General features: G+C 46.9%; 10 protein-coding genes across 19 annotated transcripts; 4 read left to right on the top strand and 6 right to left on the bottom strand.

The window, feature by feature from the left end:
* Positions 1–30,654: 30,654 nt before the first annotated feature.
* On the top strand, positions 30,655–34,581 carry VAX1 (ventral anterior homeobox 1; the record flags this gene model as incomplete). The annotated part of the gene is made up of 3 exons (XM_081158415.1): positions 30,655–30,895; positions 32,027–32,214; positions 34,006–34,581. 3 exons carry the CDS (start codon positions 30,655–30,657, stop codon positions 34,579–34,581), a joined length of 1,005 nt encoding a protein of 334 aa, XP_081014541.1.
* A 41,054-nt stretch (positions 34,582–75,635) lies between these two features.
* Positions 75,636–157,084, top strand: SHTN1 (shootin 1). Of its 2 annotated transcripts, XM_081158760.1 has the most exons (17): positions 75,649–75,823; positions 88,709–88,761; positions 99,277–99,337; positions 105,106–105,200; positions 110,298–110,463; positions 112,574–112,671; positions 114,611–114,692; positions 117,402–117,496; positions 119,879–120,025; positions 121,748–121,901; positions 123,813–123,909; positions 126,297–126,376; positions 130,482–130,591; positions 133,938–133,991; positions 139,071–139,191; positions 143,580–143,772; positions 155,392–157,084. In XM_081158760.1, the coding sequence occupies exons 1-17, from the start codon at positions 75,766–75,768 to the stop codon at positions 155,615–155,617; spliced, it is 1,890 nt and encodes a 629-aa protein (XP_081014886.1). In that variant the 5' UTR covers positions 75,649–75,765; the 3' UTR covers positions 155,618–157,084. The 2 variants fall into 2 exon arrangements, with proteins under 2 accessions (XP_081014887.1, XP_081014886.1); XM_081158761.1 differs by lacking the exons at positions 139,071–139,191; positions 143,580–143,772 and having other exon boundaries at positions 75,636–75,823.
* A 2,078-nt stretch (positions 157,085–159,162) lies between these two features.
* ENO4 (enolase 4) lies at positions 159,163–179,271 on the bottom strand. 4 transcript variants are annotated; one of them, XM_081158757.1, is made up of 15 exons: positions 179,040–179,271; positions 177,590–177,718; positions 176,633–176,823; positions 174,654–174,805; positions 172,625–172,794; positions 172,401–172,532; positions 171,102–171,155; positions 169,546–169,602; positions 167,983–168,150; positions 165,715–165,840; positions 164,204–164,399; positions 162,534–162,601; positions 161,936–162,053; positions 160,056–160,185; positions 159,305–159,394 (listed from the first exon to the last, which is right to left on the bottom strand). In XM_081158757.1, exons 1-14 carry the CDS (start codon positions 179,202–179,204, stop codon positions 160,058–160,060), a joined length of 1,854 nt encoding a protein of 617 aa, XP_081014883.1. In that variant the 5' UTR covers positions 179,205–179,271; the 3' UTR covers positions 159,305–159,394; positions 160,056–160,057. The 4 variants fall into 4 exon arrangements, with proteins under 4 accessions (XP_081014882.1, XP_081014885.1, XP_081014883.1 ...); XM_081158756.1 differs by having other exon boundaries at positions 159,163–160,185; XM_081158759.1 differs by lacking the exon at positions 179,040–179,271 and adding an exon at positions 178,797–178,959 and having other exon boundaries at positions 159,163–160,185.
* On the top strand, positions 178,991–289,528 carry HSPA12A (heat shock protein family A (Hsp70) member 12A). 4 transcript variants are annotated; one of them, XM_081158752.1, is made up of 13 exons: positions 178,996–179,205; positions 193,032–193,119; positions 261,607–261,692; positions 261,903–262,030; positions 265,172–265,358; positions 266,652–266,756; positions 269,724–269,840; positions 276,871–277,042; positions 281,026–281,112; positions 281,626–281,730; positions 282,422–282,680; positions 284,245–284,348; positions 285,235–289,528. In XM_081158752.1, exons 1-13 carry the CDS (start codon positions 179,203–179,205, stop codon positions 285,870–285,872), a joined length of 2,079 nt encoding a protein of 692 aa, XP_081014878.1. In that variant the 5' UTR covers positions 178,996–179,202; the 3' UTR covers positions 285,873–289,528. The 4 variants fall into 4 exon arrangements, with proteins under 4 accessions (XP_081014880.1, XP_081014878.1, XP_081014881.1 ...); XM_081158754.1 differs by lacking the exon at positions 281,026–281,112 and having other exon boundaries at positions 178,991–179,205; XM_081158753.1 differs by lacking the exons at positions 178,996–179,205; positions 193,032–193,119 and adding an exon at positions 237,749–237,935.
* Positions 289,529–291,731: 2,203 nt separating this feature from the next.
* On the top strand, positions 291,732–298,176 carry SPMIP5 (sperm microtubule inner protein 5; the record flags this gene model as incomplete). 2 transcript variants are annotated; one of them, XM_081158155.1, is made up of 6 exons in its annotated part: positions 291,732–291,772; positions 292,034–292,102; positions 294,452–294,670; positions 296,051–296,237; positions 296,743–296,843; positions 296,959–298,176. In XM_081158155.1, exons 1-6 carry the CDS (start codon positions 291,757–291,759, stop codon positions 297,129–297,131), a joined length of 765 nt encoding a protein of 254 aa, XP_081014281.1. In that variant the 5' UTR covers positions 291,732–291,756. The 2 variants fall into 2 exon arrangements, with proteins under 2 accessions (XP_081014281.1, XP_081014282.1); XM_081158156.1 differs by lacking the exons at positions 296,743–296,843; positions 296,959–298,176 and having other exon boundaries at positions 296,051–296,241.
* Positions 298,177–303,616: 5,440 nt separating this feature from the next.
* LOC308567166 (pancreatic lipase-related protein 2-like) lies at positions 303,617–319,086 on the bottom strand. Of its 2 annotated transcripts, XM_081158476.1 has the most exons (13): positions 318,944–319,086; positions 318,614–318,662; positions 318,125–318,279; positions 316,349–316,474; positions 315,916–316,050; positions 315,096–315,207; positions 314,140–314,259; positions 312,590–312,709; positions 309,219–309,337; positions 308,638–308,767; positions 306,463–306,574; positions 305,413–305,580; positions 303,623–303,742 (listed from the first exon to the last, which is right to left on the bottom strand). In XM_081158476.1, the coding sequence occupies exons 2-13, from the start codon at positions 318,660–318,662 to the stop codon at positions 303,679–303,681; spliced, it is 1,410 nt and encodes a 469-aa protein (XP_081014602.1). In that variant the 5' UTR covers positions 318,944–319,086; the 3' UTR covers positions 303,623–303,678. The 2 variants fall into 2 exon arrangements, with proteins under 2 accessions (XP_081014603.1, XP_081014602.1); XM_081158477.1 differs by lacking the exon at positions 318,944–319,086 and having other exon boundaries at positions 303,617–303,742; positions 318,614–318,727.
* Positions 319,087–326,167: 7,081 nt separating this feature from the next.
* On the bottom strand, positions 326,168–338,154 carry LOC308567167 (inactive pancreatic lipase-related protein 1; the record flags this gene model as incomplete). The annotated part of the gene is made up of 12 exons (XM_081158478.1): positions 326,168–326,231; positions 326,780–326,947; positions 327,517–327,625; positions 329,577–329,706; positions 330,611–330,729; positions 331,867–331,986; positions 332,085–332,204; positions 333,687–333,795; positions 335,083–335,217; positions 336,803–336,928; positions 337,390–337,544; positions 338,106–338,154. 12 exons carry the CDS (start codon positions 338,152–338,154, stop codon positions 326,168–326,170), a joined length of 1,404 nt encoding a protein of 467 aa, XP_081014604.1.
* Positions 338,155–344,709: 6,555 nt separating this feature from the next.
* Positions 344,710–358,465, bottom strand: PNLIP (pancreatic lipase; the record flags this gene model as incomplete). Its single annotated transcript, XM_081157909.1, has 12 exons — positions 344,710–344,835; positions 347,049–347,213; positions 347,755–347,863; positions 348,933–349,062; positions 351,147–351,265; positions 351,957–352,076; positions 352,197–352,316; positions 353,542–353,653; positions 354,332–354,466; positions 356,371–356,493; positions 357,282–357,436; positions 358,426–358,465. 12 exons carry the CDS (start codon positions 358,463–358,465, stop codon positions 344,772–344,774), a joined length of 1,392 nt encoding a protein of 463 aa, XP_081014035.1. The 3' UTR covers positions 344,710–344,771.
* Positions 358,466–387,332: 28,867 nt separating this feature from the next.
* On the bottom strand, positions 387,333–407,393 carry PNLIPRP3 (pancreatic lipase related protein 3; the record flags this gene model as incomplete). The annotated part of the gene is made up of 12 exons (XM_081158429.1): positions 407,333–407,393; positions 403,484–403,638; positions 398,720–398,839; positions 397,976–398,107; positions 396,363–396,471; positions 395,882–396,001; positions 395,677–395,799; positions 394,322–394,440; positions 391,475–391,607; positions 389,257–389,368; positions 387,669–387,836; positions 387,333–387,396 (listed from the first exon to the last, which is right to left on the bottom strand). The coding sequence occupies exons 1-12, from the start codon at positions 407,379–407,381 to the stop codon at positions 387,333–387,335; spliced, it is 1,404 nt and encodes a 467-aa protein (XP_081014555.1). The 5' UTR covers positions 407,382–407,393.
* A 38,610-nt stretch (positions 407,394–446,003) lies between these two features.
* CCDC172 (coiled-coil domain containing 172) lies at positions 446,004–471,993 on the bottom strand (the record flags this gene model as incomplete). Its single annotated transcript, XM_081158167.1, has 8 exons — positions 446,004–446,039; positions 446,876–446,963; positions 453,505–453,607; positions 454,194–454,295; positions 457,456–457,621; positions 458,825–458,941; positions 471,646–471,731; positions 471,915–471,993. 8 exons carry the CDS (start codon positions 471,991–471,993, stop codon positions 446,004–446,006), a joined length of 777 nt encoding a protein of 258 aa, XP_081014293.1.
* Between the last annotated feature and the right edge of the window lie 2,825 nt (positions 471,994–474,818).

Here is a 474,818-nt window from a genome sequence, read left to right as displayed (position 1 = left end):
TCTCTGTGCAACTTAGATTCATTCTTCCCTGAAATCTGAAATTTTAATAGTTAGAAATACCCATCCATTCAAAGGTGAGCAGAGGTCCAGACCCTGAGAAGAGCGAGCACCCTACCCTGTAGGCAATTTCTCCGGCCTGTTGTCCATTTCTGAGAAAGTTTCTTACGATGAATAATTTATGCCACTTACTGATCCACAATCCTTAAGAGGCCCGGGTTAAAGGAGTCTGAAGGCCTCGGCCGAGTGGAGCCCAGCTTCCCCAGAGGCGCTGGCGGTGGGCAGGATGCTTGGCTGCCCCGTGTCCTGAGAGTTCTCTAGCTACAGCCGTCCACGGTGCAGACACATGTGCCTCAAGACCATAGCATCTTTGCCATAATGTAAACATGACAGAGAGGAAGTAAGTTAGGTATTTAAAGTAAGCCCGGCCCCTTACAAGGAGATCACAGGCCTCATTGGGGATGGTTCCTTACTCTTTGCCTCCGACGCCCTGGATCATCCCCACCCTGCGTCAGGTGACTTTGCAGTGCCTTCTAATGGAGCTGGTGAGTATTAGGTCCCCTCTCCATTAAAGTTGGGCTTGGCCCTGTGACTGTGGCCAATGAGATGGTAGCAGGCGTGATGCCAGAAGAGGCTTTTTAATGTGCTCGCCTGGATTGGTTTGGGCTGCTAGGCACCAAAAAAAGACAGTCTCTGGGAGGGGTTTGTCCCAGCACCACCCACCCCAAGCAAAGTTGCACCAGTCAGCCCACAAACCCTTGGCAGATCCAGGGGAATAAGCAGAGGTGGTAGGATCCTGAGGCATGTCATCTTCCCCTCCAACTGACACATCATTCCAAAGACTCGGTTCATCAACAGGTTAAGTGCAGAATTACTGTATGACCCAGGAAGTCCACTCCTCGCTCTACACCCAAAAGAACAGAAAACAGGGACCCAAACAAATACTTGTGCACAAGCGTTCATACCAGCACTCATCGCAGCAGCCGAAAGGTGGAAACAGCCCAAATGTCCATCAGCGGACGAGTGGATACACAAAGGAATGTGGAATATATGGGGTGGAATATTATTCAGCTGTGAAAAGGAATGAAGTACTGAAACATCTTACAATGCGTAAGAACCTCAAAAACCTTACGCTAAGTGAAAGAAGCCAGACACAAAAGGACATCGATCGTATGGTTCCACTTTTATGAAATATCTAGAGTGAGGAAATCCTTAGAGATGGAAGCAGATTGGTGGTTTCCTGGGGCCAGGGGGAGTGAAGACTAACCACATGGGTTTGGGAATTTGCCTTTGGAATTGACAAAGTGTTTTGGAGCTAGGTGGTTCCGTGACGTTGTGAATGTACTCAATGCCACAAAATTGTTCACTTTAAAGTGGTTGGTTTATGTTATGTAAATCTTACCTCAATCCAAAGAAAAAGAAAAGATTGTGTTGACACAAACAGGATGTTTAATACCTGCAAGTACCGCCTGGGAGTAGTGTCATTTCCCCTTTTAATTAATCCGCTCTGAAGTAGGAGTATACCAGGTCTCAGGAGCTTGCAATTTTTAATCTCTGAATCAATTTACGAGTGGATTTAGGTAATCTGGTTGTAAATCCCCTTAAAGATTGCCTGTAAATTACTGTCTTGACGTAAGGGCAGGGCATTAGGGGGGTGAATGACTAAGGCATCGCATTGAGTTACAGGCATCTGTTCCTTCCAGGCATGAGTAAAGCTTTGGGGACATTACCCAACCCCCTTCTAAATCCAAGTTTATCAGGCCTTGTAAACTCTTGAAGGCCTCATCACTACCCTACAAAATTAGAAGAGCTGCCACAAGGGGGCAGTGGTGTCCAGGCGATGGCCTCACCAGTCAGGAGAACACAAATTAGAAATCCTGAGTTGCAGCTTCTTGAGATTTCATCAGTGAGAGTGGTAGCAAATATCCCCAACACACTGAACTCATCAGCAGCCACTTAGGTATATATACAGGGTGTTCCCAAAAAATGTATACATACTTTGAATAATTTTAATTCCAGTGGGTTAAATCTGAAAAGAAAGAAACATCAATTGAGCTATATGTTTTTGGGGGGACCTCCTATATGTATTTTGAAGAGAATATTGGGTCTGGAAAGGGATCTTTGGAAAACATGTCCAGCAAGGTTAGCGGCTGACGCAGTCAGTCACCCAGCCTCAGCCTCAGATGCGAGCTGCAGTTCACCTTGTGACCTGCCCCAGGTCCAGCGTTTCTCCGGGAGGCGCTCCAGTCGGCAAAGCCCCCTGCTAGATGCTGGTGGGCAGGAGGCATCCTTCAGAGATGATTGAGACGCCATCTCAGCCCTGGAGAAGCTGCCAATGGGGTTGAGAAACTTAGATAAATCTAGAAAAGTGGAAATGAAGCGGCACAGAGCAGATTTCCCAGTCCTCTGCCCAAATCGTTCACCCCACGACGCTTGTGCCCATTCACTGGGCCGGACATCTGCAGGAATTCCAGCTCTTAAGAATCTGAACGAATGGAGGCCACCTTGCAGAGGGTGACAGTGGACCCTCTGACCCACCACCGAGAGGGGGGAGCCCCTTTCCTCCTATTGCTCCCTACTGATCGCTCACTGGGAGGCCTCTGGGCCACTGACAAGCCCAGCAAAACCTCCGGAGCAGGAGCATTTCTGGTAATGGCCGCCAGAGGGAGCTCCACGAACAGGTCTGGCTTTGGCCTCCTTGGCGCTAAGGAAGGAAAGGGTGGGAGACTGCTCTCTGCCCCCAGCAAGTCCAAAGATCAGTTTAAAACCCCTAACGGTTCTAACTTCGCTCCTGATTTGTGAAAAATACAGATGGCAGATGACGCTGGGCCTGCAAATTTACAGAATAGCTGTCCCGCCTTGCGAGCCTCCGGTGAGTATGTCAGATTCAGATGATGCCCAAAGCAGAAGCCCCGCCTTTACATGCTCTGCCTAGAGTGCTCTCTCCAGAGGATCGGGTCCCAGGATTCTCCCCGCCTGGGTTCACAGCCTCGGGAGCTGCGCTTCCAACCAGAACTAAACCTAGACCCTGCCTCCAGCGGTAACAGGAGGGCCAGCCCCACCCCTCAGGCTCCCTCTTCTCAGCACAGATGGGACAGAGTTAAACAGGCATTGAAATTAAAGTGGAAATGGCTCCTGGCTATTGGGCGTCCCCCCTTTTTACTGCAGACCCTCAGCTCAGTTTGGAGGGGACGCAGCTCTGTGGTTCGGCTGCCGGGACAAGTGAGGAGATTCTCCAGGAGAAGCAGCCGCTGCACCAAGAGCTGCCAAGTCCCACCCGAGGCCGCGTGTTGATTACAGGGGTTGAAGCCCACAGGTCTGCACCCTGGTTGCCCTGTGAGGGCGACACATTCACCGTTTCTCTCTTCTCAGGATTGTTTTGCTCCTGCAGAAATTTCCTTTCTCTATGTGTCTGGAGACACAGCTATAAAGAGGGTGCTCCCTTGGGCAGGATCCCAAGGGGAACCCCAAGGGGGCGGCAGAGGCAAGTGGCCCTGACTTCCCGGTACTGGGGCTCAGCACAGATTGCTGCTGTGGGCTCCAGGCTTGAAGGGAGCCAGCAGGCCCGTGGGGAAGTGGACTTGTCAAGGTGGCCGGGGGCACTGTTGCTGCACTCGGGACAGCGGAGGACAGCTGGCCAGTCGGAAACGGCAGCTGCTCCTGGACAAACAGACGTCCCCTGGGCTTCTCCGGGAGGGCGGAGCGGTGACGGCGGCCACCATTCGGGGTGCACCCCTCAGCCACTGCCCTGGCCTGCGCCGGCAGGTGTTCCCTGAGTGGCACCTTCCTGGTGTTCACAAGTCAGGTGACAGGGCCGTCAGAGGGCCGCTGGTGCCCTGCATCATGTCCCTTTCCCCCAGGCCTCATGTGACGTTCAGGACTCATACCTGAGGTGGGTGGATGACGCCCTTTGGGGTGTCTGGGTTCTAGCTCCGTGCATAAAATTTGGATCCCCTTTCTCCTCTCGCATGGTCCCAAACTCATACTCTTTGAGATGGTGCACACACAGGATTTGGGTTCAGAGGTGAGCACCCCTTCCGCCGTGGTTCTCGCCCACACGTCAGCTAGAAATGGCCTGGAGCCTCCATGCCATTGGCTTTGTGGCCATGAACCCTGCCTCTCCCAGCTTCCTCAGCCACCCTCATATGCCTTTCACTGTATTATCCCCATTAGACAGATAAAGAAACTGAGGCTTGCCAGGATCTGAAAGCCTACGGTGAAGCAGGAACCAGAACACAAATCTGCAGACTTGATAGTCCCCAAACTAGAACTACTGGCTTCGCAAGCCTAGCACACAGAGGAGAGGGTGCTAATCCCAGCGCTTCATGTTGATTAAGTGGCTGTGCCCGAACTTCGGGAATTCTGGACAACCACCTGGACTCCAGGACACACATGGCCGGGTCCTGCCACTGCAAAGCTGATGCCCTAAGTAACATCATGGGGCCAATTTCGCATCTGTGGTGGGTGCCTTCGTTTTTTCCATCCAGCAGCCTCTCTGCTTCCTCTTTTTTTTTTTTTTTAATTTTTTTTTTTTTAAATATATCTTTATTGATTTCAGAGGGAGGAAAGGAGAGGGAGACAGAGAGATAGAAACATCAATGATGAGAGAGTCATTGATCGAGCCCACAACCCAGGCATGTGCCCTGACCGGGAATCGAACCCCAATCGCCTGGATCCCAGGTCGAGGCTCAACCGCTGAGCCACGCCCGGCCGGGCTCTGCTTCCTCTTGATATCTCACTTTTTCCCCAGAGGAACTACTCTCCTCACACCCATACGCATGTTCGTGTGCATCAGGAATGGACATGTGACTCGGCCTTGACCATTTGGAGCATTGCTTTCTCTTGGCCCTGAAGGTTGGTTGAGGCATGAGTCCATGGCCCAAGCAGAAGCATCGAGATTCGTGCTGTGATCATTAAGAGAAGATCGCTCTCTGTCACAGCATTTGAACCTGGGGGGATGCAGGCCTGGTGCGTCTGGCAGCAATCTTGTCACCATGAGGAACCCGCGAGGCAGAGAGTGGCTCTCTGATATCACTGGTCTCTGTCTATAGCTATGCCTGAAATCAGGATTCCCCTGAGTTTTTTTGTTATGTGACCAATAAAGGCCTTTTATTTCTTGGCCAGTGTGAGTTGTCTGTCCAACGTAATATCTCTTCCACTACACTACAAACACCAGCCATCCCGCTGTAAAACATTCACGCCATTTCTAGACAGTGGCCTCTTCCTTGCCTCTGTCCCTCTTGCGGAGCCACATGGAAGCTAACTGAGGACACTGGTTGCTCATCCAAGTAGTCGTGCAAGTTGATTCACGGAATGAGGGCCCAGAAGGAAGCAGCCAGGCATCTGGCCGGATACCCAAGTCTGCCCCCTTTATTTGTGTAGGGATATATATATTGTATTTTCTTCACAGCAAGGCTTTTCATGTCTCTAGTCTGCACCTGGAGCCTGTTTCCCCATCTTCACAACAAAGGGAAAGGGCCAAGCCATCTCCAAAAATGCACTGCAAGCTAACATTCTGTGACCCATTTATATGTTTCCCAAGGAAATGCAGGGACATGGCCTCATGGAGGAAGCATGGCCTGAGATCAGGGGGCTTTGGCGTCTGGGAAAAGCCTGAGGTTTTGGGAAAACGTCACTGATGGAGACTTGCTTGCCGTCTCTCTATTCACAGTAACCCGTGGCCTTAAAAATGTCTCGATTTGGGAGAAAAGAAGGCAGAATACGTGAGAATAAGCCTCGAGGTGAGTCTGTGTGGGGCATTTTCTTCTTTGTCCAAGGCCTCAGCTCTGTCAGCCAGTGAGCGCCATCCAAAAAGCAGCAGAGGCGGGTCCCTTTCAGGAAAAAAAACTTCCAATCGCACGGAGGTTCCCCAGAAAATTGCGTTTGGAGAGCTAAGGAGCTTGGCCGTGAGTAATTTGTTTTTTAAATAGCTCCGTTAGTTGGTCCACATTGTGTTTTTCATTCCACCAGAGCCAAAGGTGGCATTTCTTTTGTTTATAGTATTAGTGTTATATTCTTGGTGATCTCATTGTTCTTGCTTGTGACATGTTTACCTCGGTAGGACAGTGATTGTAGGAGGCAGGTCGGGGGCCAATCTACCCACCAAACCTGCGGAACTAAAGAAAAGGACACCAATCTGTCCTGCAGTGTGCAGATAACTCCTCCCTTGGATTGTTAAAGTCTAATTATAGGCTGTTGGTCCCAGTGAGAACCATTTATAAGCCTAAACACTATTCTGCAGTGTCTTTTGCCAATAAATGTTTTTCGTTTTTATTGTGTAAAACATAACACTTGTGCATTTGGGGGACCAGAACGGGTTAGTTCGTGTTCCCTGAGAAAAAATCAGATGGAAAATAGGCCAGATAGGACCCAAAATTGGGATGGGGGAGCAGTGGACCTTGACGTTTATTTATTAGGAATTTCTGAAACCCCAGGACTATGAAGCTCTCCTTTCAGATCTCAGCTCAAATGCCACCTCCTCTGGGAAGCTCTCCCTGACTGCCCACCCCGTGTCCTTGGAACAGCAGCTCCCCTCTTCCTGTGTTTATTACATGTCACAGGACCGTGAGGATTATTTGAGTGCCTTTCCACCAGATGGAAGGCCGCCCAGCATGCTGCTTAGCATACAGTGGGCATTTTCTAAGCGTGTTATGTAATATGTGTGTGTTATCTATCTGAGGATTTTCAATCATGCTACAGAAGACAAGAAAAACAAGTGGGAGGGACGGATTAAACTCAGGAGAAGTGTGACGTATAGATAGTAAGCAAATCAGTCGAGTCTGAAACAGAAGCAGAATTCACTGGATGCAGTTAGTACAGAGGGTAAGTAACAAGGACCTTGTGGGACACAGGCAGAGCTCACATGGAGAGCGAGCGAGTCAGCCACCTGCATGGCATGTTGAAGATGGACAGAGTAAGTGGAATATATGGTAAAACAAACCAGAATCCTAAGTACAGGCAGAAAAAGGTAAAGAGCCCAGGTTATAAGGCACGGTCGTGTCACCTCAGGGCTAGCCGCTAGGTTATCCCCTAAATCAGCCACCTACTGGTGACGCCCGTTATGGTCCCAGTTGTGTTCCGCCCAAGGGCACAGGTAAACCCACAGCTGTCCGGCAGACTAATGGGTGAGCTCCTGCCGGGCCAGGCGACCTTGGAAGTGTGTGTCGTTGCCTCTGATCCGGCGCCTTCTGCCTGTCTGTTGGGTCCCATAACTCACCCACCATTCTGGTCCTTGCAAGTACATCATCAAGGGGGAAGGTGTATATATAGAGGGGGGCCTGAGAGAGACGAACGTTGCCTATGACATAACCCAGGATTCAGGGGGTGTTCCCCCACCTGCTAACGCCTTATTTTTCGTGCTCACCTGCCCCCCATCTCGGTCCTCCTGCTTCTCACTGTGTGTTAAATTTATTCAATAATCTGTGAGATTCAAGCATCTTAACGTGTCCCGTGAGCCCTTCTATGGTAGTGAGTGCGCATTGGAAGATAATTCTCTTTACAATGTATTGAAATAGTGCGTTTTGAATTACCTACTATGCCTGCTAATTAGGGTGAGGGGTGAGGTTAAACTAGTTTCTGAATCTAGCTACAAAAAAAAAAAAAAAAAAGCGCCATTTAGTGGCCATTCAACAACTGTCCATTGTGTTAGGTGCTGAGGATACAGTGACTAGAAAACAGCCACCATCCCTGCCCTCCTGGAGCTCGCAGCAAACACAACCCGATGATCACAGGAACGGATGCGGAGTTTTAACAGTGAGAAGCCCTTGTGGAGAGAAGGTGCATGGTCTCCAAGAGCACCAGCAGGGGAATGTGACCCATTCAGACAGCGCAGGAGCTAATGAAGCACCAGGAAAGGGTATAAATGTCCCAGAAGAGGGTCTAACCTGAGTAAGGCCGCGGGTCGGGGGGATCGAATCAACTCTTCATTTATTAGGCAGCACAGACCTTCTCTGCAGGAACACAGAGCGGAAAGGTCAACCCCACCCAAGACAAGTACATGGAAACGGACAGGCCAACGGAGGGCCCTTGGAGCACCGGGGTGCAGGCTTCCGTCCACACCTAAACCTGCCCTCTTAGTAACGTCTCCGGCTCCAGCCTCCTCTCTGAGCTGTCTACAAGCCTTTGATGCTCCAGCTCAAACCCAATTTCCAAACCTTCATTAGCTCAAGTCCCACTGCATTCCAGCCTTAGGAGAAATAACTGGGATACCATAACACCCTGCACCCCCTCCCCAGGGTGCTTGAGAGAATGGGCCCCCTGGTGCCGGTGGCTGGGACTCCTAGGGAGCCAGAGGGGCCATACTGGCTTCCCACTTGCCCGCTGGGTTTGTGAAACGCTCTCTTGGGCATTTTCCTCCCGATTCTGGTCCCAAGGAGCCCTCTCTCTCTATCCCTCTGCCTGACGGGTTTTCGAGGGAGAGTAGCAGCTTCACACAGACATGAGCAGATGGCATCGGGGGACACACGTGTGATAGCCGAGAAGCTTGGGGCAACTTGCCCTTCCCGTTCATAACATACGGGCACGGGGCAGTGGACACGAGGCTTTGTGGTGTTTGGGTGGGGGATTTTTAAAAAAATCCAGATGTATACAGTTCTCTTTCACCTCTGAACTCTGGCGGGTGTGGTTTGTTTTCCCAGCCTCCCAGGGGCCTAGTGGGCCTGAAGCCGGGCGAAAGGGGGGCTGTCTGGTGTTGGCAGTCTCTAATCAGCGAGGACCAGGCCCGCCGCTGCGGAGGTGGCTGGGCTGGGGGCAGCTGTGTGTCCGGGCCAGTCGTGGAAAGCCGTGAGCAACTCTCTGACAGTCTTTGGGGATAAGGCTAGACACCTCCATGGGAGCTGGGAGTGCCGGCGAACCAAGGAGGGAGCCTGAGTGGAGCCTAGAGCCCCAAGGGCAAGGCGTGTGCCAGGCTTCCTGCCACCAGGGGACACCTGGCCCAGCACAGCCGGCAGGTAGGACCTGGAGGGGTGACCGCCTTAGGGTGCAAGGTGAGTGGGGTGCAACCCAACTAGGTCTGGAGAGAGCCAGGCCCCACCCTAATGCTCACTCCAACCAGTGTGTGGGGAGCTCCCTTAGTTAGGCCCCAGGAGAGGGCCAGGGTTAGGACAGAGAGTAGGGGATCTGGGGTTGGGGTGAGCCTGAAAATTGACAATGACTGGGGGAGAGGGCTGGGCACAGGGCCTAGTACCTAGTAGGCGCTCATTAAATATTTGCTGACTGGGGAGCTCAGGGACAGCTGTTTGGGGATGCTCAAGTCCAAGTCCACTCACAGAGGTCTCGGTAGCTGACAGCCTCTTAGCGATAGTGCGTCTTGCACTGTGAACCCCCCAAGTAGCACGCAGTAGGCTTGGTTCCCATCCTTGTGAGCTTCTGTTTAAGGTAGGGGAGCGAGGGAGCCCCTGCGAGGCTTGGACACCCTGAAGGGTCCTGAAGTATCTGGACTCGGAGCCCCTCCCCACCATCAGTCCCCTTCCTGGGACTCAGCAGGCAGGGCCTCAGCTGCGACCTTAAAGGATTCCTTCCAGAGGGCTGAGCTGGGCCTCCAGGGAGGGAGGCTTTCTTCCCAGGACCTTTGTCCCCACCCTGCCCGTGGTGCTGGGGTGAGACCCCTGAGGGGACCAGGGACCAAAAGGGGCTTGACCAAAGGGTCTTAGGAGGCCCCTGGAATTAGCTGGGGGAGTGGAAATACCAACGGGGCGAGGTCCCCTGAATGTGCCTGGGCTTCTGCCAGGGCGGCTTAGGGAAAGGGGAGTGGGTGGGAAAAGAAGAGTAAAAGCTCCTGCTTTTTAATGTCACACAATTTGGTGGTTCAGAGCTTGGCTCTGACGGCGGACTGGGTTCAAATCCTGCTTCGGCACTGACCAGCTGTGTGATCTTGGGCAAGTTGCTTAATCTCTCTGAGCCTGTTTCCTGCTCCGTAAAATGGAGGTTTAAAAACTTCACCAACTGCCTCTGTCCCTGTGCCGTGCAGATGGAATAGGATAGCGAACACCCAGCCCTTAGCCCAGGCTCAGGCTGGATATGGGACAGCTGGTAGGCCCAGTGTTCTCAGCACTGTCCCCGCCAGGTACAATCAATCATAAGGGAGGGTGGCTCTCTTCCCAGAGCTGAAAGACGTGTGCCAAGTCTGAGTCCTGGCAGGAGAGACCCGGGAAGGTCCTGGCCACCCGCAGGCAGCCTTCAGGGGTGACACTGCTCTGTGTCTTCCCCACCCCCTGGGAACTGGACATCAAGAGGCCCCAGTGGTATGCTGCGGGTGCCCACCTACAGGGCGCTGGCTGTGGGACTCTCCTGCAGTGAACACCTGCAGTCGTCAGCGGTGACCTTGACTGGTGGGCACATGCCCGCACAGTAAGGACATCATCTCCGTTAGTCCTCATAGCATCCCTGAGACTCTAGCACGGGAAGCAACGTACACAGGCAAAGTAACTCACGAAGGTCACAGAGTCGGTGGCGGCCAAGCTGGAAGCCCAACCTGATCTTGGTTCCAGGGCCCAAGCGCCTTCCCTGTGTCTGGTGTCTAACCGCCTACCTGGCCATCAAGGCTAGACCCCCAAGAGGGACCAATCCTTCAGCCCCCCCCCTGCTGCCCCCCTGGGGCACTAGATGCCAGGCGCCTTTTGGAGAAGGCCGCAGTCTTCCTCCGGCACCTTCAGGAGGTCAGGGCCAGCCCCTGCGGTAAGGGGGCTGGCTGGGCTGGGGGCTCTGAGCCTGCTGGGGCCTCACCCCCAGGGATCTCACCCTGGCGCTCGGGTGTGATCACATCGGTCACCAGGTACCTTGGTGCCAGGAGGCGCCCGGCCAGGTGCCGAGGAATGAAGCCCTGGGAGCTGGTGTTCATTGAGGAATGACCATTGCCAGCCCCAGGTGAGTCCCCGTGTGCACAAGCCGCGCCAGCCCCCTCGCAGGCGCCCGCAGTCGAGGCCTCCGGGCCGCCCCACGTCTCTGGTCCCCCCCAGGTAGGGGTCAGCCGGGACTTGGGTGCTGGAGTGAAGAAGGGATTGGGCCGCGCTGGAGGCCGGGTTTGGGGAACCCTCGGTCCTCTCTGGGGAGGTGAGTGTGGGAGGCGGAGGAAGGCTTTGAGCTTGGCCGGAGGGCTTCCTGGAGGCCCGGGCGGCCCAGATGGGGCTCGGGGCCTGGGCAGGGGAAAAGGTTTGCCCCGGGGCCTCCCGGAGGGAGACCCGGCGCCGCAGAGCCGGGGCAGTTTCGGCGCCGGATTCCAGGGGGCAGTGCGGGGCAGCGAAAGCCGCCCAGGCGCGGGCAGGCCGGCACCACGCCCGCCTCCTCTCCGGCTGCGCCCGGCAGCCCCTCGCCCCCGAACACGCTCCAGGGCGCCCGCCGCGCCCTCCGCGCTGGGCGCCGGCGTCTGGGCGCCGTCGGTGGGTCGGCAGCTGCCGCCTGGCGGGGTCTGGACTCTCGAGTTAGCCCGAGGGGGCTGTAAGCCGGGGCGCCGGGGGCCCCGTCGGGTTCGTGCAGGCCGCGCGCGCAAGGGTGGGGCGACCTGGAGAGGGGCGCGAGGGGGCTTAGCCCGCGCACACGCAGGCGCCGCCTTTGAAGGCGAAAGAGAGCGCTGGAGGTGCCCCCTGCCCCCGCCCCGCATGCGATGCCTTCTGGGTTTATCCAAAAGCCCGCCCCAGGACGCGTCTGGTTGGGGCGGAGGCGGGTCCTCGGCCGAGGTGGAGCCACCCCCAGGGGCCGGGGCGGGAGGGCTGACCTTTGGCGCCCGCGCCCAGCCCCAGGCCCACCCCGGACTCGGTGCTGTGTCTGGGAAAGGCCTCTCCTGCTAGGCTGGCGAGGCCGTGTCCGGGCTTCACATCCGCAGACAGGACGCGGGGACGCGCGCGGGGCTTTCCCACGCGCCCGCGGGGCTGTGAACCGCACGCCCGGCCCGCTCCGGGAGGCGAGGCCGCCGCGCGCCAGGGCCCGGCTGGGGACGCGTGACCCGGGCGCGGCCGTCCCGCAGCGCGGCCCGCTTTGGCTGGGATTTCTCTGTTTTCCAGTTTCTCACCGAGACCCGCTTTGCAGTAAATAAAATGAAGCGGCCGCTGCGTGCGGGTGTTTGAAGGCTCCTGGCTGTTTGTTCGGGGAAGAATTCGCATTTGGAAATTGCTTTCTGCGAGCCGGAGGGGGGGGAGAACTTATAAACCACCGTCATGTAACCCGAAACCGCCCACAGCCCCTCTTCAGGGCCGTCTTTATTGTGGGAAGTCCAGGGAATGAGCCTGTCGCTGTCTAATTCCGTCCCAACGCGCAGCGTCGCCTTTATAGCCTTTCAGAGGTAAGTGAAAGGCGTCAATCTGGGGCCCTTTTCGCGGCCGATTAACAGTTTAAACTGGTTTTCTAGCCCTGTCACAACTATTAAGCCCATAAACAGGATTTCTGGGGAGGCATTAGCAAGTCTGTAAATAGATCATTTAAAAAAACAAACAAAACTCCAGCAGTTCTGCGCTCCTGTGACAAAAATAAAACATGGGTCCACAGGACAGGGTGTGTGTGTGTGTGTCACCTCAAAGAAGGGGTGGCTACCAATGACTTCTCAAGAGCTGTTTGTGTCCTGGTTGTTACTATTATTATTGCCATAATCTCAGGGGAAAGTAAAGAACAAGCTCAGGACACAGGCTTGGAAATCGATGGGTTGTGGGCGCATGGACTCTCCGCTATGGTAGGAAATGCCCTGGTCTCCATCACGGGGTGGCCGGCGGCTGCTCCCCACCTCTTTTGACGTAACGCCATCCGAACAGAAAAATCTGATTTTACTGCAAGGGTTCTACAGAGGAAAATGTTTCATGGGGGCCCTGAGGGGACAACTGTGGGAGGGACCAAGGGAATGAAGGTAACCCAGACACCCACAGGAGGGGCCAGCCCCGGTCTGTGCTCCCCTCTGCACCACTGAGAAACAGCCACTAATATTTTAAATTGAAGCAAAAGGGCAACCTGGACAATTTGAGACCTTTTCAAAATTACAAAAATAAACTAAGTCTAGGCCCAGTCGGACTGGAAGTGCCTGCTCTTTGGGGGGCTGCGTGTCTCTGATGTGAGGGCAGCCTGGCCCGAGCGTCGCTGCAAGGCCACGGCCCGGCCCTGGGTCCGGGAGGGCCTCCTTGGGGGCTGGGCCGGCCTTTTTCTCCAAGGGGAGGGGGCAGTCACCTTTGTGAAAAGCGAAGGAGAATTTTTAAGTGGGCCTGGAGCTGTCAAGAGGCCCAACCTGGCACTTACCCCGCAAGGCAATGGGGGAGGCGACGCCCCGGACAGACCTGGGGGGCCACCGAGACGCTTCTCCGAGGCCGGAAAGCTTTGCCCGCTCGGTGTTCCCCACCCTTCCCGCGCCGGGCTCCCGGAGTTTAGGGCCCTGGCCCGGGAGGAAAGGCGAGAAGGCGCTTCTGGCTCGCGGGGGGCGAGGCCGCCTCGGAGCCCGCTCCGGACCGGTGCCCTCGCGGCCCCGGCGGGGGGGGGGGGGGCGCGGCGGTGAGGTCGCGGGGCGGGGGGGACCCTGGTCGCGGGAGGGGCCTCTGCGCTCCCAGCCGTCGGCGCGGGCGCCCGGGGGTCGAGGCGCGCAGGCCGCCTGCCGCCCCGCTCCCCTCCCGGGCTCCACGCGTGGGTCCGCGCCGGGACCCGGGGACAGCCGCCGCTCCAGGTGGCTCCGGAGCCTGGGTGGGGGCCCGGGGCATCTCCCCAGAGCCGAGGAAAGACCGCCGAGGCGGAGGGGCAGGCGGGCCCGCCGATGGCATTCCGCGCGCCGCTGCCGCCCGCAAGCAGAACTCAGAGCCCAGCTGGCACCCTCACTACCGCAGGTCCCTACCCGGCCCGGCCCGGCCGGGGGGCTCGGGGAGCCCCGAACGGCGCTGTCTCCTCCCCTCCTGCAGACACCACCCCCAGTCAAACGCGCCCGCCCACCCAGTCTAGCCACCCACCCGGCCGGGCGCGGCCCCGGGGGAGGCGGGCACCCCGGCTCCTTCCTTCCCGAGGCGGCGACGCGGGATGGAGGGTGGGGGACAGTGGCCCGAGGCCCGACGAAGGGACCTGCTCGGCTGCGGAGCGCTCGGCCCAGGGCTCGGCGGCTCCCCAAACTCAGCGCAGCCCCGGCCTCCCCGCCCGGGTCCCGCCCCACCTCTCCGCGCCGGGCCGCGGGCCGCGCTCTTCCCCGCCTCCGGCAGTTCCTTTCCGTCTCGGGTTCCCACCCCCTGCGCATCTCTCCGACTCGCGTTTCCTTCGCCGACTCCGGGCCTCCCCAGCGGTTCCCCCGCCCCCCACTCTTCCGCAGAGAGAGCCCCCGACGGCCTCGTAAGGCCGGTGGCCTGGACACGTAGCAGCGCCCGGCCCCAGGTGCGTCCCCGGCGCTCCTCGCGGGCAGGTGGCGCGGGGCGGACCGGGCGGCTCCGCGGAGGGGCCGGGAAGCTCCCAGCGCTCGGGCGGAGCCCGCTGCCTGCCTCCCGGGCTCCGCGGCGCCCGAGGACCTCTCCCTCCTCCTCGGACACCCCAGCCCGGGGGCGCGAGCCCATTGCGCAGATGAAGGACGCGGAGCAGGGAGGTAACCCCAGCCGTTGGCGACTTCACACTTCTCGTGGGATGGGTGTCAGTCCTTCGAACGCGATCTCTGCCTCCCGTTTCCCCTGCCTCGTGCGTAATTTCTTGGCGTTTTCTTGGCTGGTGTGAGCCACGGGGGGAGGGGGGCGAGGCTCGCCCCTTACCTTTCAATCGCGTGAAGTACCAGCCCGGACTTACAACCGTGACCGCCGCCGACGAAAAGCCGTGCTTGCGAAAATCCGTAACCCGGCCCCGTAATTCGGAAACAGCCATGAAGAAGGATATTGCACGGGCGAAAGTGATTTTACAATTGCTTCCATATTTTTCAATATTTTTCAAAATTGCTGAGAGGGCTTCTCCTGATTACAAGTGTGAATGTTTCAGCCTGGAGATTTCAATGTTGCCTTAGCCGTCGGGAGGGCTACAGTTACCATAAGTTGCCTTTGAAGCGTGTATTAAAGTGATTGAAATTTGTTTCCTTTTTTTTTTTTTTTAAATAGTCTGTGAAGTTGCCAACTTTCCACCCTTACCAAAGACTTTCCTGAAACTTTAAAGTAATCCCCATGAAGGTTTTCTTAAGAGAAATTTTGCATTAAACATAATGTTTCTGGGACTCAAGAAGAAAAAACCCTGGAATTGGAACACAACCTTCACAACCATGAATTTCCCCACCAGATTTTTTGAGCTGAGCATTTCCCTGGGCGCCTGGCCCTCCCCCTGGTCCAGGCAGAGTTCTCCAGGGGGGGGGGATCTGCATTCCTGGACAGCTCTGGTTTCTGCCCAGTGCTGAAGTGATGCAGGCTTAGGGAGCCCCCGCCTATCAGGGTGGTCGGGATTTTGGCCGTGGGATCAGTGTAATACCCAGGAAATATTCTGAGCATGCTGACAAGCTCAGGGAAACGCAAAAACTCCTGGCCGGATACATGGATAAGAGAGAGACACACAATTCAGAACAGCCCCTGGTTTTGCATGAAGCACTCAGATATCCACGAAGAGGAGGCATTGAGATCGGAATTGGCCAGAGTGTCTCTGCACCTTCATATTTATCACCAATTATCACCCCTATTCTGTAGCTCGTTTTGGTTGGCCAGCCCTGAGTACCTGGGGACATACCAAAAAACTGTTTGCTTCGGTTCCTTTCCATATTGTAAACGACATCTTTGAGCTGAGTCTCCCTAGTCCAGATTCTTAGACTTCAATTTTGTCCGTTAGCAGCTAGATCTTAAAATTAAACTTTTTTCCTGTTTAAACCTCAAACTAGCTCTCCTTGCTTACTGCCCTCTCTGTCTGTTTACATTACTGACCAGATCTCCAAAACACCTTCAAAATTAACCGATGCTTTTGACCACCCACTGGAATATCGATTAGTCAAGGAGCCCTCACCAGCCCAGAAAGGTGGGACAGAAAAGTGAGATAATCACATGCAGGTAACTAAGGGCGAAAACATTCCACCATTAATGTTGGTTGTTTTGTGTGTTTGTTTGTTTTTCAAAATAATGTCCTTAAATTAAAAACATCAGAGTAATTACTGTGATACAAATATAAATTGTTACCCTCCAGTGAGGGTCTTCAGATCAGGAGCCTTTTCTGCTAGTGACACAATAAAACATATATATTGGTCATGAGAAACATAAAAAAGTTGTGTGTCTAATCCCAAAAATACCTAGTTCCTATTGCTAACTATCCATCTGACATCCTTCTGTATAGGAAACTTTGATCTTAGAGGGAAAAGAAAAGTTGGAGGGGACACCCTGACAGCTGATATGAAATAACTCTCTTGTTGAAACACATGAAGAGAAGTCCAGCAGCACAAATCAGTATTTCCATGTCCCCTGGAAGCCCCAAGGAGGGAGGATTTGGGATGGAGAGGAAATGGCAGTTATCAGGAAATTAAATGCTTGGCCAGAGAATTCTAAGCAAGTCAATCACCAGTCCAGGCAGGAGGGTTTTTAAATATATATATATATATATATATATATATATATATATATATATATATATATATATATATCTCCACTTACCATTTGTTTTATCCAATTCAAAAAATTTCCCCAAGAAAAAAAATACGCTTGTAAAATGTCTCATTAACAGCAAAGATGAATCGGACCCCGACTTCTGAATGCCACGCAGCCTTAATGGAGGCCGTGGAAGTTTGTGGCAGGAGAGAATGCTGCGGCTTGCCTCGGGCTCTCTCATCTGAGTGTGTGTTCCACAAAAGCTCCCTTGGCTGCAAGACAACGCCGGTCTTGGATTTTCTTCTATTTTTGTTTCAAATATGAAAGGATATTTATTACTTTCTACTTCATTTTAAATCACGTCTCAATTTTTATCTGATTTAAATCGTGTTTTGAGACACCCATTAGAGGGCCTCTGCCTTTAATATTCTTTTACAAGGAAAAAAGAAAAATTTGGAAGGTACTGACTTGCTGTGTCAGATGAATGGGTTTTATGCTTCAGGCATCCCCGATTCATGCTAATAAAACATAAGTCTTCTCTTTAACAAACGTGGACCGTGATGGATATAAAGCATGTCCATGTCCGTGGGATCAGCAGTTATACAATGGGTGGGGTTGGGGGAGGTACGGAGGCCGGGAGCTCTGTCCTCCTGCTGAATTACTGCAGCGATTGTGTTTTTCTGGGAAGCCCGTTTTGTCCAGGGCCTGGTCAAACGTGGTCCCCAAAGCCTTTCTCTGAAGCTAGCCGTTTAGCAACAGTAGCGCCAGTCGCTCAGCTAGCCTCTGCACCCCGCCCCCCAACCCAGGGACACCCCAGCCCAGAGCACCTCCGAATGCGAGACTGGGACCAGAATGGAAGCTGCTGGGAGGGGCTCGGTTTTAGCACCGACCCCTTTTGCTTTAAAAAGGGGGTGGCCGCTCGGCCCCTTGTTTGTTTTTGCTGAGCGCCTGGGTTTTGCCTCTGCATTTCCCCAGCAGCGGGAAACCATTACCCGGAACGCTGTTCCGTCCCATTGTCATTGTCTCCTACGGAACTAAAACAATGCTCTGTTTGGCCTCCTAGGTGACGGGGTTTGTTCTGCCCTTCCTCGAGCACAGTTTCCGACTGAGTTTCTGATCCAGTCACTTGATTTCCAGCAGGGATACCTGGCGACGGTTTTGTGTGTGTTTTTGGTGTTGTTGTGTTTTGGTTTTTTTTAATCTGCTATCTTATGTTTTGCAATTTCATTCTCCAAAAAATAGCCCAGAAACTCGATTCTCAATCACGAAGAATCACACCGGGGCTAAGGGGTGAGCGTTTGCTCCAACTGCCTGAGCTCTACAATTTAAATCAGCTACAGAGGATTTATTTTTAGTCATCCTGTTGTTTTGTTTCGCATTGTTGAATACCAAATCCTAAAAGGTTTTTAGATATTGGGATGTTGAATGTCAAACCCCCAAAGGTTAGAAACCACAGGATGTCAGATATGTGCCACTGGGCCAAGGTGTTCCCTTTCTCTTTACTTCTTTCTAAACACATCAGTAAATGCGTATGTGTGTGTATATATAACATTATGACATGTCAAGATGCCTAACACTCACAAGAAACATGAGGAACATTAACTTTTTGGAGCTATCTGGTCATAGTTGAGATCGTCCATAAAAACAGACCAAGCCCACGAGAGTGGAAGGAAACCTCCCGACCTGCCAGAGCACCTTTCTCTGTAGACACCTGCGCAGGCCTGCGGCCCAAGTGCTCTCACCTGGAGGCTGTTAGGTGGCTTCAGGCAGTTCTAATGCCTGAAAGACTTGTCTGTCTTGCAGCTAAGGAGTCAGTAGGACACTTAAGACTGCGTTTTTGCCCTTGGACTTGAGGCAAGCTAATTGTCAGCATCACTCCGGTAGCTGCTATCACTTTATTACTCATGTTTGGCTACGAATAACCCGGGAAGCGCAGATGTAACAGCTGCTTATAATAAAAGGGTAATTGGCCAAGACTGGCTACCTGAGGAGATTAAGCCTCATGCTAATGAGGCCAAGGTCACACGCTGGTTTGCTTGGCTCTGAGATGGCAACGAAGAGATATTCCCTGTCTCTAGCGTTCCCAGCGGCTGGATCTGTGCAAACCTAGGAGGGAAACAGTTCAGAGTCCAGGTCTTATTGGAGAGCAAGAGAGAGCCACTGCGGGAGACGAGATGGCAGACGGCCTAGGAGCTGGGTGTTGGGAGGCAGCTGGACCTGTGTTTGAATCCTGACTTCCCCAGTTTCTCCCTCGGTGACTGAGCAGGTTCCTAGGCACGCTGAGCCTGAGCTGCCTTATCTCTAAGAATAGAGGAAATAAAAGTGAGAGTGCTCTATTATCTGTTAGAAAGCTGATTGACAGGGTGTATGTAAAGCCTTCGGCGCTCAGCATGAGTGGTCTTCATTATCATCTGTGTACACAGTGGAGATCGCCGCACCTCCAAGGCCCAACTCCACGGCTCTTCGTAGTCCTGTCCCTATCACTAGGAAGAAGGTCCCCGGTTTCACTCCCAGGTCACAGGAGACTTGTCATCATGGGCAAGCGAAGCTTCGGCTCACTGGTCTGTTGGGTTACACGTTCATGGACACATCCTGCAAATCACAGGGGTCTTCCCCGTCACGGTGCGGCTGCTTTCTTCATGAAAATCAGTTGAGAAAGTTTTAAGTCTTAATTTTACAGATGGGAACTTAGACACAGGAATAAATTGGAATATTCAAGTGCTCCAGGTGAGACTGACCAAGAGCCTGAGATAACAGAAGCCAACATATTTTTTGTTTTTCCTTAAAGATACCGGACATGACAAAATTGGTCCAGCCTTCATAAGGCTTCCCCGAAATTTGGGAGAAATTTTTTTCAAGTAAACTCTGTTTCAGTCCATTGGTGGCATGTAAGAAGGTCTCACTCCCCCACTGATGCCTTGAGACTGAGAAACCAATGAACAAAAGAGGCGTCCTCCAGTTTTGGGGGAGATAATTCTTTAAGTTTGTGGCTGTCTTTAATACCCTTTCCCTGAAGTACTTTAGTCCTGAATCTACTAATTCTGAAATGTTATACTTACAGGGTCGGTCATGCTTGTTCTGACACTAGGTTGGTTGGTTGGTGACATGACCCCATTGCATTTTACTAGACATGCGTTACATGTGCAGAAAGTCCAGGATTATGCCAACAAGTGAGCTGAGCAGCTGCTGTGGTTTCTTACAAATAGTCTGAAATTTTCCTTCTTTTGCTTTTTAAACATCAGGGGGTTGGCTTGTAGGAGCAAAGCTATGCCTAGTGCGCTCTGTCATGGCTTCTGATTGATTAAGCTCTTCCCCTCCTCCCCCCCCCCCCCCCGCCTCTCTCTGTCTCCCTCTCTTTTCTTCTTTTTAAAGCTCTTTCTCGATTACTCCGTTGGCCACCATTTGTCCTGTTCCTCTCCTACCTTCGTTTTCTTGTGTCACCTGTGAAGCCTTCCTAGACGTGGGCTGCCTTCCCCTCATCACTGTTTCCTGGACTGAAGCCTGAGCCTTGTGCTCTCACCACACTGGCCACAGGCTCAGGGACAAGCTCCCGGCTCTCAAGAGCTTATAGTCTGGTTATGGGTACAGATGTGCATGAAAAGGTAACCAGCAGTAGAAAGTGACGAACATGGTCAAGATGACAAGTGCTATGGCGCATCCCACTCTGAACCTCACTCTGCTTGTGTGAAAGTGGAGCTAATCCTCCATCAGCAGCCCCTCTCGTGGGAAACACAAGACGGCCTGTGTGGGAGCTTCCGTCAATCGCAAATCAACTATAGAAAAAAAAGGGAGAGGCATTGTTAACTCATAAGATGCAGGAAAGGACAATTATTATTAAACCCTGCAAGGACACTAAAGATGACAAATGCTCAGTCCAATAGCATGGCCCCCTCTGGGGGAGGGGGAAAGCCTGGGGCACACGGAATGAATGCGTGCTCAAGGGGCCTTCGGTTATGTTCTGTGCTCTGTCTTATGCTGAGAAGGTGGGCTCGGGCCGCACTCGCGGGGTGCACTCGTGGGGTGCACAGGCTCCGAAGCAGAAAAGGTAGGCTGGCCTCCTGTCTCCATTTCCACTTCCCACGGCCTTGTCACTCTGGGATCCCTGAGCCTCAGTCTCCCCGTGTATCAGATGGCACAGAGAGAGGGGAGGACCGATGTGAAAGCTCTTGCTGACCCATGACACAGGGTGAACATGGCTCTTATTATTTTCATGTGCTGCCAGGGAAAGAAGCCTGCGTCAGGGCCCTTCTCTCCACCTAGGAATTCCCTGTGTGACTAGGGGTTCTAAGGACTCCACTGATGGCTCAAACCCCAAAGGGCAGTTTTGCAAGATGTTTTTTAGGAACAGCAAGTGATGAGAACCCGAGAGACCGGCCCCGAGGCTCTCCCACTTCCTCAGCCCTGGAGCCACGGCAGCCTGCAGCCCCAGCTTCCCGGCAGCCTGCACCCCCAGCTTCCCTCCTGGACAAACGTGGCTAGACATCTGCTCCCTGCAGCGTCCACTTGGCTCCGCAGCCTCCAGGCCCCAGCAGGTAACGTGATGGAGGGGCCGACCTGGCTGGGGCTGGGGTGTGGGGGTCCCTCCGGTGAGGGCCTTCCCTTCTCACCTCCGGCTGATTGTCGATGGGGAATAAGCCAGTGCAATCAGGCCCTCTGATTTCCCCAGAGAAACGGGAAGGTCAGGTTTCTAGGTGAAAGCCCTTATTTTTGAAATATTTGAAATCTACTCCGATTTAAAAAAAAAAAAAGAATGTGAACCAAACAACACACAAAACTGCAGGCTGAATGTGAGTCCGGTTTTCAGCCTCTGCTTCAGTCCGTGTTGGCATGTTGGCATGTTGGCGTTGCCATGTTGGCTTGTTGGCGTGTTGGCACTGGCATGTTGGCATGTTGGTGTGTTGGCCTGTTGGCCTGTTGGCATTGGCGTGTTGGTACCTGCTCAGCATTACCAGTCTGAGACTTACTGGCGTTTTTCTTGGGGCCTTGTCTAAATCCCCAGCAGCTCTCACAGTTTGCACAGGAGCGCTGGTGACTTGGCCATAAAACAAGTAGTTCTAACTCCCCGTGGCTTCCCAGGTGTAACTACAGAGCCTGAGGATATGAGAGCTGGGACCACCACCTGCTCCTGGCAGGTGACAGATCCTGTCATGTTCCTCCTTCAGCAAAAAAGGGACGTGAAGGCTGCCTGGGGCGGGGTCTCTCCTGGGAGGACAGTGTTTTAGTGACGTAGTTGGAGCAATCGTGTAGCCCCCCTTCCCCTGGTCTCCTTTCCTTCCTCTTTCCCTGGAGCCCCTGTTTCCAGCTATGAAACAATTGCCTTTGCTTCAACCCCAAACACATTTTCCTGAGAAGGGTTCCTCTGAGCCACGGGGGCATCAAGCCATTTGAAGAGCAGATGAAAGGCCGGTTGGTTGAGTGGCCAGCACCGTGGTCTGCTACATCTGCTACATGTTGTCGTGGTGAGAATGAGGGCCAGCGGAATGCAGAAGCCCAGGAATCCTTAGAGGGTGAAGGCAAACACCCAGGAGCATTTTCACCCAACTCCTCCCAGTTTTCTTCCCCAAGAGTAACAATGTCTCCCTTTTATGAAAAATGTGGCAAAATGTAAAAACAGGGGAACAATTTGTCCAGATTAAGAACGCAATGGGAGAAGGCACTGGATATATATTAACCCTCCCCTGAGGATACATTTTTACTGATTTTGAGAGAGAGAGAGAGAGAGAGAGAAACATTGATGTGAGAGAGAAACCGACTGGCTGCCTCCCAAACATGCCCCAGCTGGGAATCAAACCTGCAACCTTTTGGTGTATGGGATGATGCTCCAACCAACTAAGCCGCCCAGCCAGGGCAAGACTGTGACTGTTTTTATTGGTTTGTGCATTGGGCTGCAGCAACCAAATATTCGAACGGGGGGGGGGGGGGGGGCGGAATGTCCTGCTCGCACCAGCAGCCTCTGGTTGCTGCAGGGCTCCGGGAGGGTGTCTGCTCCCCGCTCCTCTTTATGAGTCCCCTTCTGTAGAGATGGTGCACACGGCTAGGTGGGCCCACGAGGCAGGCCTCCTCAGCCTTCCATGCACCGGGGCTCAGGTAAGCTCTGCAGAGAAAGAACCTTCAGGAGAGAGGAGCACGGCCAGCCACAGAGGACCGAGCTGCTGGCAAAAAGAGAGCCTCCGAGGTGCCTGCGACGCGGCCTGCGGTTGGTAGTGTTGCGCAGGGGCCGCCATAATCAGCTTCTGACGGTTTCAAATGTCACTGCCACACTTCGGTATTTAATCCCTCGTGAAAGCTGTTTGTGGTTCTGTGCACTCCTCTTCACGAACATTATACCTTAATTTTATTAGCTTTTTCAGAGAATTCAAGCAGATTACCGAGGCTCAATTTTCTCTCCCAGAAGTCATGCTGGTTTAATTAGTTAATGTTTGCAAAGCGCTTCTGGAGAGGGAAAGCGCGGGGAAGTGCTAAGCACAGTAGTAGAACGAGCTGCCCGACGCACTGTTAGAGCATCTCCGCGCCTGTGTCAGCCCTCAGGCTTGCTGCGTGTGTGCTGGTCCTGACCAGTAAGTCGCTCCCTGGGGAGCGTGTCTCCCTCCCTTTCGGGTTACGTTGGGCTCCAAGGACAATGACAGCCATCTGTGGCCCTGCAACCGCAGTTCTCCGCCTCTGTTGTAGCTGAAAGTCTCACGAAGTCTTGCAGCGAATGTTTCTCGCTAATAGTCTTCCCGGAACCAGGCTTTCCCTTCCTCTGGTCCCTCTTGCCTGGGCTTATGGTTTGGCTGAGTGACCTTGGACGAGTCATTTCATCTTTCAGCTTTTCTTGCTCCCTTCGCCCGGGCTGCGAGCTCACGCTCGGCTCTGCATCCCTGTGGTAAGCATCTCGCCCCGACCAGCCCTCAGCAGCGAGCGAGGGGCAGCCCGCGGTGCTCACCCTGCCTGCGCAGGGGTCCAGTTTAGCCTTTCAAAATGACAGTGACTTCTCCCTTCTCATTAAGGAGTAAAGTGTGCCACGTATGTAATTTTTCTAAGTTTACTTTACATTAAAATGTTTTGCAAGGGTTTTACCTGCTTCTCTGCCTTCTTAAACAGAAATGCAATTTAATCTTCTGAGGGTCATGCCCCCGAGGATCCATTGTCGCAGGGCGTTCTACCTCTTTTAGGACCTCAAGAGCACTTGAGGGTGTAGTTACTTGTGTCCAAGCCAAGTCACTCCAGATTGTGCTATTTTTTGAGCGTCTCGGTTTGTTTTCTATCGCACAAGATTTCTCATTAATGGACATTCTCACTGTCATCAGTGTTCCCGCCTCAAGTAATCCTTTCCCTTCCCATTTGCTGCCTCTCATCTTCTGCAGACTAGAAAATGGGAGTGTTAGGCTTGTTAGAATTGGGTCTAAAACAGGAGTAAATGGGCTTTGGATGAGGGACTGAGAAGGTCTCCTCTGAGCAAACAACAGGTTGTAATTTGCAGACTCGGCGACACACCCATTTTTAACTGCTCAGCGGCCTTGTCTTTGTACTTTCTCAGTCCTGGCTCTCTTCTAGCCGGTGCGAGGTTTATAGAATAAGTGACTTCCAGGCAAGCCTTCCTGCACATTGAAATAGAAAGCACTTTGCGGTTCTGATACAGGGAGTTCTTAGAGACTTGTTCCGAGTGGGTGTCAGTACCTGCTTGTTGACTAAATGGCTCCAGCAGCTTTTCAGGCAGTAAGGAATTTTAGAAAATGATGGGTTTAGAGATGCTTTGAAACATAAATGTACTCATGTTAGAAAGAGACAAATTTATAAGCCAGGTTTCCTGGAAAACCTCAAAGTTCTCCGTGCCCCAGAAAATGTTGTCATAAAAGCAGTCTTGCCTTCCCTTCTCCCAGAATGCTTCACCTGGAGAATTTCAGAGCCAAACAACCACCTGTTGCCATTTTCCATTCACCACCCTAAGTGTTCATGTATCGCTCGTTTCCTAACAGCGAGAACAGAACGTGTTTATTTGTGTCTTTGTTTTTTTTAAAAAAAAAAAGAAGGAAAGAAAGAAATTCAGGGCATTGTAGCCACCTCCCAGTGATTTTCAAGAAATGAGGAAAATTTTGGCAAAGACCACCTCTCGTTCCATTTCTAGCCCTAACACTTTTAGTCTCTATGGTTTTAAGAGTAACATGCTAGGTCTTTTATTAGTCCAGTCTACACTGTGTAATGTCTGAAATAAAGCACAAAAATAAACTTAGGAATTGTTCTTTAGAATCTGGTTACTCTGTAGGAGGTGCCATATAGTTCATTGGTCAAGACCATGGGTTTGGGCATGGATGGTTCTGGGTTTGAATCTGTGCTGTACCACTTCCTCGCCATGAGGCCATGGACAAGGTGCTTAGTCTCTCTGATCCTCAGTTTCTCATCTGTAATATGGGTGTATCAGTTACCTACTGCTGCCTAACAAACACACCCAAAGCTTAGTAGCTTAAAACAAAACAGACATACAGTGTTTCAAGATTCTGCTGTTTAAATAGGGCTCAGCATGGTTGGCTCATCAGCGCCTCACATGACATTGTCAGGATCCCTTATAAGGCTGCATCCAGCTGGAGGTTCAGCTGGGCTGGAACATCTAGGACGGCTTCACTCGCATGACTGGAAGTTGGTTTTATCAGCTGGGGCACCTCAGTTTTCCATATGGCCTCTTTTCCTCTAGCAGCCTAGACTGACTCTTTTTTTTTTTAATATGTTTTTATTGATTTCAGAGAAAGGAAAGGAGAGGGAGAGAGAGAGAGACATCAATGATGAGAGTCATGGATCGGCTGCCTCCTGCATGCCCCCTACTAGGGATCGAGCCCAAGACTGGGCATGTGCCCTGACCGGGCATCCAACAGGGACCTCCTGGTTCATAGGTTGATGCTCAACCACTGAGCCACACCAGCCAGGGCTGTATTCCTGTTTTTAATTAGTCACTGTTATCAGGTGCTCTGATTCATTCTTACAGAAACTTAACTTCTGGTTAACGCCTCCTCTGATGCAGTTCTTTTTAAAATGATGTTTCAGACGTGAAGTTACACTGTCCCCAACCGCTCATCATCTAAGAGGACCTCGGATTTCTGCCAGCATGCTCTCCCCTCCTACCCCTTTCTGAAATGAAGAATGGAGACGGCAAAGGAAAACATTGTGCACTACCTCAAATCCCGCTTTCTGTAGCAGTGACAGGACGCGGGCAGGGAGTAGGAAAAACACCCCCAAGGCTCTAACTGCGATTTAGTTCGTTTATATGACATCACTTCACCCGACCCCAGAGAAAGCACTCGTCTCGTGCCGGTCCTGGGAAGCCTGGGTGGTAGTGGGAGGGTAGCTGGAAGTCAGCAGACCAGCACTGCAGCACAGATGCCCCCACTGACTGGTTGTCTAATCCTTAACGAGTCGCTTTGTCTTCCAGGCCCATTTCCCTCACCCGTCAAGTGAGATGAAGGGTAGGGAATAGCTGATCTCTCAAAACCCTTCCAGCTCTGTAATTCTCTTCTGGGTCTGTCTGCACCTGCGGACAGCGATGTGCGGCAGGAAGGCCCCGGGAGGGAAGCACATTCAGCCAGGACAGTAGGACACTTTACCTGGAGAGTCCCGTGTCCTCACGTACTGTGTAGCGCAGGCTTGTCTGACATTATCCGAATAACTGACCGAGTTCTCTCCTTTCTTTGCCAGTGGATGCACAGGTTTGGCGTCTCTGGGGGCAGCAGCTGCTTTACTGAAATGTCCATCCCCGGGCTTCCCTCCTCCGCTGTGTCCCCTTAGAAACCTGTCGCAGTTTTTCTGGATGGATGCCCACAGAATTTTAATCCAGTCACAAGGGGGGGGGGGGGGGGGGAAGAAGCACTCTGCCTAACAGAAAGCAAAACCGGGTTATGGCTTGGCTGTTTCTTTATTGGATTTGGTCACTTTAGGGACTTGGAACATGGAGGGACGTTGGTCAACGGCACCAACCGTGAGCCATGCCTAGGGCCTGTGAGCGAGCTCCCTTCGTTTCGGGTTTGTCCTTGAAACTGTAGAGAGGCCTAGAGGCTTCAGCAGCCACCTCAGGTCTCCTGCCCCAGGTCCTGACTCCTTTGGACTCTTGATAAACGGCTGCCTCACTGAATTAGGTGTTTTTGTGACATTCCAGCATCTTCCTTTCCCCAACAAGCATTCATACTTCCAGTAAATGGATTAAAAACAAAGAAGTCCCCTGCCCTCAGGAAGCCTAGCTGAGTCCCCTAACTTTACCCAGTTTTAAAAGGTGCAGTCCTCCAACTTTCACTGGTGGAAAGATCCCCTGGGGAGGTGTCTAGAAAGGCACGTCCCTGCTCTCAGACATCCATGCAGTAGGTCAGCACCCAGGAAACCTCACTCGATTCATTGCAGGTCACTGGATGCAGGACAGAGACAGACTCCCAGGAAATGCTCACGGCTGGTATATGTAGCCTTATCCGAAATGAGAATTCATCTTTCCATATGTGTCTCATGTTGTTTGGATAAAACTCATGAAAATCGATGCCCAATTATCAGGGTTTCTGGTATTAACATTAAGGTCATTGCTCTGTATCTATGACTTAGACAATGATCCCTGGAGATTATGAAAACCCAAAGCAGGGAGATAGGTTTGGAACTAAAAACTGGGCAGAGTCCCGTGGGGGTGGCGGAAGAAGATCGTGAATAGCTTTGAAGTCACACAGAACTGAGTTCAGATTCTGCACCTGCCAATTGTATGACTTGGGCAAGTTATTGAGTGTCTCCGAGCCTCTGTCTTTTCATCTCTAAAGCTGGGCTATTCCTTCCTGAACGAGGGGTTAAGAAAATGAAATGAGGTCCTGCATGCACCTGGAAGTGGCTGCCCGGTGAACATTCCCACTATAACCAAATATGCTACTGTTACTCCCCTATAGGAGCCGGGGGTCAAGGACCGCCCAGGCTCAACCTCAAATCGGTTTTGGAATTTGGTCACAGTTTGGTGGAGCCTGTGGTCTGTGTGTGAAGGGGGGCGGTGAGGTGGCTCTGGGCCTCCAGGGGCCACCACTGCCCACCAGACCCTCCAGGAGTTCACTCCCTGGCCGGTTCCTCTCATCAACCTAAAAGAAGAGGTGGTAGGTTGGACATTTTTATTTTTTAAGATTTCCCTCTGGGTCTTTGAACCTGGCGCCTCAGGTGTCAGTGTGGGTTTCCTGGGGCCACAGTGGCCTTCAAGGAAAGGAGGCCACCAGATTGGGTTGGGCAGAGACCTGGAGCCACACCAAGGTGGCCGGGTTCTGCCAAGGCTCCCTCTGAGACTCTCCGAGGCCCGCAGGTCTCCTGAGGGTGTAAGCCCCCCCACACACCCACACACACCCACCCACACCCATACGCCTGCGCAGGGGACCCTGAGCAGCTGGGCTGGGGCACCACCTGGCCAGGGCCAGCTGTCCCGGGGTACAACCCTCCCCCGCCAGGTGTCAGGGAAGGGCGGATGGGCTGGGGTTTGGGACCCATCAGCTCCTGGCTCATCCCAGGAACTGCCAGGGGCAGCTCTGCTGGGAAGGGAGCCCCCACCCCACACCCCACACCCCGCACCCCGCACCCCGCACCCCGCCCGGCCCGGACCCGCCTTGGGAGGACCCGAATCCAGGGACCTGCCTGGCTCCGCGGTCTTGGGAGCCTGGGCCCAGCAGAGGCGCCTCCCGAAGCCCGGCCCGCGCGGGAGGGGAGCCCTCGGGGCCTCAGGGCGCCCACCTGAGAGTCTGAGCGCGGCAGGAGGTAACTGGAGACTGGGCTGGGGTCGGTCTAAATCCCGTTCTAGGTCTTCGGAACCGGGCGGCTGCAAGGACCCTTCCCGCCCCCACCGGCCCGCGGGGCAGAGCTGGAATCGGGGGGCCTGCCCCCCGGAGACCCAGGTGGCATCGGGCTTCGAGGGCCGCGCTCGCGCCCAAGAGGACAGAGGGGACACCCGTCTGCCCTGCGCCCGCTCAGGACAATGACACTCACACACACTCTCACACACACACACGCACATGCACACACACACGCACACACACGCACTCACACATGCACGCACATGCACGCGCGCACACACACGCACGCGCGCACACACACACACACACTCACACACACACGCACTCGCGCGCGCGCACACACGCACACACACACTCTCTCACACACACACATGCGCAAACACGCACACGCACACACACACGCACGCACACACACGCGCACACACGCACGCACACACACATGCACACACATACGCGCGCGCACACGCACACACTCACACACACACACACATGCGCACACACACACGCACGCACCAATGAAATAAAGTAATAGGCCGGGGTCCGCCTCCAGCGCCCGGAACGCCCTCCGGAACAGGACCCCAGCGGGCTCTCCTGGGGGCCAGGGGGCTGGGAAGGGGAAGGGGGAGGGGACAGTGGGCGGCCCATCCGGCCCCGACAGGTTCTCTGGGGTCCAGCAGGGTGGCGGCGGCGGGATCGTGGGGCGGGGCGCGCCTGGCTGCGCTCGGGGTCGGGGGGGGCCCTCGGCGGCGCCCCCCCACTCGCATCCCCCTTTCTCCCTGGCTCCCAACCGCTCGCCGCGCCCGCCGCCCCAGCCCCCTCCCCTAACCCGCCCGCCTCCGCCCCCATTCTCGGAATTGTGTAAAAAAATTCTCAGCCCAGCCTCCCGCCCCCCCACCCCCGGCCCCCGCCCCCGAACTCCCTTTAAAAAAAAAAAACCCTCCCCTCCCGGCCCTTGCACTCTTTGTGAATGAGGGCAGAGCACTCGGCCCTTCCCCCGCCCAGGAGCCACGCCAGACCGCCGCACTCGGAGGACTGTTTGTTAATAGTCCAATTAGATAATTGCCATCTTTCACTCCTTTTGCTCCGCATTTCCCATAAAGGAATGAATGGGGAGAGCGGCGTGGAGAGGGCTTCTGCCCCGGCAAGGTGACGAGGAGGGCCGGAGCATGCTCCTTGCACAAGGCCGCGCGCTTGAATTGAATCATTGTAGCCTAATCAATGCTCTTATTGGATTACTGGCTGTTGCTTTTCTCAAAGATATTGTAGCAGAGACAATGAAATAGCTAGGGGAAAACTTTTTTTTTTTTTGAAGCAGATCTCACAGTTGAGGTTCTCTCGGCTCTCTCTCTCCCTCCCCCCTCCCGCTGGACTCTGAGTACAAAGCTGCCCTTTGAATGGGCTGCCTCCGGGCCGCTGGAGGTGCAGGCATGAAAAAACCCAACGGGGACTGAACGAGGAGAGGTGGCAGCGTAAGATGGCTGTCAGCGCCGAGGTGTGCGAGGAGGGACTTGTTGGGGATGAGAGCTGGGCTCTTTAGCGTGGGGGGGAGATACTTTTTTGGGGGAAAACTTTCTCTCCGCTCCCCTTCTTCTCCCCGCTCCCCTCCGCCCCTGGCAACTGTTTTCTGGGCTGCAGGGTGTGTAAGGGGTTTTTGTGTTTTTGTTGGTTGTTGTTTTTTTTTTTTTCCTCCCCCCGCTCCTACCCTCATTCAGCTCTATTTGTCGAGTGTGGAGAAAACCCCTCTCGCCAGTATGTGAGCAGGAGGGTCAAAGGCAAAGGGAAAGTTAATAATGCCTGCTAATGGCACCAACCATTCAGGATGAACCTTGCCAAAAGTTTTTCTGGAAGTGTGGGTCTTTGATTGTGCGTTTCCTGAAAGCAAGACCAATCATTTCCGTTTATTCCGTGGCTAAACCCCTACTTGATTGGGGACAGGGACAGAAACCATCCATTACGATCTGATATATTATCCAAACAATTTAGTGTATTCATGAGGTAACCGAAACGTGGGGGCTGCGAAATTACCCGTAATCAATTGCAACAGCGAGCGCGCGTCCCCCCGGGTGTCGGACAACTACGACTCGCCGTCTCAGCAGCAGGCGGGAGCCTCAGCATTTCGGAGTTGGCGCTGCTCGCGACCTGAGCTCCGGGCTGGGGACACAGGACGCGCTCCGAGGACGCGGGCGCTGACGAGGCGGCCTCGCCCCTGCTCCGCGGGGACATCGGACCGGACCCGCCGCCTCTGCCCGCGCGCCGCCGCCCCGCCGGGACACCCATTCTTGCCTCCCGCCTCCCTCCGGGGCCAGGGGCAGGGGCTCGCTGTATTGTAGGGGTTTTGTGCCCCGCTCTGGCGTTGCTTTTTTTTTTTTTTTTTTTCTTCTCTCCTGTTTTCTTTTTCTTGTTTTGTTCTTGCCTCTCCTATGTTCGGGAAACCAGACAAAATGGACGTTCGGTGCCACTCGGACGCAGAGGCTGCCCGGGTCTCCAAGAACGCGCACAAGGAGAGCCGGGAGGGCAAGGGCGCGGAGGGGAGCCTGCCCGCCGCCTTCCTCAAGGAGCCGCAGAGCGCCTTCTCGGCGTCGGGCGCCGCGGAGGATTGTAACAAAAGTAAATCCAATTCCTCCGCCGACCCGGATTACTGCCGCCGGATCCTGGTCCGAGGTAGGGATGGGCGAAGCTGCCGGGCGCGCTCTTTAGGGGGAGGGGGGAGACTCCCGCTGCCCCAGCCGCGCGCCCACCGACCCCGGCAGGCGCGCGGGGACTTCGGAGAAAGTTGCTGGCCCTCCTGGCCCCGGGTCCGGCTGGCCCGAGGGGACTCGCCCCTGGGGGCGTGCACTCTCTAGGGAACCACGGTCTCCCAGCCCCGAGGGCCCAGCGGCTGGGCTGCGGGGGAAGCTTGGGGGCTGTGCGGGCAGCTTAGGGGCTGTGCGGGCGGGCCCAGGCTCCAGGCTGCGGCCTCCGACCCGGGAAAGGAGCAGGGGACCCCGGAGGACTTGTGCGCGCCCCGCGGCCCGGAGGACCTGCCGGGAGCCCGGTCGCGGACTCCCGCGCGCCCTGGCGAGTTGAGCGCACCCAAGGGGGAGCGCGGGCGCGGGAGGAGAGCGACCGACCCCCGGGTACGGCCCAGGCAGCTGGCGCGCTGGGCCCAGGGCCCCGGCGCCGCGTTCGAGGCTGGAGAAGCGGCCGGGCTCGGTGGCCGGGCCGCGGAGGCCGCCTCGGTGCTCGGCTCGGCCCCGCTCTGCTGCGCCGCGTGCGCTCAGCTTGGGCGGCCACGGCGGTGAGGCCCGGCCCCGGCCCCGCCAGCAGATCGCCAGGCCCCTCCGGCCCCTCCGGCCCCGACTCGGTCCCTCCTCCTTCCGCCTCCCGGGCTCCGGAGAAGGTGCCCCGGGTTGGGGGTAAGCACCGCCGGAGCGCGGTCTGGTCAACACGCTCCAGGTCTAGGGCCCGCAGGACCCGGGCTGGTCAGTGTGGGGACCCTCAGGCTACCAGGGACCCAGACCACGTAGTCAAGGCCCCCAAGCCCGGAGGACCGTCCTCCGATTTGGAATTGATTTCCCCCCTCCCCGTCCAGAGGGCTCTACAAAGGCACAGCCTGGTTCTCCCGCCGTCAGGGGTCGGCGGTAACCTCCTAGTCCCCGGACGCACAGTCTTCGATCCGGGGCTGTGGCCGCCCCCCGCCCCCTCCCCTGCCCCCGCCCCACCTCTGAACTTCAGGCCGATGGCGCCTGTTCCAGGAGCCAGCTCCGGCCGGAGAGGCGGAGGCTCTGGCGACTGATATTTCCCCTTCCCCAGATGCCAAGGGGTCCATCCGAGAGATCATCCTGCCCAAGGGGCTGGACCTGGACCGGCCCAAGAGGACGCGCACGTCCTTCACCGCGGAGCAGCTCTACCGGCTGGAGATGGAGTTTCAGCGCTGCCAGTACGTGGTGGGCCGCGAGCGGACCGAGCTCGCCCGGCAGCTCAACCTCTCCGAGACCCAGGTACACAGCTCGGCGCCGGCCTCCTCCCCACGACCCCAGCCAGCGCTTGCTCACCACCTAGTCTGGCTCTGGACAGAGCCTCCCTGGGGGAGAGAGGGGGGGAGGCTTTCTTCCCTTCCATAATCCTTCCCTTTCCCCCCATACCCTCAAATATTCCAGGGCCCATGGTCTGCTCACTTGGCCTAGCCCAGGAGGCCCCAGATCCTGTCCTTTGGGAATTCTTTTTGGACCCCAGTCTTGAGAATTCCTTGCTTGTCTCTGGTCCACAAGGAACTGATGTTCACCCTGTTTTGGCTACCTCATTTTGGCCAGATTTCCAGGCACACCCCTCCCTTTGGGGACCTGAGCCTTACACAACACCCAGGCCCATTCTGCCATGGGCCAAAAACCTAGGGCCAAAGCCCCCTGCTCCAGCGCTGTGACAACTAGGATTAGAAAGGTGCACATTCCTAATATCTGCCTGTGCAGACCTGGCTGCCGGACCTTTAAGGCTTCTCCTGGTCCCAAGCTACCCCATTCTCAGCCCTGAGCACCTATGCCAGACACCTAGGAGGCCCTGTCTTCTGTGCAGATGGATGAGGTATGGGGCGGTAGACAGATCTGGGGCCCTGGGAGCCAGCACTGCCAACTGTGCTTTTTAGGTCTTTAGCTTTACGTGAAATCCATACGATGCTATGGAGCTGGCTATTTGGACTCAGCCCAGAGCCACTTTAGGGCCTGAGAGGTTTGCCTTGTGGAGGCCCTTTGGGGCCTGGCCAGGGATGGCACCGGCTTGGCCTAGCTAAGACACACATTGTTTTCTGAGCATCAGTCCCTTTCCTTGTACCCAGCCAGGAAGCAGGTGGGGGGAACATCGTAGGTCTGGGATCTGGACAGAAAACTGAGAACCAAGGACAGAGCAGATCGGTCGTTCTTTCCGAGCCTGAGTCGGCATAGTAGCTTTCCCCTAGTCTCCCAGCTACCACCTCTCTTAGTATAGTTTACAAAATCTAGACAGGATAACCTTTCCCTATAGCTGCCAAACTCCATTCTGGGCCACCCGCTAGGCCTGAAGGGGGACAGAGGGAGGAGGGGGGGAGGAAGGTGGAGAGATTTAGTCCAATGCAGCCTCCCGACTTTCTCCAGCCGCTCCAAAGTCGTGCTGGAGAGCAGCGGAGTGGTAAATGGAGTATCCCTCAGCCCCTCCAAACCAGCTGGTGGTGAGACTAGGTGGGGAAAGCTTGGCCTATAAAGTCCACATTGCACAAATGATTCCTTCTACAACCACCTTCCCTGCTAGCTGCTAGCTGCTGGTCAAGTCTCATGCGCGTAAGCAAGACACAGCTGCTTGTAGGCTTCAACAGTAATGCTGCGGGGGCTAACTTCGAGCCAGTTTGGCCAGGGGCCTGGGTCCCCACCTACCGCACTTCCCACTTCCCCCCAGCATCCTCAGGCCTCACGGATCAGCAGCCCAGCTCCCGGTAGTGCAACCTCCCCAGTGAAATCCTTTCTGGTCTTTCGAGTTAAGGTCGCGGACATTTTTATTACTTTTTTGGTAACCTTGGCCAGCCAGGGCCTGCTTCCCTGGCCCGGAAGTGCAGCCTAGCAGAGCCGCGTCCCCGCACCTGGCGGTCCTGGCTCCCCCACCCCCACCGCACCCCCTCAGCTCCCAGCCGGACCTCTCCCGCGGCGGGTGGGGCTGGGGCTGAGGCTGCGGGAGGGCCCCCGGAGACCTCGCACCCGGGAGCCCGCTCCCCTTGACGCCCGTCTCCCCTGCTCCCCTCTCCCGCCCTCCCCGCGCCCGGGATGCAGGTGAAGGTCTGGTTCCAGAACCGACGCACGAAGCAGAAGAAGGACCAGGGGAAGGACTCGGAGCTGCGCTCGGTGGTGTCGGAGACGGCGGCCACGTGCAGCGTGCTGCGGCTGCTGGAGCAGGGCCGCCTGCTGTCGCCGCCCGGCCTCCCGGCGCTGCTGCCGCCCTGCGCCACCGGCGCGCTCGGCTCCGCGCTCCGCGGGCCCAGCCTGCCCGCCCTGGGCGCGGGCGCCGCCGCGGGCTCGGCCGCCGCCGCCACGGCCGCCGCCCCCGGGCCCGCCAGCGCCGCGTCCCCGCACCCGCCGGCCGTGGGCGGCGCGCCGGGGCCCGGGCCCGCGGGGCCGGGGGGACTGCACGCGGGCGCGCCCGCCGCCGGCCACGGCCTCTTCTCGCTGCCGGTGCCCTCGCTGCTCGGCTCGGTCGCCGGCCGCCTGTCCTCCGCGCCGCTGGCCATGGCCGGCTCGCTGGCCGGCAATTTGCAAGAACTCTCCGCCCGATACCTGAGCTCCTCGGCCTTCGAGCCTTACTCCCGGACCAGCAATAAAGAAGGCGCCGAGAAAAAAGCGCTGGACTGATTGTACGGGTTGGCCTGTATTTATATTTATAGTATCTATTGTGGTGATATTTATGGACTCACGCGAGCTCGGCGCCCGGGGCTCCCGCGCTGGGCTCCCGGCGCCCAGGAGGCCGCGCACAGCTCTCCGTCCCCACCAGGCTCTGCTACTAATTTCATCTCATTTGGGCTATTTCCCCCCCCACCACACCTTTCCTACGTGTTCTCCCCTCCCCGCAAACTTCCTCGGAATCCAGGAGAATCCAAAGAATTGGGAGAAAGGCCCGAGTTAGCCAACCGGACGCCTCCACCAGTGCGGGGCCCTGGAGCGCAGGGACCGGTGCTCAGGCCGGAGCGCAGGACCCCTCCCGAGACCCGGCCGCCGCTGCCCTGCCCGTCGAGGAGTCTTAGGAATATTTTGCAAGAGGAAAGCTGAGCGCAGAGCCCAGGGGCTGAAAACGCTGGCGGGTTTCTTGAGACCCAAAAAGGAGCACCTTCCTTCCTCTCGCCAGAGAAACCAGGGCTTTTGGGGAGCCCCTGGCCCCCACTTTGCGGACCTCTCCGGAGAGCCGGTGCCCGCGCAGCTTCCCGGCTGGACAAATCCTGCTGAGTTTTCCTTCCCTGTAGAGAAGCTCCCATCACAGCCGCCTCCTGGGCCTGTGGACCCCAGGAGACAATAACCGCAACATCGCTGTAGGCAGCGGTGGTGACAGATTTGACCTTCTCAGCAATAAAACAACAGAGAGCGAGAGAGAACCGCCGCATTCAACCGGATCCAGCGGAACCTGTTTAAAAAGACTCGTCCCGATGGCCTTCGGAAGCTCTGAGAAAACGCAGCACAGAGAGCGCGCCACGGGGCGCGCGGCAGAATTAAAGTTCTGGATGTTACCATTTTAAGCAGAAATTTAGAAGGGAAAAAGCAAACGAAAAAGCCAACTCAGCGAATGGAAGGAAACTCGACATCCTTCCCCGCGGCTGTGCGCGGCGGCGGCTGCAGCTGGCGGGGCTCCGGGAAGGAAGGGCGCGGGGTGGCTCTGGCGGCCCGCGCCCCGCGCCCCGCGCGCGGCTGCGGGCAGAGCCGCGGGGCCCGGAGACCCGTGGGTGCCCCGCGCCGCCGCGGCCCCTCCTCCCGGACGCGCGGAACCCGCCAGGCCCGGAGGAGACGCCGGGTTTCCGAGCAGCGTTTTTGCGCAGCGAGAGGCAAGGACCCACGCAGAGCAGCGCGTCCCAGCCGCCTCCGCCGGGGCCGCCGCGCCCAGATCAGCATCCTGCGTGGAAAGGAAAGGCTCCCTCCCCTCCCGACCCCCAGGGTTCCCACGGTCCGGAGTCAGAAACCTGGACTTTCCCCGCGCGACGACGGCAGGCCCCACGGCCACGGCTACTCGTATTTTAACCAAAACCACAGACCCGGGCGGCGAGGGGCCGCGGTGTCTAGAATGTATCCCTCCATCCGAAGCGAGCGTAGAGCGTTTTAAAAAAAATAGTAATTTTATTGTAAATTATTTACATCGGAAGCTTTTCCTTTCTTTCTTTCTTTCTTTTTTTTTTTTTTTTTAATTAGGCAAATTATTTTTAGTGAAGAGAATAATGGAGGATTCGTTCGCGGGTAGGTGTCGCTGAATCCTGGCTACTAACTTTGTTCTGAATGTTTTGGATATTTGGATGTTTTGTATTTATGTGGTGAGAGTGAAATATATATCTATGATGAGTAACCAGGTGTATTTTCGTCTTGCATTTGAAGGGGGGAAAAAACCCAAAAAACAAAAGCAGAAACACCCAGCAAATGATGAGTCTGCGTGGGGACTCTCGGGACAGAGGGTGAAGGTTTTGGCGGGTGTGTGTGTGGGGGGGACTGGTACCCTGAACTCCAGGGATGAGGTTTTGGGGGGATTTCAGTAAGAGAGATGGAGACCCCGGCTTCGATGGCCCTTCCACTTGTTTGAGCATCTACTGTCCAGGTCTCTGTCCCAAGGACGTGGCCCTTCAGCCCCCCCATCTCCCACTTTGCGTTTCTTGGTTTTCTTAGGAACTTGTCTCTGGACACCCTGAATTTCCTGCCGCCTAACGCTCCGGTTTCTAGAGTTCTCCAGCCGCACCTCCAAGCCCGCGGTGTTTTGGATTTTGTGCCATCACAGGGCCCAGGAGAAGCAGGGTTTTCCTTCTTCTGACTTTAGAATAAGTCTCCACAGTCAGAGAGACACTTTGAAGGAACAAGAGAACTGAGCAGATATTAACTCCTGCAGGGATGCTCCCTCCACCCCGCCCCATACAGGGCCAGGACTGACGGACCTGGACGTGGCAAACGGAAATCTTGGGGAGCTAGGAGGGCTGGGGAGAGTGCTCTCGGGAGCACTGTCCTAACACATCCCGAGTCCCCCCCCCAGGGGGGGCACAGCAGCTGGAGCTGGTCTTCCCAGCCGGCACACCTGGGAGATGTGGGGGCCCACCGTTCTCTTGGGGAACCCACGCCCACCAGGCCCTATGTATGTATTTTGCCACAGGTTTTCTGCATCCGAAATAAGGCTGTGGTGCAGTGTGGTGGGCAGAGGAGTTCCTGGGCTTAGTGTGGATTGGGGTGCCCCGGGTTTAGAACCTTCGCCATGAACTCGGCGTTTGCTGGGAGCACCAACCAGACAGTTCACTTCTGTTTCTCAAGGTGACCGCACACCCCTCAGCTGCGCTCCCTCTGGTTCGGTCCCCTGCCTATCTTCCCCTGCTTTCTCCTCTCAGGCAGACCTCTGCGCTCCCCCCCCCCCAGGACCTCTCTCCTGGTGGGCTCTTGGCCTCCCCCCTCTTTCCCCTCCTACATGGCTTCTCCTCAATCTGCCTCTCTCTCTCTCATATTCCCCCCCTTTGGATTCCTCTGCCTGCCCGGGTGGCCCGAGGCCAAGGCCTGGGTGGCTCTAGCTTGGGTTTCAGGGCTGGTGGTTGGGGCCAGCAAGGGGGAGAAGGGAGTGGGAAGGTGGCATAATTTTATGGAACAAAAGACAAAATCCCAGCCTCAGGGTCCCCAACGAGTTCAGTGCCCTCCTCCAGGAGTCTCAGCCCGGGGAGTCACCAGGCAGACCCCTTAACAGCTACCCCCCACTCCCCCCCTTACTCCCTTTTGCATTCTTACCCCTACGGGGAAAGGGCCAGCTACCAGCTACCAGCTACGGCACCTCCTCTCTGCTCTCACCTCCCTTCCCTCCCTGGCTTTGGGGAGAGCTGCTGAGCCCTCGCCTGCCACTCAGGGAGGGCGATTGTTCTTAAAGAGACTCTTCTGCACAGAAAGAGAATCACAATTTTAATTAAAAAAACATTTATAGACAATTCATCTAGTTTTAGTGCTTGTTGTATATATTCCCTCCTTCCCCGTGGGCCTCTAGCAAGCTGCCTCCGGTGAGGCCTCTGGCTTCCAGCTAGTGATTCAGACCACGGAGGAGGCAGGTGGCCTCCGTGGCAACAGCTGGCCCTGCCCGGGAGAAGGTGGAAGGGGCTCCTGTGGGTCAAGGACAGCATCTGGAGGTGCGGGGAGGGGGGCTGTTGGGAGGAATCTCATGCTTAGGCCTGTGCAAAACAACATCCAAGTTAGCTCAGAGCGGAAAAGAAAAGAAAACCTCTCACCACGCTCCTGTGAGCCTGGTGGTCCGGTGTGGGGAAGGTGTGGAAGGTCACGGGGAGCTGAACTGGGACACACCCTCGCAGCCACACATGCAACTGGCCTAACCTGAGCTGACAGATATTCATAATCAATAGCATTTCGCCGCCCTTTAGGGTTTACGAAGAGCAGAGCCTTTCACATGCACCGTGTCCGTCATTCCTCACTTTCAGAGGCCCAGCCTCATTTTAAAGGGACACATTCAGGCTTGCAGCAATCCGATGGCATGCCAAAGGCCACACAGTCAGAGCCACAGGCCTGCGAGCTCCCGGGCCCGGGCCCTCTCCTTTCTGCTGCTGCCTCCCCTCCTCCCTCTTCCTCGCTCCCTCCCTCCCCCCTTTCTTTCTTCCCTTTTCCTTCTTTCCTTCCATTTGTGCTGAAAGGGTCTGGCTTCTGGTACCTGAACCCTTCGGCCTCTTTGCATCCGCATCTGCCCGCTGGCTCCCATTTCCAGCCCTCTTTCTACGACACCAGCTGCTGAGGATGTGCTTGGTGCCTCACAGAGAGGCCCGAATTTCCTCCCTTTGCCTGTCTTCTTTCCTGCCAGAACCCAACTACTACCTTCTGGGATGACATCTTTAAACCTCTTACCCTCTTTGCCTTATACCTCCTTAATACTTTTTTCAAATTGAGGCGTAACATTTATAAGGTAAACATCTATATGGTAAGGTACAAAAGCTTATGTATGCAGTTGTTGTGTTTTTACACACACACACACGCACACACACACGCACACGTTGAATTGTTCCAGTGAAACACTTTCAACTTCTCACCTTAGGCCGCTTGATGACACAATGTCTTCCTCTTGTTTGAAAAGAAATGGTGTCACATTGGTGCGCTGTTGTTGCACAGAAACCTTTCTAGGAAGTCTTTCTAAGGCTTCTTGAAGCCATTAGAAATTTTGTATCTCTTGTAAACCCCTGCGGTCCTGAGTTTAAGAGACTTAAGCTGATCAGAACTTAAAATCTACTAGGTCAGGATTTCTCAAGATACAACGGAAAACCGCCTGCTTCCGAACCACCTGGGGACTGGTTAAAATGCAGAGTCCTAAACCTCAGCCCCGCTCGATGAATCGGAAACTCCGGGGATAGGGCTCAGGAATGTGTGTTATTAGCAGTTTCCCAAGTGATGCTTATCCACGTGAACATTTGAAAACTGCTCTACTAAATGGCAAACTCCCAAAACACTGCAACCTCCAGCATCTGGCCCAGGGCCTGGCGTTTGGTGGGAGTACAATGAATGTTTGTTAAACAAATTAATCCACATTTTCTGACACAGTTTAGAGTTTCTTGGATCACATTATAGTATTGTAATTTAACACCATTTCTACACTGAGAAATCTTTACATTTCAGAGTCTTGTTACTTGAATAGGTTTTATTTTGATGATGCAGGAGAGGAAAGGGAATAGGCTTTGGTGGTTTCTCAGATCTCAGGAAGGCCTTTTATAAACCCAAGTGGGACCACCTCGCTGGACTGGCTGCTCCCTTCAGACCTGGGCGTTTGGGGAGGGCAGAAGGAGAGTTCTCCAGAGTTGCTGAAAGACACTCAGATGCACACCTTTCCAGGTCGGACCTGAATGCTTCTGTTGAAGAAACATCAGAACTGTGGAAGGAGCAAGGCCACCGCGTCCAGAGAAACTGTCATGGAAAGGATATGGGAGCTGAAAATTACTTCAGTATTCTCTGATTGATGGCTGATGTACAGCCTATTTTCTACTTAGAAGCCCATTTGCCTGTCTTCTTACCATGAAAACAGAAAATAAATGTCGTGCTTTATGTGGTAATGTTGTATCCATTCTTAGAAATAATAGCAACACACACGCAGGCAGAGGCACACACACATTCCCACGTACCTCACAAAGCCCAGGATGGTGGAATGCTTCACTATGAAGAAGCAGTTCATCTCGGTGGGTACCAGTTACGGGGCCTAGAGTTAGAGTGACTTGGGTTCAAATGCCAGACCCACCACTTCAGAGCTGTGTAATCTCAGACAAATTACTCAGCTGGCTGCTCTGAACCTGTTTCCATATTTGCAAGTTGAAGGTAATCGCGGCAACTATGGTGTAGAATTTTCATGAGTATTAATTAGATAAGACTCATAAAGCATCTGGTACAATTCAGTATAAACATTATAGTTACTTATAAGACTCTGTCACTGGGGTAGCTGATGACTTGAGATTCTCTCTGGGCCTCAGTTTCCCTGTCTATAGAGTGAGAGGGTCGGCCCTAAAGTCCTTTCCTGAGGAAGGACTTGGAATTGTGATTGAGCCAGTCACAAGGGAAGTTACTGTCTCTGCCTTAGACTGGGTCCCACAGCCATCACTCAGCACAGAATTTTTATCACAAATGATTATTATTATTAATAATAAATTATTATTTTAATGACTTGGCAGACAGCCTACAGCTGTTAGTTGTCAGGCAGCTCTCAGCTGTCAGTCTCTTTTGGAAATTGCCTCAGCGGAAGAGAGGGACCATGCCCAAGGTCATGCCCCATTTTCCAGGGTAGCTTCCAATGACTAATACACACGGGCATAAGCCCAATCCTTGCACCCGCACTTTGAGTAGCTTTGAAGGGCCATCCCATCTTCCAAACTCCATGAAATGTTGGCTGAGGTTCTGTCAAGACTCCAGCGCAGCTTACTGCTTCCTTCCTTTCTCTCCCGCAGTTGTTGAACTCGGAGCATCCCTAATAAACCTCCTACATGCTAATCTCCCTGCTCGTAGGGAACCCAGTAACCATAGTGTCATGGGCAAGAGCGTGCTAAGCGGTGGAATTGGAGATGAAGCACGTGGTGGGAGGAGAGGCAGGAATTTCAGCAGTACCTGGTAGACCTTGTTAATGACCTTTGGACTTGGCCATCAAGGTGAGATCATGGGATCAATTGCAGGTCTGCAATTGGAAAGATACCGCAGGCAGTTTGGGGAGACTCTCGAGGGAGGGGGTGTGGGAACAGGAGCACAGGGACTCTGAGGCAGAGACCAGTTGGTGAATTCACTACAGTAGGGACAAGAGAGGATGACGGGTGGTGGTGTCAGTTGGGGCAGGAGCAGCAGAAATGGACAAGAGAGGTTGGATTCAAGACATTTTCTGAGTTAAAATCAACAGATCTCAGTAACTGGAGGTGACTGGTGGTGATTTCAAGACTGGGTCCAAGTGGAACTTGCAAAACATTTTCCTTGAGCCAGAGAGATCATTAGATGTGGCGCCTGAACCCAAGAAGGGATTGGGGGAAGGGGTACTTGGGGTGGAGTTGGCTCCAAGGCTGGGGAGGCAGCGGTGAGTTCTGGCTTGGACTGGAATGACCACGCTGGTACAGTCACGGAGCATGCGCCCTAGCTGTCCCTTCTCTGGGGCGCCAAGGCTAGAGGGCCTGGGAAGGTCGGCCCTGGCGGTGACCCTGCGCCTCAAGGACGGGACCCTGGGCCTCACACTGCTCACCTCCGGGCCGGGACGCATTCGCAGGAGGCGCCTGCTGCAGCTGGGACCAGGAAACAGGAAAGCTGGGCAGGTGGGACCCTTTCTCGGCCCTGCCTTGACTTAGCCTGAGCCCGGGGGCGCCCCCACTCCTCACCAGCGGGTGCAGGGCTTGGAAAGGCCCTCCTGGAAGGAAGACCAGCAGTGCCCCAGGGGGTGCAGCAGCGGGACCCTCCTCAGAAGGTGCGGCCAGGATCCCTGGGGCCCCTTTCCACATCTCAGCTCCTGGAAAATGAGAGGCAGGAAGCCCAGAGCTCTGGAGGGCAACACGCGCTGGGCCCAGCAGCGCTTGCAAGGAGAGAAGCGGGGATGCAGGCCTGGGGGCTTGGCCAGGGGCGCCCAGCAGGGAGCAGCCGGGTTTGGCCTGGTTTGGTTTCCCTCCTGTGTCAGGTAAGATGCCCCCTGTTAGACTGGGGGTCAATAAACGAGCGTGGAATTCCACCCCTGCCTCTCATTAGCCGTGTGAACTTAGATAAATTATGGTGCCCCCTCCCAATTCGAATCCTCACCTGTAAAATAGAAACTCTGCTTTTTCAGTTGAGGTGTAAAGCGCTGGCCATAGTGGCCAGCTAGGGACACAGCAAGTGTTGCCGCCCCTCACTTCCCATGTTGAACCAGCCTCGTCCCCAGGCCCTAAGCGTCAGCTCCTGCCTAGGGCTGCGCCTGGGCACGAGTATGTAAGGGCAGGTTTTGGTGTCAGTTCATTGAGATGCTGGGTGTGGAGACTGGACGTGTGACATGGAATCGGAAGGGAGACTCCTCTCTGGTACAATGAAGGAGACACACTTTCAACAGTTTGGTGTCTCCAGAGCATTTTTATGCATTTTTATACACACACACACACACACTCATTCATTTTGTTAAGGTTCTTGTTTTTTCCTTCATACAAATAGGTTAGTATTACGCTTTTGTGGCTCTTTTCAATTTAATGCTATGTCTTAGAGATGCGATTATGTCCCTGCTCATAGGTCTACCAATACTGTTTGGGTTTTTGTTTTGTTTTTTATAATCCTCACCTAAGGACATGCTTAGAGAGAGGGAGTGAGAGGAACATCGATGTGAGAGAAGCATCGATTGGCTGCCTTCTGTATGCGCCCCAACTGGGGATTGAACCCGAAACCCAGGTATGTGCCCTGACCGGGAACTGAACCAACAGCCTTGGGGTGCACAGGGTGATGCCCAACCAGCTGAGCCACTCCGGCAGGGCTACATTGTCAGACTCTATATATTTCATAGCATGGGTGTATCATAATTTATTTAGCAAAGCAGTCTCTCCCCCCCCCTCTCCAATCAATAAAAAAATAATTGAAATTAAACAGATTTATTTACCTTTTAAAACTTTTTTATTGGATTTCCTGGGGTGACATTGGTTAATAAAATTATGTAGGTTTCAGGGGTAAAATTCCATAATACGTCGTCTGTGTACTGTGTTGTGTGTTCACACCCCAAGTCCAGTCTCCTTCCATCACCATCTACCCCCGTGCCCTCCTCTACCTGCCCCCACCCCCTCTCGCTGGTCATCGCCATGCTATTGTCTGTATCTATTAGTTTTTTGTGGTTTTTGAAATTAATCCCTTCACCTTTAAAAAACATTTTCTCACATGCTTTAGGGCTCTCGCTTTCTCTCCATATTTCACTGGCCATCTGCCTCCCCTGAAGCCCTGGAGAGCACGTTGCGGACATCACAGCCCTTTCTCCTGTGCACTTCAGAATTGTCTCCTAAGAACATTCTCCCACACAGCTAAGAAAATTAATCATAATTTTATAATATTATCTAATACCCATATGTATTAAGACTTTCCCAGTTGTCCCAACAGTGTCTGAGAGTGGTTTGTTGTTGTTGTTGTTTTAATCTAGAGTAAAATCTGGGTTTCTGTATTACATTTGGTTACTGTGTCAGTTTTGTTTCTTTTAATCAGAACGGTTGTCCGATTTCTTTTTTTCTTCCATGAAGCTCACTTTTGGGCAGTTCGGGCCAGCTGTTTTGTAGAATGAAACGCATTGTGGACTTGTCTGACTGTCTCCTCATGATGTCATTTAACGTCTTTCTCTCTCCCTCCCATTTCCTGCGATCTGGAGACCAGGTGCATTTGGCTGGCCCGCTTCGCAGGCGATGTTCCGTTGCAGTTGCCTTCTCGTGTGGTCCGAGGAGGACGGGAGTTTCATTTTCCAATCATCACACACCTGTTGAGCGCCTAGTAGGAAGCATGTGCTCTGTTAATTAAGGTGGGAGAACATAAGCAGTGTTTACTGTAGTTCCTGGCACGTGATAGGTGCTCTATAAATACTTGTTGGCTGCTAAAATATAAAAAGAGAATTGACATTGTAAGGCCATGAATGGCAAGAGTCGGATGAGTTGCTGAATGGAACTGCAGTGTGATTTAACAAAGATTTGGATTTTGTTGGACAGAGCCGCTGCTGTGTGCTCTGAGCTAGGTGCTGGAGGTACACTGATTATCTAGACAACCCAGCCTCTGCCTTCGAGGAGAAAATGTCCCAGCATTAGAAGCAGGAGAATAAATTTAGGTGGGAAGGCAGAATCTGTATGTACTTGTATATATACTTGTCTATAATTATCCCTCATTCTCACAGCAATATTGCAAAGTAGGTATTGTTATTGGTGCCCCTTTTCTGTTTGAGGCTCAAAAATAAGAGACTCACCCATGGGGTGGGGGGAGAGATCCCTAGGGTTCAGTCCCAGACCTGTCTGACTTCAAGCCCATACTGGACTAAGAATATTAGTTTAAACTTTAGGAATTCTATGAATTTTCTGAAATTGGAAGCACGATTTTGTGGAGAGATGGTTATTTAGCAGGATCTTAAAGGAATCCATGACTGCAAAAGAAAACAGTTGTCTTAGATTGTCAGAGTTGGAAGGACCCTTAGAAATTAAAGTCCCACTGCTCTCATTGCAAAGTTGGGCAAACTGAGGCACCCAAAGGGGGAAGGACTTGTCATAGAGCGACTCCAGAGGCAGAGCCAGCACTGGAACCCAGGCCCTGGTCTCTCAGGCCTCTGTGTCTCCTTTTTGCAATATCTCACATGAGGGCAGCAGAGGCCTTGAGTGACTTGGAAGAGCTGCAGCGCACCAGACCAGATCTCTTTTTACACTGTCTTGGCAGGGAGTCACTTGGGCACCTCTGCAGGGAGGTGTGCTAAGTCTTCAAGGGCCAGATCCTAATTTAGTGCTAATTGACAAATTGCCACTCTATAGGTTACCGCTAGCAAGTGACTGCTCTGCAGCGAGCTCTGGAGTTTGGGAGAGCAACCCAACTATCCAAGAGCCTGCTTCTTGCCTAGTGTCTAGTTTGCTCCCCGGGTAGGGGAAACCCTGCCTGGGCTGTAGCAAATCGGGCCTCCTTTGGACAGACTATAGTGGAAGGGGGGAAGGCAGGACAAGCTGCTTTCTGCACCAGCAGAAACTTGGTCTGCATGCAGGAGCCGCTTGAACATAAAGAAGCGCAATCGGTGCTCATATCCCCCCTGTGTTCTATCTTCCGTGAGGCCTTGCAGGCAGCCCCGCCTTCTGCAGAGCCTGAAATCACAGCCCTTTTCCATTTTCTCACTACACTCTTTAAAAAATATGTTTTATTGATTTCAGAGAGAGGAAGGGAGAGGGAGAGAGAGAGAGAAACATCAATGATGAGAGTCATTGACCATCTGCACCCTGCACGCTCCCTACTGGGGATCCCAGTCGGGCCTTATGCATGTGCCCTGACTGGGAATTAAACTGTGGCCTCCTGGATCATAGGTTGACCCTCAACCACTGAGCCATGCCAGCCGGGCCTCACTACACTTTTAAGACTCATTTGATGCTACCCATCGCTTAGCCTAGCTCGGTGCCTGGAACTTAGAAAGTTTCGAATTAGTATTTATTGACTAAATAAATGAGTGAGGTTCTACTTGGGCTTGAATCTTGATTCTACCACTTATAAGCTGTGTTATTGTAACAAGTAAGTTAACCTCTCTGAGCAATACCTATGGTTACCTAGTAAAGTGGAAAAGAGAAGTGAATCTCAGTGATGGTCAAAACAGGCCCCCTTGAGACATGGGGGAGCAGCAGGAGCCTGGCCCTGCTGGGGAACCTAGAGGCACACTGGCAGGGTTTCTCCCCTGCTTCAGAGGTTGGTCAGAGTCCCTGAGGCCCAATTCTGATTCAAAGTCCTGGCCTTGCTTTTGTGAACAGCTGGTTCATTCCTCATTCTTGGCCTGTCTAGGTGACACTGGGAACTTTGACGTTTTTTGCTCCTTTGGCATGATGGCCCTTCAGCTGTTCTCTCTCTAGGGCACCCCTAAATTTGTGCCAACATCATTCAAGAGATTCCTGTCCAAAGAGTTAGGGATGGAAGGTTTAGGCTTTCTTAAAGACTCACCCCTTGCAGTCCAGACACGTTTCTGTTACTTAGCTTTGTCCAGAAAGTGGTTATTGTTTCTAGAAAAAGCCTCTGTAGTTTCAGACCTCATCATGATAAAATCTACCAGGAGTTAATGCCTGTCTGACATTAAACCAATTGCCTAGAAATCACGACACAGAAGGAATCGTCATCTCTTTATTTGAATGAAAACAAAGCAGTCCTGGGCAGATTAAAGATATATTTTAATTTTTAGAGGAAAAGAATTCTTTAAAGAGAATTGTCAACAACCCAAACCAGTTGATAAATCACATATGGAATATGCAATTAAACGTCTCCATTTTCAGAGACCTGCAATTAGAGGTCTTCGTCTAGTTGCCCATAATGACTCATTCTTGCTAATACAGTAAGGACAGAGTCAGGGAGAGAAATTCCAATTCGAACTTTTCTCTCATTTGGATCAAGAGGCTGTGGAAGTAAGCCTAGGCTGGGAGGCAGGGGAGCTGGGTTCTAGTTCCAGTTCTCTCTCTCGTTAACTGGGGCTTTACCTAAATCCCTAAGCCTCTCTGAGCCTTTGTTTCCTCAGCTATAAAACAGAATAATAAACCTACCTCAGAGTGTTGTTATGAAGCCTCACCTCTGGGTGTGAGAATGCTCTGTCGATTTTAAAGTACTGTAAGGTCCTAATACATTAAATACTGTACTTTCTTTTCTTACCATAGTAGGCCAGGCCCTCTGTTGGTGGTGGGAGGAAATGGCTTTAATGTTCAATATCGGCCTTTGTGTGTTGTGAAAAGACAGACGCTGATGAGGGGCTAGGGTGATTTGTTGAGCGTGTCTGTGATTGACTGGTGGCCCTGTTTCTGGTGATCAGGAATTTATCACTGAGAAGGCTGCCATGTGGTTGGGGAGCTGGGACTTGGCCTGTGCCTTCCCAACTGCAGAGGGTCACTGCAGATGCCCCAGGTGCTGTTGCAGTGATCTTGCTGGATTCACATTAAAGAGAGACCACTCATTTGGACCAAGTGGAGGACATGGGGAATTGTGACAAGGACACTGAGAATTTTCAGGGTTCAATTCTAAGTCTCAGCGTGGGGCCGTAGGATAAGAATTGGGGTTTGAGTTTGAACAGCATATCAGACTTGGAAAGTACCCTACGGATGATCGAATCCAGGCTCCTCAAAGCGTGGCTGAGCTGTAGCTTCGGCATCACCAGGGAACCTGCTAGAAATGCAAGTCCCGGGGTCCCATCCCAAACTGCCGAATCGGAAACCCTGGGGCTAATCGAATTCAACTCACATAATTCCCAGGGACAGTCAGATGTATCAGACTCTTACTATGGAAGCTAGTAATGCTAAATAATTTGGAGGCTACTCAAGAGAAATCGTTTTAGTGGTAATAGTGACAAATTAATGGTCACCTAATATTCCCGGACTTGGTGCTGAGGCTTTCTGTAAATTCCACAATTGCCTCATTTACTTTTCTGAACAATTGATGAGGCAGGCGTTCTTAGTGCCCCCTTGTTGATGGGGAAACTGAAGCTTGATGTGGCCACACAGCCTGTCAGAACCAGGAGTCAGACCCAGGTGTATCTGGCATTAAATCCTCACGTCTGCCTTTGCTTTGCCCTTTACGTGTTTCCTCTATTTATTTCCAGTCCTAAGGTTGGGTTAGATATTTTTACTTGCCTTTCAAGGCCCAGTTTATTTTTATTAAAAATGTATCTTTATTGATTTCAGAGAGAGGAAAGGGGAGGGAGAGAGAGGGATAGAAACATCAATGATGAGAGAGTCATTGATCGTGCCCGCAACCCGGGCCTGTGCCCTGACTGGGAATCAAACCCCGATCGCCTGGATCCTAGGTCGATGCTCAACCCCTGAGCCACGCCGGCCGGGCTCAAGGCCCAGTTTAAATATCACCTCTTTCACAGCATCTTTCCTCACCCCCAACAAGAATATTTTCTATCTCAGCACTTGTAGTTTGTACTCACACAACATTGCTGCCACTTGCTGCACGGTGTCTTTAATTACTTGGGCATAAGTGTGTGTCCCCCGCCTCCAAGCAGCTCCCCGAGCCTTGTTTCTCAGCATAGATTTTGCTGATAATTTTACTCCAGGGCAGAAACCATAGCTCTCAAACCCACAACCACCAAGGGAAAAACTCATGTGAAAAAACCCATGCGGTGTATTAGCTTCTGTTTCCATCAGGGAAAATACGAGCAAGGAAAGAAAATGAAATAAAGGCCTCGGCGCTGACCGTCACTGTGCCAGAATGGCTCTGAAGAGGCAGGTGACAATGAATTCAGTGGAGCGAAGCTTCACCTGGTTCTGGTCTGCAGCGCACCCGTCCCTTTGCCTTTTAACCAAATAATAGAAAAGACTGGGCGTAAAGGTGCCGGCCGCTAGTCACGCCGAGGCTTTTCTCCCCATGGACGCTCAAGGGATTTGTGTAGGTAAGTCCCACTGATGTTAATGGAAGTTACGTGTGTAATTCCCCTTTTTCATCGTGGAGAGAATAGAGCTTTATAGTCCTCGGGTAATTATGGCGCTGGCGCTGTTAGTTTTTTCAGTTACCTTTTTCACCTGCCTTTCCTGCCTGGACTCTTAAGAAAGGAACTGAATTCTTCTGTTCAGAAAGGGGAATTGCCAAAATATCTGAGAGGTGAAACAAATGTAACCAGATCCACTTGTCTGAGGGGGAAAAAAGCAAGGAAACACCAGGACAGGAAGCTGGAGGGCGAGCTCCTGCTAATTTTCAGATCCCAGGAAGCATGTCGAGGTTCGGATTTTCTAACAATGCAGGGCTTTTCGCCCGCAGCCCATTTCCTCAGGTATTTGAAGTGAGAGGAAAATAAGGCCCTGACCATTTTGACGGAATTAATTTCAGCGGGTAAGACTTGAGGAGCAATGCCCGAGTCTTTGTAGAGCCTAATAAAGAATTAATCTTGGTCTCTGCCTAAGACTTAATAAAGTATTGGAAATACCTTGGTATCGGAGATCTGGTTTTAAGAATCTAAAGGACGGCTGTGTTGCGGTCCCCTTGGGCGTTCCTCTCTCACACCAGGTGCTCTGATTGGAGCCTACACACAGGTCACCCTCTCCCTTAGGACATAGCAGGGCCTGTTCCTTAGCTGGACATGAAAAGTCAGCATCCTAGTCTTGCTATGGAGACAGGTCACTTTTCAAAAAAAAGCTCTTCACAGTGAAAGGGGCCAGAGGTTCAACTTGCTGATGGCTTTCCTTCCACCATCCAGTCTCATGTCGGAAGGGACGTTCCCAGTCCCCCAATTCAGCCGAGCGGTCCCAAAGCATTCAGAGCTCGGGCGCTTGCTTCCTCTAGCACTTAGCGTGGTATCTGGAGTACGGCTGAGTCAGTGATTTGAACCAGCTCGTCAGGAACAGGCTGTTCTCTCTTTGGGCAACTTTGTGTTAGAAAGTTCTGGCTCACGGTGAATAAAAATATGACTTCTGCTAGCTTTTGTTTATCCGTTGGACCCTGTTTTATCTTTTCACCCCTTAGCCTCTTGAGACTGCAGAAAGTAAGTTAGCTACCTCTGGCACTTGAAAATTCTTCGTTGTTCCTCAGAATTAAGAACTGAGACATTTTATTGGCCTGCGTTTCTCACCCTAACTGCAGTCCTATTCCGGCTTCTTAGGCCGATTCCTTCTCCCTCTGTTCTCTCGTTCCTCGGGCAGCTGAGCCATGTTTCTCCAGGTTGGCTCATTTCCTGAGACCCGTCCTTTAAGTCTTCACACCCAGGTGACGGGTCCGCATAGCTGCCTGTCCCCGGAGCCCCTTGCAGACGAGCTAATCAAAGCCTGGAGAAGACCCAGACACTGTGTCATGTGAGCTGATTTCTCCCAAACAGCCTCCTGTAGCAAAAGGAAAACTAGCCGAGAATTAGGAGACCTGGACTTTAGCCCTTTCTCGGCCATGGGGGGCTCCCTGTTCCAACTCTTCCTGGTCTATTCCTTTAATCACTATGCAACAGCCAAAGGGATCTTAAAATATAAGTTGGATTATGTCGCTTAAAATCCTTCAATGGCTCTTCAGCCCACTTGGGTCTTAGCCTAAAATTTAAAATCTTTACTGAGGCCTCAAAGGTCCTCCAAGACAACTCCATCCTGACTACCTCTCTGGTCTCATTTTTACCTTTTTCTATGTTGCTCACTGTGCTTCAGCCACACTGATCATTTCATAAGATTTGTCCTACCCGGGTCTTTGCAAAAGCTGTTTCAACTTCTTCAAATGCCCATTCCACAAGAAGGTACATATTATATGCAGGTCCTATCATATGCAGGCTGGATATGTAGGGATAGATGCTAACAGTAGATGGTAGGCCTCCAGGAAATACTTTTTCAGTGAGATTTATTGGAAGGGACACTGTACTTTATATTTATACTCTTTGAATTATTCTGTACTAGGTACATATATTTTAAAACTTTTAAAAATAGGGGTATAAAGGAGGCAGCCGTTCTTTGTCTCCTTCAGGCCTGGTGTGTCTCTAAGAAGTGGGCTCGTGTGATGGAGTGTCACTGTCTCCACCAGCAGGAAGAAGCGTTTGGGGGAGATTCAGGAAACCTAGGGACCAATCCCGAGTTGGAAAGCGAGTAAGTGACAAGGAATCACTGGGAAGAGAGGCTTGAACGGTCTCCCTCATGATCATGACTGATACTCACATCCAGAGCGGACTTCAGTGTGGTTGACTTTTATTGTAGTTGGCAAACCTTCGAAAAAGATGCGATGGGAAGAGATAAGGGGTTTGTAGGAACGACGTTTGTGGCCAAAATAGGTCTGCTGTTCCTTTGAGGGTTGTCTTCAGCATCTGATGACATTATACAAGCTCTGCCTTGAAGATTCAGCTCTCTTATTCCATAGGCTAGAGAATCTCAAATTTCAGGCTTCCAGAAGCACACCAGGCGCCTTCTTCTACCCCTGGAACACTCACTGCCAGGCAGACCCTCCATTCCCTTTCCGCGCCCCTTCAGTGGCTTTGAGGACATCCTACCCCATTTTCCGTGATGCACTTAGCGAATGTTCTCACCGGAGGCAGCCCTCAGACTCTCTTGCCCTCACCTGCATCTGAGGTACTACTGGGAAAAAAACAGAACAAAAACCCAGCCTTCAAAAATGAGTGTGGGAGATTAAAATATAAATAGGCCATGGCTGAAAATTCGGCATTTGGTGCAATTTTAGTAGTCCATAATGGTCATATGTTTCTGCTTTTTGCCAGATGAAAGGCAAACTCCTTTGACCCATGAAGTTGATCTGTGAACTCTCGCAAAAAATTCAAAACCCCACACCAGTGGGTCATGCATGCCATTAGCATAATTTGCCACCCAGGGTGGAGATGTATATTCCCTAAATTGGTCCAGAGTATCAATAGTGTTCTACAGTGTGTTAAGATTGTTTATTTGACACGTAGCAGAGCGAATGAAGAGTTCGCCGTAAGAATTACTACTCCAGCTCTCCTCACTTCCCTTCCAGAAACTGCGAGTCGTCATGTACATTTTAATGGCATCGTTGAGATAGATACTATACTTCAGCCCGAATCCTCGGGCAGCTGAACAGACTGGGAACCTGATGCTCGTGAGCATATGAGCTTGGTAAATTAGGATGGGAAAAATAAACGTCTCCGTTAGTCAAGTTCAGCCTTTGAATCTCAGGGAACCAATTTATAAGCGGAAGGAGTAAAATGGAGAATTTGAGAATCTGAATTTCTCTTTTACGCCGCTGTGGGCCTTCCTCCTGTGTGTGTGTGTGTGTGTGTGTGTGTGTGTGTGTGTGTGTAGCCCGGGTGTTTGCAGGACTTGCCCCACTGTTGTTAAGGCTTTGTGAGGTTTCTCTAGGATCTCCACGATGATGTTCCTCTTCTTTAATTCCTGAAATTAAAATGTGTTGGAATGCTTGGCTGCCTTTCACTCCCTCCTCAATGGGCCCTTTGGTTTTTCACACCAAGGTGTCCTTCTTCAGGGTGCCAGGTCAGGCTACCAAAACAGCTTCTAGGAGGGGATTAGGACCAATTAACATCTTTGTACACAAAAGCCACTGGCAGCTGAACAGGCAGCCTGGTGGCGGCTCCGGAGCTGCATTTTAAATAGGGGCCTTCTGTACTTGAGTTCAAGTGGGAAGAGGTGGAGAAAGTTTTTATTTATAATTGAAAATGCTGTTTTTGGGTAAAGTCTGATGAAAAGAAAAGTAGTGTTCAGAAGTATCTAACAAATACCGTTTGAATGTTGGTCTATATTGTATGTGAGTCTATCGAGGATGCTCTCACAATATAGCGTGTCCCTGGGCCCATGTGGAGATGAGGCGATGTTTCTCCACATCACAATTTCGTCCTTCCATTTCCCTTGTTCTCTGTTTAGAAAAAGTTCAGCTGGATCCCTCGGCCACAAAAAAGAGCTGCTCCAAAGGATATATGGTTTTAAAAGGCCAGTTGCCTTTTCATGGGAAATCTATCGCATGGATACCTGGACCACAAAATCTTTGTTTAGGGTAAAAGAAAGTGGAGAGAGGCATTGTGCAGAGTTTGTGTCTTAACCCTTCCATCTGCGAGGGGTCCAGTAATTTTTGTTTTTATTTTAATCACAATAACCAAATGGTTACACTTTTTATTTTTTACCTTTACCTGGTTTTTTGGTTTTGTTTTTTTTTTTAGGTAGGATGCATTTTTCCATTCAGAAATACTGGAATCAATAAAGATATTCGAGTTAAAGAAATTTCGTGACCCTGGTAAGTGGGAAGAGTCTTAAATAGAGATTCGGTTGGAATCTGTTAAGCATAATGTTGTTAAAGGCGTAATGGAGCCTGTTCCTACACTGGGACGGTGAGTTTTAAAGCTCAACGGCGAAGAAGGAGTGTTTTCCACCCATTTAATTTTGTACATCTCCAGCTTCCTCCATTGCGAGGCGCGCAGCCTTCACCGTGATTGAAAATACCGGCAAGTAAAATGCTGCCTTCAGAATCTACAGTGGGAACCCATGAGAAACAAGACCTGAAAAGGAAATTAATTAATATACGGTAGGTCAAAGGCCGGCGATGATCACAGGTTTCCCAAATCAGGGCGGAAAGCATAAGGAACAACGTGAGACCCTGAAACTCTCTCTCCTGTGATCTGTTCTGTTCCCTTCCCCGAGGAAGAAAAACGGTGAGAAGAGTATGCCTTTCTCTTTCAATTGCTCGAGTGGAAAATGTTTTTCAAAAGTCAGCCTCTTGGTCCCTAATCTAAATTATGGTCATTTTCAGTTTCCTGGGTTTTATACATAACTCTAGAGTCTTCTTGGTGTGATATTTTCGATGCAGACCTTAATACAGTCTCAATGTGTGGCTTCCCCCCTGGGTTTTGGTTTCAGATACTGTATTGTGAGTCTTCAGACATGTTGAGTCCCCCTAATGTTAGATGGTAATTGCCAGAAGTGTAGCCGGGGATGGAAACATTGTTATATTTTGTTCATTTTTCACACTTCAGCAGTTACCCCCTTTTCTCTCTTGCCGTATGCTTATTAGGGTATGAAATGCAGGTGTGTGGGAAATGGCTCGCGGACGCTGACAGGTTATTTGTTGGTCACTGCCTAATTAGTAGCATAGTGGATGCACCCTGCTAAGCTTTAGTGTGGGGCAGCAGAGCTGGTCTGTTCTAATTTCCTCACGGCTTTGATATTCGCCAAAAGATTGACGGTTTACACAAAAAGCCAAGGCCCGAAGGAGGCCTGCGGAAACAATGAGCCTTCTTGCTTGTAGACACCACAGATGTGAGAGAAAGCTGGCTAAAAACAATCGGCTGACACTGTCTAATTGTCTCCGATGTCAGCGTCATTAATGTTTTCCCATGTAAAACCGAGAAGGCCAAGGTTGTACCCTCCCTTTATTTTGAGTCACATGATTATGTAACCTATCGAGATGAAGTGTTAATTGTATTTGCGCAATAAAGAAACTGAAGCTACCTTGGGTTTAATGAATAGGTGCTTAATTAATTTTGACAGCTTTTATCCGTATTACCTTTGGAATAATCCCTATCAGAATTAACAGCATTTTTCAGTAATTAAAATCACAACCCGTTTAATGATGATATATATTTACATTTCTGAGTTTAAGCTGGGGGAAATGATCGTGAAAGTTTGCTTACCTTCTGGGAAGCTTCACATGGCGTGTGTGTTAAGCAATAATTAGAACAAATACTTTGGGATGTCAGCGGTGCTTTGCAAATCAGACAGCTGGCCCAAGTGTTCTCAAGAAACACACGGTGATAGCCAAGGAGCACAAAATTACAAGATTGTCCCGTGAAACTCCAACCCTATTTTTACTTATGAAATGGTTTTTAAAGGCCTTTTCATGAGGAGGAGAGAACTGGGGAAGGTGAAACCTCTAGGCCGATCGGACTCAAACATTTTTTTTTTGCAAGCTAAGACCTGTAGTTTTCTGCAGCGTTGATGATACGTCAATCCAAACAGAAGCATGTTACTTGTCACTGAACTCAGCAAATGCTTTCGTACAGTTCGCCCTGCGCAGCACCATCTGCGACACCAACAGGAGTTAAGGTGGATACTGTAGTGTCCGCTCCTTTTGATAACGTCCAGGTCTTTTCTGGGAAGTGCATGCCTTTCTTCCATCTGAGCCTCAGAGCAGTGGTGGTGGAAGAGAGTGGGCCCTGGAGAAGAGATGTTCTGCGATTTATTGTCCGTGAAGCTTTCGAGTCAGGGAAACCCACACATCTTGAGTTCCACATGGAGTTAAAAATGTATCAAACTTCATTCCCCAAAATAATCTCTTGGAAAACTTAGCCTACCCCCAAGTCAGTTTTCCAGGGAAGCCCGTGTTTGCATCTGAACCTTTTATTTCCCAGGTTTGTAACTTGAGTACAGTGCTGCCCTGGACAGGAGGTGGTGTTTGACCTTGGAGTCATGCATAGAAAATTGTATCGCAGAGTGTCTGGCGTCCTGTGTGCCCTCTGCCCGCAGCACCTGCGAAGTGCAGTCCACACAGTGATGCCCAATATGTGGGGCGCAGTGCAGGCTTCCCGGGGGGTGTGAGACAGCACAGCTGCTGGCCGAGGAGAGCCCCGTTTTAAGGGAGTGTCATGGAAAAGTGCGTAGTCTTAGGGGTCAGGTAGATCTGAGTTTAAATCTGGCCTCTGTGGCTTACTTGCTGTGAGACTTTGGGCCTGAACTTTCTATGCCTCAATTCCCTCGTATGTGAAAGGGGGTAATAATGCCTGGCGGGGCTGGTGTGAGATTTAGTGATAATGAACATAAAGTGCTCAGCACGGGGTCACCTGCAGTAGCCACTGTTATTGCTGCACTAGCACCTTGTGCACACCGGGGCTCATCCGCCTTGGGCTCTGCTCCCTCCGTTTCCTAACTGTGTGTACCTGAGCGTGTCGCCGAATCAGTCTAAGCTTGGCTCCGCATGTGTAATATGGAGATGATAATAGTATATACCCAATGGTGTTCATGTGAGGACCGAGTGAACGGTTGGTGCCATTGTCAATAATAGACGTAATGACTACTGCTGACATTTACTGAAGGAGGATTCAGGGCCAGGCACTGTGCTAAGTGTTTGGTTTGTTTCTTTTGTTCTGTTTTAAATGCACACTATCTCATTTGACACATATCACCCAATAAATAGTGGTCATTCATAAGACAGTCTCTTCCCTAACTGGAGGAGATTGGCACGAAAAAGAGAGACCGTCCGTGGAATGCGGTAGGTGCCCGAGGCTCCTCCGGGCAGGGTGGGCGGAAGGCGGCTTGGGAAGGCTTCCCCGAAGACGGTCTTTGACTCTAGTCTTGATGGGTGAGGCCGGTTCGTCCAGGGCAAGGAGGGCAGGGGGCTGTGTTTTCCCAGTGGAAGGGACAGTGACGGAAAGACAGAATATGCCAGAAACTGCAAGAAATTCAGTGTTAGGAGCAATGCAGAGTCCTTGGGTTGGACTTACCTGTAAGAGAGGCTGCTTGGAAGTGGGCTGGCCCGTTGAACCTGCCTTTGTTTCACTCCCCTCAGGCTAACTCAGCAGGGTCCGGCTTCCTTCAGAAAGTGATGTGCTCTAAAGAATGCCAGCTCTTGTTTAATTTGTTTAACTTCTGTTCTGGGGAAAGGTCATGTCTGTCACTTAAGAAAAAGTCAAGTATGGATTTCCAGAGCTTTCCTTACCAACTGTGTGACCTTATAGTATTATTTAACCTGCGTCTCAGATCCTTCATCTATCAAATTAAAAATTTGGATAATAATAGTATTTACCTCATATGAGATATTTCAGGATTAAGTGATATAATACATTAAAGTACTTGGAACAGTCTCTGGCACAAAGAAAAAGCTCAATAGATGTTAATATTGATGTGTGACCCACTCCCGGAGTATTTCCACTCAGAAGAAGGCAGGATTTAAGGGAGAGAAATGGTAGAATTTTCCAGCATGATGCCATTTGCTGTGTGGAAGCAGAGGTCAGTGAGAGAATTAGAAAAAGGCGACCCGGTTCTTTCAGTCTTATCTCCTGGAGGAAAATCGAGTGCTACTGCAATGCTGTATTTAAAAGGGAAACACGGACCCTAAATAGTGATGCTGAGCCGCTCTGTCCTACCCTCTCTCAACGAGGCTCAGCGTCACTGACCCCAGGGAAATGCCAGTCAAACCCACGGTGAGATACCACCTCACGCCCGGCACGATGGCTATTATCAAAAAGACAGGAGATAACGAGTGTTGGAGAGGATGTGGGGCAAGGAAACCCTCACACACTGTTGGTGGGGATGCAAATTGGCACAGCCGCTGTAGAAAACAATACGGAGGCTCCTCAAAAAATTAAAAAATAGAACTGCCCTATGATCCAGCAATTGCACTCCTAATTCAGGCACCTGGCTTACCTGGGTTGCAGCTCCATTTATGTGCCAGAGGTAGGACTTCATTTTTGTTTTTGCCACCAGGGCTCACCAATAATATGCCAGGCCATAGGGATACAGAGAGGAATGGGACATGGTGCCGACGTGTGAAGCATTCGTGGTCTGCTGGGAGCTACTTTTGCATGTCTCACCGAAGGTGCCCCCAGACAAGGCCCTGATGTGTGTGTGGTCTAGGAAATGTGCCTAAAAGGAGGCCTGAGGCGCCTGCGTTTGAGTGGCAGGCCTAAGGCATGTCAGCAACCTGACAGAATTTGATCAAAGACCCTTTCCAGAGCCACAAGCAGCAATGCCAAGGACAAAATTCTTGTCGAGTCAACAGCCTACACATTAAGGGGCTGCCGTGGGCACACCTGCACTGCGGGGCTGGCCGAGCACAGGCATGTCGGCTTCTTAAGGGGGACCGTGAAATTGACAATTGGCGGGAGGAAATTGCGGCCCTGGAAGCCTGCGGTCCATCAGGCCGCTGGGAGTGACTCGGCACCTTCTCCCCTTCCAGCTGGAATTTCAGTTTCTTTTTCTAATGGACACACTGATATTTTTGTGCCGATTTCTAGCCTTGTGGCCTACGGAAAATGTCCTTAAAGGGAAATTGAGAAGTTAGACGGTGTAATTTGAAAAGTAGCTTTCGTGTGAAGCGACTCTGTTAATATTAAGAGTTAGTCAATGCTTTATAATGGAACATTTTGAAACTTTAATCAGCTATGAATAAATGCCATCATTTTGCTATGATAAAGGAAAATTTTTATTCTGAAGTACTTGTATCCATAATTGCTAAACAAAAAACAAATGTTAATTATGCCGGACAGTATTAAAACATGCTATGTTTCCTTTATCCAATAAAATGTTTTTCTAAAATTTTGTGTTTAGACCTTAAGAAAACAAAATTAGATTAATAATATAATGAATATCTAAGAAATTAGCTCAAGAACTAGAAATTACTAGTAACATAATAATCACTGTCTATGTGTTATTCCTTCTCTGATGTTTCTGCCTTTGTTTTCCCAGAGGTAACCACTATCCTAAAATATGTTTTTATTATTACCTCACTTTTAAGTTGCATCACACACACACACACACACACACACACCCCGCCTTTAATTTATCTCCTATCCTGTCCATGGTCATTTGTGTTGTTTCCAAATATTGATGCTATGAATATTCTTTTAAAAATATATATATATCTTTATTGATTTCAGAGAGAGGAAGGGAGAGGGACAGAGAGCGATAGAAACATCCATGATGAGAGAGTCATCACTGATTGGCTGCCTCCTGCACGCCCCCAACTGGGGACCAGGCCCACACCCCGGGCATGTGCCCTGACCGGGAATCAAACCGCAATCTCCTAAATCCTAGGTTGATGCTCAACTGCTGAGCCATGCCCAGCCCGGCTGCTATGAATATTCTTGAACATGTCTCCTGATACACATGCTCAGTGCTTTGTTTCAGCTGTACATGCAGGAGTAGAATTGTTGAATTATAAGGTATGTCAATGTTCAGCTTTGCAAGCCACTGCCAAATTATCTTCCAAAGTGATTATGCCAATTTAGAATTATATTACCCACATATAATGATTCCATTATCCATCTAGTCTCAGTTCTCCTATAACATAACACTTGTGTCCTAAAAGTCACCATGCTATGCAAGATCACCCAATAAAAAGCACAGGGCTTATGGGGGAAAATGGGGTTGGGGCAAAATGCTCAAGAACTTTGTCAGTGGCACATAAAAACAGTAGCACAGTTTTGCATATGTTATATAGTTAAGAAATACTACATACTGTAGTTGTGCGTCTCTGACTCTGGACAGGGATATGTTAACCTCCAGGAATGCTCCTAATGTAGTTGCTAAAACAGGGTAAGTGTGCTTCCCTCTCTGTTGGGTGCCCAGGATACTCTTCCCAGTCCCCTATCCCATAGGAGAGTAAGCAACCACCATGGTATCATTTGGGCAGCTTGTTTCAGTCATGCCTCTCACAGTTCTGCCTCTTCTGTTGACTCAGTTCCTACGTATTTACTGTGAGGGAATCTCTGGGTCTCCCTTCACCCACCACTTGGGTGAGAACATCTGCTTCTAGTTTCCAAAGTTTCCTCGTAACCCTGAACCCAGACCGTAGGATCCTTCTTTTTCTCTTCCCCAAAGTCACTGTCTATCTTGACACCCTGCTAGCGGCTCCCATTTTGTCAAGGAAGAACCTCAACCTTGCCTCAACTCTACAGTGCCAAAAATAGATGACAAGATTGAAGAAAGAGAGCTTGTTACTCACAGCAGAGCAAAGAACAAGCTAGCACTACTTTCCCTGGCCCCACTGGGACAATCAGATGGTGGCTGTGCATAAAATGACTTGTGCTGCAGCTGAAGACCTGAAGGCCAAAGTCTCCCCATCTTTTGTATTAAACAATAAACAAGCCAGCCCCCCTTTCCCAGGAAGTGAGCAGCTGCATAGCAGTCATGCTGCTTTCATGTGACCTGTTTAATTGCCTTCGTGACTATCTATGGAAATAGCTCAGGACCAGATGGAGTGTGGCACACACAGCAAAGATGTGCAGAGATGTTCAGGACCCACGGCAGACTACTTCTCCCAACATTTTGTCTGTCCGAAACTATCTTTATTTCAACTTTGTTTTTGAAGAGTATTTTTACTGGGTATAGAATTGTAGGATGGCAGTTATTTTCTTTCAGCCCTTTAAACATATCGCCACATAGTCTTCTGGCTTCCATTGTTTTGGTTGCGAATCCCTCAGATCTTCAGCAGTTGCTCTCTGCTCAGGAAAGCCTCTTGCATTGTGGATTCACAGCTTCTTTCCATGCACCCAGATAGGACAAATGTCTCATGGGGGTTTGGAAAAAGCTGCAGAACATCAGATAACTTCTACACAGTTCTCTTACCTCTGGAATCTTAGTGCTTTGGTCCTTGCTCAAGCGTCCAGATAGTGCCCTCCACACACACACACACACACCGTTGACAAGGTCACAAATTAGTCAAGTCCAGTGTTTCCTGTCAAAACGCAAACTCTTCAGAACCTGCTCCCTTTACTACCTCTTTCTGATCAGCGATAGGGAAAAGCTGCCACTCTTCCTGTTTGGGGAAAATCCTTCTGAAACTCATGAATCACTTTGTCAGTTAAGGAAACCTGTCCTTAGAGGCGGGGCGTTTTTATCTTTGTAACTGTGTATTCCTTCTTAAACCGTAAGGGCTTTTGTGTTGGAAGAGCTTAGACTCTATTATGAAAAAAATAAAATGAGAGGTACCAGAATCTGAAGATACAGCAATCGGCTTTGATTTAAACAAGAGACACACGCACACCCCAGAATAGATACAGAAAGTGTGCCTCACACACCCATGTAGTCGTGGTGGCACTTAACTAGCATGCTTGGTATTGACTTCAGGGTCCATTACGGGCATCAACGCAGCAGCCTGAGTTTTTTCCATGGTTTTTTTCTTTTTGCTTTCTGACAGTTTGATTTTCAAGACTTTCCCATGGCTTTTAGTACTATTTTTTTTTTCTGACTCATCTTCATTAAGGATTTTAAAAGCAGAGGTCTTTGCTTACATTGAAAGTGCTACTTTTTCTAGCATCATAGTTCCTTGCTAATGGGTTTCTGAATACCATTTCATTATTTAATTTTTATAGAACTCCACTTCCTTTATTATTTCATTTGCCTTTGTAATATGTACAATCTGTTGGCTGACTATTGCTATGCTTTAAATATTTTTCCTGTTTACCGTTAATAAAAATGTCTGTGGATTCATTTGCTCTGCAGAATAAATCGCTAACCCCATCCATGCCCGACAGAAAAATGGCATGCGTTATCTCCCGAGCATCCTCTCTGTCTAGCTTGCTATGCTCTCTCCCTTCTCCAGACTAGGGAAGATATCGTGCTCTTTGGCTGTGGAGAGGAACGAGTGTAATGTAAAGCTGCTTGGACTTTATAAATTTAATAGTAAGCATTTACCTATTATTACCAAATAGTAATCTATGTAACACTTGGCAGTTTCCTGGAGACCTTCACTTGTTTGAACCCTGAAAGGTTGTCTAGTCCTAATTGTTATCCCATTGGCAATTGCGACCTACACAGGCTCATGACTAGTAAGTCACTGAGGCCACCCGGCCTTTCCTTTAACCGGGCCAAAGCCCCAAACCCCTTCCTCGGTCCACAGTCCCTTTTAACCACAGGCCTCGTCTCTGTCCCTTCCAGGCTAAGCCACTCGGGGGTGGTCTGTGCCCCTTTTCCCGCTTCCTCATGTCCCATTCGGCCTCCAGCTCACGGAAACCCAATCTCGGCGTCCCCAGCCCGTCCTGGACCAGCTCAGGAGAGGTCATTGCAAACTCCTGCTTGCCCAGAGCAGCGAATCCTCTGCGGCCTTCCTCTCACCCGAGGCCTCTGTGCTGTTGACGGTATTGGTGATTGGTGATCCTGCCTTTCCACAGCTGTCCCTTGGCCCCTGCGACACCCATCGCCCTCTTCGGGCTTTCTCCCTGCTCCCCAGCGCTCCGCGGCCTCCTGGGCGACTGGCGGCTCTTCCTGTGCTTTTTTCTTAAGCAGCCAGATTCCCGGGGATCCAGCCTCCGCTCACTTCACGCTCGGCCTCCTCCCCTTCTATTCTCACCCCACCGCAATTTCACCCGCTTCTCACTCTTTCCTCTACAGGCTGGTGGCACTTTGCTGCTGTTGTTTTTTACACTATTACAGACGTTTTCAAAGGGAAGCGAAACTAGAGAGAACAGTTTGGCTAATGCGCAGGGACCCATCGCCGAGCTGCAAGTACTCACAGTTTGCACATGTTGTCCTTTCACTTGTGAATACTTCGGTGTACATTTCACAAGGGCTTTTAAAGATCCTAACCACGCTGCCATTTTTATACCTAGACAGCATTAACTGGACTTACTTCCTGCCATCTGATACTCCCTAGATTTATACGATTGTCTCGAAGGTATCCTTTTATAGTTGCTGTGTTCGAATCCCGATTCCAACAAGTTGACAACTTCTAAGTGGGTCCCGGTTTCTAGTGCTGACTCCTTTTGTAACATTTATCCCACAGCTTTGTAATTGCTTATTTGATGTTTTCTGCCTTATTTATGGTTGTAGTCCAAGTGTTAAGAATAGGGCCTGTTGTTAGGCGAATGGCCAGGAAATATATGTCTAGCATACCCGTTTCTCAGCGCTGCAGGTCGTGTGTGATAGGCGTTGCTCTGGCATCGAGGCCTCAGGAAATTCTGTTGAATTTTCAGAAAATAGCTGGAACATGGAAACAGGGTAGTGTAGGGAGGTAAGCTAATAAATGGCAGTGATGATGTTTGAACTAGGGCTTTCTGACCCAAATCTTGTGCCCCTACCTTTATAGCACAGTATCTGGCCTTGAATTTGGGGGCAGCTCCAAATGTAAGTTAATTCCTTGATGTCCAGTTTCTTCTGACCTGTGAGAAGATTCCCGGTGGGATTTCTGTGCTAGTTGAGCAGAGGGCACAGCTCTCAGGATCTTTAGTGTCTGGAACCTTTTTACTAACAATACTTAAAATTTATGGTCAAGAAAGGTTTTGTTCTTACTGTAGGGTAAATAGTCTCACTCTCACCTGTAAATCATATAGCTCTCCTCATAGCAGAGACGATATAAGCTTTATTGCCCACCCTCGCCCTATAGGTTTTTTGTGAGGATTCAATGAGGCCTTGTAATGGGCTATAATGTAGCAGGTATTCAACAAATGATATCCAGCAAGTGTTTCACATTTAACTTGCTTATTTTTGTTAAGAATACAAAGTGTAGCTAAGAGGTAGACCAATGAAATGTTAGGCAGATAATTTGATGAGGGCACAGTGACTGAAAGGCAAAAGAGTTCTTCTGGAGGGAGCACTGCAACTCCATATTAGTCGCTATCTGACCCTTTTTTGAGGTTAGTAGCAATGCAAAAGCTAAAGAGTGTTTGGAAATCATTTAAACCTAAAGAAAGCCCACGAACCACCATTATACATCACCTACAGTTCGATTGAGAGAGAGAAACACGGTGCGCACATTAGCAGAGAGTGCTGTTTTTCAAATACAGCGTGGAATGTGTTCTGCAGAAGTAGGCCAATTGGTTGCTAGTGATTGTTAGGTTTCTCAGAAGCTTAAGTAGAGTGATTTGCCCTTTCTGCACAAAACCTATTGAAAAGGAAACAGTTATCTAGACATACACCAAAGTTTCAGGGGATATAACAGATTTCATCTTGAATATATATAATAATGATGTATTAACATAATGGGAACAATGCCAGCAGGCCTTGACCATTTTACTTAAGAATGCATTGTTTCTTTCAAATTGGAACCCTATGCTTAAAATTTATGCATAGGGTTTCAGACATTGAAGGCATCATCTATTTTTTTTTTTTAAATATATGTTTATTGATTTCAGGTAGAGGAAGGGGGAGGGAGAGAGAGCTAGAAACATCAATGATGAGAGAGTCATTGATCGGCTGCCTCCTGTATGCCCCCGACTGGGGATCGAGCCCATAACCCGGGCATGTGCCCTGACCGGGAATCGAACCGCAATCTCCTGGATCCTAGGTCAATGCTCAACCGCTGAGCCACGCCGGCCGGGTGAAGCCACGGTCTTTTATGGAATCATCATGCAGAGATGTCCTGTCCTAGACACTGTACCGCACGAGGTTTCTGTTAGAGTTGCTACCGTTCCTCAGGTTCCTTTCCTCTTACTTCCCATACCATAAACAGTTTAAAACACCACAGCTTTCCATAATGGATTCCTGAAAGACCCATTAGGCTATGAAGCAGACTTCAAGGCAGTATCGGCATCATGGAAATAGTAATTGTCTGGCTGCAATGTGCTTGCTACCTTTTGTGTTCCCCGTTATCTGCTCAAGGTGAAGTTCTTGTGCATTGTATGAACTCTGGCGTGTTGCCTCGGTTGACTTACTGTAGGCAGCTGCTATATAGATAATTGAGGTTGGAAAGGCCTTACAAACCAATCGCTCTGGGTTTCTTAAGTCTTTGAAGTCACCTGCGTTCCAAGTTAACACAACGATTCAGGCCTTGCTATGATTAGAATATATGGCAGAGGGCCAGTTCGCAAACTATTCAGGCCAAAGACCCTGTTTAAAAAAATTATTGAGGATCATAAAGAGCTTTTCTTTAAGTATGTTATCCATCCACATTTGCTGTATTAGAAATTAAAACTGAAATTTTAAAATATTTACTTCATTTTATTAAAAATGCAATAATAAACCCACTATACGTTAACATGAGTAACATTTTAAAATGAAAAATAACTGTATCTATTTTAATTCCACTTTTTATTTGAGATAATTATAGATTCATATGAGTTGCAAAAAATAGTGTCAAGAGATCCCACGTGTCGCTTACCCAGTTTCCCTCAATGGTGCAGTCTTGTCTTGCAAACTGTAGATAACATCACAACCAGGATATGGCCACGTATTCAGTCAAGATGCAGAACCGTTCCAATCCACAAGGGTTCTTCCGTTGCCCTTTTACGGCCATATCGTTCCCCCCCCCAACCACCAGCCCCCTGCAACTAATCTGATCTCTATTTCTGATGAGGAAATCGAGACTCAGGGAGAGACTAAGAGACTTCCCTAGTTGAGAAAATAAAAAAACACATACAAGCTTCTAGGATCCCAACTAGGCTTCTCCTCTCACTGCTTCTTCATAGCCGGCCATTGACTATGTTTTAAAGAAGGCGAAGTCCAACGTCTAACGGGCCTGCCTGTGTGAGACAGGACTGTCCACGGTAACGGCTGGGTATTACCCGGCCTGCATGTGTTAGGTTTACAGTAAAGAATTGCCTACTTTTTATTAACTGTCCTTTCAGATATATTAGTGACTGTCACACCTGAATTATAACAAAGAAGCACTAGAGTAATTCAATGTGGGCGGCACAATTCTTTGAAGAATAACTAGTTATAATTGGGGAGTCTGAACACATTTCGGAGTTGCACGTTTAATATGCAGTGTGGCTAATTGCACTGTAATTACAGTGTTTTAGAATGCCGTGCGAAGTGTTTAATCCCTTTCAGGTTCGCCTTCCAATCACTGGTCTGCCTTTTTTTTTCTCCCCCCCAGATTGATGAAGTCTGCGTCAGAGAAGGGGGTAGGTAACAAGATTGTGCCGATGCGTCTAATCAACGGGGCAAGTTGTAAAATGAATCATTTCTATCTGGAATTTATATTTAATCACAGCTACGTTCTCTTTATGAATGAGTGCTGATTAGTTAGTTGTCAGGATATGAACACAATAAAAGCTTTTATTTACCCGGATAAGTTATGCTGGGGTCATTATTTGGGCCTGATTGAGTTGATGGGGATATTTACATGACCTCAACACACAGACCCACTTACTTTTATTCATAACGTTAATTATATACTCCAAGAGTTCCTGTCATGCACTTATTTATGGTGTTTACTATTCGGGTTTGTTTATATGTGGGTGATTGTATGGTTCCCTTCCCTTTCACGGGACTATGTACCTTTTAAAGCTGCGAGAGGCACCTCTAGTCATAGAAACCTGATTTGCAGTAGTTTGTTCACACTAATGTGATGACATCTGATTCAAGAAAGGCAACTCAGCTTGCTTCCCGGGAGTTGGTTAAGATTACACCGTTGAGCTGACTTTCAGTAGTTTTCTTTAGCCTTCACGTATTTGCATATGCCTTTTCTGTGTCTCGAGTTTTATTTCTCTGCATAATCCCTGCAAACTACTATTCATCCTTCAAGACCTGGCTTGAAATTTCATTCCTCAAGGAAGCATAACCTAATTCTAGCAAAGAGAGTTAATTATTGCCTTCTTTATCTCGTTGCTGTATCTGAACATTAATACCATCACAGCCCCATCACACTGTATTGCAATTATCTTTTGATATATTTTTTTTGCTTTCATTAACAGATTGGTTTGTTGGAGAATGAGGGCTGTCTGGTATTTACCTCTCTTGTCCAAGTCTAATCCTGCCTGGTGCATAGTAGGTGTGTAATAATTTCTCACTGCCCAATGCTGTTGATTATTACTTTTTAAATTTCTTTTCATATTAAAAGACATTTTCTTAGAACAGTTTTAGGGTCACAGCAAAATCGAGAGGAAGGTAAAGAGATTTCCCATATACCCTTTGCCCCCACATGTGCATAGTCTCCCCCAATATCAACATCTCCCACCAAAGTGGTATATTTGTTATAACTGATCAACATCCATTGACACATAATCATCTAAAATCTATAATTTGCATCACAGTTCACTCTTGGTGTAGTACATTATATGTGTTTGGACAAATGTATAATTACATGTGTCCATCATTATAGTATCATACAAATATCATTCATTGCCATCGATTTTTATTGAGATATAATTGACATATATATGCCATTATGTTAGTTCTAATATATCCCATATATACATTATATTAGCTTCAGGTGTCCAACATAATGATTTGATATTTGTATATATTGCAAAATGATCACCACAATAAGTCTAGTTAACATTCATTACCATATAGAGTCATACAGTCTTATTTTTTTAATTAAATAACATTGGTTAATAAAATTATATAGGCTCAAGTGTATAGTTTTATAATTCATCATCTGTACATTGCACTGTGTGTTTACCACCTGAAGTCAAATCTTCTGTCACCATATACTGACCTCCGTGATTTACCCTTTGCTACCTGCCCCCTCCCACTCTCCCTATGGAAACCACCCTAGTCTGTGTCTATCAGTTTTTGTTTGTCTTGTTTGTTTATCTGCTGCTTTCAGTTTTCTCTCCCACATATGAGTGAAATCATACGGTTCTTGACTTTTCCACCTGACTTCTTTTTCTTAGTGTGATATCCTCGAGCTCCACCCATGTTGTCACAAATGGCGGTGTTTCACCTTTTCTTTTGGCCGAGTGGTGTTTCATCACATGTGCACCACTTCTTCATCCAGTCACCTCTCAAGGGACACTTGGGTTGTTTCCATGTCTTCGCCACCATGAGTAATGCTGCAAACATAGGGGCACATGTAGCATTACGAATAAATGTTTTCCAGTGTCTTGGGTAGGTACCCAGAGGAAGGGTTGCTGAGTCTCATGGTAACTTTATTCTTGTATTTGTGAGGAGCCTCCGTACTGTTTCCATAGCGGCTGGGCCAGTCCACACGCCCACCGGCAGCGAACGAGGGTTTCTATCCCTCCACAGCCTCTCCAACACCCGTCCTTCCGTGTCCCCTTCTGAATGCCCCTTATCTCCATTCCCCTTTGCAAATCCAGGCCTTTACCCCACCTTTTATGCTTTATTGTCACAAATTATCCTGATTTATACTGTGAATTCATTTCTGAGTTGCAGTAGCTATTGTCTTAGTTTCTTTTAAAAAAATACTTTACCGCCCTACCCAGTTTGGCTCGGGAGCTAGAGCGTTGGTCTGTGGACTGAAGGGTCCTGGGTTCGATTCCGGCCAACGGCGCTTACTTCGGTTGCGGGCTCAATCCCCAGCCTTGTCAGGGTGTGTGCCGGAGGCAACTAATCGACGTGTCTCTCTCACATGGATGTTTCTCTCTCTCCCTCCCTTCCACTCTCTCTGAAAAACCAATGGAAAAAATATCCTCAGTTGAGGATTAAAAAGATAAAATCAAAAATGTTTTACCTCCTTGAACCTTCCTGTCATATTTAGGTGTGTAATACCTTATTCTGGAAAAGGGTTGCAATATCCGGCTTCTGTCTGTCTGTCATCTTACTCATAGTTTTGTATCCTTTTGTCTTTTTGTTTCAGGTAGAATAACCCCCTTTAGTATTTCCTATAATAGAGGTCTTGTGGTTGTAAATTCCCCGAGCTTCCGTATATCTGGGAAAGTCTTTATTTCTCTTTCATATCGAAAGGATAACTTTGCTGGATGTATTACCCTTGGATGCGATTTCTTTCAATAGTTTGAATATTTGATTCCACTTTCTCCTAACTTGCAGGGTTTCTGCTGAAAAACCCAATGATAATCTAGTGCGATTTCCTTTTTAGGTCACGGTCTTCTTTTCCCTGGCTGCCTTGAGAATTATTTCTTTGTTGTTGATTTTTGACAGTTTTAATACAGTGAGCCTTGGAGAAGGCCTTTTATAGATTGAGATAATTAGGTGTTCTGTTTGCTTCTTGGGTTTAAGGTGTAGCTCTTTCCATAGGTTTGGGAAGTTCTCATCAACTATTTATTTAAATAGGTTCTTTGTTTCCCTCTCCCTCTCTTGTCCTTCTGGTATACCCATTTTTCTTATATTGCTCTTTCTTTTTTTAAATATCTTTATTGACTTCAGAGAGGAAGGGAGAGGGAGAGAGAGAGATAGAAACATCAGTGATGAGAGAGTCATTGATCGGCTGCCTCCTGCACACCCTGACCGGGAATCGAGCCCCGATCTCCTGGGTCATATATAGGTGGATGCTCAACCGCAGAGCCACGCAGGGCTGGCCTATTGCGCTTTCTGATGAAGTCATATACTTCTCCTAGGGTTCTCCCTCCCTCCCTCCCTCCCTCCCTCCCTCCCTCCCTCCCTCCCTCCCTCTTTCTTTCTTTCTTTCTTTCTTTCTTTCTTTCTTTCTTTCTTTCTTTCTTTCTTTCTTTCCTTCCTTCCTTCCTTCCTTCCTTCCTTCCTTCCTTCCTTCCTTCCTTCCTTCCTTCACTCACTCTTTCTTTCTTTCTTTCTTTCTTTCTTTCTTTCTTTCTTTCTTTCTTTCTTCTTTCTTTCTTTCTTTCTTTCTTTCTTTCTTTCTTTCTTTCTCTCTCTCTCTCTCTCTCTCTCCCTCCCTCCCTCCCTCCCTCCCTCCCTCCCTCCCTCCCTCCCTCCCTCCCTTGTTCCTTCCTTCCTTCCTTCCTTCCTTCCTTCCTTCCTTCCTTCCTTCCTTCCTTCCTTCACTCACTCTTTCTTTCTTTCTTTCTTTCTTTCTTTCTTTCTTTCTTTCTTTCTTTCTTTCTCTCTCTCTCTCTCTCTCTCTCTCTCTCTCTCTCTCTCTCTCTCTCTCTCTCTTTCTTTCTTTCTTTCTTTCTCTTTCTTCTTTCCCCTCAAGTCTCTCTTCTTTCATCTGGGTCATTTCTAGATTTTGATATCACGAATTCTTTCCTCCATCTGGTCAGTTCTATCTCCTAAGCTTGGTAGTTCATTCTTCACCTCCTTTACTGAGCTCCCCATCTCTAGAATTTCTTACTTGGTTCTATTTTAGTTTCAATCTCTTGGGTAAAGTACTCATTTTGTTTATTGCTTTTATTTCTGAGTTCATTAAACCACCTATCTGTGTTTTCTTGTATCTCGAAGTTTCTTAGAACTGCAATCTTGAATTCTCTGTCATTTAAATCACGTATTTCCATGTCTTTAAGTTTATTTTCTGGAGATTTTTCATTTTCTTTCTGAGCTGCGTCATCACCTTAGTTATTTATGACATTTGATGGGTTACTTCTCTGCCTAGGCATCTATGGGAATGGAATCTGCTTTTTTTAGAGTGGTACTTGTCTCTTTAGTGGGTTAAGAAGAAGTCTTTCTTTCTGTTTTCCAGTAGGTGGCACTGAAGTGCAAGTTTTTAAGTTTTTCTCCCAACTGCTCAGGCTTTTAGGAACTCTGAGGGGTGGTGGAAAATGTCCTGTATTCCCTGGGGAGGTGGGTGTTTCCCCTATGACCAGGTCATTTCGTCTCAGGGTACTACTTCCATAGAGGAATGTGGTGGGCCATGAGGTTCCAAGCCCATGGAACTCCAGCACTGTCCCCTGCACTTCAGCGGCCATGTGTGGGGGCGGGGTGAGGTGGGAGAGGCTGGCTAGAGCATTGGGGGCTTTGTTCACCTCCTACTAATGCTGACTGCCAGACCTCAGTTGCCTCACCTCTGTATCTCCACCCTTGTCACTGAGGTTAACTGCAGCATGCACTTGCCACTTAGGGAAATACGCTTCTGTCTCTCTAGTGCTCAGGGCTGCAGATAATGTGCTCTGTAGCCTGACATTCACTGCTACAGCTTCTTCTGGAGCCTGCTGCTAACTCTGGGAGGGTGAGGGAAGACAAGCTCTAGAAGGATGAGGGGAGGCAGCCAGACTCTGTGGCTTTGTTTTTCTGCCTGGCAATTGTGGCCCCAGATAACTCTGGCCACACCTCTGCATTTTGTTTCTGCCCAGATCCCTGGGTTCAGCCACAATGTGTATGTATATGTCATATTTTGTTTATCTATTTACCAATTGATGGACATAGGGTTGATTTTACTGTTTGACAATATGAATAACGTGGCTATGAACATTCATATAAAAGCTTTGTGTGAACATATGTTTTCACTTATCTTGGGTATATATATATGAGTGGACTTTCTGGGTCATATGGTAATTCTATGCTTAACTTTTTGAGGAGCTGCCAAATTGTTTTCCTAAATTATTATATCATTTTACATTCCCACTGGCAATGTGTGAGGATTCCAATTTCTCTACATTTCCCCCAGCAGCTGTTATGTCTGTCTTATGGCTGATAGTCATCTTAGTGGGTATGAAGTGATATCTCATTGTGGTTTTGATTTGCATTTATCCAAAGACTAATGACTAATTAGGAAAGATCATCAAGAACAAAAATATGTCATAGAGACCAAAGTTAAGATCATCTCTACCCTGGTATTCCCAATTACTATGTACTGACTTTTATATTTGCCCTTTACCAGAGATGTTTATTTCTTCATTTAGGTTTGAGATACTGTCTAGTGCCTTTAGACTTAAACCTGAAGGACTTCCTTCAGCATTTCTTGTAGGGCAGGCCTAGTGGTAACAACCTTCTTCAACTTTTGCGTATTTGGAAATTTCTTAGTATCTCTATCATCTTTAAAGGACAGTTTTGCTGGATATAGAATTCTTGGTTGGCAATTTTTAACTTTCAGGACTTTAAATATACCAGCCCACTGCTTCATGGTTTCTATGGTTTCTGATGAGAAATCTGCTGTTAATCTTATTGAAGATCTTTGTATGGAATGAATCACTGAATTTGAATTCATCTTTAATCAAATTTCAGATCTTTTTAGCCATTTTTTTGTCATTTAAATTTTTAAATTTACTGTTTCTTTGTCTCTTTATGGGCCATTGATTTCATGTTTTAAACTGGCTGGTGTTGTATTTCAGGTCTGTAATTTTTGTTTAATTTTTTTAAAAAAATTTTTCCCGTGTTTCATTTTGGTTTGTATGGTTTTGCTTCAAGATCACTGATTTTTCTTCTACATTTTCTAATTTGCTGTAAATCCTATAGGTGTGGGTGGGTTTTTTTAATTTTTTCATTTCTAATATTGTATCATCTCTTATAGTTCCACTGGAGTTTTTTTTTATAATTCCCTTTTTTCTCCTCGTCTTGTTTATGTTACCCTTTATATCTTTTATATATATATATATAACTTTGGTCATATTTATAAGCCTTATAATGTTGCTTATAAAGTCCTAGTCTGATAATTTCATTATCTGTCATTTCTTGTTTCTATCAACTGAATTATCTCCTTATTTTGGGTCATATTTTTCTGCTTCTTTGCTTACTGTAATTTTTGAATGCTGGATATTGTTAATTTTACATTGTGGAATATTGAACTGTGTTGTAATCCTTTAATGACTGCAACATTATATAAAAGACTGTTATCACTTTTATTGTTGTTCTTCTGTATGTAATGTGTATATTCTTTGGCTGCTTTTAAGACCTGAATGTTATGTTTAGCTTTTAACAGTTTAACTATGATGCCTATGCATGGTCTTTGTATTCCTGCCGCATTACTTATAAAGAGACAAATATTAGTAACAACTCAAATATCTAAGAATTTGAGAATGGCTAAGTATTCATCAATATAGTAGAAAAGCATTGAATAAATATGTAGATTATGTTGGTACAAAATAAAGTGTATACAAAATAATATTTATTAAAAGAACAAACTATTAACTATAGAGATATTTGAAAAATGAAAAATATTTGTAATAGAAACATAAATTTAAAAGTTATGTAAGTTGTGTATTAAGGTAAAATTTTCTTCATCTGAAAATCTGTTTTTCAATACAGCTGTATTGAAATACAATTAATATGCCATACAAGTCTCCTATGCAAACCATACACTTAAAGTGTATAATTCTAGCCCTGGCCGGGTGGCCCAGTTGGTTTCAGTGTCATCCTGTGCACCAGAAGGTTTCGGGTTTGATTCCTGGGCAGGGCACATGCCTAGGTTGCAGGTTCAGTCCATAGTTGGGATGCATATGGGAGACAACCAATCAATGTTTCTCTCTCAAATCAATAAAAACCCATATCCTTGGGTGAGGATTTTTAAAAAGTGTACAATTCTGTGGTTTTGAATATATTCACAGAGTTGTGCAACCACTGCTGCAAAAATGTTTAGAAAAATTTTATCACCTCAACAAGAAACCCCACACCTATTAGTAGCCACTTCCCATTTTCCCCAATGCCCTCAGTCCTAGATAATCAATCACTAATTAACTTCCTCTCTTTATAGATTTGCCTATTCTGGGTATTCTGTTAAAATGGGATCAAGCAATAGCTGGTGTTTTCTGACTGGCTTTTTTACCCACTTAGCGTAATGTTTTCAAAGTTCATCCATGCATTAATACTTTATTTCTTTTTATTGTTAAATAATATTCCAATGTTATCATTTTAAACAATTAACATAATAAATAGCTCTGTATATAAAGCCTTTTAGGATAGACTCCCTAATATGAAGTTAATATTATGGGATCAAAGGAAATAAATTTTTTCCTGTCATATTTTGATTTTATTAATCTATATACCTCAAAATAGTACATAAATAATGTGATCTCACTTTAATTTCCTGAAAACACAGCACATATGAAAGAGAAAATTTTTCTGATCGCTGCTCTTTCCCACTCCACTCATTACCCTTTGGGCCTATTCATCTACTTTCAACTCCTAGAGGCAGTCATTATCCTGAGTTTGGTACCTGTCCTTCCAATGCATTTTTTTTTTTTTTTAGAATTATGTTTTTATTTTTTATTTATTTAATTAATTTTCATTTATTTTTGTTTAAAATATTACAGATGTCCCTTTTTTCCAATTCATTTTTTAAAAGCCTCTCCTTCCCCTCCTTCTGTATATGTATCTGTGTAGATACATACATCTTTAATGTTTTTTAATTACATGTTATTGGAGGTTTATAAATTTAATGTGATACCTGCAACGTAAGTCCCTATGTGCATTATTAAACAGAACAAAAACTAATTCTATTACTACTGTCCTTTCCATCAATATTCATATCATATAAATAAACCATAGTGTAACGGGAGATCTGAATCCCAATAATTGACTCTAATAGCCATCCTAATAATTCATTCCATGCCCTAGAGATAATACCATATTGTATTTCAGGAGGCTATTTTAATTTCAAGGAAGGTAAACAGGATTAATTTCAAGGGGCTGCAGATTCAGTGTGGGACCAAAGCACTCAGTTTGATTGTAGATTTGATAATTAATTAACTCATTCTTAAACTCCAAAACTGCTACCTAATTACTATATAACTGAAGTAGACAATTAAGTCAGCCATTTAAAAATGGAACTTTGTGGATTAACCCAAATATTTAATGGGTACTCTGCTCATATTTGGTTGAGTATGAGAAAATATTCTGATTTTTTATTTAGGTTTCAAGGAAGCCTCTGGTCACTGCCCAACAGTCAGGGTGACTGATCAGGTTTAACAGGTTTCCTGGCTATGGGGCAAAACCTAGGTAGCCATGATTTGTTACCCAAATCTCTTAATTTTTTTTTCTGGAAAGAAATTATTTCTCTTTATACAAAATATCTGGTGGTAGCACATATCGTTCATATTTTCATGTAGTTGAGTCTGAATTGTCTTATGTCTCCTGGGCCTCTCTTAAACTTTGAGGATTAAAATTAATCTCAGAGCAAAGGCCATTTGATCAGCTGGGGATCTTCACGACAGCTGATCTGCAACTGTCTTAAACGATCTTATGAAAAACTAGGGAAAGAATTGAGTAATAAGGCCCCCTACTGAATTTATTTTTAAAGTTTCAAAATTTTAACTCACTCTAAAAAGACTATACTGCCCCTTTATTTTTTAAAAAAAATTTAAACCCTTATGAGAGGATATTTTTCCCTTTGCTTTTCAGAGAGAGTGGAAGGGAGGGAGGGAGAGAGAAACATCAATGTGAGAGAGACACGCAGACTGGCTGCCTCCTGCAAGCGCCCCCACCGCCGGGCGGGGAGCCAACCTGCAACCCAGCTCCCTGCCCTTGACCGGGAATCCAGCCGGAGACCCTTAGGTGCGTGGGTCCATGCTCCAGCCACCTGGCCAGGGCCATGCTGCCCTTTCAGATCACCCCACCACCGAATTGCCTGTGCTAAACTATTATATCACCTTTTTGGGGGGGAAAGCAGCGCTATTGCTTTTTCAAATTTGTTTCGAGTGACAATTTAGTAGGAGTATCTGACAGATACTTGTTACAGCATTTACCTGTATCTCAGCCCCCACCCCACCTGCCACGGAGAGACCCACTCAGCGAGTGAAGCTTGGCATTTGCCTAAAACAGCAAGTGAGGGACCGGCAGAAGCTCTGCGCTGGTGTCGTCCCCACACTGAGTTATGGGGCTGAGAAAACCCAAGATGTTCCCTAAGTCTAATTTAATTGGATTTATTTGGGATGCTTAATGGTCTGTGTAAAAGGACTGTGCCTGTTTGAGCTCCGTCATCAGCACCCACAGTCCCGCTGCCACGGGCCTGTAACCTTAAGGAAACCCCACCCATGGTACTCAGATGTGCGTTCTGATGTAGTGTCTCCCTCTCCCAGGTCCAGCCCTACGGCGCCTCCTGGAGAGTAGGGGTCAGTCTCCCTCCCATTCCTTAGGTGAGGTTCGGAGGGCAGTAGGCTGACCAGAGACTCCCAGCCAGCCACTAGGGGCCGGGGGGAGCCATTCTGCAGCCTGGCAGGCCTGCCGCGCCCCTCTGCTCGGGTCCAGCCCCGGGTGGGTCTAAGCACCAGGAGGGCAGTGCCCCGGGACGTGCGCTGGGCTGCGCTCCGCCGGGCCGCGCTGCCAGGGGCTTGACCTTGGACACCGGGGCTACGGTGGCAGCCTCGCTGAAGGTCCTCCGATCCGGGACCCACGTGCCGCAGGGCCCACGTTCTGACCACCGCGGCCGCAGGGAGGCTGGAGAAAGCCAGCCGAGGCCCTGGGCACTGGGCACTGACCACCACGCCCGCCTGGCTCACCACGTGGCCACTTAACGCGCCGGATTGCTTTTCAAGGTGCAAAACCTACACCCCTGACCTGCCCCTGCAGCGCCTGGGTCTCCCCGCGCCGCCCCCAGAGTCCACCGAGCGAGAGCCGGGAAGGAGCCCGCGCCGCCCCGCGCTCCGTGGGAGGCCCGCGGGGACCCGCCCCGGGGCCGCGTTCAGACAGGCGCCCCGGGTCCGAGCCCGGGTTCCTCGCGAAGCCGCCTCTCGAGGTCCGAGGGGTGGGGACTGGGCGGAGAAAGGTGCGCGAGAGCGAGCCGGGGGGCGGCGCGCGCCCCGCACTCCCTGCGCCAGCGCGGCCCGCGGCGCGGGCACCCGCGGGGGACGCCGAGCCGCAGCCGCCACCGAGGCCGGGGGAGGGCGGCGGCCGCGGGGCCCGCGCGGTCCCTCCCCGCCCCCACCCCGGGCGCGCGGGCGGCGGGCGCGGCCCCGCCCGCAGGTGCGGCGCCCGGGCGGCCGGGGAGGTGCGCGGGGCCGGCCCGCCGTGCGCTCCGCGCCGGGAGGAGGAGCGGGCGCGAGTCCAGCTTCCGGGTGGCGGAGCGCACGCCGCCGGCGCCGCGGTCCTCCCGCCCCGCCCCTCCCCGCGCACCCTCGCTCTCCCGCCTCGCTCCGCATTCCCGACCCCACCTGTCAAAATGAACAGCTCGGACGAGGAGAAGCAGCTGCAGCTCATCACCACCCTCAAGGAGCAAGGTAGGCGGGCGCGCGGCCGCCAGGTGCGGGCAGGCGCGGCCCGGCGCGGGGACGGCTCCCGGGCGCCGGCTCTCGGGCGCGGGGAGGCCGGGCCGCGGGCGTCGCGGCCGCGTGGTCACCCCTGCAGCTCCGTTCCCCGCCGAGAAGCGTGCCCCGCGCCCCGCGCGCCTTGGCCAGCCCAGGGCCGAGGGTGACGTGCGGGTGCCGGGCAGGGGCGGCCCCGGCAGTGCGGGAAACGCCACGCGCCGGTTGCTTTCGCTGGCGATCTGGGGGGTGGGGGGAAGGGACTGGGGCTCGGCGCGGATTTGGCCCACGGTGCCCCGTTCCAGGCGGGGTTGGCGCGCGCGGCTGGGTCCCTGGGGGGGCGGAGGGCGTGGGCAGCTCCGCCGCCCGCGCGCGCGCTCGGCCCCACCCTTGCCCTCGGCGCGGGGAGGCCTGCGGCGCGCCGCTCCCCTGCGGGTTTGCTCCAGTTCCTCCTCGGGTACCCAGCTGGGATCTCCAGGCCACGATATGTTTTATCACTTCCCATTTTTAGCATTTTATTAGTCAGCGAAACAACACCGCGCCGGCGTCTGGCTTCCTGAATTAAGACCTGGCTCTCCTCGGCTGGAAAGCCAGGCCGTGCACATGCGTTTCCACACGGCCTGGCATTTGGATGATTGCCCCGTAATCAAGGATTGTTTTAATCGAGGCTTTTCATCACTTGCCACACTTCTGAACAAAGCCAAGTTAATGTGAGCATAACACTTTTTAAATCTGAAATGGTTATTACCCTGACCAAAGGGTGGCCTGAGAGTATGGGTCAAGAAACAGAGGAACCATACAAATTTAGGAAGTGAAAACATGTAGGAACTTGTGCTTTTCTGACTAACTTGCTGCATGGCCATTGTGTGGAAGGGCCACATAGGGCCCCCTCTCTGTGGCTAATCCTTGGTGCTTAGGCCCAGCTCTTTCACTTCTCTTTGCTGGGCTCATCAACTCTGTGAACTTGGAGGAGTCGGTATCCTTTCCAGGGGTCTTATGGTTAATTAATCTCACCTGACTCAAGGCTAGGGCTATACCAGATGATTTCATGAGATCCTGCCCAGGGCTATGACCTGTCTGTTGCTCCTTAAAACTAGCAAGGGTACCATTTGCAAGGGTATGTGAATCCCTCTGGGTACCTTTATCCCTCTGGAGTACATACTCCTGGAAACAAATCTGTTTGCTGTTTACTTTGTGAGCTTGTTTACTGTGTGACTTTTGGGGAAATTCTTTAACCAAACTGAAGTGGTCAGAACACATTCCTCTGTGGTATCTAGGAAGTGTTGGGTGAACTCCCATTGTAGATTAGCTCAAGGTCATAAAGTCAAAGGCATCCTTGAACCTGGTGGGTGGACAAAATGCCTCTATCTGGAATTTTTCAAGTGTTTTAGTGAAGGGCTGGATTCTATTAGTATTTTTAAAATTTCTAATAACAGCCCCCCAGAAACATAAAGCCTTTTTTATTCAAGTATAGTTGACATGTAATATTAGTTTTGATGTACAACATAGTGATTCAACGCTTATATATCTCATGATACAATCACAGCGATAAGTCTAGTAACCATCTGTCATTCTACAAAGTTATTATATTATTGACTATATTCCCTGGGCTCTATACATTATATTCCTGTGCCTTATTTATTTTATAACTAGAGGTTTGTTCCTCTCGTTCCCCTTTACCCTTTCACCCACCCCTGAAGACTCTTAATTCAAATTACAAATATTTTTTCTAGGATAGATTCTTAGAAATGAAATTGGTAGATTAGAGGGTATGTGCACACAAAGTTTTGCTTGCTTGACATTGCAAAAGTGCCCCCCAAAATGGCTGTACCAGTTCACATTTCCCCCAGCAGCACGCATGAAACCACACGCTGCTCAACACTCACCAACAGCCTGACAAGTTTCTTAATTGTGCCCATCTGATGAACAAAAGTGGTACCTTTAAAAATTTTGTATTACCTGGTTCTCAGTGAGGTTTGAAATCTTTTTAGATGTTCATTGACCATTGAGGTTTCATCATCTTGTTCCTTCCTTAGTGAGCTTTAAGTCTGGAATTTGAACCCATTCCCCAGGAGGGAGTTCAGAAGGAAGGTTCCTCTCTACCCTGACTGGCAGAGCTGACAGCAGCCTCCCCTAGTGTGAAGCCTTCAGTGGTGCGGTGAATAAAGTTGCTTTTGACAAAAGTTGTGAAATGTAATGACGGAGTCTGTCATAATATGAACAATCTCTAATTTATACTTACCATTTCCTAAGCTCTGTGTCTTAGCAATCACACCCACTTCTGAATTACTTCAAAACATTGTATGTTCCCTTCTAGTGAATGGTATAATTAGCTATATTATGTCTTTCCAGAAAGTTATATTATGCCCTTTAAAAAAAAAAAATTAGCCAGTGTGCGATTGCTTATGTTCAAGCAGATGTTGAGGTAATGAGGTAATTCTCCTTTTGTCTTTTTGGGGGCTTTATTTTATTGGACTGATTGACATCTCTAATGCACTGAGAAATGGCAACTTGGGATACTATTTCCAATGCATATTTCCTAGCTACGAAAGTGGACATTTCCCTTACAAAACATCATACAATTTTCTCCCCTTCCAGAATTCTGTTGGGAAATGATAGACTTAGCTGGGCATTTGTTTAAGGTACATGATTTTCTTTGTAATTTATGCAATGCACATGCATTGAATATTCATAGCCAGGCACTGTGCTAGGCATCAGAGAGAGAGAAATGAATAAAATCTTGTCCCTGCTGCTGAGGAGCTCCTGCTGTAGAGATGGTGGCAGGCCTGTAAATTGCAGGAAGACTGTCTCATTGATCTAGTTTGGGTCATGTGTTGAAGTCCTTTGGCCAGAGAAGGGCAGGGCACCTTGATTGGCAGCCCCACAGAGACCAGTGGATTTGGAGCAGTTGTCCACAAAGGAATGGCCTGTCAGGACCAGAAGGGGGGATGCAGGCTGGGGAGACGCAAACAATGGCTGTCCACTGAACCGGTCAACATAGTAATGTTGTGTCATTTGGAACTTGTTGAGGAAGTTCTGAAGAGAGTGATTGTCACTTAACTGTAGGGATGTTCGTACATAATTCCAAAACAACAACAAACAACACAAAAGTTACGGGCTGTTCTCGAGCTAACACTATTTGAAACGGACTTCCTATGGTGAGGCAATTGGTTTCAAAACAAGGTAACCTCCTTTTATCTTTACTTACTAGGATTTTCCTCAAGACTTTTGAGTTAGTGCTTAAGGTTCAGATGGAAATTTAGTCAAGCTTCTTCTTGGAGCTGAAGTAGTCGTTAAAGGAGGCCCCTTGACGTCTAGGTTAGGAAGTGGCTGGAGCATTATTTGACCAAAAAAGGGCTGAAACTGTTGGCCATACAATGACCCTGTAAGTCTGGAAAAGCTGAAGCACTGTCAGTGTTGGATCCATACAGAGTTGGTCACCAGCTTCTTCTGTGAATGACCAGATACATATTTCAAGCCCTGTGGGTCATATGGTTTTTGTTGCAAACCAGTGTACTTATTAAAAATGCAATTTCCTCTTTAAGTTGGTTAGCCACTGCTGAAGAGTCATCCATTGGGCAACCCTCCACGAGATGGAAACGCAGTACCAGCTAAGGGACTACACCTTCTAGTCAGAATTTCACTGTTCATTTAACACTCCCATTACATAGATAAAATAGTAAATTTATGTCCATGGGAAAAAGTAAGCATCTAAAGTAAAAGTACAATGACCTATTCCATCTAACTCATTGTTTCTCAGTATTTATTTCATTATACTCTCTTAAGGAGTCTTTTTATCCATCCCCTCCCCCCCATCAGTTCCCCTCCCTGTAAAATTTTAATGCCACAGATATGTAGTACATCTTTTTATGTACTATGATCCTTTGGAGGGTACAAACCACAATAAAATCTAAGATTATATCATTCTCAGATTAGAACAGGACTCCTGGGGGGAATGGCTGATTCTAGGACTGGGGTGGCTGAGGCAGGAAATAGATATGATGAGCCTGGAGCATCTTGTACCAGAAACTGAGGAAGTCCCCAAACAAATAAGCCCACAGGCAGGAGAGACAAGAACCAACTGAAAGAACTTCCAGTGGCCAAAGATGGAACAATTTGAACAACAAAATATTAGATTATGACCCAAAGTATGAAACAGATATTCTTGAGTCCATACTGATAAAAATAAATGAATAGACAGGGAGAAGGGACAGATCTTCTGTACAAACAATTCCAAATAATGTACGTAGATAGTCCTGCTTCAAGAGGTGGACATAGTGCCCTGTTCCTTCCGTGTGGGCTGCACATTGTGGCTTCCCTCCAAAGAGACAGCATGGACAGGGCAGAACCACCACTTTACAGTGGAGAAACCTGACAGAACCTCAGCTGGGTGATCAAGGTCAACTTCAGTGGTGAGTTAAGTCATGTGGAGAGTATGCACCTTTTTTTTTTCTGGGAGATGTGGTCATTTTGTTTCCAGCCTCCAGGAGGATAGTATGTACCTCTGATAAGAGGTGATGAGAATGGTACTTTACCTCTGGGTCTCCCCCTAAAAACCCGTAGCCCGTAAGGCTAACCATGAGGAAAACATCAGACAAATCCCAATGGAGGGACATTCTACCAAGTACCTGCCCGGTACTCCTCAAAACTGTCAAAGTCATCAAACACAGGACAAGTCTGAGAAACTGTCCCAGCCAAGAGGTGTCTAAGGAGACATGACAACTGAATGTAATGTGGTATCTGGATGAGATCCTGGATAAAAAATAGAGCATTATGGAAAAACTTAAGGACGTATGAATCAAGTATGGATTTGCTCATGATAACATGTAGGTATCGGTTTATTAATTGTAATAAATGTACCATACCAAGGTAGGGTGGTGATAATAGTAGGAACTGGGTGTAGGGTGTATGGGAACTCTGGACTATCTTTGCAGTTTTGCTGCAAATCTAAAGCTTATAAAATGAAAGTTCATTGAAAATAGTGCTGCTTACATTCTTGTACACGTATATCTGTAAATGCAGCTGTAGGACAGATTCTCAAAGCTGGACTAGTTGGATCCAAAAAGTATGTGCGTTTTAAATTTTGGTGTGCTGTAGATTTTATTCTGTCAAGCTGTAACACAGTCAGGCTTTGCTTTAAAATATGGAAGGAAGACGGCTTTTGTTTTTCTCTGCTTACCATGCTGGCTAAGCATTTTCAACATTAAAACACGAGTTCTGAAATTTGTATATGGTGCAATGAACAGTCACATATTAGGATCCTTTCAGTTAAAATCTTCTGTGGCACAAATCAGCGTGTGACTCTGACATTCATATGTTTGTTGTAAATAAGACTTTCTGGGAGCAGTTTTAGACTTACAGAAAAATGGAGCAGAAAGTACAGAGAATTATTACATGCCGTCCCCGCCCCCCATTTTCCCTGTCATCATCATGTATTAGTGTAGTGCATTTCTTAGAAGTGATGAACCATTATTGATATTTTATTATTAACTACTGAAGTTCATAGTTTACATTAGGGTTCATGCTTTATCGGGGAGGGGCAGGACCTTTTTTCTGCCAAGGGCCATTTGGATATTTATAACATCATTGGAGGGCCATACAAAATTATCAACTTAAAAATTAGGTATGAAAAAAGCTCCTAGATTTACTGCATTTTGAGCCCCACCTGCGGTTGCATTGGCAGGGCGAGACGCTCCGGACGCTCCCCACCCCTGCTTTATATTGTACATTCTATGTTTTTGACAAATGTATGACCTGTATCTACTCTTACATTTTTATGCCGAATAATTTCACTGCTCCAAAAATTTCCTCTCTTCTACCTATTCATCGCTCCCTCCTTACCCGTGAACTCCTGGCAACTACTGATCCTTGTACAAGCTCCATAGTTTTGCCCTTTCCAGAATGTCATACAGTTGGAATTTTACAGTATTTAGCCTTTTTAGATTGGCTTCTTTCACTTAGTTACATCCATGTCTTTTTCCGGCTTGATAGCTCATTTCTCTTTATCGCTGGATAATACCATGTTGTATGGACGTACCATAGTTTGTTTATCCACTCACCTGTTGGTGAACATGACCATTGCTTCCAAGTTTTGGCAATTCTGAGTGAAGCTGCTATGAACATTCGTGTGGTGGTAGGGAATGGGGAAAGGGAAGCGAATAGTCCTACAGTAAGGTCTTAGTCTTTTAGGGAGCCTGTGCCCCTGGGCTGTGACCTTCACAAGGGCCTTTCAGTTTTGTTGTTTCTCTCCTTACCTGAGATGGGAATGCTGGAGGGGGCTGGAGTTGGGTTAGTACCTTCCCCCAAGTCCGGTAGGCTCTAGTAAAATAATTTCTCTTGAGGGCAGGCCTGTTAAGAAGAACAGAATGCTCTGAATATATTTCAGAATGGCTACTTCCCCCCTCCCTGGCCAGAAGCAGTGGTGAAATTTTCTCTGATACGCACTGTGAGGCCCTGCGAGCACTGTTGGAGGTAGAACTCAAAAAAGTGTGGGACCCTCCTAAGACTGGTCCATCTCCTGAGGTTCTTAGCTCTCAGACTTGTTAGAACTGAGCTTCCAGCAGTTGGTCATTACAGTTCAGGTTTCCCTGCCTTGGTTAGTGAGCAGCTTCTGTACCTTGGCTGCTACTCTAGTTAAAGCCGTGGTCCTCTGTATCTGCTCGATTGCCTCTCCAGTTTTTGGAGTAGCGATTTGCCCTCAATCCTCTGATAAATATAAGAAGAGTTGTTGATTTTCAGTTTGTTCAGCTTTTTTGTTGTGGTGAGGATGAGGTGTCATTTTACAGGTTTCTTACATACTAGACCAGAAGCCAAACTTATGTACTTTGAAGTTACTCAGTTTCTTCCCTTTCTGTTGGTTAATTTGAAATCATTAATATAGTTTGTCGTGAGTACTTCTTAAGCGTCATTAATTCATTAACACCCGGCTATGTATTCTACCAAGTGGTGCGTGAATTTCAGGCTCAGCATAATTTATTTTCAGATGTGAAATCTGTCACCTTCATTTTTTGATCAGTTTTCCAGCAGTGTTTTCCCTGACGTTTCTGATGCTTCAGTTAACAAGTGAGGTATAAGTGACTTGTCTTTCTACTCTGGCTGTAAGAGCAGGACCCACTGGGATGTGCGCAGAAGGGAGTCCTGTCCTAATTGCACATGATCTGTTATGACTCACGTCCCCACTCCCCACGAGTAAGTGGTGTCCAAGAGCCTCAAAGATGCAGACTCTGGATGAGAAAGCTGCATTAGGAGAGCTCATGAGGCAGTGTTTTCTGGTTATATTTGATGGCTCTTTAAAGCTTCATTTTTATTAAGTGACATATGACGAAGAGACCCTTTCAATACAGGGAGGAGAGCATGCTTTCTCATGGTTTGTTCATGTGAAGACTTAGATCCATTCTCCTTGGTACGTCAACACCCGTTTATCAAGTGCCTCCTGTGTGTCAGGCGCTGTGCTAGATGTGGGCGTCTGGATGCCTAGAGACACACGCCCCACCCTCGAGGCCTATTTCTGGCCCGGCGCGTTAGCACATTGTACACGGTCACGCTCAGCAGTGTTTTTCACGTGAATGAGCGGGAATCAGTAGAGTGGTTCTGCCTCCATCGTTTCTTACTGTGGGATTTGACTCTCAGTCTTTAAAATGGGGATGTTACTACTGGGCTTAATTGCCCTACATCACAGATGGACATGAACCAGCCACTGGTTCAGCATAGGCATGGTCTCTGTGCTTGGTGCTCTGCTGGGTGTGAGCAGTGAGTCGAGGAGAGAGCAAGAAGGCAGACCTATGCTCAGATAACTCATAACGTCACATGTAGATGCCCTACCCAGTAGAGATGTGAACAGTGCACCCTGGTAATATTAGAAATACAAAGGCTGGGTTTTGCCTGAGTTTATGGGGTGGGTTTCGTAGAAGAAATGACGGTTGAAATGCGTAAAAAGCACCTGAGTATTGAAGGCCTGAGAGGGTTCGGGGAAGCATTCGGACTTTGGGTTGTGGTCTCCGAGGCTGAATGGTGGGGTGCAGGGGGAGAGAGTGGGGTCCTGACATCTTGAGGGCTTTTAAATAAGAGAGTGAAATGACCGGATTGTTTTGTTACTGTGCTGTCTACCTTGCAAAGAATGAACTTGGGCTAGAGGGAGGGTAGAGGCTAGAAAAGAAGGTTTTGCCGTTATTAAGGGTCGGAATTAGGGCAGAGGTACTGGCTGTAGGGAAGGGCAGATTGGAGAGTCCTTTGAGGAGATCTGAGCAGTTTGATGATCTTTTGGAGGTGGGAGCAAGTAGGGAATCAAGGGTGATCCTGAGGTGCTAGCCCGAGGACCAGGTGGGTGATGACACCAGTGGAAGGAGATCCTGCGCACAGGAAGCGGGAGGTTTCAGTGAATGACAGTCCATGAAGTCACTTTCCAACCTGCTGAGTTTGAGGACAGAGATGTCCAGAATAGTTCTGTCCAGTAGAACTTTCTTCTCCTGTGATAGGGATGTTCTGTGTCCACTGTCCACTGTGGTGGCCACTAGCCACTTGTAGCTATTGAGCACTTGAAGTGTGGCTCATGCTACTTGAAGGACTGAATTTTAAATTTAATTTTAAATAACTTAAACGTAAGCAGCCACATGTGGCTAGTGGCTACCATATTTGACAGTGCAGGTCTGGAAGGTATTGGTTGGAAATGCTGATCTGGAGCTAATGCTAGAGATGGGGTGACTAAACCTACCTGGGACTGAGAGTTCCCAGGCCAGCTGACTGCTTTCAGCCTAGCCAGAGGTGTTACCGGTCTGTAGTTATCAAGTTTAATTGTTGTGTTTCTGAAACAACTAGGTATACTCCGCTGCCTCCTGGACTGGCTATGGTATGATTTGCAGTTTGGAAAGAAAACTCCCTGTCTTGGAATTTAGGGAGTTAGGAAATAGAAAACCAGCGTAATTCTTGAAACACGTGCTCTGCCTGACACTCGCCTCATTTTCTCCGCATCTTCTGTTTTCTTCCGTCCTTGACTCCTAGGTGGTGATTCCCCTCCTTGGCTGCACATCACGATCACCTGGGGTGCTCACTTCTAAAAATATATGGATTCCCAAAGTCTCCCCTAGACTGGTTAAACCAGAATCTTGGGTTAGGGACGGGTGGAGAGGGGGGGCCAGACACCTGTATCATTTAAACGCTTCTCGGATGACTCTGATGTGCAGCCAGAATTGAAAAGCACAGCTCTTGGATATGCTTCCAGTTCTTTGCCAGACTACGGTTGGTCTTCAGCCCCCGCTGTCCGCTTACCTGGTGGAGGACAGTAGTGCCTAGGGTTTCAGAGATTTTCTGCCAGGCTGTCTCTCAGACCAGATGTGACAGAAGCAAGCCCCAGGCCGAGGGCCTTAGAGAGCAGCCTTGTCTCTTGCCATGCACACAAGATTCCATGTGCTTCGCTGGATCAGTAACAATACCCATGGCAAACGTGTATTGGACACTTAATATGCCTAAGCTCTCCTCCATGGCACGCGCTGACTTACTCACTCTTCGTAACAACACCGTGAGACCCGTATAATGAATGATTATTCCCATTTTCCAGATGAGGGAAACGAGACTCAGATTAACCAATTTGTCCAAGGTCCCCTGGCTACTATGTGCTTGGGCTGGGACTAGTCTGCACTTTTTAATTACTGTGCTGTGTGTGACCTTGTGGTGCAGTGAAGTGTACTATACCTCTGGACTGGGAGATGACCTCTTTCCAAGCTGTGGATATTTTTCTTACAGCAGAGAATTGGTCAAATCCATCTTTTCTTTCTCATCGGTTAGTTCAAGATGTGGAGCGTCTCTCATCAAATCACTTGAGCTGCACAGCTGACTTAAAGTTTGCAAACTGTGAGCCAGTTCTGGGCCCATTAAGAAGGCTTTCCATGTGCCCAAAAAGAAGTAGCTGGATATAATGTAGGGCACTTCCGTTTTTGCCAGTTTTGCTGAGGATGGTTGCATATGTATTCACTACGGGGTATGTGTGTGTGTAAGTATTATTTAGAACAATGAGCTTGGTTTTCTAACTTCAAAGAAATAAAAATACTAATAACTGTTTTTCTTTCCTTTTATGTCCTATCCCTCTTCCCTCTACCAAGTGGCTGAATTCTCACACTTTTCATCTCCTTTCCTTGTACCTGGCTTTGTTGCTATTTTTTTTTAACTCCCACATAATCACAATAAAACATATTTTCTGTGATTTCCATTAAGATACGATAGGTGACCCCTTAATGAACCCTTTTCTTAAAGACCCAGTAATTGGGAGTCTATAATGTTTCATCTGAATTCTATTGGCAATATAATGGAAGAATAGTATCGGTATTTTTAAAAAGCCTTCAAAGCCATTACCCGATGTTTTAAATACAAAAAAAAATTTCTTAATGTCAGTGTGAGATCATGGTTTTATAAGCCTTTATTGCTTGTTTTGTATGTCTGTAGAGTAGGTCAATAAGAATAGAGTAGTAAATCAATTTTGACTTTTCAGCTTTATCTACAGATACTTTTTTTTTTTTTAATTCTCACCTGAGGATATTTCTTCCATTGCTTTGGAGAGGGAGAGGAAGGGGGAGAGAGAGAGAGAGAGAAACATCGATGTGAGAGACATCGATTGGTTGCTTCCCACACATGCCCTGACTGATCGAGCCTGCAACCGAGGTATATGCCCTTGGCTGGAATCGAACCCAGGACCCTTCGGTCTGCAGGCCAACACTCTAACCACTGAGCCAAACCAGCTTGGGTGATGCTTTTAAATGTCAAGTAAACTAATGCAAAGTCTCTCCATAAAGTATATATTTATTTTTCAGAGCAATGTTAGAAATAGTAATAAGATTTGGAACTGTGAGCACAGATTACCCAGTGGCATGAGTGCATATTTTGAGCATCTCTTACTTCTTGTTTCTTTCTTGTAAAAAGGAGAGGGAGCTTTTCATTGATTTTTCAGAACCAAGAACAATTTGGTTTGTACTCATTGGCTGGGGTTTGTGTGATGGAGGCTGATGAGGAGCTGCTGTGTAGCGAGCTGCATTCTGTGGTTAATCAGATCTTCTATTGAAAATGTAATTATTTTTAAAGGGGATGTATCTTTACGTGTATACAGTCAAGCTGTTTTATGGGCTAATTTCCAAGGATTCTTTTTGGGCGTGGCTTCAATAAAATTGTCCATTAATTCTTATTTAGATGGAGTGCTAATAAAACTTCTGGACAGTGGTGGTATAATTCCATAAATATTTGCTCATTTGAATTGGATTTTCAGATTTGGGTTCTACCATCACAGTAGCTATTCTAAACGCTTTGGGTCACGATTGGAGGAAATAAAACATGGACTTTACCGTGTGACTTGTCTATTTCTGGGTGCTCTCTGATTCAGTGGTTAAAATCATACACGTTAGAGTTAATGACCAGATACCTGGGATGTTCTTGTAGCCCCTGGTTTCAGATATTTTATTTCTGTCTTTATGTTATTCAAAGAAATAGGACATTCTGTTTGTCTTTTTTTTTTTTAAGAAAAACGTTTTGTACATAAATCCGATTAAAATTTTAGAAAGGAAAAGTATATAATTCGAAAAAAAAAGATCATTTGCTGGTGTCTGGTAGCAGTCAGGGTGCTGGTCTGGGAGTGGGCAGCAGCTCTGCGAGCCCCCCGGGACACTGCTCCGCCATCCATCCCAGATCTTTCTCCTTCCCATCGTCCGCTCTAAATGTAGCATCCTAACTGTAAGGACATCTAAAAATGGTGCTTTAGCCCTGGCCTGTTTGGCTTAATGGTTAGAGCGTCGGCCTACAGACGGCCAGTAGCTCTGTTGCAGGCTCGCCCTGCCCTGATCGGGGCGCATGTGGGAGGCAGCCAATCCATGTGTTTCTCTCACGTCGATGTTTCTCTCTCTTTCCCCCCCTTCCACTCTTCTGAAAGGCAATGGAAAAAATGTCCTTGGGTAAGGATAAATAAAATAAAATAAAATAATAAAATAAAATAAAATAAAATAAAAAATAAATAAAATAAAATAAAATAAAATAAAATAAAATAATAAAATAAAATAAAATAAAATAAAATAAAATATAAAATAAAATAAAATATAAAATAAAATAAAATAATAAAATAAAATAAATAAAATAAAATAAAATAATAAAATAAATAAAATAAAATAAAATAAAATGATAAAATAAATTAAAAAATAAAAATGGTGCTTTGGCTGAAAGATAAATGTGGGGGTTCGGGTTACTTCATTTTTCTAGCAATAGAGGGTTTTAAGTTGAAAACTGCTGTGTGTGTTTTTTTCCATATAGTTGGAAATATTTCCAAATAATTCATGTTTTTCCAGCCTAGTGGAATGAATCTGGTGGGTATGTGGTCACGGCTTGGTGCGTGATGATCTCGCAGTGCCTGAAAGCAGTTGTTCTTAGCTGAGTGCTCAGAGCATGAACTTTCTGCTCTGGGGATGACAAAGCAGATGTGTGACAGTGAGTTGGATGTGTAAGCCTACTTAATTTCTGGCGGCTGATTTGAAAAACAAACCTCTGTTTGTTACAGCACCACAGACTAATAGTGCTGGGAGGAACTTCAGGGAACACCACCTGCCAGGACCAAGACTTGAGTAGCCAAGAGAGGTGACTTGTCATAGGTCACTTAAGGCTCACAGGTCTTCCTAATGACCTAGGGAGAACCGAAATCCGGTTTGGTGGCCTCACATCCTCTCTGATCTCTTTTTTCTTCCTTACTCTTAAAGGCAGGAGCCCGCCTTCTGTGGCCTCTGCTGCACGCCGCCCCCACCCGAGTAAATAGACAGTGGCAGTTGGTTGGGTTCCCAGGTGTCCCTACAGTAAACTTTCGATAGCGTTCTAATGTTCTTTCCTTTTCTTTTCTTTCAGCAATAGGCGAATATGAAGACCTTAGAGCAGAGAACCAGAAAACAAAGGAGAAGGTTTGTACTTTGCCCTTTCTTTCCTTCCTTACAAGTGTACAAAGCCTAGATGGCATGTGTATTGTTCTGCCACCAATTTCAGTTAAATGCGAATGAGAGGGGTTTTTCTTTTTTTTCTATTTTCTTTTCTCCTGCATGTGTGGTTCAAGCTTATATCAACTCCAGGCTCCAGATGGTAAAGAATAGCAGGCATGCCACAGTGGGCGCTGCTCGGGGGATTAACTACGCAGCTAAATGTGCAGCGAGGCACCAGGCCAAGCAACTCAGGCCCCCAAGAAGGGTACTTTCCCCCGACAGTTAGATTTGGGATTCTAGGGATGGAATCGAAGGCCTGACACATGTATTTTTAGGGTTTAGACATACTAGGTTCTGGAGAGAACTGTTTGGAATTAATCATGGGAGGTTAGCCCAAAGGCCTCCATAAACCTTTCGTATGTTTACTTCCTGTAAGTATATGAATAATATGCTGGAAGGTGAGAAATACCCCGTGTGAAGATGGGGAAGCCTGGTGGATATTTCCAGGGACTCTGGAAATTTTATTATTAAACTGTTAAGTAATTGAATTCTACTTACATTTACAAACTGCTTACCATTTTGTCTCTGAACGTGTTTGTTTAAGATTCGTGAATATATGTGCGTGTGTGTGTTCCCTGTAAATTTAGGGAGGGGAAAAATGGAAGGGAAGGCTAATTAAAAAAAAAGTAGGACTGAATAGGAAATGAAAAGCGGGAGAAAGAGAGCAGAACCATCCATTGTTGTTTTTAGACATAAATGAAATTTACTGTTAGAAATTACTTTGTTTGGTGGACCAGATATTTCAAAACATAATATCCATGGTGGAAAAGTAATAAAACAGGTTCCTTTGTGGCTGTTTAAGGTGGTCATCATTGCTGTAAATGATGAAAACCCAGTTTTACAATTTCGAGTTAAGACCTATAATGAAAGTTAGTAGTGAGCTAAATATTTGTAAAACTTGTGGCATATTTATTGGGCCCTTAGGAATCATATTTAGCTTTTTCACACATATTAATTGGCCACCAATGTAGCTATAGTATGCTTGGTGATATTAATACTAAGTATTTCAAAGGAGATTATAAAGGATTTTTAGATCATTATTTTTCACCCAGTCTTGAGACTCCTTTGCTCATTTGTAAATAACTCTCTAGTGTTCTGTGAAATCTGGAGCTTCTTCCCTTTCTTTCGTCAGGCGATGCAGGGAGTGGTGGGTGGTGGTCATGAAAATATCCATGATAGAATGTGGCTGGTGTGTGCATCTCCAATATGGTGAGAAGGCCACAGAAAATAGCTCGACAGAATTTCTTATTCTAATGCCACGAACACCAAAAATCACGTATGTTCCGGGGATGCCAGCAGGTGGGGAGTTTGTTCTTAGATCCTGGGTCAAAGTGGAGCCAATGGGCGATGCTTAGGCCAGGTCGCCTGAGCCTCTTTTTCTAAGATACCCAACCATCTTCCAGCTCTAGGAGAGAGAGCCCAGAAGTTACCAGTCGATTGAGTCTCTTCCGTGGGTGTTCCTGGCCCACGAGGGGAAGAGCAGGGCCAGCTGGGAGGGTTAATTCAGGAGAACTCTTTGACTCAACCTAGAAGACGTGAAGAGGGAAAGCAAGCGGGTGCCTTCATGTGGTAGAGAAGGAAGGACATAGAAGACCATGAACAGCCCAAGAGGGGGAAGAGCCAATGTTGGTTTTCTGTCTTCGTCTTGTTTACTCGTAGACCCAGCATCGCCCTGAAAATAGCAGATGTTCTGTAAACATCTGCGCTGGTGTTGATGATGGTCGTTGACCTGAGAGCCACTTTCTGCAGGGAGGTTTCAAGGGAACCACCTGTCGTGGGAGTGGGATTAGAGGTAAAATGCATCTGGTAAAGGAAGGGTTATGAATTATCTTAGCCCATTAACCGCTCACATGTTTCTCTACACAGAGCCCGGCCTAATACTTTTGTAACATCTGTATGCATTATTGACCTGCTCCTGTTCTAATTCTTTAAAAATAACTATTAACAGAAACGGAAAGAAAGGAAATGAAAGCAACACGGAATGCTGTGTGGTTGGGTGGAACAAAATAGAGGGGTTTTAAGTTCACCGCACTCTGTTTATCTTCTGTTAAAAGACTAGCAGGCTTATTACTGAAGATTTTTTTTTTCCCCAAAAAGGGGGGCCGTATTACAAAGGAGGGCAACATGTAATAAAAGGCTTTTATGCGGCACAGAATGCGTCGAGGCGGCTTCAGTTCCGGGGGAGGTAAGCGGAGAGGGCCATTTTCTCAGGCTGAGCGCGGGCCTGGGCCCGGCGGCCCGAGCTTTGTCTGCTCCACACCAGCGAACTGACGTGGCCGCTCTTGCCGCGTGGCCCACACCGGGGTTGGGCGAAAGCCACCAAGGACGGGAATCTAAAATCAGGCTCCATTTGCCATCGTCAGTTTGAGGTGGGGAGGTTTTGCATGAGTGGAAGGGAACAACACAATAAATGGCAAGTTATTTCTCCCTTCCACGTGTCCACGTGCAGCCTGACTGTCTTTGTTGCCAGGCCATGCACCTTGGCCGTGGGGAGAGGCCGTGGGTGTGATCTTTCGGGTAAGATCTTTGGACGGCCTGCTTGGAGTCTCCTCTGTTGAAACAAGTGGTGGGATGTGACTCTCTTCGGAGCAGGCAGTTGTTGGACAGGCCTGTTTGGTGAGAAGTTGCTGGGGGCCATGTACACTCCCTTAGCTCCCTATCTGGTGCTTCGAACCGCCCTGGGTCAGCTCCGGTTCACCGGGAACAGGACCTCAGGGCTTAACAGGCTCCAGACGAAACCTGGGTCTTCCAACCGCCAGTGCTCTCCTTGAAGCAGGTAAGCTCACGGGAGCTAATTGACTCATTTTTTTCCACCAAGGTCTTGGTGTTCTTCACAATCCTTTATTGTTAGCTCACGAATTTTCCCCGTGAATTTAATCCCACACATTATCAGACTCAGTGCTTCTCCTGGATCATTTGTCTGTCAGTTTGTATTTCGAAACTGAAAGTTGAATATTTGATCCACCTGTGTCAGTAAAATCCACTTGCGTGTGCGTGTGCGTGTGCGCGCACATGTAGTTTCTGACATACTGCATTCCTGACATAGCTGCGTTCCGAGGATAGGAGTCAGAGGTTCGGGAGGGTGGGCCAAAGTTTTCATGATCTTTTCCTTTGCAGTTTTCCTTTTTTATCTTTGTTACCCGAGGATGTTTTTGCCATTGATTTTTTTAAAATGTGTTTTTTTTATTGATTTCAGAGAGAGGAAGGGGAGAGGAAGAGAGAGGTAGAAACATCAATGATGAAAGAGAGTCATTGATCGGCTGCCTCCTGCATGCCCCCGACTGGGGATCAAGCCCACAACCTGGGCATGTGCCCTGACCAACAATCAAACCTCAATCTCCTGGATCAATGCTCAACCACTGAGCCACGCCAGCCGAGCTTTTCCATTGATGTTTTTAGACAGTGGAAGGGACGGAGGGAGGGAGAGAGAGACACGCACACTGATTGGTTGCCTTTCCCATGTGCCCGACTGACTGGGGCCAGGGATCGAACCTGCAGCCCAGGTATGTGCCCCTTGACCAGGAATCAAACCCGAAACCCTTTTGTGCATGCTGACGCTCTAACCACTGAGCCACACTGGCCAGGGCAGTTTCCCCTTTTTAAGAAAATATAATGTTAATGATTTTGTGGTTTTTTAAAATCAATGTCTCTGAGACTGGGGTCAGAATCTTTGAGTTTATAAGGAAAGCTTTTTGAAGGGAAAGCTTTTGGTTGAAAGCCTTCTGAGTACTGGGGTAGGAAAAAATACATACGGAAGTCCCACTCTAGAGTGAAACCGCCCTGATGAGGGGCCCAGACATGTTGACAAAGAACTGTAATAAATTGTGATGCTAGAAGTGAATACCTAGAGTTTGGGGGTGGATGGGCACAGGAAGTAAAACAAGGTTCCTACTCAGTTCCACGTGACCAACTTAGTAGCTCTCAATGCCTGGCTTAAATGTCACTGACTGTTTTCAAAGTCTTCTCTAATTCTCTTCAAAGCAGAATTAACTGTTTGCTTCTTTGTAATAAAACATCTGTATGTTTCTTACGCACTTACCACATTTTATCAACAAAAATTCATTGTTCATTATAAAAATACGTCAGGTCCAAGTTGTAGGGGTTGCCTTAAAATGTAAAAACTTCAGGTTGTTGTTTTTTAACATCAGGGTAAGTGGAGATTATGGAAAGGGTGCTCCTTTCCTTTGTTCTTTGCCTCGTTTCTAAATAACATTATCCACGGGATGTTACAAAGTGAGGAAGTCTATCACATTGAAATCAACAGCCCTTCCAGAGCTGTTCTTTTTAGGGTATGGGAAAATAGAGGGCCCTTTATTTTGGAATCAACCAAATAGAATGTTCTTGGCTTGTGAAGCCATCACCGTATTCAAATGTTAGTCGTGCTCCTGCAGTGGAGGGGCTTTCTCTTACGACTCACGCAGGATCCTTGTCATAATTGTTCGGGGCTTTTTCCTGTATGGGGGGGGGGCAGAACCTCCCTGAGCTTTGAAATAGCTTTCAGTTCTCTGAGGCTGGAGGGGGGGTGTGGATCCTGCATAAAGAGAAGGAAACCTGTATCACAGAAGAATGTCTGCCTTTAAACAGTAAGTATCTGTGTTTAATATTACGAACCGAGCTCGAGTTTTGAAATGAATAAATGTTTAAGTGGCTGATTAGACATCGTTTGGCCGAGCTACTGTAACAGGGCGCCGGGCCGTTCTGTCAGCTCGCCAGGAACAATGAATGAAAAGGGAGCGGGGCAGACACTTTCCAAGACTTATGTTTCAAGCAGCAAGGTAGATGATACTGTTTGCATCGTGGCTCGGTCATCTATTGTTAAAATTTCTTCCTCGCGTGTAAATTTCAGAGGTGAAGGTCCCAAAGTATTTTGTTTTTTTAAAAAATCAAGAAAGAAGCCAGCCACTTTTAAAGAGCAAGATATGCACCCATTATGCTAACTGTTCATGCATAATACATCCACATACATGCAGTTTCTTTAGAACCGAGTGGCAAGTGGCTGTGCCAGAGAAAAAGTAATTACTTAGCAGTTTGAAAGTGAAAATGAGTCTCTTATTAACAGCAATCTATCCAGAAACAAAGAGCAGGGATCTCTGTTCGGACGACATGTGCTTCCCTCGAACACACAATGCCTAGAATTTGGAGAATGCTGTATGACAGCTTTGGGGGCAGCTACCACTTTATTGCCTGCGAAAATTGGAGGAAAAAACTTTGAATTGGGAGAAAGAACACCAGCAAAAGAGAAAGAGACTGAAAGGAATTCCGTCCCGGTGGGGATGATTTAATTTATTGTGTTCTTTGAGGGCAGGCACAGTCGAGTTCTATCCAAACTTACGTAGTTGGAAACAGTAGAATGGTGGGTTATTACTGAAAATGATTGGATGCTCCTCTAACTCCATTGGAAAAGATTCTAAAACAGGTAAATATGCACAGTTCCGAAGCTTTGCATGTTTAAATTTTTAAATATGGGTAAGTGGACTTAAAAAGAATGATCTTCAGGAAAAAGAAGTCAGAATGGTGTGGGGTTGAGGCCTCTGCTGTTTGTGCCCACAGTTTGCACCATAGAAAGTTTCTTACAAACTGCTTGTTTCATTGTGGATCTTTCCGGGTAGGTCACATGTTTTGTGAGAGCAGGTTGTCTGTTCTGTTCCCCACAGTATTCCCCCCAGTGCTGGACACAGCGCCTGGCACGTGTGGGTGCTGTGCCTGTGATTTGTTCAGTGCTCCAGGAAGGAAACGGAGGTGTTCGGTGGGGACAGTCGATGTCTGCTTAGTCCAGGTCAGCCAACGGTGAGGACGTACCTGAGCGTGCATTGCCTACCCCGGTGGCGTGCTGTGTGTGCGGTGCGTGTGCGCGCCTTGGGCCCCAAGCTGGCCTTGCTGTGGCCGGCAACCCTGCCCCGCATCTGTGCACCTGGGAGATAAAAATGGATGTTGATATTAATAGAGGTTAGGCACAGTTCAGAATCCCGGGGGCTGTCTTGCTCAAAATACACACCCAGCAAAACAGAAAGATGTCTTAGTGCCTACGTCGGTTATCTGTACGTCTGCCGAGCCCTGTCATGCAGGCATTTTAGTGTAAACTGAGTCCGATGTGCGTGGGAGGAAGATCAGAGCTGTTCATTTTGGGGGAGGGGGCGTACCAGCTCCCCCTGGACAGGCTTGCCCCTGAAAGTCAGAGGCCAGTGGTCTGACATGCTGGTTTGGTTTCAGAAGCCAGGAGCTGCCTGGCTGCGGCTCAAGGGCGAAGATCTGTGGAATAGCTGGGCCGTCTAACACGCAGAGCTTTCAGGGCCACAAGGCCGAGCTCTGGTCAGATCACCGCTCCATACAGAGCCAGAGACTCTAGAAGAGGCATCACGTCATCCGTCTTGCTTAAACCAGCCAGCGCCGTGCCACAGAATCATGGGGCATCGCAATTAAGCGACGTGGGCCCGTGAACATCTGTTGCTATTGCAAAGTCTTCGTGAGCAATTCTCAGACAAAAAGGAGCCATTTCTACAAATAGTGCAGCTGCGTGGGCAGGGTAGGGGCAGGGGCAGGATGGGTGAGGGGCTCCTGGGGGACTTAGAGATGAAACATTCTCCCAGGAGGGCCCAGAACCCTTGCTGACACCTCTCTGCAGGTAGAATGAGAGAAAGGTTACAAGATCCGTTTGTGGGTTCACCTAAAATGATGAAATAAGTGGCTGTTTGGATCTCTGCTTCGTGAATGGGCCCGCCGTTCATATTTTTGTTCAGCTCCGGGTGAGAATAAAGCTGCATTTGCAGCATGTGTAGGTCCCTCCCCCCGGCACACTCCCCTTCCAGTAATCATAGCAGATGGTGAATTCTGTGGCTGCCAGTTCTGTCATAATGTGGTTGCAGAAAATAGAAAGCCGGGCCACATGAAGACCCCAGAGGGAACACAGCTGGGGTTGGGAGACAGCCCCCGAATCCGCCGGCGATGGCCTGGGGTCAGCGCAGAGGCACAGAGCTGGACTGTGGGAGCGGGTCACTTGCATGTTAGAATGAGACCTGCTGTTAACCAGAGCCTGCCTCCCTGCACCTTATGAGCAGAGAGCGTGGGCATAAGACCGTACGTTTTGGGGATTGGTATCAGACCGGTAAACGGCCGCCGCATTGGCGGTTTGTGTGTGACGTCAGTCGGCGGCCTTTTTCAGATCTGAGGAGACAGAGTCCCATATAAGAATTTATATTCCATTCACCTGTCATACAAAGGCTCAGTGAAAACTCCAGCTATTTGATTTAGGCAGGAATGAAATGAATCTCTAATTATTTCAGGTGATGTTTTGAGAGGTAGATAGAAGAAGCCAAGCGGCACTAAGTCAGGAGCAGCCCTCCCGGGCACCAGCTCTTAGATAAATACGGTTTTCACAGGGCTTCGTATACCTTCAGAAATGCCAGATATGACAAACGTGACATTAAGTAGAAAGAAAACACCAGATATATTCCATTGGGCAATCGTGACTCAGGAGTCTAACCAGAAATTCGGTTTGTTTTTGTGCTTTAGACTATAGTGTGCGTTGTTGGAGGTGGGGCGGGCGGGCCGGCGGGGTGGTGGGGAAATACAGAACAAGCAGAGTCCACCTTCTAGAAAACGAACGTGACTGAAACAGCTGCCTGGCAGAGTCGTAAAACTAAGCATCTGACAGTGTGCCGTGTGCTGAAGGATCGATTAAAAATTATTTGAGAATCCAGAACTCTAGTGTTTAGAATTTTAAACACCAAAAAACAATAAGTGCAGTTTATCAGATCAGTTATCAGAGATTTTGAGAGATTGAGAGGGGGGCAGGGAGGGGAGACACACACCATATAAATGTAACTTTTACTACAGTACATTGTTATAATTGTCCTATTTTATTATTAGTTACTGTTAATCTCTTACGGTGCCTAGTTTATTAATTAAACATTATCAAAGGTATCTATGTATAGGAAAAAACATATATAGGATTTGCTACTATCCACAGTTTGAGGCGTCCACTAGGGGTCCTGGTCTGTACCCCCCACGGATAAGGGGGAACTGCCGTTTGCCTTCTCTTTTAAGATGTGGCCCCGCCTGACCCTTCTTGTGGAGGGTCCAAGTCAGGATGTCGCGAGCAGCTTTGCTCCCTTAGCGCCGTGTGCTGGCTTCACGCGCTCCCGTCGGAAGGGGTTCCCCCAAACGGTTCCTTAAAGTTCACGTTCTCGAGGGACTCAAGAGGAAAATGGAGCTGTTTACTTCTTAACTTTTTTTTTTTAAATTTTAAAAATATTTTAAAAGCACAGTAAAGGACAGAGACTAATGGAACAAATATGCAACATACAGAATGAACTTATTTTTTTGAAGTTTAAAATAAAAAAGAACGCTACAGATAAAATTGTTGAATATCGCCCGTCGCCCAACCACAGTCCCCCTTCCCCTCCCTGTTTTTGTCATAAATGTTGTATGTATATTCTTCTATTTTGTGGGTTTATATTTTTATATATGCCATACGTGTCATGAAATATGCATATACAATAAAAATCTATCAAGTGTTTGTGTGGTAAGGTATCATTTGGGCTTGACCGACGTGGCTCAGAGGTTGAGCATCGACCTAGGATCCAGGCGATCGCGGTTCGATTCCCGGTCAGGGCACCTGCCCGGGTTGTGGGTTCGATCCCCAGTCAGGGGCGTGCGGGAGGCAGTCGATCGATGACTCTCTCATCATTGATGTTTCTCTCTCTCTCTTTCCCTCCCCCTTCCTCTCTCTGAAATCAATAAGGACTTTTTTTTTTTTTTAAAGATATCATTTGATTTATATTCTACAAGTCCTTTTACTCAACATTGTGGTTTTTGATGTCCTCCTGTGCTTATACACAGAGCTCTGGGCCATTCATTTTCACTGTGTGTTTCGCAGTGTATTATATGAATATACCATGATGTGTTGCTGTGATAAATGCTGAACGTGTTTGCACAGACCATCTCGTACACATTACTAGAGAGTCTGGTAGTTGAATCCTGAAGTAGAGCTGCCGGGTCCTACGTAGGGTGTGTGCATTTTCCATTTAGATAGTTGATCTCCAAAGTAGCCGTGCCTGTTGACGCTTCCAGCAGTAGGTGAGCTTCCAGTGCCTGGTATCAGACTTTTTCAGCGTTTGCCAGTCTGTTGGATGCCAATATCTGACTATTTTAATTTGGGTTTTTCAGAAGGTTGGTGGCATCATTATTTAGCCATAGTAATTTGAAAATATCCAGAGGCACAGAATCCCAATATATTTATCTGGCATAGCAGGATTAAAATATAATTTAAAGCTGTGTTTCATTCAAATGGTCCTCTTGTTACAGTACTCCACAAAATTAAAATTTTAAATTATCACTCTAATAGCTAAAATCACTTTAAAAAAAAAAATATATATATATATATATATCTTTATTGATTTCAGAGAGAGGAAAGGAGAGGGAGAGAGAAAGAGAGAAACATCAATGATGAGAGAGTCATTGATCGAGCCCACAACCCGGGCATGTGCCCTGACCGGGAATCGAACCCCGATCGCCTGGATCCCAGGTCGACGCTCAACGGCTGAGCCACGCCTGGCCGGGCTAAAATCACTTTTTAAAGTTTGAGACACTGTGGATGAAAATCTTTCTAAAAGTGTGATATGTTCCCATCTTGTGAAATTCAGGATAAAGTGAATCCAGTCCTCATAATGAACATTAGGCTTTTTAAAAAGTCATTAATATCTTCAGGGCCTGTTAAAGTACTAAATACTTGTTTCTGGACCAGAGATCCTAAGAGGTCCTCATGCTTTAATAGTTTTTTTATTGTTGTTTTTTTCCTTTTATGGTCTTTTCAGTGAGTCTCCTCCCACCTTTGAAAATGAAAAATCCATTTATGTAAATGATGCGTGCTTATGGCAGAATATTTTCTCTTCCTTTAAACTGCTACCTCCTTCTCTTTAGAAACTCTATGGATACAGAATGGTGTTTTTCTTGAGTGAGAGAGTGCCCAGGGCGGGTGGCCGCAGCTTGTCTTCATGTAGTGGTCCCTTCATGTAGTGGTCACTTCCAGTTGTGCCCCGGTGTCCTGGATATTTGAGGCCATCCAGTTTCAGGAAATCTGACCTAGGGATGAGTGGGGTAACCACTGTACTTGCAAAATACCTATTTAAAAAGAGGCACAAATATTCTCTTAAAAAGTGAACATATTTTAATTTAAGGACGTTAAATTTGTCTGTTGCTAAGGAGGCCTTGAGCAGTAAGGTGGCTGATTATCTTAGAAGGTCCAAGAATGTTGGCCAGATACAGTGGTCCAAACCCCAGGCTGGCTGAGCAGTACGAATACCCTGTACCCTTTAATGCTTTCTTAAAGCGTTTTAATTTTTGTTTTCTTTCCATAAGATTCCTATTGTTTATAAGTTTGCTCGCTCTTGTCTTTCCAAACTTATGATACAAATTCACTGTTTTCATCTCTTCTCATTTCAGTGTGACAAAATTAAGCAAGAACGAGATGAAGCTGTTAGAAAACTGGAGGAGTTTCAGAAAAGTACGTAAGCATTTCAGCGGAAAAGCTGTACCACCCACAGCTGTGTCGTGGGATGGCATGGGTGGGCATGCCCCTGTGCTTCGCTACAGGCGCCGGGCATCCAAGCAAGCAAGGGCTGTCTTCCCATGTGCCCCCCAGGCGCCCTGGCAGGACTGCTCTTTTTAAAGAGATGGAATGAGCACAATTGTCTTGTGAGTGTGTTATCATAAAAGACAGTTTGTACTTATCAAAAATTTTACTATGCAGAACAGTTAAAAGAGAACAAAAATGACTTGTTATCTAGACTTTTTGAGAAAAGCCAATGTTGGTACTTTGTAGCCTTTCTTTCCCGTTTTTTTATCTGTGTAATATGTGTATCTACAAAAAATACAGTCATACTCTGCATTTAGTTATGCAGCTTGTTCGTTTCGGGAAACAAGATTTTATGGTCATCTTTGCACACCAGTAGAGATGGATGTAGTTTTAATGTTGCCCATACTATTCTGTTATATGATAGTACCGTGATTTATTTAAACATTTCTTCAGTGATAGATGGATTATATCTGGTTTTTGGTTATTATAAATACGGCCTTGGCAAGTATTCTTGTAGATACATCTTTACAGTGGTCTGGTTAGTTCCCTAGGTCATAAAAAAGGAATTCGAGGTTCACAGAACATACACGTTTTTAAGAGTTGGAATGCTTGAGACAGTCCTCTCATCAAGGAAAGTTCTAGTCCCATGAAAGTTGTAATAATTTTTGTAAATGTTTGCTATGTTATTTTGTATGTGATTTAAATTTGTTACTACTTTATCCCCTAAGATGGAACATATCTGAGGACACTCAGAAGGATCACAAGGAAATATGTCATGGGAACAGGGCCAGACCTTAGCAGGGAAAGTGATCCTCGCCTTGGAAGCTGAGCCTTTGTCCACTGCTCTGCAAATGCAGTCATCCTCAGACAGTTTGATTGTATCACAAAGTGTTCACTTGGTAACTACATAACAAAACATTGTATTCTCCTTGAAGGTAAAACAGCTATAAAAGTGCAGCATTATAGTTACATTTCAATAGCCAGTTTATTTCAAGTGTCTGACTGTCACAAAGAAACTCTAAGGGGAATGTTGCTGATATTTCCCATCTCTGGAGGCCAGTACGCCGTGACAGAAATAGCTCTTATTTATGAATATATGAATTGCAGCTGTGAAGGATTTTCTCCTTCCCTGGTAGAGCCCTAATGGGGTGTCCTTACACTTGTGCTGACACCCGAGTCACATCCGAAAGAGTTATACCACCGACATTGTGACCAGTTAGTGTGCCGTGTTAATTATTGATGGTGGATTGGCTACCAGCGGTGCGCAGTGGGAACAGTCCCAGTGGGACTTTCTTAGAACTAAGAAAGCTTTAAATATTTTATAAAAATTGTGTCTGTGGTTCAGACTTTTGAACACAGGGTAGAATTTTAGATTTGGAAGGAGCGAGGCAGTTATCACTAGTGAAAAGCGCCATTCGGTGCCAGTCTATGTAGCCCTGAGAATACCTGCATTAGTACAGTTGGGATAAGGGACCCAGTTTCATGGGCTGTTTAAGGATTAAATGAGATAATCCATGTGCAAAGTGCTGGATACGGTGCCTGGCACTACAGCCAGTGCTCAGTGAATGTCAGTTGCTGCCACCACTGTCTTATGCACCATCCAGTGCTTGACCGCCCTTTGGTATTGAACGCCTATTGTTTCCTTTCTCGAGTTAGTTCCCGGACACCTGTCTCCACATTTGGACAGCTCTCGGGAATGTGTCTCCTGGTGCTGAGTTGAAATTGCCTCCCTGTAATGTTTACCTACTAGGCTTGGTTCTTGAAGTATGGGAAGAGCAGCTGACTGAGGCCCAGGAAAAGCTTTGTTGGGCCAGGGGGCTCTACTCTCCCTGGCTTAGCTGGTTTTGTCCACGCAGGGGTGAGCAAAAGTAGGTTTATAGTTGTTCATATGGAAAAAGAACATGCAGGTCGTGATGATTATAATAGTGTATCCACTCACAAGAACATTACAACTGTAAACCTACTTTGGCCCACCTCATATTTCCATGCCATTCTTGGCCCTCTGCATAAAATGGCTCTGAAAATACCTACCTCACAGAGTGGTCATGAGATTTATGAGAGAGCACAGGTCAAGGGTTTAGCACGAGGCTGGATACAGAGTTGGCTCAATAAATGGTGGTGGTGGTTTCCTAAGCAATTCTACATGGCAGAGGACATCTTTGTAAGAGGGTATTCGCAGATGAACTCAGGCCTGGTACATTTCCCAGTCATTCAAACACACACAGACATGATGACCCGCTTTGTATGTTGCAGTGCGCTAAGTGCAAGAGAGTCAGACACGAGTGAAACAAAGTCTCTGCTCTAATACGCACAGTTAGTAGAAGAAAAAACAAGTTAAAAAAAAACCCGGTTACCCTACAGTGTGATGGCAAGTGTGTAGGAGTGTTTTGAGATCATCAAAGAGGAGAGACAAACTTTGCTAATTCAACTCAACTGATAGAAGCAATAATTGATATATATTTATAGGTTATGCTTCTGAGTTCTCAGAGTCATTAAAAAATTTTTATTATGGAAAATTTCAAGCTTATACAACAGTGAGGAAATAGTATAATGAGCCACCATGTGCCCGTCCTACAGCTTCAACAGTTACCATCTCTTGGCCGGTCTTCTTTCTTCTGTGCGTCCATACACCCACTCTCACCGATAGGATTATGTTGAAACTAATTCCAGTCATCACATCATTTTATTTGTAAATATTTCAATATGTATTTCCCAAATACTAGGATTTTTTTAAAACAAAACTGAAGTAATAGGGTCCTTTTATCGAAAGATCATCTTTTTTCTTTTTTTAAACCTTCATGTCATTCAAATTATAGGTGTTTCAGGTGCAGTGGGCATGGACTGTGGATATTGTGAGACGAGCCTGAATTAGGACCGTAGGCAAATCATTAAATGAACAACGAAAGGTTTTTTTAAAAACATTTGTTCTCTGAGAGGTGCCAATATATTTGTATATTTGAAAAAAATTTCTCTTTGGTGTCACGTGACCTGACTTTTGGTTTTGGAAATGGGGTCATGCTTCTTAAAGGCATAAGTGGCCTTTGAAATAGTTTCCTCCCTTTAGGATCTAGGAAGTTGCTAAGGAGGGTTCTATGCTACCAATTTAGCATTGGGATCATTTTTTAAACTAAAAATGAGGGCACACTTTTTATTTTGTGCTGTTCCCTCTACAGCTTCTTAGAGGAAGAAATAAAAACCCCACCTGCTGGAGGATTCCGCAGCAGAACTAGAGAAAATGTGGGCCGGTGCTGCCCAGCTAAGTTTATCAAGTTAAATTACTTTAAAGCTTTTTACAAAATGTTTAGAAAATAAGGGTGTGTGTTTTTTCTTTTTGCTAGGCCTAAACCTCACGACTGTGGAATAATTTCTCTTACTCTCCCATGAGCAAGAATGTTATTGAATAAAAAAGTCACATTCCTATGAAAAATGCAGAGTGTTTATGTTTTTGTTAGGATGGTGGAAATACCAGATTGTGGCAGAAGATGTCAAGTAGTTAAGGCTAAAAATTCAAAGTAATATTTGATGTTGTAAAAAATTGTATAGGTTTCTTTTCTCTTCCCTCCGCATTTTTGAAGAACCTACCTTGTAAATATAGTGATAAAGTGCCAGGAATATTAGGATTTTAAGGAAATAATAGAGCCTATTATTTAAACTACAATATAAAAGGCAATTATATTGATGAAGAGCTACACGGGCTTTGTGTGTGTGAATAAACTTGGTCTGTGTTCAGCTTCTATTTGTTCTTCTGGCATAAACACATATTGTGTGTGATTCCAGTTTAATGGGGACCCGTTTGTATGCCAAGCAGCTGCATTTTAGGACCTATTGCGTGATTTCATAGCTCTCTGAAAATTGCTTCTATTCAGAACGAGAGATAGGGGGGGGGGCGGTGGCGTGGAGGGGGGAGGGGGAGAGCCTCAACACACAATCATTTCTTTTCAATTGGAGCCAGAAAGGTTGATGACAACATGACCATTGTGTTATAATGATAAGACCACTAAGGCATCTGTACCTCTCATCAAGGCTTTCACACAACAGCAGATACAATTTAATTCACTGCTCTGTCAGTGGGGCTGATACCATTATGCCGTCTGTCTCCACGGTTATAATCACTGTCGTCTGAGAAATGCGGCTGAAATGATCTTGAGCAGTCAAAGAAACTCTCAATTAAGGCTGCCACTTCCAATGTGTCAGATTGTGTCTTATGCACTTGGTACAATTTTCCCTTCCAATCCTGTTTATTTACAATGTCTACCAGTAATTACGCTTAACGTGTCATTTAGCGAGGGGGGCCCCTGCCAAGCCGATTGTTGGGTGCTGCCGGGCTGTTGAGTGGGAGTTTCTCGAAGTCAATGCCATCAGCGGCTTTTAGGCCCTGATGGGATGCGGTAGTAATGTTGATAATGCAAGGATCGCGCTCATCAAGTCATAATTAGATGCCACTCAAATGTGCCACTTGTAATAACAGTGTTGATTCATGTTTTTCTCGGTGACTGCAACTACTAATTAGTTAAGTGGTTTTTGGTTGGCCTGCATTTGCCGCGGATGATTATTACCCCTGAAAAAATGTCAAGGTTAGAGATGTTTCTGGCCATTTAGTGCTGCTTTATGAATTTGAATATTAACATAATAAGAACTTTGGACAGACTTAGGAAGTAATACATTTTTTTTTTTGTATTTAATTTGGAGAGAAAAAAATTTCCCCGAGTTTAATAATAATTGCAGGTTAATTAAGCTTAAATCAAGCAAAAGTAATCACTCTTTGTGTTACGTGAGCCCAGTGCTTTTTTTGCCTAACTTTGTTGGCTTTCTCTTTTGGGCATCTTTAATTTTTTGGTGTTTTTTTTTAAGGCAAACAAATGTGTTTAAGTATACATGTCTACAGGTGAGTAAATTTGAGATTCTGAGCATTTTCTTTTAACTAGAAAGATGAGTGAAAGGAATTAGCATTTTTCTTACTCAATGTTCAAAGTATAATTCAAATTCTAAATTACTTTGTACCTTTAAATCTCAATTTATATAAACCAGCTACCAAAATATATCTGAAAATTACTATTTTTCAAGCATTGGTAAAATAGCAAGTCAAATTTATTTTTTTCTAAACCTTCCTGACAGTCTGGGATGCAGCCTATTAGCATCTATTTTCAGCATCATATAGTACAAAAATCTTGTCGCTATACTTCACTACCCTGGAGTTTATTAAATAACAGTAACTACTTTGTCACTAATAAAAACTGTTGCGAAACTCCCCTTAGCTAAGCCGCCACATTGTTATTACAGGTATGAGATCAACTCCAGATTTAGTTTTTAAAATTTCCCTTTAGCTAATTCCTTGTTGGATCCATCTGTTACATCCTCCTAAGAAAAGGAAATCATGTGTCACTTTTTATCTGTGAAAGGTTCTTTTGTTTAAATTAGTGGTTACATAGAAAATAGACACTGAAAAAAGTTATCCTAAATAGCTTTCTTAAAGTGTGTGCAACAGCAATAAAAGTTCTTGGTTGTGTCCTTTTTTTCTTTGTACATTCAAATATTAGATAAGATTGAATCAGGGCAGCATCTTAAACACTTTTCTCTGTGATCTCGAAAGTTCTGGCTAAAGAATTGGAGTGTTCTTAACCATGGGACAAGATGCGTGGGCTTCTGGAGGAGCTGACTAATCTCTGAATGCTGAGACTTTTTTCCCTCATTCCTAGTTTCTCACATGGTTATAGAGGAAGTGAATTTCATGCAGAACCATCTTGAAATAGAGAAGACTTGCCGAGAAAGCGCTGAAGCGTTGGCCACAAAGGTGAGACTCCTCCGATCAAAGAAATTCTACCTGGGCCTTGACATTTCTCCTTGCTTTTCCGCACAGCGGATTCTGTTCTTGTCTTGCTGTTTTAGTTTTTCAGCCTGTCGCCTGCTCTGCTGCTGAGGAAAGTGTGGCAAGGGCTCAGAATCCCAGAATCTGATTATGTAAATATCTTCCCTCATGCCGAGGCTATTTTTTATTGTAAAAGGAGCATTTGTGTGTGTCTGTAGTTCAGCATTTGTGCTTTTTGCCTGTGAAAAATAGTCCCAGAGTAATCCGTTGAGCCAGACTTTCCAAATGTCCATACATTTGGCGAAAACGTAACCAAATTTCAAACGAGCCTGGGGTGATGGGAGAGAGCAGTGTGTCCCTTATTTGAATCAGATGGAAAAGTCGGCCTCGAGCCTTACATTTCAGGTGATTATTTGTGAAAGCAAAGTGAGGGCATGCTCGAGGTGACCTCCGGTGCTCTGCTGATTGCTTCTGGCTGATGAATTTACCAAGTGTGTAATTTTCTATATTCTGTCTCATCAGAAGTACATTATTATTAAAGAATGTTTTTATCTCTGTCTTATGTATTTTGGGTTGGGTAAAATGCATCTGAACATTTCATCAGAAAATGGACTACAGCAATTTGCACTCAAATTTCATTAGTAATGCCGGTGGTTGCTTTCCCTTTTCCCCCATCACCTTCCTCTAGTCTAAAGTATTTCTTTTCATGTGGCTGAAATTCTACAGATCTATGTATCTGTGTAGCTATCTAATTTGTAGGCATTAACAGTCTGCTTGCCAGAGGTATTTGCTTAATTGTTTGCATAACGACACTGCATTAGAATCCATAAGATAAGCAGTCAGAACCTAACCTAGAATATCAATGTGTGTGTGTAGCTTCTCTTCTGTTATTTGTCTAAAGAACACACGGCATGACAGGCCATCGCTCTGAGAGCAGTGGCGACCCGGGCGCGCTCATGCCATCTCCACCCTGCTGCGCCTCGCTGGAGTTCACTGGTCCATGATGCTGGGTGACTTCTCCTTTTCGTTTTCTTTATTTCTTCTTTTGGAACAAGTGGGGAAAAATATATTCGGAGCATACTAGACGCTCTGAATCTTGTCGTGTCTAAGGATAGCCACTGTATTTTCTCTCGTTACGGACAAGTGTTCCCGTTGCAATAGTACATCCAGAGGGAGAGCAGCGACTACCTCTCAGGACTGGAGGTTTATGGAAATCAGTGGTTTGGGAGGCAGTAGACACAGGTTATTTTATCTCCCTTCCCCCTTTTAAAATTTGACAGGTGACTTTGAAGAAGAGAACTCACCTCTCTGAGCTGCAGTTGTCCTGTCCTAAGTGTCAGGATAGACCAGGGTTGATTTCTTAAGAGGACCCCAGGCCCCCTGACTCTGGGAATGTGGGCCAGGCAGGTGTAGGTAGAAAAGCCGCCAGGGGACTGTTACATTCATCCTTGGATATGAAGCACTGTGTTTGTGTTACTAACCTGTGTAAGGTCATCCTTACAGTTTCTTCTTCTTTTTTAAAGAATTTATTGGGGTGACACTGACAGTTGTTTTGACAATAGGATCCTTAACTTCCACAGTTTATCACCTGTTCTTTAAGAAGCTTTTTTGAAAATGGACAAATGATTTGTTTTTGAGGATACACTATGGGGACTGGAATAAAAAAAACAAAACCAAAAGCCTTTCAGCCACACACTGTAGATGTCCTCATTGGATGTGGCACGTACTACAGCTCTGATGGCGAAGTTTAGAAGTTTCATTATGTGTGATCAGTAAGGGGTAGTAACACATCCCGATTTCATTATCTGTGTCATTTTGAAAGCAGGTTTCATTTTTAAGCAGCAAAGTTTCTGTAAACTATTTCTTTTTTTTCTAAACCTTTGCTCTCAAATTAATGACAAAAAGAACGTTGAATTCTTGCAATGCAGTTTGACTGCATACTTTTTTAAAAAGCAAGTACAGATACCTGGCTTTTCCAAAATGTGCAGGTTAAACCGACAAATGCAGACCAGCTGTTTAAACCCAACGGGCCAGGTCTGTTTCACTTGCTAGTTCCGTATCTTTAAGTATTTATTAAACTGTGTGCAATGTAAAAACTCCATTAACATTTGAATATAGAAGATTCTGTTACTGTAGGATTATAGAAGATTTGTTTTTACCCTGTGATTTAGAACAGCTCTTAAAAAAAAGTAGCGCGCCTTCACCCATCTAACTCAGTGGATCATAACCACAGCAAAGTAGCTTCACCAAAATTCGTGAATTCAGGGTTTTTACAAGTGTCCAGTTAGTATAGTCACAAGATCTTATGTATATAAATCTTTATATTCCTTCTTTCATAGTGTTAAAATAATATTTCAGAGGAGGCTTTTGAAACTTTCCGTCTGGCTCGAGTTTTGAGTTAGTAACTTTGTTAAACAGAGTAGTTGTGTTGTAGCCGGAGAGTAGCTGGTGGATTTCGTGCCCGGTTTGATGGAGGCATTAAACTCTTTGGAGGGCAGGACTTTGAACTCTGAGGCTATTAAGTAGTATTGTGGTAATGGCCTGGGATGCATTAAGCACCAGTTGGCAAAACTTAATATTTTCATGACAGTCCTGGAGGAAGGGAAAATGTATAGACAGATACGTAGGTTGAAGAAAACCAGCCAATAAGATTTCCAAAGGAAACTTAGATGCACCAACTAAACCCCTTTTGTTACTATTAGTAGCTAACACTTGCTGCATTTTCACTGTGTCAGTCACTGTATTCGATACTTTATATGTAATATTTAACCTTCATATGATGGAATAGAGACTGTTTTTATCCTTAGTTTGCTGATGAGAAAGCTGGCACTGAACTGTTAGGCGGTTCTAGAAGCAGGGACGACCGGACCGTAGAGCTGGTGCTTCAGTCTGCTGGACCGGTTTCGTAGGAATGTGCAGAAACGCACCGCCTGGCCCCGCGTCCGTGGGCCTCAGCGCTGACGTCCGGTGGGCTCACCCGGGACGCTCTGCTGGGCCTCACTGCCGGAGTTGGGTCTGGTGAGGGCTGTGCGTTGGGATTTTTAAAAAGCTCTGGAGAGATTCTGATGTGCAGAGTTGAGAACCACTAGTTTAAATATTAGGATGCAGAATTACAAATTAAGCCTTGAGTCTTTTCACTTTTTCCTTAAATTGTTATTTTTTTTTCCTAACATTCAGGAAAAAAAATGCATTGCTTGAGTATTGACAAGGATCTTTGAGCCTCTAGCGCTATGTGTGCTATAGAGTTCATGGTTCAAAGGCCGTCCCCCCCCCCCCCCCCAAACAGTGTTTACTTGAATTTTCCAGTTTAAGGAAGAGGGGTTGGGAAATCACGGGCCTCGTGCCTTATTCCTGATCCTCTGATGTGACCTGGGGAGCTAGAAGCTAGAGCCGTGGGCTGGGGGTGGGGAATCAGGGGCTGTGTCTGATTCTCTGAAGAGATCTCACCAGGCTTCCCAGGAAGAGCCCATGAAAGGGTTCATGGCCATTTCTAGGAGCTTCTTTCTGACTCCCCAGAGAGGAAGTGCCTCTTGTGCTCTGGAGCAGGCTACTCCAGATATATTTAGATTTAATACTATTGGGGAAGAATTAGATCTCCCAGATTGAAATGGGCTGGGCTTTCCCTGAGGGATTCAAATTATGATCACAAATGAAAGGCCAAAGCCAGACAAGTACCATACTAAACATCTTATTATGGTGTAAGGCTTACAGTAGGGAAGGGCACTTAGCTTCCCAATGGATTATATTTCTGTTTGTATTTATTTTCAATGTCAGTTATTAAATTCAGAACTTGTTTTGATGACCAGGGGCCCTTAGTAAAGGAAATATGTTTGCATTTCTACATGTTACATTTTATGCTAGAAAAATCCATCTTGTAAATACTTTCATGTACTCAAATAAGAGAAGACTTTCTATTTTTTTAGTCTTGAGAAGAGAAAACATCAGCAAAACCATGTTTTCCTCCTGTGGACTTGGGACCACGCTTAGTCTTTGTGTGTGCTTTGTACTAACATTTTTATGCACATAAACTCATGAGCTAAAGAAGGAAGTGATAGTTGAGTAAGTAACACTAAAAACCAACTCATTTCTACATTAATGCATAACAAATGTGTTTATGAATTAGGATTTCTTTTCTCTGCTATGAATTCAAACTCTTTTATACAGATAATGGAAACATATCTTGAACTTTTTTTTTATTATGCATCATTAGAACTGTATACAGATGGAAACACATCTTGAACTAGCTTAAGCAAGGAAAGAAAAGAAAGGACAGGGTTTGTTACAGAGGGACTGGAGAAGCCCATAGATCCTGGGAGCTAGCAGCAGTTCAGGAGGGGGCTGGAGCTCTGTGGGAGAGCCTGTTTCCATTGCTTTTCTCTGCCCCCCTCTGCACATCAGCTCCATGGTGGCTTTGCTACACACAGACCCCCTTCCTCTCTCCCTCACTCTAGCAGTGGAGTGTGGTCACCAGCAGCTTCTGTACATCCAGACATGTGGACAGAAACTCTCTGATCCAGCTTCCAGATTCCTAGAGAAGGGACCCAGTTGACTGGGTTTGGGTCATGTGCCTAAATCCCTGGACAAATGAGCTGTGGCCAAAGGGATAGGGTGTGTTCTGGGGACCATAGCTGTTCCCACAGGAATCATGTGGAACATTGAAGAGGAGTGGCAGGGTCCAGAAAAGAGGGGATGCTGGGCAAACAGACCTTTACAAGGTGTTCACAGCGCAGCAAAAAAGAAAACTTTTGCTGGAAATAAAGTGCTTTGATTAAGACAAACTGATATTGGGCTTAGTCTGTGCTGGTGTTTTATCTTAATTCCTCTTGTATTTCTGATCAGTTATAACTAGCTTTCTCGAATGCTGCTGGCCATAATCCAGGCATCAGGTCTTAATTAAAGTAATAACTTTCATATTAAAAAGTGTAAATAAAATCTTATTTAATGAATCTTCTAATTGTTATTTAGTGCTGTGAATGTTGATGAATACGTAGGACAAGATTACACTTAATTTGTCTATTGTTTAGAAATCCAAGACACTCATTTGACTGCTGTTAAAATAACTGTTTTTATATCTTGCCTTAGTTAAATAAAGAAAATAAGACCCTGAAAAGAATCAGCATGTTATACATGGCCAAGCTGGGACCAGATGTCATAACTGAAGAGATAAACATTGATGAAGATCCGACAGCGGACCCAGAGGCTACTGCCGAGACGTGTGTCTCAGTCCAGTGTCAGAAGCAAATCAAAGGTGGGACTCTCCGCTCAATCACTGAGCTTATTTTTGATAATGTTTCCCAGCCCCGGTCACACATCGGAATCACATGAGAACCTTAAAAAATACTGATGTCTGGGTTTTACTGTGAAAAAATTCTGATTTAGATGTCCTAAAGTGTAGCCTGGTGGAGAGTCAAGGGAGGGTGTAACGTCTGTGCTTTCTGAGTTGCCGTCTTTTGGGGACTAGGCACTCTTGAAACGATTGTCTTGACAAACAGCCGATTAGTCTACAAACTTCCTGAGAATATGAACTACATATTAAGACATTTTTGGTGAAATTGAAATGAAATGAAAGAAAGAATGAATGAATAAAAATGTATTTAGTCAGCAGCTCCTGGTTGTGGTTCTCTGTTGAAATCTTTGGGGAAGATTCCTTCTCAAATCGCTTAGTGCCTGCCCTCAGAGAACTTCTCATCTGATTCAGGCAACGAGCTGTACACAATACTAAATATTAAAGAACTGCGTCGATTAGCAAGACGAGACATCTATTTAACAATACATGTATTAAATACACATTCATTTTATTCCTAAATATATACATATGTTGTGTATGTTAAAGATGTAGGAAAGCAGATTTTGGTTCAGTAACTCTTGGGGTATTTTAAGGTAGTGCACTTGTCAGAACCAGTACGTGTTAGCTTGGTAGACAAAACTTCAATTGAAAGTTAACCCTCCACGTCAGCGGGTTCCGCACCCATGGGTTCAACCAATGGCAGATAGAAAATATTTGGCGGGTGCGGTTACATTGTTTCTGACATGTGCCATGTAGTTCAGCCTAAGGTGTTTGTATCTGTACTGAACATGTACAGAGTTTTTTTCCTAAACAACACAGTATAATAGCTATTGACACAGCATTTACATTGCATTAGGTATTCTATCTGAGGTTATTTAAGGCGTGCAGGAGGGAGTGCTTAGGTTGTGTGCAAACACTATGCTCTTTTGTGTCAGGGACTTGAGCATTGGCCGATTTTGCTCTGGGGAGGGTGTTCTGGAACCAGTTCTCGCGGATGACCGTATAGAGAAAGTCATCTTAACTGACTCTCCACTCCCTTAGCCTGAGACAAAATAATATTTATGCGGGTGAGGAGAGAGAGAGGAAGTTTAACGGATTTTCTTTGTTCATAATTCTCCCTTGTGTTCGGTCTTGACAGTATGGTCTCTCCTTCCTTCCGGAGTGGCCAGCCAGTAGAGAAAGTGATTTTGAAATAAGGCTCTGAGAACTCCTTCAAGCTGGGTTCGTGTAAAAAGTTTGATTTAATTTATAAATAACCACATAGCGGGTTTCTTACTGTCCTTGCGGATGTGTAAGAAATTAAGAGCAGTTAAAAACTAAGCAGCAAAACCTAAGCCTGGGTGTAAGTTTGAGTGCTCGGTGCTAATCCATGGATATTTTTTTAACATTTGAGTGGCGGAAGTAACTTTAATCTCACACCAGAAGCTTTTCTTGCACTTACAGCTGCTAATATTTTCATTCCAGTAACACAGTTTTCATTAAATCCCAGTTATAACAAATATGAAATAAATTAAGAAACAAAACACCCACAACTCCGGAGAGAAAATTACTAGAATTAACCCTTTTTCAAAAAGGTTATATTTTGAGTCAGTTCAAATAATGTGTAAGGGCTATAAATTGGCAGCAAATCAGGATTTTTTCCCTTCAAATCAAAATCTCCAAATTATTAACTGCCCAATTGTTTATATGGTATTGTGGCAAGAGTCCATGGCCATTATAAAATAGAAAAGAAATTGTTACAATGCCTTAATTTATTTTGCTGAAAGCTTAAACAGTTTTGCCTCTAAAATGCCGGATAGTTTTCTCGAATGTGGGTTTGATAGAATGCAAAGAAAGTGTGATCTGGTACATTCACATAGTGAGTTTGCCGGATGCAGAATGAGTGATAACCGTGGCTGTGTTGGGGGGAACGACAGCGAGATTCCATTGTCCTTCCCTGTTTCATCTTCATTTTAATCGTTCAATAACCTTGACCATGAGCTCACATGGACCGGCGTTTTCCTTTCTGACAAGATTGATTTTTTCTTTTAAAAGTATGTTTATTTGTATTTTCCCCCCCTTCAAAACGCAGAACTTCGAGATCAAATTATATCTGTTCAGGAGGAAAAGAAGATCTTAGGCATCGAACTGGAAAACCTCAAGAGCAAACTTGCAGAAGTCATCGACGAAGTATGTACCTTAGGCCCGAGAGGCAGGACCGTTAGTTTTTCCGGGTGTTCAGGGTGTTCGGGGCCTGGCCATGTCCAACACTTGCTGTTGGAAGCTGACATCTGACATGTGAGCCAAGTTCCAGTTTTAATCTTCTCTTCTCTCCACCCTTTCAGACACACAAAAAGGGATAGAAAATAAGATCACGGGCATTCATATCCCTACTCCCTAGCCCAGTAAAACACGAAGGTGGCATCGCGTGTTCTCTGCCCCTCATATATCACAACATGAGGCAAATTTGTAAGAATGTCTTGAATTTAAGTCCTACCCTGTATTGCCGTGAAGACGTATTTTGCTTCTGCAGTGGATGGCTGGCTCAGTTGGGAAAGGCTCTCCCCAGGCGCCTCTGACACAGGCAGACAGGATAGATGGCAGAATGGGTTCGAGTAGGTATTTGGAGAATCTTTTCCCTTCTTTAAGGGCAGGAGTACATAATTGCCTTTATTTGTGCGAGGCTTCAAGGATCTGCCTTTGCAATCTCGACTTAACTTGTGTCAATGGTTCTCAGATCCTGTAGCCTAGAGCTTCCCAATCGATGTATGTAGGCCCTTGATAGCCCTCAATGGCTTACAAGTAGCCAAGGTATTGATCCCGTGAGCGAGCAGCCTCCCCCAGCTCCCTCAGCTCCCGTACACGTTCTGTCGTTTCCTTAAGGACCGTGATCTCGAAGAGGGTGGGAAGCTGTGCTCCCGGCCTCCCTGCCCCAGTTGCTTTTCCAGATCGTGGCAAAACATCCCAGTGCATGGGAAGAATGATGATGGTATTTTGGAAATGGCATCCCTGTGGGACATTTTACACCAGTTACGAATTGAAACCAAAACCTAAAAGATAGCTTATACTAAAAGAAATCAGTTCAGAGACTCTCCAAAGTGCTGATGGAGTCCAAGGCCCCTCAGGACCATTGTCGTCATTGGTTCCCTGGGTGTAACCGCAGGAGAGAGACGGGAAGTGCATTGTGATGCGCCCGGCCCGCAGCGGCGATTATTGAAGAGTCTCTCCCTCCCGTTTAGATTGGAAGCCATTTCACAAGTCATTTTTATTAGGACTATTTCAAAAACAAAGTAATGAACATCTCTATGCCTACTGTCTAGCTTAACACGTAAAACCTTAAGGTAGTGTTGGAACCCTGGTGTCTTTCTCTCCTTAATTGCGTTTCCCTAAACAACCGCTATTCTCAACTTAGGTTTTATCGTTGCAATGCATGTATTTTCATTTGTACTACAACACGTAGCATTTTGAGTGTTTTTAAACTATATACAGGTACCTGCTTTTCAAATTCCACGTCATACATTTGAGATTTATCTGCTTTGATACAGTGTGTAGCCTTACAGTCTTTTTTTTTTTTTAAATTAACTATGATATTTTCGTCTATTGATAAATGCCAGAAATTATTTCACCAATTTAAATTTTGGGGGAATATTATCATATGTATTTTATTTAAGCCAATAGTCATCCAAGGTGAAAGTATTTTTAATTTCAAAAATTCATGTCTGTTTTACTTAAGCCAAATAGCATCAAAGTTTAAAATAAATACCAAAATGGAGGATTGGATCTTTAAATGATTCGTGTTTTTTCCGAGTGCTCTCTAGTTGGAACTTTTGCTTTAAAAATACCAATGATTTATACTTGCCAGTTAGAACACTACCAGGTTTAGGGCCCAGTGCCAATGCCATTTGGAATATGTAAATAAATTCTCTGCCAGTTCTCCATCGTAACTTAAATAGCTACCTTGGAGGCTCTAGGAAGAGCTGTAGTAAAAGCCTACGTGGTGAAGCCAGTTACTACCGTACGCTGTTAACTTCTTGTTAAAAGTAGAACAGCAATTAGAGTATTGCACGTTGCTTTGTGTCACGTCTTACAACTGTGGGTGTTTTCTCCCCTCAAAATCTCACATTTTTAGGTAAATAAAGTAAAGCAAGAAAAAGATGTTTTAAATTCAGAGGTCCTTGAACAGAGAAAAGTCTTAGAAAAATGCAATCGAGGTATGTGTTTCGAGTCTTTTTTTCTCACGTACATGTGTGATTTATTTTGTACCCATATGTTTTGTGTTGTGTTAGACCTGTGCCTAAAGATTCTTTGCAGCAGGAATCTTCTCTTGGATTGTGTTTTCCTAGCAATGACACTCTCTCATTTCTCTTTTATCCCCTGCCTTCAAGTCTTGGGACATGTACAAGTGCTTTTACTTAAGAACCTCACGGCCCACTCATTTTGAAACTTAACCCTTTGCGGTCGTATTAAATTTGGACATGGGTGTAGTACTGGTTGGAATTAAGAGCTTTCAGAGAAATTATGAACTGATACATGAATGAATAGAGTTAAGATTCGTACGTTTCCTTGCTGTGGTGACTGAGAGCAGACATACGACCAGAACGGTAAAAAAGCTTTGGTGGCTGAGAGTAGACAAACAACCGCTAAGGGTTAAAACCTAAATATTGATCTTTCCTACATATATCCTGGGACCATGGCCATACTGGCTGTCCCCTCAGTATTTGTATATTTGGTAGGTTTATTTAGTAAACCTCTCTTCAGTCCCAAAGTGATTATGATATCTACATATAATACATGAAACGCAATATGAAAATATTTGAAATTAAGAGGGTGTGGAATATGAGACACAGGGAAGGTGAGAGTATATATTGATGCACACAGCGCACCCTTGCTCTGAGGCCTTACACGTTTCTGGCCTGTGCGCCTGAGATCTGGCCCCGAGCTGTCTAGGGGCCAGTGTGAAGCTCTCACAATCATCTCACAAATTCACAATCGTTTATATGAATCACTTAAAAATGAACCTGCTGATCTGGAGAAGCAGACCTGGTCTCCAGGTGAGAAGGCCGTTTCTCCCAAGGCTGCTTCTGGAGAACACTGTAGTTTATCTTCTCTCCCTTGTCCTAAAACACAGCATCGAGTCTCAGGGGGCTGTTTCCTGCGTCCCCTGGTTTAGGACAAGGGAGCGATGCCACAGTGCAGCTCTGCAAACATAATCCTAGGAGGGGGCTTCCTTTGGTCTGTTCTCTTTCTCCTTCCCGAGTGCGGGAGCTACAGCACTGGAAGGAGGTCTTTCAGACCCGGGTCCTCCCTGTTACTGATGGGAGCGCTCCATCTTTAAATCCTTCGTGACTTGAGAGTTTTGAATAAACAAAGATCCTGTAGTTAAGGGTGGAGATGCACTCGATTGTGACATTTCTTCAGCAGCTTCTCCCTTTAGGAAAGTAAAAATGGTGTAGAAGACTTTTCAGTCCTGATGCTGGAAACAGGGTCTTCAGGGGTTAAGCACGTGGATCTTGCCTTCAGAGAGCCCCCTGTCTAGGGAGAGACAGAGAGATTACGTAATAAATACATGACTAGGGCCAAACTCATTTCTCTCAGAATCCAGGTAGAAAGGACCAGGGCGTGTGAAATTCACTTATTATAGTGTTCTAGACACAGAAAAGAGAGTCAATTATCCTGCCCAGGGCTTCAGATAGTTGCAGTATAGACTTCTTTGTTTTCTTCATGATATTTCTTTTTTAAATAGGCCTGAAAATAATTGAGCTCTCAGGGACCCGTAATTCACATCACAAACCACCACTTTCATTGCTTTACTCGAGTAAGATTATTAGTCTTTCCCCTGAGTAGGCAGTGGATTTGCAGAGCACAGAGTTTGAAATTCTATGTCATTACACAGCAAACCAGTCCTTAGTCAGTTAGGCCTGAGTGCCCTGGTGGAACATTGTTTGAAAGCAGCCATTAGGAGAGCCTTTGAAAAGAGTTGTTGATATGACTCAGCTCAGGATTGAAAGAGCCTTACGAGAGGCAGCAGAGGGACTAGAGTGATATCTACCTATGTCCCGTCTAATTTCTAATGGCTTCGTCACTCCCCCCAGCTTATCTCTATCATTATTTCACAAAACAGAGCACAAGATGTCAAAAACTATTATTCATGTTGCTCTTCTTGGACAGGAGCCTTCCCTTTGAAGGTTTCTGTCCTATAGTGACTTTCATTCCGAGCTCTGACTCTGGGCCCGGATGGATCCAAAGCTGTCTCTCTTCTTTGTGAACATGGAGAACACGTTAAAATAACATATCTATTTTTCTTTTTGTTTAACTAGCACACTTTTTTTTTGGTGGGAAGTATAGATTCATACAGAAAAAGGAAAACATATCTCAATCTTCCCAGTGCAGAGACAAGCACTATTAACGTTTTAGTGTATATTCTTCCAGTCTTAAAAAGCCTACATATACATTAAATTGTTTGTTAAAAATATCAGCAAAAAGAATATCTTTTTACCCATTAGTACCGTACAAGCCCCTCAACAGCCTTCTCTACTCATACCCCTCCCTTGGATTTAAAAAAATGTTTTAAAAACATGTTCTTATTGATTTCAGAGAGAGGAAGGGAGAGGGAGAGAGAGAGAAACATCAATGATGAGAGTGTCATTGATCGGCTGCCTCCTGCACGCCCCCTCCCGGGCATCGAGCCCACAACCTGGGCATGTGCCCTGACCGGGAATCGAACTGTGACCTCCCCAGCTGGGCAGAGTGTGAATAATTTTAGATTTTGATTCACATTACCCTCCAAAAGGTTTTATCTATTTATATTCCAGCCAGCAATGGTTGAGAGTGCTGTAGTAAGACTCTTTCTAACACTGTTTTTCACCCCTCTTCCCGGCCACCTGTGTGGCACGCCCGCTTCCCTGTCCTGCCTTCTGCAGTGTCCATGCTGGCAGTGGAAGAGTATGAGGAAATGCAGGTGAACCTGGAACTGGAGAAGGACCTTCGGAAGAAGGCAGAGTCGTTTGCACAGGAGGTAAGAATCTTGTAGAGACCTCGTTTTTAATTTTTATCTCTTAAAGAACTTTGCAGATGACACATCAGTATTTTTTTTAGGTTGAATCAGAACTTATCCCTTTGAATTAAGGATCCGCTGATTTAGGGAGGCAGCTGTGGAACAGTATCAAGTTCACTGAACTTGGCGTCAGAAGATCTGGATTCAAATTTGGGCATATCAGTGAGTTACCAGTTGTATCACCTTAGAGCAGTCCCTTAACCTCTTGGGGCTTTACTTTCACCATCTGTGAAACGGGTGATGATACCCATATAACCAAGTGCATTTTAAATTCAAATGGCACGGTTTTCAAAGGTATTTTGTAAACTCTAGAATGCTACACAGAGGAAAGAAATTATGTTTAGGGATGCCTGCACCTTGTGATGGAAAGTCCAGCTTGAGTGTAGGACTTTTCTATGTTTCAAATAGCCTTACGAATCTAGGTTACCCCTCCATATACCATGTCAAGTAACAGTATCGTGGGATTAGCCTTTCTCGTCGGCTGCTACCCAGTGCTCTGATTACATGAGTTGATCCCCCCACTTGCTGTGGAACATGGCCGTGTTGAACATCCGTTATCTCAGCCTTTCGCCAGAGTAATGACCTTCCTCTCATGTTGGAGATAAGCTTTGGGCGTCTCGGGTTCCGGCTTACCTTTGTGGACATGTCATCATTGGGTGTTCTGTGGCTCTGGGGCTGGTTTCCAGGGCAATGATGAGGTATACCAGTTGGCTGAACCCTGACAGCTCAGGTTGGGGAGCCCCACCCCAGGAAACATTGTGAATCTGTGTACAGACTGTAGGCTGAAGGAAGGGAGCGAAGGAAATGTGAAACACTCTTAGGGGGAAGTCTGCACCATGTAGAAAGAAGACAAAGCATGGAGTTATGCGTGTTACATTTGAAAACCAGGGGATGGTTTTGTGCAGGAATCTTTCTGTGCTTGAACGTAGCTGTGCTAGCAGTGAACTCTATGAAAGGCTTAGCCCAGGACAATCCGATTTGAAATATTATGATTCATTCTATTCAGAGAGATTAATGAAAGGTGAGTAAATATTGTCCTCCTATTACTGGGAAGAAGGAAGAAAGACTTGGAGTGCGGTAGAGCCCTTGGAAAAGCTGCGGTGATATAAATAATGGAGCTAAGCAAACAGTTGAGGGGGAGCGAGAGGAGATAACGGGAAGACGCCTCCACCGCAAAACTGAAAAGGTGGCCTGGTTTTGGCCTGAATGCCAGGGTCCTGCTTTGAGAGACAGTTTCAGTTTTCCACCTGTTGTTTGTAGAGTGACGTTAGAATGCAAAGCAGCTCAAAGGAGACCTGAAGGCCATGCAGTGGCAGAGAAGATAGCTGGGAGGAGCAAGGTGCCGTGAGATGAAAATGAATGGTTTTCTGCCTTTGCGGAAGGAGGGGGCAGGCGTGCGGGGAGGGAAATGAGGAGCGGTGGTATTTATGGCACCGGTAGCAGGAAGGCTTGCAAGGGGGCTCAGTCACTGGACAGTGTCTAGATTTGATCTGCACAAGAGGGAGAAGAAAACCGTGTTTTAAGATAAAGCTGGGTTAGAACCAGGATATCTTCCCTTTGAATGGTGTACAGATTCTCAGGTTTTCAACAGATAGCTACTGCCAAAAGAGCCGCGGCTTAGTTTAACAAGAGAAGTGCCTCTTTCTCTCATTGGGTTCCTTAGCACATTCAGCAAATGTTTTATTAAAGCAGGTGCTGCCGATAGTGGGAATACAGTGGCGGAGGAGGCAAATCTGACCTCTGCCCTTTGGGACCTACTGTCTAGAGACTGTGAAATGGATTTTTTATTAATTTATTTATATACTTAATTACAAAAGGAATGTGTATATATATATATATATATATATATATATCGTAAGAAATACAGACAATTCTTAAGTGTGTAAAGTAAAAAATGAAAGTTCCCAACTCCTACCCCTACTTACCCATTTAAAAACCAAAAACATGGTCCCCCGTTCTGGATGCAATAGTTCCGTGTCAGCATGGTAGTGCTTCGGGGATTCCGGCCCACCCCTAGTCTAGAAGAATCAGCTAACAGCCTCTGTTCCAGTAATGCTGATACTACGAGTCGTATGAATTTATTTTAAAGCCATAGGACAATACTAAAAACCGAAGTGTAGGGCTCAGTTATCATACCTTGTTGGGACAAGGATAAAGGTACCGAAGACTGAAAGTTATGAGTGAAATCATAGCAATCATTACTTATGAAACCGTTACACTATGGAATTCAGAAATTGCCTTTAGCGTTGTGATAAAAACTCTACCTACTTTCCTTTTGCTCGTGTTTCCATTGAGATATGTGAGACCGACTGGTGTACACATTTTCATAATTGACCTTTGCAGATGTTCATTGAACAAAACAAGCTGAAGAGACAAAGCCACCTGCTGCTGCAGAGCTCTGCTCCTGACCAGCAGCTTTTGAAAGCTTTAGACGAAAATGCGAAACTAACCCAGCTCCTTGAGGAAGAGAGAATTCAGCATCAACAAAAGGTAACAGACTTTCTTCTGGAGTCTTAACACGCATGCGCACAAACACACAGACACACACCACACACACACAGACCCACATGCACACAGACACACCACATGCGTGCACACACACACACACACACACACACACACACACACTTAAAATGAGCAGAGTTAGTCTGGTGTCTTAGAGTTCCACATCTTGCCTTACTAAATTACCAGGTCTGTCTTTTCGCTTTTCAGAGAAAACATAACTACCAAATGAACTTAATTTAGTGCGCAACTAAAATTTGTAGTGCATTATCGTAGACTTTAAACTGTCCCAAAGGACAGAAGAAGGGAGGAAAAGAGATGCCGTGTAAGATGAGCTTGGGTATGCACCTAATGAGCTGCTTGGAAGTCTGAGTTGGTTGCATTTTGGGGAGACCACGTGTACCAGGAGCGTATTAGTCTCAAAGAGCTCGTGGGAGGACATAGGTTTTTTCAGAGAGGGAGGAAAAGCCCACGTTGGTAATAATTGCTTGCTTAGAGAAAATCTCGGATTTTGTAAACTTGCACAAATGTGTGTTTAAAGGCTCCCTAAGTGGTTGTTTGTTTGAGCGGAGCCCTTCTGCAGACGCGGCTACCTGGGGGCGCGGGCAGAGGGCAGTCAGCGTGGTGGGTGGGGGCGGAGAGAGGGGCCAAGAGCTAGAGCACAGGCGCCCAGTGCAAGAAACCACGTAGGAAAAGTCACACCACTGCTTACACTGCTTACAGTGGACCTAGTCTCTGAAGGAAAGGCTGCTAGCTGCCACTCATTGTCATTTGTCAAAGTCTCTTTAAGGAACAATATTGACATTTAATCCTGGAAAATTTCTGAAGTTCTTGCAGGGTTGGTCATGAGGGAGAGTCGATTTTTTTCCCTAAATAAGAAATGCTGGTATATGCTAGAGGATGGGAGGGAAAGAATGTCTTTTTTTTCTTTTTTGTCCCCATATGCAGGATTACCATTTTAAGTGGAGAGAAAATAAAAGAATGCTATTTTTATTTAGCTTATCCTAGAAAGTTTTGGTTCTGAAAAGTCCTGCTACTTGCAGCTAACTCAGTAAATGATACAGATGTAGAATCTATTGAATTGCACCGAGGCATGGGACTGAATTGTTGTATATGGACCTTGTTGGGGTGGGAGGAGAGGTACTGAAGATTAGATAAAAGTTATGGTGCTTACAGAACACACCAGAATTTCCTAAATCAATAATTTTGTCAGACATTTATGTTATTTCCAATTATTCCGTTACAAAGAATATTATAGTGAACATATCTTATTATTTTTTTAAAACAAATTCTAAAAATAATATTATTGAATCAGAGGATTAAATGGCCTTTCCTTCCTTCTTTCTTTCTTTTTTTTTTTAAGGTTTTTGATGTTTGTTACCTAATTGTGCTCTCAGGGGTCTTTGAGAATGGGTATGAAAGTATTCATCTGTTTAAATGAATGTCTTTGGTATGGATTTTACTTTTTTGTTCACGTTAACAATTAAATTACCTGGGATATAGATTTCCAGTAAATTTATATTGACTCAAATAGCCGATAATGATTTTAAGTGTTATCTGTATCCCAGAATTTTTATAGTTTTTAAGATGGATTGGAATCTCTTTGCTGTGAAGTGCAAAATAAAAGGGAAATATTAATTTTTTCCCCTTTATTTTCCTGGACCCAGGAAAAACTTTATCGCTCCGTAAAAGTCTGTTTATAACTCACAGGTCAAAGAATTAGAAGAACGGCTGGAAAATGAAACGCTCCACAAAGAGATCCACAACCTCAAGCAGCAGCTGGAGCTTCTTGAAGAAGATAAGAAGGAATTGGAATTGAAGTATCAGCATTCTGAGGAGAAAGCCAGAAATTTAAAGCATTCTGGTAAAAGCATTGAGTAGGCTACTGTCTCATATAAACCGGTGACTCTCTCAGGCCCAGGACAAAACGTGGCATAGAGTTGGTCCAGAACTTTTACTGAATGCTATAGAAAAATACTGCGATTCACTTTTAAATTCCCTCCTTTCTAACTATTGCTGTTCAGTAGTAGAATGGCCTTTGTAATTAAATGATTTGCAAATATTTAGACTTCTTTTTGGACTCAAGCCTTTGTGAGCATCACCCAGAATTAAGAACAAAGATACCATTAATGTGGGAAGACCGAAACTGCAGCATTTCTCAGGGCTTCAGCTATGAGTGTTATTTAAGTACTTATTTTGTTCATTTTAGGGTATATTTTTTAAAAGAATTAAACTTTTTAGATTCATGCCACCTTCATCTTTGGTGTCTAATTATACACTTGAAATAGTACTTAAAATATCACACCTAACAATAAAACGGGCAACAATATATACATTAAACGGAAAACTTTTAAAACACCAGGGGATACTTAAATCAAAAGGGCTTATTCATTCAGTTCTCGAAAGCTTAACAGGAACGTGTGAGTTGGATTACTACACAGGGATAGGGAATACGTTTCTGTTGGAAGGTAGGTAATTTAAGGAGGCAGGTCGTTCCCTTTATAACAGCTTCAATATTCGCTTCAGATATTTCAGGTTAATTTTATACTAGAATTTTGAAATCTGTACAGAAGAACTAGTCGGCTTTCTTCCTTTAAAAAAATATCCAATGCTTTATAATCCACAGTAAAAATTAATTATGGTTTATTTAAAAAAAATTGATCTAAAATTAAGAAATATTCCATTCTTTTTAGTGAGTATCAGAGCAGCCTGTAGTGAAAGCCATCTGTCTATATAAAAGCAGGGGGCAGACCTAGAGATATTCGACGTTCAGTTTTGAACATGTTTTAGTTTCCGCTGTGTGTGTACCCAGCCATACCCTAGGGCGCCATAAGAGATATAAGAGAACAGACCACACCTTTTGACCTGAGGAACTGAGCTCCCTTTGGAGAGGTAGTCACATGCCTATGGAATAGGCAGGGAGCCGTGGTGTCGCGAGCTTGGCCCACACTGCTTACTGAGTATTGAGAGTGAAAGCAGGTGGACAGGTCTGGGGCACAGGCGTCTGAAAGCAGAGCGCCGGTGGGGTCAGCTCTTCCTGCGGGCGGACAGCCCGCGGTCCCCAGAGCCCCTTAGAGCCCCCGCTAGAGGTGCGCGTGTCTCTGATCGATTTCAGTCCTGCTCCTTGAAGTCAGGAGCTGTGTCTGGAACCGCATCTAGGCCCTTCCACATTGCGGGTGCTCAGCCAGCACCTGTTTCATTCCCAACTTCGTGAACTGAATGAATAAATTACATTTCCAGATGCTCTCCAGAAAAGCAACCAGTTTCTGCGTCACAGACGTTGGAAGAGGGAGGCTGGTTAATATCAAGGACACTGGGATTTGCAGATTTTGAAGGAAATTAAGTAGAGGAGGAAAGCATGCTATTAAAATTCAGTGCTAAATGTCAGCTTTAAAATTAATTCTTGGTCTATACATTGTAAAAGTCAAGCACTAACAATTTCTCAGTGTTCGAGGAGTATTTTCCGTTGTTAACAAATGCTTCTTCAGCCTACTCGGTCCTTGCTTCCCACCCGTCCAGCCGCTGTCTTCACTTCTCTGTTTTCCGTAGTCTTACGTGCAGCGAATAGATGGTGAGGTCGTCTTGCACCCTACGTAAGGCCTCTTGCGTTAGTGATCGTTTAAAAGAGTCTGCTGTTTCATGTTGAATTTTCTAACTTTGCTTTAATGAAAAAAAACCCTTGATTTTGAGAGAGATTATGCTTTTTCCTTTACATGTACAGAAGGTGGTAAGTTGCTTATTTCAGCTCTTTTCTGACTGTGTGCTTTCTCTGCAGTTGACGAGCTCCAGAAACGGGTGAACCAGTCTGAGAACTCGGTGCCCCCCCCACCGCCTCCTCCACCGCCGCTCCCCCCTCCTCCCAACCCCATCCGGTGAGTGCGTCGGGAGGACTGCTCTGCATCAGATGCCGTTCCTTGAACCTGAGTTTATGTTAATGGTATTTTTTTAAAAATCCTGGCTTAGATTGCATCATTAGAGGGGTGGTAATGAAAACTGTCTGCGGGTGTTTCTCCTGGGGAATTTCCTAAAGACCAATGTATTTATATTCCCTTTTTGTAATGTACAGGGCGTCCCCCCAAAATGTATACACACTTTTTTCTGATAGCTCAATTGATGTTTCTTTTCAGATTTAACCCATTGGACTTAATAATTTATTCAGAGGGTGTATACATTTTGGGGGGGCACCCTGCTATAGAAAGGGCCTTAAAAACACCTGGCAAAAACAGTCTTGAGGCTGACAGTGTTCTGTTGTAGATGGTCAGATTCCACGTGGATGTCGCAAACCCCGAACAGCTAGACATTTATGCAAATTTTTTTGATGCTTTAGTTTTAAAATTGCAGTCGATGACGTTAGGATTTCCTGTAAACTGCCAGCCTGGGGAATTTTGAGCTGCTCCAGAATGTTTTTCATCTTGATCTCTCCCTAATTTGAATTTGAAAAGTGCTGGTCTGTTCAGTTATTTGAAAAACAAAAGTACTGGACAAAAACTTAACAGGACTAATTGTTATAAACTAGTAAACTAAAAGTACTAATTATTTTCTTATTCCGGACCCCATGTTTAAAGCGTTAATAATGCTGCGAGAGGAGCCTTCCAGTAATAAGAAGAGATTATGTTTAAATTCTTGGGGCAGGAAATCATATATGCAGACAAGAACTCACTTTTCCTGAAGCCCAAGGTGGCCCGATGCTATCGAGTGCCTGAATTAAGCATTTACGCCTGAGATCTAGAGCCAGGTTTTGCCTTCTCTGTGGTTGTCCCTCCGGCCATGCAGAGTGACGTAAGACAGTCTGCCTGCTGTGGTGACATCTTACCTCCTCGTGTCACGACTCAAGCTGCTCCTGTATAATTTATTCTTGATCAAATGGAATTTAAAAATTTTCTAGATTTTTACCTTTCATTAACTCGTGATTTGTTTAATCCTTTCACACAGAGAAGCCATTTATTCGAACTTTGTACCTTTGCTGATCCATCTGAATAGAATGTGTAGCATGTTCCTCCCACACGGCTCTAAAAATGAGACTTGGCCTTTTAATAAAAATTCTCATTAGTGTTCCTTACTGAGCAGGGTATGACAATCTACTTTAAGCCACTGAAGTAGTTAAAGCAAAATAATTTTTACACGTGATCAATCCAAGAGTCAATTGAAAGAATTTCAGGTATTTTAAATTCTTTCTCTCCTGGGTTGCTAAGTCTGTAGGAGATGGAGATATTCTGAATTTGACATTTAAAATAGGAACTTCATCACTTTGATCTTTCCCTAAGGTCTGGAGTTTTGAGCTGATAAGAAAGGTCACTTTTGTCTATGAGGAGGGAGAACTATTAAAAAGCGATTACAGTCTTGCTGTTGGCCTTTAATTTTTAGTCTCAGAAATCTTGAGAGCCCTTCAAATTCAAAGTAAAGTATAACCTAAATAGAATATTTTCCCAAAGAGCACTTTCCAGTTAAATTGAGAAATGAATGTAGGATTCAGACCATACGTCTAAAGCATGAATTCTTTTATGAGGCCCTTAAAGAAAATTCATTGAATAACATGAATAATTTTTATTTTAAGGTGAATTTAAATAGTACAAGACATAATTTCTCAGTATAAAGAGATTTTTTTTTTTGGTAAGGAGAACCTCCTTATCAAAGAAATATATTTGCATACGTATCGAGGTTCCATGGACTTGGAATCCGCTAATCGAGGTTTTCCGACTTTGTCCCTGAGCCACTTGCTTTACCCTGATGTAGGTCATGGGTAGAAATGAAAGTGGGGGAAAAAGACCATTTTAAGTGGCTTTATTGCTTTTCCCCATTTTCCTGCTCATTTGACCGCGGGGCTCCGTGGGAGAGAGGGAAGAAGAGGAGACATACTTTGGTCATTTTATACGGGTGGCAGTGAAACTGGGACAGGCCCTGGGAGGTGCGGCTCACGGTGAGAGCTTTGTTTGAATTTTAGATAGGGGTATTGACATTTTTTCTGTACCTGTTTTACTTTTTAAATGTCTATGCATCGTATTGGTCATTATAGCGGCCCCTGCCTTTCAGTAATTAGTTCGGCTTCTCATGGTAAGGGATGAGACCCCTTTCTCTTACTTGAAGTGATGAAAAGTTTGCTAGTTTATTAAAAGTGGAAAGTAGGCTTCTCACATTCTACTTGTACGTTCATGCACCTGAGAGGAGAGCTGGCTGTGTACTGGTTCTTTAGAGTCTGGACATGTTATTTCTTGGGTCGCAGGCACCCCGTCATCTCCCGTCTACCTTCTCTCTCCCAAAGATCCCTCATGTCCATGATCCGGAAGCGGTCCCACCCCGGCGGCGGCGCCAAGAAAGAAAAGGCAGCTCAGGCCGAGACAGGTAACTGTCCCCCTGGCGCTGCTCTCGGCGGCGATGGTGCCGTTTTTAACACTGCATACATTTGCCCACTTCTTTGACTACGAACAGATTGTCCCGGGAGAAATGTGACCCTGACAGCTGGAAGGACGAAGCAGCTAAGCCATTGCCTTCGGGAGCCTTGTTACGCAGGGCAGGTTGACATGCGCCCTTGTCACCGTGAGGTGGATTGTGCTGGGGCGTGTGAGGTAGTTATTTAGCGTGGCAGTTATTTAGTGTCTTCTTAACAGTTCACACTAAAAAATGGTTGTTGAGTAAATACCTCAATAGGGATTAAATGCGTGATGAATGAACGCAGAGCAGCAGACGCTGGGCTCGTCCGTCTGGGACACTTTGGAGTTTTCATTGAAAAGGAAGACACCAGACTTGCGATCGTGGTATTTTCTTATGTTAACATCTTACGGTGGCTTTTCTATCCAGGTGGTATGCCTTTCAGAGCTTATGGATGGAGAAATGTTTGTTGGTAGGTTATGGCTCTTCAAAAACTTGATTGTAGGGAAGGTTTGACTATAAGGTTTGACTATAAGAAATCATTACCCACTTTGAAGTTAGTGACTAATTTTGATAAGAATGCAGCTATTGGACACGTTCTGAGATTTCATATATTTAGGTTATTAATTTGTTGATATTTTCTTACCTCAGTTAACTAATCCGTAGAATGAGGGTAGTAGTAGTTCTTGTTTCATAGAGTTATCGGAATTAATGAGTAACATGGAAAGCATTTAGAGTAGTACTTAGCGCATAGAAAATACCCCAAATGTTAGTTTAAAAAAAATAAAAAATAGCCAAGGTCCTAACTCCACTTTGCAGGGCAGGAGTCCTCAATCAGCAGGCTCTTGTGATCATCGTAGTCAAGGAAATTTCCTTAACTTACCTTAGTCATATTCAGACTCGTTCAACCCTGATATTCTTAGGCATTTTGTACATCACAGTGGCATACGATTTTTTTTTTAATGCCTTTTAAAAAATGTTAGTGAAAGAGAAAAGTAATCCTTTGGCATTAAACATTCATTTTCGTTTCTTCTAGGTAAATAACAAAAGATTTTATTGAGCAATAAGGCGATGGTTTTGTCTGTGGGTCTTTTTCTTGCTTGCTTGCTTTATTTTTTTAAAGGAATTAACTTATTTTTTCAAGTGGGTCTTAAAATGTAAGCCTCTATTAATTACATGTAGCTTTCTGATCCAAGACTGACCTCGAAGCACTAACTCAAAGAACATTTGATTTTCCTGTGGCAGTTCAATAACATTAGACCTGTTGTCTTCATTTGTCCCCTTTCTTTAATCTCCAGTATCCTGCATATTTCTATTGTCCCCCTGATTACATGCTTTTGTGAGACAATTACCAACTGCATGATTGCAGAGAGAAATACAAAACATACCATGAGCTCTCCCTAGGTGACCCTTGCAGATTTATTAGTACAGCTTAACAGTTTAGAAGTTCTCATAGATTGCTTTTTGCTGGTTCAAAAACAGGGCCGGGGAGAGAGAACGCTTGCGTAGCTAACCTAGCTTTGCCCTCGGGTTGTGCCCAGGAGGGAATCTGATAAGAGCGATTTCTTTTCCTTAAGACCAGTTAAGCCTTCACCTTTGAAAAAGACCGAGAAACCAAAGCCTGGTTTGTAACCTGTGCGCAGTGCCCACAGCGGCCTTTCTCTGGGTCGTCCCGGGACCCCGGCAGGCAGAGCTAGCAGACCGCGTGCAGTTCCCGCTACGCCGGCCCCGCAGCAGATCTCAGTGGCGCGGCCACAGCCCTCCGTCTGTCCGCCTTCAGCAGTTTCGTGTGGTGCGTTTAACTGGGTTTCAGTCGCTCCTTGCAGAGCTGCTCTGTTTGCAGGCTCTGCTCCTGTTGCTGTGCCGCTCTTCCCCGGGCTCACTCAAAATGGCAGCCTTTTTGAACATCAGATGTTTTTGTTGACAAATTTGTTTTAAAAAATATGTTTTTATTGCCCAGCCGGGCGTGGCTCAGCGGTTGAACATCGACCTGGGATCCAGGCGATTGGGGTTCGATTCTCGGTCAGGGCACATGCCTGGGTTGTGGGCTCCATCAGTGACCCTCTCATCATTGATGTTTCTATCTCTCTCTCCCTCTCCTTTCCTCTCTCTGAAATCAGTGAAGATATATTTTAAAAATATATATGTTTTTATTGATTTCAGAGAGAAGAAGGGAGAGGGAGGGAGGAAGGGAGAGAGAGAGAGAGAGAGAGAGAGAGAAACATCGATTGGCTGCCTCCTGCACGCTCCCCACTTGGGATGGAGCCCACAACCCAGGCATGTGCCCTGGCCGGGAATTGAACCGGCGACCTCCTGGTGCATGGGCTAATGCTCAACCAACCGAGCCACCCCGGCCGGGCTGAAGATTTTTTTTTTTAATTCCCAGGAACAAATTCTATACCCATCACAGGCGCTTGAACGACAGATCTGGACTTTATCTCCTTTGGCTTTGAATGGGGTCGGCATAGCGCACTATTTAGGTTTCAGACGCTGAACGAGCGAGTGAGGGAGGGGATGTCTGTCCGTGGTAATTTCTTGTCTGCCCCCTTGTTAGGGTTTGCGAGCCATCAGCAGAAGCTGCCCAGGACGGTGCTACTTCAGGGCACACGGTGGATCAACCCACAGCTTTTCCTTTTCAATTCCTTTCCAGTAGATGAGTTCAGACTTTGGTGCCGTTTTCCCCACATTGCCTGGCAAAATACATATATTTTTTGCATTCCAGGTATGAAAAATGCTGTTTGGATATTTTAATTCCCAGCATTTCTGTGGTGAATGATCCCATCACTGTGGTGCTCGCAGAGGTGAGGGCGATGACTAACGGACCTTCTGGGCTCTCGGAGTTGCTGGCGAATTCCGCCCACATGGCAGAAGCAGCAGCCCTGATTGAGGCCTTCTCGGGGCAAAGCCTGCCCTGCTGTCACTGAGCTTGGGGGATGTAGTTGTGATCACCTCCATTTAGAAGCCAGCCTTTTGGGGCTTAGTCATCTCTGCTCAAAAAGTAAAAATACTCATAGCCATTGAAAGCCAAAACTCGACAAGTCAGTCAGTAGGCAGATACTTGAGTGCCCACCATGTGCCCCACCCTGTGGAGTCTTATTGACGATGCCAATGGAAGGCCTTTATGAGATATTTAAACTTAAATATATCAGCAACAGCGTATTAGGTGGAGGTAAAGGAGGTAAACGCAAGATCTAGAACTGCATTAATAGTGACAAATATTATAAAAATGCTTCCATGCTTCTGGTCAAGCTGTTCTGCAAAAGAGACAGGTTTCCTCATTCTCATCAACAGGTTGAAGCTCCCTGCAGTTCCATTCATCTAACTGATACATATTTCAACAACTTTATTGTTTTTGCAGCAAAATGGTGCAAAGGTTAGACAATAGACCATTGAAAATTTGAAATCAAATTTAATTACTTAATTACCGTCATTTCTAGATGTATGCTTTCTTTTAACATTGGCAATTTTAAAAGACTTGGAAAAGGTTTGCTTAAATGTTTCCTTCCCATGTGATTCCTAAACAAAAGATGGCAATTTAAAAAATAGATTTTACCTATTTGCTGGCTCATCTTTTGACTGAATTTCTTTCATTAAGTAAAAAAAAAAAATTTTGGCCTTCTATTTTCCATCGGGCCTTTCGAAGGTTATTTCTTCTTTGGGCTGATTTCTTTGACATAGGATGTGCTGTAACTTATAAAAAGAGCTTTGAGACAAAAGTGAATGGTGATTTGGGGTTAGTTACAAAGTTGGGTTTTTAAAGACCTGTAGAAGTTCAGGTCTCGCATTATGCTGACAAAGGGAACAAAATCAAAGAAGAACTGCTATTGATTTCCAGGGTACAAATTAGACCTTAGAATTTATAACTCCTGTTTTTTAAATCAGATCTTTTATTAAAAGGCTTTTATGAAAAATATATTGCTATCTGGGAGCTGTTAACCTTAAATTGTCAGTATTTTGCGACTTTGTCTGAAACAGGACTGTGGTTAATTACGTGGTACAACCTTTCTAAGTCACCCAAAATAGAAAGTCGCTGTTTTCTTGTAACCTAAGATGATTTATGTGTATATTCTTCAAATAGCTGAAGAAGTCACAGATCTGAAGAGACAAGCAGTTGAAGAGATGATGGATAGAATTAAAAAGGGAGTTCATCTTAGACCAGTTAACCAGACAGCTAGACCCAAGGCACAGGTATGTGACCAACAAATGCCTTTTCTCCCTCTTGGTGTTTCTTTTTTTCAAATGTGAGATTTCAGAATGTGACGCAGGCTGTGTCAGGACTGTCACATCTTAGAATAAGGCTAATGTGTCATAAAAGCCTTCATTTCCATACGCGTGTTTCAGGAGGATTCTGTTTGACCCATGGTAGCCCTAAATCACCATGGAAACTAAGTCTTGCTGTTGCAGGGTGCTGTCATCAGCTTGAGAGAGACCCTGATGGGAACTGTTAGACCAAACAAATAACAATTATTACACTGCTGTGTCTTTTCTTTAATTCCTGGTTATTTTGTGCCACTTAACAAGTATATATTCAGTATCTGATATATGCCAGGTCCTGTTTTAGGTACCGAGAATAAGGCAGTAAACAGGAGAGACAAAAATTCTTGCCTTCTTGAGGCTTCTGTTTGGGGCGGGGATGGGGTGTGTGGGGGTAAGGGGGGGGGGGTCACATAATGATGCCAGAACAGACCTAAGGCAGCTTTTGAGAAACAGTGAGATTTATATGATTGTTTTCACTGATTTCACAAACCTGTCCCAGGGCACTTCAAGGAGAAGTTTTGTGGGTCTGTATCATCAGCTCTCTTCTCAACTTGAAGACCACGGTGAGGGCCAGGATCTAGCGAAGCACTTAGCGCCCAGTTCAGTACTTCCCTTGTACATCTGTCCCTTTTCAGCAGGCCCAGTAATGGGGTTTTGACATTTTCCTTTCTTTCTTTTTCGAATCCTTGCTCAAGGACATGTTTTTATTGATTTTAGAGAGAGAGGGGAAGGGGGAGAGAGAAACATCAATGTGAACACTAATCAGTTGCCTCCCGCACGCACCCCGACCTAGGATGGAACCCGCAACCTAGGTATGTGCCCTGACTGGGAATTAAACCCACAACTTTTTCGGTGTACAGGGTGACACTCCAACCAACTGAGTCACCCAGCCAGGGCTTGACATTTTTCTTGGGGAAAAAAATATATCTATTCTTTAACTTTAGTAATGTATCAGCAGGTTGGTTCTCTTTCTTCTGTGTTTAAAACAAACTTTCTGGTTCTTTCTTACTCCAAAGATGCCCCTCTTCCGTTGCTTCCATGTCCCCAAGCCTCAAAACTGTTCGGTACACATTCCGCTGGGCTTTGACAGTTGCCACTTTGTCCCAGGCAGGCAGGGTTGCCAGGCCAGGCAAGACCGGCCGGGTGCGGGCTGTCCAGAAAAAGGGGGCTGGGGAGAACACGCAGCCCCGGGAGCGGGCCGGCAGAGTCCACTGTGCAGAAGCTTCGGCCGGCCCTGCGCGGTCATTCATCTTGAGCCGGTGGTCTGGAAGCAGCTTCAGAGTCAGGGACAGGGCGTGGAGCGGGAGGAGAAGCCACGTGTGGGGACAGTCGGGCACAGCTGCTGTCTGGTGACCGTGCAGAGCCCTGTGGTTGGAGTTGGGGCCTCCCCCTGTCCCCGCTCCCCGGGCTTTATGCTCCCGAGTGGGAACAGCGCCTGCCCTGCCTGGCTCACGGGGCTGTTGTCACCATCAAGTGGGATAAAGTGTGAAAACCCTTCAGAACGCAGGGGCCAAGTGGAACCTTTGAAAAGAAGACATTCTCGTGACTTTCAGGGCGCAGCTATTTTGCAAAGTGAGCAAACCCAAGCTGATACTAGAGAAGATGCAGTGTCCTGCAGAAGGCAGATTAGTTCAGAAAGGCAGACGCTGAAAACTTCTTAAATCATGCGTAATCCATGTTCCTTCCGCGCCTGCTCTTCCAACAGTTTCACCTTATTTAATGTCGGTTCAGACTCTGGAGGACAACTGCCCAAGGATCAGTGGACGGGTGGGTTTTTTGCTGGTAATCGTTAAACGGTGTAGCTGGAGTGCTGAGTGAGCTGCTCCGTCACCCTTAGAACAGGTGGTGTCTGCCTGCCGGGTACAGGCTTCCCCCCGCAGTGACACGGGTGCCGTCCTGGCTTGGCACACGTCTGAGAGCATGCGCCTAGGCTTCCGAGGCCTGCGCAGCCCAGGGCCGCCGGGGTGGCGTGGCGGCATTTCCGAGTATGCCTTTAGCCGGGGCTCCTGTTCGAAAGTCACAGCTTGTCACCTGCCGAAGCCAAGCCTGCCTTGGGAATGCTGTTCACACTGCATATTGTCCAAATTCCTTGATGTCGTTGGCGGGGCCGGTGTGGTTGGCATGAGTGCAGTGGAGCTTTTGACTGGCACGTGTGCCTGGCATGTGCGTGTCACAGGAACCCGAGGCTGTGAATGCAGGACGCCGTAGTCTCATGGGTACATGAGCAGCAAACCTCTCTCCTTCCTCCCCCCCACCTTGTTATTGTCCATTTTTAACAATTGCGATGGGATCTTACTCTTACTGCCTTTTGAGAAAAGGAGCGTCGGTGGCTAGGAATCGCCTCCCATCCCCAGATGAGGGAAGGGAGCCTCAGCCCTTTCCCGGGAACCGGAGGCCCAGGGTCCCTTTCACTGTCTCGCAGGCTTTCTCTTCATCTCTTCGTGAAAGGAAGTGGCACAGGAGAGATCAGAGGTCGTCTTTGATCTTTTCCATGAGGTCCTCACGCTAAATTTTCCCTCCGTTAAATTAGTTGAGGGACCCACAGAGACTGTCGGGTGTTCCGGGGCCGGGAAACATTGCCCAGAACTTCCCTTCAAATCGCTTTGCTCGCGGTGCAGCCCGAAGAGAACTGGGCTGGTAATCAAGACACTGACTCAGACACCCCTTCCTTGAGGTGTGACTTGCCTCCTGAGCCACACGACACGGTTGACGGCACACCCTCCCGGGCCTTCTGCTGTTCCCATAGCCAGGTTCCCTGCGGGTCCCCCCTCCCCGCTTGGCCCTGCTGCCAACTTCATGGACGTGCGGGCCAGTCCCCTGTCCCCTGTCCCCGGCGTCCGCCTGGAGCGAGTGGAGCTGAGAGAGGTTTCCTGCCCTGTCGCTTGCTTTCGCTCTGCAGCCTCCTGGTCCCCGCTTGCTGGCAGAAGCTGAGCAATGCGAGGGGAAAAGCTTACTGTAAAAAACTCGGAATGATTTGAAATGAAGCCTCTGAAGTCTGGTGTTTGCCGTTTGTTTTCCTGGTATTATGACAAACAAGTCACAAAAGGATATGTCGCATATGGTGGCCTGAGTCCTTTTGCTTTGACTGTATCTTCTAACTTTCTGCTTAACTGCCATTAGGAGCACTAACCTGCCTAATATTTTTTCCTAAAGTAAGACTTAGACCTAACTTTTAAAAATACTGAGTATAAGCTACCGGTACTTTGTCATGTAAACTGTTTGTTTAGTATTTTAAAAATGAATTACTAACTAAAAAGAATTCTTTTTTTAATTGTAGCCAGAAGCTTCCAAAGGCTCTGAAAGCGCAGTGAATGAATTAAAAGGAATACTGGTAAGACCAGCTCTCGGTTTATGACTCAGTTAATAAGTAATTAACTGAGAATGTTCTTGAAATCAATTTTTGTGAATAATTGGTTCGATGCGTTTTATTTCCATTGACAACAGCCTCATTTCTTTTGATAGTTTGCTTGACTGTGTTACGGACTCCTCCCCGGGGGTGTTGTCAGTGTACCAATACTCTGCCGTTTCTCTTCTGAAAGAATGGTTACGGGTTCGCCAGAATCGTTGTTTCTTGTCCTGGCCCTCCGGCCCTCGCATTACAGCTTGAAGATGTGAGGGCCGGTACTCGCGTATTGATAGCAGAAGTCCAGTAGAGTCTCTGACGTGCACGGTGCTTCACTTTGGGGCATGAAAGTGGAGTTCTTGGTGCCTAACTGTAGATCTGAGCTCCCACCCTAATAGGTTAGTATCGGGGTCACAGTCTGCTTTTTCTCACGGTTTAAAAAATTAGTTGATGATAAACTGGAGGGTAAAAATAAAAGGCCCTTTCTTTAGGTTACGCATCTCATTTCCTAAAAGGAGTTCATAGCCATTGGAGAACACACTTAATGCCCACCGCTAGCTGTATTTCTCCTTTCCAAAGTATGGGCTTTTGCCAACAGCATAAATGAGTACTGCCCTCTCCAACGGCTGCTCTCAGAGACAAACACCTCGCCTAGGAAATGTTTCAGATACCAAGAGCCCTGTTCTCGGATCCTGTTATAGCCTCAATACCAGTCATTATGCACAGTAAGTCAACAGACCCGGGGCGGAGGTACCAACTAACATTCCCGTGTTTGTTGTTGCTGTGCTAATTATGCATCGCGTGTAGACATCCCCTAATTGTAGTAAACAAAATTATTTTCATCAAGCACGGAACAGCCGACTTAACTCAGAATGGCTTAATTAGTTAGCGTTAGTCGTAGGTGAGTGGAATTAGTGCTAGAGAGAGGTGTAGCGGGGGCTAACAGTGCTGGTCTGCCTGCAGAGTCACGTATTAGAACCACTGAAAAAGCACGTGGCTATGAGCCAATGGAGCCTTTGATGGGAAAGTTTTATTATCTGGTGTTGTTAAGGAGAACTATGACAGTCCCTTTTTAAAAGGTATTTTGTCACTGATTTGAGAGAAAGGGGAGGGAGAGAGAGAAACATCGGCCGCCTCCTGCACGCCCCGCCTGGGGATCGAGCCCGCAACCCGGGCGTGTGCCCCGCCCGGGAACGGAACCGGCCACCCCTTGGTGCACCAGGCGATGCTCAACCAGCTGAGCCACACAGGCCAGGGCAGTGACTGCCCGTCTCTTTTGTTGTCTCTACATTATAATGCTAATTTCTGTTCAAGAAAATGTCCCAGGGGCACTGTGAGATTCTAGACTGTAGTTCTGATCATCAGTGAAAGAATCAACTCCACTGAGTGTGACTTTTAAAAAATTAGGTTCATTTGAAAAATCAGACACTGTGAGATCCATGTGAAATCTGACTGCCCAGTAGGCTGCCCCCTGCTGATGCCCACGGTAGCAAGTTTGCTGATTGCAGCGCTGCCCTTAAAGGTCGGTATTCACTATGCAATCCCAGCCACTATAATTTTGTGCCACTTCAAAGAGAAATTCCTAAAATAGATTTTTGTGAAATAATTTACAAATTATAAAAATTGTCAAAACATCGTTTTCCCCTGAAAATTACCCCTCTTCCCCTTGTCCTGGATTTATCATTAGGCTCCTCTACCTTACCTGACATTGACACATCACTATGGCTGTTGTTCTGACAATATTATTTCTTTGCATTTTGTGTGTTTTTTTGAAGTAGGACTCACAGTGTTCTCTCCTACTCTTCTCTGCCCAGTGGCAACTCTCCACGGCCCCCCTAGAAGTCCCTTTGAGGGCCTCTTGTGTGAGAGAGAAACAGGATGCCCCTATCGGATGGGTTCTCTTAGTGCTTTTTGCTGGAGTTCAGACTATTATGATGGTCAAATTTAGCACCTAGCAAAGCACGTGACACCAACCTCACAGCTGTGACATGTGACAAACAGAACATGAAAAATCTCCAGATTATACCCTGAGATGGAAAGTGGGCATCTGGACCAAGAGATGCCAAGAATTCGAATCCGAGCCACAGCCTGTTCCGCACTGTGGTGGAGCAGAGACTGGGAGTAAAGTCGCTGTGGGGTGCTTGCTGCGGCGAATGACAGGGGACCCGAGTGGCAAAGGACGCCCACGACTTAGAGATTGGGCCTATTGCTGAGAGTTAGCGCCTGCGTAGAAAACAAATCTCTGGTTTGAAAAACCCCACTCTATTTTGAATTGTACAGTTTTCAAGCTAATTTTTAAAGTCTCCGTGTTGACGGAACTCACTTTTCCAAGCCTGCTTATACTTGGTTTTAAAAAATTATGTATATCGTAGATGTAGAAAATATATAGTTCGTTTCTTGTAGTCACAAGGGTGTTGAGGTATTAGAAACCTCTTGAGTCTCCCCAGTCACTTAAAAGTCAAAGTGGAAATGGCAGTTTCTGAAGTTTAAATCAATACAAATTAATCTAAAAGTCTCTCTTCAGATTCAGTTGCCTCTGAATCAAAGAAACAGAAATAGCATCTGAAAAATTTCTCTTATGGGTCTTTCTTGAACATCTTCAGTTTTTCAAAGTACCCAGAAATTGTTGAACACTTAATTTTTCCACCTGACAATTGGATTATGAACTTTTAACTAAGGTGGGGACTAAGATTGTCACATGATCAAAGTGGTTTGAAACAGGAACAGAGGACTGATCTGGGAATTAGAAGAGCCAAGTTCAAGGTCCTGCCCTATCTCTGCCCTATCCTGGGACCTGGCCCAGACCAAGGCTCCCTGCTCTGGAGGGTGAAGGAATTGTATACAGCGCACTGCTCCTAAGTTAATTGCGGTTTCTCAGGACCTATGATTATAATGTAAATGGATAATTAAGACAATCTTGGTACTTTATTAGCTGAGCTCCTTTATCACTTCCGCTGAAAGTCAAGCAGAAACCTTCCTTTCCCCATAATTACCTCCATACTTAACATTTACTGCTATATTAGCTGAATCAATCCGGTAAGCCTATGCCTGGAGAAATAGTGTGGGATTCAAGGATTTGAACCTGGAAAATGAATTCCTTCAGTATGAGGTATGAAGAGAGGGTCCTTCACCACAGTCAGGAATTTGGGAAGATAAGGCTGTTATCTAAAAGAATAGGGACTGTTGGGAAAGATAAATTCTTCAATAAATGGAAGCCATTAACTCCAGCCATTGGGAAAATTACACAGAATGTCCTTGACTTCAAACAGTGTGGTTTTATGAGTTGTTTTAATAATAATAATGGCCATACCTTTAAAAAATACCTGTTTGCATATGATACAGCTGGTAAAAATTATAAACACACATGATTTGGAAATCGTTTTTCTGATACATTTTTAAAAATTTATCTAAGTTGGCTTTAGTTTTGTTTTCTTTACCTTATCAGTGTTTATCCCACCTCATGATACAGACCTGCTTGTTAACTTTTAAATAAGCCAAATAATGTTTAAATTCTAAAATGAGCTGTTATAGAGTTGCCTGTACTGTGGTTTTCCTTTGAGTATATTCTGTGAATATTCGTAATAAATGAAAAGTAGAATGATGTACTTTGGGTTGGGTGGGGGAATATGGGCTGTGTGCTTGACTGAGTGGGAGCCTTATCTCAGTACTTTACACTTCATTTTAGGTGAGGCATCTGGCCGAAAAATCGTATAATCTCCTAATCTTGTTAGTCAAGTTCCTCCCTGACAACAGGCTGCTTTTCCATGACTTCTTGCTGTTAGGGAGCAAAAACCTTTCTAAACAAAACAGCACAGTAGCTGTGTCATATGAGATTTGTAATTACCTGATTTTACAAGCTTTTTTGTTTTATAGGCTAAAGAAGAAACCTGAGTTATTTTAGCCAGTAGGACTCTTAGCATCCTCAGGAAGTGATTAGCAGGGAACAAAGGGCAAGTCTGTAGTGAGCTCAGACGTGACAAAGGCTGGCCTGGTGGCTCGCCTGGGTGGACAAAAGCTGCCGTCTGACTCTGGCACGAAGTCAGGCAAGTCATACCAGACTCGAGGCTCTGATTTTCCCTGGTCAAAATATTGTGCTTCCCCTGGCTGTGTTTCTCCCCGAGTCTGTGGCACAGGTTCGGAGGACTATTTCCGAGAAACGGGGGGCATTTCTGACGAAAGGAAATGGACCCCTCGTAATGGTGGGGTGCTAAGGCCTTACATAGAAATACGTCAGCTAGGGCTCTGCCCCTGCGCTGGACCCGCAGTGGAGATGGAAAGCCATAGCTCTCCCTCTGTCACACATCCCGGAGCAGCCAGGGCGGGGACCACTGCTTCTCCGTTCTCTGTCGTCTTGAAGGTCAGCAGGAGCACAGCTTGATGGCATCTCTTGTCCCCTTCAGTATCTCTGGGCCTGAGCGACACATTCACTGCCACCTCTGTTAGGATTCTGGAGTCGCGATGCCGGGCCCTTCCTTGCCGCCCTGCAGGAGTCTAGCCTTTCCTCTCACAACGAAGCCACCGTGTGCTCAGCGCAGCACGTCTTTGGGTCAGGCCACTGGAGAGCATTCTGTGCCTCCTTTGGCAGCTGTGACACCATTGTCCCCAGTTGTGTGGTCAAGGTCATTCTCGCTAAAGAATCAGCCCCACGTTTTTCAGGGCCACCAGGATACTGATCCTGTAGCTTGTGACTACCATATCCAGATGGCCTTCTAAGGTGAGTTCAGCATATCCGGCTTCATCTCCACGCGACCGACCGCACGTCAGAGTCTTAACCATCCCGTGCAGGTGCCTCCCCGCCGAGCTCCAGAGTCAGCGCATCGCGGGGCGCCCTTGTCCTGGCCTTTTGATATGAGAGCTGACATCTTGCATCCTCAGCAGCATCTTCTTAAGTGACCCAACACCGTGTGTTGTTGAAGATATTCACATTAAAATATATATATGTGTAAAGTTTATTTTATTTTCTATTTCCATTCAAATTCTGTAATGTTTTGGTGGTTTGATTTTTATATTCTTTTGTATGTTGTATTAAGCCATTAACCTTTTCGTTTTGTTTTGTTTTCACTTTAGGGGACACTTAACAAATCCACTAGTTCACGAAGCTTAAAGTCCCTTGACACTGAAGGCAGTGAGACTGAGTTAGAGAGGATTCTGCGCCGCAGAAAGGTGACGGCAGAAGCAGAGAGCAGTAGTAAGCCGGCTTCACTCTCCGCAGCTCTCCGCTTCCTCCCTGCAGCGTCTTCTCGCCTGGCCCCTTTTAACATCAAAGGGTCTTTTAAAATGATGACGAAATATTTTTAATGTGATTGAGAAGTATTGGACGGTGGAAGGTACCACTTACGGGTATCTCATAAGAACACGTGTTATTTTTATTCACTGCCATTTTTGTTTATGTATTTGTAGGTAATCGGGCTTTTATAGATCTGGTTGCTTGACGCATGATGCCCTTGGGTGAAGGCATTCAGGATGGGCTTTGGCAACAATGTAGCGTTGAGTACAGGCTCTGGAACCAGACAGTGTGAGTTCGAATCCCAGCTCTGCCAGTTGCTAGCTGTTTGCTCTTACACGAATTACCCAACCTCTCTGTGCCTTAGTTTCTTCACCTAGAAAGTAAGGATAATAAAAGCACTACTTCGTAGGATTATTGTAAGGATTAAGTCAGTCAGTCTATGAAAAGTGCTTAGCACTGTGCCTGGCAGGAAGTCAGCACACGATAATTAGCAGCTATAGTAGGAATTGCACATCCGTTACAAATACAGAGACATCGTCTTTGTCCTTCGCATCCATTTAGGGTAGTATCTCTGCCTCTGAGCCAAATGAATGAGGAATTCCAGCCCGGCCGGGCGTGGTTCAGCGGTTGAGCCTCGACCTAGGATCCAGGAGATCGCAGTTCGATTCCCGGTCAGGGCACATGCCCGGGTTGTGGGCTCGATCCCCAGTCGGGGCGTGCAGGAGGCAGCCGATCAATGACTCTCCCATCATTGATGTTTCTCTCCCTCTCCTTTCCTCTCTAAAAAAAGAAAGAAAGAAAGAAATTCCAGCTCAGTGTTACCAACTGTGACCATCTGAGCAACTCTTGAGCTCATAATTTGCATTCGCGTGTATCAGACATCAAAATCTGTTCCCAGACAAACTTCGTGTGTCTTCACTTTTCTCCCAGCGGCTTGATCATGGGAATTAGGAGAAACCCTTCTGAGGTTTTTTTCTTGTGGCCAGGAAATTGGCTTTGCAAAACTGAAGTAAAATTAATCAGCTATAGCTAATAGGCGGAATCATTTAGACTCAGTTCAGTGAACTCCCGTTAGTTTATTCCATTGTGACAGTTTAATTTGCTTTGCCGTCAACTTTAAGTTGCTAGAACAGTAAGGATTTGGGTTTCTGATAAGCAGGCTCTGGTTTTCACATAGGGACTTACTCAAACAATTGAGGAAATTGGTTTCTTAAACTAGGAAGCAGCAAAATACCAGCCAAACCTTTACTATAAAAAGATGAAGCTTTTGTTTCCTTCTTTAAAAAAAAAAATTATCAGTTTGGTGTGGTCTGGAAATTGTGCTGTTACTATCCTATAAGAGCCCACCTCCCGCCCCGCCCCCAAACCGCCACCTCTCAGGAAAATTACGGGCTGCCATGAGAGTGGTTATTTCCTTAGGATTGGTTTACAAGCATTTAGCAGCCTCCATAATGAATCATTATTCATTTTGTGGCTTAATCAGTGCGGTGACTTTTCCCACTTTTCATCCTTCAAGCACCGTTGGTCGTTAGGACTTTGTGGCTGCCGTGCTCGAGCTCTGCCATTGACGTTTTGCGTTTTGCCACTGACCTTTTTGGTCCCCCAGAAACGTTCTGAGCCTCCCTCATGAACTTGACCACACGTGAAGCACTCACTGGTTCAGAGTTTGTTTTCAGTGGGAGGAACCAGGAAACATTTTCATTTTAGTCAGTGTGGAAATTTGGATATTTCAAAGTACGGAGAAAGGTGGGAACACGTTTTATAGGCAGGGTGAGAATCTTTTATCTTACTGGTTATTTCCACCAATATGCAAATATTTAATGTATCATTTGAAGGAAGTTAGAATACGATATGTATCCAATAGAACTCATATTTAGATGGAGAGATAAGAACTGTGTAATTGGCAGTGTAAAGAAGATACACATACCGAGGGGAGTGACTTGTAATAGAGCAGAAACTTTCTTTTGAGCTCCCTAGTAGCCAAAGGGGGGGGAAAAAAAGGAAGGAAACAAATGTACAAACTCTAATTTGATAAAAGAAATACCTTTTTTAAAACATGGTACAGTTGTTTTCCTAGCATCGAACTGGAAGAAGTATTTACCATGTAAATCTTTTAATAAAGAACATGGAATGAATGACAAAGGGAAAATTCAAGGACAGGGTGGGTGGTTTGGAAGCTAAAGCAGCCCAGCTGCTCGGTGGGAGCAAATTACAGAGATGGGTTTGATAGGTTTGTGCCTCAGGTACCTACACTTGAATCTCTGGGATATTTTTCTTCTGCACACAAAGGCTTAAGCGGAAGCTAAATGTGAGGTCACAAAGCGGAGGAAAGAGGCATCCCTAAGAGAAGCGGAGGCTGAGGTTTGCAGAAGGGAAGCACCATTTTCTTTAGAATTTTGCTTAGGAACCTAACTCATACTCCCTTGTTTTACCTTAGACTTGTGGCCCACCAAACTGACACTTCAAAGAGCAACAAGTGCCTCTGGGGAAACATTGGGCAGCTTAACCAGGATGCAGTAATAATAATCATCATCTTACTATGCATTTTTCTTCATTTCTTCTTGTATGTAGGAAAGCAAGAGCTCTGGCTCAGCTCGCCCACTCTCCCTCCCTTTTAATTGGCTTCAGTTGCGGAGCAAGCAGCAGGCGTTGGTGCATTCAGAAACAGATCTTGCTTTCCTACAAGGACAGATTGTTTAAAGCTATCTGGTGGTGTAGTCAACAATTATCCGAGAGCAGAACAGAGCTGCTCTGAAGCAGTTCTTGAATTCAACTTCTTATATTTTCAAGAACTTTCTTGATCTTTCTGCCTTTCTCTCTTTACTCCCACATCCCCGTGCCACATGAGGCTTAAGAGGCGGGAGGGAAAGGCCTGTTGAACCAGAATATTTAGTATCCCCAAGTTGTCTGCCAAGAAGGTGTAGGTTCAATAAGTGAGGAAGGCAGACGCTGACGCCCTGTGAGCTGAGGCTGCCCACTAGCCCGGCGCGGGGCTATCTCCCGCATGGAGCAGGCGCCACAGCAGAACGGCTGAACAGTTTTCCAGATCCTTAGAGAAAGGATTTTTAAAAATTAGAACTTCATTTCTGGAGTTGGTATGTTACACTGTTGTAATAATCAGACACATCCATCTACATGAATGAAAAAATCAAATTCCCGAGCTTCGTGTTGATGAGGGATTAGCCAGCGTCTTGGATTCCACCCCCTCTGTACAACTTTCCTTTTTAGGAGATGGTCTGACATTTTTCAAGGATGCCCTCTGGCTTCATTTTTAGAAGTTCTGATTTTATTTGTACTTTCGTGAGTTATTCCATACATCTGTCTTATTTATTTATTAAATATTTTTTATTGTGTTTTTTTTTTTTTTTTTTAGAGAAAGGGAAGGAAGGAAGAGGGAGAAAGAGAGAGAGAGAAACATTGATTGGTTGCCTCCCGCATGCATGGGGATCGAACTCACAATCTGAGTATGTGCCCTGACTGGGAATCGAACCGGCAACCTTTCAGTGCACGAGACAGCGCTCAACCAACTGAGCCACGCTGGCTGGGCTAAATCTCTTTGTTTTAAAAGGATTCCTTTTGAAGTTTCAAGAAAAACATACTAGAATCTTGCTTTGAAAAGAAACCGCATAAGGCGGTATCTTTTTAACTAAAAGATAGAAAATAAGTCATGACAGAGCTTAGCTTCAGAATTTTTAGGTTGATATGCCAATAATTTCCGTAACAAGCCCTGTTAGAGTGTTTTCAGTCCTGTCCCAAAGAGCAGAAAAGTCTAATAGGTAAACAGCCAAACTCTTTGCCACCTAATTTTTATAATCCTGTGTCTGTATATTAACAGGAAATACATCCACTTACTTCTCAATCACATTAAAATGAAAATGTTCATAAAAGCTGTCGAATGCTCAAGAAGCCTTCCATGAGCCTCTTAAAAAGAGCCTTTTGACATAGTCCATTTTGTATTTAAAATGCAGAGCTGAGTCTGGGGAGGAATTAAGTCTTGAGAGGCCACGCGGTTCGAGTAGGGCTGTCAGAAAGCCACACTCTGAGAAGAAAAGAGTTTTCCCTGTTCCAGTATTTTTAAGGACTCTGGTCAGTGAGGGAACCATGGCCTGGGGTTTTGTGGTTTCCTAAAGGCCTGTACACAATTTCTCAGCGTGGTCCCAGGGCCCTGAGCAGTGCCACCAAAGCAGAGCAAATTTCTCATAGGAGCAGTTTCCAGCCTGCTCTTGAAATTGGAACAAAACTTGGCCTTTTCGCTTCCTGAGGGGTTTTCAGCTAATCTGTTTGTTCAGTACCTTATTAATCCGCATCACACAGAATGATTAAACTTGAGGTATGTGTTTGGTTTTAAGGTCCAACCGGGATATTAGCCACCTCAGAGTCCAAATCCATGCCAGTGCTGGGTTCTGTATCCAGTGTAGCAAAAGCAGCCTTGAACGAGAAAACGCTGGAGGCAGAATTCAGCAGCCCGGCCCGCCCCGCGCCTGAGCCGGGCAAAGGGCCGGGCAGATGGGAAGGCCGCGCGAGCTCCAAGGTTACGTTTCAGTAAGTAATGACGCTCTTCACTATGCACTGCGGGGACGGTCTGTGCTGACTCACTCGTGTGTCGCTTTGCTTTAATTCTGGATAGAGAGGTTTCTATTCCGTGGGCCACTGACTGCTCTCCTCCCGCTGGCCCACGAGCCTGCTTTTGCGTCCAGGCGCCCGGCGCCGAGGCCCTAACTCGCGTCCCCAGCAGCCATGTGTGAAGGGAATTCCCGCCCCAGACCTGTTTGCTAACCAGGTTCTTCTTCTGCTCAAAGAGGTGAGCCGGGCAATCATTATTGAGCATCGGGAAGCCCTGGCTCACCATTTCAAGACGAAATGCCCCCACCATCCCTCTTCATGGCTCGTGAGGAGCTGAAGAAGGTGCCACGTCTTCCAGAGGAGCTAGATTTTCACGCGCGCCTTGGAGGGTCCCTTTTTGCAAACGTGTCTCCTGGTCCTCACTTAAAGACGTGCCTTAATACGAACTTCTCTATCCCGAGGATGAAAACATACCGCGTGAAGGGTTAGCTGGACAGGCCAGCTCGAGAGTGACGCGTGGTCCCCGAGTTAACCCCGCCGGTGCGTGTCCCCAACGGTCTGGCGGAGGGTCGGCCTGTTTGTCAGCAGGCAGCCTTCCTTTGAAGTTCGCCTGGCTCTGCTTTCGGTCTCTTGCCAGGATGTTGGGGGGGTTCACTTGAGGAAGAGGTGAGACAAATCAGATCGGCCGATTGTAACTGTAATCACGGTTAATTAAACCTCTGATTTCCTGCTCTCTCAGGAGAGAAAGGCCCCTTTTTTTTTGTGCCTCTACCTGTCTTAGTTGAAAAGGTGAAGCCTGGACAAATGAAGTTGAAATTCAATTTAGACCTCTCTTTGCCAACTGGTATTTTCTTCCATTCTTGCATTTCTCATTGGTACTAGTAACGTCTTTTTTTTCTCTCTCTCTTTTGGAATGAATGGACTTCTGTGCTGATTTACAGTTTTATCTAATTTCATTGTGTTTAAAAAGCACATTTTCTCCTGCAGAAACGCGTTTCCTTTCTTTTGACTGCAGCCATTTGAATAGTTCTAACAGAAAGATGATCTATATTCATTCTTCGTCTTTTCTGTTAAATTTGTTTAACACCTAATTTGACATCAGCAATCTGGCTACACTTGAACCAATATCCAGACACAAAAGCAATTTGGCTGAGACAAGTTAGTTTCTGAGAAATGCTTCAGTGTGTGTATATAGATTTTTTTCCCCCTTTACCATTTCACACAGATAATCAGAAAACACTGCAACTCCTTCCTTTTGTCTGCCTTCTATTCTCCAAAAGTAAGTGGAAATTACATTCCCGAGAGAGGAAATGAAATAATTGCAGGCCCAAGGTCTGCAAAATGTGTTGAATTGACGGTGAAAAGGATCCGCGTGTTGACAGACACGGTTGTTAGATGCCATAAAGGCCTACGTGAGGCTCAATTTATTTCCCATCTTGCCGGTTCAATGACTGCTTAAGAGACACATTTCAATTTAATTTATCTACTTAAAGCGCTAATACAAATACTCCGCGCTGCTGTGTTAACTTTTAAACTTCGCAGCCTAATGCTTGATTATTGAGTTCTCGACATTCTTTAGCTGAAATAACTAATGCCATGTGTTTTCATAGAAGGAGAGCCACTGAAAGAAGAGCGCCTCTCCCAAAGCCTGCTTTCGTACGTACAGTCAGGCTCTGCGGGCGAGTGCGGGGGTTTTGTGTGCGCGCCCACGTGGCGATTCTCTCCCCAGACCCACGCGCTTCCTTCGCGTTTAAACCCAGCCCTGTAATGAGGGCGAGGAGTTTAACTTAATGTGGTTACGGGGAAGCGTCACAAGTGAAGACTCAGGTGATCCATCAGGATTCCCTGCGGCTGGTCTCGCCGCCAGGAACGAGAAGGGTTATTTTCAGGACGCTTCCCGCTGCCTGTGACGACTAACGTCTGTTCTACACACCCGGTAGGAGTGCAGACAGAGCCTCCTTGGCCTTGTCAGTCGGTCCTTGCGCTCTAGTAGTAGCACCTTTATATCCATCTGTGGAGAGACCACTGTAGTGTTTCAGGTGAGTGGCACTGTTGACTCTTGACAGGGACTCAAGGTCAAGGGAGGATATTAATTAAAGTCGCCTATAGTACTTACATTATCTCACACACACAGCCCAGGCCCTTCCACTCTTACCCTCCCTCCCTCCGCTTTGGCCTCTCTGGCCAGGTGTCCACCCCCCTTGCCCTTTGCTTTTGCCGTCGTCTCTGCCCGGAGCTCTCTTTCCCCAGCAGCCACATGACCAACGATCTCGTCTCCATCATTTCTTTGCTCAGCGTCATCTTTTCAGTGAGGCCTACCCCGGCCACACTATTTAAAATTGTAACTCACCTTCCTCTAAACGTTGACTCCTCCTTAGCCTGCTCGGTTTTCCCCACAGCGGGTATGCTCTGATCTGCTGTGTGCTTCATTCGTTGTATTTAATGCGCATTTCCCCCCCCTTCCCCTGCTGGAAGGTAAACTCCACGAGGGCAGGACTTTTTTTTGTTCCCGGGTGTATCTCAAACCCTGGAAAAGTTCCCGCCTTATGGTAGGCTCTCAGTAAATACTTGTTGAATAAATGAACGAATGAGTACATCTTTACTGTCAACAAAACAGCAGAGTGTCGATTAATTAAAATACTCCATTAACCAGCATTCCCCCATTATTCAACAGTCACACGTATACATTAGCCAAATAGTAGAGAGATTTGTTTGTTGTTTGGTTGGCTTAGCTGGTCTCGTAAACATTTTCTAAATGCCCAGGAGTCGTTTACGTCCAGCTCCGTCTTGCGTGTCCTCTGCATTTTTGTACCTGCTGACGACGAAGTCATCAGAGACAAACAGCTGTAGGAGGAAGGGTCAGGTCCGCTCCCTTGATTGGCCTCAGGCAGACAGGAACGTGTGCTGATCTAAGAAAGGTTGTAAAGTAAGAGTAGAAACAAAGATATTTTCTGCATTAGATCTTCGCTTAACCAGGAAATTAAATAACATCAGGCTATTCCCGGAAATATTTTTTAAATAAATTCCTAAAATCAACGTATGTGTGTATCCCAAATAGCTGAGTAGTTCCTGTCTGGTAAATTATAGAACCAGAGATACGTACACTATGTGGGTCTATTTCCTAGGGACTTGTGAGACGGCAAGAGATGCCATTAATACTTAATTACAAGGATTAATTAAAATTAACATTTTTGTCACCAGCCTAAGCAGAGCAAGGTGTTTTTTGAAGAAAAAGCAGCAAAAAAAGGGGAAAGATAACCAGGACTTGGAGAAGCCTAATCGTTTTTGTTTTAATAGCAGCATTAGAAGTATTTGTCTCCTGTTAATGGAAATCACCACATCAGAATACCAGCCTCAGCTACTTTAATCTTTGGCATAAATTTCATTTACACATTTTTTTATTTAATGATATTTCCAACATACTAAAGAATAAGGTTTTTTTACCCAGAAGCCAAACACCTTGAAAATACCTGACTCTAATCATTGGATAATATAATATGATAATGTAAAGTTAAATCACTGGGAATGAATCTTGTTGTTTCATACATTCTGCAGCCAAAGTAAGTTTTATTGTTGCGTTTTATTGAGATACCCGTGATTATCGGCCAGCTCCTTGACTCTGAGCTTAGTGTCCATTGGTCGTCGTGTTCTGGGACATCTCTGCTCTAACAGAGGCAGGACAAGTGGCCTTCGATGTGGAGAAAGAGAGGAGAGATCGTAACAGGGTCCGCGTCACAGTCGCGGGAGTATCTTGTGTTCCTCCGTCTCGCTTTTTCGTCTCCTACTAGCTGGACGTGGCGCTCCCTGTCCGTCCGAGCTTCACTCACCCACGTTCCCTGTTTCTGTAGATTGCTCTCAGGAAGGCGACTATCCTCCTGATAGTGCCACTAAATAAGCAGTCAGCCTCAAAGATGGTGACGTGTCGTTTCATCTGGTCGCAGAACTTCTATAAAACGTTGCTCCGAAGGCGAGAATCTGTTTGAAAGTGAACTCAGGTTCCTTGTACTTGGTGAGATTTGACTGATTTTATCGCTGTGTCTTCATCTCGTGGTCCTTCTCGAAGATGCTTTTAAGTCACTGTTGCCAGAGACTCCTCTATTTAACGCTTCTCTAATTCAGCACCTTGCTCTTCAGTCCCAGGCCTCCCCCAAACCCCGAGCTTCATCGAGCTCTCTTCAGTTTCCTTTTTAACCACAGATAGGCAGCTAGCTTGCCCTTTTCGTTTGGGAGGTCAGAACAGGTCACCTTGAGTCCTGGAAGAGTTTGAAAAACAAAAACCCATGTAGCAATGACAGGACGTCAGTTCCAATTTTTAAAAAAATCTTGTTTCCAGTGAAATCATTTTTATTTTTATTTGCATTAAATTTCTCGCTATGGCATCTCTAAATCCATGTGACTTTTGGCCCCACACAGATTTATTTTTGTAAAAGGTCTTCTTGTTAAGGGAATACCTGATAAAAGATAAATTTTAGATGTCTCTTGGTTAGTGTGATCAGCCAAACATTCCTGTGAAGGGAAAACTGGAACTGCCTTTCAGAGGGCTTTGAGTTAAAAGGAAGATGGGCTTTATCATTGTTTGACCTCTAACTGGTCTCTTCCGTTTTGTCTCATTACCTCCAGTGCGAAACGAGTATGGAAAAGTGCAATTGGAAAGCACTGCCCTTCTGGGTTGGAGGTAGAGCGCCTGAGCCTTTGGAACATGTCACCAAATGGCAGTTGGATGCTGAGCTTATTGTTGGGGAGACTTGGCTTCGCCGGTTCCCTCCAGCGGTGACCTCAGCCGGAAATGAACTTGGTTGGCCGTGTAACTGCTCCTTAAAGGGAGTTGGGTTCAATACGTGGGAAACAGAAGAGCTCTTTTAGCCCCGTGGGGGAAAGGGGGCGCTTTCCTTCTCTGTCCCCACCTCCCTGTCCCTCTCCGCCACTCTTCCCGTCTCCCCTCTGGCATATTTGCACGTGGGTGGGTGGGTGGGTGCGCGCTGGGCGAGGGGGGAGGGAGAGCGCCTTCCCTGTGCTCAGTGAACACTTGTTTTCGGAGAAGAGAGTACTAGCTGGCAGAGTGAGCCTCATGGAAGTTACCGCTTAATCTGACGCTCTTACACAATTAAAGGATTTTGCCTGCTCTCAACTGTAATCTTAGTGCCTCTGAATTGTGTAGGACACTGCAGGAGAGGGCTCTGCTCAGCAAAGCCCGGCCACAGAGCTCCCCCCGTGCGCCCGCACACGGACCATTAAGTTTTAACAACAAAATTAGCAGACAACTGGATGTTCTGGACGCGGAGCTCCCTCACTTAGCCTTTCTCCCTGCCCCCCAAGGAGATCCCCTGGGGCCGCCCGGAGGTCCCCGCAGCTTTGTCTCGCACGCGTTCCCAGCTGCTGCACAGCCGCTTCTCCCAGGTGGATTGGGGAGGCCCCGGACCTAGTGCTCACATTCTGCTGAGTAAATCTCAGAATGAGTGTTGAAGTGCTGCTGAGTAATTCTCAGTTCTCTCATTGCCTTCTAATATTTGCCTCCTGTTGCAAATACCTGGGACTTAGCATGAAATACATCCCTTCTGCACAGAGAACCAAGTTGCTTTGGGTGCTTTGTAAACTTTTTAAAACATCTTTCAGTAGTCTCTGCAGTGTTTGCGGTTATTTTTATTTGTGTACAGTGTAGTATTTAACTTATTAAAATAGAAGTAGCTGACTAGAACTTAAATCAATTTTAGATTTAAGGACAAAGTGATCTAACTTCTGAAACCTGATCAAAAGAGTTTAAAGTATATAATACAGCAAATTTAAAGAGAAATCTTTACAAATTTACAAATATTGTTCCGAAAACTTATCATGAAAACAGGGAGTGTTTAGCACATGGCCCCTTTCTTGAGGAGCCAGTGTTGTCCATGGTAATTTTGCAGAAGACTTTACAGCTCTTGAAATATTTCTTTTAAATAACATGCCCATTTAATAGTTGGGATCTGCATGGATTTTTCATGGTGACTTAAAGTTGTGCAGAATTACAAAAAGCTTTGAAATAGCCCAAAAAAACGTATAACACGTTTCAGAATCTTTGACCTAAAATTAGTCTTAGTTCGTGCTTTATCGGTGTTGATTTGCTGGCGAGAATGGCCCAGTGTCCCGAGCCGCCGGGGCCAGTGTGTTTGGGAATCTGTAAATGTCCACAGTCCAACTGCTAGAGGAGCAAAGCGCTGGGACAGGCTTCCCCGCACGCCGCGGGGTCTGCGGTGCCACCCTGCGCAGATGTGCCTGCGCGGTTACTGCGTAAAGCCAGCGCTGCTCCGTGGGACGGAAGTCCGTGCCAGCCATTGTCACCTCTGTTAGGAAGGACGTCTCGTTCATCGTGAGGGCAGATCCACGTCCAGAGGCTTGCGTCGGGTTTTCCACCGTGGGCGTGTTCTCCCCTTTAACACTGCCTTTTCATAATTTAAAATTACATCTGTTTTTCCCTCACAGAGAAGCCGACTCCGATGGACAAACTAATTTATTCTTTGAGCTCACGTATTTTAAAAAGTACACAAAGCCAAAAGAAATTAGCTTTATTACCTGCATTATATTTAAAAGTATTAGAATTGGTAATGATAGAGAAAGTGTCCTTTTATGTTTGCAAGTCTGTTTGGGGAAGTTGTGGTCAAGCGCATGACGGTGTCCTGGAAAATAGGGTGTCAGAGAAACAACAGCAATGCCGCGCCCGGTGGCCGCCGCCGTAACTGTGTGAAGGGCTTGGGGCGAAAAAAGTAAGATTTCTTATTTTACACAGGGGGAGTATCACACTGACTTCCTCTCTGGAGTTTTTCCCAGGAAACTACTTTATAAAGACAAATTTAAATCTTTCCGTTTTCCGTCCTTGAAGGTGGTAAATATGATTGCGGCTTTATCCATTTTTATTGTAAATGAAACAGAGTTCAGACCGTCCGCTGGGCGTCACTTGTTGGCTGGCTGCCACCGACTAATGCAGACGTCCCACTGGGAGACCAGGGAAGAGCTATACTTTGATTCACCAGATTGTGTTAAATAGTCCAGCTGTTGCGATTTGAAAGATAGTTACCTCCGAAGTGAAATAGAAATGAACTTGGCATTTATGCCTCCAACCATTTTTATACTGTTTGGCAATCAGCTTTTCAGAGGTAGCATTTTTATAAAATAACTCTCACCGCTTTAAAAGTTTCATTCACGGTAATGTTCAAAATGTCCCACCTTTATATTATCAGTAAAATTAAGCCTGAGTGATATGTAGAATTTGCATGAAATAAGCATTTCCCCCTTCATTTCATGAGCTTTGATTGCATTCAATTGAGCTCAGAACCATGTCGATTAGGGCTCTTCTGGGCATTAGTTAATTTGAATTGCAGCCGAAATGTTAGCTAGAATTTGTCAAACATAATTGGAACGTGGAAAGTTGGTTTTGAAAGGAATTTCATTGAATGCAAACAATGATGTGCTTTTTAAAAATTAGAATGCTGCGTTTTCGTCGCTTGTAATAGTCTGAGCCCTTCACGAAGTTCGGCTTTGGCAGGACCGTCTGCGATTGTTCCGATTCTTCTGGGACCAGTAGAGCTGGGAGTCGGGTCTTCCCTTTGCTCAGCAAGCGGCCCACCTGCCCACAGCCCACTCGGGCTCTTGCAGCTGAGGAAACGGGGCTGCTTTCTAGAAGGGCACCCAAGGTGTGCTTGGGCATCAGGCTTGGCCCAAGCATAGACTGGGCGACATAGATTGGCCGATGGTCTCCTGGCTTCTAGTTTGCTTTTTGCTTTTGCTTTTTGTCTTGAAATAGCCCTTGAGCAAATGATCTAAAATGAACATATCTATTTGAATGGCTCATAAGTGACTCCCTGTATGTTGTGGTAAGGAAGGGGAAAGAAAACGGACAGGAAATCAAGATTCCGTAATTTTAGTCCTGTTATCTGCTGTTAACAAGTGGTTTGCTCTTGGACAAATCATTTAACTGACTTCTTTGGTGTCTTCATTTGACAAATGGAAAGGGCTCAGTGATCCCGGCCAGCCTGAATGTCCCATGATTTTAGTCTTTATCTTACCTGTAAAATTCAAGTTTACTTGGCGATTTTGCAGGATACAGGAGGTCTGCCGTGCTTTTCACGAGTACTGAATTTTAATTCCTTAGGTCATTGCCTTTAGCTGAAGAATTAAAGTAGGAAAGTTGAACAGAATAATAGTCTACCGCAGCTCCTATTGGACTGTTGCATTGGAGTGCCTGGGATTTTCACCTCGGGGGAGAAGTCTCAGATCTAACCTTTTGAAAGCTGCTACTACAGTTGCCTAGAGCAGAGCCTGGTTCTGGGCACCATCAGGGATGGGTTCTCTTGCTCTTCCCATCAGATGGGAATGGAGCTGGAATGAAGCCTAGGAGGAAGGCCCCTCATTCCAGAAGGAGCCCTGGCCCCTCCCCATGGGAACCAGGAATGGACCAGGTGTCAAACCAGGAGGAACTACAAGTCACACAGGGAGGAGAAAGGCTAGCTGGAAGGGATGGGCCTTATATTTCCACATCTGAAGGATGCCGCTGAAAACGGATCCAGAACAAAATCATTAAACCTGCCGCACGAGCCAGTGGCGTCATTGTTTTCCTAGGAGGAGATGCCTTTGGTAACGGCGTGGTGCTGCGGAAAAGCCTGCTTGGGGGCACAGAGCTCCTGATCCTTGTTCTGGCTCTGCGGCTGCCGAGCTTCATGGTTTTAGGCCAGGCTCTTGCCCTCTCCAAACGTCATTTTCCTGACCTGTAAAAGGACACGTGGGACTAGATGATCGCCATAGTCCCTTTTAGTCTTAACCCATTGGGAGTCCAAGTCGGCGCTCATTAACCTTGAGAAACTCCTTACTCTGACCCTCAGTGTGTAGATTCAGAGAATTCGCCCACTAGGCCACGTCCAGTGCTGATCAGCAAAGGAGCTCTCAAACCGTAGCCTACCGGTGGTCTGCAGCTGAGACGCTTACTTCAAGAAAGGGGAACAGTTCTTTGGATGAGACAATTTGGGGACAATTTCGGCCTGACAATACAAGGTTTTCGAGTTTTCAGTTCAGTCGACACCCGTTTGTCGCTGTTACGAAGTGGAGAGCACTTCCTGCAAGTGTTCGGCCTCCCACCGCTGAAGCTCTTTTATAGGCTGTGCCCGCCACCCCTTCACCTGCAGACATGCATGGGCATGAGAACATCCATGTAGTTCTGCAGCAGTGCTAAAGGTCAGTATGGGCTGATGGAACTTGCTCACCTCGAATGAGAGGAATACGCCTTTGCATGCCTAGAGCAGGTTGGCTGGCTTATATACAGTGAGCTCAGACCCGGGATGGTGGCGCCAGACTGGTGACGTGAGCTGCAGGCTTTGTGGCTTTGACGGGAACAACCTTGCTAGGCTGGAACGTCAGTTCCTGGGATTGCCTCGCCCACGTGCTTCTAGCTTAGGCCACAAGAGAAACTGCATGAGATTGAGAAGGCAGAAGTGACGTAGGAGTCTTTTTTTTTAAAAGGCCGGCACTGTTACAGTTCACGCATGTTGTCGCCTGGTCGGCATGTGGCGGCAGCTGGGCCAGGCGCATGTGCATTTCCCCGAGGAGGGGCCCCAGCTCACCCTGCAGGTGGTTCGCATCGTCAGGACTGGAGAATGTGAGAGACACAGGCAGCCCTGGTTTGTCTTCAGTCTCTTGCCTCTTTTCATCCATCTTCCTTTTCAGCGGCCAGAACCTCTGACCTCATGCCCAGCATCAGACGCAGAGGCAGGAAACTGAACTAGTCCACCTGACGAGCTCCCTGCGCTGCCTGGGGCCCAGCTCCTGTAACAGCTCCCTTCTCTCATCACAGTGTTTGTGTTTCTCTGGCCGCACCCTCCTAGGTACAGTCTTTCAGGTGCTGCGGGGCTCAGAAAGTCAAACCAGGTACCACTGACGAAACTACACCTTGGGAAGTGGATCCTTGGCCAAAGCAGATGAGCAGTGTCTTGGTATTTCTAATGATAAGGGCATCGCCAAATCGAGGCAAAATGAAGCTATCCTCGTGACAGCCCAGCTCTCCTCTCAGACTCCTGGTCACCTCTTTCCTTTTACCACCTCCAAGGAAGGCACAGTTCCGCATTAATCACTTAGCTAACAGTGATGAGCCCGTCACACTGTGTAACCAGATAGCCAGATGGAGTAGTTTTTAAAATTTGGATAAATCTCATAGCATTGGTTGGAAAGTGGTAAAACCATGGTCATTGGGCTTGAGGCTTTTTGGTGCCGGTGGTTGGACCCTGCAGGCCGTTTTCTCTCAATAGCTGATCATCTGTTCTGTTGTTTTTGCTGCGTAAGAGAGGCCTCGAGACCTACTCACACCAGAGCCTTGGTTCCTGCCCACTCACCATGCGCCTTCCACACCCAGCTAATCAGCACTCCCGCGTTCACTTACCCCACGAACAGGCCTGCGCCAGGTGCTGGCCGGGTGTACCCGTGAACAAGCCGAACAGTCCCTGTTTCGGGGCCGCCGACATTGTATTTCAAGAGACAGGCATTAAACAACTAATGGCACAGTGTTTAATTATAACTGTGGGAAGTCCAGCAGGGGCAGTATTGAGTGGCAAGAGCGTGTCTAAGGGGCAGATGTGACCTGCTCCAGGAGTCAGGGAATAGCAGGAATCCACTGCAGGGAAGGCGCGGGTGTAACGGTGGGCAGAGCCCGGCCCGCAGGTCAGCCCGTGTCCTGCCATCAGAGGTGGGACGGGTGTGCGGCTCGTGGTTAACATCCCAGTGTTTGCCAAGAAGACCGGATGTCTGAATAGCCCCTGCCCTGCCTACTGCACACCCCTCAGCCCTCAGGCACCAGGTCAGCAGCCCAGGACCTCCAGGTAGTGGCTCCTGACCATGACCCCTGAGAGGAGGAGGTGCCGACTCCCCTAATTTCCTGACACGTGGCAAGAGCATCTCAGGACATCACTTTCCACAAGGAAGTTGTCCCCACTCAGCTTGAGCAGCAGTGGCTTCTTGCATCAGAAGAGAAGAGAGGAAAGCCCCCGTGGAAAAGAAACGGCATCTGAAGTTCAAGAATAGGTTTCTCAAGAAACATAGTCCTTTTAGAAAAAGTTTATGGCAACAGCATTTCAGCTTATTCTCAGGGTTCTCCCACCTGGCCTAGTTCCTCCACCCGCCCCCATTTCTGAGATTTCTCCCGGTGTCTCAGGTGTCCCATCGGTGATGGGGAGATTTACACCCGCATGTGCCGGGGGCACAGCCAGGGGGTTACCTGGCTCCTTCCGGCTCGGCGAAGGCGGGACGGGTGTGGGCTCAGGCGGTGGGGAGGTCCGCGCGTGTCCGCGAGCCTTGCGCTTCCTGAGAAGGGCGTGCGATTAAGCAGGTAGGTGCACTTGGCTTTCTGACCCTCCTGTAGTTAATCGCTCTGACTTCCTCCGCCTTCTTCCTCCCGGCTTTGTGCTCCTAATCTGTAATCTAATAGCTTTTTTTTTTTTTTAAATGGCTGGCACCTCAAAGGGCAGTTTGTGCATGTTGCTTAGACGTGGAACATTTCGGGTTTTCTGTTCATCTGAATCCAGGAATAGGAAAGACAGATCTTTTCTCTCTCTGCTTTTAATTTTTGTTTAACTGTTCGTCCCCTAGGCCTCCCAGTGACGCTGGATGGAGGAGGCGGTACCCTGGCCGTGAGAACCCAGCCAAACCAGTTGTAGTTTTAGATCCTGTTTCCACACCTGAACCCCAAACCAAAGACCAGGTTGCCGAACAAGATCCAGCGCAACGCAAGGATGACCAAGGCGAAATGAAAGCAGAGCACAAACAAGACGACAGCGCTGAGAAAATGAGAGACGCAGACAGCTCCCACTGCTGAGGCGTTCGGGAGCTCCTCTCAGTACGCACGCGGCTGGCCCTGGTCACTGGCAAGGGCTGGAGACGTCCTGTTCTTGTCACTGCATTCAGAAAACAGGTTCTTCTCTGAGGTCACTTTTGTAAGTAGTTCACCTGTTAATATAAGCAAGTTGTTTAGCAAAATACACATGTCTGTAGTTTCTTTCTGTGTTCATAGGGATAAGGTTTTTCCTCATGACTGTATTAAGTGTGACTTCTTTTGGAAGGTTACAGAAAATTCAGATGTCGCTATCTTTCTGTACATTACAAGTGTGATGCTGAAAGTTTGCAGGGCCGGGTCATTTGGATAAACAGAACCGAACAACTTAAGGTGATTTAAGAAGCCCCCGAATGCGCTGCTTTCTGGATCCCACCCTCTGGGTGGAGAAACAGCAGCCGCGTGGAAATTGTTCGGCGCCGAGGCGTACAGACTGCTCTCTAGGAGATGAACCTGACGTGCAGGAGCGGGCGTCAGCCAGGAGCCCCGCAGTCAATGTTAATTCCACACGTTGTTACCTACGGGATGAAAAGTACATGCTTCTGACTGTGTCCAAAACCTCCCGAGGACGCTGGAGGGAGTGCTCCGGTGGCCTGAATTCGGAATTGAGGTGCAAGTCAACCCTTGAACTTAACAGTATTACCTTGGCAAACCGTGTGCTCTGTGCTGTGAGTTCATCGTGTTTTTCTCATGTGTTCATGTGGCACGAGCACCATATTTCATCACAGTTCTTGGTACAGTGAAGATGAGTGACAGTTTCCTTGCTTTACTGCTGTTCTACATTACACAGGTTTGTTGTTTTTGTTTTGTAAGAAATTAAGTGGTAGTCTCTAAAAATACAATGTTTCAGTCTACCACAGTGAATAAATAGAAATGTAATCAGGGATTTTTTTTAAAAAAAAACAACAACTTATGCAGCTTTTCCAAGTTGATTGTTTCAAAATTGATGTTTATTTAAAATAAGTGGTAATGTACTTGAATGCATTTGTTTATGACAGTGATTCAGTAATGGTAATTTTACTGTTAAAGTGAAAGGTTTCGTTTTGCTAGCGTAGCTCAGCATGTAGCTGTCGGGTGTTTCTCGCCCGAGAGCGAAGGAAAATGATAGTAACAATTGCAGTGGTTGTGTCGTACTTTATTTTTGCACGTGTGCTAAGCATAGGCTTGAAGAGGTGGGTGGGCAGGTAAATGTCCTTCCTGAATTTGGAGACAATTCTCTTTCTGTAGGTTCCTTATGCTTGACTGTTGCCATGTTCTTCCAGGGACGATTTTACTGTTGTTTACGCCTGGGAAATGGAAATGTAATGTTTCAGCTGTAACTCCCCCTCACTGAACAGCACTGCTGTGTGACGTACTGGCTGCAAGCTGCGTTAACTCCCTCAAGCAGTTCGTTCTGCTGTGATTCGAACTCTCCTCGCCACACTTATTAAAAAGCACCAACAGTATCCCAGTAAAGGCCATTTGTGGTTATTGACATTTTTGGTTTAGTTCCCCAAATTGGACGTTCTTTAAAAATTATATACGCGCTGATCACTTTGGTAATTTTTAATAATCCACAAGGTGGTTTATTTGGAGGACTTGACTCCCGTTTCCTCTTGCTGTCCTTCCTGTGTGCCATCAGCCCCTGGGGTGTGTCGCGGGCGTTTAGGGACAGAAGGATGTGTGCTCGGTTCCGTGACAGGGCGGCGCAGTTCTGCGAGCCCCCTCGTTGCCAGGGCGTGTCGGCCGGGCCAGGCAGCGGGGGTAACTGGCGTGCTGCGCGTTCCTGCCTCTGCTGAGCTGCTTGCTTTCCTTCTTCATGGTCACGATCATTTAAAATTAATTTGATAGAGAAGTATTTTATGTAGGATTTTTCTTATCCTTTCCTGCCTACAATTTCTCCCTTTTCGCATCAGCTTTTAGGAAGTTTTGCCCCAGCTGGGGTGCCATAGTCAACAAGCAGTCAGGCTGGGGTGGGGACACCTGGGACTCAAGGTACGTCCTTAGCTCTTTGCATAAAAAAAATTGTAGACACCCTACTTACACTGTTTTAAAATTGGAAGGGACTGCCACCTTTATATTTTTGCTTTCTCTAAAACATTATTCTTCCTTCTGTTTTAGAAATACGAATTAGGTCTCATCTGCTACAGGGTTTTGTAACTCATGTTGATGCAGTTTTATAGCCTAGTGAGGCAAAGGGATATCTGTGTTCTTGCCATTAAAGAAAATGTCTCCCTTCTTTGGAATGAATAAGAATTTAATTAAAATTCTAGCACTTTTAAAAAAATGTATTTACTGATTTGAGAGAGAGAGAGAGAGAGAGACAACCAGGATCAAACCCGCAACCTGGGCACATGCCCGGACTGGGAATTGAACCAGCAACTTTCTGGTGCACTGGGCGAGGCTCAACCAACAGAGCCACAGTGGCCGGGGCAACTCGAGCACGTCTGTGTCTGAGCGAGTCCACACCCTCCCCACAGCAGCCTCGGCAGCTGATCGGACTGTGGGAATTCTGATGGGCAGGGGTCACAGGGCTCTGACCACCCGCTCTGTGTGTGGGTAGAAAGCACGGAGTCTGGGCTCTGGCTGCTCACCAGCAATTCCTCCTTCCTTCCCTTTGTGGGCAGTCAGACTTGGAAATGGGTTAGCACAGGTGAAAATCGTTGTTAGTTATCCTTCGGGACCATGCTTGGGTTGTCAGGTAAATGATAACCCGTATCACAGAATCTTATAAAACAAGGTGTGGATGGTTTTCCTGAATGCGCACTGTGCGTGTTTAATCGCTTTCATCGTGGAAAAACTGCAGCTTCTGTGGAAATAAGTTGAGGGTGGTGGCCGCCCGTCGTCACTGACCTGGAAGGATCACCAGGCGGAGCGTACCTAAGGATGGGATGGAGGTTTCTTCCGAGCACTGACGTTTTCCAGGCCCACCGTCCTCTCTTCAAATGGGAAGTGACTAGTTGCTTTCATCTCTTTTACAGATAATATCTTGCATGTGATGGATATGTTTTATATCTACTGTATATTACAGAACAAATGTAGACAGAGAGAGAAAATAGAAACAGTGCTTATCACTTTAAAATTTTAAATTAAAATGCTGCCTACCCATTGGTGGCCCAGCCCTCAGGCGACGTAAAGGTGAGTCGGCTGTGCTGTTTGTATCACAGCTCCAGGGCATACTCTCGTATGGTCTCCTGTGTTTTGTGTGTGTGCCTACATGTGCACACACATGTACATGCGAACACCAGTCTGTTCCTCCTGCCTTTAAAATGAACTTTCCTTCCCGTTTCTCATCCCCCGCTGCTCGCGGGAAGCAGCAGGAGAGGTGGTAGCAACCACAGACTGGAGGCTGTTCCCCCAGCTTGGAGTGACCGACCGGTTCTGCCCCGAGCTCCGGGAGGGTCTGGCCCCGAGCTGACTGAGTCATGGCTTCGAGGGAGGGCCTGGGCTCTGCCGTCACACCATTACATTTCCCCGTTAAGGCTCTTCAAGAGGAGAGGTCCTCAGTGTGTTTAGTAAAAGCATATAGAATATACCAGAAATCTTAATTTAGCCAACTCTCCCACAGGTCAGTGTACAGCAATTTATATAATTTTGGGGTAAAGCAAGTGATAACTTTTAACAGAGCATCTAAACGGCACAAAGTGGGTGGCGTTACTGGGTCTGTGGGTGTGTGACTGGGTGAGGCCACCTCGTCCCTCCTCTGCTGCAGCCCCGAGGCTGGCTTACGGGAGGCGGTTCAGGCCACCTGCGTGTTGCTTGTCTTCAGTCACCTGCCACGTTCTGTAATGTAAACCGCTGCGCATTAGTTCCTCGAGAACAGTTACCCATCCAAGCGTGTTTACTCACGTACACGAGTTCTTATTCCGCGGGTAGAAGGGGACTCCAAGGGTATAAATAATAGAAGGAGAACGAACACGCAGACAGAAGGGGACCGGGCAAGGGGCGTGAGGGCAGGAAAGTACGAGGACGCCGCGTGGCCGCGACAGCCGCGAAGCTCGTGCTTCCGCGCGAGGCCGGCACGGAACTGCCAGTGCTCCCTGGGTACGCACGGACGCACCTGTTCCCGCACAGAGCGCTCCGTGTGAGAGGTTTTTGTTTTCAGAGATGGTTTCCTGTGTAAACTGTGAGGTGCTGGAACTGTCGCAACAAAAGTACCAGACTCTCCCCCCGGGCCATCGCCCCGCCCCAGTGGACGGGAGAGGGGTGCACAGCATCTCCACGGAAATGTGGCGGCTTAACACGAGCTCACAGGCACGATTTCAGGCGGAACACTGTGTGCGTTTCCCCAAATGGTAACAGGAGACATGAAAGGAAGGACAGGAGCACTCGGGTAGTGACGCGTTAGAGCGAAGCCAGCATCGGAGACACACCAGTCCCCCAGGCTCATAACACGGACGTGGCCGTACGGCGGGGCGTGTCGGCCCGTCCAGAAGATGCTCACGCTTAGGCTGATGCCTCCACAACTTCTGTGGGGAAGATGGGCTCCGGGGGCTCGGGCAGCTCCCCAGCCAGGGCCGCCGCGGCCTCGTCTTCCTCGTTCAGATTAGAAAAGGTGAGTTCTTCGTTGAGACCTGTTAAAAACAACAACAATAATGTTTACTGTCTAACCCAGTGGTGCCGATTTCTGATGTTGTTTGATTCAAAGGAGATCGTCCTCAGAAGTGTGCAGAGGTGTCATGTCACCATCAGAAAGGATTCTGGAGCCATTTAAAATCGGGCCTGTTTGGGTTATACATTGACTGTGCAGCACACTTGCTTTTCTCAGTCTGCACTGTACCCTCAGCCAGCCTCCTGGAACATTTGATGTGCAGTGGACTCTGGGCAGTGGCTCAGCAGAAAAGGCTACGAGGAAGAAGAGAAATTAGAGCGAAGGCCAGTACTGTACCTGAGTGCACACCATTGCCAACTAACACCCAGGGTAACTGAGTGCAGACTTAGGCTATTCTGTCAGGTCCATGTGGGCAGCGACAGTTTTATTAGCTGAGCTTTCGCCGAGATTTCCTGCTCAGTCTCTCGGTGGAGAGATTTGTTTTCCAGTTTTTGGTCCCCTTAACATTTACTGACCACTGCCAATGCCAGAGAAATTTCTCAATCTGTTAATCCATTCCAGAATGCTCGGGGCCTGCACTGTCACCAGGGAGGGACTGGTCCCCAGTCACTAGAGTCCTGAATAGCTGTTTCCCTTGTGGTGGGTCTGGCTGGAAATGTGAGAAGTCATTTAAGGAACCTACATCAGTAGGACATAAAAGCAGTCAGGCACCAGGGAGGAAGAATATGATGTCACCTGGTAAGAAACAAGCCTTGTGTCACACACTAAACCACACAAAGTAGCTTGACTCCCCTGATGGCGACTCAGAATTGGTCTCCCAATTACATCTTTATTGTCCATGAATCTTAGGGTGTGTTTCAAGATCATGACATATGTTAAGCATGACAAATTTCTAATCACAATTTCTATCGGTTTATTTTTTTCCTCTTTAATGCACATATTGAGTCATACAGTAGGACCGTGTGCTTGCTTTCACTGGTGTGCTCCCCAGGACGTTCTATAATACATCTGTCTCCTTTAGATTTCATTTATAGCATCCAAGAAAATTTCACGTTTTAATTGTCAGCACTATTCAAATAAGAATACTGTTTTTCAGTGTATCAATTCATTTATTCTATCTTAAAGTACAAAATAGCTTTAGAATTACAAAGGCAATAACTATTGGTTTCTTTGAATGTCTCTGTGCTACAGATGTACTTTTGGCCTTCACCGTCAGTAATGTAAAAAGTAAAATCGCCTATCTGGGGTGTTTCTCTCCAGCTAGCCAGTACATGGGGTGATTCGACCCATGCAGATTTACAAAGGTTTGACGTCATAAGTGATTGGTTCATTTCTCTTGAGACCACAGCCTTCCCAAAGTACAACGTTAAAATTAACACACTGACTACTTGTCTTAAGTAAAATGAGTGGCTCCCAGGAGCCATCAGGAAAAATCTGCCTTTAACTTTCATGGGCTCTGCGGAGAAACCTCAGCAATAATTTGGACCATAACAAAAGGTAGGCTTGGAGATTCCAATCAATTAATTCTGTTGAAAAGCATCACGCATCCTGTTTATCAAGAAGAGCAGCGAGGGTTTTAAACATTCAGGTTAATAGATAATCCATTAAGAAAACAATTCCCATTGTGGCAAATGCCATCCTCGTTTGTGGGCACTTATTTATGGGCTTTGGAGTCCCCTGGCCTCCTGCTGCTGGACCTCTATTCGCCCTCTGCCCACCTTTGTTCTCTGGTTCACGGCTACGTGAAAACAAAGCAAGGAAGCAGCACGTACCCAGTGTTCCGCTCTGGACAAGTTCTTCCTCTACAGTGAACACACGGTTGTACTTCGTCACCCGTTCGCCGCGAGAAAGACCTCCCAACTTGATAAACCGGACGCCCAGTCCGACGGCCTTAAGGGGGGAAAACAGCTTCTTTTAAATGGAGGAGACATTTTGCTAAAAGGACACTGTCCCTGTGTGCTGTTCCGGGGTTTGTCTTCTGACCTCGTTTTTTATCTTGATAAGGAGGCTGTAAAGTGAGGGTGTCAGACAGTAAAGAGAGTGTGATTGCACCGACACTTCACTGGGCGTGCGGACGTGCCGGCTTCACCAAAGCACATCTGGCCTTTCTCCTTCGTTGTAGGAGGTGAGGCCAGGCGCACCCCCAGGCACTGCAGTGTGTTCATCATCTTTCCCAGGGCTTCCATTTTCCTCCTCTGTAAAAGGTCCATGGTTAGCTCTTCACCAAAGGGAGCTGTCTGGGAGGGAGCAAGTCTATTTCATAAAGGTCACAGGACTGCCTCCGCCAAAGCCCGCATTTCTCTGAAATACCAGTTCGTGCTAAAAGCAGTGTTTTGGCAATTCTGCAACTGACCGGCCTTCAGTACTCACCAGATCGACAAGGCTGTCATCCGATGACTCCCCTTCTGTGCTTCCGAAGACAGCAACGCGCCTCTTACCTGTAGGCAGAGAAGTTCCTTTCAGTTTTCCACGGTACAGAAACAGTTAGCATATGCATGAGGCTCTGAGATCAACATTTAACAATTTCCAGAGGTTTAAAACTTTCCTGTGATGACACAATTACTTGAGCACCTAAGAATTCTAACCCAAATACTTGCATTTTTTATTCCCCTGGTTTTATCTGTTCACCCCTTTCTAGTAGCTTAGATGCTAAATACTAAGTGAATGCTACATTTTGTCAAATTTAAAATACTATAAATTGTAAGATTCACCATTATTACCACTAAAGGGGTAAATGCTCAGGTTACATTGACACATTTCTGTGACCACAGCTGTAAGCCATGATTCAGTTTCGTTTGTGTTCAATGTAGAAAAATGCACCTTTGAGTCAGTGCACGGTAAGTGCAAGGTTATCACATGGGGAGTTGATGTGCCTAAGTAATGGGTTTCACAACTCATTGTGTAGAATTTTACCCAAAGGAGCCTGCCATTCTGAATGTTTACTTATTAGAAGAGCAGCACTGACAGTATTTAATCATTTGAGAATCTCAAAACCCCTTGAAATTTACCAAAGTCTGCAAGGAGTGTGAGCCCAAGTTCTTCCTACAGTGACAGTGTTTGTGTTTTAGAGGCAGGAGCCACAGCAGCGATCTGAAGTAACAGAATGACTGCTGGGTGATGGGCCCTGGACTGGGCCAGCCTGCAGGCCAGGGGACTAGGAGCATTTCATTCCACCCTCTGGTACCAGCCCAGGCCCCTGGCTGCCAGTCCCAGGCTAAGTCCAGCTCCAGGTCTGAGACTAGCCTTCTGCCTAGTTTCTGATATTTGTTTCAGGCACTGTGCATAAGTGGCCAAGACTCCCGTGAACTCATGGGGGTTACAGTCTAGTGGGAGATACCAGGCATGAAATAATTGTACAAATAATTGTGGTCAGTACTACAAAGAGAAAATATAAGCTGCTATGAGAAAGGTTCAGAGCAACCAGTTAGGGGTGGAAGAAGTCAGGGAAGGCATATACAGGGTGGGCCAAAAGTAGGCTTACAGTTGTTCGTATGGAAAACAATACAGTAATTAATAAATAATGATACAAGAATAAGCTCTGTTTTGCATAATCACAACTGTAAACCTACTTTTGCCCCACCCTATATATCTGGAGAGGTGTCATTTAAGGGAAGAAGACCTGAAGGATCAGGAGTCAGCCAAGTAACAGTACAGGGCAAAGCATTCTAGGCTGAAGGAAGAGCATGTGGAAAGACCTCAAGGTGGTAAAGAGTCTGAAACTTTTGAGGAAGTAAAAAAAGACCCAATGTGGGCGAGTGGGATGACTATCCTGCCATGTGCAGCTGGTAGGGCGGTGGCCTTGGCCACACCTCTGTGGTGGCCCTCACTAATGGGGATGACCCCCAAACTGCGGCTGATAGGGAACAACGCAGAGTGAGTAAGCTGCGTTTTATTTTCCGGCACCAGCTCTCTCATAGGTGGTGGGACTTTTTTTTCTTCCAACGTTTCTTCCATGCTTTTTATTACCCACCGTCCTGCATATTGGGCTTCTTGTATAACCAAGTTCATTTTGAGTCTTTCCGAGCTCTACTTTTACTCACTGTCAATGAGGTTGGTTATTTCCACCAAGTCACACATTGTGGTTTGGTTTGTGTGTTTTATGACCAGCCCGCTGGACTTGGGGGTGCTGATATTTCCTTCCTGCAGAAGTCTAGAGATGCTTTTGGAGGCACTTCCTGCAATTGTGTAACACCTGGAACCAAGAGCGTTATAGAGGCTGTCCCACTGTTCAGAGTCCTGGGTGAATATTGAAGAATTGACCGTTATAAGGTATTGAACACAGTCACAAACAGCAGGAGTCATATAGCACATCATCAGAGTTGTATGCTTTTCTGCGATAACACAGTTTTCTCTCACATCTGCAGCTGAATGTTGCCTGGACTGCAGCCACACAGATTAACAAGCTTGGGACAGAAACTTACAGTGATTAAACTGGGGCTTAAAGATCTAGTGAGTACAATGTTTGTACGCATTAGATGCTGTTCCCCACGCTGATTCTGAGTCTTCAGAGCCAGGCTTTCCTTACCCACTGTGTTATCTGCAGTGTTGCTAAGGATGGGCTGGTGAGAAGATTTTGCTCTTCTTTCGGGTAAACAGACAACTGAAAGAAATGAGTCTGAAAGGCCTCTAGGCCCTCATTCTCAACACCCCTGTTTTTTACTAGTGACACCACTATATGAAAGGAAATGTTTACTATTAAAAAAATAACATTCAAAGTCTTCCCCACCATTGTACCAGATTTCAGCCTGTCTCCTTAGAACAGATCATATAGGTGCATCTCATCACACTAAAGGGAGCTGCAGTTAGAGCCTCAGGTTGAGCACAGAAGACAGGTCTGGCGATAAAGCACTGAGCTCAGTCTATGTCTCCCGCGAGTGCCGGGATGGAGCTGAGGCTGTGAAAGGGAAGGTGGGACTGAGAGACCCTGGGGCTCCCAACCACATCCAGACTCCTCTTGTTCCCCCAGTTTAAAACCTTGAGTTATCTCAGAGGGTATCCGTTCAGTCTGTCTAATGGCTCTCAAATTCATAAAATCAAGAATTTCAGTTTTGCTGTTGAAATGGGTTAGGAAGAGAGGGGTCCTTCTGTGGCATGTAAACAACCCTCATTAGGTGCATTAGCCCTAACAGGTTTTAAAAAACTCAGTATTGCAAACCTTTTAAAAATACGGCTTTGTTACTTCTCTGCATACATAGTAACTGGATTTAGGTTAAAAAACATTTGGCCTAGTTGAAGGCCTGTTTCCCTGAGCACCTGACAATGAGACATGATTAACCTGTTGAAGCACCAGCTAGCTGGCTTGGCTTCCATCTGCTAAGTTGCCGGTACACATACAGATACTCCCAAAGGCTTGGGAAGGCCTGTTCCATTCTGCAGACGGGCTCACTCCTAGGCAACTGCGTCTCTGCTATTCACTTCCTTAGCAAGTGCCTTTCTCACAAATGCCGAAAGAAAGCAACTCAGCCCAGCCCAAATTCCAACACGTTTCGGATGACAGAGTGAGATTTTTTAGTCTGTGCTTTATTGTAAAATTCAAGGTGAATCCTGTTACCTCTTTCCTGAAAGGATCAATTAAGGCAATAATTGCAGGGAACTTGTTGACCAGATCCACATACAGGTCAACCATCTCAGCCGCAGTTTTGTACGTTCCCATCACCACTTCATACTTCCCTTTACTCTGGTAAACAGAAGGAAGAGATTAGAGGGTAAACGCCAGCTTTCTCAAACATTAAAAATGGGGCTCAAATACATTTCCATTCATTTCACATAAAAGATTATAAACAGATTCTTTTCAGGCCCTATTCACATAAGAAATGCACGCATTTTACTTTTAACATCTGTTACATATGTTGGGTTGGGAAATCAAGTCACCAACCCCTCTGACGCCCATGGAGCTCTTCCCACTGGCTTCGGATGAAGCCTTGTGTACAAAAGAACTGAGAAAAGTGTGTGTGTGGGGGGCGGGGGGCTGGGGATAATTTCTGCCTTAGGTTTATTATGCGGAGCCAGATACCTGGCTGCATAGGGAGATGGGCAATAACATAAGTTCATAAAACAAACCGTAGCCATGCAGACCTGCCCACTCGATAGAACCCACCATCTTTCAACTTACAATGAACAAACGGCTTATTCTACTGGGAATGCTCTGAAATTTGAAAGCAGATCTGAGCTTTTGAGATACTAACAGCCAGTATGGAAAGTAAAGTGATAATGTGAAGGCGCTGCTTTCTCAGGGGGCATGCAGGTTCTAGTAGTGACAGTACTGTCTAGAAAGTGGAATTCTGGTGCAACCCCATTCACCTGAAGGCTGGCAAGCCCCCAGGTCACTAGCTATAGAAATAAGCAGGGCTACGGGATCTAGTGTCGTCTCGGCAAAACACAGCACCTTTCCTTCCAAGTCTGTTCAGGCGTGGCACTGGGGGCACTGAGGCACCTGGGAGAGCTGGAAGGGAACAGAATGACTGGTTTGCTAATGACTTCCTGCTGCTGTTGCTGAATGAATAGATTCCACTGGAATTAGGCTCTTAAGAAACCCATAATTGGAAGGATTTCATACCTTTTTCACATTAAACAGCATCAAGAACTTTTAGTTTCTATACTTTAAGGCTCTAAAATCCTATCTTGTCAGTAAGGAAATGCTAATGGTTTTGAACTAGTATTGTTGTAATAATTATCTGATACCAAGCTAATGTATTTTACTGAATATAAGCAATAAATACCCATTCAAGTTAATGCTAGGAGTCGGTATAGTCATAGTTCTTGGTACACGTTGCTGATGAAAACATGCAATTATTTTCCTTAATGCTATGCCTAGGAACCAATCATCATGTGAGGAATAGGAAACTACATTAAACATTCCTTTATGTGCTTAGTGTTTTTAGAAAAGTAAGAACTTTTAGAACCCAGCTGAAACTTAGGGTTCCTGTATACTGTTCACATTTTCCTTTGAAGTTAGAAGTTAGAATGGGAAACCAAAGTGAAATTCTGCTCGGTCATATCCCCTGACTTTGACATTAATTACCCAGTCACCATAAATGCACATCAGTGTACTGGGCACTTTATAAAATCTAGACTCAGCATTTATGTATTTGAAAATGAGGAGTACGTGTATAAAACAGACAACTTGTAGTAGCTTTCCTAATGTAACAATTTCCCACTTTTAAAGGTTAATTGCTGATGCAATATCCTGAGGAAGCGAGGGCTACAAAAGTCTTAAATAAAACTTGTTTTCTATTCTTTCTTTTTAAGATAGCTTCTTAGGTGAAGTTTCACTGCTAAAGATCTGTCCTAACCCAGGCTATGGATAACACTGTGATGTGCTTAACGGGATATATTCTCCATAAACTTCAATAACTTGTAGGCATTTTTATATTTAAAAAGTGAGCCACAGTACAAACTCTAGAAGGGTTTGTCAAGTCACAGTTAAAACGGATTCACTTTTTACGCCTGACAAATTCAGCATTTACCAACCAAGTAATTATACTCAGCAAAACATACCAGTCTGTGAAATTATGCTTCAATGGCACTCATGATTGCAATGTAAGCAACCCATTCTAGTCACTTGTATTACAGAATTTCTATAAATACTTATGATTTTTTCTGTTAATTTTAAAAATTATGTATATGGTTATATTATCCTCTTGTCATTAGCTAACTTCGCTTTCTCAACTCCATTTATATTTGGACTCCTCCCCCCCCCCAAATTAACAACAAAAAATAGTATCTGTTTGGAAAATATACAGATAAGCTCTTCTTTTGAGTTCTAATTTAAAATAATGGGACTTCAACAAAAAGTAAATGTTCTGGAGAAGACACTCACATAGTCCATCAGTTCATGTGCAGCACAGTTGATGGCCAGATGCAGATTTGTTCCCAGTTCTAGGCCCAGGTTCGCACAGATTCCTTGTATCAGGAGCAGGGGCTGCTCTATGGTGTCATAAGTAATAGTTAAACAGCCGAGATGGGACATCTTGCCAGTGATCAGCTGCTGTAAGACCAAAGGGAAATGATGCGTGTAAACACAGCACATTACTGTTCTTGGAGTTTCCTGTGTTAGGCACATTGTATAACCAGACACGACTCTCCAAAGAGGTGCTCCTCTGATGCCTGGTTAATCCTATGTCTAGGTCCCACTCATCTGTGCGACCTCTGAGCATATAGTTGCCCTGCAGTATCTGGGAATAATTCTCTTACTTTATTTTACTTGCCAAGGTTTTCAAGTGTGGCATGGAAAACACACTTTTCTGTCTTCAGTGTGCCCATGTTCTCTACATTGGCTCTGCCCTTATACATAGGCTCACCTGAGTCACCACCACCAGGCTGGTGAGTCTCTGGGCTGTCCCTGTAAATGTCTGTCCTGCCTGTCCCTAACTCTGCCCTCTTCCTCCAACCTGCTCTCTCCTGTGTCCCTCTGCCCTTTAGTAGAAGAAACTGTTAAAACTTACAACTGCAGCCCCCCTTCAGGACTGGAGGCTTCAGCTAAGAGGATGCAGCCCTGAGGGTGGATTTCAGTGGAAGAAGATTTGAGGAGTCAAAGAACCGCAGAGAAAGGCAGTCACATGCTTCTCTTGCAAGGTCAGCCTTGATGTGCCCTTGTGATAAATTGCCACTATGCAATTATAATGTAAGTCAAAGCAGTACCAATAATTTTGAGGGCTTAAGGGTGTGTGTACCAAACTCAAGAGCAAACATGAACCTAGGTATAAATATCCCCTTTTTACTGGCCATAGCACTAATTAATTATAAGAACCATACAACATTTTTAACATCAGCAAGAGGAAACTTCTATTCGACAAAGGAATAGTAGGGGAAAATTTTTGTGTTCAGAGCACCCACAGTCACCAAAGTGGACCGACTGATCAAGTTCAGCTTGTCTCCCAAGGCCCTTTCAGTTTTCACAAGGACTGTGTGCCTCTCCTGGCAAAATCAGATCTGGTAATGTGTCACCGGAAATGGCACCTCAGTGCCTTTGGGGACCAGATGTAAGGAGTGACTGTCTTTCTGTGCCTTTCTCTCTCTCTTTGGTAGTAGTAAAATTAAAATCTAAACCATCCTATATGCCCTTCATCTAGTTAGCAGAGAGATCCAACTTCCCCAACACTTTACCTGTAGGCTTTCAAATGTAATCCCATTACCCATAGATGCTTTCAGAGATTTCAGTTGGCCAGACAACTGACAACCGGTAGAGAAGGCCTAGCAGCGTGTTGTGAGAAAGGCAAGGGCAGAGTGACATTCCAGCTCTGGAGCTGCCCGGTTTAGTGCTCTGGGAGCAGCATCTGCACTTGCATCAGCCCTGGCCCTGAAGCAAAATGACTACGGGCGAGACAAAGGGGCGGGGACATGAATGAATTGTCACAAGTGCGGTAAACAAACATGTACGTACTTGGCCTCTTTTGCCTCCATTATGCCCTTTCTTCGCCTCTGCTTTGGGAGGAGGGGGCTGTGGGACAGAAGATAGACACACATCACTTGGAATTTTCAAACATGTCTGTGGGCAGCAAGCGCCGCTCAGGTCCTCTGGCCTCTCCCTGCTCTGGAGCCTGGCCAGTCACACTGTGAATCACACACACACACGGGTCACGCCAGCCACCCCCTGCTTTGATAAACCCAAAGCTATTTCTCAAGTTCAGGCACATGTTCCCAATATTTCTTCCCTGCCTTCTGCCTCCAATTGGGGCATGTATGTACATGCTCATGCATTTCTACTCATAAAAATGAATTCCCCTCCTTGCCCTTAAGGAATAAGACCACTGAGGGATTTGCTTTCATAGGCCCAGTATATTGTTTTGAATATGAATATTCTCAGAGTACAAGCACTTTCTCCTGCAGGGTGGATTCAACTTTTGGAAACAGCCAAAGGTCATTAAGTCTGGTGACTCTGGTGTGGGTAAAGTCAGTTGAGAATAAAAGCAAAAATATTTCCCAAAGAAACATTCCCACAATTTGGGAGTTTCCTGTATTGATAAGGATGCACTTTTATGTCCAGCATTTATTGGCTCTATAAGCTGGGTCATGTTTGTCAAGAATCAGCATGGTTCACACTCAAGTATGTGCAAATACTCTGGGCATGTTGCTTGTATCCAACTCATTTACTCCTCACAATCTCCCCATGTGATGAGTACTTATACTCACTTTATAGATGAGGAACCTGAGGCAGAGAGGTTATGTAACTGAAGTTAAGGTCACACAGCTGATCAGGGGCAAAGCAGAGTGCAAGGTCAGGGTTAACTTGTCCAAACCTGAGTCTCTGCAGGCTGGCCACCCATAAAGAAGGTGGCCTCCTGAAAAGTGCCACAGACACTCCAGGCTGGTGCTTCACATAATTCTGATCAACTGTATGGCTTGTCCCCCCATCACTACAGGGGAGGGGCTGGTGCTGGGAAGATAGTATTGGAGCCAAAGTGCCTTCAAGTCAAACTGCTATTGTGTCTCAGCTTCCGTCCTGCAGGGGGAAGGGCTAGTGCTTCCAAAAGCCCCACTCTAAACAAATGTGGGATCCTGGGACAGCCAGTGACTCACACAGCTGTCATCCTGCCTCTGTGACCTTCCCCTCGAGGGCTTCTTGGCCAAGGGCACTCGTTTGCCCAACACAGGGATGCTAAGCAGACACAAGAGTCTGTGCCTTAACCGCTATTCCAAATTACCTCTCACATCATAGGGGCCAAATCCTTCCTTTCTCTCTGAATCCTGAGGATGGCCTTAGCATAGAGCTAGCTGCCTCGGATATCAAAATGAGATTGTTAAGCACCATTATAAGCTGGATCCACAGCCAATGAGGGGACGTATAAGCTTGGCTCATACAGGAAACCCAAAGCAAATTAATGCATTTTCCATATCAATAACACTGCTGATTTAATTCCACAGCCAACAAATTATAACTTGGGCACTAGAAGTTATATACATGTCAGTAACCAGATACCATAGATTCTCTTTACCTACCATTTCAATTGTTTTGTTAATTTGTTTCTGAATTTCCATAAGCATCTCCACACCCTGTAAGTAGAATAAACACAATCATCCACAACTGCAGTCTAGAAGTTTTAAATATAAAAATTTACACCGCACGTGGCTATTTCTAACTCAGAATATTTGTAGGGTCCCTGACAAGGTCTATACAATCAGAAAATTAAATGTTAATCGTCAGCCCTCAGTTTTCATTTGGCCAAACATGAATGAGAGGCTCCTCTTCCTCGGGACCCCCTCCATTGTTCAGAACTGGCCACTTCAGTTGGCTCCATTCTACTGCACAGTCTCCTGACAGACCCTCTTGCAGTACAGGTCTCAGGTCACGAAGGGATTCTGCATGATAGTGTTTGAATTAGCATAAACTAAAAAAGTGGAAAAGTGTATTCTGATGACAGTAGGATCTGCATATGAAGACAGAGAAAGAACTGCGTGCCCAGTGCTCTGTTACCCACACAGCACAGCAGATCACTTCAGGAGAGATCCGGATGCCAGGATCTGAACTTGATCTGGCAGGTTGTGAGCCAGAGATAAATCCTAACCTTTCACAATTGGTCAATTTGGAGGTAATGGTTATTCTTTTTAAAAAAGGATTCTTTATCACAAATCATCTTGAGATTTAAAAAATAATGGTTTTCACTGTATCACTCCATTATCAGAGGGGATGGAGCTTCCTGCTTTCTCTTAAAAGATCCCCTAGATAACGTGAGCACTGAGTTCTCCCTAATGCCTAGTTGGTAGAATACTTCACGAGGTTTTAAAGAAGGGTATCGACTCATTCAGGACACAAAGAACAATACAGACACTAGCACCCCACTAAGTAGTAAAAATGCAACTTAGGGTCCCTTCATTCCAAATTCCATAAATATGCACTAACCCTCTCTTACGTGCCCAGAAATCTGCCATCTCAGGCCCTGGAGTTCTAACCACAGAATAGGCTGCCAGGAAAGTGGCAGCTCCCTCTTGTTGCTGCTGGAGTGCGTGGACCTGTAAGTGAAGATATCTCAGCTCCCTCAGCAGGAACCCTCCAGCAGCATCAAGGCCAACAAAGTTACACACACATGGCTTCTCTGTGACGCACTGGCATGAGTCAGCTCTTAACGAACCAGAGATCTAAGGTGCTCTAAGTGTGTTCCCTTTTGTCCGAGGTCTTGCTTTCCTCCCATTTCCCTGATATGGAAACATTTGTTAAAATATTTCTTCTCATTTTGTATTTATTTCCCTCTGTCTTGGTGTATGTATTTTTTAGAAAAAGTTTGAGATAATATAAGGTACTTGTTTAGCCGATAATCCAGGATGGGGTATACAGATCAATTCTTTCATTAAATTCAGCTTCCCAGGCGACGACTTCCCACAGCTGACCAGAGATACCATTAGCAGAGGTATAGTTAGCTTTGCTGGCTGCTCCTGAAGTGGGGGGAAAGCAAGAGGAAACGAGACATGGTTCATTCATGCTGAGACAGCCAGGCTCCTCATGATGGTATATAACGGATACTGACCTGAGGGTGCTTCAGTGATGCGATTTTGACATACAAAGGGTTACTGCTCAGCATGGCACTGGTTTTGGCAATAGCCAGTGACACAGCCCCTATGGCCATGCTGCCACAGAGCACAGGCTCCACAGGTTCTGGAGCTGCAATGGGTTTCTCTGTAAGAGAACGCTTCATACCTGGAGGGGAAAGTATAAGATTCCTTTGTAGGAAGTTTGACTCCAAGAAAACTACTTTTTGATGCTTTACTTACAGATACAGCCCCAACATAAAGAAAGGTTGAACACTGAGACTGGGAATCACATATCTTCCACCTCGACCCCCAACAAGTGTTCTGTTTGCTTTCATATACCACTCCCTAATGCTTGAAGAATCCTTAGGCATGGGTTTTGCCTCCCTAAGAAATTTTTAGAACATCCAATTTGGGCAGATATTGTTATCCCACATTCACATATAACAAAACTAGGGCTTAGAGAGGTTTAAAGGTTTGTCCAGTATTGATCAGAAAGTGAATAAAGAGACGGTTCGGACAGTCTTTGAGTCCCAAACCCTTTGCTTTTCCTCTCTCCCACCACAGCTCTGGCACACCCAACCTGATGGTGAACATCTCTTCATGCACGTATCTAACTAGTTATCTTTCTCGCCAGCCCCCATCCAGCCCCCATCCAATGCCTTTTTCTTTTAGAAATGCCTTCCAGATCCCGCCATCCAGCCAGAATCCTTCTTCATCTTTCACTCCCATATGTTCTCAGCCACCCAGTCTGATCGGGTACCACGGAGTCTATCATCAGTCCTTAGTGTCCCTCCTGTCCTCCTCTTCCCCTCAGCTCCTGGCCTGAGTCAAGTAGGTGAGGGAAGTGGAATAAGCTGTAAGTGCCTAGCACGTAGTAAATGTTTAGCAAATTACTGTCCTCTCTAACTTCTTCCTTTCTCTTGTGTTCCGAGTTGGATCAGTCAGAAGCAACAGCCAAATGACTATCCATTGGTGGTCTCTACATGTAATTCGGCAGTGGCTGTCCTCACCCTCCCAAGAGATTGGCCTAACATAATTCTTTTGTCTAAGGGAAACTCTCCTGTCTGCCCCCCCTCCCCCCCCAGGCCTCAGCATCTGAATCTGTGATTGGTCCCTTTCTGGTCTGGTGCTTTCTCATTCAGTAGAACCCACATTTAGTGGGTATTTAGTTTGAACCAGGCATCATGCTAGGCACTGGCAGTGCTAAATTGAACAAGGCATGATTCATACCCTCAAAGAGCATGTTGTAGTTGGATAGACATAGAAAAAACTGTTACAATGCTAGCAGCAGCTCCAGAATTGACATGCTGGAGGAGCTGAGGTTAGCAGTCTGTTGGAAGGCATGGAGCAAAGGGCCATGATAACTTCGATTATTTGCTTTAAAATAGCAAACTTTTCCAAATAAATTTTTTATTAACATGTTACATAGGGCTAAGAAAATGTTGGTTATCTTTAAAATATGGAGTGGCTTCTTGATGAAGTAATGGAAATTTTGAGGGGCAGTTAAAGGTCCCCCATGCCACACCTTCCCTGTCTCCGGCACTGCCACCATTCAGTGCACTTAGTTTATCTCACAAAGAAATACAAATAAATGGCCCTGCCTGGTATGGCCCAGTTGGTTGGGGGTCATCCTGTACACCGAGAGGTCACGATTCGATTCCCAGTTGTGGTACATGTCCAGGTTGTGAGCTTGATCCCCAGTAGGGGGTATGTAGGAGGCAGCCGATCAATGTTTCTCTCACATATGTTTTTTTCTCTCTCCCTCCCTCTCCTTCCTCTCTCTCTAAAATCAATGAAAACATATTTAAAAATAAAAATGAGTGGATAGTGAGATGGGGTAAAACCCTGACAGCCCAACACAAAAGCTTCAAGCAAGGAAGTGGTGTGGAGGACCGATGGTGCCTGGTGGCAGCCCAGCCTAGGCCTATAGCGAAGAGATTCTAACTCAGCAAGGCCGTCCGAGCTTCAGCCTTTTTGTCTCACCTGTTTGTTACTAAAGGTTCTGCGAGACGATAAGCCACTGACCTAGCTTTTGTCCTTTCTTTTTTGATGGAGGTGGAGTAGGTGGTGGCGGCGGCACTATCAGAGATGGAAGTGTGGGCACTGTTGTGTCTTCCAGGCTCTTTTCCAATTCTTTTCTCTCCTTATCTTCTTGCACTTTATTTTCAAAGAATGTCCTTAATGGCAAGAAAATATGGCTGTAGAGTGGCATACTTTGGAATATCACTCGTAATTTTGGTCATGTTGTAGTGCTGACCCCAATATGTTTTAATAATTAATTCTGCCTTTTAGTGATGTAAGAACAATCAGCTTCAGTTTCCAAGGCCAAAATATGAAGATGCTGTTATGAAACTGTGTCCAAGAACTGAAATTAATTTTGGCTTGGAAGTAAATGCTTAAAGATTGCAGGTGCTTGTTTTAAAAAATTATTTGAGCTTTGTTTCTATTCGTAAAGTAAAATTTGAAGATGTAATATGATTAATGGCTATTGGATTTTCTTTTCCAATAAATGACCATCAGAAAAAAAATGAGTCAAGAATAGACAATGGAATATACAGCAATATGTGCAGGACTTCTTTTTTTGGAGGATGGGGCTTAAAATAAATAGTTAAAAAAACTTTGGGGAAATCTCACTTAGGTACATCTACATAAAATTTCAGTCGCCCAGAATTAAAAGAGGCTAAAAGGTTCTGTAGCAAAAAACAAAAAACAAGCCAACAAAGACATGGGAATCCAGTCTGAATTAGAGTTATTAATAATCCAGACGCTGGTGGGGCAGTGACGTTAAAATACTGAGAGAAATTAATTTTAAAGGAGAATTCTATACTCAGCTAAACTGTCAACCATGACAGCAAAGTGCTGACATTTTCACACACATAAGAACTCAAAAACTTTACATCCCTTTGTCATTCCTACTTTTAAAGGATGTAATCCTGCAGGTTAAGAAAGAGGAAGATATGGGACCCTGGCAATAAGAGAACAAGGAAGGGATGTCTTACGGCTTCTCTGTAGTGGGCCCAGAGAGGAACCAGCCAGGTGGGAGGTTTGCGGAGACAAAGCTCCAGGAAAAAAGTAGTGTATGGAATAAGAGGTATGTCTGAGATGTTGGGGGAACAAACTAAGGATGTGTTAATAGCAGAAAAGATACACACAAAAGAAGGAGTAGGTGCAATAGCATTCAGAAAACAAAAACTTCAAAAAAAGTGTTTACAAAGGTCACGATCCAACCATGAAGCAAACTGAAATGTAATGTTATGCACCATGAGGCAAGTGATGAAGGTTGGGGAAAGAGAATCCAGCTGACCGTCGTTTGGCCAAGAGGGTTGTGACACTGGACCTGCACAAAAGGAAAAGTAATGCTAACCTCTACTTCGTTGGGCACTGAACAGTACTCAACAAGCCCCAGTAAATAGTTGTGTGGTTTTCACATTTCAGCTTCAACCTATGGGCAGAGCATGGAAGACCTTGCTGTGTCTGGAGGACACAAAATAAGCATCACCCATTCATTGTGACTATAGAAAAGCCTATGGTACGTTTGATGAGGGCATATGAGGAGGTGGGGAGAGGGAGGGAACATCATCTCCATTCTTAATTCTATTCCTGAGAAACTTGTTACTGAATCCTAAGGAAGTTCTATGCATGAAAAGAGGTTGAAAGTCCTTATGTAGCCTTACACAGTAAAATTTTAATAATGGTTTTCAGGAAAAAAACAAAATTTTATGCTAAATTGTGCTGCTTTTGCCTAGGCTTCTTAACTGACTAATCAACTGTCCTGTGGATATGACAGACCTGTTTTACTGGCAGGTGAAATGGAAAGAAAACAAATATAGGATGTCCCCCCAAAATGTATACACACACTTTGAATAATTATAAAGGCAGTGTTTATTAAAATACATTTCATTTTCAAAATTGAGCTGTTAGCTATTAAAGTGTGTATACATTTTTAGGGGGACACTCTGTGTATATTTATACTGCACACTTACATTTTGAAGTGGAAGATTTACCTGAGCACCTGGTCCACCTCAGCCTGGCTGGAGGGCACTAGGCCCCGAAGCTCCTGGGTGATGGTTTCATTGACCCACTGCACAGCGGTCCTGACGGCATCGGTCCTCTCTGCTTCCTCCGCTTCAGCCAGCTCGGGCACAGTGTTATCGTGGACTTCAAAGTGAGTCGCCATCACCACGGAACATATGTTCTGAAAATGACACATCTGTGTTCTGCATTTTCTCTCCCTCTCGCAGAAAATGGGAAATCAAGTGTATCCAGCTTTTAATGGGCATGATATTTTATCACTAATTTCAAAGGGAAAATGAGAAGATATAATTTTCCTGGAGGGATTTTTATAGTTCTTGAAATACTATGGAACCCAACCTCAGGGAACATTTGAGATTTTACCTTGTTAAAACCCCCTTAGAAAAACCTTACATTGAAGTTCATTTTTATCACTAGCTCTTCAATAAGTAGCTCAAAGTGTACAAACAGATTGAGTCATTATTTTCTGCTCAGAGACTGAAGAAAAATTGTTTCTAGCAACAAATATGTAGCAATTCAAATGATTATTAAAATTATGAAAGTGAATCTTTTTTTTTAATGTAGCTCGCTCTATATATCTCCAAATCTGTGTGAATCTAGATGCAAATATATCAATCTATAAGCCTATCTGTCGATTTCTGGAGCTCATCACATTAATAATGTCAGGTTTAAACCTATTTTTGCCCCATTTCCTTTCTCCATCTTGGATCATCTTCAAGTGAGCATGTCATGTCTGTACTGCGTAACACACATCATAAAGCCATCACGGTTGATTATGTGGTTCATGCTTTATGTACATGTCTGCTTACAAATCGTGTGTTGGTGTGTATTTCACAAACACTGAATTCCAACGCATTCCTTTTCCACGATGTGGACAACACGTGCAGTGGGGCCAGGACATAGCGAAGAACCCTTGGGCTGCCTTGTACCTTGGAGAAGTTTTGAATGGTGCAGAATATTTCCACTTGGAGGGCGGGAAGCCCCAGTCCATCCAGCACTTTCTTCCCCACCACTTTGCATATGGTGGGAGGCTTCGCAAGTTTAGAGAAGTAGTTTGCCTTCAACACAGAAAAACAATCAGGGCACCACATCTTCTTTACCTCTAAAGGGGCATTCACATTTACTCTAGTTTCTCATAAACCTGTCCCCAAGTGTGCCGCCCCCCCCCCCCACTAAGATTTGGATGGAGCCCGATGCTGAGTCTCGGGTAGGTGGGGTGATTTGTTTTTCAGACTCTCAGCAGAAACTCACATGCAATCCCTAATTCAAGGCCCCGTGTCACTGTTTAGCTGGCCCTCACCCATCACCCGTGCCCCTTGGGAAAATGTGAAGTTCACTGGGCCAGCTTATTTGTAAAACGGGAATCATAACTTTTACCTGGCAGGGTCCTAAAGCATTAAGTGAAATAACGTATACAGCACAGAGCACAAGGGGCCCAGCAAACACCTCCCCCATCCCATCCCCGGCTTAGAGGTCTGGGCAAGGACGGAGAAAAATAAACATTCCTCAAGCGCCCGCTGTCACCTGCCCCGCAGGACGTGCGTTCGCGCCCCGGGAACGCGTGGGCTCCTGGGGGGCACCCGCTCTGCCTGTGGTCACGGGGCCTCACCGTGGCGCGAGCTCCTCCCCGCGCTGCCTTCCGAGGGTAGGCGCCCCTTAGTGCACGTGGCCTGGCAGGGGGGGCGCGCCTGCCTTTGTTTCAAGTGCTCGTTATGCTTAAGGCTAAGTTTGAGGTTTGTGCCAGAAACCGCACTGGGCACAGAAACTGGGAGGGTGGCAGGACCCCCCGGAGCTCACGGTGCCTGCAGAGAGGGCCGCAGGGGCTGGGGCCGCGCCAGGACCGTCCGTCCAGGGGACAGCGGTCGAGGCTCCGATCTGAACTGGACGCCAGGGAGGAGCCGGCCAGGGAGGGACCGACATCCAGGCGGGCGCGAGGCCTCGTTAGAGTGAACCCTGGAGCAGCGGGCGCGGCTGGGAACGAGGCCGAGGCCGAGCTGCAGCGCCGCCCAGGCGTCCACCCCGAGCGGGGCCGAGCGCGCGCAGTTACTATCTGGCAACCAGAACAGCCGGAGCCGGCCAGGCCTGCGCGGAGGTGGCCGGGAAGCCTGCCGGGGCCCGGGCTGTGGCCGTAGCTACCAGTCCGCCCGGCGCCCAGCATCCTCTGGCTGCTGCCTGCCTCCACTTTCTTCCGCGCATCTCCTCCGCCCCAGGTTTGGGCGCCGCTCCTGCCTTTCATGGAGCCTCTCCGCGCCCCCTCGGTCGCCAACCCCCCGCGGCCGCCACGCGCACGCGCGACTCCGCGGCGCAGGCGCACGGCTTTGCCGCAGCGCAGGGCGGGGGAGGGGCGGGAGGGAAGAGGGTGCTGTCCCAGGTCCCTACCAGGTGCCCGTAGACGTCGGCAGGCTGGAGGTAGAAGGTGGCGTTGAGCAGCTCTTCCAGCCTGCGCGGGACGTCGTTCTCCCGGTAGTACTCCAGAGCCTGCTGCTTCAGCTTCTGCAGCTCCCTAGGGGGCCCACAGCCGCGGCGGCCGCCGACTTCCCCCATGGTAGGAGATGAAGGCTACAGCGGGGGTTAGCCTGGGGGCCCGAGAGCGTCCTCCCCGTCGCTAGGCAACGCAACGAGCGTAGACCCCCCGCCCCCCAGATCTCGCGAGGCTTCCGGTCCCGGGTTCCGCCGCGGCGGGAGCAGGGAAAGGCGCCTCGGCCCCTCTCCCAGATGCTCTCGGACTAGTTTGTACCTCGGCGTCGCTCGTCACCTTCCCCCGACGTGTTCCGGATGGCGAGAGCGTTAGCAATCTCAGGGGGCGCTCCGCGTGGAAGCGCGTTAGTCCCGGCTTCCAGCTGGGGGCTCGGGCCGGGGTGGCGCGGGGCCCCGAGGCCCTGGGACCCGGGCCATGGGCCTCCGCCGCCCCCACCCGCGTCGCTCCTCGGGTGGCGAGGGCACTCGCGCGGGCCTCTGCCTGGGGAGGGAGGGGGAGGGATGGGGAGGGATGGGGGAGCTCGGGCGGCTCTCCGGGCTGCGCAGGGCCCTGGCGCTCATTCATTCGGCCGATGCTGCGCTCCGGAGCCGAGCCGGGCCCGGGCTGGGCGTTCACGCGCGTCCTGCCCGCGGTCAGTGCGATGGAGTCAGTGGAAGGGGAAAGCGTGGGCCGGGAGGACGTGCGGTGCACCTTCAGGGGTGGTTTGTGGTTCAGAGGCGGGGGGGGGGGGGTACAGGCGAGGCCTGAGAAGGGGGGTGGAAGACGGTGCGTGGGCCGAGCACACCCCCCCCCCTTCGCTGGCTGCCCGCGTCCTGCCCTCTCGGTCCCAGCCACCTGCCCGGCTTCCCGGCCCCGCCGGCGTCCCTGCGATGCTGGGGCCTGTAGCGAGCGCCCTCTGCCCTCCGCCGGGCTGCACCGCGGGGGCGCACGGGGGGGCCCCCGCCCTGCCCTCGCCCGCTCGCGCTTCGGACCCGAGCAGGTCACGGAAGCCGGCGGGCCTTTGCCGCCCTTGGCTCGTCTGGGAAGCCCGTCTCCCCTCCCGCCCTGCCGGGTCCACCGGGCACTTAGGGCAGAGTGAGGAAGGGAGTGAGAAAGCTCTTTGCAACAAGGTAGCTTATTTTCCGTAGACGCACAGACACGTGTAAAAACATTTGATCTTATAAATACTGCGGATGGGGACCCAGGCGTGCACCGCCTCTCAACTCCCTCGATGTTTCCGAGTCCCAGGGCGCGATGAACCATCACGGACCCGCTCTGTCCTCCTTGCCGGAGGGGACATCCCTGGACGGTGGGAGCCGAGCCTGGGTCACCCTCGCGGCCGCCGCAGAGCCTGGGCCGGGGAGGGGCATGTGCCCTGCTGGGCGGTGCTGAGTGAACCTGTGCAGGGAGGAGGCTGTGCCTGTGCTGCTGCTGCTGCTGTTTCCCGTCCACCCTCGTGCCTCTCCTCACATCCCCCTGGAGGGAGGGCACCCCCTTCTTGGATACCCCCATCCTTTAAGGCCCAGTTGAGCCCCACTTCAAAGGCCCCTTTTCCCACACTCCAGCTCTCCCCACCTGGCCCTTCATCTGAACCCTTCCCCAACTCGCAGCCTGGGCCACAGAGGTCAGCCCTTTGGGGGTGTCTTGACTCATTTGACATTTTAATGGAACACTGGCAGGATCCCGAGCTGGGAAGGCCATGGCTCAGAGCCTCCTCTCTGGAACCCATTCGCCTCCTGAGTCCCATGCGGACAGGGGCTTGGTGTGTCCTGTTCCCCTTCCCATCCCCAGCATGAGTCCATCACCTGGTAGGAAATATTTGTTGAATGAATGGCTGGATTTTACAGAGGATAGATACTTAGTAAATACCTAACTTGCACTCAGATGCTTTGGAGTTGGGTGAGCACGGAGTATCCCAGGATGGGAAAGTAGCCTGCGGCGAGGCCGAGAAGGAGCCGGGCTCCACTCTGCAGGATGGGGAGCCACTCGCAGGGCGGGCAGGACGGAAGAGCTGTGTTAGGGAGTTATTGCAGCCGTGAGCAACCTTGGTGGGTGCTTGGTTATACAAAAAGCTGGAGACCCAGGCAGAAAATAATATAGACGGAAGGGCCTGAACAATAGCAGCAGCAATGGGGAGAGAAGGCGGAAAAGCACTTTGAGTGGGTTGGGGGTGGCCGCTGGGGAGAGCCTGTAGGGTTTCGTTACAGCGGACAGAACTGGGGAAAAGGAGAGAGTGGTCTGCTTCTGTTAGAACAGGACGCCTTTGCTCTGAGACATGTAGGGCACTGGTAAGACCAGAGGAAAGGGAAGACTGACGATATAGCTAGAAGATGCCCACAATGAATTTAAAGTTAAATAAAAATAGATGAATCTTCTGGAAGGAAAGGGGGGGGGGGAATCCTCTTGAACTAAGTAAGGATCTCAAGTTGGGGAAGGAATATATTTAGGGCACAGGAAGAGGGTGAGGAGCTGTTGTAGGAGATGAGCAAAAAGGGCTCATGGAAGAAAGAAAAAACTCCATGGCATCCAGGACAGAGAGTTTAGGGAATATGTCAGGGGTGTGTGTGTGTACACATACGCACAGAATAAAGTCTGAAAGGATATCATGAGCGTGTTAATTGTGTCATCCTTGGGTGATGGGATCATAGGAAACTTTTATTTTCTTCTTTTTTTAAAAACCCGCCTGAGGATATTTTTTCCATGGCTTTACAGAGAGGGTAGAAGAGAGAGAGAGAGAAACATTGATGTGAGAGAGACATTGGTTGCCTCCCGCACTCATCCTGACGGGGCCGGGGATCGGGCCTGCAACCGAGGTCCATGCCCTTGGCTGGAATCACACCCGGGACCCTTCAGTCCGAGGGCCGACACTCTAACCACTGAGCCAAACCAGCCAGGGCTGTTTTCTTTTTATATATTGACCGTATCTGATTTTCCTGAAATGAAAGCATTATTTGTATAACTTTGAAGAATTACATTAAAAATATTTGAGGGAAGGGTGTTAAATCAAATATTACAGGAGAACTGAAGTCTGAGTCGATTGTTAGGATGGTAGGAGCCAAGTCTGAGTCATCCTCACATCCACTGCAGAGCCTGGGGCCCCTCGGGGAGGGAGCATGTGCTCTGCTGCTCATGCTGCTCAAATAAAAATAAAGCCACGTGTCGGCTAAATAATAAATAAACCTGCCATTCCTGCCTGCTGTTGACACACTCGATCAGCAACCATTAATTGAGTGCCTACCGGGTGCCAGGCACTGTTTTAGATATTGGGGCAAGGGGAGGCTGTGAATAAAATAGGTAATATTTCTTCTTGTCATGGCATTTACGTTCTAAATGTGCTCCAGTAGCACTTCCATTTTAGGTGACCAATTGGGACAATAAACTGAGATAAAAGACGTGGAAGCATTTTGAAAAGTTGGTATGCTAGGGGGCTAAGAGCCTGTTAGTGTTGACAGATTCAGAGAAAATAAAATGATTATTCATGAATGTGACACACAGATATAGAAGTTCTGGGGTTTTACATCCATGCATATGTATATTTTATACACCCTTAACACATTTCTCATTTAGTGCCTTTGTATTAAGACTGAATATCCAAGGGCATCAGAGCTTGAAAGAGGTGGAGTGCTGCCAACCCTAAAGGTATAAGCTGGGGATTTGAGGAGGGGAAGGAAAGGAAGAGAAAGGAAAGGTTCAGGATATATAGAAAATTCTGGAACATACCCAGGGATAACAGGTAGGACTATACTCTCCTCTTTTAGGAAGAGAAGGGATATTAGAAAAAAGACACAGCCACAGCTGTTAACTTCTCTTTGGAAGGGGTGTACGGTGTGGGAATTAGAAAACCTAGATTAGCATCCAGCTGCCCCAAGACCTTCTAAGACCTAGTCAGTAAAATGAGAGGGTTGCACTAGATCAGTGTTTCCTAACCTTTCTGATGAAGACTCCTTTTTAACAACAAGAAATTGAGGACCCCCCTCCCATGTAATTGTGGTTATATACAGGACTATGAATTCAGTAGTGTGTCTAGAGGCATTTGTATTTCATTCGTGGGAACTTTGTACGTATGGCAGAGATGACACGACAGGCCGTTCTTCAGTGATGGAAAGGTGGTGAACATTTGAAGTCGTGGGACCCTCACCCACAGTCCACGGGCTGCTTGGGCATCTTGAGAACCACTGCACTGGGTCTCTCCATCTTAGATCTCCTCTACTTTGTAGCTCCGATTTAAGATAAAATATCAGGGCATATTAGTGTATTCCTGTCTGCTAATGGAAGACCCTTCATGGAGGAAATTAACCATTCTGTCTGCATTTCAAATAGAATTTCTAAGCTATGTCAGACACTTCTTAAATGAATGGCGATAAAGAAAAAGGTTATTTTTCCTTAATCCTTTCTGACATCTTTGTATAAATTGGAACTTATTTGCCGTGACTTTAATGTTCAGAAGTGATTATTTAGATGTTATTTTGGGGTTGCTATCAAGTGCTTGATAATTCTTCTTTCCTGCATTTGCCATCTGTGTTGAATATCACTTTTCATAGGGAACTAATGAACATGACTGCAGGTGTCTTTAATCATAGAATCATAGAAACTGGAGACAGAATAGATGGAAATGTTGTCTTTTCCTCATCTAGAAAACGGGTAATAACGTTACCCTTACTCACCAGTTGTCATGAATGAGAAATATGATTGCCAAGATAATTGCAATATAAATAGCTGCAAATTAAATGCTAGGTAATAAAAGTAGGAATTATTTGACTAATAAAAACTGTTTTTCTGTAATTTGATTTTTTCATTCCTAATGCCTCCTGGCAGTAGTCATTACTGCTGTAGTAATAATAAGAACAAAAGCCACAGCAGCAACTACAATTGATAGAGCAATTTTCTACACCCAGGGCTTCCCTTATATCATCCCATTGAATCTGCAAAACAACTGCAGAAGGCAAGCGGTTGGCCCAAGGTTACACTGTTGATAAATAGCAGGGATGGAATCTGAACTCAGGTCCGGCTGGCTCCAGTGTCCATGCATTTCCCATTGTGTTCCACTGCTTCTCAGATCTAGAACCCTCTGAGTTAAAGTCTCCTGTCTCACGTCAGCTGTTGCTGGTCTCCTGCCCATTCTCTGCCAGTTGAGTTGCTTAAGTGGAGGGCTTGGAGCAGGGAGGGCTTGTAGAAGTGGTACTATTAACGCGATCCCTGGTTCTCACTCGGGGCTGCACATTAGAACCACCGGGGATTCTACAAGATTCTTCTAGAATCTAAACACCATTAGAATTTAAGCATCACAAAGAGAAGGATTATCTGTTTTATTCACTGTTAAAGTACTGAAATATACTGATGCCTGGTTTCTACCCCAGACCTATTAAATCGGAATCTTTAGGGGTGGGGCCCAAGTGTGTTTTTTAATATGTGATATTAATGTGCAGCCAAGGTTGAAACTGCTGCTCTGAAAGATTTCTTCATGGATCTCATCAGAAAGAGAATGGCTGAGGCTTCCCCCAGGAATGGTTTGATAATGGATGCGGCCCGACGGTCTAGAAGTACTGGGTCTTGAAATCAGACCCCATGGGTACAAGGTCTAGTTCTCTCAGTTCCCAGCTGTGTGACCTTGGTCAAGTCACTCAAACTCTCTGAGCTCATTTCCCCATTGCTAATATTTTCCACTCCCTAGGATTGCTATGAGAGTTAATTTAAAAATCCATGTGAACCTCTTCCCACTGTGCCCAACACACAGTAAATGATGTCATTATTACCAAAGAAATGGAAGAAAAGGAAAGCACGGTATTTTTAGCAGTTTTGCAGTATTTGTCTGAAAGCCTTTATTTAGCTTTGTACAGAAATTTGGATGAAATTGAATTAAATGATAAGAACTTCCCCCTCCCTTTTAAAACAATATTAGTGACCTCCTGAGCTATTAGAAGCTTCTGGTGAGCTTTCGCTTTTATTTTAACCTTTACTATTTGTGCAGATTATAAAGTTGATGGGTTATTTCTCTCTTGCTTCCCAAGTAGAGCAGAAAGCTGGAGCCGTGGCCCTAAAGCGAGTGCTCAAAGCTGGCATTCTTGTCAGAGGCTGTTTTAGATTTAGCCTTCCGGTCATTTGTTCAAAGGGCTTTGACACTGAAGACCAAAAGATACTGTTGGAGATGCTGCTGCTGGCAGTTTAATTGGTATTTTTCGGGGTAGAGACACACAGTTTCTGTAAGGCAGCATGAAACCAGAAGCAGGGCAATTGCCCAGTGAGTTCAGACAGTGAAGAGAAAGGGGGCAGACATCAGGCAGAAGAAATCCTTGGAGCAAGCGATTTGACCATTTTAATTTTTTGGTTTGTTTTTGTGTATGTGTTTTTGCCACTTTTAAATAGATAATTTTTTAACTTTTTAGAAGTAGATATAGCTTAAGAGTATTTTTGTGACATCATTATGGGGCTAATAAAGGAAATACGTATAAAATATCCTACAAAAGCCAGGTTCTCTAATTTGTACTTTTCTTAATATAAAAGAAGTCAAGTACAAACAGTCATTGCGTTTATTGTGAATGGAGAAAATGTTAACCATATTTTCCACAGAGAGGACAGCAAAGAAGAAAGAGGGGTAGAGTTCCAGTTAGGTGAGCCGGTTTGATGTTTTATCAAGTTATGGCTAACAGTGTTTTCTCTGGTACCAGGGCAAATATTGATTTGGTTTGTCTCCTGGCCCCTGAGAGTTGTGTGCCCACCTATTTTGTTGTTGCACTTAAATGAGAGCTAATAAATTGTTTGACTTTTGTAATTAAACTTAAGACCCTGATTGAAGGGGTTTTAGCTTCCCTGAAAATGTTACTTTAGGTTAATCTGCTTAAAGAGGAATTATCTATTTCTCATTAGAAAATGGAAAGGCTGTCTCTGCCTTTCTAACTGATGATTTCTATTGCCTGGCCATGAGTCTTAAGGGAATGTTAACCTTCAAAATGGTAACTTTCAAAAAATTACTTGTGGGATTTTAAAAAATGTAGTTGTCACAAATTTAAATCTTGACTCTTTTACATTTGTTATTGGCAAAGTGTAGGGTTGTCTTTTGTTTTTGTTATTGTGTTTCTTTTTTTCTTCCTTGATTTGCCTTTTTTTTTTTTTTTTTTTTTTGGTCCTGTTTAAGAAGTTGGAGGATTTTCATTATTTGAATAATTTATTAAAATGCTATTCACAGACATAGATGAGAATTATTTCCTGAGGAATTGTGATTTGGGGGGAGTAAATTCCCAGGAATTTTTAGTGAATAAAATAATTTTAGACCAATTTCTCAATATTGATCTGATTTTAGTGCATCTCTTTCATATGTGACAATCATATAAAATTACCATTGGAGCCCCAGGTACTTCCAAAATTATTTAAGGTGACACTTGTGGATGAATATCTACAGTCTAATGCCTTAGATTAAAATTCTGTGCAATTTTCAAAAATACACAAAATTGTATTGTATGTTAACAAGGGATAATGGATCCTGTTTATAATTAAATAATATAATTACGTATTAAATTTTGTGATTGTGCATTCAATGCCTTAGGTGGATATGTAGAAATAAAAGTAGCACTAATCAGAGTCAGTTTCTCAGAAAAATAATGTTTCCACTAATACTTAAAGAGATTTAGCAAGGATGGAAGTCTAAAATGTTATTTCTAAAGTGAAAATAATTTTAATATGTTATCAATGATACCTATTTTCAGCTTGGGCTACAGTCAGCAAACTATTTTCAGTACTGCAGTCTGGGGATAGGACGGAAAAAGACAGTGCAGGGGACTCTAACACAGTAGTACTCAGAGGCGGGTGAAAGTAGGTCTGCAGTTGCGAGTATGCCAAACAGTTTATTCTTGTATTGTTATTTATTAGTTATTGTAGTATTTTCCCTGCATATCAGGATGTCTTTGTGTGATGGCACTTTCACTTGAAGTAAACAATGAGGCAGAAGTGAGGCTGGGCATAGCGGCATCTGGGTGCGCGTGGAGGGAGGGCCAGAGGAGCCGCGTGAGTCTGCCGGGCCCACGCCCTCCCCCTGCCCTTGTCGGAACCTGCAGAACTCCCTAAAGGAGCTCCGCTTGTTCAACAGCTGCCGGTAGACTGTTGTAAAAACTTGAATTGATTTACAAAGAGCCAAGTGATGTTAAATATCCCTGAGCTAGTCTCGGTAACCATCTCCCCCAAAGTTCAAGGCCAAATATTTGCACCCTCATCTTATCATCTTTATGGGGATTTGAACACAGAGAAGGTGGTGAATCACATGCATGAAGCGGGCGTTTCAGAGAGAGGAGAGGTCCAGGTTATTTACCTTAGACATCTGGACTTTGTAGCGAATGTTTCTACCTCTAAAATTTTAAACGTACGGTTTCTGTTTGAGAGACCCAGTACCGGATTTCCTTCTGATGTAAAATTATGCCGTGCCAACACTTGTTGGAATTTTTATTAACTTGTCGGGCTGGCCTGAGCTCTGGTGCCAAACCATAGGTGCTTTGTTTTCGTTACAGCCAGGCTGACAGCGTATAAGGGGAGAGAAAGTCCCCGTGCCGATGCAGAGGGTACAAACTCAAAGACTGTGTTTTGTGGGTAAAGATCAAAGACTATGTTTTGTAGAATAAGAATAAAAACATAACTTTTATTTTAAAGTGTGGTATTTGAAATAAATAAAATGTATGTTTACCAATTTATATGCTGCAGAGCGAATATTGTCCTATATATCATTATTACTTTACTGAAAATAACAGCCATTTTGGATTCTTAAGACCATTGCTAGAAAAATTTATCTGTTCAATTAGTCATTTTCTATATATTTCTCATAAACCCATTGTTGGAAAATTAGTTGTCCTTTTTTGAGATAATTATAAATCTGCACAAGGAGGAAATGCAAGCAAAATGAAGAATTCAGAATTATAAGACCTCTCTGAATTTATATTTGCAACCGGCTTTATCTCCAAGTATTATTTGTTATATGAGAACAGCCAGAGAACGTCACACACATGCCTGTACCGTCCGGGTGAAGGCTTGGCTGTCACATTGGTATCAGCCCGTGTGGTTACTGTGCTTACGAGAGACTCACCTTGCTCCCCAAATTCAGGCTTTAGGACTATACACCTGATGCCCCCCATCTCATCTACTTTTGACAAAATGTGTAGGTAAAGTTTTAGTTTTTTTATGGTGGGCATCTAAAACCAGTCCTTTGGATCAGTCAAATGTGCACTGTTACTAAAGTGCATCTCTTTCTGTTGGACATTTTAAAATAAGCTGTAACTCTAGAAGGATATGATTGGAGGAAAGGAGATGTGATCTTGTATCTAACAAACTGGAGGAAAACAGATTATGAGAATACTCATTTGACTGTAGTGCTTTCTGACTTTTGAAAGAAAGGAAACTTTGCAGCACGTAATTCTAAGAAGATTGCAAGAAGCGAGAAATAGAACCAGGCTCTTCATGGGGAAGGGGGCTGAGGTCTGTGCTTGTATAGCTCCCGCCGCGTCTGACTTAGTCGTATGGACTGCGGCTGAAATGTTCATTTAGAAGAATCCCGTGCATTCTACCGGGGCATGAAATAGATCTTTTCTTCCCTTAGCCAGTTGTTCTTTATTAATCCAGGAGCTATAAAACAAAGTTCATTTCACATCATTTTCTAGCTGGAAAGTAAGGACACCTTATATGTGGAATACAGACTTGTCAACAGGTACAGCTATCCACCAGCCTGACATTAACTTATTAGTTAAGCATAAAGAATCTTAGCATCTCTGTGTGTCAACTTTTAGTGGCTGAGATACATGTTGGTAACACGTGTAAGCGCCAAGCCAATAGAGGGCTCCGGCTGAAAAGTCTGTGGCCCTCACTCCGTAAGTAAATGTGCAGACCCGGTTATGAGGAGTGTCGGCTCCTCCCCTCCGGCCACCACACTGTAGCCCAGGGTGTGATTCTCACTGCTCGGCGCACATGCCATCAGTTCGGTGTGTGGACGTAGGAAAGATGCAGCATTTCAAAACACATTCTTTGAAACACACGCCCAGCATCTCGACAAACCCCACTTAGTATGAAGTTCGAACAAACGTTAATTCAAGGTGAATTTCTCCCTCGTGAGGTCAGGTGGTTTAAAACGTGCCGCACGGACCCGAGAGGAGTGAGACTGGGACGCTCCAGTCTGTTGCCTCTGAACTTGGGAGCTCCTTTCGGACGGACCTCCTGCATCGTGTGCAAGTAAAGCACAGTGGAGACTGCAAAAGCGAAACCAGTCCTGTGGCTGCTGTCAGACTGACATTCATCCCGCCGACCATGTGCTTGTTTGGCTTGATTTTCCCTCTTCAGATGTTCTTTTTTCCCCCTCCAGATGTGTTAACACCATCCACTCTCACTCTCACTCTGGGAGTTCATGCAGAGGACAAGTGGCCAGGGCACCAGCGACTGGCCAGCCACCCTCCCACGGGCCCTGCTGCAGCCCACCGACAGCCACCTTCCCTGTGCACTGCTGCTTCCCCGAGGCTCTTTGCAAGGGGGTTGGGATTCTGGCCTCGGGAGTCCAGGTTCTCCTGTCTTGGCTGCAGGGGCTTAGCTCAAGCCACTTTTACTCTGTCTTGACTGCCTATCTAACAGGCAAAGCTGCTAGAAATAACTGGTCATATTTACCGCTCACCCATGTGCCATTATAGCAATCATTTCTATAGATAAGGAAATCATACAGCCAGGCAGAACTTTTGGGGTCATTTAATTCTACACCCTCATTTTACAGACCAATAAAAAAGACCTTCCTATAAAAGCCATAGAGGCCCACACTTCACCTCCCCTTCCCTTAAAAAACACACACAACAAAACAACCCCACAAACTCCAGTTGTTTGTGAAAAGCTGCCAATGTGATTCTTCATATCCAGGAATCAATTTATTTAATGGGATTAGATGTAAGGAATTTAAAAATTATCTTCACTATCTGGGTAGGTAAAGGAAAAATACCTTTTATTACATACAGCACATTTTGGTGTAATATATGTAATCACCTTAATGGAATATCCACGTATTCTGACAATATTATAAGATTTAAAAATCTAAAATCCGAAATTCCTAAATTCCAAGGGAAAAATAGAGCTGCATCTACTGACAAGTTATGAAACCTATACCATGGCCTTTTAGAAGGTTTCCATGTAGAAAGTTCTCCAGCTTTCTTCATGTAAACAACCTTCAACAGCCTTTTATAACTGAAGGCTCTACACTCCCTTGTTTGTCAAGTAAGCAGGCAGATGTTTTTGCCTTTTTGAAAAAGTACAGTAACAAGTCTGCTGCTTCGGCTGCAAGAAATATTCATGGCTCGCTCTGGAGGAAGGTGACTCACCTGAAGCTTTGTTCCCAAATTAGTAACGTTAGTAACTGGCAGCATCTCACTGCGCAAGTGGTGCTTCCCACCAATTAAATGAAAAAAAAGCGCCTCTCTCTTATTCAGCCACGCACTTCGGCTTTCACCTGCCAGAGGGAGATGAAACCACCCCTAACGGCTGTTTATTTCGCTGGCAGGTTCCTGCCTACAACAAAGTGATTTTTCCCTGGGTGAATTACACCCTCACACTGGCGTGGCAATGACTAATAAAAGTATTCATGAAAACTACTTAAGTGTGTCGTCCCGGTCCCTACCGCGCGTCGCTGCTGCCGCCAAGTGACAGGTCTGAAAAATCAGCAAATCTTACCCAGCCAGAGCATCGTTCCTTTCCCAGACCAAGGCCCCGGCCGCCTCCTAGACAAAGGTGCTGTCTTCCTGAGTGATGAGGAGGAAGACGCTTTCCCGAATCACTCATGGCCCACGTGGGCGTCCCTCCGGAGCCATGGCTCCCCAGGAAAGGACGGCATGGGCATGGGCATGGGCGTGGGCATGGGCATGGGCATGGGCGACTAAGAAAATGTTTCCCCCCCAAGCTATCTAACTTTAGGGTTGAGGGAATTTCGAGCTTAGTTTGGTCAGTTCCCCACAGCCTCACGCAAAATCATCCTACGCTAGAGGAAGGGAAATTCTCTGTCTTAAAAATCCGTCAGTCACACCCGAGGCTTGTCCCTCTGAACGCCCCAGTCCCTGAGGACACACGCAAAGACCGTCCTCCGGAGCAGCCTCCTCCTCGAACCGGGCTAAGAGCTTTTCAATTGCTGTGACATTTTCAGCCAGGGAAGTCGTGGTTGTCTTCGCGGGGGCAATGTTTTACAGGCAATTACTTTATATGATCAATGGAGCAATTCCCCCTTCCAGAAAGGAAGCAAAGCGATCAAGTTAAATCATTAAAGAGAGAAAGGGAGCGAGCGGGAGAAAGGGTTCATCTCATTAGCAGGTGCCTGTGCCGCGGGCTCCGCGGAGGCTCACAATGTCACGGGCCCTTTAAGACAATGCCCGCGCCCCCTCCGCCACCCCCACCGGCTCCCCCGGAGCTGTTGACAGGTCTGAACCCCCCGAGCAGCCCATTGTGGCCGCAGTAGGAGGCACCTGCAGAAAATGTGCCAAAACCAGGCGGGGAGCAAGAGCTTTTCAATAAGCCCCGCAGCTGGAGAGGAGCCGCAACACTAAACAAGCAGGCGGCCAGGCATGTGATGGGAAAAGGGGTCAGAGCCAGGCGCCTCCCCTCGGCTTTCTGAGCACCGTTGGCTTCAATTTGCTGACATCTTCTAGCTGGCTTTTCTCTATTTGCTTAATATGCTGAGGTATTTAGCTTAAAAGCACTAAATGCCCCATCAGACGAGCTGGTCTCTCTCTCTCTCTCTCTCTTCCCCCCCATTTACTGTTATTAAGGACGTTTTCCAGTATTTTCTCTCGCTTTCTGCCCCAAACTGAGATTGTTTTCTTTTCCTTGTGTCTCATGGCTCGTCACAGGCATCCTCTGCCACCCTTGATTTTAGTCGTCTTTAATTCAGAGACGGGTGAAAGCCTCCCACTCCAGAGTGGGCGCCCTCCCTGAAGCTCGCATCCCGGCTGCTCCTAGCTCGGGCCTGGAAGCCACATTGCTTTTCCGCTCGGCAAACATTTATTGTGCGTCTACTGCGCGCCCACCGCTGTTCTCGGGGCTTCTAGAAACCCGGAGACGGACAAGACATGCTTCCCCTCGCGCTGTTTAGGACCCAGCAGAGGGGCTAAATAACTAATATAATCGTGGGTTCTGGGAATCTGCTTTGCACCCCTGCACTTTCATTTGTAGAATTCAGTTCCCTTTGAGAATAAGCAGGAGTGTGTTTCGGGGGGGGGGGGCAGGGGTGCATGGAGGGACCCGGGATGCACTGTGGTGCAGTGGCTTTGTCAAGCGGGCCTTGGGAAGCAAGAGGACAGATTCTCAATTTCATCTCTCCAAGATAAATGATAGATGAGCCCTGGCCGGTTTTCTCAGTGGTTAGAGCGTCGGCCTGCAGTCCGAAGGGTCCTGGGTTCAATTCCCGACCAAGGGCACGTACCTGGGTTGCAGGTTCAACCCCCGGCCACAGTTGGGGTGCGTGGGGGAGGCAACCAATCAATGTGTCTCCCTCACATTGATGTTTCGAGCTCTCTCTCTCGCTTTCTCTCTCTTCCATTCTCTCTGAGAAGCAATGGAAAAAATATCCTCAGGTAAGAACAAAATAGATGAGAACCTTCATCGCTTCTCAATTTTGGCAGCTCTTGTTGGCCCACCGCGCCTCACCTTACATGCTCTCCGGTTGCTCCTCCTGCCTGTGTTTCCCCACTTGAAGTAGTAAAGATTCTCTTATGAAAACCTCCGAGCGTCAGGGCCAGCCTCCCTGCCCAGGGCCGCAGGCGGGTAGCAGGAGGTGCGGGGCAGGCCTGCCAGCAACCGGCCCCCCGGCTGCCCGCCTCAACCTTCCTGCCCCTGCCCCTCCCGGGCCGCCCCATCAGCTGGGAGCAGCGCGGAGACAGACAGGCAAAGTGACATTTTCACAGTGACACTCTTTCCCCCCCCAGATGGAGAGTGTTGGCGTGTACGGATTCTGTGGGTGCACATCGAAGAACAAAATGAAGTGCGACTCGAGGTGGGAGGTGACGGCTTCAGGTAGGAATGAACTGACTTGTGTAAGTATCCGACCAGCGGCAGAAATGGTCATGCCAAGAACTTCGTTCCTTCACAGAGGGACCAGGCGCCTTTAAAACGGGCACGTGGCGACTTAAGCACACATAAGACATCGGCTGAGCGGCCGCAGAGCACCAGCTTGCTCAGGATGCCCTCACGTGGGTGGAGGTGTGAGCGACAGGGTGTTTCCGAGGCACTGGAGTGAGGAAAGAAATCGTTTCCCGTGGGCCCAAAGCCGGGGATGGTCACTGCCCACGGCTCGCGGAGGGGGCCTGGCGTGGGTCTAGCCTGCTGGGCACACTCTTGTCCCCTGCTCTGCTCCGTTTGGGCCCATACTAAGGCAGGAAGAGGTGGTCTCCCGGCTCCTCTGGGCTCGTTTGTGCTTTGACATGTCTCCCCTCTCAGAGGACGGGTCCTCTTCTGCCTTCTTCCCCCGCGCCTCCCTCCAATTCTGGAGAAAACAAGAGGACTATTCATGTAAAAAGAGAAAGAGTGAGCAGGGAGGGAGGAGATGCCACCGACAGACTCCATTGAAAGCCACTGGCTGTTCATTTACATTCACACTTTTAAAAAATGTTAACTAATGATGTTAAATGGTTTGCCAAAGGTCCTGGCAGGTCAGTTGTAGAAGTGTCATTTCTGCCTAATTAGGGCTCTTGTGGCTGCCTGGGGCCTCCCAGTGCAACTGGTGACAAGCCGAGAGCTGACAGCTTCAATTGGTGCCAATGGAAGGTTGGACTGGTCATGTTTTCCAACTCAGCCAGGTGTTTGCTGAATGGGGGAGGGGACTAGTGAGATCTGAGCGCCTCTGTGGTCTTTTTTCTTTCACTGCTCCCTCCCAAGTCCTTCCCCTTTGCCTGTCTTGTCTTGTGTCAAGGTCAAGAATGGGCTTTGCTAAATCAGCAATTTGGGTTATCTCTGGGAGGTCATTAGCAATCCCCGGCCCAGACATTTCAAGTGGTCTCAGACCCAGAGGCTAGATTTTTTCTCCCTAAAAATCAGAGAGTAGGAAAAGAAAATTTTTGGCAAAAAAAGAAAAACAATGGAGACAAAACAAAACAAAAAAGACCCAGAAAACTCTGCACAGCCGCCAAAGTGTTAAACTCCTGAGGACATTCATAGTAATAAAATTACTTGAAAACACAGTTAAGGCATCCTTATCAGTGCTTTAAATATTTTAAAGAAGAAAAGACAATAACGAAAACAAATCCTATAAACCTTCAATGGGCGTTAGAGTACCTGTCACATAGTAGGTGCTCAATAAATACTTTATTGTTCAACTTGATTTTTCAGGAGAAAAATTATTGTCTGAGAAACAGTGATTAATAGAAACTCTGCTACTTTTCACGCTTGCTGTAAGCGTTTCTACAACGCTCTTTCAGTTTCTCAGCTGACTATAAGACACATGCTAAGTTCAAGTACCACATGACGGGTTGATATGATTAGCTTATTTTTTGTCCCCCCCCCCCCCCGTACTTTTCTTCATTTTTGTTTTTTAACAACTTGAAACAAGCAAAATACCAGTGGTGCTCAGCAGCCCCAGGCTGCAGCAACTACAACGCAAAGAGGCTCTCCCATGGCAGGGACAGGACACCTGTGTCCAGAACTTGGATTTGACGCGCTGGCAGATCCCACAGGGATGACTGCGCTCCCTCTGCACCTGAATCCAAGGCGCCAGACACACGTAGCGCACTGAGCGCATTAGTGGGCCTGTTAGACAAGGAGTGACGAGGGATAACACGTGGGCACTGGGGGCGATGCTGTGGTAAAAGGAAAAAGGGATCTGAAAAACGCAACGTTTGTTTTGTGAAAAATGTAAGACCAGACACAAAGATTACAGTTCTGGGAAGGAGGAGGGAGATTAAAGTGATGGGTCTCTGAAACTAAGTTTTTGGCTTTATTTTTCTCACCCAATGACCCCTTTCCCACCTGCTGCCTCCGTTTTCTCTAATATGGGACAGTGGAAATTGGGCCCGAGAAATACACTGCTCATGTCTGTCGATTTGATCAAAGGAGTGTTGTGAAGATTACATTTTGAGACAGCATGTACAAGCACGCCTGGGACAATACCTGGCACGTAGCAGGTGCCCAACAGCAGTGAATTCCCTCCCTGCCGTCCTGAGTCCCCCATGGTCAGAGAGCACGTGGTGTCAGGCTAGTTTCTCAATGCCCAGGACGTTCATGAACAGAGAGAGTTAACAGAATCGCTGATCGACTGGCCTCATGAGTGCTAAGTGAACAGATGAATCTACATGTATTCAAACAGCTTAGTTGCCCATCTCAAACTTTTCCCTCCAGGGGCCTCCTTTGTCATTAAATTCCATCGAAAGGTGCACTTTGCAATCATGTCCCTCCCTTTCACGCCACAGCATGTGCTCCTTTTTGTCTCTTTCCCTCCCTCCGTCCCTCCCTCCCTCCCTCCCTCCCCTCTCTCTTTCACCTCATGCTGCTATTCCCCTGGGACAGGTTTCACTTGCAGTTTCAGCACCACCCCCTAAGCCGTCCCGCCTCCCACATGCTGACCCGCATCCCCAGTCCTGGCCCCCGCAGCTGCGGTCACTGTGTGTGTCCCAGGAGGGTGAATGACTACTGTCCGGCTCTTGCAGATGCTAAGAGGTGGCCACCTACGACTCTCCTACGGTTGGGAAGATGAGTATCCAAATACTGCTCTGGAAGGTGTTTGTGGTAAAGAAGACCTTTGGCAGCAACTAAACCGGCCTAGAAAAATAAGCCAATTTGTTGTTAACACTCAAACAAACACACGAAAACTTTTGAAGACTTGTGAGCACAGGAAAGAGCCATGAATTACAATGACCCCTGTGTTTTGTGGCGTTAATACACTCCAGGGGTTTTCGTGATAACTGATCCTCACAACGGTGACCCTGGGAAGGCAAAATTATGTTCAGTTGGACATGACCTAAACCTTTCTGAGAGACAAATCTGCTTTCGTTTTTCCGTTAAGGCTTTTCAGTGCTTCTTTCAGATCGGGCTCTGGCTTCTCTTTGATCTTGAACCTTTACTCTAGTTGTGCTGATCTGCTAGCAGCTCTCTGAACTTACCAAGATGTTTCCTACCTCAGGGCCTTTGAACCGACTCTTTTGTGTCCTTGGAATGCTCTTTCTTCCTGTGGTCCTCCCGACAAGCACCTATTCATTCTGCCACCTCCTCGCAGCGTTCTCCTGACACCCCCCAGGTTAGACTGACCTTTCTCTCTACAGAACCTCGCATTCTTCTCAATCACCATAATAACTGCAACAATAAAATTCCCCTCCTATTAAGTGCCTTCCACGTGCCAGTAGGTGTAAGTGCTTTCATTTGTTAGGTCATTTCATCCTTGCCGCCCTGTGAAGAAGGCGCCATTATAGATGTCCCTTTCTCCCGAGGACGCTGAGGCTCAAGTTGCATATTTAAGGTCAAACAGGTTGAGAGCAGTGGAGGGCGACCTGAACACAGCCAGCCTGGCTCGAGTGTGCATATTAACCACCATCCAACTCGGCTGCCTTTCAAACACAATATGATAAAGCAACAAGAATGATATATTTGAAAACAGGGCTGAGAGGGAAGTAGGGCAAAGTCAAGGGCTCCCAAATGCACGCCATAAGGTCTTGTGAATTTTAAAAGGTGAGCAGCAGACGTGGTCCCCAGCCTCCAGGAAGCAGAAGAAAGACGCATGGTCACCTGCAGGTGGGCAGGAGGAGGGTGCTGAGGGAGGCAGCTCCCCGCTTGGCCTCACTGTCTCCTGTGGGATCTAGAGGCGTCTTGGGCAGATGAGCCGGGCTTTCCAGGAATCTGTTTGCATGAGGGACCAGGTCACATCCCCGGAAACCCTCAGAGAATCCAGAATGAAGCTTTATTTGGAGGAGGTCATTTTGAGTACTTACGATGTCCTGTCACTAAGCCTGTCCCTCGTCTGGAGGTTTGAGCAAGCAAAGACAAGCTCCGAGCTCCACACCGGCCTCCCCTCTCTGAGGACACAGTGGGAGCGAGGCCCGCTTCTCCAGGGGCCGAAAGAGGCTCCAGGGATGTAACAGCAGCACCAGCAGAGCCGAGGCGGCGAGCCTGGCGCGGGCGGCTGTGAGGGGCACTTGCACGAGAGCAGTGCCTGTGCCAGTGGGAGGTGGCTCCACACCTCTGAAGTGGACACAGAGGCATCGCAGTGGCTGCAGGGGCCAGTCGGCTTCCCGAGCTCGGGAGGCAGGTGGCTAGAAGTGCGCCGAGTGGGCTCTGCCTGCAGTGGTGGAGGCCCCGTGGCCGGCTCTGTGGGCGACTGGACCGTGGGAGGCAGTGGAGAGAGGTTCATCCAAGGAGATACTTGAATCTCCCCTTGGGGAAGATTTTCCCAGTAGCTGGTGGGAGTTGGAGCCAAAGAAATGCTCTTTATGCTGTTAAAATGACCCCATTCTTGCCTTGGCATTGAGTGACCTGTGAAGAGATGAGTGACAGAAGATTTGGAGCATCTGTAAGATAAGCACCAGCCAGACAGTTAAGAGAAGCTCAGTTTTTTCTAGTGTGGGCAACTGAGCATATATTCATTCGTTCAACAATGAAAACCTTTGCATGAGTCTGAAGTCAGATTACTGGCATCTGAATCTGCCTCTGCTATTTGCTAGTCTGTGATCTTGAGAAAGTTACGTGATTTCTCTAAACCCCAGTGTCCTGGTCCGTAATATGAAACGTGAATGAAAGCAAGTATCCATCTTACTGGGTTTTAGGAGAGTCAAACGCATGTGAGGTGTTTAGCACAGTGCCCAGCATCCAGTAAACGTGAGCTATGATTAAACATCAGGAGATGAAGAAAGATTCACGTAATCCCACAGTAATTAAAGTCGTCTTTGTCCGTGTGATGAGATGCGACGTAGCCAGTGTCCACAGGGATATGCTACGTTAACTGCGGCTGTGGCACTTGGTGGAGAGACGACGGATGATTTCATTTCCTTACTTTCCCTACCCGCCTTCTAGGGTTTTTCCAGAGTATCCGAACTATTGATGAGATTTTGAAACAGAAGGGAAAGGCATCCCACCTGCACCACGACGCCCCTGTGCCCCATATGCTCAAACAGTTCCAGTGAAGGGAGGCGCAAGGGCACTCGGGGCAGCTTATTGCATCGGCTGGCAGTTCTGATTCTCAGGAAGTTCTTGCTTAGACCGTCAGCTTGTGGTTTCCAAGTTGCAGTTCATCCGTCTGTTCATGCAACAGGTACTTCCTGAGCGCCCCCTGTAGGCCGGCACCGTGGTAAGGCCGGGGACACCGCGGATGGAGGCCAACCGAGTCCCTTCGGGTGTACTTGAGAGTGAGTGGCTGCTGCCTGGCTCTTGGGAATGCTAAGGAGTGGCCACCTGCAAGTGATCTTGAATGCCCCACATTTTGGAGGCAGAGGATTTTTTTTGGGGGGGGGGATGAGCCTGAAATAGTCAAACAATGGTCCTGATTCTCCCTCCTCTTCATTCTGGCAGCAGCCTGGCAGATCTGGGAGTGGTGCAGCGCAGGGAAATCTCAGACAGAATTGTTACATGTAGCTGTGAGGGTGCTGCACCCACCCCCACCCCCACCCCCACCCCCACCCCCGGACTCCCTCTGCCAGAGCCAGGGGAGGAGCGCGCAGAAGACCAGCCTGTCCCTGAACTTGACAGCAGCGGCGGGACTGGCTCCACTGAGCTCACTGCCGATGGCTGCGTTGGGGGTTAGAGCTCAGCACCTTCTCCCCTGTCGTCTCTGCAACTCCATTGTTTTAAGCAAGCCAGTCGGCTCTGCAGCCAGGGCTCATTCACTGCGGACGAAACCTCTGTTAGAAAAAAATGAGACCTCAGCAGCTCCCAGAGAGCTGCGGAAAATCACATGCCACCAGCAGCGGAAGTTTCAATTCCAAGTCCCTGGGCAAAAATAAAAATGGCAGATGGGGTTTCTCCCTTTATTAATTAAAAAAGTAATTAAATATGGAATAAACAAGCCTGGAGGGGGAGAGGGAACGGCCTCCTGTAATTGTGTCTTCCTGCCTGACTCTGGAACACAGTTCAGGGCTGTCAATTCAGATGATTCTGGCAAACTGTGGATTTCATTTTCAACATTCCACAGCACAGTCAATGTATATAAGGGAAGAGAGATATTAAACTAAACATGGATGTCGTGACTCGAATTGCAGAAAGAGTATTTCCATTCTGCTTTTTTTCTTCTTTTTTTTTAAATATGTCTTTATTAATTTCAGAGAAAGGAAGGGAGAGGGAGAGAGAGAGAGAAACATCAATGGTGAGAGAGTCATTGATCGGCTGCCTCCTGCATGCCCCCTACTGGGGATGGAGCCCGCAACCCGGGCATGTGCCCTGACCGGGAATCGAACTGCGATCACTTGGATCCTAGGTCGATGCTCAACCGCTGAGCCACGCCGGCCGGGCACCCATTCTGCTTTCTATGGGTGACTGGATCCCCCCACCCTTCCTTGTTGACCAGTTTGGGAATTGTTTTAAAACAGCCCAAGGATTGTTTCTCCCATCAGAAAAATAAGCTCAGTCCCAATAAAATAGCTGCGCAGGTGGGTGGTTGGAAGCAATTTGTAACCTTCGGCATCAAAAGGAGTCTTCTAATCCGTGTACCAAAAACTCACGGATCCGAGAACCTTAAACTCGGCATTTCTCATTAGAAAGACGTGTATCACTCTGAAAGGAGGGAAAGCCTCCCTTTGCTGTGAGCGGCAGGTTTCCCGGAGCCACGGCCGCGCAGGTCATTCGAGCTGGACCTCGGAGCTGTGAGCAAGACGGCATCTTTTATTCTCGCTCCTTCGGGGAAATGATTTGGGCGCTGTGAAATCGGGGGTTGGTGCTATTGAACACTCTGGGCCTCGGAGGAAAGGTTGGGAGTGCACAGATCAGACTGTAATTTGGAGCATCGCCTGGCCTGGCACGTGGCCAGCGTTCTCAGCTCTGCGTGTGGGGCCGCCTGAGACCCGGCCAGGAGTCCCCTGCCTCGGGAGGTGCCCGCTGAACAGGCAGAACAATGCTGTCGGGGCCTTGTACAGTCCGTCGTTCCTCTGCCAGGGGCCAGATGACACAAATGATTCAGAAAGAATAGATGATTGGAGCGGGAAGGGGGTCCTGGGAGTACCCAGGCAGGGTAAACCAGTGGCGCTAAGCATGAGGACCACACAGTCAAGTTTTGGACATGCCAGGGGGAAACAAAACAGAAGAAGCCCCTCGTTTCCCACACCGAACAGCTCATGACTGCGGATGCGCCTTCGTCTGGCTGGGGGTTTTGTTTGTTGACACTCACTGCTCAGAGTGAACATTTTCCCTCCCCGTGGTGGCCTTCAGTTGCTTTCCACTACCCTCCTCCACGCCGATCCGCCCGCGTCCCTGCCCCGGGGCCCTCTGCAGTTAGGGTTCCCAGCACGGCAGGTTTCAGGTGGCTCCCATTGTCTCTCTGGGGTCTCCCTTTCCCAGTTTTCCCTGGGTTCTGTTTATGCCCAAGAGGAGGCATCAGGCAGGGCGAGTGTCCTGCACCTCCTTACTCACCAACCCCTTCCTGCAGGAGAGAGGGCCTCCAGAGCAGGGGCGGGGCAGGGCCGGGCCTGGAGAGGCGCCGGAGAGCTTTAGCCTTCGAGGACTCCAGCCCTGCAAACCATGACTCCTCCGGAATCCCAGGGTTGATGCGTTTCTTCGCAGGCGGCCCTCTGCATTGCTGAGGAGTGCTGCTAAACACATATGATCGTGGCCAGGATCGTGGTGACCATGTTGTCATCATTGCTAACAGTGGCTGAGCACTTACCATGTGCCAGGCAATGGTCTGTTCACGCGACTGGGCCCTTCCACTTAATCCTCACTGTACCCTGAGAGCACGAACGCCATTTTCATCCCCCTGTCTATAAACAAGGAAACTGAGCCTTAGAGAGATTTAGAAAGCTGGCCAAACTCATGCTAGAAAGAGGCAGATCTGGTTTTGACTCCAGGTGCGCCTGACCTCGGAGCTTTTTTCTTAATGGGGATGCAAGGTGCATCCTTCTATGTATGAAGGAGGTAAGGGAACCCCATCAGAAGAGAGCTACACTGATGAATGGCCCAGTGGTAGTTTGTGCTGGAATCTCTCCCAACCCAACTAACTGTCCCTCCTGACCTGCCTCTCCTCCCCACCAGCTTCGGGGGGGACCACCACTCAACTGGTGGGTGGCACCACTGTGCCCTTACCCTGTACTGCTGCAGGGAAGTCTGAACATGACACATGAAAGACAGTGGAGATGACCCATAAATACTGTACAAGAGAGTGAGCTTCTGAGTGTCAAGCATACAAAAGTCAAGGATTGCATGGACTCGAAAGGCCATCTGTCCTCCAAAGGAGAGACTCTTAAACCATGGTGTAACTAATGCCGAGGTGAGGAGGGTATCTCTCTGGTAACCATGTGCCCACCACTCCTGGCCCATGACACTCTTGCTGGCAACTGGGGGTCAAGCTCCGAGCCATAGACATCTCCAAGGTCTCTAGGCCACCTGGGTTTTCATCTGCTGCCTTTGGTTGATCCCACAGCGACGGCCCCAAGCCAGTGGTCTGCATCTCTCATGCAGAACCCAACACCCGCAGCACTTAAACTCAAGCGTCTTGGGTGAGCTCCGATTGCCAGCCAAGCGACTCTTGCATCTTTTCACGCTGCAGAGCTTAACAGTGACACCGCGATACCTTTTCTAATTGTGCTTTAATTGAAAAGGCTAGATTTGATTATAGAAGCCTGCGCTGCAGTTGAAGGGCTTGTTAAAACATGCATTAAATCTGAAAGGTTGCAGTGCTTTGCTGTGTAATTATGTAAACAGTCACACACACGGAGCCATTCACAGTCAGCAGGAATGCATTTTCAGTAGCACGGTGGCAAACTGGCCTCGTTGGTCAGTGACAGGTGAATTTATTTTTCAAGGGCAAACGCAAGTTGGTATCAGCCAGGCCGGCTTTTTCATTTTCTCCCCTTGTGTACATTTTCCCTGAAATCTGTTGTGATTTTAAATAATGTGTCTGTGTCCTCAGGTGTGCGTGAATTTCCCATCACAGTTCAGGAAAATAAAATGGGCCGCGTCCCTGCAATGTTTCGATATCTCAGCAGCCAAAACGATCCAGGCACTAAAAACGATCTCCTCGACTGTAGTTTTTAAAATAGGAGAACTACCTTAAAATTCCCTGCAGTTTTAATGAAAGTGGCCATTAAATTTACTGAGGATAAAGGAGTAATTTACCTCGAAACGCACTTTCCCAGCCTTCCCAAAGGACCTACGATGCTCACCTATCTTTTTTGAACTTCAGAATAAATGAAACATTGATCAGAGCTGTCACTGAGATGTAACTCCTTCCTGTCCATCCCTCGCTCTGCCTGGTCTCTTCCAAGGAAACAGGCCCCTCAATCACAATTTTCTCCAGGCCCCGAGAAAATGGAAGGCGCAAATGGGCTCAGAATTATGTGCTTCCAGTGGTTTTGAAGGGAAGCATTTACTGAGGGAGAAAATTGTTTTAATCTTATAACAACCAAGGAGGAGAGTTTGTAAAACACGGAACACCTACACATGCACTTGATTTTGTTGTGTAGGAACACGCGGGAACATTTCTGCCCACTAATGCGCCCGATGCCTCAGCTGAGGCGTCTTGCTGTGGCCTGGGCAGGGGGCCTGGGGGAGCAGGGACAGGGAGGGGAAGCTGGGGAAGTGGGGGGGGTGGGGGTGATGGTATTGAGATCGAGGTGAAGTCAGCTGAGAATCTCAGGGACTCAGGGAGGGCAACTCCAGACCCATCTGGAAACGTGAGACCTGCAGGACACCCCGAGCTTTGCTCTCCAAGGCCCCACCCCAGAAGTCACAGGACAGAGGAGGCTGGTGCCACTGTTGCCCAAGGCCCGCTTTAATCACTTCCTGCAAACCCAGCCTTGGTCTCCCTTCCCCGTGATGTCCCCAGCAGAACAACACAAAGGGCATTTTAGGAGTTCAGCATCCATAGTGGCTAAAAGCAACAAACACACAAGCCAATAAATTCAAATTTTCAAGAAACCAGTCCTGGAAATGGCTAGGAGAGGAAAGTAAGAGTAGTAAGTGGTTTAAAAGAAAAATGCATGTTCCCATTCTGGAGGGAAGAGGAGAGAACAGAGGAAAGAAGGGAGGGAGGAAAACCAGCCGGTACAAACACACAGACCCCTCTCCATGTGGCCAGGCAGCAAGAGCCTGTGCGAGGCACCGGGGAGAGGGCGGAGGAGCCTGGTGATGGGACCTCACGTTGTACTCAGTGTTCTTACAGGTCTGAGTCTTTTACCAAGGGGCCTACTGATGACTACCTTGTGCCCTTTTCAGAAAGAGGCAGGGGACGATTTTAAACAGAAATGTCCAGGTTTGGGGGAGAAAATGACACGTAGCCTGTTTGCATGAAGCAGATTATGAACAAACCATAGTAACAAGAGGAGGCAAAGGGCAGGCTTGGCATTTGCACCCGCCGTCTAGCTCACAGCCCTTTAAGAGAATGCATTTGCACAAGATGTGCCTCGTTCAAAAGGGAAACAGCCTGTTTCTGCAACTACCATCCACATTCCCATCATTTCCAAGACTCACCAAACACGTCACCTAAGAGTGTTTCCCACAGTATGGAGAGTGCATATCCCAGTGACAGAAGGCACCACACAGAACCCCAGGTGGTGGGTATTTCCCTGGAACCGTTGATTTAAAGCGGAGGGTGATTAAGCTGTGGGTGTGATGGTTTTGTGCGTTATTAGAAAGGCCTAATTCAGCTCCGTCAGGCACGTGGGTGTTAGATACTGACACAGAAAGGCGTACCTGAGACTCGGCCTTTGGGACCATCCCCCTGCCCAATGTACCGCTTTCCACTCCCACCTTCAGGCTTTTCTCACTACACTGCCCTGCCCCAGGAGTGCCAAGTGTGCACACATGTGCTTTTGTGTGTATGAGTGCTATGTCCCCATGTAGATGCTATTGTAGGGGAGGAAAGCATATTTTATTTCCTTCTGCCCTCCTAGATTCTCAGACTTGGGCCCTGTAAAATTAGACCAACAGAATATAGGTTATCAAGAGAAAAACAGCTTATTAATGTGTGCAGGGAACATCACACGAGGGAAGCCTAGTGACGAGTAACTCAAAGGGGTGGTGAGAACTCAGGCTTATATAGCATCTTAGCAAAGAACACTGTGTCTTTAGAGAAGGAAACAAAGGGAGGGGGTTGTAGGCTTCTGAGGGCAGCGGACTGTGTGAAGGTAAACATGGGGGGGAAATAATGGATCGAGGTTTGTCTATGCAGGTCCGTCTCCAGGCCAATTTCCTTTCCTTTCATGGCCATAAACCTTCCCTGGGAGATCGGATTTACTGCAGTCCCCATTTTTCAGAAGTTTCTGCTTAATTCAGATGAAGGAGGCTCTGGGAAGGCATCTTTCTGCATCTGTTGATTCTCATTTGACTGTAGCTCAAAATAATGCGTACACCAAAGTGGCTGTTTTGGGGTGGTGTGCTTTGATCTACAGTATGCACACTTCCCGCATTCTCTGTGCCCGCCCCTCTGCCCCCCACCTCAAGTCTAGGTTCTTCACATGCTATGCCCTCAATCAGTGCTCACCAACTCCTCATCAGTCCCCTCACTTCTTTTATTGGCACCTCTTTGCTCATCTGTTAGCTTTCATGAAGTAAGGCTGTGTCACAACCCCACATTTCAGTGGCCTGTGGCACAGTGGTTTGTTCTGCACCCCCATTGCATGTTGGGTGCCAGTTGGCTGTGGCTCTGCTCCTTGTGCCCTTTTCATTCTGAGATGCAGATTGAAGGAGCAGCTGCTGCCAGGACGCACAGAAGCAAAAGAGTGACAGCCTGTGGAGCCACATCACATCTAAAACTTCTGCTCAGACTTTGCGCGGGTCTGGTCTGTACACATCCCATTGGCTGAAGCAAGTCTCATGGTCAAGTGTGACGCAGGGAAGGCCCTGCATATCCCCTGGCAGCAGATGGGGTGTTCATCTCTCACAGGGAGGGGACCAGCGATTGGTGACGGAGGCAGCCTGCCTCCAGTGCCCAGGGCCACGGGGGCTAAGCCACCGCCTTCGTGTGGCTTGTGATTCAGCCCCTCCTAGATTCCTGAGTCAGCTTTTTGCTCTTTTCCAATGCCTTTTGCCTTCCTTGCCCCATTTACTTTCTTTCATGTTTCTATTATTCTAATTCTAAAAGCAACACGTGTTCACTGCAATATATTTCAAACAAGGTGAAAGTGACCCTTTATCCCCCCAACTAAGGACTCTGAACCGTTCAGGGTGTATCGTTCCAGATATTTCCACGCTTACCCAACCACATAAAGTATATAAACATAAATAAGATTTTAGGGCAGCAGGATCTTCCCATCCTTGTGCATGTCATTTGGTGACCTCAGTTTGCACTCAGCAGTGCGTGGCAGACGTCTTCGTGTTAAACTGCCTTATATTCTTCCCCTGATTGCTCAGCATTCCCTGGCCTGGGCGTTGCACGTTGACGTCTTACTTCCCTGCTCGTGGAGATTTAGTTTGTTTCCATTGGTTCCCTGTTCCAACAATGCCCAAAGAGCGTCCTATATGCACGTGTACGAGTCGTTTTGTGAGCTGGGCCCCAGGAGTGGAACTGCCTGGCTAGCACAGCGCATTTGACATTCCCGTGGGTGCCGCCAGACTGTTCTCCTGGACGACTGTGCCGGTGTATCCCCTCACCACCGGGGCTGTGTCCTTGACCTGACCCTCCACTTTTTTGGGGGGGGGGCTTTTCATTTTCAAATAATTTTAGACTCACTTAGAAATCGCAAATGTACACCGCTGGTTGTACTCAAAAGCGGTACAATCAGCGTGCCCCTTCCCCTAGCGTCCCCACACCTTCCCCATAACCACAGTCAGTCATCAAAACCAAGAATGTGACACTGGTACAAAGCTATTCACGAGGCCTTATCTGGATCCCGCCAGTTTTTACATGCACTCTACTTTTCCCCTTCGGTCAATCGTTCTATGAAATTTTATCACACGTATAAATTCGCCACAACCCTTTTAAACACATATCTGTCAGGTGTATTTATAGGCACTAACCCTTTTTCTCCGTGATATTTATTTCTGTGCCTGCTGCACCCTTCTGAGTTACTATGACGGTGGGAATGTTTGAATTTGCATTTAGTGCAGGGCAGGTTGTCTGGTTTCTGCCGGAGGCAACCAGATGCTGAGAATTCACTTCTCCCAGCTTTCCCCAGAGCACCCTTGGGACCGGGGTTCTAGCACCCAGGACGCCTCCCGACCTTGGCAGCCACCGGGTTCCTCTTTTGTTGAAACAAAAGCCCCGAAGTGGCGTTTCAGGCTGTGTCATGATTCAGATTGAAAACCTGGGAGCACACACGGAAACTTCACGAGAAATTAGTCTTTGAGAAGTAAAGCGTGCCGTCTCATTTTATTTAAAAAAGGGTGGAAATTAAAGTGAGTGCCGGCGCCTCCTGGATGTTTATCCCAGGTCCGTCCGCTTAGAATCAGCCTTTCTGAGCACGTCGGCTCCTGATGAAAGAAGCCCCGCATCAGACGGGAAGGAAGGACACAGGACGTGTCGAAATCAATCTGGTGTCAGCCACATCAAGCCTTTTAAAATTGTAGGTTTTGTAGAACTTTGAAACACAGCTTGTTTATTCGTTGGAATTTAACTGTGATTTGTATTTCTCTGAAACAGACAAAAAGACGGGGAGTCAGAGCAGATTGCAGGCGGGCGGCGCCGGGGTGAGGAAATGGGATTTCTGAAGCGCCCCGCTCGGCCGCGCCCCCGGCCCCACCGCCGCCGCTCTGTGCGTCGGGGAGAAATGAGAATTCTTCAAGGCTGTGGGGGTTTTTTGTTTTTTGGGTTTTTTAAAATTTTTTAAATTGATTTCAGAGAGAGTAAGCGACAGGGAGGGAGAGAGAAACATCAGTGATGAGAGAGCCATTGATCGGCTGCCTCCTGCACGCCTCCTACTGGGGATCGAGCCCACAATCCGGGCATGTGCCCTGACGGAATTGAACTGTGATCTCCTGGATCCTAGGTCGATGCTCAACCGCTGACAAGGCTGTGTGTTTTGATGACCTCTTGCGTTGTGCATTCAGACAGGTTCTTCGTGAGGGCTTCGGTTGGAATGGAGAGAGCTGTGCTGCAGAGGCCAGACCTGTTTAGGTGATGGACATCACTCAGCCCAGGGTGCCTGGAGTGAGGCAAGGTGCTGTGTGCCATGTAAATTACCCCGTCAATGACCCCATCTCCTCCAGCTAAGAAATCAGTTCTGGAGGGGGGTGCAGTGCTCACTGAGGGGCAGTGAGGACTGGTCAAGACTCAGGTGCACAGTGGCCTAGGGCTGAGGGGCAGGCAAACCCAGTCAAGTCCACGGCCAGGAGCGGGAAATGCCAGCAAACCGGGACAGTGAAGCATCCTAGACACCCTGTGGGGAAGGGGAAGGTGGGGCAGAAGACAGAGCCTGATTGAGAGGTGGGGGCTCCTGGCGAGGCTGTGGAAGGGGCAGTGAGGCCCCCCAGAGCAGCATGAGGCTCAGTGAGCTCCAGCCGTGAGTGGGCATCCCTCCTGCTGGCCTTGTCTGCCACATTTCCTGCCCCGCCCGTGGCCCAGGCTGGAGAGAATGGCTAGAGCCAGCTGTCTGCTCTGGTCCCCTGGGAAGCATTCCCCAGTGTCCAGTCCTTAGAGGGCCCTGATGGATTTTCCCTACTCAGCACCCCTGCTGTGTGGAGTGCGTGTCCCCTTACACTTACCATTGCATAAACCACAAGTGATTTGGTCATGGCTCACACCTGGCAGGTTATCCTGTGGAACCCACTTGTCTGACGCCTGGTCCATGGGTCCTTCTACCACCCCGGGTCAGACTGTGAGTCCCTTGGGGTCAAGGCCTATGACCACAACCCACGGGGCCCAAATGAGGGAGCAGCCCTCAGCGAGATAGGATTTCCACAGACACGTTCATGTGTGTTCATCAGTGTCTAACAGCCACTTCGCTTATCAAATGACAGGGACCAGCAGGCACTGAGTTGGGGGGCTCTGACGAGAGCTGGAGCTGGAGCTCCCCCTGGTGGCTGCAGAAAGTCAGTGCTGTCGGGCGGCTCCTGAGTGGGGGAAATGGGACTTGCCCGCTGCCCCCTGGGTTTCACTTCTGCGGGGTCTCCTCCCGAGAACAGACCCCAGGGACTAGGAACAATGGTTCAGGGTTAATAAAGTCACTGCAGCGGAGAAGCCCCCAAGGTACTTGCTAATCACCTTTGAAGAGGGAGGGAAATATGCAGTTAGTCTGAAAAGGACAGATTGGAAGCTTTCTTGGTGTGAAAAGCCCTCGAGCACCCAAAGGTATCACTTTGCTTGTCACATCATAAAGGCCAGTTACCCTCGCTCCGGCCGTGTTCTCCACCCCCAGCTGAGGGTTGGCTGGACTGAAGGTGTTGTCTCTGGGAGATGCCCCAGGACTGGGGGCTCCCCTCTCCCCCCGTCTGTATCTCTGTCGTGTGCCTCAGCGAGGATGCTGTACAGACTGCCCCTGGAGTTTTCTCTTTCAGTGTCGAAGGCTTTCACCCTTTACATGAACTTTGGGAGAAGGGGAACATTCTGAGCCCCGTCAGCCCTACGCTGAGCTCCGCAGGATGAATGTCCCTCTCCGGGGCCCACCGGGTGTTGATGGGTTTGCAGGCCCAGAGCCTGGGGCAGAGCCAGCGTGGGCCCAAGTCCCCAGCGGCAAACCCTACAGGAGAGAGGGGGTGTGGAAGGGCCGGGTCCTGCCAAGACCCGCTTTCTCTGCTGGACTTCAGCCCTGCACCCTGCCACTGGTCTAAGGATAACAAATACCTTTACTTCCTTCCACACAGCACGGGGATTTCAGAACGCTTGAATCCATTCTGTTCCTCCCGGTTTGCATGGTATTGTGGTGGTGTCTTTTATTTCTATTTTTTGTTGTTGTTGTTTTTAACTCCACAGACATCACCGCTGCTGTGTTACCACCACTGCTGTGGTTCAAATTTCCGTGCATTTCATTCCTTCTTACATCTTAGATCTTCACACTGGAATTGCTTTCTTTCTGTCTGAAATTCATCCCTGTAGAGTTTCGTTTACGCTGGGTTTTGCTGGTGGTAAATTCTCTGAGTTTTTTCGTTTGTTTGCTTGAAAATGCCTGTATTTTACCTTGTTCTGGAATAGGGGGCGTAGGATTCTTACTTCCCTCCCAGCATGTTGAATGACTTCTCACTCTTCTAACTTCCATTCTCGCTAATGAGACATCCACCGCCAGCCAGTCTGGCTCTGTTGGAAACCTGTCTTCCTTCTGACTGCGTTTTAAAGCTTCCCTGTGCCGTTGGTGCTCTGCAGTTTCACCGTGATATGTCAGGGCATGGATTTCCTTTAGTTTTACATGCTTTGGGTTTATTGGGCTTTTGCATCCAGAGGTTGGTAGCTTTCATCCATTCTGGAAGGCTCTCTGCCCTTCTCTCCGCTTATATCGCCTCTGCCCCACTCACTCCCTTTTCCTTAAAGAGCTTCTTGCTCTCTTGGTCTCTTAATCTCCTTTCACATTTTCCAGTTCTTGTCCCTTGATGAATAATCTCTCAGGATCTCTGTTCTGGATGGGCAACTTCTTCAGATCTATTTCTAACTTCTAATTCTCTTATCCAGGAGGTTTTAGCTTTAATTATGATCCTTTGCAGCTCTAGAAATTCTACCTGGTTTTCTTTCAAACCTGTTTGGCCTTTCTCTATAGTTTCTTGCTTCCTGCACACATTCCCAAGCTCACCTTTTAGTAAACATAATTGGTTGAAAATCTATGACTGTAAATTCCAGAAAAAGAGGGACCACTCTGAAGCTCATTTTACCAGAAGCGTCTTTACCGCATGGTGAGGAGAAGCGACAGGCATGCACGCCACATACCTCTCTGCGCTGCTCTGCCTCCGGGGACAGCCCCGGACACGGTGTCATTTCCTAGGGCAGCATGTCTGCCATCCAGCAAGTCCCAGGTAGGGCTGGGACTCTGGCCTGGTTTGCATTTTCAATATTCGCACCCCCATCTCTATGACAAGGAGTTAGGCAGGCCGGGGTTTCCATCCCAGATAGGGGGAGGGGTGCTCTGAAGGCTTCCTAGGCTCCTGGGAGCCACTTGACACAGGACAGTGAGCAGGAAAGAGCAGCTTTTAACAACCCCTGTGATGGAAGAGAAAACTGGAAGAGAAAATAGCCTCCCGTGGCTCCCCCAGGCTGCGTAGCTGCAGAACTGGAGCCGGGCTGGGGTTGGTTCATTCATTCATCTCGATGACCTATGTACATGGTCATATATAGCTTCATATGGATGAAAATCTTGCATATAAGATTCATTGGCACAGCGCCTGAAACATTAAAATGTTCAAAAAGCCTTCATCGCCATCATCATCATTATTTCTATTATTGTTACATCCCCAGGAAATACTGACCCGTGGAATTAACATGTCCAAGGTGCCAGGTTGCGGTTCTTTCCAAAAGCACAAGGTCTCCTGAGCAGGAAGGATTTGCATCTTTTGCTCAACCGACAAGCTTAGAACAGTGCCCGGGACAGGGGAGATGCTGGGGGACACGGGGCTCGGAGCGCAGCCTGTTTACAGACACAGCAGGAGGACCTCAGGCAGGGAAACTGCACCCCAGGAAGAGGAGAGGTGACCCCGGGGGACGCTGGTGGGGGTTGGACGTGGGAGGCAATGAATAGGAGGTGCCAGCCTTCCCTCGGCAGTTTCGTTACCTCTTGGGGGGAAGGGGGCTGAGGAGGGCCCTGTGATGACAGCCTGAGCTGGGTAAAATTTAAGGATAAGAAATTACTAATTAGTAACGAGGTGCAGTACTTAAGTGTAGCTAAGAAATAATGATAGAGCATTAGGCACCTGAGACATGTGGACGCCAAGCAATTAACCTCCCCTCTCCTGAGTCGCAGTTGTGCTAATTGGTTCCTTTCCTCTGACGGGGCCATATTAACCTTTCTGTTCTCTAAAGGAGCAGGTACGTGGGGGAGATGTGCCACTCTGGGCTGGAGGAAAGGTATTTTTCCTCGCTAATAACCCATCTGCAATTTTTCTCCCAAATTGTTGCATTAAAAATGTTCTGTCGGCCCGGCCAGCGTGGCTCAGCGGTTGAGCATCGACCTAGGATCCAGGAGATCGAGGGTCGATTCCCGGTCAGGACACATGCCCGGGTTTCGGGCTCCATCCTCAGCTGGGGGCCTGCAGGAGGGAGCCGATCCATGACTCTCTCATCATTGATGTTTCTATCTATCTCCCTCTCCCTTCCTCTCTCTGAAATAAAACAAAACTATATTTTTTTAAAAATATGATTTTTTAAAATTATGATTTTTTAAAAAAATAAGATTTTCCTGATAAAGCTCCACAGAGCGGGAAGGGGTGACTCACCACACCTGCCTCATTCGGAGCGGCTGAGAGGACGGCACGTCTAGGCCCCTCAGGCTTCGGACGTCCACGTGGCACCAGCTTCTCATTCACTGAAGCCACGCGCCCCTACTGCAGGCTGCGCGTGCGGGGTGCTGGGCACGCAGCGCAAGCAAGGCAGCCAGCCTCCTGCACTCACGGAGCTCATGACTTAGACAAGGAGGAGCACTGAAGGCCGGTGGACATGTGGATCTAGTCCAGTCCCACAGTGAGGAAGAAACAGGAGCCTGGGTAAGAAGACAGTGTCCGGGGAGGGAGAGGTGCCTTCCAAGGCAAGTGGTCCGGTGGGGCTTGTCCAGGAGGCAGCATTGGCACTGAGACATAAATGAAGCGAGGAAAAGAGGCTCGTAGCTATTTAGAAAATTGGTATTCTAGGCAGAGGGAATAGCAAGTGCAAAGGCCCTGGGGCTGGTGTTTGCTTGGAGTGTCAGTGTGGCTCGTTCTGAGTGAGGGCAGGAAGAGGGGGAAGACATGAGGCTGGCAAGGGCACGAGGGCCATCCATGCGGAGCCCAGCGGCCTTGGTGAGGACCTTGGGCTCATCTCCCGTGTGGAGTGAAGTCGCTGGCGGGGTGTGAGCAGGGTCTGATAGGAAAGGCTCACCCTGGCTGCTGTGGGGAGACTAGACCGGGGGAGAAAGTATGAGAACAGGCATAGAAGTATGACAGTCAGGACATGAAGAGGGACATCTGGGCATGAAAGATCCAGTGAACCCGACCCATATTCTGGCGAAATAGAGCCTCCTGAGTTACAAAGAGTGGACAGAGGCCATGCCCTCCCAGAAATAGACATCAGGCACTTCAAACCCAACGGGGCAGAGAACAGTCGCGTCAAATTCACCCTACCACATGTTGATATGATAGTCGATGTTACGGATCGTGCACATCTGAAAACTGACCCAGCCCTTCCCCCTAAAGAATTTACCCAGAGAGATAATCAGACAAGGTGGTTCCCAGTAGGAAAATCGTCAGTAACCAAATGTTCATCAATAGGGGATTCATTAAATAAGTCATGGTATGTTCAGGCTTCAGAACGGTATTCTCAAGATGATAATACTTTTTAAATAATACACAATACAGAAGGGAAATAGGGAAAGATAAATTTTCATTTATGCTTCGTCTTCTCAGTCACATTCTCTAAGAGAGTTTCCTGAGTATCCTTCAAGTGGTATTTTTTTTTCTCCTCAGGTACAAACATGTGTATATCCTAAAATGGGGTGATCCTATAAATATTATTTTGCAACGTAAATTATTTCACTATATGATATATTGTTGACATATAGCCACATAGTACACGTGCAATCGACTAAGAGCTGCATAGTATTCCACTGGCTGAATATACCATAATTGACTCAGTCCACTATAAATGGATATTTTCACATACCTTTTCCATTTGCCTTACTTTGTGGGTATATTTTCACAAGCATAACTTGTACAGTTGAAAGCAATAAAAGTGATGACATATCATGTCTTTACTGTACAGTTGTCCACATTGAATTATAGAGAGAGAAAAAAAATCGGGCTACAAAATAGTGTGTGTTGTATGGTCCATTGATAAAAGTTTGATATATCTCTGTGTCTATCTGTTTATAGGGAGCTTGGAGGGAGGCTTACTAAAATGCTACCAGGAGTGATTGATCACAACCTGGTGATTGCAGGCATTGCTTTTCCTTAGTGCTTTTCAGTATTATTATTATTTAGATTTTGAATGTATATTTTTTAGGGAGGGAAATCAAGCTATTTTATATTCGGAGAAGAGTTCCTTGGGAGATGGTTCATGCACGACACTTAAAATATGAATTTTGTGTTTGGCTCTAACTTGAGTACTTTTTTTTTTAATACTCACCCGAGGACATTTTCTCCATTGATTTCTAGAGAGAGTGGAAGGGTTGGGGAGAGAGAGAGAGAGAAACATCAATGTGAGAGAGACACATCGATTGGTTGCCTCCTGCCAGGGCCCTGACTGGGGTGGGGAACCTGCAACCAAGGTACTTGCCCTTGACCCGGAATTGAAACCGAGTCCACTCGGTCCACGGGCCGACACTCTAACCACTGAGCAAACCTGGCCAGGGCTTGAGTACTTCTTTTGAATTCCTTATTGAATACTTCATAATTAAATGGTACTGTTTGCTTCTCTGGCTCCAAACACTGAAGCAGCGGGATTGTGGGCCTGGGCGCAGTTCACAGGCCGCGCCACGAGAGGGCGGTGTCTGCGGGCCATGGTGCCCACAGCCTTCAGCTGCTCGCCAGGGCAGACGGAGCACAGGTGAGGTGTGTGTCCCCTCGCTTCCAGCTTGCAACCCGACACATATTTTCCTTTAACGGGGTTGAGTGCGGGTGGCAGGAGGGAGGGATCGGCCCGCAACACCGCCCTCCACCCCCTCCAGGCCGCCCCACAGCCCTCCTACACCCTCAGGTTAGTTCATCCCCACATCCACCCTGGGCCCAGCCGATTTTTGCCTCCAGGGCCCCACCTGGGCCCCGGGGATGGGGTGGGTGGGAGGGGAGAGTGGTGGGGTTTAGAGGGTCCCTCCATACCCCCTCTAGATGCTGAGGCTGATACGGTCCCTCCCACCGACATTCTGAGCTGCGCTGCCCAAGTCTTAGTCGCCAGGCGAAGTAGCTGCCTGGTCTTCTCTTCCCGTCTCCCTTTCACCTTCTTAATTTTGGGGGAAAAAGCAATAGCGCTTTCATGAGAATAATTGAAACAATACAGAAAGGGAAGCTAATGAAAACCAAGTCCCCCCTCCTCCCATGCTAGCTTCCCAGTTTTCTCCCCTAAGGCAGTAACTGCTAAGAGGTTTTAGCATCTTTCCCGGCAGAGACTCGTGGGTGCTACGCAAATGCAGATGCGCTAGTTTAGGCTCAAACACCGCGGCCTCCCCTTGGCTCCTGGTTTGCATTTAGCGGAGACTGTGGAAACCCTTCCCCATCGGTTCGCAGAGCGCCGGGTGCTTTTCACGGGCTACAGAGTATGTGTCATGTGGATGCACCCTGCTCGATGTAACTGTCCCCACGGGGGACGCTTGGGCTCCTTCCCATCCTGTGCTCTCAGGAGCAGAGGGCGGTGACAGTTTTGTATGCACAGCATTGGGCACAGGGGCAAGAGCTACTGCAGACTAAATTCTTGGACTCGAAGTGGCCGGTCCAGGCTGATGCGGTCCCAGCAGGCGCGCCCTCTGCCAGTTCCACAGGCCACTGCCTCTCAGTCTTGACCGAGGTCAGATTACCTGGAGAGCTTTGTACAAGCGCCAGTGCCTGTGCCCTATCCCATGTCCCACATCCCAGACTGATTCAATCAGAACCAGACTTTTGGTGGAGGGAGGGGTGCGCCTGGGCATTGGCACTTTAAAAAGATTTCCCCAGGGGATTCTAATGGGCAGGCAGGGATGGAAACCACCGTGATAGGTGAAAAATATCTCATTGACTGAAATGTACATTTCTTTAATTATGAATGAAGATGAACATTTTTCTTTGAGAATGTGATTGAGACGGTTCTTAGATCCCAGACTCCTTTGAGGTTCTGACGAAAATAGTGGATTGTCCATCCCAAAATAGGTGTGTGTACACACTGACCTCCATTTGATTGGGCACAGACCCCTGGAAGTCCTCCGGCCCCTAGGGACCCTGAGCCCAGGTTAAGGACCAGGCCCAGAATTGGTTTTCCAGCCCTTTCCCATCTTCCTTCAGAGAACCCACAGTGGGTGGATGACTCTGGTACCCTGTGTCGGGGGCTGCGGGGATGGGATGAGACAGCTCAGAGAGGGTCCAGTTAACTCAGGTGGGGACACAGACCGGGGAGCAAGTGGCAGGGGCCTTCCCAGGGGCAGATCCTGAGCTGAGCCTCCCGGGTGAGCAGGGTTGGGGAGCTCGTCACATGCCGAGGAGGTAAAAGCCAGGAAGGATGGACCAAGGAGCATGGCCACCGCAGGGAGCTGCCCCTAATTTGGGACCTGGGGCTCAGGGGGGTTGTAGGGAGAGAAGCGAGGTCAGGAAAGGACTGTGACTGGGCAGGCAGATTACTGCAGGGGAGGGGTGTGCTGTTAGACCAGGTGCTCTACGGGGCCTGGGCAGGGAGATGGGGGGACGAGCTGGTCAGTGGTGGTGGGAGGGGGAGGGGAAGGGGAAGGGGAAGGGGAAGAGGAAGGGGAAGGGAAAGGCTGATTCTGGGATATGAGGCCGTGGGGCACCATATACAATACATTTACCCACTGTCAGAGAACATCTGGGTTCTTTCTGGATTCGGGCTGTTATGGGCAGTGCTGCTCTCAGGTTTCCCAGGTGAGGTACCTGGCGCACAGGTGCTGGGATAGGCTAAGAGCGGAACTGCTGTGTCGCAGTCCCCACATCTTCACTTTGTCCCAGGTTGTGAATTTCTCAAAGCGGCCGAACCGATTGCCTCTTACCAGTTGTCCATAAAGGCTCCTAGCCCTCACTCACACCTGCGCCAGCCCTGGCAGCTGTCACATGTCTGTTTGCCAATCTAGTGGGCACGACATTGGATCCTATTGTGGCCTCCCTTTGCATTTTCCTGGTCATGCCTGAGCTGGAGCATCTCTGCAGATGTCTCTCCACACTGGTGTGGCCTCATCTGAGAAGTGCCCGGTCACCATTATTCTGCATTTTTTAAAATGCACTTTCTTTGAAATAATTTGTAGGCATTTTTATTCATTCTAGATTCCAGCCCTTCGTCAGTTACAGGCCTAACGAACAGCAGCTTCTATCCTGACCCTTTACTTCTCCGTCTCTTGATGAATATTATGTTTTTAATTTTAACGTAGTGGAATATGAAAATTCTTTTATGGTTTGCACGTTTTGAGGCTTGTTTTAAGAAATCCTTTCTGGGTTGATGACTGGACCCAAGGGCCCATGAGCGGAACTAGCACAGACAGCTGAGGACTTCTTGGGGGGCAGAGCCCCACACAGTCCCCGGGGCTCCCGGTGTGGCCGACAGCTGGGAGACGGATTAAAAACTGGATGAGGCGAGAGAGAAAGAGGGGTGAGGCTGAGTGCTTTGAATTTGATCCTTTTAGCGACAATTAAGCCGTTGCCATGGACAGGCAGAGGAAGGGCCTTCCCGAGAACAAGACTCAGGCGGCAGGAGCGGCACCCTTGGCCTCACCGTGGTCCCCTGGCCACGTGGTTCCTGCTGCCACCCCTCAGCCTTTATTGAGACATTTCATAGTAACGGGCACCTGCTCCCGGGAAGGGTAAACTGGAGAGAGGCAGGAAAGCGTCTGAGCATGTGCCTGTGACATTGCTCGGGGCTGGCTGAGCGGCAGCCATCGTAATAATGATTGACGGGGACACTGAGGCACTGATTGGGTGGTGACTGTGACTGAGTAAGCCCCAGGGCAGCCCGGGACAGAACGCTGGATGGGGCTGGGAGCCAGGGGTCGGTGAACTTGGATCGGAAAAAATTTATGTCCTTATTTTCGCTAACGTCTGTTTGGAATTTAGCATTTCCTTCCACTATGAATGTAGACAAACCAATCAGGGCGAGGCATGCCTGTGACTTGTCCCTCGCAGACGTCACAGATATTTTTTACATCGCATGGCTTTTTTTGGTAGATATTTTGAAACATCTACTTTAACACGACAGTGTTATAAATGTCTCCTAGATCTTTGGTATTTAATGGGTTGATGAAGAAGCCCATATATTACTATATCACAATTTTTAAAGTATTTTGATAATGATACTGACAAGTATTAGGTTTCTTTGTAATCCTGTGTGATTTATTTTTTGCATTTAAAAACACTGTCTGAGGCAGGATCCATAGGTTTCCCCGGATGACCAAAGGGTCCATGAAACAGAGAGGGTGAGAACTGGACTCTGGAGTGAAGACGCGTCTCCCGGGGGAAGCTGCTAAATAAGCCGTGTTCTCCGACGGGCTGTGCCCTCGGGGAGGCTGGAGGAGAGGGGTAGGTGACGGTGCCCTGCAGACCTGCCAGGAGGCCCCGCTCCGCCTGGCTGCCCGCGCGCGCAGGCCCTGTGCATCCTACCCTTTGGGCGAGAGCAAGTCGATACTGAAGCAATTTGCTCCAGTTACCGCCCTTCCCGAATCACCGGCCATCTCCTCTCAGTAGACTCTTCTCGGGGGCCGGGCTGTCGCACTCACCGAGGTGGGTGTGTGCAGGGGGTGGATGGGGGCTCTGAGGGTGCCACGCACAAAACCTCCGGGGCATCCGCTGCTGCCCCACCGTCCGGCCACGCCTCTGCTTCCTTCCCCTCCCGCCTGCCATGCATGCACCACGCTGGGCTCCGTGCAGTCCCGCACATGCCCTGCACTGCCCGACCTCAGGACCTTTGCTCACCCCCTTCCACCAGCCCACGTGTCAATCAAGATAAACTAAGTAAAGCTCTGGGAGCAAACGATCCGATCCAATAGATCCAATCAGATTCTAAAGCGGGCTGGGTGCGGCTCTGATGCGGGTCGTCTTCACTTGGAGACCAAGGCTGACAGAGGAGCCTCTACCTGGAACCTCCCCAGCCTCCTAGCCAGCAAACAAGGACCTGGCTCTTGGCTCTGAGTGTCACTTCTCCTCATGTCCCATTGACACAGACAATCATCCGGCCTCACTCAAGTTCAGGGGAGCAGGAAAGTAATTCTCTCTGACGGAGGGGACCACAGCCCCCAGGTGCTCCCCCCATTCCATCCCTGTCAGAGAAATCCCCTCCCTCCCTCCCTCCCTCCCTCCCTCCTCCCTCCCCCCTCTCCCTCCTCCCCTCCCCCCTCCCTCCCTCCCTCCTCCCTCCCCCCTCTCCCTCCTCCCCTCCCTCCCTCCCTCCCTCCCTCCCCCCCTCTCCCTCCTCCCCTCCCCCTCCCTCCCCCCTCCCTCCCTCTCTCCCTCCTCCCCTCCCCCCTCCCTCCCTCCCTCCCCCCCTCCCTCCCTCCCTCCCTCCCTCCCTCCCCCCCTCTCCCTCCTCCCCTCCCCCCTCCCTCCCCCCTCCCTCCCTCCCTCCCTCCCTCCCCCCCTCTCCCTCCTCCCCTCCCCCTCCCTCCCCCCTCCCTCCCTCTCTCCCTCCTCCCCTCCCCCCTCCCTCCCTCCCTCCCTCCCTCCGAGTCCCTGAGGCCTCACCTCGCCCCTCTCTTCTCACATGGAGCTCATCTCCTTTGCCCTCACACTCTCATGTGCACTGTGGGCACCAGATGGGCCCCAGTCTAAGTCGTGCTGGACCTTAGCCTTGGCAGGTACCAGTCACAGCTGTCTGTAAGCCAGACGTTCACCCATGACGGGGTGACTAATATTTCAAAGAGAAGCGACAGCTGGTGAAGGCCCAGGCGCTGACGGGACAACACAGAGCTGCAGTCAGTGTGACTCCTCAGTGGTTCCTCCAGGAGTGGGGCCTGCTTTGCAAACAGCTCCCTCTCTGCACCTTCTGACTCCACCTTGGGCTCCACACGACCACCAACGGCCAGCCGCCCTGCTGTGAATTAACTTAACTGCCCCGCCCGAGAGACTAGGTGTGTTTGTAGGGGTAAACCCCCCAGGAATCAGCAGTCAGGTGCGCATTTAAGGCTGTGCTGTTGGAAATGACGGGAACACCTGGTTCTCAGGTCAGGGCCACGCCCTGCCCCGCTCCAGCCTGCGGCGGCCACCGAGGCCGCCCAGCGGGGCGATGCCGCTGGCTGGGAGCAGCTCCTGGGAGCTGACTGCTCCATTTTCAGGAGTTATGCGAGCCGGTTGTTAAACACAGTCATTATGAAAAATTAAATGATAGAATATTACTATTGAATAAATTCTATTGAAACCAAAGGTAATGACAAAAACTCAGCCCTTTCGAATTGTTTTACTATTATCTGTGCGCCTGAGGTTGTTCACCTCTCTTGTGTTCGTGGGATGGAAATACTATCCGTGGGATGGAAATGACACAGGTCTCTTTGCAAACCCGAGTCGGGGATGTCAGCTGAGGACAGAGGGGGAGGAAGGGGCAGCCTGCGGCACTGCGGCTCTGTCCACCGAGGACTGCTTCCAGGGTTTGCATAGAGAGGGAGTTTGGAAAAGAAAGGCCAGAGTTAGTCTGAAACAAGTTACTGCAAATTATTTCTTTTATTATCATTTAGATTACCTCAGCCACTTGTCGGTGTGGCGGCCCTTTCCTGAGCTGCCCTGGAAAGTTCCAGGGAGAAGGCGTATGTGGAAAAGACGGCAGTGCAGGCCCAGGTGTGGGAGGGTGGCCGGTGCCACACACACAGCCAGGGTTTAACGACCGGGTGGTGCTGAGGCCGGAATAAAAGGAGCGAGTGGGCAGCTCTGAGCCCCTGCTCCTCCAGCCCCCTGGGTGGGCGTCCCCACCACCTGGGTGCCCGACCACCGACCAGGGAGACCCGGAGTCACGGTCCACCCGAGGCTCCCCCAGCTTTGCCTCGTTGATGCTGGAGGAGTAAATCAAATTAAAAGCGAACTTGAACGGAGTCCAGGTTGTCCATATGTCCCGATCTTGAATCCAGTCCAGGCTCTTATTGCGGATATCAAGCAATTTATAAGATGCATCACATCCCTAAATTGTTCTACTTGTGTCATGCTTTTAAAGATACCTATTAAAAAACATATATTCCTAAGTGTTGCTTATAATTCTGACTAGTATGATTACATGAAGTCCATGTCGTACCAGTCTGTAGAGTTTCGAGCATCATATATGGAGATTATTCTAAAAATTAAAGCAGATGGATTTTTAATTGCCCTAAAGTCCTGATGCTCCATTGGATCAATGGGTCTAAGAGCTTTAGGGATGGCTAGGTTTCTACTGGATAATAAATTCATTGCTCAGCTTTGACAGTCAAATTAGACTTTGTATTTTTTCTCCTTGGCAAAACAATGGTCTCTAAAGCCAGGCTTTGTTAAGAGATAAAGTTTCCTGAGTTCCAAAGCTTCCTCTAAACGGGAGGTGCCCCTACCTCTGATGGGGTGATGGTAGAGTTTTACTGTAAAAGGAAAGAATTCAGGGTGCTTTTGATGGAAGCCAGGCTCCCAGGAGGCAGGAAGGTGCTCCACCCTGCCCCGGAGAGGTTTGTGGAAGGACCAGCGTGAGGATGTGGCCCAGGGCCTGGGTGGGGGCTGGGGAGTCGGAGCGAGACTACCAAAGCTCTGAGACACACCGGAGGCTGAGGGGGTGTCCCTATCAGAGGCGGGGAACCTTTTTTCTGCCAAGAGCCATTTGGATATTTATAACATCATTCGAGGGCCATACAAAAGTATCAACTTAAAAATTAGCCCGCTATGTTTGGTCAAACATTTAATTAAACTCACCCCTAATGTGAGGGCTGGAACTGCTTCTCATTGGTGAGGCCTTGGCAAGGCCAGACCAAATGATTTCCAGGGCTGTATAAGTTCCCCGCCCCTGCAGTAGATGATCCTGAGGTAGTGGTCTCATGTGGGCACACATGAGACCAGGTGCCTCTACAGAAGGCCCAGGAGTTGTTGATCCCCCCCCCCCCAAACAGAGAGATGCTGAGAAGACAGGTGCCTGGGAACCAGGAGCAACGGCAGAGTCCAAGGTTGGCCACTGAGGGTGCTGGGGGCCCTCAAAGGCCAGTGGTTCCCGAGACACTCACCTCGGCAGGGAGAGACGAGCAGAATGGGAGACCTAACTGAAGGCCATAGAGGACCCAAAGGACAGCAAGTGCACCCCAAGCCCCTCCCCCCACCACCCTAAGGCCACTTTTGCTTCCTTTATGGCACTCAGCTGCGCCGAGTCTCGTCCTTGGTGTGTCGCAGGCCTGGCTCTGCTCTGGTCCTTGTGACGGGACCACAGTAGAAGACACAGCCACTCACCCCGGGAGCCCCCATGCAGGGGGAGGGCCCAGTCGTTCTGAGAAGTTAACTGGCCAGGGAGCTGCAGGGCCAGGCCAGGCTGTGCCCTCAGGGAGGGGGTTGGGAGAGGGTGGAAACCTCTATCCCAACGGTTGTGGTAAGAAGCGCCTGTAGAGAATTCTTATGAATTTATTTGAGTCCAACTGATGACAATTACCAAGAAGCAAAATCTCAGGAGACTGAGAAAATGCTCCAGAGAATGGCAGTTTTGCAGCTTATTTTATACATTAGAATAAAAGGTGGAGAGCTAAGGGGGTTACATGAAACCCACTGATGATAGATTAAGGGGGCAGGAGGAAGCAAAGGGGGGAAATCTCTGGGATTGGATAAAAAGTGAAATGGAGAGACACTGGTGGGTGCAGGATAGTTAACGTTTACGTCACGCAGAGATGGTATTCGGGCAACAAGATCACAATGAGGGGCTCTGTGGTCTGTGCTCTAGGGCTGAGGTTGTGCCCTGAGGGGTCTGGAAAACAGGTCACTCTGACATTCCAAAGGTGTGTTATCTTAGATGCAAAAAGAGAGCAGACAGGCTCAGTTAAGGTAAAGATCAACCTTTGTCAAGGATGCTACAGGCCTAAGACATGACTACCCACCCTGACCCACTTTTAGTTGGGAATTTTTATGTTCAGACCATCCTTTGTGGTTACTTTTGATCTCCCGATTTTCTAAGGCCCACCGTTTAGGCCTCCCCTGAGCTTGTCAGGCTTAGCATGTGGCCCCTTTTTCGTTCGCAGAAACTCTGATGTCCCCAAGTGCTCCAGCCTTCTGGGCTCAGGCTCCCCCTTAACAATCAGATGAAATGACCCGGCACCATTGCCAGCACTGAGGGAATGCAGGTCTTGCCCAGCAGCCCTGGGTCCCTGGGACAGCTGTGGCGGGGAGAGAAGGCGTGTCCTTTCCTGTCACGTCTCATCAGGCACTCTGAAAGTCCAGTGTCACAGGCTCCTGGGAGGAGCAGACTTGTCCTGAAGGTTTAGGGAAGGGGTGAACTAATACAGAACAGGCAGGAAGCAAGTTCTGAGTCAGTGTTACATTTTTTTGCTTCTTGAAGATGAACTGGTCATGTTAGCCACAGAGACTCCCTCCCAGACTTAGACAAGCAGGAGGCCACATCTCAGGCCTCCTCTTGCTAACTGTGTGACCCTGGACATGTCACTTCCCTTCCTGAGTCTCAGTTCACTCATCTGTAAAAATGGAGTCATAACTCGCCTTTGTAGGCTCAAGGGTTATGGCGCTACTGATGAGAGGGACAGGCACATTCTTGGCCATTCTGAGTACGTCGTTGATGGCAGTAATTGCTGTTACTGGCTTCTGGCCTAGCCCCTTGAGTGGACCTGTGCCAGGCTTTTGGAAGGACACTAATGAAGGGTGAATCAGCAGAGCAGGAGGGAGCAGGGAATGCTGGGGTCCCTAAAGTAGCAGGCAGTTGGATGGACCCCTGAGGGCTTGGCAGGTTGGCCAAGGCATAAGGAGGTGGGTAAGTGGCTGGTTGGTTCATTTACTTATTTACTGTAAGTAGGGGCAGGGGTGAAGGCGAGGTTTAGAGGTGACAGAGGGAGGTTCAGCAGCGCTCTGGTCCCATGGTCCCGTTACTGGGCCTCTGGAACAAGTGGGGTGGACTCTGAGAGTCTCTAATTCTGTCACCTGAGGCTGTCCTGGGCTCTCCTCTTTCCTCTGGGCTCCAGGCTCACCTCCTCCACTCACTGGCTTCACAATCCCTACCCACCCCCCATATACTGATGGTCCCCAGATTCATGTGATCCAGGCTCATCTGGACATCTCCACTTGGGTGTCCCAGAGACAACCTGAATCATTTTGTTCCAAAGTAGAATGACCATCATCATCACCACCCTCTCCTGCTCCTGTCCTGTGCTCCCCATTTGCCCAGGCCCAGATCCCAGTCTGTCTACCCTCTCCCCCAAAATCCTCCACCAAGTTCATGGAGTGTAGCTACCTTGGAAAATGTAAAAGACAGGACACTCAGGGGAATGGTTAGGCATGGCCACAGCTGGGAGGGCACTGCCCCTGGAGCAGCTGCCTGGACTACAGTTGCCATCAGTGTGGACCTGAGGGGGCAATCACCCCCTCCTGGGCCTCCCACCTCTGTGTTTCTGGTCCCCAAGACTCCTCAGGGGCAGCATTTCTTCACCATTGTCACTCTCCTGAGGCAGCCCTGGAGCTGGGACCCCTGGGGCAGCTCCCTGGACTGGATGAGAAACTGCAACTCCCTCCCCACCTCCCTTCCTTCCCAGGAGCCCCTATCAAATGTGCTGGCAGCCTGGGATCCCCAAAGACGGGATTTCACAATTGCACTCCCAGCCCTTCGAAGTTACTCATTCTGGAAACATCCTCTGGGGCCGCTGTCCAGTCCCTGGAAATGATTCAGACCCACTCGGTTCCCACTTCAGCTGCAGGAGGAGGTCTGCACCCATCAGGCCTGACGCTGACCTCACAGCGGGGGGCCCACGCCTTCCAAGCTTCTGCTTGGCCTCCCAGCTGAGGGAGCTGAGAACTGGCGTCCCAGTGAGCTCCCTGGTTTTATTTCTATGAATGTGACTCTCCTGACACTATGGCAGGGAGGTGGCTCACCCAGGTCCTCCGTGGGGGGCAAGATTGCTGGCCTTGGGGCTGTAGGAATGGGGCATCTCTGGGATGCCCTCAGCCTAAGGCAGCCTCTGCATTTACATAAACCCCGTACCCCTTCCAGGAGCCACAGCACCGGGCTTTGCACACTGAGTCTCCTTAAACACACTTGAGAGACCCAGCCTGCTTTCCCCTGCCCCCTCTCCCAGTTCACACAGAGCAAAGAGCGGTGAATCTTCCCTTTAAAAATAAAGTCTTGCCCCAGAGAGATTCATGAGCATCCTTAGGAAAGGCTTTCAGGAGGAAAAGGCTTTTATACTTTAAGCAAATTTAGAAAAGGTTGGGGGGGGGGAGTGTGCTGCTGAGCCCTGAGAAGGGCTCATTGTTCTCAAGTACAGAGGGGGTGGGGTTGGGCACCTAGGCAGCAGGGGGGAGAGATTCTGGTGACAACCAGGCAGCTAGGTGGGCCTCTAAGAAAATGGGACCTTTCTGCCACCAGCTTCCTCCTACCTGGGCTCAGACACTCTCTCACTGACCCCTCCCCACCCAGCCCCACCTTGCCTTGCGGGCTCTGCTTCCTGCAGCCCACCCACCCCACCCCACCCCACCCCACCCCACCCCACCCCATCCTCGGCCCTGTGGCTTGGAGCCCTGCTGACTCTTTCACAAATCCACAAACCCAAGGATGGCATCCGATTGGTCCAGCTAGGCCCTGGCCACCTGGGGCCTGGTTGTCACCAGGCCTCTGGATGGGGACCTCCCCGTGGCTTGCACCTCCTGCCTGTGGTGACAGTTCTGCAGAAAGCTTGTCCTCTGAGGATGACTGAGATCCAGCATGCAGAGGGCTTGGCAGGACCGATCCCCTCTCTTTGAATGAGACAGGGAGGAGGGCCGAGCTCAGGCCCCCTGCGGCCCGGGGATGGCCTGGATGACCTCGGGGCTCTGTGGCCACCACCTCCTGTAGCTTTCCCCGCAGACCTGGCGCTGTCAGAGCACCCTTGAGATCGAAGGCATTTTAAGCTCTGGGAGCCGAGGCCTGTGCTTGTTAAGATGTCTTCCCTGAGCCAGCATTTTCTTAAAAAAAAAAAAAAAAAAAAAGGCTATGAAAACACAACCTTTGGAAAGTGGGTGCGCTTCCGGGGCGTTTTGTTTTCTCTCCCCGTTGTCTTTGGCTCTGCCTCGTGCCAACGTCGCTCACTGAATCAATAGCTGTCTCGCTCTAATTTATTGGCTCGATCGCCTGAACCTCATTAGCTTGTTTCAGAGCCATGAAGGGCTTCTGCGTCCTGGGTTTAGATAGAGAATCGATCTGCCAGCAGCCCTGAGCCAGGCAGGTTGGGGTTTGAGGGAGAGACCCTACAGATCTTCCTGACAGCATCATTTCCAATAAAAATCACAGCCCGACAGGCAGACGTGGCTCCAGGGCAAGTTCCTGGTGCTCTGAGCAACCTAAGCCCCAGCCCTCAAAATGGGGACCCTTCACCCAGAGTCCCAGCCCCCAGAATGGGAGACCACAAGGGTCTCTGTTGGAGACCCCACTCCCCCTCTTGGTAGCTGGGTGACTTGCCTTTCTCTAAGCCACCATCTCCTTTGCTGGGGCAAGGGGCTGGGGGTAACACCAGAGCAGGGAGGGAAGAAAAGGCCTCCTGTAAGATGTGACCACTGAGGCCACACTTAGGCATCTTTGATTGTGACGATGAAGCTCAAAGGTCCAGCATGGAGAGTTTGCCCTGCAGGAGGGTTGGTGGCTGGAGAAAGGGGAAGCCAGGGGACAGTTGGTCAGAGAGGAGACCCTGCTGGTGGCTGGGCCAGGAGACACCCAAGAACAGAGATGTTGAATGGTCTGATTTATGTCTTGGTGTGCTGTGCTGGATGTCACCCCCTCATCGTTCCAAATTTGTCCCAAAAGTCTGCTTCCCAAAACGCAGGGGTATTTGGGGCAGGGAAGAATCTGGCAGCCCCCACAGGACAGGTCAGTGCAGTCAAGAGTGTGCCCATAGGAATTATTGATTTTCTGTGTGATCATGTCATACCTACCACGCATAGGATATACAATAAGGTTTATTTGCTTCTATTTATGTCACATTTAGGGTTTGCTTTTTAAAAATCCCTTGGATTTAATTTTATTGGGGGATATATAAAGCACTCCAAATCAAAACTATGTAAAGAGGAAAATTCATAGATGTCTCACTGCTGTCCTCTTTACCACGTCCCCCCACTTTTATTAGCTTCTAGTTTATTGTTCCTGTATTTCTTTTTGCAAAACTAAGCATACATATACATGAATGTTTCCCCTCTTCTACACAAAATGTAGAATACAATTGATAGTCTCTTGTATTTGGCTTGTTGTACTTAATAATATATATCCTGGAAATCGTTCCATGTAAATTCATAGGGATTTTCTTCAATAGATGTACCATGGTTTACATTCACGTAGTATAGTCTGTGAATGATTATTTGTATGTTTTCCAGTATTTTGCAATTGCAAATAATTCCACCTTTCCCATTGTTATTTCATATCTGTGGGTGGATTCCTGGGTGTGGGATTGGGACAGAGTATAAACCCATAGGTAGTTGTGGCTTCCATTGCATAGCACCAATGGGTGAACTCTCCTGAAAGTGAGTTATGAAGGAACTCATCGGTTCCTTGGCGGCCGTGACAGAGGACCTCTGGGGGTCCTGTGGGCCACAGCCCTGGCATTGGGCATACCCTAGCATCAGCTCACCCGTATCCTCTGGTCACAGATTACCTCTCAGGAATGCCCCACCAGAGGGTCCAGGGAAGTGAGAGAGGCCCCTTGCTGAGCCCCTCCCATAGCTCAGTGGTCCTTCCAGAGTCTTTTCAACAGTCTTACCAGCGTCCAGATCTTGCCCACGCTTTCTCTTTCTCCACAAAAGCCTGCTGTTCCCCCGCTTCCACCCAATGGCTTTCATAATTCATGATTATTTTGGACAAAAATAAAGCTTCAGTCTATGCCGTCTTTAAATCTGACTTTCTTGGGAAACCTCAGATGATCTTTTCCAATTGAGCTGAATCTCATAACCCAGAAAAACTCCCCGTCCAGAGCACACTTTGTCCATAAGGGAAAGAAAAATGACCCCTTTGTGTGTGCCTGGTGATGGCCCCAAATCAGGACTGGGGCCAGCTGTCTCCTTGCCCAGGGCCAAAGCCCTGGATAGAGGGTCGGCGGGCTCCGCCCTGCTGGGGGCAGTTCTGCCCAGATTCTGGGAAGCCCGGGCCCTGTAGGCTTGGAGACACTGAGTTCTATCACACGACACAGACAGATGTAACATATGCACAAGAGACCTGCAGAGACCACCGTCAAAATGTCTGCAGTAGTTGCCTCTGGGTGGTGTGTCCCGGGAGATTTTAATTTTCTTTTTTTTAATGTTTTTTGTTATTTTGTTTGAAAACAATCATGTTTCATTGGCATCATTTGAAAATATTTAAAAATATTAGCTAAAAAGTCATTGACTTCTCTTGGCTCACATGGGCCATGAGACAGAAAAACAGATCCGTTCAAAAGCCTCAAGCTTCCACCATGCATACATTCAAGTTGAATTGCTAAGTTGGGAATGCCGCCCCCTCCACGAGGCAGGGTGCAGCTTTTGGTCCCTGTCATCTCTGTCACCATCAACGACAACACTTCTCTGTGCATCTACCTGTGGCTGGAGCTGTGCTGGAGGTGACTCTGGTGCACTGCTGTCCCTAAGGTGGCGGCAGGGGAGGAGCAGGGCAGCCATACACACATCACTGCTGAGTGTAGAACGTAAACGACCTGGAGAGGAAAGGACTAGCTCAGTCCCAGCTGGGGGCAAGGTGAGCCTTTCTCAGGGAAGGCTTCCAGAGATGTTGAGTGACTTGCCCAAAATCACCCCAGCGAGTCAGAGGATTGCTGAGAATCTAGTTTTTCAGATTCTATAGATCCCAGGTTCTAAACTCCAGGGTCTGCGCATGGTCCCAGGCGGCTGCCATCCCAGGAGAGTGGACCATGGAGCTTTCAGTGCCCTTGCATCTGATGGACTGGAGTTCTTTGGCTGCAAGCAACAGAGACTGGGTCTGCCTATTGAAGCTATAAAAAGGAATGTACTAGAAGGATATGGGGCCGTTCATAGCACCACCAGAGAAGCTGACCAACCAGGCCTTGGAGAGCATGGCATCCTGGACTGAAGGTCTCAAGGAGAAGTAATTCCTCAGGGCAACATTAGGTGCTGCCACGGTAGAAGGGGAACAGATCCTGGGCAGGCACAAGCCACTGATGTCCACATCGGGAGATGTCTTACTATGGGACAAACCAAGGATAGAACGCAGGCAAAGCCACTGCTGGTATCTCATCAGCTCCTTCTGCCTCGGGGTGAGCCACACACTGTGACAGAGGCTGCTTGGCTACCAGCCTGAGTGCTAGTGAGGATCTCAGATCTCAAACGTCTTTGCTCACCAGCCTTAAAAAAAATTATCTAATTTTTTCTGTCCCTCAGTTTCTTCATCTGTAATAAGATAATACTAGCACCTTCCTCTAAGGATGTTGAGAGATTAAGTGAATGAAACATACCTCACAATAATCCATAATGAGTTATGTGCTCCGCGGAGAGGCCCTGAAACATGCCTGTCATCTAGTAAGTGCTCAGTAAATATTAGCTTTTGATATTGGCGCTCTGTACCTGGACCAGCCCAACCACAAGCCACTAGAAGCTGTATTTTCTTGTTTTCTGTCCACCGCCAGAAACTGTGCTCTCCTTCAGGGCAGGGACTATATTTTCCCACCGTTGTATTTATCTTCCTGCCCTGGTATGAAATTACGCCCTTAATACATGCTTACTTTAGTCCGTAAATAAGTGAATGAGCCCGGCCAGTGTGGCTCAGCAGTTGAGCATCAACCTATGATCCAGGAGATCTCGGTTCGATTCCCGGTCAGGGCACATGCCCAGGTTTCGGGCTCGATCCCTAGTAGGAGGCGTGCAGGAGGCAGGGGATCAATGACTCTCTCTTATAATTGATGTTTCCATCTCTCTCTCTCCCTCTCCCTTTCTCTCTCTGAAATCAATAAAGACATATTTAAAAAAATAAGTGAATGAATGAACGAACTCCCACCCCCTAGATCTATGAACTCCTCAAAATAGTTTGCAAATTCTGAGCATTTCTCATTCCCACAGGGGCATGTGACCCAGACCAGGCCGAGAGGTGGCCGCGGGCCTTGGGCCAGGGGTAGAGTAAGTAGGCTCAGGGAAGGGTGGCTCTAAGCTCACGGTGGGCTCCTCAGAGGGCCTTTTGTGGAGCCTGACATTTCGTGTCTGCATATGGAATTCCTTGGCCCCAGCACACGGTTCAATGTGTTGGCTCCAATGAAGCATTTGCTGGGGCTTGTTGGCCTTTTCCGATCTCATGCACAGCGGCCAGTTTGTTTTGAGAGCTGCAGTTTTGAGAATCAGCAACATGACTTAGGAAGCACATCGAACGGTTAGAGCTGGAGAGTGGAGGCAGGACCCAGCTCCCCGCCCTTCCCAGGAGGAGAGGGGCCATCACCTGGCAGAGTCTAGAGGAAGAGGGAGAGAGAGAAAACTGGTACAGCCTGAACGGGAGTCTGGGAAGGGCTAGAGCCTCCCTCATGTCCGCTTCACTTAGCACGACTTTGGTTTCTCCGCTTTCCCGTGTCTGTCTATGCGCAGGCACAACATTACTGGTTACACGCATTATGTACACGTTCTCTTTCTGCTTCTTTCCACTTAATATTATATTGTGACAGCTTCCCGTGTGGCTACACCAGCTTCATATTTATATTTGTAATTTTCTTCAGTTGTACTCCTTGCATGAAATCACATTTAATAACATAGGGAGCCCAGCCCGCGTGGCTCAGTGGTTGAGCGTCAACCTATGAACCAGGAGGTCACAGTTCGATTCCCGGTCAGGGCACACGCCCGGGCTGCGGGCTCGATCCCCAGCAGGGGGCGTCAGGAGGCAGCTGATCCATGACTCTCATCATTGACGTCTCTGTCCCTCTCCCTCTCCCTCTCCCTCTCCCTCTCCCTCTCCCTCTCCCTCTCCCTCTCCCTCTCCCTCTCCCTCTCCCTCTCCCTCTCCCTCTCCCTCTCCCTCTCCCTCTCCCTCCCCCTCCCCTCCCCCTCCCTTCCTCTCTCTGAAATCAATTAAATAATAATACATGGATAATGATACCCTTTTTCTTTGACATAGAATAATTTCTAGAAAAGAATTAATTGATCAGAGTGTTTTTAATATTACTATATGATTTTCCAAAGTGTGAAGCTACTTAGTTTTTGCCGGTGTCACCTGTGTATGTGTGAAAGGATGGATTTTAACGCGGTCTTGTCGTCATTCGATGGCATTGTTTCATTGTTTTATACTTTACCCCTTGTTTAATAAGTGTTTAACTGGATACATGCACGTATAAACCGCTGACAAGGTTCATGATTTTTCACATGCTTGTTCGGCTGTTTAGTTTCCTCTCGGTGGCATTTCTCTGTGGCTCCTGCATACTTAGCTCTGGTCTTTGAGAAACACGCCCGCACACACACGTGCCCCCTGGATCACCCATTGTGCCCCCCATTCCTCATCTACGATTCTTATCCTCAATTCGCTTTGATGCTAAAAACCCAAAACTTAGCAATTTTAAGTTCAATATTATGATTTTGTAACAAAATGTCTCCCCTTGCTTCAACCTTAGAACTTCATGGGGACACCATAGAAAATAGTAAATGAAGAGAATGGCAGCCCCTCGAGGGGTGGGATAAGCAACACCCTCTCGCCTTTACCCAGACCTTAGACTGCCAGCCTCACGGTGGGCCGGGGGCTCGGGGCTGTGTTCTCCCCGTTTTCCAGGTGGAAGCTGTCCGGGTGCAGGCTTATCGTGGGAGGAGCCTGCTCCCCCTTCCATCTCTTCCTCCCACCTCCTGCCAGTGTGGGGAGGCCTTGGCCGAGCAGTGTTGGGCCATCACCTGGCTGTGGAGCTGTTGGTGGCTAAACTGCAACATGCGACCCCTGTCAGGGTGGGGCAGGGGAAGCCTGGCTCGTGGACACACCGCGTTGCCTAAAAGGGCAGCTCCCCGTCCTGTGCATGAGGCCAGGGAAGGCGAAAGGAAGTACCCCAAATCGAGAGCTTGGATTATGGTTCAGCATAAAATAAGCAGACACAGAGAGGAACGAATGATGGTGATGTTGGTGGTGGTGATGGTGATGGCGATGGTGTTTCAGCGGTTCTTCGCCTCGGAGCGTCCATTCTCTGTCACTGAGCCCTTACCACGTGCCGGCCCCCGAGCCAGGCCTTCTACACACATTGCTCCATTTCATCTTCACAGCGGCACTGGGAGGTGGGTGCAATAATTATTCCCATTTCACAGATGAGCAAAGTAAGGCTTAGAGCAATTAAGATCACAAATTAGGAAGGGACAAAGCTGGGATTCCACTCCAGATCTGTGACAGGCAGTGTGAGGCAGGAGGAATAAATATGATTTTTATCCGCATCGTACAAATGGGGAGACAGGGCATCAGAGAGGCTTAGGGGCCTGCCCAAGGCCACATCCCATGCAATATGTGGCCGAGCCTGGTCTTGGATCCAGGGTCCCTGAGACCAGTCTGGTGCTTGTCTCACTACTGACATGGTGATAACCAGTTAACATAGTGCACACCGTGTGCCAGGTGTCCTTCCAGGGCCTTCCTGGTCCTTAACAATCCAGGAGGAGGTCCTGGAGAGAGGCTGGATGGGACCAGGTTGCCTGAGCCTGAAGCTGTTGCTCTGGCCACCCCAGCCTCGCTGCCCGTGGATTTGCCTGCAGGGTCATGGGATGTGTGCCTGCGAGCCATCGGGCCAGCATGCAGCGTGCCAGCAAGCCAGTGTACCAGCGAGCCAGCATGCCAGCATGCCAGCGAGCCAGAGAGCCAGTGTACCAGCGAGCCAGCATGCCAGCGAGCCAGAGGGCCATTGTGCCAGCGAGCCAGCATGCCAGCGAGCCAGAGAGCCAGTGTGCCAGCGAGCCAGCATGCTGCGCAGGGCTGGGAGACAACAGGGCATCTTTGTCCTCACTGCACTGACCACCAGATTCTTCTTCTCACACGTGGCTGACACTCCTTGGCCAGCTGAGTAGGGAAGACTGAGAAGTTTGTATTTTATTTTATTTTCCAAATTTATAGACTTTCCGAGGGGAGGTCGGTTAAGAAAAACATCCCACCGGAAAACATGGACAGTCTTGCAAAGCTTCTGCCTCATTCAGGCAAGCCAGGCGGGGTTCATGACCGAGAGCTGGCTATGAGCAGTAGCCGAGGGCAATGGCCAGCACTGGTGGAAAGCTTCCCTTGTTGATGAAACTGGTTTAAGCATTAACTGATGTAATGCTCCAAGGGCTCTACTATGTGGGTTTTATCAACCCACATTTACAAGTGAATCAAAGAGGGCCGGTGACTCACCCTAGACCACAGGGCCAGGAAGGGGTTGAGCTGGGATTCAAACCCAAGCATAATCCAATTCCCAAACCCACATCCCTTAGCCCCTCTGCTCCCTGCCCCCTGCCCTACAGGGCCTTGCTTTCTGATGAGAGAGACAGAGGTCAGTAAAGCCCAGAGCATTTTTCTTATAAGTTTTGCATGCCTGGGTGTAGGTCAAGGTCTGCCTTGAATTATAGTTACGCCTGCAGGGCCAGGGGTCGAGCCATCCTGAGACCTCTGCCAAGACAGTGACGACAGACGTTTGTTCAGCTGTTTGCAATACACACAAAAATATTTGGATACCCCTTTATTACCTGAGCAGGTATTTCTGAAGTTTACTGTACAGGCCGAATGACTGTGCATGTGGAGAAATCATTTCCTCTGGCCCTTGAATTTTTCCCCTGGAGAAGTCCATGGGCAGCTCACGTTGCATATGAGGTTGTGCTCTGGAATGCTAATGGAGAGGCCGCTTCCCACCAGATGGGGTGGAAATGCATCGGAAAAGCATGTGTAAACCACACGCTGTGATTTGGCTCTGAGGCTGGCTTTTTTAAATGTAGTAAAGGTCAGAGGTCAAGGACCCTGCCTCCTGCCCAGACTTTCCCGATAAGTTTATCTCTGCTCATCTGCACCTTGGTCCTGTTATAAAGGACTCGCTTTTATCTTGTTCAGGTTATAGACAAAATTCTGATGGCATATCATAAAGTCCAAAGTAGCTTTTACTGGAAGCTTCCTATGTAACAGCTCAGATTTGGATGTGTATCAGTAGTTCTCAAACTTAAAAATAAGAGTTTTTTTAGATAAACATTTAAGAAAAACAAGTTGCTCACCCTTGTATCCTCTATGTTTCTTCACCGGCCAAGACAATTTTGTCTAGATCCCTTCTGTAATTTATAAGACACAAGATAAGCATTTCTGTGGCAAATTAATAGGCCAACTTGCAAATTAAATAGGAAGTCCTATTTCCTGCAGGGTATGTAGCCTGGCCCTATGCTGAGTGTTTTACACATATTACCCCCCCCTTGTTATCCTGCCAGTATCGACCCCTTTTACAGGTGAAGAAACAGACCCAGAGAATGTGTCCCCAGGTCACCTGAAGGAGAGGGAGTGGCTCAGCCCAGATTTGTACCCTGGTCTGGCTGACCTGCACGTGACCCGATGCTCCCCTCCACTCTGCTTTCTGCTGTTGTACTTTCCTGTCCTGGTCCCCATGTGTCCCCAGGATCAGCGCCCTTGGCAGCTGACCCATCAGCAAATGTTCTGCAGTTTCATCTGCAATGGGAGCTGGAGGACTCGGCCACCTTCCCCCGTCCCCCGCTGGCCCCCCTGTCCAATATGTCCAGCCCTTTCGCAGTTGGTGGTTGGTGCAGGTGACAGGGTGTCCTGGCTGCCTGGTGGAGCATTTGGCTGGGTCGGCCTCTGGCCTCTGGCATCTATTTGCATGAATTGATGTTGGAGGGGAGGGTGTGTCTGGCTTAGGGGCAGAAGAACAGAGAGGAAGGCTGTTGGCACGTGGATGTCTGCGGGCTGGTGGGGGAAGAGGACCCTGGAGGTGAGGAGAAGGTGGGGCCTGAAGCTGAGGGCTCTTTTCCTTCAACATTTAACCCTCCGTGCCAGGCACTTTCTAGAGACTGGGATACGGAGGTGAGCAACACTGGCCGGATCCTACGCTCGTGGAGCTGACTTCCCAGTGGGAATGAGGCAGGAGCCTTAGCTAGAGTGGACTGGGAAGGTGACCTTTCCTCAAGTGAGAACAGGCCACGTGATTCTCTTGGGGAATGGGTCCCAGGCAGGGACAACTAGAGCAGAGGCCCCGAGATGGGACCAGATTTTGCGTGTTCAGATGGGTGAGGTGTGTGTTTGGGCTTGAAGGATGGGGGAATGGAAGGAGGGAGAGTTGACAGGCATCAGGAGGCCGACTCACATAGGACCTGGTAGCAGAAAAGTGACATGATCTCACTCTGCCTCCTGTCAGGGAAGATACTATAGGCGTCATGGGTGGGAGCCCTGCCCTAATGTTGAATGACAGGAGAAGGACCTGGCCTCGAATCCCAGCCCCGCTGCTAATGGCCCGAGGAAGCCCGAGCAGGGCCTCAACCTTCCTGTGTTTCCACTTATGTCGTCTCCTTTGAAACGGCGAGGACAGCTCTGAGAATTAGGTGAGACCGGGCTGAGGGTGTGCTCACCAGGGCAATTCTTAATTACTGGGATGATTATTATCAAAGCCATGAGGACAGACACATTGCCTCTCATGTTTCCTGGAAATCAACAGTCTGCTCTCTGCCCGCAGTGCCAGAATCACTGCCCATTGTCTTCAGTGCTCTCCTGTCACTGCAGCTGGTGGTTGGTGGAGAGGGCAGGTGGTGCCCAAGGCCTTTCTACTGCAACCGGCAGGAGGGTGGGTTCCTGCTGGTTCTGACAGGCTGCCAAGGCCAATATTGTGACCCTGGAGATTCAGGACCCTGATGGGGAGAGAAGGGGTGCCATGAGGACACTAAAGAGGGGCACCCAGGCCAGCATGGGGTGCAGGGAAGGCTTCCAGGAGTGGGTGGTTCGTGCTGAGACCTCCAGGTTGCTGGTGGTGGCAGGACCAGGAAAGGAATGGTCCAAACATCAAACACATTTTATTAAAGTATTTGAAATCCCCGTACTTAGGCAGAGGTGGATGGGAGGGATTGAAAGAAGTCACTGGGGAGAGATGGAGCTGGAGAGGTGGGAAGTCATGAAGAATGGACTGGGGGTGGAGGGTGGGGTAGGACAGGAGCCAGGAGACTAGTGAGGGGCCCTGCAGACTTGTAGGCAGTGAGTGATGATGGGTTCTGGACAGGATGGTGGCAGTGAAGATGCAGAGGAGATTTCCGAGGTCAGCTGGGCAACACTTGACTTGGAGATTGAACTTGGATGGGCTTAGAGGAGTGAAAGCTGATTCCCAGGTGTGTGGCTTGGCAACCACTGGGCGGTATTCCCTTTACTGAGATTCTATGAGCAGGAGGGAGGGCAGGAGAGAGTGAGCTGGGCTTTGGTTGAGTGGGAAGGGCCTGGGAGGCGCCCTGGGGAGACTCTCGGGAAGTCTGGATCCCTGGGGGAAGGTCTAGCCCTGAGGGTGGAGGTGGGCGTTCCTGTAGATAGAGCAGCCTCTGAGTGCCAAGCTGCCTGGGTAACAGAGAGAGTAGCAGGAGGAGAAAAAATGAAGAGGTGTGTGGGTGTGTAGAATACCATGGAAACCTTGGAGTGGGGCAGTGTCCTAGGTTTCCCTGGGCTGGTGGCCTTGGACCAGGGCCCTGAAGGATGCCTGGATGTGGACAAGTAGAAGAGGGATGTGGAGGGGGTGCCAAACATGGAGACAGAGGCGGCTTTTAACTATGGCTGAGAAAGGCTGGTGGAGGGAGGGCTTCTTGGGAGAGAGGCTATGGAGAGGAAGTTTGCGGCTCACTATTGCCAAAGGTGTTGAAAGCCACACTAGAGTTAGGGCTCTTTCTCTTAGAGGAGGGAAGCCTGGCGTGGTTTTGAGCACGAGAGGGACTCAATCAAAACCGTGTTTATTAGGAAGCTCTGTTTTGGCCTCACTGCCCAGGCATGTGTCCATGTGACACTGTGCTCAATGGAGAGAGTGCTGGTGGCTGCCCCTGCCCTCGCGTGTTCCAATCCATGCAGCCTCGACCTGGCCAGCTTTACTCAGTGCAGATATATGAGCAGAAGTACATTTGATGCCGGGCCTGGGTCAGCTCTTCCCCCTCCACCCTGAGCCTGCTCTGCCAGCTGTCATCTGAACAACCGCCTTAACCCTTCCCCTGCCACATGCTCCTGGCCACCAGGCCGTCCCTTGGATCTGCCTCTGAGATGGTGGGGTGTTGTCGCAGGAAGTAAGCAGCCTTAGTAGGCAAAGGGCACTCTGTGGAAAATACTGTTCTCAGCTCTGGGAGTGCCCCCCACCATGTGCCCACACTGCCCTGCACAACTGGCTGTTGTGCACTGTTAAAAAGGTGTCTGTGACTTAATTATATCTAATGCTTTTTGGACTGACTACCGTGCGCCAGACCTCAAGCAAAGCATGGCACATGCATCTTCTCGCCTAATCCTCTCCAGCGTTATGATGTGGGTTCCACTGTTGCACCCATTTTACAGAGGAGCATACTGAGGCTCGGAGAGGTTAAGTAACTTGTCTGTGGTCTCTCACACAGCCACAGACTGCACATTTGGGATTTTAAATGCAGGGAGGTAGAAGACAAGTTCGTCCTTTATCATCGCACAGTCACTTTCTGAGTGGAGACTGGTCTCTGGGCTTTCCCTTCAGCCCTCTGCCCAACTCCTCCGTATCCAGCTGCAGTGAAGCCTCCCCTACCTACCCTTTGGGAGCCGCCCATCTCAGGACATGAGGGTGCTTGTGGCTTGGGTGGGCATCCTCGCTTGGCCACTTACTTGCTGTGTGTGTTCCGGTGATCACTTATCTCCCTCAAGCCTCGGTTTCCACCTCTCTCTTAGTTATGCAGAGAAAGTGAGATAAGGCTCTTAAGCACTTAGTGTGGTGCCAGGCACACTGGAAGGGGTGTGAAACCGAGGTCATCAGGTTCTTACCACTGCCCTCAAGGCCTTGTCAGTGGCACAGCTGACCCAGAAGCCACCTAGCCAGGCCCAAACGGGTGCCGGTGGCGCGTGTGTGGCGCAGCCCTAGGACGGGAAGGATGGGTCGTCGACCGCCGGAGCTCTGCGTTATTAATGCGGTTACTCTCCGACTCGCGACGAGGGCCGGGCTGGGAGCCCGCATACGGGAGGCGCGAGGCAGCCTCCGCCGCGAGCGCCGCGGGTCCCCCGAGTTGCCATGGAGCCCCGGAGGCAGCCCGGAGGCGGACGCCCGCGGTGACGCCCCGGCACGGCCCCGGCGAGGGACCCGGGTCTGCGGTCTGAGAACGTGTTCCGCTTTTGCACGGACCCTTGACCCTTCCTTTGGGACCCCCGCGTGGGGATGGGGTTGGGGGGAATAAATTGGTAGAGACTGGAGCGGGCTTCCTCGGGAGCGTGGGGTGTGCGTGCGGCGCCCGCTGAGACTCCAAAGGGCCGGCGCGCGGCGGGGCCGAGGGGCCCTGGAGTGGAGCCCCGCTGCTCGCCGCGCCGTGCGCCCCGCGCGCGCCCGCATCCGGCTGGCGAGCCAGAGCCCGGGCCGCGCACCTGCCCCGCCTCGGCCGCTCGGCGGAGAGCCCGGGAGAGGAGGGGAGCGGCCGGGCCTCGGCTGGACAGGTTGGGGCGGGCGAGCGGGCTCGGGACTCTCCGGCCGCGCCGCCTTGCCCGGCCTTCCCCAGCCCTCCCCGGCCCGCGGGGCTCGGCGGGGCGGGGCGGGGCGCGGGGCGGGCCCGGGAGGAGCCCGGGGCGGAGCCGGGCTGCTGCGGTGGTCGCGTCAGAGCAGAGCTCCGGCGGCCCCGCGCTCAGACCCGGCCCGAGCGCCGCCGAGGACGGGACGAGACCTGCACCGCGGGGCGCTGCGCGGGGCTCCTCTCGCGCCGGGGCTGCGCGGCCATGGCGGCCAAGGAGGCTGTGAGCAGCGACTCGGGGCCCCGAGGTGAGTGCGGGGCGCAGGTCCCGCGGCGGCGGCGGCGGGGCCGGCCCGGCAGGGAGGAGGCGCGTTCGGCCCGGCGCCCCGCAGCTCCCTCGCGGGCCGCGGGAAAGTGGGAGCCCCCGCCCCATCCTGCCCCGTTGGCGGGGCCGCGGCCAGTGCCACAGCCGGGCAGGGGGTCCGGGGGGCCGGAGGCGGCGCTCTGGTCACGGGCTCTGCTCCCGCCTGGGGCGCGGACACTGCGGCGGGGACCGCAGACCCCGCCCGGGCACCCTGGCGGCCGTAGCCGCGGGGTGGCGCCTCCTGCGGGGCCGGGTGCGAGTCTGGGTGAGAGCCGCCCCCTCGTCCACCCCCAGCGCGCGGTGCGGGGACGCGCGCACTTGCCCGGTAAAGGGCTGGCCGCGGGGTGGTCCGGTGTCCCCGGCGCCGCTTTTCCGTGACTCAGCGGGGCGGGGGTGGGAGCCTGTGGGAAACGGAAGATTTGGACCGGTCCCCTCCCTCGCCCCGCCGAGCTCGGTCGGATGCGCCGGGAGTCGGGGCTGCAGCTCGGGCTCAAACTGCACCCCACGCCCCTCCCCAGGGACCCCCTGGGCTGCGGAGGGCTGGCTGCTCCCCCTGCCCGGGCGGGGGTGGGGAGGGAGGCAGCTCCGGGCCGGGACGCGCGGGCGCTCGCAGTCCCGCGGACGAGCCGCGCGCGCTCTTTGCGGAGCTGTGGCGGGGGAGGGGCGCGGAGCGAGGAGGACCTGCGCCGGGAGCCGGGAGGAGCCGGGAGGAGCCGCTCCTGGAGCCGGCGAGAAGCCATGGCCTCGCCAGCGCAGCCGACGGGCTGCCAGGGTTGAGGGTCTCAAGTGGGGAAAGTCTGGCGCCTGGAGACGGCGCGCGCCCCCGACCTGCGGGGCTGGAGCCGAAAGCGGCCCGCGGGCTCCCCCCGGAGCCCCCGGACCAGCCGCCCAACGAGGGTGGGATTAAAATGCCCGGACGAAAGGGAAATTCATCCAGGAAAGGTGCGCCCGGCTCTGCCGGGACTCCCCCCCCCCCAAAGCTGGGGAAACTGAGTCAGGCGGCAGCACAGCTACCACGGGGCGGTGCGATCGCCGTCTCGCTGCCTGCGGTCTAGGTCCCCGCCCTTTGCTGGCTCCACAGGCCCCGGGCCCCCTCCCCAGCCCATTGTTCTGGAGGATCTGGGAGGTGCCTCCCCGCGCGCACTGCAGTGGTGGGGGAGGCCGGGGTGGGGGGGAGGGGGAGAGCCCGACTTGGCGCCCTCCTGGGAGCAACCTTGGAGAGCCCAGGCCTAGAGCGCGAGCGGTGCTTTGACACACACATCCCCAAGTCCCCCCTCCCCGCCACCTTCCTGCCCTGCCCCAGCTGGCAAACACTGGCAGCGGGCTGGAGGCTTGTCTTTGTCTGAACATCATTCAGCAACTGGATTGATTCATTCCCCCCCCCCCCACACACACACCCTTTTCTTTAAATTGGAAAAAAAAAAAATTAGAATGATAGGAGAGGTGTCAGAATTGCCAAGAATTACTAAAGCTTAACTTAGTGAACCGGTTTCTTGCCTCTCATGCTGGGATAGCGAGCCGCTGTATCGCATGCAAGGTTGGCCACAGGATTTGTCAAATGAGTGAGCAGGGATGTCCACCCTCAGACACCCTTTTGTCTCCTATAATGGAACTCAGCACCCCTGCTCTACACACACACACACACACACACACACACACACCCCAGGGCACTTGCTGTGTGCTTGTCCTCAGGGCTGGGAGAGCTCGCCATTCACGATGAGGCTGCACATGCTGGGTGTGCCAGGCCACTTGCCACTGCTCACCTGTGTCTATTCTGGAGCGTTTCCTCATGTCCATTGCTCTGCAGTTCAAGGCAGCCTGTGGGAATTCCTGGCACATGGATTTGGGACACAGAGCAGGCTCTCCCTGGCAACTCACTGCTTATCTGTGGGCTCCCATCCCTTCGTCTATAAAATGGGAGATGTTACTAGTATTTCATAGGAGCAGAGCCTGCTCCCCCCCCCCAACACATCTCTTTCTAAGGTTTCCTCATTGAGTGTTCTGTGTTGGACAAATAAACGTGCAATATTTTATTTTTTAAAGCCTCACAAAAAAACTCTGTTACCAGCATCCCCCTTTTACTGGGCAGGAAATCTAAACATGGTTCAGTGACCTAGCCAAGGTCACATAGCTAGGAAGTATTGATTCAGACCCAGGCCATCTGATTCCAGGGCTGCCCGCCCTTCACCACCATCCTGTATAACCTCGTGGCTGTGGCCGGCGATTTCCATTCTATTAGGGACATAAAAATGGTTGCTCTCCCCAGGATTATTTCCAGGATGCTCTTGGTGTGAGAGGGTGAGTGCCACAGGTATGGAACTGAGTTGGGACTTGTAAGCCCTGGGAGCCCTGAGTTGCTGGGGTGTGCCAGAAAGGCTGGCCATAGAATTTCCCCCAACAAATCAAGTTGAGGGTGGGGTGGGGAGTGGATGGAAGTGCCCACGGAACAAGAATGGCAGGATATTGGTAGTTGTTGAAGCTGGGTGATCTGTACAGGGCAGTTCATCAGTATTCCACTTGTTTTGTATATGCTTGCAAACTTCCTTAATAGGATGTTTAAATCAGTTAATTTGTAAAATCAGAAGCGCCACCTTTTAATCTCTGGAGGGTTGAACAGGAAAGGCTGAAATGACCTTCAGTCCTGCCCCGACCAAGACCTGGGTTGGTCGACACATAGAGCCCTGGAAGGACGAGATGAACTGAGGGAGTGAGCAAGGGGTGGTTCAGGTTGGACTCGCTCCTAAGGTGCCAAGTCAGGGCTACCCAGGGGCAGTGGGTGGGAGCCTAGTAATTTGCTCTGGGGGGAAGGGGGTAAGGTGAGGAGCAGCAGGCAGGGAGTTTTGCCTGGGTTGGTGGGCCCTCTATAAGCATTGCTTTGGGCCTTGGAGCTGGGATTCTTACCATCCTGGCAGTTAATCATAATAAAAATAAGCATTTTAAACATGGACGTTGATTGAGGACTTAATTTACGCTAAAGCCTGAGAATATCAAATTATTCATTTAGCCCTGGCCACGTCTGTTAATGAGTGAATGACTCTGCGAGGGAGGCCCTGTGACCCCGTTTCACCAGGAAGAAAGCGGCCAGGCCAGCGTGGCACAACTGGAAATGGGCTGGAAGAGGGTTAGGAGGCACCTGGTCAAGCCTCTCCTAGCACATGCCTGGCGTGTCATAGGCCTTCAGAGAATTTTATTGAATGTCTGAATGAGGACATGACTAGCAGAGAGGATGTGGCTGCCCGACTTCCCTGTGGTCACCAAACTACAGATGGAAGTGGACGGGTGCCGAATGTGGCTCCCAAGCTGGCCAAGAAGTCATAGTGATGCGCAGGATGTCATTAGTTAGGGCTCTGGCCACGGGACCCACTTCCATGTCCATAGCTGCCTCTGCAGCTGTGAGCCCTGCCACGGTGGTTCCTGTGGCCCCTCCCTGTCCACGCTTCCCACACAGGGTCTTGTGTTTCCCACAGCCCTGTGGTCTCCTTTGGTCCTCATGCAGTTCCCCCTGCCAGGAATATCCCCCCTTTCTCTAGCAAACTCCTACTCATCCTTCAAAACTCAGTATAAGCATCACTTCTCAGGAAAGCCTTCTTGGACTCAACCCATCTGAATGAGATTCCTACCTGTGTGGTTCCAAAGCCTTTGGTACTGACTGTTGTTGGTAATCTCAACGAGTGTTCATTGAGTGCACAGTGTTTCCATTTTATATGCATAAATCCCATTGGCTCCTCCAACAAACCTATGAGGTTGGTGTTATTACCCCATTTTGCTGATAAGGTAGTTGAGGCCTTTGAGAAATTTGGTAACTTGCCCGGGCCAAGGAATCAAATTGCCCAGCTAATGAATGCTTGAGTTGGTATGTGAATCAATTATGGAGCCTAAAAGCTTCTGCTCTTTCCCTCAATGACTTTTCTCCCAACAAGGGCAGGGACTTTTTCTTTCATGGCCATACTCTTAGTAAGGGCACATAGTAGGTGCTCAATAAATATCCTACTGTGTGTTGACTGAATATCAGTCAGCAAGCCCTGAGGGAACACAGCAGTGGGGAGTGGCATCCACATCGTGCCCACTCCACAGTGGAGTGGTGCTTCTGGAAGCATGGATGCTCAGGAGTGGGAGGCAGCAGGTGGGGTGTGTGGGCAGGGCTCAGTCAATCACTAAAGAGATTCGGCTTTGATTCCAACAAGGCTTTGAGTGATGATGCAATCTTGTGGGGGCAAAATGCTCTCTCATGGCATAAATAGGCCTCTTTGGTAAGGGAGAAAGCTGCTTTATTATCGCTCTGCATACTTTGAATGGCAGGGAGGAACCAGGGCCTTAATGAATGAACAACATGTGGCAGGGAGCGGGCGCCTCCCACCCACGGGCGCGTGGGGTCTGGGCTTCTGGAGAGCAGGGTGAGCCAAGGAGCCGACCGAGAAATGCTGCTTTAGGTTGTCCAGGTGGAGAAGGAGAATGTTCCAGGGGGATTTCACAGGGGCAGTCAGCATGGGTTCCAATCCTGGCTTCACTACTTACCAGCCATGGGATCCTGGGCAAGCTGCTTAGTCCCCCCCACCCCTCAGTTTCCTTCTCTGTAAAGTGTGGGGATAATCATAGTACCCTTGTCAGAGTGGATTTGATTTACCAGCATAACTCCTGCTAAGTGCTGAGTACACTTCCCGGCTCATTTGCTGTTATCTGCTATTATTATTTACTATTATGAATCCAGTGGGCGTAGGTAGGACAGTTATCAACCGCTGCATTCATCCAGGAGACTCACAGGGGAGAAGGGTCGGCCCTAGATCCCACAGCTAAGAAGGACCAGACCTCAGCCTGAGCCTCAGGCCACATGGCTTCTTGTCCTACAATCTCAGGCTGTTGGCCCCATTTGACTCCCAGTTGGTCATTTGCCAAGGCTCTGAGCTCCCACTGGGTTTCCTGACAGGGGCACCGGTGGGGTTCAAGGTCTCTTGCATCCCTGGACTCTACCCAGGGCCTTCATCCTGTTGACCTCAGATGACTCCCAGTCCACCATCGGACAGGCTCCACCCACTGTACTGAGACCCCAGGTCTGAAGCTTTGCAGATGCTGCTGTGACCTCTGCCAGGACCACCCCTCTTCTTCCAGCCTTGACCATGACCTGGCAGCTGTGAGGTCAAGTGGAGCTGATGGCCCCACAGCACCCCTTCTGGGGAACCCTGAACTGCAGAGCTTGGGCCCCAGTTTTAGTCTCCGTATCTCTAGGGTGGCCATGTGCCCTGGTTTGCCGGGACAGTTGTGGTGTATGCCTCTTGTCCCAGTGACATTATTAATAGTGGCTCCTTTCACTTGCTAAGTATCCGTGTTTGGAAGATAAATTATGTGGTTGTGCTATTTATCTCTCTCCTCATCTCAGCCATCGGGGCCTCATGTGGGACAAGGGGGGCAGTAGGGCGTGTGGTTGAACCCGGGTTTGGGCTCAAACACTTCTGAGTTCCGATGTGTGTAACCTCCGGGTGTAACATTGCTGTGCCTCAGTTTCTTCTGCTGTAAAGGATGATTAATAATCCTGCTCCACTGGGGGGCCGTGAGAATTAGGCATGAGAATATACGTCAGATGCTAAGCGTGAGCCTGGTACACAGAGGGTGCTGGGTCAGTGGCTGTAATTCATCATTATCATTGTTGCTTTGATTTGGGAGATGGAGGATTAAATGTGGGATCTGGAGTCAGACTCCTCGGGTGCAACTCTGGGCTGTGTCATTTACTTGCTCTATGGCCCTGACAAGTTACTTTACCTCTTAAAGGCTCAGTTTTCTCATGTATTGAATGTGGATTATTCTAGTCTTCTCCATAATGTTTTGGTGAGGATTGAGTGAGTTTATACAAGAAAAGCACTTAGAACAGGGCAGGCCACAAAGTAGTCACTGAATTAATGTTAACTGATATTATTAGCTGTTATTATTACTATGAATAACAGCCTGAAGATACATTCTTGCAGGCAGGAGGAATTATCTAGTGCATGAGTTTCCAATTGCCCTCATAAAAATTACCACAAGCTCAGTGGCTTAAAACAACACAAATTTATTATCATATAGTCTGGAGGTTGGAAGTAAGTCCATAATGGGTCTCACTGAGCTAAAATCGAGGTGTTGGCAGAGTTATGTTTCTTCTGGAAGCTCACAGTTTCCAGCTTCTGGAGGTCACCTATGAGGTCCTTGGCTTGTGGCCCCGTCTCCCGTCACTCCAAACCACTGCTTCCATTGTCACTTCTGACTCTGCCCCTCCTGCCTCCCTCTTGCAAGGACTCTTTTTAAGGACTGCTTATGAAACCCTCCTGGATAATCAGAATTATCTCCCCATCTCAAGATCCTAAATTTAATCATACCCACAAAATCCCTTTTGTCACATAAGATAACATACATATAGGTCCCAAGGATCAGGACACGTGCATATTTGGGGGACCATTATTCACCATCCCACAGCCAGAAAGATTGGGGTCTTGCTTACATTTAAGAGTGTTAGTCAGAGGGCCTCCAGTCTCCTCTAAGGACAGTTTGAATGTTGCAAACTGTTCCTCCTGCATGTTTTACATCCTTCGGGCTCCTTTTGAACCTGCTGCATGACGCCTTCCCGGAGTTTGGGCTGTTGGTCAGCCCTTGGCTTCTATTCAATCCTGGTGGGGTCCCTGGAGACACTGCCCCTTTCAGAGTGGCTTGTCCCCTTCTCAGGGCTTGTGGAATCATTGAAACCTGAGTAAAGAGTAGGTTTATTGGCTCCCACCTGGGGAATACTATTGAGTTTTTAAAGGATTAGTGAAAAATGTCTGCAAAATGTCACATTATATTTACTTTTGCTATGTAACCAACCATCCCAAAATTTAGTGGCTTAAAAAGTAGTGATGTATTTGCTCATGACTCTGCGAGCAGGTCTCTGCTGGGTGGTTCTTCTGCTGGTCTTGCCTGAGGTCACTCATGTGACTGCAGCCATCTGATGGCTGGGCTGGACCAGAGAGTCCAGGTAGCCTTAGTCGGGGCTGTGGGGGTTGGCGCTGGCGGTTAGCTGGGTTTCTTTCTCCACGTGGTCCTTTACCCTCAAGGCTAGGTTGGGCTTCTGTATGTGGAGGCCTCAGAGCAGCAAGAGGAGGAGAGGGGAAGCTGCAGGGCCTCTTGAGACCTTCCCGAGAACCCATATAATATCACTTCTGCTGCATTCTTGTGGATACATGGGACTTACGTTGGCTCATTGGCAAATTTCCCCTGCATGTTTATGTTTTAATGGATCAGGACACGCTTTCTAATGATTAAAGAGCAATAGGTGGGGAACTGAGAAAAAAGCTGATAATCTATAGACATACCTTCCCCTTTAAGCTGTTTGGGGAAACTGAGAGGGCAGATGAAGGAGCTGAAGGCATTGCCCTGTGAGGAAACAGTGGGTGCAGATGACACCCCGGGTGGGGCTTTTAATTGTGGTCAGAACGACCTCTGTAAGAAGTGAGCGCCCCTGAGGCCCTTCACCTTAAAGGAGGAGCCCCAGGCAACGATGTGTTCACTGTGGCCATGGGTCCGGGTGCTGGGATACCACTAGAGCCACTGCTGTTTTTGGAAGCACTCAGGTGACAAGATTCCGTAGCTGTTGAGTGGTGTGCACCAACACTGTTTTCCCCGTGAGTCCTGTTATTTTTAGTGTGTGATTTTGCAGAATGTGAAGATTTTTAGGAAAATGGGCCACATTATAGCAGAAACACTTGTGTTTCTATTTGCTGTAGGATGAGTGTCCATTTAAAAATATTTGCACTGTTACAGAGCAGAGCCTCAAATGACAGCCACCAGGAAGAGCCTCTGGTCACTTCCCTTATTTTCTGAGCACATTAACCGAACTTTTGAGATTGCTTTACTTCCCAGATGTTGAGCATGCTTTTTGGGTAGTTTTGCCGACTACGTCCCAATTTTGCTGTCAGAAGCAGAGGCTCCGGGAAGGTAGTAAGCTCTGTAGGAGGGAGCCCCTATCCCATCGGCCCCTTAGCCCCCCAAATCTCAGAGGGAAGTGGGTTTTGCTGGCGTCCTTTGTTCCCCATAAACTGGCATGAGTGATCTCCTTTGCTTTCCAGTTTTCTAAATCAGACCCTGTGGCCTGTTGGTTTCTCTGTGACTGGGAGCAGAGGTTTCTGTACCCAGACTCCTGGTTCCTGTTTGGGACCCAGACGATGTAGATGTTGGGGCTCAAGCCTGCTGACTTGGAGGCCTCGGGCTGGCCTCAAGGTTAATCCCTCCGGTCACTTCCTTCCTTCCTTGTCCTGGAGGGGCCATTTCTGCCTGTTGGGTTAGGAAGCTGTTGACAGCACAAACACCAGGAGTCCTGCTCCCAGAGCCCAGATGAAAGTTGAGAAAGCAGAGCTTGTAGGTGGCTCTGCAGCCAAGCGGGACCTGTGTTGTCAGAGATCTCGTTTTACAGATGGACAAATTGAGTTCAAGGAAGGAAAGAGACGGCCCCCAGATACTTGGCAAAGCCTGGGTAAGGGTCCAGGTCAGGAGACTTCCTCGGCTGCTTCCCAGCTGAACCCAGAGACAGCCTCAGAATCCTTCTCAGCACAGCCCTCCGGCCAGCTGAGTCCGTCAGAGGTGGCACGTGGGTCTAAACCTCTTGGCCGGTAATAAATGAATGACCTGTCCCTCCCTGCAGGAGTTACATTTTAAAAGCGTGTTTGAAGAAGTAATGTTTAACCCAGGGGGATGGGGAGCCAGATCTGACGGCTGTGAACGGGAGTCTTCATGGTAGAACCAGCACCACCTTCTTGCATCTACTTTCTTTCATGTTCCTTCAGGTGACATTGGCGGCTGCTCATCTTTTGTGCCCTGGCCCTTGGCAGATGCTTGTTGTAAATGAGTAGGAAGCAGGACTTTTGGTTGCAGGCCACCAAACCTTTTCTAGCTAAAGAAAACCAAAAAGGAGATTTTTATAGTGAAGATCTAGAACTGTTACCAGGTGGTTTCTGGAGCTTAGGCCCGCTGCCCAGTCTAAGAGGGAAAGCCCAGGAGCCTGGAGTTCTCTCTGCACCCCACTCCCCAATCTCTTATTCCTGTTGGAGAGGCCACATAAGAAGGGGACTGAGGCTCCCCAACCAGCAGCCCAGGTGAGCATCTGACCCATGAGAGAGGCTTTCTTGGACCATCCAGCCCCAGTCGAGTCTTCACGTGACTATAGCTACGCGTTGACCCCAGGTGAGAAAAGCCCAAATGGCAGAGTTTTGTGCAGACAACTGGTTGTTATGTTAAGCTACTCAATCTTGGAGTTAAAACATTTTTTTTTTCTTAATAGCAGTAGATAACTAATACAGTCCTATTTTCCTTTCTTTAATGAATTGAGTATAATAGGCGATAGATTTAATAAAAATGTTTTAATGCCTGTCCTTGGCAAAATCAAAACTTGACTACACTGTGTGAGGCCCATAGCGTGTGGGGGATTTTACTACCTGGTGCACTGAGGCACCGTGGAGCACGTGCTCACACCCAGCAGCCTGGGTGTATGCTTGTGCCTGCACATGTGGGGGGGGGAGAGGAAGGAACAGAGATGGAGGAGAGGGAGGGGGACCTGGAGAGGCTGGATGTTAGAGCTTCTGGCAGGCTTTCCCTTGGGGTTCAAGCATGAACTCACAAGGACTTGGCTGGTTATTAATCTTGAGTCTGCACCCCTTGGCTCTTCCCCGAACGTTTGCTGGTGAGATCCCAAAGTGCCGCATGCTGGGGGCCAGGAAGGAAGACCGGCTGCAGGATGGGATTTATCAAGGAGCCAGAGGAATGGCAGCATGCACTTTGCCCTACTTATTTTCTGTATCTCAACCTTGTGTGTTGAATGAAAAGCAGACTTTCATGTGTAAAAGCAGACTTTCTCGCCAGGTTATATCGTAAACTGGGCATGCATTCCTGTGCAGAGGTAAGGTAGGGCACACACACAGCTGGGGCCCTGGGAAGACTGCCCCTCAAAAATCTTAGTGTGTGGTGGGGCTGGCCAAGGCGAGGCCACTTCCTAATGAAATATTAGCCATGAGGCCAAAAAAAGCTGCAAACTACAAACAGTGAAGCCAAAATATTAGCAATGAAGCCAAAAATATGACCGTGGCAGAGGGTTGGCCCGGCTCATCCTGTGACTCACAGAGGAGTAGTCAGGGACTTCCTGTGTCCCCAGATAGCGGCCCCTCACCTCCTCCAGCCAGTGAAGCCCCCCCACACCTCAGGCAGCCGGTTTCTCTCTCAGAGAATTGGTAAGTTGGTTTCCATCAAGATGACCCTTCCTGCCCACCTCTCCCAAACATTTAGAGCCAGAGCCCGTTGGGGGCCATATAGTCAGCATGCTGCCAGCTCCAGGCTTGTTCCCAAATTAGGCAACTGAATACCAGGACTCTGACCCGGCATAAATGATTAAAGGTGGGGTTCAGTGCCTGTTTGTCCAAGGGTTGGAGCCCAGGGTGAGGCCTGGGACCCAGCAGAGCTGTGCCCACCCTGCAGGGAGGCAGGATTTCCATTTCAGCACTGAAGATGTCCCACCTCAGACGGGACAGGTGTGAACATTTGGGGGGTTGAATACTGAAGCCAGAAGCAACACCCCAAAAATATAGCTCATAGCTCCTACATTGGGCCTGGAAGAGACTGAGAGGCCAGGGCATTTTAGGAACCCCTTCCAGGCAGGCCCCTGAGCTGCGCTCTGTCTGGGAGGCAGTGTGGTATTGTGGGACAAGGTCAAGTCCTGGGTTTGAGTTTCAGCTCCACTGTGTACTCGCTGTGAGGCCTCGGACAGGCCTGGAAACCTCCCTGAGCTTCTATCTCATCCATAGGATGGAGCTGAGAAATAAAGCCCTTGGGGTCACTGGGAAGACTTGCTGGGCAGAGAGGTGGTCCCCAGGGTGTGGAAGCCACGTGATCACTGGGGGCTGATGGAGGCTGGTGCAGGAATTGGGAGCAAGCAAGGACCTCGGGCAGGACCAGAACTGTGGCCAGGGCACCCCAGTGAGGCCACAGGAGGTGATGGGGAAGAGCCAGGCTCACACCTGCTCCCCCAGCCCAGCCATCTATCTCCTCTGTCCCCATGCTGTCTGGGGCAGGTACTGGGTAAAAACAAAGACAACTTTGGCTCTCATGAATAAAGCTACACATTCATCATGGAAAATATAATAATCCAAAGGAAGAAAGGAGGAAACAGCTAGAGCCCCACACCCAGAGGCAGCCCCTGCTAACCTGGTGCTCAGCCTTCTAGACTCCCTGGACATCAGGAGACAAAGGTGACAGAGGTGCTTTCATGACACCCAGCCCTGAGGGGTGGGGTGCTAGCTTCGTTTTTGAGATGATGGCACAGATGCTTGAAAAGTTAAGTTTAGGGGGAAAGTGGGTGTTGGATGAGATGGTTTCTGAGCCCGAAGTGTGTCTTCTTCAAAAGTCCTTGTCCTGGATCATTTCTGTGACACTCCCTCCCATGCCTGCCCCAGCCATAAGAAAGCCACTCCCAAGACCCCTTGATTCCCTGACACAAACATCCAGGGAGCAGGAGGATTGGGCTCCCCGGGTGCAGGGCTCCTCAAGCAGGGCTATGCCTGTTTGGAGGGCAGTCATGAGGGTCAGCTCCTCCCACAGAAGGACAGGGGGCCTCTTGTCCCTGCAGACTAGTGCAGGGGACAGGCCGAGGGGATGGCAGATGGCCTCCCAGGTGGCAGAGAACAGAGCCCAGCTGGTGCAGCCGGTAGTTTGGGGGCAGTAATGGTGTGGGGTGCAGTGGTGAGGGGCTAATGGAGGTGACTGATGGGTTAAAGAGTTAGATCTGCTACGAAGGGCAGTAGAAAACCACAGTAGGTGCTTGAGGCTGGAAGTAACCTGATGAATTGGTGTTTGTGATGTGATCTGGGGGGGCAGCCTGGAAACGGACTAAAAGGCCCTCTGGGAAGCTCTCCACGCTGCCCTGCCTTCACACATGCTGTTCCCCTGCCTGCTGTTCCCTCCCCATCTTGTTTACTCAGCCAGCTTGCCCTTCAAGATGCCAGTCAAGCATCGCCACCGCTAACCCCCCTGTGGCACTTAGCACGTGTCTAATAGAGCGCAGAATAGAATTTTACAGTGTTCTTAATTACAGTCCTTAAGCTGACACCACTTGCTCTGTTTTGGCCTGAGAAGCCAGTCAGGTTCTCATGAATTAAATACACATGTGGTGTGTCCACTGGACAAGGCTAATGGCAGCCCGATGGGGAAGGGCCAGAGGAGGGCTCGGCCAGACGCACGGACGAAGGGGCTCTTTCGCATGGCCTGGTCCTTCCTGCTGAAGAACTTCCCAGGTGGTGCCGAAGTGATTCCCTGCCGCATGCTTAGCTTCCCAGAGGTCTCCTTGTTCACCAACCCAGAATGTCCCCAGAGTTGTGGGTGCACCATCAGGACCTTCCTAGGTCTATGAAGAGGGGGGGAGGCGAGGGCGGGGAGAACGGGCCTGTGCAGGCATCCCTGCCACCAGCTCCCACTCCTCCCAGTCTGAGGCATTCCTGTGGACACCTCCCAGAGGTCACCTCCGGGAGGGGAGGTCGCCACCCCGCACTCTTGACATTCCAGGCCCTGTAGGGGTGCGCCTGCCGAGTCAGGCTGGCTGCTCTGTACCTGGGGCATTCTGCTGGGCAGAGGGGGTGGCCACTGATTAACTGCGCTGCAGATGGAGCCGTCAGAGAAACGCCCTGCGCGTGGCAGGCTTCACGAAGCGGGCCGGCCTGCATCCTGGGAGGCACAGGCCTGTGGTCAGCAGTGATGGAAAGCCACAGGCAGGCCACCTGGGTTTGTGGACGCCCCAGACATCTTTCCTACGTCCAAGCTTGGGCAATTGGCTGTCTGTGGTGGTGGCGAGAGTGCAGTGTCTCATGCCCTGGACCTAGGTTCTTGCCAGCCTGGTGCTGCAGGGGCTGGAACCAGGGTCCTGGAGCCAAGTGTACCCAAGCCCGCATGTGGACAGTACCCACACATGCATCAGGTGTGTGGCACCCAGGACAAGTCTGAATATGCTGGGGTCATCGTTGTGGTTCCCATGGTCCCTAAACATAGAATGTGTATTATTTCCTGGGATTCATACAGTGTAGTAAGTGGGGAGGCTCCGCTGGCCCCATCACACTGCTTGGCCTTAGGTGGGCCAGGGGACACTCTGGGGACCCCATGGGTCCCCTGGCTTGGAGTTCCCACCCCTGCTCAGCGGAGTAGCCTGAGGAATTAAACTGTATTGTGCAGAAAGTCCATTTATATTTCTCGGGAAAAGACTTGGAGCAGGTATGGCCCTCAGGGGAGTTGTTCATTCATTTTCTTTCTTTGTTTAGACTTCTTTGAAGCAGACACTCTATTTTAGCTCCTTTCAAGGGTAGTGACTCTTCAAAGTTTGCCAGACATACTCAGCAAAGTCTACAGTTAATATTTTAACCCAGTGTACTAATGCTTGCTTTGTAAGAATGTGAGTCCATCATTGAAGGTTTTGTGTAAGAAATATAAGAATGTGGGATTTTAAACAAAGGAAGTCTTAAAAAGTCTTCAAAAGCACTGTCCTTCCCGCTAACATGGAAGTCTTTGCCCATCCATCATATGAGCGATGTTCTGGGTACAGGTGCCAGGGCCACCTGTGCTGAGAGGGCATTTGGTTCCCTGGGGGTGACCAGCACCCCGATGCAGCTTCCCAGAGCTCTCGGGAGCTCGCCTCTAGGCTGCGGCGGATAGTCCACGCTTGGCCCTCCTGGGGGCTCTTTTGAGCTTCTTCTTTGCGTTATCTTCTGAAAGCAGCCGTTTCTCAGGCAGGTTCCTGAACACCTCCCTGCCCCAGGACACTGGCTCGGCCCCGGCCCAGCCGAAACTCACATACAAATAGTCGCACGGAAGAATGTTTTAATGCTGATGTGGTTTGCCCTCCTGACAGGATGGGGCTGTGGCTCCCACCGAGGGCTAGGTATGGCCGCAGGTTATTGGGCCTCCCCTGGCATTTATTCGGGAACACCTTGCAACTGCCCACCTGCGGGGGAAGCACCGGCAAGTCCTCCGTCCACGGCTCTCCATCGGGACGGAGCTTGGCATTCAGCTCCGGCCAGCTGGCAGCGTCAGAGCACCTGAGGGAAAAGTGGAAATCCAGCTGGTGGCTGGGGCGCCGTCCCTGCTATGTGCCCGCATTCTCGTGTTCTCAAAGAGCAGGGCGTCTGGGGAGAGGCCAGTGCCAGCGATTGCCCCTGGCCTGGTCAGAGACTCGGGTTGGCAGCCGGCCTCACCCCAGGACAGGTCCCGGGAACCTGCTGCAGAGTCTGCCAGGCTATAGGTTAGCCTCTGCCAGAGGGAGGGTAGGGGTGGGGAGGGGGTGGGGCGTGTCCAGGGGTGGGACAGATGTTCCTCAGGGTAGGCGGTTTTCTGGGGCTCTGATATTTTTTTAATTGAGATATAATTCACATATAAAACTTACCATTTTAAAACATACAGTTCGGTGGTTTTTAGTATGTTCACAAGGTTGTGCACCGTCACCACTGTCAGATTCCAGAACATTTTCATCACTCTAAAAGGAAACGCCGCTCCCATTAGCGGCCACTCCCAGTCCCCACTCCCTCCAGAGCTCCAGCCTTTCACTGCTCGGTGCTAGATTTGCCAGTGGTCCGGATGCAGGCCTGGAGCAGAGCCCTAGAACCTCAGGGCTGGAACGTGGTAGAGGGAAGGACCTTGGGCACTGGAGACTGGCTCTTACAGTGTGACTTCAGGAAGGTGCTTACCCTCTCTGTGCTTTGGTCGAATGGTTAAATTTAGCACTTGGTCATTTTCTCACCTGCAGTTGGACCGATTTGATGATGGTGGTGGTGGTGGTGGTGGTGGTGGTGGTGATGATAAATCTGTAATTTATGGAGTGCTCGCCATGACCAGGTTTTGTAGATACTGTTTCATTTGTTTGTGTCTTCTTCTTTAGCAGTCCTATAAAAGTATATCACTCCCCACCCATTTTCCAGGCAGGAAAACTTTGGCTCCGAGAGATTGAGTAGCTCACCCAGGACACGCATCTGGGAAGTGGCCATGCTGGGATTTGAGCCCGGGCTTTCCTGACTCAGAACCTCTGTTATCAGTAGCTTCTCCCTCACCCAGTTCTTTGGGTTTGAAGAATTTTGGCTTTCTAAATGGAGAGCCCTGCACAGCTTCAGAGCCCAAGGAAACACGAGCCATACAATCTTCTAAGCCCAGAGAGAGCCAGCCAGAGCTTAGGAGAGCCCTGTGGTTGTGACATCCTGCCTTCCTTCACACTGTTTGCTCATCTGTGAAATGGGGAGTTATGTACCTGTGCGAGGCCTGGCTTTGGGTCTGATACAGAGTGGGAGAGGTCTATGTCCAGCTGGGTGGCATCCCGAGAGCCTGAGTCTTTTTCTTAATCTTCTCAGCTCTACTTTTCTCATCTGTAGAATGGGAATTATAACTACCTCCAAGCCCCTAACACAGCAGGGTTTCATGAACTACGCCTGTAAGGCTCTTAGCTTGGCATGAAATTCGCATTCAGAGAGTGCGGGCCATGAGAGCTTTCCTGATAGGATTCTGGGTTTTGTACATTTCGGATCATTTCAAATTGATAATTTGAGTTTGAATAAACTTGCAGAAGAGCCTAAAGTAAAAACTGTACATAAATCTTTGATTCCACTGAAGGAATTCGGCAAATGGCGGGTGGGGCTGTTACTTATTTCGGACAGTTTCTCCTGCATCACCTCCTTGGTTCATTGAGACACAATGATAGAGGCCCTGAGGATATGATTTCCACTTCCCAGGGAGAGGACGTGCCAGAGAAAGTGAGGTGGCTTCTCTGGGCTCCTGAAGGTCCACACCTTTGGCATTGTCCACCTACTATGCCCGCATTCTGCACTGTCATCAGGATCCATTTATTTTCCTTACCTTCCTCTAAGACTTTTGGTTTTGCTCCTGTTCCGAACCACCCTCGTTCCAAGGAGACATACCCTTGCCCCTCTGGCCCAGGCTGGCTGCTCTGCCTGAGCATGGAGGACACTGTGCCTGCACCCTGGGCCCCACGGGAATCCCCCCTCCCCCAACCTAGAGCTTGATCTTTTAGTACAAAGGGTCACAGGGTGACATCTGGCACTGGTATTTCATCCCCTGGAGAGATGATGCCAAGGCCTCCTTCACTGAGGCTTCTTGCCCCTCCCATATGGCCTTGGGAGCCCTTTGAGTCTGAAGGAAGCTAAATGGGTGTGCCCTGCTCCTTAAAGAGACCCTGCTTCCCTGCAGGGCCAGGCTCTGGGTTCGCAGAACAGGGAGGAGCCCAGCAGTGCTGGGGGACAGCCCCGGCCTCTTTTGTGAGCCTGGGTTAGCTGAGGGGTTTCAGAATCTAGGAGGGCCTTGTGTCTGAGGCTGGGCTGGAGCTCCCCTCAGAGGGGAGCCAGTTGGTGGCTGGACGCCTCCTTTGCTGTCTGCTAGGGGGCTGGTGGAGCCAGCAAAATTCAGACTCCTTCAAGGGCTTTTTAGATTCATTCCCAACAGCCTTAGCCCCAGGAAAGCCAGCTGGACAGGTACCCCTCATTCACCCCGAGATTCGGGTCTGAAACATTCCCAAGGTTTCAAAGTCCAAACTGTATACGTTTAACGCATGCATATTCTTATTAGTTCAATCGTTCATTTGACTAATATGTCTGGAGGGCCGACCCTGTGCTCTGTATTAGAAAAACATTGTCCTGCCCTCCTGAAGCTAGGATGACAGACATGTAACTGCTGTATTAAAACAGCGGCTCTTTTATTATGGAAAATTTCAAACATACAAAAGAAGGGCAGATAACGCGTTGAGCCCCCACGAATCTCAGGCGTCGTATTGTTTCATCTGTGAATATTTCAGAATGTATCTCTAAAGGGTAATGACTCTTAAAGACTACATAACTACACCGTTAACAATAATTCCTTAATCTTATCACTATCTGGTCAGTGTTTGTATCTCCAGTTGTCTCCTAAATGGTGTAAGTTTCTCTGTTCATTTGTATCGTGACCCGTTCAAGTCCGTGCACTGCAGCGACTGCAGATGCTGCCTGACCTGAGCTGTGGCAGCCCCTCGCAGGCCTAAGGTAGCCTGGGAGCTCATCAGCAGTGCAAATGTTCTGCTGGCCCAGACCGACTGGAGGAGAAACTTTGGGGGTGGGGCCAGCAACCTGTTTTAACAAGTGCTCTGGGTGATTCCGATGCACCTTTAAGTTTGAGAACCACTAATTTACGGTTTCCCCTCCTTCTTTCCTGTATATTTTCCTTGTAATTTTTTTTTTTTGAGAAACCTGGCTATTGTCCTTAGCGTTTCCTCCAGTCTGGGTTTGGCCAGTTGAACCCTGTGCAGGTGAAAAAGTTCCTCTCTCCTCTGTACCAGGGAAGCAGAGAAGTCTTTCTTCCCTCCAGCAGAGGGGGCTGACTTTTGGAGGTGGGCTCCCTGGAGGGTGAGGAAGAAATGCGGTTCCCGCCAGGCAGGGGAACAGTATGTGCAAAGGCCTGGAGGCCAGATCAAGTACAGATGTTCCAGAGTCTGTGAAAGGGCTTGGTATGGTCAGGAATGGGGGGCAGTGGAGAGAGATGAGGGTGCAGAGGGAAGTGGGCTGGACTTCTAGGGGCCTGGGCTCCAGCAGTGTGCTGGGCTTCATCGTGTGGGGGATGGGGCCCGAAGGCCCTGGTGCGGTTGAATAATATGAGCAAACTTCAGTTTGACCAGATAGCTCTGACTGCAGGGGAGCAGAGTGGGAGCAGGGAGACCGAGAGAGGCTATGCGTGAGCCCTGGTAAGGATCTGCAGGATCTGCACCAAGGTCGTGGTGGTGAGATTGCAGAGGATGGGGGGGGGGGTGAGAGATGCTAGAACCTCTCTGAGGAATGACAGGACTTGGGAATGCAGTGAGAAGGGAGGGAGGAACCTAGTGGTCACCTTGACCAAATGTGGTTACACTGACCAAAGGCGTCTGAGGAGAGAGATGGGTCTGGGTGATGTGAGAGCTGATCCCACATTGTTGGAGGGAACTCAGCACGTGTATTACTAATATCCCAACTCATGACGAATATGCTGCCTCAGTTGGGAAAGACCTCAGAGCCTTCTAAGTCTGTGGATAACTACTGGGTCCACTTTGGGGCACACATAGAACCATCTACCCATTTATCTGTCCATCTACTCATGCACTTATCTACCCATCCATCCATCTACCCACCCACCTCTGCATCCATTCATCCATCCATCCATCCTTCCATATGTCCATCCATCCACCCAACATTTATTGAGTGCCTGTGACATGTCAGAGCTGAGGAATCAGAGATGAAGGAAGACATGGCCCTGCCCGTATGAGCCTAGCTAGAGTCCCTGGAAGAGAAGCCAGTGAACACAAGTATCTTAATGCTATATGTGGGGTGAGCCGGTGAAGCGGGGTGCACGTGGGCAGGGGCTCCCAGTTTGCTGAATATACTTCTTGAAAATTAGTAGGAAGACCTGTAGAAGCCACTTCCCCACTTCCCCCAACAGTTACCTGGACACACACGTGCATGTGAACCTGTGGTTAAGACAGAGATTGTGAACTGCCCCACTCACCACCTGGGATTATAGGAGCTTGGGGATCTCACTGTCTCTGGGGAATGCCAACTGCCCCAGTTCTCTCTCACTGGGACATCTCATCTCCTAAACCATCTGGGGAGGAGGGTAACTGAAAGATGCTGCCCAGGGTTAGGACGGGCCAAGCACAGCCCCCACTCTGGGCCTGTGCCAGGTGCTGTGGTTTCTGCCACTGCAAATGCTCATTTCCATAATTATTATTTAGCATTTGGAGAACAGTTGTTTCACACACAGTGTGCTGTGCAGCCAGGAGGGCCTCCCAGTTCATGCAGTAAAATTTCCATTTACTCTGGACATCAACCACGATGATTAAAAAAAAAAATCCATAAATTATTTACTGAAATGGAAGTTCAGCTTACGGTAATAATGCATTAGTTCAGCTAGCCATGAAGCCTGTTATAGGGCAATACATTTTTTTTTATTTTCCTTTTTAAATGATATCTGCCAGTAACCTACACATGACCTTGAGCTGATCAATTTTCAAAAATGACACTGCAGGGAGGGCATGTAAGGAGAGAGAAGTGGAGAGCTTTTTTCAAATGGCCTGGTTTTAGGCAATTGTCAGCAAATACCTGTCATCTCAGAGCCAGAAGGAGAAAAGGAATGAAAATATATATTGTATTTTTTAAGCATAAGGACCAGACCTTAAAAATCCTTTCCCCCTCTTTTTTTTTTTTTTTTTAAGAGAGAGAGAGTAACATCATCGACATCAATCTGTTGCAACCTGGGCATGTGCCCTGACCTGGAATCCAAACAGCAACCTTTCGGTGCACAGGACGATGCCCAGCCAACCAAGCCACACCAGCTAGGGCTTAAAAATTCTTTTGAAATGGAGCATTTATTTGATAGATACATAAATCTGAAAGCTAGCAAGAAGGCCTATTTGGAAAAGCCGGGAGTCACCATTGTTGAGACCACCTGTCATTTTGTATGAGCCTGGAGCCTTGTAGAATAAAAGCCGGCCAATGGTTCAGTCTTCATCCTTTAAAATGTTGTATTTATGGAGCAGGATCGATTTAATGTATCTCAGAGAGTCTACGATTCTGCTCACGGCCATTTGCTGACTAATGTCTCCAGCAGAGAAGAGCAACAAGCAAGTTCCTGAATTATGGCTGTCTTTGACATGCTCTTGTCAAGACCATTTTTTATTTTAAGAACATCTGCTTTGATTAAAGCCATTAGAGCCGGAGCAAATAAAATATCTGAGTTTTACATGCCTCTCATTTTATAGCAGGAGCCCCGCTAAAGCCTGCCTTTGAATTCTTAACCACAAGGACAGGCAATGAATATTAACCTAACAAGTTAAACTAGTTCCTCGTCAGCTACCTGGTTTGGGGTTCTAAAAAAAATCCCATGCAGGAGACTTGGTTGAGTCATATTTTTACTTATTTATATCCTCTGCTGCAAAAAATATTTATATACCTCCTTTGCTGCAATTTTTTTTTTTTTAAAAGGAGTCTGTTCGGGGTTGGGTCCCGGGGTAAGGGTGAATTTAGAGACCTTCAAATCAACTCATTTTATATACACTAAACTAAAAGAGATTGCACAGTAAATATACAAGTCAGAAGTGATGTTAAATTAACCAAAATTAATAACAAAGGAGACCTGACAATGATTTTCTCTTGGTTGATCAGAAAGCTACAGGGTCCCTTCCTTCTCCCTTTAACCGTGGCTGTGTGCCTCATAGTTTGCATTCTTGAAATGGTCAGTGTTTTTCCGATTTTTTTTATGTGACGTCATCAAATCCCTCTATGCTCCTGCATTTCAGGGTAACTTAGTGCTTGGAAGGTGAGATGCTTTGAGTGTCTGCTTAACCTAGTTGGAATAGTGGAGTAGGTATTTCTTTAAATGCCCAGATTTTCTGCTTTGCCCTTGACTACACTCCCCGGTAAAGCATTTTTCCTTAATCTCTCATTTACCAGCCTCCTCTCCCTGCTTCCACAGATGGGGCTCAGTTTCTTCTCATCAGCTTCCTTTCTCTCCTCCAAGCCTGCGCTCTAAAAATCTCCACTCCTGCCGGACTTTTAGCTTTGCCTACCTCTCCTCTTGCCGATGTGCCAGAGTCACCCCGTGTGTACTGAACTGGAACATCACATCGGTGGGGGCAGTCATGGGGCAGATGTTATTGTAGTGGCTTTACGGAGAAGCATAAATGGCTGCAGCTAATGACGGAATTTCTTACGGTGGATAATGGCCTCTGCATATCGGTTGCCAGGACACACAGCATGTACTTTGTACATATGGACATCTCATAGATCAGCTCTCTCTTGTTGTCTGTGAGCATAGATCTGCCAGATATTCTTATATCAATAGATAATATTCCAGTGACCCCATTGTCTTTTTTCCTAACCGCGCACTTATTAAATGGAAGCTCTCAAGCTTGGTCGGGGCTATTAGCACACCAGAAACTTTCCCTACCCCTCAGGGGCTAAAGTGGGCTTTTTCGTATTATTTCCCCCAGGAATTTCTGAACATGGCTTTGACATCCTACATAGTTAAAGAAATATTAGCTTGAGGACAAGGTTGTCTCTATAGGCTTTGTGCTGGATTGATGCTCACTGAGTGGTGGGCTATCTTTGATTTGGGATATATAGAGCTGTAGATGCGGGTGTGCATGATATTCATCTATCTATAAAAATGTTGCTTCGTACCTCCTTTGTGGATCAGTTTTAAATCATCACACAGTGTAGCTGCATTTTAATTTCTGATGGAAGGAGTCCCTGAAGTTTAATTGCCTCTAGGCCTGGTTGAGTGATCAGCAAGCCAAGTGATTTATCTCATAGTGAACGGAGACAGAAGGGGAGGGAAGCCCAGGGAGAACCCAAAAGATCCTTGGCTCTTGCCCTCACATACCCTGGAATCCTCTGGGGGCCCGAGGCATGTGTGGCCCAACACATGCTATTCTGCAAGTCAGTGGGCCATGCTCTGAGGAGGGCTGAGTGATGGCATAATTAGAACCAAGCAGACAGCGGGGGGGATGGTTAGTCTGCCGATAATGGCTTGTTTGCTAATTGCCAACACCAGATTTTCTGGGTAATTAGACATTTGGTTTCTTCCAAGACCTTCTGTGCAAATGTGGACACATGGCCCTAGGTCTTCCAGGTAGCAGGTGGAGAGAGGGTGGCTCCCAGTGCAGGATGGCATCTCTCTCTCTCTGCTGGCTGCCCGAAGGGCCATGGGCAGGGCAGACTTGTCGCCAACAGGTGGAAAGGACCATGTGGCTGGGCCCCCTAGTGGAGAGGCTGAATCCCCCCTGATTTTATAGAAGTGGATGCCCCTGTGCTAGGAGATTAGCAAGGAGGGTGGAGTTTAGCAGGCTGGGCCAGTAATCTGGCTTATATCTCCCTTCTCCTTTCAAAAGTACTGAGCTATAGGTGCTAATAGGAATTGAAAGTTGCTTCCCCTCTCAGATGTGCAAGTTGAGTTTTTAAAATAAATATTTATTGTGGTAAAGTAAAAAATGTATATTACATATATAATGTAAAATTTGCCATTTTAACCATTTTTAAGTGTATAAATCCGTGGAATTAATTATAGTCAGTATTGTGTAACTATCACCACTATCTATTTCCAGAATTTTTCATCACCCGAAACAGAAACTCTGCACCCCCTATTTCTCCCTCCCCACAGCCCCTGGTAACCTCTATTCTACTTTCTGTCTCTATGGATTTGCCTATTCTAGATATTTCATGTAAGTGGAATTATACAAATTACTATTTGTCCTTTTGTGTCTAGCTTATTCCACTTAGCGTAATGTGTATTAGATACATCCATGTTATGACGTGCATGAGAATTTCATTCCTTTTCATAGCTGAGTAATATTCCACTGTATGGATATACCGCATTTTGTTCCCCATTCATCTATTGATGGACACTGGGTTGTTTCTACTTTTTGTTTATTGTATCTGTTTGAATTCTCATTTTCAGTTATTTTGGGTAGGTACTTGGGAGTGGAATTGCTGGGTCATATAGTGATTCTATATTTGACTTTTCGAGGAACCACCAAACTCTTCCCCAGTGGCTGTGCCATTTTGCATTCGCATCAGATATATACAAGGGTTCCTGTTTGTGCACATCCTTGCCAACACTTGTTTCTATTCCTTTTTTATTATAGCCGTCCTAGTATCTCATTGCAGTTTTGATTTGCACTTTTCTAATGACCACTGATGTTAAACCTCTTTTCACATGCTTCTCGACCATTTGTGTGTATTCTTTGGAGGAGTGTCTGTTTAAGTCCTTTGCCCAGCAAGCTGATGTTTTGCTTCTGCACCTTTCTTCCCGAGGCTGGAATTGAGCCTCACGGGGAGAGGACCATACGCCTGCAGGGAGGGGAGGTGGCTGCGCAGACTGGAAGCTTCACATTCGTTCTCACATGATTCGTTTCACTCCCTTGGCCTGCTCGGCATCCACTGTCATGATGCTGTTTGAGTTCGCATCAGGCAGGAAAAAAGAATCAGTGGGGGTGTGGGATTAACCCAGGCGATTGACCGCAGGGGCAGAGGGAGCCGCTCCTGGTCTCCTCTAGAAGCAGACAGGCCTTTCTCAGACACCTCACACCCTCTGGGCTCCTTGACCACAAGTTTGTTTTAGCAAATTACCATTTTTTCCCCCTCCCAGGTACTAGGCTATGTACTGAATGGAGCAGTATTTGCAGAGTACCCCGGATGGTGCCTGGCATGTGCAGGTGCCCGGGGTCTGGCATCGTCCCTGCAGTGGGAAGCCCACAGTTCAAGACCTGCTGCTGTGTGGGCCCTGCCAGTCCTGGGCAGCAGGCAGGGACTGCAGTGTGGAGCCTCCAGCACTGACCAGGGACAGTGTGACTTCTCCTTGGTTGCTCACCCCTGGTCCCTGGGAGAAAAGGAATGCCTCATTCGGTCAAGTTTTAAATACTAAATAAATGTAAAGGGGCCCTGATACCTGACCTGTGTGGCTGGGGTCAGCCTGGCCCACCACGTTAGCCGGCTTTTCAGGGGCAACTGTGCCCTTAGGAGCAAAGCCACGCAGCCTTGTTCCTGTTCCCTGCCCCCCCCCCCACCTCTAAGGAGCATACTTTATCTTTCTTTTTCCAGAAACGGCCCCCACGTCTACATATTCATCTCCGGCCCGGAGTCTTGGGGACACAGGGATCACACCTCTGTCCCCTTCCCACATCGTGGTAAGAAATGCGCATATGTGTGGGAGTGTGTGCTGATTACCTTGGCTTTTTGGGTCTGTTCTCTTGAGGCTGCTGAGCAGCCCCTCATGTTCACGGGTGGAGATGAGATGGTCCTGGTGCCAGCCGTGCGAGCCCCCTTCCCACTCTGGGCCCAGGGTGGCTGGTGGCTTCGGGGACACGTGGCCCATAGCTTGCTTGCTGTGCCTGCAGAACGACACCGACTCGAACGTCTCGGAGCAGCAGACGTTTCTCGTGGTGGTGGCCGTCGACTTCGGGACCACGTCCAGCGGCTACGCCTACAGCTTCGCCAAGGAGCCGGAGTGCATCCACGTGATGAGGCGAGTGCTGCGGGCGGGCAGGGGCCCGAGCTGGTGCCAGCCCCCGCACCTGGGAGGCCTGGGGAGGGCCCTGGGGGGGAGAGGGATCGGTTAGCAGGTGGGCCCTGAATCTGGCCCAACTTGGCCTGAACTCACTGCCACTTTGGTATAGGCCACTTCCAGGCTCTGGGTTCGTGGTCTGTGAAAGCGCTGGTTTAATTCTGACTTAGCTGGTCTGGGGAAGGGCGTGGATGGTCTGTTTGAAACCTGTCGCGGGTGATTCCAGCTTGCAGCTGGGGGAGAGGCGCCCGCTCACAGGCTGGCTGTGGTGGACACTTCCTCTGTGACCGTAGGCAATTGCTAAACCTTCTGAACCTCAGTTTTCTTATCTGTGAAATGAGGACAATGACCATACCTGCCTCACAGGGTGTGCGTTCAAATGAAGTGAGGTTTCCTGTCAAGTGCTCAGCACTGAGTAAATGTAAGCGGGGAAGGTGCCAGTTCTTCCAAGCGGAGTGTCATGGGACAGTGACCAGAGCAGAGTGTCATGGGATCACAGTGACCAGAGCAGGAAGCACCATGCCTGAGAAAAAGCAGAGTGGGGTGAATTTCAGCCAAGTGAACCTCCAGGGTCACCCTGGAGTGGCCCGGGGATCTCCTGGGCACGCTCTGTGCTCAGGACACTCCCTGCCCCCACCCCCATGCACACAGCAGCCCAGCACGCCCTCGGGCCCACCCTGCCCACACCTGACTGACTATCTGTGAAGATTCTGGTCGGTCCAGCACCAGCACTGCTCCCCTGGCCTGGCCATGGCTCCCCGCAGAGTCTTCGGCCCTCAAAGCTTTGGGAGCCAGGGATTTATCTCTTGGTTTTCCAAATCCAGGGATGGCTCCGAGGATACATTGTGATTGGCAATTCCTTTAACTGGTAATTGTGGAATTTAGTTACTGCTCCCAGAGTAAGATTTTAGGCATTTTTTTAAAGTGCTGTTGAAAACACAAGTTGTAATAAAAGTAATCCCCACACAATCTTGGCTAAGGCCCCGCCTTTCCCCTGGAAAACCAGATGTGACTTGACCGAGGCCCCCACATTAAGAGGCTCCAGAGACCTGTGGTGTCATCTCATCAGGAAATTGTGAAAGGCCGGCTGTAGTAAAGACCCGGGGACAGCACAGCCCTTGGGTTCAGCCGGATTGAGCCAGGATTCTGCCTCTGACTAGCTAGACAGGGGCTGTGGAGGGTCTCTTGGCTTTGCCATCTCCGAGATGGAAAGCCTGAGTGAAGAACTCTCTGTTAAAAGCTAGAATCAGTGTTTATCAGTGTCTCCGTAGTTGTCTTAAGAAATGCTATTTCCAAGAGATAGTCATGCAAAGAAAATTGGGCGGAAAAAAGAGCAGAAATAACTCTGAACTTGCTTGGGAGGAACCCTCACAAACATTGGCAGCATTGAGGGCCTCAGAGATGTTATCTTAGTTACTGTAGCAATTTTGGAAGGAATTTTACTTCAGTCAGAACATATGACAAAGTTATGAATGAGAGAGTTTAATTTTTTGTACTTAAGTAGTAACGAAGGAATATAGAATTGAAGGGAAAGCTCAGGTGGTCATTACTGACGTAATATCCGTGTTGGCGGCAGTGGAAGGCCCGTTTGGGAAAGGTGGTGTGTGGAGTGCTCCCCTGGCCCCGGTGCCCAGTGTCTGCCCGGGTTGGCAATCAGCCCTGTGTCTCAGTGGGGTCACCACGGGGACTTAGCTCCCTGGTGGAGCCTGCGCCCTGATGGAGCTTGACTGGGACACTAGCCCGGGACGATTCCAGACCCATCTGGGCGGCAAATCCAGGTGGAGCTGGCTGTCTGTCTGGACTGTGGCTTACTGATGCTGTGTCGGCAGCAGGTGTGACCCAGCCAGGAGCCGGCCACCTCCCCGGGTGGGCCAGGGAGAGGGCACGATTCTCCTCCGTACCCTGTCTCCACCGAGACAGCTCGTAGGGGTCATGGCTAACGGCAGGACGGGAGCCAGCTGCGGGGCCAGGGCCTGGTAGAGGAGAGAGCATCCTGGCCTCTCGGCAGCTGTAGCTTCTTTGCATGACCCCAGAGGAGGGAGAGGCATCGAGTCACCTGCCCTCTCCACTCACCCGCCCTCTCTCCCCCTTTCTATGCGAGAGAGGGAGGAAGCATCTCGGGCTCAGCTGGCCCTGCCCATCCGTCACCCCTCCCGTGAGTTCCAGGTGTAGTCCCGTAGCACCTGCCTGCCTGTCTGTCTGTCCCCACCTCGTCCTTCTCCTGGCTTCACTTCAGCACACAGCCCTGCAGGATCTGGTCCCTTCCCTCCTCACTGTTCCCATCAGTGCCCTCATCCTACCTTGTCACTGTGGCCGTCGCCCTGTAAGGAGACACCCAGGTCTGTTTCCGGCCCCCGGGAACTCCCAGGCTTGCATCTCCAGCCCCCCTCCCGAGGAGTTCAATGCCAGCACGTTCCGCCAGAGCTCCCCACGTCCCCTGCAGCCTCCCTGTCCATGGATCCTGGTTTCTGTAAAGGGCACCTTCCCTAGGTGCCCAAGCTTGAAACCTCCGGGATGTCTTGGCTCCTACTCACCACTGTGTCCATTTGGCTCGGCTCTCCCTCTGGATGATCCGCCCCCTCTCCATCTCCCCTCTCCCTTCGTTGGCTTTCTACCCTTGTTCGGACTCTCTCGCCTCTGCTCCCAGATGAGACCTGAACTGCCTCCTCAGCCTCCTAGGTTCCAGTCTCCCTCCGTTTCATCTGACTTGCTCTGGTCAACAGCAGCTGTGATTCTGCCATGCCCCTGCTCTAAAAACTTCAGTGGCTCCCCATTACTCACTGATTAGATCTCTAACTCCTCTGGCTCTCTTCTGCCTGGTTCCCGCCACCTTCCCAAACTTGCTTTTCACGCTTCCCATTTATAGTCACTCTTCTCATTGACATGCTAGTTCTCTAACCTGCACACTCACACCCCTGCCTGCCCACCTCTGAGCAGCTTGCCCTGTCCTTTCCTCCTTCAAGGTCCACTTGTCTGTCACCCCTCCAAATCTCTCCTGAGCCCTGCATCCTTCCCCCCGCACCTCTGCTTTCTCTGACCCTGAAGCATTTCCCTGGCATTTCGAAAGAAGGTGCCATCACCCCTGTCTTTCCTTGGCGACAGGCGGTGGGAAGGAGGTGACCCTGGGGTGTCAAATCAGAAGACCCCGACCACTATCTTGCTGACTCCCGAGAGGAAGTTCCACAGCTTCGGGTACGCTGCCAGGGACTTTTACCATGACCTGGATCCCAACGAGGCCAAGCAGTGGCTGTACCTGGAGAAATTCAAGATGAAGCTGCACACCACTGGGGTAAGCGAGCCTCTCCCTGTCCCCAAGTCCTCTGCGTTGGAGAGCCAGGGTTCCTCTTGTCTTGTGAGTGTGGGGTTCTTCCAATTCCGGGGAACTTTGGGTTTCTCCCAGGCACAAATGCATGTCCATTTACCTGGATTTTGGAAATTACCTGGAGCACCCAGCTTTTTTGTGGAATACACACACTTTCTGATGTACATGTGAGCAGGGAGATGTTCAGAATATTTAACAACTTGTTTGCCTTGGAAACTGACCAGTGAGAGTGGATACTGGCAGGAGCATAGGCCCAGGGGGCTGGGGATCCCATGCCAGGAAGTCCCCCTTTAGCTGCTGGATTATTGGGATATTAGGGAATCCTGAAGGAGGGACTTGAGGTCAGGAGCATTTGGAGGGATAAGGGCAGTGATTGGCCGGGAGGAGGGAGCTTGTGCCGATGGGTCAGGATGACTGACAGGCTTCAGGAGGCTGATTTAGCAGCTCGATGCTCCTTCATACTCCAAAGGCAACACCTAATTACCTAGCCAGGATCAGTCCGAGGCCCCACTGATTTTTGTTCCTTGGTAGTAATGAGCCTGTTGGTTCCAGAAGCACAGGGGCTTTCTCTGCCCATCCCCACTCTCTGAGGACATTTCTCGTTATTTTTTAGTGACCTCAGTCCATGCAGCATCTCGCAGAGCATCCTGCACACAAGGACGGCACTCAGCATCTGCTTAGGCTTTCGGCGGAGGAAGGGAGGCAGTGATGCTGGGCTCGTATTGGATCAGGCAGCAAAAGCCTTAAAATAGGAGCACTTCTATTTTGGTGACTAGGTTGGCAGCTCATTGGGGAATGAGAGCTTAGGTCTGTGCAGCGTCATGCATGTTAGTGAGTTGGTATGATTATGTAGGCCTCTGTCTGAGGGGCTCCCAAGGGTGACCATGTGGGCCTGAGAGTGGAAATAGTATGTAAATGACACCAGCAGTGGGACCTGCTGCCTTCCTCTCTTCCTGGGCTCTGTCGATGCCCTGAAACCTCACTCCCAGAGGATCCAGGAGAAAGAGAGAAAAACAGGGAGGAGGGAAGGAGGGGGAAGTGGGGGCAGGGCTGAGGGGAACAGCCACGGCCTCCCACGCGGTACAAGGACAATGCCTCCAGGCCTGTTCTGGGGGACACACCATCCTGGTCTGCCTTTCAAACATTGGGAAACACAGATATGCTCACCAGCTTCCCCAGAACCACATGGAGCTGTTCCCAAAGCTAGAAGGCCCGGCTCTCCTTTGTCTTCTTACCGTTTCATTCCTCTCTTCCTGCCAGGACCTCACCCTGGATACAGACCTGACAGCAGCCAACGGCAAGAAAATCAAAGCCCTAGAAATCTTCGCTTATGCCCTGCAGTACTTTAAGGAGCAGGCACTGAAGGTGGGACACATGGCAGTGCCTGTGGTGGTGGTGGTGGTGCACCTGCCACCTAGGGGTGCCTAGAGGAAGAGAGTGTGGGCTTTGCATTCAGAAAGCAGGGTGCACCCTCCCAACCGCAGGGGGAATGGAAAATGGTGCAGCTGCTAGGAAACCAGTCTGGAAGGTCCTAAGAAGCTTAAACAGAGTTATCATGTTACCCAGCAATTCCACTCCTAGGTGTATGCCCAAGAGAAATGAGAACACTCATTTGTGCAAGTACTCGTCCATGAATGTTGGTGGCAGCACTAGTCATAGTAACTAAAAGGCAGAAACAGCCCACATGTCCTTCAGGGGATGAATGGGTAACTAAATGGGATCTATCCATACAGTGGAATATTACTCAGCCATGAAAAGGAACGAAGTACTGACACAGACACAGCATGGATGCACCTTGAGATCATTATTCTACAGGAAAGAAGCCAGATACAAAAGGCCACCTATTATTGAATGATCCCATTTATATCAAATGTCCAGAACAGACAACTTCATGGAGACAAAAAGTAGATTAATGGTTGCCAGGGACTGGGGAGAGTGTGAATGAAGAGTGACTGCTAAAGGGTGGTGATAAAATTAGATAGTGGTGATGTTTGCACAAAACCTTGTGAATGTACTAAAACCCACTGAGTTGTATGCTTAAAGAAGGTGAATTTTTATGGTATGCAAATTATATCTCAGTTAAAAAACAGAAAAGAGAGGCAGGAGACACATGTAGCACCCATGTGACCTTGGGCGAGGTGCTCAGTGTCTCCAATACCCACATTTCTAACCCGTGTGGGTCGTTAGATAGTGAATGAAATAATAGACATGAAGCGCCTCCGCGGGGGCCTCTTCGGGGTCTGGCACAGAGTGGGGGCCTCTCTGCCTGACCACAGGTGGCAAGTCTGAGCAAGTGGAAGGAGCAGAGGGAGGCAGAGTATGGGGGGGGGGGGTGGCGATTAAGAGGAGGAGCCATGGGGACTCAGGGAAAATTTAGGACTTGATAAAGTCCGTGACCCTGGGCCGAGTTTCAGGTTGGCCAAGAGGAAAGGAAGGAGCAGCCTGTCTCAGAAGGGGGGGCAAAAGGTCAAGCAGGGCCCGGGGGCGGCGGTCGTGAACTGGGCAGCTCAGCCTCCGGCTCGGGGAGCTGGCTGGCACCTTCTCCCAGTGGGAGCATGTGACACAATTCCATGAAGAAAGCTCTTCGAGATTTACAGGAGCTCAGCCTTCGCAAGAGGGCTGGCTGGCATTTGAGGGACAGGTGGATTCAGAGGGACTGTTGCACTTTGGGCCAGGATAAGCTGAAGCAGAAGATCTCAGAAATCCCATGTGTGATGTTGCCTCGTTCATGAAGGAGAGCAAGCGGAAGCGCCTGACAAATGAGACATTCAGTTAAAGTCAGGTTCCTTTCTCGCCAAGCTGTTCAGCGTATCTAAGCAACTTTCCATCAGCCAGGAAGCCCATCATTCCAGTTCTGAGCCTCTTCTTGCTTAGAGTTTAAAATAGTCTGGATGGTGATAGGTGTTCTCAGAATCCTTCCCAACACATGTCACATGCTCACTTGCTTTTAAAGCCCGGTGCAGACCTGCAAGGAAATAATAGCACGTGATTAAAAAATAAAAATAAAACAGAAACAAAACCCCAAAACTGGCTGTTTCATGTTGGCCCAAAGCAGAGATGTTTTTTAAAAAAAGTTTGCTGACTATACTTAACACTACCAAACTGTACACTTTAAAATAACAAATTTTGTCATATATATTTTTTCACAATTAAAAATGAAAAACAAAAAAGCTTACTGGTCAAAGAGGAAGTTAGTTCAGTGAGAGAGTGGGTCAGTCCCAAGATAACAATTTGAAACAATAGGGAAAAAGTGACACCCACCAGAAAAAAAAAAATCACCAGCCTGCTGATCTGAGCCCTGTCCCCAGAACCGACTCTGGTACATTAATATGTGTTTCAGTTTGATTTCAGATTTGTCTGGTGACTGTGGCCACAGGAGGGGAGGGGAAGGAAGGAACCAGCATTTATCAGGGGTCTCCTCTGGGCCAGGCGTGCCATGTGTGTTTTAATTTTGTTGCTAATGCTGTGAGTTAGTTTTAGTCTCCCCATTTTACAGATGGAAATATTGAGTCAGAACACTAGAACAATACTAAAGACATATTTTGTCTACGTGGGCCTGGTGGAAACCTCTGAGGCTTCTGCCCATTCCATTTATCCACATGGTTTAACCTTGACCCAAAGTTAAGGGCAGCGTGGTTCTCGTTTAGGTCATGTCATTTGTATCCTTCCTGTCCTGCCAGGAAAAATCCCCTGATGTGCTGGGCTTGGGGTGAGGTAGACACCAGTGACAGCTCTGACACCTGCCACCAGACACTGTTCCAGATACCAGACCATGTGTCACAGTTTAGTCAAGACAGACCTGGGGCTGAGTCCAAATTTTGACTCTGCCCCTTTCTAGCTGTGTAATCATAAAAAAGACAATATATTGAGGTCTTAGTTTGCCATCTATAGGAAAGGGGCACAGTTTTGATCCCTTCCTAACAGCATTCTTGGATGGATTAATGGAGATGAAGTAGAACTTAACAAGGTTGACACAGAGTAAACTCGGTAAATGTAGCTCCGAGGAAATCATCAATCCCTCTAACAACCATATGAGCTAGGAATTATTATCTGCATCATACTAAGGAAACTGAGGCCTGAGGGTTGTCACTTGCCCTAAATCACGTGGCGAGGAAGTGGCCAGAGGCCTCTGATCTGCCGTCACATTCAGTGAGGGAAGGAGCTGGGAGCTGCCTGCTTGTTGCATAGTCAGGAAACAGACCCTTGCCCCCTGGCACTGGTGAGCTCTGAGGCTGTGGAAGTTAGTTCATAGCCAGGAAGCCCGGATTCTCAACGAGGCCGCAGGAGGACCAGCTCCATCGGCTTGACCTGCTGCACTCTCCTTGTCTGTAGGAGCTGAGCGACCAGGCGGGTTCAGAGTTCGAGAACTCTGATGTCAGATGGGTCATCACTGTGCCTGCCATCTGGAAACAGCCCGCCAAGCAGTTCATGAGACAAGCCGCCTACCAGGTGAGTGCGGGAGTGGGAGCGGACGGGGCCCAGGATGCCCACGGTGGTGACTGTCACCCCACTCGGGTGTCCCCCAGGTTGCACAGGCTTCCTTGGGAGGCAGCCAGGGTCTCCCGCAGGCAGGGACCCAGGACCCTCCCCGTTGCTCAGCTTCGTCCTGGGGAGGAACGGGCTCAGACTGGCAGGAGAGGGGCTGGGTTCCATGTTCTTTCTGACTGTACATTTCTAGGTTCTGTTGTCGCTGTGGGGTCCCTGGGGCTAAGATTTTAAAATGAGGTGCAGAGACATTTCACTGTGGGTGAATGGATTGAGGATTTCAAGTAAAAGGCTTGGAAAACAAGAATGTTAGAATGAGAAAGGAATGGAGACAAAGCTCATGGTATGGACCAGGCAGATCAGCTCGGTGCTGAGGCTGAAGGCCCTACACGTGCCACCAGGAAATGAAGGGGATTGATTTTCCTCTGCCCTTCTCACCTGTGAACACAGGAGCACACACTGTCGCCCCAGAGGGGTGAGGCTGTCACACCTGCCTGGTGGCAGACACCTGGATGAGGGCAGGGGCCTGGCTAAGGAGCATGCTAGTCAGCACAGAGCATTCCGGGCCGGTGGCCAGCCCATTCCTCATGGGTGCCTGGGGGCCCCGCTGGTGCCACAGACTCTCACAGCCTCCAGCCCTCACACTGTTTGCAAACAACTGTGCTACCACAGGGCTCCCATGAGGGTCTGCCTCCCTGGCAAGAAAGGCTGGTCGCACTGACCTGCTGTTCTGGTCCCAGAACGGAGCTGGCTCCTGTGTACTTACTGAATCCCCAGGGCCCATGAAAGCCCCCCTGGGGCTTGGATCAGCTCTCTGTGTCCCGAAAGTCAGTTTTCACAGCCATCTACCCGAGCCAGGCTGGGAAATTCACCAAGGTAATAGGTGTCCTCTTGCCTACCGCCAGGGGACATACCTCTGACATTGAATTTGTGTCCACACGGATGAACCTTTTCCTTTCAAAGCACCCACCGAGTGCACCCTGAGCACAGTGAAATGGGCACCTGGGTGTCATGAATTGTACTCGACACTCAGGGCTCTGCTCCAGGCGGCAGGTAGCATTCAAGGAAGGGCCGAGTCCCCTCCCTGCCAGTCCCTTCCTTCCCTCGCCTGCCGCAGGCCGTCTCCTCTGCTCTCCCCTTCCTCCATTCAGCGTGAGAATCTGGCTCAGTCTATGTATCTGCCAAAAATAGATTTGTTTTCATAGGGATGAAGGAAGAGGGTGGAAGTTCCAAAAAGAAGCTAGTTCTTTAAAAAGAAAGCAGCACAGATGGGCCTCAGCTGTCCACAGAAGCCGGGCAACCTGACTGTTCCGTGGTCGTGGCCCCAGGCCGTGTCCAAAGACAGGACCCCAGGAACGACTGTCTCAGAAGACACAGCCCGTGTCTGAGCGTTTCCCAGGAAGGATACTCAAGCTTCATGGCTTTGACTCACTTTCCAGCCCACAGGAAGACTCCAGCAACAAATGTGTGACCCAGAAAAGGGTCAGTTCTTATTTTTAGCCTGAAAAAGAGAAGTGCAGTGACCGGTAGATTTGTCAGGGCTGTTAGAGCTCAGGCCGGCTGTGGGCTCTTCCAAGGACAGGGTCTCTGAAAGAGCGAGGTGGGGGCTGGGGACCGGGAGGGGAGGGGAGAGGCCTCTTAACCCTGGGGCAGCTGAGGAGGAAGGAAACCAGGCGGAGGGAGGGCATCCTCTGGGGTTTGAAAGGATCAAAATGGTACCTCAGAGAGTAGAAGGCCAGCAGGTCCTGAGCAGTGCAGATGTGACCAGCACTTATGGACGTAGGAATTTGCTTTCTGAAGCCTGGAGACGCTCTGCAAACAGGGCTGTCTTAATGCTGGGTAGCTTTTGTCTGGTGCCGTGATTGTGCAGTTTAATTTTTTTTAAATCCTTGCCTGAGAATATGTTTTTTATTGATTTTAGAGAGGAAGGGGGAGAGAGAGAAACATTGATACATAAAGCATAGCTCAGCTGCCTCCCATACGTACCCCAACCAGGTATTGAACCCGCAACCTTGGTGTACGGGGTGGCGCTGAAACCAATTGAGCCATCCGGCTGGGGCTGTGCAGCTTAATTTTTGACCCTTTGTAATTCTGATTTGATACTTGTGTTCAGTTTACAGTCTCTGAATGGATTTGTAAGATGCCAGGGACCATTCAATCCACTCATTCATTTATTCATTAAATATACCTGTGCTGGGAGTGTTCCGTGTGCCAGGACTGAGATAGGCACTGGATTCAGAGCCTGTGTGACTGAGACTGGCCCTGTTCTCAACTAGCTGTTTACACTTCTGGGAGGGGCAGAGGGCGTGTCAGGGGCACAGGTGTTTTGCGGTCCCAATGATAAAATGGAAATTAAGCTTGCGGTTCTGTGGCCAAAATTAGCATCTCTCTAACTCTCCCTCCTCACTGCACCTCATTTATTATATAGAATAAGGAAGGTGTGTACCTGTGATGGTTAATTTTATGTGTAAACTTGACTGAGCGACGGGGTACCCAGATATTTGGTCAAACATCCTGAATGTTGCTGTTAGGGTGTTTTGGGATGAGATTAGCATTTAAATCAGTTGCCTGAATAAAGCAGATTGCTCTCCCTAAGGTGGGTGGGCCTCATCCCATCAGTTGATGGCATGAGTAGAACCTCCCTAGAATAAGATGGAATTCCTCCTGCATGCTGGCCTCCAAACTGGGACATTAGGGCTTGGGGGTTTGGGGGGAGGGGTTGTTTTGGTTTTTTGCCTTTGGACTTGAACTGGAACATCTGCTCTTCATGGGTCTTGACCCTGCCAGCAAGGACTGCAGATCTCCGAACTTGTCAGTCTCCATAATCATGTGAGCCAATTCCTTATTATAAATCTCTTTCTAGACATGTGTACATTCTAGTGGTTCGGTTTCTCTGGAGATCTCAAATACAGAGATTCAGTTCTTGGCCCAGCCAGCTTCTGAGATCCAAGAGTGCCCATCAAGCCTTCCACCCAAAGTGCTACCCATCAGTCTGGCTTCAGGGGGAAGAGCCGGAAGGAGGCGGTAGGACGGTCAGGTCAGCTGAGAAACTGGTCACATCCGACCTGCTTGCATGGAAAAACGGAGCCCCTCCTTCCAGGCCTGTCGGAGTTTCCCCGAACCCAAGTTCATGGCACAGTCCTTCGGGATCTGGGCTGCTTCTCCCACCGGCCTGGTGAGGGATGAAGAAATGAGGCCCTGGGCAGCAACTCCCATGGCAGAAGAGGCCTGGAGTGGACTGTTCTGGGGCTTGGCTCAGAGCTCTGGGGTTCACTGCCAGTGAGGCTACAGAGCACTTTACAAACCAGTTTCATCTGTGAAACTGCGAAATCCCCGCCAGTGTAAGTGCTTGTTGAAGAAGTAGGTTCAATCTCTATCTTTTATAATTCACAGCCTCTGGGGAACCTTTGGACCCTTGAAGAGCATTCAGCGAAAAGATGGTAGCAGAAGGAATAGCTGATCCCGCCCTGGCCGGGTGGCTCTGTTGGTTGGGACACCTGTCCTGTACACCAAAAGGTTGCAGGCTCAGTCCCTGGTCAGGACACATACGGGAGGCAACCAGTCGATGTTTCTCTTCATCACATTGATGCTTCCCTTCCTTTCTCTTTAAAATCAATAGAAAAAAACACGTCGCTGGGTAAGGTTTAAAAAAAAAAGAACAGCTGGTCCCTCCTCTGAGGTCTTCAAAAGAGACCTAGAATGGCAGGTCGTTCCACTGAGTTTTGACAGCTTCATGGACAAGAAACAGTCCAGTTTATTTCTAGAGGCATTTTCCCTAAAATGTGTAACTCGAGTAGGTCCCAGAAACCTGTTAAATGTTTCCCTACATATGATGATTTCATCTAACCTGGAGTTGCAGCTTGCATTTGCCTCCCTTTCTGAACAAATTGCAGTGACAAATGACCAGATCAGGGGGAAAACCAAAAAGCAACCACCCCATGACACCCAGAGCCGGTGCAGCTGTGGCCCCTTGCAGCTTGACACCAGGCCAGCGGAGCACTCAGCCGGCTGGTCATTTTTCTCAGCTGTAAACACAGTCCCTGCTGCTTTTTCCAGCTGGCTGCAGGGCGGAGGGGCAGTGTAGTCGATGTGGACGCCCACGTCCCTGGCCTCCCTGGAGCCACCCGCCTGTGGCTCCTCCCCCCTGGAGCTTGTGACCAGGAAGCAGCGCTTGAGAAAGCTGCTTGGATGGTGCTCCTGCTGCCCCAGATTCGTGGGGGAGTTGAATGGGGTTGCATGCTCTTGGTTCAGACACTTTATTTGCAGAGTCCCTGGGTCATGTCCCCCGGTGGAATGCTTGCTCTTGTTAAGTTTTGGGGAGATGAGCACCAGGAAACTGCAGAACTTGATTCTGGCCGGTGGGATGCTCAATTCATTCATTTAGCAGCTAGCTCCCCTCTGAGCCCTTGCTGTGTGCTGTGGGGCAAAAAGACTTGTCTGCTGCCCTTAGAAAACATACCCTCTTGCAGGAGAGGCCAGGCATGTCCCCACGGGCCCCGGCCGAGGGAGAGCTCCCATCAGCGCAGCAGCCGTGAGGTCCCAGCTCCAGAGGCAGGATGAGCAATAGCAGAGGGAGCGCTCTTCTGCTTCGGGTGACCCTGGCCGGGTCCCAGGTGATAGGCCGCAGGTCTCCTGACAGCTGCCGGGCTGCAGGGCTTCTGCTGAGAAGACAGCAAGTGTTTATGTAGAAACAAAGCTCCCACTTCCGCCGCCACCCTCCTGCCCAGAGATAAAGAGCTGGGTGTCCGAGTCCGGCGGATTCCCTCGTATTTCCTCTTCCCGGATCCACAGGCAGCCCTGGGACCCCTCCCGGGGGGATGGAGTCTGCCCAGGGCCAGCTGCTTCCTCTTGCCTGTCCCTCGGCTTTGCACTGTGGCCACCGAGGGAGCTGCTGGTGGGGGCACAGCCCCTTACTGTCCCCGGGAACATAATGGGCTGGTTCAAACAACGGAGTGTGGTTACTGCCCTGGGTCTCCAGGTGCTGCCCGGCCCCTCTCTCACCTGGCCTTGTCCTACCCTCCGGTTTGGAGTCCCTTCACCCCCATTCCCCCTCTGCATCTGCTCTTTGAGACCTTGGGAACCCCGTGTGGAAACGGGTCAAAGCTTTTGCTGTGGAGCCGAGGCAGCCAGCTGGGGAGGGACAGACGGAAGGCCTCCCCTATAGGGTGCAGCCGTGCTGTTCCAGGTGTTTGGGTCCTGTGGGTCTTCGCCGTGTTCAGGATGTGGGAGCAGCCTCACGGGGGGGGGGGTCGTCTCCGTCACACACCATGTACCTCGGGCACGTACTTCCCACGGGTACAAGGCAACAAGGAGGCAGGTTTTCTGTGGGTAGGTTCCATCTGGTTTTGCAAAGTCAGCCTTCCTGAAGGGGCTTTACCACCTGCTGGGAGGCGTGCAGTGTTGGCAAAGTGGAGCTATTCAGGCACCTGCCCGCTGATGGTATCTCAAGAAGCCATAACTCATTGTTTCATTTTGGGTGTGGTATAGTCAGTGCGTCATCGGGTGCTATCCTGGAGTAAAGCCAGGTGAGGGGGGAGCATCGGCACACCGGGGAGTTTTGTCCAAGTCCTTCTGATGGTCTGGGCCCCGCCTCAGTAACTGGAGTCACTCAGACCAGGAGAGCTAAGAACTGAGAGCTGGTCGGCGAGGCGCGGGATCTGGGCCTGGGCAGCTCTGCCACTTTAGGGTGGGATACCTTGTAGCTTAAGAGACTGAAAGGCCCATGTCCCAGGAAACGTGGGACAGTTGGTCCCCCTGCCTCTCCGAGCCTTGGTTTCCTCCTGCATAAAGTGAAGCGGGTGGATGGAGGTCCTGAAGGTCCTTTGCTTTTCTTGCATTATAACCTGGCCTCCCCCTACCCCGCCCAGTAATTGCACCTCCTAAACCCCTTCCACCTGTGACTGCAGGCGGCTCCTGGTAAGAGGTCACTGTGCACGTGTGACATTAGGCAGACCTCCCTTCCTGGCCTCCAGGATGAGGCCACTGAACCTCATGAGCTCAGTGTAGAGCTGGGGGCCTTTTACCAGGTGGGTGCAGCACCAGAATGGCATCCAGAGGTTCCCTAGGAAACGGACCAAAGATGACAAACACTGTGCAGACGGGAACTATTTCCATGGTGCTGCAGCCAAGGAAACCCCGTGGGCTTGAACAGCTTCAATAAGTCAGCGAGGCCTAGCACTCAAATTCAAAGCCACGAGAGGTGGGTGGGACCTGGTAGGGGCCATACCAGGCTCCTTTCTCTGAGTACCCTCAGAAGGGTGGTTCCAGAGCCTCCTGGGCTGGCCCTAGTAAGGTCTGAAGGCATGGGCTGGAACAAGCCAGGTGTCACAGCAGAGCATTCCTGCTATTAAAGGGATAAGAGCTTTGAATAAGAGCTGCCAGCTGCCTTCCCACCCACACTCCAGGAGAGGGAGACTGCAGGATTCCAGGACAGGCTTTCTCCTGGAGCCCCAGAGCCCTCCTGGTCAGACTCCCATAGAGCAAAATTGCTTGATTGCCCAGCTGAGCTTAAAATTGGGGGTGATCGGGTGCTGGGCCCCAAGCCAGGCAATGGGCCATTCGTTTTCTAGGCACCAAAGACAAGCTTGATCTGACTCAGTCAGACTGTTGGGTCTATTATAACCCAAAACAGACCATCTGCCTTCCCTCCTGTAATGGTTTTCAGTTTTAAATTCTGGGACCTCCCCCCCCATGCCTCTCAGTTCTGGGCTAAGTAAGCCCCAGATGCAAGAGGCTCCATGGCCCAGAGAGTCTGGCATTTCCCAAGGATGCTCAGACGTTTTCTTTGGCCACTCTGTGGTGTTTGGGTGCCTGGCTTGGAGCCGAGCACCCGATCACCCCCAATGTTAAGCTCTGCAGAGGCCTATGGAGGGAATTTCTCAAACCAGCAGAGCACGAGTATCCCTTCCTTGGGGATGTCAGCCCCAGGTATGGGTGTTCCTGGAGCCGTCCCACCCAGGGAGCCTAGGTCCCAGCCTCTGCTTCTGTCTTCCAGGCAGGCCTGGCCTCGCCCGAGAACTCGGAGCAGCTCATCATTGCCCTGGAGCCAGAAGCGGCCTCCATCTACTGCCGGAAGCTGCGGCTGCACCAGATGATCGAGCTGAGCAGCAAGGCCGCGGTCAATGGGTACAGCTCCAGAGACACAGTAGGAGCTGGGTTTGCACAGGGTACCTCTGCTCTCTCTCTCCCCCTCCCTGCTCTCTCCCCTCCCACCCCTGCATGTCTCTGGGCCTCTATTATAATGCACTTGGTGCTGTAATGAAGAGTCCGAGATGCTGCCAGAGAGGTTGCTGTCAAGCACCTCTGTGCTCAGCCCCCCAACCTGGCTCCTCTAGGGGGCCCCAGTACACTTGGAAGCAGGTACCCTGGTTCATCGCCCACCCACGTGCCTCGGGAGGGGGGAGGGCACTTCTCTCCAAAAACTTGAGGGGGGCCTGAGAGCAGTCCTTGGCCTTGCAGTTTACTAAGCTCTTAGTCTTTCTTGTCTGTTAACTGATTCTTAATCTAATCCCATTTGCCTTTTATTAATCCCTCCATTAAGACTGTTGATTTATCTCTGACTCACTCATTGGAGCCGCTTCGTGTGTGATGAGCTCATTGTGTGTCTTAGTCATAAACCTGGTGAGAGTTTAAACTACAGGCAAAAAGAGCTGACTTTTCCTGACCCGGCTGAAGCTCATTTAGCTGGGGAAAGGTCACCTGCCTAAGCAGACTCAGGAACTCACGGGGAATCTTAAGGGACTTTTTCATTTAAAAAAAAAAATCTTTATTGATTTCAGAGAGAGGGAGAGAGAAACATCAATGATGAGAGAGTCATGGATCCCCTGCCTCCTGCACACCCCCTACTGGGGATCGAGCCTGCAATCCAGGCATGGGCCCTGACCGGGAATCGAACCAAGATCTCCTGGATCCTAGGTTGATGCTCAACTGCTGAGCCACACCGGCCAGGCAGAACTTTTTCATTTTTACCTGTGTGCAAGCCGGTCCCCATCTTGGTCCCCAGAGCTGTTTTTCCTGGTATCCAGGGCTCTGTGGGTCTCTGTTCAGGGCCACAGAGTTTGCAGACGCCTTAGGTCAGGGGCAAAGCCACCACTCTGAGTGAGTTTGGAAGCTAATCAGAGTGCGGTGGCAGGTGGAGCACAGCTCTGAGCTCTGTCGCCAGGTGAGGGCCTCGACCCACCCATCACCCACCCTGGAAGGCCAGGCCCAGGAGGAGAGGGATGGGTCAGCCAGGAATGTCTCAGGCTGTTTCCCCTACAGCCTTGTTCCTGAGTTTCCGTGGTCCCCACCCCCCGAGGCACACCCGAGGACCCAGGACCCAGGCTCACCCTAGCAGGCCATCTCCTTCAGGCTTCCCCAGCTCCCCTTCACAGGGTTCCTCTGCCCCAGAGGCCGTTGCCCTGCATTGTCACCCAGGACTGGGGGATCTGTGAACCTTGGCCACAAGACAGTGGCACAAAGTTCACCTGTCACCGAGCTGCTGCCTCAGGCTGCCAGGGCCCTGACTTATCACTTCAGATCTGATTGACCCGGGATGTATGGAAACAGGCTTCCCTTTAAATCCCAGGGCTTGACTTTGCTTTTTTCTAGCAGTGCGTGGCCTCAGCACATGCCCAGGTTAGCCTCACTGCTAACCAAACCAACTGCATTGCTTTAAATACTCGGGATGACATCTTTCTTTAAATTTCCACCTTTGTTATTTTAATTGAAAAAATAAAAGGAATGACTGGGCTTTTCCCCTCACGTGCTAGTTCTTCCTTAGTTGTCCATAAAAAAAAAAATTCATGAGAATTAGCTAGTTCTAGTGCAGCTCTTCCCACCACTTCCTAATTATAACACCCACCTGAGGGGAAAACTGTTCGTAAGCTTGCCTTGGTTTCCTTTCCTTCCCCATTGTCTCCCCCAACACTGCTCTGTGCCTGTGTCCTGTGCCTGGGGGACTTTGCTGTTGTCTTAAGTGCTCAGAGGGTCTTTAGGGTTTTGCAAATCCTCAAATTATTGGCCAACACCCCCAGGGGCAGGAGGCAGGGTTCTGTCTCAGCCTCGGGTTGCAGTTAGAACCTCTCTCCCAGAAGGAAAGGTGCTGTCTGGGGGGCCTGGCAGAGCATTTAATCAGGATTACCCAGGATGGCATTGATGCCCTGAGGCACCCTCCCCAAGGCCGTCCCCTGCCTTGAGGCTCCTTCTGGGTGGATGCCGGTGGACACCTTGGAGGGGAACAGAGCTAGCACTCCTCCCCAGCACCACAGGGTTTGCCGTCGGTATTTTTTTAGCCCAGGAGTATTTAATGAGCTCGGTCAAGGACACATTTTTCACAAAATGGGCTTAATTTGCCTGAAAAATGGAATAATTTTTTGAGAGCTCCGAACATGTCTTGTTAGCTTCGCTTGGCTGTTTTTTATGGATGCCATTTCATTAGTCATCGAGGTTGTTTTAGGAAACCAAAAGCTCACTACGTACAAGATCTGCAGTAGAAATTCGTCTGGAGCTGGTGCTGGGAACAGGAGAGAAGCCCCGAGTTTGGGGGTCTGTCCCAGGCCTGCAGGAACTCTCTAATCCAGGGACGGCCTCTCCCCCATAAACCAGGGCCCGAGGGACTTAGAGCTGGCCCAGTATTTGCCATCCAATCCCCAGAGATGTTGTTTTGCAAACACTGCTCCTTGATGAGAGGCTAGAGGGTCAAGGGTTCTTTTTTGGATAAACAGCAACAGACAGATACAAAGTGCAGCACCGGCCTAGGGGCTAAGGAAATGGGAGGGGCAGCAGAGCTGTGGGCGGGGCTTTATCTGTGAAATAGGTGATTGCTCTACAACCTCCGTGCCAGTGAAAATTTGTTGGGCACTTGGTGCTGTACCTTCATTGTCACCTACTGTGAGCCAGGTGTCCCACTGGCTGCTTAGGACAAACCAGAGAGCCAGTCCCTGCTCTGCCTGTGAGGCACTTAGGCCAAGTATTATTATCCCCATTTTATGGATGAGGAAACTGAGGCCCAGGGGCATTTGAGTTGCCCATATTCCCACCTTGGCTGTGGCCGGCTGTCCCCAGGTGCCCTATCACAGCACCTTTCCCATTTCTTCGCATTTGTATTCTGCTTCTTGAGGCTTCACTGTAGACTGTTAACCCTCAGAGGCATGAGGGGTCCCTGGTCAGAGGGTTAATTTCGGGCTGCAAGACAGAGTGTGGGAACTGCGAGTCCCTTAACTCCCTGACCCGGTTTCCTCATCTTACTAGGACCATGATTTGTGCCCTGTCCGCCTCACAGCGCTGTCGGGAGGCCCGTGGGAGATGGAATCCCCCATGCACGGTGTCATAGTCACTAAGTACCCACAGCCACAGCCAGGTTGTACCCCCAGTGCTCAGAAAAAAGGTGGCTCGGGCTCTGCTAGTTTCAGATGTGCCGCCTGGTGGCGGAGGCGCCGCCTTGTGGCTGGAGAGCATATTGGCTTCAACACGGTCAGGAAGTGGCTCCACACAGTGTATCCAGGATCCAGATTAGCACGACATGCCCCATTTTCTTTGTACAGTGGTACCTCGGTTTTCCAACGTCTCTGCTGGTGAACATTTTGGTTTACGAGCGCTGTAAACCCGGCAGGAAATGCTTCGGTTTACGAACACGCCTCGGAGGTCGAGCATGCCACCGGCTTCCGCCGAGGGCAAGATCCTGAGGCCTGGCTGTCGGCTGTTGGTCCCTCGGTTTTCGAACGTTTCAGAACTTGAACGGATCGCATTCGAAAACCGAGGTGCCACTGGTATCAGAATTCCTTGATGTGAAGTTATTTAACCCAGAACGCCGAAGGCTGCTTGGCAGAACACTTCCCCCCTGGAACAGCAAAGTCAGCACACGGGTCCATTTTATTAACCCGTTTCCCCCACATGTCCCTGGAAGATGGGGCTCTTATCCGGGTGAGACTTGCAGCAGGGTCCGGGCCAGACCCGCCACACAGATGAGCAGATGAAGGCCGGTGGCCAGAGCTACTTGTCCTGGGAGGACTGCGTTGTAATTCCTGATGTTGCGCTTGTGTCACTGTCCTGACCGCGTTTCACTGAGTGTTCTGTCCCGAAGCCTGCTCCTGCCGCTGACTGCCGATGACTGACTGCCGCTCGTTCACGCTTTCTCACCCGGCATCGTTTTCTTTCTGTCGGCCACTAGCTAAGGAGCACGTACGGCGTAACCGGCAGAGTCGGACCTTTTTGGTGGAGAATGTCATAGGAGAGATCTGGTCCGAGCTGGAGGAAGGTAGCGTCCTTGAACGTCCTTTGCCTTTGCTGGAGTTGTGTCTGCGTGAGCGTGTGCTGCTGGCAAAGCTGCATTCCTGTTTGCACTTGTGGGAAATGTTCAGAACCGGTCGGTTTTAAAGACTAGTACTCCCCCAGGGAGAGCTCATTTGGAGCTGTCCTTTTGCATGTGTTAACACCACATAGACGCTTCAGAAAGGTAGGGATTGGAAGTCACCCGTTCCAGGATAAGGCTTCTAGGAAACAGCGTGGCAGGAAGCTGTCCACTTGGACGTGCCCGGTACGCAGCGGTGTGTGACATGAATGCTGTAGTTTGAAAGATTCACGCATCTGGGTTCTTTGTCTAACCATCACTCCCAGCAGCCGTTATTGCCGTCCCTTTAGTCCTCAATAACTCGCTGTGCAGCTAATGAAAAGTGCTGGGTGTGCCATGTCATCACCGCCGGCTCGGTTCAGGATGGGCTGGCAAGCGTCTATGTAAAGGATGGCTGTTTTGTTTTGTTTCTTTAACCAGGTGACAAATACGTGGTTGTGGACAGTGGCGGTGGCACCGTAGACCTGACAGTCCATCAGATTCGGCTGCCAGAGGGGCACCTTAAAGAACTGTATAAAGCCACAGGTGAGCCCCTGCAACGGCTGATTTCCTCCTACCTGAGCCGTGTCACTCATTTCCGATTTCACTCGGCATTTCATTGTCTCCGGGCCACCGGCACATGGCATAGTCGGCAGGAAAGGAAACTGAGGCTTATTTAACGTTGGAAAGCAAAGTGCAGTTAAATGTTTTTTAAAACACAAACCACCATCACCATCCTGGCCGAGAAAGTTTGCTCCTGAAAGTTGTGGAGGGATGTGATGGGAACCTGAAGGCATGTAGGATTTAGTGCTAGGGCTAAGCTTTCTCAGAAGGTCCCAGGACACTTGGTGTTGGGTCAAGATCGCCAACCCAAAGAACAGGCTCTTTCCCTTGGTCAGGAAGGGGGTGATGAGGAATGATTAGACCACAGCGACTAAGTGGGGCCTCCCCGTTTCCCAGATCCTGTCCCTGGGTGCCTGGGGTGGGAAAACCACGATATACCTACTTAGTTAAATGTACTGATTTTATTTACAACATAACTGATTTTAAACAGGTCACTGAGGCGTGATTTCTATAGGAAAGCTCTCCGTGAGGAATCAGAAGAGCCTCGGTCAAACCCCAGCTGTGGTCTGTGCTACTTCGTGTGTTTCGGAGAACAGAACAGCTGTGTCTCAGAGTCTGGGTTCAGTTTCTCCCCGTTTCTAACATGCCCTGCTCCATTTTGTTCTTGGCCCAGGTGGACCCTATGGATCCTTAGGAGTAGATTATGAATTTGAAAAGCTTCTGTGTAAAATATTTGGAGAGGATTTCATCGAACAATTTAAAATCAAGCGTCCCGCCGCCTGGGTTGACTTGATGATCGCGTTTGAGTCTCGCAAAAGGGCGGCCGCCCCGGACCGAACGAACCCCCTGAACATCACGCTGCCCTTCTCCTTCATCGATTACTACAAGAAGTTCCGCGGGCACAGCGTGGAGCACGCCCTGAGGAAGAGCAAGTGAGTGGGCCCCCCGCCCAGGCCCGCGGGCAGCGCAGTAGAGACTTCTCGGGGGCTTGGTTGCCCTCGGTAGGAAAGGCGAGCCCAGTGCTGGGCTCTTTCTTCCCAGTGATAAGGTTTCTGTTTCCAAACTGTCGATTTCACAGCATCCTCCAAAGTGGCAAATGAATTTTTTTTTTCTTTTGTGGGACACAAGGGGAGTACCATTAAGAATTCATGGATTTAGGCATATTGGATGCATTTTAAACCATGGCGGTTATATCCTTAGTGATCCTCAAATTGTCCCATCTTGGCTGGTGGGGACCTCTTCAGGTTGGCTCCTGAGTCCCACTGACACGACCTTTGTGGTCTTCACCCATGGTCAGTGACGATGATCCCTGACTCACCTCGAATGTTCCCTGCCACACCTGTAATGGGCTGTTTCTCTGAGAAGCCCTGGCTCCTTCAGTGAGAAAATAAGATTTGACTCCAGGTCTTTGTGTCCTTGGAGTAGGGTCCTAGCCGGACTCTTACTAGGCTGCTGTTCTCTCTGCCCCAGTGCCCTGCAGAAGGCACCTGCTTCTAGTTGGCTCCCAAGTCCTGCCTGCATAGTCCGGGGCCTGCCAGTCTTCCCTGGGGACACCAGCTGTGGCTAGCCATTGGGTCATGCCATGCCGTGCCACATAGTCCTTTGGCCTAGGCCAGGGAAAGAATTCCCGATCTATGAGACATGGCGGCATCCAGAATGTGATTCTGGGAGGCAGCTGGAAGTGCTTTTGCTGCAGGGACAGAGACACCGTTTGCTTGGCCCCTTTGAATCTGAGACAAGGCGGGGTACACATGGCACTCCACAGTCCCTGGCATTCTTTAGCACTAGAAGGTTTCCAAAGTGTTTTCACAGACATGGCATTTTCTTGACCTTCACAACAGCCCCTGTGAGGGAGGTAAGGCAGGTGGTGTTATCCTTGGTCTGCAGATGAGAAAAGCCCGGGGCTCAGAGGAAATGCCTGCCCGAGTCCTGCAGCTCCTGAGTGGTAGGCGCCAGACTGGAGCCCAGCAGCCTTGGCTCCCGGTCCAGTGCTCCTTCTGCTCCGTGCCGCTGCTTTGGACTTGTCGCTCCTTCGACAGACAGTGAGGGGCAGCGGAGGGACTGGGCTTCTCACTGTCATGGGACAGGGAGGGCCTGCAGGGCTGCCCCTGAGCACACAGGTAGCCTTGTATAGCAGCAGCATACTGGACCCATCGTAGGAGCCTTTAATGGGCTTGCGTCCAGCTATTGCTCGATGAAAACGTGGTCCTCCAGAGGAGAGCTCCCTTTATCTCCTCGCCTCCAGCACTAGACATTGGCTCCCACTTCCCCGGGGAGGGTTGGCCACAGTGGAGGCCAAGAGGAACAAAAGAGGCTGTGTCTCAGCTTTGAGCTTCTAAGTGTCTAGGTCCTGGCAGGTGAGGGTATCTCCAAGGACTTGAAAACCCCTTTCTGCCCCTTGACAGCTGCTCTGCCAGGGCCTGTGTCTGTGCCTGTCTGCGTCTGTGGGTATAGTTATATACTCACCACTCTTTCTCTCTGTGCCCCCCCCCCCAGTGTGGATTTTGTGAAGTGGTCCTCACAGGGGATGCTGAGGATGAGCCCAGATGCCATGAATGCCCTTTTCAAGCCAACCATCGACAGCATCATCGAGCATCTCCGTAAGTATCGCCAGGGCTCGGCTGCTGGGGGCAGAGCCAGGAACGGGGACTGACTTTTCCGGCCACAAACGTGAAGCCAGGTTGGCAGGAGGCCAGGGCCGGCGCCGGGAACCACAAGCGAGGGCCCTGGCAGAGTGGACAGGGCCCAGCATGTACACGAGCAGTTGCTGGGCGCAGGCTCCAGATCTCACCCCCAAGGTACTGAAAGCGGCAGAGAGCCTGTGCTCACTGGGCTTTCCCTTCGGCCTCACACGCCAGAGAGCCGGGAGCTCTGCGGCGATAGTACCCTCCACGGTGACAGGCCCTGAGGAGTGCAGTCTCTGCTTTATGTGGAGAAAGAAATTAGGAACCACAACCCTTGCGGGGGAGAAGGAACTGTTGTGTGAACCAAAGAAAAGTCCCCTCAGGAGGGGAGACAGAGGCTGACGGTGCTGCTCTCGGCCTCCTCAGTGGCATCGCCCAGGGACACAGGAGACTCACTGGGGACCTTTTTCAGCCCCCCCCCCCCACCTACCAAATCACAGCTCCTAGGGGTAGGATGGGATCTTTATGAAAACCAAGGAATAATATTTATTTATTTTAAATAGTTTTACTGATTTTTAGAGAGAGAGAAGGGGGGAGAGAGAAACATCAGTGCAAGAGCGAAGCAGTCACTGCCTCCTGCACACCCCTGACTGGGAATCGAGCTTTGGTTTTTATTCCTGGGCATATTGGTGTGCAAACCTCTTTTCTTTAAAACACCAGCTCTACAAAAATTCTGTTCAGACTAAGGCTGTCCCTCCAGTTTGCTCAAGTGGTTGCGTCCATTTCCTATATTCTCAGGCCCCCCGGTCCCTGGGGGCTGCTGGTTTGGTGACAGGATGTGCCCTTCCCTTTTCCCTTCCAGGGGACCTGTTTCAGAAGCCCGAGGTGTCCACCGTCAAGTTCCTCTTCCTGGTGGGCGGCTTCGCAGAGGCCCCGCTCCTGCAGCAGGCGGTGCAGGCGGCCTTCGGGGACAAGTGCCGCATCATCATCCCGCAGGACGTGGGCCTCACCATCCTCAAGGGCGCCGTCCTCTTCGGCCTGGACCCCGCTGTCATCAAGGTGCGCAGGTCCCCGCTCACCTACGGGGTGGGCGTGCTGAACCGCTACGTGGAGGGCAAGCACCCGCCCGAGAAGCTGCTGGTGAAGGACGGCACCCGCTGGTGCACCGACGTCTTCGACAAGTTCATCTCTGCTGACCAGTCCGTGGCGCTGGGCGAGCTGGTCAAGCGCAGCTACACCCCCGCCAAGCCCTCCCAGCTCGTCATTGTCATCAACATCTACAGCTCTGAGCATGACAACGTGAGCTTCATCACTGACCCCGGGGTGAAGAAGTGTGGCACGCTCCGCCTGGATCTCACGGGGACTGGCGGTGCCACCGTGCCCGCCCGGAGGGAGATCCAGACCCTCATGCAGTTCGGGGACACCGAGATCAAGGCCACCGCCGTCGACATAGCCACCTCAAAGAGCGTCAAGGTTGGGATCGACTTCTTAAACTACTAACTGGCCCTCCCTGTCACCTGTCCCCTTGGACTCAGCTCACCTGCATCTGCCGACCTCAACCCTGACTATTCTCCCCCTGCCCTTGACCACTGACATTGCCCACCTGGATTTCAGCAGGGAAGATGACACCAGAGCTAGAAATGCTTAGGGATCTTTGAGGGCACACTGGCGTCGGGAAATTCAGATCGAGGTTTGGGAAGAAGAATTCCAAGGATCCTAGAAGAGCAGCTGGTTTTCCTCGGCCCTTGTGGTGAAACACCCACCCAGCAAGGGAGTCTGTACGCTTCTGCACAGTGACCGAGCTCGCTCTGAACACATCTCGGTCGAGTAGAGCTCAGGATGCTCCATGGCCGTCCTTCTAGATTCAAAAGGAGAGCTCTGAGCCAGGAGGAGATTCTTCATCATCCGGAGGCTTTTCATTTTATTTTTTTGATGGCAGTCAGTGTAAAATGCCACCCACCTGCAGTTCATTGCTTTTCCTCATCATGTGATTGAAAGTGGAGACTCATTGGGAAGACGGAGCCTGTTAGTTGGTGCGAGAAGACTGCCTACACTGGGCATTATTTTAGGTTCTCATTATTTAAATTCCACGCTGGTTCCACGGAGAATTGCTGTGGCCTGGGCGGACCCTCCGGGATTGGCGTGTGTGGGAGAGCTGACGCCTCAACTTTGCAGCAGGTGAAAACTTGCTTCAATGGAAATGAATATTAAAGAGCTCCTGACACATCCCAAGTCGGACTCTGTGTCATTTTTGGCATCAGAGTGCCAAGTCTCGCTATCTGAATTCATCCGTAATTCTAGTTAACCTCAGGAGGACTTCTGGTGACAAAATGAGGTTGCCACTTGCCTCGTTCATTCATTATCACCAAGCCCAGGAGTCCGGAACGACTCCTCACCTTGAAGAACAAACGTATTTTAAAGTCACTCCCTCCTCCCAGCTCACCCTCATCCCCCTAAAAGTTTTGGCCACTTAGTCCTACATTTGGAAGGCATATATACCGTCGTTCACAGGCAGTGAATCTGTTCTATGAAGTGTTTTATTAAAGTTGTCAGTTTTTGAAGTCCGTCCAAAAGAAACTTGTCAATCTATACGTGATGGATTAAGCCAGGTGGTTCTCAAGGCAGATCTGTGAGTTACCTGCATGAGGGTGCTGGTTAAAAACGGGTTCCTGGAAATGTCGGATTACTGTGCTGTACACCTGAAACTGTTATAACTAGTATAATATTGTTACCAACCACACACTGAAATAAATTTTTTAAAAAAGAAAACAGTTTCCTGGATCCTATCGCTTTTATGAATGGAAGTCAAGTCTTGGAATGGGGATCAGAATCCTCGATTTTTAGGAGATGCTTCAGGGTGACTGTGGTTTAGCTGAAATCTGAGAACTCCTCACTTTAGGATTTCATGGGAAGCTGAAGTGCAGACCAGAGCCCACAGCCCCCGGCCTTCCCGTTCGGGCTCCCTTAGGGAGAGGGTCTACGAGAAGAGCAGCAGTCCCACACTTATCCTCTTGTGAGTGGGGCTGGGGTCCCTCCTGGCTTGAGAACAGCGCTTTTAACTCTCACAGGAAGGGCCTGGGGAGCAGGAAGCATGGAAGAAAGGTGCCCTAAGAAAGGGGCTGACTGGGGAACCAACTGGGGGGTCTGCGTTCCCTCCTTCCTTCCCCACTTGCAAAGACAGTCTCCAACATCCAGGAACCACTGGAAAGGGAACCAAGGCTCTGACTCACAGCCCAGCTGATCTGTTCAAAGCTGTCTCTTCTGCCTGCTAGCGTTTGCCCGATTTTAAAAAACTGGGGGCATCCATAATGAACGAGGGAGGACTAGTGAGCTAACTTCCGAGGACATTGGATTCACAAACCCACCATCACCGCCGATATGCAGATCTGAATTAGCATTTTCAGTGTCATTCGAACGTGTCTTCTTTGTCGCCTCGCCTGCTGCAGAACTCCCAAGCAGACTGTGAACCACCACGAACCACAGAACTGGGAATGCTAGTCGCACAACAGCCGCAGGCTCTCGTCCAGGCACAAGGGGTGCTGGCCAGGGCCTTCTTGCCGCCTGCTCTGCTTCAAAAGCTCTTTGTTCTGGGCCTCTGGTGTTGCAGCCATACTCTACAAATAAGACCTTTCAACTTAGAAATAATATAATTTTATGTACAGACAGTATTAGAATATTGTACAGATTCTTTATTTCTACAATGTGCTTTTCTTGTTTAAAAAAAAAAAAGGAAAATGCTCTTTGAATTTTGTTGATGATATTGCTGCCTTTAATTTTCCATGGTTTCATTTCTTCATTGTGCTTTGCTGCTCATAAGTTTGCACCGACACTAAAGCTATGGACTATGTATGCAAGACTGAGCAATAGAAGAGGTGCCTGGGGTCAGAATACTCTGACCAAATGGGCCACCTGGGTCAGCAGCTTCATCAGACCTTTCTACACACACACACACACACACACCCTTCCCAAAGGGTCCTAGTTTATATTTAAAGGAGCGTAATAATGTATGGATTCTCCTGTCCAGTCTTCGAGAGCTGAACGTTCTGGTTCTGTAAGAAAAGTGACTGTGCAGAAAAACCTACAAAAACTCTGCGTCCCTGCAGGGTTGTCAGCCTCTCCTTGTGGGGCAAAGCACTCACTCTGAGGATGCTCTCAGGACACCAGGGTCAAAGGAAGGGTAAGGTGGGGCGCAGATCCAGCTTTTCTACTGGATTAAGTGTGGGTGACACAGTCAAGTCCCTCTTTTTGTAGTTGATGGAAGGCCTTTCCCACCTTGCATTAAGGATGTCTCCTTGTCTGCTATTTCTCTTAAAACGAGCTGGTTAAAAATCTGTAGTGTTGGCAAATAGCGGATGCAGAGGGTGTGATCGTTTTACTGGACTTGCTTCTGGCCCCAGAGATGCAGCCCCAATAAGTGGAACTCCTTAAAGGGAATCCCCAAATCCATCCCTCTTCTCCCTTCCCCTCCATGGAAATATTCTAGAGTAGGAGCACTGGGTAAGTACACTTGGACACATTATCTAATCTTAGAAAGTTTCTAAAAGGCCTGTTGTCGTGACACATTACTCAGTTGTCCTCAGTTTATTATCTGATGTTCACCTTTCTTGGAGGCAGAACTGTCAAAGGATTTCCTTTGTACCTGCCCTCTCTGTACGTAGCAGGCATTGATAAATGCTCAATGACAAACAAGTTACAGACTGACAAGACAGGAAAGAGGAGGAGACGTACCAGCATTTTGCATAGTGGTGGCTGGGACACGTCCAGATCACAGAGCCTGCCCTATCCCTAGAATGATATTTAAATCAAGTTTAGCTTTTAGAGCCCAGGTCTGGTTAACAGCCAGGGTGGCAAAGAATCGCATGCACCAGTATACACAGGAGTCAAAACGTACTATTAGCCGACGATCGAACTTCACATTGTAGAGACGAAATAGCTGTGATTAAGCTGCATATCTGTGCTGGGAAATGGCTTACCTGGATGGCTAGTATAAGTTGTTGGCCGTAACGTTACACCTCTCGTCTGCTTGGAATAAGGAACTATATTCTAAAATGGGTCTTGTTCAAACTTCACAGAACTTTGCAGCAATTCACGACAAGGTTGTATCTGCAAACTCTGTCTTCACAGATGTCCAATAAAACAAAACTCCAGATCTCGTGTGACCCAGACTTTTTTTTTTTCACTTTGAATGTGTAAGTGGAATTTTAGATACATCATTACCGACCTCCAGCTCCTCCCCATCGCGCATGAAGGTTGATTTTTCAGGTCCTTTCCTGGGTGTTGCAAGCTTTAACAACTTTCATTCCAACAAGACTGGCCCCTTTGTTCGCTGGGAAGGGCGGCTCCATTGCTGCCCATGAGCCCCCTTTTCCTTCCAAGCCGATGAAAGTGGTCTAGCCAGAGAAGGCAGATATGCCCCTGACAACACTACACCCAAACGAAGGTTGTTTCAACAAAGGCACAAGGTCAGGCGCTGGTGCCTTGGCCTCTGGCGTCCTAGCAGGCACACCAACCTGGCTGCTGCATCTAGAGCCTTGGGTTTGCTCCAGGCTCCATGTCTGGGTCGCCCTCCAGAGTCAGCTCTAGAAGCTTCTGGATCTGAGGTGGGGGAAGGCTGGGAGGTGTAGTAAACAAATGAGTATTGGAAAATAGTGTCACCAGGCCCGCAGGCCTCCATTTGTTTCTCTGCTCAGGGAGGGGCTGGGACCAGCAGTCTGTGAAGGCCATGCATCCCCTCCGAGTCACCAGTGGGCATCTAGTGTCAACCCAATGAGGTGAGCCTGAATAAGGCTCAGGCCCCCTTATTCCCCACAAGATGAGCATGGTTAGAAAGGACTCAGGTCCCCAGGCGTCCCTTCATTTGGGTGCATTGCCCCTACTGCCCTGTTACCTGTCAGGGCCATGGGGAAACCCATCTTTCCTAACAGACAAAGGCTGGCACGGGCGGGAGAAGCCCAAGGGAAGCGCCCGCATTTGCAGGCTGCCAGGACAGCGGTCTCCTCTCCTGGCCCTGGCTGCTTCCTGCACAGGCCAGTCCCTCAGGGCCACCCTGCACCAGGGAGGGAGGCCTGTTCCCGCTCACCCCCTCCTCCCAGCAGGACCTCAGCGCCCCAACCCAGGACAGTGACAATATCACCAAAAGGCCGATTGACCTAGATCCCTGCGCGGGCCCCTCCCCCCAATTCCCAAACCCAGAGGGCCGGGGCGTGGGAGACCCGAGAACCGAGATGTGCTTCGGAGACCAGATATTTGTGGGGTTACACCCGCCCCTCTGGCCCTGGGTGGGGCTGCGGGAGGGCGAGGAAGGGGGAGCCCGCCCTGCCCCTCTCCCCTCCCCCTTCCCTTCTTCCTCCCCTCCCCCCTCCCCGCCGGGTGAGCGCACAAAGGCCGCGCGGCGGGGCGGGCGCGGGAGGCTCAGCGGGGCCGCAGCGGGGCTGTCCAGGTGCGTCCGGTCCGGCGCAGGTGAGCGCCCCCGGGGGTCGGAGCAGGAGGCGGGCGCCGCCTCCACGCTTCCTGGCCCCGCTGCCCAGCCCCCGCGCCGCGCTCCCCTCCCCTCCCCGCCCCTCCCCTCCGCGCCCCTCCCCGCCCCTCCTCCCACCTCCTCCGGACCGGACGGGCCCGGGGCGGGGTCCGCGGGTGCCCAGCCGTCCCCCACCCGCGCGCGCTGCCCCCTGCCCAGCGGCTTGCTTTTGGGCAGCAGAGTCCTGCCCCTCCGAGCTTAGAGGCGTCCGTTCAGACCTCCCTGCAGGCGACAACCCCTCTCTGGGAGCTAACCCCTGGTGTGGCCTGAGGATTTAACAGGACTGCGGGCAGCGCCCAGCTGTGCCCCCCAGCTAGCAGTCCACAGGTGTCTCCTTGTTTTCAAAATCCCAGCCCTCCCCGCTAAACAGGGCTGTGGCCTCCACTCGCCCCCTGGGGCCATTTGTCCAGGCGGGAGGGCATCGCTTTGCAGAGGTGGGTGGGCTTGGGCTTGGGCTTGGCCTTAGTGGGTAGGACCTGGGAGCCCCACCCTGCGAGCTGCTGGACCTGACCCATCTGGGGGAGGGGACCCCAGGCCCTCCCTGAAGAGGGAAGGGGTCTGGCTGTGCAGACAGTGCCCACAGAAGCTGATGCTAACAGTGCCCACCACCCTCTGCCCACCCACCTTGGACTCCACGTGGGCCAGCCTGTTGGGATTTCTGATCCCTTCAGCCAGGACGTGCTCTGATTCCTTGTGGGACATCCTGTGATGTGAAGGATGCTGAGAAACATCCTTGGCCTCTACTCAGGAGATACCAGTAGAGCCCCATCCCCCAGTCGTGACAACCCCAAATGTCTTCAGACACTGCCAGATGTCCTGGGGGGAGGAGGGAAGCAAAAATCACCGTGGAGACCTGATTCCGGCTAGATGGGGAAGGCTCCAGGTGAGGGTGCTTCAGCTTTCCCCTCCCCCAAGGTTCTTGAACCTTCCACGGAGCTCCTGGGTCTCGCTCGTCTTTCCATCCCTGACCTCCATCCCAGCGGGCGGCCGGGTGTGCGTACAGCTCACGGCTGTCAGATGGAGCTGCCCCTCCATCCCAGCCCCCTGGCAAGCTCACTCTCCTCGCTCGGGCTCCAGCTCCCTTGATGTGAGCTCCTGAAGCAGGGCCCGTGGTGAGAATTTCATCCCCTCTTCCCTTTATCAGCAGAGGACCAGACCATGGAGGCTTCCAAGACCTTCATGAGACAGCTGCCAGTTACACCCGGCTACAGTGGTAAGTGGTGCCCACGTGCCCTGCGGAGATGCGCCTGGCACGAGAGCCACAGCCCTGGTTACTGTCCCTGCTCTGGCCCGCTGCCCACGGCTGTCTGGTGGACCCGGCCAGTATAGGTGCTTTAGCTTTTAAGATACTTGTCAAGAGCACCCTGTTGCTGAAGATGGCTGATAACTGGGTTCTGATAAATGAAGAGATACAACTTAGGCCAAATCTCCCAGGACATGACCGGTGTGCGGGAAGCGCTGAATTAATGTCCGTCAAATGTATTTGGAGCAGACTAGACACAGTGCTAAGGCCCTGTCTTTCTCTCCAAGTTGGGCTTTCTCAAGTTTTACAGTAGAACTCTGCTTATGGTCCCATTCCTTCTTGTGTCCCTATAGGGAGGGTGACCAACTGCCCTCGTTTGCCCAGAATGGTCCTAGTTTTAGCACTGAAAGTTCAGTTTTCCAGGAAATGCCTTAGTCCTTGGCACCTGGACAATTGGTCACCCTTCCTAAAGGTGTCTGAGCTACTGAGAACTTACTAAGTCACATCTCAGTGACAAATCCAGTGATCCCCATGGGCCCTCAGCTCTCACACACAAGTGTTCTTAGGAGAGGAGATGCAGGGGGCATATTCCAAGGTTGCCCAGCCTCACCTGGGTCCTACTGGTTGACTAAGAGAACAGGCTTTGGGTTCTAACAAACGGAGGTGCCAGGTTCTGCCTGGCCATTGTCTGTGTGATTGTAAATTACCTACCTCTCTATGGTTAATAAAAATTTCTATAAAATGGGCGTATTAGTTTCCTAGGGCTGTTGTTTAAAACAACAGGTATTTGTTATCTCACAGTTCTGGAGGCTAGAAGTCTGAAGTCAAGGTGTCGGTAGGGCCATGCTCCCTCTGAAGGCTTTAGGGGAGGGTCCTTCCTGGCCCCTTCCAGGTTCTGGTGGCCCTGGCATTCCTTGGCTTGTGGTAGCATCATTGCAGTCTCCACACAACTCTTCACCCAACTCTTCATGGGGCCTTAGGCCCTGTGCTTGTGTCTGTGTGTCTCAAATCTCTCCTTCCTTTCTTTTTATAAGGATGCCAGGCATTGGACTTAGGGCCCACCCTAAGGCCAGGATGATCTTATTTCCAGATCCTTAATGACATCAACAAAGACCCTATTTCCAGATAAGGTCACATTCACAGGTACCAGGGATTAGAACTTGTATAAATGTATTTGGAGGACACAGTTCAACCAACATGGGGTAAAATAAAATCCATTATTTTGTACAGTATAAGATTGTTGTGAGGATGAAAGGAGTCAGCATACACAACCTATTTAAAATGTCTTGGCCTTTAGCAAGACTCATTAAGGCAGCTTGCATTCCTGTGTGTGTATCTGTAAGATTATATAAAATCTAAGCTGATCAAAATAGGCCCTGATGGAAGAGAAACACTGTGGCAGGGTCCCTGGCTTTTCCCAGTCTCCCCCCTGACATCAGGGTAGGTATTAATTCGCCAAGTGTTAGGGAGACTGGGTGGTGGGTGGAAGACTTCAAGATCAGTCTAGTAATTAGATTCTTCTTGGAGGTGGCCAGGGACAGGGGTTACTGCTTCCCGCTCAGCAGCCAAGTTTTCCTGACCTGGGGACAAAGGCAAAAAAAATGGGCTTTAGTCATGAGAGGTAATTTATTTATTTTGCAGTTTAAAACCAAGTTCTTAACCAGTTTTCCCGCACTTGTTCTTTTTAAAAAAGTGGTTTCATTGTGACAATATTACAGTACTTAGGATTTCAGCATCCAGTTTAAATAAATAGTTGTGTTTTACCCATTCTAATTGTAATGATTATCTGTTATTTTTGTGGGAAATGGTGAAAAATTGTCCTAGGGGTGGGTCTTGCAGATAATGAATTTACCTTTTTGTATAATAGGCCTGTGCTTTCAATAAGCCCGCAATTTCCTGATGGTCCGACAAGAAAGATCCCAAATTGCATTTGGGAAGCATCAAGGAAAATAAGCTTTCTCTCTAAAAAGACGCATAATTTCAATTACTCCTCAGACTGTCATTTTGACCCATTACACGCTTTCCCCATTTACCGCTCAGGCTGACATCAGGGGCTTTGCTATCAAAGAATATTACTGTCATTGCCTTGGTGGAGACAGGCCTTCTCTCCCCAGCTCCAAGGCCATTTTGTGTGGTTTTTTGTGGCCTTGGGAGGGCCCAGCCACCATGGAAACAACAGCCTTGCTTGTATTAATGGCCTTTGGGAAAATGCAGCGCCCTGGGCCAAGAAAGAAATGCCAAGTTACGGGCTGAGATTCGGAGGCGTTTGGGCAGCTTCTGCGTCCTAGCTGAAGGCTGTGATTCCCTCGTCTCCCGCAGGCTTCATCCCGTACCTGAGCTGCGAGGGGACCTCCAGCGAGGACAACATGTCCCGCTGCCTGCAGGCCTTCAGGGAGAAGACACGGTGCTATAAGAACCAGCTGGAGGAATTCCACTGCTCGGTGGCCTTGGCCCCGAGACTGAAGCCCATCCGCTCCAAGGAGACGGTCCTGCGGGCGCTGCACCAGTACGATCGGCAGCACCACCCCTTGAGTCTGGGTACCGGCTCCCCGAAAGCAGCCCCCTTCACCCCCGGGCCCAAGTGCAGGGCCTGGCAGGCCCGCAGAGCTGCCAGAGAGCTCAGAATTCAGCGCTGTCCAAAGCCCCAGGTGCACAGCAAGTGGAGAGGCCCAGTTTGTTAAAATGAGAAAAACACATTTCCAAAGGGAGGGGGAGCTGGGAACCAAGAGCCCCAGAGTCAGTCACAACATTCAGGCAGCTGCCGTTTCTGTGCCACGTACCATTGTTTCTTTACCCACCTACAACAGCCCTTCGAGGGCGATACGGCCATTCCCATTGTAGAGATCGGGGAACTGAGGCTTTGAGAGGGAGTGTCCCTTGTCTGAGGTCAGACCTGGGTTTGAACCCAGCTCCAGGTACTAGCCGGTGGGATGGGGTTTTGCACTGAATGACAACCATAGAAATAATTGATAATATAATCATATAATGTTAATAATCACAATAATGATTTGCCCCGAAGCATTTTTCAGGTATAAAGGCTTATAGGGAAATAATGGACTGATTTATTATTATTATTATTATTATTATTATTATTATTATTATTATTGTTTGGGGACTTTGAAGAACATGTGTTTTGTGCTTTAAAATTTTCCGAGACATTGCAAAGAGCATTTACCTGAGTTTGGGATTTAGCCCAGCTCAGCAACTACTTGCTGTGTGACCTACAGCAGGTTGCTTCCCCTCTCTGGGCTCCAATTTCTTCATCCAGGGCCCAGAAGGATTGACTGTATGCTCCCTAGGGTGCGTTCCAGCTCTGAGGTTATGGGACTCAGTGGCCTAATCTGATTTGTACAGCAACTGGAGGAGGCAGATGGGGCAGGAGTCTTCCATCTCACAAGTGCAAAATTGCCCAATCAGCCAGCCAGCTAGCCAGTGTCACTCATGATCTGCAGGCAGGTTTCCGGTGCTGAGTCTGCTGGGCTTTCTCCCGATCTGGATGCTCCTCTTGAATCCCTTCTGTAAACTGTCAGAGAGCAATGGCTGGAGCTTTTATCCTGAGAAAGCGGGAGGATCTAAGAGCAAGGACTTGGGAATCAGACAGACGAGGGTTTGAATCTTGGCCCTGCCACTCCCTTGCTGTGTGACCTTGGCCAAGTCTCCATCTCTTTAAAGTCTCAGTCTCCTCCTCTATAAAGTGGAGGTAATTATAGCCCCAACTTCCTACTGTTTATAAAAGACTGAAATGAGAGGCTATATGTGCCTGGCACAGAGAACCAACCAGCCCATGGTAGGTGCCATTAGGACATCTGCAGGCCTAGGGGTTCTTGGGGGCTAACTGTTGGGGTGCCAGCTAACTTGGGAGCCCTGCCCATGGGGTGGCTTCTCCAAGTCCTCAGGATGCGTGGTACCTCTTCACAGAATGCAAAAACATAAAGAAACCTCTCCAGGAGCCCCCGATCCCTGGCTGGGCGGGTTACCTGCCGAGAGCCAGGGTCACTGAATTGGGCTGCGCCACCCGGTACACTGTCATGGCCAGAAACTGCTACAGGGACTTCCTGGACATAGTGGAGCAGGCCAAGAGAGCGCACCTGAAACCATACGACGAGTAAGTCTGACTACTCGGGGCAAAGCCGCAGGGGACGGGAAGGGCAACTCTGGGCCCGGGTTCCCAGCTGCCCCCATCCCAGCACTAGGCCTGTTTTGTGTCTGATTTGTTTTACGCGGGGCCTCGTTCGTGACTGCAGGGCCTTCCTAGTGGTCAGCCACCCTCCCTTGCCTACTGTGCCCCGCATTCTCCGCAAGTCCTGCCTGTGGTCTTTGCTGGTTCACAGGGAGAGGCTGGGAGTCAAAACCAACAGGACTGCGATCCTGGCAGCAACTAAGGGCCAAGGGAGCTGAGGGAGGGCGATGGCAGGGCACTGCACAGCGTGGCTCGAGTGGCCTCAGTTTTCCCTTCTGTAAAATGGAGATGATAACCCTCATCTTTAGGATAAATGGTAAGGATTAGAAATAAATACAGTGTGCTCATGCAGGACGTGCATAGATTATATTTATTATTATTTTTAGTGTTGATAAAAGGAATGACTCTATGACTTTCGTTCTTTTTTTAGAATATATGGAGTTGGGTCCACGCAGCCTCCTCCTGTTCCTTCTCCAAAAGTTTTGCAGCACGAGGGGCTGCTGCCGAAATACCCAGACTTTTCTATCCCAGGTGAGGCAGGACTCGCCTCCCTTGTTATTTTTTAAACAAGTATGCAATGTTTGCACTCACTTTTCTGCTTCTCCCACCGCCTGCCTGCAGCTCATGGGGGTGGTTTGTCTTCCAGATGGTAGCTGCCCTGCCCTCACAAGACCCCTGAGAGAGGACTCCAGGCCTCCGGTGACGTATGGCTGGGCTCAGAGACAAAATGTGCCCTGCAACAGGAAGATGTATCTGGAGCCACTGTCCTCAGCCAAGTATGCAGAGGCTGGCCACGCAGAGCCTCCCCAGAGGAGCTGAACTCTAGGGGGTGCTCGAAAGCTCGCCATTCTCACAAGAGACTCAGCCCCTCGCCCACACCCCAACAGGACTAGGGAAATTTCTTAGCATAAGAATCCTTTTCACTGTGGCTGTATCCTCACTGGTTGGCAATAGTGTATTATGAGTGATAAAGACCTTTTATTGTTTTGTGGGAATGGAAAGGATACTTCTCAGCACACCTAGGGGCTTCTGTTGGGTTTTCCCAGATTCTGTTGACCTGGAGAAGAGCCAGGGTGGGACCCATCTCTTCCTAACCTTGAGGTGACATTGTGCACCTGGACCAGGCTGTGATTGAAGCCTAGCCCAGACCTCTAACCTGGTCCCCATCAGCCATCCTGGGTCCTGACCTGGTCATCCCAACACTGTCCCATGATGCCACACCCACCCAACCCTGGGTTTGCAGGTTCCCAGTCCCCAGGAGAGCCCTGCTGGCAGACTGGGGTTGCTGTAACAGAGTACCACAAACTGGGTGGCATAAGACAACAGGAATTTCTGGGAGCCTCCAAACTCAAGGAGTTAGCAGAGCCATGCTCCCTCTGAAACCCTAGTGGGGAATCCTTCCTTGCCTCTTCCCAGCACCTGACGGTTTGCTGGTGATCCTTGGTGTCCCTTGGTGCATAACTCCAATCTGTCTGTATCATCACGTGACATCCCTCTGTGGCTTCATGTCCTCACATGGCTGCCTTCTTATAAGGACACTGGTCACATTGGATTAGGGTCTAGTTTTCCTGAAGCCCTGGGAGAGTGGCCCCAGAAGTCTCAGAAGGGAAACCAGGAGACAGATCCCTCACCTGCCTGGGTGGAGTGGTAAGCCTGCTGCTTCTCTCTTGGCCTCTCAGACATGAACCACATGGGATTGTTGCTGGCTGGTCCCCCTCCCAGACTACAGAGTCTGCATATGACTGCTCTGGGCTCAAGGTTACTGAGATCTTTGCCCGTGAAATGAAGGGGACCCAGGACTAAAATGGCTCCTCAAAACTGCCCTCATGTTGACCTCATCCACAGGATCACACATAAAAATTTAAGTTACAGACTCATTCATTTGGTACCAACCTTTAAAATGTGGTTCCTGGCCTGGCCAGTGTGACTCAATTGCTTGGGCACCGTCCCATGTATCAAGAGGTTGCCAGTTCGATTCCCAGTCAGGCCACATGCTCTGGTTGGGGGCTTGACCCCCAGTAGGGAATGTGCATGAGGCAGCCAATCAATGTTTCTCTCTCTCCCTCTCTCTCTAAAATATCAGTAAAAGCATTTAAATAAAATAAAATAAAATAAAATACTCCTGTAAAACACAAATAAGAAAACAACCACCCAATGACAGAGGTCACACAATTGAATAAAGGCTATTTTAAAAATTGTTTAATAGTATCTAATTCTTCTACAACTTCAAGATTAAGATTGCCGGGTTCAATGTGCAAATCTGTAACCCCTTTTGTTGAAGCCGTTCTGCATTGCAATTCTTAATCTTCAATCTTTTTGTTTCTCCCTAGCCTATAATTTCTAGAGCATCGTCAGTCGGGGCAGGTAGAGAGGTGATTTTACCGCACAGCAAATGAGCATTATTAGCACAAGCTGCATCCTTAATGAGCTCATTCTTGCCGCTGAAAACAATTCCATTCCCCGATCAGACAAAATCCCCTGGGTCTGGAAGGGCTGAAGGATTGGAGGGTGTGGACTTGTATGTTTTCCTTTGGTATCAGGCCTTCTGTCAGGATAGTCTGACTTCCATGGCAATTAAAATGCCCCAAAAGGGCATTTTGGGGTCACCTCTATCCTTTTGTGTGAAAATTGACAGTTCCCCTGGAGGCTGGATGGGGAAGGGGATGCACGGTTTCCAGTCCTCACTCCCCATCTGGGAAGAAAGAAAGATGACAAACGAGCAACCCCAACATTTCATGAAAGTGACAGAGCCAGTATAATGGAGTGAGGATGCTGAGAGCTGGGCCTCGGGGTTCCCATTGCTTTTTTCAGAAAGAGTGGAAGGGGGAGAGGGAGAGAGAGAAACATCGATGTGAGAGAGACACATCGATTGGTTGCCTCCCGCATGTGCCCCGACGGGCCAGGGATCAAGCCTGCAACCGAGGGATGTGCTCTGGGGTGGAATCGAACCTGTGGCCCTTCAGTCCGCAGGCCGATTCTCTGACCACTGAGCCAAACTGGCCAGGGCCTGCTTAGGCGATGAGAACCCAAAGCACCCGCAGCCTTAGTTTTCTGTTATGAAGTGATGACACCTCCTCACGCGGTTGGTTCGGTGATTAAATGGACGGAGGCACACAGAGGCCCTGGCCTAGCATTTTCCAACATGAAGCTCACGGGCCTGCCATCCTTTTGAGCACAGCTAACAGACCAGAAAGGAACAACAAGGCAGAGCTTAAGAGCTCAAGGCTCAAGACAGGGCACCCTGCTTCTCTGCCTTGCCCCCAGGCCTTGCTCATCAGACCCCGTCTCAACCCCAGAATTTCAGGAGTTGCGGTCTTGGCTGCTTCTTTCCCAGAAGACCTCTGGGTTCCTTAAGCAATTTACTCTGCCCTCTCTAAATGTCCCAAGCTTCCCCTTGTGGCCGGCCTAGAGGGAGCACTCCACGGTGTGAGCTGTCCAGGTGAGATGGCCCAGGCAGGCAGAGCCCCTGTCTGCCGTCTCCTTGACAATCCCCATCCATCTTCCAAAGTCAGGCCCCTTCCCAGAAAAAATACAGGTCTCCCCTACCCCAAAGGCTGACATGTTCCCAAAAAACCCAGTACCCATATTCAGATTCAAACAGGGTTTGTCTGGGTTCTCCAAAGGCTGAGAGGAAGTGTGCACCCCGCCTTTCCTGACCAGCCTGGGGTACCATCAGAAAAGGGTACGAGGCTCTCCATGGCCTAGAGGAGCTGGGCATTCAGCCCCAAGATCCTATGGGCTTTCTTTCTGGTATGTGTTCTCGTGAAGGTCATACCAAGGGCAACTCTCCCCAGGCCTCTCCATCTGACTATGTCACCCCCTCCCTCCCCAGTTCCAGACCCCAGCTCCAATTTATCTAAAAATCACTTAAAACCCACTTTTGGTGAGTGCTTAAATTATTTTTAAACCGTTTGTCTCAGGGCATTTCTGACTTATGATTTGTGTACATATTTATCACGCCTGCAGCTTTTCGAAGGTTAGGATTGCTTTGATTGTCCGTTTCCCTCATTTTATCTCCTTATAAACATTTTGAGGGCCTTCTGGCAGTGTGTCTAAAAAACCTTTTTTTTTTAGATTTATTGTCACAAATGCAGCATTTTATTTGAGTGCTACGAAGCCTCCCGCCCTGAAGGTGCCAACCCTTTTATTAGGACATCAATTACCACGGCCCTACCTTCTAAATCAGGGATTGCAAAGTTTTTCTGCAAAGGGCCAGATAGTAAACATTTTAAACTTTGTGGGCCGAATGGTCTCTGTGGGAACTACTCAATTCTGTTTTAGTAGGAAAGGAGCTATAGACAATATGGAAATTAGTGAGTGTGGTTGTGTTCCAATAAAACTTTATTTATAGATACTGACATTTTAATTTCATATCAATTTCATGTATCATGAAATATTGTTTTGAGTTTTTTAGAAACCATTTAAAAACATGAAAACCATTCTTAGCTGGAGGGCTGTGTAAAAACAGGTGGCCCATGGGTCCTAATTCACCAACCCCTGCTCCAAATCATGAATTAACCCAAGGGGACGATGCTAGCTGTGGCCTGGTCACAAGTGATTTATTTTGTAAGCAGTATGGGTCAAGCAGGTGCCTTCTTGAGAGAGACCCCTTTGGGGGATGTGGGGGACAGAACCCCCATGGGCTCTGAACATGGAGCATGTAGCCCAAACCCACTGCCGAGAGAGAGGGATGAGTATGGTGGAGCTCAGATTAGCTGACAAAAGCCTGCAATTGCTCGAGAGACAAAGGTAGAAACAAAGGCCTGGCGAGGCTTTTCATACCCTGCATTAGTTAAAATCTAATTTAGATGAAAATGGATGCATAGAAATGAAATGCGCGTGGGAGGCTCTCGTCCTGCCTTGTGTACCCTGTAACGATAGCTTTACGAAATTCATTCCCCTTGGCTCGAAAATAAAGATGCTTTTGGAAATTTGATTTTGTTGTTTTGCAAATCGCTTTCGCTTTGTGAATAGTGCAAACTCCATTTCTGATCTGCCTCAAACAAAAATAGAGCATTAAAGTGTTTAAGATTCAATCAAAGGCTTGCTGTGAGCGGCACCATGTTCAAATAACAGAAAAATCAATTCGATTTTTATTTTGAGTGTGATGTGTCACAAATAGCATTCTAATAGATAACACTGATTATATGGTAGCAGAAGTAATTCATATATACCGAGCTCTACATCGCCGTCAGGGTCATTATTAAGGAATTTGACATGTACACAGGAGAGCAATAAATGTCAACCGAAATATACACCAGTTAGGAGTAAGTGGGAGGCTGGGGTGAGTGATGCCAGTGCACGCTATACTTATAAGCGATAAAATGCGGCCCAAAGTAGCGTGTGTTTTCAAACAAGAACTCCTTTTATGTTGTCACTGAAAATGTCTCACATTCCCGAAGGTCAGGAATAAATGGCACTATTAGAATTTAAAGCTAGTAAAAGGAAAAGTGATTTGTTGTTCATTTAACATAACATTTTATGAAATAGCTTTGTAAAGTATTCATTATTTTTCCCCGATGGGAGGCTGGGAAGGCAGGATAAAGATGCCTGGGCTTTTCATCGAGGGCTTTGTATCAGACCTTTGTCACCACTCACTTCTTGATTCAGTGAAATATCGTGGAATTATGAGGTTTGTGTGTGGGCAGGTAAATGCTAAGACACGAAGCTGTCTGCACAACTGTGGGCTCAGGGGACTCCAGCAGGGTGCCGCCCAGGCCCAGGTAGTGCAGGTGGAAAGAGGGGAAGCTGGGATTCAAGGCCAGCTCCGCGCCCCCCCCCCCCCCCCCCGGGGAGCCCTGTATCACGCTATGAGAATTAGCAAGAGTTAAGATTAGAGAGTGTTATTTAAACTCTTAGAAGGAAACACACACGGTGGTTCTCAACCCTGGCTGTACATCACCCAAGGATTTAAAAAAAAATACTAGTGCTGGGCCCCACCCCAGAAATTCCGATTGGTCCAGGATACGGCCTAGACGTGGGTTTTCTTTGAAAGCTCCCCAGTCAATCCTATTGCGCAGTCAGGGCTGAGAACCTGTGTTCTACAATTTGCAGTTTTTTTGAGATCTAGGCAGTGTCAAAGGAAAATTTTGGAGACAAGGACCTGCTTCACTGTAGTCGGGCAAGATTTTAAATGCCGTACAGCGCTTCAGGAAAAAGAATTTTAGAAAACACAAAGAAGAAAGGTGAATGAAAGAAAAATCCCAAGGTGTGGAGCTCCAGCTCCTTGCTCTGCCAGGAAGTAGAGGCGCCCCCGTAAAGGGAAGGGGCCTCCTTCTGCCTCGTTCTCGGAACCTCAGTGGGTGAGTCACCTCGCCCCCTTTAAGCACCAGTCACAGCTGTCACGAGGTCTTTCACGGAATTGCTAAGTGAAGCCACTTCTGGAGTCTCAGAATTGAACAGTGAGTGTCCCCACTCCTGTCCAGTGGACGAACCCTACTCCACCATCCCCCAGCCCCGAGAGTGACTCTCTTCCTGCATCAGCCTCTTTAATTCACCAGGTCAGCGGGGTTAGTGGGAGGCCACGCTCGGGCAAAGGCCAGGCTAGAAGGCCCGCACTCCACACATACCATGAAAGGATATTAGATGCATGCACATCTGCGCCAGGAAAATTTGGGAGACCACTTATATGCCCATCCGCAGGGACAAGCACACCACATGCATCCCTTGGCGGCACCTGCGAAGCCCTGTGGAGAATAAAGCAGCTCTTCCTGTACCATTAGACAATGATATCCAGCATCGATAGTGTAAAAAGCAAGGTAAGGACGGCGTGTGTTGTAGGCTACCATTTGTTGGGGAAAGGGTGGCGGTGGGGCTGGGGTGTGTGAGATAGGTACACACATATGTGTATGTAGAATATTTCTGGAAAAACTCAAGTTGTCCCTGGGAGAGGAACTGAGAGACTTGGGGCAAGGACAGAAGAAGATGTACCTTGTGTAAGAATACTCTCTGGATCATCTGCACCTTGTGCCATGTGGCTGTATTAACTGTTTTTTCAGCCCCTCTTCCTCCAGTGGCTCAGAGGTACTCATGCCACCCAGGCTGCTCTTCCATGGGGTCAGCCTCCTACCCTAGAATGTTCAAGGCTGGGTAGGCCACACTTGGAAGTAATGATGAGCTTTTCGAATAGGACATAACTTCATTGTCTACATTAGAACAGGCCATACAAAGTGCTCTGGGAGAGACGGTGGCAAAAGATGGCCTGCGGGAAGTTTCAGGCATGACCTGTAGCCAACAGGGCTCCAGTCCCAAAAATCATTTCCAAAATGTGACCCCAGAACAAGGAGGATGTCAAATGAACACCTCAGTGTCAACCCGAGGGCATTAAACATTTATTACCACAAAGATATAAGAGAGAACCACACTTTTAACAAGGTTGAAGAGATTGTAGCCTGTCTTCTTTCACAGTGTCATCACCGCAAAAATGGTACCTGTGGAGAAAAAAATTTTCAGCATGAGGCTCGTCAGCTCATGGAAATGTGACCTCAGATGAGGAAACAGCATCTAGTCAACCCCTGGAATTCAGGTCTTTTTGACTGAAAGGCTTGGCTACACCAGGCAGAGTCTAAGTGATTCTTACTAAGCAAAACCACTTAAAGAACATCCTTCCCTTCTGTGGCCTTTTAACAAGCTAAGAATGAATCAGACCAAGGATTTACAAAACCAAGGGGGTCTCCAGTGAGTTTGGGGCCTGGCAATGAATTTGGGGGACAGGGGCGCCCCAGCCTGCCCAGAGGGGACTTCCCTAGAGCCAAGACCCTGCAGGATTCTTCATACACTGCTTCTGGGAATGGAAAATGTGGCAGCCACTTTGGAAAAAAGTCTGGTAGTTCTTCTAAAGGTTAAACATAGAGTTACCACATAGCCTAGCAATTCTGCTCCTAGGTACATACCCAAGAGAAATGTCCACACAAAAATTTGCTCATAAATGTTCACAGCAGCATTACTCATAATAGCCCCAAAGTGAAAACAGCCCTAATGTCCATCAACTGATAAGTGGATAAATAAAATGTGGTATATCCATATAATAGAATATTATTTGGCAGTAAAAAGGAATAAAGTACTGATACATGCTATAATATGGTTGAACCTTGAAAGCATTATGCTATGTGAGAAAAAGCCAGTCACAAAGGGACTCCTCAGCTCCACATCCCGCTGTGAGCTGCGAGGGCACAGGGAGGTCAGAGGACTGGGTCCAAGTCCTGGTTGTGCCTCATGCTCTGCTCTTGAGCATACAAAGTAATGGCACAGCCGCAGTGACATCTGATCCTTCCAACAATACACTGGCAATCATGTATAGTCAGCATGGCTAAGTCATGCAGCTGAGCAAGGTTTTGGTAAGTGCTTTGAAAACAATTGGAAGCCCAATATTCTTCTCTGTAGCTTTCCTATGTGGCCTTAGACCAGTTACTTGACTCTACAAATCTCTCTTCTCATCTTAAAATGAGAGCAGCTGAAAGGTGATTTCTAAGTTTCCTTCAGATGCTGACATCCTGTTATTTTCTATATTCTCTTTAAGGTAGCCTTCTTTCTTTCCATATTTTAGACACTGTTATGTTCTCTCCTAACTCTTACCAAGTAAGATTCTATTCCCTCAGCAAGAGAAGAGCTTGCCACTGTGAGCTAGATCCTAACACAGTCTATATTTGCTCTCATGCCATAGTCTCCAAACAAAACAATCTGTATGAATAAATGCACCCCAACTGAAATGAACTCAGAGGTTCCCCACAACTACTGCCCAGGTGTTTTCCTTATTGTTTGAGATCAAACAGTCTCATATTGGCCTGTTACTCGAGTCTATACTTTACAACTTTTGCCTTGCTCCTGCCAAGTTGACTTTGGCTTAAGGAAAATGGTATCTGACTTTCCAAAGTGAATCAGATGGATAGATGGAGAGTTGAGATGAATAGTTGGGAAGATGAACGGCTGGATGGATAAGTGGATAGGTAAGTGGTTCAGTAGATGGACAGAAAGAGATGAATGGATGGATGAGTAGACGGATATGTGGATGGGTGGGCGGGTGATTGTATGCGTGTGTGTATGCAGAGAGAGACGGATAGGTAAATATAGAAATGACTTAGGTGGAATAAAAGATACGCACGCAGTCCCATCTTCACCACGTTGCACTGTGATTTTTGAAGCCCCCAGTTTGTTCCGGAAGAGATTGATCACATGGTTGTTCCAGAGGAACTTAACCTTCTGGATTTTTCCAATATTGAAGTCCACATCAATGTCACGCATATGACTTGCATTCGGTTTGAGGGATCCCCTGAAAACACAGACAGAAAGTTCATCAGCTGGATAGATGAGTACCTAGGATGGTAGCAACCTATTGCTTCTCCAAACAATGGCTGTTATTGTTGGTTTTCTGCAATTGCCTTGCATGACTTCGTACACAGCCAGGGGCTGCTAAAACACAAATGCATTTGTGAAGAGCACACACCTTTAAAAAATACTGGACTCTAGACTCTCACTGTCTTGATTGGTACCTAGAAGGAAGTAAAATACTTGGGGTGGCGAATTAACTCTATACGTTCACCGCAGGACTCATTATGTCTTTGTTTAAAGATGCACATGGTTCAGCGGGGTCATTTGTGGGCAGGCATCTCATATGTAGCATAAGAAGTCATCAAAGAACTTTCATATAACATGGAATCCATTATGCAAAGTTAGTGCAAAAACAGAATCTAACTTTACAGCACAGTTGTGTACTAATCCAACACATTTTTACCAAGAACTTCATATGCTCAGCAAAAGCTGGGTGCTGAGGTGACCACAGCAACAAGAAGCCAGCCTCAGGCTTCACGTGGAGCACATGTGGGGGTCCACGTGCATGTGTTGGATGGGAAGGCGTTGCCATCTAAATGTGCCTCAACTCAGGAGAATGTGATATTCGTAAGACTTCTTCAGGAGGAAAGCAATGATTGGCCATCCAAAAGGAGTCAGCACTTAAAATAGTGAGTTCTTCCTCTCTGGGCCTCAGTCTTCTCAGAGGGGGTGATTGAACTAGATGCTAAGACTTCCTCCCGGCTCTGACATTCTAGGATTCAGTGGTTCTGTATGGCTAGATTTATAAAGCAGTTTATACCCAACCTTTTATGAATATTCTCTTATGGAAAGTATGCTCATTTCGCTTTACTATCAAACTTACTTGAAAATTTGATATTGTTTAGAGTTTCCATTCTTTCCATATAGAGCAATCCTGATGTATCCACTCACTTTCTTTTTTCCAGCCAGTGTGACGGACACCCTGTATCTCCAACCTGTGCAAAGAAAGAAATACAATCAGTTCAATTAGCTCAACTTTTTGGGGAAAAAAAAAAAAAAAAAAAAAAGACCCATGGAAGCATTCTTGTTCCAAGCTCTGACCCCCCACGAGTGGGAGGTAAGGGGGAATGGGACTAAGGGTTTCCTTCGTGAAGCCGGGGTCCCAGGAATTCAGATTGCAGGTGGGGGTGAGGGACTCAGGGGGAAGTAAATATTATAGCTCAGCACAGTCTCCTGCCAACCCAGCGATGCGTGTGTTCTGATGGATGGAGGGCGGTTGGTTACTACACCCGTGTACCCTTGGTGCACACCGCTGAGGAAGGAGGGGTGGCTGTTGCTCCAACACTTGGATACATCACTTACTGTTCTTTCTTTTTTTATTTTTATTTTTGTTATTTTCCCATGCAATGGATGTGTTCTCAGTGGGAAAACAACCCAGATTAATTTTTAAAAAATAAAATAAAGCCTTCCTCAGCACCCCCATCTACCTGTTCTCCATCTAAGGTTTGTCCCTGAAGTAACCAGTTTGGCTTGTATACTTAACCAGGTCCAGGGGGTGATTTTTGCTTCTTGAGGACATGTGGCACTGTCTGGAGACATTATTGTCACACCAGGGAAAGGGGGTGGGTGGGTGCAGGGCTACTGGCATCTCTCTGTTAGGGGCCACAGATTTGCTGAACATACTGCAATGCGCAGGATAGTCTCCACAATAACAAATGACCCAGCCCCCAATGTCAACAGAGCTGAGGTTGGGATGCCCTGATCTAGAGCTTTCCATGAGCATTTACACGCACATATATGAATGTATAAAAATATAGGCTTTCCCCCTTCTGTAAATAATATGAACTGTTATTCTCTGTGCTCTCCACCCATCCCCACACCAGACCCATTCACTGCCTTTCTCTGTCCTGTCCTGCGCTCCAGAAGGTTGGCCTCGCCAGGGATCCTTGCCACCAGCTTTCTGTTGGGTTCAGCCCATCAGAGGCTTGCACAGGGGGTCAGAGGCAGGGGGAGGGGGATGGAGGTGTTTGCTCCCCTGCACCCTCCTTGTCTGGCCGTAACTCGCTGCCTCTCTGACGCACCCCATTCCTAGAGCCCCGCAGCCACTAGATTCTGGGCGCCTCAGCATCCCTAGTTTGTTCTTTTAACCCTGTCCCCACTACCAAAAGCAGGCCCTCCAACGAGCTCTCCTCATTTGAACCACTTGGATGAGCTCTGTCTCCTAGAGGGCACCAACTGAACGTGCCTTCGAGGTTTTCTATCTGCTTCTTTCAATGGTTACACACAGTATCTGGCTGTTTAACCATCGGTGGACATTTAGGTTTCTCCCCACAACCTGCTGGTGTTAAAATCAACGCTGCCGTGAAGGCCCTGAGCATCCCTTCTTCCACACACATGCCAGCACTTTCCCTAAGGTACGTTCTGACTTAAAGGAACGTGCACGTGAGACTTTACAGATTCTGCCAAACCATTACCTTCTATGGTAAGTACTGTGAAGATTATATAAAACAGTGTGTATAAAACATGTTTTATAAAGTGCTCTGTACATTTTTTATATGTAAAACTCCCTCAGGAAATCATTGCTCTTCTATTCAGCACCATGTGATATTACTTACAACAAATAAATCTTGATGGTTTTACTACTTTCCACTTTTTAAATGAGAAGCTGGGCAAAATGACAACAAAAACATGGCATGTTCCTGTGTGTGTGTGTGTGTGTGTGTGTACACAGGGGGGCTGGTATGGTGGATAATTATGGGGGTGACTTTGCCCCATCTTGCCTCCTTCTGTCAATGGGTCCATCCTTCCTCCCACAGGGTTGAGTGGACACATGACCCAGCCTGGGCCACTCATGCTCGACGGACTCCACCGACCAGGATTATTGGTTAACGGGGTGAACGTCAGACCCAAGACCAATGCCGTCCTACCGCCCTTCCATTATCGTGTAAGCTGGTTGGAGCTGAGTTTCTGTCGGTCACTACCAAGCGTCCTAACTAATAAGATTCATACGCCTTTTAAAATTATTCGCGACGTTTAAATGGGTTAAAGGGAAACTTACTAGTGAAGTTCCCACTGTTTCCTGTGTTGAGGAAAAACGTCTGTTCCACGGCACTGGTTTTCCCCTGAAACTGGTCCGCATAGTGCCCCATTTTGGGGCACCCTCCGGCTGGACAAGGGAAGCAGCTGTTCTAGTGGAGAAACAACAATGTGCCTGTGAGCGAAGGCCTTTGACTCCCCCCCTCACTCGATTGATCAGTTCCCCTCCACACTGATCGCCCACCCCGCACCCACCCTCTCACCTACCTAACCGGCTTTCCATTCCTCTACCCATTCCACCCTCCATCCATGGCGAGTGCATGCACGCAGCCGTCTATCCACGCCACCCACGCATCCTTTGAGAGTTTTTCAGAAGGAAAAGTTGGGGATCTAGGGAAGGCCCCGCACAGTCAGGGCTGCGCCCTCCGCCTCCTGCCCACCCTGCTCCCCGAAGGTAAGAAGGCTCTGGGAGGCTCAGCATTACCAGCACCTCCTCGCATTAGCTGTGGAGTTACATCTCTGTTCTGTTCCAAGCCACAGGGACAAAACCACCAGCCACAGAGCCACCCGCAATATCTTCCCCAGGCCCCTGGGGTCACCTACCCCCTCAAACTCATCATAGGAGGCACACGGGTAGCCCAGGAAGCCGTCAGGGTTCAGGATGCTGCTGGAGTAATACTTGTAGCTTCTCAGGTGATTGCAGGCTACAAATTCTCGGGTCCCTGAGAAAGCAAAAGCCACGGGAGCTCGGAGGAGCACCTCATTCTTGAAGCTTGACCCATTCTGACCGAGAGAGGAATCACCTCCTCACTGCACAGATGGGTGTTGGCATCCCCAAACACCTTGGTCACCACGCAAAGTTTCGGTCACTGACTGTGACATACTTTGGGGCAAGTGGGAAATTTGGGGACTTGTTTAGTAATGGCGTTTGGCTAGAGCCGCTTTCCTCTCTCCATCACTGTGTCCATGTGCTGAGCAGGGCTAGGCAAGTGTGGGGAGTGGCAAGTTCTAACAAGCACGTTTGTGCAGTCCCCCAGGGGCCAGGCATCTGACATGAATGACTTATGAGGGCTGGGGCCCTTGGGAGGGAGTGAAAAAAGATATATACAGCTATATACACAGAGAGGAGAGACAGAGATAGATATATAGATACAGAGAGGGAATGGCAGTGGCTTTAAAAAGGAATCTTACAGTCAGCCAGCTGCTGAATGTTAAGGCCCAGGTTGCTCGGTCTGATTTTTCATGAGAAAAAGCACCCTGACATTTACATTAAAACGTTTCCAGGCTTAAATGACAGCAGCGCATTCCCACTTTAAAGCCAGTCACTGAAGGCCAGCCCCGTGCTATGGTGGGTGGCGTTTGGCCCGAGGGCCACAGTTTGAGAACCCCGACGCTGGACAGGCCTGTCCCGTGAAGCGAGCTTTGCTGTGCCTATGGCGTCGGGCGAGAAGTCAGGCTGAGAAATTCCTCCTCCTTACTCTTGCAGGCACAGCTAAAAGTGGAGATCAAGGTCACGGGGCCCTCTGGACACTCCTTCACTGCACTTTATTTAGCATTTTTTTCTTTAAAACCAAGCCCTCTTGTTTGCAAATTGTTTTTTCATTTCTCCACCTAATCGGTACAAAACTTTCCATAGGTGATCCACAGTGACCCCGATATACCTGGGGGCCACTTCTGGGGGGTCTGGGGGGCTTTATCTGCCACCCACGGAGAAAAGACGGGCCCCTTTTGTGCTGGGGGATTAGCTCTCCACAGCCTGAGGCTCTGCCTGCCCCTCGGCCCAGCGACATCCAGCCAAGCCAGTCCATGCCCCACACCAACGCTCATTACCAGACAACGCAACCTGTTTCAAACTTAATTGTTTCTTTCATCCAAAATTGCTGCCCAGGGCTCCCATAATAGACGAGCAAGTGGATTTAATTGTTCCCCAGCCCAGCGCCTGGGTGACTCGGAGCCCACACAATGGAAGCACACTCCAGTGTGCATGGGCTTGTGCCCTCTAAATGGCCTCTTTAATTAAAGCCCGGCTCCTTTCTATTATGTGGGCCCTGCTCCTTGCTCCTGGGAGGGGGCAGCCTCATTGTGAGTCCAGTGTTCCTTCTGGGAGTGGAACAGCCGTGTCTTCCTCGGAGTTACTGGTGCTGGGCAGAGAGGAGGTGGAAGGCTCCACTTACGGCTGGTGGATGGTGGCTGTTGCTTTATTGACTCTAGTCTTTCACGTTAAGCACGTGGAATATTAAAATGCCACAGTGGCGTGGACTGTACTGAGCGCCTGCTTTGGGCCAGGCCCTGAGCAGGGTCCTGGGTGCCCCGGGCACAGTCCTGGCCTCGGGAAACTCCCAGCTCAGAAAAATAAACACTAAAATGAAATGATCACTGACTCAAAGCCTCCATGTTCAGGGAGGAGAGGAAGCATGGTCTCCAGGGGGAGGCCGCAGGTAGAGAGCAGAGGCCAGACAAGGGCAGGTAGGGAGGTAGGGCTTTAAGCCACCTAGTATTAGGGGGACCGAACCTGCCTCTCAGCTAAACGGGGACATGCATGTGACAAAAAAGGGGCCACATACAAAACCTGACAAGCTCAGGGGAGGCCTGCGTGGTGGGCCTAACAAAGTCAGAGACCGAAAGTAACCGCACAGGATGGTCTGAACATCAAAATTCCTAACTAAAAGCGGGTCATGGCAGGTCCCAGGCCTGTAGCTTCCTTGACAGAGGTCAATCTTTTTTTTTTTTTAATCTTCACCTGAGAATATGTTTTTTATTGATTTTAGAGAGAGAGAGGAAGAGAGAGAGAGAGAGAAACATCGCTGTGAGAGAGAAACATCAATTGGTTGCCTTCCATATGAGCCCTGACCAGGGATCAGACCCACAATCTAGGCCTGAAGCCTTTTTGGTGTACAGGACAATACTCCAGCCAACTGAGCCACCCAGCGAAGGCGACAAAGGCCAATCTTCACCTTATATGAAGGTATTTTCTTTTTGCCTCTAAGATAGCATACCTTTGAAATGTCAGAGTAATCTTTTCTAGACCCCTCAGGGCAACCCCCCCACGAGAGCACCAGACCAAGAACCCCTCACTGTTGACTTGTTCTCCAAATGCCACCTCTACGTGCCGTGAATGTTGATCATTAATTCTTACACACACCAATGGAAAAGAAGTGTGTCTCTCTTTTACTTTTTACCAACCCCAGAGATTTCCCGGTTTTGCTTTCTCCCCCCTCCCTAATCAACCACCAGTGGATCTCATGTAACCAACCCTCTTATGTCTCCTTCTTTGATTCTAATGTATAAAGTAAGCTGTAAAACTGCCAATCTCCAGAGCATTTTTTCAGTCCTTTGAGATTTTGCTTCCCAGCATCTGTCATCTGTTTGGCTCAATTAAACTCATAAAAATTCTCTTCAGGTTTGGACATTTCTGATGTTGACACACACAAGGCTCATCCTCCCCAGACCTCCAGGCCTCCCCCTCAATGCACATGCTCCCCAAACCCACAGAGACATCCCCACTTGGTCTTTTGACCAGATCAGTCCCTTTCCAGTCCTAGCACCTGCCAACAGCTAAGGGCAAGAAAGTCAAAGCCCTCCAAATCTTTGCATATGCCCTTCAAGGAGCGAGCAGTGAAGGTAGGATGGGGGGGCCGAAGCCAGAGCTGGGTATTTGCCAACGTGCCAGCTCATGTCTCAGCATCCTGATAAGGGGGGAGACAATGCAGGCTGGGGTATGAGGTCAGGGTTTTGCAGCCAGAATTTGGGCTTCACTAGAAAGTGGCCTTGGGCAAGTTTTATAACTTTTTTCAGTTTCTTCATCTGTAAAATGGGGATAGTCAGAGTAACTATCTCATGACGTTATGACAATGTCTGGGACAGAACGAGCACACTGGAAGTGGTGGCAAATTCAGTACTATGAGGGCCCAACCGCGCCTTCTGCTTTCTCCCCAAATAGAGCAGCTGCCGTCTTACTTTTCTAATGTACGTACCTTCCCACAGTCCATTTATATCAACAATGGTAGAAAGGATATTTTTCTGACATCCAGGCATTTGCTTTCCTCCGTTTGGATAGAAATCCAGATGGCCCACCTTTTGGCTCATTCCAAAACCTGAAACATTGGAAGCAGAGGTGAGCAGGGAGGTAAGTGGTCCCAAGACAAGGTCATGGCCACAGAGAGTGTCCAACTCCTTCCAACCAGAGCGAGAGTTTTCTTGGCAAATTCTCCCCTCACCATAGCCACCCTGTCTGGCTTTGCAGAACGTTCTAAAAGATGAGCCATTGGAATGATAAAGAGGGAGGAGAGAGCAGAGGAAGTGGGCATGCAATCATGTTTATTCCTATATGTCTCTGTCTACCTCGGGGAGGCCGTGAACAATACGTATATACCCTGAGACCACTGTGCATCAGTAGATGCCTGTCAGGACTGGTGCAATTTCTATTCCTTTACTCATTTAAAAATTTTGATTTCTATGTTATATTGTTATATCGAGACCACATCACATTATATTGTCATATTGAGAGCCCAACATAATGACTGGACGCTTTGTCTTTTTAAGCACATAGAACTGTGATCACACCCAGGTCCTATTTACACACTTTGTGATCTTGGGTAATTACTAAAGCTTTTTGAGCCTCAGTTTCCTCAGTTATGAAATAGTAATAATAATGCTCACTTTTTAGGGTTGTTACTATGATTAATGAGTGAATGTATACAAAATGTCCAATGCAGTGCATGGAAATCATCTCCATTATTATTATTATTATTATTATTATTTTTTATAAATGTATCTTTTATTGACTTCAGGGAGAGGGAGAGAGAGAGATAGAAACATCAATGATGAGAGAGTCATTGATCAGCTGCAGCCCACAACCCGGGCATGTGCCCTGACCGGGAATCGAACCCTGATCGCCTGGATCCTAGGTCGATGCTCAACCGCTGAGCCACGCCTGGCTGGGCCATCGCCATTATTAAAAACATACCCTTTGTCGGCACGTTTCATGAATGGTTATATAAGAAAACATTGAAAAAAGAACGCTGAGTTTATTTATTATTTATTTTTTATATAATTTTATTTATTTTAAAATTTTAATTTATTTAAACCATAAAGGGCAGTTCACCCATTTGATTTTAGAAGAATTAAGTGAAGGAATATATTTAATTTCCAACAACACAAACTATAACCAAAGCTTTTACAAAAGAAGTGAGCAAAAAAATTAGCTTTGCATTTTGCAAGAACAGGTCAGGCAACCATAATAAATACGCCCGCCACTCTGGACAGTGGAGACTAGGGGAGGGCACGGGGTTTGAAGACTGAGGTTAGAGCAGTGTTTTGTTTTGTTTTGTCCTGTTGGGGGCCACAGGCTGACACCAGTGGCACTGAACTGGCTGTTTATTTGTGGCTGGCACCCACTTTGGTTGGTGTCCAAGCTATTTCTGTAGTTAACCCTGCAATATGTGTGTATGTGTAGGGGGGGATACCTGGACCTACTCTCACCAGTTACAGCCCTGCTCACCAAGGGGTGGAGTGGGGAACTCACCTAGGAAAGGGACTATGGGCGAGGAATCCGTGTGAATCACATCCACAAACATGGCATCAGACGGGTCCAGCCGAACCTCCTCGGGCGTGCCCTGGAAGCACGGCTCTGCCGGGTCCAGTCCTGAAAGGGGGGGCTGGACAGTGAGGCCATGCTCTAACACAAACCAGGTTCCAAGCCCTGGACCCCCCAAATCCATGGGGATTTCTACCCAAAGCAGAGGGTCGAAGGAAGGAGCACAGCCCACAGGACTCAGTGACCTGTATTCTAGCCCAGGTTCTGCTCAAGGTCAAATGCCTGTCATCCCTGAGCTTCGGTGTCCCCACCGGGAAGCGGGAATAACAGCAGCCTACCTTGCAGGGTTAACGTGGAAACCCCACACAAAGACGCCAGAGAAAGAACTTTGCAAACGAAAATTCTCCATAAACATAAACTCTGAATCCCCTTACCCTTCACCCCATGCCTAGCACGGCGCCCTGAGCACAGGAGACACTCATGAACCGGTTTGCACAGTTAGGTGCAAACTTGGCTGCACAGGCGTCTGTGCCTGTCTTGCGTGCCTTCATTTTGCCCAGTGATTCATTCATTCTCTGTATCTACCGACACTTCTTTCTGCCTGTACCCGGCACAGCAAAGACGTTAAGTGTTTGTGGAACTGATGAATTAGTTAAAAAAAAAATCACTTCCCTTTTGAAAAATCTGCAGCACTCTAGCAACAATAATCCCGGACTCATAGGTTTAATGTGCTAGCTATCTTTTTTTAAATAAGCGTGTTTTTATTTACAATCATATATTTTATAATTAACATGAACATGTATGGGCAATTATTTTTCTAATCTAAGTCTGGCAGCACCTAAAATCAGTCCCCGGAGGACCAGCAGGGGCGCCCTTGGCCGTGGGAAGTGCGGGTGGCTGGGCTTCCGCAACGCACCTGGCGGTCCCCGCGCCCGCGCCCTTACCTGTGATCCTGCCCACGCGGCCCCCCAGCCTCCTGCCCGCCTCGCCCGCCGTGTGCGCGCCCAGGCTGTGGCCGATCAGGTGCACGTTCTCCAGGCTGTAGCCCATCTCCGTCTGCGGAACGATGGCCCGTCAGTCCCCCTGGCCGGGGTGGGGATGCGCGAGCTCGGGAGTGGGGATGGAGCAGGTCCCGGGAAGGACGATGGGGTCCAGGACCGCCTAGGACAGTGCGACCTGGCCCCGGGCTGCAGCAGAGCCCTGCGCGCTGTCTGGTGCGCAGGCCAACAGTGCTGACCAGCGGCCAACGCGCCAACTGCAGGCGGCCTGGGGAGCCTGGACCGGCCCTGCCCGCTCCCACCCACACCCGCTGCCGACTCCCTCCCCTCCCGCAGGGCTTGGGCCTGTCTGCGAGAGCGTGGGTGGTGGGCCCAGCTCTGGGGTGCTCCGGCCTAGACCCAGAAGGCTGCAAGGGGCTTCCCTTTTTCTGAGAGTGCAGACTCATCTTCTGGGCTGAGAGCTGTTGGGCAGCCCAGCCTGCTCTAGAATCCCCAGAACAGCCTGCAAGGGTGGCTTATTGCAAGAGGGGAGACTGAGGCCCAAAGTGGTTAGTTTGCCCCAGGCACCACCACAACCAGGGATCTGCAGGACACTCCAAGAGGCAGAAGGTTGCAACATCATTTTAGGACATGCCCCTCTCTGCTTCCAGGCGTCCAGGCCCAGCCCCTGCCCAACAGTGCCCAGGCTGCCTCTGGGTGCATCCTGGTGCTTGCCTGCCCCCCTCTCTCCCCTTCCCCACGGGATGTGGCCCAGGCAGGGTTTTACCGACAGTCCTTGTATTAAGAAAGCTATCTCCGCTCCCACGACTCGAAGGTTGTGGACGGCTTGGGTGTAGTCTGTCCTGGCCCCATGTCTCCAATCCACACAGATGCAGTTCACTTTCTCCACTTTAAACATATTCTGGGGGAGGAAAACAAGAGGGAGGAACCGATGTATTAGCAGGCCCAGGTTGCACACTCCAGAGATAGGAATTTACAGCCATCAAGCACCTAGCTGGTGTCAGAGTTTTAATATTTCCCCCACTTGTCGTAATCTTCACCCCATCACCATGAGCTGGGTGTCTTATCCCCACTTATGGATGTGGACACTGAGGCCTGGAATGGAGTAAATGACTTGTCTAAGATCTTCCAGATGGTTATTGACACAGCCAGGTCAAAAAGACCACTGACTAGATCAGGGCTTAGCACACTGTTAGTACCTTGCACATGTCAGTCAGCCAGCTCTCCTCCCCCTTGTCTATGAAGCCGTGGATGATGAAGCGCGTCTTGCGGTCCAGCTGGAAGTTTGAGGCCTTGACAGTGGCTAGGTCCGTGGCGGAGATCCGCTGGTGAAAGTAGAAAAGATGAACTGAGATGTTGGCCTTTCCAAGCCATAGACCTGTTAGAGTCAGTTCTAGCAAGACTGAGGTCACGGGGACAACTCCCATGAAGTTGGGTCGGGCTAGAACAGGAGTTGCTGACCTGGGGTTTGAGGATAGAATTCAGAAAGTCCAAGTTCATGGACCTTCTAGCATTTCTGTTAATTATGAAATTGGGCAGCAAGCCACAGTCATCATAGCAACACTGTCACCACTAGAAGTCACAGATATTTTCACACCACGTTACAGTTGTTGCAGATGTCTTAAAAATCATTTACTCTCATGGCTATTTTAAGTGACAGTAGTTACTAGACCGACCCCTAGATCCTGTTATTTAGTGACATAATAACAGCACATATGTAACTGCATCCCATATTTATCTTTTCTAATGTTCTGATAACTGATTTTCAATATAATTGGCTTCCTTTGTAACCTAATGTATTTTATTTTATGCATTTAAATACATCCTCCTGAGAAGGGACCCGTAGGCTTCCCCAGATGGTGAAAGAGTCCCTGGAACAGAAGTGGTGAAGGACCCCTGGGCCAGAAGCACCAGGCATGGGGGGAAATGTGGTTCAGTGGAGCTGCCGGGGGCATCTCAAGCCTGTCGGCCTCAGGAACTGACTCCTAGGTGCCAGGGGCCCGCTCAGACTCCCTTCACCAGCCCCCATGGGCAGCACACCCGAAGAAGGATCACCAGGTTGAAACTACCATGTCCAAGCAGACTCCCAGCTGGGGTCTCTGAGTGGGGAGTGTGTCACCTAGAACCCCACAGCAGCTGACCTCAGGGAGCTATGGACAGTAACCCGGCTCTAAACTGTCAGAGGTGGAGCTGTGAGCAGCTGGAGTTCTGAGCTCGCTCTTGCCACTTCTAAGCTCCTGGAAGAAGCCTGGCTTGCACCCTCCCAGCCTTCTGGGACCTGAAGGTTGCTCCCAGGGTCCTTTTCACTTTGCTTTTGTGATTAAATGTCCCTTCTCGCCCTGGCTGGTGTGGCTCAGTAGTTAGAGCATTGGCCTGCACACAGAAGGGTCTCAGGTTTGATTTTTGGTCAAGGGCATGTACCTGAGTTGCAGGTTTGATGGTCGGTCTCAGCTGGGGCTCATGTGGGAGGCAACCAATCGATGTTTCTCTCTCTCTCTTTCCCCATCCTTCCCTCCTTTTCAGTTTCTCTAAAAATCCAGGGAAAAAATATCCCTGGCTGAAAATTAACAACAAAATGTTCCCTCTCCTCCACCTGGCTTCTAGCTCCTCAGGAAGGATTTACACCCCCACCCTTGTTCCCCGAGGGCCTCTCCTTCCACAGACCAGTGCAGGAAGACAGACCCACCAGGCCTGGATTTCTCCATAAATGCTGCTCACACCCCCTTCCTCCCAGGATCGGGGTTCGATGCCAGGAAGTTCTGCACACAGTGTGTGCAATGTGGAGGTTTCTGGGTCAGGCATCCATAGATCTCATCAGGGGTTTCTGGTGCTGGGAGCTAAGTTGGCTGCCAATGGTGAGGGAGCACCATCTAGGACTTTCCAAAGCAGAGCCTTTTCCTTACACAACTGCGGGAAGGCACCGGTGTGGACTCCGCGACCCACCCACCCTGCAGTCATTTCATGCCCACACTTACTTGGAAGTTGTTCGGATTCTCATTTGTGTACAGAAGGAAGCGAGTGTCAATGTCCTTGGGGGCCCAGGGAAATAACTTTATGGGCCGCTGAAGGATCCCGGCCCATGGTTTTTCGTCGGAGAAGCAGCCCAAAGGGCTATAGCAGATCTCCTTTCCTGGGGCAGGAAGAGCAACAGACAGGGACCGTGAGGTTCTGGAAAGGAGCAATGCCACCTCAGCTACACGGGAGGACTCTTCAGGGTGGCCCAGGGCTGGCCGAGGCCAATGCTGGTCTCTCCCTTGCTGTCAGCATTCCCCAAATACCACGGTGACAAGAATCTCCTGGGGGCTGGGGTGAATGCGTGTATCGCATGTACATATCCTGGTGTCTTGAAATGATAAACGCTATTAATTATGATGATAATAATGATGACAATGCCTCTAACTGCCCCACCAAAGGCCAGCCCAGGCGTGGTCGCTCTCTCCCTGGGGTGGTGACAGCACCCTTACCTCTGACAGTGGCCAGCAGGAGAAGGCCGACGATCCAGGAGGGCAGCATCTACACGGATGAAAAAGACACGCAGAGATTGCTGACGCTCACCGACCCCAGACGGGGCAGGTGGCCTGGAGCGCAGGGGACAGCAAGTGGAACAGAAGCTCAGTGCCTGGGCCCCATCGGGCTGTCCCCGAAGGTGGGGAACCCTGAGGCTGGGGGGCAGCACCTCTGCAGAGCCCCGGCCTCAGGCTCCTCCCCAGTACAGTGGCTTCTCCCCTCTGTGCCATGTCCCTCCGGCAGCCCAACCTCACCAAGCTCCCTGCCGGGGCACAGCCGTGACTTACTGTGTGACTCCAGGTCTCCGCTCAGCCCGCAGGCTGGCCATGGCCTTTTATAACCAGGCTTTATCCTTTGGACTCCTTAGCAGAAAGGACAGGAAGATAGATGAGTGTGCTTTGAACCTAGATTATCATAAACACATACAGGCAGCTCAGCTGGGAGCAGGGCTGTTTATAAAGTGAGATTGGAGGAAAGAAAAACTGACTTTGGGGACAGGAAAGGACCCTGTTAATCTGAATTTACTAGTTTGGTTGCCAAAAGATTGTGTTCCCCAGGAGATAACAGGGCACATCCAGTCTCCCTTCGGAAACACGAGCCCAAGCCCGCCGGGCGCCCTGTGGGTGGTGGCGGGATGGGACGCCTGAGGCCTCGCTGTTCCCAGCAGCGCCTGTTTGTGAAGACGCGCATCTCCTCTACTTTGGGGGTGGGCTGGGTGGAGAGCAGCCCTCCAAAGAACCTGGAAAGAGACTAAAAAAAGGCAACCCTGCTGAGCAAGAAAGGCTAAAACAAGCCTTTAAACAAAACTGTTTAAATAGAGCTTTGTTTGCAAAACATATAGTCCATTTTCAAAGCATTTCTGAGCTGCACGGGGCCGTACCTTGACCTGGAGATAAGAGGGTGGAGGTGTTTTCTTTCCTTCCCTGCCGAGAGGAGGACCTAGTGAAGAGCCAGGTGCCGCTCTGGCATTTTTAAATTAGCAGATACTTTAGCTACACCAAAGTGCATGCATCTTACGTTTAAACTTCAGCACAGTTTAATGAGTTTCAACAAAAATACACTCTTGTCTATATGCCCCGGGTCACGGTATAAGACATTTCCAGCAGCCAGAAGTTTCTCCCATGGTCCCTCTGCCTGCCCCCCAATAATGCTCTGATATTTTCACTCACCTTAGATTTCGTTTGGCCTGTTCTAGAATTGCATATATGTGGTCATGCAGCAGGTTTGAGGTTCACCCCCACTGTTACGTTTCAGTAGTTGGTTCCTTTTCATGGCTGTGCCATATTGATATATTTCTGTGTGAACAGATCACAGCTGGTTTACCTATTCTGTGCTGGTGGACGTGGGGGTTCTTTTAGTTTAGGACTATTATGGATGCTGCTGCTAGGAACATTCTAACCTAGCACAGGTTTTTCGTAGACCTATGCACTCACTCGCTCAGGTTTATCCCCAGGAGTAGACTTGCCTGGGTCCTGGGGTCTGTGCCTGCTTAGCTTTAGGAGATGCTGGCAAACGCTTTTCCAAGGGGGCTGTGCCTCCGTAAACTGCCCCCGGCAGTTGGGTGGGAGTTCCAGGTGCTCCACCTTCCACCCCCACCGTCTGATCAATCCCAGGAACGCTTAGGTCTCCAGCAACGTCCTGAGGGTTTCAAGTACAGAAAACTGGGCTCTTCAAGGTTTGTGGAACTGGTAAAGGGGTGAGGGAGCCTGAATGGGGTCGCCTCCCTTGCTCACTGAACTCCAGGCGTACCGGCTGGGCTGGCCTCATGTACTGTCTTTTGAAAGTGCCCACCTCGCGTCTTTGCATATTCCGTTTCCTCTTCCTGAGGAACACACTACCTTCACTTTCCCCCTACCTAAGCCAAAGTATCCCCCAAGGCTCAGCTTAAATGTCACATCCGCCAAGAAGCCTTCCTCAGTGCCCCGGGTGGGACCAGATGTCCCTTTACATTCTTCTGACCTTCCTATTTTTCTTCCATGGATCGTATCCTAGTTGGTCATTATATTTCAGTGATTATGTTTAGACCTTGCCTTGGCTGAAGTGTCATGGCTTGTACAGTCATTGCTGTGTCATTAGAGCCTAGCACCGTCCCTGGCAGGTACTGGGTGATCACTACACATTGGTTGTTGTTGGATCAAACATTGCTGGAGGAGAGGATGGGACCTTGGGAGCTGATGACTCATGGGATGGTGAGCTGGGCAGCTTCCAGATCTCTCGTGCCCTGTGGCCTGGAGGATGCTTCTGCGGCTTCCGTGTGCTACCTGCCCTTGGCCTCCTGGTTGGGTTCAGCCTACGGGAGGCACCTCGGGGAGATCAGACGGGAGGAAGGAGAGGCGAGAGGCATTCTGCCCAGGCTCCCTCCCTTCTGTGCTGGGGCTGGGCGATGTCTGCTCTTCTCTCCTGAGGATGGCCGCTCCCTCCCATGGCCACAGCTCCCTCCCTCCAGGCTTCAGGCCAGAGGGATGTCAGAGCTTCTAACTGCTGCTAAGCCCTGGGTGCTTCAGGACCCTTGGTGGGTTGGTTCCCTTAACCTTGTCCACACCTCTGTAAATAGTCCCTTTGATAAGCCCTTTGAGTGGGCCATCTCTTTGTCACTGGACTCCCCCTGAGAGAGGATGTGGGTCAGGGGCCCGGGGTCCATCTGGGGGGGATCAGCTAGGCTTTGGCCACCTTCCTTTCCTGACTCCATAGTGAGGATTTCTGTCCTTATTAGGAAAGTGTTCTGAATTGTGCAGTTCTTGGGTTTTTGGTTCTGCAACCCACACTAGTAGCAGCCAACCCATTCTGTGACTTGGTTGTAGTTTTTGCCAAAGGTTTAGTAAGTTACCTTCAGACAATCAGTGGGTCCCATCACCCATGCCCTCCTGGTTCCAGCCACAGGTTAGTCAAGGAATTAGGGAACTTCTCACCTGAGCCTGCCTGGTCTTTTTGGCAGGGTGACCCAATGCAGGCCAGTGGGGCCCCAGGCTGTCTCCCATTTGCTTGCCCAAGGCCAGGCCAGCTCAGCTCCCCTCTCCTTTCTGGGGATCTGAGGTTCTGAGATTCTGCCAGCTGTCTGCCCTGGGAAGAAGGGGAAGGCCAGCACCTGTGGGAAAAGCCATTCACTGCCACCTGTTGGCTGGTGGCAGCAGGGTGAGGGCCTGGGGGAGCCCTGCCAGCTGGCATAGCAGCTGTCTGGGGCATAGGGGTAACTTGGGGGCACTGGGTGGAGAGGGGTTCTAATTTAGGTGGAGTCCAAGCTCCTAAAGCAGGCCTACAAAGTTGGCCTCTGTTATGGGTTGAATTATGATCTCCAAAAAAGATATGTTGGGAGTCCTCGCCCCCAGGACCTGAGACTATGACCTCATTTGGAGAGAGGATCTTTACACAAGAGAAATGAGGTCATGAGTGTGGGTCCTAATCTAGCTTGACTGGTGTCCTTAATAAAGAGGGGAAATTTGGACACAGAGACATGCACACAGGGCGAACGCCACGTGGACATGTAGGAAGAGAGCTGGGTGATGCTTCTCCAGGCCGAGAGGTGGCCAAGCTCGCCAGCAGCCACCCGCAGGCGGGCGTGACCAGGCTCTTCCTCAGAACTCAGGAGGAGCCCGGCCTGCGGAACCTGGGCCTGGACTTTCAGCCTCTAAACTGAGAGAGGAAATTTTGATCGGGTGAGTCACCCAGCTAGTGGCACTTTGTTACCGCAGCCTGAGCTGACTAATCCGGCCACCACGTGGCCTCTGCCACTTTCCCTCCTTACAGCTACATCAAGGGAAGGAGTCGCTGTTCGGGAATGGACCTGCTTTTCCCCTCTCCTGGGCTTTTGCACCTGTGCTTCCCCCTGCCAGAGAGTCGGTTGCCTCTCCTCCCCCCAAGGAACCTGCTCCTGAGGTCTCCCTCCCAGGTCCCACTCCCCCGTCCCCCAGGCCCTCCCTGTCCCTCCCTCTTCTCCACATCTGCTCCTCCAGGTCCCAGAGCTGACTCCCTGCTCTCAAAGCCTGGGACACCGGGCATGACATCCACAGTTTCAGCCCCAGACCCTGCTCTCCGCGGTTTCTCAGGCCTGAGTGAACACGTGGACGCCACCCTTGCTAAAAATTCTCACCATCCCCGGGACTCTCTCATGAACCTCGTTTCATTACACATCAACCCAGGAAACAAGAGTCTTGCTGCAAAGGACCACGACAGAGAAACAACTTTGTCTCCAAAATGAGTTAAACTATGGATTGTCATCAAAATGAAAACACAAAATTAATAAATTCTCAGAGAAGAGTACGCCTAGAGCCCTGGGGCTGAGCTCCTGTTTGACTATCGCTGAGATATTATATCCTAGCAGGGCTACACTGGGAATCACCTGAGGGCTCTTCAAAATGCTGTGCCCAGCACCCGGCCCTGGCCCCTGTGGCTCAGTTGGTTGAGCACTGTCCCATGCACCAAAAGATCACCCGCTCAATTCCTGGTGAGGGCACATACCCAGGTTGCAGGGTCAATCGCTGGTCGGTTGGGATGCATATGGAAGGCAACCAATTGATGTTTCTCTCTCACCTCAATGTTTTCCTCTCTCTCTCCCTTCCTGTCTCTCTCAAATAAATAAAAACATATTTTAAAAAATAAAAAGGCCTGTGCCCAGTATTATTCTCGAATGGGTCAGGGTGGGGCCTGGGATTCTAGCCTCCCTTTTTTTATTTATTTAAGCTCCCAGGTGATTCTGCCAGGATGGAGTGTGCTTCTGCTAGTCCCTGAGCCTCTGGATGTCCCAGAGGGCAGGGCCAGCCTCGTGCACCTTGGGTGAGTATGCAGGTCCTGAGTTGGGTGGGCACGAAGCCCATCTTAACAAGCACGGTTTGGGGTCCAGGGACCCAGTGTTCTGCGTGCCTACAGCTTCCTTGTAGCTTTGGGTCTGGGCCAGACTGTGGCCACACTCCCTAAGTTGCCTCTCTCACCTTGCAGCACACTGACTTAGGGCAGAGCCCTCTGTTCCCACAGTGCTGTTGCTTCTTTTGTTAGAGCCTTGAGACCACAATACCAGGAAGGCACAATACCAGGCTGGGCTGTTGCCTCCATTTTACAGATGAGAAAGCTCAGGCCTGGAGAGGTGGAAATCCCCACCCAAGCTCACCTGGGTTGACCAGCATCCTGACTGCCAGCTCCATGCCTTTGCTTCCAACCAAGCTTTATGTTAGTAAACTGAATATGAACGTGGCATATTTTCATTGCTCCAAAGGTCACACCCTTACACATTTTGAATAATGTGCCACCTTTGTTATTTAAAAAACAAAACAAAAACAAAGCCCCATCAAACCGGCCCCAGGTAGTCCCTAAAATCTGGAAATTTGACCAGATTTGGCCAAGGCCACAGAGACGCAAGGTGGACCCCAGAGTAACCACAGACAGCCCCAAACTCCCTACCTCCAAGGGCGGTGTGTGAGGGTCGTGGATGTATGGGGCTGAGCTTGGACTCTCCAGCGATGTCGGGAGGGCAGGCCCCGTGACCACACTGAGAAGTAGCCGAGGTCCGCACAGGGACCTGGGAGCCTGCTGTTCTCTGCCTTCCTGGCAGTTTGCTCCAGCTGCACGTCTGATAACAGGACACATGTTCATTGGAGCAAAGGGACGCTGGAGGAGAGAGCAGAGCCTGGCCCATCCAGCCCAGTCTCCTTCAGCTGCCTCCCTGCCCCAGAGCACATGGCCACCACTGTGCCTGCAGTCAGGAACCAGGTCACCCAGGTCACCCTGAGTCACCCAAGGCTCAGGGGAGTGCTTTCTCTGAGTACTTATGGCGTGGCCCACAGCCTTGGGTGCCTGTTTAAAATTGTTTTCCCCAAGTCATCAGCCATATCTGTTAGTCTGAGGAGTAGGTGGGAGAGGCTGTCCTCATCTAGGGAGAAGGGCTCTCACCTGTGGCCAACCAGTCCCGCCCCCTCCACTCTGCCTCTGTTTAACTCTCCGCCCTCATAGTCCCCTCTCCTCTTGCCTGGATATCTGCAGGGGCCGCCTCCTCCTGGCTGGCCGCCCAGCCTGCAGTCTCTTTGCAAGCCTTGGCCTAGAACTAATAGTGTTTCAGGGCCTTCTGGGTCTTGCTTGTCCCTCTTCTGGGCCACCCTGTCCTGGGACACCCCTTGCTTTTGCACTAATCAGGCAGCGTGCAGTGTTTATTAGGCGCCGGGCTCCCTCCTACTGTGAACACCTGGAGGAATGAATGGGCGTCTCCCCTCTCCTCCCACTCCAGAGCCAGCCCAGAGCTGGTGTCTGGGAGCGCTGGCAAATCTACAGCCCGTGGATGGAGCTCTTTTGCCAACACGGTGCTGCCTTGCCCAGGCTGTGGGTTCACGGCCAGTGCTGGGCAGAACTGGGACCAAGGGGCCTCCACCTGGGCTCCATTCACTCCTGCCCGGGGCCCCCACCTACCCGGTCATGACCACTGTTCATTGCGTGCTCGCCCCTTGCCCTTCACTGTGAGGCCCTTACTACAGCCGCTCCTTCAATCCTCACCACCTGCTTTCAGGAGCAGCCTGGAGCTCACTCGCACTCAGGTTTAAGCTCAACGATAGCTTGACATGCGCTAACGGGCCGGAGCAGAGATGGGGCCCTGAAACTGCCGTGGGGGATGTGAGGCCTGGTAGCCAAGAAGGGAGACGCTCTAGGGGAGGGGTGACCTCTCAGACTCACACAGCACCCTGGGGATAACCACTGGGCAAGCTGGGTCACCTTGAAGAACACCCTCCCCTCCCAGGTGAAAAACACCTGTGTGGGTGGCCCATAGTGAGGTCTGAGTGGCTGTGGGCTCCTCAGTGGCTTCAGACCATAGAAGGACAGAAAGTCCCCCCTCTTCTTAGAAGCCATTCATCCTCAGTGCCGAGCCCTGCCCTGGGATGGTGCCTGCAGGGCACGCACAGAGAGGGCTCCGAGGTAGCACAGCCCAGGGCAAGGGGGGGCTGGGAGCCTGTCGGCGCTCTGCAAATGTGCCCATCACAGTCTCTGGATGCTGGAGCCACCCTACACCTCACCAAGAGCCGGGCCACCAAGCGGCTCCCTCACCACAAAATTTACCACCATAAAGGCCACATCATAGTGTCTTTCCACGATCCCTCAAGGTCACAGCAGAGTCAGGGAGGAGCCCTGGAGTGGGGGCTAGGGGCCTGACCCTCAGTCCTGACGGGACACTGATTCATCCTGTGTGCTTGAACAGCAAAATCCCCCAATCTGAGCCTCAGTTTCCTCCTCTGTCAGATGAGAGGCTCTGCTGAGGCACCAACACCCCCCCTCTAGTTCTGCTGCGTGTTCACCCCCTCAGGTGAGGAGGAAACAGTGGCCGGAGCACTGAGGAAGTTGGGAAGAGGGTGTGTGATCAGAGGTCCATGACAAGGAACCCAAATACACGGACAAGCCCAGGACATTTGGAAGCGTTCAGATGTCCAATTCCCAAACGCCCCTGCAGGGGGCAGCCGACATCAGAAAAGACCGTGCGGAGGTGGATGCATCAGTGGAGTTTATTGACGTTCGCACAGCCCCTAGATCGCGCCCCGAGCTTAACAGGGCGTGAGAGTGAGCAGGACGTCTTCCCTCACGGTGTCCTGGCTGCAGAAGTTGTACCTGTGGAGGAAAAGGAGCCTGCTTAGGCGCCGGGCATCCTTACTTGGTGACAGGAGGTGTTCAGCAGGGGGACTTGCTGATTTACAATGAGGGGGGCGTTAGGGGTCTAGCTTCAGCCAATCACCGGGGAACTGATTTTCCTTAGCCTCCTAAGGATGATGATAATTTTAAAAATTGTTATTCACTGGCTGTTTCCATAACAGCAAAACTATTTGAATAACTTGGCGAACTCAGCTTTCTTACTGTCCAGACTATTCCTGCAAGCCAGGGGGACAGCGGGGTGGCCGGCCCGGCGGCCAGCGGGAGGTGGGAAGGCCGTCACACTCTCTGCAACCCCAGACGTAGCGCAGGGAGCCCTCGATGAAGTGCGCCCAACACAACTGTCTTGTGCCCCCTTTCAGCTGTTTGTTGGCCTGGGGAGAAAGGGCCCCAGACGGGGAGATTTTCTTGGGTTTTCTGGCCGAGCCATAAGCTGACTTTCTGGGGTGCGTTTTCCCTGCAAACGGGGGTCTCTGCAAACCCCCTCAGGCACAAGAAAAGGTACGTACACTGTCTTCTCGTCTCCCTTCTGCACGGTGATCTTGGACGCACCCACTTTGGGGAAGGTGGGGTTTACCACGTGGTTGTTCCAAAGGAACTTGACTTTCTGAATTGTTCCGATATCCACCTCGGCGTCGAACTCATTGGAATGGGTGGAGCCTGGCTTGATGATGCCCCTGGAAAAGAGAAACAGGAGCATTTTCACTCACAGAAACCCAGTGACCGCATAAGCCGATGCCGCTCTCTTCTACTCTGAATTAATGAGATCATTTTTCCAAATTAATTCCCAAACAAAGGCTGGAGAAATGGCAAAGTCCAAAATCAAACTATTATTTAAATATTGGTTACTCAAACTCAGGTTCATTTCTCTTCAAAACTTTCTTATAGAAAATTATATAATTCCTTTATATTATTTTTTTCTGGAAGAATTATTTGTATAGTAGTAAGTTATTCACTTGATTTGACAGGACAAGCACATGTTACTATGCAAATTAAAAAACATGGTGTCTGGGGTAATAATTAGATTTATTTTCTAATCTGATCTATTGAGTGAGAAAGAATGAAATGCCTGGATTTATAATAGAGAAAAGAAAAGTTGTTAGCAGAAGTCTAAAATTAACTGTAGTGCATAAAGGAAAGAATTTAAAATCCATGGGTAGATAAAGAGATGCTGAGCATTCATGTGCGTGGATTTGAAGGCCGTGTGGGTTGCCCAATGCGATGGGCGCTAAACCAGGGAACTTACCTGAAGATATCATATTGGTGAGTGTTTCCCTTATTTCCAAACAGAGCAACTTTGACCTGGCCAGTGACGATTCTCCCAGACAGTGTGACGGAAACCCCGTATCTCCAGCCTGCACAGGGGATGGGAGAGAGTTCGGTTTATTTATGCACAAAATACTTGACCCACATCTCAGATTCCTGTCTCTGTCCCTCACACTGAAGAGATCCTACGTGCTAATCTACAACTCAGACTCTGCTGAGGGGAAACCCATGTTTAGCAGTGTCCCCTCCAGATCTGCATGGCCCAGTCAAGGGGCCACTAGCGAGGTGTGGCTGCTTAAGTTTAAATTCAAATGAAATTGAATTAAAAATTTTCATTCTGCAGTTTCACTAGCCACATTTTGAGTGCTAAATTGCCATGTGGGGTTAATGGCATTTCTGTCATTGCGGAAAGTTCTTTGGGACAGTTCTGCTCTAGAATGATCGTACCATGAGTTAAGGTGAAAAGAGGAAAGACAGGGGCTCGTCCCCTCGTTTGGAACTCCAGCTCAGGAGTGTGATCCTGGGAGCCCCTCGAGGGCAGGGGCTATGTCTTACCTCTGAGTCCCCAGGGCCCTGGCAGTGTCCAGCACACAGTGGGGCTCAGTTGTCACCCAGATTTATCCCTGGAGTGCTGTCTCAGTGCCCATGAGCACACATACATACACACAAATCTATATACATATAACCACACACTAACATACACATACTCTCTCTCTCACACACACATGTACACACACATCACACATCCTTTGTATAAACACCCAAATGTATAAATACACATACACACACATCCTTTGCTGAAATCCTACCCATCCTTCACATCCTCAGAGATACTGTCCCTGTCCCTCCCTCTGGTCAGTGCCAGGTCCTCGGTCCCCTGGTGCCACGGCTGCAACCCACCAAGCCCAACACACTTGTAGCTGCTGGCTCAGGTTCTGTCTTCTCTGCTGTCCTATAAATTTCATGTGTAGCATGTCTTGTTCCCTGCACCCCCCGTGTCTAGCGTAGTCTGTGGTCCATAAGTAAATGTTGGTTGAGGAATTAGTACATGCTTTTTGAATTTCTAATTTGTTGTTAAATATGAGCAAGTATTTCGTGCATCGCTACATCAGTGGAAGGAGTGATTAACCAATGTCTTTTAAAATTTCATAGTGATGGAAATGTTCTACATCTTGATTGTGGGGGTGCCTACACGATTATTCATTTGTCAAAACTCACAGGACTATCCACTAAACAGGATGAATTTTGCTGTATAAAAATTACACCTCAAAAACCCTGACTTGACTATATAAGACACGTATTGTACTCATGCAGTTATACAATACAGTCTCTTTTTTACAGTGAAACATCTTAGGGAACCACCATGGGCACAAAGTGACCCAAACATGCCCTGGTTTTACCCTGTGACCTAGTCCATCCAGCAGGGTCTTGAGAGAAATCACCCCTCCCTGATTCCTGCCCACTCTGCACCAGAGGGGCAGCCCCTGGGCATCAGGAGGGGGAGGGAGTGGGGAGACTGGAGTTGGTCTTCTTAAGGGGCCCAGCCCAGCAAAGAGCTGGTACCAAGTAAATGTTTACTGAATGAATAGAACAGGTGCATGTGACACAGTGATGGAAGAAGATTTAACTTTGGGTCATGGGCACACAACGCAATATACAGATGATATGTCATAGAATTGTACAATTGTACACTTGAAACTTACAATCTTATTAACCAGTGTTGCCACGATAAATTCTTAAAAAAAGAAAAAAAGGACCATGAGCAGTAAAAATTCAGGGTACCTGCCACAGAGACATGTAAATTGTGTTTATCCATTAGTTATACTATTTATTTCTGCTCATTTCATGCCACAGAAATAAAATGGAAGAAATGCAGACTCTTTGTAAGTCCCCAGTTGAGTCTTAAAAGGGATGGTTTGGGTGGATGTGTCCTTTTTCTAAAATAATAAATACTTGTTCCTTCAGGTCAGAGATAGCCCTTCATTTACAACAGAAACCAAACTTTTTTTAGCTGGAAGGGAAAATCTAAGCACAACTTACGGGCAAAATTGTTGGAATCGCCTGTGTTCAGGAAGAATTTCTGCTGCTCCGCACTTGCCTTGCCGGCAAATTTGTCCGCGTAGTGGCCCATCTGTGGGCACCCTTCATCTGGGCAGGGGAAGCACTTGTTCTAATGAGAAGACATAGATCAGGCTGTAAGGGGTGAATTTGTCTTTTTAAGACCCATACATCCAGGGGAGAAATTTTCCTGCAGCCCGAGGGTCTTCATTTGTAACCAGAAAGGGACTGGAACAGATGATCTCTAAATGACCTTCCCAAGCCTGGTGCACATTACATTAGAATTGCTTGGGGAGCTTTAGAAAATAATGATGCTCATATTTAGAAAATACTGGGTCCCTGGTTAGAGCTATTATACCTTCCATCAAGTGATGTGCTGGTGAATGATTAACAGCCAACTCCGGCACAAAAACTCCCCCCCACACCCTAACTGTAGTGTTTGCCAATTTCCATGGTGTAAATACTCTGACTCTGGCCACTTTCAGGCTACCAATATGAATGTGGAGTTGGGAAGAGATTGCTCCCACCGGCTCTCACGAGCCAGAACACCCATCTCCCCCCTTGTTGCTGGTGGCATAGGTACAAAGTCCCAGCCTGGCACTTGAACTCCAGCATCCGCCCTTCCTCCTCTCTGGCGTGTGAGTTCACCTCTCACACATTCTTCTGTTCTGGCTCTGCCCTGGCCAGACATGTGCACTGCTTCTCTACCTTTGAAACTCAATGATTTTACAAGCCAGATTCACACAGTGCCTCCTGCAGGAAATCTTTCTAGATCTTTGAATTGATTGCTCTTTTCTCTGATCTCCCAGAGTCTTCCCTGACCACATGACCCATCTAGAATTCTAGCCACCACCTGTCTAACACTTTGTTTCTCTCCAGTTCACAGGACCACGAATGCTGGTGGGCAATGCAAAACAAAGAGAGGGTGGTCAGAAACAGGGGAGCAGGTCCTGCAAATTCCAAACACAGCTGCACAACAGTCCCACAGTGGGACTCAGGGTGGGACAATAGCTTACAGACTCAAAGGCCCTGTAGGAAGCGCAGGGGTACCCGGTGAATCCATCAGGATTGAGGATGCTGTTCGAGTAATACTTGTAGCTTCTTAGGTGATTGCAAGCCACAAACTCCTTGGTTCCTGGGGAAACAAATGAAGAAGTCTACACAGGTGGCCAGAGAGCTGCGACAAGTTCTCTGCCTTCCAAGTGGGATGGTTCTGAAGTGGGACTGTGTTTTCGGAAATCTAAGGTAAGTCTGAAATCCAGGCACATTAATGCTGTTAACACATAGAGAGGGTGCTTTCTGTGTGCGTGGCCACGTGCTGAGAACTTCACATGTATTGTCCACGTCATCCTCACCCTTCCTAGGAGGTGGATACCATGCTGTCCCTAATTATAGAATGACCTATAGATGACAGATTCAGACTTCAGATTACAGCCAGTAAATGGCAGAGCTGGGAATTAAACCCAAGCCCATCTGGTTCGTGAGTCTACGCCTCTGCCCTCTGCCATCCTGTGTACCAGGCACCAAGCTGGAGGTCCTTGAAGACACATTGACCCCCTACACATGATAAAACTAGGGTGACATTTTCATGCAAATTAAAAGGAGAGTCCAGTAGCTTTAGGTGGCTCTATATGAGCATCCCTAGCACTCTCATCGAGCCTCACTCCTTTATAATCTTCCTTGGCTCCCATAGCTCCTGCCAAGTGACAGATTCCTACCTTCTAGGCCTGGGCTGAACTTGCTTGGCTGTCACTGGTAGAGAATTTAGGCTACCCTTCTGAATGTGCGACTGCTTCTCACTCTTGACCCAACATTGAGAAATGGTGACTCTCACTGTGCAAATGGCTGGGAAGAGCCTCATTCTGGCTACTGAAATGAAGCCAGTTGCATAAATTTGAAGCATATCACTGACTCCCAGAGGAGAAATTGGCAGACAAGTTCTCTTAGAGTCAGGATGTTTACTTTTATGGCTTTTCCTTACTTTGTTATGTGTATCTACCAATTTACTGTTGGAGTTATAGCTTTAAGCAACTGTCCGGTGATTCTTTGTTGCTGGCATACTCCAGGATCCCCACAGCAATGTTTTAAGGGACTACAAAATCAGCAGAGCTTAGACATAACAAACGATACATAGCTATCATTTTCAGAAATAAGGCCTAGAAAGGGGATTGTGTATTTTTAAAGAGCAGGGTGCTTTTATTTTTTAAGACCTGCTGTGGGAAATGCACTGCTCTCCCCAGGGAAGCAATGCCCCACTCTGCTCGGGCTTTACCTGACCAGATGCCATCCAGGTCCACAATCTGTGACAGGGCGTTCTTCTTGCATCCCGGCATCTCTTCTCCTCCATTGGGGAAGAAATCAAGGTGACCCATCAGCTGGCTCGTTCCAAAACCTGAAATGTTTGAACAGCAACGAGCTGTTTCTAGTGCAAGGCTCTCCTGGGTAAAACCCAACTGCACGTGCTCAAGGCTGGAGCATCGTCAGCCTCACCCAAGGACGGGATCAGAGGAGCTGCATCCGTGTGAATCACATCCACAAAGGCTGCATCGGAGGGATCAAGTCGGACCTCTTCAGCAGTACCCTGGAAACTTGCTTCCACGGGATCCAACCCTAAGAGAGATGGTCAGTGCTGCAGACAACAGGCCTGGCTGTGGTGCCCGCAGGACCGAGGTGCAGAGTCGCTCAGGCTGTGCACTGTCTAACCAAAGTGGCGCCCTAACCTGGAGGTGTCCAGGGCCATGGCCCTGGGTATTGAATGTGGGGACACAGGGTCTCAATGTTGCTCCGTTAAAGAAGGCTCTAGAGGCATGAATAGGGAAGGGCAAGTGAACAAAGAAAATTCGATTTTCTTTTGGAGCCAGGATTTTTTCCCACATCAATGCTCTTCTTTATTTATATATCTTTCTTCTTCAACATTTTCTTTCACTTCCCAAATTTGAAGGAAAAGGGGCAAGGCAGTATGGTATTGTAGATAAAAACAAGATTCTGGGACTAGGTTGCCTGGCTCCAAATCCCCACTCAGCTACTTCTTGGGCAAGTTGCATGGCCTTGGATGAATCACTTGGCCTTTATTGGGCCTCTGTTTCCCACTTTTAAAATAGGAGTAATAATGGCATCTATTTTATATGGTTTTTATAAGATTAAATGAGTTAAGATATGTAGCTGTTAGCACAGTGCCTGGCACATCATCATGGGTGTATAAGTAAAATATTAATTATTATTATTTCCTCCTGACTACATTTCCTTCTTGGAAGGGCTCCTGGATTTGTCAATGGTTTTTTGAAGGCTTGGTCAGAGCAGCCAAAAAGGCATGAACACAATTGTCTGCTGAATATAAAAGGGAGAATTCTTATAAAGGGAGAGACTTGTTTGAGCCAAATGACAGCAAAACTGGGCTGGAATCTCAGTTCCACCACCAGTTAGTTACGTGACCTTGGGCAAACCACTCACTTCCTCGAGCCTGTTTCTTTGGGTCTGAGGATTATGTGAGAAAATGTAAAGCCCTTTGTGCAGTATTGGGGCTAATTAGGCACTTAAACTATGCTTACCGTAACACTTACATTAGCATTTTAAATTATTATATTATACAGCCATATTTTGTTGCTATTGTTACAATGTATAGGCTTTGCTTGGCCCTGTCGGTGGCTGGGTTGCTTCTACCAGCAGAGACAACGGAAACATACTTTCCATGTTCTAGTCTGCCTTTGATTTCAAAAAGCAGGGGTAAGGAATGACAATAGGGACCCTTCTCAGTTATGTTTGCTCCTGTTCACACCAGCCTTGCTCTGCGTTTTCCTGGGTGCCCAGTCCTGCTGAGCAACCCACACCACCAGAAAACCTGAATCTGGAGGCAAGGGACAGGGACAGAGGCAGTAATAGCAAAGAGAAGCAAAGAGGAATGAAGCCACCACCCCTTGTCACATAGAGGGGCTTCTTGGGGGCTTCCTGAGATGCTCCGTGCAGGCTCGATCCACCTCAGCCGTGGTCAAGGCAGCAGCCTCCTTCGGGCCGGATCTGAGCTGGGCTGCAGTCTTGTGCCATGTTGTGGGATTACTGGGGACGAAACCCGGAGCCGTGCCCCTTTGGCCTTACCTGTAATCCTGCCCAGGCCTGGAGTCCTGCTCCCTGCCTCTCCGGCCGCGTGGGCTCCCAGGCTGTGGCCGATGAGGTGAACTTGGGAAGGTGAGTAACTGTAGTTTGTCTGAAGAGGGAAGATGGTGTTTTTAGGGCATTGCTGTGCTGTGGCTTTTCTGACGTGGAAACCTGACACTGTTACTCCTCTGCGGAGACCTGCCGTGGCTCCCACTCCCTTTAGAATTAAGCCCAAACACATTACCAGGGCCTCAGAGCTTTCCTCACTCAACACATATTTTTCTAGAGTCTTCTCTAGCAAACCCTTTGTGGAACTTTCAGGCCCTCAGATATGTCATACTCTCTGGTCTCTGGGCCTGGTTCGGAATTCTCTTCCTGTGGTCACCTATCTCCCCAACTACTTGCCCAGCTCACGTCAACACAGCTCACATCGGCCCCACGCACCCACGCGCTTCAGACAGCCCTGTACTCTCCCCACCAGAGCCCTGCCCACGCTCTCCTGCTACATCTTCACTGTAAGCTCCTCCAAGGCCTGGGACCTCACACATCCTCTGTACCTCCTAGCACAGCTCCTGACACTGTACCCCCGAAACAATGGATGAACAGACAAATAACATGGAGGTCCGAGGCCTTGGCACATGCTGGTCTCTCCAATCTCACCCCAATATACTCGTTTATTGGTCTACAGTTGTCTCCAGTTCAAACACCCCAGGTTTTGATTTCTGCAGGGATAGTTAGAACCAATTGGTTCTTTTATAGACTCTTGAAATATAAGACAGAAATGATTGGGACCTTTATCTGGTAGAGAAAATAGTCACCAAAAATTAGTGACTTAACTGAAAGAATTAAAGACTTAAAGAATTAGTGAAAAGGAAGAGCAGGGCAGGAAGAAACAGCTGAATTGATTGTGCGGAATTGATTCCCCAACATCAACAGGCCCCGCAACAGCAGGCCAGCGGGCTGGCGCATGCCAACTCTCCACAGTGCTTTGGCTCGACGGGCTCTCCCTGGACAAGGTATGTTTTCCCCAAACAGAGCCACCTGATATAGCAGGGACCCCTGGAGCTAGATGATTTGGGGCCCCAAACACAACTCTTATGTTCACCTGCTCCATGATTTTAGGGGCGCAAACTAGTTAAGGTTTCTGGGCCTCCGTTTTCTGACCTGGCAATGGAAGGCAATCTAAAGTCCCCTACCTCCTAAGTGTTAGCTCTTACTGCTTTTTCTTCCACTAAGAAAATCCACTAAGGCGAATTTCAGAGTTTTAGAAGTAAGACCCTAGAAGAAATATCAGTTCTTTCTAGTTTCTCTTTAACTATACAATCCCAGCGGCATCTTGAGCCGTCCGAGGCCGGGGCCCTGCTTGCCCCTCGGCGCCCCCGGCCCCTGCACTCACCGCGAGCATGCTGAGCATCTGGGCCACCTGCGCGCCCACCACACGCACGTTGTTCACGGCCTGGGCGTAGGTGGTCTGGGAGCCTCTCTTCCAGTCCACGCAGATGCAGTTCACCTCCTCCACTGTGAACATGTTCTGGTGTTGGAAAGACGTCAGGTGTTGGCCCAGGGTGCGTGGAACCACAGCCAGCCAGGGCTCAGAAACGGTGGCTGTCACCGCTGGCCGTGGCCCTGGCCTGTCCTAGCCGGGGCGCTGAGGCCACCGGGACTTAGGGAAACCTGCTGCCAGTCAGGAGTCGGCCCAGGGTGAATGCTAACAGACTCCCCTCCAGCCTGTAGGTGAGCCCAAAGCAGGCCGCTCTCTGGTTTTCTCCGGCCTAATTCAGTAAACTGGATTAGGTAGGGAAACAACGCCATCGTTAAAGGAGCCCCCTTTGCAAAGGAAACGCCTCAAGGGCAGCCTGGGGGGCCAGGGTCTAAATGACTTCGTGGATTTGGCCGCTAGGGGCCCTTTCAGCCCCTTGGCCACGGGGCAGCCGAGGCTGCTGCCAGTTCCGGGGCTGCTGGGCCCTGAGAAAGGTTGAAGGTGGGGGGAAGCAGTGCTATTTTCAGGGTCAGGAAAGCACCGAGGTTCATGGAGAGAACATGCGCTGCACATATTTGAGAACTGGAACTGCACTGGTGTAAAAGGGATGGAAGAACTGGGAAAGGGAACCCTGGAGTTAAAGGAACTGACGCATCCTTAGACGTCCCGCCCGGCGGGGCGCGTGCCCAGCTGGGATTTGAAACGGCGCAACAGTTGTGAAATCCACTCACAGTCTTTTCACGTACATGACGCTCATGTGTGTGATCACACGCACAGGGATACAAGAGGCATTTCCTCAGGACTTTTATATGTAAAGCGACCCTGAGGAATCTCTTACAACCCGGAGAATCTGGAGTGTAAACTACATCTTACGGCTTAGACACTGAAATGCTTATGAATGGCGAGACGGGGCGGCAAGAGTTAAGTGCCTGGCAAACCAAGGGCAGATGCAGGATGGCTTCCGTTCTCTGGGTTTGTAACTTCTCCTGTTGACATTGGAGATCAGGGTTATTAATGTGTGCGCTGGGGTGAAGTCTTGGGTGTCAGAAAAATAGATTTTCCAGAGTATACATAAAAAGAAAGGACAATGGTATATTCTGTGTGTGTTTATGTGTGTGCCTGTGCACGTATGTACACATGTGCGTGTGTTTGCATGTGTATGTATGTGCACATGTGTGTGTTCGTCTGTTGTCTGTTCTGACCAACAGGTGCTATGTTACATACAATTTTGGCAGTTTCTATGCTGCCTTTTAGCCGCCTAGTCAGTCTTAGCTCTTCATTCTCACATAAATGGTTGTAGCAACACATGTCTGACTGTCAGGGATGAGGGAAGATTTGAACGGAAAGAACATAATTCCTCCTTTACCGGAATTCCAAGCGCCCTCGCTGACCGTGGAGACAGACAGCATGGAACCTTGACTTAGCCAGAGGCCAGGAGGCGCTTGTGCACATAGCAGACGTCATCGTTTCGGGCTAGAGGCAGCCCAGGAACGTGGGAAGGGATTTTCACTTTCATAAAGAGGCATTTAGTTGCATTTCTAGCTCATCTGCTGCTGTTGCATACGGGGAGCAGGGATGCTAGAGGGACGCGAGGCGGCAGGGGCAGAGCAGGCCGCGGGATCGGAGGCGCCCCTACCTTGCACATATTCAGCACCCAGCTCTCGTCGCCCTTGTCTATGAAGCCGTGGATGATGAACCGGGTCTTCCTGTCTGTTTGAAAATTCGATGCCTCAATCGTTGAGGGGTCAGAGGGAAGGAGATTCTGTGACAAAGGCAGAGGGATGGCATGTTTTTGCAGGCCGCCCACTCAGGACTGCCTCTCTCTTCCATTTTCTACGTGTCCCAATGCTATAACCCTCCAAGATTTAGCACAAAAGCCATCTCTTCCAAGAAGCCCGTCCTGACCTCCCTTTTCCTGCCCCACCTTCCCATGTCAGGACTCACTCCTCCACTGGGTCTGGATTGTGGCTCAAGGTCTTGCCTTTATAGGGTTCTTTGGTAAGCTCATTGCCCCAAACCAGAATTGCATAACCAGCTAGCAGCTCTAGCAAATGTGAGCTAATCATTCATTCATTCATTCATTCAAGCCAACTTTTTACTCTGTCCAGGCCTTAGGGTGTAGCTGGAGGGGTGGGGTGGACACAGAGGAAAGAGACTCTTGGTGGCGGGGTGGGCACAGCCCCTCACCCAGTTACAATGATGTTAAAATGGCAGTGGTCTCACCTGAAAGGTGTCGGGGTTCTCATTGGTATAGAGCAGGAAGCGGGTGCCAATCTTCTCAGGGCTCCAGGGAAGGACTTTCAGGGGCCTGATGACAGTCCCACCCCAGGGCTCTGAGTCAGAGAAGCAGCCAAGCTGACCATAGCAGATTTCTTTTCCTGGAGAGAAAGGAAGACTTGCTCAAGGGTTAGCTCTTGAGCTGGAATCTAGGACCTCTCTGTTGCTCCGGCTTGGTCACTTCTCTGCCTAGGGATAGGCCAAAGGCCATGCAGACACCCACCTCTGCCTCACCCATATTTTCTTGCCTGCAGTGCCCACCCTCTGGTCTGGGACCAGTCCCATTAGTCTTATAGAGACACCACTATCAAAACATCAAAGATTTGTGTCCCATCCCAGCTCTTGGAATATATTTACTTGACTAATGTGATGATGGGCACTGATGAGTCCATATGTTAACTCAGGCAGGTGCTTAATGCTTTACCTAGAAAAGTCTGGCTTAGGGCACCCTGGGCATGAAGATAGGATCCTGGGGAGATGCTGCAAAGCAGGTCCCTTCACACTGGTCTCACTCCCAGGCAGTGTCAGCCCCACCCACCTCTTTCTCGAACAAAAGTTGTCCCGAGCTACCGGGAAGCCCTGTCACATCTCAGGCTTTCTCTGGCCAGTGCTGAGATATTGGGATCCGGCTCTCCCCAGGGGGCTGGCATGCTGTTTCTCACCTTTAGCTGCTCCCAGCAGGAAAAGTGCAATCGCCCAGATGCTCAACATCTGAAATAAATTCAGACGTTTTCAGACTTATCAAGCAGGACCACAGCAATGAACAGACTCTCGGGGATTCAAGGCTATTGGCCCAGCCTCCCCTCAGGAGAATGGCAAGGGTGACTTACCCTGTCGGATATTCCAGGCATCCTTTCCCTCTGGATCCGGTGCCCGGCCAGTTTTTATACCCCAGCTTTATCGTCTAGACGCTGCTTCAAGGGAACAGCAGGTGATGATAAAACGGGCTGTGTGCACTTAGTATTTTAATCTGCACAAATACACAAAACGAGGTTAATAATAGCGGTCCAATCTCCCCACAAGCCTGGGAAGATGAAAGAATGCTTGATTAAAAGGGGGTCCAAAGTGCCTAACTTTGTATCTGTCTATGTACCTGTGCATGTAACTATGAGCCAAGTGGGCCCCACTTTCTGAGTTTCTGTTTCATCAGTGGGTGGTGCGCAAGTTCCAATAAGGTCACAGCAGTAAACTGCAGTAATGGGGGGTAGTATTTCCCACTGCAAGTAGGTGGATGTGCCCCACATAGATGGAAGTAAAGAGGAGGGTCTGATTAAGAAAAACTTCCTGTCTCTGTCTCTGTCTCTGTCTCTGTCTCTGTCTCTGTCTCTGTCTCTGTCTCTGTCTCTGGTAGTCTAGTAATACCCGAGCACATGAGCTTTGGAGACAGATCCAGCAGCACCCACAACAGCCTCTGACCACAATCCCTCGTGTACCCGGCCCAGTTATCTACTGCTTTGCAATGAACCAACTCAGAGCATAATGATTGAAAACAACAGCAATTGTTCTATTACCCCACTGTGATTTTTATAACAATATTTTGATTGATTTTTTAGAGAGAGAAGAGAGAGAAAGAGAGACAGAGAGAGACACTGATGTGAAAGCAAAACATCATTTGGTGCCCTAGCCGGTTTGGCTCAGTGGTGAGAGCGTCAGCCTGTGGACTGACGGGTCCCGGGTTCGATTCCAGCCAAGGGCATGTACCTCGGTTGCAGGCTTGACCCTGGTCTCGGTTGGGGGCATGCAGGAGGCAACCAGTCTATGTGTCTCTCTCACATTGATGTTTCTCTCTTTTTCTCTCTCTCTCTCCCTCCCACTCTCTCTGAAAAGCAATGAAGCAATGGGAAAAATATCCTCCTGTGAAGATTAAAAAAAATAAAAAAAATAAAAAACATCTGTTGGCTGCCTCCTGCATGCCCCCAACCAGGGATCGAGCCCATAACCCCGGGCATGCACCCTGAATGGGAACTGAACCTGCAACCTTTTGGTGCCTGGAAAGACACCCAACCAACTGAGCCACACTGGCCAGAGGACACTGTAATTTTGAAGAGCTGGGTTCAGGAGCCTCTAAAAGCCCACGTCACCACACAATGTCACATCTGCTGAGTTTCCCCAGGTCCTCTGAATGTTGCGCACCTGTCCTGTAGGACTCGGCCCCTGTGAGGCCGTCATGAATGACCCGCAGATGCGCATCTGCAAGCAGCCCGGCCAGTTCTCACAGCAGGCAGATAAGCCTCCCCACAGCAAACACCACTGGGGCCCAATCCCACCCCCACGTTACATACGCCTCACTGTCCAAGTCCACACTTCTCCCAAGTCACCAGAACACTGTGGGGCAGGTGGAGGGGCTCCCATTAAGAAAACTGAAAGGACTCCCCGTAATGACAGAGAACAGTCAGCAACAGTTGTTAAGGCTGAGAGTGAGCAATCAAGCACGTCACACGTGTTCCCTAATTTAAGGCTTACAACAACCCCACGAAGTCGGTACCATCATTTGCCTCCCTTTGCATATGTGGAAACTGAGGCACAGAGAGAGAAATAAGCTGCCTCCAAAGTCACATAGGTAATGAGCAACGGGAAGGGATTTGAATCCAGTCTGTACAGAGTGAAACAAGGAGTTGCTGAATGTTCAGTTATCCTGAGCAAGTTAGCAACAAGATCTGCTGCGTGTGAACCACATAGAATAGGAAAATTATTTACATAGAATGAGTCGAAAGAGAAAATACATTTCCTGCTGAGCTGCCACACTTGAGCTACCTGGTTGACCTAAACAATGATGGTTTTAAGCTTTGGAAGTCTGGTCAGGTGGTCTAGGAAGGGGCTGAGCACTTTACACAGGCCAGTGACGTCAAGGCCTGTATGCTTCCCTTTGACGGGGCAGTGCTGGCGCAGGAGGAGATTCCGGATACCCTAGTGGTGAGTAAGTAGGTAAACGGGTCAGTGGGAGGCGCCGGATGGCCCTGACCGCCTCTCGTGCCCCTTCACTTCCCGCCTCCCATTTTGCCTCCCACACATGGCCACGCCCGCCTCCGTCCAACATGCCTGGGCCTTTCCCACCTTGGGGCCTTTGCGCTTACTGTTCCCATGGCCTACAACTCTCTTCCCTAGACTTCCGTTGGGCTGAATCTTTCTTGTAATTCAACAATTAGCTTTAATGTCACCTCTTCAGCGAGGCCACCTCTGGCCACCCCTGACGCCTCTCCACCGCCAGCCTCCCCACTTGACCCCAGGCCCCCACTGCCCAGCACCGTGTTCCCTTCAGATCTCGGAGACAAGTTCTAACTATACCTTAGTTACCTGCTTACTTACTTGCAGTCGTGCTTCTCCCGCCTAGAATGCAATTCCCCGAAGACAGAGACCTCACCTGTTTTGGCCACTGCTGCACCCCAGCTGCTGGAACTAGGCCTGGCACTGACGTGCTTATGAGTTAATGAAAGAATGAATGTGCCACAAATGGAGTTCATGGGCATTTACCCCTATTCTCGGTGAGTTTTAGGGCATAGAAAGGGGAGAGGGCACAGGTTTAAGAAGGAGAGTAAAAAGAGATGTTATTATTAAAAAAAGCAGGAAGAATGTGAATATCCGGCTAGATTTAGGAGAAATAATTATACATGACCTGTCACAGTTTGCCCAGGGCTAAGGTCCCTGAGCCCTTTTGTGTTTTTTTTTTTTAGCTTGCCTCACTACCAAGTTCACCTGTGGGCTCCATGCCCACCCCAAGGGAAAGGACCCTACCTGGGGGGTTCAGTGGTTGAAACCACCTAAAGGTGATGGGAGCTGGTGTGTCTCTTATTGATGAACATTTGGTTGTTTCCAATATTTTACTATTAAAAACAATGCCTTAGTGAATATTCATACACATTTGTCACTTTCCCCATGGATGGTGTATCTGTGGGATAAATGCCTAAAGTTGATTTCAGGGACCAAAGCTCTGTCGACTTCACATGTGTCTGTGTATGTTAGCTATTCTCCCCCTCTCCCCCAAAACAACAGTGAAGTAGAGGCCATTAGCTCTTTAAACAGGTAAGTTTTTAGAGGAATGCTGTGGTTCTATTGGTTGTAAGCAACAGAAATCAATCTGGTTAGCTACATTTTTTAAAAGTGAGAGATTTATTGAAAGAATATTGAGGAAGGTCATGGAATCCATGAAATTGTTCAACCATGAGACCCAGGGAAGCCCAAGGAATGGGGCCATTCTGGAGACCTCAGTTATCCTCAGGTCCCCTCTGCCTTGGGCCTGATTCTGCTGCAGGGGCCCCCTGGCTTTGTGCATCTCAGCTCAGAACTCTTAATTACCAGGCGATTGGCCTGGTTAGGTCAGGAGCTGCCCCTGAATTAGTTAGCAATGGTGAGTGGCTCCTATTGGGCAGGCCAGGCTGAGGGGACCCACCCCATGCAGCCAGAGATGGAGCTGAAGTTGTGAGCTGGGCAGCCACTGCCAGGGGGCGTGGTTCCGCAATAAGAAAATAGCAATTCTAAATCAGCTGACTGTGCTAAGTTTGTACAACAGGGCACAGTTGGTTGCTCAGTGCTGGTGTGGGGGCATTTCTTTAAAAGTCTTGTGTTTATCACATCTTTAAATAACGAAGAGGTGATTTGCATGAGTTCACGAGAGTGAATGATATTGAGAATATCATGCTAAGTGAAATAAGTCAGATGGAAAAAGTCAAGAACCATATGTTTTCACTTATATGTGGGATATAAAACTGCAAGCAATAAATGAACAAACAAGACAGACAAACAAAAACTCACAGACAACGGTATGGTGGTTACCAGAGGGAAAGGGGGTAGAGGGGAGGTAGAAGAAGATAAAGGGGGTCAAATATATGGTGAAGGAAGGGGACTTGACCTTGGGTGGTGAACACACAGTGCAATATGCTGATTGTACACTGGGACCTATATAATTTTATTAACCACTGTCACCCCAATAAATTTAATAAAACTTTTAAGAAAAAGTGAATGGTGACTATGGAGACTGCATTTCCTGATGAGCAAATCTGACCAGACTGTTGTGTTGTTTTAAGGTGAGAAGAAGTAGCTCTCCATTCGCTGGCATTAGTTGTTTGACAAGAAGCATGCTGCCATGGAGAAAGTCAAAAGTGAGTGAACCAAAAGGGGCCCTCCCTTCTGGGGACAGCAGCGTAAGGAGGCCTGAGACTGGAGCCCAGGTTGACCCATCACTGTAAAAGCTCTTCTGACAACTGACCTGTTTCTTCCCCAGCCCCTGGCTTCTCCAGGATGGAGAAACAGGTTAGAGAAGGTGGTAGGTGGATTGTGAAGATGGCCACAGTTCTTCACTCTTCCCCCGAATATCCTCACCCTCTGCAATGTGATCTTGTAGCTCCTTTTGTCAACAACTGAAGTCTATTTCCTCTTCCCTTTGGCTAGATGTATGACTTGATTCAGTCATTAAATGACTGAATCAAAGCCAGGTGACCCCCAATTATATGAGGGACCCAGGCAAGATTAACAGTACTGCTGACTCAACACACTCTGACCACAGACACATGAGTGAATCCAGCCAAGACCAGAAGAAGCACCCAACTAACCCAGAGATTACCAATATGTGCTTATTGTTTCATGCCACTGAGTTGGTGGTGGTTTGTTATGCAGCAGTAGCTAACCAATATAGGGACCCAGCTCAGCCAGGCCTGGGATTCAGAGAGAGCAGCTGACATGCACTCACTGTCACCATTCTTGGGCACACAGCATCAGTTAAGGGTATGTTCTTTCCCAACACCCACATTTCGTCCCTATGCACTGTACTCTAATACACTGGCTCCTGTTTAAATGCCCTGGGGGATATCATTGGACCAAGCCCTAGGCAAGACTGGGGTCTAAACTGCCTCTCCTTTAGAGCCTCCTAGACCAATGAATTCATTCCACACCAGATGGAAATATTTTTAGGTGAGGCTTTCAAGCAATAAATAACAACTGAAATATGTTGAATAAACTTATACCCTGCTCAGCTTCAGGAATTCAGAATTTGTATTTATACAAATCTGTGGATGGCTTTTGAAAGTATGACTTCATTTCCACTGGGCAGCTCTCCTGTCTTTAAAATGTGCAACTCCTTGAAGGTCACAGAGGTAAAGATGAGGTCTCCAGCTGTCATTTGCCATATCTACACATCCAGATGGCGCCAAATCACTGTTTCCTCCAGCCAATCAGCTCTGTCTTTGTTTCCTCCTTCAGTTTCAAGTTCAGAATGATCAGGTACCTTGTCATCTCAATAGAGAACCATCTTATGAATTCTGGGAGAAGAGTAGGGTTGGTTCAAGCTGGGTTCTCAGAGCCCCTTCATTCCAAAGAAGTGTTTGTTCTGAGAAAGCTGTTTTCTAAATCTTTCTCATAGCCTAGACACTCACCTGCATTCAATTGTACCGGGCACATACAACATGCAAACACCTTAAGGAATTTACAAATGGGATATAGAGGGAAGTAAACAAGCAACTGGTATGGAGAGAGAAGTGCTGAGATGAAGGAAGTCCTGGGTACAGTGGGAATGCAGTGGGGTGGCCTATAATCCAGCCTTCACGGGTGTGGGTAATGGAGGTGAAGAAAGTCTTCCTGGAAGAAGCGATGTCTACACAGATAGAAAGTTAATTAGTAGGAGTTAAATAGACAGGAAGACAGGGGAAAGAACAGCCTAGGGAGAGGAAGAGTTTGAGCAAAGGTCCAGCAGCCTCTGACATTAAGGCCCTTTTAGGGGACAGTGTCAGAATGTAGTTTCCAGAAAGAATGTGGTGAGAGATGATGCTGGAATCCTAGGTGAAAACTAGACCAAGGGGGCCCTTGCAAGGCTCACTAAGGAATGTGGATTCTATCTTGGGGACCGTTGGGAAGATCTTTGATCTGTGCTTTAGAAAAATCAAAGAGGCTGCAGAAAGGAGAGGGGTTTGAGGGAGCCCCACTGGGAGCTATTAGGGAGCATCAGAAATGCCCAGTCCTCACCTCCTTATGTGTCACCTCTCCTGAGATGTTTGAGTAAGAGCCGAAGGTGAAAAGGCAGCAAAAGTGGGTACTTGCCACGTGTGTCAACCCAGAGGGGGTCATTTTGGATCTGGACATCTGCCTTAAGTAATCAGACTGACTCAGTAATAGTAGTAATGGGCATGATACAATATTTCTAAGCTCACTGCCACATCACATGTAGCAAAATTCAACAGTCATTTGTGGTTCTTCAGACTAACTCCAAATTTTGGGTTTTAATCACCGTATCTAAAAGTTTCGTTGGAAAAATGGACTCATGATGACAAAGAAAGGAATGTATTGCTTCACCAATAGATTTTATTAGCAATAAGATTCAGTGGCCAGATGTCAGCAGGCTCCTAACATGGAGTGAGAGTGAGCAGAACATCTTCCCTCACAGTTGCTTGACTACAGAAGTTGAATCTGTGGAGAGAAAACAATGAAAAGTCAGCTCCTTGTGGCCCACAGTCAGTGTGTTGAGCATGAGGCCAAGCGCTGCTCTCCCCTCCACCTGAGTGAGGGGCACACGTGTGCCTGAGACCAGACATTGGCAGAGGGAACACCTCTCTTCCGTGTAAAGGACTAGGTTCTCCTTTCCAATTTGTTTTATGGCTGTGCAGCAGTAGAGAGAGGAGGTGTCATTGGACACCTCAAAGGACAAGGAAGACTCATTTGTCACATTCTGGAAGCACCTATTAGACACCTGGCACATTGTCAACCAACACACCTGAGGAAGAGTAAAGTCAACAGCGTGATAAGAAATCAGCCAAAGTAAAAATTCCGAGGCCCTGGTGTTCCATTGGCTAGACATTCTTATTTTAATTCAGAAACTCAACTGAAATGACTAATTGTGCTCATTAAGACTGAACAATACTTAGGATGCTTTGGGGCTAATTTTCTTTAATATATAAGCATATGTAAGTTTCTTGGCACATGAAAGTCCTCAGAAAATGCTCTTTTCTCTTCGTCTTCATTTCCTTCCCTGTGGTATGATGGCTGGCAACTCACAAATGGCAAATTAAAGCTTAAAAAACTAATATTGATAAGGGACACAGGAAATGAAGGGCACATAATAACTATATATGAGTAAGGGTGGACTGAATTTGTTTTGTAGCAGTTAAGAATTTATTGGAGTCAAATTTCCTGTATATGAATTCTGGCACTAAGCCTTCATTTAATTATCTATAAAATGGGATATTAATGGTAACTACCTCCCATCACCACAGTCAAGAGAGTAAGCATATCTATCACCCCCAAATTTTCCTCCTGCTCCTTTGTCATCTTTCCTTCCTATCTTTTTTCTTCTTCCGCCCTCCCCAGGCAACCGCTGATCTGCTGTCACTGTGGACTCATTTGAATTGTACAGAATTTTATATGATTTGAAATAAAAATGTGTGCACTCTTTTGTCTTTTCCAACTGGTACATTTCCCTCTTCCTGAAGAACTTCCATTAACACTTCTCATGCTGGTGATAAATTCTTTCAGCTTTGGTATATCTGAAAAGTTTTTATTCCATCTTTATCTTTGAAAGATGTTTTTGTGGGTATAGAATTCTAGGTTACCAGTTTTTTCCTTTCAGTACTTTCAAGATGTTGTTTCACTGTCTTCTCACTTGCATTTCTGATGAGATATTTGCTGTAATTATTAGCCTTATTTCTCTGTATGTAATGTATAGTTTTCTTCTGGCTACTTTTAAGATTTCCTCTTTATAACTAGTTTTGAGTAATTTGATTTTGATGTATGTTGGTAAGTTTTCTTCATGTTTCTTGTTATATCACTTGGATCTGTTAGTTTATAGTTTTCCTCAAGTTTGAAAAATTTGGAGCTGTTATTTCTTCAAATATATTTTTCTGTCTGGAACAATTGTAAGGCTTCACCTTATTTGTTTCTTGCCTCTCAGGGATCATTTTCCTTTGTTGCCTGATGTTCAGTGTCTAGAAACTGTTATTTTATTTTTTTCTCTGAATTTTTGGTTGTTGTAGTTGGGAAGGTAAATTCAGTCACTGTTACTCCATTTTTGCCAGAAGCGAAAGCCCCCTCCTTGGGCTTTTATGGGACTGAATGACTTGATGACAAAAGAAGCATAATACTGGGCCTCAGAATTTGGCTTTATATGCAAATCACTGGGCTAATGTTGGTTTTGTGATGATTATCATTATCATCAGCTCATTTTTTTCTGGTGGTTCACCAATGGTAAATATCCTTTGGCTCACAGACACTTTAGTCTTGGTTAGAACTAAAGGTTGGCCTTTGTCTTCAGTAAGATCCAGAATAGCCTTTTTATATTCCTTGATAGGTTAAGTGTTTTCCCGATAATTTAAGTGGCAATTTGGTGAACCCAGGACATTTGGGGAAGATGCACATATTAAGTATACACATAGCACAAGGCACAGCAGCTAAATGAAACTATTCTTCTCACCTTAGATTATGACACAACACTCATCTACAAATCTATCCAAGCTATTTTCCTAGAGTCCTACACTTTCTCCTAAAGAAACAAAAGGTATCAGGAAGCTGCTGTGGGTGGGAAGTGGGAGAACCATTGCAGGGGATTTACCTTAAAGCCAACTTCCAGTGGGAATAAAACTATAAACATGATTCAGCACTTCAAATCTCTTTGGATTTTTAATACTTACGTTTTTCCATCGTTTCTTTCCACTGTGATCTGGGATGCTCCCACTTTGGGAAGAGTTGGGTTGATTATATTGTTATACCAAACAAATTTAACCATCTGCAAATTCCCAACATCCACATCTGAGTCAAATTCATTGGAAAGAATACCTTCTGGTCGGAGAACGCCCCTTGGGAATTAAAAAGTTAATAAAAACATACATGAATATACATAAATATACATATATACATATATATATGCCTAGTATGATAACAGTACATTTGTCATTCTAATGTATTAAATAAGAGCAGACAGGTACGCGAAGTCAGTGGTAGCTTGTCTGCCATCAATAACTCACATTACTTTAAAGTCATTCTTACTTTAATAAAACTTCAAACATGTTTTAGTCATAATCCTCCCATAATTTAATAAGTGATGACATCATTATATCATCTTTTCTCAATTGTTTTGTGGACAGAATAATTATTTACTGATAATACCACTCATCAAAGTAAACATCAGGGGTTTTCTCAGGAAATAGCAGAGAAAAAAAATAGAAACAAAATTATAGAATGTATTAAGGTGCCCAGGTGAAACAATCTCTTCCTTTTGATGATATGTGGCAGTGCATAAGCTCCGATCATAACCGATAAACTCTAACATCCATAACATACACGGACTGTGCGAGGCATCCCAACACTTAAGAAGCTTAAGAGTTATGTTTTACTCACTTGAAAATTTCGTACTGCTTAGAGTTTCCTCTGTCTCCAAACAAAGAAACCAGCACGTGTCCTCTAACTTTCTTTCCAGACAGAGTGACAGTTACCTTATACCTCCAACCTGCAAGGCGAGGGGGGGATTTGCAAAGTGTCAGCTTGCAGTGAAGACACACTGAAAACAGGTTAACTTGAATTCCACGACTGCTAAATTCTGAATAACATGTATGGTATTGATAGTTCTAATAGCCATCAACGTTCCTTTATCTAAATGTTCATAGGACAGGCACTGGGGGAGGGGAAGAGCATGGAATCTCTCCAAAGTCAATAGATTTCAAGACAGAGGAAAAGGTAATATATTTTGGTTTCAATTTTTTAACCTAACACTTTGTTCTTAAATGTTGAAAGAACTTTATGTTAAAACATAGTAGAATATAGTAGACTATGACATTCTCATCAGTTTACTTCATTTTCATAGATCACATTTTAGAGCACTGTCATCTTTTCGTCTAAATGATCTACATTTATTTTTAAAATTCTACAACTCAACTTTCCATTGCCATTGGAAATGTATGAGTTTGTGGTACCCGATTGATGGGACCAGTCAATAGTAAACTAGCGTTTTTTCCCCATTTTGAACTCTCCTGGAGTATTGGGGGTGGGATAAAATTTGGGTTTAGTTTTTATAATGCAGCGAGCCTCACTGGTTCCCAACCAAAGATTTGTCTTCTTCTGTTAGCTAGAAGAGAAACCTGGAGCCTGTCCCCATGCTCCACCACGCAGGCACCCTTAATTCCCAGCACCCACGGGGTCTGCAGTCCTAAATACCCCTTGAATCTGTCCATTCCTCTCCATCCCCACAGCCTGGCCATCTCTCTCCTCGATTGCTTTTCTCTTTATATAAAACTTCAGAATTCTGCTCACTGAAATGTGGACTGACTCTGAAGAGGCTGGAACAGAAGCAGCCTCCTGAATTCAGCACCAGGATCAAATGTGAATTTTGGTTTCATCCATAGTTCAGCCCCTAAACCCTGTTCTACCATCCAAATTAGCTGAGCGCAGCATCTGAGTAGTTCTCCACACTGGGGAGGGGGGTTTAAAACTTCTGCACAGAAAAAGCAATTTCATGTGTTCTCACTGGGCATGCTGAGTCACAGCATTAAGAATCTAAGGCAAATCAGATGGAGACTTACGGGCAAAACTGCTGGCATCACCGGTGTTTAGATAAAACGTCTGGCCTACTCCCTTTGTTTTGTCGGGAAATCTGTCAGCGTAATGGCCCATCTGTGGGCAGCCTTCGCTGGGACAGGGGAAGCACTTGTTCTAGGGGAAATAAAGGAGATGAATGAAGCAGTGAATTCTTATAACAGGGCATCATCTTTTTCTCATGTGTTGTTACAATTCAAATATTCTAAAGCCAATTCTGTTCTGATGGTAAAAGGGGATTGAAGTGTCTCAGCAAAGGTTAAAAATGCTCCTAGTTATTTACAGTGATGAATCAGCCACTTCGCTGTGAATTAACACAGTACTAACAAAACTCTGAAAAGCACACAAAAGGGAACTTGGGTCTATATTTATATCTACATAGTTCAGTCTTTTCCCTTTTGCCCCGGTTGCCCCAACACATCCATCCGCCTGCAGGTGGTTAGAATTTATTTTAGAAAAGTTTGCAGGAGGTGAAAATCAGCTTTTGATCAGCAAAATAGGACCCAGGAGGAGCACAACAGCCTCAAAAGACAGTTTTCCTCAATCCCTTTAACTCCCACTTAGCATAGCAAAGTCTAAAGAATCCAGATCTCAGAGCCCTCTGGGTGTGGAGAGAAAATGGCCCAGATTGGCTGTTAAGGATCAGCCATAAGGTTGGGTCTAGGAAAGATGGATAGTGTGTAGGAACCGGGGCCGAGGAACTGTGGGAAGAAGAGAGGGGAAGGGAGGAACAGAGTGGGACAGACAGACAGCAGTTTCCACGATGGAAGGCAAGGCTGCTCGTCTCCTGGGTCAACGGACCAGGCAGGGGCTGGGCGGAGCAGAGGGTCTGCACCCAGTAGAAGCGAGGGGAGCCTGAGCCTGAGCCTGAGCCTGCAGGAGGAATGGCCCAAGCTCTCTGAGGGCATCGCCTGAGCCAGGGGAGCAGATGCCCCCAGACTCCAGCAGCAGACATTCGCTGGGGCCCATCAAGAAGGCAGAGCCCCAAGCTCCCCCTCCGCCCAACCCATGCTCACCACCACCACCACCACCACCACCACCACCCTAACCGCTTGGCCCAGTGCCGGCTGGGAGAGAAAGGCTGAGAAATCTGCAAGACGGACAATGTTTTTCTTATAAAAGTGTCTGAGCGTCAGCTAAAAGGACTGATTCTATTACTGAGTCAGACTGAGTTTTAACTGGATGAAGCCTAAAGCTTCTGCTTGGTTGTTTCCCCCATCACCTATGGACCGGGGATTTGGGAAGACAAAAATAAAGTTAGACCAAAGGAGGGGGGTTGTTTTGGTTGTGAATGTGAGCTGTACTGTGAACAGAGCAGGCACACACCTCCCCCAAACACGCGTGCACAAAATAACCCCCCCTTACTGACCACTAATGATTATATTTTAGGTTCTGGGTTAAGCAATTGACATTTGTCATCTCATTAAACCCTCCCACCAAACCTATGAAATCTACCATTTTTACATTTAGAAATGAAGAAACTGCCTCAGAGAAGTTAGCCCCAAGCTATTCAGCACTTTAAAGGTGAACCCAGATTCATATCATCTCTCTTCATCACTAAGGCACATCTCCTTGGTCATTATGACTTACCTGGCATGTTATTTGAAATTTTATTTATTAAATGACATAAGCTATACATTTTTATTTGAAAAAAATTATAGTGAAAGGTAAGGCGATTAAAAACAAACAGGCCACAGATAAGTCATACTCAAGATCACTCTGAAAGAGCATAAGGTAGAGAGATATCTGGAGAACACCAAACAAGATGAAAACTTGGGAAAAAATCTTGGCAATTATGCGATTGCACAGAAATATACACACACCCACTATTATATAGTTTTATAATGTCAACGTTTAAGGCAAATTTTCCATGTTCATCAGCATCCTGTAGCCACAGCTCAGATTTCCATAGGCTATTTTTTTTAACCTAGAATTATTTCCAAAACAAGATTAAACATTTACCTGATATGTGCAGAAGTGAGACAACAAGGCAGATATGAGACATTTCAGTAGACAAGCTCATTTCTCGAAAGTTCTCAGTACCTTATCACTATTAAATGAAATCCATATGACTAAATGTTTATATAATGTGGCAGTCACATAGTGACCCCCACTGAATGCATGTTATGGGCCGTAAACCACACCAGCCATGAGAAAGGATGGCCACAAAAGTCTTTAGGGTCAAGGTGGCGTCTACTTACTGCAGTGAAAGAACTGTAAGAGGTACAGGGGAATCCGGTAAAGCCATCAGGGTTGAGGATGCTGTCAGAGTAATACTTGTAGCTTCTCAGGTGATTACAGGCAAAAAAGTCACGAGAGCCTTTGAAATCAGACATGATTCCGCATCAGTGACAGACTTGAGTTTTCCAAGTTAACATCATGATCAGAATATAGTTAAGTTATTGAGTAGATTTTCTAATTAGTGTGAACTCATAGTAGTCACAAGACAAAATCATTTATGAACTGCATTTATGGTTCATGATGAAATTAGAAGTTAAGTACTATATAAGATGAGAATAGTTATACCATAGCTAATGGGAAATAGCATTATTTTGGAAATAGAAAAATAGATCCTTTTTTGAAATGGAAAATAACTTTAGAAGGAAAAGATTGGTCTATATACAGGGTGTCTCCCCCCAAAATGTATACACACTTTGGCTTCCATTATTAATTCCAATGGGTGAAATCTGAAAAGAAAGCCACATCAATTGAGCTGTCAGCTGTTAAAGTGTGTATACATTCTTTGGGGGACATCTTGTAGATATAAGTATAAGTTAGCAATGAATTTTCTGAATTCAGTCCTTGGAAAGTTGACTACAAGTACGTTTTCTTTCTTAGAGTCTCCTCATGCTACATCCCCCAACGAAAAGCCCATATCATGGGGATACAATGAAAAGTCCTTTGTTATAAAAATATGAGGCTTGTACAATGCCAAAATATTTAGCAAGTTTAGCAAAACAAAACACAAACTGTCCCCCGAGAAGAACCTCTCATGCACCCAATGGTTTTACCTTCCCAGATGCCCTCAATGTCAACAATCTGAGAGAGAATGTTCTTCTGACACCCGGGCATTTCTAACCCTCCATTTGGAAAGAAATCCAGGTGTCCCGCAGTTTGGCTCATTCCAAACCCTGAGGAATTTAAAAATATGGAAAAAAAAGATGATGTCACTGTATGGACTGGAAGCCCTCTAAAACGCTCTAATGGATAGATTTATAAGCCACTCTAGGAGGGCGAATTGAGGGACTCACCCATGTTGGGGACGATGGGGGCAGCGTCCGTGTGAATTACATCCACAAATTGGGCATCGCTGGCGTCCAGTCGGACTAACTCGGGTGTCCCCTCAAAGCAAGGTTCGGCTGGGTCCAAACCTACGGAAGCGAGAGGTGTCACGTTAACATCCAGCTGCGCACCTGGGCCTGGGCCTGTACTCCAGTCACAGGCCTGAGCGCCACCATCGGGGGGCATCGGGGGCCGTGCATGAGCGTTCAGCCAGTTCCTTCCGACCTTACCATTTTCTGAAGGGAAATCTGTATCTAATTTACTATTCACATTAAAGTGAATTTTCCTCAAACCATGGAATTTTGCTTTACTTGTGGATACTTAAGTCACTGGGACAATCCTTATAGCAGCAGCTATAAGGAAAAAGCCAGGCTCTGGGAAACACTGGGCTCCTAAAAGCTGCTCAGGCTAAGGGAGTCCCCACTATCCTCTGACCTCCCATGAGGGCAAGGACCTTGGCTTTCACGGTCACCAGGACCGCAGGCTCACACAGTGCCTGGCTGGCTAGAATGTCGTAAGCATTTGCAGACTACGGGAAAGAACATTTTCTCCAGCTAATTAACGATGGGCATTCGCGATGCTTCCACCAATCCAAACGTAACCAACTTGTCCAAAGTATTAAAAAGAAAATCAGAGTAGGAGGCTAGAGTGGGAAAGTGGCTATTTCCTGAAAGAGTCATTTCTCAGAGGCAGGATAGCAAAGTCTTTCTTATAAACTTACAGGGTTGCTGTAGGACCTGAGTATCCAACATGGGACCCCACTGGCCAAATGTGAGCAGTCTGAGATTTGTAAAATAATATATTTTATCTAATTAGCAGCATGCAGAACTGGCAGCCTAGGGCCTCGTGACCACCTGCCCCCCACTCGGCTCTTGGGTTGTGCTTGATGAAAATTGGGCTAATTATCAATTGCTATTGAAGCAGAATAAAATTAATTATACTTTTTTGAGCTTTTTGGGTTTAATTCTATTTATTATTTACTCTATTATTTATGCTGTTTATCCTGTTCATAAAACTTGTCCTTTTTTGGTGAATGCTTGAAAAAGGGACAATAGATATGACTAAGACCTCTAGATGTTTTTAATTCACATTTTAGTCACGTGCAATATTTATATGTGAAACGCGGCTCTGCAGGCCGAAGATTGGTATCAATTAAAAATTCACAAGGGCTCAGCAGACACCGGTTTCGGATCATGCTGCTCAATTCAGAAAATGTGGAAGCCTGTGTCCTAAGGTAAGAAGCAGGCTGTACAAATTTCCATCTCTGCAGACACCGCGTGGTTTGGTTTTGGAGCTTTTGCTGTTCCGACCAACCTGTGATGCGCGCGACGGTCCCGTTGGTCCTCCTGCCGGCCTCCCCGGCGGCGTGGGAGCCCAGGCTGTGGCCGATGATGTGGACGTTGGAAGGCGAGTACCCGAAGGCCGACTGCGGGGGAGAGGCTGTGTTTCCCAGGACTGCGAGTTCCCGGGAAACATCCTCCCCCCTCAAAGCAATTAATTTTTAGAAATGTTTTCCATTATAATAGAAAATGGTGATGGCCTTAGCATTTAAACTGGTAGAAGTAGGGCTCTCTTTGTTGTTTCATGATGTAGAGAGACCCTTTGATGGATGCGAGGAATTGTTACCCAGAGGGAGTAAAGTAAGTACTTGGATTAGAAAATAATAATGAAGGCAATTAGTTAGGCATGTTCAACTTTCACAGTTTCTTCGTTTTTAGTTAATAAATAAGGTTAGCGTGTTATCATTGTGTTTCTCTTAAAAAATAAAAAAACTAGTTTAATCTTGAGGCTGATATTATCATGTCAACTTGGTTTAATAATTTGGTAAAATTAAAAGAAATGCTGCAGAATTCAATAGAAACAATCTACCTGGTTGCTTGAATAATATCACATTTAAGAAAAACTAGTTTATTGACCTCAATAGGGATATTGATGCAGCCCAAAGCTGGATTTTTTTTTTTTTGCATTTGTTTTCCAACCAAGGGGAAAGTCAATCTCAGCAGGGAAATGTCATCAGCTGTTATCATACCTACAGCATTTTTTTGTTGCTCTTTGGGAGAGAATCCAGAGAGCAATGTGCGCGGGCTTTTGCACACGAAGTTACCTGAAGGACTTCAATGAAGTACGCCACTTCCGCCCCCACGATCCTGATGTTCTGGGAGGCCTGCGTGTACCCCGTTCGGGAGCCACTTTTCCAATCCACACAAATGCAGTTCACGCTTTCCACCTTAAACAGGTTCTGGTGGGAGAGGCACAATAAATGGGTAAGCGATTCAGAATCTTTATTAATTCCCAATGAATGCATTTGAGAACTAGGATTTTCAATATCACGCTGGCTTTTAACCCCAACGCAATGAACAATCTTCTTGTCTGTTATGGATATGGATTCCCTTTTAAAGTTTAACATTGACTCCAAATGGGAGGTTTGGCCATAATGGGAACTGGGTTCTTGAGACTTTTACTATAATAGCTACACAGACACCTGTTTCAGGGGAAAATATGTAAAATGTGGTACAGTGGGCTGCCTCATTAGAGCTTCATAATGTCCTAAGACTACATCGTCCCTAGGACATTGCCTGGCTTGTTCACTGCTGTATCCTCAGTGCCCTGAACAGCTCCTGGCGCATAATAGGTGCTCAATAAATATTGAATGAATGAATAAATGAAAGACTATGTTGGGACTCCCTTAACTATTAGTTATATTGAAGGTAAATGAGTAAGCTTTTCCATAATGGAAAAACTAATCAAAGTTTTTAGACAAATGCATTTTTTTGGTATATTACTGGAGTTATTTCACATAAAAGCAAAATCTACTGGATACCTACTGGAAGCTTTGTTTGATGGGGTCCAGGATAGTTTCATGAATGTTACATCTGGCAGGAATTTTGTTTGTTTGAGTGTGTGCTTATCAATATTCCCACCATTTTTTCCAAGAAGAATTTGAGAAGAATGAAGCAACCTTAGAAACCATCTCCAACTTTATCATTTTACTGATAGAAAAATTCAGAGAGGGAAAACAATGTGCTAATGTCATGGACAGAGTCAGGCTAGAATCTAGGACCTTTAACCTTGGAGTTGAATCCACTTTTCTCCATCGGGGTACAGCAACATCATCAAAGATGAACCAAAGGCAAGAAAAACACACCTGCTTTTGCGATCTCAGAAATAAATCATATACACCTATCTAAAGGTCTACATTCCTATGAGCTGAGAATCACTTAGTTTTTTCATCACTTTTCTATAGAAATTTATTACCCGCCCCCCCATAATCATCAACTTTAAGTTATTTTAGAAGATACATTATGGTTTTACTGATTATTTCTAAACTTGTGATGTGAATTAGCCTATTCCTTTTGGCTGTCTTCAGGATCAGCAGAAACTGGAATTGTCTCAAGTCAGCCTTTGGCTTGAGTCAGAGACAGGTCTGAAATTAAACGGCATTATAAGGACCTTTGTGTCTTTTCCCTTGAGGCCGCTGAAGAAGTGACTGCCCCTCTGTAACAGCTGGCCCCAGGAGCTTGGTGAGTAAATGAATCAATGGTAATGTTCCTTGGGCAGTTGCCTAGCAGTTCCCGGGAAACTTTGTTCTGTTTCATTTCCTGCCTTTTTTAATTCTTCATTATCACAGGGCACATAGCCAAGGACAAATGAAAGAAAATAGGACCACTGCTACGGTGGAAACAACAGAAGCTGGAAATGAAAACCTACAAGCTTGCCTAGATATGGCTACCACAGGAAACCACAGAGTAGCAAGTGAAAAATCAAAGGAAAATCATTCTTTTGGGCAAAATGAGTTATATTAGCTCTTCATAAAGAAATGAAAACCTATTAAAAAAAACGAAAAGCTATTGAAAATGCAACTCATGTTGTATCAATATGGCAACATGTGTTGCTAAATTTTAAAATATTTCTGTGTTCCTTACTGAATAACTACTACCCAGAACCTCCAAATGCCTGCCAACCTAACTGCCCTGACGGTGCCAGGTCCTCCCACCCCTCCACCTCCTGAACATTCCCTGGGCACCCCAGGCCCAGCGGGATCAGAGGCTCCTCCAGTGTCACCATGGCCAATATTTGCCCTGATTGGTCGGGGCTGTGCCTTCCCCCTGGTTAATGACCCCTGAAGAGATGACCTCGCCTCACCTTGCACATATTGGACAGCCAGTTTTCTTCTCCCTTGTCTATGAATCCATGAATAATGAAGCGGGTTTTCCTATCCGTTTTGAAATTGGAGGACCCGATAGTTGATGGATCTGCAACAAGTTCCTATTTGGGGGAGAAAAGCATTGAATGTGGAGTTTCTTCCAGACTGTACGTGGAGGGAGGCATAGGGGGAGGAGACCGCCCGGGTTGGGGGCCTTGCGGGCAACGGTCCTCTCATTTCAGCCAAGCTGTCTGCAGGCGCCACCCCGACACTCCTCTCCAGGTTCACAGCATCTTTGCAGTTGCTCAGCTTACGACGGTACGTCTGCTATAATATTGTAGGTAAGGGCCTCACCTCCACGCGATGAAAGGGTTTGTGTGTGTCTGTCTATATTTTATACACATAAAATATGTTGGAAGAGCCCGGCCGGAGCGGCTCGGTGGGTTGGAGCATTGTCTCCTGCATTCAAAGGTTGCTGGTTCGATTCCCAGGTGGGCGGCTATGGGAGGCAACTGGCTAATGTTTCTTTCTCATATAGATGTCCCCCACCCTCTCTCTCCCTCTCTCTCTTTATCTCTCTCTTCCTCTCTCTAAGCACATCCTCAGGTGAAGATTTAAAAAAATATGTAGGAAGAGTATATATAATATTGAGAGATTATATATATAAGTATACATATATCCATATTTAAATTATTTATTAAATGGTACCATAGAGGTAGGATATGAACAATATCAAGGTACTAGACCTCCTATAATGAAGGTTACATAAAATAATACTTAAGCTCACAGTCCTAAAAGTCTACAAAGATGTAAATTCCACTGACTTATTCCTTTTAGAAGACTTAATATTCAGTATCCTCATGATATAAAACAGTTGAAACTTAGTTCTAAAGGCAATGAGCCCTCTTACCTGAAAGGAGTTGGGGTTCTCGTTGGTGTACAGGAGGAAGCGGGTGTTGACCTCTTTGGGGCCCCAGGGCAATATTTTCAGGGGCCTTTCCACAATTCCTGCCCAGGGGACATCGTCGCTGAAGCAGCCAAGCCTTTGGAAGCAGATTTCTTTCCCTGCAATCACCCAGAAGGGTTTCGAGGATATTAGTTTAAGCAGAATGCTCTTTTTAATGGTCTCTCTGGAAAAATATGAGTTAAATGATATTTTGTGGCATATATTCTTCCTCTCTACCCCCAAATGTCTTCCTATCTACACGTTCACAAAACGGCATCAACAGACTACATCCGAGCTCAAGTCAGGCTGCTGCTTCTCATTTCGACCGCGTGGGACCACCTCACTCCCTTGGCCTCTCTGTGCAGACCTGTGTGGGGTCCCATTTGGCCTCTCAACTCAGACGTCTTTCTCCAGCCATTGGTGCCCAAGAGAGAAGCAGCTTTGTGTCCCCGGGCCTTGTAGAGGAGGTGGGTATCTCAACTCTAGGCTTTGGGCTTTGGATGAGAACTCATTTCATGCAAGGGCCAAAACTTTATATCTCCAAATGGCTGAATATTTAGGTCCCTCACCTATGTTAAAAGGGCACCCTGGCTTCCCTTCATGAAGAACCTGCTCACAAATAATCAAACAGAAAATCCCTGGTTGCGCTCAACTCGAGGCTTAAATGTTTCCCCGTAAAAGAACAACACGAATGCAGGGTCCTGAGCAGGAAAAGCCTAGAGCACCAGGGGAAGGAGGGGCTGCTGGGGGCACTGCGTTCTTGAGGTCTTACTACATGCCAGGTGCTGGGCGAGATGATTCACACGACTATGTTCCCTAAGTCTCACGGGCCTGTGGGAGGGGTGGGCGCATATGCCCCGGGAGGCTGAGGATTTTCAAGGGAATACATTTGTGGCTGGTGGAACCAGGGTTCAAACCCCACGTGACACCAAGCTAGGGTTGCTGAATTAAGTAAATAAAAATACAAGTTAGAGTATCATGTAAACAATGGGTATTCTTTTAGAGAAAACTATCACATCGTTGCTGTTCATCTGAAATTCCAACTCTACTGGGCGTCTTAGCTGTTGTGTGGCAGCCTCTCTCCAGGTGCCCCTCTCTCCTCACGCACCGTGATTGCTCTGCTCGCACTCCCCGGGCCTTGAACGCATGTCGCAGCCCTTCTGGAAAGCTCTGCGCTCCATATGCATATGTTTACTTACCTACTGCTGTGCCCAGCAGCAGCGAAACTGTCCAGAGGAGAAGCATCTAAACAAAGTTAAAAACATGAGTGAATCTGGCTTCATTCGTTTTCAAAAAAATGGCATAATTCAAGTCGGGCTAGACCTTGGGGGGCAAATGGGTCAACACTCCTAAACCGAGCCTGGAAAATGTGTCCCCCACTCACTCACCGTGGCAGTTCCGTGGGGCCCCGCACAGCTGGCCAGCGCCCGGAGGCCCTTTTATAGGCGAAGCTTATCTCCCCGAGCGGCCCAAGGGTGCGATCCCAACTGTAATCATAAACAAACCGAAGCTGATAGAGCAGGCCCAGTTTCCCGCGGGCCTGTGGGAGGTGGGAGAAGGGCAGATAGGCTCAGCTCTCCCCCATCTGATTGCGGGGCTCAGGAGCCCCGGCGTTCCGCGGTGGCCCGGCTCCCGGCGGCCTCTCCTGAGACCTGCAGCCCTGGGCGCCGCCCCGGCACGTGTGAAACTGGGCTGTTTTCCCAGGTTGGACGGCAGCGCTCTTGAAAACAAACACCAGAGCCGGCCCGGCCGCTTGCCTTTAACCTTGCCTCACCCCCACAGAAAGAGGCAATTCTTCAAGGGACTTCATTCCTTTTAGGAAAGCACTTGGTATTTCAGTTTAACAGCCCATGGAACTAGTTTATTTCTCAGCGATAACATGGAATAAATGAACTGACAAAAGGAACTGAAGATACTTCTAAGAGGGTAGAGGTGAAATCAGCGACCCCACCGCCGAAGGAAATTACGAGTGAGGGAGAAAAATGAAGTTCGGCTTGGAAGAAATGGTTTGGGGAAAATAGTCTGAAAGAGAAGTATTTGATAGGAATGAGCGGGGATATTTTCAGTGGGAGACGGATGGCTTAAAATACATTTTTTAAAGATGGTAATGGGATACCGTAAATTTAAGACACTGTCGCCATTTAGTCTGACAGCATCACAGATACAGATTCGGTCATGTGAAGTTGCCACATTTACAGGTCAAAAATGGTCAAATAATTCAGTTCCCTGACAAAGTTTACAGGTACAGAAAAAAGCCAATAAGATTACTTGTCCATGAGGAAAGTTCAAGAAAGTTGGGCAAGAGAAATGTTAAAATCAGGACAGAAGGCACAAGAAAGGAGTCCATGCATAGCACGTAGCAGCCGCTTAACGTATCCCTGTTGAGTGAATGAACAAATGGGGGAATGAAAATAAAAAGCAGTTTGTTTTGCATACTTGCTACAGTTTGAGCTGCCTGCCTATACAATCTCACAATGAAGAACTGGTTTGTCTGAAACACTTTTTGCTCAAAACAAGCAACCAAGCCAACAACCCCCCAAAAAGTGAGCCAATGTTCACTTTTGGGTTTAATGTAAAGTAAAATATATTCTCTGTGAATTACCAAATAATTCACACAAAATTTCTAAGTTGGCCTTTTAGATAGTACAAAATTTAATCCATAATTTGGGTGACCTTTGTTCAATAGAGGCTGTAGAATTAGGACCAAAAGTCACCAAATTCTGAGACAGAGACTAGAGCCCATGGGGAATTATTTTATAAACTAAAATAGGTTCAAATTTTAGAATGTTTTGAGAAGATTTAATTTCCAAAACTGTTAGAAAAGCAAAGAAGGGAATTGTACATAACCAGCAGTCTATCAGGTGTGTTCTGGATGAATGACTTCTAAATTCAATCTTGCTGAACCCTTTAGCTGTGTTGTAATATTTTATCAGTCCTATTGTTTCGTTTAGACCACTAATGAGCTATCTAGGGCTGTCTGTTTATAGAGTATGTGGCAGAGGTTGGTGGCCTCTTCTTATATGGAATAGAACTGGACCCTATTACCTAATCTCCCTTGCAGGGAGATGAACCACATGATCAACTTCTGGCCAATTAGCTGTTAGTGCATAGATGTGCACAGTCCTAGTCCTGTTCATAAAAAGCCACACATGATCCTCACATGCCTTGCCTTCCATGGCTTGATGCAGGCAAGTATGGTGACCTTGAAGGCCATATGTTGAAGCTGGCAGAGCCACAAGATGGAAGGAGCCTGGGTTCCCTGCTTAGAGGAAAGCCAGTCATGAATCATGAAGACCAATTTGGAGCAAGAAATAAATTCCCATTGTTTTAAAGCACTGATATTTCAGAGTTATAGCAACTAGCATTACCTTAACCAATAGAGATTATTGTATTGTAGGATGATTTCTCCTTTTAAGAACAGTTCAGGTAACAAACATTGAATCCTTGGATATAAATTTTACCATGGGATCTGGATGGTACTTATGCATAACAGACTTCAACAGATTTTTTCTAATTCTTGGCTTTAAAAATGCCCTTTCCTGCCACCTCCCGAATTATAAAAATTAACTGCTCAATTCTTCATTCCATTTCTGTAGAACTTTAACGTTAGTGGGCATATTCCAGTTCAGTCCTGGTAGTGACGATTGTTTCCACAAGTAATCTGAGGCCATATGATATACCTCAAGGTTTAGTGAAAATTTACCCAACGTTGCCTGGGCCCCTAGGTGCAATTTATGTGTGATTGAAGCAGTTCAGTCTGCTGGATATAGAGGGAACTTTCAAATACCACAGGTAGGTGGACTGGAGCTCCTACCAAAACTCTGCTCCCCATCAGCCTTTGTTATTTTTCACATCTTGGGATTGCAGGCTAGAAGGTGGGCCCTGTAGAAGGTAACAGAGCCATGGCAAAGCTTCCCCAGGAAGCTCATGGCCTTGAAAGTGGGCTCTAATTGAAAAATAATTCCTGGACTCAGCAGTGCATTATATAACATTGACTCAGCTTTGACTCTAAAACCTTGGACATTTAAAAATAAAAATGCCAAACTTGGACGTTTCTAATCCCATAGCTTTGATTGCAGAGGAGTTAAATATTGATATAAGTTTAGACTCTGATTCTGAAAAGCTTGTGATACCAAACTCCAAGTAAGGGAAAGAAAGGCCCTGGGACACCTGTGTGGCCAGATAACCAGCATGTGAACCAAACAAGGTCTCATTTACTTAACCTTCAGAGAGCCTCCCTTATCCAGTTCAGTCTACTGCCAGGGCCACCAGTGGGAGGGAGAACATGCTCGCCTGGGGAGGCCAGATTTCCCTGAGCAGAAGACTATGATGATCTGGGGGTGCTGTTGCCTCACACCTCCCAGAGCAACATGCTGTCAAACATGAGGGGGTTCAGTTCATCCAGATGCTTGGAGTGAAATATAGTCAACCCTCCTCCATTACGCGCGACGATGATTTACTTTGTGGACCAGAATAACAAGCTTACTTAACATTTTATAGCATTAATTGTTCAGCTTTACATACTCCCAGAGTGTTTGTATTTAATCTTGCATGGAACCTGTGGAAGTTTTAGTGAGTTTTCTTATGAAAACAGTGAGACTCAGGGAGTTTAAGCAACCTCCCCAAGGACACATGGTTGGTAAGTGGCAGAGCTAATTCTGGAGGGACAGATTCTTTCCACCAGCCCCAGATGACCTGTTGGTGTGAATTCACAGAAGGCCATGTCCTCCTAGGCTGTGTCAGTCTAGAGTTGATCTAAAAAATGGTCAAGAATGGGCACAGCTGGGGATGTCAATATACACACGTACAAGACCAGGTATCTGCTTTTCAAAGCAAAGTCACACGCATATTTTTTGTATAATCTATTTGGTTTTGTGTTTAGCTTTCCTATTATTAATGCAGCAAATGGCAATTTTATCACATAAAAATACTACTTTTATGACACTGAGTATAATCATTCTTTCCTGGGCCATCACGGTGGTTTTCTAATTGCTTTTCTTGTCCTTAGACTGACCCCTCTCTTGTCTGCCCGCTACACCCTCCCAGACAGTCAGGCTTAAACGGCAGCCTGGCTGTGCCACAGTCCTTCTTAAACTCCAGCCTCCCTCCCTGCCCTGTGCTTTCTAGATCAGGGCTGCCCAGTGGAAATCTATTGTAAGCCCAATATAAATATATTGTAAGCCACATTAAAAAAAAGTAAAAAAGGGGAGGGAGGAAGAAAGAAAAATAAATTAAGCTAATATGTACCTTTTTTGCTCCATACTTATGTTTTGGGGATCAAACAATTGGAAATGACTTGAGGATCCTCAGAGGGGCGGGCTACCTTTTATAGCTTGAGAACTACACCTTTCCCTGCTGCAAACCCAGTGGTGTTCTGTCCTTTCTTACCCCAGTGCACCTTTTTCAGCCTGTTATGACTCACAAAATAATCATTATATGAATCTTTAGTGATAAACAAGACAAAAAATGTATAAAGCTCTCTTCCTTGTGCCAGGAACCAGTTCCTACTCTGCACCTGAGCGAGGCCATCCCACTGTGATTGAGGGATATGTCTCTAGCACACCCTGGATAATTTCACACGGTGCGCCATTGATACTATGGAACACTCAGTAATGTCATCTGATAAGGGAATTTGTCTGATAGCCCATTATTTGTTTTCTATCTAAAAAATTATATGTACCATTATCATTGTGGCTGACGGCTGGTTGTACAGGCTCCTCTGTGATAGTAATTTTCCAACTGTTTTCACTACAAGAAATGCAATTTGAATAATGCCTGTATAGCCTTGAGTTGATTTATGACTTTAGTGGCCAAATTAATTGATTTTATCCTGGAAAGCATTGTTTTTTGCTTCTTCTGGGGAAAAAAACCAATTTATTTCCTTGAGCAGAGTGGTATAATATTTGAAAATATGAAAACAGCAACATCATCAACTCCACTTTGGACAAATATTCATGACTAATCCCACCAAAGACTGGAGGCGAGGGGGTCAAGGACAAATGAACGCTGACCAAACACAGTCCGAGTTTTATCATCGTTGAATATCCTGTTCATATCATCACGTTTCCACACTGAATTCCAAGACGTAAACATTCACAGGTTAGGTTTTCAGTGGAGTCTTGTCCACTGTTTTGGTCTGTGAGCTGAATTTGAGCTAAGGCCTTGCTCTGCTACTTTTGTCGTTGCCTCTTCACTTCAACGGACCACTCTCAGGCCGCCGGTCCTTGCTGCGTGCGTGAGAAAACGAAGGTAACTCAACAGAAGGGGGATGACATAAGGCACACATTTAAAACAAGCGTGAAAGTACATCAGCCCGCTCTTCCGACGGGCACGCTTCTGAGTACAAACATGGCACCACAGAGGCCATCTTGCGCCGTGACACAGACCGTAATCGTGTGAGAAAGCGCACAGGCACGTGGGGCCAACACGACTGGCCTGTGGGGTGTTTGATGAGTTGGCCTGACCCACTTCACGGGCCTCGGCACAGATGCATCAGCGCGGCGGCCCGGGCGGGCTGATGAAATAAGCGTTTTGATGAAAATAAGTCTTTGCTATCTCCCCTTCCCTGGGAACTGGAGTCGCCTCTAGTAATCTCTATTCGGGAGGTAAGAAGTAATCTTAATAATGTTTAATGAAAGACCTTTTCCCAGGCAAGACATGTATAGAATGGAGTCTTTCAGGGCACATTGTCACCGCAGCGCGGGCACACGGGCTCACGGCTCCCCTGGCCTGCAGGCCCCTGCCCTCCGAGCCCATTCACGCCCCTCCTCTAGCCCAGCCCCGTGAAGGCCTCACAGGCCTCCTGTCCAAAGTCCCGTGCAGGTGGCCTTGGCCAAGGGAGAGGAGGCTTTGGTCCTTTCTTGAACTACTGGCTTGCTGGCCATCAGTGAGGGAGAGGCGGGCATCGCTGGGCCCGGGAGCCTGGGGCACGGCCTGCCCCCCGAGCCTGCCCCCTCCTGCCCCAGGCCCGCTGCCCCTCGCTGCGGCTCTGCCCGGGGAGAGCAGGCCCGACGCCACCGCTCGGCCTCCCGCTGCCGTTCACGTCGCTGCGGCGGTTCCCCAGGTGGCCGCCCAGGTCCCAGGTCAGCCACCCTGAGTCTGAGCTGAGGCTCCTGCAGCTCCAGCCTGGCCGTGGGGTGCTCCCCACCACCCTCGCGTGTTCACAAGGTGCGGCCCATTGCCAGGGGACCTTAAGCGACAAGCAATCCATTTGCATCGATCCTCTGATGCATTTGCTCAAACTCTGTGTCCTTTGTTGCCTTCCCTTCTCGTCTACAGCAAGAGTTGGTAAATGTTCCCAGTAAAGGGCCAGATAGTAAATACCTTGGGGTCTGTGGGCCTGTGACCTGTTGCAACTATTCAGCTTGGCTGTTGCAGCAGGAAAACTGCCATAGACGATATGGAGACAATTGAAGGCTGCTTTGCATTCCGATCAAACTTCAGTTATGGACGCGGAAATTTTAATTTCATATAATTTTCCAGTTTGCGGGCTTAAGGTGGCAGGGCAGATTTGGCCTGTGGGCCATAGTTTGTGGCCCAGGTCTACACCTTTGTGGTGAGGTAGGTGGGCTCTGAAACCAGAATCCCAACTCCACGGTGGGCCAATGTGACCTTAGATTTGTTGCCTAAGCTCGCTGCATCTCAGTTGCCTCATCTGTGAAATGGGAATGTTATAGAACCTACCTCGCTGGGTGCCTGTGAGAACAAAGGAGACAAGACAGGTAAAGCATGTACAATAGAGCCTGGCACACAGTAGGCACTTAATATACATTCTTGTTATTCTGAGGAATGTTTTCTGTTTTATTTGTGTTTCTATAAGGCTTTGTGGACTGTACTAATGATCTATTTTATTTCTTCTAATTAAGCTCAATACTTTCCCTCCCCTAAGCCAATAGATCTTGCCTGTGATTAATGACACACACTTAACACATAATTTGATATTTTAATTGTGAAATGATACATATCAAGTCTGAGTTGAATATACACATTTAAAACTTGATTCTAAGAAACAACTGACAAGCGATTAATAGTGCAGAAGAAAAATCACAGTTAACAGAACAGCAGATAATTAAGCGAATTACATTTTTTCATTCATATGATGACTATGACTTTGTCTAGAGAATACTAAACATGTAGACCAAAAGTAAATATTTCAGATGAGGCAGTCATTTGGATAATTGAAGTTTAATTAAATATGGTTTAAAGTTAAATTAAATTACATTTTCTCAAAATATCCTTTCCTGGATAAGCAGTTATGCAAAGTATTTCTTAAATGTTGGAGAAAATTGCATGAGCCATAAAAATTACTGGAAATAATACCCCATTTTTTATGGGTGATATCATTCCCTAGTCACTGCCATGCAGTGACAAGTACTTTTCTCGATTAAACGTTACAGGAAGGGCAAGGCTATCCTGCAACAGGGTCCAGGTTGAAAACGCTCTTGTAATAACCACGTCCTAAGTGTTTACAACTCTCCTATGAAATCAGACTTGCTTACGCCCTGGTGACAGTTTATTTTTCTAGTCAGTATCTTGATTAGGATATAGCAATGGGATAGACTGCTGTCAATGGGCTCAGAATCACACTGAGAGACGTAACAGTCATGAAGTATAATTCATGCCTTATGACTCATTTTTTAGTTCCCAAGAGCTTTTTGAATAGTTAGATCATAGAAAAAGATGTAAAAAATGTTTAGGCAAAAAATAAATTGATTCCTTTCGGCGAGTCTAACCCTTTATTGGATCATCTAGATCCTCAATGTTAATTTCTCCAACAGTTTTGTCTCCCCTCATCCTCGTAGCATCCTCATAGTACACGGGAAGTCTTTGGAATAATATTTGAAGTTCTTCTGCATTAAAAATATAACTAGATAATATCAAATATGTAGCAAGTTTGGCCAAACATAACATTTTCCCAAGGAAATCTCTCTATACACGCACCATGGTTTTATGGTCCCAGACTCAGGGTCTGTCTGCAAAGTGTGGGAGAGAATTCTTTTTACCTACAGTGCCCCTTCCCCTCCACTTCTCCTACATTCCTGCTGCTCAAAGAGGGGCCCACGGACCAGCAGCTTTGGCCGCACCCGGGAGCTGCCTCGTTAGGGATCCCCAAGCCGCCTGCACCTGAGTCAGCGTCTGCATTTTCACAGGACCTGTGTGCACGTTCAAGCTTAAGAAACACTGATCTCGATGCCCCCATGTGGCTCATTCCGGAGCCTGACATACTTGAAAAGGGAGAAGGTAAAGTTAATAAACTGCCAACCGAAGACTAATAGCTGATCACCGCGGAAAATGGGTTGGGGAGCTGGGCCACTTGGCGATTATGGGAGCTGCGTCCAAAATAGATGTTTTCTTTGACATACATTCTTTTGTGTCTTCGTTTTCCCTGCCTCTGTGTGTTGGTTTCTGAGAGTAAGATGACTCGGCCAACCTGTCCGAGCCTCGATGGAGGGGTCTCGTGTAGGAGAGGCAGCTTCTTGTCCAGCCCGGCCTGAGTTCCCTGCTGTCCCTCAAGTCTCTGTGACTGTCCAAGCGTCTTACTGTTCTTACGGCTCCCAGCAGTTGAGGGTGGCCGAGACCTGTTTCAAAGTGTGTATTTTCTTGGTCTCCCGATGTGTAGTTGGTGCTCAGCTAAGTTCTGGATTTCTTTCAGCGAGAACTGCTGGCTCTGCAGCTGTGGATTCGGTGTGTCCATGGGAGGAGGCGAGGGCAGAGCCTCCTGTGTCACCATCTTCAGCCGGAACCTCCTGAATTAGGTCTCAAAAGCACCTCATGGTTGACTTTTGAGTCTCGAGTAATATTTATATGTGAACCATGTGGTCTCGTCAACTCCAAAATTGGTGTCAATTAAAAAAAAAAGCTCACCACCAACCCCTCAGCCCCGGATTTCTAACCACGTGGCCCAGGCGTGAAAACACTTGGGAACCACTATCCCAGGCTAACGTGTAGCTCTCTGAAGTCTCCTCTGAAATGTGTTGCCCGGCTGCCCAGGGCCGCAGGGTGGGCAGGCTGTGCTCTGCCTGCTGGCCCCATCTGCCCTCCTTCCAGCCTCCCCAGAGCCTCAGAAGACACCTGCTCTTGGAGAGCAAACTTTTTCAGGATGAGTTGGTAATAAAATGGTGCTTGTGATGGGAACCACTGGCACCTTGATCTGCCAAGACAACAGGACACAACACCTGCAGAGAAACCGTGGGGATCGGGCCCACTCACGGGAAGACAGAGAAGCCTTCCAAATATTCGTTAGTCGTGACTTTTTTCAGTTACATAAGAAAATAAGAGTGCATCTAACACTTATGATAGATGCCATAGGCTACTCTCTTGCCCTTCTATGAAGAAGGAGCTAAATTTAATGACGAGTCATTTTAGGAACTTACTATTAGAAAGAATTGCTTTAAAAACTAATTAGGAAAGTAATTGCTTTAGCCCCATGAAATTCAAGCCGGAGAACTACTTTCATAACCCGTTTCTGCTAAGTGAGTTGAGCTTTTTGTTTGCTCCATGAATTCCCTTGAACACAACCAATTTGATGTTTTGGATGAATTATACCAATTTATTGAAATTGAAACTTATAACGGGTGGAGTTCCGTTTAAAAGACCAGATTCATTGCTTAATTAAATTGCCTTAGATATAGTTATATTTTTTTAAAAGCAGAAATAACTAACAAGTGAGGTCACACTGGCGTTTGAATGGAGCTTAAAAATAGTTGTCATTCATAGTACGGTTTTGTTCAATGAAGGGGAAAGCTGGCACCCAGGAGAGAAGTGTTTTTATCAATTATCACACTTAACAAATTTGCTACAGAACTAACTCCAGAGAGCAGAGCCGTGGGCTGCTGTGGAACCTGGAGACAGTGACCCGAGGAACACCCAGGAAAGCTGCTGCACCAGCTCCCACTGCCACCTGCGGGACCAGACTCTTATTTCCCTGGCGTGCTTTCTCTCCCCTCCACACAGATGTGTTCAGCCCTGTCACCTGAAAGATGCAGGAATTATCGAGGAAAGAGGGAAATCATTCAGGACACAAGTGTCTTCAATTTTAATACATTTTTTGGTGGTATTTTTTATACATCTCACGCACATGGTTAATCTAATGATAACAAACAATAAACACTTGGGATGGAAAAAATTAAACGTTATAATCCTATATATGTGGTATCCTGTATTTTAATATTGAATCCCAACTAGAAGTTTAACTTGAGTGAGAACTTGAATCTTCACAATCTTACTGTAATTTAGGAATATATATTTTTTAATGTATAAAATAGTATCACAGGCTATCAAACCTGTAAGCAGTTTAACTGCTGTGGTGCTATGTGCAGATTCTCCCACTAGAGGGCGCCTCAACTAAATAGATTGAAGGGGAGTGAAAAAGATTTTTTTTCACGCTAAAAAGACCATTACAAAAAAAATCGAAAGGCTTTGAATCTGTACCATTACTGTATATCAGTAAAAAGTTATTTCACATGAAAGCATACAGATATTCGCCCAGAGCTTTATAAGGTGGGGAGTCTATCATCAAAGAAGAATGTCATAAGCAAAATAAAAAATAGAATCTTACAGGATTAGTGCTGTAAGTTAACAAAATAATTAACTTAGAAATAGCCTCATCTCATTCCAGGTATTTTTTAAGGGAGAAATCTTAGAAATAATGTTTAATATTTTACTGAAATTGGAGAAACCAGGGTTCAAAGAGGGGAAATAATTTGCTCAGGGCCGGAGCCCCAGTTAGCACGTCCTAGGCCAGACTTGGGGCGCCCAGCCCCAGCTCCATGCTTTGCCCCACTATTCTCTAATGTCATAATGCTCTCTACCTCTGTCAACATCTACCTATGTTTTTCTATCTGTCTAGAATAAATAATTATCCTTCCGATCCTAGAGTCCTGGGAAAAGCCCCCATAGCTCCTGACTTTTAGGCGGAGCACCAGGTAATCCTGCTGCTTGTGTCCCTGTAGGTGGAACTGGGCTCCTACTGCCACATGCCTCCTGCCTTTAATTATGTCCCTTGCTCTCCCTTGGGTTTTGCTGGGGCTATTTCTGATTATGTGAATTCATTGATTATAATTTCCACTTTCTTATTTTAATTTCTCCGCTGGTTTTTGAATTACACCTCTAAAATCATGGTGCATTATGATTTTAGTGGTTGCTCTAGGGAGATACATACATATGTGTCTATATATGTACATATATATTCAACTTTCACACTCTACTTAGAGTTAATATTGTACCTACCACTCCAAAGAAAATGTTAAGAACTTTGCAATTGTGCAGGCCCACTTCCTACCCCTCACTGTCCTGTACACTATAGTTGCATGTCTCTTACATCTATATAACATTACAGATCCCACAAGACAATGTCACAATCAAGTCACACATTTTTTAAAAATTAAGAATAAAAAATAATCTTTTTTATCTGCCCCAAGATTCACCATGTCCAATGTGCTTCATTCCATGCTTCCCCCCCGGAATCATTTTCCACAGCCTTGGGCATGCCTTGCAGTGCACCTGCTCCTTGCTGTCTTTGATATGAAATAGATTTATTCCATTTTTTAAAATGTTCTTTTGTTTTACAACATCCCTTTTTCATATAATTTTCTCTCCCGATAACTTTACCCCCATTTCAGTTACAAGTTAATGAGGCCGGAAGACCAAGTGACTCATTGAAGACAACTTGGCAGGTAAGTAGGAGCCAGGACTTAAATCCCGATCCTCTGACCTGAAATTCCGGTCTTTCTCCCACACCAGTTCCCTACCAGCAGCACCAGAAAAGTGACTCGGTAGCAGGTGCTCAGGAAAGCAGCCGGTGCGGGGATCAGGGAGAGAGGCCTCCCAGCGAGGGAGAGTTAAGACCGCTAAGGAGAGTGCTCTGGATCAGCATAAAAGAATCTTCTAGATTAAAAAGAAGTGCAGCATGAAGCTACCTTTCCCTGCCTAGCACCATGCGTACAGCGAGCCAGGCTGGCAGACGGGCGCTGGGAGCAGAAGACGCCCACGAGGCCCAGGAGTGGCCCGCAGACGTCTATTCCCCGCAGCCCTCGGGGGTCGGAGGAAGAGCGATTAGGAGCAGAAACAGAAAGCAGACCAGCCAGACGGTTGTTACGCCCCGTCAGGGCAGGGGGCTTATATTTTAAGGACCGGTGCTGTGTCCCTGGAAAGGGCGCAACTCAATTTCCTGCAGCGAGGACACCGGCGGGAATCACCCCAAACCAGGTTTACGATGGAGCTTAAGTTTCAGGGCCCTTCTGTACGTGGCTCCTTCCCAGCGTCTGTGCCTTAATTTTACATTCACGATTTTGCATTTTTTCTTCTTAGAGGGGGCTCCCCAATTCTTTGAGCTGCTTCTTTTTAATCTTTGTTTAATTGAGGTATAACTGACCCAGAGCGTTGTATTAGTTTCAGGTGTACAACGTAGTGATTCAATATTTGTGTATATTGCAAAGTGATCGTCACCACATGTCTGGGCAACATCTGTCCCCACGCATAGTTATGAAGTTTCTGTCCTAACGGTGGGGACTTTTAAGACTTACTCTCTTAGCGACTTTCAAATCGGCAGGAGAGCATTATCAGCTGTGGTCCTCTTGCTGCACACGGCATCCACGTGACTTACTTTATGACTGGAATTTGTATCCCTGACCCCCGCAGCCCATTCTGCCCACCCTCCACCTCTGCTCTGGCAGCCACCAGTCCGTCCTCTGTATCTGTGAGCTTGGATTTTGTTGTTGTTGTGGGGTTTTTTGCCTGTTCATTTTTGTTTCAGATTCTACATGTAAGTGAGATGCTATGGCATTTGCCTTTCTCTGTCTGACGTACCTCACTTAGAATATTGCCTTCAAGGTCCATCCATGTTGTTGGAAATAGCAAGATTTGATTCATTTTTATGGCTGAATAGTATTCCAGTATAAAGATCGTATTTGTTATCCATTCATCCATTGATGGACACTTAGTTTCATATCTTGGCTGTTGTAACTAATGCTGCAGTGAACATTTAAACATAGATAGATAGGTATGAAAAATTTCATATACTTCAAAAAGGATTTGTCCCATCCAATTAAATAGGGTGCATTTTCCCCACTCACCAGGCAGTCCCAGGAGGTCCCATATGTCCTCTAAAGTATAAATGCCCTTTTGTAGGTAAACATTTCCTTTTGCCTATGGTTCCATTAAAAAAGTACAAGAAATGAGAGAAGTTTTCCAAGGACTGGTTTCCAATTTTAACCACTGTAAACCTTTCATCAATAACAACGGAGGGATGGTCATAAATGTACACATTAAATTTATCTCTAAATCTGGGCGCTCGGTGCTTAAATGAGTCACTGTTTTAAAGTGGTTCTGTTTGATTCCACCCTGAGTACATACGGGTTTGTGGCTGGAAGAGCCTCTTAGGGAGCCTGCCAAACACGACTCGACATTACCCGCCCACTTATTTTTTTTCTCCGAATAGCTTGTGTAACCCACAGGAAATTCAGACACACCAGGTGAAAGGTAATTCTCCACTGCTAGCCCCACAAGATAATTCAGTCTTTCTAGAAGAATGGGCGTTATTTTGGCTCAGAATAATGCAGGCCTGGCCCATGTACCTCTCTCAGCAATAAGACAGAAGGAGAGGGGAGGGAGCCCGAGGGCCGGGGGAAGGCAGGAAGGACCAGCCGGTCACAGGCCGCCAGGTGACGCGATGAGAGCGCGAGCTGAGCTTCGGCTGGGAAAATGCCATCTAGGAAAAAAGTCATCAGAAAAGACCTCGAGAGAGCGGGACAGCGTGTATTACTCGGTGCCTGTCGAGAGAGCGGGACAGCGTGTATTACTCGGTGCCTGTCTGCCAGCCCCCAAGCTGAGTGAGGGCAGGAGCGGGCCTCGGGGCACGTCACAAAGGAGCCGCAGCCATGTGTCCCTAAAAGAGATGACTCGGTGCCCAGATAAGACGGCAGGTGCAGAAAAAAGAAGACAAGACAAACAAAAGGGCCGAGGCCTTTGGGCGGCAGGAATGATCAGGGGCTGGCGAGTGAGACCAGCCCCGCTGCGCAGCGAGGAGCCGCGGGCTCAGCGGCCCAGGCGCACCAGCCGCGGTGACACCTGCCCGGGCATTTTAACGAGCTCTCATTATCTCAGATCGGCAGAAAAGATCTGGGTCAAAACATCAGAAACTTCTAAGAACCAGAGCCTTCATCTCCAAGGCGTTTGGGCCTGGGAGCCAGGAGCCAAGCTCTGTGTCGCAGCCGGAGACCAAGCCTGGGCTTGTCACGAAGCTGAGCTCGGCACAGCGTCTCTGGCCGCCCTTCAGAAAGCGACGCCGAGTCCCTGACCGCAGGGCCTTCGCTCTTTATAACCGGGCTCCAACCCTATTTACTAAGGGAAACGTTTAAATTGTCCCTTCCCTTGTTTCCCTTCCTAGAAATCCATGGGGGGGGGGGGAGCAGAGAGAGGGGCTCACTTTAGTCTCTACAGAGCTTCTCAAAAAATTCCTACTGAGTTGTCACAAAAGAATTCTTATAAAATACGCATGTGGTCTAAAGATTCCTATGGGGTAAAGGGGCTGCTCCTTTGCTCAACACGTCTTCCTCTCTGGGCTTCATTTTTGAGGTCTTTGCCATTTATCACCCTATAACAAACAGAGTTGAGTAGTTGTATTCGTCGTCTATCTCCGAGCACCAGAAGTCAGCTCGAGGGCAGCGTGTCTGTCCTGTCCGCTGCCACCCACCCTGGAGGGCTCTAAATAAAAATTTCCTGAGCGCTCAGGAGCAACCGCTTGTACCTCCCACTCGATCGGCGGCGTATGACCAGCCCCCTGCACGACCTCCTCTACCCCACCCTTCCCGGCCCACCAGAGGTGGCCACGAGCCTGAACTCGCTTCCCTTTCACTCCGTGCACTTGAAACACAGGATGTGTTTGTGTCCCTGAAAATACACTGCTTGGCTTTGCCTATTCTCACCTCCTCTTAATGCAGTCCTACTATGCGCATTCTCCTGCGGTTGGTTTTGTTTTTTCACCGAATGTCGTGTTTCTGAGGTTCACCCCTGCTGGCTGTAGCCCTGGGTCCGTTTTCACCGCTGTGTCAATTCTATCGCCTGCTTCTATCACGATGAATGTACCCGTTTTCCTGTTTACTACATTTGGTATATAGTCCTGATAGTACAGAAATTGTTGCTATGAACATTTCCCTGCACGACCCCGTGCGGTCGTGCCAGTCCTTTTAGACTGCGTATCTGGGGGTGAATTTGATAGAATGTCAGGCCTTTCACTCCCAGTCCTTGGTAGATAGCGTCAAATTTTTTCCAAAGAGATTGCTCCAAGTTATGTTTCCCTCAGCGCCGTCTAACCGCGCCGGTTGCCCCACAGCCTCACAATAACCCGATGCTATCAGACATTTACATTTTCCCCAACCTGTGGGCAGTAAAACAGTCTAGTGGCTTCAGTGAGCGTTTCCTGGATTAGCGATGACATTGAGCTTCTTTGCTTTGTTTATTTGGGTTTCTTTCTCTGGAAAGTATCTCTTGACATTTTTTACCAGGTTGTTGCTCTGTGTCTTATTTGTAAGCATCTGGACATAAATAACTTGTCAGTTATATGTGTTGCAATATATTCTGCCAGCTGTGGGACTGTGGGATTTTTTTACTTTCTTTGTGTTTTCTTTTCATGAACAGACATTCTTAATTTTAATATAATTGAATATATTTTTTTCCTTATGATATATATACATATATATATCTTTTCAAAGAAATCCTTCTTAACTCAGAACTTATAAAGCTATTTGGTGCTGCCCTCTGATTGTTTTCGAGGCCCCCCTTTTACATCTGAGGCTTTAACGCAGCCGGAACCGCGGGCACGCACTGGCGCGGGCACGGCCAATTGTCCTGCGCTGCTCCGCTCTCACCAGCCTGCACCTGCCAGTCCATCATGTATCGTTTCTGTATTTGAGGGGGGCCGTGTCTTTGGTTCCACTGGTCTCTCTGTCTGTCCTTTCCCTCAATATTTATTCTTTTCATCTAATTTTTTATTTTATTGTGGTAAGAACACTTTCCCCGAGAGCCACCCTCTCAACAGATCTATGAGCGTCACTAGGGGCGGCTGTGCGGGCACAACGTCTACAGCAGATCCCAGAGCTTATCTGCGTGACGGGGACTTTACACCCCCCGAGTAACAGCGCCCCCGACAGACACTTCAGAAAGTCGGAGGGAAGCTACCTCCCAGGTGGCAGCACTCGGGAAGCAGCGCTTCATGGGGCGAGGCCGGGAGCATGTTCACTTACGCCAGGTGAGAAAAGGGTGCTTACTAGTTATTATAATTTAAATTGTTCTGAAAGTGCTAAATGATGCAGCAATTCAATAAGAGCAGGAAGGCGACATTCCCTGATTTCCAGACGCTATCACTGTATTTATGAAAAACCACTGAAAGCAATAGAGGACTCTGTACAGCGGTCAATTGTAAAATTTATATGCAAAAATCAAAGGTTCCTTTCTCGGGGAACAATATCATTATAGAAGAGATTCTGCTCATGAAAACAGTCAAACACATGAATCATTTTATACCCACTTACCATTAAAACATCAACTTAAAGAAAACACACACAGACATACACACAAACCCAGTAAGATACAAAATATCTAGGAATCTAGATAAGAATAATATTAATAATAATGATTATTAATAATACCCAATTATCAATACCTAATAATAACAACTAATAATAATACCTTTTAAGAGCGAGGGATTTTTTACACTATCACTTAATCCTCAAGGCAAAATAATGGGGAGGAATTGTTGTTACCATAACCATTTTGTGATCGAAAAACCTGAGCTTCTGAAAGTCAATAACTCTCCAAGGTCATTCACAGAACACAGCAGAGTCAGATTTGAACCTAAGTTCGTGATCTTAACTGCCAAGCAGGGCCGCCACTCTGCCTCTCCAAGGAAAACCCTAGGGCTCTACTAAGGAATTCGTACGGATACGCCACTCAATAGAGAGAGGCTTTGAAGAGATAGCTGCATGTCATAGAGGCTGTCAGTTCTTATCGGTTTGTATTTAAATTCAATGCAAACCCAATAAAATCCTGACAATTTTTTATGTAACAACTTTATTGATATATAATTATTCATATCAGGATTTTTTTCTTAATTCACCATATTATTCTACTTTCTGAAAGTCTAAAGATGGCAATTCATTTAAAAAGAGGGTAACTTGCCCTAGCTGATATTAAAATATACTATAAAGCCACAGTCATTAAAATAATGAGATTCTGGGAATGAAATAGGCCAGGTCCTCAGCTTGGGCATTTTGCCACCCAAAGACATTTAGCAAAGTCTGGAGATGTTTTTGATCGTCACTGAGGGCTGGGAAGCTCTGGCACCTGGTGGATGGAGGTCAAGGATACTGTTAAACACCTCACAGTGCCCAAAACAGCCCCTCACTCCCAACCCTGACAATAATCTGGCCCCAAATAAAGAATGACCTGGCCCCAAAATGTCATTAGTGCCAAGGCAGAGAAACTAAAATAGAGAAATAAATAGAAGAGAGTAGAGAATGTAGCATACAATTCAAATGTCATAGAAATATAAAGGTGCCACCAACTCTTCTTCCTTACACCAATTCTGACAGTATCTAAAAATTAAAGACATCTCCACAGCATAAAAACAAAGACAAAATACAAGCCACAACCTGGGGAAAGTATTTGCAATATGTATGTCAGGACAAAAAAATTAATATCCTTGATATACAAAGAGTTTCTACAAATCAATAAGAAAAAGACAACCTATGCAGATAATATAGGCAAGGCACACAAACAGGAGACTCAGAAATTAAAATCATATATAAACTATAACAACGAAAAGTGAAAATTATATATAGAATACAGCATGTATAAAATGTAGCAATAGACTATAATAGTAAAAATGCAAGTTAAAATGTGATATGATTTTGACAAGAAAAAAGAACCCCAAAGCCTGCAAATACTGAAGGCACAGACTTGAGGCAGACAGCCTGGGGCTGAATCCTGTGGTGCCCTCTGTTACTGGCAATAATAAGTATTACTGGCAACGAAAGCTTTCTATTTTCCAATCTCAGAGAAAAGCTACAAAGGGTACCCACGGCAGATGTGGTTACATACTGAATAGTCTAAATTTATGTTGACCACATGCTGGATAAACAGCATTCTTTTATATAGACTGACCCTATTTGACTATAAATCTGTACAAATTCAATCTTCCTGGTGCAATTTCACTAGAGGCAATATCAGGATATTTTATTAGCTGTAATGATTTATTCGGGCCTCCAGAGTGCCATTTATTTCCCAGTAGAAATGTTTAGAGTATTTCAGTATTTCATTATTCACTGATTTTCCCCTAAAGTCCATTAAAAGTTAAAGTAAAAAAAACAAAACAAAAAACTCCTACAAAGAGGCTATAAATATCCCTAAAGATCTGGACAGTGCTTAAGAATATCTCTGAAGGAATAATATTTGTACATAACCGTAACATCTTATAAGGAGCTCTTCTATAAAAGGGGGGAAATCCCATTATATTTGCAGTTTCTGAATTACCTTAAATTTATGATTTGGTAGAGCACTCAAATATAACAGCTGTTATATATCTTGCCTACAGAATTGTGATTCCCAGGCAGCCTGAGGGCAGGTGAAACCCGAAATCCCAGTGCAGTTTACCCAGTGCTGCCCGGGTCCCCAGGCTCCATTTCTGGGAAACTCGAGTTGCCCAGTGGGCCCGTACACAGAAGGCACTCAAATGCCACAGCTGGGCTGCTTGGACTTGCCACCAAAACCTGTCGCACATCACATCTGGAGGGAGCCCAACCGTGGTCACTGTGTGCCCAGCTCAGGTGCCCAGTCCCAGATGCCCCCCAGGCCTGCTGTTTCTGAGCACAGGGATCCTAAGGCCTGCGGGGGTGTGAAAGAAAGACAGAAACAAAATCATAGAGGAAAGAAAAGACATTTACTTGCAAAGAAGTTATAAGAAAGTCTTCAGAAGAACTGGCTTGTTAAATAAAATACCCAATGGGAATTTAAAGGAAAAAACACACAACATCACCAAAGTCACCAGGCCTGCCCGAGTCTGTCCACCGTGAGCCTAGTTACTAAAATGGGGACGCGTTTGGGCCACCAGCTCTGCAGCAGCGAAGGTAAAGTTCCTCGGTGCAGAAGTGAGCTCACAGGGAACGCTCAGCGTCTCCCACTGTCCCCACCGTCCTCGGGAGGAGTCCAAGTTCCCTACCAGGTCTCACAGGCCGGGCTCTGCTCGCGGCGTCGCGTCCTCTAGTTTCCACCTTGCGCTCTGGGCCCGGCCGCCTGGTCCCTGCGCTCGCTGCTCTTCACACACCCGCGCAGGCTGCCACCCCAGACAGGTGTTTGTGGAACGAATGAATGAGGAGTTCGGGAGTCTGAGGAACAAGGAGCTGCAGATAAACCAACAGTTGTTCCTTTGTCTTCCCATAAGGATCCCAGGGGGTCGGTGGTGAAAGATTCCAAGAATGATGCTCAGCAGAGCCGTCGGATTGCCCCAAGATCCTGGGGACACAGCCCACAGTCTCTCAGCTCGGCTCTCACCTCCTTCTGCTCCAGAAGCAGCAGCATCTCCTGCCTCCCCACACCTGGCACACACTCGGGCATCATCTCCTGCCTCCCCACACCTGGCACACACTCAGGCATCATCTCCTGCCTCCCCACACCTGGCACACACTCGGGCATCATCTCCTGCCTCCCCACACCTGGCAACACTGGGAACCCTCCCTCACCCATGATCCACGCGGCCACACAGGCATTCGGCGGGCATCTGTACAGGAATTCCCTCCGGGGCGGGAAACGTCGCCCTTAGAGACTGTCCTCCGGCTCGGCATCCCCGTGCTATTTTCCCCTCAAACTTTTAAATATCCTTCGTCTGTCGACCTGGCTGTTAAGGTATCTGAATATGCCCGCAAGTTCAGGACTCCCTGGGGTGGGGCGGGCAGAGAGGAGTGAAATCGGGGCTGTAACACACAGGAGTAACAGGAAAGTCCGCAACTCAGTTGGGGCAGTTAGAGGCTCCCCCGGGAGCGACGCGAGCACAGAAGGAAGCTCCATCCCGGGAGGCAAATCCTCGCCGAGGCCAAAGGGCCTTCCCGCCCTGGCCGCTCGCGCCGCCTCCTTAAGAAGGAAACGAGAGTCCGAGGAAGTCGGAGCCGGCGCTACGTTTCCCATTTGCCCGATTCTGTGAACAAAACTGTTCCCTCCCTGTTCCTGCGACACTGCCCGACCCCGAACTCACCCCTCGACAGAGCCCCCGCAGGCGTGGGCAGGAAACTCCGTGGGGATGGGACTGTGCCGGGGCCTCCTCCTCTGAACCCTGCCACCGGCCTGGGACCTGGGCCCGATCAGTCCTACAGATGCTCGGTGACGCGACAAGCACGTCGCATGCCAGCCTGACACCGAGGCCTCGGTGATCCCTCCATCGATCATCTCCTCTCAGCCCCTCTGCGGGCGAAGGAGGCGTCAGCCTCGGCATTTTCCTGCCTACCCGGAGTGCGCGGGGCAGGACAGTCGCGCCTTGGGCCGAAGATGACAAATCGCTTTTGATCTGTGTCACGATGATTAACCCGCAGTGGCTTCCTGGAGTACCCGAGCCTGGATTCCGGGGCCGCATCTGACTTCCGTGGGGAAGGAGGGTGGCCCCCAAGTCGCAGCGGGCTTATGGGGGGGCTGCAACATAGCACCCAGTGGCCGTGCGCTTCCATCTCCACCTTCTCCAGCCGCATGGACAGGAGACAGCCAAGCGCTTCCAGTGCCCACGGTGGAGCTTGAGGCGGCAGCAGGGGTGGAGGCGTGATCGACGGGGTTAGCCTCCCGACGACGCTCCGGAAACCTCGAGGCTTCGCCTGTCCGTAGCCTGCCCCGTGCAGGAGACTAGGTGCGGCTTTGGGGACACACATCATTGGTTCCCGTACCTGAGTGAACGTCAGAAACACCTGGGGAACTTTATAAAATCAAGTGATGCAGTTTTCCCATAGCTATATAAAAATGGAAATGCATCTAACTTTTAAATCGGTTGTCACAGGACTATCTATTGTACTTTTGCTGTGAGGAGTGACCTAAATTTAATATTAAGAGTTGTCGTGGAAACTTACATCAAATGTTGCCTTGTAAAATACTGTTCCAGGTAATTATCTAGCCCCATGACCTTCAAGTTGCCTCTCTCTTCCTCGCTTCTTGTTTGCTCATGACTCTCTGTACAACCAATGTGATATTTTGGATGAATGGGTGTATTGATATATTACTATTAGAATCAATAATTGGTGAAATTCCGTTTGAAAAAACAACTTTGTTGCTTGACTAAAATGGTTTTGTCACTTTTTTTTTTTTTTTTTAAACCCTTACTAGTTCATTGTATTCAATGGGTTCACAGACACAGCTTAAATATTTCCTCACACTCTGCTGGTCTGTTCAACCAAAGGGAAAGTTCAATCTCCGGAGAGAAATCTCTGTTCATTACACCACCACCAGCAATTACATCGAAACACATGCTAGTAAGACCTGCACGTTCTGCAACCTGATGACAGGTACACGAAGAACACCAACACGTGTGCCCTTTCTGCTCCCACGGCCTAGATACTCGGTGGGGCCAGAGCATCTTTATGCCTGAGAGTCAGTGCTCACCTTCCCTGCTCCAGCCGCACAGTCCCAGGCCCCTGAACCAGGTGCCAGGGGGACAGACACAGTGACCCAGCAAACAGTCCAGGGCTCCAGGGGTTTCTCTTTCTGTACTGACTGGGATCCAGGCATTTGGTGAACGCAATGAAATGTACTTTGTGTTTCATTTAGCCCAGTGTGCACTGTAACTCTAAGAGCAGCAATCAATTTTCAGGAGAGGTTTTTAAAAAAATGATATTCCACCTTTATACATGTTGTTATTACTAAATTTCAAGATTGGTTCCCATCCATAATTTTAGCCAGAATGAGATATTAAGATCTTGAGAACTAAAAATTTCACTGCACTTAGCATAGAGATTTGATTTCATTAAAAATGCATTTATGACGACGTCCGGTGGTTTGTTGATTGTCAAAGAACAACACAATATGCTCAATCTTCCACTAGAGGGCGCCTTAATAAATACAGAATTGGGCAAAAGTAGGTTTACTACTGTTCATACAGAAAATACAATAATTCATGAATAATACATGAATAAACTCTGTGTTTCCCATACTCACAACTGTAGACCTACTTTTGTGCTACCCTGTATTTTAAACTCAAGAAAGCAGGCTCTCCACAGTAAAAAAATAAATCAAACTTTAGGAAACATAAATATGTTAGATACAATCAGTGTACATCATAAAAATATATAAATACCTAATTAGAGCTTTATATGGCTGGGGAGAATTATGACCACACAAGAAAATGCAAATTTTATTTTTTATTGATTGACTCACACATCTATCCACTCATTTATATATGTCTTCACCTAATTAGCCACGGGATTTTAGAATGGGAAGGCAACCCCAGAACTCATAAATTTTATCTTTGTTTTATAGGCGGACACACTAAAGCTCAAAGGGGAGAAATTATTTGCCCGAGTTCACATCATTCATTGATTCTGGAATCAGGACCAGACTTTGGATCCTCTAGTTCACTATCCCATGCTCCTTTACTACCTTAAGTTTAAAAGATTGTAGAAATTAAAAAGAAACTTCTGTTTTTGAGATTTCAGAAAACGTATCTGCACTGTTGTTACAGAATAGTACGTGCCCTGCCTTCTACTTGTCTTCTGCATTTTTCTTTTTCCAAGTGGTGTGTTTTGTACTCCTTGGGCCTATCTCTTTCTCTTTGTGATAACCAACGAGATTGCAGTTTCTGGCTTTGGAAATCCCTGGAGAGTATTATGCTAAGTGAAATAAGCCAGTCAGGGAAAGACAAAATACCATATGATTTCACTTATATGTGGAATCTAATAAGCAAAATAAACAAACAAGAAAGTCTTGCCTCGCCCAGCAGCTTCAGAGCAAGCAAATGGCCTTGCGCATAATAAACACTCTGTCAGTAAAACACCTGGATGTTGGATGGATGCTGTAGCCCGTGACAGTGACCCTCATCCTGCGAGGTCTCATTCCCACGGGCTGACTTAAAACTGCTTTGTTGTGGAAATCAAATGGGGCTTTCTTTCTGCTCTCCAGAAGCCATAAACACGCACACCTTTTCATTTGTAAGCCGGAGGAGATCACTAACACTTCCCTTTCCTTATACCCGCAGGCGGCACTGTGGTTCGGACAGGGTTCTGATTTAAACAAAGAGCTTGACAGTGTTGCCGCATAGGAATGAGGGCGTCCAGAGGCTGCACCTGCTGCCCACGGGTCAGGAAATGACAGTTTCCTCCCCTCCTCCTGCGCACGCTCACACATCCCTAACCTAAGCTGTTTTAACCCTTTGCGGTCGTTTGTCTACTCTCAGCCACCAAAGCTTTTTTACCGTTCCGGTCCTATGTCTGCTCTCAGCCACCACAGCAAGGAGCCGTACGAATCTTCACTCTATTCATTCATGTGTCAGTTCATAATTTCTCTTGTTTATCCTTCATAATCTTGCATGTTATGTATCACTGCTCTTTCAATGGAAGTTAATTCCGACCAGTACGACACCCATGTCCAAATTTAATATGACCGCAAAGGGTTAGGTGCTCATTTGCTGTGGTTGATCCTAAGTGGTGGATTCCAGTGTGGCAACAGCACCAGTCTTCACGGTCAGCGGGCGTTGTTCTGCGGTTCACGTGGTTAGGACACTGGACGGTGTGAGAGACAGCCCGGGACGAGAGGACAGTCAGGCTCTGGGGGGCAGCATCTTAAATCCAGTGGGCGTGGCCTTTACCCCTCTTCCCGGGGCCCTCGAGGCCGCAGCTGACAGGCAGTAGGTCCTTGGCGGACAGCCGTCTGTGTGCAGGGATGAGCAAATGCCAGTCCTGTTCCTCCAGGGCCACAGCTACTGGAAAATAAAGAACCCTGAACTCCAAAATGGGGTCACTTACAGAGATCGATGTGCTGGCCACAGAACTCAGGAATGAAGACCCACTGGCTTCTCTGGCTTCGTTGCTTCCATAGGAGATCAATGAGCAGAAGACGGAGGTTGTAAGAGTTGTAGTCGAGTAAACTGGTTATATTCTCTGCTGCTCCCACCCCTGTGCCTGCTTCTACCACATTTCCTGTCACGACGTATTATAATCAGTGATGTCCCTCCCCGTGTCTTCCTCAGTGCTGTGTGTACCTCAACAGCAGGGACTATCTCTTGATGTCTTGATTTTGTATAACCTCCCAATTTAGCACAATGCCTGATACATAAGGACAACTCAGTAAATGATTGTTGAATGAATGAATAAATGAATGAATGAATGAAAAAGCCTATGAAAATAAAAGAAAAATATATGACTATGTAAAGCCTAAATGTTTGCAAAACTCAAAGAAAATAGGCTGTATAAGAGAGAAAATATTTGCCAAAAATCGTTGGCTCGGTCTACATGGACATTCGCCTCTCACATTGGGATAGATACTGGCAGAGAGGCTCCACTCTCCTGAGGATGACTTAAGTCATCAGAACTCTTAGAAAAGCTTGTGTAAGATTTTTAAAAAGCCCATCTGGTATTACAATATCAGTGTGTATTTAGGGAACAAAATAACAAAACACAGAGCACACCTATCATTTTTATTACAACAATCTACAGAAAGTAAAGATTTACAAAATATTTTCAGCCAGAGGGTATATAAAAAAGATTGATTTTCCCAAGTGGGGGAGTCAAGCCCCAGGAGGGACACGAGATCTTTATGTTTATCTAACATGAGCTTAGGCTTTAAAAGGCTGGGAAACAATAACTCGGCATAAATTATACTTCTGCTCCCCGAGGCTCTCTGCTCGGTCTGGAGAGTTGCAGAGTCAACAAAACCTGAGGGCTCTATTCACAGGGTCATTTCTATTATTTACTCAGAGCAGAGGAGCCTGGGGAACTAGTCACACAATTCAACCGGGTACCTGAATTTCCTGAGCTCACTGGAGCATGTTTTATCTGCCTCCTCCTGCTCTAGGCATAGTACAGAATTTGATGCCTCTTCCTAAATGGATCTTTAACAACCACTCGCCCCTTTCCTCCAGTCCCCCCAGTGCACAAACCCCTGTAAACCTTCATCTAGGCACCTTTTCCCTCTCCACCTGCCATTTGACAACTAGATTCCAAGCCAGCCAATACTCTATTTTACCTACAGCTCTAATGGGTACAGCCTTTTCAGATTTATAAAGTGCTACTACATACATGATCTTTTTAAAAAAAGTGAGCAGCCCGGCGAGTGTGGCTCAGCAGTTGAGCATCGACCTATGATCCAGGAGATCGATTCCTGGTTCAATTCCCAGTCAGGGCACATGCCCAGGTTGTGGGCTCAATCCCCAGCAGGGAGCATGCAGGAGGCAGCCAATCAATGACTCTCTCTCATCATGGATGTTTCTATCTCTCTCCCTCTCCCTTACTCTCTTTGAAATCAATAAAAATATATTTAAAAAGAAAAAAGTGAGCAATTAACTTGAGAGCTGTAAGGTAGGTGCAGAAGTTGCCCAACCTACAGGCCAGCAGGTAGATGGTTATTCCCCACTGTCTAGGAGAGGACCCTGAATCTCATCAAGTCCCTCTACCCAAGTACTAGTTTATAGGAAGCATACAGGATAGAGAAAAACACTAAATGATACAAGGGGATCCGATCAGTTCAATGTGAGAAATTTTACAGGACAAGTGACCTGATTTATTCAACAATTTGGTGTGGAAGAAGGGGGAGCAGAACTGATAAATGAAAAGAGACATAGGGACTAGTCCATCAAAGGCAATGTGTGGATTTTGCTTGGATCTCAAGTTAAACAAACTCACTGCCAAAAGACATTTGTCAGACAATCTGGGAAATTTAATACAATCTGAATATAAGATGATATTAAGAAATTGTTGTTAATTTTTTAAGTTAACCTTGAATTCATTTAAACATTATTTTAAATTTTTATAAATGGCTATTTTGTTATGTTAAACAAATTTGTTGTTTAGAGATACATACTAAAGTGTAAATGGGGGAAATAGTATTATGTCTAGGATTTGCTTTGAAATGCTTCAGCACAAACAAACAAAACAAACCAGGAGTGTGTGTTTGTATATGCATTCATCAAATAGAACTGGCAAAACAGGAACATTGTTAACTGGCTCACAGGTACCTACGGGCTTTTATTTAACAGATTTCCCTGCTGTTGAGAATATTTGAAAATTTCTACAATAAAAAGTAAAAAGAAAAAATCCTTAATTTTAAAAAGCAAGAGCGCAAGAAGGAGTTGACAGTGTTGAATTCTGTTGAGGGATGGAATAAATGAGTAAAATTGTGGTCACAAGAAATCTTGGTGAAGGTTGTTCTGAGGTCAGATGGGAGTAGAGAGGAATTTAGGACTGACAATGATTCGTTGTGGTTTTTTTTCCCAATGGGAGAGACTTGGACTTTTAAAAATCAGATGTGATGAGAGCTTGAATATACAAAAGAAGGAAAATATGACCAACAGGATAAGAGTCCCAAGAAAGGAGGAGAGGGTGAGATCCAATGGATAGTCAGGCCCTGGCCTTACATAGAAGGGGCAGTGACCCTGGTAGAAAGAAAAAAGATAGAGCGGATGCAGATGTAGGTACTTGGTATGTTTGGACCAAAAAGAGGAGAGATTTGCTTTCTTGATGACCTATGTTTTACTGTATAAATTAGGAAGACATTCAGGATAGGAGGTGTACAAAAAACAAAATTTAAAAAAAAAAAAAAAAAGGTCAACTTCAGGACAGAGTTGTTGACTAATTTATAGTCATGTATGTCCTTCCTGTGATGCCATCTGCCCCATTAGCACTCAACTGATGGGGTGCTGGCTTAGAGAAAGAGAAACACTGGGTGCATTTGAGTTGAGGTTTTACCTGACAGGATGCAAGAGAAGAAAAAAAAAAAAGACAAGCAGTTTAAGGAGTTGACAGGCATTATTACTAAACTAAATGCAACTTTAGCTGGGTATAAAAGGAAACGGGTTGGTGGATTTCAAGAAAGCAGAAGAGTAAGGGATCAAAAGTTGCAAATGTCACTTAGTGAACCTGAAGGGAGGCTGTTGTGGTTGGAGGGGGGATACCCTGATAAGCAAGTTTGGAGGTGGGCATTTGTGGATGATATGATGAATCAATGTCAATGGGAGAGTGGAGGAAGTAAACAATTAATTGGATTGCAAGTCCCTTCTCAGCATTAATGGCAGAAGCCAAAGAACTTCTTCACAGACCTCTCCAGAACATTTGCAGACCCCAAATACCACACTACATAACACAGGGCACTCAGAAAGAAAAAGAAGCACTTTTTTTTAGAGCTGTCCTAGGCAACAGTATACACAGATAATGTCTCCTTGAACTTTCAGAATCCTTTTGCTTAGATAGCCCAGGCACTATTTTTCATCCTCACAATATTCTTGTAATGCAAAAAAAGCAACAGATATTAAGAACTATGGGATAGAAAGTCCCGTATTTTATTAAAGTAGGGTTCCCAGAAATGGACTCCCATTTGTCTTTTCAAGGCTGGAAAGAGTTGGCCAAGAGATCTCCTGGGCAAGGAGGCTGGCCAGGACTCACAGAGCCTAATGCCAAGTCCTGATTCATGACTCTTCTTCCTGGTTGGTGAGCCCTTCCCGAAAGGAAGACAGGCCAAGCAGAGAGCTGGCTCAGGGCAGCTGCTTTCACACGAAGGTTCCCTCCACCGTCTCTTGGAGCCAACCCCATGGCCAGCTTGCTATGGAGTGCAGAGGCTGCAACGCAGTAGGGCTCAGACCCTCCCCTTGTGGGTGCTCAGACCCTGCTCCTGGGCTGGCATAGACCTCAGGCTGATATGCCCATCAGGGAGGGACGCTCAGTCAGGTCATGCCAAATAGTCCCATCTCCTTTCCTCCTTCCACCAACCAACCATCTATCTTCTACTTGCTCCCACTCTGTTCTCTGCTTTCTGCCACATTCAAGTTTGTGTCCACCCATGGGACTCTTCTTAAGGTTCCGTTGGCAGCGAGGCACCAAGGAGAATCAAGGAACCCTCTGCAGAGTATTTGTCATCATTTCTTCCCAACAATATTTACAGCGCGGTGCTGTGAGCTAAGCATGAGCCCAGCGATAGAAAGCAGAGTAATGAAAACATTCATCTTTCACTTCCACTGGGTAAGGACAACTGAATTAGAAGAACTTGAATCAAAATAAAAGAAGAGACACAACTGACATTTAAATATGACAATATTGTTATTGCAAACACAAAGGGTGAGTCAAGCGCTTTACAAATGAAATGCTGCCTTCAGGGTAAGTAATTTGTATCAGGGCTTTCAAGGCCCAGGGAGTCTAATACCTCTCCTGTGTCAGGAGATGGCTAGAAGGGGCTGATGATCCCCAGGGCCCACTGCTAACTGATGCACACACTGCAGATAAGCTCCAAAATCTCTCTGATCTCACACATACCCAGAAGGCCAAGGAAAACCTTGGAAATACTAATGTACTCCCATTAGTTTTCATTATTAATAGATAGACACACCAACCCACAGGGTTATAATCTATATATCATGAACTATAGCCATGACTTGTCTTAGCAAGGTTTAACAACATGATAAATATTCTTCAAATCATTTTAGAATAATGATTATTCTTCCTGGAAATACTCAAAACATAATTCGCTCAACTGGAGAGTCTCACTTTTGCCCAGGGAGTTCACAACATTATACTGGTGCATCACCTCCTGTCTTTCAGAAAAGTTCCAGCACAGCTCTGTTTTGTCATTGATTTCCAGGTCCCTGTAGGTCTCAGTCCTATACTGTGGCCTATGATTCAGTCTATTTTTAAGGCACGTATAAAAGTTTATCAATAAGAAAAACATCCTATCCAGGTAAAAACAACTGTACTTTTCAGTCTCATTTTCAAAGGCCAGGTTTAGTCTGATTACCAACCAAAAGGAGACTACATTTCACTCTCCTGTTAAACAAATCCATCGAGACAGTATCTGGGATTAGCATGGTTTCAGGATCTGTGCAATATTAGGTCCCTTAATGTCCTGGCCACAGAAGGTAGATCTGAAAAATTTTAAAAAAAGAAAAAAGAATATTAATATGATTCTAGGGGGAAAAGACATTGGTAGATCTTTTCATGAATGAGTAATTATTATTTTGTGAACACTTTTGCAAATGTAGTATTGATTTCTTAAATAATGTCTCTTTAATTGCAAAATTTCAAGACGTACACATTTTTATACTAGTTGCAAGTTTCAAATTACATGTAGGTTTTAAATACCACTTACAAAATTCAAACTACGTTTGAAAATGCAAGAGGGAAAAGTAATACTTACTCATATCCATATTTCCCAGATACATCTGCCACTATTTCTGCTCCCAACTTATTCCCAGAACGTCCAAATGAATGTTCCTTCCAGATGAACTCAACGCTTGTGATGTTGCCAACATTAACTTCTGCATCAATTAATTTTGTGTAAGTCATGCCTGGCTTAAGTGTTCCACTGTGAACAGAAAAATAAGACTCATTACCTTGCGCTGGGCATTCGCAAAGCCAAAGTGAAAGGCATCCGCGTGTGAATCGGAGGAGAAAGAGCATTTGCTGGCATTGGCTTCTAGGACAGTTATTCTTTCTGTTCAAAATGGTCAGCATCTCAGACGAGCATGGTTCTGAGGCTTGGAAGAGGGGGTGAGGTAAACGGGAAGCCTGACTAGTTGATTTGGGGGGATGCCTAGAGAAGCATTATCTTGATGAGTTCTCCATAAGGATCGATCTGGTCTTGGCTTTGGAAAATCAGAAACCAGATGTTCCTGACACCAGGAAATGATGATACTGTCAATGATGGACTAATCCACCCCACGCTGACGTATGAACTAGAAGACTGTTTATCAGTTCACCATGGAGAAACACTTCCCGTTATTAACCAGAATGTTCTCCTATCTCTCCCTGGTACCTTCCTTATCTTTAGAAAAAGAATGGGCCAATCCAAAGATGTTTTGGTGGGCATGGCACTAGAGCAGAGAGAGGTGGATTATCTGAGGCACATGGCATATTTTATAGACGCCAGAATTAGAGATTTCCTTATTCCTGCTGTTTCCTTAGCCCTCTGCTGATTTATTGTCTGTCTCTTCTAACAGGAAGATGAGCTCCATCAGAGTAGGACCTGTGTCTATATTCTCAGCAGTTAGAACAATTCCTTGCACATAGTAGGCACTTAAGTGGTTGCTGAATGAATGAATGTTGCTATTTCCAGAGCCTGTTTTTTTTGGTTTGTTTTTTTCCATTAGATGTAGAACTAATTGATTTAATTACCAGAAGGCAATTTTTCTTCCAGGTTCTTAAGGATAATCTCGCTGACCTGCCTTCCCTCAGCACACCAGGCAGCCCTTCCTGCCACTGCCACTAGAAGCTCAAATAACTGAAACAGAATCTACGGTGAAGCCAGACTTGAAGCTTGTCTGGAGACTGGGCAAAGACTAGCACACAAATTCATTCAGCTGACTTCATTTTAACATAAGACATCTATTGTGAACCTGAAGTGCTTAATAATCCTTGAAACAGGATTGGGTAAGTATGTAACCACATTACAAACAACTTCTTTACACACTAGAAGTACAGAAATGTCCAGACATTCTCACAATCTTAAGAGGGGCAGGGACGGTATATTCACCCCCACCTGCGCCAGGCCAGGTGCAGGGCACAAGCCGCACAGCCGTGGGCAGTGTGTGCTGGGCATCGGAGTCACGGGCTCACGACTGTGCTGAAGGGCTCTCAGGGATGGGAAGAATGGGTAGGAATGAGGTGCTGAGACAGGGAAGGGTGTTTGGAACAAAGGAACAGCACAGGTGAAGATGGGGAGGAAAGGGTGGGATCTACTCAGTGCTGGGAGGTGCAGCCAGGGAGGTGGGCCTTGGCTCGCCTACCTGGCCACCCCCACCTCCTCCGTCTTCCCAGTGGTCCCGCCCATACGGAGAAAGATGCTCCCTTGAGTGGCATTGTTTCCATTGAGTTTGACAGACAACTTGTGCCTCCAACCTTGAAAGAAAGAACATGAAAGGTTAAAAATATCTGAAAAGGATGCTGGCCTGGGCGCTTTCCTGTAAAGGCAACTTCGTGGCTTTCAGGGTTAAACTGGAACAAGGCTGGTCCTGTTCATGAAATAAAGCTCAACTTCAGATCGTTTGACTGAACCTGGCGAAAAGCTACATTTAAAAATACACATAAATGTTCCCATTTCAATTTTCCACAAGTAAGTAGTTTAATAATATCTTAGAAAGAAAATTCTTCGGTTTTCCAGGCGTTCTTGTGACTGTTTAAAGTGGGAGCCGCGTGCCCTCCGCAGTCCATTTGCTTTCTATTTTGGCGCATGCGTTGTGGTCCCCGGCCAGGTTTTCTAGGTGCCATAGTTTGCAACTAATCTGGAAAAAGTCTAGAAAACCTATCGGGCAGGAAGGTCTGTGCTGTCATCGTTACTCCAGAGGCGAGTGGCCCGCCACATCCTTTCCTGCGGGAGGAGCTGGCCACGCACAGCTGGCGCACGGCTGGGTCACCACAAACCTGCCAATAGGATAAATCCCTAGCAAACGGGTAAGTGTAACTTTAAAAAAATGTAGAGCCGAACAGATTTTTCATTCTGAATTCTGTAATTGTCGCATGCTTAATAACACATCGAAAAAATGCAATTCTTTATAAAGTTATTTGAAAAGCATCAGAAAGGGGGAGAAATCCCACTAGGGAGAATTTCCAGTTCGTGAGTTAATCGTTGCCAAAGAATTCTCTTTCCCTCTTCAGCCCATCCCACAGCAATAAGTCTCCCACTGTCACCTCTCCAAAGACACCACTGTCCCCAGGCTCACCAGGGACGAAATGGGTGCTCCATCCCACGAGCCCTTTGGGCCCGTCTCCTTTGAGCTTTCCGCATACCTGGCGCGGGGAACGACATACCCCGTCCCTTCCTCGTCGCCTTTCCTCTCCTGGCTCCTTTAGCTACTGCCCCACTCCTCAGACTCCTCTGCAGGGGCCTCTTTTTCTGCTCCTTTCTTCTCAATTTGAGACTCTTTTCTTGGGCGATAACATCACTGGCTTTTACAGCTCTGATTGCTGGCTAACCGAGGTGACTCTGAAGTCTCTGTGGCGCACAGCCACCTCCAGGGGTTGATCTCTGTCTAGTGGGCGAGTCCTAAAGGCATCTCCAACCCCACGTGCTGGAACTGAGCCCATCAACTTACTCCAAACCAGCCTCTGTTCTTGCGCTACCAAGTGCAGAAAATGGTACATCACCCCCTCAGGCAGAACCACCCTGATTCCCCACGTCCCGCACCCCTCAGGTCCACTCCCCAGGGTCCTTCTGGCTGCCACCTCCTAACCCCCTCTGTTTCCTCTCACGTCTCTCTACCTTTCTGCTTGGATTCCTGTAGCAACTGTTTTCTTTTTTCTCCCAGCTTTGTTGAGATAAAATCACAGATACCACTGTGGGATGTCAATGTGCGTAACGTGATGATTTGATATACTACAGATACTGTGAAATGCTGACCACAATGAAGTGAGCTCACATCACACACCCATCCCCTCACACGGCGATGGGTCAACACTGCTCTCACAGGTCACCCTGCCTCCACCTCGACCCCCTAAGCCCTGCAGCCACTAATGAGAGTGATTTCCTAAAAAAAAAAAATCTGATCATCTTGACACCCTTCAGTGGCTTTCCATGAGCCCAAAGACAGAGCCTTAATCCCCACGTGGTGCCCAAGTTCATTCTTTGACCCGAGTATCTCTCTGACCTCATCTTAAGTACAAGGCTCCAGGTCTCTAATCACCGCAGGGGGTCTTTCAGTGCCCACCCTCTGATCTCCAGGCAATTCCTTCTGCTAATACTACTCCTGGGAAGGCTCCCCTGACCTGCTTGTGGAAGGTCCTCATTTGTCTGTCTCCTAACACAAGGTTTATTGAAACTGAGTTTTTTTTAATTTTTATTTTGTGTGTTGAATCTTTCCCATTAGCCTAAACTCCCGTATTGTTCCACGTTGCATCCTCAAAGTCCGGCTCAAGGCCCACTTGTGTATAGACCCTCAGCAAAAACCGTCAGAATCTGAAAGACAAGAACCTTGAAGCATTACAGTGAACCGTAGCTGCACTACTTACGGGCAAATGGGGGAAGAGGCCCGGTGTTTAAAAAATAATATGCTCTATTAGGCTTCTTATTTCTGAGGTGAAATTTATCAGCAAAATGACCCATCGTTGGGCAGCCTTCTTTGGGACAATGGAAGCAGTTTCCCTGGTGACAGAAAACCAGAGGTAATCAGAAATACAATTAGAAATGTTGCCTTTTGATAAAGTTATAGTATATTATTAAACCTTTAGAATTTAAATAAAGTATATGCATTTATAAATGACTTAAGTTGCCTAACAGGCTACCCTGTCTGTTTTCAAAAACAAAACAAAACAAGACAAATACAACTGACAGAAAAAGAAAAATAGCCTTTTAGAAAACTGGGTGAACAGTGTGAGTAGACAACCCAGAGAAGGGGAAACTCAGTTACTACGTAGAAGATGCTCAGCCTTACTAGTTGTCAGGGACGTGCTAATTCAAACAACATGCAATTTCATACGCAGCAGATTTGCAAGAGCTAAAACAACTGGCAGACCCAAGGACTGGCGAAGACATCAAGTGGGGGATTCTCCTATGCTTTCAATGAGAATATAAATTCACAGGCGCCTCCGACAGCGATTTGGCAAAGCCCAATGAGGAGGAAATGCACTCGCTGGACAATCTCCCGTCCAGTGTACGCATCAGGGAGCGTCCCCCGCGTACACAGGAGACAGGCAGAGGGGCTTACTGCCGAACTGCCTTTAATAACAAAAACTGGGAACCACCTAAATGCACAGTAGTGGGAAGATGAATAAATAAATTGTGGCCGATTCCTACAAAATATATGGATCTATATACACTGATGCAGACTTCAAATTTACAAATTCTAACCAAAAAAAAAAAAAAGCAAATCCAGAAAGATACTTACAGTATGATGCTATTTATTCTATATATGTCTGATTCACTTCAAATTCTCTCTTAGGGGAGGCGGTGAGGGAAGATAAGCTACTTCAATTCTTTAATCTTATCTGTATGTTTTAAAATCTAAAGCAAAATTAACAAGATGTTAACTTTAAAAAATCTTGGGTAGGCCCGGCCGGCATAGCTCAGTGGTTGAGCATCGACCTAGGATCCAGGAGATTGAGGTTCGATTCCCGGTCAGGGCACATGCCCGGGGTGTGGGCCTGATCCCCAGTGGGGGGCGTGCAGGAGGCAGCCGATCAATGACTCTCTCATCACTGATGTTCCTGTCTCTCTTTCCCTCTCCCTTCCTCTCCCTGAAATCAATAAAAAGATATTTTTAAAAATTATTATTATTTTTAAATCCTGAGTAGCAGTGTTTGAATATTTGCTAGTTTAGATTTTGAAATTTTGGATTTATAAACCATGGGCATTTGGGCTGGGACTGTAGTAAAATATCCCATTTAAAACTTCATTTTTAAGAAAGAAAAATTCTAACAAAAATAATAATAGCTCCTATTTTCTGAGTGCTGACCATGGGCTAGGCACTGGTCTAAGCACTTTATATACATTTAACCCAATTAATCCTCACGAGTTTCTGATTATTGTGATGCTTTCAGTCTCCCTTTCTTACAGGTATGGGAACTGAAGCCTGCAGAGAAGTTAAACAATTTGTCCAATAATGCACATCTGGTAAGTGATGAAACAAGAAAATGAACCAGGGCGGCCTGATGCTAGAACTCTTTTATTTTATTTATTTTATTTTATATTTTATTTTATTTTATTTTATTTTGACTATTTAGGTAAAAATACAATAAAACATGTCAAGGAAATTGACTCGATGTTCTCTGAGTTTGCAACCATGACTCGCATCCATGTGGGACGGGAGTCCAAGGTTCTCCCACCTGGCAGGTTGAACCCCATTGTCTCTGACTGCACCATGAGCCTGAGGCCTGCTTCCTCCTGTATGGTAACCTCCAGGGCCTTTCTGCCACTCAGAGCAGCATCAGGGCCGGTGGAAGGGGGAGGTGGAGGGGAAGGGAGTTAAGGGGAAATGCCAGTGCTTGGCTGTCCAGCTTTCTGAGAACTGAAGCTCACCAGGGTGCAGTCAGAGTGAGGACCACAGGCTGGGAAACTGAGAAGACGGCCTGAGGGCATCGCTCACCTCGCTGGGTAGCAGGTGGGCAACGTTCCTTCCCTTCCCGACCCTGCACTTACAAGGTGCTGTGACTGACAATGAACTTCAGATGGAGCCCCTTCCATGCTTTCCTACCCTGATCAAACAGTCGTCTCTAAACACAAGAGGGAAACTCTTTCCACTTCCCACTACAAAACAGATTTTCTTTCCCCTTTTCATAGTGATAACCAAATGAAAAACACGCTCAGCTCCAATCCGGCACCACGTGCGTCGGGACTCAAGGAAAATCAGATTTGGTATTTTGTCACGTATTGATCTGTGTGGAGCTGCTGTGAGCTATCTCTGCCCCAGTTCTGCTCTGTATAAATAATTAAATTTTAATAAAATAATTTCAATGTTCCAACACATTTGGTTGTAGCTATTGATTGGTTCAGCTTTCTTGGGGCATCTTTGAAGATGACATTTAAAATATATACACAGAAAAATTTTTGCCCTGGACTCATTCCAGTTATACAGTAGCATCTAATTACTGCATAACAAATGGCCAAAAAGGCAAAATTGAATATAATGCTCAAAAGAGCTGAGGCAACCAGAATACAAATAGCTGGTTTACTGATTTAAGCCCTTCGGCAACCTCAGCTGCCGTGCAGTGCTCAGCACGGAAAGAATCTGCTATTTCCCAAAGTGGCAGGTGCTTTTTTAATTTTTTTACCGCAAACCCAAAGCCCTAATTTTGAGTTGGCTGATCGTGTTTCAACAAATGACTTGCTAATGAAATTCCACGGCGAAATGCTCCACTTACCGCTTTAAAAGACTCGTAGGATCTACAAGGATAAGCGATAAATGCGTCGGGACTGAGAATGCTTTCCAGGTAAAAGCGATGGCTGCGGGCATGGTTGCAGTCAAAGAAGGAAGCCACTTCTGTGAAGACAGTTTCCAGTGAACTGAGAGCAGTGCAGGGTTAACCGACATTGAGAGCGTGAACCATTTCTCGGAAAAAGGAACTTTGTGTGTACCACTGGACACTGCACAGCATGTTTCAGTAGTACACAGCATTTCCTCTGTACCAAAGAACTTTTCGTGTGAATCTAAATGGACATTCAACAGGGCAAATAAACAAATGCAAACGGGGGGGGGACTCAGGGCTGACACAGACGTCCTCCAAACTCCCCCGATCTCTGCCATCAACATTTAGAGCTCTGAGCATCCCTGTGCCTGCAGCATCTCCTCCGACCAATTAATTCTGTCTCGCTGTCTCTGCAGGAAGGCCCGGGTCCCCTCCTATTCAAGCACAGCACAGCCAGCTCGTGGACTGGTGCACACCTTCAGCCGAGCTTCTAGGTGTGGCCAGTGGGGGGTGCTGTGAAGCATGCTAAAGGCAAATCAGTTTTGTCACTGTCAGGCATAACATCATTGCCACCGTTAGCTAGGATTATTGCAATAATCAGTAAGACAGATCTAAATACAATGTGCACTCTGAAGTTATCACAGCACCCCAGCCATCGGCGCTCTCTTGACCTTACTTGACATTTTTAACTGTAAGGCTGCACCCTCATTCCTCATTCCCGGCTCGGCGGATCTTTAGGAGGCTAGATTTTGGTTTTAGTGTATGTGGTGAATCGCTGTTGTCTAATAGCAGCCTCCAGTGAGACACCCCTTTTTGGGTTCTCACCTTTCTGCAATAGCATGTTACCTACCACTCCTCCCTTCAAGAGAGGGAGGCTGCTTTTTCACCTCCTGGGCTACAGGCCGGCCTCACCGCTGGATTTGACCAGTAGAATGTGGAGGAACTGACAGTTCCAGCTCCGTCAGAGGCGGTTTTTGTCTTTTGCATTCATTCCTACACCCGCTGTTCCTAGATTAATGCCTGGCACATAGTGAGTGCTCAATACCTGTGTATTGAATGAGTGAAGCCTCCTGATTTATTCTGAGTGACTACAATAGGTTGGACATGCTGATGGGTACTGAGGATACTAAGGCAGCTAAGACATGGACTCTGGCCTGGCAGACCTCGCAACTAGTGGGGGCTCCATACATGTGACTGTATTTTGGGCTAAAATATGTTTTTATAGTATATAAAAAGGGATGTGGGTGCTGTCCCAGGAGGGAGCTGCGAGAATGTGTAACAGCAGCCTTCCTAGTTGACAAAGCATTTACCTTTCTTGTAAGCGTTGAAGTCAAATGTTAATAGAGGGGTAATTAAGTCTTCACATCCTGGCATATGTTTGCCTCCATTTGGGTAAAAGTCCAGGTGTCCACAAGCGTTGATCGTCCCGGCACCTGAGATGGATAAAAGCAGGAGGAATGCTTCTGAAATTCTCCTCTTCAGTTCAGTGTAGCTTCTGTTTGTGTAAAAACTTACCGAACTCGAAGAGGAAGCGAGCGGCGTTGGTGTGAATCACATCCACGAAGCTGGCATCCGAGGGGTCCAGCCTGACGTCGCGGGGGGTGTTGTGGAAATACGGCCCGGCGGGGTCCAGCCCTAGGGAAAGCATCATGCCTACTAAGCCGAGGGGTGTTCCAGTTGAGGGGACAGCCACAGTGCTGCTGCTCTGGGAGGACAGGAGGTGAAGGCAAGGCTCTGTCTTCTAGGAGCGTTATACTGTGGGGCTGCAGAGCCTGGGAAGTGTGATCACCCCGGTTCCCGTTCCTTTGACACCACAGACACCTTGACCTTGGGCCTGCAGGCTGGGCTCTGGAGCGCGGCCCTGCTCTAGGCAGGTGAGCCGCATCTCCTCTTGTCCCACATTCGCTCCTGGTGCTTCACGTGCTGCTCAGATACTTCAGTCTCTGTGTAAAAAGTACATAAACACACCCAAGGCCCGCGCCCAGGGCAGGCTTACCAGTTATCCTCCCGAGGCCTGGCGTCCTTGACCCCGCCTCCCCCGCCAGGTGAGCTCCCAGGCTGTGGCCGATCAAGTGCACCTTAGAAGGGGAATATCCAAACTGCTTCTGGCGGGATTTTAAGAAGGAAAACAGAATCAGTATTTTTAAGAGAGCAGGTAGAATGGCTTACTATGCTTAAAATGAGGAAGGAGCTGGCCGTTTCTCCCTCACCTGCAGGATGGGGATGGCACGGTGACAGAGCGACATCCACGCCCACCCATGTCCTCATCAGCTGCAGGACAGTGCACCGGGCTGGCCGGAGGAAGCCTCCTGCCAGAGCCCTGCTCCCTGCACCAAGGGACCTCAAGGGTACAGGAAAGCAGCCCAGGGACCACGACATCTGTGGCTTCCAGCCCATGCCCATCCTTCCTGAGGCCTCCAACATAGGTCAAAGGCTACGATCCACCACGCTCCCGTCTGTCTCCACCAGCTTAAGGTGACCTAGCAAATGTCTGGGATGACACAGGACCTAGAGGCTCAGACCCCAGGATCAACGAGGAATTTCATAAAAACCTAGGACTGTTTTTCCTCAGAAGAGATTAGTCCAATTTCATTCTTTGTATACAAAGACCCACTCTAAGTGCCACCTTAAGATCTACTCTCCCCTAACAGAGTGGGGGCAGAGAGAGACATGTGGGGACAGACAGAGATGTGTGAGGCAGAGAGAGACACGTGGGGGCTGAGATGAGTACTGGGCTCCTCGATTCTTCTCCTGGCACTTTCCTAACTGTGCTCAGTGTTCCCATATCACCTTCCCTGGCCACCCACCTAACTTAGCTGCCAATCATGTCACTGTCCGTCCCACTGCCCTGGGTTTCCTCACAGCACCGCACCTACACTCTGCCAGAGGAGACGCACTGTCGCGCCCACTGTGTACCTTCAGTGCCCAGAGCAGTGCCTGGCTCGTAGCAAGTGCAGAGTAAAACGTTTGTTGAATAAATAAGTGAACCCTCCTTAAGAATCTGAAAGGATCATGAATCTTTAGATTATACTTCACTGCATTTTATGGTGGGAAATTACTTTCTACAATGGCAGAGCATTTGGAAATTTATAAGCATCTCTGGGGATACTCCTTATAAACAGCAGAGCCTATTTTATTCTTTTAGAAAATGTGTAGGTTAAGGAGTTGTGCCTGGACTGGCCTACAGACCCAATTCACTGCCACAGAGCCCAGCTTCTGTATGAAAATGCACTTCACGTTCTAAACAAATAGCAATCATGAGATAGAAATGGTTACAGTCATTAAGGATAGGCTGACAACGTGATGGAAACCAACAGCAGTGGGCCTACAGGAAGATCCAGGCAGTGACCTTGGCGGGGAAGGTCGGGGAAGGTCGGGGAAGGTCCGGGAGCCACGGGTGGGGAGCCCGTGAAGGAACACTGCCACCTAGTGGCGCTTTGCACAACCACAGGCACTTTCCCAAGAAATAACTTCCCCTTTTTGGCCACCACGCACCAGTGCTAAGCATTTCAGTACTTGTGCAAGCTAATAAAAAGAACAGAACATTGCTCCAAATTCTTGGTGATGCAAAACCCATTAAATATAATTTAAAATAATAACTCTTCTTACCATGAGCACGTCAATAAAATAAGCCACCTCGGCTCCGGCGACACGCAGGTTGTTGACGGCGTGGATGTATTCCAGAGACCCGTTAATCCAGTCCACGTTGATGCAGTTCACGTCTTCCTGTCTCAGCAACACCTGGGACAAAGGCTCAGTATAAGTGTTAAAGAAATAAGGATGGAAGAAAACCAAAGTGCCCAAACGATCGAGTCCATAATCAGAAATAACACTAGCAGGGCTACTACATGCCAGGCCCTGTCCTAATCCTTTCACATACATGAATTTACTTAAACCCTCACTTACAGATATGGAAACTGAGGCACAGGTAGGTTAATGAACTTACCCCCGATCACAGAGCCTGTAAGTAGAACCATGATATGAATTAGACAGCCTGATTCTGCCACACTGTATGGCCTTATAAATAATTCATTGCTGGCTCTGTTAGCAGAGTATTACTCTTGAGCGTAAGAGAGGAAAATTAATTTCTTGACGTGAACTTAGAAATATTTTTCCCTTAAACAAGAAATTGATCATATCAGTCAATTTTTGTTTTTGCGAAAGGTGAGAATTTACCAAAGAATAATTTTAAAAATATGTCCCCATTATAATCTACGCAATTTGTAATAGGTGCGAATAAATGGGGAATGGAACCAAGTGGAGGATTCCCATGAATACGCATTAATACCGCGCAAAGCACGTTCACGTTAAACGCAGACGTTCCGACTAAAGCAGAGTGTGCTCACAGCGTACATTGCACATGTCTTGCTGCCACTTTCCATCCGATTTCCACCCAGGAATGTTGATGCGGGTCATCTTGTCTGTCCTGAAGTGTGAGGCGTGGATAGTTCGATAATTAATGGCACTGATCTCCTGTTTCGAGTGAAAAGAGATTAAGGTTGAAGTAACAACTCAAAATTATTTACTATTTAGTAGAATTATTCTAAATCTGCTCCAAAGTCTTCCACTGAATTTAATGTTTAACAACCTTCTTTGATACACGTTGACCAAAGAAATAGTTACAGATACACATTGTGAAAATACCAAGAAATTATGAATGCATTATAAAACACAATATACAAATTCAATCACAAGGAAAGGAAATGAACATGTTTGGTTTGAAGGCAATGATTGTAAAACGAGGCTGGGTCAGTTTTCATGAAATCTCAGTAAGCCTTACTTTTGTATAGCGCTTCTCACTGACTGTCAATGTGATTCGGGGATTGTCTGATCTGAGACTTAGAAGCTACTAAGGAGGCGAAACAGATCGTCCCCCCCCACTTTCTAAACGAAAAATACAGGTTAGAATCGCACACGAGAAAAACAGCAGCACACTGAAGACAATTTTATGTGCCTACGTTAAATATTCTTTTGCATCTCTTACGTTTTGTTGCATTGGTTTTACAGCCAAACTCTCAGAGACTTTAGAATACTATGAATTTAAGTAATTTTGTCATTAAGAGGAAGATGAAAATGCACAAGTCCAAGCAATTCTGTTAAGACCAAAATGAGTAATCTGCACACAGCCCGCCTGACAATAGCGAATCCTATCACTGGAAAGCCACACGTTTAGATTCTCAGGAAATTTAAACAAAGAGCCTATTGCTAGCCGCCTGTCCTACTAGCGATATGCCATTAATCACACAACGTGCTGGCAAAAGTATCTCCGAGACTGTAAGCAAACAATGAGAACCAGAAGCTGGTTTACACAGTAATTACAACAGAGCTGACACATATCTGTCTACGTGTCAGGAATCGTTCTGCGTACTTTATAGAGGAGCTCACTTAACCTTCACGGCACAGCGAGGTAGGTACCAATTTCGCAAATCAGGAAGGGGCACTCGTCCAAAAGTACTGCAGCCAATGAGTCCTGAGCCAGGGTTCAAACCCACATGATCTTTCTCTGAAGTCAAGAGCTTAACTGCTGGGCTCTGCAGTTATCTGATTGTAGTGTTTTCTACTGACAGGGCCCAGGCCAGATGTGGGATTCACTGAGGCAGGAAATAAAGTCAATTCTATTCAGGTTTTGTTGGAAGCACTCACCTGCTAAGTAATGAAACCCAGGGGCAAAAACCTTTGTCCATTTATGCACTTAAAAGAACCCAGATGCTCATTCCAACTCCAGCTGGAGCCCCCTAAACACCTACTATATTCCTGTTTCTACACCCCCCAAAAAAACTATTTTGGGGAGGAATTTGGTAGAAAAAGTTTTTCTAGTCTTTCCCTGTCGAGAGAATGGTTTGATGAAGGGGGACCCCAAGTAAGTCTCAAAGTGGCAATCGGAACAGTATTGTGGGATCTGAGCAGCCTCTGTTGTCACAAGAGCCACTGGGGAATTTAATAAAGTAGAAAAGATACAAAAAAACATTTTGTTCACGTGTCGTTCCATCTGGCACACCCCTGTAAAGTGGCATGCTAACCTAGAAAATGGGAAACGCCAAGCATCATGGAATCAGAAGGCAACTGGGATTCTCTGCCACGAAGCGAGAAACTAAAAAGGGTGTCAGGGCAGAGAGGGCTAAGGTATCGATGTTTAGCTGGGTGCTCAGGCCTTTTCTCTTAACAGTCTCACCTTCGAGGAGTCATGGAGCCTAACTGGTACCAGATTAACCCATTCTACAGCTGCTGACTCCTTCCCAGGTCATCTCATTTCCAGTACGTCAAAACCAGTCACCACTTAGGTATGTTCCAGCCTTGACAATGGCTACAGGCACAGAAACTGCCATGGTCATGCCAAATGTGCATCACCCCGACCGTCGGTATGAGCCACTCTAGGCTGGAGTCATGGGTTCGTGGGGGAGGTGGGGCATCTAATTCTTGCGGAAAGCTAGCTGTGAAGACCTATGACTCTCAGAAGACCAAGTTCATGGCACCATGTTTCCCCTGACAGTTCCTCCCTCTGGGAAGGGTACGTTAAACCTTTGCATAGCTCACCTCTACTTTCTCATAAACAAAGGCAGTCAAATTCATACTGTGCAGCATTTGGGTCAAGCCTAGGACAATCCCCGCTCCTCCCTTTTTTTAACTATAACGCCGTGACTCATCCTACGTCCTAGCTGTGGTTAAAAAACACTTTAACAGCAAACCCTCAGGCTTCTGTCCATTGCAAAACTCGGTTACAGATCCAGTGTGTCCTTCCCCAATGGAAGGGAGTGGAGAAGACCCAAGGAACGTAATTTCTATGGCCCCTTCCCGAGGAAAGTACTTGGCTTCTGATGTTCTCTTCACCGCCTTAGGACCCAGCCTCGCCTTAGGACTAGCCTTCACCACCCTCTGCTTTGGTGCCCGTGCCCCACGAGGTTCAAGTGCATGACCATGAGCAGAAAGATGAAGGACCAGCGAGTCTCTGAGGACAGAGGGTCAAGACCAGGAGATACAGTTAGTCCCGAATGAACACGTATACCTGAAACTCCTACACCGACAGAGGTGCCCAGCCATTTGTATTCAGCGTAGATTCTCTTTACATTTAAAAAAATCATGGTAAAACATATATAACATAAAAGCTACCATTCAGACCACTCTTACAGGTACCATTTGGCGGCATTAAATCAGTCACATTGCTGTGCAACCACGACCACCGCCCCTCTCGGGAACTTTCCAGTCATCCCAAAGTGAAACTCTGCCCTCATTAAACACTAACTCCCACGGCCCCCTGCCCCTCGGCCCCCAGCAGTCACCATTCTCCTTCGTAGAGACTATTCACAGAGACCATTCTGTCTCTAGGAACCTAACTATTCTGGGCGCCTCATCTAACTGGAATCCCGCAGTCTCTGTCCTTCCGTATCTGGTGCATTCAGCTCAGCAAAACGTTCACAAGGTTCCTCCATGCTGTAGCATCTATCAGAACTTCATTTCTTTTAAAACTGAGTCATATGTGAAAACCGATCTTTTGGTAACACTTTGGCAGTTTCCCGACACTCGCCACGAGGACCTTTCCCCTTTGTTTCAGGTGGAGCTGCCACCTGCAGAGCGGACGCATATTTCGGTAAGGAGCTGTGTGTACACAGGCGCGTGTGTGTCTGGTAAGGAGGCGGCTACGAAGCGGGTTATGTTTGTGTGCCTGGAGGCCCAGCAGGAGGCCGAGTGCTGGTGAGGCCTCCCTGGCCTAATGGGGCGGATGGAAAGCCCGCCTCCAGGTCACGGGCACAGGTAAAGACTGAAGACGACCTTGCCGCAAGCAGTGCTCCTTCCCTGACCCCCTTTCCCGCCTGCTCCCTAAATTCAGTGCTCTGCTGGGCCTAGTCTCATGCTTTTTCCTGTGGCCCTGGGGTGGCATGCACTCTCTGGGTTTCAACGTTCACCTCTGGGTAAAAACCTTTCTAATTCAGCCGCTGGACAGCCCCTTAGGCTGAAGACTAAAATCTCCAAAAGCCTGACCAAACCTCACTCGTCTAAAATTTAACTCAGTCTCTTTCACCCCCAATTATTCGGACAAGACAGTCATTATTCTTCTGATCACTCGTGTGTGAAATCCCAGGGCGGTTTCTGACGTTTGTCACGTCATATACACTCACAGTGTGTCTGTCATCACTCACACTCGGGACGCTGGTCCAGGCTAGCTCCCCGCGTCCGGGCCGCCTGCACTTACAGCACTGGAACCGGCGCAGAGCTCTCTGCGATCGTGGGCCTAGTCTACACGCGCACTGTCCCATATGGTTGCCACAGCCACGTGTGGCTAGTAAGGACTTAACATGTGGTTGGTGTAGCCCATGAACTAATTTTTAATTTAACTTAATTTTAATAACCACATGGAGCTAGTGGCTCCTGTGTTGGACAGCACAGTGTTAAGTGGCCTGGCCGTAACCTGCAGACTTTCCCAGCTCCAGGCAAGAAGGTAACTAACTACTCTTAACGGGGCCTCATGGCTCCGAGGGTGAAATCAAAGCCACAGGAAGCGGTTACACGATTAGTTTCCTGTCTGCTTTCCAACTAATTCTACATTTGAGGACTTCTGTTCCGTCCCCAGTCTGACCCAGTATTTGTCCAGGTCACTTCCTTTGCCATTTCCCTGCCTCTCCTTATAGAAACCCTGCCCACCCTCAGGACACACCTCAAATGTGTGTCCCCCTCAAGTCCTCTCCTGGTCACCACCTCTACCCCCAAGGCGTCCCTGAGCTCAGATCACAGGTCATAACTGGTGCTGCAATAAAGGTGTTTGTTTACAAGCCCCATTTCCCCTCGGAGAATACACTTAAGACACTGTCCTGCTTGTGCAGCTTAACACATAATAGGTTCTGTGTCTTGATCACGCTCTCACATGTGGAAGGCTCTCGATGACTATATTAACCGGACAAAACACACAATCTACCTCATATGAAACAACCCATGCAGAGCCAACTTCATATTTACTTACTAGGACAAACAGCATGAGGAAGGAACCTGGCTCACAACTGTCAAGAGAAATACCTGCCTCGAAGCCAATAGTTTACGGCAGATGGGCAACGGCCCCTGTCCTCTGCGTCTACAGCTCGGCCTCTCACTTCAGACAACCTACGGCGAAGGCAGCCAGGCGCTTACCTGAGGGGCCTCGCGGCTGTGCCTGGTGTAGAGCAGGAAGCGGGTGTTGATCTCCTCTGGGGACCAGGGCAAACTGGTGAACTGCCGCGACAAGGTCCCTGTCCACGGTGGACCATCTCGAAAGCACCCCACCCTCTCATAGCAGATCTCTTTTCCTGCAACGAAAGGTGGAGTGCCCGTGTTGCAGGAGCCGGGCCCACGCGGAGGCTGCGTTTCCCACTCTGAAGGTTAACTGACATTAGTCTTTGAGTTGAACAAGTCGGATTCAGGGAGCATCTCTTCACAAAATGCACCCCCATTTATGACCATGACCGTGGAGATCACATGCTGCAGATAAGAGCACAGGCTTTGGAATCAGACATTCCTGGCTTTGGGTAATCGTTTAGCCTTTTTTGAATCTCACTTTCCTCCTCAGCAAAATGGAGATAATACCACTTACCTAGAGTCTTGTTATGAAGACTAAATGAGCTGTAACATGGGAAAGCCCTTGTGACTGGGCCTGAGACATAAAGACATTAAATGAGATACTGTGCCCTGGCCAGGCAGCTCTGCTGGTTAGAGCATCATCCCAGCACACCAAGGTTGCAGGTTCGATACCGGGTCAGGACACACACAGCAAGCAACCAATGAATCATAAATAAGTGGAACAACAAATTGATCTCTCTCACTCTCTCAAATCAATAAATAAAAATTTGAAAAAATAAAATGCAGTACTTTCTTCCCTGAGCTTCTGCCTTATGGTGTTAGACTGAAGGCTCTTGATGAGAGGGATCCCTGTCCTCAGAGCCCAGCACCATGCCTGGCACACAGCAGGAGTCTGATGTACGTTTCCTGAGATTATAAATGAGAGCAAAGTTTCACTTAGTTTCCACCAAGTTTCTTCTTTCTGGAGCTCACTTTACTCATCCCTAAAATGAGAGACTTTGGGGAAACCAAGTCCTCATTACCTCTGTCATTCATTGACTCGGATTTATCCTGTCACTATGACCTTTTGTTCTCATTTTCATTTACTGCTCAAAAACAAAACTTTGTTTCATGCTGTTTTATGGAGGGATAGTTCAATTTATTCAATTATGATCATAATTTATAATTATTCGTTATTAGATTATTCAATTTATGGTTATTGTTTATTACATTTATTATGATCTCACCTCATGATCATTTGTTAGTATTGGTTAGAGCTGTTTGAAGACTTGAATTTGAGGATTTTCTTTTGCCACTTAACAAAATATTTATACTAAATAAGCCTTTGACTCTCAAATCCACCAGCTTTTTAACTTCAAAATTTTAGGAGATTTCACATTCTCAACGATGAGATCCCAACGATGTGTATAAAGAGGAAGAATAGGAAATTAAAATTATTTTTAATCAAATAAATGTTTGTACATTAAAAAAACTTGTACAGCTGAGTAACATCCCTTGTTCACCCCGGGCCCCAGCCCTCTCCCGGAGCCAAGCACTCGAAACCTCAGCAGTTCCCGTGGTTCCCCTGTATCCGCGCACTGTGCCCACACAACCAAGTTGCAATTTATCAACTTCAGTCACACATGATCGATTAACTTGCTGCGATAATCGATAAGGATTTAACCCACCTATTCCCTGGACCAGCCTAAATTAGGGAAAGAGACAGAATCCACGCCAGTTATTTTAACTGTGAGGGTCTAATGAAACGGTGGTTATTAATTAGGTTTTGGAGAACTGAAGACAACAGGGGCCCCTGTAAGCAGCTCAGAGGAAGTAACCGCAGGGAGCAGCTACCAGCCCCAGGGCCGGTGGAGAAACGGAAGAGGCTGAGTTATTCCAATGTGGGAACTTGGGGGCTGGGCCGCTAGAAGGGGGGATGCTGGTTCTCCGGAGCTGGGCTTCTGGCTCTGTGAAGGGGTGTTAGCTTGCTACTGTGCGGGCATTGTGAGTCTGGTTCTGGGACTATCAGAAAAACTGTCAATTGGAACCAGTGCCTGCCACTGGAATAATGACACTGCTGGAATGAAAAGCCATTGATGGGAAAACCGGACAGCTCCCTTCTCCCCCCGGGGCACCAGCGCCCCCTCGGGTCCTTGCTGACAATGCCTCTGCTCTGCGCACACGCTGAACGCCTGTCCTGTCCCAGGGCCAGCAGAGCAGGGCCCGGCCCGAAGTCTCAACTCCTCCTGTACAATCAATCCGTTTCCAGCTCATTTACCGGCTTCCACTGTAAACCTAAAATAACCATCGTCTATCTCGTGATCCGTACCCCGAATTCAGCCCGACCCCCCAGCCTTTGCAACCTGAGCTGTAAAGCGCGCTCCTGTCCCTCCGGTCCCCCTTCCCCTCCCCAGGTGTCAGCCACACCGTGAACACTGGTAACACCCAGGCTTCGCTCTAGCATCATAATGAAGTCTCCCGTGTTTTGTCTGTAGGCTGACTCCAGAAATCAATAAACAGAATTTATGTGATTATGATAACTATTTTTCCTTCCAGGGCCAGCTAGCTGGCTATAACGACTCCCTTCTCCGCACGTCTGTTCAGACTCCCCTCCCTTCAGAGAATATTGAAATGAACTCTGTTTTCTTACGTGGACTGCTCAGGCCCGCGGGGTCACTCTCGTCTGCTCCCCGTTGGGACCGTGCCTTTCTTTGCCGCCTGTTCCCCGGGTTTGCTGGTTGCCTTTGTTTCCTCCTGCTGGAAGCCAAATGCGCCGTCTTCGGAATATCCGCGCAGCTGTGCGGCTTCTCACCGATGCATTCCCTGCCTGCGGCCCATTCTCTTTTTTCTTGAGCACACACGTACCCAGCTCTAACCTGGAGCCATGACCTCACGGATGGGTTCTGCCTTCCTAACACAACCTTCCGTTTCTCCTAGAATGTCCAGCTGCCTTTATTTTTTGCATGCCATGGCTTTACCCCCAAGTTCTCAATCCTATTATCCAGTGTAAGGAAGAAGAGAGTTTGGATTTTTGAAATGAAGGCTGTCGTAAATGTGGCATGTTATCTATGTTTGTGGCTTATCAGGGCTATTGGTCACCGTGTCTTTTTTCCGTGAGGAAATACTGTAAAGAGGGAATAAAGTTAGCAGCAGCTAGATGCGATGGAAAAGACTGATCGACATCATAGGTATTAAAGCCACTTAGGGGAAAAAGTAACATGTTTGCTATAAAGTTAAAAAGTTGAAATTGGACCAATAACTTAAATGGCCAATATGACAAAGGACAGGTGCGATATTGAACTGGGGTGGTGAGAACAGACAAAACCTATAACCTACACAGTAAATGCATCAGCAGCGCACAGCATACAGGGCACAGGTCATTGCTGTCTCTCTCTTTCTCTCTCTCCCTTCCTCTCTCTAAAATCAATGAAAAGCATATCCTCAGGTGAGGATTAATAAAAAGAAAAATGAAATATCCACAGACCAATATTCCTTCTCAAAATCATGACACAAATGGAAAAAATCAACATGGAAGTTCCAAACAGCATGAACTATTTCATGCATTAATTTGTTCACTCAAACTTTTATTGAGCATCTACTGTGATCCAAGTATAAAAGCAGAAATACATTATTTTCCCATTTACTGTCACATATCCATTTTGGAAGTGAAAAAACTGAGACTTCAGTGGGTAAGTTACTTGACCAACGCCATAAGGCTAGTAAATGGCAGATCTGGGAGCCAAGTAAAGACTATCCAGTATTTTTTATAATATTGGAGATCGATGCTTCACAATTGTTCCTCAGATTTAGTATTACAAAATGGATGCCTTTTCCTTAATTTTATGACAAATAAATCAAGGTGTAAACAGAACCCACGTCAATTACATTTCAGATGTGAATACACTTATTATTTTTAAGGAATTTATTATAAGTTATGAGTCTTACCTGTTGATGTGCCAAAGATTAAGACTGCAGCAATCCAAATTCCAAACATCTAGGTTGATTTTTTAAAATCACCAAAAAAAATTTTCTTGAAGACTTTTACTTGTAAAAATCACCTTGATATAAAATTTTCCACAGTTTTCTTCAAAAAAGGACACCACTCACTAAGTTCTCAGGCCAGAGGAGCAGAGCTAACAGCACCTTGAATTCTATGCCCTGCAAAGTGAATGTTCCATAGCCAGACTCCTAGCCTCACGTTGAGATAATTAGTGGGGTGTGTCTTGCATTGTGTGACTGGTAATTAAAACTTCTGAGGCTTTTCTGTTTCCTCATTAGTAATATTTTGGTCAGGCACAGACTGAGTCACTCTTGAAAGTTATTTTTAAGGCTTTAGGATGCTAGATCACAAACATTTAAAAAGGTAAAAAATTTCCAAACCAGAATTATACACATTGAGCATTTCCCCCCTCGTTTTTGAGTGTGACCATCCACTCGATACAAGCAGACCCTGATAAAATATGGGTTAAATGATAAACGTGCCTAATCTGCCTGACCCACCCGTGTGGTAATACATCATAGCAGTTGCTGTCCTCTACTCTAGGGCCCGATCACCCGGGTCCAAATTCTGGTTCTGCCACTTATTAGCAGTGACTTTGGCATAGCAAGCCTGGTCGAGCCTTTCCTCACCTGTAAAGTGGGGTAACCATGGTTCCTAACTCATAGGGTCATTCAGGTGATTGAATTTTGTCGTCTACGATCAGTGCCCAGTATACAGTAAGTACTACATTCGGTGGTGCTCATTTTATTACTGTCAGTTTTCAATTATGCTAATGGTTGTAAGACCAAATTCATGTTCACATACAGCTAAAATCACCTTAACATCATTGCACATGGACTTCATAATGCACCTGGATATAAAGCAAATTTGCCCTTTTGGCTACTGTTAATTTAAAGTGAACAGCAAATTCTATCCACAGATATCCTTAGAACGTGTCTCAATGTTTAAATGTTCACAAAAGGTGGCTGAAGGTATTTCTTGGCTTTTCTTAAATTTTCACTCTCACCATAGAAACATTAAAAATTTTAAGTGTTGCCCGGCCGGGCGTGGCTCAGTGGTTGAGCGTCAACCTAGGATCCAGGTGATCAGGGTTCGATTCCCGGTCAGGGCACATGCCCGGGTTGCGGGCTCGATCCCAGTCAGGGGTGTGCAGGAGGCAGCCGATCAATGACGATTCTCTCATTGATGTTTCTCTCTCTCTCGCTCCCTTCCCTTTCCTCTCTCTGAAATCAGTATACTTAAAAAAAAAAAAAATCATACTAAAAAAAAAATTTTTTTAAAGTGTTTATGAGGCATTCAGCCTTTTCATACAAGCCTTATGACATTATGAGAGTCAGAGAGAGATTAGGAGCAAGGGGAGGTTCAAGTCTCGGGTGCTTGACTTGGCTGAGACATTTCCTGGAACCCATGGCCGCCAGGTACCCGGTGCGCAGACACAGTGATTAGGGAATGAGCTGGGGCCAAGAGGGCAGCCACACAGCTGGAAGTGAGAGCCAACAGGCCTCCCTCGGTTATCTCTTCTTTCAGTGAGCACTTGAAGAACTCAGCGATATAGGGGAGTCCTCCCTGCATGCTGCAGAGGTAGAAAAATTTACAGGTTTTCTCTCTCTTTTTATTCTTGAAGAACAGGTTTTTCTCTCATGAATAATTCTTCGGATGCAAGTCAAGTGGAATTTAGTGGGTTATCTACCCTCTCTAGCTGTTTCCCTTGTGAGCCTACGGGGGTGATGGTACCACGTCAGGGTGTTTTTGCGTGAACCCAGCGCAGATAAAAGCGTCTCGCAGACAGACGCGTAGGCCGGAGGAAGCCCCGGCCCGACGCTGGCTTCACCTCTCCCCCTGAGGAGGGCTGAGGTTGGCCTGCGGGAATTCTCAGTGGTTTCCTTTAAAAACTGCCCGGTATGTGGGGGCTCCCCTCTCTGGGGGAATCCCAAGAAGTCTGCACTTTAGAAAACTGTGGCTATGTTCTTGTCTCTAAAGGCTCAAAGACGGGGGGACGTGGGGAAGGGCCTAGAGAGGGCAAAAATGAGGGATCCGCGGGTCCAGGCCCCGGGATGGGACTCTGTGCTGTCAACTTGACGTTCAGGAACGTCCATCCCCCGAACTTCGTATTAGATAGTGAGTGCATCTAAAGTGTTCCCGGACCCCCCAAAGAGGGAGGGAAAGCGGGACATGAGGAGGCAGTTGGCTTGGGAGGGAAACGGATGGTGCTTTTCAGGATGCCTAGTACATGGCGATACCACTTTGTCAACAATGACATCTCTAAAGCCCAGGGAATGACCATCCTCCCTGCATTTCTGAACCCAGACACTGGTGAAATATCTACCAAAGAAATATTGTTGTAAAGTATTACTTTGTGAACTACACACTATAATTAGATAGTCATCACATACTTGTTAAATTATACACAATAAAAACACACATAGCTTCAACACAATTCATTATAATTACAAGTTACTCAGGGCTACTTGAACTTTCCAAGTAGCACATTTCTCATAATAGGGATATACTACACTAGGATGTGGTATATTAAAATTACACTTTGAAAAATTAATTTAAATTCTTTCACATTTAGCAAAGAAATCTGAATGATGTAATAGAGGAAAACATAACCATCCAAGAGGCAATTGCAAGGAAAGGAGAAGTTGGGAGGATTTGTACCTGTGTCTAGAGTTGGCAAATCATGGCTGGGACATCAACACAGTTTGAAAAGACGTAAATTCTAGAAGCAGGCTCTCATGGAAGGAACAGAGTATGGCGACTTGGAGCCTGGATTTCAGAACTGGATTTGGGCTCGGAGCCAGGCAAGACCTCTTTAGCTGTGTGATCTTTGGCCACTTATTCAACGTCTCTGAGCCTTAAATTCCTCATCTGTGATATTGAGATTATGTACCAGGGAAGTAATACTGTGAAGATGAAATGAGATCACGCTCATGAAGACCTTAGCCCAGCACAAGGTAAACAGTAAACATTCAATAAATGGGAGCTCCAATAATGATCGTTATTTTCTTAGGTCCAACCCAACCTCCTGTTATGTCAATGAATGTCACTGAGAGAGGCTGGGCTACTTGGCCAAACAAGGCCAGGGGAAAGGCAGGACTGGCAGCTGGAGTCATCAGCGGGTAAGTTCCGTGACACAGTCATGACGACAGGGAAGTGGGGATGGGAACAGTGTGTAATTATGGAGGAATGGTGGGCCCAGCAGAAATGAACAACAGGGAGAGAGTCACAGAGAACAGGCTTGTTAGGAAGCGTGATTAATTGGTTACATTGAGGCGAGGAAAGGGACGACTGCTGGGCGGGGACTTCAGGGAGAGGAGGAAGGCAGCGTGCCCACGTCTGGGGAGCAGGAGGTGGCTCACAGGCGACAGCGCACGGAGGCTGCTGCAGGGTTCAGCGCAGGGAGCTTGTTCCTGGGAGGTCCTTGTTTCATGACCGACAGCATTCCTCACCCAGGCTAGAAGTTCTGTCACATGCTTCCACTCCTCACAGCAAGCCGGAGCAGGAGCAGATGAGTGCAGGTGCAGCCACAACTCACATGCTCACCCACGAAAGGGTTCCCGGGAGTTTCAAGGCTCCCCACTAGTGCAGGCACTTTCAGGCCCTTAGAAGGGGGCTCGGTAATGTTTCATTTGCTAAGATATTTCCGCTGCAATTACTTGAGACTGAAGTCTCTGCACTATGGCTTTCTTCCATCACAGTTCCCCTCGTGTGGGTGGTGCCAGAGCAGCCGTGGGCATTTCTGCGATCCAGCTAAGAGAGACTTAGGGAAGCATTTAGTAATAAAGAGACTGACTCCATTTGCTGACATCTGAAGGCTGACAGCTGCTGAGCCTCACCCTTACCTCCTTCCTTTCCACCCTTCATCTGGGCAAGCTGATGAAAAAGCCTGGGTGTGCCCCTTTGGCACAGAAGGGAAGGTCAAACCACGCAAGCCCCTGCCCATGTGTGTGGAGCCCTTGCCCCAGCCCCACATCCTAACCACCGACGCCCCAGGCCAGCATCCTTTCTCTCCTCTCCCCCACCAGCGTGGGAGTCTGCCCTGATCTCCCCACAAAGACTCATGAAATAACTAAGGAAACTTCTTATATCCTCTTAGCGTGTGTGTAGCATCATTAAGCTTGACACCCAAACCAAATTTTAGGTGGGGGACCAGCCTGTCTATTCAAGATCATCAAACCACATCAAGTTTGGGTTTTAACAGAAACACGCAGGTCCAGGCACGAGGATCTCCATTCCAGATCCTGTGCTGTAGAGGCCTCTGGTCAGCGAACACTCACCTCACCCGTCAGCTACGGGCATACAGGTGCGTGCCCCTGGCGCTCAGTGCAGGTGGGCACAGTGGGAGAGTCTCAACATCCACTCTTGGACCAGCACTATTCAGACCCAGGTAAACACCTTACACTTACTGCCCTGTGTCCTCAAAATAAAAAGTGACTCAGGCTCAGTGCTATGAATCTCCGTGGGTTGTGTCATTAAAGATGTCAGAGGTTGCACTGCTTTGGGTATGGGAGGGTCTGAGTGCTGGAAATTCTTAGATTTTTTTTAAAAAGATGAACTAATGTACTTGACAAATCTTTCCTCTCAGGCAAAAAGACTGCTGGATGACTAAGCATCCTTTCCTAGCAATGCCTACTATTTGCTTTGCTCTTTCACTTACTATTCCCTGTGGGATTTCAGAGTTACTCCCAAAGCAGCAGTTTTGCAAAAGCTGCACAGGGTGGGGGAGGAACACTTTATAATATTAAGCTTACAAAATATATATATTTTTAAATATATCTTTATTGATTTCAGAGAGAGGAAAGGAGAGGGAGAGAGAGATAGAAACATCAATGATGAGAGAGTCATTGATTGAGCCCCCAACCCGGGCATGTGCCCTGACTGGGAATCGAACCCCGATCGCCTGGATCCTAGGTCGACGCTCAACCGCTGAGCCACGCCCGGCCGAGCCAAAATATCTTTTTTTTACCCTGGCAGCTAAATAACTGAACACTAGAGCTGTTAATAGTTATTTTTTATTAGAAATTAAAATAAAATTTAGTTAAATGTAAATAAATTATTATAATTTATAATTTGCCCCTTGGTTATAGTTTGAATATTTTGAAAACATTTTTTTTTAAATATATGAAAAATCATTTTAATTTTTTATTTCATATTTTGTTTTTTTAATCCATTAGAGCACTGCTGTCAATATAACACATACTGTGAAAAATCTTGATTATAATACTTTAATTAGTGATTTTGCTGAAGTGAGGGCAAGATAAATAAGTGATATGGAATACAGGTATAAGAATGTATGAATTGTGTGCATTTTATTTGATTACCTATACAAACATTCGCCAGCACAGTAACAGAACACTGAGACATATGCAGTAATAATTAAATTCAGTTGTCTTTGACATTTTGCTGACTTTGTCACATAAAAACCACAGTCTTATCTGTATTTTTTAAAATGTTGCTATGAAGGTTATGTGTTAAGGTAGGACAATGAAATATGTTTCATTTAACTTTATTTTTGCTTGATTTATGACTTATATTTTACATATGAACTGTAGGCCTCCACTGGTACCCTTGCTCAGGACCCCATGCATGTTCCGGGCATGACTAGCAATAGGATTAGTCGGATATATTTATAGAGTAACTTCCAGGTAGAGTCATGTTATTGTTAGTCATCCAGGTGTAGGAGTGGCTTCTAATAAAACTGTGCTGACTAACCGGTTCGTGTCACTACGGTGCAAGCAGGCCAAAGTCTCATCAATATGCAAACATGCCCAGCGGTAACTGGCATCCGAAGTGATGGCGAAATAAGGTTTGAAATGTATGAAGCCAGAAGATTGTGTATGGAAACTTCAATAATCCGACATGTCGAGTGTAAGTAGAGAATTCGGTTGTCACTGACGGCTGCTCAACATGGGAGTTTTCAGGTGTGAGCAACATGGCATATATAGTTTTACTCGCACCATAAATTTTTTCTTTTTTCATGAGAATTGCATGAAATAGAACACATGAGAATTTTAGTGTTTAAATTTCTTAAGAATCTGACATAAATACTGAATTCCACAAAGATGACATAGTTTGAAAAGTCTCTACATAATTTTTTAAAAAATGCATAGCCCCAAGGCTGGGACTAGTCATCATTCCTATTCCCAAGTCCTTTTTGACATATTTTCTCCAAAATAACTTTCTATGTGCATTTTTACAATTACGTTCATACTATAATTTTGTACTGTATTTTATCACTGCATATTATAGCATGTGTTCTTCATAAATAATGTTTAGTGGTTACATAACTTTTTATCAATATTTGCTTAACCATTTCTGCATTGTTGGGTAGTTAGGATATTTCCAGTTTTTTGCAGTATTTTAAATAACCTGGCAGAGAAAATTTCTGTACATAAAGTTGTTTTATGTATTGAAACCATTTCCTTGGCTAATATAAATGTTAAAAAAGCAAATAATTATTTTTATCCTTCTTACAACTTTTAAAATCTCATATTGCTTATTTTTTCATCTCCATTACTAAACTGTAACCTTGAAGGGCAAGAGTATATATCTGTACGCTTGTTATGGTACCTGCTTAGCACAGTTTTCTAAAATACAACCTGGACACCTCACATCCCTGCTCTGCCGCGAGAGGAAGCCGGCCCCTCGGCACAGGACGCAGCCCTCGGGCAGGACCCCTCAGGGCACCCTACACAAGCTGGCTGGGCATCGGCCCTGTGCTTGCGCCTCTGCTGTTTCCCAGCACCATACCCTGCCCCTTCCTCCACCCGCTAACATCCTCGGCCTCCATCCAGATCCACCAAGTATCACCTACTCTGTGAAACTGTCCCCAACCCCTAACGAAATTACCACTTACTCTGAGCTCCCCGCACGCTTCGGACATGTCCCTAACTCTGGAGCTATTACGTTAGAATTAGTCACGTTAGACTGTCCCCTCTGACCACCTCCTGGAAATTAAGAAAATCAATGCCTCACAGTCATCTCTGTGTTCCCAGTACCAGGTAAGGAGCCTGTCACTTGGTGGGCACTCAATGTTTCTTGAAAAGGTGCTTTAACAAATTAATGAGTGAGAGGGAGGGAGGGAGGGAGGGAGGGAGGGAGGGAGGGAGGGAGGGAGGGAGGGAGGGACCTAAATAAATATTAAGTAGACTCATCCAGTAGGCTAAACATATTAAAAAACTAAAATTCTTATCTGTGGTCCAAACTTCTATAATTATAACCTTCAACGTGAAGTGGCTCTGCGAGTATATCCACTCCATTCTTCGTGCTGTCTAGTACATGTGGGCACTTAGGAAATTTAGCCTGGTTCCCAGTCTCTGCAACGTGAGGATCACCATTGCAGATTCGTTCTCTTTGATATACTAAAACAGGCATATGTGACCCAATATAACAAAAACTATATTCCCACAACAAGCAATGCCAAGAATTCAGCACTTCTAATCAGACTAAGTATTGGATTACTCCATCAACTCGTCCAATATTATTTATTTATGCTTCCATATTTCCAAAATGTCTAGTTGTCATCTTAATGAATTTAACTTTTCTGTAGAAAAGATGACTTGGGGGCAACTTGAAGACAATTAGGTTTTCTCTTTTCACAAGAGAGCCAGTATTTGGGCTGATACAGACAGAGTGACATGCTGCTCTGTGAGGTTTATTGAACACATATCCTTAAGCTCCTTACATGATAAATCACAAAGCACATTTTAACCAAAGCACTTATTTTCCTCTGGCAGATTTTGTATCTAAATTTTACGTGACAGTACATGATATTGAAAAGACAGCCCAATTTAACATCCGGAGAGAGTTGCATGTGGAAGTTCTTGGGCTAGAGAGATAAATAGAAATAAAGGGTTTTAGTCTTCTCTGGTGCTGCCACTAGCCAGCAATGACCCAGGACAATACCGTCTTTCTGAGCTTAATCCCCTTGGTTACAAAACAAGGAAGTTGAACTTTATGATATACGGTCCTTTCTGTGGCTCGAAACCAGTCTAGGCTTTGAATTTTAAGGATCACATTCACAGATATTTGAGGAAGCTCTTCTTCTGGGAAAAAACAACACTTGACCAACGTGGCTTCCTCCCTCACAATAATGCTGGCGCTGCAACCATAATCCATCCTCAAGTGTGGCTACTTCTGGTCACACAAAGGAGGTCCTCTTTGGGGGCAGGATATCACTAAGTCACTTTAAGAATGGACAATGACTTGATCTGTAACTTTAAAAAATCCCCAAAGAACCCGTGTGTGTTGATAAGTAAAGGGGATGATTTGGGTCCCGTCAAGTCGGAGACCCTGCCGTGGCATGAGAACAGTGAGCACCACGGGTATTCTATGAGAACAGAAACGATCAGCTCTATTCCGCTTGTGCGAAGGGCCAGAACGGAAGCCGTATCGAGGAACTGAGCATCCTCAGCTCCGCCGTAAAGATGAAGCCCCGTCCTCGGGCTGGAGGCTCCAAAGGAAGGAACAGGGCCCGTTGACAGCAGATGAAGAACTCAGTTTAAGGAGGAAACTTCTAAGAAGTAGAATGTCCCCAAGTCGGATCTCACTGGTTATTTCAATAATGTATTTGAGAACCTATTTACACTTGTTATAAACAGGATATTAGGGATTTAAATATTGAATCAGCCCTCAAGGAGACTACAGTCTAGTAGAAGTCACGCGACATATGCGTAAAGAATCCCAAAACCAGGTAGAAGGTTAAATTTATGAACTGAGTAGGAAAGTAATCCATCCAATGTCAGCTGGCAATGTTCAAGGAGAGGCTGTATGACTACTTGGGGTGACGTAAGAGAGATTTATACATCCAGTAGGAAGTTAAGCCACATGACCTTCAAGATCCTTCCCAACAAATACGTCGTGGTTTTATTAAGACTGTCACTCAAGTGAGGATTTTTATGAGACAGGATTCTGACTTTCTGTCCCATTCACATCTCTATTATACACCATCATTTCTCGACATTCGTTCTCAGAACAAATATTCTTAATTAATTTACTTACATGTCTGAGAATTCAATCAGTTAGAAAAAGCCAATAGAGCATATTTAAAACTATTCCTAAAAGGCAGATGCAAAGATTTCCCCTCAATATAATAATGATGGATTTTTAAAGGAAAACTTAATTATTTTATATAATACAAACCAGAAAAATGGGACTAATATAATAAGCTTACATATATCTATAATTTCCATTTACTCTTCATACTATTTTAGCTTTAAGATTAATTGTTCAGAATCTTATTTCACAGTCACTCAACTTTTATTCACTTGGATATTGACTCTGCACAAGTTATAAAGTCTTATGTGCATGATATATAATAAAATATTGTGTCTCATAACTTATATTAATGGGTAGATGTCAGAGCATGTCAATTCGCCTCCGAGAAGAATGTAAACCCACGTTAATTAATTTATTGTGGAGAAGCCCATTAGGACCACTAACCACTTTGCCTTTGCCTCACATAGTAAGTGCTGGCGGCTACCAGCTTCCTTATTGTGGCTTCTGCTAACAGTACATTCATGTTCAACGAGCCCACTGGGGCAATTTTTCAAATGTAAAGCCACTGGATTAGAATAAAACTTTTTTTTAAAAAAGCATTAGTAAAAACATCTTTTCCTGGAACTGCCCACTAGCAACTTTGATTAGCACTTTAATAGTCCCAATTAGTCCCAACATTTCTGCCCAAGCTCACCCATTTTTATGTGGGCTTTCAAAGAGTCAATTTATTTCTAAGTTATTGTGCAAGGGAGCCTCTCACTATTGATCCTAAACACGCGTACATAACTTCTGTTGAATGGTAATGGGTATGGCCCAACCATTTTTAGAACACTGGGTTATAACAAATAAGTAGCAGGGTCTGGTCCACTGTTTACAGGTCAAGATACTTACTCTGGCCCGGGCAGCGTGGCTCAGCGGTTGAGCATCGACCTAGGATCCAGGAGATCTTGGTTCGATTCCTGGTCAGGGCACATGCCTGGGTTTCGGGCTCCATCCCCAGTGGGGGGCATGCAGGAGGCAGCCGGTCAATGACTCTCTTATCACTGATGTTTCTATCTATTTCTCTCCCTCTCTCTGAAATCAATAAAAAGATATATTTAAAAAAATACACACACACAAATATATATGCTACTCTGCTCTTATGCCCAAGGGTGGTAAGGTTGTAGTAACTGATGTAGCCACCCAGACTGACCAGAGGCTGCTATGGAAACTGGAAAGCAAATTTATTAATGTGTAAGAAGAAAAGATACTCTGCCATCTGGTAATTATGGTCTCTCCCCCAAGCCGCATCCATATCGTTCCTGTTGTTTGGTGAACATAGCATCTGATGAAGGACAGCTCGCTGAGTAATATTTAGGGCCACAGTTGTCAATCCAGGAAAAGACCGATGCATCTATCCCCATAGTAACAATATCCTTGAGGCGACTGGTTGGGTCCATCTTTCCCCTAGACAGTGCTGGGGACACTCTGACAAATCCTTGCTCTTTGGAACCTCTGTTTATAGACACCATACAGGTCATTCTTTTTAATACAGTCTTTCATGAGAGGATGGTTGAGCATCCTGTAGAGGCGGAGGTCAAGGTGGGGTCACTCATTCACATCCCTACAGGGACCAGCAAGGAAACAAGTCAGGCAGACGGGATGTGAGAGAAATGAAGTGTCAGAAAAACAACCAAATTTATTTTATATTCCTGAGTATAGTACAAACAGGTATGTATGATATTTTCAGAGATATTTAAAATTTTAAAATAAAAACAAGATTAAAAACATAAAAATATTTTATTACTGAAATTTTCTGTCTCCTAACTTGTTACTCCCTTTCATTGAAACTAACACAAGATAGCCCTGGCTGGGTAGTTCAGTGGGTTAGAGTCCAGTCCAGATGCACCAAGGTTCCACGTCCGATCCCAGGTCAGGGCACATATGAGTCAACCAACGAGTGCATGAGTGGGTGAGAAATGAATCGATGTTTCTCCTCTCTCACCAATCCTTTCTCTCAAAAAAGGAAGAAAAAAAGAAACTAACCTAATAATGACCATCAGGCCATGCCAACCTAAACCACAAATCCTTCAGTGAGTGCAGTAACTTGATTTTCTCAGCTTCATATGCAGAAAAGGAGTTGCAAACGTGGGTGCTACTCAACATGTGTAGGCCCTGCCTGCACGATGCTCATTCTCCGGACACGTACTCAGCGCGGGCACCCCGGCATCATCGCACCAGCTCTCAGGTACTCCTTGCTTTGCAGTTCAGGAACTTGTAGCTCTTTTTTCATTCTATCAATACCAGGTTATCAAGGTGAGCCTTCTAACGTTTCGATGTTAGTTTACTTTCATCGGGTTAAAAATCAGAGAGCCTTCTGGAAACTTTATTTTCCACTCTACAGCTTCCGTAACATGGCTCAAGCCTCGCCTTTCAGTTCTGGAAAACGAGCCAGATCATTCCTTGCCAGATTAGTTTCTTAAAGACACAGTTTCACTTCAAGTGAGCAAACCGAATCATCTATGTGTGTAGCTGTTTGTGGATGTCTTTGCAGAGGACTATTCAAACTTGAAAGGCCCTAACATTAACCCAAAAGGCCAGGACGCTGATCCACTCCTTACTGTTAACAGACTGAATGACATACAAGTGTCCAAAAATCTCTCTGCTCGGCCACAGAAGCCCATGCACTACAACAGGTTGCCAGAGCATACATATAATTTATACAAAGCAGCGCTGGACTGCCTGGATTTCACACTATGGGATTTTCTCGAGTTCACGGTGTTAATACTGCACAGTCATGGTAGATTACATTTTTAAATCCTTTGTCACAATGCAATTCCCGGCAAAATGATGTAATCAGAACACCTGAATTCCATGTCTCTTGGAAAACGTTCCTTTCTTTAAGTTCTCACATTAACACTGTCCATGGCAGGGGTTGAAGCACACTGACTGATTTTGATCAACTGCATTACATTTTGTAATTTTCTTACGGACAAAAATAAGTCATTTGCTGAGTTCCAATCAGCCTCTCATCTTCCGACATGTAAGAATTCTTGTCCATACCATCAATTCAATATAGCTAACGATTTGATACTTACATCTGTGCTCGAATCACCTGCCACAGAAAATGCTACAACCTATGCAACTTTTTTAATACAGCTTTTCTGTAAGTGCTAAGATGTAACTTCAATATTCTGGTCAAGAGTATTTCTAGTAAGGCTTAAATTTACAAATGCTTGTCTCTGTGTAGAACACAATATCTGCTGTATTCTATTATGCTCTTTTGTAAACTTGCCATCTACAAAAGCTTTTGCTGTCTGGCATTTTTTTGCTTACTATATAACCTCATTTATAGTAGTGTCAGATATTTTATTTATATTCAAAAACAATTTTTTGTTGACATTTCAGTTGTTTCATATCTCATCTTCTCCATACACCACTCATAGATCTTATTAGAGTTTATTTCATAATGGTTTCATATGGTTTATTTCATATTTAACCACCTCTTAAGTTGTGGTTCTTTTAATATGGGCATCTTTTATTTGCATATTACATATGGAAGAAAATTGTTCATCAGAGAAAGATATTCTCTTCCATTGTGCCTGAACCAAGCATCTTTTCCCTACATTCAGTGGATATAGGGGTATAGAGAGGCAATTATCTATTCTAGAAGAAACGTACAAGTGGCAACTAAGATCAGCCTCAGTGACAGACAATAGGGAGTGGTGGTGCTTGTGGCTAATGAAAGCAAATGCTCCATCTAAGGGCATAGTTGCTGTTTCTCCATATGAAAAAGGCGGTCGATTATTTTCCTCCAAAAATGCAGATCTAGGCTTGCCAAAATTATTATTTTTTTTAAAAAAAGAAAAGCTGAAAATGATTGGCTCAATTAAAACAGCAGCAGCAAAAACTCTACAGGTCAACAAGCCAGACAGAATACAGGTCAGCAAGCTGGATTAGCCCCACTGGCAATCAGTATGCAATCTCTGTGTTAAAGTGTTAGATATTTTTATAGAATTTTACTTTTTTAAGACCACTGTGATTGCAATGCTGTAAATCCCTCAACACCTCAAACATTTGCAAAAAATTTTTATAGGTAAGAGTTTATAGAGTGAATTTCTTATTTTTTGTTATCCCAATAAGTTCTCCCTGCTGGTAGGGATGCCAGTCACACGGCCCTGCGTCCACCATAGAGTCCGTGATGCAGCCTTGGCGCAGTTCTAAGATTTATGGGTGGGCACAGGACCCAGGCCACTGCCTGCACATGGCAGTCTATCACTGGTGATTGAATGGGTAAATGAAAGCTCAAGAAAAATCAAGATGAAGGAAAATTCACTTTTCACAAAAATACAGTCACACCAAGCATTTTGGAAATTCAGTGGGAATTATAAAAGTTTAAGGAAACCAAGGAAGCCCCCTGCTTCTACCTAGTTCTCTGGCCCCTTCCTTGTTCCTCTCTCATCTCTTTGTAACTTTTTCTCCTTCTGCTATACAGGTAAAATTTTTTGTTTTTAACAACTTTTAACCCCTAGTTTGCATATTGAAACCAATCAAGATATTCAGAGGAACAGAGGAATCTACCCTACAGGCCAGGTGACCAACCTTCCCAGTTGTTAGTGACATTCTCAGTAGGTCATTGGTCTCAAGCAACATACTTAACTGCTCTTTTTTTTCACACGTACAATGGAGAGAGTGTCACTTATGGAACCAACTTCATACAGTTTCTTGAAAGTTTCACATGAATAATATAGAAGGTAAGCTTTTTAAATTCCTAAAAAAATTAGCACGTTTTTAATAAAGTTTTAGGAGTCTTCACAAGGATCAACGTGAGGGATGTGATCCAGCCTGTTTAGCAAAATAGATCGAATGTGTTCCATTCAAAAAATGCAACCATGAACTCTGTTGCCTACATGAAAGATGGTATATCCATTTCAACATTTCAATTTTTTGCATTTCTTAGATAACATAGGACAAAATCTCATGTGGAGGTACCAATAAAATCCTCCCCCAAGGTACTTTCTGACTAACCCCGAGTAAAACCCCCAGCCAGTGAGAACACATGACCAAGCATCACAGTAACTAAAGAAACGTTTCCTAATACGAATGTTTGTCCCTATTATATAGGCAGAACGCTGAGGCCCATAGTCAGGAGAATGCAGGAAATGCGTGTGTCAAAAACAAGGAGACCAAACCGAGCTTTGTGTCGTATCTAAAGCTTTATCTGGAAATGTAAGGCTACAATATGTGTATTTTCTCGGGAAGTGCCACTTTTGAGTGGGCCTGCCATGAGGATGAAGACTTAGCAATATTACAGTAAAGCTCATGACTGGATGTGAATACTCGTGATCTTGACTATAAAGCGTCTTTCCTGGAGGGTCTACCCTGGGGCACAGGCCTCCGGGCAGGGAACCAGGTAGGCTAGCCCTCAGAAATGGCCGTGACTTGGCAACAGCCACTGCAGTTCTTGGGGCCTATCAACAGTGACTGCTTTCTCACGTGCTCTGTTGCACTAAAAAGCACTGTATCTGACACGGACAGAGACAGTGACAAGAGAGGGAACAGCCGCCTAGGCCTGGGGACAGCTTAGGAAAGTGTCTTAGGAAAGAAATGATTCACATCATTAAGGATGAGGTACAACAAACTGGTAATAAGGTCTCGGCAAGTTGTTGACACATTTTCCAAAATATAATCTGGGGGAACAGGGAGCTTGAAAAAAGAAACCTGTATAATGCCATCTGGATTCAGAATTTACACCCATTTACTTGAAAACTAACATGTGTATCTCTTCTTCTAAGGGGAAAAAGCTGAAAACCAACTGATGTAAAAAGAGGGCCTCAGACAAGTGGGCCAATCCCAGTGGCTGCACCAAGTCCCATGAAACAGGTCCCCAAACCTAAAGCTTCAGGAACAGTTAAAAGGGGCCACTAGTAATCCATCAAATAAGAACCTGAGCACCCATATTTAGTGCTTACAGCGACTCGGTTTTTACCATAGTTCTGTTCAATAAATGTGAACTACTGCTGAATTATTTCCTGGCCCACTAGAATAACATTGCTCCATATTAAACTCAACAGCACGGAGATGCTCTCCGGAATATCAAGCAGGTTCTGAGCCTTGAACTTGTGCCAGGGCATTACAAACACAAACCACAAAGGGAATCAGATTGTGCCGAGGGAGCAGATGCTCCTTTTTAAAAGACAATGTCATCTGCAAACGGAACCAAACAAAGAAAGCCCTTGATCCCACCTTAAAGTCAAGAAGTTCTTGAATTATGTCTATAATTATGTCTGCATAATTTACATTGATTACAAGCGGCTCTCTGGGCTACAAGGAGGACGCCTGTGTTTGGGAATTGTGGGCAGAGAGAAGCCATAATAAGAGGCTCAGTGTGAAGAGTGAAGCCTGGTGGGAGTAGACAGTGGGTGGCGGGATAAACAGGACTTGAACTTTCGGATGAGAGTAACAGGGAGAACCTCAGCCTTATTCACACGGAGCCAGGTGTCAGTGCCTGGATGGAGAGGTCCTCAGAAGAGAATGTCGGGATTCAGGGATATGTATGTCCCTGAGTGGCCAGGATGGTAGGGATTTTTTTCCTCTCCAAATAGAAAGAAGATTAGGAAGGGACCAGAGAACCAAGCACTAGACATTTACAGGAGAAAATAAACAGACCAGCTGACAAATACATCATCTAATACATATTTCTCCAATTTCCACAATAGCCACAGAGGAGTGCAATCCAAAGCTGTGAAAAATAAAATAATTATTTTTGGCTCTGAGCCACCGACAACCACCCAGACTTTTATGACATAATCCTGGTTGCATTGACTTCCAACTGATTACTAGATAGGACAGTTTCTGAGTCTGAGTCTGAATGAATCCCTCTGTCTTGGTTGATATTAGGCAGTCTGTCAACTAAGGGATTAGGACATGAATTGCCCTCCTGGTTGCCTCCAGCAAATGGTTAGGAGGAAAGGATGTTGCAGATAATAAGCATCACTGGATCAGAGACAGTTGCCATAAAGACCCGCCGGTTTCTCATCACTCCAGGCTCACATGTCCCAAGTGAGAAACCAGAGCCTGTCCGGGGAAGACAAGGGGATGGATGGTGCCTCGCCTGGCTTCCAGGGTCTCCAAGCAAAGCCCAGGAATTCACAAGACAGCCCGAAAGGCGGCTCCGCTGTATCTAACCCTCACTCATTCTTTGAAAAACACTGTGAAGCCATCAGGGCTGCCTTCTGCTGTGGGACTGAGGAATCCAACTCTGAAAAACACAGTACAGCGCGCAGGCGGGCCGGCAGCTCCGAACGGCAACTGGGACGCGCTTTCCTCGAGGACCTGCGATGCTGGGGCCACTCGAGTATCTCTCGGCCTCGGCTGGTATTGTTTAGCTGGATGACTTGGGAGCTTCAAAGCCTTGGCACTGATTTTTGTTCGCTTGTTTGTTTTGTTTAGTCAGCACTTTTTCTCTCTTTTAAAAATGTTTTAAATTGAGGTATATTTCACATCCAATAAAATATACAGATCTTCAGTATTCATTTCAGTGAGTATTTTTTATTGTGGCAAAGCACAGAGAACATGCAATTTACCATTTTAATCATTTTAAGTGTACAGTTCAGTGCACTGAGCGCATTCATACTGTTGCGCGGCCGTCACCACATCCCTCTCCAGAACTTCTTAATATTCCCAAAATGAAACCCGTGCTCATTAAACACCAGCCTCCACGCTGTGGAGCAGCTTTTCACATGCTTAGTGGCCATCTGTGTATCTTCGTCTGTGAGGTGTCTGTAAAGGTCTTTGGTCCAGTTTTTAATTGGGTTGTTTTCTATTGCTGAGTTTTAAGAGTTCTCTGCATATTTTGTGTAACAGTCCTTTTAACAGATGTTACTTTTGCAGATATTTTCTCCCAGTCTATAGCTTATCTTCTCATTCATTTGACATTGTCCTTCACAGAGCAGAAGTTTTTAATGTCAATGAAGTCTAGCTTCATTTTTTAAATATCAATTTAGAGGAATTATTTTTATATTCTGGATACAAGCCCTATGTCAGAATTATGAACTATGAATATTTCTCCCAGTCTGTAGCTTGTCTTTCATTTTTAAAATAACACCTTTTGATGAGCAGAAATTTTTTATGTAAACCAATTTATCAGTTGTGTGTGTTTTTTTTAATGGTTAGCACTTTTGTGCCCTATCTAAAAAAACTCTTGCCTACTCCAAAATTGCTAAGATGATCTATGTTTTCCTTCTAAATGGTTTTGGGTTCTGGGTTTTACACTTAGATCTATAATCCATCTCAGATTAAGTTTTGTGTATATAGTGAGATAGGGGTTTAAGTGTATATTTTCTATATGGACACCCAATTTTTCCAGCAGTAATTGTTTAAAAAGACTTTCCTTTTCCCCACTGGAGTGTCTTGGTACCTTGGTCAAAAATCAATTGATCATATATAAGACTATTTCCATTCTGTTCCACTGACCTAGGTGTTTATGCCAATACCACACTGTCTTGATTTAAGGTTTAAGGAATAAGTCTTGAAATCAGGCAGTGTAACCAACTCTGCTTGTTTTTCAAGATTATTTTGGCTACTCTGGATCCTTTGTATTTCAATGTAAATTTCAGAATCAGCTTGTGTATTTCTTCACAAAATCCTCCGGTTTTAATAGGGGTTCCATTGAGTACATAGGCTTATTTGGAGAGAACTGACATCCGATGGATACTGAGCCTTCTGATCCATGAACATATCTCTTCACTTATTTAGAAATTCTATAATTTCTCTGAGTAACATTTTATACTCTCCAATGCAGAAAACTTGCACATCTTTTGTAAGATATTTGTAACGCATTTTATGGGTTTTTTTGATGCCTTAGTATATTTTAATTTTATAAATGTTCATTGCTCATATATTAAAATACAGCTTATTTTGAATATTGCCTGTGTATCTTGTAATCTTGCAAAATTCACTTGTTAGTTTTACTGTTTTTGGATGATTCCATAGAATTTATATTCACTGATGTCATCTATGAATAATGAGAATTTTACAAGATTTTTTTTTCCAATTTAGATGTCTTTGTTTCTTTCTCTTGCCTTAATGCACTAGCAAGAACTCTAATACACTGCTGAATACAAATGGTGAGTCAAATTCCTTGTCCTATTTTCAACCTCATTCCAGCAAGACCCATTGTTTTTTTTTATTTCTGACTCCAGAACTGTAAAAAAATAAATGTTGTTTTAAGCCACTAAATTTGTGATGTGTCACAGCAACAGTAGGAAACTAATAAAATATATCACCATCTATTCATCTATATATAATATCTGTACGTATATATTCAAGTTTCACATTACGGGTTTTTTAAATGTTATTGTACTAGCCCAACCGGGCATGGCTCAGCGGTTGAGTGTCGACTCAGGATCCAGGCGATTGGGGTTCGATTCCCGGTCAGGGCACATGTCCGGGTTGCGGGCTCGGTCCCCAGTTGGGGGCGTGCAGGAGGCAGCAGATCAATGACTCTCTCATCATTGATGTTTCTCTCTCTCCCTCTCCCTTCCTCTCTATGAAATCAATAAAGATATATTTAAAAATAAAAATAAATGTTATTGTACTATAATTTTCTAAGTTGCCTTTTTGCTTAACAATGTATCATGGATATTTTCTAAAACTGACAATATAAATATCTCTCAATTTTTAATGCTTTCCATAATATGCCCTTGATTCCACATTTAGGCCATTTTCAACTTTTTTAAAACTACAAATGTCATCATATCCTTGTTCACAAACATTCACACAACCCAGGCTGGCACCTGCTAGGCTATCGAGTATGAAATTAAAATGTTGATAGATTCTCCAAAAACATTATTATGTAACAGCATGCTTTTCACCCCAATTTCACCGCTATTGGCATAATCTTTTTAATTATTGCCAACTTACGGGAGAAACTTACCATTTTTATTTGCATTTCTTCAATTACGAATGAATCTGAATATTGGCCTTTGTAACTTTTTCTATTAATTATTGATATCACTCACTTATTATTCTATTATTTCCTTCTTAATTTTTTGAAGTTCTCTACTGTTTGTGTTAACCCTTCACGCATCACCTGTTGCAAATATATTTTCCCAGTTTTGTGTGTGTTGAGTGTCTTTTGTTATACTTATTAGAATGAGATGAATGTTTACAAAGTGTCTGGCAGTGCCCGGCACAGAGTAGGCATTGAATTCATGGAACTCTTATTAATTCTGTCCTGTGAGTGGCTGACGCCAGGAGCCCTCGTCTGCCTGTGCTACTAAACGCTTCATTTCCTAGACACGTCTATGTGAGACCCCTGCCCTCCAGACCAGTCATAGAGAACTGCTGCTTTCTTACTCCCACAATCTGTTAACCAGTGAAATTTAAATCTTCCAGAGGAAATTGAGTTTTAATCAATCTACCCCAGCTCACACTGAAACATTGATACCATTTTCCATGACAAGCATCAGAAAATAATTTAAATTCTTATGACTCATCCTTGAGAACAAAAAGTCCTCAGACAGTGGAACACAGATATTATAGCCACTGTCTCTTGTCCCCTGGATGAGCAATAATGCAATGGATGAGAAATGAAGACTGTTGATATAATTCGCTTTATTCCCTGTGCACCTTCTGCCACAGGGAAATATTTTAGTGGACTATCTTGCTTGGCTTGATCTAATAGGTTTCAATGGTATAAAGAGTTTCTGCAGGTGTTGTTAGATAAGATGGGAACTTTAAAAAAGAATCACAGGCTCCCTGTGAACGTGGATAAAAGTGGCAGAATTCCCATGAGGAATGAAGAGGGAGTGTGAGATCTGACCGCTAACTACACTTGCAAACAAGGCCTATCAAATGAGAGACTCTAACTACTCCTCTAAGCTCTACTACTAAGTCCTTTCCTACCAGTGACAGCTTCCTTTGGCCCAGATTAATTAAATCCAAACTAATTTCCTGTCACTGAGATTGTTGAGCCACTGGGAGAAGTAAAGCTGGGGGAATATTAGCACTACAAAGATGTGTATTACACATTTATCCCATCTTCAAGCAGCCTCACTTAAATTTTTAACAAAAATAATTCAATTACTCATTTATTCAGCAAGTATCTATTAACCACTTACTAAAAGTTTTTACCCACTCTGTATTCTTGGTACCTAGCACTGAGCCTAGCAAAATTGATTAATAAACATTTATTTGATAAATGAATTAATGAATGAAATCAGGTGCTGGGCAGTATGGACTTGTTTTAATCCTTACTTTTTTTTTTTTTTTAATGTATCTTTATTCATCTCAGAAGGGAGAGGGAGAGGGAGAGAGAGAGAAACATCAATGATGAGAGTCAGTGATCGGCTGCCTCCTGCACGCCCCTGACCAGGGATCGAGCCCGGAACTCCGGGCATGTGCCCTGACCGGGAATCAAACCGCAATCTCCTGGATCCTAGGTCGACGCTCAGCCGCTGAGCCACGCCGGCCGGGCTGTCCCTGCCTTTCTTGACAACATTTGGAAGAGCTGCCATTCCTTCCCTCTGAGGCTCTCTTCCTGGCTTCCCCAGCGTCACACCCACCTGTGCTCTCCTACCCTTAGAATAGTCTTTGCTGCTCTTCGCTGGCTCCTGCTCTTCTGGACCATTTTGGGATTCCCTCCAGGGTCTGTCATAACCCTTTTCCTAGGTCTACTCACTCCCCCAGGCCATTGAGTCCATCTCCAGGTCTTCAATGATTGTCCCTATGGAGTTTTTTATTGATTTGGGGGGGGGGGGGTCTATATGTTGACAACAAATCTTTATTTCCAAGCCCAGTCTCTCTCTTGAGTGACAGATCATATACCTAGTTGTCTCTGGGCTTCTCCACTTAGGTATTTTGCAGACACTTCATAGTCACCATAAACTGGAACTCATCCTTTCCCCCTTCACCCCGCCACTGCCCCAGGACACACCATCTCAATAAACAGTGCTCCCGTGCAACTTGGTGCTCCAGCTACACACCTGGGGGTCATGATTCTTATGTTGTTGTTTTTTTTTGGTTTTTTAAAAAAAACTTTTTTTATTGACTTCGGAGAGAGAGAGAAACATCAATGATGAGAATCATTGATCAGCTCAGCTGCCTCCTGCACGCCCTTCCCCCCCCCTCTGGGGGTCAAGCCCACAACCCAGGCATGTGCCCTGACCAGGAATTGAACTGTGACCTCCTGGTTCACAGGTCAACACTCAACCACTGAGCTATGCCAGCCAGGCCTGGGGGTCATGTTTGATCCCTCTGCCTTTCCCACTTCTCCCTTCCCCTTCCTTCTATAAATCAATCATAAAATCCTCTTCATTCTACGGCTTACATTTTTCTCAAATCTGACTCCTCCCAATCTTCTCCACAATGACTTAGGTTTGAGCCACTGCCAATTTTTACCTTCTCTTACTACATTAGCCTCTGGTCTTGTTTCTCTCCAGTCTTTCCCAGGCTGTAGGAAAGTGATTTAATGTAAATATGGTTGTATCCTTCCCCTATTGAAACCCTTTGTCCACTGTCCTCAAGGTAAAATCCAAACAGCTGAAACGTATCATTCGTTCCAGATCTGGCCTCTGCCTACCGTTTCTATCCTAGATGAGATTCAGTTCCTTGAACACTCATGGTGTCATCTCTAACCTCAGGGGTTTCAAACAGGCCCTTCTCCCTCTTCTTGCAACAGTCACCCCTCACCTCTACTCCAGCCTCATCATGCTAACTCGCTCATCTCTCTCTTCTCACAGTTCCCTTAAAACCTGTATCATGGCCCAGCCGGGCGTGGCTCAGCAGTTGAGCGTCAACCTAGGATCCAGGCGATCGGTGTTCGATTCCCGGTCAGGGCACATGCCTGGGTTGCGGGCTGCAGCCGATCAATGACTCTCATCATTGATGTTTCTGTCTGTCTCCCTCTCCTTTCCTCTCTCTGAAATCAATAAAGATATATTTTTAAAAAAAACCTGTATCATGAAATTCCACACATACTTCATAACTCCTTCTGTTAATTTATCTTCCCCATTAAAAACAAGCGTTGTTAGGGTAGGACAATGTGTACACTGAGTTCTACCATCTTCCAACAATTAGCACCACTCAATAAATATTTGCTAAGTGAATAAATAGAATTCAAACAAAAATAAACTAGTCTCTGCCCATAAAGACCTGCGAGGAAACAGAAAGGCAAAAAGATGGATTATAATTGAGCCCAAATGATGCATTAAAACTTTAGGTATATGTAAAAGTTTAAAGAGAATAAAGGGACTGGCTAATTTCACCTATATCAAGAAGGGCACAGAAAGGCTCTATAGAAAAAAGTGAACCCTCCCAAACTTGAAGAATTAGTGTGCATTCCCAGGGCTTGGCATACAGTAAGTGCTTTTGCTGGTAATGCACAGTGTTCATTCTTTCTTCTTGTGGCAACCTCTCTTGCCATTTTCTTTCGGAGAAACATGCTTTGCAGAAGTGAGCAGGCACATTCCTTTTTGGTTTTCTTAAGCTAATTGAGTTGGACACCTGGTCTTTTGCAAGTAAAAGTGTCCTAACTTACTCAGTGCTCAACAAACATCTATTAAAATGTATGCAAAGTTAACAGGCAGAAAGCATGAGACAAGATTCCAAGTCAAAGGAATGAAGAGCATAAGCAATGAAGAAAATTAAGTTTTAAACAACTTAATTTAACCTTTCTTAATAATGAAGACAAGATCTATTCCTTCTCTCAGCAGCCCACAGATGTAAGGTTTCTGAGGTCTCCTAAGGCACCTCTGTGAAGGTTTCTCCCTTCATCTCTCAAATTGTCACACATGCCCGGCCGGGCGTGGCTCAGCAGCTGAGCGTCAACCTAGGATCCAGGCGACCGGGGTTCAATTCCCAGTCAGGGCACATGCCTGGGTTGTAGGATCGATCCCCAGTCAGAGGCCTGCAGGAGACAGCCAATCGATGACTCTCATATCATTGATGTTTCTCTCTCTCTTCCCCCCCTTTCCTCTCTCTGAAATCAATAAAGATATATTTAAAAAAAAAAAATTGTCACACATAAGAATCATGGTACATTATAAGAGAATGACTTGTCCAGTTTTGTTCCAAGAAGGCTGCATATTTTGTTCATGTTCTGAAACGATTCGAGGCAACATTACGGGACTCACTTATCATATATATATTAAGCTATGAGAATCAATCCATAAACTGACCATTAGGATGTCACTGCTCTTGACAAGCGCCAGGAGACAATTCCTATTCCTAACTTATAACCAACAGATTTGCGTAAGCGGCACCCTATTCAAACAGCAGGTTGATGGCTACGGCATCGCCAACTCATGGCAGGACTTCACTGACTTATCTGCACTATCAAATTACACATCCATTCAAATAGGCCTTCTCAACTTATCCTGTGCAATTTCAGTGTTGCAACTTTTCTATACACACAAAACCTCATTGCTGTTTCTTAACATAATTCAAACATAATTCTGTCTTAGACAGTCTCATTTCCAGCACAGTTTTCTTCTTTATTTAATCTGAAATCCTAAGGAATTTATATAACAAAAACATAAAAAGAGCACCAATTGGCTTTTGTACCTCTACAACCTAGGTTCTAAATTAACATTTGCTAAAATGCACCATTTTAGCAAAGATTTGACAAAGATTCATAGACTTAATCAATATTGGTGCACAAATTTTAGTTACACCTGGGGATCCCACTAAATTTAAACATCATGCCTCCTATTATCTTAAGAAGGCAACTAAATATAAAGGAGAAATAGCTATGCCTCATTTTAACTGTATCCTTGCCTAAATTTCTCATAGTCATAGTACCCACTGCCCTAAAATATCCCATATTGTGTATAGATGCTCTAATACAGTGAATAATAAATGAAAATTTAAGTTTTGGGGACTTATAAATTGACTTGATAAATGAGACCTCATGGACTCCCAGTTAAAACAGCTCATATGGCCCAGTGTAAAATAAAGCAGAGCCTTCCAGGATAAAGACTCATTATGTAAAACTTCACCTCCATTGCTTCTCCATTTAAGAGCACAACTTTGCCTACTTTTAAAATTTTGCCTGAAAAAAAATAAAAGGGCATACATTGTTGGTTGCTACCACTGTAATGCTTCAGTCCATTCGTGAAGGCCCATACCCAGTATCCTTAATGCTGCAGTCCATTCGTGAAGGCCCATACCCAGTATCCTTAATGCTGCAGTCCATTCATGAAGGCCCACACCCAGCATCCTTAATGCTGCAGTTCATTCATGAAGGCCCATACCCAGTATCCTTAATGCTGCAGTCCATTCATGAAGGCCCACACCCAGTATCCAGTATTATTGAAATGACTCACTCCACCCAGTCAACCACTATAAATATCTTGCTCTTACCGATCTGGCTCACATGTTCTGCCATTTCAGCAGCCTCTCAGCTGCAGTTTCCTTCCCCTCCAAAGGGACATGACATCTTTTCCGGGCTTCCCACGGGCACCTCCAGAGCTTTGCCGTCGCACAGTCCTTGCAGAGGAGGACTCCGCTACCTCCACTTCTCTCCTTACCCGGCCTCCTCCCCACCTGTCACTAGCTCCACCCAGCCCCAGCTAAACTAGCCTCCTCTCTCTCTCCATTCATCCTGTGAAGGAGGGGGAGGGACAAGAAATAATTTACATACCATGCTTTAACATTTTCCAAGGTTCTGAGCACATTCACTCACTCGGTCACTTGTTCGTTAATTCACTTATATAATCAGTCATTGACCACTGACAGGGCCGGGGCCAGAGCCAGAGCCTGGAACATGGGTAGAGTCTCTCCCTCCAGGTACTCTATTCCCACTTGAAGGCAATTCTCAAAAGAGGCAATGAAAAGGGAGACATGCTGGGGGTTTTCTCTTCCGTTTTTAGTTTTATTCAGGTTATATAGCTTAGAGTCAAATTCTCAACACTTCCACCTTTAGCCATGAGAGCGCAGTGGGCATTGGGTTGCTCTCCCAATGGAAACCATGGGCAAATGGGACACAAGACGTGAGACAACGTTTTCAGGCACTGAGGACAGGATAGGATCAGGACAGGATCAGGACCTCTGAGACAGAAACCACAGGAGGGGAGCCTGGGCAATGCTGCTTCTGATGCAGACAGGTGAGCCCTGAGCAGGGACGGGGAGAGCCCCAGGAGGGGGTCTTCCCTGGCTGAGAAGGCACAGACCACATTCCAGGCAGCTGCAGCAGCTGGAACCTGTGAGGCAGGGACTGGAGCAAAGGCTGCCCCTAAATAGGCGGTCAAGATGGGAGAAAAGGGACCTGAATGGGAGTGGAGTGGGGGATGGGGGCTAGGGGTGGGGTAAAGGCCATGCCTTAGTCTAGAAGCCACATCCTAGAGTAAGGGCCCTGTCCTACGACTAAGTTTAGAATGAAAATAGAACCACCCAAAGAAATAATAAAACCAAGAGTAACAGGATCAAAAGAATTCCCCAGTAATCTAAACACCTGTCAGGACAAAGCAAAACATTCTTTAGAGGGCAATATCATAATCCAAATTCATTGCAATGCATCATCCCCAATAGCCAGGACAACATCCCAAACATGGAGGTGCATACATGCAAGAAAATGCCTAGCACCCTGAATGGATGCACTGCTGGTACACACAACACAGGTGACTCTCACAGACCCATGTGAGCAGATTCTAATGAATGCACACTGTCTAGTTCACTTTATAAAGTTCAAGTGCAGGCAAAACTCATCTGCAGTGAAAAAAATCATCACAGTGGTTACCTGAGGCGTGCATCTTATTGTATGTGAATTACATCTAAAAATGTATTTAAGTTTAAAAAACCAGGAAAGAAGTATAGAACCATGTTTGACATAGCAATACTGAGCTTTTCACGCAAGCCAGAGAACCTTTTCACTATAAAAAATATAACTTCATTGAAGTCATTACAAGCTGATTTACACTGCCTTGCAAGAACTGATTGTTAAATTTTAGGAACTTGGTGAGCCAGCTGTTAAACCGCTGCCAGCTTGGAAGTGGCCCTGGTAGAAGCCTTTACAACACGTTACAAATCAGCACCCCCACCCTGCCCCCGCCTCTGGTTTCCTGGCAACCACTGGGTTTATGGTTTATATTAAAATAAAGATCTGCTTTGCATGTCACATTTAGCATTATGATCAAGAAGCAAACTTTCCAAAATGTATTTCTACAAACTCCTTTTCCTGCTCCCCTTTTCTTCCCATCGCCCCTACTCCCAGATAGTAATGTCAGCCCTGCTGGCTGTTTAATTTTAAATTTGCCTTCATGTTGGTATGTAACATGCCTATGCTGCTACTTATTTCAGTTTTGGCTGTCAATATTTATCTCTTTATTTCAGTTTTGGCTCTGTCAATATTTTTTTATTTCAGTTTTGGCTCTGTCAATATTAAATGTTTACACAAATACTATTATGAAAACACCCACAGCTCAGCTGTCTAATCTTATGTCATATTGCTTTTCTTTCCTTGCATAACTTTTTGTTTTCTCTGGAGTGAGTGATATTCTGGAGGGTTGTTTTCTTTTTTTTTACTTGCTTAGTTTCCTATGTACTTATCACTGAGTTATACCAAAACTCTTCTCAATTGTTTAAAATTCTTCTCAATAGTTCCAAGTTATCAGGTCTTCTAGCACTTTCACCTTCTTGGAAACACCTCTCTGGAGGCTCTCATTTGAATTGCTGGCTTTCTAGGCCTCAGGCACAGCTACGATCCTGGGATCTACGGGATTCTCCTCACGTCTTATGTGAGTTGGTAAAACAATTGTTGGGTTGGTCATCCAAGCATTGCTGTTGGGGAGTCCAAAGCATTCTGACTCCTGACCCTTCCGACGTGGCTATTTCTCACTTTGGAAATGTGTAGGGTCTGACCTTTGTTCTCCATATTCTGAAATCTTGTGATGTCACTTGGACAGCAGGCCAAATAAATTGATTGCTCTGGGCCCTTAAAGGGCTTTCAATATAAAAACTCACATCCTTCATTTCTTGAAAATTTCTCTACTTTTTCTGCTTTCTCTACACTCACTCTTCAGACCCTGAACAAAATGAACTGATTCTCTAATCTTATCTTTCGCTCCCATTTTCCTGTCTTGTTCCTACATTCTGGGAGCTCTCCTCAACTTTATCTTTCAACTCTTACTTTTTAAAAAAGTTCTGCTAACATATTTTTATTTATTGGCATTCTATAATGACAAATATATTCTCTCTTCTGACGGTGTCCAGGAACTTTTAAAGATGCCCATCTCCCTGATAATCAATCTCTTTCTTCCATGTTCCTCCCCCCATTTGTTTAGCTGGATCCTCTGTATGTTAAAAGCATGTCTTGTGAAGATTGACAGCTTCTATTTACGAGTGAGGCTGTTAAAGATAAACTGGAAGCTCTGGACACATGGGTAGAGCCTGTTGGCTACAGGCTTCACTCTAGGGACTGTCTGGCTGCACTTTCATTGAAAATTTTCTTTCCTTAAGTCTTTTCTTCTGAGCTTGTGAAATCCTTAGAGAAGCATATTCTGATCTTTGGCTTGGAGCAGTGTGGTTCTCAAACTGGAGCGCACACCAGAATCATCTAGAGGGCTTGTTACAACACAGGGTGCTGAGCCCCACCGGTAGTTTGTGATTCCTCAGGCCTGGGATAGGGCCCTCAGATTTGCATTTCTAACAAGTTTTGAGATGATACTGACACTGCTAGTGCTGGGACCGCACTTGGCAAACAATGGGTGGCCTGGGGGACATAAATCTGATTGCCCCAAATGAGACCTGACTTAGAGGAAAAGGTTGGGGTTACCATGTTAAGAATGAAACTTTCCTTAATCCCGTTGTTTTCAGGAATTATACTCCATCCTCAGCTGTGCCTGGTACCCTCTGTCCAGAGACCGTCTGTTTTATATTCTCTAGAAAATAAACTTAAAATCTTCTGCTAGGGTGGGGAGAGCTGTATTCCAAGCTGGACGGGGGAATGGGATCTAAGGATCTTAGTGTTTCTTAAACGCATTCAACTGATTCCTGTTTTCAGTCCCACCTTTACCTCCACTTCCAGAGGTACCCAGTACTGCCAATTTCCAAGTGTTCTGAGAATTCCACAGGGGAAAGTCAAGTGCATCATGAATCTGGGATATAAGCCACAAGTATGAAATTTGAACAAAATGAACTGATTCTCTAATCTTATCTTTCGTATAAGAAATCAAATATATTAACCAGAAAGTTCATCTTTGTGCATAAAGAGCAAGGCCAGGAGCATGCATACCATGCCCAGGTACTCTATCTGCCCCATACTGTCTTCTGCAAAATAACTAAAATGACCATGATTCACTGAGCATACACCCAGTGTCAGAATTGTGCTAGTTCCTTTACATACTCTGTCTCACAGAACCTTTACAGCAACCAGACAAAATGAGTGTTATTTTATTCTTTAATTACCAGTTAGGAAACTGAAATCCAGAAGTTAAGTAACCAGCTCAAGGCCACACAGGAGGGCAGAGCCAGAACAGAATGGGACATCTGCCTTATTCTAAAGCCACCACAGACCCATTTTGAAATGAGGTCACTTAAAGGCAAATAAAAATAATTTATTTTGAACACAAAACCCAAGATGATTCAGTAATGCAACACGGTGTGCTTGAGTTTAAGTTTCTTTCTTCCTTTCCTTTCTTTTTTCTTTTTACAGATTTGGACCATATCTTGTGTGTGTATGTGTGTGTGTGTGTGTGTGTCCCATACAGCACCTTCTAGAGAAAAACTCAAGAAATACTCATTAACTTGAAGACTGCTCCACTTAACAGCTCAATAGCAAGTTCATTCACATTCACGATTAGTACAAATACACATGATAAGTCACCAGAGAGGTCCCTACCGGGGAAATCAACCTTTGGAGATATGAGGCCTGGTTATTTAACGTTACTTTGCACTATCTTCTGTCTTTTTGAATAAAAGCCTGAATACCTGATTCTAAACATCTGAATCGGGGTGGTTTCCCCCAAGGGTACTTTGTGGGTAGATCTTTTTCTTTCATTGATACAGGTCACTCTGAGGTTTCATATTTGTCAGATTTCCAAATGAAGATTTTTGCCAGAGAGGGAGATTCCGTTGGTTTTAAAATCTAAATAACAAGGGAACACAGCTTTACTTAACTACTCAAGAGTGGAAATAATCCAGTAAGACAGATAAATAAGTGTGGGCAAAGGATAAGAGGTCAGAAATAAGAGAAGAAAAACCAAAATGTGTTTGGGAGAAGCTCGGAAAGGAAACAAATCAGCAGGAGAGGAAAAAGTGCTAGCTTACAACTGCTTATGAAATGCCTGTTACAGGACAACAGTGTTTCGTGGGAGGGAAACCAAAACCACTTGGCTGCATTGTGTTTTCACCCTATCGTAGGTCAGGGGATGGGCCTCAGAATCAGCAAAGGTAAAATGTCGTTGACTAAAAGTTGCCCTCAGTCTGAAAAGATCTGCTAAGAAAACTAACACAAAATGTGTTGCACAATTTATTAGACCGCTTAACCTGTTCTAGAGAACACAATATTTCACTGATGTGGTTGGCAAAACGGGGCACCCCTCCAAAGATGTCTACATCCTAACCTCCCAGACCGATAAGTATTTGAAGTTACGTGGCAAAGGGGTTACGGTTGCAGATGGGACTCAGTTGGCCAACCAGCTGAGCCTCCAGAGAAACGCAGCGCGGACACCTCACTTTAGCCAGTGAGACCCACATCAGAACTCTGACGCCCAGAACTGTGAGGTAACAAATGTGTGTTGTTTGAAGCCACAAACTGGTGGTAATCTGTCTCAGCAGTGATAGGAAATTAATACAATTGACTAGCCAATGTGTGCAAACTAGTCAGTCTTACTGTCTTGAACAAGCCAATAGATGCCTATTTAACTCTGTGCAAAGTAAAAATAAAATCATCACAATTTTTGTTAGAAAACTGTGTTCATTTTCAAATAAGTATACTCCCAGTTAAACTTAATGAGGTTTTATGGAAACGGAAATTAGAGCCGAGTTAAATATGTACGCATAGCCCTATCCTTGCACAAACCTGCTGTAGCCGGGACACGTCTGCTTCTTTCTACACTTACAGGATAGAGTCAACCAAAAGCATCCTTCCTAAGAGGACCTCCTTCCACGAGTCTGTGTGCACACAATTAATTCTTTAATTCTGGCCATCTGTCATCAGCTCTTCTTTCAGCATGCTTCCTCCATCCCTTTAAAAATGTTCCCGTTAGTGAGGATTCCCAGTCTCCCCTTCACCACTATCAGGGTGCTACTGTAAATTGCAAGGGGCAATTGGTTGTACTGAGTGCAAATATAAGTTTGGGGGGGGTCACCAAAACAAGAATTTCAAAAAGAAATAGTTAGGCTTCTAGTGTTCAAAAGTTAATGTTAATTAGGGTATTTAAATCTTAGCATACACCTTCTCTCAACTAGAGTATTAAAATGATTAGGTCCCAGGTCGGTCTATTAAACCTGGACAACCCATTATGTGAAGTAAAAATTAGTCATATGCACCAAGTCTTCAGCACTTGTTGGGTATTTTCTATATGCAAGACACTTTGGTGTAGATTCAAAATGCAAAGGTAAATGAAGTTCCTGTCCTCATAGAGTTCCCAATCCAGAGAACTGTAACTATGCCCCTGCTGGGTAGTAACATAATGCACATTCAGGAGCTCTGTGAGGCACAGAGGGCGCGCTTAATTTGCCTGACGGTACCAGGTGCTGCTGGGCAGAGGAAGGAACACTGGGCAGTGCCTGAAAGGAATGAAGAGTCCTATTCCAGTGACCTCCACGCTTGCTGGGAAGGAGGAAACAGTGGCCTCCATTGGAAAAGAGCCAATTTAAACATCCCTGGCACCCAGTACACTGCTCTCTGCCTCTGTGAAATGCTCTTTGCTACATTTTTAAACCCAGGCAGATCAGTCCCCAGGCATTCTGAGTTGGGGCTATCAGAGAGCACTGAATTCAGGGTGTCCTGGGTTCAAATCCGACTGGAAACTGCATTATCTTGGTAACTGGCTTAGCATTGCAGCCTCTGCTTCCTCGGCTGTAAAACAATAATCAATATTCCCATCTTTTAGGATAGTGGTGAAGATCAGAGATGCTTTGGTAAAGCACCCAGCATGAGAGATCAAGGATGGGATTCTCAATTCAGACTCTCAAACAGCAATACACACGAGTCAAGTGTGCACGGGTCAGGAAATATACAGAACTCTTCAGGTTTGACAGACACCCTTCCAAAAAATAAGGCAAAATGCAACGCAACTAAACCCACCTCTTACTTCACTGAGAAATCAATCTAGCCACTCTGAGCCTGAACTGTTTTGACATTTCACAACCACGCCTTCCTAACCCTTAGGAAGGGAGAAGTGTACGTGTGTATGTTCCACAAGCATGAGGGCCGTGTCTTAGCCACCTCTGGTCCTATACCACAACTCTCATGAGATTGTTCAGTAGGTGCTCAGTTTTTCCTTAAGATGTAGTGATATAGAGTCAAATTGAACACATGTATATAATAAAAAGATTACACTGATTTGGACATTATAATTTAGAGCTGACAGAAGTACCAAGACTATGTCTCTGCTAATATGATCTATAAAATATTTTGTTTGAAAAAGAGATACATCACTCAAAGCAGAGACATCCATTTAAGAAATAAGCTATTTGAGGACATACTATGTGTCAGGCACTGTTGTAGGCACAGGGAGATCGCCGTGGATGAGAGATAAAAATCCCTGTCATCTTGGAGGTTACATTCTACTCTGAAAGATACATAGTGGGTATAAAAAATTTCTAAATAACTAAAATATATAAGTGCTAAGAGACAAACAGAGCACAAAAGACAGACAGGAAGTGTCCGAGGGACACACCAGGGCAGTAGCCATGCTATGATGGTAAGTTCCAGACTCTGCATGTATTTTGAAGGTAGAAAAAAATAAGATTTGCTGGTTGGACACATGGAATACTGTCAAATACCCCACTATTAGGATATTCTTGGAATCAACAGAGAGTCACCCCAATTTCCCTTCATCAACAAAATTGTGCTAGAAACTTCTTCAACCACTTAACTCATGAAACATAAGTTCTGTGGATTTTAAATAAGAAGATCGAAAATTTTAAGTAAAGCTTTAAAGGAAACACAGTATCTGGTGATAAAGCTGATTGGTAGGTCAATTACTAAGGGTCTAAGTGGAATGACTTCACTTTATTTGATGGATCTTTGAAGTGAATCTTTGAAGACTAAAAACAAACACTAAATAACCAAGATTAGCACACCCAGAAGTTATATAAATAATCAATTGAATTAACACCAACTCTTCATGTACTATTAGGGCAAAAGTCTGTTGCTTATACTTTTTAATTAAAAAATAAAAAATATGCATTGATTAAACCTATTAGGCTCTTTTAAGATTAGCAAAAGTAGAACTAGTACTGTAATATTACTAGAATTTCACTTTTATATCCATTAAACTTTATATTCTCTCTAGGGGACATACGTATTTGAAAATTATATATGGACAATTGAAAATTATAGAGAGATTGAAATTTTATACCCACATATATGGGGAAGGAAGGGATAAAGGGAGGGAGGAAGAGCAGGTCACTTTTTTATAATAATGTCATTCCCAAACTGCCCCCAATTTTATCATCTTGTTCAAGATGGTACCAGAGAAATCCAGCAGATGGCACTCATACATTTTTCTAAATATGGTGCTGAATAAAAACAGGATTGCCTAAACTTTGTATTTCAGACCAGAAAGGAGAATAAATCATAGTCAGAAGCAAATACATTTTAAAATTTTCTATTACCATGAAGAAATGGTGCTTTTAAGAGACTCTAATGCACATTCATAGCTTGTACCCAGCTTACAATTTCCGCCTCCTATTCTAGCGGCTGGTGGAAAGCAAGCATCCAGAACCCTTACCTGTCAATCAACGGCTTGATAATAGAGAGCTGCCAGTGGCCACAGAGAGACCCGCAAACTTTTTCCATTACGGATATGGGATCATTCTTTAATTCTAGTTTCTTTTCAATGCTTTTATTGGTTGTTCTACATAGATGGGCTTTGAAACTAGCAAACATTATTACTACCATTTTTCAACTAAGAAAACACAGGCTCAGAAAGAAAAAGAAATGAGAGGCTAATTCAATCAAGAAATAATCAACAATAAATGAATCCAGTTTTTTAACTAGAGAATCAATAAGGTATGCTTAAATCCTCAATTAACAAATATGGGTTAAAGGAACAAGTTAATTCAACCATACACACTCTGAACACTTCCTATACGCTGACCCTGTTGAGAGCGCATAAGACAGACAATAACCCTGTTCTCATGGAACTCATGTTTTAAAAGAAAAATAAACAAGAGCAGGATCAGAAATTAGTAGTGTGAAGATTTAATGAATTAAACTAGAGTAAGTATAATGGGACCAACATGACCACTTAGGCTGTTTAAAGGAAGGCTTCTCCAAGGAAGTGACATTTCAGCTGACACCTGGACAGAAGCAGGAGGGGGCACACCCCAAGCAGGGGGAATGCAGCTCCTGGGGGGATGGGCAGTCAGCGGGCCCACATGGAGAGCAGACAGCGTGGTCTGAGAGGATGCGAAGGAGCATGTTATGACCCGAGTCAGGAGCCAGGACGGAGGGACGGACGGCTACGGGGTGGATAGAAGGAATAAGAAGTAAGCCGGAGGGTTCATTTCAGGTTAATCAGAGATTTTTTTTTTTACATGTTGATCTTTCTGGACGTTTTCTACTAGTCCTCATTTCTGCCTTAGCAAGTACTAAAAAATGAATATAACTCTTATTCTTTGATATTTTAAGAAGGTGCCATCCCCCAGGCTATCAGCTTAAATGATCAATGACCAGAGGGTAGTACTGAAAAAACATATACATCTATAGAAAGTGTAATAAAGGGGGATAAATAGGTGTTAATTTCAAGAGATGATCAGATGGTGAATTTTCAGTAATACTTGATTTGAGTCTGTTTTGTACTGATTTGCCCCTTTCTCCTCAGGGAGTATAAAAGACATTCTTAGTTTATTAAATTTATTAAATACTCAAATTCACTGATTCCAATCACCAAAAGAGAGATTTAAACAATTCTCAAATTTCTCTTATCTTCTAATATTTACCTGTTGTGCAAGATTTTATTATAAGCCAATATACAAAAGGAATAGATATTTTAGGTTGTTCGGACTAAAGCCAAAGCAATTAAACTGTAAATAAAGAGGCCCACTGTTCCTTGTGAAGTCATACAAATCATATCATCAATCTAAGCCTCAGCTCCTCCTGCAAAAGCTGGGATCTACGCTTGTCTCCAACTAGAACCTCAATAAAGAGCTTTATGTTGGATAAAAATATTTTTATAAATATAACCTTGGTATTTTACAAATTTTAATTGGCATCAGACTTTAGAGCTGACATTACACTGACCCTAGGATTACTCCCATGCCACCCACTCCCAACCAGAAACTTGTCTAAAGTCAACCAAAACTGTCGACAGCCACACCACTTAATGGTGGCTGGAATTTGCAAATACTTTCTTAGCAATCACAGGGCCATATCCAGAAATATTCATTAGCAATGGTATTTGCATCTATCAAATGTAGGCTAAGAGGACTTTAACAAGATTTTATTTACCAACTAATTAGAATGACAATTTATTACAAGTATGAAAATAATTAACTTAGAGTTATAAAGTGGCATCGCTCTTCTGGTTGTAAGAAGAAAACAAAATCATTTTCCTCCCACTCTATGGGCCTCGTTTTGCACAGCTCCTTGTATCGGCCATTGTTATTAATTTCACATTTTGACTTGCTTTTTATTTTCTCAGACATCTGAATTCTGGTGCTGTCAACTTCATGAAGGTCTTTAAAGATAAATTTGCTCTGTATCAAAAGCAGCTGTTTAAATAAGCATTCAGCTCTGACAGTTTTGCTCTTGATACTTTTCGAGCAGCAGCTAAGAGAGCATTTTACGATCAGTCATGGCTCTCTTTGTTATGCTTTCTTTTTCTCTCCGATCTAAGTAAACACATTCTTAAACCAGCATTACCCTGCCAAAGTTTTCCTCGTGTTTGGAGAATGTAACCCTCAGTAAAATAGACAGCAAACGAATGAAATTCTGACGCTCCCTCCTAGAACAGGGCGCGTTATTACATTATTTCCTTCAGATGTTGGCCAATGCTATCCCAGTATTTTTCCTTTGTCAAATGTCAGTAAATAAGAAAACAAAGCTTCTTCACTGGTGTGATGACCTGATCGTCAGCAGGCCAAGCAAAACACTTACTTAACTCAAAAACAGAATGTTTAGGAAGCACAAATACAACTAAACAGGCATTCTCACCTCCACCAATGTCAACAATAACTTCATCCTTCCCGTTTTGTCATTAAAAAAAAAAAAATTCTGTTGTCTTAACACAAAAGGGCCACAAAACTCCAAGACTTAATCCCTGCTTCAGGCTAATGACAAAAAAAAAATTTTTTCATTTTTACATCCTGAAAAAATTCCCTTGACAGGAAATGTTCTGAGCTAGACTCAGAAAGGCAAATGCATTTGCCTCGTTTAAGTTTTTCAGGATGACAAGGGAGAAGAGCCAAGAATAAACATAAAAGTTGACCTAAAATATATCAGTTTCAAATGTTAAAATACTTCTTAGTATGTTGGACAACTTCAGATTTCAAACTTCATACTGCAAATAAATATTTGAGTGACAGAACACCTTACCTGGTCCACCCAGGACTAAAAATCATGTCGTATTTATTTCTGATCATGTCACTGAACTGCTACTGTATTCTGGACTGCAGATAAGTGATTACTCATAATAATGTGACACAGTTATGTATGGTTGATTGGTATGAAGCAGAAAGGGACTGTGTCCTCCGCATAAGCTTACAGCAGGGCCTGTCGTGTCCAGTGCAGGCCACTTGTCCATCTGCAGCCAGCCAACTGAATTATTGGCTATCCCTCTGGTAAGAGGCTCAGTGGGTTTTTCACAGCATAATTTCCACTCTACAAGAAACTTCCAATCCCAACTGACACTGTTTTCAGACATTTCTAGATTCCAATTCATTATAATACAATGACTTCAACCTCGTTTTGGACTTTTGGGAATCTTAATATGGTTTTTTGAGTTTTAAGGAAAAAAAGACAAGTAGACAAAATACTCCTCAATTTTGGTTTCCTTTTCAGAAGAATACTACTGCTTACAAAACTGACCAATACAGAAACCTTCCTGACTGTACAACCCCTAAAGCTTTCCTTTTTCTTCGCTCTTTCCTCCTGTCTCAGTAATTAGGCCCAGGAAGGAAGAAAGGAGTTTCCAGTCCAGTGGTCATACTCCACACCCTATAATTTCCTTGCTGGTTTTCCCCTAGCCAAATAGCTCCATTAATCAGCAGAAAAAATATGCAGCAAACCACCTATACATCCTAATATTATCCCCAACAGAGAACTGAGAATTAGGAAGTTGCTTCCGAAAGAACTTGTTACAGTAAAGAATTCTGATGGCTGCCAGGAACCTCATAGTAGTATCAGGATTACTCTGAGGTAGTTTGAGCTTTGGTTACAACTAAGTATCGGGGAAATTCCGTGAATCGTTGAATCTACTCAACGAATGAGCATTTACTTAAGAACTGCATTTCTGTATAGCCAAAGACTACCTTCAGAATAATCGAAGCCAGTCTGAGACAAATTTTTACCCAGAAAATTTGTTATTTTTCTACTTGAAAGTTTTATGAATTACTAATAAAAACCTAAAAATGGACCTAGTGTACTGCTGATATTTTATATTGACAGTGCAGTTTGGTTTCATACACTGATTTCTATCGATTGCATATTTCCTTTGTTCAGTGAGCTTGTTCCATTGATTCTAACAGTCTATTATTTTGATTGGTGTCGCCTGGGTAGTGCTTTGTATTGCTCTACCATGTGGTGCTAAAATAATCATTTCTTTGTCTGAAAATTAGTTTAAGTCCTAAAATATGCATTTTCAGCATTTTGAAATAATGAAGATATGGAACCTCCTGTTTTTTCTCAAATTCAATTCCTATTCATCCTGGTTCCATACTGAATATCTAACTTAGATACACGAAGACAGTTGATATTATCAGTAAGAGTTTATTCTGCATATATGCCAATGTGTGTTAGTTATGCAAATAAGTGGCAGATCTCTAGTTCACATTCACATTTTACCTATAAAACCAGTAACAAAAATTACTGTTAAGCGAAAAAGGCTTTATGTGTAAGCTCAATCTACATATTAAAAATGATACATATTTAATAATATTCACAAGACTTAGAACCAGAATTTGGGGAAATAAATGGATTAAAATAAGACAATGGAAGTCAGAGCTAATCCCAATAACCATTCCCACTCTGTATCTGCAAGTGTAATGGATTGCAATTCCTCAGTACTTCTCATTTTTTTCTTCTTAAGCAAAAATAATTTACTATTAAATATTGAAAGAATCAAAGTAGAAGTCACTTCTGAAAATGCAAATTATTTAAACAGATGGCAATTGGTACACATCTCAAAGGAGAATTTTAGCTTTACTGACTTTTTAAAAATGAGGGTGTAAATCAACATACACAAAAAAGCTATGCTAAGGTAAGACTGGCTTTGAAACTAGACCTCAGTCATCTACTGTAACATCAGTAGGTATGAGGCATTTGTAAACATCTCACATGGGACATTTAACTAATTCAACTACAACCACAAGAGAAAATGAGATTCCCATACTTGCACTCAGTGCTCTAAAACATACCCCCAAATAGAGTTTGTTCCTGTCCCCACTGACTGCAATTAAGGCCTCGATGAACAGTTTCAATACACTTTTTTAGAAACTAGTAGAAGTATACCTTTCTTCCTAGTGAGGGCTGCTAACAGCAGAAATATACGTGATGCTAGAAATTTGGTGGTAATACCAAGTTTGATCCAAATATAAGTGCACTGTTATCAGCTGCAATGTTTCAGGCCACCAGGGAAATGAGTCCTGATGGCCATAAGGAGCTTACATGCCGCCCCAAGTGATGACTTATTTCATTTGACCAAAACCAGCCTAAGGAAGGGCACAGGCAGGCACGAAGTGCTGGGTGAGGGCTGCAAGTGCCCCGGACCTAACTCCACAGACACGTCAGGGGAAGGTGGAGAAACTAGCCTTTGCAGATGGAAGGCCTCAGAGGGCCTCTGCCAGCAGACATGGTGCCACTGGAGAAGCATTAAAGAGAAAGTGCGCACCTTGTTGGTGGAAACAGCACCGGCTAAGCTGGTCAGTCACCTGAGGTTTCTTCCTACATGTGTCTGACCGGACCCGAGGCGAGCTGCAGCCAGGAATGAACATGCCAGAAAGCACAGGTCAGCGTAAGGGTTGGGGGCCAGCAGGAGCCAGAGAACACGGCATCTACTCCTCCTGTTCCTTCCTTCAGAAACAAAAACAAACTGCACAAGAACCCTTCCAGTTTGGCAAGTAGTAAGACAAAAAAATTACTTTTTAAAGTGCTAATGAACCAATTCTAGATACAACAACATTAACATTCTGGACCTCACATTTTCCACAAGAATCTATTGTAATGAGTATCACTCATGCATCTATTACAAAGATTTGATTCTAAGATGCTTTGACTAAATCTTGGGTAGTTGATCAATTCTCTACATGTTATTTGTTTTCCTGAAGATCTTTCTGTGCCAATGTCTGAAAAAAAACCATATTAATTACTTGAAAAGAAAATGAAATTCTTAATAAAGGAATTACATAACGTTTATGTAAATTTAACAACACAGTAAGTCTGGGCATTTCTAAATTTTATTTTTAAAACTTTTAATAAAAAATATAAATCCTAACATAACCTATTGGAGCATTTGTAAACAAAAAACAATTGTTTGCAGGAAATAAACATGAAACAAAATGTAACACATTAAAATAAAGTTATACTTTAACATGCTCTAAAGCCAGCTATACAGGTCTCCAATTAAAACAGAGCATGACAAATACTGTGTTCATTTTATAAACCACCAAAGCAGGAGGTTAAAAGCAATTTGATGTGTTCCAAAACAATCTGAAAATAAGTTTCCAATAATTGAATCCAAAGTTCTTGAGATCATAAAAATCTGTAATTAGAAAGTTTAAGGATCAAATAAAAGTGTAATTTATGCCTATCAAAGACAAAAAGCTTTTAGTATCATGAGAGTTAAACTCCTTCAGTGCATTAATCCTCTAATAACAGCTTCAGTCAACGGGATGCTGTGTAGTCAGGCTTGAATTCTTTTTTAACTTAGTTTGAAACTGCACATATTCTCTTTCAATATAACCTGCTTTATGTAGCAGCTAGTTCTCCATGGACTCAGAACAGTTCACAGATTTAAATGCTGACCTTAGTTTTTTTGGTTGTGGCTGCTTTGTATCTTGTATCTAGTACAAATCCATGTGAACAGCAAAACACTGGTTCAATGACATGAGTACCACTGAAACCATTCTCGCCAGTAGGTAAATAACAGTCATCAGAAGTGACAGAATCAACGATGGCTTACCAACTCCAAAAATTCTATTTCTGTTTGGAGAGCTTCACAGACACTTTGCATGTCATCTTCCTTATAAAGTTCTAATTCCTTTTTAAGTCTGTTTTAAATGCAAAATTCACCTTATTAGTTCGGCAATCAACTTGTATACCAACTTTTTATTACATGAGATACATTACATTTTCTGGGCTTGTGCCCCTTCCCAATCCAATCATTGTTCCCCGTTTGTGCCCTCCCTTTTATGGTTGCCACTGTGGCCCCTATTGCGCATGCCGGTGGCTGTGGCTGTAAAGCTATTTTTCCTGCCTAGTTGACGAGACAGGATGTTTTGCTCCATTTGGCTGAGAGATGCTGGTTTCTCCCCAGGGTGGCTGTTCCGCTCGCTCCCTCCTCTTTTGTTAATTACCTAACCAACCCAGTCTACTGTAACACTGCAACTGCCTACTCCACAACTGCTATAGAATGTACTTAGGGCTTCACTTTAATATATTTATCTTTTCAAGTAAAATAGTAGGGCTCTTTCTTCCCACCATATCGATACTTGCCCTTCCCTTTTCAGTTCAAATGGACTACAGGTTCTGTAAGATCTCTCACAATCATCAGAATTGGGTGGTGACCACTTTTGCTTTTGCTTAGCTGAGAATGAGAAACTACTGAAATTAAGGAGGGCATTTAGAGCAAATTATAGGAAGTATTTCACTATCCAGCATATAATCAAGCTGTAGAATTCAGATCTGCACTTAAAGATTGCTGTAGCTAGCTTTGAAAGAGGCTAATAATGGTATGAATATTAATACGTTTGCAGCTAGCCAAAGCTATATAATGTAAGCAGAGCTCATGCTCCAGTGCATAGACTGATTGCCTACAGGAGTCGGGAAGGACTTCCTTCACCTGCTGCACAATGACTAAGGGCAGTCTGCATCGGTCACTGTCACCTTTCTTTGAATCATCAATTAATGAACAGGATGGCCAACACTCTTAGTTTAGCAAAACCTATGTTCCTTGTATTTTTATGATTTCCTGCAGCCTTCCAATTTTTTTCAGTGTCATATAAAATTTGTTTCTAAGTGTCAAAGAAAAGCCTTAACCGAAAGAACATCCTTTTTAGCCATAGGACTAGAACTGTACAAAAGTACTATTTAATTAGAAAGAAGAAAACATTTCATCCAAGGCCTTAGCACACAAACTCAAATGCTATCAAAATTTAAATATATTTCATCCCAGTTTTTTGTTTCCATCTAATAGTGATTATGTGATACTGCCTCTTAGCTTTTTCTTTTGCTTAAAGCTTCTCCCCCAGTTAATTAAACATGCCGATTAATACCACTTACAATAAACGTGGAGTAGTCTAAGAGGCTACACACCACAGTTAAATTAGCCAGTCATGGCAGAGCACGCTACTTTTTTCCTACCATAAGGAACGTTTCTGTGAACACCTCCATGCACAAAGTTCCTTCTGTACGTTGAATTACCGTCCGTAGGAGAGAGCTCGTAAGTGGATCTTGCCAATTTTGATTATGGCCATTGAAGAATGTCTTTCAAAATCTGATAGAAAATTTGTATTCAGTGGTTTTCACTTGCAGTTAGTTGATAAGCAGTTTGACAGAATTATCTTGTCTTTTTCATCCTGGCATCTCCAGTAACGTGCATGGTGCGTGGTACTAACTGGGCACCTTATATATGCTTACTGAGTAAATACATTAATAAAGAACGATTGATTTCAGTGTTTTCCTACTGATTTTTTACCAGTTGGTTATTTGATAAACTGTTATCCCTTGTTTGTCATTATTACTATAAATTTCTCCCAGTTTATCACTCCAAGGTGATGGCCCTTTTTGCACATGGGATTTTAAATCTTATATGTTAAGTCTGTTAACATCACCCTTTTTGGTTTCCTTATCACACCAGATGTTTAGTAAGTAGTCCTTTCTACTTTTTGCTAGTTTTCCCATGACTCAATTTTCTTATGTTTCTCTACATTCATATAAAAATTTTAGTGCCACTTAAACACAAAACACTGTTTTTAAAGATATATAGGGCATCCTCTTTCCTATACAATTTATTTCTGAAAGGTTTGAAAATTGAACGTGTCCAAGCAGAACTTCAGTTTTCTAATTATGCCTTCCCTCCATCCGGGCCACCAGAAGACAGGTAAGGACCTTCCTAGGTGGGTAGGGCTGAACTAGAGAGTTCTGCTGAGCAGAAGATAAAAGAGGGGTCCTGCCATCATCTCCATTACCCCAAATCCTGGGTGGGTTGAACTAGGCATCTCCTTTTACCACATATTTTTTTTAATCATCTTCCCCACCCCTCACATCAAAAGGGGTTGTTTATAAAGATAAACATGAAAAAATTTAAAAATATATCAAAGCTACCAATGAATTTTGCAAATGATTAATATTGTATGTGGCTGGTACAATAAGCAAAATTATTTTAAAGTTTAGGGGCATTTACAACTAGGTGCATTTACATCAGAATATAAATTTTAAAATAATCAATTGATTCTATCATCAAAATGTCCCTTGTATTTACATAGAAGCTTTAATAACTATAGTGTGGGCCAAGAATTCAAAAAACAGAGGATCTCTCTTAGCTTGAAGGCTACATAATCAATGCTACAGAGACACTTCCGTTAGTGAATAAATGATGAAGTTTTACCAGAAAAGATGCAAAGTCCACAGAAATACTGAACAAAACACACAGCTAAGAATAATCCTAGAATTAAATGAGAATTTTCATATTTTATAAAAGTTAAAAAAAGAGATGATATGGGTTGGAATCAGATATACAATTATTTCTGACCAGAATTTTCCAGAAACTTTAAAACTGAGATCCTGTTATACTTGTCCACACTGAGTTCATTCTTGATGACATGGAGTACTGCAAAGTAAACGAGCATGATTTTCCCCATGTAGCCTGGATAACCATTCCTACCACTCTGCTAAATGATGCTTATTCTAAGTAACATTACAGAAACACTCCTCCACATATTTAAGGATACATGAATTAAAATGTTTCTAATTATGAATATTTAGTAACTCTTTTAGATCCATCATTAGGAGAAAGATAACATAAATATGGCACCTCCATACACTGGCATTAAAAACAATGAAGCCCTAGCTGGTTTGGCTCAGTGGTTAAAGCGTCGGGCCATGGACTAAAGGGTCTTGGGTTCGATTCTGGTCAAGGGCACACACCTCAGCTGCAGGTTTGATCCCAGGCCCCAGTTGGGGCGCATGCGGGAGGCAACCAATCAATGTGTCCCTTTCACATCAATGTTTTCTCTCTCCCTCCCTTCCACTCTCTCTGAAAAGCCATGGAAAAAATATCCTCGGGTGGGGATTAAAAACAAACAATGAAGTTGGTCAGCACAAAGGAACACGGGAAGAGCTAAAGAGTGAGGCAGATTCACAGGCCAGTAAGTGCGATCTCATTTTTTTGGCTAAACACACACACGCATATGCACCTGCACTCGCGCTCGCTCTCTCTCTCTCTCTCTCTCTCTCTCTCTCTCTCTCTCTCGCTCTCTCTCTCTCTCTCTCTCTCTCTCTGGAAGGATACATGCCAAACTTCTAATGGCTACACTGAGGGTTTCAGGAATGAGGCAATGAGAGAGGAGATCTGGATGTTTTACATTTTTGTTGTGTTTGAATTTTTTTCAATCAATATAGCCTACTCTCATAATTTACAAATACCTATACCTATTTGGTAAAATAAAATATATATACATGTGTAAATATACATTTTTATTTATATGTCATTTAGAGAGGTTGGAAGTATTTTAATTCTTGCATGTGTTTATGCCTTCTTGTAAGTCTAAGGACCATGGATGTGACCTCCATGACCAACTTACCTGGGTGACACTTTCACAGACAGGGAATGGCACTGACTTACTACTTCATATAAACGCATTTAGATTCTCTCAATAGCAAACGTGTATTAACTTGTACACAGTGTTCGCTGCAAATATCCTCTTCACAAAACCATACTACCTTCAAATGTACAGAAGAAAAAATCCCAGGCTGATGACTTTGCAGTTTCATTTCTGTAACAAACTTCCTATTGCATTAAACATTCACAAATATTGGTTATAAAAAATGTAAAAATATTCTAGAAAGAAGTTTTGTGGGTAAGGAAAATGCCTGAAATGTTTCAAGTTGTCCAGTATGTTTACTATTTGAAGTAAATAAAAAGTCGATCTACAACTACATTTTAGTGACTGGTGTTGGGTAATAATAAAAATAGTAGGTGTTGGGAGTCCAATATATATCACACTCTTCTTTCCTGCTTCTCCACGGTCACTAACCTTACCAGAGCCGGAGTTCAAAAGGGTTTGCACTCTTAACCTCTGCTTACTTCCTCTCAAGACCCTGAGGTCTACCACTTCTGTCCTCTCAAGACCAGAATAAAAAAACCAGCCCAGTCACAGCTTTACAAGCCCCTGGACAGCCTCTAAGGAGGCCTCTGGCTTAAGTGTCAAGTATAGCAATATTCTATAGAATTAGTTGCCTTAGCATGTGTTAACTGATGAGCCCACAAACTTTCATACAGAACCTTTTAAATAAACAGACATCTTGGTATTTATAAATAGGGAAAGATTACCTAAAGCAGAGATCATTAAACCACTGTGAAGGTAGGCACTGTTCTCTACCTTAATGGATGGCATCAAGATAAAGTTCAACAAATAACCTAAAAATGGCAAATTAACTTAAAACACACATAATAATTATAGAAGAATTCAGTAATATAGCTAGAATAAAATTCATATCAAAAGGTTCTAATTACTAAAAGTAGAAACAATAAGCTCATAGAAATGAATATTAATTTTTTATAATTGCATTCTTACTAAAATTTAATAAAAGTATAATAACAATAACCTTAAAATAAAGCTGGTTGTCAACTGTGGATGATTTTTCCCATACCCCCGTGTGCAGGGAACATTTAGCAATAACGTCTGGAGACATCTTTTGGCTGTCACAGCTGGGGGTGAGGGATGCGCCTGGCATCTAGTGGTAAGAGTTCAGGGATGCTGCTGAGTGACTTACATCACGTAGGACAGCTCCCCACCACAAAGAACCACCTGGCCCCAAATCTCAGCATTGCTGACCTTAAGAAACTCTCCTATAAAAATAGCACCCATGTATTACATTAATTAATTAAATCTGAAAAATTAATTAGAAGGCAACTATTACAATATTCAGTATACATTTGAATACAAAGATGAAAAAGAGATTCTATTCCAAAATTTAGGGGTAAGATCAACTTCATTTTAGCCTTCAAGACAAAGCTGAATAAATGTCGTATCTTTTGCCATCATTAGCATTTTGTTCTGCACTAATTTTCAGACTGATGGACCTCTTCCCTAAAAGTTTTACACTCAGTACTCTGACTGCTCTTCACACTCACAGTAACTTTTATAGAACATACCAGTGAGAAAACTAAGCTAAGCATATCAAAGGATTTAAAGTAAGAATTGATAAATATTGGCATTTCATTTAATAACTGCTAAAATCCAAAGAATGAACTAGGTATACGGCCTGATGGTTCTTTCTACCCACATTTCCTTGGCCACAATCAGTGAAGGAGAAAGCAGCTCGGACAGGCTGTGTTTAAGTTTAACCCAGGGCACACTTTTATGATGAGTGATAAACCCACAAAACTGGAGTTCATATGAGAAGCTCTTACACTGCTAACTGTAATGATACCAGTGGGCACTGCCATTTTTAAAAGCGTAAAAAATCAATGAGCAGATTGTCATCACAGAAACTCACTCTGCATCACACATATCACCCAAGAGATTGATATTTCATGCTTACAAAACCTAACGTAAAATTAAATTGCAAATATTTTCTCATAATCTACTAAAATTATGGCCTAAGGCGATACGCTACTAATATGAAGCATTTGTTCAGCTCCAGTGGACATATTTCCTATGTGATTTATGTGAAAGGAGGCTTCATTTGCTTCCTCATAGGTTCGGTAATGAGGCTTCGTTGGTTATACTAAGCCTGGTTAAGCCTAGAAAGTATAGGAACTTCTTTAAAATTAAGCCAGCAAATATAACACTGAATTATTAATAAAGAAGAGTTGAATTAATAAACTGGGTTTTCTTTTTCCTCCTGTGTACAAGACTCTTTCAATTTAAACATCAGCCATTCTTTCATTATCCAAACACAAAAGGCAGCTTAGTATTCCATACAGAAAATACAGTTTCATTCTTTAGGCACAAAACCAAACTAATAAATTTCAAGCAAAAGAGCAGGTTATAATTTTTCCCCCTTGAAATCTAGAAAGATGTACTTCCAATCATTTCCAAAAGAAAAGTCAGGGATAAAAAAAAAAGAGAGTTGTGGGACCAATACTTTGTCTCAATCTATTAGGATGTGAGTAGCGCTGAGCCCACAAGGTATAAGATAAAATCAGTTCCAGCATTATTAGCCCAATGCATCACGAAACTTACATGTAGCACTTTCTAGCCAGTGCAGTGTTTGCTTATTGCCATGATTCAGAAAACACACAGAAAAAAATAAAGGTCTTCATCTGGAACCTTAAAAAATCTATGCATTTAGCTTTATGCTGAAATCTATGACAACTTGAAAAATTACCAGACTTTATACCAAAGTGTAATGGGCAATTCTTACCTTAAGCATTCAGCATCATTTTGAGGCTTTTCACTGATTTTTATTTTTTCTGCCTCTAGGTATTTGGTAGTACAAATGGCTTCATTCTTTTTATCTTCAAAAACTAAACAATTAAGAAAATTCTTACAATCTTTTAAAAATTAAACAAAGTGTACCTTTATTCATTCATAAGAACAATCCTTTAATTTCTGCTTCATATGAAATGTAATGATTTTTATTTTCTACTTTAATACAGCAATTAAAGGCACAAAAAACGTCTTAACAAAATTTGAGACATTAAAAATATCAGGTCAGTCCTGGCCAAGTGGTGCATTTGGTTGGAGCATCTTCTCATACACCAAGAGGGTGCAGGTTTGAATCCCAGTCAGGACATATACCTAGGTTGTGTGTTCGATTCCTGGTGGGGGGTGTGCAGGAGGCAATCAATTGATATTTCTCTCTCATATCGATGTTTCTCTCTCTCTTCCTCTCTCCTCCCTCCCCTTCCTTTCTCTCTCTAAAAAAAAAAAAAAATCAATAAAAAAAATACATCAGATCTAACACTGATCAGTTCAGTGTTTCTTTCTTTTTTTATACCAGTAATAGCTCTGTATCCCAATATGTTGATACATTTTGAAAGATAATATGACCCTATCATGTGTATATGAATATACTCATCAGCAAAATAAACAAACCCATAAAGGTAATACCTTTAAGTTTTCTCTGCAGGGTAAATAGTTCTTGCATTAATTCACTCTTCTGTTTTTGAAGTTCATTTAACTGGCCACTGTCATGTTCCATAGACTTCATTTCTAAAAACAAATAAACAAAAACCATTATTTTAACTATTTGGGTATTGCCATAAATGTCAGCACTTAACTTTTTCTCATATAGCAAAAATTTAAGCAGCATATGGTCAATTTTAAGCTTGGACTGGTTCCCTTGGCCACACAGGAACTGTTTCTAATAAACTAAACAGGATTCTTCAAGCACCAACTGGATACAAATGAATGTTAGTTGATGGTTAGACTACTAACAGAGAATTCAAAATAATGTAGTATCACTAAGTAAAACAAATTTAGCAATGAGACAAAAAGAAAACTCTACCCTTCATAACTAAAGCATATTTAAAGTGACTGCACAGTACTCATTATATGGCCACAAGCTTCCACAATATTGCTAATTCTGTTTCTTTTACGTAGAACTCTTCCTTTATTCCCACACAAACTCTCTTATACTTTTTATCACAAAAGGGTATTGAATCTTGTAAAATGCTTTTTCTATGTCTTTGATTACTTTTTTATATCTTTCCCTTATCTCTTGATTATATCCATGTTTTTGAGTACATTTATAATATTTGTAAGAGCAATTTTAAAGTGTTTCTTTGCTAACTGCACCATCTCTGCCATTTGTATGTTTCAATTGACCTAATTTGCTCCTTGCTATAAATTACACTTTGTTGCTTCTTCAAGTGTCTAGTGAGTTTTGATTGGATAAAAGACATTGTGCTATTTTGTTTAATGTTTGAATTTTGCTATCTTCCCCTAAAGCATGTTGATATTTGTTATTTGGCAGGCAGTTAGATAACTTAAGAATCAGGTTCAAACCTGGTTTTTAAGATTTGTTTTAAACAATGGGTCTAGAGTAGCCTTAAATCTAAAGCTAATTTAATCCCACTATTACATTAAGGCAGGACTCTTCTGTTGACATGTTTCTATTCTTATAGCTTAGAATATGAACGTCTGTCTTCCCCCATAGGAATGTACATTGCAGTATCATCAATGCCTGTAACAGTGCCTGATACACAAAAAAGTGCAAAAAAAAATCATTACTGAATGAATGAAGGTACTAGGCACAATTTAGAAATACACTGGTGAGTAAAACAGACATAATTCTGTCCTTGTGAAAGTTTACACCTTTGTAGCGGGGGGTAGATATGAACCAATTAAGTATGTAAATAATTACAATGCTCTGAAGAAAACAATATAGAGACCATAAGAGAATATAACTAGAGGAACTGATCTAATATGGGATGGAGGGGGTATGTGTCAGAAAATGATTTCCTTCTGAGCTGAGATCAGAAGAATGACTGAATTAAATAGATTAAGTATTCCAATAAAGTATATTCAAAGGTTCTGAGGCAGGAGGAAGCATAGCACAATCTAGGAAACACAGAGGTCAGTGTGCCTTTAGCACACAAAGCAAAGGCTGCTGGGTGAGGCTGGAAGGATGAGAGGTATGAGGTTGGGCAGAGATGGCAAAACAAGTTGAGGTACTTGGTTTGCTACGTTTACTGTGATATTTTTTAACAGAATATAAATAAAGAGGTTCATTATAATAGTCCAGTAGTAATATAATAATTTCTTTTAAAAATATATGGGTGCTTATATTTTGGCACTCTTGAGGAGTGAGAATAGAATACAACTCTGGGGTTAAAAAATAAAAGAAGATGTCTAGCAGTAAAAAAAAAATACTCTGAATAGTGGAAAATAATAAAACAGCTATGGATTTTGAAGATGAAGATTATTCAAAACCTAGTGAAACTGGATGACTAATCATAGTTATGGGCAAAAAGCTCAATGGAAAAGGTCAGAGGGGGAAGCCAAGGGAAGAGGGAAAAGACAAGAGAAAAATCAGGTGTCAGTACATAAGATGTGGTGGTCCGAATCAGAAGAGGGAATGGAAGAGCAGCCAGACAGGAAGGAAGACAAATGGAAACTAAAACTGCTCCAGGAAGAAACTGGCTCTAATATCTGCTTAAAATTTGAACACCACCAAGGAGAGAAGGCACCAGAAACAGTTTTGCCAGTGAATTATTTCAAACCTTGAGGAATAGATCATTTTAATACTTACATTTTTCCAGATAGAGAAAAAAGGAAGTGTTTTACATTCTTTCAGTTAACTCAATGTAACACTCATGAAAACATTAATCTCACTTATAAATATTAGTGCAAAACTCTCAAAGAAAATATTATGGAACAGAATTCAGCAGTACATTAGAAGACTAAGACACCACGACCAAGTAAGGCTAACAACAGGATATTTACTCCTCAACTTCACTAGGCTGATAGATTACAGCAGGGAAGCACATCGGGTCACCCCAAGAGGAGTACGGTGGAGGAGGCTGGAGGGAGGAGGACCCTCGAATGGCCTTGTTCGGGTCATTACAACCCCCGTCTTCACAAATGAGGACACGGACACAAAGAGAAGTCAACCATCTTGCCCCAAATCACAGAGCAATTAAGTGGTGGAGTTAAGATTTAAATTCAATCAACATAACTTTAGCATTTGTAACCTTCAGGATGGTGGCTTTTACATGGCATATGCCTAGTAAATATTACCTACAATAATAAAAATTGTCATATGCAAAGCACAATGAAATACTCATAACAATAGCACTAAGTCAATAAAAGTGTCAAATGTGTTTACTATTCATTTCCTAAAGGCATCAAAGCAACAGTACATTTTAGAACAGCTTCCTCGAAAAACTCATTCTCACTTAAATCATTTATATCTTCACCCTCTGGTTCCTCAACTCCCACTCCACGACACTGTTCGTGGTACCTTTGGATTGCAACAGTAATTTCGTATTTTGATTCACACTGCTTTGAGGACTTTTTTTTCAGCTTTAGTTTCTAAAATATCACTCTACTGTTTTCCTCTTGCCCTCTCTGACTATAATTCTTCCTCCCTTCCCTTCCTTAAATCCTACGCTTTCCTAGTTTCTATCTTTGGTCTTTGCTCTTCCTCTGTGTTCCCTCTGCTGTTTGCTCTGAATGAGGTTACAAACTCCTAGGGACTCAGTCCCAGACCTCATACTCCAGCTCGGCTCTCTCTTATCAGCCCCGCAACCCAATTTCCACCGGCCACGTGGGCCTCTCCACCGATTATGCCATAGACTCGCCAACTAAAAACATCTGAAGCCAAACTCAGTTTCATGAATGCCAGATAAATGAGGGATGGTTTCCATACCCTCTTTCAAAATGTTTGCCTGGTTTTCTAAGTCAGATACTTCAATCTTGACATTTTCTTTCACCAAAAGCTCTCTACTCTTTGTTATTTCATACTCGTTATTGAAGTCCGCAATTTCCTCAATAAATTTTTCCTCCTCCTCCATCATTTTTTTTTTAGTAGCCTCCTGAAAAGCAGAAAAAAAAGATATAATACAGGCATTAATTGCAATAGTATTTTTATTTTGTGATTTAAAATGCAATCATTTGAAATTATTAACAATAAAATATAACATTATACTTCCTGGTACTGTCACAAAAATGCTTTACTACTCTGGTTAATAGTCATAAAAAACTAAAGCTATGTAATAGCTATCAACTATTTTCACATGAAAGATTTATTCTTAATGCTTTGGGAGAATTACTGATGTAGAAATTCTACCACTCATCACTATATATATGTTTATTTCTGTATTAAACTTATAACCATATATGCCATTTTGTCTGCAATATAAATTTGGTGGTAAAATAATTAAATGACCAAACTTGAAAATGAAAATCTACACTCAGAGAAACTACTACTGCCTTATTTTTTTTAAAAAAGAAAAAAACAAACAAGGAAATCCAAGGAAACCTTTTAAAGTGTATACAATGAATACAACATTATATATTCATTTCAAATTCAGCTCTAAATAATAGTTTACATTTTTATGAAATATCAGCATGCAGCAGAAAAAAGAATTCCCAAACATGCTGGACAATGCTAGAGCTAAACTTTTGATAATCTAGAGTAAACATTACCACATTTTTCTATTTTTTCTAAGAAATGTCAACTAATTATGAGTTACATTTAGAAACTGGCCATGTCATTCATAAGCCACTGGTGGTTGATTCTGTTGACTTTAGATATATATTTTTAATATTTTCTAATGCATTTTCTCTGAAATGTCAATTAATTACAAGTTATGTTCCTAAGCTGCCCCTGTCATTTCAAACTACTGTGTCTGGGGGCTCTGACTTAGGATAAAAAGATAAACAAAATCTATCTTTTCACCCGCATCCATAAAGATGCCTACAGTGCAAACCTCTCTGCTCTTTAAAAGCACTAAAACCAATGTCTAGAAGCCTGGGCAATTCAAATTGGTTTCACTGTTTCTTTTATGCTATTACAATTACAAATAATTTCCATACTGTATCCCTGCCAATAAAAATTCTTTCAAACTATATTACCCTACCAACTGTTTTTAAATAGCACTTAATACTTTTCTGTATCTGAACAGGACTATCTGGCAATGCACATACGGGTAATTTTCTAAAAGTACACCTAAGTGTATTCAAATACTGTAGACACAGCTAGTAAAATACATTTTTCTAAGTGGCTGGAGACTTACAAAGGTTTGGAGAAGCATATTCCTTTGGTTTATAATTTCACTACACTGTCTTTCTAAGGCATTTTCATGAGTTTTCAAAAGCTGTGAGAAGAAGGATTTTTCAGAAAACTGCTGAACCTTAAAAAAACACACGAGAAGTAAGAATGAACCAGTTATACATTTTAGGGTACCTCAGTTAATAGAACAGCTCTGTATAGTATAAACATGTCCTGTATTTATCTTCAAAATGCAAAATATAATTCACATGAAACACCTTACTTTATATATACTACCTTATAATATTTTATAAGTGCTTTATAATTATAATTTTTATAGTATCTTCCCCCAATAAGACTATAGGCTGCTCAAGGGCAAATAATTCTTTTTCCTTTCCACTATCCAGCACATTTCTTCGCTTAGGTACCAAAGGTTTTTGACTACACATGGAAATCTGTTTCATGACAGCCTGTTTGAAAGGGGAAGTTTCTGTTCTCATCACTTATAAGGAAGATATAGATGAATCAATCATATATACAACATGGCTAATAAAATAATGAGATAAAATCCACAAACCATAAGCAAACACCAAATCCCATGACTATAGTTATATTAAATAAAACATAAATCTGCTAAAATCCTCAAGTGGGTTTTGAGAACTTACTTTTTATTTTAATACATTTGATTCTAACTAGCAAAAGATATAGGAAACATTAATATTAGACATGTAACTATTATTTTATTTGGGCCATAAAAAATAGCATCTCTTGAGACCATGAATGTTGAAAGTCAGAAAGCTGTAATATACAAAAGCTAAAAATGACGCTGGACTGGAAATGCCCTTTCTACTACGTTCAGTACTGGCCCTCATAAGAAAGCATCACTCCTAGTTTGGGACTGTGCCTACCTCCACAGAAAAAAGAAAAAAAGAAATGAATTTAACTTAAATGGCAGAAAGCAAGATTTATGTTAGCTCTAAGAATTTCCCCAAGGTGGAAGACCGGCTGTGAAACCTCTGCCCCGGAAGATACTGAATAGTAAAGAGCTTGGAAATAGTCTAGTTCAGAGGCAAGGGTTGGCCTTAAACACATTTTAAAATGATACGGCTCAAAAGTCTTACAAATATTAGCATTTAGAAAAGTAGCCTAAGTAAAACAGAAAATATGACCTCACACTTATTAGCACAGCACGCCTGCCCCACACCTTCAGTGCTTGGGGCTGTCCACAACTCTAAGACAGACATCAAGAGAAGAGCAGAGGTGAAATTTACAGACCAAAGGAAATCAGAAAGTACTTTTAAAACTGGGGTAAGTGTGAATGGGGCAGTTAGTATTTCAGCCTGAAAATACAGACTGGAAAACATCTATCCAGATCTATAAAATCATTTGCAAACTGGTAACAATGGCAAAAAAAGAATATGATCATGAATTCTATCTCACTTATTTAGAATAAAAATACTTCAAAGCTATTCAGTGTATATTACATAAATGAGAATAAAATGAGTTCCAGAGAAGTGAAATAACTTAACAAAGGTAATAATAATTAATTAGGGGCAAACACAGGACTAAAATATGGGTCTTCTGACTTCCTTTCTTGTAAATCATGTTAACGTGGAAATATTAGAACTACTTCAAAGTAATAAAGAGATACTTCTGGAATCAGAAAGGGACTTCAGGCTCTGATAATAGTATAAATTGAAAGAATATAAGTTTAAGAAAAAAAATTATCTAAGAGTAGGCCCATCTGATCTTATGAAGAGGTTGCTGGCAGCATATATCTGACAATCAGAGTTGCTATTATTGATGACGGGAACCATGAATCCCTGCAAAAATGCTTCGATACCAAATACTGGGCTGGATAAATTTTGGTTTAATCTGATAAGGTGTTTCATACATTAAGCTTTTCAGAATCCAAATTCCTGAATTCTGATTCTGTTTCTGCCACTGATGTGCTGTAAACAACCTGTGTTGAAACCCAAATGTTGACAAAAGACTACTTATCAAACTAAGAAATTTTAAAGTAAGACTTAAGCCAATTTATTATTCAAGTTTGGAAAAGCCTTACTAAGGACCCGGACATGAAGGCGTCCTGTTGCAGCAATCACCAACTAAGACCTAAGTTACCCCTGAGCTGGCACCCTCTTTCTAAAGGGTTTGAATAAAGAATGTTAATGAAAGCTCCCAGGCCTACTGGCACTGAATGGGAATATTCTATCATAACCTGAAAAACAAAACCTATATACTCAACACTGAAAAGCAGACAGTTGTCCAAAAGAAGGCTATTCAGCTCTAATTACCTCTTCCCCTAAAATCGTAATTTTAAGATCTTCTCTGCCTTTTTGTTTTTATCAGTCTACTCTTCGTCCCCACTTTCTGTTTCACACTCTGTCTTTATCTTTTGCTTCTATATTTTCCTTTTAATCAACCTAAAAAATACCAGCAAATCAATAACCACAGAAAAATTACAGTAACACGAATTTTAAAACAGCACAGCAGAGACAGAGGGAGGAACTTGGGAAAGTTGCAGCCAGGACTGTCAGGAGAGAATAGGTGCCTACAATATGCTGATTTATGTGTGAGGACAGCAATTCAGCTAGGGCTGCAGAAGCTACATGGGATCTAACATTGTGACCAGAGAGCCTGCATATTTTAATGGAACTCACAGGACAAAACTTTTGGACCAGCCCAGTCCCTGCTACCAAGTATATGTTAGTAACTCAAGAACTAAAATAGGTTTTTGTGGCCACCTATTTGCAAAATGCTCTTCTCATTGTTCCTTTTGCTTTTTTCTGTTATCATAACTAGGTTCTTAAATTATTTTTCACATTCTTGTGTCTGAAAACCAGGCTTACTGATATGTAAAACTTAGGCAGATATTCCTAAACATACTGACAGGATCACAAGATGAGGTCATTTTACACAATAAATTTATCATCAGAAAACTTTACCTCTTTTGTTGCAAAAGTGATGGGTGAGGAATTAGAATTGGGAAGACAGTAGGAGAGATGTAAAGTCATGACGGAAATACTTTTGAAATTACTGTTTCCTAAATTACGCGGGGACTCCAACGGGCTACAAACAAAAAGAGAAGGGGGAAGCTTCCTAGCAGCAGTGATACAAACTTCTCTTTTTCATCTGTCCCTTTTCTATGGCTACAAATGAAGAAAAAGTATCTGCATGCAGTCTTAAAGTTACACTCTAGAGTGAAAACAGCCAAGCTTTGTCAGAAAATAATGCTGTTACAGAGAATTTTCATTCACAGTAGTGCCAACACTCTGGTTAATTCTGCTTCTCTCAGCAAAAATGGTATTTTTTTCCTTCCCCTATTTTATTCCTCTTGGGATGTTTGGTTTTTCAAAGGTGTTTACCGTTTTCCCACTGAGCTGACCTACCTGGTCAGCTAGGTCAGTTTCAGCAGAGCCACGACTCGTGACTCCTCACCACTCTTGCTGCCTGGGTGCCTTTAGGTGTTTTTCTATGAAAAGAACTTGAAAACGGGAAATGGCTGTGGGTTTTAAATTAATGCTGCATCCAAGTAAGCAGAGCACAAAGCTACTTGTTGTTGCGGTTGCTGTTGTTTAAAATAACCTAAGCCTTTGGAAACTGACATTTTGCTGATTAAAAGCTTTGCCCAATAGTGTTACAGGAAACTTTACATAAGAAAACACAAAGAGAGCTATGCAGAAGAGTTCACATTAGTAAGATCATAGCAACTGAGGAAAGATTGTGTTTGTTATGACCATCACACAAGACATTTTAACACTACAGTACATCAATGAATATTGTATCAATAGCAAATATTACCATTTTTAGAAAATCAGATCTATTTTTAATAAATATATTTTTTCACCAGAGAGGCAATGCCTAAGGAAAACTCACTCTGACACAGGAATCCTAACACAGTAAGTAAAGTTCAATGTTAGCAAAGGGCCGCCCTTACTCCTTGATCCTGTCCAATCTCCTCTCCAGCCGCACCGCCTCCTCCTCAGACCTGGAACACGCCAGGAATGCAGCCCCCAGGGCCTTTGCACCGGCTGTTCTCTGTCTGGAAACCTTTCCCCAGCCTCGTAGGGGCTGGTTCCTTGACCTCAGTCAAGTCTTTTCTCACCTTTCGCCTTCTCATGCAGGGGTATCAGGATGCTGGTAAGACCACTGTAATTTAGGTTTGTTCTGGAAGTTCTTGTTAATGCAATACGGCAAGAAAAAAGAATAAGGGATATAATTATCCAGAAGTTGACACACAATTCTCTCTCTTGTTTGTTTGGGCAAATGTCATTATTATATACCTAATAAATCTAAGAAAATCTACCAAAAAACTGTTAAATAAAAATGAGTTCAATGAAGAGGCTAGTAACAAAATAAATACCAAAAACTAAGTATCTTTGCTAGTTGCCAACAATAAATAGAAAAAAGCATAAAAAAGATTCCAGTCACAACAGCAAAAACAAAATAAATAAAACACAAAAGCTTAATAGGAAAGGAGGTAAAGAGGAGCTCATGATAAACAGAAAAAGACCATTTTAGAGTAAAAATCCGATTTATTTTCCTACTGTGGTAGAAAATAAGTTCTTCCTCATTTCTGTCTTCTCATGACTATGAATATTAAACCAAATTAAGACAATAAAAATCCATTCCCATCTTTCGATATGTCAGTTTCCTCAGGAAAACGAGAATGGAACAAAAAATAACTTACATATTTCATCTGTTGGAAAACTGTAAGTATGAACAGTTCTCACAGGATGACAACATAAACCCCACCAAATAATACTAACAGAAGAGAAAGAGAGAATTACCTGAAAGATTACAGAGAAAGAGTACTGAGTATCTCTATACTACTCTACTGCAGGGAGCAAAAAAACCTGTTAATCAATTACCTGATGTCCTTGAGCGTATGCAAACCAAGAAATGTCCACTAAACAACAAGGGAAAGTAAGGACATGAGAGAGTGAGATAAATAGACAAGCTAAGATGAAAAGGAAGACAAAATTAAATGTAAAAAATAAGATGACACAGAACTTAAATTTGTGGAGTAATAAATAACAGAGCTAACTGTACAAGGTGGGATCAGTGACGTGAAGTAGAGAAAGTTATCCAAGGAAGCCGAGAACTAGTAAGTAACAGAAGAGACAGGTTCAGAGGAAAGAGAGCAAGACCTAAGCTGTAAGAAACAGGGTGCTTGAAAAAGAAACCAGAATATAGTAGGCGAGGTTAAAATGGGAGGCTCACCCTCATTCGAGACAAAATTAATAAACATATCTATGTACAAATTTGGAATTATAAGGATAAAAACAGTTCCTATAAGCAACCAAGGAAGAAAAATTAGACAAAACAGGTTACCTACAGCAAGTTTTAAAACACCAGGCTCACTTTAATAATTCTCTTCTGCATTAATAAATTTTAGAAGACAATAATAGTGCTAGATCTATAAAAAATTTTAAAAACAGGCATGAGTCAAAAATTCTTTATACAGGTAAGCTTTCACTCAAGTATGAACATAGGAAGACATTTCAGGTGTTAATGGCTTAGAAAAATCCATCCCATACATATTCTTCCTGAAAAATTACTTGAACAATTACACAGGCTCACCAAAAGATAAATAAAAGATAAGAAATCAAGAATGAGGGCGCTGAAGCACTAAGGAATTTTAGAGTGAACCATTTGGATTAATATGGCAGTCTAAGCAAATGTGCAAAGGACCCACTTTCTACTCAAACACAGAGGACTGCTGATAAAATATAACTAATTTAAAACATGTCATTTACATAGCTGAGGTGAAAACCAGGGAGAAATCATCATGCCAGAAATCAAGCTAGAATTCAAGTCCAAGGGTTAGCTTTGAGGTTGGACACAGGCATCATAGGGTAGGGTTTTAAATGCTCACGTAAGACCAAAAGTCAAGGTCAAAGGGAGCTGGAACTGGGCTCACTGGATAAAGTCAGGAGTCCAGAAGTGTCTACAGCAGCTATGCAAGTAGTGTAGCAACACTCCACCTGCTGGCTCAGAGATGCAGCATGTAAGTGATCTGCCTCCACTGAACCAGGAGTGGAAGAGTCAAACCCAAGAAACTTCAACCCCAAGCTTGAGCTGTCCATGGATGTGAGAATCAAATGTCTTTTACCCATGCAGTGCAAAATCCTGAGCTTAGGAAATAACATAAAAACTGGTCCTGGAAAGCAAGATCTGCAAAGCCCTGGCAGGAGGGGTGAAGCTACTCCTTAAGGACATCTTTTTCATCAAGGGAATATGTGGGACTCCCAAGAAAAAAAAGCCCTGCTAAAGATAAATCCACAATAAAATATTTTAAAGCTCATAAAAAATGCGCCATCAGATGAAACAGGCAAAATTTACAGAAGAGAAAAACAGAACAGAGAATTCTGTGAGAAAAAGACGTAAATTAATGTTCTCACTTAATAATGTTCATTTAACACCTACTGTTCTAGACACTGGGAATGATAGTGAACAAACAGATGCATCCGTATTCCTTGCGGAGTTTACATTCCACTTGAGGGAGACAAATAATAAACAGATCAATAGAAAATGCATCAAGAGACATTAAGTGCTACGGAGAAAAAGCAGAATAAAGAGCAGGGACAGAAAGATGGGATGAGGTGACGTTATTTTGTGTATAGAGCTCAGGAAGAGGCCTCTACAGCAGCCGCTCTCAAACCTTTTGGTCTTTAAGACTTCATATGATTAAAAAAATTATTAGCTATATCTATCAATATTTTCTGTATCAAATATTAAAATTGAAAATTAAAAAAAACATTTAATTCATTTAGGAATAAACCCATTTCATGTTAAAATGTATGTATTTTTATGAAAAATATTTTCCAAAACAAAAAAAATTAAGAGTTGCATTTATATTTTTTGCAAATCTTTTAAATGCCTGGCTTAATAGAAGAGAGCTGGATTATCCTATCTGCTTCTTTATTCAATATTGTGCAATATGCTTTTTGGTTGACATACACAAAGAAAACCTGGCCTTCACAGGTGTGTGGTGGGAAATAGGAAGGGCATTTCCATACCCTTTTTGAATAACTGCGTACTCTTCTCAACAGTGGCAGTTCCTAAAAGGTTAGTTGCAATGGGGAATCTGCAGCCATCTCAATGATCTTTTCCTCCTGTTACAATAAAATCCATTGGTCTATCTTGTGCTTTGAAGGGATCTTTCATCCTTGCACAATTGTGTAACATTATGTACCAGTCATTTGGAAAATACTGCTTCACTGAATTATTCATATCCCCCAAACGTTGATACATTTCATAGTACAGTATTAAAAACAACATTCATTAACATCACCAACAAACTCATAAGAAATATCATTAAGTACTGGGAAACTGTCAAGGTTACAGTGACAGATCTGAGTCTCCCAAAATTTGAATTTGTTAGAAATGTTGAATATTATCATTGGTTAAATAACAACAACAATAATCAGTTGTTTGTCTCGCAATGTCTGGGTCACTAGTTTCGTTTTGGGGAAAATTTTACCGAATATTCAAGTTTACATAACTACAGTTGACTATCAATTACTAAAGTAAAAATGGTGTTCCAGAAAAAAACAGCTAGATCATGCTGCCACTCAATCATACTCTCCTCTGAGACAATCACTGTAATTTGGAAATACAGAAGTGCTTTGTGTGAACATCCCATTTCATCACACACAATATTAAAAACACACAAACAAAGGTCGGCTTCAAGATAGCTTTTACACTTCAATCGAGGGCATACAGTGAAACTGGTAGGTTTTGTGTTTTTACTGTGAGCACAGCAGTGAAGAACAATGACTACTAGTACAGTTTGGTGTCACTGCCTTGATTTGCGTGGTGACAGTTTTACTCACCATTGCCTTGACATCATCAATGTGCACGTTAGCACAGTGAAAATCGTAAATAATACCTTTATATTACTAAGAAAATAATATGACTTCCTGAAAGAGTCTTGGGAACACCCTATGGATCTGCAGATCCCACTTTGAGAACCACAGCTCCAAAGTGGCAAATGTAACCAGCCATCAAGATTTGCACTGGACTCTCCCCATGTTAGAACTGAAAGTCTCCCATTCCAGTAGACTAGTCAGCCACCCTACTAGGAGGGAACCAAAAGAAGTGAGTGTGCATGAAACACTAATAGCTGAGAAAAGAAGCATTTCAGGAAGAGGAGCACAAAGGCCCTAAGGTCAGAGAATGGTTGGTTCACTCAAGAACAAAAAGTCATTATAAAGGTACATACCTCTAGAAAGCCCAAAGCCAGATTACCCCCGGCAGGTGGGCCCCTAGAAAATGCCAAGTGCTACATTGAAAAGTCACCTAGTGACTTCTTCTATTTCCATGTTTTAGATCATTAGTCACGACAAATGTAATCAAGTTTTCTTTATACAACTACATAGAGAACATTAAAATTAAAATTCTTTTGAAAAATGAGAACTTCAAGAATTTTGAGTTTATAGTTAGATTAATATATAGTTGAAGTTGCTTGATGTCAACCCTCTAATTAAGCCACAAATTTGTTACATATTTGTCAATTATTCATGGTGTGATTTAGAAGTTGCTCAATGAATGTTTGTTGAATGAATAATTATCCAATGTGTGATTGGAGATATTTAGAAGTGAGAAACACAGTTAATTGATTATCCAAGAAATCAATTGTCAAACAGTAAACTTCTTACAAGGCATTCTTTTGTGCTGCATAGTTTTACAAGGCTGGTAAATGAAATTTTAACCTCATGCTTGCTGCATACTGCACCACAAACATACTGTTCTTTAATTAGAGGACCATTCTCAGTCCATTGAAAAGCAGTTTTTTTTTCCTGTTCAAAACATTTCTGACATTTTAGGCTAAACAATTTATTTAGAGAAGCTCTTAAAAGCAAAAGAAATAGAGGCACACTGGTAGACGTTACAATTGGAAACAGTGCAGCAGCTTTTCCACTTTATGGATCCAAGCCAGGAAGTGTGCAACTTTGTGATTTATAAGCAAACAGAAAGGCTATCTGGCATACTCTTATAGAGTTTGCTCTAAACTGTTATTACCATGAAATATTCTTTGGATTTTCAAAACATAGTTGAGAAAAACTAGTCTAATAAACGCTTATGTGTAATATGTTTTACTTCATTTAGAAATATGATCATTTCAGTTCAATTAATATGCAGAGAGACTGCTACTTCTCAGAGACCAGTCCTCCCCCCTTAAGAGAACTGGAACCATGCACATGACTGTTAGTTAAGTAGCTCATGTCAAGAACTGACGTGCCAGTATACACCTGAAAATATGTTTGACATTAATGTGATTAGGGAACTAGAAATATAAACCTAAAAATTGTACTCCTAGATGCAATACCCAAATCTACAAGTCTATAGTTTCCCAATATTGTTGAAGCCATTTTGAACTGAATTTTTGTTACTTGCAACCAAGAACACCCTAAACTGTGTCAACACAAGGAACATCCAAACCTGTGGAGAATTTTTATGAGTTTATTTGAGCCAAACTGATGATATGCCAGGAAGCAAGATCTCCAATGCTCCCGAGAATGACGATTTTCCAGTTTCTTTTATGCATTTAGAGTGAAGGAGGGAATGAAGGAAGACTGAGTAATAGAGTACGGATGGGTATGACACTGCCCACTGCTCTGAGAGGAATGTGTACGTTTTGAAGTAAGGCAGTAAAAGAAGCCACCAAAAGTTACTTGATTATTTCAATATAATTTTACTTTAAAAGTTCATGACATTTTATTAGTTATGATGTCTATGCAGTAAGTTATAACTGGGAGAAGAAAAATAGACAAAATCACTTCTGACTTTCCTCCATGTACCTCCTCTTCAGGAAGTATGGTGCTATGATAGGTTTTATATATATGTTTATAAAGATTAAATGCCCCAACTTTAACTACATACTATTTTTTAAACATAAAAAACTCTTACAGGTGCTTAAAAGAAACTACAACTATTCCGAGTCCTTGTTCTGATTTGCTCTGTCATCAATACTACAAAACCTTGCCCCGACTCTCCGAGGCTCTGGGTATGCTGGTAAGCATCAATGCAAACCCAGGGCCTGTCTGTTTTCATATTACCAAACCCAACCAGGCATGCCGCAGCCGTCCAATTCCAATGCGCTCCTACCATATAATCTGAGGCTTTTTCAACCACATATTTTAAAGAACTCATTGAGCTCTGAAAGGCAAATGCTATCACTCAAGTTCTAATTACATGCTATCTGGGTTTTACAGAAAAGAAAAGTGAATACTGTACTTCCTAAATACATTTTTTTGACCACAAGCAGCTTCTAAAACAAAGGCTCAAAATATTGTCTGAATGTATCCCTGTACAAATAACTCAAGCACTGGCCTATTCAAATTATGTTCTAGTTCCTCTTTATGCTGCTTCTACTTGATAAATTGATCAATAAATGCCAAGTCAAATATGCAAGTAAATATATTTTCATTGTTATTGGCAGACATATAATTAACTCTGAGAACAAAAGAAACAAGAAATCAATTTATGATTACTTCTTCAGTTCTTCCCATTAGTCATTTACATTGTAATTGTGGCTCCACTTTTAAAACCTTCATACATACATATACACACACATACCATTTTGACTACATTATAAATCAAATTATTTCAATTACAAATTACTATTATATGAACTATGATCCTCATATGTTAATTTTATTAGTAAGATACAATTGTATTAATAGCCATATATATGAGCTTATTTAAAAGCAATGCACATTTATGAGACTGTATTAATTAGTAATTTCAGCAAATGTTTCTAACCATGGTAGGGACTTGCTCTCTCATCCCAAGATAAATACTTGAGTGAACATTTTTATGTATGTGTACATATCAACAAATTGTATTTCCAGTTTCTAGCAAAACAGGCTGCTAACAAAGAAAACATTACAAAGAGTAAACCTAATTTTTTTTCAAAGAAATATTCAAAGAGTAAATCTTTTTTTCTTTTTAACATTTAATTTGCTGTCAGGTCAGTATCTTCATAAATCTCAGAAAAATACATTTTGTACAAAAACTTACATAAGTGACCTTTTAAAAATATTGCCCTAAACTAGATGCAAAAGCTTCAGATACATTTTTATATGTGAAAAAAGAAGTTTAAGATGAGCTCAAGAAATCTATTTTAATGAAATATGCTGTTGTACTTTCATTATGGTAGTTTGTTTTTAAGTTACATGCTGAGGACAAGTCATTTACCCTCTTGGTTTCCTCCCCTAGAAAGGCGGGTTAACGATGGTGCCCAATCACAGGATTCCTCCAGGATTAATGGGGGAAACACAGGTGTAGCATCTGGAACAACGCCAGCATATAGGAAGTGCTCAGTGTTAGCGATGCATTACTTAATTGTATGTGCTCTGCCTATTCTAACGGCTTCCAGTTAACAATCCCAAAAGTATCTTAATTCTTTTTAGAGAAAAAGAAAGCTACATCATGACATTCTTAATGCTTTGCCCATCCCATCAGCGTTTAGCACTGTTGTTAGGAGCTAGTTTATCTGCTACTGACGGGCAAAACGGGACCCAAGGTTTTACTAAATAACAGTCCCAAATTCTACTTTAAAAGACAGCACTACTCTCCCTACTATCTCATTATCAGTCCCTATTAATTCATTTAAAACACTAATGTTTTATGTGCTAGGCATTGGATATAGGCTATGGGAATAAGAAATGGTTGAGGAAAAAATTCCAGATATATTTCTCACAAAAGAGTGAAGGACACACACAAGCACATACTATTTAATTGTAAGGTGGTGCACTGAATGTTATAAAACATCTTTTCCAAGATGTCCAAGGGAGGGTTTTACAGGTGATGTTGGAGCAAAACTTGGAAGGAAGAGCAGAAGCTCTCCAGGTGGAGAGATCTGTGATTACTGTAGTCAAAAAGAGAACTGGAAATTCCTCACAGTATTGTTAAAATAGACATATTTTAAGAAAACAGATTTCCTCAGATATCTCATCGCACACTGCTTGCATAGTATACCTTTAGGAGCTGAATAAATAGTTTTGTGTGACTGTCTGCCCCTGTCCACAGCCAGGCCTTCATTGTAATACACTAGGACAATGGTCTTAGCTCCCATCCTCCCAGAGCTCAGAGAGCGCTTCTGAAAACCACTTCTATCACACAGCTCCCCAATCAGAAACCTGCAATGGTTCACACCCCTCCCAGACACCAGGCCCTCTGCTTTGGCTCTCCCCATAGGCCTTGGGTATTTCTGCCTTCTGTCCATATCCCCCCCAGGCCCAAATGCACTTCTGCTCTGCCTCCCGAGAATTCTACCCACCCTTCAAAATCCTCCTCCAAGAAGCCATCGGATTCCCTCGCTTCCACTGAAAATAACAGAACTTTACAAATACTGCACAAAAGAGAGACATGCTGGTGGAAAACATACACTTTTGGATGAAAGTTATGTCCAAAATGTGGTCAAGAATTGAAAAGCAAAAGGCAGAGACTCATTTGAAAGTTACATTCAATTGTTACATCAACACAGTCCACTTCTTCAATTATTTATAACTCAAAATGTATATATCGCACCAACTACTTATGGAGCAATTATTCTTCCAATGACGCTGTGCCCTTTTAAAACTTGAACCATCCCACGACATGAACCATGAATTCGTTACTTAAACTGGTTTCTTTAGGACAAATTCACTCTAGACTGGAAGGTGTCACCAGATTCAAAACTTAAAATAGTCCCAGGCAACATGCAACTAGCCAACCAGCCCACTAGCTTGCTTCCTACTTGAAGGGCAACTGGCTTAATGGTAAAACATCTACAGAAAGTCAAGTCAAAACACTTTTTCAAGTGATAAATGAGCATGCTCTGCATGTCTGTACCTTAGATTCCAACTTCATTTTCTCTTCACTCAGCTCTTCTGTTGCTTTCTTAATTTTTTCACGACACCTGCTTATTTCCGACCAGACTGGAAGACAAGTGAAACGGCTCAGCCCGTCAGTCTCTAAGTCCCCATGTCCGCAGCCCGCGCCTGAAACGGCTGCTCTGGCCGCGGCTTCGGGCCCTCCTCCCGCTCCAAGCCCGCGGCCGGAGAGGACAGAGGCCCAGGCCCCGCGGGGAGACGCGAGCCGGGGCCCGCGGCCTTTCTCACCTCCTCGCAGCTCGCGGCGACTCTGCTCCGCGCGGAGCTCGGAGGACAGGATGTGCTGAAACAGGGATTCCAAGCTCATCTCGCCGCGGCTCCCGGCTCCTGGTTTTGCCCTTAAATATTTTATAACCGACTCTGCGGATCCTGGAAAGCACAGTAAAGAAGGAGGATTATTCTAGGGCTGTTCCCGGAATCTGGGCCTTGGCGCCGGTCCCCCGCCCGCACCGGCCTGGACCAGACTCCAGGGCTCAGGGCTGTGACCCCCGCCCAGCTCGCGGCCCTCCTTCCGGCCCAGCTCGCGGCCCTGCTCCCGACCCAGCTCCGGGCCCTGCTCCCGACCCAGCTCCGGGCCCTGCTCCCGGCCCAGCTCCCAGGCTACAGCGGTGCAGCTCGCGGCCCAGAGCGGCCCAGCTCCCGGTCCAGCTCCTGGTCCAGCTCCTGGCCCAGCTCCTGGCCCAGCACCCAGCCCAGAGCGGCCCAGCTCGCGGCCCTCCTTCCGGCCCTGCTCCCGGCCTGCTCCCGGCCCCGCTCCGGGCCCAGCTCCCGGCCCAGCTCGTGGCCCTGCTCGTGGCCCAGAGCGGCCCAGCTCCCGGCCCAGCTCGCGGCCCTGCCCCTCGGTTACTCCACAGACGGTTTCCCCTCCACCGCCCTCGGCCCACCGGCGACAACGCCTCACAAGATGGCTCCCCCAGCCGCGCGGAGCCCCCGCACCAGGCCTCGGCCCCGCCTCGGGCTTTCTTTCCGATGTGGGGGGGGACCCAGGCCTGGCGTCCCCGCCGCCTGGGCGGCAGCCCTTCCGGTCCACAGCCCGTACCTCTCGGTCGCCTCCCTTTCGAGGAATGAGGTCCTCAAAGTGCGCTGTCTCCCCCGGAAACGCGGCCTCGCCGCTGACAGGGCGCCTGGAGACCGCCTCGGAGGTCGTGACCCCGGGAGGACGGGCCGGAAGTACGGCGGCTCCCGGGGCCCAGTCCGCGCCCGGTGCTTTGCGGGGACCACGTGGCCCTCGCAGGCCTCAGGCCCGGCCTGCCGTTGGGGTGACCGACCCCCAGGGCACGAACCCCCGGGGTGTGTAAAGTACCAAGTCGCCGTGGCTGTAAATATACTGTTTTGCAGTCTTACCCTCTGACGGCGGCAGAGACTCTGCCGTGAACGGGCGCGGGCTGCCGTCGGCCCGGCGTCGCTCCTAACCAGGGCAGGTCTTCTGCGTCTATTTTAAATCAACCACCGCCTTTTGTAATCAGGCCGCGGGAAGGGTGCCGCTTAGGGACCTGCGCAGCCTGTCGGGGACCGACGCCGTTGCTCATGAAAGCTGAAACCTGAAGGGCCCCTTTGGGACTTCGGCGTGGGATTTTTTTTAAATTAAAAAATGAAATCGTTTTCATTTTCGCAGGTCAAACTAGTACGATTGCAGTAAACGTTTGCCTTGATTCCTGATGGCTAAACCGGAAAAAAAGGAATCTTTAGTTAGGGTGTATTTAGAATTAAGCAAAAGAAGGGAAACGGGACTTCGGCAGGTGTGTGACGGGCCTAGTGCTTCCCGCGCGCCCTGTACTCAGCAGGAACTGTAGCCTGGCCCGGCTTCCGCCTTCATCCCCGTCGCGCCGCGTTGCCTGAACCTTACTGTTCAGCTCTATTAGGGAGGAATGCATCCTGCAAAGTGTAATGAAGGGGAAAAGCACTGCCCACAAACGTCACTCACAAGCAAATATCCGCAGCCTCTTGGGTTTTGCCTCCCGGGTCACCCTCCCGCCTTGCATTTCTCCCTGACAAACTTGAAAAGACTGTGAATGAGTCGTAATGATGATGATTTTCCATTGAGTCCATTCGCCAGGCACTGTTCTGGACGCTTCCTTTCGTGATGCTTTTCACTGTTACAGCCTTCATGGTCTAGTTGGGGAAACGGAGGCACAGGACAGCTGAGAGTCTGGCCACGTTTGCATACCTCGCGCAGGGCAGGGCGAGCTCTGAAACCGAGAAATCGGAGACCAGAGGCCCTGAATTTAATTTCGGATCCTGCCCTTTATTCCCTTGTGCTACATCACAAGCCTTTTAGCATTTCATTGAAAACTCTTCGTAAATACGTTTTTAACAAGTTCATAATCCTCCATCGCGTAGATGCCTGCGTAAAATGTAGAGGTACTGAAATAAATTTGACTCTTATCTGCTCCAAGGATGGAAAACAAAGCTGAAATGGTGCTTTGAACTTTTTTTTTTTTTTGAGCACTCATTTAGAGGCTTATGAACTATGCCATGGTGGCCATCAAAGGATAGGGCTTCCAGGAGATAAATTATGTTACTAATTAATATCACTCCTTTCAGAATTACTTCCCGTGGACTTGCACAGGGAACATCCTCATAAGGAGGCTGGCTTTCAAAAGCTTGCTGCTCTTTAACATTCTAATTTTATTAGTTACACTCAAACTCACATTTATTATTTAACATGCTCTTTCTGTACTGAAACTTGGCAGAGGGAGATCCGGGCAGCCTGTAGGGAGGGGGCCCAGTCCCCTCACTCACACAGCAGCACGGGACTGGGCAGGAGGAGAAATGGCTTCATCTTCTTCCGTCTTCTTCCAACCCCAGAATATTTTGGTGCTTTTCAATCCTAAATTCAAGTCTTTTCAGAGGAACCACAACTATAGACATTCGCAGGGTGCTTTATTTTATTTGTTGGAGTAAACATAATTATGCAATCCCACCATTCAAATTTTAAGTGTCTCATAATAGTAATTAAAAGTAACATATTAAGATATTAAAATACTGCTATTGTATACCTGGCTTTATTCATACATTTTTCTGTAGAGTTAAGATATTTTTCCTTATATACATTGGAGCAAGAGTAGCATTACTTTAATTTATGCCAAATAAAACTGATATACGACATGGTAAAACTAGGGCATACTATTT

Source organism: Miniopterus schreibersii, assembly GCF_964146895.1.
Source record: "Miniopterus schreibersii genome assembly, chromosome: 14".
Classification (NCBI taxonomy): domain Eukaryota; kingdom Metazoa; phylum Chordata; class Mammalia; order Chiroptera; family Miniopteridae; genus Miniopterus; species Miniopterus schreibersii.
The sequence above is the reverse complement of the archived record's forward strand: the minus strand, read 5'-3'. Positions and strand labels throughout refer to the sequence as shown.

Bases quoted from the DNA above. Each gene is read 5' to 3' on its own strand.
- LOC308567166 (XM_081158476.1), bottom strand. From the start codon at position 318,662: ATGCTGCCCTCCTGGATCGTCGGCCTTCTCCTGCTGGCCACTGTCAGA. The intron at 318,280-318,613 runs GTAAGGGTGCTG...TTCCTGCCCCAG, and splicing joins CCTGCTGGCCACTGTCAGAG to GAAAGGAGATCTGCTATAGC. The intron at 316,475-318,124 runs GTAAGTGTGGGC...TACTTTCACCAG, and splicing joins AGAATCCGAACAACTTCCAA to CGGATCTCCGCCACGGACCT.
- HSPA12A (XM_081158752.1), top strand. The intron at 261,693-261,902 runs GTAAGAAATGCG...CTGTGCCTGCAG, and splicing joins TGTCCCCTTCCCACATCGTG to AACGACACCGACTCGAACGT. The intron at 284,349-285,234 runs GTAAGTATCGCC...TTTCCCTTCCAG, and splicing joins CAGCATCATCGAGCATCTCC to GGGACCTGTTTCAGAAGCCC.
- ENO4 (XM_081158756.1), bottom strand. From the start codon at position 179,204: ATGGGGGAAGTCGGCGGCCGCCGCGGCTGTGGGCCCCCTAGGGAGCTG. The intron at 168,151-169,545 runs GTACGTACATGT...TTGGTCTTACAG, and splicing joins ATGGAGGCAAAAGAGGCCAA to CAGCTGATCACTGGCAAGAT. The intron at 164,400-165,714 runs GTAACAGGATTC...ATATTCACCCAG, and splicing joins TTGATCCTTTCAGGAAAGAG to GACTCTGAACAGTGGGACAG.
- SHTN1 (XM_081158760.1), top strand. From the start codon at position 75,766: ATGAACAGCTCGGACGAGGAGAAGCAGCTGCAGCTCATCACCACCCTC. The intron at 88,762-99,276 runs GTTTGTACTTTG...TTCTCATTTCAG, and splicing joins ACCAGAAAACAAAGGAGAAG to TGTGACAAAATTAAGCAAGA. The intron at 120,026-121,747 runs GTAACAGACTTT...TATAACTCACAG, and splicing joins GAATTCAGCATCAACAAAAG to GTCAAAGAATTAGAAGAACG.